At 44.5% G+C, this 542,771-nt stretch overlaps 4 protein-coding genes, 1 long non-coding RNA gene and 1 pseudogene across 15 annotated transcripts; 5 read left to right on the forward strand and 1 right to left on the reverse strand.

The window, feature by feature from the left end:
* Positions 1-27,625: 27,625 nt before the first annotated feature.
* NPTX1 (neuronal pentraxin 1) lies at positions 27,626-35,520 on the reverse strand. Of its 2 annotated transcripts, none has more exons than XM_038372191.2 (5): positions 34,936-35,520; positions 34,394-34,601; positions 33,222-33,466; positions 32,535-32,714; positions 27,626-31,724 (listed from the first exon to the last, which is right to left on the reverse strand). In XM_038372191.2, the coding sequence occupies exons 1-5, from the start codon at positions 35,383-35,385 to the stop codon at positions 31,503-31,505; spliced, it is 1,305 nt and encodes a 434-aa protein (XP_038228119.1). In that variant the 5' UTR covers positions 35,386-35,520; the 3' UTR covers positions 27,626-31,502. The 2 variants fall into 2 exon arrangements, with proteins under 2 accessions (XP_038228119.1, XP_038228120.1); XM_038372192.2 differs by having other exon boundaries at positions 31,433-31,724; positions 34,394-34,598; positions 34,936-35,463.
* Positions 35,521-68,075: 32,555 nt separating this feature from the next.
* Positions 68,076-391,242, forward strand: RPTOR (regulatory associated protein of MTOR complex 1). Of its 7 annotated transcripts, XM_038371215.2 has the most exons (36): positions 68,077-68,776; positions 110,572-110,674; positions 121,742-121,824; positions 174,839-174,997; positions 191,672-191,818; positions 206,490-206,665; positions 230,058-230,117; positions 250,559-250,659; positions 251,954-252,098; positions 269,891-269,966; positions 275,812-275,913; positions 279,687-279,770; positions 281,731-281,841; positions 289,076-289,150; positions 293,037-293,102; positions 293,777-293,968; positions 295,286-295,426; positions 302,260-302,377; positions 303,934-304,074; positions 304,548-304,706; positions 317,883-318,001; positions 330,005-330,108; positions 331,323-331,506; positions 333,522-333,632; positions 355,316-355,421; positions 358,342-358,456; positions 359,125-359,249; positions 360,506-360,610; positions 366,119-366,166; positions 375,967-376,073; positions 381,366-381,493; positions 382,022-382,108; positions 385,815-385,931; positions 386,034-386,063; positions 386,541-386,670; positions 388,478-391,242. In XM_038371215.2, exons 1-36 carry the CDS (start codon positions 68,615-68,617, stop codon positions 388,544-388,546), a joined length of 4,086 nt encoding a protein of 1,361 aa, XP_038227143.1. In that variant the 5' UTR covers positions 68,077-68,614; the 3' UTR covers positions 388,547-391,242. The 7 variants fall into 7 exon arrangements, with proteins under 7 accessions (XP_043352287.1, XP_043352288.1, XP_038227143.1 ...); XM_043496352.1 differs by lacking the exon at positions 191,672-191,818 and having other exon boundaries at positions 68,076-68,776; XM_043496353.1 differs by lacking the exon at positions 174,839-174,997 and having other exon boundaries at positions 68,076-68,776.
* On the forward strand, positions 152,108-153,680 carry LOC122456568. The gene is made up of 2 exons (XR_006275507.1): positions 152,108-152,256; positions 153,537-153,680. It is a non-coding gene; the product is annotated as an uncharacterized LOC122456568 (long non-coding RNA).
* Positions 252,147-252,250, forward strand: LOC119843412 (annotated as a pseudogene).
* A 31,634-nt stretch (positions 391,243-422,876) lies between the features above and the next one.
* On the forward strand, positions 422,877-431,140 carry CHMP6 (charged multivesicular body protein 6). The gene is made up of 8 exons (XM_038372068.2): positions 422,877-423,018; positions 424,045-424,154; positions 427,199-427,286; positions 427,917-428,003; positions 428,101-428,166; positions 428,469-428,549; positions 429,300-429,354; positions 430,832-431,140. Exons 1-8 carry the CDS (start codon positions 422,956-422,958, stop codon positions 430,882-430,884), a joined length of 603 nt encoding a protein of 200 aa, XP_038227996.1. The 5' UTR covers positions 422,877-422,955; the 3' UTR covers positions 430,885-431,140.
* A 21,265-nt stretch (positions 431,141-452,405) lies between these two features.
* BAIAP2 (BAR/IMD domain containing adaptor protein 2) lies at positions 452,406-542,113 on the forward strand. 4 transcript variants are annotated; one of them, XM_038371624.2, is made up of 15 exons: positions 452,420-452,546; positions 468,410-468,485; positions 475,083-475,169; positions 497,039-497,100; positions 497,862-497,933; positions 498,769-498,906; positions 519,785-519,937; positions 523,618-523,845; positions 524,810-525,011; positions 526,328-526,529; positions 527,386-527,454; positions 528,697-528,862; positions 532,051-532,085; positions 535,412-535,455; positions 540,265-542,113. In XM_038371624.2, the coding sequence occupies exons 1-14, from the start codon at positions 452,499-452,501 to the stop codon at positions 535,437-535,439; spliced, it is 1,566 nt and encodes a 521-aa protein (XP_038227552.1). In that variant the 5' UTR covers positions 452,420-452,498; the 3' UTR covers positions 535,440-535,455; positions 540,265-542,113. The 4 variants fall into 4 exon arrangements, with proteins under 4 accessions (XP_038227551.1, XP_038227552.1, XP_038227549.1 ...); XM_038371623.2 differs by lacking the exons at positions 535,412-535,455; positions 540,265-542,113 and adding an exon at positions 533,149-534,579 and having other exon boundaries at positions 452,406-452,546; XM_038371621.2 differs by lacking the exon at positions 535,412-535,455.
* Positions 542,114-542,771: the final 658 nt, after the last annotated feature.

Consider the following 542,771-nt stretch of genomic DNA (forward strand, 5'->3'; position numbering starts at 1 on the left):
AGCTCCCTGCTATCTTGGATGCAGCTGAATTCCCTGGAGTCAGGTGATGTTAGGTTAAAGCCCCCCCTGCTCTAAGATTGGATTGTGTTGGATCCCCAGCCTTGTCCCCTTTGTGCTGAGATGCTGCAGTTGTCTCTGAAGTGCTAAAGGTGTGAGTGCCTCCCTGCCCCATAACAGTGGTGGGGTGGGGTGGTTTTGTACCTGTGCTGGGCACTAGTTCTTTCAGCTGCCAAAGCCTGAGAGAGGTTAAATGAATCAGCTCCTCAATGGGAAAATCTCTGTGTTTGGTGTCTGCTTCTGGCCCTCTGAACACAGTGGAAGATTAGCCAGGTCTTTGTCTAATTGGCTTGTAAACTAGGGAATTTAACTTCAGTATCTGGGAAGATAATGGAGCAAAGAGTCAAGCAATCAGTTTACAACCACCTAGAAGATAATCAGGTGATAAGTAACAGCATGGATTTGTCAAGAACAAATCCATGTCAAACCAACCGGATACCCTGTCAAAGAAAGCTAACAAGCCCTGTGAAGGGGTGGGAGCGGTAGACTTGGTATATCTTGACTTTAGTAAGGCTTTTGATACTGTTTTGCATGACCTTCTCATAAACAAACTAGGGAAATGCAACCTAGATGGAGTTACTATAAGGTGGGTGCATAACGGGTTGGAAAACCGTTCCAAGAGAAAAGGAGTACTTGCGGCACCTTAGAGACTAACAAATTTATTAGAGCATAAGCTTTCGTGAGCTACAGCTCACTTCATCGGATGCGTTCCAAGAGAGTAGTTGTCAGTGGCTCACAGTCATGCTGGAAGTCCCATAGAGATTGGTCCTGGGTCCAGTTCTGTTCAATATCTTCATGAATGATTTAGATAATGGCATAGAGAGTACACTTCTAAAGTTTGTGGATGCTACCAAGCTGGGAGGGGTTGTAAGTGCCTTGGAGGACAGGATTAAAATTAAAAATGATCTGGAGAAATGATCTGAAGTAAATAGGATGAAACGCAATAAGGCCAAATACAAAGTACTCCACTGAGGAAGGCACAATCAGTTGCACAAACACAAAATGGGAAATGACTACCTAGGAAGGAGTACTACAGGAAGGGATCTGGGGGTTGTAGTGGGTCACAAGCTAAATATGAGTCAACAGTGTTACACTGTTGCAAAAATAGCAAATGTCATTCTGGGATGTGTTAGCAGGAATGTTGGAAGCAAGACATGAGAAGTAATTCTTCCGCTCTGCTCTGCACTGATTAGGCCTCAGCTGGAGTATTGTGTCCAGTTCTGGGCGCCACATTTCAGGAAAGATGTGGACAAACTGGAGAAAATCCAGAGAAGAGCAACAAAAATGATTAAAGGTCTAGAAAACATGACCTATGAGGGAAGATTGGAAAAAATTGGGTTTGTTTAGTCTATTAAAGAGACAACTAAGAGGGGACATAAGTTTTCAAGGCCATAAAAGGTTGTTACAAGGAGGAGGGAGAAAAATTCTTCTTGTTAACCTCTGAGGATAGGACCAGAAGCAATGGGCTTCAATTGCAGCAAGGACGGTTTAGGTTGGACATTAGGCAAAACTTCCTGTCACGGTGGTTAAGCACTGGAATAAATTGCCTAGGGAGGTTCTGGAATCTCTGTATTTGGAGTTTAAGAGCAGGTTGTTCAAACGCCCGTCAGGGATGGTCTAGATAATTCTTAGTCTTGCCTGGAGTGCAGGACTGGACTGGATGACCTCTCGAGGGCCCTTCCAGTTCTATGATTCTATGTAATAGCTTTGTAAATGCACAAAACTTCCTCGGAGTGTGGAGCTGTGAGTCCTTCCTGAGTAAATTCTTGTGCATCGTCCTCTTTCTAACCCTCTGCCTGTTAGAGAGTCTCTTGTCCTGGTGGACTGTATTCCTTCCCTTGCCCCCATGCAGACTGTTATCCAGTTAGTAGGAGGTCTGTTCTCCCATCAACTCCCTGGAGAGTTCTTTGCGTATCTCTTATTAACCATGGGGAAGTTTCCGCATCATGCTCAACGTATGAAGATTCCCCTGGCCCAATGGGTGAGCTGAGCCTTTGGACGGGCTTGCTGGACAGTGAGTTGCAAATGAGACTTCCTATCAATGAAAAGCAGTGATGCCACCTAGAGTTGCGGCGTCCGGAGATCCTACTCCCCTCTGGCTTCCAGGCCAGGGCATGGGAATTACAAATACGGAGCTGGTAGGATCCATCTCAGATTTCACACAAGACCCAACGTGTGCCAGGGCAGATGCATTTAGGAAAGCTGCTATCTTGTAATATTCTAATGAGTCATAAATTCAGAGCTCTCAAAGAGCTGAGAGAAAGAAACTGAAATGGGGGGTAGAGAGTGAGGAGAAGGCAGGTGGAGGAGGTGGAGTCCAGTTCCTCTGGTACACTGGGAATCTGCTTTTTGCAGCCAGGTTCCATGGGGAAAGGGCTGAGGCTAAAGCCAGAGAAAGCCACAGAGGCTGGTTCTTTAGCCTCCCAAGGGGGAGGATTCTTTGTGGGAACAATGCAGGCCTTGCACCTCCCCAACGGGCCCCCCTTTGTCCCCTGAAGGTGGGTTGGGGGGAAAGCAGGGGGCAGATTGTCCTCACCTGTTCAGACTGAGCTCTAGCCTGTGCTACTACAGAGCTCAGCTAATGTAGGGGCAGGTCCTGGACATAGCTCTGGAGCCAGGGTCTGGTGGGTTTCATCCAGGCCTTACAAACAGAGTTGAATATTGAGCAACATGTCTAACAGTTATGAAATCCAGAACCCTTCCAAGTGTCCCCAGCTCCCTGTGGCACCTTCTGTGCTAGATCCATGGCTCCCATTCAGCCTTGCAAATGCTACCAGGCTGGGGGTGCCTCTGCAGAGCACAGCTGAGTCTCCTCTCTGCTCCATGTGACTGGTTTTTGGAAAGCATTGCTTTAGTCTATTCTTGGAACTGATTGGATCCACCTGGCCTGCCCCTGCTCAGCCTCCCATGCACATTGTCTGTGCAGGGTGCACGGTTGTGTGGTTTTCAGAGCTTTGATATTCACAAGCTGCTCATGGGCTCTCCGCCAGGGGCTCCATAACCAGAGCCCTGTGTTGGGCTCCTGTAACTGGGAAATTGGTAATTCAAGTTAAGACTAACTCTGGGATCCAGGCACGCCGGTAACCATTCACCCTGCTGGGCAGCACCAGGCTAGCAGTTATATTGCACTCACTGGCTGTGACACTCCTAAGGCTTGTCAGCACTCGGAGGAGAGACCAGGACCTCAGGATCATAGAACCCCTTAGTTTTGTTTTGTCATAGATCTTGAGCCCGAGGAGACTTGATGCACAAATCAGGCACCTGAGTTTCCCCTCAGATTTCCAGAGTGGCTGTCTCAGAACAGAGGGAGTTAGTGTAGCCGAATGTCGTCTTCATGTCTGTAGCTTTGAGGCGCTGGCCCAAGACCTCAGTAGGGTGCTTGTCCTCACCGCACCAGCCCTGGAGCGCTCTGTTCCCTATCAACGCCAGGAATGATGAACGGTCCAGGCGGGAGCCACCTCGGTGGTGACCCAGTGCACAGCAAACGGAGTCCCCTTGGACCTAAGTCTCGGTCTCCAGCATTAGGACCAGACTACACCAGTTGAGTGTTTGGCCAAGTAAATGAGACCTATCCTTGCCACCGCCCAGGCGCCAAGGAAATCATATGCTGCTCTGAGTGGAGAGGGGTTTCCTGCTCTGCATGGATTCGCGTTGGAGTGTGTGAAATAAGGAGGGGGGTACTGGATGGACCATGCTATGGGGTTGGGGATCTGGAGGTGGGTGGCTCAAGTTTGAGCCAAGTTAGTATTGAGTGCAAAGTCCTTTGCCTCGGAGAGCTCCTTGGTGCCTGTGTGAACAGAGGTAACAGGCCGGTGTCCACGTCCCTGACATCTGCTCTTCTTAGCAGACAGGTGAGGGCTTAGCTGGGTGTGGCATTAACCCCCCTTTGCCCAGGGAGATGCTGTCTCTGGAACTGGGCTGGGCCAGGGTATAACTGGCCCTGGAAAGTGGAAACTGATCTCAGCTGCCTGGCATTTAATTAGACTCCTCTTTAGCTGACAAGCTGCTTCCATGCAGCCTGTCAGTGAGTGGAGGGCAGGTTGGCACTGGTTTACAGCCGAGCTGCTGGTCATCTCTGAGGCAGTTGGGGTGGCTGCCTCGCCTTGAGGCATCTCTCCCACTCTGATCACTGCTCAGAGCTCCCCCCTCCCGGCTGTCTTTCTCCCCAGGGAGAAGAGGGCAGGGTCGGGATGGACCCCATAAGGCGTTTCTCTCCTATCAGAAAGGAGAGGTTTCTTACCTCATCCTGGAAATGTTAGTTTAATGGTAACCCACCATGACACCATGCTGGTGGTTGCGTCCCCCTGCGGCTTAGCGGGGCTTGAACCCAAGATGTCCAGCACTAAAAGCATGGCCCTCCACCCCTTGCCCTAAAGCTGTAATTCCACTAGTTGGCAGCAGTAGTTGGCACTTATCCGTTTAGGTGGACAGCCCTAGGTGAGTACATGTAACACGCATTGAAACAGTGGATTGGTTTAATGCCTGGGATGGTGACTCTACACCTGCTGGGTGCATCTGCAATACAGGGCAGCCCCTTTGTGCTGCAGGGTTGCCCTGACCTCTGACACCTGTGGGGGAAACCGGGTTTATATAACCAGCGGTGCCGTGCATGGGGCACAGGATAGACTGGGGAATGACCGGTCTCTGGTTAATTCAGTCTCGGGTTTACTGGGTTATATGATCCCCGAGAGACAGAAAAGCTGCTGGCGGCTCTGTCCCTTTCCCACGCTCCAGGTTTCTTGCTGCTTCCCCCCCCCCCAACGCCAGCCCCGGCCAAAGACTCTAAGTTGCGGGGCCTGTCTCGGGGATCTCTCTGGTAATCCCATCCGAAGCATCCGGCTGCCTTGGGGCTGGTCTCAGCTGTGTCTGATTTCTGCACGTCCAGTGTAACGTGCCGACAGGTCTGCATCTGAGTGGTGAGGGGACCTGTGCCTTGCCTTGCTGCTGTAACCTGTCCTCTGTGTGCCTGGAAACAAGCCACCTCGAGCCTGCTCCCCTTGTCAGCCCCACCTGGCCTGGAGCGGGGGCCTGCCCCACGGCTTTATTTTAAAGCATGTTAATTCAAGGCAAATGAATCAAATTTCTCTGACATCCAAATGAATAGCAAATGAAGTAATTATGTGCAGTGCCATTCGAGTGATGGAGGAGCCCGGACTGGGCTCGGCCGAGCGGAAATTGGAAAGACCAGAAAACTTTTTTTTTATTCTTTTCAAAGCTGAAGGGGGGGAGCCCCAGGAGCTGAAAGGATCCAAATGGCTGTTCACTGGCACTTGCCCGGTGGCTGGTGGGGCCCCATAGGCCCTGACAGGCCAGCACAGGGCAGGTGTGCAGGCAGGGGAAGTGTGGGCTAGTGGGCAGAGAAGGAGGCAATGGACTTCTGGGTTCTGTTCCTGGTTCTGCCACTAACTCATGGGGCCTAGAAGGGAATCTCGGCCAGCAGGCTGGGGAGCCCCGCACATGCCCCTTCCTCGGGCTGGAGGGGAGAGGCTTAAAACTCCTCTGGGGGCAGTAGGAGTCTCAAAGCAAGGAGGCCAACCACATTGCTAGCAGGCTGGCCTAGGTGGCAGGTCTCCTCCAGGCCGTGGGGCAGTGTGGATGGGCTGTCCCACAGCAGCACCGTGTGAGTGGGAGGATCAAGGGCTGTAGTAATAGAAACCACCAAGAGACGGAGGGTGAGAAACCAGCTTGCTAAGGAGCCTGTTACTGATCCTCAGACATGGCCATAAACCTGTTCCCAGCTGTCTGTTTCCACCAGATAAAGCAGCAGGACAGGTCCCTGCAATTGCTGGGGACTGGGCAGAGAGCTGTGACTGTTGGCCTGCACAAAAGCCACTGCGGCTTATCGCCCAGCTCGCCCAGCTCTTGCCAAAGCAGCTGCTCCCTGTGATAAAGGTTACAATGGGCCTGGCCCTTGTGGGCAAAGCCAGCCTGAGCCATCCCTGTGCCTGCTTGGCAAACTTGCTTCTCAGTATTGGACCCCCTCTTGTGCGTGGTTTCAAAGTCAGGCGAGATTCACGGGCAGCAAGGCAGCAGCAGATAAGGAGTGTGATCTCCAGGCTGACGATAAGGCTGAGGGAGCAGGCTGGCTTGGTAGGTGAAGGAAATGGCTCTCGGCCACAGCTCTCACCCCAGAGCATTTCTGTGACCTGTGGCTCCATTACTGTTCCCTCTTCCCACCACGCCCCCGTGCACCCATGGAGCACACGCCCTCTCTCAGCGCATGCACGAACACTGTCATTGCATGCACATGCCTTCGCAGCACGCGCATGCACACGCCCTCTCACAGCACCCGCATGCACGCTCTCATCGCACACACACACCTTGTCCAGTGGACTGGTTGGTTAGTATCGAACGTGACTGTGGCACCGCTGAATGTCTGTGAGTGACAAGCTCTCCATTTAGTTTCCCTCTCTCAAGAGCTGGTTACCAAGTGTTGCCTCAAGGACGTGCTTTTCCTACCTTGCCTGGGCTCGGTGCTTGGCTGTTGTGCCCTTGGCTGTGAAGCCCCAGCTGTTCTCTTGCTTGCATGCTGGTTGCATTGATTATTTGTAATATAATATTTATTGAGCCCTCCTGAGAAACTCGCACATGGCAGGTCCTTGGGAACGTCCGAGAACTTTGGCTTTTCTCCCTAATGCAGCAGGCTTTGCTTGGGGGAGATGCACATTCAGGCTAGTGGTTTGTGCAGGGCAGTTTTCCATCTTGTACAGAGCATAGTGAAGGGGTTAAAGCATACCACTGGGGTGTCTGAGAGGGGAACTAGATGTCAGTAATCACATGGGTTCAGCAAGCAGCTAAAAGGGAAGAGAGGTCACCCTGGGAGCCAACCTGGTTGTCATGTCATCACTTAAAAGAAAAACATCTCTCCCTTTTGTAAAGAGCATCATTACCAGCTAATAAAATATCAGACAAGTTCTTGAGAGAGTTCTTAGGATCTGAAAGTCTGTGATAAATCTGGTAGCTTTGTAACTCACTTGAAATTACAACATGTAGCAATGTGATTAAAGCTCTCTGTTTAACACACAGACCTTGTTCTGGTGAGCAGAAACAGGATGCCTGGGGGAATCAGGTTGGTGTGTAACAAGGTTTCCATGACAAATTACTTGGGTGTCAATTAGCTGACTAGGAAAATGTCACCCGAATCTTTTTGTTTGCAGTAAACTGGTCTCTGATTAACTTGATGTGGTGATTGTCTGTAATGGATAGCAACATGCTAGGGAGCATCTTACTCGCAGGAGGTATAAACACAGGCCTAAGGGCGCATGCGTCCCTGTGTCTACAACTCATGATGTCAGGGCTTTGGAGAAGATGCAGCGAGGCCACGGTAGCATGGACTGAAGGCATGAAGCTAGAGCATGAGCCCTAGCAGTGAAACCTAGATCTGCACCAGAGTTAAAAGAACGTGTCGCTGAGCAAATTAACACAATCCCCTACCCTCGGGGAATATGTTACAGGCCCAGGTGGTGTGTGTAGCTACAATTCAGCAGCCAGATAATCAGAATAACCCGTATGTCTAGAACAACTTCTACTGCATAGGTTGGAGGCGATTTCCTAGCTGAGATTTGCTCTCAAAATAGGACAAAATCCTTCTGTTTTGCACTTTAAACTCCGGTCAGAGCTGGGCAGCAAATAGGACGGTGCACTTTGGACTGTAGCAAGAAATCCCTGCCTGAGCCTCTGTGCCTGAAGTGCTCTGGACAGGGCAATGGGACCTGGATGGGACAGCGCCCTGGGGGTGGGCTGCCTGGAGAGCCCGTGACCCAGCTACCTGGGTGGAACACACCGATGTGCTCTCTGCAGTGGGGCAAGGCTGGGCTGCCCTGGCTGGGGGGGAGGCTGGGACTTTAAAGGCAGAGCACATGGTACACCTCTGCCCCAGTTGATCCAGGAAGAGTGTGGACAGGTTCCGTCCTGTCACTTGGGAGTAAAACACCTGTGCAGCATATAAAGCCAGGTCCCTGCTGTCAGAGCTACCTTCTCAGTGGGGCTTGGGGCTCAGGGCCAGCTGGCCTCTTCTGGAAACCAGGAGTCAGTCGGAGAGGAGGAGGAGCAGCCTCTGGGGGAGTGAGGGGACATCTCCCCAGCAGGGCTCTGCTGTTCTGGGACACTCCCCTCCAGCGACAGCAGGGAGGACTGGAGGTATCTAGCCACCAAAGATACAATCTGGGCTAAACCCATGGTAAATACAAGTACGTCCAGATGCCGGGGGCAGCCTCCCATCCGGGCCCTCACTGGGTCCTTGCTCACCCTTTCCATGCGTGCCGCCGGGGGGCAGAGGCGGTGCTTGCTATTCTGTGGCCTGGCTGTGAGGGTGAGAAGGGGACTGGGATGTGCACAGCTGTTCCCCGCTGCCCGTTCACGGTAACCTGGTACTTTAGCCATCTTGAGGTGCCCCAGGCCTCTCCTACTGTGCGTAGGGTTTGGGCTGCTCGCCTGCCTGGCCTTCGTGCCAGCCTGGGCATGTGGATGCGGAGCCGGGTCTTGTTCCCGAAAGGGAAAAGCTTGTCTCGGCCCTCTCAGGGTTTGAGCTGGGAATCCGACAGCATCCAGCCGTGGCCCTGTGCGGCTCTGGGTGCATCGGGCCTGGGCTGGGCTCTCCGGAGGGAGTGGAGCAGAGCAGCAGGTCCCACAGCAAAGTCTCGGCATGTGCTGGGGAAAGAAGGGCTGGCTACAGGCAGCAGCCGTTAGAGCCATGGGGAGCGGTTTCAGGCCGTGCACTGGGGTGCCTGCCTATGGGAGCATGCTCGGCTGAGGCTTCTCTGAACCCTCGTGTCCATAGATCTGGGCTGGGGCTTTGGTGGGAGCGTCCTCTCTGTCGGGCTCTCCTGCGCCCAGCTGGAAAGAGTGCAATAGCAGCCACCCCTTCCAAGGTATCCCAGGCCCAGCCGAAATGGGGGAGGGAAACAATGCGGCTGGCTTTGAAGTGAGATCTGTCCTAGCAATGTGGGGGCTACCAACCAGGCTCACCCACCCCTAATCACATCTGCTGCTGTCTGGCAGCTCCTGGACCCTATGACTCCTTGGTGCCTGCCCACTTGTGCCTGCTGAGAGGGGCTCTAGGCAGCTCTGCCTTTACTTTGCAGGAGTGAATCCCCATTGGACCATTCGCTTGGACCATTCGCTACAACGGCTGATGCTTCCCGGTCAGTAAGACGCAAAACCTGTTCCCCAGCACACACGTGCAACCGAGAGGAGGAGGTGGCAGCAGCAGCTAGCCTCACGACACTGCCTAGTCTCGGCTGTTGGGCGGAGATCTTGGTGGCCATACTGGGGAAAGCTGTGCAAGGTTGGGTGGATTGAGGCAGGATCTGTGGATGGGATCAGGAGCCTGGGCTGGGAAGGGGTCCAAAGACCCACAGAGTTTGGATGTAAGGATTCATGGAGAGGGTCCAGTGCCGGGGACAGGGCAGCAGGAGGGAGCACTGGCAGAACAAGGAGCAGGGATGCCAGGTGTACTCTGGTTTGCTGGAGGGCCCTTTGGTCACATTGGCTCTGGTCTGCATTTAGGCTGAATTCACCGCTGCTCACACCAGCTGGGATGCATCTGGTAGCTCAGAAAGAACTCGGTTGACGTGTCTTTGAACTGAGGCTTGTGTCCCTCCTTCAGTGGAAATTACAAACCACCAGCAAAGGCTCAAGGAGTTTAGACACCCCAGTACCTGCTGGCCTTGGAACTGAGAGATCGGCTGCTAACACAATCTCCACCTGCTGCCCTAGTTCTTTGGGGCCTCCTGAATGGCTTGGAGTCCAGCACCCCAATGCAATACCCTACTTATGAGACTGGCATTCATGGGTTATTCTCTTTGCAGCCCAGTCTCTGAGTTTGAGTCTCATAAATATTAATGACACTGACATATGGATGATCCACAGGAGGAGGAATGGAGGGAGCAGAGAAAGTTGCCAATTGTGAAAGCGCAACTCATCCCAAATCTAACATCAATGCAACAAAACTTCTCCAATCTCCAAGTGTGGGAGGGAAAAGGAGAGCTGCAGAGAAGCAAAAGGATCAGGTGAATTGGGGATGGGAGTGGGTGGTACAGAACTTAATCACTCATCTTTCATGTCTGGAGACGAATTCAAATCCTGTCTTACTGCACAAGAGAAATGTAGTTTGATTATCACAGAACTGGCACACAGTTTAGCAGTGCTGTCCACTGTGGATCAATAGAATGAGGACTGGAGTAGCTGTGGGCTGGGGATTAGTGGCTTCAGCAGAGCAGAGTGCACGGGGCCCAGGGCTGGACTACCACGCTGGGGCAGAGGAAATACAGGTCAGGGCTGAGCTGCATCAGCAGAGCTGCAAGGGTGCACGTTGTCTCTGCAGCTGATTAATTCTTTGCTTTCATAACCATTGAGTTCACTGATTAAATAAGATCCTGGATATCTGATTTTTCTGGGGGCTGTAGGGGGGGGTCAGGTCTTCCTGCCTTTTTCACCTGCAGATGCACCAGTGTAGAGCCAGCCCAGACAGAGCCCTCACCTGGGACTGCCCCATGGCAGCAAGGAGTTACATAAGTGAGTCTCTGCAGCAGAGGAGCCAGGATGATAAATGTGAAAGTCTGCTGCAGGCTATTGCTGACCTAATTTCAGATGTCATTGTGCCTCTTGTCATCTGTTGCTTGCTGTCTCTGTGCAGATGGGCTGACAGTGAGTGAAGTGTGTGAGGGAGGCAATGCCACCTGGCTCCTGGGGACTCGGGCGGGGGGGGGGGGAGAGGGAGGGGTGGAAGAATCTGCAGACCTGGCTCAGATAAAATATTCCAATTCAGTATTTGATTCCCAAAGATGAGGCTGGGGTAAGGGGCCTCAGGCAAATCCAGGGCATATGCAGGAGGCACTGCTGCTGGGGCCTGAACCTCCCATTCCTATTATGATGATCACACGATACTTGGTGTCCAGCTCAGCTTGGCTCCCTCGGCATTGCTCCTAAGCTACGAACGCATGCCAGCGATGCAGTGTGCTCAGGGAGACGGTGTAGCTATTTGTCTCAGCTTGGGAAGAAAAACCCTCCCTCTCTGCCCTGCAGCTAGGGCAGCGCTCACCCCTCCCCACACCAGCTGGGAACCTCCCATGTGCTCTGAGGCCCCACCACCATCCGTTTCCTGGGCTGAAAGAAACTTCCCCTTCAATGCCCCCAGAAATGAGGTATGTTCCCTTAGACGATCTTCTGGGGGCTCTGAGCAGCTCCTGCTAGGATCAGTCCCTCTGTAAGGCGTTGGTGGCAGACTGGAAAGAAGTGGAGAAAATTAGCATAACTCTGTAACGGTAAAATTAAGAATGCAGCTGATAAAACCTCAGGAGAAGGAAACCCAGGAAGGTTTGCAAAAATGTTCCAAGGGGCCTAGCAAGCAGGGCTGAGCTGGAGGGGGGGGCGGGTCTGAGCCTGAAGTAGCAAGGGGGCTGCAGGTCTGGGCTGAGGGGCATCAACAGAGCGGCCGAGGAAGTTTGCCAGTCACCTGCTCGCGCTATTCATGAATCTCACCAGAGCAGTCACAGGTGCCGCTTTGTGACCGTTACAATTAATTATACCACTTTTTAAAAAAATCTCCACTAAAATTTGAGATTCTGGGCAGCGAGCTTGGCAGGCAGAGGCTGCTGCCCTGCCCGACCTGGTTGGGTGGCACGGGCATCCAGTGGCTGGCGCCGTCTGCCACCTCTGCTAATGGGTGAGGAAGTGAGCCTTAAAACTCTCCTGTATCCCTGACACCAACTTTGCTTAAAAGGTAAATGAAGCCTGACTATTTAAGTGCTTTTGCAAAAAGAAAAGGAGGACTTGTGGTACCTTAGAGACTAACAAATTTATTGGAGCATAAGCTTTCGTGAGCTACAGCTCACTTCATCGGGTGCATTCAGTGGAAAATACAGTGGGGAGATTTATACACACATAGAGAATATGAAACAATGGGTGTTACCATACACACTGTAAGGAGAGTGATCACTTAAGACGAGCTATTACCAGCAGGTAGGGAGAGTGGGGCGAAGGAAGATAACCTTTTGTGGTGATAATCAAGGTAGGCCATTTCCAGCAGTTGACAAGAATGTCTGAGGAACGGGGGTTGGGGGGAATAACATGGGGAAATAGTTTTACTTTGTGTAATGACCCATCCACTCCCAGTCTCTATTCAAGCCTAAGTTAATTGTATCCAGTTTGCAAATTAATTCCAATTCAGCAGTCTCTCGTTGGAGTCTGTTTTTGAAGTTTTTTTGTTGAAGAATAGCCACTCTCAGGTCTGTAATTGAGTGACCAGAGAGATTGAAGTGTTCTCCGACTGGTTTTTGAATGTTATAATTCTTGACGTCTGATTTGTGTCCATTTATTCTTTTACGTAGATACTGTCCAGTTTGACCAATGTACATGGCAGAGGGGCATTGCTGGCACATGATGGCATATATCACATTGGTAGATGCGCAGGTGAACGAGCCTCTGATAGTGTGGCTGATGTGATTAGGCCCTATGATGGTGTCCCCTGAATAGATATGTGGACAGAGTTGGCAACAAGCTTTGTTGCAAGGATAGGTTCCTGGTTAGTGGTTCTGTTTTGTTTGTTTGTTTCATGTTCTCTGTGTGTGTATATAAATCTCCCCACTGAATTTTCCACTGAATGCATCCGATGAAGTGAGCTGTAGCTCACGAAAGCTTATGCTCGAATAAATTTGTGCCACAAGTACTCCTTTTCTTTTTGTGAATACAGACTAACACGGCTGCTACTCTGAAATAAGTGCCTTTGTTATTGCTGCTCCCACCCCTCCTGCCTGCCAGCCTACAAAATGGTCTCTGATTCCATATTACAGCCGTGTGGACCTGGCCTGCCTAGGGAAAGACTGTGGGCTGCATGGGCCCACCTCCATGCAGAGCTCTTCTAGAAAAGGCCCCCAAAGTGCCCCACTAGCACAGGGGCCTGTCCGCCTCTGCCCAGCGACAGCCGGGGAGGAAATGGCTCCACCTGGAGAGATTTGGAAGTTCTGCTTCGTCCCATGAGTACTTTAGAACTAATCACCCAGAAGGGAGACGCACAGTAACTGGGCACAAATGAGGGGGAGACAGGAAACAGCTGACACTTAAGGAAACAATAAGCCTTGCAAAGAATTTGTGTTGTTCCTGGAACTGAGTCATTGTTCTGGGGAAGCTCGATTTGTGGGGTATGTTAATCTCCAGTGACTGTGCAGCTAGCCAGGAATTCAGGGAAGGAGCTAGGAAGATCTTTTTTCTTTTTATGTGAGGATGCTTCATTTATTTCATATTTTAAAGGGATGCTGCACAGAAATGGGCCAGCTGAGTGCGGCATCCTCCCGCTACCACAGCTGGCTATTTAACCCCCTCTGCCCAGGCCTCCTGGGGTTGACAGCGTCCCTGTGCCTACCCCCACTGGAAGTGTGGCAAGGGCATTGCTGGGTGGCAGGTCCTATGATGGAGGAGCCAATGTCCATCCTGGCTGAGGTATGGTCTCAGGGGCTGTCCTGCCACTTGGTCCAGCTCCTTTACTCACCTGGGCCTGATTTTCAGAAGTGCTGAACAGCCACAACAACTGGAGTCAGTGGGATCTGGGGGGGAGAGGGGCAGGTGTGTGTGAAAACGGATAAATTTGTACAGTCTGGTGTCTGACCACCCTTGGTCATTATGAAATATATTTGGGAGACCAAATAACCCATATTGGTCAGGTTTACAGGTGCTATAGCCTCCAGGAAGCTGTCTTGTGCAGCGTTGTTAAATTTGCCTTATGCAGGTGTGCGCCCAGTGCTACACCCCTACAGCCATCTTTGTATACCCTACCTGCTTACCAGAAAAAGGAACTGCATACATCATCTGAAACTAGACTTAACCAATCCGCTTTCTCCTTTGTTTTCCTGGTACTATGGCATACCCCGTCTCTCTGTCCTGAGCACATGCAGTCCAAGTACCAAGGGGAGTGATGGCACCTCCTAGGGTTGTACTAGGGTCGAACAACTATATGTCTTGTCCTCTTCCTATGGGACAATGCAGTACAGGCCTGGGAGAATATCTCCCTCTCTGTTGCTATGGTAAAGCACATGTCTGTCCTGATCTTGACAGCTTCCTCATTTGCTCAAGCCAAAACTTCCTTAAGTGTATACAAGGGGGAAGGAGTACTTGTGGCACCTTAGTGCCTCTGATGAAGTGAGCTGTAGCTCACGAAAGCTTATGCTCAAATAAATTTGTTCGTCTCTAAGGTGCCACAAGTCCTCCTGTTCTTTTTGCAAATACAGACTAACACGGCTGCTATTCTGAAACCTGTATACAAGGGGTTATGCAATACTTAGAAGAGAGCAGGGTTATGTTAAAAGCATCAGCCAATTTAGGCTACCTAACTGCTATTCTATTACTATTATGTGCTTAATACGTACTGATATATGTATGATGCCGTTAATCATATTGGTGATGTGATAAATAAATGCTAGCCCAGCGTATGAGAGTCAGGAAAGCATTGGTCACTTCTCCGTGTCACCTTCAGTTCAGTTACGCAGGTGCCCGTCTGTGCGTGTGGCTGAGTAATGTGCTTTATGTAACAGTCACACGTCACCTAAATGATCCCCATGTTGGTCAATCCCGGACACCCCTCCGGCTCGCACAGCTGATCTGGGTCACCTGAGCACTGGCACTGCTTTGGCCGAACACCGTTTAGCTGCCCGCCTTCCCTCCCCGGCAGTAATTAGGAATCTTGCTAAACTTCCGTCCCACTCCCTTCGCCGCTCCAGGAGATGTAGCTGGGCCTGTTGACGGAGCCTGGGCAGTGGGCTTTCCCGGCGGGGCTCCTGCAGAGCAGAGCGGTGCTGTGCTCGCTCGTGCCAGGTCCTTGCTGTCATGCTTCCAGTGGCTCTTGCTCACCCTCTTCTCCACAGGGTCCTTCCGACCCCGAGCTCAGTGGGCCGGAGGTGGGCAGGTGGCGCTCTCCTTGGGCATCGGCTGGTGCTGGTGGGAGTGGACTCCTCGGTTCCCCACGGCTTTAGGTGGAAATGATCAGAGCCCGTGGGCCTGAATTAGGCCACTGACAATTCCCAGACAGACCAGGCACCTGCAGCTTCTTGTGAGGCCTGTGTGAGATGTGAATGCGAATGGGGCCTGGCCGCAGGCCGTTCCCACAGGACATTCAATCAGGTCACAACAAACAGGGTCAGGTCACTGTTCCTGAGCTCCCGAAATACGGGTTTGGGAGCCCAGCTTTAGCCCCCCATGTTCAAACATTTCAGCCTAAAGACTTGTCTGAATGGTGAAATAGCAGCGACGTTGGGCGTTCCTGGGGGACATCCTGGGGTTCTGTCTCTAACCTCACACTGGGCTGGGGCGGCTGGGGATGGGCCTGACCTTTTTTAGCAGTTATGTGGATTTACTGTTGAAACAAACTGCCGGACCTTGCCGCTTGGGTCTCTTCTATGCTGCTGCTTTACTCAGGGGTCTGTGCCTGGCGGAAGGGGAGGGGAAGTCCCCCTCACTTGTATTGGCCCCTCCAAAGAAAGTCCCTTGGCAAAGAGAGGGAAACATCTCCTTTACAGGAGGGCTGAGTAGAAGAAATCTGGTGTAACTCTGACCCCTCAGGCTTGTATTTGGGGGTGAGGGGTTGAAGGCCAGTTCTGTTGGGTTTAACCCTAAAAACAGCATCTCCTGTCCGGAGGGGATTTTGTAAGGGGGCAGACCCCCCCATTCCTGTGCCTTTCCCTTCTCCGTCCTTCCTGTGCCACAGTGAACACAAATGTGCAGAGCAAAATTCTACAACCTGAAAAAATGTGCCCAGGAAAGAACCCCAACCCCCAGCTTGGGAGGATGGAGAGAGCGGGTCTGAGCAGCCTCTGTTGTCAGTTAGTTGCCTGAGCTAGCTTTCAGTGTGGAGCGCATGCTGGTCCACGTTTCAGTCGCTCCGTGCAAATGCAGGACAACAGTGCTCCCTGACCTCCAGCACAGAATCGACCGCTCACGTCCCTTATTCTGTTTTGGCCGGCACGGGGGCAGCGCTGTCTGCACACTGCTTGTAAGTGGCTTTTCTCCAGAGCTGCACAGTGTGACTTGTTTCAGAGTAGCAGCTGGGTTAGTCTGTATCCGCAAAAAGAACAGGAGGACTTGGGGCACCTTAGAAACTAACAAATTTATTGGAGCATAAGCTTTCGTGAGCTAGAGCTCACTTCATCAGAGTGTGACTTCTGAGCTGTTCATGTAGGAAAACAAGTCTGGGCCTTTTGTCTGTTGTTCACCCACTAGGAATTTCCTTGGCTTTAGCGTCTGGCCTGTGATGCCTGCAAACAACCTAATCCACTTCCCAGCATGAATGGGATCTACCCTGCCCAGGAAAGTCCACTGCAGGGGCTTGGCTAGAGCTCGTGGGGCTGCCAAGGGTGCCAGACAGCAGCAGCATTACTGCCCCAGTGAGGCTCTTCCCCACACCCTGGACCTCCTGCTGGTCTAACTCTGCTGGCACTCCACTAACTAGAATAAATTACTCCTGACTTATGCTGGCACCATCCAGATCAGAGTCGGCCCCAGCTATTGGCAGGCTTCCAGCGAGCCAGAGATGAATCTGCCCACTCCTGAGGGGGCACGGCCTGGTCTGGTACCAGTGGCCATGTGGCACTCAGAGCCTGGAGGCAAATGTCCTCCCTGCCTGGTCCCAGGCTGCCGGCCTTTTCTTTCCTCTCTGCCACTGAAAGAATGAGCATCTGTTGGCAAGATGTGGCTAAGCAGGGAAGAGACCAAGAGAATCTCATCCTTCCATCCCAGCTGGAGGCGTCCAGAGCTAGAAAGCAGGGACCACACTGGGGGCAAGCAGGGCATGTCCTGGAGGAGGAGGGAGCAGCCCAGTGCAGTGCTAGTGGAAAGCAAGCGCCCGTCAGCCTTCCTGCAAGGAGAGGAAGGGATGGGCAATGGTTATACTGACTCAATCACCCAGCACTTGGCCTGTCTCTGCTGCTGCCTGGCCAGAGCTGCCTGCCCTTGTTTAGATTTGATGAGACTGGTGCATATTTGAATACATCCTGCAGGCAGTCAGAGCCTAATTAAAATGAGGAATCTGGGTCACTAAAAGGATGTGATTTCCAGTTATAGTGTGTATGGTCACACCCATCGTTTCATGTTCTCTGTATATATAAAAACTTCCTACTGTATTTTCTACTGCATGCATCCGATGAAGTGGGTTTTAGCTCATGAAAGCTTATGCTCAAATAAATTTTAGTCTCTAAGGAGCCACAAGTACTCCTGTTCTTTTTGTGGTTTCCAGTGACTTACCTGCCAAAAAATCCCCAAAGAGTCCTGCACTGGGGTTTTCAGAGCAGAAAGAGACTCCAGCTCCTCCTCTCTCTTCCTCTCATGGTTGCTTCTACTGACCTACTTTCTCTGCATGGCGCATGTTAACGAGCTGCCGCTGCTCCTCAGGAGAGAGGCCTGCCACTCCAGGGCTTTGGGTTCAGGTCTACCTTGTCCTAGGAGCTAAATCCTCTTTATCTCACTGCTGAGATACAGCTTTGAAGAAGTCGGCTGGATGCCAGGGTGATGGGCACCTTTCTAGCCCTAGACGGATAGGAGGGGGAAGGGGTGCTCTTTGGGTGGATCAATTGAAATACACCTCTGTGGAGGCTGACTCAGGACGTGATGGTCCCAGGCTGGTGCCAGGCTCTCTGCCCTGCAGCTTGTGCAAGGTGAGTGTAGCACACAATGGATCTGCTCTGGTAGCATTTTACACACTTGTCTCCAAGTCTGCCCAAGGTGCAGGGCAATGGCCCATTTTAGCTGTTCCAAATGAAGCTAAGCCACACTTGCCACCAGTCTCCAGCCCTGCGATTCAGGATGGGGAAAGAAACCTTCCAGCTCCTCACAGATACAGCCTGGTTCCACCACCCTGCCCTGCGTGTCTTGACCAGGGAAACCAGAGTGGCATGTTTTTAGTGACCCTGGGCACACGTGCGCGCGTGTGCTCTCTCTCTCTCTCTCTGCCATTAGTGATGTTCTCCTGTCTCCCTGCCCCCCGCCCAGTTCTCCCTCCCACCTGCTCCTCTTCCATGCTCACTAGCTTAGTAATTAGTCCCTGGATGGAGTCCCTGGGGGAGTCTGGGAGCCCTGCGGTGACGTTGGGCATGTCACAGGCAATTAGTCCCAGCAAATGGAGGCGCTGGCAGTGCCCAGCACTCACTGAGTTTATAGCTCCTGGCTCATTGCTGAGAGAGTGGGAACCAGAGGACTCCGAGACGCATGCTCAGTGCTGGTTACAGCTCAGGCATGTATGTTTCCAGGTGAAACAGGTTGGAGTCTGAGGCGTCGCTGCCTTACATCTGCTGGAACCTGCAATGCTTGGGGGATTTTGCTTTGGAGCTGGGAAGGATGACGCCACGCTAGCACCCCAGGATCCCAGGGGAGGTCATTTAGGAGCTGAGCTGAGGGGAACGAGGTGCTTAACTCCTCCGTCACTGTGACCTGCCTTTGGCAAAATCAAGGCAAAGCAATCTCAGCAGATGTGTATAGTAAACCGCTCCTGCTTTTCTCTGCAGCAGCCACCCCGCCCTGTATCAGATAGAGCAAGAAACTATTCACACCAATAACTCCCCCTGGGGAAATGTAGCCAGCTACACACAGGCTCCCTACCACGGGTTGCATGTATATTTAATACAGATCCCATCACACCACAGGCTCTGAGCACCCTGCTTTACAGCATATGGTGCACATGATACCAATTAATCTAACTACATTATGAAGCACCTCGCATGGCTCTGGTGTTGTGTAAATAACCCTAATACTATGACTTCAGGAAGAGCTCTGTGAAGGAAGTTTTGTCCTTTCCATGGCCAGAAGGTGGTCCCCTAAAAGACATGACCTCACCTCCCTTGTGTCTTGTATCCTGGATCTCACACAGACACAGTAACTCTGCAAATAATGCTGAGAGACATTTCAGAAAACTACGTTCCAGAGAGCACCAGTAATGAGTGGAACTCAGCTTCCAACACACACATGCTCCTACCCCCAGGACAGGTGGGAACCCGGGTCTTTGTTCCCTGCCTGGTAAGACAGCTTCAGGTTGTCAGGGCTGTGGAGCTGGGACTCCGGATGGTGGGTCCAGTATCCGCCTCTCTTGTTTTATGGGCTTTTGGGGGAACTTGCCATAAATATGGATAATAAAAATATCTCCTAGTCTTTCCCTCTAATGATAGAACCAGCTGTGGGGGTTGGGGTGGGGAATCTCCCTCTAATCATAGAGCCAACCTCGTGTGGGAGGGGGAATGTCCCTTGAATGATAGAGCGCACCGTAGAGGGCAGAATGTGTGTGGGAGTTTTTTTTCCCCCATGTGTTGCCAAGAAGGCAGCAGATCAGGGCTGCAAATCCAAGTCAGAAGATACCCTTAAGAACACTCCCCAAGGCATAGGTCCTGTCCTCGCTCAGCCTGAGCTCTCCATCTGCTCCCTCGCTCTCAAGGGCTCCTGGATTTAATGCACTTGGCACTGGCACCTTGTTTGTTTCCCTCGGGAATGGCTATTTGCTCTGGCAGTCACCCAGCATCATGTAGGCAGGGCCATCTCCTGGAGTCAAGAGTAATCTTGAAGGCTGGGGCAGTGTCTTCCAAGCAATAGGCCAGGAATCAGAACTGATGCTCCCCTTCCCTTTCAAAGTGCCTCTGGCGTCCACCTCCCCTTGAGGGGTCTTCACTTAAATGCCCTGGTGCTGGGGCTACTCCAATCCCCACCTAACTGTGAGTGGGGACTGGGGCAGCCCGAGGTGTATGTGGAGTTGAAGGTCACACACCTGATTGGCAGGTGGAGAACACTGGCTGATGCAACCTGGTAAAGTGATACAACTACCCAGAAAAGATGGGGTTCAAGTCCAGTGACAGGGCTGTTTGTAGGGCTGCTACAAGAATCGTGGAGCCCTGGGGTCACTTGCCTTGCTGTCCTTTCTCACATGGCCTTTGGGCATCTCTGACAAACATGTCCCTCGGGACAATTCTCCTCTGACTCTGCTTCCCCGCTGCCCCCCGGACTCCTGGCCATTGGATCTCCAGCTGGGTGCCTCCCATGCTGCAGTTTAGAGCACTGCCAACTGGCCACGGGAGGTAGCAGAGAGATCCTAGGTGCCCGAGAAAGTGCTTGTGGAGGGCATGTTGGCATCTGCCCGCTGAGTGTGTTCATGGGCAGAGGCACGTGACTTTCTCCGCTGAATCCAGAGCCTGGCTTGAGAAAGCCGGGAGACAAGCAGCTGTGGTGTCATCTGCCAATGGAGGGGATGGGACGCTCCACAGCCACCGAGGTATAACCAGGAAGCTGAGGTTCTCTTCAGCTCCGGCAGGGACAGGGAGAGTGGTGGAGTTCTTTCCCTTCCATTGTGTTAGGGGGCAGAGCAGCAGCAGCTTTTCCATGGACAGCCCCCTACGCCGAAAGACCGGCAGGTTAGAGAGGCCCAAGCAGGTGAGAAGCGGGCAGAAGCATGCAAGAGAGAAGCCGGGACTCAACCATCTCTTTCTTGCCGCATGCCACTCAACTCCTTTTGCCAAGTTCTGTGTTACCGGGAGCCTTCATGCAACTAGCCATGGGCGGGGGGGGGGGGAGGGAATAGTCTGACCCCCACAATACAGTCTGCTGCGGAGAGCAGCCTGGTTGTTGCTCCCATGCACACAAGCCTGCTGCACAGGGGCTGGGCTACAGCCCATTAGTCTGCACAGGGCTTTGCAGCCTCCAGCAGCTGGGGGACTGGGAAGTAGCCGTATCTGCTGGCAGACAGTAGGCCCTTTTCCCTAGGCAGATCTTCCTGTGGTGGGCTAAAGCCTTCGTTAAACCGTTTCTCTTGAGCTATTGCTCCACACTGATTGTGCAGCTGTAGTCCTGCTGAAGCTTTCCCAGTCTGATTTGCATAAAGCATGCCCATCGTGCTGGCATTTGTTTTCTCTATGGTGTGAGTCAGAAACCCTCTTCTGGAGGTAACTCAGCAGAGCCATAGGGAGGGCAGAAGATGCCAGAGGTAAAATCACCCTTTGCATCCTGTGATGCTCTCCAAGGGCCCTCGCACCTGGAAGGAAACGTCCCCTTTATTTCAGGGACGTTATTATTTAATATCTATACAGTGATAGGGCCCAATAGCCCCCCACTAAGATAAGGAATCTATTGTGCTAGGTGCGTTTCCGTGCCTATTAAAGCAAGGGTGTGAGAGTGTGGGCATGAGGAGTAGACATGGTGTGAGCGGGTGCCATGCATCCTCCAACAGCTGGGCCAATGCATCTCGCTCCTGCCCTGCTTCACCCCTGCTGGTCCAGGGCTTCTCTCCCACCTTCAGCTGTACCAATTCGCTTTGACCCTGACCTGCACTACAGTCCTCCCGCCCCCCCCACATCCTACATCCACACACAGCCTTTAACCCTGACCCACAGCGCTGCCTGCTATTCCATGGGGGGCAGGACATGGTCATTTTAATCAGAGCAGCATTTTCCTGCTGCTGGTAAGAGGTGCCTTTGTGTGTATATTTTTATTACTTTTTAAATTGTAGTGCCAAATAAATGTGCAGCTGCTGGTATCGTTTTCCTTCTCCTCAATGGAGGGTGGGCACAGACTCAGTAGGTTTATACCCCAGCAACTGAAACATTTGAGTGCAACTAATATGATGTTTCCCTTGGAAAGTCTTTGCTCTGAGAACCAGGGAGTGTCTTGGGGAGATGAAAAGGAGTACTTGTGGCACCTTGGAAACTAACGAATTTACTTGAGCATAAGCTTTTGTGAGCTACAGCTCACTTCATCAGATGCATGAGTGACTCTGATCACAGGACAGAATTAGCCACAAATTCTGCTAAATAAGAATAGCATTTCCTTTGCAAAGATGTAAAGTGCTTTCACTAATAATGGGGTTGAGCAGCCTGTGCTTGGAGCAGATAGATATATATATTTTAATGAAAAGTATGAAATGTATGTTAGCAAGTATTGAATTGTCGGGCATGTGACATTGGAGGGGAGGATGTTGGTATCCTGGGATATCAATCTATGTGTGTTCTTATACCACACTCCTCATTGTAGTATATGAAGAATTTCAAGCAGTGTGTTAGCAATGTGACTAAAGCTCTGCCACAGGGTATTTGTTCTCTCCTCCTCTCCCCAAGGGGGAGAAGCCTGTGGAGTGTCTTGTTTTGGTGGTGGTGGGGGGGGGGTTAAATATACCCGTTGCTATGTGCCTATGTTAGAGAAAGCAAGGTCAAAGAAATGAGCCTTGCCTGTGGAGTAGAAGGTGCTGACGTTTGTGATGGCTCTTAGTTCCTGGGTACATTTTGTTCTGCAACCTCAAACCAGCCCCAGAGAGGGTTAACACATCTATCATAATAGGGGGAGTGTGCATATGATCTCAGATGTCCTGACATGACAGTGGCTCCCTGTACAATGCCAAGCCCTTTCACTGGACTTTGAGGGTGCTCATGTAAATTCCCCCAAAATCTAGGGAGAACCTGAGGAACTTGGGATGTGCCCAGAATAAGCAGGACACAACAAAGATGGGGACTGGGAATCCATGTGCCCCAGGCTGTGTTTTCTCTTCTCTGTCCCTTCTGCATCCTCTGCTTCCTTCCTGGATCCTTGTCATTTCCCGGCTGTAACTTCTTGCCCCACGTTAGTCCCCAGCCACCTGCTCAAAGAGTCTTGGATAAGACTCCATTGACAAACCCTCAGCACCATCTCTTTAATCAACTGGAAAAGTCACTACTGAGTGACGTGTCTCGCTTCCTGCTCTCCCCTGGGGGCTGAGCAAATTACCCTGAAACAGGTTTGATATACTGTATCTCTGTACCTCTGCTACTGGAGGATTCTTAAGGCTGCCCATTCCAAGGGTACCAAATGCTAGTGTCTGCATCTGTTCCAGCCATGGCTGGCTGCGCATGCTTCAGGCCTTATTGCCTCTTGTAGAATGATCCTCAGGCTAGACATATAGTCTGGTTCCCCTAGAACAAAATCAAGCCAGCAATCCAGTTTGAGGCACCCTCCCCCCACTTCAAGGATTTTTTTTTCTTTTTACTTGACACAACCCTAGAAGAAACAGGGTAGATCAACGTATCAAATCCTCCTGGGGATAAAAGGCTTTTATGGCAGGTTCACATGCTCTGGATGGATGAGAGCTGCTTCCAAAGGAAGCAGTTTCCCTGACAACTAGAAGGCAGAAGGACATGAGGGAGATGGAAGCTAAATGTTTAGGGATGTCCTTCACAGAGACTGTAAAGTGGATGTAGATACAGCTTCTCCCAAGCCCTGCCACCTGGGATGGAGCAGGCTGCAGCTCGGCAGCGCCCCAGGGTGCTCTGCAACACCAGAGAAACTTGGGACTATGATCTTGCTACCAAACTCTGGGACCCTAGATCTTGATACCTGACCTACCTTTCCCTCACTCATGCCCCCACCTTTGCCTCTTTTGTTCCTGTCTTACTGAGATGGGATTGTTAGGACATTCAGGTTGGGCACTCGCACCTTTGCCCTAGCTTTGAAATCTTCTTTCTCCCTCCATTCCAGCTGAGGTCTGGCTGGGACTGCCTTACACGGCTGCGACTCCTCACTCAGCCAGAGCATTTCCTGCTGACCAATATGAGGCATGTCTCCAGCAGGAGCTGCGGGTGTTCAACCAAAGCATGCACTGCCCCTGACTGAACAGGAAGTGAAGTTCTGGTCTCTCCAGTGGTAGTGTAGAGCACTGGCTAGCATTGAGACTCAGGAGAGATGTTTCTCCGGTTTTCCTTCACAGCTGGAGAGGAAGGGGCTTGGAATTGCAGATGCTTCTGAGGCCCAGCTGTAGTCAGTAAACAGTTCTTGGTTTTTAAGAATCTAAGGTGGATGTGTAAACAGTAGGGCTGCCAAGCAGTTAAAAAATTAATCGTGATTAATTGCACTGTTAAACAATAATAGAATACCATTTATTTGAATAGTTTTGGATGATTTCTACATTTTCAAATCTATTGATTTCAATTACAACACAGAATACAAAGTGTACAGTGCTCACTTTATATTTGATTAAATATTTGCACTGTAAAAATAAAAGAAATAGTATTTTTCAATTCACCTCATACAAGTACTGTAGTACAATCTCTCTATCATGAAAGTGTAACCTACAAATGTAGAATTATGTTCAAAAAACCCCTGCATTTAAAAACAAAAACAATGTAAAACTTTAGAGCCTACAAGTCCACTCAGTCCTACTTCTTCTTCAGCCAATCACTCAGACAAACAAGTTTGGTTACAATTTTCAGGAGATAACGCTGCCCTGCTTCTTGTTTACAATGTCACCTGAAAGTGAGAACAGGCGTTCACATGGCATTGTTGTAGCCAGCATTGCAAGATAATTACATGCCAGATGCACTAAAGATTCATATGTTCCTTAATGCGTCAACCAACATTCCAGAGGACTGGACAATTTGGCTGCAAATTGTAACCAAACTTGTTTGTCTGACAACTGGCCAAACAAGAAGTAGGACTGAGTGGACTTGTAGGCTCTAAAGTTTTACATTGTGTTTATTTTTGAGTGCAGTTTATATAACAAAAAAATCTACATTTGTAAGTTATACTTTCAGGACAAAGAGATTGCACTTCACTACTTGTACAAGGTGAATTGAAAAATACTATTTCTTTTGTTTATCATTTTTACAGAGCAAATATTTGTAATAAAAATAAAGTGAGCACTGTACTCTTTGTATTTTGTGTTGTAATAGAAATCAATATATCTGAAAAATGGAGAAAAACATCCAAAATATTTAATAAATTTCAATTGGTATTCTATTGTTTAACAGTGTGATTAATCACCATTCTTTTTTTTTTTTTGAGTTAATCGCATGAGTTAACTGCAATTAATCGACAGACCTAGTAATCAGTGGTCATTTCTAGCAATTATCGACCAAAAATATAACCTGCCTTTTGATGGGCAAAACTATGTCAGGAAGTGACATGCATGCAATACACACATCACTGCTGCCAGTGTTTATTGACAGAAGAAATGAGAATGGTCATCTCTGCCGTCGGAGCCAAATACAAAATCCACCTCAAGTTTTCCCTCAGTGGTGATGCACTGTCACTCTCACTTTCATAACCCATATTTTAATGAGCAAACAAATACGCACCAAACCTGGCTCTTGCTGGCAGGGAAGGAAGGAAGATATTTTAGTCTTTTTACTTTTGGGAGACACTCAAATCCTATGTTGACTGGGAACAGGTGAGTGCTGAGAAACAATGATGGCCCTGTGGGAAGCTAACAGCCATCAGACATGACAATATGTGGTCTGTCACCATGTTCCCTCTCACAGATAGGTCAGTCCAGTCAAGGGAAATGGAGGAGGTTCAACTTTGAACATGAATCTTACTCTTGGTGGGGAAAACCCAGAGGAAAATTTCTATGGCTTTGCACCATGACATTGTTGCCTGACATGGAGAAAGATTTGAAAGAATGGAACTCTCTCCTACTCTCGTGTACAGCTTCAGAGAAGATGTTTCACCTAGGTCCCTTCTGCCCATCTCTACTGTCTGAGCATGTGGAATTTAGAGCTTCCAGGGCCCATTGAGAAGTGTGAAGATAACCCGCTTGTTTTGGCCAAAATCCCATTCCTCACTAAAACACAGTCTAATGTCCCAGGCAATAATAGGTGAGCACACCAGGGCTTCTACATTTGCCAACACAGACAGTAAGAATGGCTATACTGGGTCAGATGAATAATCCATCTAACTCTGTATCCTATCCTCCAACAATGGCCAGTGCCCGATGCTTCAGAAGGAATGAACAGAACAGGACCATTCTTGAGGGATCTATTGTCCAGTCCCAGCTTCTGGCAGTCAGAGGTTTAGGGACACCCAGAGCATGAGGTTACACCCCTGACCATCTTGGCTAATAGCTATTGATGGACCTATCCTCCATAAACTTATCTAATTGTTTTTTTAACCCTGTTATACTTTTGGACTTTACAACATCCCCTGGCAATGAGTTCCACAGGATGACTGGACGTTGCATGAAGATGTACTTCCTTATATTTGTTTCAAATCTGCTGCCTGTTAATTTAATTTGGTGACCTCTGGTTCTTGTGTTATGTGAAGGGTAAATAACCAGATTGGGACTGTTCAGCCTTGAAAAGAGACAACTAAGGGGGATATGACAGAGGTTTATAAAATCATAAATACTGTGGAGAAAATAATGTTAATCTCTCCTCATATGGGAGCAATTCCATACCTCTAATTAATTTTGTTCGCCTTCTCCAGTTCTAATATTCATTTTTGAGATGGGGGTGACTGGAACTGTGTACAGTATTTAAGGTGTGGGCACGCCAGAGGTTTATGTAATGGCATTATGATATTTTCTGTCTTACTAGCTATCTCTCTTTTCTAATGGTTCCCAACGTTCTTTTGGCTTTTTTGACTGCTGCTGCCCATTGGATAGTTCTTTGAAAACAGTTGCTCATGATGACTCCAAGATATTGTTCTTGAGTGATAAACAATAATTTAGATCCCATCATTTGTATAGTTGGGAATGTGTTTTTTCCATGGGCACTACTTTGCACTTATCAACACAGAATGTCATCTGCCATTTTGTTGCCTAGTCACCCAGTTTAGCGAGATCTCTTTGTAACCCAATGGCCTGTGATGGGATGTTAGATGGGGTGGGATCTGAGTTACTACAGAGAATTCTTTCCTGGGTATCTGGCTGGTGAATCTTGCCCATATGCTCAGGGTTTAGCTGATCGCCATATTTGGGGTCGGGAAGGAATTTTCCTCCAGGACAGATTGGAAGACACCCTGGATGTTTTTCGCCTTCCTCTGTAGCAGGGGGCACAAGTCACTTGATGGAGGATTCTCTGCTCCTTGAAGTCTTTAAACCACGATTTGAGGACTTCAGTAGCTCAGACATAGGTGAGAGGTTTTTTGCAGGAGTGGGTGGGTGAGATTCTGTGGCCTGCGTTGTGCAGGAAGCCAGACTAGATGATCATAATGGTCCCTTCTGACCTTAATATCTATGAAACCTTTCACAGTCAGCTTTGGACTTAAGCATCTTGAGTAATTTTGTATCATCTTCAAACTTTGCTACCTCACTGTTTACTCCTTGTTCCAGATTATTTATGAATATATTTAACAGTACTGGGCCCAGTACAGACCCTTGGGGGTCCTTGCTATTTATATCTCTCCATTCTGAAAACTGACCATTGATTCCTACCCTTTGTTTCCCATCTTTTAACTAGTTACTGATCCAGGAGATGACTTTCCCTCTTGTCCCATGATTGATTAGTTTGCTAAGAAGGTTTGGTGTCAAAGGCTTCTGAAAGGCCAAGTATGCTGTATCAGCTGGCTCACCTTTGTCCACCTGCTTGTTGACTCCCCCAAAGACTTCTAATAGACTGGTGGGTGGATGGTTTTTTTTTCTTTTTACAAAAGCTGTGATGACTCTTCCCCAATGCATCATGTTTGTCTGTCTGTCTGATACTTCTGTTCTTTACTATAATTTCAACCAATGTGTCTAGTATTGAAGTCAGGCAGGCAGGCTTTGCTGGTCTGCAACTGCAAGGATGCCTCTGGAGCCTTTTAAAAAAATCAGCCACTGTGTTCCCAAGAGCATGAAAGGCCTTGTGATCACTTGAGCATGAAGGGAGAGACACAGATCCAGTGTTACAGGCATTTAATACAGGAACATACCATTTTATACACCTCACTGTACAAAACATAGCATCATGAACTAATGGTATAAGATGCAACAGGACTTTACTGTGAATGCTCTGTATCTTATAGGAGGGTGGGGTGGATTTTTTTTTGGTGACTGGGATTCTTCAGATTCAATTCTAACAAAAGTTTTTGAGTGATTTTTATGTGGTCTAGCCCACCCCCCTGTTCTCTCCAATCCCTTTCCCCACACTCAGGTGGCTTGTTTCCTGGGGCTCACTGATGCAATGCTCTAAGTGTTGAGCCACTTGTGAAACCTAAGGTACAAGAAAAAGGTCAAATGTGGCCTGTACTAGATGATCTTAGTGGAAAGGCCTGGCAGCAGGGAGGGAGTTTAAATCTCAGGTTAGCTTAGGCTTCAAGGAGCCTTGGACAGAAATTCCTCTAAAATAACAAGCCAGCCCTGCCCGTCACCCCAGTAAGAAACTTGGCAAGTGGCTAGTCAGGAAAGTCCACAGAACATTTGAAAGAGAGCCCAGTGTCTTTCTTCACTCTTTATTGTGTAAAAATAAACTCAACAATTCATGTAATTTCAGCAATAAAATGAAAAAGCATGAATACCAGTAGAAACAGTGCATTTCCAGAACTGCTGATGTGGATAGTGGCTGTGTGATATATTTTAAACCCTTTCAAACCCAAAAGGCTGATAGCAAGTCATAGGAAAAATGTACAGCTTTGGTTAGCAAAATAATGACAAATTAAGATTATTTATTTTCTACCATTCTGTACAGTATATACATTATATCAATATCACACATTTTAGCAAATCAGATACAATTGGGACTGTGGATTTATTTTTTTCCAATTATCAGTTTTTCCCCTCAGCAAATTGTGCTTCAGCTGCTGTGAGCTGAAGTCAACAGATTCCAGTAAATAGCTCAACAAACTGAGCTTACAATGTTTGGGGTTTTTTAAGAGCACAGTTAAAATACGCTGCCCTGAGCCACGTTTTAGTATCAAGGTAACTTGATTTGTTTGGTTTCAGAGGAGCAGCCATGTTAGTCTGTATCTGCAAAAAGAACAGGAGGATTTGTGGCACCTTAGAGACTACCACATTTATTTGAGCATAAGCTTTCATGAGCTACAGCTCACTTCACCGGATGCATTTGGTGGAAAATACAGTGAGGAGATTTTATTTTCCACTGAATGCATGCGGTGAAGTGAGCTGTAGCTCATGAAAGCTTATGCTCAAATAAATGTGGTAGTCTCTAAGGTGCCACAAGTCCTCCTGTTCTTTTTGGTTTGTTGGGTGGATAGTGATGTCTCTGCAGAGAAATGCTGAGTTTGAAAATGGCTGGTCATGTGACCAGCTCTCTCAGGGCTTGACGAGGATCAGCCCTGGAGCTCAGCATCAACCTTGAACCGCCTGGTCCATGACCGTCCAGGTGGCATCTTTATTTGCCCTATCTTTGGAGTTTGTCATAAGAGCTGGTTCAGCCTCCTGTGAATTCTCTCTGCCTCACCCCACCCTACCACTGGAGATGGGGTTCAGAAGTGGGCTGGGGGTGATCTCTTACAGACCAGGAGTTTTAAAAGGAAACCATACAAAAATGTATCTATAATTTCAAAATAAGCTTTTCTTTATCATTTCCCCCCTTCCCCCCCCAAAGTCTTAAAGTATTTTTCAGGGACGATCAGTTAATTTTATATTATTTTATTTTTTCTCCTTCATAAAAATACCTTTTATTGGTAATAAACTTCCTTTTACAATAAGATAAAGAGTACCCCGTGTTATCAAAAGCAGAAAGGCTGAAGACTGAAAGGGTAGCTAAACTTTCAAGGGACGGTAAAGGCTATTTGACAGCTGTCACACTTCGGCTGCCTGTGGAGGCAAACCAGACGCTGCTTCTGCAGCGCTTTGTATTTTATAAAAGGACGTTACCTGAGAGAGGCATGGTTCAGTCAGTGCCCCAGGGAAGAGCAGGGGCACGGAGGAATGGACTCGATGCGGGATCTTCGTCCTCTCTCCCTTCTTTAAAGTGGTCGGGAATGGGGGGCGCCTAAGGAAGGAAAGGGCCGGGGCAGCCTGGTGCTGGATGGCAGCTCCCAGGGAGCCCGAGCTCTGGATGGAGGCAGCCGCGGTGCTCAAGGGATAGCGCCGGGAGGAGCCGGGGTGCTGAAGGTACCGCTGCCACCCTCCGCTGGGAACGTGCCCCCCAGGCCATCCTAGGGCATGAACATCGCTCGGGCAACCCGCCCCCAGCAGGCCAGACGAGGCTAGGCCACCGAGACGTTAGCACCCCCAGCTCCCCGCGCCGCCGTCTCTGCAGGAACCCAGGGGTGCCGCAACCCGGGGGGGGGCTGGGACGGCCCCCTAGAAGATTCCGTAAACAGCCCCTCCTTTGTAACGCGTTCCAGTAAACGTGGGACAAGAGCCACTGGGCTCGGACCCAGGCGAGAGCTGACCCGCCTCCCCCCTGGCTGGAGAGGGGTAGCCGCTGAACAGCGGGACCCGGCACGGCCCCGGCCGGAGGCTCCGGGTCGCTGCCCACCAGCCATGAGGCCGCCCGTGTCTGGGAAGAAGTGCCCGATGCTGGGGGGAGCAGCTGCCCAGCGGAGGCTACTTACCCCCGCAAGAAGCGGGGAGACAGTGGGATGTGCCCCGTCCCTTTCCCCACAGACCCGTACCCCCTTCTAGCAGGGAAATCCCTTCCAGTCCTTTACGCCCACAATCCAGCCCCGCCTGTCAGCGGGCACCTGCCAGCGCCTGATCCGAACTCGGGCCCCTGGAGTGGCCCGAGGATTCAAACCTCCGGCTTTGCCCCCACCCTCTTAGCCCCTCCTTAGCCCGTCGGGTCTCTGGCTCCTGCGGGTGGGCGCTTGCGGGCCGAAGACGAGGCCTCAGCTGAGCTGAGTGTAAATCACAGGCCAGCGACCCAGCAGGGCCCCCAGGATGCGCCGGCCCCAGCAAGTCGGAGCCGGAGCAGGATCCTACATGGCTCCCTGGGGGTTCTCCTGGCCACCCCCATTCCCTGGGCAGCAGGGCAGGGCTGTTACTGACGCAGAACACTGAAGGGCGGAGGGGGGGTCAGACTGGAGAAGGAAGGAGCCTCGGAGGGGTTCGGAAACAAAGCAGGTCCCCCTGCCCCGCGAGGAAAGGGGGTCTGAGCTCTGCCCGGGTTTGCGGCTCGCTTCCTAGCCCAATGAGGGAAGGAGGAGGGGAGGAGGCTCTTCCTCCTCCGATGCTCCTGCAGAGCCCGTCCAAGTACAAAGGAGTCACGCCCTGGCACTGAAAGACGAAAGGAGCCGCCCCCCTCCCCACTCAAAAGTAAGCGGGGATCGGAGGCTCCTGAGTCAGCCCCGCACACCCCTAAGCAACGCCAGACCCGCCTAGTGCGCTGACCCACTGCCAAGGTGCTCAGCGCTGGGGGCAAGAACTCAGCGGCCCCCCATTCTCGGGGCACACAGCCTAGTGCGGACACGGCCCCCGCTCGGCCACCCGGGAACGAGCCGCGGCGGGAGAGCCCCGAGGAGCTCGCCGGCCGGAACGAGTAGGCAGAGGACGGCAGCTGGGCGCAGGAGCTGCAGCCGCCCAAGGCACGCAGGCTTCGAAGGACGTTGGCAAGAGAGAAACGAGCCGGTTCGGGGGAGCTGGAAGCGGGGACGCCGCCCTCCAGGGAAAGGGCCAGGCCGACGGACCCAAGCCTCTCACCGGCTTGTCAGGCGCCGTCCGGTGCCCTTGGACCGGGCCGCGCCCGCGCTGGCAAGGCGGGCGCCCTGTCGCTTGGCTGGGTTTGCTTTTGCACGGAGAGGCGGGGGGCGGGGGGGACTTTAGTCCTGAATTCATGCCGGGGAGGGCGCTGCGCTCCAGCCACCCGCCGCTAGTTGAGCTGGCGGCAAGCTTCGAAAGTCCACTTGGTGGCCCCCCCGTAGATGTCGATGTTGGTCTCGGACCAGGCGATGACGTTGCCGGCGGGGGCTTTGGAGCTGCACGTGGCCAGGTGGTAGATCTCCCCGGGGCTGAGCTTCCGGTCCCAGATGTTGAAATGGGCCAGTTCGCCCACGAACGCCTGGGTGGCGTCAAACCCCCCGCCCAGGGTGTCCTTCGGGGAAATCACAGGGCGGGTCACAGGGGCCCTGGAGGGAGCGGGCTTCGCGCCTCTGCTGCCCGCCAGCGCTTGGCTCGGAGTCGCCTCGGGGCTCCTGCGCCCAGCCGCAGCTGGCCACCGCTCCCAGCTGGGGAACCGGCACGGGGCAGCCTGGCTCTCCCAAGGCCCGGGGATCAGGGCGAGCCCCCGCCGAGTCAGGCTCCCCGCCATCCCTAAGGGGGAACCAGCCGCCTGCCTCGGGCCCCTTCTGCAGCTCCCCGCGCCGCACTGTTCCCGCAGCCTTTGCGGCGGGGGAGCAGCCACTGCCCCCCCCAACCGCAAAGTCTGCCCGGGCGCCCGGCGGCTGTGCGTGTGGCAGGCAGTGAGCACCCCACCCACCCTGGCACACTATCTCCCCGGTGTGTGTGTGTGTGTGTGTGTGTGTGTGTGTGTGTGTGTGTGAGAGAGAGAGAGACACTGCAGAGGAGCTGGAACAGTTTTTACATTGGGGGTTCTGAGAGCCATTGTACCAAACTGTAAAGCCTGGATATGATGGAAACTACCTCAAGCCAGGGGTGCGGCAGGATCCCCCGCACCCCTAGTTCTAGCTCCTGGAGGGACCCTGTCTGTGCTAGAGAGAAATGTAATCGCCTCTGCCAGTGTGTGCGTGTGAGAGATTGTATCCCCTCTGCGGTGTGCCTGTGTGTGAGAGAGAGATAATCTCGCTCCTCGCCCTTGGATCACTCCCCCTCTTCCAGCCCTGACCTGCAGCCTCCCCGCCCCCTGTGCAGCCGGCCCCTGCTGCCTGCGCTGGTGGCACCTTACCTGCTCCTGGCCCAGGACCAGGACCCCCTGCGGTTTGATGGGGTGATAGGGAGCCAGGTTCTCTCCGTGGCCCCCCTGCGTGCCGTCTTGGTAGGCCTCCCACACACCGTCCCGCGTGGTCCAGGTGATGCAGATATGGTGCCACTTCCCATCGTTAATGACGAACGGGAGCTTAGCGACCTGTGGTTGCGGGAGGGAGGGAAGAGAAGGGGGAGGTGACTGCAGCCCCGGGGCCGCCTAGCTTAGAGAGGCCCCTAGGTCGGCCCGAGCTTGCCCCCATCTCGGAGTTGATAAGGACTGAGCCGAGTCTGCTGCGGCGCAGAGACCCCTATAGCCCGGAGAGAGGGGGCCGCGTTGGGACCTGCCCCTGCTCCCAGTAGGTCAATGGCGAAGCTGCCACGGAGCCCAAGTGGCGCGGGACCGGGCCCATTCTGCAAACTGACTTGGGCGGGGAGCTGGACTCCGTCGGCTGAAAGAGACCCAAGCTTTGGCGTAGAGCGGGTCGTATCCCGTGCTATGGGTAAAGGGGGCTTGGTTTGTCTGTCCTGGGCCTCGTGGGGCCCGGCTCCCCACCGCCCTGCCTCGGGCAGTCACTCTCACCAGTGCAAGGGGGGCGGCGGAGACCCCAAGCGCGGGGGGCGGAGCGGAGAGCCCGGGGCTCTGCAGGGGCTCGGGGGTCCAACCTACCTTGTCGTTAATGAGGATCTCCATGGGGTTGTTGCCCCACTCGATGAGCACCAGCTCGTTGGCCTGGCCGGGCACCGCGTAGGAGAAGGGTGTCCCCACCCCCGGCGAGGCGTTGGACTTGATCCACATGCATACGGAGAAGGCGTACATCTCGGGCAGGCTTTTCTTCACCTTCGCGTACATGTAGTTGGTCCGCAGCGGGAAGGTCAGCTGGAACTTGTCGGCCGGCCGGCTGTCTTTCTGCCCTGCCCAGAGAGAAAGGGGGAGCGGTTTGCTCTCCGCGTGGGGGGCTGGGCAATGCGGGGTCTCTGCGCGGAGCAAGAGCGGGGCCCTGTAGCGAGACAGCTGGGCTGGGCTGCCCCGTGTTCAGGACCAAGGCTAGCGGCGCCAGTGGCTCCGGCTTTGGCTACTCTACAAGCCCTTCGTTTCCTCCCCATCACCCGCATCGTCCTTCCCCCCAGTTATGTAAGAACCCTAAGATGGCACTGTCCCAAGCCCGCCAGCCGCTGATGCGCTCTATGCGGGCCATAGGAACCGCGCTCGGGGGACTGGGGTCCCCGCTCCCCCTCTTGCAGCCTGCTTCCATTTGCGCCATAGAGCCAGAGGGACCGGCCAGAATCAATATTCCGGGCAGGGCCCCAAGGCGCAGTAAGGCGGGACGGGCGCAATCCCGCACCTTGCTGAAGGCCCTGCTCAGAGGGCGCCTCGCACAGGGACACACCCGCCCCTAGGTCACCTAGCGGAGAGCCCTGCAGAGGCGCGGGAACCCAACGCGTCCAATACCCGCCACGGTTGGGCCGGAAGCGCAGGGGTTTCTATGGGCCAGTTGCGTGGCTTCCTGGGGCAGATGTTCAGGGTCCAGAACAGGGCGGGCTTAGGGCGCTTCCGACTTTACAGGCAGCTTCCCGCATCCCTGGTGAGCAGAGCAGGACCCACGTCCCCGGCCGCCAGGTCCCGCCAAGGGACAAAGCAATAGATACGGGGTTTAAAAACGGGCCACTGTTCGGAAAGAGGAACTTCAATCCGGCGTCTATGGGCGGGGGGGGGGGGGGGAAGGGGGTAACCGGGAGGATGGGCGAGGGGGTGATGTTTTTATCCCGTCCTGCGCTAGGGTTTGTGTTAGGGATGGTGCATTTAAAACCCACCATGTCAATTGCAGTCTGAGCCTTTACCTTTCTCCAAGTCACTGATCCTCTGGTGCAGGGAAGTTAACGTGCTCTCTATTTTGCTCCTTTCCTCGGACTCGTTCTTTGGATTTAACTTTCCTTCCTCCAGGCTATTCACTCTGGACAGAACTTGCTTCTCCAAGTCATCGATTTTAGTTTGAAGTATATCCTTCAGGTGGTTGGTCTGGCCTGACGAATTGATCCTACTAAACTGCTATGGGGAGCAAAGATATTAAGTGGGTTGTTACAAACCAAATTAACACCATGCGGTATTTACCCGGGACAAGCTCCGGCGCTCGCTAGCTGAGAGTTAAATTCATTTAGCCCAGACCACACAGGCGGCCTCGCTTAATTAAACTGAAGCCAACACAGCTGCCGTAGTCACGTTTTGGGCTGTGCTTTACCGAGCTGCATTTGCCCCGCAGACAGGACAACGGCGCCCCATTACAGGTGACCGCGGAGCTAAGTCGTGGCCGAGGTAGAGTCATAAATAAGATCGTCCCGCGCCCCTTCGTCTAGCTATACGGAATAACAGAAATTAAAGGTACCTCTAGGTTTTCTAGCCTTGTCTTAAGCGACTGCAAAGTTTGCCCAAGTTGGCTCAAGGTCTCAGCAGCGGGCGCCCGGGACAGATCCCCCATGGTGTTCTTGGACGAGCCGGTCTGTTTGCGGCTGGCTCCCCCGGCCGCTTTGGACTCGCTGGGGCCGGTCTCGGGCAGGCTCTGGCTCTCGCACCGGCCCAGTTTGGTGGTCAGCTCCCGGATGGTCTCCTTGTGGTTCATGATGGTCTCCTTTTGCTGGAGCACGGTCTCCCGGAGCTGCAGGACGGCGCTCTGCAGCTCCTCGCCGGTGCCGCTGCTGGCCAGGGAGGAGGCGCACAGGTCCACGTCCACCGGCACCGAGGTGCAGATGAAGCGCGTCTGGCCGAAGCTCTGGGCGCCTGCCCTCAGCCAGAGGACGGAGGCGAGGAAAAGGCTGCACGCGGCCCCCGCAGGCATGGCTGGGCCTGGCGCCGAGCTCGCCCCGACCCACGCCGCGCCCGGCCTCGGCTTCCACACGCGGGAGCTGTCCGGAGCGCTGGCGAGCGGCGGCGGGGCGCGGGCCCCTTTATAGACCGCGGGCGGGGCTCCGCCGCCACTGACGTCACCGCGGGGTGGAATCCCGCTTTAATTGCCGAGCGGGCGGCGCGCGCGGGGGAGGGGCCTGCCCGCTGGAGCTGGCGGGGCTCCCCCCCCTGCGGCAGGGCCCACGCACGGACACGCGCTCCCTAGGACAGGGCGGGGGGAGCCAGCGGGGGAGTGGGGTGTGTGTGGAGCCGGGGGGGTACACACGCAGTGGTGTGGTGGGGAACCAGCTTGCCGCGGGGGAAGGACAGTGGGGGGGGGTGTACGCACGCAGGGTGTGTGTGTGTGTAGCCGGGGGGGGTGTATGCACGCAGGTGTTGTGTGTGTGGGGTGTGGTGTGTGTGTGTGTAGCCGAGGGGGGTGTATGCACGCAGGGTGTGTGTGTGTGTAGCCGGGGGGGGTGTATGCACGCAGGGTGTGTGTGTGTGTAGCCGGGGGGGTGTATGCACGCAGGGTGTGTGTGTGTGTAGCCGGGGGGGGTGTATGCACGCAGGTGTGTGTGTGTGTGTAGCCGGGGGGGTGTATGCACGCAGGGTGTGGTGTGTAGCCGGGGGGGGGTGTATGCACGCAGGGTGTGTGTGTGTGTAGCCGGGGGGGGTGTATGCACGCAGGGTGTGTGTGTGTGTGTAGCCGGGGGGGGTGTATGCACGCAGGGTGTGTGTGTGTGTAGCCGGGGGGGGGTGTATGCACGCAGGGTGTGTGTGTGTGTGTAGCCGGGGGGGGTGTATGCACGCAGTGTGTGTGTGTGTGTAGCGGGGGGGGGTGTATGCAGCAGGGTGTGTGTGTGTGCGTGGTGTAGCGGGGGGGTGGGGTGCCTCTGGTGGGTGTGTGTGTGGTGGTGTGGTGCTAGGATGCCGGGGGAGTATTGAAGGTTGTGTGTGTGTGTGTGTGTAGCCGGGGGGTGTGTATGGACGCAGGGTGTGTGTGTGTGTGTGTGTGCGGAGCCGGGAGGAAGGTGTATGCACGCAGGGTGTGTGTGTGTGTAGCCGGGGGGGTGTATGCACGCAGGGTGTGTGTGTGTGTGTAGCCGGGGGGGTGTATGCACGCAGGGTGTGTGTGCGTGCGTGTGTGTGTGTAGCCGGGGGGGTGTATGCACGCAGGGGGTGTGTGTGTGTAGCCGGGGGGGTGTATGCACGCAGGGGGTGTGTGTATGCGGAGCCGGGGGGGGTGTATGCACGCGGGGGGGGTGTATGCGGAGCCGGGGGGGTGTACGTACGCAGAGCGTGGGTGTGTTTGTACACACACGCAGGGGGAGTGTGTGCAGCTAGGAGCGGGGTGCCGCGGGCTGCCATGCGGGACCCGACGCAGGCTCCTCTCCAGCACGCCAGCCCCTGGCATGTGCTTCTCCCTCGCCCCCCATCCCCGGCGGAAATTGAAGCCTGCCGGGGCCCAGGCTGCTAATCCGGCCTGCGGGGGCGGGCGTTGCCGGGGAGGGCCCGGAGCCGGGCTCCGCCGGGCAGCGAGCGGCGTTCCCAGGCTCGGAGTCACGGGGATGGAAGCTGAGAATCTGGAGGTTCCCGGGGGCTTGGCTCCCGGAGCAGCGCCTAGTCCGGCCTGCGTCCCGCGGATGGCAGGAGGTTCCCGGAAGCCCCCTCCCCCCGAAGTAAAACGCTCCGCTAGGCCATCAGCGTGAACAGTCGAGGGCAGAACCCGGGCCCTCTGCTGTGGGCTCAGGCCAGGCACAGCTGGGGGTCCCCGCTGCAGAGAAACGCCCGGGGGTGCCCAGCTGACAAGCTAGCTCTGCGCCACCCCCCACCCGCCCTGTGCAGTGTCTAGCACAATGGGGGGTGGGGGGAGCGGATCCCTGATAGAAGTTCGGGGCCCTCCCATAATCCCCAACATTAATAGTAATGATCATAATTCATAACAGGGTGTTCCCGGGCGAGTGGAGGTGTGACCAGGAAACACTGGGCACTGGCCATCAGCGACCGATGTAACAGTCCCTCCGGGACGCTGCCTGCTCTTTTGCCAGAGGCCAAATCAGCCTCCAGCTGGCACCAGAATCAGGGGAGCCAAAAGGTGGATTAGAGCCCCCCCCGCTCAACCCCAACCCACCCCAAGGTCCTGCCCTAAGCACAGGAGGTCTAGACTCGGGCATCTGGCCTTGTCCGTTTCAGGAATACAGGACTCACATTTGTAGCACAGTGATGTTGACACATAACTTGATTGTGGGTGTGAGAGAACGTTTTTACTGAAATGGGAAAACAAATGAACTGACAAAATTAAAGGCCTTCCTGAGGGTACTTGGTAGCCACAGTTACTCAGAGAAATTGCTGCCTTTTTATCTTCAGGACTTCAGTCAAGGCTGACTATTATTCAAGCCTTGAGAATTGAGGATGTGACATTTGTTTGTATTCATTCCCCACCATCCTACAAGGATGTCTCCTCCCTGCAGCTTAGAGCTTCTTTACCCAAGTACTCAGCCCTCATCTGGGAAAACCTACCTGCTGATTTCTTTACTCTCCTCTTTCTCTGAACTGCAGTATTACAGTCCCTGATTGTGCTCTTCTTTGAATGGAAGTTGTGAGATTTGCCTGGGAGCATTGGGGTGGTACAGGCTGTTGCAAGATAGAATAAGCTTCCTTATGGTCCATGGTACATATTGCCTTGTCTAATCTAGACGTGTTATTAATTTGTTTCCTGTCTCCAGTCACTAATAAAAGGTTATACCAGCTGGTGAGAATTGGAAAATTACAGAGGAATTTGTTAGGATGAATGCAGATCTATCTATCATGTTTTTATGATGCATCCATCACTGCAGTTTCCTCACACATTTATGGAAGCATATAAATAATCTGTATCTCTTTTCTCCATCCATTCTGCACTGTTGGTTCTCTTTGTTGCTTTGTTTGTTTCCTTTTATTATGGGCATCTGCAGCTGGGCAGAAAAGTGGGGTTTCCATTTCACTCTGGTGATCTTATGGTTCAATGTGCACATTCAGAATCTCCAGACGAGTCCTGCCCTGGGTGCTGGACAGGAAAATGGCTGGTGGTAGTTACCACTGATGACATCTGAGTTATTTTTTGCCCAGAGACCCTCTCTACATGCGTTTGAGCCAGCTCAGTGGTCAGCCACATTTCAGGCTTTTAGGCAACAGAACATTCAGGGCCAGAGTCTGCCCTGGTGTAAGATTCCACTGATTTAAGTGGAGTGAAGCCAAGGAGTGGACTGAATTTTGATTAGTGAAGTGGGTCAAGGGATGCAAGGACTTCCAGTCTGGGAACACTGTACTGCAGAGAAAGAGTGTTACGTAACTTCCCAACCCCTTCCTCATTTACCTCCCATTTAAGGCTGCTATCCAGGCCTAGTAAGATCTCTCCAGGAGCTGGAGTATAAAGGGACCCTTTCATGTTGTTCACAATAGAGTTTGCATGTGTGACAGTGTGAATCAGTTTGACAGAACTTCTGATGCAAGCATTTAATTAACTCTAGATGTCCCCTGTGAGTCTCATTACAAAAGACTGAAACATTAAAGGTTCCTTCTCAGAAATCATTCTTATCTGTCTCTATGCTTTCCTCTTAACTAAGCAATGTCCAGTGGATTTAATATGAAAGTTAGAGCCAAAGATTTGAGGTTCACCTCATGCACAAGGGAAAAAATACGATAGTTACTGTTCCTCAAGCAAATGGTTTATGCATTGCTCTCTTCAACATTTGGGGAGAAGGCATGGTCATTGGTATAAAGGCCTGGTGAATGCCTTGCTATATTCCATCAGGTTCTGTAACTTCAATGAAAAGCTAAGGAAAGTGACCAAGAACGTAAGAACAGTCATATTGGGTCAGTCCAAAGGTCCGTCTAGCCCAGTGTCCTATCGGCTGACAGTGGCCAATGCCAGGTGCCCCAGAGGGAATGAACAGAACAGGGAATCATCAAGTGATCCATCCCCTGTCGCCCATTCCCAGCTTCTGACAAACAGAGGCTAGGGACGCCATCCCCCACAAGGAGTGAGCAAATAACTGGTCACTGTCCCCTGAGCACTGCAATGCCTTTGTGTGGTAGCTTTGCCCTAACTCTTCTCCAAGGCTTTGCATTGGTACCTTTCACTAGTGCCACTTGAACTCTAATCATCAGAGGACATACACTGGTGCTTGCAGTTAACCTTCCTGAGTCTTCTAAACTGTTCCACAGGCACCATAAATGGTCACTGCTCACTTCTACCCCCTCCCGCACCCCAGCACTGCTCCTATGCACTGTCACCTCCCAGGCACTACAAAAATACAAAAATTATAATAATCATGGAGTCATAGGACTGGAAGGGAGGTTGTCTAGTCCAGTCCCCTGCGCTCATGGCAGGACTAAGTATTATCTAGACCATCCCTGACAGGTGTTTGTGTAACCTGCTCTTAAAAATCTCCAATGATAAAGATTCAACAACCTCCCTAGGCAATTTATTGATAGTCACTCTGACAGGAAGTTTTTCCTAATGTCCAACCTAAACCTCCCTTCCTGCAATTTAAGCCCATTGCTTCTTGTCCTGTCCTCAGAGGTTAAGAACAATTTTTCTCCCTTCTCCTTGTAACTACATTTTATGCACTTTAAAACTGTTATCATGTCCCCAATCCGTCTTCTCTTCTCCAGACTAAACAAACTCAGTTTTTTCAATCTTTCCTCATAGGACATGCTTTCTAGACCTTTAATCATTTTTGTTGCTCTTCTCTGGATTTGTCCACATCTTTCCTGAAATGTGGCTCCCAGAACTGGACACAATACTCTGGTTGAGGCCTAATCAGTGTGGAATAGAGTGAAATAATTACTTCTCATGTCTTAACTACAACACTCCTGTTAATACATGTCCCAGAATGATGTTCGCTTTTTTTGCAACAGCGTTACCTTGTTGGCTCATATTTAGCTTGTGATCCACTGACCGCCAGATCCCTTTCTGCAGTACTCCTTCCTAGGCAGTCATTTCCCATTTTGTATGTGTGCAACTGATTGTTCCTTCCTAAGTGCAGTACTTTGCATTTGTCCTGATTGAATTTCAACCTATATACTTCAGATCATTTCTCCAGTTTGTCCAGATCATTTTGAATTTTAATCCTACCCTTCAGAGCACTTGCAACCTCTTCCAGCTTGGTATCATCCACAAACTTTATAAGTGTACTCTCTATGCCATCATCTAAATCATTGATGAAGATATTGAACAGAACTGGACCCAGAACTGAACCCTGTGGGACCCCACTCATCATGCCCTTCCAGCATGACTGTAAACTACTGAAAATTACTCTCTGGGAACGGTTTTTCAACCAGTTGTGCACCCACCTTATAGTAGCTCGATCTAGGTTGTATTTCCCTAATAATAATTGCTTATGTGACAGATTTCAGAGTAGCAGCCGTGTTAGTCTGTGTTCGCAAAAAGAAAAGGAGTACTTGTGGCACCTTAGAGACTAACAAATTTATTAGAGCATAAGCTTTCGTGAGCTACAGCTCACTTCATCGGATGCATTTGGTGGAAAAAACAGAGGAGAGATTTATATATACACACACACAGAGAACATGAAACAATGGGTTTATCATACACACTGTAAGGAGAGTGATCACTTAAGATAAGCCATCACCAGCAGCAGGGGGGGGAAAGGAGGAAAACCTTTCATGGTGACAAGCAAGGTAGGCTAATTCCAGCAGTTAACAAGAATATCAGAGGAACAGTGGGGGGTGGGGTGGGAGGGAGAAATAGTAACTCTGACATCATAATCAAAAAGGCTGACAAAGGAGGTGCTGTCGTCATCATGAATAGCTCGGAGTATGAACAAGAGGCTACTAGGCAGCTCTCCAACACCACTTTCTACAAGCCATTACCCTCTGATCCCACTGAGGGTTACCACAAGAAACTACAGCATTTGCTCAAGAAACTCCCTGAAAAAGCACAAGAACAAATCCGCACAGACACACCCCTGGAGCCCCGATCTGGGGTATTCTATCTGCTACCCAAGATCCATAAACCTGGAAATCCTGGACGCCCCATCATCTCAGGCATTGGCACCCTGACAGCAGGATTGTCTGGCTATGTAGACTCCCTCCTCAGGCCCTTCGTTACCAGCACTCCCAGCTATCTTCGAGACACCACTGACTTCCTGAGGAAACTACAGTCCATTGGTGATCTTCCTAAAAACACCATCCTAGCCACTATGGATGTAGAAGCCTCTACATCAACACTCCACACAAAGATGGACTACAAGCCGTCAGGAACAGTATCCCCGATACTGTCACGGCTAACCTGGTGGCTGAACTTTGTGACTTTGTCCTCACCCATAACTATTTCACATTTGGTGACAATGTATACCTTCAAATCAGCGGCACTGCGATGGGTACCCGCATGGCCCCACAGTATGCCAACATTTTTATGGCTGACTTAGAACAACGCTTCCTCAGCTCTCGTCCCCTAATGCCCCTACTCTACTTGCGCTACATTGATGACATCTTCATCATCTGGACCCATGGAAAAGAAGCTCTTGAGGAATTCCACCATGATTTCAACAATTTCCATCCCACCATCAACCTCAGCCTGGACCAGTCCACACAAGAGATCCACTTCCTGGACACTACGGTGCTAATAAGCGATGGTCACATAAACACCACCCTATATCGGAAACCTACTGACCGCTATTCCTACCTACATGCCTCTAGCTTTCATCCAGATCATACCACTCGATCCATTGTCTACAGCCAAGCTCTACGATATAACCACATTTGCTCCAACCCCTCAGACAGAGACAAACACCTACAAGATCTCTATCATGCATTCCTACAACTACAATACCCACCTGCTGAAGAGAAGAAACAGATTGACAGAGCCAGAAGAGTACCCAGAAGTCACCTACTACAGGACAGGCCCAACAAAGAAAATAACAGAACGCCACTAGCCATCACCTTCAGCCCCCAACTAAAACCTCTCCAACGCATCATCAAGGATCTACAACCCATCCTGAAGGACGACCCATCACTCTCACAGATCTTGGGAGACAGACCAGTCCTTGCTTACAGACAGCCCCCCAATCTGAAGCAAATACTCACCAGCAACCACACAACAGAACCACTAACCCAGGAACCTATCCTTGCAACAAAGCCCGTTGCCAACTCTGTCCACATATCTATTCAGGGGACACCATCATAGGGCCTAATCATATCAGCCACACTATCAGAGGCTTGTTCACCTGCGCATCTACCAATGTGATATATGCCATCATGTGCCAGCAATGCCCCTCTGCCATGTACATTGGCCAAACTGGACAGTCTCTACGTAAAAGAATGAATGGACACAAATCAGACGTCAAGAATTATAACATTCAAAAACCAGTTGGAGAACACTTCAATCTCTCTGGTCACTCGATCACAGACCTAAGAGTGGCTATACTTCAACAAAAAAGCTTCAAAAACAGACTCCAACGAGAGACTGCTGAATTGGAATTAATTTGCAAACTGGATACAATTAACTTAGGCTTGAATAGAGACTGGGAATGGATGAGTCATTACACAAAGTAAAACTATTTCCCCATGGTATTTCTCCCTCCCACCCCACCCCCCACTGTTCCTCAGATATTCTTGTTAACTGCTGGAATTAGCCTACCTGCTTGTCACCATGAAAGGTTTTCCTCCTTTCCCCCCCCTGCTGCTGGTGATGGCTTATCTTAAGTGATCACTCTCCTTACAGTGTGTATGATAAACCCATTGTTTCATGTTCTCTGTGTGTGTGTATATATAAATCTCTCCTCTGTTTTTTCCACCAAATGCATCCGATGAAGTGAGCTGTAGCTCACGAAAGCTTATGCTCTAATAAATTTGTTAGTCTCTAAGGTGCCACAAGTACTCCTTTTCTTTTTGCTTATGTGACAGTTTGTTCTCATTATGATCATAACTTCAATCTATAATGGCCTCACTTCTTTGTACTCTGTAGTTTTATATTAGCATATATTGCTCTGGAGAGACCTGATCCATAGCCCACTGAAGTCATTACCTCTGATTCTGTGTCCTTTGAATCAGGCCCTAGCTCAGGAATTTGTCAGTGGAAAGGCTTGTGCTTTCCTCTAGGGTTCTCGTATCTTGCTCCATTTGGCTGATTTCTTTTTCTCCTCTTTGACATCCATCCTGCATTTTCTGAGTGCAAAAATAAGGGGGGCGGATATTGTGGGGACAGGGCCAGTGGCTCTTGCCTTACCTGGCCAAACCTGTGCTCTCTTGTCCCTTTGCTCTGGCAGGTTCTGAGAAAGGGGATGGAATGAAAAAGTCTGAAAAGACCATAGGTCTCTGCACTGGTGTAAATCCTGAAATCAGTGGAATTAAACCCTGGGTAAAACAGGTGTACATGAGAACAGACTCAGGTTCCACCTCTGCAAACATCCACATGTTATTCACAAACAGTTAGTGTCACTGAACATGCTGATTTAACTAGGACCCAGTCAGGGGGATCCTTTGTGGTTCATGGGACATTATGCTTCTGTGATATTAAGGTGACAAGTGCAACACAAGAGCTGCTTAGGTACTGTGGGGCATATAAAAACCTAGATAGGAAAAAATGTGAACTATACAGATACACAAAACAACTCCTTGGTTCTCCTACCTCAAAGGAAGAGTTGGCAATTGTGAACTAGAATTCAGCTTCTTCATAAACGTTGCATCATGCACCAGGGTCTGTTATTGCTTTTGTGGATTTAGAGCAAGCTCCTTTTATTTTTAAACATTACCTCCCCACCTCCAAAGAGCAGATTTGCCTTTGTAACTAAGTAACTGGCTAGGACCCCTTCAGATGACTTGGTGCTGAATATCAGCCAGAGAGAACACTGTGTGCATGTGGGGGGTGGCTGGAGGAGAGGATATTACAGTATTTCAAAATGGTCCAAGCTGCTCCCTCAAGGGACTGAGATTCCTGCCTTCACAATAACCTTTGCCAAAGCCCACTGCCTGAGGAAGAGGTAATATATGTAAATATTCAATCTGTCCAACGATAACCTTTGGGTGAGAACAACAGAATTACAAATATAAAAAGGATTTTTTTTAAAAAAAAGTGAACAAATCTCTTTAATCCTGGAAGCTGGAGCCCCAGAGAGCAATGAGCTGCAGAACAGTCTCTCTTGTTCAGGAAGTCGGTTGTACATAAAGCACCTTTCTCTGGGGTAGTGTTAATTTCACAGATAATTCTCCTCTCTGCAGTGGGGACAGCACAATCCATTATGGGAACAGGGAGCTTTGAGACGGGAAATCATAATGGTTAGTCTCCAAGTAGTGTGAAATCCCCATCCCTTTTGCCTGTCCATCAAGGAGGAGTCAGCTGATAAGCAATTTAGCTGTAGATTGTGCTAGTGCTATCTTTAAGGATCCAGAAGGGAGCAAAGATTCCCTGACTCCTGTTTCTCTGACCCCTGGATTGTATGTGTCTATAACTCATCCAAAAATGTGCTTTCAGGTGGAACTTGGTACAAGGGTTATTCTGGGTAAGAACACAATGGGGAAAGGACCTTTACCCAGGATTACAGAGTAATGTGGTCTGCACCTCTTGCTAGCCATGTCCCACAAACAGGGAGAGCTGAGTTCCTTTTACAATTCTTTAAGGCATAGGAGGGGACAAGGAGCACTAAATGAGCTATTGCTGCTCCATGGCTAAGTTTGCTAGGTGATTTCAGTTTAAAGCTGATTTTTTCCCCCACTCTCTAAAATCCACAATATAGATCAGTGTGAAAATTGGTATGGTGTGATAACTAGAAGAGACATTCTGTGCTTTTAAGGTGGAGTGTTCCTTGCCATATCAGGCAGCAGGCAAACATTTCGCAGTGGAGTTCTGAAATTTGCTGCATTTAGCTGCAGTCTCTCTCTTTGCAGATCTCTCTCCCTTTCTCTGTCTTCTCCCTTCTTTCTTTTTCTCTCACTGTTCCTGGATCCAAAGTCAATTTTCTTCTCTTTGCCTGACATTTACAGCCAGTGAGGATGAAAAGATGGTTCTTCATACTAGCTAGGTCTCAGAGATGCTATAGGGACATGGATCCTTTCATTACAAATAATTAATTTAGCTACATATTGCATAACATTCTGAACAGCTTTCTGGGGCAATCTCATGCTAGCTGGATGCACAGCCCCTATCAATATTACATTACATTTGGGTACTACCATTATGAAGCTTCATTAAAAATTTAATTTGTGGTTTAAAACTTAAGCATTCCCTTAAAAGTGTAGCAGAGAAATAATTTTTGGTGTTTGGGGCTGGATCCTGCATCAGCCGAAATTTCAGGGAGAGATACACAAGGGGCTCAGATACCATGATGATGCATTCTGTGTCAGAACCTGAATAGAACAGAACGAGAAAGGGAGAGATGATACACTCCAGAGTGGCTGTCAGCCTTGTTGTCCCTCCTGGTCACTGCCAGCTGCCACAGGCATTTCCTTGGCTCCTGGAATGAACCTGGATTCCTTGTGCACCCATGTTTGGCAGCCAGAATTGGATGGAAGGAGGCCCACCCATGGCCACCCCTCAGCCATTTACCTGATCATCCTAATCCCCAACGTTCCCAGAATTTCTCACTCACCCATTTTAAAAGAAAGCTAAGTGTGACTTTGGTGATGGCAAAAGGTGCCAGATCCTAGTGCTGGGACATGAAGCTGTGTCTTTATCCATTAGCACAGGGTGCTGGCAACACAAGCTGCTTTACTCTGCTCAGTCTGGAGCTGGAAGGGGCCCCTTGAGGAGTGGAGAGAGGTGTTCAGTCTCTGGGGCCCATTTGGTTCTTGGCCTCTCTGCTGAGGCTGCCCACAAGGGTCCAAGCTGTGACTGTAGCTTTAGTGTTACAAAATCCATATTTTTGAGGGGGCAAAATTGCAGTGAGCTTCTCATGCCCATAAAAGGAGGGAAAGTCTCTTCGTAATAAGGAGTAGGTGCTTCCAACATAAACACAGGCTAAGAGCCTGCTTTAGGTATTTGCAAAAGCTACACTCCTCTCCACATAACCCCCCCACCAAATGCAGCTGAGTCTCCAGCTGCTGAGAAATAGAATAAATGTTTCAATGAAAAATTAAACAGAAAATAAAGTTTTTTTCACTGTCTTTTTAATTGAGAAAATATCCCAGCTGTATTTCACACTTACAATCAGCATGAATGTGTTCAGAGCCCATTGGTGTCCTTCAGAGAGCAGAGCTATTGCCTCTGTGTCATCTTTCTCCTCCATCTCCTTGCTCGGGTCTGATCCTGCTCCCAATTAAATGAATAGTGAAACAATGCAGAGAGCTGGATGGATAGATATGGGTCTAATTTTCAGAGGTGTGGTGCACCTGCAGTTCCCATGAATTTTTAACTGGAGTTGCACCTGCAGTTCCCATGAATTTTTAACTGGAGTTGCGGATGCACTGGAAACCATCCTCATATAGATCTGTACTATTATGTTTTATAAAGCACCTACAGCATTCAAGGCAGTGCTCTGACAAAAACAGAGACTTAGGCTGAGATTTTAAAAGTAGCCTAAAGGAATTTGGCATCCGAATCCCAGTGACATTCAGTGGGAATTGGGCACCTAGGCTCCTTGGACAATCCCAGGTTTAAACCTCAACCCTGCAAGCGGCTCTGCCTCAGCAGCCCTCTGCATCCACATGGAGCTCCGTGTAAGACTGGGGCCTGAGTCCCTGCTGCGAAGAGCTCTGTAACGGGGTGCACTCACCGCTCTGGCATCTCTTGCTGGCTGTCTTGGGAATTAGCTCTACATGGTAGTGTGCCCTCTTCGGGTGGTGCTTCACTCCTGCTCTAGGACCCATGTCTCTCCAAGGGCTGTGGTGTCCTCTTCAGTGACACAGCTCTCTGGCCATGCCACACACTGTGCTCCCCATTCTGGGGGACCTGCAGTCTTCTGTTCAGCCACTTCCCTTAGTGGTAACTGCAGTGTATTGTCTGGCCACTTCCTCATGGCCCCAGCATCCTCTTTGCCCTTGCCTCAGGGCCTCAGCCTGCAAACCCCAGCAGCCGACCAGGAGCTATCTCTTGCTCCCCCAGTCCCTGCTAGCAGCACTACTTTTTCCAGGGTGCTGGCAAGTCTCTCAGCCCTCCAGTGACACAGCCCTTCCTCCCTGGGCTCCCAGCAGAGAACTGCCCTCCTCTGCCCTGCAGCTCCCTTTTCATATGGGCCTGCTTGGCTCTGCTTGGCTGGTCCCTTCCGCCCTTCTCTGATTGGTTGCATCCTGCGCAGCTTCCCCTAGGGCTCTATTAACTCCTCAGAGCCCAGTGTGGGGCAGGCACCCCATCACAAGCTCACATTCCAAAGAGATGAAAGAGAGGGAGAGAAGGGATGTAACAAAAGCCAGTGACTGAGCAATGAGTGTCAGTGCCATGATTTTTCTATGAGTGTGTATTATTCTTGCACTCTCTCTTTCTCACTGGTCCCTATGTTAATGCTACATGGAAGGGAAGGTGAGGCTCTGCCGGCCTTCCAGGAGAGTGGTGATTATAGGAAGGATTCAAAGGGGGGAAAAGTGGAGGTGTGGCCAGCCAGGTCAAGGTGGGAATTCCACCTTGGAGAAGGGGCTGGCTAGCCTACGCAGTGCATGCAGGTATATAGCAGAGTACACTCCCATTTATCCAAATACCCAGGGAGACATCTGAAAGTTTTGGGTAACCAGGCAGTTGGATAATGGAAGTGCTATTCAATAACACAGACTACATGGGGACACACTGTGGATTTGGACAACTCGGATTGTTGGATAAAGAGAGTTCAGATAACTGGAGTTATACCGTATACGGTACACAACTGAACACACAGAAATGAAAATGGATGGATTTAAACACCTGCTTAAATGTTCTGTTGATCCATAGCCTTTATATATTTAGGTTATTATTTGTTTGGCCTTTGTGGCTCCCCTTTGCACCTTCCTCTGGAATTCTCACACCACCCCAAACTTGTGGAAAGTACCCTTCTTTTTCTTCTTCTACATACACAAAGTAGCAACATTGTCAACATATACTCTGTGGGCCGTATTCCACTTTATGCCAGTCTAATTGTTCAAATCAGCAGAGCTACTCCTGATTTACACTGGTGTAAATGACAGCAGTGTCAGGCTCTGCACTGTGTGTGCTAATATCAATATTCCCAGATCACATTTGTTAACTGCCTTGTTAATTATAATGAGATTAACCACAGAGGCCAATCGAATTCCCACAGCTTCAGCAGCTTGCTATCAAGTTCACATATCAGCCTCAAAACCCAGAGAAGGAATGGGAAATAGGTTTTGATCATTAGGTCACTCTGATTGGGGAATTTGAGATTTGAAAAGTGATAGGAAAGGGAGAACTGTTTGAACTGGTAAATTTTGCCAACACAGTAAAGGGGGACTAGAGATTATACAGATTCCACAAAAAGGCAGAATTTCCATGGCTGGCTAGAATGGGGAGGGTGGGGTTTTTTCATTCAGAAGGACACTAGCATTAATTTTACAGGGACCACAAACTGTTGCTTTTTTTCCATTGAAGACTTGTTTTGTTTGTACATGAATCTCTTGGTCGTTGTCTTTCTTTCTTTTATTGTACATCATAAAACCAAACATTCTGATTATGGAGCAATCTCAGCAGTATCATTTCTAAATGCTGCTGCTGTGGAATAACTTCCATGTTCCCAAGCCCACAGAAATCTGAGTCTGAGACTCAGAGGCATTTGCCCCAGCAATGCTCTGCAAAATGTAAAATTACTTCTTCCTATTAGGCAGCTCAGTCCTGAATAGACAGAATGTCAAATCTAGCCCACCCTCCTTGGGAAGGTACATATGACATGGTAACAGCAAAAAAGACATCCCAGAAAATAAGGCACCTGGTCTGAGTGCTTTGGACAGGCTCAGAAAGAGCTAACAGAATTCTCTGACTTCATTTCCCATAGTTTAGGGGCTGTTTCGCCACTGAGTCACAGCTGATACTGATCTATAGTACCTGCAATTTTTTCAAGGAAACATTCCTGCCCTTATAAATGAGAGAGCTGGCTAATATCTCTTAGGATGAGGATGATGTCTATAATAGTACAACTATTGTTTATTTAAATACATATACCTTGGTGACACAGAAAATTATCAGGAGTTGCAAAGAGGCACAGAGAGATAATGATAATTTAATGAATGATCTTACATTTAGATAATGCCTTTCATTGAGATGGATAGCAAAGTGGTTTGGGAACTCTACTCACTGATTGTACAAACTAGCAAATCTGTTGCATCCCCAGTTGTGTTGAGTACAGCTCCATCCATATTTTATAAGAAAACCACTTCCATTAAGCCACCAATTTTTGTCAGTCCTGGGAGTGGTCATTTAGGCGAGACTTCACTGTGTGTACAAGTATATATGAATCTTTACACCCATCAGTGAAGTGCAGACACCTCTGGAGTGCTCTGCAGCATCTGTTCAAAAATCTATGTTCACTTTTATTTTTTATGCCACCTTTCATCCAATGATCTCAAAGTACATTAATTATCATCCCTGTGAGCCAGAGATTCATTAACTGACTGGCCCTTTCATAGTAAAGCAGTGGCAGAACCATGAATAGAAACCAGAAGCCCTGATGCCTAGTCCCCTTCTTCTAACAATTGTATTATGCTCTCTCTCTTGCGCACTGAAATACCTCTCCTGATTGCAGAGCACTTCTGCCATTCAAAGTGTGGTGAGAGAAATTTGACCTAAAATTTATCCTGGCCTGGAAGAGGAAGATGAAATTCTGTTGCTCCATCTAAGGCTTTGTTTACACCCCCATCCCTCGAAAGACAAAAGTTTTGTTGACAACACGCGCTGGTATGAACAGCTTCGACAAACAGTGGCTACACTGTGTGTCTTTTAACGGCCTGGTTGTAGCAGCACAGCTGTGTCGCTAAAAGCTGTGTAATGTAGACAAAGGCTTATTCTGGGGTAGGTGCACCTCCCCAGTGAGTACAACTGCTGTAACCAAGCCTCCTCTCTTAGGACTTGTTGTAATATAATGGCCCTGGGCCCTGGCAGTTGTGCTAAATAGGAGAGAAGTGATAATGGCACAAATGGGAAAAGGCGGGGTGGTCTTACAAGTCCCCTCTGCTCTACATGATGAGAGGGTCCCATCCAGTCCTGTTGTCTTTGCACCTCTTTGATTGGAAATCTGCCAGAAACAAATAGCTAACGAGCAGGGCCATGGCCTGGGAGGATATCACTGACCCACCCTCCTCTTGGGCTGATGAAACTCCCAAGTCCTTACTCTTAACCTGAGGTGCCCCTTATAAGCTCCTGGAGGTTTTTGGTGCCAGTTGAACAAACAAATGTATGAAATATGCAAGTCATCATGCTGGTGTTACCTGAGCAGCTGACTTTGAACCCTTCTACCTGGCAACAAAGAAGAGTCCACGTGCTCAGGGGAAGGGAGCAAGTGGACAGGGAGCAGGGAGGGAGACATGAGCCTGCACCCCAGCATCTCTTCGCCTCATAAACTTATTGACAGGTGACATCAATCTGCAATTTGATCAAGGGCCTGAATCTCCCCATGCCATACACTGTATGTTGTCCCTTCCATCTGGGCAACATGCTCCTTGTTCTGAGCTGTTCCATTCCTTGCCCTGGCACAAGAACGGGGAGGTGTAGGGATGAGGGGGGCTTTACATTCAACTTGTGTCTCCTGCATTCTGAGGCTGTTCCTTCTCCTGCCCAGCCCCAGCAGTGAATTACAGCAGCCTCCAGGGCTGTGGGCAGTGGAGAATAGCTGGTCTGTAACACACTCTGACCATGTCCCTCCCTCCTTCTATGTAACCCCAGAACTTGACATTACTGCAGTCAAACATTCCGGGGTCCAGCCACTGTTAGCTGAAAACCAAATACAACTAGGTAGGAATAATCTTAGGCTCTGAGAGGCAAGGTCAGACAGCTGCATGATTACAGTTCAGAAAGGGAGGGTGGGACAGAGAGTTCATGTACCATGAATGGTTGGACAGCTGACCTTCGTTTTAAGTGCCCCGGCATATAAGTTTTATTGTTGTTATGACTAGAAATACTAGAAATGCTTTGATGATATGTGATAAGGAGTAATTTGCTGAAATTAGGAGAATTGGTGATTCCCTAGGGTTGCTATGGTGACCCACTAGGAGAGTCACTATGAGTTACATGCTTTATTTAAGTTAGCTATAAAAGATTAAGCAAAAGAATACACTTTGGAGCAGTTCGAGGAAGCGGTTCTTCAGCCAAGGAGCTGACACCTAAACTCCCCAGCAGCTGGACAGAAGGAGGGCCCCCTGAAGCCTGGCTGCTGATCACTCAAAACCATCTCAGACTTTGGGTAAATATAAACATTTTGGGATGCTCTGAACATATTGCAACAGCATATATTTGGGTGTGTGCTTGAGACCCAATAAAAAAGTGGGTTTAGGTAAAAGCATTCTTGTTTGGAACAATCATTTATCAGCTGAAGGAGCTGCATCCCCATTGATTTATTCCTGACACCGCCAGGAGAGAAACAGTCAAGTTGCCCTGGCTTTGGATTCTGAAAACCCTGGGTAACCTCTACAGAACATCTCCAGTGCTAGGACCCATGCTGCCAGTTCTATGCCAGCTGTAGAACTCCCTTATGCAGGGGCGAGGTATTCTCTGAGGGCTACTTCTGGCCTTCTCATGGGCCCTTTATGCTGCAGAGTGGCAAAAAGAGGCTGCAGCACTGCAGACACGGTAGAGAATCAGGCCCCAGATTGTGTGTGTGTGTGTGTGTGGGTGTGTTTGCATCTCTGAAAGCAAATTGAGCTGAAATAAGACACAATATCCACAGCTGTTTAAAAAAAGGGTCGTTATCCCTTCCCTTTTCCCTCCAAGTTTGACTCTTCTTCTGCTCTCTTTCTATCCGGCTAGTCTGCATCCTGGGGTGAGAAAGCTGCAGCCTTGCTGCTCCTCAGTGGAACCCTGGTGCAGTGTGTAACCTGCTTAGACGGCAGAAGCCAGGCTTGAGCAGTAACTATTTATCAGATGATGCTTTGTACTCCAGTGCCTTTGGCAGGCAGCCTGAAGGACGCTCTGTTACATTGAGTCTGACAGGTTTAATACTACAGCTGATCTTTCTCAAAAGCTCCATGGTGGAGGGAGAGAGAGAGGTTACCATGCCCTTCTGTGCTATCTCAGCCTCTCTCAGAGAGGCAGGTGTCACTGGGCACTTCTGAGGAAGGGAAAGACAGGCTTCTGACTCAGGTTGAGGTTGAATCTAAGTTGAATCTGGCATGTAGCATCAGCTCCTCATTCTCACTGCCCCTCCCCACAACCCCAAAACCTAATTCCTGTTTCCAGGCTTCAATGCTCTGATTCCCATTTACTTCAAGGAGACAAGCACTGAAATCTGTGCACTGCGGATGTATAAATAATAGAACTGAAATCATCCTTAGTTAAAAATAGATATTCTTTTTAATAAATATTTTACATACTGTCTTTAGGATATAAAACTCCCCTGACTGAAGTGTTAAAACAAACCCTGGTGTTAGACCCTAAGATTTTAAAACAACCCCACTTCTGACTTTACAAACAATGCTTGACTGGTCAAGGGTTTTATATATATAGAAAGATATAAAATAATTCTAAAACATTTAAGCTTTTAGAAAATAGGGACAGATAGGCTAAAGGGCAGCTTTTAAGTCTGTGGGTAATTTGGTGACTTTTGAATTCAATTGATGCAAATTAATTTTAAAATACCTCTTGGATGTTTATGAATACTTTTGTCCTTCCCAATCCCTCCCCAAATCAGAGGAGCTGGAATTAGCTGTTTGTAGCTTGCAGCAGAACCATGGAGTGACCAGTGACAGGGGGAACTGATTTGAGGGCATCGGGTGGCCCCTGCGACTGAGTTAGGTAAAGATGATGCACAAGTAGAAAGAATTTAAAGAACCTTACAACATCCCAAATGTCACTAATGGCCCACTAAAGTGGCTCTGTCAGCAAAGAACTCACATATTAGAAATAACTTTCCTTATCTCTGTTGTTAGTAGCTCCTTAGAGTATTTGATAGAGTCTTATCAGCTTGATTTTCCTTTGCTATTTATGCTGGGGTTTTTACCATCTGCTTGTCACTCAGTTTGGACAATAAAAAGAGGTTGGCCAGCTTCTCTTGTTTTTCCTAATCAATTTCCCTATCTGGTGTTCATGCACTAGGACAAGACTGTTGATTTGTGGGGGGGGGGGTCACAGCACTGTATGAGACTGTTTCAATTCCTCTATCTGCTTCTTTGCACACACTCACACCGTTGTAATTGATTCCTCTCTTCCAAATGTCTGTTGATACTAGGTTTTCTAAAACCATTTAAAAAATGTAACTGATTTTCCTAAAACTAGTTGATAATATTTTTAATCGACTTTTCCTGCTACTTACCTTTTCTTTTTTTTAGTGCTGAATGGTGATGCCATAAAAAGTAGATGGTAGCAAAACTGAATGAACTGGCTGGGCAGGAGGAGGAGGAGGAGGCTGACTGAGGAGATTTTTCCCAACAATGATGGGAAATAGAGGAAAAGAACCCACATATTATATGGGGTTTTGATAGAATATGGGAAAGTTTGCCAAAGTGAGAGTTTCTGATCTTGCTGCAGGTGATCCTGCTGGATATCATTTGACAAATGCCTGCATACCCCACCTGACATGCTGTTTCCTTTTTCCTTGACTACTTAGAGATGGGGGGTTTGCAAGCATCAATCTCACCAGCAGCCAATTTGCTAAACCAAGATTCAGCTTTGTAAAAGTTAAACTCTAGGACTGAAACATGTGACTCAGCTACAGACTCAACCCCCAGCACAAAATTCAATTAATGAAATGTCTCTGAGTGTGTGTGTAGGCAGGCAGATGTATGAGGGCAGTAAACAAACACACACATTAAACAACACAAACGAGAGCAATAGCGGAGTATCTCCCTTTATTCATAATTATAGCAGCTTTGGTGTTGAAAGTGAAGAAGCCAAATGTGTTTTCAGTTACAGGATTTTGAGTCACATTGTCAGGAAATTTAACAAGGTTGACACTTCAGATTGAAGAGATTTGAAATTCCCATTGTTTGGGAGACATCTAGTTTCCTTGGTGTAAAGGAGCAAACTCACCCCTGCAGCACCTCCTGCTGGTCATTGGGGAATTAGCTCTTTCCAGTGCAGAGCACCCTCTGCAGGCCAGTGATCCGCACAGCTTAGGCCCCCATGTCTCTTTCTCTGGGTTCTGCCCCTGACAGCACCCCCACACTCTACCTCTGGGTCTCCCCTTCCTGGGGAACCCCCAAACCCCACCTTGCCTCAGTCTGGGCTACTGTCAGACATCACCAAGCCCCTGCTCCCTAGGGAAGACCGCAGTGTAAAGGCCACTCATCATAGGCAAGGGGGTTCAGACCTGTTGCCTTCCTCTGCCTCCCAGTACCTCTGTAGGCTTTGGACCAGGCTCTACAGCCTGGGGATATGCCAGCCTGGAGTGCCCCTGCTCAGCCTGCTCCTTCCCCAGCAGTGCAACACACTCAGTACCCTGTCAGACAGGCCCTGCTAGAGAGTACCCTCCCAGCCTAGAGAGAGACTCCTTAGGCCACTGCCTCACAGCCTTTTTATACAGGCCAGCTGGGGCCTGACTGGGGTATGGCCCAGCTGCAGCTGCTTCCCCAATCAGCCAGCCACAGCCCTCTCCAGGGCTGCTTTTAACCCCTTTTATTTTAAGACCAGGGTAGCCACCCCACTACACTTGGCAATGGAGAATATCGTGATTATTGTTTTGTGGGGACAGGAGGAGTGAGGGGTTAAGGACAAGAGACTGCAGCTGGAGAGGCTGGTGCATTTGAACTCCTCTGTTAGCACAAATAACGTTTTACCCAACCCCACTTGCATTTCATCTCTATTTCCATCTTGCTGATCACCGAGGGCCTGATCCACTTTCTATTGAAGTCAGTGTAAATCTTTCCACTGCTTTTGATGGAAGATGGATTGGACCCAATAGTTTTGATGCATTAGCAAAAAACATCTCCTTTCTACCTAACCTGCTTTGAGCAGAGGGTGGGATGAGATGACCTCCTGAGGTCCCTTCCAACCCTGAGATTCTATGACTCTAGGATTCTTCGGAGTCATTTAATGTTCTTAGAGTTCGTGACCTCACAGTGGCTATGAATTGTGTTGTCACAGATGCTGAATGATCCAGGCAAAAAGAGTGGGTGTTTTTATTAACTACCTGACCTTAAATATCTTGATAATCAGCAGGGATGGGAAATGGAATACACATGGAATCCAGAAACAGCCCTATACAAACTATGGACCAAATCTTGAAATCTTTACTCAGTTTTTACTCAGACTCTACTCAAGCCAGACTCTCTTTGAAATTGATAGAGGCTGGCCCTGAGTGACTGAGGAAGATGTGAAAACTGAGGACATGCTTTAGGATTTGGAGTTATATACATACAGGAGTTACCGTTGAAATGCAGCCACTTCTTGATAGAGGGTGGCAGCCAACTCTCATGCTGCACCCTGTAGTAGAAAGGAAAGGAGGTAGTTTTGCCCAAGAACACAAGTCCAAACCTTGGCTTATACAAAAGTCATGTGATTGTTAATGTCCACACAGACAGATGGAACCTTGGTTTTAAAAGTCTCCTCTGAAAGACCCACACACTGTGATCTATGAGGAAATCAATTTACCTCACAAGGATGCAGGGCTGAGTCTCTCCTGCTAGGATCTGAACCTGCAGCTGCTCTGAGGAGATCTGTAAGTATCTCTATAATCCTGTAACCTTTAAAAACTAGAGCCTAAGGAGACATTCAGGGGATGCAGGCAATTAATTGAGTGGAGAGACATCACAAAGGGAAGGTCCCTTAGAATGATTTGTCAAGAGGTGTCCTTACCAGAAGAAAGCAGGAAAAATCTTTTCTTTTAGAGGAATTTATTGATTCCTGGGGGTAGACCTCTCAAAGGATTTTCAGCACCCTTGGATCCCTGATTCACTCAATTGCCTCTTCTGGAAACCCAAATGGGATAGCGGCCCCTTCCCATTTGCCTGAAGGTGCTTAGATCCATCACACCTTGGGCAGTCATTGTATCAGATCTCACAAGTTAAGTAGGATTGGTCCAAATCAACACCAGGGTGGAAGCCCAAAAAAAAAACCCGAGGTGATATGAGCTCAACAAGATGTTTGTAATTCAGTAGATCTCACTCTTCCTTAAAAGTCTAATGCCCCAGCCTAGTGTCAGGGGGCACTGTGATGCTAGAAGTGTCACCTTTTTGATGAGATGTAAAACGGTAGTCTTGACAAGTTACGACAATTTAAAGCTCCCATGACTGCCCTTCTCCACCTCAAAAAAAAAAAAAAAGTATTCACCTGATGTCCTATCCAAATACCAGTTTGGGTAACTACATTTTGCCTCCCTAAATTCCCTTTGCAGTTTAATTTGTATATGGGATTAGTCTTCTCTTCTTGTCCTAAACTATTGTGTGTTGTTCCTGTATACTATTAGAGATGTCACATTCTGCCCCAGAGATGGCTGCATTTCTTTGCTGAGTGAAATGGTTCCTTTATCTATATATTCGTTGTAGAGCATTTTAGGATCATTTTCATAGAAAGATATTAATAGAAATATAAAATAAATAAGAAATATTGTCAGAGAATGAAAGATGAAGAAGGAAAGAGGGTAAGAGAGAAGCGGGGAAAAGAGAGAAAAAGAAGAACATTAACATCTGATGGTTCAAAGCAGGATTTGGTGAAGAAGCACATGGAGAGTCTAAACAGTGCATCCGATGAAGTGAACTGTAGCTCACGAAAGCTTATGCTCTAATAAATTTGTTAGTCTCTAAGGTGCCACAAGTACTCCTTTTCTTTCTGTAATCTAGTGGCACTGGACCAAGTTCTGTGGTCCATTGATATCAATGAGAGTTTTTTCCCGTAAGAACTGCAGAATTTGTTCCATTATGAGACAATCCTGGATCTGACCTTGGATTTTGCAACAATAGGAACCATGGGAAAGGAATAATTTCCAATAGCATATTTTTATGGGGCTATAAATGGGGATTATTTATGGCTCCCTCTGCTCCCCACTCTATGGATATGAAACATGATGAGTAGCTCTGGGTAATGCAGTCAGCTACAACCGTCAAGGAGAGGCCATGACCACTAGCCTGAAGATTTTCATAATCAGAGATCGGATGCCATCCAGGCCAAGTTCCTGGCAGTGCTATATTCGAATAAATCCGTTCATTTTGATCTTGATGAAATCTTGCAAAAATTAGGAATTCAAACAGAGACCGGGTCACTGATGACCTGCAATATCTATCCTTTAGAAAGGGCAATCTGTGAGCCTCAACAAGAGGACTGGTAATGTAAAGCTCTATTATTTTACCTTTGATATTTACTGGGTTTGGAGTTCAAGACTCCCCAGTCACAAATTTGCTAAAAGTAAATGCTATGCCCTTTTCATCATGCATAAAAAAATGTGTGTATTCAAACCTGTGATTATGTCATCCCGGTCAGGTCCCAGAATCCGTCATAACAATGGCAGCATCCCCACCTCTCTGTTCACTGGTGCTCGGAGGGCTCTTGTGCTTGTACTAGTCACTGTGGCCTGAATTGCACTGGTGCAGAGACCAAATGAATATGTGATGTGTGTTCCCTTATCCTGTGGCTTCCCTAACTCGCAACCCTGCTGCAATGACTGCTCTGGGCAATTGCAGGCTTGCTGAATAGCTGACACATAGGCACACACCGAACTGTGCCTTCTCCTGCCCTCAGCCCACTCCTGACAAAGAGGCCACCTGTGTAGAGGGTATTCCCTGGATGGGGAGTCTTACGGCTGCTTTATGGCCTTTAGAGCTGGCATAACCGCCTTAAAGGGGCTGGAGGGTATGTTGTGATAAGTGAGCCTACAGATTTACTCTTAATTGTGAGCTCAATTGTAAAAAGTAAGTAAAAGTTAATAAAATGTTATTATAGCCTATAATAACTATTGTTAATAAAAAGTAAGACAACCTATTTTCAGAAATGAAGGTTATAAACAGGTGTAAAAGAACCAGACAGTGAGTGTAAATTAGTCCAAACCAAAAGGCCAAGTTGATATAATTAAGGACTGGACTGAAATCATGCTTGCTAAAAAACAAAAGATGTAGAATTGGAAATTAATGAATCAAATGTGTGTGTCGGATATTAGGCCTAATGGCTCGACAAAATGATGAGGGGTTGGGCTATTCCACCCAGCATTCCCTTTGCAGGTCCTTAAAGAAAGAGACTTTGCGGGGAAAGAGGAAGCAGGAGTGTTGGAACAATTTTTATAGTGGGGGTGCTGAGAGATATTGAACCTGCAAACTCTGTATATGATGGAAACCACTCTGAATATAATGGCAGCCCCAGCACTCCTAGTTCCAGCACCTATGAGGGGAAGCACATATGGAGGCTACTGGCATGAGCTTCACTATCATGGCTGTCACCTCTTCCATTTATTGGGACCCCCAGGCCTTCATCATCCCACTCCTGAGAGATGTGCTGACCAGACCAGGCCATAGTGAGGGACCCAGATGACATCGTCACCTCCACCAGCTCCAGCTAAATCCCAAACACCTCCTAGGATGAAATGGGATCAGACTTTGACAGCAGCAGCAGTAGCAACAGCTCCAGCCCATTTCAACTAACTTCTCCTCTTTTCTCCAATAGGGCATCTTTGATCCCATTTAAGAGACTGTCAACCAAGGGATTTTTTCCTTCTCTCTCCAGCTGAAGGGAAAGGGAATGCAGGATAAAATTGCAATAAAAGTCTTGCTTGCTACTTTACATTTAAAGGCTTTAACTGTTTTTCCTTCTTTTCTTTATCATTAAAAAAAGGAAGGATTTTTAATCATGTAATTGCCATGGTGCTAAGGAGACCGAGGTGTCTCTATCCCCTGGTTTAACACTCTTTAATGTTTGTCAGTTACTCAGTTGTGTAAACACCTTTGGCCCATATAGTCCATGTAGAGTAAAACAACAGGTATGAATTCCCTGCTGCCGCTTAAGTTGATAGCGTTCAAGCTCTGTATCTTGTGTGATTCTGTGCATTCCACTGTGAGCCGCTAAACAAGGCCCAGCTAAAAGGAATTTGGACATTAACAATATGTAACGAGGGAGCTGGTTGGAATGGATTCCTCATCCTCCACTGGGAAGCAGGATCTGAGGTTCCCTCGCACTAAAACCATGTCCAGTGACATGGGTAGAAGGGGAGATGTAGCTGGCATAACCTAACACTCTCCTCTTAAACAGGTTTGAAACCACGTGGATTTGCAGCACACATAAACCTGCTGACAACACGGGTCTCCACAGTTAACTATGTGGTTTCTGCTGGTTTTCCCCCCTGTAGGCTACAAATACAGATGGCCTAATTCTCTGTTGCCCTGATCCTGGTGTAGCCATTTACACCCAGAGCAAGTGAATGTAAAGTGTTGCCAAGTCGGAATGTGCCCCTCACTTGCTCCAGCAGGCATGTATACATCCAATACGTTCTTGGTACAGGTATAAATGACTACATAGGGGTAGGGCTCCTCTATGAGCTTATTGTTCTAAAGCAAAGCGATTTTTTAGTGTTTCAGTTTAACACTTATTGTTTACCCCAGAACCTGGGGTCATAGGCCTGGGGCAGCCAGAGCACTGAAGCACGCTGACCTTGAATAGCTAGAGATGTGAGTAGTTCAGGTCAAGCTGTGTGGGGAACATTTGTCTGAGATAATAAAATGTATTGCGGGTCAGGACTGAGGTGCATTAGCAGAGCTGTGCGAAAGGAGTTTGCTGCCAGTCTGTCCTCACTATGGCTGGCTCTTAGCTGTGCAGTCAGGCCCTCCATTTGGCTGGATTTTGAGGTTGGATGTCTTCAAAGCACTGCAACCTGGGGATACATATTGTCCTCCAGTATTTGTCAGTTCATTTGCTCTTGGCTTTCTTGTGATACTTCGGATTGGTGATGGAACTACAGCCTGCATAGTTCTGGGGACATGGGAATGGGCATGTTTAGCTTTAGTTTTTACATATCTCACATATGTTCGAGCAATTACTTTTGACAATTTACTTTAACTAGGATTTATGTTTCCAGAGATGTGGCATATAAATAAAGGGACAGACATTAGGTTTGCAGGGGAAGAATGTAGCCAACACATGGTTGCACCATATGCTTAATGTGGATTTAAGAGACCGGAGTTTTATTAAAATGGGATATTTTAAAAATCTACTCTAACATTGTGGAGTGATGCTGACATGCAGCAGGCTGCGGTTATGTTGCTGTCTCATGCAGAGCCCAATTACATTGCAGAGTGAGGCTGCAGAAGAACTCCCTAGAGGGACCTGGGACAAATTCAACAGGCAAAGACACTCATTGGATTATCAAGGACTGGCTTGAACTGATTTCTCCTGTTGTGCATTGAGAATAAGTGCAGGCTTAGGTGGTCTAATCCCTCCTAAAAGCAAGATGGATAATCAATCTGTGTGCATGCATGTATGCTTGTGTACAGTATTTTTGATTTATAGGCTTGTCTATTAGCGTCATCACCATAATATGTGAGTGTCTCACAAATATTAATAAATCTACCACCATAACATCCCAGTAAAGTGAGGAGATGTTACTGTCCCCCATTTTACAGAGGGAGAAGCTGAGTCACAGAAAGGGCATGTGCACAGTTTCCACATTGTAACAATTAAGATCCAGAAACAGAGGTCCATGAAGGAATGAAGCAGCAAAGGGAGAATGTTCCTGTCTTAACTCTGGAAAAAATGTATCACTTTTGTTGCATGACAATACCAAAATATTGTTTGAAAGTAAGGAATTTGGGGGAATCCCTTTGAACGGTCCCTTATTGGGACATTTTTAAAATCTACAGACTGTCCCTGCAGTTTACAGTCTCCATTGTAGGGGGCACCCAGAGGGAAGGTTGCTTTCGTACTGTCATTAATATGGGAGAAACACAAGGCAGGACAAAAAGGAGGACTTGTGGCACCTTAGAGACTAACAAATTTATTTCAGCATAAGCTTCCGTGAGCTACAGCTCGGATGCATCCGATGAAGTGAGCCATAGCTCACGAAAGCTTATGCTCAAATAAATTTGTTAGTCTCTAAGGTGCCACAAGTACTCCTTTTCTTTTTGCGAATACAGACTAACACGGCTGCTACTCTGAAACAAGGCAGGACGACATGCTGTCAGAACATCAGTGATAAACAGGTTCTGATTTCAACATCAGCAATGTGGTTAGCACTTGACATATAGTTGGCTGAGCTTGTAAAACCTTACACTCAACCTGATGGTACATATCTGCTTGGACATTTGTCTGTCTGTCTGTAACAACTTTCAAATGCTGATTCTGATCAGTTCCATAATTTCAGGATTATCCAAGGCAGCAGTGGGCAGAGTCCTACTGATTTTGGGGGAAAGTGAAGAACTGGAAGAAGAAAGAATAAGGGTGGGGAAGAGGCGAAGGGAGGCACACAGAGCCCCTGGCATGGAGGAAAGGAGGTACTCAGAGCCGCTGGCATGGGAAGCACAATGAGGGACTCTGGGAAAGGGAGGAAGGAGGAATGTGGGCACACAGAGTGCCTGGCATGGGGAGGAGGTTTGCAGCAAGTCCCTGAAACAGAGGGGCTTAGGATGGTGGCAAAAAGGAAGCTTGGGGATTGGAGGTATTCAAAGAGCTCCTGGTGTGTGCAAAGAGCTAGCCCTATAGAAGCAACAAAGTGTGCGACCCCTAGGGTGACCAGCTGTCCTGATTTTATAGGGACAGTCCAGATTTTTGGGTCTTTTTCTTATATAGGCTCCTATTACCCTCCCCACACTTCCTGTCCCGATTTTTCACATTTGCTGTCTGGTCACCCTAAAGACCCCCGCCCCAATAAATAATTCTAATTTGAACAACCTTGCATGGCTGAGACACGGGAGAAGCTGTCTCATTTTCTGTGCCCATCTGGCAGTTGTGTTGATCTGAAGCATTCTCGCTAGCAGTCCCTAGGTTTGAATGGTGGGGTGGACAATGGAGAGTTTTCCATGGAGAGTCTTTGACTTTGGAATACACTCCCCCTCAGTGGTCTGATAGAATCTCAAATTATCAACCTTTAGGGCAGGGTGTAAAACCCATCTTTTCACTCAGACTTTTGCCTGAGGTATATTAGTTTTCCTGGGTATTTTTGTTATTATGTATGAGGATGTTACCCAAGCATTTAGAATTGTATTATGACAGGAGGGAATTCATTTATTATATTATTTAAATGATAATAAACACCTACGAGCCCTAACAATTACTTAGACTTACAATCACATAATTATGATCACCAATCAGCACTAAATAATCAGATACAAATAAATAAATTAGCTCACCCAGCCAATAAATGAAAGTCACAAAAAAGCCCCAGAAACTTAGTCTTTCCAGAGAATGTTCTTGTTCCAGCCATTTGTTGGCAACATGATGGCATATTTTAAAAAAATGTATTTTATTAATGAAAATGTAGCTAGAATCTTAGGCAAATGCAACATGGTTTTGTTAATCAAATTATATGTAAAAGCATTTAAAATGTAAATATGGGTGCAGTTTGATTGGATTGCCATCAAAGATAAACACTTTCAAGAACGGGGCAGGAGAACCCCCATTTAGAGCAACATTTGTGTTTTGAACACAGTTTGAGAATGAGGAGTAAATCCATTGAAGTGAATGCACCAGTTTCTCCATTTCCCTGCATTTTGCACAATCCTTTGCATCAGTGCGAGTGGGTGTAAAACACTGACACATCAGATTAGTAACAATGTCCACTCACGTTGCAGTGTGACAGGGCAATAGAGAATGGGGCCCAATAGAGTTACACTGGTGTAAAACTTGTCAGGCCCCATGACTTAAAATCACAGACAGATTTCATTTTACAAACTCTCCTTATGTGAAGATCATCAGGAACATAATTTGTACATTTCGGTGTAAGCTTGTCTGAAAAGCCTGCTTTGCGATCAGTTTTGTGGTGAGTCGTGAATGATAGCAATGTAAATTGTGTGATTTTGTGTGTGTCTGCTTTTAGGGCTTTTAGGGCCCACTGGTAATTGAGAGCTAGTCTGTTCTGTGTTCCATGAAGCCATGTCATTAGAGGAACACAGAACACATCACGTCAAACAGCTCCTCTCAAAGAGGATCAAGCTGAAAATACAGTATGGTTAGACAATTACCAGGAATGACTTAGAGGCCCTGGAAGATATATTGGTGGGTTTGTCAGAACGTCTGTGCTTTCCCTTTCATTCCCTCACTTCCTCCCTGAGAAAAAAGGGGGACCACAAGGTCTTATTTGTTTTCCCTGGAGCAAAAGACATCATCATAAATTTGCTTTCTTTTGAGGTTGTTTTTTGTTTCATTACATAATTTTCAGCACAATTTATTACAAAAGCCCGAAATATATAAACAAATCCCAGCCCCTTTGACAACTTCAGGCAGAAAACTAATGTCTGGAAGAGTTTTAACTTAAAAGTGCTGTGAATATAAAACCATCTCACCTCCTGCCCAATGTCCTATCTGCATAAAATAGCACCCCCTCTCACGCACTTTGTGAATAACTTTATTCCAAAATAATTATACACAAATTTCCGCTTTTCTAAAATTTCAGGGACCTTATAGTTTCAACATGAAAACCCAGATATGTGGTGGGCACAGGAGGAGGGGAGGAGAATTCCTTTTGAACCCCAGATTTGGAGAACACTGTCTCTGTGCAAAATGTAAATAAGGATCACCATGATCAATCTTATTTATACAAAAAAAAAGGTGTACTTGTGGCACCTTGTGGTTCTGTAGCTCACGAAAGCTTATGCTCAAATAAATTTGTTAGTCTCTAAGGTGCCACAAGTACTCCTTTTCTTTTTGCGAATACAGACTAACACGGTTGCTACTCTGAAACCTCTTATTTATATACTTTCAAGGTACCATTTGTGGCAGAGAAATTGATCACTTTCCCCCTTGAATTTATGTTAAGTGAATTCTGTGTCAGAGAATTCTAAATGCTGATGGTTTTGTGAAAAAGTCCCACTATAAATGTATGAATAACTTAAAGGTTAAAAAAACAATCAGGATTTTCCACATGTTGTCCTGATGCAACATTGTAAAAATAGGATCCATTCCTAAATGTTTATCATAATCTTTCAGGTACTTAGGGCCATCTGGTGTAAATGAAGTTAATGGAGCTACACCTATTGATCTGGCCCTTAGACATAGCAAGAAGATCCCTAACACGACCTTCTGTTCTCCAAACACCAGAGGCTTATGCTCTTCATCAAGACATTGCTGGTCATGCTAATGCTCTTTTCAGAGTCGTTCTGGACTAAGTCCAAGACCATGGTAGTCAAAGATGATTTGGTAGCATAAAGATTTTGTGGTATAAGTAAACAATTAAAAAGTATGTAAAACAGCTGCTGTGTGAGGTTGAGCTCCAGCCAAAACAACGAAGGAAAACAATGCTTGCAAACAGAAAGCATTGGTAAGAAAGAAGGGTAAAATGTTAAAGAAGATACTAGAAACACAACAGAGTGAAGCCAATAAAAAAAAGGTTTGAAAAATACTTAATTATCTGTGTTTGCTTTATTGAGTCTTGTTCACCTTTTCTGACCTGTCTCGACCATGCCTGCTTTTGACGCTGTAAACTTGTTGGGGCAGGGATTACCTCTTCTGTACCTGTACAATGCCTAGCACAATGGGACCCTGGCCCAGGTTTGGGCCTTCTGGGCACTGCTGCAATAGAAATACAAAATAAATAATAAATATTTTGAGATTATACTTATGCTCTAGGCAAAGGAGTCCTCTTATGGCAGAGGCCCATTTCCTTAACTTATTAAATATAGTAGTATCTATTGTTTATGTTTTGTATTTAAAGCTTGCTAAAATTACACCTTCTTTATTAAGCACAGTACTAGTCTAATGCCTTTTTGTACGTTAGTAAAATTCACCCCTGTGTAGAAAGCCAGCACCAGGCCTAGGTAACATTAATCCTTGGTCTACACTGTGGAGACTATACCAACATTGGTGTAGCTATGCTAGCATAACCCCATAGTGTAGACGCAGCTGTACTGATGGAAAGGTTCCATCCACACTGAGCTGTGCCACAAATCCACACTGAGCTGAGCTACTCAGGGGTGTGTTTTTTTCATACCCCTGACCAACTTTCTAATAGCACAAAACTGAACACCCTTGCCCCGCCCCTTCTTGAGACCCCACCCCGCTCACTCCACCCTCCTCCCTCCATCACTCCCTCGCCCCCACCCTCACTCACTCGCTCATTTGCACCAGGCTAAGGAGGGGCCCTTTTTGACCGGGGGTTCTGGTTGAAAACCGGACACCTGGCAACACTAACCAACATAGCTATGTCAACCTAACTTTTAAGTGTAGATGAAGCCTAAGGGCTGGTCTACACTAGAAAATCAGATTGACCCAGCTACATAATTCAGGGTTGTTAAAAATCCACACCCCTGAGCAGCACAGCTAAGTCAACCTCAGTCCTGGTATAGACAGTGCTAGATTGACAGAAAAATTCTTCCATTGACCTAGCTGCCACCTCTCAGGGAGGTAGGTTACCTATGCTGACAGAAGCAGCCCACCTGCCGACCTGGTGTAGGCAATGTCTACACTGAAGCGCTACAGCGGCGCAGCTGTGCTGCTGTGGCATTTCAAGTGTAGACAAGCTCTATCTCACACTTACGTACTCAAAATTGGGCCTATGTGTTGCTTAAGCCTTGGACTGTTTGGGGGACAGGAGGGAATGTCACCCTATGAAAAGCTGATCCTACACTTGACTTTTATGGGCGGGGAAATTTTTTTTTTTTTAAAGAGAAGCAAAGGAGACACAAACAGTGGTTGCCCCTTTAAGTTGTCCTGCACACCTTTATTTTTAGACTCATTTCACCTCACCCTAGGCAACTACCCACCACAGGTTTCAGATGAAGTGAGCTGTAGCTCACGAAAGCTTATGCTCTAATAAATTTGTTAGTCTCTAAGGTGCCACAAGTACTCCTTTTCTTTTTACCCACCACAGTGAGCATTCTTTATTGCCTTCAGTTATTGACATAAACATGCTGACTTGCCTGAAATGCTGACCAAGACTCAGGGAAACTAAGGCCTGGTCTACACTAAATATTAGATTGACCTAGCTACATTGCTCAGGCCTGTGAAAATTTTTATGCACTGTGCGACTTGTTAGGTTGACCTAACCACCACTGTAGATGCAGCTAGATTGACAGAAGAATACTTCCACTGACATAGCTACTGCCTTTTGGAGAGGTGGATTACCTACATTGATGGAAAAGCCCCTTCTGTCCATGTAGGAAATGTTTACACTACAGTGGCACAATTGCAGTGGTGTAGCTGTGCTGCTGTAGTGTAGGTATACACTAAGGTTATATAGAAAATGGAACAAAATTCAGTGCCTTGCATAATGACAGGTTTCAGAGTAGCAGCCGTGTTAATCTGTATCCGCAAAAAGAAAAGGAGGACTTGTGGCACCTTAGAGACTAACACATTTATTTGAGCATAAGCTTTTGTGAGCTTCAGCATCCGATGCAGTGAGCTGTAGTTCACGAAAGCTTATGCTCAAATAAATGTGTTAGTCTCTAAGGTGCCACAAGTCCTCCTTTTCTTTTTGAGAAAATGGAATAGCGACTCCTATGCCAAGCCCAGTACCTTCCTTCTTGTCCTCTTGGGTTAGATAATGTGGTGCGCTTTTTGTGTAAAAGGGCTTGCTTATGGGTGTGCTTCTGTCTCTCGTGGGGCTTTGCTGGGTGGGGATTTTGGAGGGTGATATTTTTGGTGGGTGTTGAAGCAATGTTTTGGAAGTTCTGGGGAAATTTGGGGCCACGTTAAGAGTTTTGGCGTGTTTGGAGGATATTTTGGGTGCTGTGGAAATTTTGTTGGGTAGTGTTTGGGGCATTTAAGGGAGTTTGGAAGTCTGTTGTAGGGAGTGGGGATATTGGAGCTGATGTAATGACTACTGAATGCTTTTTTCGGGGGGGGGAACAGTGAGGAGTTTGGAATGTTTTGGGGGGCTGCAATTAGGAGTTTGGAGCAATTTGGAGGGTGTTATGGGGAATTTGTGGGAATTAAAGGATGTTTTGGTTTGCTCAGGGTGCTGTAGGGAGTTTGGGGAGCTTAAATGTGGCTAGGATACTGTGGGGAGTTTGGAGTATTTGGGGGAGCATGGTGGGAGTTTGGAGTGTTTTGGGGATGCTGAGGGGAGTTTGGGGACTTAGAGAATTCTTTAGGAATAGTAGGGTGTATTGTGTTTTGGAGTGCTGTGGGTGTTTTGGGGGCTGTGTGTGTGTGTGTGTGGGGGGGCTCTGGAGAGTTTGGGGTGTTTGGGGTTGGTGTGGGTCGTTTAGGAGTGTTTCAGGGTGCTGGAGGGTGTTTTGGGGGGTCCTGGGGGGATTTGGGGGAAACTGGGGGGCTCTGGGAAGTTTTGCAGAAGGCTGGGGTATTTTGGGGGTGCAGTGGGGAGTTTGTAGTGTTTTGGGGGTGGTGTTCTGGGGAGTTTAGGGGTCCTGAGAGGTGCCTGCGGGGCTTTGGGGGAGCTGAGAGGATGTTTTGGGGAAGGGATCAGCCGTGACACCCCCACGCCAGGGACGGGGCAGCGCCAGCAGGCTGAGAGGAGGCTCTGGGAACCCAGCCCCTTCCCCGCCGCTCCCTGCAGTTGCGATCCCGAACGCGGCCGGCCTGGTTTGTCCCACGCGGCGGCCCGTCCCCGCGGTGCATTGTGGGCCGTAGCACTATGGCCGCCTCCGTGGTGTGTGGCTGAGGGGAGTTTAATTCTCCGGCGCTGCAGAGCGGTTCCCCTCCCACGGGGGCCGAAGCCAGCCGAGCCGCCGGGGGCCCGTGTGTGTGGGGAGGACACGATGGGCCGAGCTCGGCTCCCGCCCCAGCAGCCGGGGAGCGTGCACTGCCCGCGGGGCTAGAGGCCCGGTCCCCCCCGAGTGCTTCTAGCGACACCTCAGCCCCCCCCGAGGAAGAGACTCGCCGGCTCTGAGCCCTCCTCCCCCGCAGACGCCTGGGCCAGGGGCCCGCTCTTCCCCCCTGCACCTGGGAAGGGGGCACGCAGAGCTCCACCCTGAACACCCCCCTTCTACCTCTCAGAGCCCCGCCCGGGACAGGGACCCCCCCGGCCCCTTCCTCTCCCCAGTGTGTGCTGGGCTGGAGATTGCTGAGCGCTTGCCGCCTGGCCCCCTTCTCCCCGATGGAGTCCGAGATGCTGCAGTCGCCTCTCCTGGGGCTCGGGGAGGAGGATGAGTCAGACCTGACTGACTGGAACTTGCCTCTGGCCTTCATGAAGAAGCGGCACTGTGAGAAGATTGAGGGCTCCAAGTCTCTGGCCCAGAGCTGGAGGATGAAGGACCGGGTAATGCTCTGGGGCAGAGGTTTATGTGGGGGAGGAGGGGAAGGACACGAGGAGGTTCTGGCCTTAGTCCAGGGTCTGCAGCATGCTTTCGGATGCATCACTGAGTTTATTTGTTAGTCAGGTTTGCTGTGGTCCCATGCACTTGTCGCATGACTACAGTGGAAGTGAATGTATTAATAGATTATGAATGCTGGTTACTATTCCTAATTATATGCATTTTAAACAGCTGCATTAAGTTTCTTTAAAATTGGTGCTCTCCTGACAAAGTACTGGAATTACTGACATCTTGAAACAGACTTCTCTGGATCAGGTTAATGGCAGGGGTGGCCAGCCTGGGGCTCTGGAGCCACATGCCGCTCTTAAGAAGTTAACGTGTGGCTCCTTGTCTAGGCACCGACTCTGGGGCTGGAGCTACAGGTGCCAACTTTTCAAAGTGCCGGGGGTGCTCACTGCTCAACCCCTGGCTCTGCCACAGGCCCTGCCCCTCCTGCCCCCTCCCCTGAGCTTGCTGTGCCCTCCCTCCTCCCACTCCTACCAGAGCCTCCTGCATGCCAGGAAACAGCTGATCGGGAGGTGATCAGGTGAGCGGGGGGCACGGGAGCTGATGCAGGGCTGCTGATGTATTACTGTGGCTCTTTGGCAATGTACATTGGTCAATTCTGGCTCCTTCTCAAGCTCAGGTTGGCCACTCCTGGGTTAATGGTGTGGGCAGACAGTGCAGTATATGCAAACATTATATTCTGTGAAGTTGTCAAGTGGGGGGAGGGTTTAGACCCTCTTTGGGATGTTACATGGAATATATAAGTAATGCATTCTTACCAGAACAATATTAGGATCATAATATTTTTGAGACGGAAAACGCTCCATGTGACTCTTATTGAGACTCAGGGTCAAAGTTGGGTGTAAGGGTCTTGATGCGGTTCCATAGAGTATTGCGGGATTTTAATCTTGTCTTTGGCGGATTCTGCAGGTCATCGTGCAGTAGGACCTTCGTGTTTGCATTGACATGGTCATTTCGCACTAAGCCCTGCTCTACACTGTGTGTGTGTGTGTGTGTGTGTGTGAATCTGTTACACAACTTCAGCTATGTGAATAATTTAGTTGAAGTCAACGTACTTAGACCTACTCACCGCGGTGTCTTCATTACAGTGAGTCAACTGCTGCCGCTCCCCTGTTGACTCTGCCTGCACCTCTCACAGCGGTGGAGTACAGGAGTCGACAGGAGAGCACTTGGGGATTGATTTATCGCATCTAGACTAGACACGAGAAATCGACCCCCACTGGATCGATTGCTGCCCGCAGATCCAGCGGGCAGTGTAGGCATACCCTAAGAATCAGGGTTTTAACTCATGTGTATTCCTGCCCAAACTTTGTTTTTCATGCACAAAAAATTAACTCTAGTTTCAACTGGATACAGTGTTCTTTATTTCCGGACCTAAACTGTTGTGTGGTGTTATTGTGAACTATATAACTTGCACATTTAGTAAAATGCATGAAGTGCTTTGGGATGGAAGATGCTATAAGAAGAAAACAGGCTCATATGCTTGTCATTCAGCAGTGCTTATATGCTTCTGTTTAACTTTTACTTTTATATGAAAAGCCTAATTGGAAAGTAAAATATCCCAGTGAAGCTATCCAAATAAAAATGTATTATAAGTGGCTACAGCCACATGTTGGTGCTGCTGAAATCCTCAGCCCTGTGAACCAGAGAGAATGAGAGAGTTGTCTTTGAAAACAAACACAAACTAAATGCCTGCTTAATTTGGGCATTGTGGTGGAGTGGAGAGTAACTTCTCATTTTTTGAATCCCTTTTCCTTTCTGATCTTTCTTATCCCCACCTTATCTGTGAGTTCTTTATGCTAAAGAAGATTTTTAGGTAAATGGAATTATACCTCTCATTTTCCAGCTCAAATGTTCCAGAAGTCGCTTAAAAAAAATGGTACAGTGTCAAAGTGAGATTTGTTTCATTATAGGGACGTGATGATTGTTTCTGGCCCAAATCTTAACCTACTGTAAAAATGCTATTTAAAAATAAACAAAACAAAATATACACCCACTATTTTCCTGATCCTGAAAAATGTTATCAGCTCTTCTAAAGAGGGCTGCATCTTAGACAAACTTGACTTGTGTCTGCTGGGAAACTAGGTTATCATTAACGACAAACAGGTGGTGATGAGTTCATGATCATACAGGTTGCTCTTAGTAGTTTGCTGCTTGTGCCTGTGCACTTAGTTCTTGTGAGCAGGCAAGGTATGAAAAAATACAAGAATCCTATTTTCCTGCAACCCCTGCAGGCAAAATTTTTGTAAGTTTCCTACCTAGTTTTCTTGTAAGTAAGCGCAGTGGAGCAGCATAACTCGCATATTTCTGAAAATCAAAACACAGCTGGTAGGTTTAATTCTGTGCCTAGCTGCCTTGATGTTCTCTCTTTAATAAAACATTTTGTGCAACTTCTAACATTAGAAATATAGTGCTACAGCACCAATTTATTGTGGGATGAAAGTATCTGTTAGTCTAGAATGGGTAGGCAGATTAAAGGTATTCTATACATAGTACACTTCTAATTTTGTGATGTTATATTTGAACAAGTAGATTGTAATATAAAGGGAGGACTGTACTTGTAGTCTAAGATTTTTGGTTTTTTTATATATACTTAAGTTTCACTACACCCACGTGTGGGTAGGCTCAGCAGAGAAGCAAAGGACTAAATGGCCTGTGGATCCTGAACTGTTTTGCACTAGAGGCTCTTCCCAAGTCAGTGTTACTGTGTATTAACAAAGCAGTATGTGAAAAGCTTGCATTACTACTGCCTATGCTGTGCCAGCTCTGTGTTTGAACTAGAAGACTTTGATTTCTAGTATTGTCAACGGGGCACCTTCCATGAGCACTAAATTTAATACTTTAAAAAAATATTTTTATTATAAATGCATATGAATGTCCTATCGGAAAATAATTTTTAGCCTGCTAATGAAGGCAGAAGTTAGTAGTTCAGCATATATGATTAAAGATGAAAAGTCCATCAAAATATAAGCAATTACAAAGAGTGGTGATTCCCCAAAGAGTGTTTGAAAGGACAAATTCATTTTTTAATGTTTAATGCTAACCTTCAAAAAGTTTGAAATTATTTTTAGTTTGCCTTTTTTCTCATCAACTGTGGATTTTCCCTCACTCCTTGTATTTTTGAACAAAGCTGGAATTAAGCATATTGCCATTAAATAAAAAAAACACAGTTACGTAAGCATCCTTAAAGCCCTGTGAATATATGGATATCTGCATCTGGACCATGTTTGTGGATCGGATGCGGATACAAATTTTATATCTGTGCAGGGCTCTAAGCATCTTGTCATACCAAAATGTTTGTACCCCAGCATCCTCTCTTTTGAGAACACAGTACTGGGAACAGAGTATGTCAGTTAATTGCTATAGAGCTGGTAGAGAGAATACACACAGTTTTTGATTTTCAGACTGAGGAATAGCAGGTAGTGTTCTTGAAGCTATCGGAGTCAACTGCTGAAAACTTGGTTTGGCAAAGCAATAATGGGACTAACGTTCAGGCTCTAAGATTAGAACCCAAACTAAATCTGGCACAGAATGTAAAGCTCTGCTTGATCCAGCTGAAATCTCACTGTGCATCTTGAATGAGAGAAAAGAAAAGGAGTACTTGTGGCACCTTAGAGACTAACAAATTTATTAGAGCATAAGCTTTCGTGAGCTACAGCTCACTTCATCGGATGCTGTAGCTCACGAAAGCTTATGCTCTAATAAATTTGTTAGTCTCTAAGGTGCCACAAGTACTCCTTTTCTTTTTGCGAATACAGACTAACACGGCTGCTACTCTGAAAATTGAATGAGAGAGTAGACAGTTCCATATGTGTTTTATTTTTGAACTGAGGAGTATGATGACCATATCCCTCTCCTTGGATTCTCATTGACTACTGTTCTTTTATGAAACTTCTAATTTATCTTTCTCCCCTGCCTAAAAAGCTCTCTTATCAGGGTTCAGGAATGAGACTGACCTGATCAAGGCTCCTGAAATCCATTCTCATTGATTTATAGTATATGCTCAAATCAGAGTGGCTCCAAATCCAACTCTGTTTCATCACGTAATGATGTATACTATAGTCACAGTGAATGTCTAATTTTATTGAAAACTGTTTCAAAATGGTTACACTAATCTACTATCCCTCCTTATGCCAAGTGGCACCTTTCTCATCTCTGAGAGGTCCCATTATTTTCAGTGGAGCTTTTCATGGGGTACGGTGCTACTCAATCTGAGCAAGGCTGGCCCTGTGTGACCGTAACTGCAGAATTGTTGTTTACCTTGTATACAATTTCTTTAACTGAAGAGGGCAGGAGCAAATCTTGAACCATCAACTTTGGCAGTAAAGTTTTCTGAACCATAAATATTCATATATTCCAAGGCCAAAAGGGACCATTGTGATAGTCTGACCTCCTGTATAGCGCAGGCCACAAAACTTTTATTGTTGGTGCATCTACATTGAACTTTGTCCCTTATGTCAAGTGAGCTTTTCTTTGTCTTGGGATCAGTAATGGTTTGTCTTGTAGCATATAGATGGGTGTCACTGTGAATCTGATTAACTTTATCAGGTATTCTTTGTACACATCTGCCATTCATATGTATCTAGCCGCTTTTCCTACTAGAATATTGGGATATACTATGAACAATTGAAATATTGGACAATTTAATTTAGAAATTATGTTGTTTGTTGTCTTCTCTATTTTCTTTATCTCCCTTTGTTATCCTTAATCTCAGTAACTATTTTTGGTATGTTTTTATTAGATGTCTTCTCCTTCTATTGCTTTTTTCCTACCTGTGTTGTTTGTTTCCCCAGCAACCAGCTGTGATCTCATAGATACTTACTATGATTTCATGTAGTGAATAAACACCAGGAATGGATCTTAAAATCTAGCTGGTGCTTCATTAAAGAAATTAACATTTATTAAACATTCAGTCATCCCCTACATTCAGCTAACTGAAATCAGCTCCACCCTGGTAATCTGCATATAGATTAAAACAAAGCATAAACAATGGTAGGTGAATAGAGGGTAAAAAAAACTGAACCAGTTCTTATTGCCAGTAATTCACACAGCCCATCAAAAATGATTGTTAAAGGTTACTGATTTATCCAGCAAAGCAAGTAACTTTATTTAAATAGAGACCAGCTAGGTATTGTATAGAACACCTTTTCTGTGTGAAGCATTGTGATATAGTGGTGTGGTTAATGTACAGGGAGATGTGGCAACTGTTACACACTTAATAATAGCTCATGAGTTGTTGGACTTAAGAACTTGCTTTAATGAGAGAGAGAATAATGGCTGGAGGCTGTGGTTATCCCTTTTCTTTTCAAGAGGCACCAAAGAATTTTAGATTCCAGCGTTGTGGAAGGGACCTTATTTTTAATGTGTTTAGAGCAATATGTATTAGCGCATATGCAGGGGAGTTCTCTGTTTAAACAGGGTTTAAGTGGTGCATACTGAAGTCTCCGATTTTTTTTGGGGGGGGGGGGGGATTCTAAAGTAGAATTTTAAAAAATGCTTAAGTCCCTTAGAAAGCCAAATCCCATTGACTTTTAGTGGAGTTTATACTTTTAAGTCGCTTGTTGGAAGCCCATTTCTGACCCAGAGTCTTTGCTTAATTTTTGAAGGCCTTACCTACAATATAACATATCATATAGGACACACACATGTGTCTGCCGCCATGACAGGTCCCAATATGCTAATCTGATAGTTCTCCAAGTTATATGTTTCCTTGAGAACCACGTAATGTTTGCAGCTTTCACTTAATTTAAAATCCATGTAAAAAACAGCAATAAGGGAAACAGTATACATACATTCTGTATAGTTGCTGCTTTTTTTCCTTAAAAGCAGATTCATTTCAAACAGCAGAGCAAAGTGCATTTGTTATATTTCTGTATCCATTAAGTGGATCATGAAAATTGAGACCTACTCCAGGAGTAGCATATTGTATCTGAACTAGTGGAGGTGATACCTGTGAGGAGGTGGGGTATCCAGAATAACCAGATTATTATGGCATTATTATGGGGTTATAGGTAGAATCTGAGAAATCACAGCTAATCAAAGGGAAACTACCTTTCCAGTGATGTGAGGCACAACTTTCAACTAGTCTCTGAGAGTTCATTTCTGACTATTATAAGTTTAAATAATTAAGGTGATAGGGCTTCCCCTACTTCCCTTGGGAGGCAATTTGACTGTCTAGTAAATTTCCCTATTAAGAAGCATTCTCTGATATTCACCCTGTTTCTTAATTTAATTTCATTGTTCTATTATGTCTCAAGTACTGCCCTAAATAATGTCTTCCTATCCTTTTGTGTTCAGTGATTCCTGAAAATCCATTCTCTTTCTTTTTTGCTTGCTGTAGCATACCCTCCCCCTATTCTCTCAATTTCATGTTGGAGCCACATTCATTTCAGCCATGGGCCAGGCTCTTTGGTACCTATTGTGGTGTTTGTTAATCAGTTGAGGGGGGTGGTAGGCAGTCCTTTCCCTAACCTCTCCTCAGTCAGACTGCCAACTTTGTTCTCTCCTTTTCACTACAGCTTCCTTTTCTGGTCTGTTTCTGCCTTTGATGGATTGGAAAGCAATGTTTGGCTGCTGGCATCGTCTTGTGAAGCCTTGTCCAAGGGTAGATACAAATTGATGTTCTTTAAATTTTGAATTAAATATAGGTTGATTTTTTTTAAACAAACCTATTTAAAATTAAATTTGAAATTGACAACTTTATATTAAGGCCTAACCTTATTATAATCTATTAAAATAATTTAAATTAAATACAAAAACCAGTATTAAGCAATATAGGTTTGCTGCTGAAGTTATGAAATCGGCCTACTGAACTGGAGGAAGTCACTGGCTAATCACCTGGAACCAAACTTCATTGAAGTGCTAAATGAGCTTTTGATAGAAGTAGCAGGTGCAGAGAAAACATTTTGTTTCAGTTTTTTCAGCTAGTTCAGTTCAATGACTATAGTTCATTCACAGCTAAGAAATAGATTGGGAGTTGAAAAAGCAAGAAAGTTGATATTCCTCATCTAATCCATGCATAAAAGCTAGGTGTGAAAGGATGAGATCTTCCAATTCTAAAACTTGTGTCTCTGGCCACCACATGCATTATCATTTCAGTTCACTAGCTATGGGTAATACTTCCTCTGTTTAATAAATCAATTAGTTTTAAATGCAGAACATATGAAGCTTTTTTCTTATGTATCCAGCACACTTAATGTAGTTTTATTTAGCTAATAAAATAAAACTCAGTTCTGTTTTTGTGCATTTTAATTGAATTCTAGTTTCCTTCCAAATAAAACTTGACACAATAAAAATAATCTAGGAAATATAGTATGAAACATTCGCCATTTTCTAAGATGAGCAAAAAAATTAAGAATGTGAATATATGTAAAGTTATATAATAGTTTAAATAAATGTGTGTAGATATAGTGTATCATCCTGGTTAGCAAAAAGAAGCATCAGTTTAGGGTAAAGCCTATATTTATTTGGAAATCAATATGTTTTAATGATTACCAACCGACGATGATCAGCCTGCCTTCAGAAAAATAACAAAAACATACAAATACAAAATAAGATTAAAATTGATTTTAAATTAAAGTTTCCTGCGTGGTGATTTAAATCATGATTCAGAATTGGTGATTTAAATGGCTTTGATTTAAATCAATCTGCCCTGCTTACCTATCCCTCTAAGCAGCCTTATCTGTTCCTACGTATATTGGTCAGGGTTCATAATTATCCTTTTGGTGGTGATGATGGTAGGCAAGAAGTGGCTGAAGTTCTGCAGGAATGTCTAGGAGAAAGTAATAGTGTAGTGCATTATCTAATAGCTTTTGAGACTAGGTTACCTGAAATATGTTTTCCTCATGCTGTACTGCTGCAGTTGAGGCCAGTGGAGATGCTAAAGCTGGAGCTCCCTTGTTGTAAATGGGAGAAGTTTGTTTTCTCTCAGGAGCCCCACATTTGGTCCTTCAGAGGCCAGGTCTGTTAGCCTTCAGAGTGTGCTACAAAACCCCTCTTCTCTCCCAAGCATTTGGAGACGGGAGGATTGAGACTTGGAAAGGTCTTATTTGTGTTTATCTCCTGGTTTGTATTTTACACTGTGGGAAGCAATCTATGAAGAGCTTGAGATAGAAAGCTTGTCTTCTGTAAATAACCAGAATGCACATTAGTTAGGAATGTAGCCAACAGCTATGAGACTGTGTCTAATTTATCAGATTTTCATGGGTAAACAGAAAGCAATTCTAGACCACACTTAAAAGGGATGCTTGTGGATTCTTTCCCTTGCCCCCAAATACACATACACAGAGGCTGTTAATTATCATAGTGAAAATGGAAGTTGTCTTCTGCAGTCCCAAATCCAGGTCTCTTCGTACACCATTTGGCCAGCTAGTGATCTTAATTTTACTATGAGCTACAGAAAATTATCCCACAAGGGTTTGGGAATAAGATGGAATTTTTTTTTTTGCTGTGTAAGGCTTGATCTCATGGTGTCCTGAAAAGGAAGTTCTTTGGAAGAGAGAAATTGAGGAAGAAGGAAGGGGAAAGCCTCTATCTCCCAATTTTAAGAGTGATCGTTGGTAAATGTAATTAAAATAACTGAACATTGTCACGTCACCCTTTTCATCAAGAAGGCCTACTTTTGCAGAGGTTTTATTCTTCCTGTTCTGGTTCTATGGAATATGTGTGCCAGCAGAGTGACACTGCCTTCATCTATTATTTATTTAAATAATTGTTTTATCAGAAGAGTTGGAATTATGCTTTGAATGTTGAATTAAATCACATAGCTTTGGTAGCAAGTGAGTCATGAAACTTTATTAAAATAAAAGTATCTCAAATATGTTGGATTTTTACTGACAAGATCCTACTAAAGTCAGAACATTTAAATTGAGCCACATTTTACTTTTATTGATTTCTAAAATACACAGAGAGCAAAAGAGTTAGTTATACTGGTTTTATTTTAAAAAGGTGTTTTTTTTTTGTTTTTGTTTTTTTTTTGCTGCTTTATAACCTGCACATTGAGAATTAAATCCTGCTTTTAGGAGAACAGGCATAGGCAGACTATTGGTTTTCTACAGAAATGTAGATTAACAACAGTACTGCATAAGAATGCTCTTAATTCAAATAAATTTGTAGAGCTTAACTGCTTGGTTGCTAAATGTTCCACATTTCACAGGAATATTAATGGAACATGGCAGCATAATAAATGTAGTGGAGGGTTAGCATTGAAATTACACTTTGACTCATGTTTTATGTATGTTCATATTTAAATAATCTAATAGATGGTGGTAACCATTACTCCAGCTTGTAATAATGATTGTAAGTCTCCTTACACTAGGTCACATTTGTAATCAAACCGTGCAGGGTTTGCTCTCTGTGATCACTGCTTGCACGCGCACAGGTGAACATGGAGTGCCAATGGTGGGCATGTTTTAGTAGGCCCTGTGCTAGTAAATTAGACTGGGATCTAAATCCAAATGACTCAGCTGTCACCCTTAAATGAAGACAGACTCTTGATATTAGGAAGAAAACACGCCAGAGTACTGGATGACTCTGAGGACTGCTAATGGTGTGACTTATTTCACTTCCAGGCTAATGGTTGAAATCCATTTTAGTTCAATTATGGCCAAAAGTAGTTATGGCTCTTCAGTGACATTTGTAAAATGATTTGGTGGGTGACTCTGGCTGCTAGTGAACAAACATCCATATCACAAAAGATCACCACCAAAGGTGGCATGAATGGGGAGCCTTGTTGGCAGTCACATTATTGAAGCTATAGATTGAATCTCCTCTTCTCCATAGACACGATCACTCCAAGTTATGGCTGCTGTTGTGCACTGATGGAGTAGAGTTGGGAAGCTTGCACTTTCTGCTTCTGTCTACACACATTTTATGCCTAAAGAGAGAAAAGACTTCACTCTTCAATTGGAGTAGTTAATTCATACATTTTAGAAGAAAAGGGTCTAATCTTGATATGGCAGTAGCAATTCAAACTGGATAATCTCTGTCACCACCTCTAGAATTTTCCCAGTTCAATTGGGAGTTTGTGGACGTATAAATTTGAAAATTACTAAGTCTATAATCCATAGTTTTCTCATGAATTTTGTTTAACATTTCCAAAATATCCCATCCCGTTGTTTGCAATATAACCAAAAATTCCTAGAGCTAGGCTAATGGCAGAGTTTTTTTTTGGTATTGCAATAAACCAAATCAACAGTTCTTGTTTTCTGTCAGAGGCTTAATTGTCTGCTTCAGCTGGAATGTCATGATAACTCCTGCTTTAGCCCATATTGATTTCTCATATATAGGGCCCTATCAAATTCATGGTGCATTTTGGTCAATTTCATGGTCGTAGGATTTTCAAAATAGTAAATTTCATGTTTTCAGCTATTTAAATCTGAAATTTCATGGTGTCGTAATTGTAGGGGTCCTAACCCAAAAAAGGGGTTGTGGGGGGGGAGTTGCAAGGTTATTGTAGTGAGGTTGCAGTATTGCTACCCTTACTGCTGGCATGGGTGCTGCCTTCAGAGCTGGGCCATCGGAGAGTAGTGGCTGCTGGCCAGAAGCCCACTTCTGAAGGCAGCGCCACTGCCAGCAGTGAGGCAGAAATGAGGATGGCATGATATAGTATTGACACCCTTACTTCTGTGCTGCTCTCTTCAGAGATGGGCTGTTGGCTCCGAAAGCAGAAGTGCAGAAGTAAGGGTGGCATGATATGGTATTGCCACCCTTAGTTCTGTGCTGCTGTTGGCAGGGCACTGCCTTCAGAACCTGGCCAGCAGCTGCTGCTCTCTGGCCACCCAGCTCTGAAGGCAGTGCAGAAGTAAGGGTGGCAATAACCTGTACAATTACCTTGTGATCCCCCTGCAGCCCTCTTTGGGTCAGGACTCCCAGTTTGAGCAATGCTGGTCTTCCCCATGAAATCTGTATAGTATAGGGTAAAAGTACACAAAAGACCAGATTTCACGGTCTGTGACGCAGTTTTCACGGCCATGAATTTGGTAGGGCCCTACTCGTATAGGAAACATAAGGGAGTTAATTTTAAAAATATGTATGCACAATTGTAAGTGGAAACTGTGTGTAATGGTGTGCTTAATTTGTTTGCAGTTACACTGATTGTATGCACAATCATGTATTGAATATACAAGGAAAGTGTGTAATTGTGCATATCTTTTTCTGCATGTTTAAGATAAATCCTACTTGAAATTGCAGGTTTCAGAGTAGCAGCCGTGTTAGTCTGTATTCGCAAAAAGAAAAGGAGTACTTGTGGCACCTTAGAGACTAACAAATTTATTAGAGCATAAGCTTTCGTGAGCTACAGCTCACTTCATCGGATGCCAGTGAGCTGTAGCTCACGAAAGCTTATGCTCTAATAAATTTGTTAGTCTCTAAGGTGCCACAAGTACTCCTTTTCTTTTTACTTGAAATTGGCGTTTGAACTCCATAATACAAGTTCATAGCATACTAGTAGAGGGCCCTTCATGCATTTGGTATAAATCAGTCCTTCATGCCAGCAATGGTGATGTAATGCAACACAATTTTACACTGAAATGCTTGAAGAAAGTGTGCTGCTACTTTCAGACTTCACACCACAAATGATGTCCCTTTAATTTTGAAGCTATTACGCTTGCCCGATCTAGCCCTGTTCAACAGCACTCCTTTCTCCTCCCATAACCTTCTCTCTGTGGCTCTATCTCTGGGTTTATTTGCTTCTTTAATTTATGGCATGTTGGTAATTGCTGAATAAAAGAGCACACAGTGATACAGTTATTCGGTCCCCTTGCTCTGATCAGCCTCGTTCTCTAGTGTCTTGCATGACCAGTAAACTTTACAATGAGTTTCTTCTTCTACACTAGCAATTTGGAGAAAGATCAGACCTTTGGCTGTTCATTGACTTAGGTCAACCTCTTAGTATAACGATTGACAAAATCAGTGACTAATTCTTTGATTTCAGTATTTCAGCTCCAACCAACGTGGAAGGGATAAAAGTGTAATTTTTAATTTACCAAAATCAATTGTTTATTTTACAGAAATGGCCAAGAGACTTGTACACTTAAACAGCTCCATGAGAGTATTTGGTTCTAATTATACCTGCACCAAGAGTAATAAATTGTAGAAATACAGTACTACTTTGATGAAAATGAAATCGACATTAATTTGACAAGGGGCAGTTTTGGAAAGGGGAGAGATTTTAATATTCGTGAATGGCATAACAGCAAATTGTTACTGTTTTTGTTTTTTCATTCAGAAGGGTATCCCTTTCTATTGTTATGACCTGTATGAAACCTTGTTATGGGTCGAGATAAAATCTTGTTGATGGTAACAGAAACAGAGAGACTGAGGCAGGAAGAAAGCCACGCAATAGCTTGTAAGTGCAGCGTGACCCTGGAAAAAGCTAGAGAGCACTTTTGGGTCTGCTGTTGGTTAAAGAGGCTTGGGGCTATAAGTGATGAAACTGCTCCTTTTGTTCTTGGTTCCTCCTGTACTTGGAGAAGCAGGACTTTTTACAGTCATTACATACAGTTCTCTAATGCAAGAAGATTGCAATAGAGAAAATATCAGACTCCATACATTTCTACTTTCACCTTGAACATCTTCAGGGCACTGAAATTTGACTAGCTGCTAAGTTCAAAAAAAGAAACAGCATGTTAAGATTTTGAGAGGAGGGGAGCATGTATTGTGTGCGCAGAATGTTAATGTTTTCTTTTGGAGAAAGATTAGCATAGCTGATAAAACCAACATTCCAGCACCGAAAGTAAATGAACATATGGCAGAGTGCAGAGGAGTTGTGCAGTATTTAAAATAATTGGTGTCTGTTTTGGAATAGGTTGCTAATGTCCCCATTACATGTGTCTGCAGAAACCTAAAATCAGTACAGAAGTGCTGGACTATAATTGTAAATTGCATTTTTTTTAATTAAAATGTCTCTCACAGTGAGTTTTTTCCTCTTGTTTCTCAAGTGTGGCAAATGTTAGTAAATACTGGTAGCACTCTAGTGCAGTGGTATATAGCCAGGTGGTAGTGGGCTGTGTCACATAAAGCTCTTGTGGAGAAAACTGGGAAACATCTGTTCTTTTGACAACTACCATTATTTTTTTTTTATTTTGGCACTCTGTACATTTTGTTAGTTGAGAGACAGGAGGCTACGTGAACCTTTCTGAAATGCTTTGTAAATGCTTCTCTAATTCTCTTTCTTCCCTCTCTCCCTACACAAGTAGGGAATTGGAAGGGTGGCTCACAGATTTCTTCAAAGTATTGGCTTTGCTAATCTCCAACATGGGTTACACACCTTTTCACTCTTTTTTAGATCTGAGAGTTTTGTAAGCTGGATGCTGAGTGCTTGCTGTTGCAATGATTCTCTACTCCAGTCGTTCTCAACCAGGAGTTTGTAGGCATCTTCTAGGGGGTACATCAACTCATCCAGATATTTGCTTAATTTTACAACAGGCTACATAAAAAGCATTAGCAAAGTTAGTACAAACTAAAATTTCATGCAAACAATGACTTGTTTATACTGCTCTATATGCTATACATTGAAATGTAAGTACAATATTTATAGTCCAGTGGATTTATAATTATATGGTAAAAATGAGAAAATAAGCAATTTCAGTAATAGTGTGCTGTGACACTTTTTTGTAATTTTATTTCTGATTTTGCAGGGTATTTTTTAAATGAGATGAAACTTGGAGGTACGCAAGACAAATCAGACTCCTGAAATGGGTACAGTAGTCTGGAAAGGTTGAGAGCCACTGCTTTACTCCCTCAGAATTTCTTCTAGAGAAACTAGAAATCTATTCTGTTCCTTGCTGAAAGAGGAAGAGTATTTACTGCTTTTAATTATGTGAGTAGCTCTTAAATGCAATTAAAGAATTCCCCAGTAAACCTGCCACGTCCAAGTTGCTTATATCATGTTCCACTTTACTTTTTTAATGGGGTGTCAAACATTCTGTGATCATCTCACTTCTATTAAACCTTTTAATTTTAACAAGGTGATGAGTTGTACGTCTAGGCCAGTGGTTCTTAACCTGGGGTGCATGCACCCCCTGGGGGTGTGAGATGCCCTTTCTGGGGGTGCAAGACATGCCAGATTTTTTTTAGAAGGCAAATGATCGAAAACACAAATTAAACACAGGCATGTAAGTACAACTGCTTTGTTTCATCAAACCTATGTATTTATTAAAATACATTTAACGATTACTGTAATATACAAACAAAAAATATATCTAGGTTTAAAGAACTGACTTACTTCAACGATTTTTGATAAGGGGTGTGAGAATATATTTTGAGAACCAAAGGGGTACAGGCTGCAGTAAAGGTTAAGAACCACTGCTCTAGGCAAACCATAAACACAGACTAGATATGGTGACGAGACCTCTCTCTTTGCTTTGCTGTATGATGCTGATTCAGTAGGTATGGGGTATGCCCAGGGCCTGAAAAGCTCCTTGATTCTTATTCAGGTGGAAGTTACTTGTGCTACCACTTAAATTAAATTGCAGAGCTCACAGTGGCGCAGCTGCACTGCTATAGTGCGGATGCTCTAAGTGGTTCTCAAACTGTGGGCTGTGACCCTGTTTTAATTGGTCACCAGGGCCGGTTTAGGCTTTCTGGGGCCTGGGCTGGGGCTGAAGCTGGAGCCCAAGCCCAACCCCATCGCCCGGAGGCCAAAGCCGGGGGACTTCAGCTCTGGGTGCTGGGGCTCAGGTTACAGGCCCCTTGCCTTGGGCTGAAGCCTTTGGGCTTTGGCCCCCAACCTGGGGTGGTGGGGCATGGGTGGGTTCAAGCGTCGGTTCCTCCTCCTGGGGTCATGTAGTCATTTTTGTTGTCAGAAGGGGGGCACGGTGCAATGAAGTTTGAGAACCCCTGCAAGTAGACGGGAGAGAGCTCTCCTGTTGACTTAGCACTGTCCACACCCAGTGCTTAGGTCGGTGTAATTTATGTCGTTGGGGGGGGGGGGGGCTTATTCACACCCCTGAGCAACATAACTTATATCGACATAAGCTGTAGTGTGTACATAGCCTTACTAAGGCCATGTCCCTCAATACACAACTACTTAATGTAAACTGTCACCTCTTCTCTGTCTCACCAATTAACTGTGCTTCCCTCCCACTTGAATGAGTTCTTGCTCCCTCCATATTATGCATACTACTCACTGAATTCTGTGCTTCCCTACTCCCCACCAGCTAGTGCATTCTGGTCCCCTACCCCCCTGAAGGGCTCCCCTGGGGGTTGCCACTCTCCTGGGCTTATAGGAAGCCCTTGGTAGTAGATCTCTTCTTTATATGGGCTAGTCTGTTCCCTGCTACCCACCCCTACCAGAAAAGTGTAACAATCGTGGTCACTCTTCTCCTTCCTCCCCTTCTCTTAAAGGGCAAGCAGCCACACCTATGTTGCTCTCCTTCCACTCCTCACCTAAAAAACAACTCGGTGATTTCTGGGCTACTTTGCTTCTCTTCTCAACCCCTCCCTAGAAAGAAGAAGCGAGCAGCTCACTGGCCCCCTATTCAGCTCCCTTGCCCGAGCATCCTTTCTACTCTTCTCAGACAACCGAGCTTTTAAAGAGCTGGATGTGCTGCACTGTTCCTGTATTAAATGGCGTTGAAGACCCAAATAGTGTTTCCTGTGATGCAAGGAAACAGAAAGCCAGACTGGCGCTCTAGTTCTGAGTTGACTTTGTTTTTTGGACTTTACCTTTCCTCTGTAAATTCCATCTTGTATGACCATAGCTATTGTAAAATGGATTTTCTTTAACTAAAGCTAGTTTGGTCTGGGATTAACATTCTCCTCAACAAAATCTTTTGTGGATGCTTTTTCTTTAAAGGGTTATGAAACCTTCCCTGTAAATGTTGTTCATGTCCACAGAGAAGTTATGCGGTGCAATAACCTGCTGCTGTTTTATTATACAGGAAGGATTTACAGTTGGCAGAGTAATAAGTCTGTATCTCTGGCACTTGGCAAAAATGTGTCCCTTCTTAGTTTTCTTGTCCCAGTGGTTTTTGCCAATGACACCTCAGCCAGTATTTTTAAACTTGAGATTTTTTGTTTAGTTTTGTGTTAGTATGAGCTATAGCAGGAAATAGCTGTTAATGTAACTGGCTGTATAGTCTGCAGAACAGCAAAAAGAAACAATCTCCCAGGAATGTGTAAACTAGCGTTTGTGTTAGAAAGTGATAATTGGAATGTTTTTCTTCCTCTCTGTATATGTCTTGTTGTCTGGAGCCTGATTTGAGAACTGGGACAAGGGAGCAATGTGCAGCATCGCTTATGCCTCCAAGACTAACTGGACTGTCTTCCCTCATGGTCAAGTCAGAAGTATTCTTCCTTTCTCTCCTTCCTTCCAGGAGTAGCAGGAAGTTAAGACCTTTGAAGTGCCCAACTGCTTGTGTGTCATTGTGTGTCATACAGTCCTGGGGAGCTCACTCAGTCATCACTAGTTTTCTTCCTCTCTACTCCCCGATTTAAGTGCCTGGATTAATTTGGGATTCATGCCTTTCTCCTGCTTCCTCTCCTGAGCTCAAAATACTAGCCTATCATTTAAAGAACTCGTCCTCCCCTTTAGACACTCCCAGCTATTACTCAGGTTCCCATCCAAGAGGATAAAACAGTCCTTGCTTCATGATGCTTCCCATACCCCGTGAAGTTCTGTGATGTTATCAGGGATATAGGGAGCAGAGAAGAAGTGTGGAGGATAAATTAAGATACTGAGTGCACCAGAAAGGAGATAAGCATTGGAAGGCTAAATGAAAATAGTGGGTTTTAAGGACAGATCTGAAGAAGGAGAGGAGGTTGCTTGACACACAGGAAGATGGAGGCTATTCCAAACATAATGGGTGGTGGTATGAAACTTGTTCAGAGTTGACTGAGAGGCAGAGACAGAGTAGTAAAAGCAGAAGATTTAGTAGAGTACAAGACAGAGGAAGAAATGTGCTGAGATATGGACATGGGAGGGGTGATGTAGCATTCAGAAAAATAGATTAATTGATTATAGGGCTAGAAGGGACCATTGTGATGATCTAGTCTGACCTCCTGCATAACACAGGCCAGAGAACTTCCTGTAATAAATTTGTTTAAATTAAAGCATATATTTTAGGAAAACATCCAATCTTGATTTAAAAGTTGCCAGAGAATCCACCACAACCCTTGGTAAATTGTTCCACTCGTTAATTACCCTTACTGCTAAAAATTTGCAATCTGAATTTGTCTAGCTTCAGCTTCAGATGTTGGATCTTTTTACACCTTTCTCTGATAGACTGAAGAGCCCATTATCAATCTTTTGTTCCCCATGTAGTAATTTATCAGTGATGATTTTAGATTTTCTTCCTGGTCATTGATAAAAATGTTAAATTGTATAGGGCCAAGAACTGTACTGCAGAAGCCCACTAGAAACCTACCCGCTCAATGATGATTCCTCATTTACAATTGCATTGTAGCTTGAAAGCTTGTCTCTCTCACCAACAGAAGTTGGTCCAATAAAAGATATTACCTCACTCACATTGTCAGACTTGTCAGTTAGCTCGTTTTAATCCATTTAATGTGTGCAGTGTTAATTTTGTATCATTCTAGTTTTTTAATTAAGATTCTGTGAAGTATCAAGTCAAATGTCTTACAGAAGTATAAATGACATTGTGACTTTTATCAACCAAATTTGTAATCTCAAAAAAATCCAAACAAATTTATTTGATAGGATCTTTTTCCCATAAACCCATGTTGATTGGCATTAATTATATTACCCTCCTTAAATTCTCTAGTGATTGAGTCCAGTATCAGTCATTCCAGTATTTTGCCTGGGAATGATGTCAGGCTGATATGCCTATAATTGTGTTGATTGTCCCATTTACCACTTTTAAATATTGGCACACTAGCTTTCTTCCCATCCTCTGGAACTTTCCCGATGTTCCAAGAGTTATTGAAAACCAACTTTAATGGTCCAGTGAGCTCTTTGGCCAGCTCTTTTAAAACTCTTGGATGCAAGTTATCCAGACCTGCTGATTTAAAAATGTCTAACTTTAGTAGCTGCTGTTTATTGTCCTCCTGAGTTACTATTGGAATGAAAAGTTTCATCATCATCATCACGATATGAATACCTCATTTGATTTCCCCCTCCCCCACAGAACAGAAATATTTATCAAATGCTTCTGCCTTTTCTGCACTGTTACTGACAATTCTACCATTTCCATCTAGAAGCGGGCCAATAATAATGTTTGGATTCTTTTTGTTCCTAATACAGTGTACTTTTAAAAAAAAAAAAAGCTGCTGCTGCTTATCCTTACCTTTGTTGGTCATAAATTTCTCCTTGTGACCTTTTGCTTCCATTATTAATTTTTTGCAATTCCTAGCTTCTGTTTTATGTTAATTTCTATCTACTTTTCTCTTCAATTTGTTTTTATATAGCTATATCTATTGTGGCATATTGCTGGCACTACTATGATGGGTCTTGCGCTGTCTCTTCTTGGGGGGGGGGGCGGGGGGGAGAGGAGGAGTTCAGGGCACTGTTTTTTGCCCCTGAACTGGGGTATTAACTGCCCCACTAGTGTCCTAGAGGAGGGGAGTGGAGAGGGAGGGACACAGGTCCCTGCCCAGGGGCCCTAGGGATAGGGGTAAACCACTAGAACTAGCGATTCCTTCCCCTGGGCTACTTCCCTCTTCTGCCCTTCAGCTTGTGGGGCTTTCTGCCCTCCCTCTGCACAAGCCAGGTGTCCCTTTACCTAGGGTCTTGGTCTTCTTAGTCCACCGCAGCGTTTCTCCAAACTCTCCTCTGCTTCCCTCCAAACTGCTGTCTGCTTCAACACCAATCCACTCTGCTGCAACTCCTCCAAACTGCTCTCTGCTCCAACACCAATCCACTCTGCTTCAACTCCTCCTGTCTGATTGAAGCAGGGTTTTTTATCATGTGACTGGTGCTTAAATTGGCTTCAGGTGCTTTAATTAATTTATAGCAAACTTTCTTCCCTCTACGGGGAATAAGGCACCCTTCTAACACTCTCCTGCTGCCCTCTGGCCAAGCTGTATCACATAATATATAAATAATGTACTTTTTATAGCTGCCCTTATTTCCTTACTAAGCCCATTTGGTTTTTTTAACTAGTGTGGCCTTCTTTTTGATTGTGGAAATATGGCTTTTGGGGCATCTAGTGAAATGTTCTTAAACAATTCCTGATTATTATTCACAATTTTTTCCATTTACATTCTTTCTCCCAACTGATTTGACTCGTAATTGTTTTCAGCTTTGTGAAATTGGCCCTGTAAAGCACCACATATACAGTATGTAATACCAGGTTGGACTTCATTCTGATTGCACATAACAAATGTGATCAAGTCAGGTCAGGATCACTTGTACCTAAGTTACCACTAATTTTTAGTTCTGTCATCAGTGCCTCTTTAGCTGCCCAGATGAGGTCCAATATAAAATCCCCCCATATTGGATGCAACACTGCTAGAGTTACAAAATTGTCATCTATAATATTTATGCATTCTGACGCTGTTTTATTAGAGGAAGCATGAGACCTCCAGCATATGTCACTCAGATTGAAGTCCCCCAGGGTACGATATCTGGCTCCAAGGCTTTTGTCTGTGACAATAATGGACACTTTCACCCTTACGAACACAGAAAATTATAAAAATTGTGATCAGTGTTAACAAGCTTTGTTGCAAAAGTTTAAACTGTCCCTGAAGCATCTGGGAGAAGGTTTTGGGACATGCTGAAAAAAGGGGACTGCTGAGATTTCAGTTCAAATTAGGGATTATGTAAGAAAATGGGGAACTGGTTGTGGGGAAGGGGCAATTACTGTCACGCTGTATCCCAATTTCAGGGCAGAAACCCCAAACTGGTTGTATGTTCTATAATTAGCTTTCACTAACCCAGTAACAAGTATGAACTCCTAAAGCACGACAACAGTCTTACCATGGAGTCACAGACAGTCCCCTTGGGCATTCCAGTGTATCTTGCCAGCTCGGCAAGCTGGACTATGTAATAGATGGTCATTTTACAACAGTGATATTCAGATGCAGACTTGCGAGATGAACGTGGATCTTTAATGGTCTCCTGCGGCTCTTTGCAGCACATGATATTGAAACACTGTGTGATTTAATTATTAACCGATCAGGATGCTTTTACTATGTTATTAACCACTTGTAGTTGATAAAAAGACTGACCAAGTATTATTATTTTGCTGTAAGAATAATATATATAATATAAAAACTAAATATTTCCCCTGTCATACTGTTTAAATATGAATATATAGTACTATAGTAAATGAAGCAATGAATTCACACTACAGTGGCTCTTTGGGGTAATGTTGATCACTAATTTGGATGGAGTACACCACTGCAATAGGAGTTGTGGACAGCTCAACAGCTAAAGCAGGAGAAGCTGCAGCAGGAGAGGGATGGAGTGCAACTGGAAATCCAGCAGCTTGCAGACCAGGAGCAAGAGGGAGCTATCTTCACCAGAATAAGTTGAGAGGCTGCTACAGGGGTGGGATGAGCAATGGGGTGGAAGACCCTGCCTGCCTGTCTGACTTACCGATGGGACACACATGATCTTCCAAGAGAAGGTGAGGGGCAATGCATTTGGGATGTTGCATTGTTTTCTGTAATCTGAACTCTCCTGTGCACAATTAAATATAAAGAGCATAAAGTTGATAGATTGAACAAAGTGTGTTTGTGTTGACTGCTTCACAATTACTGTGTGCCCCAGAGGGAGTTAAATTGTAAACCAGAGGCTTCATATTTTGGGGTGGAATTCTGGGAGAGTGGTATTCAAGTACAGGGGAGTCTGAAGGGTCAGCACTGTGCCCAGAGAGGCTGGGGGCTGGACAGTGGGTTCCAACGCTTGAGGGTAGGGGGACACCAGATAGGTGTATGCCTAGGGACGCTGAGTGTGGGGGAGTGGCTGGACTCCATTCAGGCTCCCAGAGCTTGAAACAGTCTTGGGAATCCAGAGCAAGAGGCTTGGATTCCCCTCGCAGCAATCCTAGAGCGTGACCAGGAAGAGATGCTCACTAGAATCTGTGACTGATGCCATCCAAGCTGTACAGCCTCGTGGGATGGGAAGGATAGCCAAGAAAAAATCATGTGGACTATCTTCAGCACCCTTTCAGGTTCCCTGAAGTCATCCATAATCTGTGAGATATCCCATAATACATTATCTTTGGTGCCAATATGCAGCATTACTGGTGAATTGTTGCCTGTCGACTTCAGAAGCCTCTCCAATCTTAGAGTGATGTCTAGGCTCTGAGAAGACAGCTCATCATCTTGTAGTCTGGCTGTTCCTTACAGAATATTCTTTTCGTTCTTCTTAGTATTGAATCCCCAACAAGGATCAACTGTCTCCCTTGTAGGATTGAAGCTCTCTTTGTAGGCTAGCTTGATTTTCTTATTGGTTGGGCCGAGCAGCCATCCCCGTGTGTATCCTGTACATCTTTCCATTCCATTTGACCAGCTGGATCTTCAGAGATATTTTCTGCAATTTCCACTTTGAGGACCTGATGAGGAGCTTACACTTCATACACAAAAAGAAAGGAAATCATTGCAGTGAACCAGAGAGGGGGATGATGCAGTGGAAGGTGTCTTTAGCTATGTCATTTGCATTTTGTGTAAAGGCTAGTGGGGAAGTGTAAAGGCTGAAGAGCAAGAGGTTGCAGTTGTCAAATATTAACTTGTTTCATGCTGGTTTCTTTTCCGCACTGGCTGTCACATCTATTCACCTGGAGCCAAGAAACACCAATTTGCTATTACTACACTTGGGGTATGTCTTCACTACCCGCTGGATCAGCGGGCAGCGATCGATCCAGCGGAGGTCGATTTATCGTGTCTAGTCTAGTGCTCTCCTGTCAACTCCTGTACTCCAGCGCCGCGAGAGGTGCAGGCAGAGTCGATGGGGGAGCGGCAGCAGTCGACTCACCGCGGTGAAGACACCACGGTAAGTCGATCTAAGTGCATCGACTTCAGCTACGTTATTCACGTAGCTGAAGTTGCGTAACTTAGATCGATTTCTCCCTTCCCCCAGTGTGGACCAGGGCAAAGCAGTGTCATAAAAGCATTGAGATTTCACTGTGCCAAAAGGAGTGGATAAGCCTCATTGACACTGGAGTTTTTAATCTTCAGAGGAGTGGTTCTGTCATGCATGATTACCTTGGACTTCTGCAGGCGCCTTCAGAGTCTGAGCTCAGTGGTCCACATCTCATTGGTTAATAGTATTCCCTTATGTTCAGAGCAGGATCTTGCTGAGCTCAGAGCAAGTAAATAGAAAGTGTATAAGTGTATGTTGCATATCGATTTCTGCTGCTAATATATCTATAATACCAGTCCAGAGAAGTGCTTATGAAGTAAACGATTAGTCTAGCAATTAAAAACCTATTTTATTATAAGCTTTTTTTTTTGCATTAATGAATGTCCTTGTACTTTGCTTAGTAGCTGTTTTCATTGGGTAAATAAAAGCACGGATGTGGGGAGTGTGTTGGACATGGGTTCACATCTGATGAAATTCTGTGCTAGAAGTGCAGAAAACTGAGGATAAAAAAGAGAAACAAACACTCAAAAGGACCTGATGCAGGAATCTAGCGCATGCTGTCACCATAGTCACAGCAAGAACTGACCTTTTGGGCTACAGATGGCTGCAGACTACCCGCAGGGGCATATGAATTATTAATATTAAACTTAAAGTTTAATAGAATGCAAAGAAAAAACTTTATCTCCCCAGAAAATTTGTTCATAATTTTATATATAACTTTTCTCAAACTTCGTAAAAAAGCCTCCTTGAAACTGAGAGCTGTTTCCTTGAAGGATTTCTTTCCCTTGTAAATACCACTGTTGATTTGGGGAAGGTTTTTGTGGTTTTGCACGTGCCCCTTGTAAATTTATCTGACCTTTAGGCCACATGAAAGCGAATCTCCATTATTAAACCAGAATATGGGCCAGATTCTGCCTTGGCTTGCATTTTGTGCAGTCACTCACCCTGGTGCAAGTGAGTGTAAACTGCTACCAAATCAGAACGGCAGCATTTTGCGCTCATTGTGCACTGGCCTAAATGACACTACAAGGTGCAGGGAAATTGAGAATTAAGCTCTACATTCCTAGGTGCTCTTTTTTTTGAAAGAGGGTTGAAAATTTAAACCAACTGCTGGGACTGAAAGGAGCAAGAAGTTGGGTGAGTCCATGTCTGCAGCATATTTTCCTTCCCTTTTACCCACTCTTGATATAATAATGAGTCTGTTAAATCTGGGGTATTCCAATGAATCTTGTTATCCCTCTTCAAAGAACTTAAGCTGGCTTTATGCATGGTGATAGAATCATGGTGACTAAGAATTGCTTTAAAATGGGGATGGATAGGGAAAGAAAAAAATGTTTCTTTCCCCTCAGAGTGCTTGCTTGCTTATAATTTTCAGTCTTATCCACAGCCGCTGTGATGGGAACTCCCCTTCTCCGTTCCTCACTCGGGCGCTAGGAGCTCATACTTGGACTCTGCCACCCACTCCTGCAGTGTGCAGGCAATGGGACCAAGGTGCCGTTGCATTGAGTAGGTGTCTACAGATGCTGCTTGTCTGGTCTTAGTTTAGAGCGTAAAGAGCCTGTATTGAGGGGAGCTTAGAGTTCAACCCCACAACCACCCACGGCAAACCCGATATGAATTCCCCCACCTTAAGAAGCAGTAGGGACCCATTCTTCATATCAGCCCATCAGTCTTGCAGCCAGAGGCCACAGGGCAACCCCCTTGTCATAATTGCTGCTTGAAGGAACTTCTGTCAGTTAGGGGAGTGACTTAGAAGAGTCTCCATGAGGTGCTGGGGAAGAGAGCATTATTGCTTGAGAGTGGTGTGGAAGGACTGATTAATTGTAAGGGAAAAAGGAGGGGCTTACTGGCTTTTTATTTATTTACTTATCTGGAGAAATTGCAGTGTGTGTGGGACAAACATTTTACATAGGGAAAATTGCAAATATTGCCCACTGTTAAACAAAATTTCAAGGAGCTGCTTAATAAAATTTTGGTCACACATCACCACAGAGGCTTGTTGGAGAGTTACTCATGGAATGCTTAGCTATTCTGGACTTCTCTGTATAAAATATCTGCAAAAAAAAAAAAAAAACAAAAAAACACCCCAAACCCACAATTGTATAAATGGATATAAAAAGAAATGTCATGTCATATTATTTTCCCTAAGGCATTTTCTGAGTGTTATGTTCATGGCATACATACAGAGAATTTAGATAAAAATATAAAGTGCTCTTTCTAGAAGGTTGTAACCTAACATGCTTTATGTCTTAGAATTCAGAATCCTAACACACGAACCAAAAACAGAGACTCGAGGCACACCTCTCACCACCTTGCTCTAGGCTGGCTGTTGCAGACTGACTGCTGAAGACTCTGCTTGATGCTTCTCTTAATAGCCGTCTAGCCTGCAAGTAGGACCAGGAAAACCCCTGAGAATTTAAAGCAATAGTTAATAATTTTAACACAGGTTTCAATGCACCACATTGGGCAAGTAGACAGACTAGATTTTATAGGATGATGCGGGAGACCTAATTTGGGTGAATCCATGGGATATTTTATATTGGAAATTAATCCTAACTTGTGCACTTAATGTTGGTATATGTGCCCATAGCTTTTTAAAATAAATTGACAGAATACATTTTTTTGTGCATATTGCACTTGCTTATTTTAGTTAGAAAGGACATTTTTGTGAATTAACGTACTGAGATGAAGGAAAAAAATCAGTCTCTAGTTATCAACTCTTAAATGTTTAGCTTTATAATATGATTGATGCTGTGATTTGAAACTTGTTCTAGTAGTGTTGAAATTTCAGATGCTTTGGTGTGGTCAAAAAAATGTCCATTCTGAAATTTGAAGTGGAGTCCTAACTTAAAACTTGAAATTCCATCTGTAAATTTATTGCCACTGACTTGCTGATTGCTTTACTTGAGTTACATGATAAAGCACTGACAATCCCTTTTTAAAATTTTTACTTATGACATAACAAGACTTAGAGTATATCTACACTGCAATTAGGCACCTGCAGCTGGCCCATGCCAGCTTACTTGGGCTTGCCAGACTCGGGCTATGGAGCTGTTTAATTGCGATATAGCCGATTTATGCGTTCAGCCTGAGTTCTGGGACCCTCCCACCTCTCAGGGTCCTAGAGCCTGCATCCCAACCTGAGCCTAGACATCAACACTGCCATTAAACAGCCCCTTAGCCTGAGCCCCAGTCAGCTGGCACAGACCAGTTGTGGGTTTTTAATTGCAGTGTAGATGTACCTTTGGGTGGAGTGGGGGATGTAGCTGTCTCTGAAGTTTTCATTCTGAATAGGAATTGCTTTCAGGTTTACTAAAGCAGAAAAAGTGAGGCACCTTGTGGTGATAAAATCTCTGCTCTTTAGTCATGCTCATTTTTATGAATTACATGTAGGGATTTCTGTAGCTGAAAATTACTAATAAGTACAGTAACTTCAAATTTTGGTGGAACTGATTCTTAGTCCCAGAGCCTTCAGATAGTTACAGGCAATGTTAGATAACTTTTCTTCATCTGCAATTTTATTTTGTTTCAGGGCTTCTATCCCACTTTTATTTCAGAGCTAATTAAAAGGTGAATGCAAAATCTTTTTAAACAATGTCCCAAATCATCAACAACAGTATCTGTAAACATAAAAAGGCAAAGAAATGACATGCAAAAAAGTTAGGTCCTTTAAGTACCTTCTTCCTGAAACACTTTATAACAAAGCACAATTATGAATTCTCTCCTTGGTTTCTGCTTTCTATTTTCCTTTTTTCTAATTATTTTGACAAAAAATATTTTTTAATGGAGTTAAATGTTTGAGGGCTGGACAGTCTCGAGCCATCAGAGAATATTGGCTGTCAAGTCTTCGTGTGACCTCACATGCTGCACAGTATACCCAGTTGCAGTGAACAGAGCAAAAAAAAAATGTATATAGCTTGAAATATAGAATTAAACTGCTTGAGAAGTTAGTTCTGTCTGTCTTTGCTATTAAAATACCAAATATATGAAACTGACTAAATTAGTTTAGTTGGCAAATGGCCTGTGTGGTGGTGGTGGTGTTTTGCAAGGCTTAGAGTTAATGAAAACCCATTGGGGAAATAGTTTGCCTGCAGCAAACAGAAAACTTTTACTTTTTTAGGGGCTTAATGTGGGTGCGTGTGTCACACTTTTATTGTAATACATAGAGTGGTATGAATGACTCCTGTTAACAATAGATGTTATGCCTGCACTGTACTGTAAAATAAAGCCCTTTGATTTCTAGAGGGAGTTGCTTAGCCTGCAAATTCATCTACTGACTGCAGGAATAGTCCATTGTAGATACTTGCAGCATGATACTCATAGGCATGTTACTGGCTGACATCAGCGAGACTTTGAACAATATCAGTAGGCTTCACTGGTACTTGGGTACCCTGTCGATGCATGCATTAACCATACATAAGATATCTAAGTAGATGTATAGCTAAACTTGTAATGGTTCTGGGACTGGTTCCTTGCTTGGGGCTTATTACAGTTAACAATACATTGTGGTAGTTTGTTTGTTTCACAAAAGGGCATGGTCTTCATCTGTGTGAAATGGGTTTGTTTGCCATGTTCCCCAAAGCCCATATTTTAAATAAAGCTGCTCGTTAAATACTAAAAATTGGGGGAAGGAGCATAGTCTTTGACAAATCCTTTTTCATGTAGAACTAAGTGGTATCCTGTATATCTCTAATTTCATGCAACTCTCTTGTGTATGACATTCCATAACGGTGTTGCTTTGGGGGAGGGAGGAGGTGGTAGAGAAAGAATCGACATTTATTTAAGACTGGCAGAAGGGTACATTGCAAGGGTGTAAGTAATGATGCCAGGGAGCGGGGAACCAGGCCTGTATGAGTGCCAGGGTGCACACAGGCCCCTCATCCCACAGAATAAACTGGTATTTTGTCCTTAGTTTTGGTCTCTGTTTTGGTACTCTTCTGATACTTAGAGGCAAGTGTCCTGGATGTCATAAATAGGTCAAGTATCGCGTATTGGAGCATATGCTTTCGTGGGTGAATACCCACTTCGTCGGATGCATGTAGTGGACATTTCCAGAGGCAGGTATAAATATGCAAGCAAGAATCAGGCAAGAGATAACAAGGTTAGTTCAATCAGGGAGATGAGGCCCTCTTCTAGCAGTTGCGGTGTGAACACCAAGGAGGAGAAACTGCTTTTGTAGTTGGCTAGCCATTCACAGTCTTTGTTTAATCCTGAGCGGATGGTGTCAAATTTGAAAATGAATTGAAGCTCAGCAGTTTCTCTTTGAAGTCTGGTCCTGAAATTTTTTTGCTGCAGGATGGTTGCTGAGCTCTGTGACTTTATCTTTATACACAATTATTTCAAATTTGATGACAATATATACCTCCAGACCAGTGGCATCACTATGGGCACTTGCATGGCCCAATAATATGCCAACATTTTTGTGGCTAACCTGGAACAATGCTTCCTCAGCTCTCGTCCACTCACTCCCCTTCTCTACCTATGCTATGTTGATGAGATCTTCATCATCTAGACCCATGGGAAGGAAACCCTGGAAGAATTCCACCATGATTTCAACAGCTTCCACCCCACTATCAACCTTAGCCTGGACCAATCCACATGGGAGGTCCACTTCCTAGACACTAGGGTGCAAATAAGTGACGGTCACATTAACACCATCCTATACCAAACCGCTATGCCTACCTTCATGGCTCCAGCTTCCATCCCGGACACACCACACGATCGATTGTCTACAGCCAAGTGCTGAGGTACAACCGCATTTGCTCCAACCTCTCAGATAGAGACCAACACCTACAAGATCTTCACCAAGCATTCTCAAAACTAAGATACCTGCACAAGGAAATAAGGAAACAGATCAACAGAGCCAGACATGTATCCAGAAGCCTCCTACTGCAAGACAAGCCCAAGAAAGACACCAACAGAACTCCATTGGCCATCACATACAGTCCTCAGCTAAGACCTCTCCAACACATCATCAGTGATCTACAACCCATCCTGGACAACGATCCCTCACTTTCACAGGCCTTGGGAGGCAGGCCAGTCCTTGCCCACAGACAACCCGCCAACCTGAAGCATATTCTCACCAGCAACTACACACTGCACCATAGTAACTCCAACTCAGGAACCAATCCGTGCAACAAACCTCGATGCCAGCTCTGCTCACATATCTACACCAGTGACACCATCACATACCTAACCAGATCAACCACACCATCAGCTGCACGTCCACCAATGTAATATACGCAATCATGTGCCAGCAATGCCCCTCTGCTATGTACATCGACCAAACTGGACAGTCCCTACGTAAAAGGATAAATGGACACAAATCAGATATTAGGAATGGCAATATACAAAAACCTGTAGGAGAACACTTCAATATCCCTGGACACACAATAGCCGATTTAAAGGTCGTCATCCTGTGGCAAAAAAACTTCAGGACTAGACTTCAAAGAGAAACTGCTGAGCTTCAGTTCATTTTCAAATTTGACACCATCCGCTCAGGATTAAACAAAGACTGTGAATGGCTCGCCAACTACAAAAGCAGTTTCTCCTCTCTGGGTGTTCACACCTCAACTGCTAGAAGGGGGCCTCATCTTCCCTGATTGAACTAACCTCGTTATCCCTAGCCTGATTCTTGCTTGCATATTTATACCTGCCTCTGGAAATGTCCACTACATGCATCTGACGAAGTGGGTATTCACCCACGAAAGCTTATGCTCCAATATGTCTGTTGGTCTATAAGGTGCACAGGACTCTTTGCCATAAATAGGTCAAGTTGCACTGAGGGTGAAGGCAGGATTTATGTACTTGGGAGAGAGGAGTCAGTATTAAATAGCTGACCTTTTCTAGAGTGTTAAAATGGAGAAACAGTTCTGAGAACAGAGGATGTTTGGAAGGCCAGTTTCTTATTTGATGCTTGACAGGAATTACCGTAACTGAGGTAATAACTTGACTGATACTCTGAAGAGATCTTATATGGACAGGAAAGCAATATAGCACTTGGATTAGTGGGTTAAGTTCTTTAACTCTAGATGTTGGCATTTATAAATTTGTAATGCTAATTGTAATGCAATCTGTCTTGGATTGTCACCTAGTGTTTAGAAATACTTTAAATTTAGGCTATGTCTACACTGCGGACCTTACAGTGGTATAGCTGTACCTCTGCAACTGTGCTGCTGTAAGGTCTCCGGGTAGCCACTGTATGCTGGCGAGAGAGAGCATCTCCCACTGACATAGCAATGTCCACACCAGCGCTTTTGTCAGTGAAACGTTTTTGTTCAGGGGTGTGTTTTTTTTTCCACACCCCTGACTGACAAAAGTTTGACTGACAAAAGTGCCAGCGTAGACATAGCCTTAGATTTGTTTACAGTTGTGCCTGTCAACATTTTCTGCACATATTATAGAGGTCAATATTTTAAATAAAGACATGCCAAAAAGACACCAAAAAGCAAACCTTGTTTAAAAAAACAAACAAAACCAAACCTTCTCCAAACCCAAATAAGCTCCACTCCATTATCCCTCTTCCCTTCCACCTCTCTCTCCCAAAAAGCTTAGGAAAACGGGTAACTCCTTGTGCTTAAGTACTTCATGTAAACAAACTTTTGATCAGATTGAGGCTTTGTCTACACTGGACTTTGGTTGGTAAAACTTTCGTCGTTCAGGGGTGTGAAACCCCCCCATGACAAAAGTTTTACCAACGAAAAGCACCAGTGTGAATAACACTTTGTCAGTGGGAGAGCTCTCCTGTCAACAAAGCTACCGCTGCTCTTAGGGGTCGGAAGTTTTTTGTCGGTGGGAGAGCTCTCTCCTGCCAACAAAGAGCGGCTATACTGCGCACATTTTAGCGGCATGGCTGTAATGGTACAGCAGTTTTGCTAAAAGATGCCTAGTGTAGACGTAGCCTGATTTGGTTGTAGTCTGTTATTCCGTGCAAGTCATTGTAAACTGCATTTTACATTAGTTTAACTTAAATAAATTTAGTGCTTATGTAAGGTGTTAGACTGATAGCCCTAAAAAATGAAATTGTTTTACTACAGAACTGATGCCACAGTGGCATTGAAAATTTCTTGCACACTCATGTATCTTAACCTGTTTTGCAGAGGCCATTTCTAGGGATGAAGGTAGTTCAGTCTCCATGTTCAATGGTCTGCTGTATTTCTAGGAAGCTGGGCTTGAAGGTGGCTTTATGTCACAAGTAAAAAGGAGTCTGGAGTCCCACTTGTCTCTAGTGGATTGTTCTAGTGGATTTCCCAGTGCTCATAAAACCACTACAGGGGCTCTGTTTTGCATGACTGGCAGCCCCTACTCCAAAGGGACCCAGTATTGTTTCAGAGGGGGAATTAGAGCTTCGTAGGGAAAGCTTACTGTAACCAGTGGTATCAGTCCTCTTTACTGAGCACAAAATGTTACACAAACTATTAAATTAATGATAAAACCCCCTTTTTTGTGCACCAAAATATCTGTGGCTGTTTTATACTGCAGAAGACAAGTCAAAGGTAGATGGTGCTAGATTTTGCTCAAGTAATTTTATTATGATCCTACTGTAGTAAATCACTGTAGCTCATTAATATAAGAAAGTCTGCATTAGTCATACACAGTCACACTTTTTCTTAGTAAGAATGAACCATCAAGTTATAATTTACTTGAGTGTTAATTAAAAAGCGATTAAGCTGTAACGCTACTTGCCTTCTCAGTGGCATGGTCATCAGACAGTGGCGCATGGGAGGCTATATGTATCTGGGAGAGACATTAACTGACTTGTTTCTGAATAACAAAACACTAAATCTCTCCGCTATCAGGGTGGGAGATGATATTTCCTGCACTTCTACTCTTCCCTTCTCCTTCCTCTATTTACCATTAATTGTCATCACTGGATAGTGTTAAAAAGGATAAACTTTTTGCTGTAAGTCTTTCTGGTGAAGTGTGTTTTTAGGTGACAATGGCAATCTAGCATTAATACTGAAGATGTAATTATGGAGTGTAACATGGGTCACAAAAGCATAAGTTGACATTTTTTTCTAGCAGAGAAACAAACATGAAACATAGATCCAGTGGTTTTAAGGGCAATAGGTATTATTATCCTCATCTAGAATGACCCACCTGCATAACACAGGCTATAGTATTTTATCCAGGGATTCCTTTATAAAGATCAGTAATTTGTTGCTGAAAAATGTTCCATTCTCTAAATGTGTTTTTGGCAATATGGCTGTATTTTTAGTGGCTTTGTGTGCTTTTTGCTCAAGGTGCTTATAACATGCATCGTTGGAGTTGGCAGGCAGTGTGCAATAGATTTATTTAAAAACAAAACAAAACAAAAACCCCAGAGCTACCTTATATGAAGAAATGCTTCATTTGCTTTTGCAGTGAATATCACAATTATGCAAGATGAATTTTAAATATTAAGTTTTAGAACTGTACTTCCTTTCCTTAGAGCCAAGCATTCTTTGATTACCTTGAAAATATTTTCAAGGTAATGAAACTTTTTTTTTTTTTTTTTTTAAATAATCTTGTAGTAACTGATTCTCAGCTTGGGAACGATTCTGTGTCAGCCGAGTCACTGCTTTTTGATGAGTCTTCAGAAAGTAAATGAACTGATGATAAAATAACTCTGTTACTCGTAGTGCTAGTTGCAAATGAAATATCACATGTATTCTATTTTAATTTACGGGAATATTTAAAAAGCCTTGCATACTAAGAAACTCTTGACAGAGGTGTGGAAACAGAAGCAGATCAACAGTTGATTCAGATTTTTTGACTGTTGTGAAATGGTTTAGTTGACGTTTGTCAGTGATGTATACAAAATTTCACCACTACATTTGCTTGGAACCTAATTGAAGGGAACGTTTTAGAAGAATTCTTTAAACTTTTTTTTTTCTCTGCGTGCTTAAAGAGTGAGAAGACTTCCACCCTTGTCCTTATATGAAAGGAAAAGGGGACATTCAGTTAAATGTGAGGGTAGCATATGCAGTGTTTCAAGATGGAGCTCCATCTCAAATATATGTGAAAGGTGGAATTGCTGAAAAAGGAGTCGCCTGCTAGACGAGCAGGTCTTTCTATAGAGAGCCTAAAACACAGGAGCCATGGCACAAGAGCTAGCAAACAGAGCTGAAAACAGCCAAGATCTGTCGGAGGAGAAGGGAGCCAAACCCCGTTCCTTGGGTGGGGGGGGGAAGAAGGGGGGAGAGAGAGAGAGAGAGAGAGAGAGAGAGTGTGTGTGTGTTGCTTGATGATTTGTTTTCAGAGTAGCAGCCGTGTTGGTCTGTATTTGCAAAAAGAAAAGGAGTACTTGTGGCACCTTAGAGACTAACAAATTTATTTGAGCATAAGTTATCGTGTTTTCAGTTTGAAAGTCTGGTGGGGGCAATGTGTTGTGAGAGAAGCAGAGCCTTTGTTCACAGCTGAACCTTGATTGGGGGCCCTTGCAAAAGAAATTAAACCCAATAGTAAAAGGTTCTTTAGCTATATTACTAAAAAGAAAACTGGGAAAGAAGATATGGGACCACTAAACACTGAGTATGTGGTGCAGACTAGGTGTTGGGCCATACCTAGATTATCTTTAAACATATACTTTACCTCAATTTTTAATAAGGGTAATGGGGGCAGTGGCATGGTGAATGACCTCAGTTGTATGCAAAGTCTGAGAACAAATTTTCAAAGAGAATGTTTAAGAACATTAATTAATGTTAATTGGGATAAACTACAGCGTGATTTTACAAAAGGTAGATCGTGCTACACCAACCTGATTTTTCTTTGAGAAACTAATCGATTTTCTAGACAGAACAAATGCAGTAGATCTAATCTAATTAGAGTTCAGTGAAGTATTTGATGTAGTCCCACATGGGAATTCATTAGTTAGAGAAGATGGGCATTAATACAAGTATTGAATGGTGGGTAAGAACTGGTTAAAGGGGAGACTACAAAGGGTCATATTGAAAGGTGAACTTGCAGGCTGGAGGAAGGTTAGTAAAGGAGATTCTCAAGGGTCGGTCTTGGGACCAAGCTTATTTAACATTTTCATTAATGACCTTGGTGCAAAAAGTGTGTGTGTGCTAATAACATCTGTGGATGACACAAAGTTGGGAGGTATTGCCAATATGGAGGAGGACTGGAATGTCGTACAAGAAGATTTGGATAATCTTGAAAATTGGAGTAATAGAAATTGGATTAAATATAATAGTTCCAAATCCAAGGTCATGCACTTACCAGCTAACAAAAATAATTTTTGATCTAATCTGGGGATGTATCAATTGGAAGTGACAGAAGAGGAGAAAGACTTGGGTGTATTAGTTGATCACAGGATGATTCTGAGCTGCCAGTGTGATGCAGCTATGTAATGAAATCATAGTATGCATCAGGTGAGGTATTTCCAATAGAGAGCGGGAAGTGTTATTACCATTATACGAGTCACTGGTGAGACCTCATCTGATGCTAGGTCCTCTCAGATTAGTTGAGGGTGCTGTCAGCATGTGTTCTTCATAAGGCCCGTGGGGATCCGGAATGTTTGCCTGCTTCAGTCAAAAATAACCCAAGATTGCCAGCACTCTGCAAGGCCCATTTTTCTTGTCTGCCATTTGAATTAACAGAGTGAAATGTTAGCCAATTTGTTGGGAGTGTTTTTGTATGGAGAGCTGTTTTTTGGCAGAAGGGGTGAGCTGACTGAAATTGACATTTGATTGTAATTTTTTAGCATTTGCAGGGTGCTCAGAGACTGTGCCTGGACAGTTTTTTAGGCTCTAAATATAAATAAAATTGAATTTAAAATACTTCTTCACCCAATGCACCTACGGAACTCATTGTAACATAGTATCAGTGAGGCCAGGAGCCTAGAAGATTAAAAACAAATTTAGATATTTATATGAATAATAACATTCAGAGTTAGTCAATATTAAACAAAACAAAAAACCTTCAAAGAGTTTGGAAAGTGAAATAAATCCATTTGCTTTAAGACATAAGCCAAACGGTAGCTATTGGGGGTTCCCTTTAGAGAGCAGTCTGAAATGGTTTGACATTAGATGGTATCAGAAACAGTTGTATATAATAAAGATCCTCATCAACATAGGAATTGTCATATCGGATCAGAGGAGTGGTCTATCAAGTTCATTCTTCCATCATTAGCTGTGGTTAGTATCAGCAGCTTCAGAGAGAGGTGCAAGAAAACCTTGTAGCAAGATGTTATGGATAATTTTCCCACAGAAACCCATCACTGGGATATTCATGCGTGTAAGCTTTTGCATAGTGTACAGATTATTTCTCAATTTCAAAATTTTGTTAGTTTTTTCCCTTTACTACACAATTCTTTTCCATATCTTTTCCTCACCATTTACCATGGTATATACTGAGCATGTCCAAGGATCCTTTAGATCCCCAACATTGTTACTGTTCCAGAAGTTCCTAAACATCCTGTGTGTTAAGGTATTTCCCAAGGGAGAGCTGACCCCGTGGAAAAAAGTCTCTTATTTAAGTGTTCTAGCCTTCTCATCTCTCAGGATGTGTTTTCTTTGCTGTAGTGTTAATCAGAACATTTTATTATGCAAACATAATACAATTATCACTTATTTATATCATATCTGATTTCAGTGGTTGGAAACGGTATCAATCACACCTATTCATATCTCTCTGTTCCTGAGCCCTTTCTAGTTCGAACCGGGGATCGCACATCTTCTGACGATAATTGCCAGGTTACCCTACTGTGCTCATATTCATCTGTTTTGGCTAACTTTAAATCTCGGATCTGACGAGTGTCTCAGATTTTTGAACGTGCACTACAAATACTCAAGGGGTCATTCTCAGTGAAGCATGGGCATGCTCTTAGCATGCGTGTTCGTAAGTGGAGTTCAGCAACAAATATATTTGTTCAACTGATCCACATGCATTTAACAATGAATTTGGATTGGACTAGTGTCCCTTATTCTGTCCTAGTATAAAAGCTTAATATATAAGATCTCTCTGAAACCTCTGCCTCTTACTTTAAAGTGTATCATTTCCCAAGGGCTTTTCAACCATGGGGGAATCGCCATGAAATGCTGGTAAGGGAGTCTTGATTGTGCTGCTCCACCTATGCCCTAAAAAGCACAACTTAATGCTTAATGCCTATCCTTGCAACAAAGCCCGTTGCCAACTCTGTCCTCATATCTATTCAGGGGATACCATCATAGGGCCTAATCACATCAGCCACACTATCAGAGGCTCGTTCACCTGCGCATCTACCAATGTGATATATGCCATCATGTGCCAGCAATGCCCCTCTGCCATGTACATTGGCCAAACTGGACAGTCTCTACGTAAAAGAATGAATGGACACAAATCAGACGTCAAGAATTATAACATTCAAAAACCAGTTGGAGAACACTTCAATCTCTCTGGTCACTCGATCACAGATCTTAGAGTGGCTATCCTTCAACAAAAAAGCTTCAAAAACAGACTCCAATGAGAGACTGCTGAATTGGAATTAATTTGCAAACTGGATACAATTAACTTAGGCTTGAATAGAGACTGGGAATGGATGAGTCATTACACAAAGTAAAACTATTTCCCCATGAAGAAAAGGAGTACTTGTGGCACCTTAGAGACTAACAAATTTATTGGAGCATAAGCTTTCGTGAGCTACAGCTCACTTCATCGGATGCATCCGATGAAGTGAGCTGTAGCTCATGAAAGCTTATGCTCTAATAAATTTGTTAGTCTCTAAGGTGCCACAAGTACTCCTTTTCTTTTTGCGAATACAGACTAACACGGCTGCTACTCTGAAACCTGTGATTATTTCCCCATGGTATTTCTCCCTCCCACCCCACCCCCCCACTGTTCCTCTGATATTCTTGTTAACTGCTGGAATTAGCCTACCTGCTTGTCACCATGAAAGGTTTTCCTCCTTTCCCCCCCCTGCTGCTGGTGATGGCTTATCTTAAGTGATCACTCTCCTTACAGTGTGTATGATAAACCCATTGTTTCATGTTCTCTGTGTGTGTGTGTATATAAATCTCGCCTCTGTTTTTTCCACCAAATGCATCCGATGAAGTGAGCTGTAGCTCACGAAAGCTTATGCTCTAATAAATTTGTTAGTCTCTAAGGTGCCACCAGTACTCCTTTTCTTTTTGCGAATACAGACTAACACGGCTGCTACTCTGAAACTTAATGCTTGTTAATGTACCATGGTGATGGCTAACTTGTACTGCATCCCTGATTGCTGCAGTGTTGTTGTTGTTGTTGTTGTTTTTTTTTTTTTTATCAAGGACGTGGCTTGGGATGCAGTCCAGGAACCAGGAGCCAATTTTTCCACTAATTTTCTGCAGTAGAGTCTAGGATAGAAGCAGGCATCAGCAGAAACTGTAGAAATTTTATCGTGACATACTGGTTTTTTTTGTTTCCTTCCTAGCATGTATAGTCTCTTAGCCATGTGCTCCAGTTTCTAGCTTTCTTTATAAATTATACATTTTATATGGCTCCAACTTTGCAGTAAGTTTTTTGCCTGCTGTTGTGAATCTTAATGAGCACCCCAGGGATGTGGAGATGCGGGTGGCTTTGCTTCAGACAGGCAAGGGAATGCTGAACAGTTCTGATGTAAATATAGAGCACCACATTGCCTCTTTTAAAAATCCACTGCATGCATCCGATGAAGTGAGCTGTAGCTCACGAAAGCTTATGCTCAAATAAATTCGTTGGTCTCTAAGGTGATACAAGCACTCCTTTTCTTTTTGCGGATACAGACTAACATGGCTGATACTCTGAAAATTGCCTCTCTTGTTTCCTTTCACTAGTTTAGGTACTGATATGGAGAAGAGAACGTGCAGGAGGGAAGAGCTGCAAAATGCAATTTTTAAGCAGTATTTTTGTCTGACAAAAGCACTTAGTAGCTGGTTTAGTGCTGGTTCTAGGTACTGATAAAGTTAAGATGCTATCAGGTTTGGATTTCATACATTTGCACTGCCCCTTGCGGATATGGAAGCAAGTGTGGTGAATGTGCTGCTTGATCAGTTTTACTTTGTTGCTGTCAAATCAACAGCCTTAGGCGAGACCAAAAAGGGCAAACAAGTGGTTTGTTCCAAACTGAAAACATCACACATCTTCTGTAGGTAATGTACCTCAGTATACTTAAAAGCCTTTTTTGAGGCTTTAATTTTTTAATTTAAAACACTTTTTTATATTAGATGTAAGCTATCATGAACATACAGAATAGGAAAAACACCCTTTAAAATGTAGTGACATGTCTGTGCTTAATGTAGCACAAAACTGGCATATTTAATGCAAAAATGAAGAGCATTTTTAAGGTTACATATATAAAAATTGGTATTTCTTAACTCTGTGGAGTTCCAATACTAAAAAACAGGAATAGAAAACAGTACATAGTTTGCTGCTGGAATGTTAATTTCTTGACTTGTTATTTTAATGGGACAAACTTAGGGCTTGTCTACACTGGCAATTAACAGCCCTGCAACTTTTTACACTCCCCTGAGCGCAGCAATTTGCAGAGCTGTAAAGTGCCAGTGTAAACAGTTTTAAGAGTAGCAGCCATGTTAGTCTGTATTCGCAAAAAGAAAAGGAGTACTTGTGGCATCTTAGAGACTAACAAATTTATTAGAGCATAAGCTTTCGTGAGCTGCAGCTCACTTCATCGGATGCGTAAAGTTGTAAACAGTGCTGGGACCTACGCCCCTCGGCAGCTCTTTAGCGTTGCCAGTGTAGACTAGCCTTTAGTCTTGCTTTAATAAGTTTTAAAATTCAATTTCCTTGTTTGTGTTTTGAAAAAGTGTGGGGGGGAAAAGAACAATCAGGAGCTGTGTAGCTTACATAGTTTAAGGGTTCTGCATGCTTTATGAGTTGAGCTGAAAGTTCCTCATATTGAAAAATGTGCACTTGCTAAATGATATATGGGGAGAGTGCATATTAGTGCACACCTGTAGGCTTAAGGAAATCAACGTGAGGTTAATTTAAATAGCCATGTCTTTTAGTCAAACCAGTTTTTTCAATTCAAGACACTAGACTTTGTTTCCAGACAGAATATTTGAAAATTCTGGCTTGAATCCTTACCCTTAAAGCACTTAGTCTAGGGACCCAATTCCACAAACAATTAAGTACATGTATAATTTTGTCCATGGAAGTAGGATGGGGTTCTAAATTAAGAGATGACAGTTTGGGAGTCGGTGACCAAGGTGAAGACAATATTGATCGTAGAGTTTCTGTCGAGGGTAAAATGCACTTCTTGAAGATTTGACACTTGCATAGTATCTTAAAGATGGTATCTGCAGAAGTACAGCACCAAGATGGGGCTTTATTTCAGCTGTGAAAGAAGGAAGAGTAATCCCTAATGAACTTCCAGCACTTCCCGCAGCAACTGTTTTTTTCCTTTCAGAGTAGCAAAAAGAAAAGGAGTACTTGTGGCACCTTAGAGACTAACAAATTTATTTGAGCATAAGCTTTCGTGAGCTACAGCTCACTTCATTGGATGCATTTGCATTTGTTTTTTCCTTGATGATCTCCCATGCAAATACTGGCCAGGCCTGACCCAGGGGAGTGTTGAGATCACTGCCTGAGATACCTTTTGCTGCACCATGTAATCTGGTTAGCTTGAAAAGTTTTTGGTTTAGTTATATTACAAAATAGAAAGTGCTTTATTTCTTTGACTTTTTTGGTAGCACTTATTGCTTTAAAGGTTTGTAATTCAGTTTTGGTGCAGTTGTTGAGTTAGGTTTATAGGTTCAGTCATGTCAGGTTTCTTGTAAGGAGGCTGTTTTTAAAGGAAGGTGAAATAATGATGAGTGCAACTCTAGGACCATTATTATATGCATTTTAGTTGTAGCCATGTTGGTCCCAGGATATTAGAGACAAAGTGAGTGAGGTAATATCTTTTATTGGACCAATTTGTGTTGTTCATCACCAAACAAGGAGCCTCCACTGGAGAAGTAGATAGCATCATGGAACTGGTCACCTGAATACCCACAGAGAACCTGCTTCAATATAGAAATAAAACCCCCTTTGGCTGCACAGCTCCAGTTGTCACCTACCGCTCTGCACTGGAACCCATACAGGGTATCCTCAAACAGCTACAACTAATACTGAAAAAAAATCTTTTCTGAACCTGCATTTCTTGCCTTCAAACACTCCTTCCCTCCCCCAAAATCATCAAATGCAAGCTTCCCATAGACCAGGACACCAACGGAAAGGGATGATACCAAGCTGCGAGGGATTGCAAGTGCTTTGGAGGATAGGATTAAAATTCAAAATGATCTGGACAAACTGGAGAAATGGTCTGAATAGGATGAAATTCAATCAGAACAAATGCACAGTACTCCACTTAGGAAGGAACAGTCAGTTGCACACATACAAAATGGAAATGACTGCCTAGGAAGGAGAACTACGGAAAGGGATCTGGGGGTCTTAGTGGACCACAAGCTAAATATGAGTCAACAGTGTAATGCTGTTGCAAAAGAAGCGAACATCATTCTGGGATGCATTAGCAGGAGTGTTGTAAGCAAGATACGAGAAGTAATTCTTCTGCTCTACTCCATGCTGATTAGGCCTCAACTGGAGTATTGTGTCCAGTCTGGGCACCACATTTCAGGAAGGATGTGGACAAATTGGAGGAAATCCAGAGAAGAGTGACAAAAATGATTAAAGGTCTAGAAACATGACCTCTGAGGAAAGATGGAAAAAATTGGGTTTGTTTAGTTTGGAAAAGAGAAGACTGAAAGGGGACATAAGTTTTCAAGTATGTAAAAGATTGTTACAAGGAGGAGGGAGAAAAATTGTTTTTCTTAACCTCTGAGGGTAGGCAACGATGGGCTTAAATTGCTGCAAGGGAGGTTTAGGTTGAACATTACAAAAAACTTCCTGACTGTCAGGGTGGTTAAGCACTGGAATAAATTACCTAGAGAGGTTGTGGAATCTTCATCATTGGAGATGTTTAAGAACAGGTTAGACTAACACCTGTCATGAATGATCTAGGTAATACTTAGTCCTGTGATGAGGTGGGGGACTGGACTAGATGACCTGTCAAGGTCCCTTCCAGTCCTAAGATTCTTTGATTCTAAAGTGGCACCAGACCCTGTCAGAACAACAGATGCAAAACCTGCAGACATACCTCCACAACTACAATGATCAGTGCTCCCACAACACACCTTTCAATGGATCCCTCACATGTCTATCACAACATGTGGTATACCTCATCCAGTGCACTAAATACCCCAATAAGAACTATGTGGGTGAAACCAGACAACCACTACATTCTCAAATGATAAAAGAGAAAAACACCCAATCAACTGTGGGTGAACGCTTTTCACAAAGCAATCACTCTATATCTGATCTATCAGTCCTTATCCTCAAAGGAAACCTGCACAACACTTTCAAAAGATGATCCAGGGAGCTTGAATTCATTACTCTGATAGACATTAAAAATCATAGACTGAACAGTGACATTGGATTTATGGCTTATTACAACAACCAGTAACCAACTGACTCCTTCCTTTTGTCCTATGACTGCAGAGGTGTTAACAGGCCATTCTACCATGAATGGTCCCTTAGAATATATGCTAACTACTCATGGTAAACAATCTGTTCTACCTTGCAATTAGCTGTTGCACTCGAAGTACCTTTCCAAGACCTGAAGAAGAGCTCTGTGTGGCTCCAACACTTGTCTCTTTTATCAACAGAAGTTGGTCCAATAAAAGATATTACTTCACCCACTATGTCTCTCTAGGAATATTAGTCATAGGTAGTAGCAGCATAAGGGTTAATTGTCAGAAAAGTTCCATTAAGGTTATCACATTTATTTGAGAACTTCCCAGGTGTGGTGGAGTCTTAAAGAAGAACTGTAAAAGATTTTAAAAAAATAATTAAAAATTCCAAGTCCTTCCCCGAATATGTATTCTAGAGTTCTGGGGGCTTCCCTCTCTCCCCACTCTCCAAAAGCTGGAGACAAACTCCTAAAGAGTAAAGAATGCAGTCTGCTATAGGTAATATCCCGAACTCTGCTCCTGAAAGGTTTAATATTTTTTTAAAAAACAAGTTTCATTTTTATGTTTCACTTGGGGAAAAAAGGTACATTGACATTTCCAATACACCCTCTTTTTAAGGAGAGCACTTTAAGTATACCTCAGATTGCCAACACATATTAAAGGTCTTAAAAAAAACCCCAACCAAACAAAAACCACACCTTCTAGGCCACTGATTTTTTTTTTTTTTTTTTTTTTTTTTTTTTTTTTTTTTTAAATTTTGTGTGTGTGTGTCTGTTGCTTGAGTGGTCACTTAAGGCAAGGTTTACTGTATTCTGTTGTTGATCTGGAATCTTGAATAGTGTGTTCACATTACTTTTTAATAAAGCATTTCAGTTAGACATTGACTAATCTAGAATGCTTGGCAGAAATCTATTGACATCTGATCTGCATAATGTACAGCAGTATGGGCCCTGGAAATGAAGAAATCTTAGCAATGTAAGACTTAAGTACAGCTTTATTAAATCTCTTCTGAGAACTGGAGTGAACCTGTTGGATGTTTGTGAGAATTCAATGAGATTGCAGATTAACAAAGTAAGAATTAACACAGTTCTGCTGGAACAAAAAGAGAACTTTCATAGCTTTCTTATCCCTAATTTTTCTTCCCACTCTTAACAGAATGCTTAAAATGTTGCTTGTTAAGGATGGATTAACAAAGCTGAACTTGAACTCTTTGTGAGAGTTATAAGGTATCACTGAGAATTACAGCATCGGTAATAAGTGGTGAATTTTTGCACTAAGCATTATTATCTTCTCTTGTTTCTAGATGAAGACTGTTAGTGTGGCCTTAGTTTTGTGCCTAAACGTAGGTGTTGACCCTCCTGATGTGGTGAAGACAACTCCCTGTGCGCGTCTGGAGTGCTGGATAGGTAAGCTAACTGAATATCTTTGGGAACAGTTTGGAAATGTTGCGTTGTCTCATTAGTGCTCAGGTGTATGAGCTCATTGCAGCCCCATCAGCATGTGTTTCCTGAGCTAAAGGTAGGTTGAACAAAAGAAAATCTGACATCTGATTTGAATATGTCGGTGTAAATAAGACCTTGTCTACACTACACAATTACAGGTTTAGAGTAGCAGCCGTGTTAGTCTGTATCCGCAAAAAGAACAGGAGTACTTGTGGCACCTTAGAGACTAACACATTTATTTGAGCATAAGCTTTCGTGGGCTACAGCCCACTTCATCAGATGCATAGAATGGAACATATAGTAAGAAGATTTTATATATATATATATATATATATATATATATATATATATATATATATATATATATAAATAAATAAAAGGTATATAGAGAAGGTGGAAGTTGCCATACAAACTGTAAGAGGCTAATTAATTAATTAGGTCAACGTAAGCTGCCTTGTGACAACCTAGCTGTGGAAGTATCTGTACTTAAGTTTGGCTCGTGCCAATGTAAGTGCCTTTCTATGCTGATTTAGTAACACCACCTTCCCGAGTGGCATAGAGTTACATTCAATGTAATTACGTCGACAGTATCATTGTAGATACTGTGTTACTTACTTTGACTGTAAATGACCTACTTGAGCCGTCCCATAATGCCCCACGCTGGCAATACAATCGACACAGGTGCGTCTGATAAGGATGCGTGCTGACAACACAAGGAGCCAAGTGAGCGTGCACACAAGCGATTTAATAACTGTGGTGGCTGTATGATGACATAAGTTAAGTTGACATAATTTGGTAGTGTAGAGATGGCTTTAGGCAATTATTTCTCCAATAGTAAGTGCTGTGGTATGCACTACCTGATTTATTCCAAAATGCAACATGTGGAGGAAAAAGATGATTCTGATGATTCTGTTTATTTTTTTAGGTTTACAAGGTGCCTAAGTAAAGCGCTAGATAGTTACATTTTAAAAAGACCATGTCCTAAAAAACTCTTTGGCTATTTTGTATTGGGGGCGTGAATTTAGAAGGTAAGGTGTTGTAAAGTACTGCACAGGATCTTTTCAGGGGGAAAAAGGCAAAATGCCACATTTATTGGTAATACATGTATCAATCAACACTGTATCATATGCATATAATATATATTACACTCATACACTCACGTACGTTCTTAAAAGACTGCTTATGTTTAACATTTTCTAGTATACCCAACCTCCTATTGGGACTAAAATAGCCCTGCTTATCCTCTTTACTCTTATTTACCAATACCTCTTTTCCTGGAGCGAGAAATTTAATTCTCCTCCCTTCTTCCTCATGCTGGCACTCTACGACTGGGGGAGTGAGACAGCTACATCTCCTCCTCTCTTTACCCGGGCTTCTACCACTGAGGGGGGTGCACACCTTTAATGATCGATCTTTTTTAATCAAAGTATCTTTTTAATACTTCTCAAGGTTTATGATCACTTTTCCATACTACTTAATACTTTTCCATTACTCAATATCAGTTTGTTTCATTACTCAATAAATGCTCATGGTACCTTTCCCCCTTTCGCAATTCTCCACCAAAATATTGTACTTAAAGTACTGCACGGGATCTTTTCAGGGGGAATAAGGCAAAAGGCCACATTTATTGGTAATACATGTATCAATCAACCATTTATCATACGCATATGATATATATCAGTGGTTCTCAAAGCTGGTCCGCCGCTTGTTCAGGGAAAGCCCCTGGCGGGCCGACCGCTTTGCTTACCTGCCGCGTCCGCAGGTTTGGCTGATTGCGGCTCCCACTGGCTGCGGTTTGCCGCTCCAGGCTAATGGGGGCTGCGTGAAGGGTGGCCAGCACGTCCCTTGGCCCGCGCTGCTTCCTGCAGCCCCCATTGGCCTGGAGTGGCGAACTGCAGCCAGTGTGAGCTGCGATCGGCCGAACCTGCAGATGCAGCAGGTAAACAAACCGGTCCAGCCTGTCGGGCTTTCCCTGAATAAGTGGTGGACTGGCTGTGAGAACCACTGATGTATATTACACTCTCACACACACACACAAGCATACTCCGTCTTGTTGTTGTTACCAACTAGTTGCTCCCCTTAACCAACTAGTTGCTCCCAGGTGAGTTAGATGGGGGAGGGATGGAGCCGGGCTTCTGCCGATCTGGATCGATGCTCCAATGTCGACAAGACGAGACCTGTGGTCCTCCGCAGACACCTCACATTTATAGCAACTTCCCTCATGCAAATCTGTCCCAGATTCAAAATCTGGGTCTGAGTCCGTTGGTCCTTTGTGCTGCTTCCCTCTGGGTGTTGTCCCAATGCTGCAAAGAGGGCGTTCCAAAAGAAGCTGCTTGCTTCTAACACTCAAGGCCGTCAATATATCTGATCTTCTTTAGTGAGCCCACTTGACAAGTTTTATTGTTCTTTGGTCTGGCTTCCGTCCCCTCTCCAACTGTTGCAGCTCTCTGAAGATGCCTGCCTTCCAAGCCTTTCTCATTCACATGTCATTCATTCAACAGGGCAATTGATTACAAAGTGCGGGGGAGATTTTGTTCTACTCCTAGCAAAAAGACATTTTTCTTCTACCTTAATTATACTATCTTAGGGGCTATAACATTATATCAAGATTCAATACAAAGTTTCTATATAAGGATCTGATACAAAGTTCCCATATCAAAGGACTTGATAGAAAGTTGTATGAAAATGGAGGTTATATGTGGATAGGTTTAATACAAAGTTATATGAAGAGACATAATACCAAGTCATATGAAAGTTATGTGAAGATGCTTAGTGCAGAGATTTATCTGCAAAGAATCCTTCCCAGAAACCATCCTGCTGACGGCCCTTACTCTGATGAGTGTTTGCTTCGTTACTGTGGTGGTGGATACCTGTTCTGGCCTTTTAATGGAAAATGGGGATTTCCCCCATGTTTTGGGGACAAAAGTTAGATTGCTGTCAAATTCGTCTCATGCTAATAATGTTGGGATGTGAAGTATTTCTCATGTGCAAGCTGTCTAACAGCTGTGTGTTTTTTAACTGGAAGTCAAAAATGTCTAACCTCATCTGTAAATAAAACCGAAAGGCATGCCATCTAGAATTTGTAATCTTGGGGCTTACAGCAGACTGAAGCAAATTCTCCATTGTACAGAGTTCCTGGTTTTCAAAATTGATTTTCTCTTGTTCCCACCCTCACTGAAACTGGTATTCTACTTTTCTTACCAAAGATGTCAAAAATGCTGAAGATGTTAAAGTAATTAAAAAGCACTAACATGCACCCACAAATGTATTCAAATGCACCAGATGCATTTGGTGGAATGAGCAGTTTGTAGCATTAATTTCTTGAGTGAAATATGAAACTCGTCAAACTAAATTGGGTGGGGATAGGACAAAATGAACAATCAGGACTCCTCCAAATATGATGATTAGTGATTGACATCCTCAAGAAAAATAGGGTCATTTAACAGGAGTTACGGATTGAATTTAGAGTCCGATCATGTGAACTCTAGTAGTAGATGGCCGGCACACTCAATCAAAAAGTCAGATGCAGTTCTTATCATGCCTCCTGGATACTTCCCTGAAACGATCAGAATTACTTTGGTCTTTGCCATCTAGCCTTCATTCATAACCTCCTAATATCAACCAGACATCCAGGAAGTCATTGAGAGTTAGGTGTCATCATCATCAGATACCTTATCCCATGCTTCTTCACTAACCCTTCCACAAGCCCAGAGTACACATTGCACAGGAAGGGAAACAAACTAGAACCCCAGATGAGCAAATGCCTCTGGAAATTCTGCTTGAGGACAAACTGAGCCATCCAAGAGGAGCATCACCCACTTGTGATGTGCTCTGTTAGCAAGTCAATGCCAGCTGATGATTGATGGTGTCCACATTGTGTTTGCATGTTGTAGTGCTGCTGAAACTTCAGAGTTAAAATTATAGCATTAAAGAAGATGTTAAAGTAATTAAAGCTTAGAGGCTTATTGACAAAATAAGACATTTTAAGGGCTGTACTGTAACTGCCAAGGCCCACTGCTTTGAATGTGCTTGTGAATGGTTTTGTAAGATGATTCTGTGGACTAACCCTTGCTGCTGTGGCAGTCTTATCCAGATACCTTTGGTGCTCAGCTAATAAATTAAACATGGAGTCTAAAGAGTAATTAGGTAATTCTTCCTTCCCTTTGCCTTTCCTTGAATCTCTCCCATGTATCTCCCTGGAATGAGAGTTGAAGGAAGCATGCAGTTTATGAATTCTAGCAAGGTGAGGTATTCGTGTGCATATCTCTGTTAATTTGCCCTCAGTGAGCAGAGAAACACAGCTGAACTTGTTTCCTATTTGTCTTCGTGAAAACGAAGGTTAACCATTTGGTTTCTACACCAGGTAATATACACTGTTTCCATAATGCTTCCTTTCCTTTTTAGAGGAATGACACCTGTCCTTTCTTGTTTTGTTTTGTTTTATGATCAGACATTAAATGCCACTACAGTAATGAAGAAAATGCCATTCTAGAAGATGCATGCCCTGTAGCATGCGAAGAAAAATCTGTTTAAAAGTGGTATAAATGAGCCGAATGCTGAACAGGGGGAGATGTAATTCTGCAGAAATCTCTTTTTATATATACCACCGAATAGAAGTTGTGCATCAAAGCAAGGCAGGAATATGTAGAAAGGTTTGTCAGGGCCTTTGTTTGGAAATGCATTAACTATAAAGCTGTGCTCGATATACATAAAGAAATGCCCATTTTCGTCCATTTATTTAAAATGTCAGAGCATGTGTCTGTAAAAGTCACAAGAAAATGAAAGTGTTTCTGCATGAGCTCTTTATCCCTCCTCCCTGCCAAAAGTGCTGCAGCCATTGGGACCGCCATGCAAACTGTAAAATTATAATTGCTACAGCCTTTACCAGCTTCAGTTGTTGGTCTTATTTTGTAACGAAATGGAAAGATTACTGCCTCTTCCCTATCTCAGTTAAGAGAAAATGTAATATATTGACTTATTCCTGTATAATAAAATCAATAACTAAAATTATAAAGAGGTTCTCTTCATCTCTCCACAAATGCCACTCCCTGTGCACATTACCATCTAATTAGTCCAATTCTGCCAAGGCTATCACTATTTTCAAGCTTTAGTATGAGATTTGATAATGTCAGTCCTGTTGTTGTCCAGCATGAAGTCCTCCAGAAGGCACAGGTTAGCTCATAGTGGGTGAGTAAACTTTTTAAAAAGTTACTTATTGAATGTGCCTAGTCTCCCTGGTTTCCAACCTCTGATTATTAACCCCTTCGTTGGCTGGTTTTATAGAGTGGCACCAAGTTCATTATTTTTGTACAAGGCTGTGAAAGGGTGTCATTAAAAATGCTAGTAACCCCTAAGGCATTCCAAAGCCCACGGTACACATTTCTTCACTAAGTGAAACTAAAGTATTGTTCATCAGGTTTTTTATGCATTTTCATAAATTCAGCTTGAACTGTTAAGTAATCCTGTATGATTGCCAGCGTGTTTTGTTTTTTAATGAAAGGGGTACTGTGGTAGCACATTTGTATAGTTAACCTGCTATCAGTATTTCTATGATGAAGTCTGAGGGGTTTTTGAAGATTTATTATTCATAGAATCATAGAATCATAGAATATCAGGGTTGGAAGGGACCCCAGAAGGTCATCTAGTCCAACCCCCTGCTCAAAGCAGGACCAAGTCCCAGTTAAATCATCCCAGCCAGGGCTTTGTCAAGCCTGACCTTAAAAACCTCTAAGGAAGGAGATTCTACCACCTCCCTAGGTAACGCATTCCAGTGTTTCACCACCCTCTTAGTGAAAAAGTTTTTCCTAATATCCAATCTAAACCTCCCCCATTGCAACTTGAGACCATTACTCCTCGTTCTGTCATCTGCTACCATTGAGAACAGTCTAGAGCCATCCTCTTTGAAACCCCCTTTCAGGTAGTTGAAAGCAGCTATCAAATCCCCCCTCATTCTTCTCTTCTGCAGACTAAACAATCCCAGCTCCCTCAGCCTCTCCTCATAAGTCATGTGCTCTAGACCCCTAATCATTTTCGTTGCCCTTCGTTGTACTCTTTCCAATTTATCCACATCCTTCCTGTAGTGTGGGGCCCAAAACTGGACACAGTACTCCAGATGAGGCCTCACCAGTGTCGAATAGAGGGGAACGATCACGTCCCTCGATCTGCTCGCTATGCCCCTACTTATACATTCATTTCATATTCATCAGTTCCAAAGGCTTGTGGTTGAAATTTGGCTTAAATGACAATAGGCCTAGTGCAGTTTTCCACAATTTGCTTGTTTTCAGAATAGTGGCGAAAATACATTGTTGCAGTTTAAAATAGAGGGTTTTTTTTGTCTAGAGACTATATTGGTGACTGTTGGAACTGCAGGATCATTAGTGCAGAGTGCCCTGCTTTTGCATTAAAGGAGCTTTTGCATTAAAGGACTGATCTTCCGCAAAGAAATAAATGACTAAACTTTCATTAATTTCTGAATAGGGGCCTATCAAATTCAAGGTCCATTTTGGTCAATTTCATGGTCATAGGATTTAAAAAAATAATAAATTTCATGATTTCAGCTATTTAAATCTGAAATTTCAGTGTTATAATTGTAGGGGGTCCTGACCCAGAAAGGAGTTGTGGGGGAGAGGGTCCATGAGGTTATTGTAGGGGGGGTTGCGGTACTGCTACCCTTACTTCTGCGCTGCTGCTACTGGTGGTGGCGCTACCTTCAGAGCTGAGCAGCTGGAGAGCGGTGGCTGCTGGCAGGGAGCCCAGCTCTGAAGGCAGAGCCATTGCCAGCAGCAGTGCAGAAGTAAGGCTGGCCTGGTCTGGTGCTGCCTGCAGAGCTGGGCCCTCAGTCAGCAGCTGCCACTCTCCAGCCGCCTAGTTCTGAAGGCAGCAGCACAGAAGTAAGAGTGGCATGGTACGGTATTGCCACCCCTACTTCTGTGCTGCCGCTGATGGGGTGCTGCCTGCAGAGCTGGGCACCTGGCCAACAGCCAACACTCTGCAGCTGCCCAGCTCTGAAGTCAGCACAGAAGCAATACCATGACTCCCTTAAAATAATCTTGTGACGCCCCCCACAACTCCCTTTTGGGTCAGAAGCCCCAATTAGAGAAATGCTAGTCTACCCCGTGAAATCTGTATAGTCTAGGGTAAAAGCACACGAAAGCTAGATTTCATGGTGGGAGACCAGGTTTTTACATATTTTTCTTGGCAGTGAATTTGGTAGGGCCCTATTTGTGAAGCAAGGCCTGACCTTGAATTTATGTAGGTAGTTCGTCTTGGATAAAACTGAATGGGAGAGCCCATGGATTTTCTTCTCTTTGCATCTCTTCTAAAATCTCAGTGCTTGCAAAAGCATTAATGATTCACCTCCCAAAATGCTTAAGAAATAAACCTTTTTAATGAAGAAAAATGGTATATTTAAACGTTAGTGTTGATTTTTGGTATATACAGCTACCATGCTGCCCACCTTGGCAACTGTTTGTGTACACTGTTGACATCTGCCTGGCAATAGCCAGAAAGAGCTTTGAGCAGCTGGAGTCCTGCCTGCTATTTGACCTTGACATCTTGGCCAAGTACTATTTGAAGTGGTGACAGAACCTAAATGTGCTTTCCATCTCACCAGCAGGTTAGCGCATTTACAGCTACAGATTCTTCTGAACAATCAGCCAATCATTTTTGAACTGTACCCTACTTATTTGAGGATGAAGCCTGACTGCTCTCTGCCCTTTCAATAACACATTGAGAAGATGTGCTAAAATCCAGTTGAGATTCGCATTGCTCCGCGGGCTTGCCAGCTACTCCTGGGGTTTTAGTGCTGCACCCTTATAGATATCTACCGATATCCTCATTATTGCACCTGTTGAATGCTGTGCCGCAGCTTGGGGCTCCAGTAGTCATTGTGGCAAGTTGGACTTGATCAACCCTGCCCTTTGTATCCTTCCTTTTGCCACGTGGACAGTTCCAGTCTCCAGCCTTCCACTCATGGCTAGCATTGCTCCCCCTGGTGGTTAAATGTGAAGGCAGAGCCCTGGCCACATTATTGTGTGCAGGCAATTGTTCAAACAGCTTACTTCACAATTTCATCTCAAAGCCATATCGAAAACACTGGCTGACGTGCCCCTTTACTGAAATAGCGGAGCCTCTCAAACGGTATATTGGACACAATCTTTCTAGGGAACAATGGCAACAGGTGATATGGGACTATATTTTGGATCTATGGCGCATTTCTTGGCAGAGAGACAACTCCGATCTGCTTCTCCTAATCTCTCCAGATCAGATTGTGTATGCCCCTCAGAACAATCATGTGAATCGAAAGATCCTTCTTGTTATAACAGGAGAAGTTGTAATTGCAGGTGGTTTAACTTACATCTTTACTGTTGGGGCTTCCTGAGCTCCCCATCCTTCCCCTGTGGAGCTCAAGAACAAACAGTGTGCCATCTGGTTATGGATTGCTTGATCATCTTGTTGGTGGAGAGTGCACTTGATGTCTCCAGATGCTGCTGCTGTGATAGGGGCTATGTCACTTTCTTAACATCTAGTTGATTGTTTTTGCTGTTAGAAGCCATATGCGAGAAAAAGCTTTTGATCTGTTAAGAAAATCTCCGTAACTATAAAAAAAACAAAACCCTTAGCTTCCACCATACTTTATAAAGTGGTGTTATGAAATTCTGGTGCTGGAGGTATGCAATGGAGTATTTATGCTAAAGAAAACACTAATATAACTTCATCAATTTTATAAACCTTGCTTTTTTAATCAACAAGATTCTACATTAAACTGGCCAGTACTAGCTTCTAGGTTCTTGATACTCATTGTGGACAGTACACGGGCATGGGCTTTGAGTAAAACAGGTAAATAGCAGCTGAAATTGCCAAGTATATTGGAACAGTGACTTTCCAGTGTCTAGGGAGATGAACTTTGTGCTCAAAAGTATAAAAAGCTTTAAAAAGGAGTTAATCAAATCTCTGTTAATAAACCTTTTCTGAGTATTAATATAAAATCTAGGTCCTCTCACTGCCATTGTTCCCCTCTCCTACCCCCAAGGTTGGTGTATTTTTTGTTGTTGGCTCTTATTTAGTATTCAAAGATTTAATATTTAAAAACCTAAAGTTACCTCACATTTTTCATAAGAAGATTTTGACTTCCCGCTTTGAGAAAAAATGTTCTTATTGCAAGTTATTGCAGACATTGCTGCTCTTCAATTCTGTATAACAGTAGATGAACCTGGGGTCAATTCCTATGGATACTGCCCTTAGGTAACTATGGTGAAAAACTTTGTGAATGAATTTGAAACTGATGGTTTTACCTTAAAATAAATATCTTGAATCATGAAAGAAGCCTGTCTTAGACTATCATGAAAATATTTTATCACGAGCACTAGCCGGGAGGCTGAAAGTGAGGAAAACTTTATTCTCTCTCTTAAAAAGGTTGTAGACCAGGGGTAGACAACTTATGGCACATGTGCCGAAGGCAGCATGCAAGCTGATTTTCAGTGACACTCACGCTGCCCGGGTCCTGGCCACTGGTCCCAGGGGCTAAGCTGCTGGCCTGGGGTACTGGCCGCCAGCCCTCTGTCAACTGGGGTTCTGTCTGCTGGCCCCGCTCAGCCTGCTGCTGGCCCCAGGTCCCGACCACCAATCCAGGGGGCTCTGCTGCCAGCCTGGAGTCCTGGCTGCCGGCCCGGAGCTCTGCAGCAGCACCCAGCTGTGGCCCACTGGCCCCAGCCTGGGGCAGTGAGAGGTGCAGACAGGGGCAAGAGGGGGCACAGCTCAGCACACCCATCTTAAAAATTATTCTAATGTGACTGTACTGGGATATTTTTAAGGCCTGATTTGCTGCTTACATCACTATCACGCCACGTGGAACAACGCACTGCGTTTGACATTGAGATTAGAATATACATGCAAGAACTGGAATCAGGATTTTCTTACAGATTTCCAGCAATTCGGCCCAATGCATTCTTTTCTAATTAAACCTGAAAAGTTCAAAGAAAGCGACTTGGATTTGTCTGTATTGCAGTGGATTGGTGTTGAAGATTTTGAAATGCAGCTCATTCAGATAAAAAGCTCAGAATTGTGGGCATCAAAGTTTGGAGATCTGTGGAATACACTTGAAGTTACCGAGAGAGATCCTGGGGCCTCTTTTCTGACCTGCTGGACATCCATGCCAGTGAAATTTAACTGTTAGAAGAAAATTGCGTTTGCAGTGCTTTCAGCATTTGGATCCACATACCTGTGTGAACAGGTATTTTCACACATGAAATCTGTCCTCTGTGCCTCTCAGAGCCGGTTAACAACTGATCATTCAGAAGCCTGTGTGCAGTTTAAAGTATCCAAATATGTGCTGGACATTGGAAAACTCGGCAAGGAAAAGGAAGGGCAAGGATCACACTAAACTGATAGGTTTCAGAGTAGCAGCCGTGTTAGTCTGTATTCGCAAAAAGAAAAGGAGTAGTTGTGGCACCTTAGAGACTAACAAATTTATTTGAGCATAAGCTTTCGTGAGCTACAGCTCACTTCATCGATGCATCCGATGAAGTGAGCTGTAGCTCACGAAAGCTTATGCTCAAATAAATTTGTTAGTCTCTAAGGTGCCACAAGTACTCCTTTTCTTTTTACTAAACTGATAAGATCTGCATTTTAATTTAATTTCAAATGAAGCTTCTTAAACATTTTAAAAACCTTATTTACTTTATATACAACAATAGTTTAGTTATATATTACAGACTTATAGAAAGATACCTTCTAAAACCGTTAAAATGTATTACTGGCACGCAAAACCTTAAATTAGAGTGAATAAATGAAGACTCAGCACACCACTTCTGAAAGGTTGTAGACCATACTTCTGTGCAAATAGTGACTACCCAGACCATTAATTTTGTCATCTGAGTTCATATTGAACTTGGCAGAAACCTAGCCTGGAGTAAGTGAAGTTGGGTTATGTAGTCAAATACTCATTGAAATGGATTTTTTTTTTTTTGCCTTGTGCAAAAGCAGGCAATTTAGTAGTGATCAAAAATACTCATTTATGTTTTCTATTTCTAGATCCTCTGTCAATGGGTCCTCAAAAAGCTCTGGAAACCATTGGTGCAAATTTACAAAAGCAGTATGAAAACTGGCAGCCCAGGGTAAGTGTGTGTATTTGTTCTTGACTTTCCCCACAGTACCTGTCCCTGTATACCAGATACTATTATTGGATAAACTGGCTTAGGTTAAAAAGGAAGTTATGCATCTATTATATAACTTAGTGATCTCGTAGCCTCCATTGATTGCCTGTCCATTCTCGTGGACAGATGCTTGTAGGCTCTCAAACTCAGTTAGCTTTATGCTTCATGTCACTCTTGTTCCCAAACTTGTTCAGCCACTAGGGCAGGGAAAGCCCCTGGCGCAGTTCGGTGCTCCAGGTCAATGGGAGCTGCTGGAAGCGGCAGCCAGTACGTCCCTCGGCCCGTGCCGCTTCCAGCAACTCCCATTGGCCTGGAGCAGCGAACCACGGCCGCGATCGGCCGAACCTGTGGACACGACAGGTAAACAAACCGGCCCGGCCTGCCAGGAGCTTTCCCTGCCTTAGTGGCTGAACAAGGAGCCACTGCTCTTGGCTAGTGCTTTGTTTAACCATGGCAGGAGTAATTGTTCAAACTCTAGATGCTATATTGATGTATTTATTTATTATTTATTAATTTTTTTTACCATTAGTGACCTTTTTGGAGAATTTTAGACCTTTTTTGCAGATCATGGTCTCTTTTCTGTAGTGAAAATGTTCTTGGTACATTTCTGCAACCTGAGCTAGTTGGAATGTGCATCTCTTGGCTCGCACTACTAAGTGGGAGCCAAGAGATGCACATTCCATTTCTTAATGTTTTAGGTGGAACAAACTAATAATCTTGTAAGGCCTGTAGCTAATATATGTTCCTGATTTTGTTGAGAGAGGTACTTTTAGGGTTCAGTCACTGACTGTTAACTTTGCCTCCTAATGCAGTGGTTCTCAACCTGTTTACCATTGTGTGCCACATATGCAGTTCTCAGTGTTATGTGGGATGCATCCCACACTTACGTACGTGTGTGTGTGTGTGTGTGTGTGTGTGTGTGTGTGTGTGTGAGAGAGAGAGAGAGAGAGAGAGAGAGAGAGAGAGAGATATACACTCTCTCTCTACCTGTCTGGCTCTGAGGGTGTCACATGGGCTGCAGCTCTGTACTGATTGGTCCGCAAGTGGGCTATGGGTTGAGAACCACTGGCCTAATGTATGGCAGGCATATATTTTTGAAATGAAAATGTAATGAAGTTTTGATCACAATGGCATAAAGCAGGTGACAAATAGCCAGCAACTTACAGCTGTCTTTTCATTCCTTACTTTAAAATCACTTTTGAACCTTTCGTAAATTTCTTCGCTTCCTGATATTACTCATAGACTATCAAGGTTGGAAGGGACCTCAGGAGGTCATTTAGTCCAACCCCCTGCTCAAAGCAGGATCAATTCCCAGTTTTTGCCCCAGATCCCTAAATGGCCCCCTCAAGGATTGAGCTCACAACCCTGGGTTTAGCAGGCCAATGCTCAAACCACTGAGCCATCCCTCCCCCTATTTCAATGCTCAACATTTTAGGAGCCTCATTAAGGCTCATGAGGATGGAAGTTTATCATTTAATTTTTAAAAAAATAAAATTTTAAAACCTATTAAGTTATCCCCAGCATCATTAATTTCCTAGTTTGTCCTGTCCATGTCCTTTTCTACATGTCTTATGTTAGACTGTGAACTATTTGGGGCAAAACATCTTCCTCCTTATGTGTACTGCACAGCATTGAGCACATTGTCACTGTTACACATAAAATGCATTTCATGTTGAGAAGTTAGTGACCTGGTTTGTTCAGAGGAGAAGCAGCTTTACCAGTTGGGTTTGACTAAAATTTATGTTGTGCTTTTATATCCTATACTGGTGGTTGAAATTGTTTTATTTCCTTATGTTCGTGAACTTAGTCCTTCATGGAAGTGGAGGATACGTAGTACAGGTTATTGTTTCATCTTTTCCTTTTAACTCATATTTTCAATATTTTGATCAGCATCTTTGAGATTCATATAACTTGTATGTCAGCAAGGGGACGGCTGTGCTTCTTGCCTGCTATACTGCCAATCTTATTGTTTCATGTACAAAATCAATCTACTGTTTTTATTTTTTTTTTTCGGCTGAAATCTTCATCAGTGGATGGTTTAGGAGCATGTCTTGAAATCTGGAAAATGTCTTTGGCATTTTGTTCCACTCAAAGCAGTGATGCTTGCTGAGAAGGACTTTGCCTTGGTTTTAGCAATGCCCTCAGGTAGTTTTAATCAGTCATTCTAGTTAAAATCTAATTGGTTATGCGTTGACATGAGGATGTTTCATAATTAATTGTTTCTATATAATTTATAAAATCAGTATAGATAATAAATTTTTGTTTTTTTTTGGTCCTTGAGCCATGAGGCACCCAGTCTTGCTGTTTTCATGGCAGGCATCACTTCCTGAAGACATTTTTGTTCTTTATAAGGTCTTTGTTCAAGGTGATAGGTATCTGTTAAGTATTAGTACCTTTATCTAGCATGGCTTTTGTGATGGGGGTATTCTTCTATTGGAGCAGAAATGGTTCTCTTAGAGTACAGTTGATGTAGGAATCCTGTTCCATCTTGTTCTGTCCTCCATAGGTTCTCATACCACACTCATCACCATAGTATGTGAATGCCTTTCAGTAGTGCATTAAGTAATGCAATTAAACATCTATCACATGGCATATGTTCTCTCATTGGGTATGTCTACATTGCAATTAAAAACTCATGGCTAGTCTGTGCCTGTTGACTTGGGTTTAGGTTGCGGGGCTGTTTAATTCCAATTTGGACTTCCATGCTGGGGCTGCTGCCTGAGCTCTGGGACCATCCCACCTCACAGGATCTTAGAGGCTGGGCTTCAACCCAGGCCTGGAAGTCTACACTGCAATTAAACAGCCCCTCAGCCCACGCCCTGAGTCAGCTGTCAAGGCCAGCTTTTGGTGTCTAATTGCAGTGTAGACATACCCGTTGTTTCCCCCAAGCAAAGAAGTGTATGTAGTTTTATTTTGGTAGCGTTTTTGGTAGGGTGGTTTTTGAGATTAAATATACAGGTTGCTGTGTGTGTGTTAGAGAAGGCAAAGTCAAAGAAATGCACTTTGTACCTGCAGTGGAAGATGGTGAGGTATGTGAGGGTCATTCATTCTTGGGCTGGTTCATTCCACAGTCTTAGAGCAGCCCCCATGTAAGTTGTCTCTGGCACAGAAGATCTTTACCCTTATTGTAGAGAATTCCATTGTGTCAGAAGAGCAAAGTTATTGCCCACAGTCTACCTTTTCTGATACACTAAAGAAAAGTGACAAGTTTAGTAGAGGATGTAGAAGATATAGTGAAACTAGGCAACCTTTCAATCCATTATCATAGTCCCTACATTTTGTGTCTCAAAGCCATAGAAATAGTAATATTTGAGCGGAGATGATTAATCTATTTAGAACAGTCTCTACCTGTTAATAGCGTTTAATTTTCCTATTATTTCATGGTGACGGGTTGGGAGTGAACAGCCAGATCTACAGATCACTTTCTCTATACAACTGTTTTTAGTTAAGTATTCAGTGGATGTGTTTTTTGCATCAGCGTTTCATTCTTTTAATAGGTATTTGTTTGAGGGCCCTGTCCTAGTTGTAACTCAAAATGTATTTAAGACAGGTTAATTTTCTTTTTGCATTTTCATTTTGGGTATACCAGAAACTTTCTCTTTTGATTCCCCTTTTTCAGGTAAAGGGTTTCATAATTTTTGAGTTGCACAGAAAACCAAATTTCATAGGCCTCTTCCTTTAACTGTTTTCTTTGAACTCTTATGTAACTTGTAGTATTATAAGGTTACTTAAAGGGGGTGTGCCATCTGGAGTGAGAGACAGCTTTGAGTACAAGGTCCTCCTGACTACTGACAAGAGTATGCCCTGTGTGTGAAACATCAAAATAGTTGTAATGAGTGACACTGGTTATTACACATGATTGCATTTATTACATTTTCTCTCTTTCATCAAAAGAAGTTGGTCCAATAAAAGATATTACCTCACCCATCTTGTCTCTGTATTTATTAAGTAATGGAATTTTAAATTTTCATAGTACATAGGTATCTTCCATTTCAACAGTAATTGGGGAAATGAATGCTCTAGAACACATCTGATATAAAACCCATAATATACTGTGTGGAATCTATCAGTAGAACAGTAAAACACCTTGATGCACAGTAAAAACAAACGTGTCTATGCTGTTTTCATAACTGAGCCCATAGTACTGGAGACTGGCGAACAGGCCTCTGTAGCAGCAGGTACTCTGTGTGTGGGCAGACCTCATGCTGCCTTGTAGAGTTTGCACAAAACATGAGGCAATTACTGAGCTTAGATTTTTGTGTGCAAGGTGCCTGGCTCTTAAAAGTAAATCATAGCCCTTTGAAACATTGCAAAGCTAAACACGTACTGCTTTATTGCACTCTACAGGGCTCTTGAGTTTTCTGCAGTAATAAAGAGAAGTTGATGTAACATCTGCAATAAAACAATAGGAACGTTATTGAATTTCCTAGATCTTTGATGTAAATATTAATAGATATAGTTTTGTCTCTTTTGCTGTTTTTGACATAGCTGGAGATTTGAGGGAGGAAAGAAGACTTGGAAAGGGAAAAATTTGGCAATCTGAAATAAGGCTTGGTCATTAAAACCTTCTGAGAGAGCTAGCTTTGAGGAGCTGCCTGTGTGAACTAGGAAACACCTGTTGATATCTTTCATATAGTGCAGGCATGAGTACTGCTAATTATCTGTACACTGACCACGGAACACTTAGGATCGTCCTCCCAGTACAGTCCTTAAGATTTATCACCCAAGAATTATCACAGGACATCACTGCCAGTGCAGTCTTGTTTGTCTGATGTTCTTCATAGGATGTTGTTTGAATCAATGTCTAGGAAATTATTGGTTTGAAAAAAAAAAAAGAAAAAAATACAAATACAGTAGGCAAAAATCCTGAAGAGGGGCAAGCTTGAAAATTCTATTTGTTTCTGAACGCTCCCAGGCTGTGTCTGGTACATATTTCCTTGCCAGGTCTTATTGAGCCCCTTCCTAAATAATTTATCAGTTTGCCATTGCTTGAAGTATTTCTTCTGATTAAATTTAAGATTTTGCTTTATTGCTGTGTAGCTATATAAATTTGTGTGCTGCAGGAGTGGGAAAACACTTCAGCCGTTGTTTCATCTGCAAAATACTGCAGTTAAATAACATTTCAGTCATTTCATTGCAAGTCTCAAATGAAGGTTTTATTGGGAAAAGGGAGTAAGAGATTACAAATTTGAGGGCATACAGTGAAGAATTTCTCTCTGTAGAATTTTCCTAACAAATTAGAATGTTGGCAGTTCAGCATGGAGATAATTTAGGTGGTGATGAAAAAAATGATCTGAGGAAAAAGCAGCCTTTTCTATACACTGCTACCCTCCTTTCTTGGAGCAAAATACTTGATAGGTTTACTTTACAAATTCTTCATGTACTCAGTAAAAATATTTAGATGAGAGAAACTGGTCAAACTTAAACGTTATCTATCAGTATGTGTTCTTCCCTTCCTTCCCCTCACAGGGTACTGCCACCATCTTAAATGTAATGATAGGGAATAGTCAATTTCACCTCTAGCAGCTTGGCCTATGTGTGATGGCAGAGTGTGGTGAAGGTTTAAATTTTGCTGAGTGAGATGATGATTGGTGTTTTTGTTGGCAACAGTGTATATGCAATATACATGATAGATATATATATATATATAGATAGATATATATATATGAAACACTGTTTCACCAATATGCAGACGCTACTGTGGCCCCCTTCTGTACAGAGCCTACTGCTACATGAATCAAAAATTGGAAGTCCATCTAAGCATAGCCTGAGGCTTGAGTTCTTGTTTAAAGGTTCTGAAGAATTTTTGTGACCGAGTTAGATGATTGTGGAGCAGAGGGGGTCATGTGGGAGGGTGAGATGGAAGGACAGCTTGCTACAGTCATGCTTTACAATTTAGTATTCCTTTTCTGATGCCCTTGCGTGAGAGAATACAAATGTTTTTCTGTAACCTCTTGGCTGGAGTCCTCTGAACTGGGCTAGAACTGCCTGGGTATAAAAAGCACTGATTCCCCATGGTAGTTTGGCAGTTAAGCATGGAGCATTATACTGAAACTGCATTGTAAAAAGTCTTCCTGTGGTCACTGATAGGCTCTCATAAGGGTGCTGAATATCACCCCTTGCTCTGGTTGTAATGATTAGCTCTTCAGCCTCCTGGATTCTATCCTTCCCTGGACACTGAGGTCTGCTTATTTCATAATGTGTATGTATTTGTGACAAATTACAAATGAGGATGTGTAGCCAAAGGCAAAATTGTAGGCTGGATGGCACACGGTTTACATAATTCAGGATCTGATGTGAAGCAGTTTGCAGCATACGCTCATTAAATTTGCATGAATTTAGATTTTTTTTTTCTATTAGATTGACTGTGGTTTTTTACTACTTTTTTTTCTTTTAACTCCAAACTGCTCAGAATACTCAGAGTAATGTTGGCTCCAATATATGTTTTGTTTGAATTTCACCCTTGTTTTAACAATGCTCCTTTTCTCTCTTCCTACTCTGCAATTCTGCAGTGTAGTCACTATTCAGAGACTCTGAACTGTGCTTCTGAACCAGAGGCTTCAGCAATGCCAACTTTATTCCCACACAGTAACTTCCTCAACTCCCTGCAGGCCAAAAAGTGATGTTTAATAAGTATTCCTGAATAAAGGTCAGGTTGAGAAATCTAGTTTAAAATAATTTTTCATATTCCTGCACTGCCACTGCTTCACATATTGACACACAGAAAATGAAATCTCATCTGTGTATGCTACCTTATCATAACTAGACTGAGCAATTTGACCTTTTAAGAACTTTCGTGTGTGTGTGTGTGTGTGTGTGTGTGTGTGTGTGTGCGTGCGTGCGTGCGTGTGCGCGCAGTGTGGCACTCATTACTACTGTGCTGAGTACCCTAAAATGCTACAGCTATAAACTAGTAGTGCTTTGCACAGCCATCTGGAAGACTGAAATTCAGGAGTGTGTGCAATTCCCTCATGTACTCCCTGGCAATGATGAACGTACAGAGGCAGTAAGCTTGATCAAATAGGGAAGAGTGCTCTCATAGACTCCAAGGCCAGAAGGGATTGTCATGTTCAGTTAGTCTGACATCCTGCATAGCATTGGCCATAGAACTTCCCCCCAAATAATTCCTAGAGGACATCTTCTGGAAGAACATCCAATCTTGATTTAAAAATCAAGTGGTGGAGGATTCACCATGACCCTTGGTAAATTGTCCCAATGGTTAATTATCCTCAGTGTTAACAACTTACACTTTGTTTCCAGTTTGAATTTGTCTAGTTTCAAGTTCATACCTTTTTCTGCTAGACTGAACAGTCCATTATATTATTAAATATCTGTTTCCTATGTAGATACAGACAGACTAATCAAGTCACCCTTTAATCTTCTCTTTATTAAGCTAAATAGATTAAACTTCTTGAGTCTGTCACTATAAGGCACGTTTCAGAGTAGCAGCCGTGTTAGTCTGTATTCGCAAAAAGAAAGGGAGTACTTGTGGCACCTTAGAGACTAACAAATTTATTAGAGCATAAGCTTTCGTGAGCTACAGCTCACTTCATCAGATGCATTTGGTTGAAAAAACAGAGGGGAGATTGATATATACACACACAGAGAACATGAAACATTGGGTTTATCATACACGCTGTAAGGAGAGTGATCACTTAAGATAAGCCATCACCAGCAGCAGGGGGGGGAAAGGAGGAAAACCTTTCAGGGTGACAAGCAAGGTAGGCTATTTCCAGCAGTTAACAAGAATATCTGAGGAACAGTGGGCGGTGGGGTGCTGGGGAGAAATACCATGGGGAAATAGTTTTACTTTGTGTAATGACTCATCCATTCCCAGTCTCTATTCAAGCCTAAATTAATTATATCCAGTTTGCAAATTAATTCCAATTCAGCAGTCTCTCCTTGGAGTCTGTTTTTGAAGCTTTTTTGTTGAAGGATAGCCACTCTTAGGTCTGTAATCGAGTGACCAGAGAGATTGAAGTGTTCTCCAACTGGTTTTTGAATGTTATAATTCTTGACGTCTGATTTGTGTCCATTCATTCTTTTACGTAGAGACTGTCCAGTTTGACCAATGTACATGGCAGAGGGGCATTGCTGGCACATGTTGGCATATATCACATTGGTAGATGCGCAGGTGAACGAGCCTCTGATAGTGTGGCTGATGTGATTAGGCCCTATGATGGTATCCCCTGAATAGATATGTGGACAGAGTTGGCAACGGGCTTTGTTGCAAGGATAGGTTCCTGGGTTAGTGGTTCTATTGTGTGGTTGCTGGTGAGTATTTGCTTCAGATTGGGGGGCTGTCTGTAAGCAAGGACTGGCCTGTCTCCCAAGATCTGTGAGCGTGATGGGTCGTCCTTCAGGATAGGTTGTAGATCCTTGATGATACGTTGGAGAGGTTTTAGTTGGGGCTGAAGGTGATGGCTAGTGGTGTTCTGTTGTTTTCTTTGTTGGGCCTGTCCTGTAGTAGGTGACTTCTGGGTACTCTTCTGGCTCTGTCAATCTGTTTCTTCACTTCAGCAGGTGGGTATTGTAGTTGTAGGAATGCATGATAGAGATCTTGTAGGTGTTTGTCTCTGTCTGAGGGGTTGGAGCAAATGCGGTTATATCGTAGCGCTTGGCTGTAGACAATGGATCGTGTGGTATGATCTGGATGAAAGCTAGAGGCATGTAGGTAGGAATAGCGGTCAGTAGGTTTCCGATATAGGGTGGTGTTTATGTGACCATCGCTTATTAGCACCGTAGTGTCCAGGAAGTGGATCTCTTGTGTGGACTGGTCCAGGCTGAGGTTGATGGTGGGATGGAAATTGTTGAAATCATGGTGGAATTCCTCAAGGGCTTCTTTTCCATGGGTCCAGATGATGAAGATGTCATCAATGTAGCGCAAGTAGAGTAGGGGCATTAGGGGATGAGAGCTGAGGAAGCGTTGTTCTAAGTCAGCCATAAAAATGTTGGTATCCTGTGGGACCATGCGGGTACCCATCGCAGTGCCGCTGATTTGAAGGTATACATTGTCCCCAAATGTGAAATAGTTATGGGTGAGGACAAAGTCACAAAGTTCAGCCACCAGGTTAGCCGTGACAGTATCAGGGATACTGTTCCTGACGGCTTGTAGCCCATCTTTGTGTGGAATGTTGGTGTAGAGGCTTCTACATCCATCGTGGCTAGGATGGTGTTTTTAGGAAGATCACCAATGGACTGTAGTTTCCTCAGGAAGTCAGTGGTGTCTCGAAGATAGCTGGGAGTGCTGGTAACGTAGGGCCTGAGGAGGGAGTCTACATAGCCAGACAATCCTGCTGTCAGGGTGCCAATGCCTGAGATGATGGGGCGTCCAGGATTTCCAGGTTTATGGATCTTGGGTAGCAGATAGAATACCCCAGGTCGGGGTTCTATGGGTGTGTCTGTGCGGATTTGTTCTTGTGCTTTTTCAGGGAGTTTCTTGAGCAAATGCTGTAGTTTCTTGTGGTAACTCTCAGTGGGATCAGAGGGTAATGGCTTGTAGAAAGTGGTGTTGGAGAGCTGCCTAGTAGCCTCTTGTTCATATTCCCACCTATTCATGATGACGACAGCACCTCCTTTGTCAGCCTTTTTGATTATGATGTCAGAGTTGTTTCTGAGGCTGTGGATGGCACTGTGTTCTGCATGACTGAGGTTATGGGGCAAGCGATGCTGCTTTTCCACAATTTCAGCTTGTGCACGTCGGCAGAAGCACTCTATGTAGAAGTCCAGGCTGCTGTTTCGACCTTCAGGAGGAGTCCACCCAGGATCCTTTTTTTTGTAGTGTTGGTAGGAAGGTCTCTGTGGGTTAATATGTTGGTCAGAGGTGTGTTGGAAATATTCCTTGAGTCTGAGACGTCGAAAATAGGATTCTAGGTCACCACAGAACTGTATCATGTTCGTGGGGGTGGAGGGGCAAAATATCTATTATTTATAGAAGAAAAAGTAAAAAGAATCACCTCTGTAAAATTAGGATGGTAAATACCTTACAGGGTAATTAGATTCAAAACATAGAGAATCCCTCTAGGCAAAACCTTAAGTTACAAAAAGAGGAATATCCATTTCTTCCAGCACAACTTATTTTCTCAGCCATTTAAAGAAATCAGAATCTAACGCATCTCTAGCTAGATTACTTACTAAGTTCTAAGACTCCATTCGTGTTCTGTCCCCGGCAAAAGCATCACACAGACAGAGAGAGGGGCTTTGTTTCTTCCTTCCCCCAGTTTTTGAAAGTATCTTGTCTCCTCATTGGTCATTTTGGTCAGTGAGGGTATCCTAGCTTCTTAATCCTTTACAGGTGAAAGGGTTTTTCCTCTCGCCAGGAGGGATTTTAAAGGTGTTTACCCTTCCCTTTATATTTGACAGCAGGCCACAGAATCTCATCCACCCACTCCTGCAATAAACCTCTCACCTATGTCTGAGCTATTGAAGTCCTCAAATCATGGTTTAAAGACTTCAATCTTTAGTCCTTCAATCATTCTTGTGACTCTCCTCAGAACCCTCTGCAATTTATCAGCATCCTTCTTGAGGATGTTGTCCAAGAGTGGTCCCTTTGGAGTTGGTGTTGACCAGCTTGTTGGCCAGATTTGTTATAATTTAGGGCCTCAGAAGCAAGAAGCAGATGGAATTATTAAGGCAAACCGACTTTGTGGAGGTTGGTTTACTGATTTTAGCATTATGTTTGCAACACTTGGACTCCTCTAGTTCCAATCCCAGCAGGTGACTCATCTCTTTGCTCTTCTGACTGAGGTCCTTTCTGCTCTGTATGCACGCTAAAGATCCCATGGCGGTATTTGTAGGACGAGGAAAGGGTTTGCTGCCCCAGTGTTCTGGGGCAAAATTTCTTTCTTCAAAGATTTTCAGTACAGGAACTCCTCACTTAAAGTCGTCCCGGTTAATGTTGTTTCGTTGTTATGTTGCTAATCAATTAGGGAACATTCTCGTTTAAAGTTGTGCAGTGCTCCCTTCTAATGTCGTTTGGCAGCTGCCTGCTTTGTCCAGTGCTTGCAGGAAGAGCAGCCCGTTGGAGCGAGCTGGTGGTGGTTGGAAACAGGGTGGACCGGCAGCCCCCCATCAGCTCCCCGCTCTCCTAAGTTCCCTGTACAGCAGCTGCCCAGCAGGCTATCAATTGCTGGCAGTTCAGCTGTCCCTCCTCCCACTGCCATGTGCTGCTCCTGCCCTCTGCCTTGGAGCTGCTCCCTGAGACTCCTGCTTGCTGTGGGGGGGAGGGGAAGAAGATGGGCGCTAATGTCAGGGTGTCCCCCTGCTCCTGCACCCCGCTTACCCCATCTTCCATAGAGCAGGCGGGACATAGGGGTGGAGGGAGCTGCTGTCCAGTCTCAGCTTTCTGATCTAATTAACAAGGCAATGTTCTTCTGACCCCATTCTTCATACTTAAAGGGGAAATGCGCGTCTCTATCTCTCAAACACACATGGGGTTGTGTCTCTGTCTCTGTTTGACCTCCCTCCTTTCCTGCTGCCTTGTAGAGTGAGACAGTTAACCCTTGAGGGCTCAGCCAATTTCTAGTTCATCATTTGGCAGTAAGGCATTCCCTGGGAAATATCCCACCCTCCGACTCCTCCACCTCAACCAAGCTTCACAATCATCATCACTGTGTACCAGTATTAAATTGTTTGTTTAAAGCTTATACTGTGTGCGTGTGTATTTATATGTACATATGTCTGTGTGTGTGTGTGTATGTATATGTGTGTGTCTTTTGTCTGGTGGAAAAAATTTCCCTGGAACCTAACCCCCTCATTTACATTAATTCTTATGGGGAAATTGGATTCGCTTAACATCGTTTCACTTAGTCGCATTTTTCAGGAATGTAACTACAACGTTAAGTGAGAAGTTCCTGTATCCTGATTGCTGTTCTTTATTCCTGAAGTGATTGCATTTTACTGGTGATATATCTACATTTTATTCTGTGCTTGTGTGTGGCTTTTTATTCTTGTTTTTTCTGTTTTGCTTTGTTTTTTGACTTAAGTTTGGTTTATGAAGGTGCTAACACTTGGTTTATTATGTATGGGAAACAGTCATGCTGGAGTGAGATTTTTAGTGCCATTGTTTGAGGGTGGATTATTTAACTTTGACATTCTTTTTTATTTGATACACTTAGCTGCCATGGCAAAGAGAATTGTGTGTAAATAAAATAACTACCACTTTGTGACCCCTCAGGATGAGAGTCTACCAAAATGTTTATTTTTAAAAAATGCAGTGTGATTGAATAAATAAACCAAAAATGTGTTAATTTAGTGGTTCGCGGTGTGTCTGGGAAAGGCACCTGCTGTGGGTGACCAATGGAGAGCTGGCTAGTGACATGGTTCTGAGTGTTTTCCTTGTTTCCTGCCATTACTTTTGAAGTTGCCATACAGAGGTTAATGTTGACTGTCAATGGGAAGAGAGTTAATGGAGATATAGTCTTGGGACTAAGATGTAGACTACATTATGAAAAAGTCTGTGAGCCTGTTAACTTACAGGTTGGCAATCACAAAGAATAAGTGAGGAAAGTCAAACTTGGTTCACTTTCTTTTTATTCACCTGGAATATAAAATCCTCATCTTTTTCTTTTTTTGGTAGGGGAGTGTGTGAAATTAAATGAGCAGAACTGATTTAGGAACTCTCCTTGTTTCCTGTGCAGTTCATCTGTGTACTTGATCCAAACTTCCTCACTTTTTTCCTACTGGGCCCACAAGTTTTTCTAGGCAGTGACTCTAAAGTTGCAGCAACGCTCGCCAGCTTTAGGCTCTGACGACACTGTCACTTTACAGTGCTGTAACTTTCTCGCTCAGGACTGTGAAAAAACACCCCGAGCACAGCAAGTTACAGCGCTGTAAAGCGCCAGTGTAAACAATGCCCCAGCACTGGGAGCCACGCTCCCAGCACTCAGAGCTAATCCCCTCGTGGAGGTGGAGTACCAGGCGTCCCCCAGCAGCTCTTTGAAGTTTCGAGTGTAGCCATACCTGTAGACCCCTCTTTTGTTACATTGATTTGAAGCATCTCTTGTCTCATCCAGCAGTGGTAGTCTGTATTCTGTGGACTATGAGAATTGTGTTTGTGTTTTACTTTGATCACCAAAAAGAAGGCATTAAGATAACCGATATTCATTTTGATCATGCTGATACAACAGAGACCATAAAAGCAAAAGCTTTCAGTTCGTTGTCCAATCTCAAAGAGAGAGGATACACTACTGGGCTTTGTTTGTGATTGCAAGTCACTGAACAAATCGTGTATTAAACTTCTGGACAGTCTAACATCAAACTCCTTTTTAACAATTGCACTGCAATATAATAGCCTATGGAAAATGACAGATTTTTTTTTTTTATGTAGCTTGTGGTTACTGTTTTTTGGCTCTCTCTGGAAGTTTAGCATTTTTTAGCTCCACACTTAAAATCATGTGTGTGCTTCGTATTCTCAACACGGTTAGCTGTGGGCAATAATACAACCTGTACTGCAGTTGGCACTAGCAGCACCTTACTTGACAGACTTGGATGCAAGGAGCAAGGATTAAGATTAAACTAACCTTTTTCTCCACAGTTGGACCCACTGGAACAGGGTTGAGTCATGATGGATAGGGATAGAGGTATCTGAGTGTGTGGGTGCAAGAGAAAGGAAAGGTTGCATTGCCTCTGTATTAGTTTTGTGGATTGAGGACTTCCATCTGCCATAGTTCATTATCACTAACTTAATGTACAGATTTCAGAAAAAAATTAAACCTAATGTGCATTTGAGTCTGGGTATTTCCTGTACTTTGAAGCTAACTGCAGTGGCACCACTGTTCAATGAATATTCTGCTTTCTAAACGAGCACTCTTATCTCTGTGAAGTGAATAGACGTTGGCCCATGCTGCTTGAGCCTTGGAAGCGAGCCAGTGAAAGGTGTAATGGTGTGAAGCGCTCAGCAAGTGAACTGTTTCAAGTGAGTACACTGAAAAAAGTGTGCAGATGAGCTGCAATCATCATGCTGTCCAGCCTCATGCTTCATTACTCTGTTAGTCACCTGGGAGAAGGCCGGAGCTCCCCAGCCGACTCTTCTCTCTCGCAGTGGAAACGTGTGTGAGCAGCAGGCTCGCCTTGCATTCCAGCTGTAGCAGACTTTGCTTCAAAAAGAGTCCAGCAAATAAGTAGATTTGGTGTGTGTCAGGGTTCCTTCCCCACTCTGAACTCTGGGGTACAGAGATGGGGATCTACATGCAAGACCCCCTAAACTTATTTTTACCAGCTTAGATTAAAAACTTTCCCAAGGCACAAATTCCACCTTGTCCTTGAACAGTATGTTGCCACCACCAAGTGATTGAGACAAAGAATCAGGGAAAGGACCACTTGGAGTTCCTGTTCCCCCAAAATATCGCCCCAAGCCTTTACACCCCCTTTCCTGGGGAGGCTTGAGAATAATATCCTAACCAATTGGTTACAAAGTGGACACAGACCCAAATCCCTGGATCTTTTGACGCTGAAAAAAAATCAATCAGTTCTTTGAAGAAGAATTTTATTTAAAACAAAAGAAAAGGCAAAAATCGCCTCTGTAAAATCAGGTTGGAAAATAAATTTACAGGGTAACAAAAGATGCGCAAAACACAGAGGAACCCCCTCTAGCCTTAGTTTCAAAGTTACAACAAAACCGGAATAAACTTCCCTCCAGCAAAGGGAAAATTCACAAGCTGAGAAAACAAAGATGAACTAATATGCCTTGCCTGGCTATACTTAAAATTTCTGTAATATGAGAGACTGGTTCAGAATGGTTTGGAGGACATAGATTGATGTCTGGTCCCTCTTAATCCCAAGAGCGAACAAATACAGAAACAAAGAACCCAAAACAAAGCCCCCCTACCCCCCCGATTTGAAAGTATCTTTTGTCCCCATTGGTTCCTTTGGTCAGGTGCCAACCAGGTTATTTGAGCTTCTTTACCACTTACAGGTAAGAAGGAATTTTAGGCTACCCTTATGGTTATGAAATGTGTATCAAAAACAAAAGGGCTCCACAGTTGAGAAAGGAGTTTTTTGTATAAATGTGGTAAAGGAATTGGCCTGGCAAAAGGATCAAGTTCCAGGCCATGGAGGTGAAATATGATGGGAAGGTTCCTCATCTGAGGATAGGTGTGTGTCACAAGGTCAGTTTTTGTCAACCCAGCCAGAGCACATTTAATAAAACTAGCTGCGGAATGAGTAACAGGGAAAGGCTAGTTGTAAAAAAAAATGTGGTTTTATTCCTTCAGTGAAAGTGCGTTTGTATAAAGGACTATGGCAATGGTAGTTTAAAAATGTGTTTTTCACAGTCTGCATTGATTTGGGAGAGGGAGAAAGCTGTGGTCCTGCTATGTTGTTATGGTGGCATCTCTGTCTTTGCACAGAGACTTGTACTGCTGTAACTGATAGACATAATTTGGGTGTTTCCATTTAAAGGCCTTTCCTGTATTGAGTCCAGCATTGTTTCTATATCCTGTAATAAACTGCCTGAACGATTATAGGGAATGGGAGATGTTAATCTGTCTCTGTGATTCAGTCAGACTAAATTCGTTGGCTTGTCATCTGTGGAACATGTATCCCCCCACTTTCTGCTTTGTGAAGCCAAGAACTATGAGGGCCTTTCATACTCCTCCTCATGATAATGAACGGCCTCAAAACCCAGTCACTGTATACAAAAAAAATTGATTTCCACCTGCTTTTAACCCTGACTCAAATGTGGAAATCATTGAGAACAATATTAATTTTTCTGGTTCAGGAGCTACAATGTAATCACCTTCCTTCCTGATTCCCCCTTTCTCTCCCCTCATTTCTTTGAGATATTTATCTTCAGTAACAGCATGGAGATATTTTGATGCTGAGGGATCTGTATTGAATATTTATTAGAACCACATTTGACTGACCTTCAATGGAGGAGGAATTGCCTGTGGTAGCCAAAAGTGTTAATCAGGGCAGAAGTGTGGCTGAGTTCAGAGGACCCGGAAGGCAGAAGATAAAACTTGTTCTTAATAGTGGCATTGGGAAGGGTTGCCTAGGCCAAATTTTGACATTCAAGAACAACTCTGCATCTTCCTTCTCTTTTTAAGAATAATTAAGGACTGTCTGTGGTTCAGTATTACTGAATGATGAAGACACAATGTTGCAGCCCAATATCTTCAGGTCCATTGCCTTATGCTGTTCCAATGTAGATTCTCCATTACTCTTGTTACTGTGGTTTATTAAAGGGCAGACAATGAGATCTCTGAACTCACTTGTCTGAGAGATCTAGAAATGTTATGGCCCTTTATACTCCATTTGGCCTGTATAAATTTTATAAATATACATTTAATGGCTTGTGTCCTCTTGTCATTGGGCTCAAGTGGGTGGCAAGATCGGGGGAATAGAGAGATGGGTAAAGAAGGGGTGTCAGGATCTAAGGGGTAGACTCTAGCACTCATTATTGAAATTATAGTAGAACAGTGGCCTGAGGGAATTGGGGAATCAAGTGCTAATCCCAGGTATGCCTTACCTGTTCCTATTACACTTAACATAAAATGGAAGTGACAAGGTGGGAGTGAGGTAATATCTTTTATTGGACCAACTTCTGTTGGTGAAAGAGACAAGCTTTTGAGCCACACAGAGCTCTCAGGTCTGTGTGGCTTGAAAGCTTGTCTCTCTCACCAACAGAAGTTGGTCCAATAAAAGGTTCTACTTCATCCGCCTTGTCTCTCTAATATCCTGGGACCGACACAGTTACAACTACACTGAATACATAAAATGGAAGTGTCAATTACAATAATTTAAAATAGCTGACATTTAATCTTTTCTAAGTGACCTGTGCCCAGGAGAGAGATTCTTCAATAGCATCTGTCTGTCATTGCACTTAACTGTACAATTTTTCAGAGAAGGTTTTTGTAGCCAGTGTCATATGATGTGCTTTGTCTCTTGGAACTGGCATCTACCAATGACTCAAGGTCTTTGGGGAGTCAGGAGAAGGGAAGCAGTTGCTCATATAGTACTTAAAAATTGCATAATTTTTGTGCCTTGCCTCAAAGGAAACAGAGATGCTTTCCGAGTATGTCTGCAGTTGGAGTTGGGCCTGATTCCCAGCTCACACGGACATACTCGTGCTAACTCTCATCGAGCTAACATGCTAAAATTAGTAGTGTAGCCGCAATAGCATGGGCATTGGCAAGCGGCAGCATGGGCTAGCTGCCCCAAGTATGTACCCACAGGGACCAGGCAGATTGTACTCGGGGCACCTACCCAATTCTGCGGCTCACTGCTGCCCACGCTGCTGTGGCTACACTACTATTTTTAGCATGCTAGCTCAATGAGAGTTAGCACGAGTATGTCTGCATGCGCTGGGAATTGCACCCCAGCTCCAAGTGTTAGACATAGCCTCTCACCAACCCACGTTTCTTCTTTGTCTCTTCTGATCCCCTGCCAAACAGTTGTCTTAATTTTAAAGTTAGTGCAGCCAACATATTTGAAGCCACATCATTTACCCCTTCCTGCATGTAGTCTGTTGTTGATGCTGTTGTACCCATCATTAAATATCTCTGGACTTTGATATGGTTTCTGAAGTTTCACTCTCCTTGTGTTGCTTCCCTCGTCCTAATTAACTGGTGTGCTGCCTAGTGTACATCAAAGGCTGAGCATTTCCAGATGAGTAACTAGTTAAGCATGAAAGCTAATTGAATACATGACCTAATTATTGGGTCGTCTCCAAGTCATTGCTCTTCCTTTATTTCTGTAGGGTTTTTCTTATAAAACCACAGCAAATATAAACTACTATTGCAAGAGAAATCTTGGAGAATTCCCAAGAGAGAAAGTATATGGAAAAAACTTGCCTTTCATCTCCCCAATGCACATCTTGGGAAAATCTGATTTTGTTAAACAAGGTTCACAGTTATATACCTTGGTCTGATATCAGATGCTGTAACAAGATTGCAAAGCTTTTATTATTTTATTTGCTAAAGGCCTATTGAATTTAGAGAACATGATAAAGGCATTTATCAGTAATGTATGCTCTGGTGAGACTTGACAACATAGACTATTGCTGTTTTCATAGATATTAAGGTCAGAAGGGACCATTATGATCATCTAGTCCGACCTCCTGCACAACGCAGGCCACAGAATCTCACCCACCCACTCCTGCGAAAAAGCTCTCATCTATATCTGAGCTACTGAAGTCCTCAAATCGTGGTTTAAAGACTTCAAGGAACAGAGAATCCTCCAGCAAGTGACCCATGCCCCATGTTACAGAGGAAGGCGAAAAACCTCCAGGGCCTCTTCCAATCTGCCCTGGAGGAAAATTCCTTCCCGATCCCAAATATGGCGATCAGTTAAACCCTGAGCATATGGACAAGATTCACCAGCCAGATACCCAGGAAAGAATTCTCTATAGTAACTCAGATCCCACCCCATCTAACATCCCATCACAGGCCACTGGGCCTTTTACCATGAACATTTAAAGATCAATTAATTGCCAAAATCATGTTATCCCATCAGACCATCTCCTCCATAAACTTATCGAGTCTAATCTTAAAGCCAGATAGGTCTTTTGCCCCCACTGCTTCCCTTGGAAGGCTATTCCAGAACTTGGTTAACCTTCGTCTAATTTCAAGTCTAAATTTCCTGATGGCCAGTTTATATCCATTTGTTCTTGTGTCCGCATTGGTACTGAGCTTAAATAATTCCTCTTCCTCTCTGGTATTTATCCCTCTGATATATTTATGGAGAGCAATCATATCTCCCCTCAACCTTCTTTTAGTTTGGGCTAAACAAGCCAAGCTCCTTGAGTCTCCTTTCATAAGACATGTTTTCCATTCTTCGGATCATCCTATTGGCCCTTCTCTGTACCTATTCCAGTTTGAATTCATCCTTCTTAAACATGGGAGACCAGAACTGCACACAGTATTCCAGATGAGGTCTCACCAGTGCCTTGTATTACGGTACTAAAACCATCTTACGTCTACTGGAAATACCTCGCCTGATGCATCCCAAGACCGCATTAGCTTTTTTCACGGCCATATCACATAGGATGACTATGAGCCGCCAATGATCAACCAATACTCCAAAGTCCTTCTGCTCCTCCGTTACTTCTAATTGATGCGTCCCCAGTTTATAACTAAAATTCTTGTTATTAATCCCTAAATGCATAACCTTACACTTCTTACTATTAAATTGCATCTTATTACTATTACTCCAGTTTACAAGGTCATCCAAATCTTCCTGTATGATATACCAGTCTCTCTCTAAATTGGCAATACCTCCCAGCTTTGTATCATCCGCAAACTTTATTAGCACACTCCCACTTTTTGTGCCGAGGTCAGTAATAAAAAGATTAAATAAGATTGGTCCCAAAACTGATCCCTGAGGAACTCCACTGGTAACCTCCTTCTAGCCTGACAGTTCACCTTTTAGTAGGACCCGCTATAGTCTCCCTGTTAACCAATTCCTTATCCACCTTTCAATTTTCATACTGATCCCCATCTTTTCCAATTTAACTAATTCCCTATGTGGCACCATATCAAACGCCTTACTGAAATCTAGGTAAATTGGATCCACTGTGTTTCCTTTGTCTAAAAAATCTGTTACTTTCTCAAAGAAGGAGATCAGGTTGGTATGGCACGATCTACCTTTTGTAAAACCATGTTGTATTTTGTCCCATTTACCATTGACCTCAATGTCCTTAACTACTTTCTCCTTCAAAATTTTTTCCAAGACCTTGCATACTACAGATGTCAAACTAACAAGCCTGTAATTACCTGGATCCCTTTTTTTCCTTTCTTAAAAATAGGAACTATGTTAGCAATTCTCGAATCATACGGTACAACCCATGAGTTTACAGATTCGTTAAAAATTCTTGCTAATGGGCTTGCAATTTCAGTGCCAATTCCTTTAATATTCTTGGGTAAAGATTATCTGGGCCCCCCGATTTAGTCCCATTAAGCTGTTTGAGTTTCTTTTCTATCTCAGATATGGTAGTATCTACCTCCACATCCTCATTCCCATTTGTCATGCTACCATTATCCCTAAGATCCTCTTTAACCTTATTAAAGACTGAGGCAAAGTATTTTTTTAGATATTGGGCCATGCCTAGATTATCCTTGACCTCCACTCCATCCTCAGTGTTCAGCAGTCCCACTTCTTCTTTCATTGTTTTCTTCTTATTTATATAGCTATAGAACCTTTTACTATTGGTTTTAATTCCGTTTGCAAGGTCCAACTCTACTCGACTTCTAGCCTGTCTCACTTTATCCCTACATGTTCTGACCTCAATTAGGTAGCTTTCCTTGCTGATCCCTCCCATCTTCCACTCCCTGTATGCTTTCTGCTTTTTCTTAATCACCTTTCTGAGATGCTTGTTCATCCAGCTTGGTCTACAACTCCTGCCTATGAATTTTTTACCCTTTCTTGGGATGCAGGCTTCCGATAGCTTCTGCAGCTTTGATTTAAAGTAATCCCAGGCCTCCTCTACCTTTAGATCCATAAATTCTTCAGTCCAATCCACTTCCCTAACTAATTTCCTTAATTTTTGAAAGTCAGCCCTTTTGAAATCAAAAACCCTAGTCACAGATTTATTTTTGTTAATCCTTCCATTCAGTTTGAACTGAATTAGCTCATGATCACTTGAGCCAAGATTGTCCCCTACAACCATTTCTTCTATGAGGTCCTCGCTACTCACCAAAACCAAATCTAAAATGGCATCCCCTCTAGTCAGTTCAGCAACTACTTTATAAAGGAGTCCATCAGCTATCGCATCTAGGAAAATGAGCCCTATTATTATTATGAGCACTTGTCCTCCAGTCTATATCTGGGAAGTTAGTCTCCCATGATCATGCAGTTACCATTAGTATTTACTTCATTAAAAACATTAAAGAGGACTCTATCCATATCCAAATTAGATCCCGGCAGTCTATAGCACACCCCAAGCACTATCCCAGGGGAGGCTCTAGTAGTTTTCTTCCCTGTAATTTTTGCCCAGACGAACTCTGTCTTATCCATTCCATCACTTCTTATTTCTTTACATTCTACCTCATCATTGATATACAATGCTACTTTACCACCTTTACCTTTATTTCTGTCTTTCCTAAAGAGCACATACCCTTCAATACCTGTAGTCCAGTCATGACTACTCTTCTGTTATCCCTATAATATCTGGTTTCACTTCCTGCACCAGTAGCTCTAGTTCCTCCATTTTGTTACCTAGGCTCCTTGCATTGGTGTACAAACATCTTAATTTTTGCTGTTTGGCCTCGCTCACTTTCTGTACCCTATTAGGCACGGTCATTCTACAGCCAGTATAACCTATTAGACTGGTATCCACACTGCCCTTCCTCCTTAAATACATTCTCTTACCCATGGCTGTATCATTTCTTACTTCGTTTTCTTCCCTTTCAATGCTAAAATCTAGCATGGAGATTACCTGGACATCTCCCAACCATCTCCCCCAAATTCCTAGTTTAAAGCTCTCTTTATCAGTTGTGCCAGCTTTGATCCTAGAAGTCTATTTCCTTCCCTACTCAGATGAAGTCCATCCCGAGAGAACTGTCCTCTGTCCGTGAATGCCTCCCAGTAGCCATACAAAGCCCTCCTTATAGCACCACTGTCTAAGCCATCTGTTGATAGTCATAATTTTGTCACACCTTTGTTGCCCTTCTCTAGGAACAGGCAGAATCCCACTAAAGATCACCTGAGCCTTGATTTCCTTAAGCGTCTTCCCCAGCCTAGCATAGTCTCCCTTCATATGTTCTAGTGAGAATCTAGCCGTATCATTTGTTCCCACATGAAGGATAATTAGGGGATTCTTTCCCGCTCCCTTTAGGATCCTTTTCAACCTCAGGTCTACATCCCGTATCTTAGCACCTGGAAGACAGCACACCCTTCTATTCTCTAGATCAGCTCTGGTTACAGGCCTGTCTATTCTTCTCAGTATAGAGTCCCCGCTCACATAGACCTGCCTTTTTCTGGTGACGGTGCTATTCTCCAGTCTATCCCCTGTTTCCTCTGGTTGCAAGTTCTTTCCATTCCTATTCTGCCTTGTAATCCTCTTCAACCCATCCTGTATCCTCCTGGGGCTCACATTTGGTGTAGTCTCCATTGACTCTTCCCCTTTTCCTATACGACTAGCCACTCTTCTCTTCTTCCTTGCCCTTCCACCTTCAGTGACTACCTGCTGAGCCCCTTCTTCATTTTCCAACTCTGCAAACCTGTTCTTGAGCTCTATTTCTCCTCCACTAGCCCGTCTTTTCCTCTGCCTGGTTCTTTTAGTCACTTGCTTCCACCGACCACTTTCCTCACCCAGTCTCCCCTCAGAATTCCTCAGTCCTGCTTTCATCTGCAAGTCTGAGCTTTTCCCTTCATTTACCTCATGTCTTTGCTCCATAATCTGCTTGAACCCCTTTCTAAACTCAACCAGACTTTTCACCTGCATCTCCAGACCTCGGATCTTTTCTTCCATCAGCTCTATCAGACGGCATTTCATGCAGACAAAACTCTTACCAGGTCCCCCCTCCAGGATCATGTACATACTGCAGCTTCCACGTCCAGTCATCTTCATTGTGTCTTCCACTACATGGGTCACACCCATGGCTGCCTCTGTATCTGTCCTAGCCTTCCCACCTAAATCCTGTTAATCTGGGAAACACAAATCACACCAAAACAACACCAACCACAGCAAAAACAAACCCCAAACAAGCACCACAATACAAAGTAGCAGACTTTCCCAGTCACTGGATAACTCAGCCAATCAGCTGTTGGACAATGCTGACTGCCTGTCATATACATTCTCTTTAGAGACCATAGCTGAGTCACTGCTAAATTGAGGATCTGAAATGGTCTAGTGCTATTCTTGGACAAATTCTTTCAGATTTGCATTTTAAGAAAGGTTCACTTGGCAAGGAACAGCTCGGAAGATAATCCACTTCTTCCCATTTAGTGTCTTGGTATCTTACTTTTGGGGAAAAATGGGTCCATCTCACAGTGGTGGGGGATTATGAGGCTTAATTAATGTTGATAAAGTGCTTTCAGTTCATCAAATGGAGGATGGAATAATAACAAAATAAAGTGATTAATTTTGGAATGCTCTATTGAAGTGTGGAAGCCTAGTGGTCCTGCATGTCTCTTGTTTTGTCTCATTACTGACTTTGGCTTTCATATGTGAAGGCTCCATCCTCAGTAAGAGCAACAATTCTTCCGGTAGGATCTCGGAATCTGAGAGGAACCAGGTTTGGGTTGTATCTATGTCTGTGCTAATGCTAGGCATGTAGCCCAGCACTCAGTGAGCAAGAAGTCAGTACCTATCCAGACATTTTTATTCTTTTATAGTTTCACTGGAACAATAGAAAAAGACAAGAATCCAAGGCTCCCAGTTAAGAGTCCAGCATCAACTTTAACTCTGGCCCTTTCCACACACCTCTATTTACTTTTGGAAGGACCCTCATGAGTTACCATTTGAAACTTGAGTATTCCTTATTGTGATTAGATGCTGTTTACTGGGAGGACTTTACTGGGGTCTGTTATTAGTGACTTGGATAGTGAAGTAAAGAAGATGCATATAAAATATGCAGACATCAAGCTAGGAGGGGTTGCAAGCACTTCGTCAAGGTCATTTTGAATTCTAATTCTGTCCTCCAAATTGGAGAATAGGTCTGAAATCACCAAGATGAAATTCAGTGAAGACAAATGCAGTGTACTACATTTTAGGAACAAAAAATCCAACAAATGTCATTTGTAAGACACGAGATAATTGTCCCACTCTACTTGGCATTGGTGAGGACTCAGCTAGTGTAGTATGTCCAATTTTGGGTTCCATATTTCAAGAAAGAGGTGGAAAAATTGGAGAGTACAGAGGAGAGCAAAATATGATAAAAGGTATACCATGACCTATGACTAAAGTTTTTTTTTTGTTTTTGTTTTTTAAAAAGGCACGTTTTAAAAAAAGGAGACTGAGGAGGACATAAAAAGAAAAGGAGGACTTGTGGCACCTTAAAACTAACACATTTATTTGAGCATAAGCTTTCATGAGCTACAGCTCACTTCATCTGATGAAAGCGTATGCTCACGAAAGCTTATGCTCAAATAAATTTGTTAGTCTCTAAGGTACCACAAGTGCTCCTTTTCTTTTTGCTAATACAGATTAACACGGCTGCTACTCTGAAACCTGAGGAGGACATGTGATGTCTTCAGATATGTGAAGGGCTGTTATAAAGAGGACAGTGATCTATTGTTCTCCATGTCCACTGAAGGAATATAATTGGCTTAATCTGCAGCAAGGGAGATTTAGGTTAGAAATTAGAAAAAACTTTCTAACAATTAGGATAGTTAAACACTGGAATAGGCTTCCAAGGGAGGCTGTGGAATTCCTGTCTTTGGAGGTTTGTAAGAGCAGGTTAGTTGTGCGAAGGAGGGTCTCGGTATACTTGGTTCGCCTCAGTGTAAGGGGCTGCAGTAGATGAGCTCTCAAGGTCCCTTCCAGCCCTATATTTCTGTGAGTTTGTTTTTCCCCAACAAGGACCGCAGCCTCATTCTGTGCATGTTCTTGTAACATAGTTTTTAAATTTAACTTTTTCAAACCTTTTAAAAAGCAAATAAAAAAAAACAAATTTCCATCATGTAGAACCATATTGACCTCCACATGGATAACGAGCAGAAGTAGAATCTGTAAATCTACAGCAAAGACCTCTGCCACATTGAGCTAACAAAGGCTTGCATTCTATGAACTACTTAGACTATCTTCTAGCTTCCTTTATTTCCAACATTTTAAACCGTGATTCCAATTTTTCTTCATTCAGATGTTGAGGTTTTTTGTTAACTGAATTGTTCTAATGCTTCAGATTTAGCTATATTCAACTCTAACAATTTCATATGACAATTTTAGCTTTTTTGAGATTTTTTTACACCCTTGAAGCTTGGAAAAATTTGGTAAAATACAATTTGGAGGACATATGTAGAGAGCCAGGTCTGGGACTTCTGCAGACTTTATAAGCTGCATGTGACTCTCAGCCAGTGATCTCTAACATAGTGGTGCTCAAAATGTTAGGGCTTAGTTCTTCCATTGAAGTGGTGACAAGCTCGATTTGACCCCTAAGCAACTTTTTCATTAACTGTGCTGCATATGTCAATTCATTTCTATTTCTCCTTATGGTCTAGAGCAGGGGTTTTCAACCTTTTTTCATTTACGGATCCCTAAAAATCTCTAATGGAGGCATGGACCTCTTTGGAAATCTTAGACATAGTCTGCAGACCCACAACAGTCTGTGGATCACAGGTTGAAAACCACTGGCCTAGAGTGTGCACCAATGCTAATAATACCAGGTCAAGTTGGTTTTAAGATGGCACTGGAAAAAGATTAGAATCCTTAAAGATGATACTCCTCACTTTTTGAAAAAAGAAAAGGAGTACTTGTGGCACCTTAGAGACTAACAAATTTATTAGAGCATTAGTTGGGGGCTGAAGGTGATAACTAGTGGCGTTTTGTTATTTTCTTTGTTGGGCCTGTTCTGTAGTAGGTGACTTCTGGGTACTCTTCTGGCTCGGTCAATCTGTTTCTTCACTTCAGCAGGTGGGTATTGTAGTTGTAGGAATGCATGATAGAGATCTTGTAGGTGTTTGTCTCTGTCTGAGGGGTTGGAGCAAATGCGGTTATATCGTAGCGCTTGGCTGTAGACAATGGATCGAGTGGTATGATCTGGGTGAAAGCTAGAGGCATGTAGGTAGGAATAGCGGTCAGTAGGTTTCCGATATAGGGTGGTGTTTATGTGACCATCGCTTATTAGTACCATAGTGTCCAGGAAGTGGATCTCTTGTGTGGATTGGTCCAGGCTGAGGTTGATGGTGGGATGGAAAGAGGTTGATGGTGGGATGGAAATTGTTGAAATCATGGTGGAATTCCTTAGTCTCTAAGGTGCCACAAGTACTCCTTTTCTTTTTGCGAATACAGACTAACATGGCTGCTACTCTGAAACCTCACTTTTTGAAGTGTCATATATGCAACTTTTCTGGACCACCTCAAACAATGCCACCCCCCTGTGGCAGGCAAGCATTTCTTTGGAAATTAGAGCAGCAGTAAATGTCAGCCTTAGAATGCAACGTATCTTAGATCCTTAACTATGGAATTGCTATTGTGGTTCTATAACACTACCAAGCTGAGGCAAGGGTTGGCAGACAATCAGGATTTTCATGTCAGAGCATGTCTGTAGGACCGTTGAACTCTTGATGTTTCTCTGCCCTAATACAAAACATGCAGAAAGACCTGTTATCAGAAAGGCTTCATGAAAGGGCTAAGCAGCTCTGCCTGCTCAAATCTGATTGTTTTTCGGTAATTACCACCCAGTCTCTGCTTGACCTATTTAAAAATACATTGTCTTTGAATTCAGTGAAACATAGTGAATCAGTGGAGATTAGGGGCAGAGTAGAGCCTGCTACAGATCCACTGAAAGTGACTGGGGTGCTCTTTATCCAGTAAATAACATTGAACATCCTCTGAACAAGAATTTGATAATTGGGGTTTGGTCATGCAAATTACATTCAATTAAGACATTTATTTTTTCCTTTAAATCATTTCAGAAGTGTTATAACCAACTCTGGTGCCACATGGGGGAAATTTGAGAGTTATATTTATTATCCTGTTCATTTCCCTAGGCAGAGTGGAAGAGTCAAGATACACTTATCTTTACACCTTCCCCTTTTCCTTACTTCTACTTCCCCGTTACTAATCTCCACTTATCACACCTTTTTGCTATTCTTTCTCCTTTCCCATAGCCAGAAGTCTCTTCCTTGACCTGAACACCCTTGCATTAAGCTCTTGATGTGCAACCAGCAGACTGAGAGCACAACTAGAATTGAAATGTCTGTTAATACTGAAAGATGTACATTTTTCTTGCCTCTAACATGAATACCTGTTAGCACAAGTGCTGTCCCAGGAGATAAAAATGACCTATCGTTGGGTTGAGTTTATACACTCAAGTGTGGTACTGCAACCTGAACTGAACCCTGAGTAATGTCTGAGTTTATTTTTAAGATGTTAGGAGACACATGCAGAGTCTGAAATTTTAAAGAGCTCTTAAAATAGAGGTTAAAGAGGAAAGAGTACTAAAATGACACAGTTGTGTGGCAGTTATGCGGTCTGATGACTAAGAAAGTTTTAAAGTTTTGTCCTGATATGTATTTAAAATCCTGTTACATCATTTTGTGATATGACCTATCAAAGCCACCACACTATCTTTCAGAGTGGTAGCCATGTTAGTCTGTATCAGCAGAAAGAACGAGGAGTACTCTTGCACCTTAAAGAGTAACAAATTTATTTGAGCATAAGCTTTCGTGGGCTAAAGCCCACTTCATCAGATGCATGCAGTGGAAAATACAGTAGGAAGAAACTATCTTTGTAAATAAGGAGGTGGGGGGAGAGGACATAATTTGTTCCTTATTTTCTAGTTCTTACTTCATTTATAATTTTATTTAGTTACCTTCCAAAAATTAAGAAAATTGGCAAAACTAATATTTGCTAGATCATTTCACAATGGTTCTTTTTGTGGGCAGACGAAGCAGACTCGTACACTCTGTGTGTAGATTTATATGCACATGATTCAGCATGAAGTGTAATTGTGGTGGCTTATAGTGTAATTACTAAGGTATGACAATCTTTTGGCTGGCGTGCAGTAGATATTCCAAGTTGATGCTCTCCATGTCAACATCTAGTTCTTATGAATGGATTTCTCATTAGTTTTTCTTGGTAAAGTGTTATGTGCATGTTAAATCTCAGGCTGGATTGATTTAAATCAGTGATTTAAATCGCCAATTTTAATTATGATTTTAAATCAGCAAGTAGGAAACCTTGATTTAAATTAAGTTTAATCTTCGTTTGCATTTATACTTAATTATTTTCCTAAAGGAAAGGTTGATTCTCCTTGGTTGGCAACCATTAAAACATGTTGATTTGTAACTAAATATAGCCATTACACTCAATTTGGTACCTCTTTTTGTATATCTATACACTGTATCAATAAATGTTTGTTTAAACATTCTTGGCTTTAAGTTGGGGTTGTTCAAGGTGGGCATTGGACTCCGCCAAGGGTGCGTCTTGTCCTCACTCCTGTTCGTGATTTTCAGGAACAGGATATCAGGGTGCAGCCGAGCTGTGGAGTACATCCGATATGGGGATTCAGAGGTGGCATCTCTGCTGTTTGCAGACGATGATGTCCTTGCTTCTTCAGATTGCAGTGTCTGACATGCACTCAAATATTTCGCTGCTGAGTGTGAAGCGGCTGGGATGAGAGTTGGCACCTCCAAATCAGAGGTCATGGTCCTCTCCTGGAAGAAGGTGGACTTCTCTCTTCAGGTGAAGGGGGCAGCAGCTGCCCTCAGTGGAAGAGTTCAAGTATCTAGGGATCTTGTTCACAAGTGATGGTGAGCGTGAGAGTGTGGCAGCAGTGATGTGGATGCTGACCTGATCCATGGTAGTGAAGCGGGAGCTGAGTTCTCGGATGAAGCTCTCTGTTTACAGGTCACTCTACGTGCCCATCCTCACCTATGATCATGAACTTTGGGTAATGACCAAAAGGACGAGATTGTGTGCACAAGCGGTGGAAATGAGGTTTCTCCACTGGGTGGCTGGGCTTACTCTCTGAGACAGGGTGAGGAGCCTGGCTATTCGGGAAGGCCTTGGAGTAGAGTATGCTAAGTATGACCCCCTGGGAGGCTTCTATTGGAACTCTACCAGGCACATCCCATTGGGCTGAGGTCCTGAGGCTGACCCAGGACATGCTGGAGGGATCGTATTTCCCGGGTGGCCTGGGAATGCTTGGGAATCCCCCAGGAGGACCTGAAAGCTGTTGCAGAGGAAAAACGGGTCTGGCCCTCTGTACTCTCCATGCTGCCGCCGCAACGGTCACCAGGAAAAGTGGCATAAAGGAAGAGGAAGAAGAGAGAGAATTTGTTTAAGCACTATATAGCTTAACATATGTTGAATCAGTCTTATTTTACGTTTTTTATTTTAGAAAATAATGAATGATGTATTATTTTCTAGATTAATTTTTGCTCATGATTTGTGTCATGCTGCATTTGGATGGAAATTGGAATTCAATTATATATACAAAACAATATTTAAAATGTTGTTAAATAAAACTCCTTTAATAATAATAATAACAATAATAATAATAATAAATATTATTATTTATCAAAACATATTTTGCATTTAAAACTGTGATTCATTAAGCATTTATCAAAACATTTTGCATTTAAAACTAAGTGATTTATTAAGCTAAGGAGGTATTATCTGTAGTTAGTCAATTAAACTGTTGGAGTGCTTCAATATTATTCATAATTATTACCAGTATAATACTTATTTGTACTTGTTATTCCTAAGGTCATAATTAAAGCCCAGGTTAACACTGCACTAATAAAATCCTGTTCATACATCAGAATTAAAATAGGTACAACATTTAAAAGGTGACCCACTAGACAATTTAAGTAGGCTGAGTAAGTGTACAGAACAGGACAATTATGGAGTGATCCATCCCTATGTTCCACTCCCAGCTTTTGATAGGATGACTTTAAAGGTCTGACTGAGTATGAGGTTGGCTAATAGGGGCCTGTCTTTTGGCTATCACAACATCCCATGGCAATGAGTTCCACGGGTTAGTTGTGTGTTGTGTGGAAAAAATACTTCCTCTTGTTTGTATTAAATCTGCTGCATGTTAATTTCACTGGGTGATCCCTGGTTTTTGTATTGTGAGAAAGGGTAAATAACACTTCTCTCTTCACTTTTTCTGCACCATTCATATTATATACCTCTATCATATTCCCCCCTTAGTTGTCTCTTTTCTAAGTTGAACATCCCTAATATTTTTAGTTTCTTCTTGTATGGGAGCCATTCCATACGCTTGATCATTTTGGTGAACCTTTCCCAATTCCAACATATCCTTTTTGAGATGGGAAAACTTGAACTGGACACGATATTCAAGGTGCGGCCACACCATAGATTTATATAGTGGCATTATATTTTCTGTCTTATTTTCTAAGACTTTCCTAATAGTTCCTAATATACTGTTAGCCTTTTTAATTGCTGCTATGCTCTGAGGAGACGTTTTCAGAGAACTATCCATGGTGACTCCCCAAGATCTTTCTTGGGTGGTAACAGCTAATTTAGCAACTACAGCCCCTGGCATTCCAATATTAGTATTCCCCTGAGCAAAATCTAGGAATTACACTTACTCATGCAGTGGCTTTTTCAGTTTGCACTCTTGCAGACTTGTGTAAGATCCTCATACAAGTGAAAATGGGTGACCTATGCCAGGATCCCAGAAATTCAGAGGTTGACTCAGAGTCCCCCTGCCCTAACGCTAACAAAAACATTCATATTTAATAGAAAGCTTCCAGTTTCTGTAGCCATTTATTCTGCTTCCTTAGAACCAAGAAGGAGCTGGTGGAGTCTGCTTTCCTTCTGAGGTCAGTTTCTTTAACCTTCAACAAGCAGTTTATTTTCAGTAGGGAGTAGTTCTATAAGAACCTCTCTCTACCCTATTTTTTCCTTTTTGGAGCATCTTATGAACTTGTTAAACGGTTAGCTTCAATCATCGCTTCACTCCCCCCCCCCCCCCGTTTCCTCCGTGTGAGATGTAGATATGATTTAATCATCATCCTCACAAGTAATGTGATAGTAATACCCTAAGTTACTGCCATGTGGTGGTGACACCTATTGGGTCATCTTATATCAGCCACTAAAACTCAAGTCCTTATGGTGCTTAAGGAAATGCAAATCCATCTGAAAGTCTCACAATCACTTACTGGCTCTATTGTCAAGTAAAACATTTGCATGCCAATAACCAGCATTGGCTTATAAAAAGAAAAGGAGTACTTGTGGCACCTTAGAGACTAACAAATTTATTAGAGCATAAGCTTTCGTGAGCTACAGCTCACTTCATCGGATGCATTTGGTGGTGCATCCGATGAAGTGAGCTGTAGCTCACGAAAGCTTATGCTCTAATAAATTTGTTAGTCTCTAAGGTGCCACAAGTACTCCTTTTCTTTTTGCGAATACAGACTAACACGGCTGCTACTCTGAAACCATTGGCTTATAGTTAATGGATTTAAATAATGGAAATTCTGGGTATGGTTCTGCCAATCTACCCAATTACATATCCTCATAAAATATACACAGAGAAGGTGGCATTATGGAACAACTAAATGTTTAGGTTTTTCATTATGTCAAACCTATGTGGGGAGCAGGGATCCTCCTTTTGATGATTGCTTCCTTTGTGCCCCTTACTGGTTGGTAACTGCCTTTTAAAGGATCCACACTACAGCATCTGTCGTAGGCAAGGGATGGGAATATAAAGCCCATCCTAACTGATGCTAAATTTCCCAGTGGATCTTGTCGTAGCACAAAGTGGTGGTCTTTGCTGCTTCTACTCATTTTGCTGAGAGCTGAGCACTCTGCCTTCACAGGACGTCCAACCCTGATTGGCCTGTGGAACTGAAAAGGGGCTTGGGCTGTAACTTTGGTCTCCTAGATAGTTTAAAAAAAAAAAAAAAGACAATCATAACTCTGGTGCTGAAGTTAACTTTAATTCTTTTTTCATTATTTCTAGCCTCAGACCAATAGATTCTGTTCTGTTTGGTACAGCGACAGCACGTTACATCTGGACTAGCCATATGCTAATTATAATGAGCAAAATGTTAAGTCTGCCATCAGCTCAATGGAATTTCTTCTTTCCTTCCCTTTTCAGGCTGTGTTGTGGACTTTGAAACCCTTAAGTAGAGCTGCTGATCTTGATGTACTTCACTGGTTCCCTCTGTTAACTACAGTCCTCTGATGTGCCACCGCACTGTCTTTTACATAAAAACATTAAATAAAGGGAAGCATCACTCAAGAACTTAATTTAGTGAAACTGCTATATAAGATGGTGTTTGTCGTCTTGGAATAGAGTGCTTTTTTTAGCTTTTTTTGTAATATCAGAAATAAGCAATACTTTACCAAAGTTTGTTTAAAAATCAAATTTACACAAGTTAAGAGGGAAGGTGCTGTACATCTGGGGTTGGGCTTGGGTTATGGGAGATTGCAAGTATCGGTTCCAAGGTTCACGAGGTACATACATATCACATAACCAGCATAGATCCAGATTGGGGTGCAGGAGTTTTAAAAACATCAGTGGATAAGTAGGCTCAGATACACCACCCATGGAATGTATTAAGAGTCCAAGTCAGTAGTTGTGTAGAGAATAAGTGCATGGATGGGGTGCATTCCTCAGTTCGTCAGGGAAGGAAGTGGGTTGTTTCCCTGGTCGGTGGTCTTGGTTACTCGGCCTGGTACTGGCGGTGTCCTGTGATGTGTTCCGTATAGATGTCTCTGGACCACCTGATGGTGTCGGACACCATGAGCTATCTCGTGAGCTGGGTATAGCATCGACCGACTCTGCATGCTCTCAATACCGGCTCGTTGTGGGGGTCCCATAGAATCATAGAATCATAGAATATCAGGGTTGGAAGGGACCCCAGAAGGTCATCTAGTCCAACCCCCTGCTCAAAGCAGGACCAAGTCCCAGTTAAATCATCCCAGCTAGGGCTTTGTCAAGCCTGACCTTAAAAACCTCTAAGGAAGGAGATTCTACCACCTCCCTAGGTAACGCATTCCAGTGTTTCACCACCCTCTTAGTGAAAAAGTTTTTCCTAATATCCAATCTAAACCTCCCCCATTGCAACTTGAGACCATTACTTCTCGTTCTGTCATCTGCTACCATTGAGAACAGTCTAGAGCCATCCTCTTTGAAACCCCCTTTCAGGTAGTTGAAAGCAGCTATCAAATCCCCCCTCATTCTTCTCTTCTGCAGACTAAACAATCCCAGCTCCCTCAGCCTCTCCTCATAAGTCATGTGCTCTAGACCCCTAATCATTTTCGTTGCCCTTCGTTGTACTCTTTCCAATTTATCCACATCCTTCCTGTAGTGTGGGGCCCAAAACTGGACACAGTACTCCAGATGAGGCCTCACCAGTGTCGAATAGAGGGGAACGATCACGTCCCTCGATCTGCTCGCTATGCCCCTACTTATACAACCCAAAATGCCATTGGCCTTCTTGGCAACAAGGGCACACTGCTGACTCATATCCAGCTTCTCGTCCACTGTCACCCCTAGGTCCTTTTCCGCAGAACTGCTGCCGAGCCATTCGGTCCCTAGTCTGTAGCGGTGCATTGGATTCTTCCATCCTAAGTGCAGGACCCTGCATTTATCCTTATTGAACCTCATTAGATTTCTTTTGGCCCAATCCTCCAATTTGTCTAGGTCCTTCTGTATCCTATCCCTCCCCTCCAGCGTATCTACCACTCCTCCCAGTTTAGTATCATCCGCAAATTTGCTGAGAGTGCAATCCACACCATCCTCCAGATCATTTATGAAGATATTGAACAAAACGGGCCCCAGGACCGACCCCTGGGGCACTCCACTTGACACCGGCTGCCAACTAGACATGGAGCCATTGATCACTACCCGTTGAGCCCGACAATCTAGCCAGCTTTCTACCCACCTTATAGTGCATTCATCCAGCCCATACTTCCTTAACTTGCTGACAAGAATGCTGTGGGAGACCGTGTCAAAAGCTTTGCTAAAGTCAAGAAACAATACATCCACTGCTTTCCCTTCATCCACAGAACCAGTAATCTCATCATAAAAGGCGATTAGATTAGTCAGGCATGACCTTCCCTTGGTGAATCCATGCTGACTGTTCCTGATCACTTTCCTCTCCTCTAAGTGCTTCAGGATTGATTCTTTGAGGACCTGCTCCATGATTTTTCCAGGGACTGAGGTGAGGCTGACCGGCCTGTAGTTCCCAGGATCCTCCTTCTTCCCTTTTTTAAAGATGGGCACTACATTAGCCTTTTTCCAGTCATCCGGGACTTCCCCCGTTCGCCACGAGTTTTCAAAGATAATGGCCAAGGGCTCTGCAATCACAGCCGCCAATTCCTTCAGCACTCTCGGATGCAATTCGTCCGGCCCCATGGACTTGTGCACGTCCAGCTTTTCTAAATAGTCCCTAACCACCTCTATCTCTACAGAGGGCTGGCCATCTCTTCCCCATTTGTGTTGCCCAGCACAGCAGTCTGGGAGCTGACCTTGTTAGTGAAAACAGAGGCAAAAAAAGCATTGAGTACATTAGCTTTTTCCACATCCTCTGTCACTAGCTTGCCTCCCTCATTCAGTAAGGGGCCCACACTTTCCTTGGCTTTCTTCTTGTTGCCAACATACCTGAAGAAACCCTTCTTGTTACTCTTGACATCTCTTGCATCCATGCACCCAGAGCTCCCACAATCAGGGCGTGGATCTGGACTTCGTAGCCCTGGGCTCTCAGGGTGTCAGCCAATGGGGTGTACTTCAACGCCTTGTGGAATGCTGGTGACCTGTTTTCAATACTTCAGTAATAGATGCTACAGAAAATCCTAAGCATATATTGGGTAACTTAGAACTGAAGCCTACTCCCTATGTCTATACTCTTAGGTACAAAATAATTAAGGAGCACTTGTGGCACCTTAGAGACTAACAAATTTATTTGAGCATAAGCTTTCGTGAGCTACTGCTCACAGTGAGCTGTAGCTCACGAAAGCTTATGCTCAAATAAATTTGTTAGTCTTTAAGGTGCCACAAGTACTCCTTTTCTTTTTGCGAATACAGACTAACATGGCTGCTCCTCTGGGAAAAAAAATAAAATAAAATTTCCCCTGTTGAATTTCAGGGCAAGCAGCCCACAGGTGGCAGGTGAGAGAAAAACACAAAACTGGCAATGGTGTGTAGATTGGCTTTGGGTAGAGCTGTATGCTAAGATAATATGCTTGGCTCCTTATCGCAAATGTTTTGATGGCTTGTGTCCTTTGCCAGATTAACTGTACCATCTCACCTCTCCTTGTCTTTCTGAGCATACCTCCTCAGAGATCTCTAGCCATCACCTATCTTGGGGTAGAATCATGTGATTCTCCCACTCTGACTGATCTATAGCCCCTGTGATCAACTATGATTACCTTTTGGAAGAACTGGCTTTTCATTTCCATTTGAGAGTAATGACAATGGTAGCCAGTAACTAAACAGGCAAAGCAAAAGTATTATTTATTTAGACCAAAAGCATTTAAGAGAAAACAGATTTTATAAAATAAATAAAAATAAACCAATCTCTATGCATACTTGCCCGCTACTAAGGCTTGCCTTCCCCTGTACCTTCTTTGGGGGAAGGTCCAACTACTAGAGACTTGCTATTTTTCAGCCTGTCTCGCTGCATTTAAGAAGGGCTCTTGAGAAGTGCTTTTTAACTTAGTGTTTTTTTCGATCTCTGAGCTCCTAGCCTGGCAAAATAAGGTGAGCATCTTCAATGGAGACAGGATATAGGATTCTCTAAGCTAATAGTTCTTATCTGGGGAACTGTTGTGTTGCCTTCCTGTTTGTTCTTCCAACAGCCCCCAATTAATTAACACAATTTAGGCATATAGAAAAGGAGTACTTGTGGCACCTTAGAGACTAACAAATTTATTAGAGCATAAGCTTTCGTGAGCTACAGCTCACTTCATCGGATGATGAAGTGAGCTGTAGCTCACAAAACCTTTGCTCTAATAAATTTGTTAGTCTCTAAGGTGCCACAAGTACTCCTTTTCTTTTTGCGAATACAGACTAACACGGCTGCTACTCTGAAACCTATAGGCATATAATAAGCATTCTACTACCTCAATATACAATAACTTCACCTCTCTATAAGGGCACATACAGTGTTCATAAAATAAAAAGTAGATTATTATATAGCAATTCCTCATCCATCGTAGCTAGCACAAATAATTAACTACGTTTCTTAATCTGAATAGGCAGGTCACTTGTGCTGGGAAGTGCTGTATTCTGTGTGTTAAGTAACTCATGCTAGTAAAGTTGAATCTTGGGATGAGGGACTGAAGGCTGCCCTGTGTGGCTTATTTTACTTAAGTTATACAGCTGGTAATCTAAATATGCAGTGTTTTTTAAAGCCAGTTGTGTCATCTTTTCTCTGCATGGTAATATTGATTTCAGGGGAAGGATGTATCACTGTGTACAGTGGGGTCAGATTATTTTAACTGATCAATAACCCAATTTTAAACTTTTCCTGAGAGACTGGAGATGCCCACGGGAATCTGTATTTAAATATATGGCAAGAGTCATGTAGATAATTGTGCACGTTACTCTGTTTGTTTCAAGGTATGGATGAGTATAGCCTCTGGGGAGGAACATGGTAAAGTTCATTAGAAGTGATCTCTGGCTTCATGACAAAAATTCTTCCTGATAAACTGTCAACAGTATCTCTTCCTGGTTTAAAAACCAGAAGATGAAGTTTTTGGAACTGGCACATACTTACCCTTAGCTGGCAGTTTCAAGGACTCAGTGAGGAGACTGAACTACCATCTCACCCCTCCAGGTCAGGGCTGATTCACATGATGGAAAGATTGCACTGCTGTTATTGGCATTGTATCTGTTCTGTAGATGAATAAAAGGCTTCAGGCTCCAAGTCTGTCAGTCCAATACCTTTGTATTAGTGCACAATTCATTATAAAGGAAGAGATGAAATTTTAAAAGAATGTTTTCTGAGGATTATTTAGACAGGCAACATAAGCCCTTTTCTCAAAGTCTTGAATTTCTGAAATCAGCCTGAGGGATGCATTCAAACTCATACCTACTAGTAGTCTAGTCTTGGAAAGCTTTCAAACATGGTTTAAATGAATTTATTCTTGTTCCACACCGAGGGAAAACCTGCAGTAGTTTGAACTCTCTTAGTAAAATCTGTTTCCTTAACATTATCTTGTTGGTAGGACAGTCGTAAGCATTCCTCTCTTCCTACCACAACCACATCTTATTTTTCAAGGAATAATGCCAATAAAGACACTGAGAAGTCTCAGTGTAGCTTCCAATTGTATTGTAACTCATTCTATCACCTTTTAGCACTGACCTAAAATATTTGAGTTCTTTTGGCGTCACCTTGTGGATAAGTGATTTTGCGTTACCCTATCACATTTCTTTTGCTTCAGCATTTCTCAACTCATTCAACCCTTGGACTTTCAAAAATAACTTGTTGACTTGTTCCCTCTCTTCAGCCTAAGGCCTTTCATGGTGCGTTTACTCCCTCTAACTGTGTCTGTACTGTGCCATTTCTTATCTCTTCGGGTTGAGTGAGAATCACTTCAGAGAATGCTCTTACTTGTTCACTGTTGATCTCTTTAACATCTCTTGCTGGTTAGATACTTTCAAATTCAGATAAATCCATCGTAAGTGCTTCTCTTACATAGCGTTATTCAGGAATGCCTACATGTTTGGATACACTCTTATTCTGAAAGAATGTTTTCTTCTGGTTTAGTTTTGGATTATGCAAACTGGATTAAACTAAACTGTCCTCACATGGAGTTATTTAGGAATAGCTAATATGATTTAAATTCACACCGTATCTTATTCTGAATTAAGTTGTAGACAAGCCCTTAGCAATAATCATGCTCTGTGTTAACATATATGCATTTAACATTTGAATTATATTTTATCATCCTTAATGTTTGTACAGAAGGCCTCTATATTTTGGAATACTGGATTTTTACATTAGTCCAAATAAACATAAATGTGGAATATTCTGTAAACATGTTTTGGTACAGAGTATTACATGGTTCCTCGAACTGAGCACACAGGATAAAAAGAAATGCTGCTGTTTTACTTCATTCGCTCAGACTTGCATTGTTTTGGCAGTCATTAGTAACCAATGAGGATGCAGTTTAATTTTTGTTGCTAAAAATGAAAAGAATGGACTCCTTGCCACACCAAAACAAATTCGCTCAGCAGGAGTTGTATATTTGCTATGTTTTGTTCACTTAAATCCCACTAACCAGCCACCTGAAATGAAAACTATGTTTTGAAAGAGGTGAAGGTAAATATAATTATTTTCACTTCCAAAATAGTGGGATGTTTCTGAATATAGTCATGTGAAATTATTTTGCTTCCCCAGGCTAGAGTTTACTAACACATGACATGAAAACTGAAGCGTTAGTAAATGTTTTAGCAATGAAACTAATTCTATTCTATGGGTGCTTGTTTTTCATTAAAAACTTTCTATTAATTCAGCCCTTGAGCTCTGCCAGTGATACCAGCCTTGATTATGCTTTCACCTGTTTCCACAGCAAACATCTTCATGCTGTCTTTCCAAGCTGCACCTATTCCTGGAATGCCCTCCCTGCTCTGCTCTGCTAAGCCACCACACTTGCATTTAAATGACACTTCAAAACTCACCTATTCAGTGACATCTGTGAGAGTGGAGTGAGTTACATGGACTCATGTATTTGTGCGCTCTGATATTTAAATGATTTATTTAAAATATGCACAGAACCTCCCAGGTATGTACATGCCTGAAGCCAGTAACCAGATTATCATGTAGTTGTAGGTGTAACGTTCACTCTTCCTTGCCTCATCCTCAACTTGCTGTTTATCTTTGCACATTGTCACATTTTTTAAATTCAGATTGCAAGCTTCTTGAGGTGGAGACTTTTATGTCTCTGCTGTGCCCAGTACAACGTTGGGTGCTATCAAATAATAAACAATGTGAGTTGTAGTCCAAGGAATAGCTCCTTTAAGACAATTCCGGCCACTGCACTGAATATTGTGCTGAGCAGAAGTACGAAGGAGTGCAAACCTGTCAACTATAAATAATCTTATAGGTATATTATCTTGTGGTTTCCCTTCTGCATCCAGATTCCTACCCTTGTAGTTGCATGTCAATTGAATCCCAGGTATGATCAAATTGGTTAGGTTAGTGTGGGTCAATTCTGAACCTATACTAATTTCATTAAAAAGAAAAGGAGTACTTGTGGCACCTTAGAGACTAACAAATTTATTTGAACATAAGCTTTCGTAAGCTACAGCTCACTTAATAGAATGCATCCGATGAAGTGAGCTGTAGCTCACGAAAGCTTATGCTCAAATAAATTTGTTAGTCTCTAAGGTGCCACAAGTACTCCTTTTCTTTTTGCGAATACAGACTAACACGGCTGCTACTCTGAAACTAATTTCATTGTAAAGGATTTGTTCCCAGTACAAATATATAAACAATCTGTAAATATTTTATCTGTTTCTCAAATTCAGGTAGCAGCTTTAGATCCAGGCTTTCTTTCAATAATTAGATTATTGATCCCTTTTAACTATATTGTATTAAATAAACTGCACATGCGTGGGCAGGGTCTGGTGTTTTAATACCTTTTCCATTTAGACATACATTCAAATCTGACCCAAGTCACAACACAGTCACTAGAGGGCATATATCAAGGCCACGTGATATCACTCTGTATACAGAAAAGGCCTACATCTAGAATAGCAGAGTTGTTTGCAAATCAGGATTATATTTCAGGACTGTTGCTATGGGGATACACTCTGACCAGTAAGGCACTGTTATTGCATGCATGCCCTGTAACCCTGGATGCTTCTGTGGTGTGGATCTTTTGCTCAGAACCCTGACACCAGCGGCATGTTCACAGCACAAGGGCCTCACCCTGGCTTCCATCAACCTGATTACTCCTTGCGGGGTGCACCAACAGCCTTTCCAGTCCCGAGTCTCCCCAAAACCATCTCTGGCAGTGTCTAGTCCCTTTCACTGGGCACTCACAGAAGTTAAGTTTGCTGCCTCCAAAGAGAGAGGGTACACATCAGCCTGTTAGGTTTGCTGAAGATTCATGCTTACTCCAATATAACAGCACTGAAATGGTTTGTAGAAAACTAAGAATACATTTATTAAAGAACATAGATTTAAGTGACTTCAAACAGTGAAAGAGATGCGTGAGGATTATAAACGAAATAAAAATAACATGCTTTCTAGTTTCTAAAACTCAGATCTAGCAAGAGATAGCTTTGCCTAACATAGTTTCTTCCACAAAAAGAAAAGGAGGATTTGTGGCACCTTAGAGACTAACAAATTTATTTGAGCATAAGCTACCAACTTGTTTGCATTCTCCAGCATGGCTCACTGCTCCAGCCAGAATCCTATCCTCACAGAATCAAAGAGCTGGTTTCTTTGTTCCCTCAGGAGATGGATACCCTCAAGTATTCCAGCAGGTTCTTATATCCTCAAAGTTTATCTTTGTTTTCAAAGTCAGGAAGCCCTTCTGAGCTCAGCTTTCTGTGTCCACCAAGTTGTGGACACCATGTTAATTTTTGCAGTCTCCTGTGATTTTGCAATGCAAACGATTTTTCTGTGATCTCTGATGCAAATGAATAGTCCATTGTTCTTGGCCACACCTGGCTTGATTTGTGATTGAGCTGAAGAGGTGTTGGCCATTCTCCTCTTGAAAAAAACTATTTTGTCTCCTTGGTCTGTTTATGTACTCCAAAACATAATATCAAAGAATATTCATAATTTCACAAACAGCGTTGTTATATATATTTCAAAGTGATATTCATGACCAGCATGCTGTTAGTTTTCAAATGATATATTACGATGGTTCCTAAACTGTGGGTCGGGACCCCAAAGTGGTCTGGGTCTGAAGCCCTTGAGCTTCAGCTTTGGCCCCCTGCCCAGAGCGGTGGGGCTCAGGCTTTGTCCCCCCCTCCTGGGGCAGTGGGGCTTGTGTGTGCTCAGGCTTCAGTCCCCCCTCCAGAGGTCGTGAAGTCATTTTTGTTGTCAGAACGGGGCCGCGGTGCACTGAAGTTTGAGAACCCCTGGATTACAAGATACCTTTTAAATAAACATAATGACAACAGTGTTTGTGAGGTGTATTGAGCTGGTCAGGCCAGCTGAGTTTTATTGTTCCATACCAGGGGCCCCTTGGGGCCACAGGAACTAAAATAGTAGTATGTAAAGTCTTGGAAAAAAATTTGAAGGAGAAGTTAAGGACATTGAGGTCAATGGTAAATGGGACAAAATACAACATGGTTTTACAAAAGGTAGATCGTGCCAGACCAACCTGATCTCCTTCTTTGAGAAAGTAACAGATTTTTTTAGACAAAGGAAACGCAGTGGATCTAATTTACATAGATTTCAGTAAAGTGTTTGATATGGTGCCACATGGGGAATTATTAGTTAAATTGGAAAAGATGGGGATCAGTATGAAAATTGAAAGGTGGATAAAGAATTTATTTAATATTTAATCTTTTTATTACTGACCTTGGCACAAAAAGTGGGAGTGTGCTAATAAAGTTTGCGGATGATACAAAGCTGGGATGTATTGAATTTTCCTCCAAGGCAGATTGGAAGAGGCCCTGGAGGTTTTTCGTCTTCCTCTGTAGCATGGGGCACTTGCTGGAGGATTCTCTGCACCTTGAAGTCTTTAAACTATGATTTGAGGACTTCAGTAGCTCAGACATAGGTGAGAGGTTTATGGCAGGAGTGGGTGGGTGAGATTCTGTGGCCTGCATTGTGCAGGAGGTCAGACTAGATGATCGTAATGGTCCCTTCTGACCTTAATATCTATGAGTAGGGGTCACTGCAGATCAGTATAGAGCTTCACTGGCAGAGTTGAAAATGGCTGGTTTAGTCATGTGTAATGCAGTGGTCCCCAAACTGTGGGGCATGCCCCCTCTAGGGGGCACAGAGGAATGTTTGGGGGGTGCAGTGAGGACTGGGCCAGCCCCCAGGGGGGGTGGGGAGGGAGTGCCGCCCATCCCTGCTCTGCCCCCAGCTCTGCTCTGGCCCCTCCCCTGGTCCCAGCTGTAGTTCGGGCCCCTACTGCAGCTCTGCTCCCAGCCCCTGCTCCCAACCGCAGTTCCCACGGGGGGCACAGACAGGTTCCATTATGAGTAAGGTTGGGCACGATGAAAAAAGTTTGGGGACCACTGGCATAATGCTATTCTAGATCCAGAGCTCTGTGTTAATTTTCATCAGTTTACCCTCTGGTTTTTGCCAAAGCAAAATTTGTAATAAATTTCATTGCTTTTTTTGATTGGAACACCAGACAGAGTACAGTAAAAGGAATCTAAGATGTTCTGTGCAAAGTTCTTTAGTCTATCTTGTGTTTAATTGTTTTCTGATCCTAGAAGGAAACTAGGAATAGGCCAGTGCTTTTTAATTTTGTCTGCTTTGAGGGGTCAGGAGCCTTATACTTCTTGTGACATATGTACTCTTTGTTCATCTCCCTTAAAAATTATATGGAGATACAGATCTATATGGTCCAGAAAGTAGAAGGCTCTTTTTTAAGGGGGATAAAGAAAGTGGATTTTAGGAAGACTCTTCAATGTGAGTGTTTGCTTGGGACATTGAGGGAAAGGTCCAAATTCTCCTTTTAAAACAAGCTGTTGTGATCAACAGACTTCATAACTAATATCTTCCAAAATATTTCATCTGAGTTACATTAAATAGCAAAAACAACGAGAGTCCTTGTGGCACCTTGGAGACTAACAAATTTATTTGGGCATAAGCTTTCGTGGGCTAATACCCACTTCATCAGAAGCCTTTTGTTTCTTCAGAATTCTCATATCTACCTGTGATTTCCAACTGCTTGGTAAAGGTAGTTGAAGTGTGGAAATTCCTTACTTCAGGAGTATACCAGGCTGTTGGTCCTTTGGCTGGTTAAATATTGATAACTGACATTTATCTCTGTCACATCATGCAGATACTGTTCAGCAGGTGTGGGGAATTGGAGCAAGTCTTGTTTCAATTCCATTACCTTCTCAACAACTCTTAAAATGCCCATTTGTACCTTTTTCTTTTCTCCCCCCAACCCTATGTAGCTTAACTCAGATTGTACCACACTACTTGCCCCCATGTCACCTCCAACCCACTTTCCCCAACATCCGGGTTCTTACCACCGCCAGCTGCCTCCAACACCTGTAGCTTTACCACTTAGCCCTGACAACTACGACCCTTACCCACTGCACTCGGCCCCCATCACCATGCAGTATAGCTATCCTGAAGTGCAGCACTCATTGCACAGCACTCCAGACAGGAAGGCTGAGTATGAGAACAGGACATACGCAAACCTGTGATTGTACCATGCCCCACCCCACCCCCTTGCCCTTTCTGTTTTGTAAGCAGTTGTTTCTTTTCAATAAATAAATTCTCTTTTCATAAATGGATTTTTTGGCTTTGAAAACATTCTTGATTATTGCATAAAGTAAAAGATACCTTAGCCAGGAAAGAAACAGGCACTGCAAGTCAGCATAGCAAATACAGATTCCTACTAACATTGGAAGCGCTGCACTGCACTCCCATGCAGGGCACCAGATATTACTGGTGGCTTTCAGCCTCAAATTGCTCCCTCAAGGCATCCCTAATCCATGCAGCCCTGCTCTGGCCCCCTCTAATAGCCCTGCTCTCTGGCTGTTCAAATTCAGCCTCCAGATGTTGAACCTCTGAGTTCCATGCCTGAGTGAATCGTTCACCCTTCCCTTCACAAATGTTATGGAGGGTACAGAACACGGATATAACTGCAGGGATGCTGTCATTGGCCAGATCCAGCTTCCCATACAGAGAGGGCCAGCAGCCCTTTAAACAGCCAAAAGCGCACTCCACAGTCATTCTGCACCGGCTCAGCCTTTTGAACCGCTCCTTCCTGCTGTCAAGGCTCCCTGTGAAGGGTTTCATGAGCCACTGCATTAAAGAGTAAGTGAGGTCTCCAAGGATGACAATGGGCATTTCGACTTCCCCTACGGTGATCTTCTGGTCTGGGGAAAAAAGTCCCGGCTTGCAGCTTCCTGAACAGGCCAGTGTTCTGAAAGATGTATCATGCACCATGCACCTTTCCAGGCCAGCCTGCATTAATGTCAATGAAACACCCACGGGTGATCCACAAGTGCCTGGAGAACCATAGAGAAATACCCTTTCCGATTAACGTACTTGGAGGCTAGGTGGGCTGGTGCCAGAATTGGAATATGTGTGCCATCTATTGCCCCTCTGCAGTTAGGGAAACCCATTTGTGCAAAGCCATCCACAATGTCGTGCACGTTACCCAGAGTCACGGTTGTTCTGAGCAGGATGCGATTAATGGCCCTGCAAACTTGCGTCAATACGATTCCAACGGTCGACTTTCCTACTCCAAACTGGTTAGCGACCGATTGGTAGTTGTCAGGAGTTGCCAGCTTTCAGATTGCAATAGCCACCTGCTTCTCCACTGTCGGGCAGCTCTCAATCTTGTGTCCTTGTGCCTCAGGGTGTGGGCGAGCTCTTCACACAGTCCCATGAAAGTGGCTTTTCTCATCCAAAAGTTCTGCAGCCACTGCTCATCATCCCAGACTTGCATGACGATGTGATCCCACCACTCAATGCTTGTTTCCTGAGCCCAAAAGTGGCGTTCCATGGTGGTGAGCATGTCCATGAACGCCATAAGCAAACTTGTCATATGCGTTACTCAAGTCGATATCATCGTTGGAGCCCTCACTGTCACTTTGGATCATAAGGAATAACTTGACGGCCATATGTGACGTGCTGGCGAGACTTATCAGCATACTCCTGAGCAGTTCGGGCTCCATTCTCGCAGACTGAAAGAGAAGTCAGAGTGCTCAGTACAAAAAATGTTGAAAGATGGTGCCAAATGTGGACGGAAGCACAGAGATTGCTGGGATGTGAACTGCTGCATCATAGGGTGTTAGGACAGAACCCAGAATGCCCCGGCCCCTCCACCCCCTTCCCACAAGCTGCAATGCCAGAATGGTAAGAGGTGCTCTGTGGCTGTCCATAATGCATTGCTCCCAATGCCGCTGCAAGCGCCGCAAATGTCGCCACGCCAGTGCGCTTGCATCTGTTAGTGTGGACAGACTGCAGCACTTTCCCTACTGCACTCTCCGAAGGCAGGTTTAACTCAAAGCGCTCTACATCTGCAAGTGTAGCCATGCCCTTCAATTGTACGGTCTTCGGGGGTAGGGACTGCCTATTTGTTCTATGTATGTACAGCACTTTCCACAATGGAGTCCTGGTCCATGACTGGGGCTCCTTGGCACTAGGATAACTCAAGTAGTAATAATTAATAAAATAGTCTACTGTAATTAATGTATTATTCGGTTTCTCATTTAGTTCATAGAAAAATCAAGTTTTTAATTTAAATTAAGTTGCTTGGGAATTTCCAGACTGCTGTATGGGAGTGCCACAGAATTAAAGAACCTTGCTGCAGAAATTAGGTATAGCTTGATTTGTGAAGAATGCAAGACCTTACTTAAAACTCTGCAGGGATCTTCACCTCTTACACAACTTCAGATGCTTCTGCTATCCTGATCTGTAGCATATGAAATACAGAACTCTAGACTGAATACTTGATTTTTAGCTAACTATTTGGTATGGGGAGGGGAATGATTTTCAATTTCTGCTTTAAAATGTGGTGTTAATGTTGAGATTCTATTGAGGTTTTGGAACTTAAACAGTCTCCTGCATTTCAGTTTGCTTTGAAATGGAATCTCAAGCTAATCAGTTAGAGTAAATAAGGCCTGATCATAGATGGTGATGTACAGTTCTCAGTGTGTGTGTGTGTGTGTGTGTGTGTGTGGATATTATAGTGTGGTAATATTGCATAAATAAGCAAAACTTGTAGCTGTGATTACATAAATAGAAACATCAAAAGATCATCCAGATCAGGACTCCCCAAGGTTATTGCTCTTGAGTAATTAAGGTGATAGAAAATCATATTCATGTAGTAAAGCCAACTGACATCACTTTCAGCAATTTCATACTTGTTCATCAGTGCATGTCAGCTGGCCATTTTGACAGCTCTAAGGCTACAATTGTGGCATCAGCTAGGAATGACAGATATAGCTGGATAGCATTTGGAAAGGAATGGAAATTCAGATTGTCCTGTCTGATAGCTGTGACAAGAGGCAAAGGCTTCTTGCCAAGGGCTAAAGAAAATTATTCCAATGAATATTATAAAAGAGGGAAACTGTACCAGTGCCCAATAATGGCAATAGAAAATTGTTATCTCTTGTTAACAACTAGTGTAAGTTAAGAGAGGCCAGCATGGTCTTCAGGTGCTGTGGCCCAATCAGTGGCCCAATAACTTTAAAAAAAAAATTAGTGACTCTTTATTTTAAAAATAATATAAACTACTATCTGAATAGTGGGTACTGACCTAAAGCCTGATAGAAACTTTTCAGATAATTGCTTTTAGTGTAAGGGAGTGTTGCCACCTTGTCTAGCATCCTGAAGGTATGTTTTGGGCAAAAGTAATGTGGTGGAAAATAACTAAGAAAGAAAATGACGACAGAGGAAAATGCAGCATGGAGAGGGATGAAAAACACCTGTGTAGGGACAAACTAACTCTAAAGATCTGGAAGAGACAAGAAGGAAATAGGTTTAAAAGCTAAAAAAAAATATTAAAAAACAAAACCATGAGTTAAAGAAAGGTACACCTTCCCAGTCAGAAGATGAGGTAAAATTCTAGGATCAATGAACGGTCCTAGACAGCAGGTTAATTATTATGTCAGTGTTGTTCAAAGATTTAATGCACTCTCCCAGTACCTGGAAAAAACGATTGCCCATGGGTTAGTGCATAGTGATGCATTTCAGTCCACTTAATCTTAAAACCAAGGTACTGTATTATGATTTTATATATCAATGCCCTTGGCAAACCTTTTTGAGAAGCGGCTATTGGCTGTGAATTTGTAAGATGCAAATTTGTAGGCTATAAAGTTGATACAGTTGTGAAGCAAGCGCGCTGGGCAGACTGTGGGAACAAAGATGTGTGTTGCTTTGTTTCTCAGAGCTGTGAAACCTGAAATGTAAATAGTTAAATGCAAAACAAAATAGATTCTGCAAAACGGTATAATGAATGAGTAGTTGTGGCTTTTGATTAGCAGTGTGGACCTGTACCCTGAAATGTTCTAATGTCTTTAGTATTATATGTAGAGATGAATGAAGAGACCTTATGGGGGAAGCATGGGAGGTATCACCCTACCTCCGGTAGGCTCACCATTGAATTTAATTGTCTGCCTACTTTAGAAGGTAGCTTGTAGGAAGTTTTAAAGCCCGTGACTTTAGCTCTTGAGTATCTCCAGTGAGTTCATACAGACTTTTCAGCAAGTTCTTCCTGTGCCCACAACACATCAGTAATATGCCAATGATATCTTTCTTTCCACTAATAACAAAGCCGTACTTGCATATGGTGTTCACGTACAACTTTGTGTTTAACAGCTAAGTGACCAACGGTGTAGGTGTCCGCATGTGATGTTATCTGATAAAATATGACCATGTAGATCATTGTTTGCTACCAATGTTATATAATTGCAACAAATCTTGTACAAAATATGTCAAGTAAGGTGTCTATAGAAAGGTTATGATTTGCTGAATATGATTATGCTATTTGTATGCATGTATCGTTTTTGTATCTGAAGTTATGAATATTAACTATGGACCTGTATTTCAAATGTAACACCCACATGGTATTCAGCCTGCACATCTTGAAGGGACTAGTTAAATGGCTCATCATCGAACACTTAATTCACAATGAGCCATGGAAAATACCTATCTACACTTAATGGACTTTCCTGTGATGGCCTCTACTATGACTAAACGAAATCATGTATGGACATGTGACTTGCCCATGTGACTCCAACTACCATCTTGTTACCTGTAATTTTCCCCAGAGAGAACAATGGGTTTCCCTTCACTTGACAGAAGCTGTAAAAGGCCCTGGAAACATCTCTATTTTGCCTCTTTCCTGCTCAAACCTCTGGACTATGAACTTATGCTAATGGAAGCATTCTAACCAATGCTCCCATTTAGAAGCAACCAGAGACTTAACAAGCTAGCAGTTTATTCCATCATTGCTACAAGCCTGTTCTAAGAACTTTGCAATTGTTGTATGTGTTTGATTCCTTTAACCAATTTTATCTATCTACCTACCTACAGATTTTAGATACTAAAGGATTGGCAACAGCGTGATTATTGGGTAAGATCTGAGTTATATATATACACCTGGGTATGTGTCTTGTCCTTTGGGATAAGAAGAAATTGGTTTTAAATAACCACTCATCATTAGATATAGTGTCTGGGTGTTGAATCCAGGACTGGAATACCTAAGGAGACTGCTTTTCTGTCTTCTTGTTAGCCAGTGTGCTGAAACAGAAGTTTACTTTTGTTGCTGCTTTGGTGCATCTTGGGGGCGAATAAGCACCAGTTTTGGGGTGTCTACCCTATTTCTCAGCAGTTTGTCCTGAATTTGGTATTCTCAGTTGTGACCCACAGAGGCACGGTGACACCACATCCTGAGGAAAATGGTCTTTTAGTTCCCAAGGATAACCTGTTGTCATCAATCTCTTAAATGTTTATAGAGCTCCTCTCACTGAAGTTTTTATAGAAGATTTATACAGTTCTATTCATTAAAATTAACTCTGTTCCATGCAAACAGTAGCTTCTGTCACCCACTCAAAATTTGCTGTTTCTAATCTAATGGTTTGGCAAAGGAGATAGCATTCATCATGCAGAGTGCGGTTATGTCTTCTAGGCTACAGAACTATAGGTTGTGCTCTCCTCCTAATGTGTTTTGTTGCAGAGGGGGACTCTTCATTTCTATGTAAGTAAAAGAAAATAAACATGCGCTATGAAATATTTCAGTTTTACAGGATGAGCTTGAACAGAGAACACTTCAATTTCAGCCCTTCCATCATTCCCTAAATGGAGCTTTGTTCAGAGTTTAAAATATTCCTTCTTGAAGAACAAAATAAAATTGCAGGCAATAGATGCAACATTTCATAGAAAGATAGGGATGCTTGTGTCTTAAAACACAAAGCAATCAAAATGCAGGAGAGCATTTATTGAAAAGGAGACTTTAAGCTGCAGTTTCGTTAGATGAGTGATATGTATTTTTGGTCTGGATTCCTGTATCCTGATTTACTGTTTGTACAAGATTTGAGCTGTCACCAATACCGGACAACAGCTGTGCACAGTGTTTTAGAGAACTCACTTTGGCAATCTGACAGCTGGTAAAATAACTAAGAGTAAAAAATCAATCTGGTGTCTTCATATTCTTCTTTGTACACCAGTCCCCCACTCTCTTCCCTCTACAGACTTTGCAGCAGCAGTTCTGGAAAGAGAAATGGATGCAATTACTGTCTTATTATGAATGTTAACTCCCACATACTATCACCCCTGATCCTACCACCACCCTTCAATGAAATAGTAAAAAGCTGGACTTTCCTTGTAGTTGTTTGTTTTTCTGATTCTCCTCCACATCGCTGAAAAAGATCTTAAACGTTTATCAAAAACACAAAACAAATGGCTGATTATGTTTCTCATCATGGGTAAAACTAATAGATATTAGCTTTTTGTAATGTGCATCAGAACAAGCTGAGTGGATCGATGGCTAAAAGTCCTTGGCAGACAAGTAGGCGTTTATCTGCTCATTTACAGGCTCTGCTCCCTCTCCTGTCCCCTCCTCCTGCATCCCTGTGTTTTATAAATGTGTAAATGATATGTTTGTCTGTAGATCTGCAGGCATTTGTTTTAAAGTATGCATTCGTCTTCATGAATTGTGAGCTATATTTAATATTTATGCTGAAAGGACGTGAGGGATATTTCAATGAGTAATGCATCCGATGAAGTGAGCTGTAGCTCACGAAAGCTTATGCTCTAATAAATTTGTTAGTCTCTAAGGTGCCACAAGTACTCCTTTTCTTTTTTCAATGAGTAAGTTCTCCAAAAAAAAAAAAAAAAAAAAAAAAAAAAGTGGGAATTGAAAAATTACCCACTACTTGAGGGCTCTGGTTATAGTGTCTTGTAAAGGTGCCAACAGGCAGAGTATGATTTAAGATGCACATTTTGCAAATCAGCACCTTCATAATAATACTGTAAATGGGGAGAGAGAAGGAATAAGAAAGAAGCCAGTGCTGAGGCTGTCTTCCCTTGCCTTTGTCTATTGAGTGTGAAGAACAGCGAGTGTGACAGAACAAGGCCTCCATTCCTTAACCTCCTTGTTGTGTCTGCTGCTGGTCCCACACTCAGGAATGTGTCTTAAAGGGCTGAAACCAGGCACTGCAAGGCGTTCTTTTTTGCTTATTGGTTTGAAATGCTGAGAGTTAACTTGGTTTTAATAAAAAGAAAAGGAGTACTTGTGGCACCTTAGAGACTAACAAATTTATTAGAGCATAAGCTTTCGTGAGCTACAGCTCACTTCATCGGATGAAGCAGATAAATAAATTTATCGGATAAATAAATTTGTTAGTCTCTAAGGTGCCACAAATACTCCTTTTCTTTTTGCGAATACAGACTAACACGGCTGCTACTCTGAAACTTGGTTTTAATGTTTCTCAATTATCACAGTTCTGTTGAGCTGTCTGTTGTGTTGATTAAAGGTACAACAAACCTAAAATATTGTACTGGGAGTGGTTATGGAAGTCCTTTAATATATAAAAATTATTTAATTGTCTTCGTAGCTTGCAAAACTGTACTTAAGGTGCACAGTCTAAAGTAGAAAATGTTTTGTATCTGTTTAAGATTGTCCTATTCTTATATGCAGTACTTGTCTGCTGTAATATAGCAGCTTTAGTTCTTGAGGCCATTGTGATTCTGGATTTCTAGTCCCTTGGAAACATCTGTTCTGAGTGTCAGGGAGAGAGAGATTCTGACTTTCCAAAGGGCAACTAAAAGACATTTTCTTGTCACCAGGCTTTGGCTCAATTTACACCTTTTAGTTTAACAAGCAAGCCAACTTCCACGTGGAGGATTCGTTGAACTTGTTTGCTTAGATTTTATGGCCCTTGACACACAAGCATTGGAATCTGCATGGTTTTATACACTGGATTCATGTTTTTAAGGTGGTTGGCTTTGTTAAAGTCATGGTTACTTCTACTTCCCTCATCAAGTCGTTGAGTAAGAATGGTCTTTTAGCATTGATTTTTACTGACGTTATGCTCCAACTTGGGCTGAAATGCTCTGAGATTTTCATGTTTGTAACATTGTGTTAGTGTTGTGTTACAAAGTAACACGTTGTTAGGACTGAGCTGTAGTTGAGTTGTAGCACCCAAGGTTATAATAGGATCATCTAGAAGGAAAGTGAAAGCTGCTGCTCCTTTAGGTGTCTTTGGTTCCCATTTAACATTGCTGCATGATCATCAGGTTGCAGGTATCCAGCGTAGGGTTTGGGGTGCATGGTTTCTGTTGGAATGTGTTTGTCAGAAAAGATGTACTCTTTGGTGCAATCTGCTTCGTGTTCTGAGTTGTGGATGTCAGCCTATGACATATAATTTTAATATAAAAATCTTGAATAAAATTAATAATAAAGTCCTTAGCATAATTGGCACATTCAGTAAGCCTGAAGTGCATGGACTCTGTAGTAACCTGATAGCTGACGTTAATAATAGCTAAAAGTTAGGTAGCCAGCTCCATCAAACAATCCAGTATTATAGTAGATTAGAACTTTGACATGACATAGTTCAAAAAGTTTGTCTGAATTAATGGTGAATATCATTAACTGGTGCTGGCGGATAGTGCAGGCATTAGTTTATTTTTCCATAATTCATCAGGCTTATTTAACCTATTTTGGCATGTCCTGGACACTAGCTGACCTTTAAAGTGACTATATCTTAATTTAGCATTCTTCTAACAGTCTTTCATATGTGCAAAGGAGAGAGCTTATTTTGAGACCCAGTAGCATTTCTAACCTTGCAGAACTGCTTATGTGAATGAACTATTGTGATGGAGAAACCTACACAGTTTAAAGCTATTACTGAAATTGTTTATAGCTTCATTATATTTAGACCGGACTATTGCCACAATCCATTTCTATTTTTCTGACCTTTAATGGGAGGCATATTTTTTTCCTGGAGAAGCTTTCATATCTCAGAACACCTTTTTTACATTCTCATCTGTCAACACAGTTATAGTATAATACTTGGCCCCTACCCTGCCGTGCGTGCCGTACTTAGCCCTTTCCCTCTTCCTTTTATGCAAAATGTCTTTGGTACGTTGCTACAGATTTTTCAGTATGAAAGCTATTGAAAATGGCTCTTCCAGTGCGTTATATCTTTATGTAGAGAATACATGATGGGATATTGAAGTATAAAGATTTTATCATGAGTTTTAGGATATCTGCATTGCACGCAAGTGGCAATCCGAAGAGCAGTACAACCCAGCAAGAGTAATGGGTGGGGGAGAGAAGACAGTTTGCTCTCTCCTTTTCCTATATCTGCTGTGCCTCTGTGTTCCGTCCTGCTGAAACCACACCGGAGTTCCCCTTTCTTCCTAACCTGGAGGCAGCAATAATGGTCCAGCTGAGTGTTTGGGAGGGAGAAACTGCCCTCTTTCGGCCAGGATCTTCCTGGGTATCAGCAAACTTGCCCGCACTGGGCACCCCTTCACTCCTCCTGCTATCTCCACTCAGTGCCCAGCAATCCCCTATCCCAAAACAGCTATGGGTTCTTGCTGTGGCCTCAATCCATCAATCCTTTTATGTCTGAAAAGCATTTTGGTGGGTCCAGCAAGAAATGGCAGGAGGATTTTAGCTCTGAGGTGAAAAATGATTGAGACCCACTGTTTTAGATGTTACGGTTTTTTTTACTGGGGCTATTTTTGTATCTATCCACTAGTAAAGAGAAGTGCCTTTGTACCAAGAGTCCATCTATACAGAGCTCAGAAGGAAGGAAAAATAATTTTAAAAACATTTAAACAGTTACCTAAAATAGCTGTTCTACACAGATACTTTGGGCCTTTCAAGGCTAGAACCAATATCTAGCCCTGAAAGGTTGCAGAAATATCTGACCATAAATGTGTCAATAGTGCAAGACTGAATATTGTCAATTCTGAGCCCAAGATGATGTAATTTGTGGGGAAATTGTGAACAGGGAAACGAAAACAATGTTGGAGTAGGCTGATTTAAAATCAGTAAATAAAAGCAGATGTTTGAAGTTGTTAAGGCATTTGGAATGCCAGTAGCAATCCCTGGGTGAAATGGATCAGTGTTAAGGTGTGCACAGGACAGGTAAACTGTTCAAACAGTGGAGAGAAGAAAAGCGGCAGAAATGTTTTGCCATTCAGTTGTTTAGTGAGCGTTGTATGTAATGCATACTGTTTCCTGTGTATTGAAGTGTTTATGCTTCTATGCATCTCACATATGCATGTGACATAATTAATACTGTTCACTTATTTTTGGTGTCATCAGGCCCGGTACAAGCAGAGCCTCGATCCTACGGTGGATGAAGTTAAGAAACTATGTACATCACTGCGTCGAAATGCCAAGGAAGAGAGGGTCCTCTTTCACTACAATGGGCATGGTGTTCCCAGGCCAACAGTGAACGGGGAGATCTGGGTCTTCAACAAGGTGCGTCAGCTAGAAGCGTGGCTAAAAAGGAGCATGCACCGTGAAATCTGTTACTATTTGTAGGAGAGGAAATTAATCTTCAGGGATTAAAATGACTTCATGAATGTTTGGTTCCAGAACTGACATTTGTCCTCTTTCCTTGTCCACCCTCAAAGTTCTTTTGTCAGAACAGGCATTTTGTCCCTCTGCCCGAGAAGTGCTAAACACTTGCTCTCCCAGAGCCTTAGTTAATGCTGCTCTTCAAATAGTCAGAGGGGACATTTACAGAGTAATTAAAGGTGCCAATTATATCCAAGTCCCTCTACCTTCTCTCTCAAGTTGCACACCTAGCTCCTACAGATTTGGAGCAAAAGATGTAGCTCTTCTCAGATGCTTGGCTTCCCTACCTGTGTCATTGGCTTAGTTGTTAATCTCTCAAAATAGAGTTTATGTTGAGAGTGCCAATGAACCCTGAATAGCTATTGTTCATGCTATGCCAGTACAATGCATGAGAGACAATAAAATATTCTCAGTTCCCAGTTCTAAAGTACAGAGTATTCTGGTGCTAGTGAGTATAGAATAGTAGGCAACTCTTGCATTAAGGCCTTTGTCACTTTTACTGAGGACAGCAAGACTGGCACAAATGAGTATTTGTACAGCTGCTGGTATCGCATATTAATACAGAAACTGCTACTCTGTTACATTGGGGCTCATAATTATGGCTAATTAAGTTGAATGTACTTTGCCTCCCTTTTAATTCATGCATTTAGCACCTATGAAAGATAAATGATGGAGAACACAGTTTTATTCCAATGTTTATTTACTGTCTTGGTACAGTTGCAATAGAGACTTACTGTCAGTAGCTGAAAGTAGCATCCAGTGGAGGGAGAACTTGCTCCCATTTTTATATAACTTGCTTCTGTTTTAGTTTTTGATTTGTATTGTGCCAAGAACAACATTGCACCTGTGACAGGGTGGATCACAGAAACCCCCTTAGGGTTGTGAACTGATGTGCCAAGACTACTTCTGCCCCTGCTTTCCCTGCCAACTTGGGACTCCAGCACCCTATCTTGCTGAGCCAGACATGCCAGTCTGCTCCAACACAGACCCAGGGTCTGAACCACATGCTCCAAAGCTGCAGACTTAACTAAAAGCAATTTAAGAAGTGTTCCTGTTTTTTTACACTCAGATGCTCAATTCCCAATGGGGTCCCAATAAATCCGTTTTACCCTGTATAAAGCTTATAGAGGGTAAACTCATAAATTGTTCGCCCTCTACAATGCTGATAGAGAGGTATGCACAGCTGTTCCCCCCCCTCCCCTCCCCACACCCCAGGTATTAATACATACTCTGGGTTAATTAATAAGTAAAAAGTGATTTTATTAAATATAGAAAGTAGGATTTAAGTGGTTCCAAGTAGTAACAGACAGAACAAAGTGAATTGCCAAGCAAAATAAAATAAAACATGCAAGTCTAAGTCTAGTACAGTAATAAAACTGAATACAGATAAAATCTCACCCTCAGAGATGTTTCAATAAGTTTCTTTAACAGACTGGACGCCTTTCTAGTCTGGGCATAATCCTTTCCCCTGGTGCAGCCCTTGTTCCAGCTCAGGTGGTAGCTAGGGGATTTCTCATGATGGCCGCCCTTTTTGTTCTGTTCCACCCACTTGTATATCTTTTGCATAAGGCTGGAATCCTTTGTCCCTCTGGGTTCCCACCCCTCCTTCTCAATGGAAAAGCACCAGGTTAAAGATTGATACCAGTTCAGGTGACATGATCACATGTCACTGTAAGATTTCATTACCCACTTGCCCGCCTACAGGTATACAGAAAGACTTGCAAGTAAAACAGAGCCATCTACAGGTAATTGTCCTGGTTAATGGAGGCCATTAAGATTCCAAACCACCATTAATGGCCCACAATTTGCATAACTACAATAGGACCTCAGAGTTATATTTCATATTTCTAGTTTCAGATACAAAGGTGATGCATTTATACAAATAGGATGATCACACTCAGTAGATTATAAGCTTTGTAATGATACCTTACAAGAGATCTTTTGCATGAAGCATATTCCAGTTACGTTATATTCACACTCATTAGCATATTTTAATAAAATCATATATGTGCAATGTCACAGCACCCGTCTCATATCTTTTGGTTTTTTTGCAGTTGAAAAAGAATCCAGGAGTGATATGAGAGAATTGGGGCAGGACGGGAATATAATTTTATTCCAGTGCATCTAAATTGGAGACTTGATTAACATTCAGCCCACCATTTTAAATAACTCATTTGAAAGCTGAATTTGGTGTAAGAACAAATAGCGGTGACCTTCTTCTTACTTAATGGGCAACGGGTAATAAATAAGACAAATAATGCTGGGCAGAATGTGTTACACATGCAAGAGGAACATATTATTGCTCAATGACGTTTGTGTTATGCCAAATGCATTTTTAAGAACGTACCGGATATTTGCCAATTTGCTTGCTATCTCAGCTGGTGTAATCTGATAAGGACTCTAGGGGTGATTAGGATGAGGGGCCCCTTCTGATTTATGGTCCAGTCTAGGGAGAAAGATTTGATCTGCATAAAGAAGGCTGAAATTTAATAGCCTTTTTGCAATATGTTAAGAAACGTCTCCCTTTTGGAAGGGAAGGCAGCAAAGTGACTCTTCCCACTCCCTTATTCAAAGGAAGACTTTGGAAAAATATGATAAAAATAGGGAAAACCAATAATTTTTAGAGACCATTTGTAAGGATGTGAGTTTTAGGACCAGGCAAAAGCTAATGAGGCTCAACATGTGCCCCCCTTTCCCCCCCCCAGTTGAAATAGCAGATGGGCTGAAACACAGAATATCAGGGTTAGAAGGGACCTCAGGAGGTCATCTAGTCCAACCTCCTGCTGAAAGCGGGACCAATCCCCAACTAAATCAGCTATCCTCAATATACTATTGCTAAATCAACTAAATCAGTATCCCCAACATACTATTGATCTTTTAAAATCACACTAACATATGTATCTATTTCTCTGAGGTCTGAAATGGGCCTATAATATGAAGATCCTCTTGACCTGGAAGCTCTTAAAATGCATATTGTAATAATGCTAATATATCTTTTTAAGCACTGTATGAAAATTACTCATAAACCTGCTATGTAACTGCAAAGAGGTGGTGGTGTTACTTATGGAATACTGCTGAGTATCCAAAGAAGAAAACTATAATTTGGAGACTGTCCAAACATTTTGGTGTCCCAACACTTCTGGACCATATTTATTTGCACTTTAATCCTTTCATCTCATTTTCCTCCCATAAAATTAGTCTGCTGCCATTGTAAGTGCAGTGGCATAGACTGGGGACAAACTACCTTACCAATAAGTGGCCTGTAGACAGACTTGCCAAACATCTCACATCTTGTGGGACACTCACTCACCCTAGCTGCTCCTGGCATATTCCTGCAGCCTTGAGTGTCACATGGGACAGCAGGAATGCAGGCAAGCAGGATCGCAGGGGTGGCTGCCAGAGGTTGCTGTGGTGCACCTTGTGCAGGCAAATGAGCGGCCTCTGTCTTTCCATGTTCCTGCTGGATCAGAGTGGAGAAAGAGCAGGTGGTAACAGCAGGCAAATGATGGCAGCAGCAAGTGACGAGGACAGGTGAGAGGGATTCAGTACTGGTCCCTGGCTTTTCTCTCAGCAGTCAGCCAGCCCCAGACCTCCCAGACACTCGTATATACCTACCAACCCCTCCCCAAGCTCCCACAAAATCCTAACCCTGGCACCCCATCTTCCTCTGATACCCACACAAACCTAGCTATCCCCAGAATTTTATCCCAGGTTTTCCCCCAGCAACTGAACCTTGCCTGAACTTGCTTTTCTTGGCTACCCCCAGCCTCCCAAATGCCCCTACAAACACACCTTGCCATGTCCCCAATTGGCATCACCCACCTATTCCCCTGATACTCTTCCGCCACCCACCCACCTGCCACAGTTATCAAACTTGTGTCCTATCTCTGCTGCTGCTTACGGCAGGGTGTATTGACCTTAAGTTGAAATTTATGGGCGTATACAAGTTATTTGAAAATATTCACATTACATAATGTGATGATTTGCACATTTGTAAACTTGCATAAAATGTCACACATGGAGCGGCACAAAACTTGTCAGTTGTGTGAAGAATATATTATTTCTGTCCCCAAGGCCAGGTCTCCAGCATGCCAGTACTCATCACTGCCACTGAGCCTACTTATATTTTTAAACTATTAAAGAACTGCAATTATAAAGGAAGGGCCAGAACAGCTACTTTGAGCAGTGGCTCCCAACCTTTCCAGGCTACTGTACCCCTTTCAGGAGTCTGATTTGTCTTGCATATGCCAAGTTTTACCTCACTTAAAAACTACTTGCTTACAAAATCAGACCTAAAACTACAAAAGTGTCACAGCACACTGTTACTGACAAATCGCTGACTTTCTCATTTTTACCATATAATTATAAAATAAATCAATTGGAATATAAATATTGTACTTACATTTCAGCACATAGTATTTAGAGCAGTCATTTAGACAAGTCGTATGAAATTTTTGTTTCTACTGACTTTGATGATGCTTTTTATGTAGCCTGTTGTAAAACTAGACAAATATCTAGATGAGTTGATGTACCCCCTGTAAGACCTCTGTTAACCCCTGGTTGAGAACCACTGACTTAGGGTATATCTATACTGCAATGTAAGCCTGGGGTCAGACTAAGATTTGACCCCAAAATCTCTTCCTGTCTATACACAAATCTCTCAGACTCAACCTTGGTCCTAGGACCTTACGGGGCTGGATGATCCGAGCCCCAGTCAAGCTGTGACCAAGGGCTCAAGCCCTATTGGTTTGTAGTGTAGGTACAGCCCCCCCTTCCTCCCGACTTGGGTTCTGGAAGTCCACCAAAAGTATCTCACAATCCCATGGGCCAACTTCCTTTGTCCTTTCTAGTGAAAACAGGAGCAACTCCCCATGGTGTACAGCAGCAGCTCAGTGAGTCAACGTTAACCCTTCCATTGTCTTCTGACCATTCAGCTGCAAATGCACCTCAGAGAGCCTTCTGTGTTTGCAGTGGAGACTGAACAGCAGGTGCCTTTTGCAAAGCATGCTGCTTCATGGTCGTGGGAGCACAGCCAGATATTGGTAAATCTCTGGTGCCACGCCAGCAAAACTGTGGACTTTAGTTAGAGTACTAGGAATGACTATGCATACGCAAACAGTGAAGAAGCTGGCAGCTTTTCACATTTACCAGACCGGAGGCCAGTGCAGGGAGAAGATGACATGCCAGTTTTATGAGGAGTTTGACCAGCTGCTGGGCATTGTGCCCAGCATGGAGCCAATGGTGGTGATGATGACCTGGTCAGCTGGTCGTCTGCTGGCCTCAGAATCCAGCATGGTGACTGATGGGAGCCAGCAGCAGGCACCAAGGGAGGACAGTGGACTCACTCTGCTGCTGGAACCGGTCCCAAAGCAGCTTTGGAGCAGCAGCAGCATGTTCTGGGCCTACGCTTGAAGGAGCCATTTGATGTTCCCCTGAGAAACTGCCCACTCTGGAGCTGATTGAAGCCACCCCTGAGCCTGGTAAGTTTCTGGCTCCATTTCAATGTTTGTTTATACAGTAATGGGCAGGATTTCTACTTTATGAACCAAAGCGAAGGTTATGAGAAGCCCTTGCTAGCAACGTGTATAAGCTAATGCGCATTGTACGTCAGTGCCTTGGTGTCCCCTTTCCTCTGTTTCCCTACCATGTGGAGTTCAAAGTGACAATTGGGAAATGCAAACTGCAAAGAACATCTTTAATGTGTATTGTTACTGGAAAGGCACAGATTTTTGCTAGGGCCCTTCCTGTTTCTTAAAGGTTATAACCTTCCATTGCCATGCCTGTAAGTATGCCTCTCTGTAACCACTCACCGGTCTGTCAGGCCATCTGGAAACAGTGTGGGTGTGGGGCAAGTGGAAATGTGCTCAGTCTTACAAATCTGGTCCATTTCAGTTACAGGTAGTCAGTGCAGTCCACAGATGACAAAATCATTTGTGCCCAATATGGCTGGGGTTGGAAACTTTGTCCAGAATTGTGCTGATGGCGAGGAAGGCTGTGGAGTCCTTTGTGTTTGCATGCAGCCATGACAGGATTAGCCACGTGGAAGCTAATGCAGCATCCTGTTGATTTTTCTCATGAATTCTGATCCAATCCTGGGTGCTAATAGCTGCAAACTTTTTCTGAAGCAGGAACTCCAGATAGGTAGTCATGTTTCAGAGAGGGACATATTTCCAGGAACACCTGTCCCCGTCATCGGAGTACAGTTCAGTTACTATAAACTTCAGGTTTTGCACTGGCAGCTTGAAATAACGTCTCCCTTTGCCAATCAGGCACCACAAAAGCTATTATGTCCTCCAAAATATGGAAGGACTGCACTGATAGAAAAAGCTTTTGTCGCATAGCCACTGATGCCTCCCCCGCAAAAAAAACCAAGTAGTTCTGCAGTTTTCTAAAATAAAAACAGCTTTGCGTTTTTAACTAACAATTGTGTCTGGACCTCTTTTGTGGCAATTAATTAGGCTGTGTCCAGGAGCTTCTGTGGTCTGAAGCATCCCTCTCACAATATATTGATGTTCAGTTTGTGAAAGTATCATTTTATGTCTTTGAAATTCCCTGAGGACTTTTTCTATGCTCCTGCACTGAGCTATTTGAGACAATAACCCTCTGTGTCTTGTCCTGTTCCAGGCCCCTCCACTTCTACTGACTGCAGCATCTCCATAGCTAGCCCACATTGCAGCAGAAGCCTGCGCCAACAAACTTTCATGGACTATTCCAAGAGGAACTGTTTCCATGATAAACCTGTGGTTGAAGTTCTGGAGAGGGCCAACAAACAGATCCTGAATCAAAGACAGAGGTATTTGTGTCTAGAGGAAAGGCATGGCAAGTGGCAGAGGAAAGACTCAGTATGGCTGCACAGCTTGAGGACAGGGTTTCAGTGCAGGAGCAGGCACTTGTTTTGTAGTTCCAGGGACAGGAATGGCAGCCGATGGAGGAAGACCGAGCTCAGCAGAAACAACTGTTTGAGCGACTCATGCCACTAATGACTGCAAGAGTAGTGGCTCCTGCTGCATCAACAACATGACAACCTGAGTGCCTGCATGCTAGCTACCCTATGCTGCAGTCCAGAAGCAGCTTGGAAGACTCCCAAGGCTGAATGGCACATGCAGTCAGGTCCCATGAGTGGCTGGACAGGGCAACCTTGCCCCATGCAGTCCTCCATATTGACCCTCTCCCTTGTGGATGCCTCCACCCCACTTCCTACAGTGCCAAGTGCACGACAAATGAGGAAAGAAGGAAAAGGAGAAATGGGTTGCCAGGGGACATACCATGGTAAAGACTTTCTTCTTGTCTTCCACGTGGTTTCATTGTTGTACTGTTTATATGCACTTCGTTTTTAATTTTTTTTCCCCTGTAAGATTCTGTAGTTACTGTTGTTTTGGTGTGGTAATTGGGGCTGGCCTGCCTGGGAATGGATGAATATTGTACTTTTCTAATACATGCTTATAAATAAAGCTTTATATTTCATCGGGAATGTTTATTGCTATCATTGCTTCACATCATACAATGTGTTTTCAAAGTAATAAAGATAAACGCGTGATCAGGGATAATTAAGAATTTAGTTTCAGAGTAGCAGCCGTGTTAGTCTGTATTCGCAAAAAGAAAAGGAGTAGTTGTGGCACCTTAGAGACTAACAAATTTATTTGAGCATAAGCTTTCGTGAACTAGAGCTCACTTCATCGGATGAAGTGAGCTGTAGCTCATGAAGTGAGTTGTAGCTCACGAAAGCTTATGCTCAAATAAATTTGTTAGTCTCTAAGGTGCCACAAGTACTCCTTTTCTTTTTAAGAATTAGTGTGCAAAGACTGTCCCTCAATAAGTTATCTATAGCAATTCCTACTTCAATCACTTCCTTACATCAATCCATATTATGAATAACTATTCCTCCTCAGGCACTGAAACCCCTCTGTCAATGAGCCCTCCCTCGCAACCTGTTCCCACAAGCATAGTCATAAAGTACTATTCCCTTTTTTCCATTGGGCCATTCAAGTCCATATGGTGGGAGTGCAAAATATCCCTGACTATGTTGCCCAGGTGCATCTACTTCCAGCTGTGTTAGATGGACTTTCGGCGGAATGCAAAATGCTTTTGCAGTATGTGTACTCATGTTTCCTGAGAAAGGCAGACGATGGGCACGAGTCCCATTAGTGGCCCCACCACAGTTTGGAAACCGCATTCTCTCAAAGCCAGCAATTACTTCAGGAATATCTTTTATGCCTGCCACTCTGGGGTAAACCACATACCTGATTGCCTCAGAAACCTCCGCCACCATTTTACCCACAGTCAACTTCCCAACACCAAACTGGTGCAACGGACTTATAGCAAGCAACCTGAGGTTCCTGACAGCTATAGCCACCTGCTTCTGGACTAGCCAGGGTGGCCTCATGCACGTGTCTTTACGCTGGAGGGTCAGAGCAAGCTGCTCACAAAGCTCCAGATATGTAGCTTTCTTCATGCGAATGTTCTGGACCCCATGGTTGGTCATCCCAGGTCTGCATGATGATTTGATCCACCAGTCTGTGCTTGTGGTCTTGCACTTACACTGCACTGTAGACATACTGTTATGGGCTAATACTCTGCATTGCCATATGGGAGATCAGAGTTTGACTCCTGGATTCTTGCTGTAGAGCCTGGGAACCTGAAAAGTGGAGGGTGTTACAACCTGCGAGATGTTTGGTGGAATGCCTTTATATTCCTAGCTAGAGGCCCTTTCCAGGAAGCTTGTTAGAGAAGCAGTGGCCTTTCTCTCTTGTCAAGGAGAATAGGGAGGTTAAGGCCTTAAGCTGCAGGAGGGAAGAGGAGGATATAAAATGAGGGAAAAATTGGGGGTACCTGACAGAGTTAGAAAACTACCAGTGGGGAAGGAGATGGACAATAATCTGATAAAATACACCACTTCTTTGTTCTGTCAGTACGTACTTTCAGACTTTAACTGTACTCTATCTCCCCTTCTAACCTCACAGGTTTCTTTGGTCTTTTTATTGTTTATCACTGGGTAGATTCTGGTGAGATGCCAAATAATGAATTGGTGCTTCCTGGACCTTAAATTTGTTGCTGAAATACCCCATTTCCTTGCAGACTTCATTTTGATAGAAGTGAAGCATGTCTTGGGATGCCTAGGCACACTCTCAGGGGGCAGATCCTTTATGTAGCATCCCATCCTGAGAGCTTAAACCATGCAGTGTATTCACTGGAACCAGGGCTGACACTCCTCAGACACCCCCTGTCTCTTAAACACATCTTCTCCCAGAACTCCACCCAAAGGTGTGAACCTTCTGGTTTCCATCTTCCAGGGGCCACGGTACATGTGGCATGTAATGCACAGAAGTTTAACATATTATTTCTTTTCACTTAATTACTAGGGCTGTCGATTAATCGCAGTTAACTCACACGATTAACTCAAAAAAATTAATAGCGATTAAAGAAATTAATCACAGTTTTAATCGCACTGTAAACAATATAATACCAATTGAAACTTTTATAAAAAATTCTGGATGTTTTTCTGTATTTTCATATATATTGTATTCTGTGTTGTAACTGAAATCAAAATGTATATTTTTGATTATAAATATTTGCACTGTAAAAATGATAAAAAAATAGTATATTTTCAATTCACCTCATACAAGTACTGTAGTACAATCTTTGTCATGAAAATGCAACTTACAAATGTAGGGTTTTTTTTCGTTACATAATTGCACTCAAAAACAAAACAATGTAAAAGTTCAGACCCTACAAGTCCACTCAGTCCTACTTCTTTTTCAGCCAATCACTAAGAGACAAACAAGTTTGTTTACAAAAAGAAAAGACGTACTTGTGGCACCTTAGAGACTAACAAATTTATTAGAGCATAAGCTTTTGTGAGCTACAGCTCACTTCATCGGATGTGAAGTGAGCTGTAGCTCACGAAAGCTTATGCTCTAATAAATTTGTTAGTCTCTAAGGTGCCACAAGTACGCCTTTTCTTTTTGCGAATACAGACTAACACGGCTGCTACTCTGAAGTTTGTTTACATTTACAGAAGATAATGCTGCCCTCTTCTTATTTACAATGTCACCAGAAAGTGAGAACAGGCATTTGCTTGGCATTTTTGTAGCCAGCATTGCAAGGTATTTATGTGCCAGATATGCTAAACAGAAGTCTTAAAAGAGCAACACTCTGTTGTGGAAACTACAGAACCCAGACCACCAAAAAAGAAAAACAATCTTCTGCTGGTGACATCTGACTCAGATAATGAAAATGAACATGCATCGGTCCGTACTGCTTTGGATTGTTATCGAGCCGAACCCATCTTCAGCATGGACCCATGTCCCCTGGAATGGTGGTTGAAACATGAAGGGACATATGAATCTTTAGTGCATCTGGTACGTAAATATCTTCTCATGCCGGCTACAACAGTGCTGTGTGAACGCCTGCTCTCACTTTCAGGTGATATTGTAAACAAGAAGTGGGCAGCACTATCTCCTGCAAATGTAAACAAACTTGTTCGTCTGAGCAACTGGCTGAACAAGAAGTAGGACTGAGTGGACTTGCAGACTCAAAAATTTTACATTGTTTAATTTTGAATGCAGTTTTTTGTACACAATTCTACATTTGTAAATTCAACTTTCATGATAAAGCAATTGCACTATAGTACTTGTATTGGGTGAATTGAAAAATACTTTTTTTTTAACAGTGCAAATACTTGTAATCAAAAATAAACATATAAAGTGAGCACTATACTTTGTATTCTGTGTTGTAATTGACATCAATATATTTGAAAATGTAGAAAACATCCAAAAATATTTAAATAAATGGTATTCTATTAATATTTACCAGTGTGATTAATCGTAATTAATTTTTTAAATTGCTTGACAGCCCTATTAATTACACAAGAAATACACAGATCTGTCCAAAAATAATAAACCCTGAACACATTTCTCGGCCTCGATTTCGTCATCTAGTACAGGGCATTCATTGGGCTGGGATCAGGGTTCTTTCATCCCATCTAGAGTCCTTCTGTTCCAATGCACTGCTTGTGATTTGAAACATGGGGCCTTCTCCTTAGGTGAGATTGCTTCTTCTGATCATGTCCAGTCTGTGCCCTTCCTTCCTTCTGGCTGAACTTTTCTTGTGTGTGTCTGTCTTCTTCCCCTTCCCTGCCTTTCCCTTCCCCTTGTTTGGTTACCTGGCTTCTTTTTTCCAGTTTTTGGGAATTTTTCACTCTTCCACTCTCCCCTGCAGAAGGGTAGGTGAGAAATGGTTTTCCTAGGCTGAAGCTCACCCATTGTTCAAGGTGTTTCACTGAGTTCTAACTACCCTACATTGTATCTGGTCTAGGAGGACTTGATACAGCTCATGCCAGCAAAGGTAGAATTCACATACACACAGAGGTATTCAAAAATACACCAGTTTCATAATGACAACTTTGCAATATTAATCAGCATTCATAAATTGTAAAGACAGATTTCCAAAAACATCACACTAAGTACAGATTAGATGCAAAGCTCCTCCCCCAAAATGTAAGCGTATAAATTATTCAAAAACAAGTATTTTGAAAGTAACCCTTGTCCTCTGTTCCCAAACATCTGATGCTCTGGGTAGATTGAAGCTGTTAAGTTGTAAGGAAAATACCAATTTTATGTGCTAAATTACCCAATCTGATCCTGAAAAATAAGATCTCCCAATGGTCCTCTTACGTAGTTTATTGAAATCCAGTTCGTTGGTACAGTCACTGGCAATTGGATTGACATACTGTTGAGTAAAAAGAAAAGGAGTACTTGTGGCACCTTAGAGACTAACACATTTATTAGAGCATAAGCTTTCGTGAGCTACAGCTCACTTCATCGGATGCATCCGATGAAGTGAGCTGTAGCTCACGAAAGCTTATGCTCTAATAAATTTGTTAGTCTCTAAGGTGCCACAAGTACTCCTTTTCTTTTTGCGAATACAGACTAACACGGCTGCTACTCTGAATACTGTTGAGTGTGTCCCTAGGATACACTGGATAACACTATTCTAGTTCTGCCCTTTCTCTAACTCTAGTATTGCAACTCCCTGCCAGGAAATCTGCAAATTATCTACTTATCCTTCAGCAGGAGACGACAGAATTTGCAATGGGTCCGTGTGACTCTAAGAATCCATCATTGTATGGCAATGCCATATTTATGAGAGACTAAGCATTATATATTCTGATATGTAGATTAAAAAGGATAAAGCCTTCAGGAAGTATTATTTCAGCCTGGTTCACTTCAGCTACAAAGCCAAATCTCGGTGGCTTTGTTTAGTTAAACAGAGTTCAAATTCCACGGGGAATTGACGTCAAACCGAGAATATGGCACAATTTGGATAAGACACTGAAAAAGCTAATAGTTAACTTAGTGTTTAAAAAACAAACCTGCCTTCCCCTGCACACACATTTTCTGTGAGTTAAATTTTTCATAACTCTTGTCATGTTTTGCTTGCTGTGGTATAAGTTCCTCTGTGGTTAGCTTAATCTTTCAGGGCAGCCTTGTGAAGCAAGCCTAGTTTTTTGATGTTTAATCTAGCCTGACAGATAAAGAGGATCGTAATAAATAAATAATCTGAAACCCATCTCTGTTTGTTTATTTAGAATGAAAACCTGGTCTTTTATGTGTTCAGTAGGAAAAAGACGACAATCATGATGTGCCCCCTCTGTCTGTCCTATGTTGCAGTAGGGAATTCAGGGTAGAACCTAGGAAGGTGCCTACTCTACCCTCACTTTTACTAGGATTGCTCACATTTCAGAAAAGCATTCAGCTCTGTAATTTGTAGAGGGAGATAGTTTTACAGTGAAACCTGTATGGGGCAGAAAACAGTTACAGTTGGGATAATCTTTCCTCCTTTCTCTTCAGGAACAGCATCAAATGGTTCACCGCAGCGTAATAAAATGCGGCGTTACTCTGGGCAAGCCTTTGAACGCTTGCAGTGCTTTAATTTTTCTCTGCAGCTTGACAAACAAACCATTCCCCAAGTGAGGCGGCTGATGAGATGATTATACATATGGAAATAACTGGGGTTGGGTTCCCACAGGATGATCCCCACAAGGCTCTTTTCCTGAATTTTCCTGAAAGATTCCATTAGGTTGTGAAATCCTAGGGCGGAAAAGGAACATAGGAACCTGCTGAAGAAACATTCTAGCTTTCCGGGAATTGACGCATACATAATCTTCAAACGCTGTCTTGTCTTTGATACGAAGTGGGAAGAGAAATGGCACCACACATTGGAAGGAATAATTATTTCTTTAGAGCTCCAGTTTATTTCTGGATTCGTGGTTTTTATTATTTTTGCAAATAGATGCATGAAATGCAAGCACTAGCAGAAGCCTGAATTACATGATTAAGCTCTTCAGTAATATGCTAACCATATAGAACTTGCGAAATAATAAAAACAAACTTCATCATATTCAATGTGGCTCTTATTGACTTGGTGTTAAGATCTCCAAGAAACTGGATGGTTTCTTAAACGTTTAGTATTTATCATTGTTCAATTGATATATAATCTCCTCTAAAGTTGCTAAACTAAGAAGACCCACATGCCATTCAGTGATGTTAATTTAGTATGCCGAAAGATTTGTTAGAAACTGGAGGTCAGTAATCATAATTGCCTTGAGTAGTGAAAGTTTTATTACAAGGGGAGCTGGAAGCATCATCTATATTTAAGTTGTGTAACATTTTCTATTGTAAAACACTCTTCTGACCTCTGAAAAGATCTAGCACCAACATTGCTACAGCAAGGGGAAAGCCCTCTGAGTTTGAAAACTGCCATTTCTTTGTCCCATTAAATTCTGGTCAAGTTTTGCTGAGAGAAACTTTTGAAAATTGTCATTCCCTTTTTTTTGCTTCCATTTCTCATGAAAATGTTAGCAATTTGCTGAATAACTAAACATCAATCTTCTAAAGCAGCAGTCCTCAAACTGTGGGTCGGGACCCCAAAGTGGGTTGTGACTCTGTTTTAATGGGGTCACCAAGGCTGGTGTTAGACTTGCTGGGTTCTGGGGCTAAAGCTGAAGCCCAAGGGCTTCAAGCCCTGGGTGACATGGCTCAGGCTTTGGCTTTGGCTTTGGCCTGGGTGGCAGGACTCAGGTTACAGGCCCCCCACCCAGGGCTGAAGCCCTTGGGCTTTGCCCTCCCCTCCCGCCAGGGCAGCAGGGCTCAGGCAGACTCAGGCTTCAGTCCCCTCTGCTGGGGTCATGTAGTAATTTTTGTTGTCAGAAGGGGGTCGCAGTGCAGTGAAGTTTTGAGAACCCTGTTCTAAAGTATTACTTTACTGGGAGTGCCTGGGAGCACTTGAGTGGGGAGGGGGAAGCTGGCCCAGCTTCCCCTGATCATCCCTCGGACCCAGGGCTGCCAGGTGTCTCTCACATCACAGATCTGTCACACCTGCCCACAGCTCAACCAAAATGTCATGTGTAGAATCCAAGAGGGAAAGGAGATGCAGCAACAGATGGCCTAGCTGGCAGGTCCCACATCCCAACCCCAGAGGCGCCAAGTCCTCAGAGACCTTAACCAGCCTGTTCTCAACCAGCTCCCTAGCTGGACCGCAAACGGTTGCCCTCCAGATAGACTCCAACTATCAGTCTCCAGACAGCAACAACCCACCTATTACACCACCCACCCAAACTCAACTGCATCCAGTACTTCTACATCAGTACCCAGGAACCCCCTAGACAACAACTGGCACATCAGCAACCCCAAACACTCAATCACCCCCTCATCTAGTACAGCATCCATGGACAACTACCTATCCCCCAACAGCATCTGCCTTAGCCTCAGAGCTGCCAGGTTTTATGCAGCTCCATGTCCTGCCACTGCTTGGGGAAGGATGTACTGACCATATGCTGCCATTTATGGTCGCATGAAAATTATTTGCAGTGTAAATTATTTTCTGGATATATTTGCATAAAACTAGTTTTGCTTGAAATTTTCCATGTTCTGAAGATAAACTAGAGCATCTCTTGAAGAAGAGTATTCTTCTAAAGGGTTTTGACTTAATGATATCCTGCATTTTCACATACTACTTGTTCTTCCCTTTAAATGGCTTATCACTTCAGACTTTACACATAGGTAAATGTTCTTAAGAATTTGAGCATTAGATAAGTTAACTGTTTTTGTGGTGGGTAATTTAAATCTCACTGGATTTAAATGGGAGTTATAGGCCCGATTGTCATCCTAACGATGTCAGTGGTAGTTTTTAAAAAAAGAAAAGGAGTACTTGTGGCACCTTAGAGACTAAAATTTATTTGAGCATAACCTTCGTGAGCTACAGCTCACTTCATCAGATGCATTCAGTGGAAAATACAGATAGTGGAAATGTGTTAGTTTTTGCAGTTGATTTTAGGGGGACCAGAATTGGACACTGTATGAGTGGTGTGAGCTTGTTGCACTCTGGCTGCAGTTTAGAAAGAACATAAAGCTATGTGATGCTTAGGTGATGCTAGGAGAGATTTCTGTAGCTCAAGTGTTTTTGGAGGTGAAGGATTAGGGTTACAGTCTAAGTTCTGCAGCTCTGTGGTTTATATAAAGAGGGACTATAGCCAATCCATAGCTAAGGTTGCAATAAGTGTCCTATTTTAAGGCCCTTTTTAAAAACCCTCTTGTAGCTCAGAAGAAATAAGACCCTCACACCTTCAATTTCTAATGGAAAATGCAGCACTTATCAATTCATAGATTCATAGATATTAAGGTCAGAGGGACTATTATGATCATCTAGTCTGAGAGTTTCAGAGTAGCAGCCGTGTTAGTCTGTATTCGCAAAAAGAAAAGGAGTACTTGTGGCACCTTAGAGACTAACAAATTTATTAGAGCATAAGCTTTCGTGAGCTACAGCTCACTTCATCGAATGCATCCGATGAAGTGAGCTGTAGCTCACAAAAGCTTATGCTCTAATAAATTTGTTAGTCTCTAAGGTGCCACAAGTACTCCTTTTCTTTTAGTCTGAGAAGCTGAGTTTATGGGAGCTTCATGTAGTTAGGCAGGCTTTGTAGGATTTAACTTTATCAATTAATTTTGAAAGATGCACAGTTGTTGTTTAAAGGCTGCAATAAAACAGTGAAAGGGTCTCATTAAACCAACTCTAGAGATGTCTGCTGATGGACAGCTTTGCTGTAAGCAGCCATTTTAAATTATGTCCATAAAGTTTCCAGTGCTAAGTGTATTTGACCTTAAATTTAATTAAAAAGCAACCTATTTCTGAAGTTGAAGCTTTTTATGACTTCTTACTTTCTGTGTCCTGCATCAGTATTGCAGGGGCCTGAAATGAACATACACTGTTGAATGTCAGGTTACACCTGCTAACATGTTTCAAAGGAATCTTGAAGCAGATTTTAGAATTTGTAAACATTCAAGCTCAATTTAGCAGGCAAGTAATATGACAGAATCTGTTTGTGTATTACATTTTTGAGTGGGGTTGTCATGTAGAATCAGCAATTGGCCCTGAACACATGCCGACTTTCATTCTGTGATTTCAAAAGTAGAATTCATGGAATGCATATTTCAGTGTATCAGAGACAAAGGCTCTACCATCAGCTGTCATTCTGTACATGTATATAATGTCCACTTTTTATTTTGTTTCCTCTTACAGAACTATACTCAGTATATTCCGCTATCCATATATGACCTGCAGACTTGGATGGGCAGTCCCTCCATTTTCGTCTATGATTGCTCCAATGCTGGCCTTATTGTCAAGTCATTCAAGCAATTTGCACTACAGAGGGAGCAAGAGTTGGAGGTGAGACCTTAGTGAATTGCCAAAGCTTCCTGCGGCTTCATTTCTCTCTCTGCTGGGCATTCGGGATCTTATCCTGCTCCCCATTGACTTCAGTGGAGACAGGTTTGAGCTCGTTATGAGACAATAAATATGTTTAAAAATGAGTTAAAAAGCAAATTAATTTGGAAAAAATCATGTCACTCAAGTGCAATCTTTCTGGCTCTGTATGCCATTCTGTGAGAGTCAGAATCATTTTTATTGCTAGTACTAATTAAGTGATAACATTAATAGAATCAGTTTGTGCCCTAATAATCTTTGCTGCTGAGATGAATGCTGAGGTGAAGCAGACCCATTCATTTTAGATGCAGTAGACCAATACAAATTTGGATTTCAGTAGTGTGTGTTGCTGTTGTGCCAAATGCATCAATGTTAAACTAAATGGTTTAAAACTGATAGACAAATGGACCTATTGTTGATGACTTTAGCTTGACAGAATACAAAAGTGTAACCTTGTGTTTCTAATGAACAGACACTTTTCATTATCGTGTTAATTAGAATTTATTGGAGTAAATATGAATTGTGAAGAGGAAGTAACTTGAAGGTGCTTTCCCTTTGTGCACTAGATGCTTAGTGCAGCATCGTGTCAGAAACTGGATGTTGTAGGCAAACAGGTGTAACTGGATCTCCCTAAGAATCTCCCTAAGCTTTAGCCCATTTGAAAAGTAGCCTGTTAAAGATTCGTTTCTTATACTTACATAACACTAAGTCAAATACTTTTAAAACTTTCAATATGGTTTAACAGGGAATATTGGTCAATCAGGCAACTGGCTGGTTATTACAAACATGATTCCATGACGCTTATTGAGGGTGTGCTTGGTTTTAATTTTTTTAAATAGAATGAACCCATGTGTTGAATTTTGCAGTGACTTTCTGGCAAGTAGAGATTCTCTCTTTTCCTCTGAAAGAAACATGCCAGTCTAGTAACAGTTTGACAGTTAGGTCTTCTCATAATCCCATCTCTTTTTATAAGTAATGCTACCAGTCTGTGCGCCGCTGTTCGTAGGTTCCTCACCAAGGAAGGACGTGACACTGAAAGGCCCAGATCTGTATTGGCAGAGATGTGTGTTGAATGTTTACATATTTTCAAAACAAAAAATGGAAAAAGTTGCCATTTTGTCCTGTGTTCCTCTCATCCTATAGCTTTTTTTTTTATTCTGTAAGCCTCACTTCTCTCATGTTTATCTTTCGGTCATCACTCACCCTGCCATATTTATTGTTTCTTTGTTTTTCTGTGTATAGATTCTATCCTTCTGGGTGTTCTGTTTTTCTTTTTTCTTCTTCTCCCTTCTCCCAGAGCACAGGCATAAACTAATTTAGAAAGGTGCCTCACTCCAGCTCTTTTCTTTCCCCAGTTTTCCTTTGGTTTTCCTTACCTCCCCTTTCCCTGCATTTCTCTCCCAATTCTCCATTCTCCTTTGCTGCCATCAGGCCTTAGAGTGACCTGAAGATATTCTGGGCAGAGGGTGGCTACTGTTCTGTGTAGGTGAGATGTGCACTGAGGGGAGAGACAATGCAAAACTGCTGCTGGGTGTTGATGGGATTGCTGCTCTGCAGGACCTTTCAACTCTGTAGTGCCATGGCAGCACAGGTGGGTGGCTGGGCAAGTGCATGTGACCATGTTCCTAGGGACTCTAGTGAAACTGAGACAAAACTCCAGAATAAGTAGAGTGGGCTCAAATACAAGGGCTATCCTTCCAAACCAGCATATCTGGTTGTCATACACAAGTTGTTGAAAGTTTACAGTCTAAAAAGAGTTGGAAAGTGTAGTCTCTGCTATCCAACAAAAATGCAAAAAATTTGTCTGGCTTTCAGGATTTTTTTCCTTCTGCCAAAAACTTGGAAAACCCAATCAACAAAAGTGTCTTCAGTATGACTCCTCTTTACAGTACCGGGAGAAAGTTTTCAGTTAACTTGTTATTTAAACATTTTATTTCCCAGGTTACAAGTCCAACTTTTCTGTTCTGGTATCTTAGGTACTCTAGGTGTGTGATGAGCACTGCTGAGGACTAGTTTACTACAGGAACTGTTTTTTAATTTTATACAAAGAACTCAGAATAGAAGACTTTCATACATCCTATTTAGAAAAATATAATACCTGCAGTTTCTTACATATTAAATTTTAATTCTGTATGCAGCAGATAAAAGTAAGAATTAAAATAAAGGTTATTTCAGGTGGCAAATTGGTGACGGTGTAATTTTACATTGTTTTTTAATTAGCTTAGTTTTTATCTTGGTGCTATTTTTAATTAAAAGTTTGTTTTTCCACTAAGTTTAATGTTGTTGGGTATTGTTCAGATGGTCCACTGCATAAACAGCGGATATTAAAAACACAAAATCTGTTCATAGTTAATATCTCAAAACATTGGTTAATTTCAGTACATATTGTGATTCCACTTTTGAATAAAAATTATTCAATACATTGAGGACTGAAAACGTGAGCTGCATTAATTTGTTGCCTGTTAAAACTATTTGTGTTTGTGTCTTAAAAAAAAAAAATTGACCTACTAAATATAGACTCATGAAATATTTGACATACTTTTTTTGTCTGTGATGGTAACAGAGATTAAGGGATGACCAGATGGTGTGTTGAGCTAGCAGATCAGAGGAAATGGTATACATAGTGCTTAAAAAAGTAGAAATTTGAAATAAATAAATGATCAGATCACACATCCTCCTATAAGAAACATTAATGTAGATGTGAGCTCCTGGAATACCCTCTATTTCAGGATATAGTCATTACTTTTATATTTCTTTTTTAGTGCAAATTCTTCTTGCTGAACATTGTTTATATTTGAGATTGTCTGAGGACTCCAGATATTTATTTACTTATTTATAGTAAAATTTCATTGTTTGTTTACCAAAAAATTTTAATTGATCCAGAGCTTCCTACTTATTCACATTGTTAGACTGTGTAGACATGTGTTTATTATTGCTGCTCTTCTGTTCCCTCTCCCATTTCCCTCCTGTTTGTTTGTCAAAATTAATTGCCTCTTGTCCTAAATTAAACTCCAGTTGTGCAATAAGCTGTGTGTAGGTGGGTCCTTTTGCAGCGCCCCACTGAAGTCAGTTGGGCTCTGTATGGCTGCAGGGATCTGCCTACACACAGCCTGTTGTAGGATTGATTCTCAGAGATCATGCCACCTGGTGTGTTTGTGTAGGACCCAGTATATTGTGGCGCCAGTACTGATTGACTGGGATTGTTGAGCAATATTGTAATTAAATATTACACACACACACACAATTCGCTGAAGGAATATTATTCATATTCCAAAGTCAAGCTCGCAAAAGTTAGAAAATGCCAGAATTAAGGTTGCCTGTGCAACCTTAATTTGGCCCTCTTATGCGTATGCATTATAATAGTCTTTAATTACATGATCACGTACTATTTTATCCAGAGCCGGCCCTGGCCTTCCCCTTTGGCTCCTCATCTGATCTGTCTCCCCTATCCTCCTACTGTTTCCCAATCCCCATGCCCCTGTTTCCATTCCCAGCTCTCAGTCCCAGTCTCTTTCCTTCTCACAACAGTCTCGAGCTCCAGGCTCCCTCCCCTAAGCTCCTTGCTCCAGTTTACCCACCCCCCACTCCAGCTCTTGTCCCCTCCCTCTGCATTCAAACTAGGCAGCTTCCTCCTAAATGCTTCCTGAGTGCCATCTGAGGCAGGGAGTGGGAGGTATCACTGGAGCACATTCCTGACAAAAAAAAAAAAAAAGGCCATCCCCTGAACAACACCCGAATTCATAGCATGGGGATGCTTGATTTTTTTCAAGCTAAAGGTTGTCAGAATTTTTTAGCATGGGCAAATTTTTTTTTCTCCTAGCCTCTTCCTTGGAAATGGCAAACCGTTCTCTGAAATTTAATTAAAAAACAAACAAACAAATTAGTGTGGCGCGGACACCCGGCATGTAAAAATTTCAGATCAAGTAATTAAAGTTTTTGGCAAAATGTTATAAGCAATGGAAAACAGAGTCTTACGATGGGAAATGTTGAGCAACCTTAATAATAAGCGGTGCTTTCAGCTCTCTCTGTACTATTCAACATAAGTACTGGGAATTATCCAGTGTAGGAAAAGGAAAAGGCCAAGGCATAGTTTAAATGATCACAGAAAATTCAGACCTGTCACGCAGAATGTTTTAATATTTTCATTTGTGTCAGCTTAGCTTGCAGTTTTTAATATTGAGTTATTATGTTTAGAAAATCAATGGGAAAAATACCTAGGCTTTTTTTTTTTTTTAAATCTAAACTTTAAAAAATGGATAGATCTGATTTTCAAATTTGCTGAGGCCGTGGGAGCTGCTGGCTGCTCAGCATTTATGAAAATTAGCCCACCTATTTAGTTGCCTAAAATGGACTTCAGAGTCTAACTTTAGGCCCGTTCTTGAAAATCTATGTGAAGATTTATGGGTATGAGTATAAGAATGGTTAGCAGGATGCTGGTGTAGCGCATCCTTTTATGATACAGGTATATCACTGCCAGAAGGATGTCCCTGTCAAAGCTGTTACTGCAGAAGGTGTAGAGGTAATGGTTGAGTTATTCAGGAGGTAGATGTAAGATGATACAAATTAAAACTAACACATCAGTTGAGGATATAGGGATTCTTGAAGGAGATACAATTAATCCAAACACATTTTCTATACATATATTATGTGCCTTCAGTTCCCACTTCATAGGGTGAAACAGTAATACATAATAAGTTAATAAATTTCATCTATTTAAATAAAAGGTAAAATTAGTGCTTTTCCAACCTCTGCTTTCTTATAGTGGAAGATGTCGGGTAGTGCAGGAGCAAAACTGCAAGGAAAGGAGGTTATTATGCAGTGCACATTAGATAAAGCTAGGTATTGGAGTATTCTGAGATGTTTTAGGAATGAGGGTTTAGGTTACTTGCCTGAGACTATAAGAATTCTGTATCTGCGTGTATATGTTTACTTGTTAAATATTTCTCTTCAATTAACTTGTCTTGATCCATAGAAATTCTTCTTGTAAGCCTATGGAAGAGTATATTAGAAGAGATTGTGTTTGCATTCATTTAGTTCTGTCTTGTTGTTTTTTTTTTATGCTAGTTAAAAACCATGGGTTAGAAGTGTCACTGGCTCTTGCTGTGAAGCAGTGCTTCACTCCAGTGTTTCAAATCCTGCATTAACTCTTACAAGCCAACATCCCGTTAAGAGGGTTGTATTTGAGTTTTAAGCCTCTTTTCAAAACCAACAGCCTGTCTTGACATAATTCTTTCTGTCTGACCCATACTAAAGCAATGCTGTGTACTCCCTCTGGCGGCTCCCTGATGTGTTACATAAGAGACCCAATTTTTAGGATTATACTGACAAGACTTGAATAAAGATTGGGAGTGGATGGGTTATTACACAAAGTAAAACTATTTCCCCATGTTTATTCCCCTCCCCTCGCTGTTCCTCAGATGTTCTTGTCAACTGCTGGAAATGGCCCACCTTGATTATCATTACAAAAGGTTCTCCCTCCCCGCCCCAGCTCTCCTGCTGGTAATAGCTCACCTTACCTGATTACTCTCCTTACAGTGTGTATGGTAACACCCATTGTTTCATGTTCTCTGTGTAAATAAATCTCCCCACTGTATTTTCCACTGAATGCATCTGATGAAGTGAGCTATAGCTCACGAAAGCTTATGCTCAAATAAATTTATTAGTCTCTAAGGTGCCACAAGTCCTCCTTTTCTTTTTGCGGATACAGATTAACACGGCTGCTACTCTGAAAGCTGATAAGACTGAAAATGATGCACCAATGGACAAGTGCAATGGCACCATGGTTTCAAACTTAATTTAAACTAACATAAACCCTCTTCATAGTAACTCAATATGCTACCTTTGAACTGTCTGTTTGCCTTAAACTTACATTTGTAGCATTTTACCTCTGATTCAAGTTAACTGACTCTGGAAGAGATTTTGCATGGGGCAGCTTTTACCAAAATGTGAATCTGAAAATCTGTGTTGCTAGTAACGTTTGTGTTGGAGAATCTGGGAGATCCCGCACACAGAGGCCTTAAATAATCAATGATTTGTTCCTGTAATATGTGCAGCATTATGAGATTGCTTCATTAGTTCCATTTTGTTATAAATGTGTGTGTTAGGGATTTGTGTATGTATTCCTGGCACTTAATTCATAACTAGGGAGGAGAGTGAAAACTTAACTTGCCCAGCTCTTTCCTCTTGCAGCTGCAATGTTTTATTTCTGGTGGTAATGCTCTCTAAAGTTACATTGCACCAAAGGGCTTAGCATAAGTCCATAATTGGCCTGTTTCCTTGTGAGTATGAACAACGTGAAAATACAAAGTACTCACTAAAGGAAGTTCATTCGATAGAAATGGCAAGTGTGGGATAGATTGGGAGTGGCTGAAGAGAACATAATCAGGAAAGAAGATGGAGGCTAGATTAAAGCTGTCCAACTTTAGCTGCACTCCATTTTTTCCTCCATCCTTCCATCCACTGTTCTCATCTATTTCCCTTTGGAAGAGAAAATAGGGGAGCTAAGTGCCTGTAGATGTCTGACTGGGCCATTAAACAATTTTCCAGGGCATTTTAGGCCAGGAAATAGAGTACATATAATCTGAAAGCATAAAAACTTTAGTTTATGGTGACTTGGGCAGTATGAATCATCCTAAGAGGTAATAGTCTGAATTCATATTGTGTCAACTACCTTAATATGTTCGTGTTGCTTGCAAAGTTAAGCAAACTCTAGATAAGTTTGCTATAGGAGTTCAACAGGCAAAACAAATGATAGTCTCATTACAGTCCCAGAAGAATACTATTTTTTTGCGTTGCAAGGTAGGTGTTTTACATAGAATGTGACTGTGGTTTGCATATGCATTAAACAGACAATTCTGGCAGATGATTTCTTCATTTCTGATTTACTGATTAGAGAGTCACAGCACTGGCTGTAGAAAGAGGACCTTAATTTGGGTGAGTAATAAAGCTAAATGTAAAAGCGTACATCTAAGAACAAAAAATGTAGGCCATACAAGCTGGCACACTCTCTATTCTGGGTAGCAGTAACTCTGAAAAAGATGTGGGTGTCATGGTAGATAATCAGCTGAATATGAGCTCCCAATGTGACACTCTTGCCAAAAGGGCTAATGCAGTCCTGGGGTGCATAAACAGGGGAATCTCTTGAGTAGGAGAAAAGAGATTATTTTACCTCTCTCTGTATTTGACACTGGTGCTACTGCTGTTGGAAGTCTGTGTCCGGTTCTGGTGCCCACATTTCAAGAAGGATGCAGATAAATTGCAGAGGGTTCAGAGGAGAGCCACAAGGATGATTAAAGGATTAGAAGACATGCCTTATAGTGATAGACTCAATAGTCAAGTACTGTAGACTATTTAGCTTAATAAAGAGAAGGATCAAGGATGACTTGATCATAGTTTATAAGTACAACCTAAGGAAGAGATATTTGACAATGGGCTCTTCAGTACGGTAGAGAAAGGTATAACACAATCCAATGGCTGGACTCTGAAGCTAGACAAATTCAGATTGGAAATAATGGCATACATTTATAACAGTGAGGGTAATTAACCATTGGAACAATGGTGATTGTGGAGTCTCCATCAATAACAATTTTAAAATCAAGACTCTATGTTTTTCTAAAAGATCTGTTCTAGGATTTATTTTGGGAAAGGTCTATATGATCATCTACTAGATGATCACAGTGGTCCCCTCTGATCCGAAGCAATGAAAGCTGGCCTAGTGGTCATCAGACTTTACCTGAGGCCACCCAAAACATATAAAAGAAGCCCAATGTACTTGCAGATATACTTGTAAATGTATCATGTTTTCATTGCATTGTTACTTGAATATGGAAACAATTCCCTCTTCTAAGGTTTAAAACTTGCCTTGTCTCTTCAGTGACTGAGCACAAAAATAAGGTATGGTTTGTGGCAGGTGGGGTGAGAAGTGTCTTTAGACATTTGCATAATAGATGCTGCCTAGCATTACTTGTATTGACTTGTCTTGTTTGATGTGTCCCCAAAATAACACTACATTATAAAAAAGCATAAAATCCAATTGCTGGAAATGATTTTTGCATAGAAATTCAGTAACGGCCTAGACAACTGAACTGAGAAAGGGATGATCTGAAGAGACAGTATTGTCAGGGTGCACGGAGTCACTGATTTACATAAGTGAAGAGCTACCTAGAGAAACAGAACGAAGAAGTGGTATTCTGGAAAGAAGAAATGCCAGAATATATATTCTTAAATCTCAATGGAAACACTTCAACTGAGAAAAATTGTTCCTCCTGAACAGAAATGCTGTTCTTGGGGGAAATGAGGGTGAAAGGCTGTAACTTCAGTTCAGAATGTTCTGAAAATGCTAAAGCTAGCTCAGCTGTGATTTTTAGGGAGAGAAAAAGAGATGAGGACTCTATTCGGATTTTCAATATAGCTTCCTCTCTTAATTAACTAAAAGGCTAGATTTCAGAGTAGCAGCCGTGTTAGTCTGTATTCGCAAAAAGAAAAGGAGTACTTGTGGCACCTTAGAGACTAACAAATTTATTAGAGCATAAGCTTTCGTGAGCTCATTCCGATGAAGTGAGCTGTAGCTCACGAAAGCTTATGCTCTAATAAATTTGTTAGTCTCTAAGGTGCCACAAGTACTCCTTTTCTTTTTGTAAAAGGCTAGAGTTCGTTTCAAAAGTCGCTTTCTTTTTTATAGTATCTTAAATGGTTTCCAAAGCACTGAATGAGCAGTGCAGTGGCTGTGCAAGCAAAAGGCACAGCCATTCTGTACTCATTGCTGGCTTGCCCACCATCCAGGACATTAAAGACGCTTATTTAGAAAAGCAGGGCTGTTAGGACACTAAGGTACTTGACTGTCTTCCAAAAGTGTCTTGGGATTGTTTAACTTCCACATGGATGGGCAATTAGGACCTTGGTTTCATACCTCATCTGAAGGATGATACAAATAACGCTCCTAAGCAAAACGAGTTTTAATCATATCCAAATAAATACAGAAATTACATAGTGTCTTGTAGGTAAAAAAAAATGTCCATTTCATTAAAAATGGCGTTGAAGCCCTGGCGTGTTATGCAGCTTGACAAATTCATGCCCTTGGTTTAAATGCCAATTTTAATGATTGATACTGTGCCTTTATCCACTTCCTTTTTGTCATAATCAGTCCTGCAGAAAGCTACATTTCCCCCCTCTCCCTGGGCATCTTTCAGGTATGGAAGCCAACTTGATCTTTAGAAACTAGATCTCCTGCTGATGGTTTCCTGGGATAATGTCATACCTGGCATCAGTGGACACAGTAGTGTTAGTAGCCAGGGAGAACATGTGCAGTTGTAGTGTGTGTAATGGGCTATTTTGGAAGGAGTTGACCTCATGCCAGTATAGGAACATGGCAGGTGAAATGGTGCCTACAAGGCAGGGACTAACCTGTTCAGAAAATACCCTGTGTGTGTATTTCCTTCGGCCCTGATCTCTCCCTATGGTTTGTTCTGAGAGTAAAGCACCCAGCAATAGCTTTTAATTATCTAATTAACAAACTGCCAGGGGTTCTGTGAGTGTATGTAAATATACCATAATTCTGGAGAACTAAGCAAGGTGCTTTAGTGTACTGTAAGAACTGTGGCAAAGCAATAGGCCGGTTAATTTTGATGAATTTTCCTTAAAATTGTGACAGTTGCAACATCTAATTATGGGTCAAAGGAGAAATAGAAAGGGGGGGGTCTACACTCATTGTAAGGCCTTCTTTGAGCTGTGCTGAAATGAGGGTTAAAACATCACTTCTTGATGTGTTTTTCTACAGACTATATAATCTTTTTTCTATTTTAAGCATCATTTATTGTTTGAATTTCACAGCATTTTACCCTGTTTTGTTCTCTATTTGTGTAGGAATTAAATTCTGCTGTGGGTGTGTATGTTCCTTTTGCCTCAAATAGGGTACATGACTAACTACTTCTAATGAGAGCTGAGGAACTTCTGTTTTGTTTTGTTTTGTTTTATTTCTCCATCTTGAACTTCAATCTCCAAAAATTAGCTTAATGCTAGAGCAGCAGGATGATTTCTGGCAATGGCATGACGTATCATGGGGAATTTTCCTAATCCACCATCTGCTGGAAGCAATTACTCCTTTTTTTGTAGCTGCATTAATGTCTTCTGCAGGGATGAGGATTCTGACAACTATAGAAATTCTGTGAAACCAGAAGGTCTGGCCAGCATTTGAAATAACTAAAAACTGCAACCTCCAGCCTCCATGTTAAAGCAAAGGCCTTCCTTTAGTTTAACTTAAACATGCCTATTAATTCATAAAGACCTGTTTTCCTGGCATTTGCATGAGGGCCTGCCTTTGATTTATGTGCATAAAAGGCTGGAATAACAGAGGTTTAAAATACATGTATTGTCTCCCTTTGTGTTAATTACAAGGAGTGAGACTTACAAACCTGTTCCTTTTTCTTTCTCGCAAGTGCACCATTCACAAGTGGCAAAACTGAATACAAGTAGCTTAATTTGGGCAGCTATAATTTGTGTCCAAAACAACTGATTTGTCATTTCACAGAAGTATCTAGGGATTTCGGTTTAGTTGATAATTAAAATCTCTAGAAGTTAGCAATATTATTGACTTGATATAGCAGGGATTTTCCATTGTTCTTTGTACCTATGGTGTCATCCCCATTCTCAGTAAAGACAGTTGTTTTTTGTTGACTGAAACTTGTGATCAGAACATACACAATTTTGCTGTGAAGTTGTCTGTTCTCACCAGCTTAGTATGTGTACTGGGGAGGTGGCGAATGAGGGAAGATGATGACAGCTCAGAAATTAAGGAAACGTGAGCCATTATTCTCAGTATATTAGGGGTAAATTCCTTGTATTATAATAAAGCACCAGCATCTTTCTAAGCAGGTTTAGGATCAGTTATTTGCATGCCATAATTAAGGTGAATATTTTGTCATGGTTATTTTTAGTAAAAGTCATGGACAGGTCTTGGGCAATAAACAAAAATTCATGGGATCCCTGACCTGCCTGTAACTCTAAAAGTAGCAGGGGGGAGAAGGGAGGATGACAGCTGGAGCCCCATGAGGAGGGACTGAAAGCCCAAGCCCCACCGCCACGGGTGGCTGGGGGGGAACCATCCTGGCTTCAGCCACAGTCGGGGGGGGAGACTGGGGGGCACACAGCCTTGGCTGTGGCTGAAGCCATGGGGCGGGGGGAGCCTAGCCCTGGCTCCATCCCTGCTGGCAGCTGCTGATAGCTGAAGACAAACCAGTCACGGAGGTCCAGTAAACTGATGGAATCCTCCATGACTAAATCGTATCCTTAGCCATAAAGACAAGTTTGCAAGGTGTGTCTGTGTTTTTAAGATAGGCTCCTACTTGTCGGCTGAAGTCCATCTTTTTCTTCATGGTTGCTTTGCAATAGGAATGATTGTACTGAGGGACTGGATAGCCCAGGGAATTCCAAAGCTTTCACCTCTAAGGCATTGCTTTAAATCTGACCAGGATGGCAGTTACCAAAAGTTGATACCCTATATTGGCTTGGTGGTTGTTCCTGTTCCAGATTTTAATGGCCAAGATTTCTTGTTATATTTCTCATGATTAGATTCCCTTATTGGGCATCTCTGTGGAGAACTCAAGGATTAAACAGACCAAAGAGGATGAGCTATTCTCCTGATCAAAATTGAGGGGCATTGATAGGGAATGGCATAAGAGAAGCTTGCCCTGTTGTTACCCAAGCCATGCATACTCCATGGCTAGAGGCTTCCAGTATTCAGCACATTTCAGCCAGTATAAAATTCATTTAAACGTGTTCCCCTAAAGAGCCCATGTACTGAGGATACCCAGTGCGTACATCCTTCCTTAATGAATTAATTATCATCGCTAAAGCTCTTTGGATTCTCTGTATTTACAAATCTATAAAGGGCAAACCTCCTCTATCCTGTCCACTATCCCCAAATCCCTTCCTGTAGTTATTTAAAATATCTGTTTTTAAAAATTAGTTATAACATGAGATATTTAAAAGATAAAGTTTAGGTTATTAGAGAAGTGTAGTAAATATGATCAGAGGTCCTGGGATTGGTTTGAGGATAGGTTCAGCTCTTTTTAGGATGTAGGGAGATGACATCCATCTTAGCTGAGGGCAGCCCATCTGATTGAGAACAATGGGAGGTGGCAGCCATTTAGGATAAAGGCAAGAAACTCGTATGAATGATGCAGCAGCTCCTAAGATTAAATTTAAAAAAAAAAAGAAATAAATCTGTAACCCCTCCACAACTTTCCTAATGCATCTTTTCTATGCTTCTCTGCAGCAGAGGTGGAAAGTTGTACTGAACTATGTAGTGGGTATGTAACACGGATGCACCTTCACAAAGGGCTCTGCTGACACCACCAAACTGATTTACACTTGTTGATTTAAACAAGATTATAAACTTTGGTATAGAAGTATTGCAAAAGGCTAGTGTATTGCCTAACTCAGTGTGAAAAAAGTGAAATCCTGCAAAAGCCATTTGTCTTTGGTGATTAGGATAGCAGATTTGGATGAATCACTTTTAGAAGGGCCCTACTTCATTTTTGTTTGTAGTTCAAGTTGTTGATAGGTAAGGCTCAGATTTTGTCACTGATATTTTTAGTAAAAATCACAGACAGGTCACAGATAATAAACAAAAATTCACAGAAGCCCATGACCTGTCTGATTTTTTTACTAAAAATATCCCCCCACTGCTTGCAGGGCTGGAAGCTGCAGGGTTCCCCTGCTGTCCAGTGGCTAGGAGCTGCTGGGGGCTCACTGCCTGCTGACTGCTCCAGCCCCAGGGCAGAAAATGTCCTGGAGGTCTCTGGAAGTCACGGATTCTGTGACCTCCATGACATAATCGTAGCCTTATTGATAGGGCAATTTTCCAGTCCTGTTCACTCAAGAAGCCTCCCGCACATTTGGGTTCAGAATTCTGGACGTTTGAAAGGGTGTTGTAGACACACACAAGCTAGTGTTTGTGTCTCTACCTTTTTAAAAAAGACACTGAAAGGAATACCTACACTTTCCATATAATCAGTTCTCTGAAAACTCTCCCATAGCACACTCTTAATTGCTAGTGCCATTGTAATTCTAAAAACACACCTGGAATTACTGGTGCACAGTATTTCCATTTTACAAGATGATGTCTGAACAGACAAACTGAAGGTAAATGCTACAGCTAGATTGTTTTCAGGTTTCAGAGGAGCAGCCGTGTTAGTCTGTATTCGCAAAAAGAACAGGAGGACTTGTGGCATCTTAGAGACTAACACATTTATTTGAGCATAAGCTTTCGTGATTGTCTATACTACGGCAGCACAGGTGCAGCACTGCAGCCCTTCAGTGTAGAATAGGGGTTGGCAACCTTCGGCACGCAGCCCATCAGTGTAGACCAGACCTTGTTAACTCCTTCACACCAGGCTTTGTCCTACTTTTACCAAAACCCTGCACATGCTCACATGGCATCCTACTCTGCTGCTTACTCTTCGCTTCTTTAAAAATTGATTCCCACAAAGGACCTGGAGTGAAGGAATTGAATAGCATGTATGCAATCCTATTCCCTGGCTGCTGCTGCAGGAATGCTGTTAGCTTAATGTATTCCACCAGTGCACAGCTAGTGTGAAGGCAGCACTGACACATCTGTTAACTCACCAATCTCTCTTTGTGACTCAGAATTGATGGCTGATTGTTCCCAAACCAATCATAAGTTTTAGCAAGGTTGTCGCTGTAGACCTAGGAACTAATTTCTTGTTTAGAGCAGTCTGGCATTGCTGACATTGTTTTAGCTCATCTGGTTGATGCAGAAAAGACTTGCTGTAATACAATTGCTCTGGTATTGACTGCTCTGAACAGTAGTTGCAACTCATAGTATTTCTGGTCAATTCTGGGGAGAGACAGCCGCTTGTCCTCCTTCTGTCTGTCCCCTGCCCTTTTTCTAATATTGTCTTGCAAGCTGCACCTACTAGTACCTTTGCTGACCTGACACCACACACTCCCTGTCTCTCGTTCACCCCATAAGAGAGCAGACGTTTCCCCTTTTAATTTAGGCAATTGTCTTTTGCATTTCTCCTTTCCTTAGGCAATACTCTCCACATACATTCAGTGTGGCCTCTATTCAGAAGTAAGAGTTCTCATGGAAGCAGTTAAGAGAGTACTGGGGACTGTAGCAGTAGATACTCAGCCCTCATGACTCTGAGCTCCATCTAAAGCAGTCAGTTGCCTTTCCTTCTTTCAGTTCTAAGCTATTTCACCACTCTGTAGCTGGTGAGAGTAGGCTGCAAAAAGATATTTTTTGTTAAACTTTTTTCTCAGGTAGCACAATAGCTCACAAGACTTATTTCTACAATGCTTGATTCAAAGGTGGAAGAATCTTGTGGATTAAGAATCCTGTGAAGTGGTGGTCAACAGTTTAATCTCTGTGTCCCAAGTTGCTGGTTGTATTACTAAATACTGTATTGAAATACTACAAATGACACGGGCTGCAAATGTACACTTGAGCTGTTCACTCCTGATATAGCTGTATCAGTGCCATTACTACTTTAATCATTGCTGAATATGGTGACGCATTCAGCCTTGGCAATTCTTAGCAGGCTGTTTTCAGATTTATTTTTCTGGATGGTTAAGTCCTCTGACTGATGCCTTTTTCTTTTGATCTCTCATCAAGGTTGCTGCAATTAACCCTAATCATCCACTTGCTCAGATGCCTTTGCCCCCGTCAATGAAGAATTGCATTCAGCTGGCAGCATGCGAAGCCAATGAATTGCTACCTATGATCCCTGACCTGCCAGCTGACCTTTTCACATCATGCCTTACTACACCAATCAAAATTGCTCTGAGGTGGTAAGTGTCTCACCTGTTATGTGGGGAAAAAGCATGGTCTGCAACGCTTGTCTATTGAACTGATAGACTTGTTGATCCAGATATTTTATCCACACTAAAGTTCCTCTGCCGTACTGAATTACAGGGATTTGAAGAGCACACCTGGGACAGCATCTTATCAGTCAAAGCCAAGAAGGTGAAAATATTCTTATCTTCTGTGTATTACATTTTAATAGCTCGATACTTGGGTTTGCTCAGATTAAGGGATTTACTCTACTGGAAATTAAAGGTATCTGCTTTTTCACAGGGCAGAAATACCATACAGCACAATGCAACTTTAACTTGCAAGTTATCTTTCATACAAACTATATCCCAAATGTTGTAGGGTTGCGGTAAATACTACAGTAGTGTTAATAGCACAGTGAAAGAAATTAAGAGTTAAAAACAAGAAAGATGTTTTGAAATGACATAGAAAGTTGAAGAGGCAGAGAGCTACAAAAGCTTGGTCCAACTGTACAAGAGCAAAGTTCTTGCACAACAGTAGAGAGATGATGTGGGAGAACAAAGAAGACACCTGCCCTGGACAAATGCACTGCGCGGGGAACTTCTGTGATAGCGACCATGCTCAGTGTCCTGTGAGTTCTGAATGCTCTGGTGAATTAATCCACATGAACTCGGTACCCACCAAAGAACAGAAGGAGACCACCAAAGCTCATTTCCTTGATTCTCCGTTAAGATTCCAATTGCAGCCCCAGAATGAAAAGCCCAACGCCCTTTGATGAATTGAGTTGAAATAAACGTATAGTTAGGAGGACTGGTCTCTAGTATGTTCTGCTTTGATCTTTGGTTTTCATATTAGTCCTTAACCTACTAAGGGAATTAGGCTTCAAGCTGTTCTGTGCTGTTCTATATCATCAGCCTCACCTCAGTCCCTGGAAATATCATGGAGCTGGTCCTCAAGGAATCAATTCTGAAGCACTTAGAGGAGAGGAAAGTGATCAGGAACTGTCAGCATGGATTCACCAAGGGCAAGTCATGCCTGGCTAACCTAATTGCCTTCTATGACAAGATAACTGGCTCTGTGGATGAGGGGAAAGCAGTGGATGTGTTATTGCTTGACTTTAGCAAAGCTTTTGATACGGTCTCCCACAGTATCCTTGTAAGCAAATTAAAGTAGTATGGGCTGGATGAATGAACTATAAGGTGGAGAGAAAGCTGGCTAGATCATCGGGCTCAAAGGATAGTGATCAATGGCTCCATGTCTAGTTGGCAGCCAGTATCAAGTTGAGTGCCCCAAGGGTCGGTCCTGGGGCCAGTTTTGTTCAATATCTTCATTAATGATCTGGAGGATGGCGTGGATTGCACCCTCAGCAAGTTTGCAGATGACACTAAACTGGGAGGAGAGGTAGATACGCTGGAAGGTAGGGATAGGATACAGAGGGCCCTGGACAAATTAGAGGATTGGGCCAAAAGAAATCTGATGAGGTTCAACAAGGACAAGTGCAGAGTCCTGCACTTAGGATGGCAGAATCCTATGCACTGCTACAGACTAGGGACTGAACGGCTCGGCAGCTGTTCTGCAGAAAAGGACCTAGGGGTTACAGTGGACGAGAAGCTGGATATGAGTCAACAGTGTGCCCTTGTTGCCAAGAAGGCTAATGGCATTTTGGGATGTATAAGTAGGGGCATTGCCAGCAGATTGAGGGACGTGATTGTTCCCCTCCATTCGACATTGGTGAGGCTTCATCTGGAGTACTGTGTCCAGTTTTGGGCCCCACACTACAAGAAGGATGTGGAAAAATTGAAAATAGTCCAGCGGAGGGCAACAAAAATGATTAGGGGACTGGAACACATGACTTATGAGGAGAGGCTGTGGGAACTGGGATTGTTTAGTCTGCGGAAGAGAAGAATGATGCGGGATTTGATAGCTGCTTTCAACTACCTGAAAGGGGGTTCCAAAGAGGATGGATCTAGACTATTCAGTGGTAGCAGATGACAGAACAAGGAGCAACGGTCTCAAGTCGCAGTGGGGGAGGTCTAGGTTGGATATTAGGAAAAACTTTTTCACTAGGAGGGTAATGAAACACTGGAATGCGTTACCTATGGAGGTGGTGGAATCTCCTTCCTTAGAATTTTTTAAGGTCAGGCTTGACAAAGCCCTGGCTGGGATGATTTAGTTGGGGATTGGTCCTGCTTTGAGCAGGGGGTTGGACTAGATGACCTCCTGAGATCCCTTCCAACCCTGATATTCTGTGATTCAGATGAAAGCATTTTGTCTAGAAAACAGCTGATAGCGCCCTTGTCACATGTGGCCCTGATTTGATCCATGTGAGGCCCAGGTATTTTCTTCACACTTGCATCATTGTGGAGTCGCAGTTTATTTTTTGTTACTGAAGAGCCTGCTGCTCACCTTCCTTTTGCGAATGGCTGACATTCTCAGGCTTATTTGCGAGTGTGGTAGGGAAACTGTTCCCTAGAGATGCCACTGTAATGGCTTAGCCCAGCCAGCAGGAAGTGTGTGGTGGATTTGGGGCTACTGTGTAACAAATAAAGCACTTTCTTTGTCTGGTTTTCCTGTTGTAAGGAGGGGTACTGTATTACTATAAGGGTTTAATTCATATTTAGCTTCAGACTGCCACTCATTTACCCACTTGAGGAACAATACTTGACCCCTCCACTTTGAAGTCCTATCTCCAAACCCTGTTGAGCTCAACAGGGTATCAAGGGGTAAGATCACAGCTGGTCAATACAGGAGCACCCAAAGCCCGAGAAGCAAGACTAAGAGCTCCTCAGGGAGACAAACAACATTCTCAAGGTAGGGTGAGGGCATTGTTGGGAGCTACAGATGATAAGTAGGTCTCACAGACAAAGACCCCAGAGGCCAGGGCTCTGGAGCAAAGATGTACCTTCCTAGTGTGTCTGCAAAGAGGTGGCAAGCCTCTAGGTAAGATACACGTGCATATAGGCCTTTTATTGTTTTAAAATCCTTGGTCTTAATCTCTGCTATGTTCCTTTTGGTAAGATGAAACTTTACCAAAGGTCACTGTATTAACCACTGGCCACAGCTTCTGAAGGGAAGACTTTAGGGTTCCAAGTCCAGTTGGGTCTGCTGAGTTGTGACACAGGATACTATAGTTTGGGTTCCAGTCTAAATGGGAGAACTACAGGTTTTCACCCCAGGACAGGCAAGAAGCTGAACTCCCGAGGGTGTGACTTAGTGAGATCAGAAGAGGGGGCAGAAGTGCCCCTAGCCCGGTGATTGACAAGGTGCTTGCAGATTGGATGACTGGGCTGTCTAGAAGCCTCAGTACTTTACCTGCCCGGCATACTGAAATCCCGTGGATACTGCCATCCTGGACCTGGTCTCCCACTGTCAAATTCAAATGTTGCCTGTATATATTTTTCTCCCTAAAGGTGAAAAAGAATGTTATGTTGTGAAAAGTAAGTCTCTTTCCATATATAAGGAAACCCAGAGAGAAGCTACAGATTATGAACAGAAAAATACAGTTCCAAAGAAATATTTTAAAATGGTATTGCTATTAACAGATAATTGCTGTCCTGAACAATAGGACACTGCACATCGGGAGATGGAGGTTTGGATTATACCACTTCAAAGTGAGGCATAGAAATTTGACTGTAAGAATTCATATTCATTGATGCCAAACCCTGTACCCTCAGAAATACATTGATTCCTGTATTATAGTTGAGTGGTATTGGCACACTCTGTATAAAAACCTACATTACAAAAATGTACCTACAAAAACCTACATTAAAAGAACATTATTAACATTGCAAAGTCAAGAACATAGAAGTTAGGAAACACCCTACTTCATTGCATGTGTATTCAAAGGAGGATATGCTCCATATTCCGCAGAGAAGTTTGCTGTTAAGATTTGTGATTCTGCAGGTCAATACATTTGGAAATCTTGTATTTGGAAGAGACATTAAAGCAGTGTCTTAAAGCTTTAATGTGTATAGAGGATAGGGGAAGGGTACATAAAAGATGATGGTCTTTTGTGTGGAGCCTTTCATTCTGAGCCTTTAGAAAACCATTCAGCCAGTTCCAGCACATACACTTACATAGGCAAGAACTGAGACTATTTGCCGATTTAGCCACCTGGGAGCTCTTAGTACACTTGAGTTATTAATGTAATTCAGGAAAATAAATTTGGGGTAAAAAATTTACGGTTTTTCCTTTTTTATTGGTTAGTGTGGGAAGAAAAATTGCTGCTTACTGTTCCTTAATGTCTTTATGCACCAGGGCTCCAAATGATTTCCATGACTTATCAAGAAATATAACCTACAAATCAACTCCAATGTGGCTTTTTCCCTGCTTGTAGCTTCCTATAGTACTTCTGAGCATTCAAATAATAATTGTTCAGCATGACTTCCTATGTAACTTGTGTGTGTGTGTGTGTGTGTGAAAGCTACAGAGTGAGGTGCATGTTACCTGAATAGGGGTGTGCGCAGGATAAAACGTACCTGAGGACAAACTTGGGTCTTCTCCTCTAATGGAATCCAATAGGTCTGCAAAAATTCAGCAAATTTTCAGTTGCAAGTGCTTTGGGGCCCAGTCTGATGCATACTGAGCCAATATATCAGGAGAGGACTGCCCTCCAGAGGCTCAACCATCCCTCCTTTCCCTGAGCTGGCTGGACTTCCGGAGCATTTTGAAAGCAGCATGCTCAGATCCATTTGAAAGCACCGTGTTTTGTTATCAAGAAGTTTCCCCTACCTAATAATATATCGTCTTAGGGTTGTTTCTGTGGCATTTGCCATCCCAAAATGCACTATATACTATATATAGGAAGCACTTCACCCACCGCTGAAATATTTTTATGATCATTAACAATTCAAACAACAAGTACCCAATAGTTTAGGACCGAAAGTAAACACTATGTAGGATGGAAAGTGCAAGCATTATTTAAGGAGACAGTTTAACTTCCCAAATTTGGCAGGGCACCAGAGCAAACAGCTATAAAATTGAACATGTCACAAGGTCTTTTAATGACTACAAGTGGTAAGGGCCTTGTTTTTATATCCTTAGAAAGACGGTACTTCTGGCATCATGTTGTCACCCCCAACATGTTAGAAAACATGTTATAATAGCATGAGTTAGACAATGCATCAGTCTTTTCCTTGGAATGCTGGCTCTTTGTGCCACAACCGTAATAATTTGTATATGATTTAAATTTGTTTTGACAACATCTAGTGTATGAGAAGTTAGCGAATAATACAGGGATGAGTACGAAAGCCTGAGTCAATACAGTGTAGCAAACAAACAATAACAATATTTAAATTTAGTTTCAATATTCAGTGTTTCAAACAGCATGTCATTGGGGGCATATTTCTGTAGTTCAGAGAATACTTTGGGGACTGCAGCTGCAAGTGTATTTCATGGTATGCAAAACACATTCTTGAAGGCTCAATTTCTCCAAGCTGTATGGAGATTTCTGAACAGTTAACTTGTTCTGAATATGGGAGGGAACAGCGGGTAGGTGAATGGAAAAGATAAGGCCTTGATCCATGAAGATTACTAAGTATGGTATTTTAGTCTGCACAGGCTGATTTTTAAATGAAAGTTCTTTTCACAAATGTATTTTTGCTCTGATTGATTGAACAGAGACCTAAATCAGATTTCTGACGTATTTACTCTGTTTGCTTAGCTTCCTCTTGTTATACTATGATTTTACTTTGTCTGTGGCCACTGAAAAGTAGTGGGATTTCTAGCAATGGAAGGAGATAGGATATCTGTGTTTAACACAAGTAGCTTTGCCATTTTACAAAATGGTATTTGATACAGAGCTGTTTTACCCACTTGCTGACTGTGATCCAGTGAAATCCCAAGAGCCCCCGTGAAATAATTGTATGGGCAGCTTTGGTAGGAACTGGCCGTAAGGTTCTTGTGCCATGCAGTATAGCCAGTGCCATAGTGGAATTGAAAATGGTGAGAGTGAGCGTCGAGGAGTGCATTTTGATGAACTGTTCTTTTCCAAACAGAAAACAAAGGGTTGGGGTTTCGCTCAGACATGAAGGGGTGGGTGTGAAGGAGTGACATGACAGGAAATATTTTTGGACCAGTAATGGTGCACCATCTAAATGATGCGCACAAGCCATTTTCTCTACAGTGTGCGCATGGATTTGCTGAACCCATCTTGAGTGGTCCGGAAAATGAGCACACTGTAGGCAGAACAATACAGTAATCTTACTCACCAGCTCTTCCTTTCTCAGAAGCGCTGAAAGAGAAGCATGGTGTGCTTTGGGGAAAAATTGGCTCTTTCATGATTACAAGTGTTAAACTAAGTTCACACAAGGTCAATCCAGTTTTTATCTGTTACCGTGTGTTCTTAAAAACGAATCCACACCAACAGCCCTAGCACTCGTATGCAACCCCACTGCAAGGGCTTACTGGATTTCAGGAGTCCAGGGGCCAGTACTTCATTATCCCTTCTGCATCCTGATTCCACAGTATGAAAGCACTTTTTGTTAGAGATTTGCCTGACTTAGTTTATGTTGCCATTGCCACTATTAATGTCCTGTATAGATGCTTTATATGGCTGCACAGCCACTCTTAATCCTCTCTTTCATCTCCTCTCTGTCTCATTGTCTTCTTCCCTCACCCTTCAGCCCAGAGAAGGAGTGTATGCAGTTGTCATAGTAGGGTCTGAAACAAAAATGGTGCTTGTAAATTTGGGGGTAAGATTGATGCAGAATAGAAGAGAAGATTACAAAAGAGCATTCAGGCCTGGTTATTCCAATCAACTTCCAAAGCATTTTCAGAATAAGCAACAATAATAAATAATAACAAAGTTAATCAGAATCTGACTTTCTCCAGCATCATTCACTTCCCAGGTAGCTTCCTTGGTCTGAATAGAATTCACACTGAAAAGAGCCCCCAGTATTTTTGTAAATAAAATAACTTGTAACTCTTCCAGCTGGACCTTCTCACACGTGCATATCTTGGTCCGTCAGTGTCAGATTAAATTACCTTTGAAGTAGAGCTGGGTAAGATTTTTCTGACAAATAGTTTATTTGCCAAAAAATGAAGTTTTGGTTCAACCAAAGCTATTCACTCAAATAGTTTCAGCCCAAAAAAAAAAAATTTAGGCTAGATTCACAAAACCTCTGGAGGATGAGGTAAAGGGGCTGCTATCCCCGAGTAGCTCAGAGGTTAGGGAAATCACTTAAGATGTGGGTTCAAATCCCTGCTCTGGAGCAGGGATACCAGATCTCTATCCCTCCTGGGAAGTGCCCTGAAGCTACTGGGTATTCTAGCATGGATCTTTCTCAGTCTCAGCTGTTGAAGTGTTCTACTGTGTGTATAATTGTTGAATAGTCATTGGGCCAGAGAGGGAGCAAGTGAGAATGGCTTATAGTGAGTGGTTAGGGTACTTACATGGGATGTGTCAGATCCAAGTTCAAGTCCTTGCTCTAATGAACATTTAATTATTTATACAAAGTTTAACAGCTTTAACAGGAGAGATGGGGAGAGAGACCCACCCCAAAACAGCCACTAGTCTGGTAGCTAGATCACTCACTTGGGGATGGGGAAGAACTGAGTTCAGGTTTCTGCTCCAGAGTGAGGACTTTAACCTGAATCTCCCACATCCCAGCTGAGTGCCCTGGACTACTAGGTATAAAAGAATCAACACACTACCTCCTCCTGTTTTGTGAAACTAGCCCGTCACTTCTTTTGCTTTCCCTTTTTGGTTCCTGCAGTGAATATGTTTGATATGTGAATTGAAAATGATTTTGGTTTATTTCTGTACCTTGGTTCTTGCGTTGGCTCCATTGTCTTTGAAATGTTTTGCTTTAAAAAAGTATTTTAAATGCCCTTTTTGATGTTGCTTTGTTGTTTGCAAATATGTAAGTATAATGTGAAATGTGCTTTGCCCTGTAAATAGGCAACCGTAACTATTCTCTTACAGGTTTCAGAGTAGCAGCCGTGTTAGTCTGTATTCGCAAAAAGAAAAGGAGTACTTGTGGCACCTTAGAGACTAACAAATTTATTTGAGCATAAGCTTTCGTGATCTACGGCATCCGATGAAGTGAGCTGTAGCTCACAAAAGCTTATGCTCAAATAAATTTGTTAGTATCTAAGGTGCCACAAGTACTCATATTCTCTTACGGCATGACGTACTGTTAATTTTGTGTGTTTTATTTTTGCTTCCTTATGGCAAGTGTAGCCATGCTGCCCCTTTGCTGTTGCCAGCAAATCATTCTCTAGGTGAGGTCCCACCATTTCTTAATATGTTCTTCCTCACAAGAGAGCCATCCGCTGCATATTCTTCTTGTCACAAGAGTTAAGAGGTCTGTTTAAACTCGCACCAGGCTGAAGTGCTCATATTTAAATGTCAGTACTTGTCACATGGCCACATGAAAACCCATTAATAATATGGGCAATAGAACCTTCAGTGCTTTGGTATTAAATCTTGAATCATCACTTAAACTTCATTTCTGCGAAAAGTTGGTCATGAAGATACTGCAGTTGTAACACAGAATAGAGAATTCTTTACAAATCAAGTAGTGATAGTAAACTTTTAAAACTCCTTTCTTTTCCTCTAAGAAAAGACGGAAGAACCAGTGGCAATCAAGCTTTTGAATGGGCCTAACGGGACACAAGGATCTGTGTGTATGTGATGTTTCTGTGATTAAAATTCAGCAAAAAGATAAAAATAAAAAAAATTGTGCTTTAAAGAAACATCCTGAAATATGCAGCCGTTGTGCCATTCACTGAATGAGAATCTGAAGTGAAATTGATTAAGCACTGACTAAATATATAGGAAATAGACTAACCTATTTGAGTTGACCAAGCTGAAACAAACTAAACAACTTGCCTACTTTAAAAAAAAATAAAAATCAGTGTTTAATAAAGTAATGAGTTTTTAGTAATACAAGTAAGGAAACTTATTTATATGAATTTAAATCTGACAGTTTCCTTTAAAGTGTTCTTAAATCTATAGGTGCTGATCATGGGTTCTGATGACTATTCAGTACCGGCAGGAAGCATTTTCAAGCATCTATGCGACCCATTTTCAACTTGCCGCAGAGTGAAAGTCTCTTTTACATGTCTGCTGCTCCTCCGCTTGTGTCCCACTGCAGAGTAAAGCCCTTTTCCATTCTACCACTGTTCTTGATGCTGAAGGTACTATACCTGGCAAGTTAGCAACGGCACTTAGCATTGTTAACCTAGTGAATCTTCCCCCCATACCCTGCTATGGGCTCTTGAATTTCTTGGCATCATACAGGGTTTTTTTTTTTGTTGGATTTGCTCCATTCGCTCATCAGCAAGGGCTGATGGGTGTCAGTACCGTGACCCCCCTATTAACTTTGCTATTCCATTGTGTGCAAGCAGCAAAATGAAGCCAATTAAATCTCCGAAGTGCTGCCTGTAGAAACTTACATTTTCATACCTTAGGTTGGATTTCTGTTTTCTGAAGAAACTCCACTAATGCCACCCATCAGTGAATTGTGGGGAGTGGGATACTTTCCCAATAGTACTCCCAGTCTAGCTGGCCAGGACAGGGAAGACTAGGATTCAAAACTGGGCTCTTGTGCTGCAGTGCCCAGCACTAACCAATATGCAGTGGTGTTTTAAAACAGATCCTTTTTAAAAAGGAGCAGGAGACGGAAAGGGGGGAGAGAAGCAGATTGGATTGGTTAGATAATCCCACTGGTATTTGAGAGGCAGAGGGAGAAATCTAGGAAATAACTGGTGAAAACCATTTGACAGGTTCACTTGCCATGGTCCTGGGCATTACTAGTACAACAGTATTGATTGCCTTGCTTCAATTTAGGGCAACAGTTTTGGCACAAAACTTATAGGAGAGGAAATGGATAGTGGTGGTTAATCTCTCTTAAAAGATTGGTGAGTAGTTTGTGGGGAACTGCAGTGCAGGCTTCCAGCCTGTAGGACCCAGCTGCAGTGAGTTTTTTCAGATGTATAATCACAAATCTCAGTCAGTTGTTGAAGCTGCACCTTGTACAGTCAGCAGTGCAGCAAAAAAAGAAACGAGTGGAGTTTTTTTTAAAAGAAAAAGCTAGCTCCACAAGGCCAACCCCTTTGTTACATTGGGATTTTAAACTGAAAAGCTATGAGGCTCATGTAAAACACATTCCCTGCTCTAGATCGTGAAAAAACTGAAGACAACTAATTTAAAACATCCAAAATAACACTCACATTGCACCAAACTGCTCCTAGTGCCAGCAAACTTCTCTGTAATTGGTTCAGCTCTTGAAAAATTTTTTTTTCTTCCATTTAAGAATGTAAACACTGAGCCAGATAATCTCCTGCTTTCTTTCAAATTACAAGAAATTGCCTTCTCTCTTATAAACCCTTCAACTTGTATGAACAAAGAGAGATCCCTTACATATGGAAGGAGGAAAGAAAAAGGAGTGTTTACGTCAGAGCACCTTTGAAATTTTCATGAGGTTTATAAATGGGCTCTTAAAGCAGTGACTGAAAAAACTGCAGAGGAAGGTTGTACAAGAACATGGATGTTCCCCTTACTAAATTGGGAAAGGCGGATTTTCAAAGACAGATCTTATTGTAACCAATTATGTTGAAGAGAACTGGTTTGCATCTTAATTATAATCGGAGCTGTAGCACCGCCTAGAGTAAACTGCCTAACACTTCCCAATATAAGACCCAGTCTTCAGTTGCATATAACTGTGCCAGACTTAACCATTTGAGCTGAAATACACATTTTGGGTGTCTGCCTCAGGATGAATTTTGTTGGAAAGTTTCAGCAAAATGCGTTAGCTGTTTATGAGAACAAGATTAGGGGAAAAAAAGAAAAGCAGTACTTGTGGCACCTTAGAGACTAACAAATTTAAGTTGATAGATTTCCACTCTATACGGTACCTTGTTTTGCCTGTGTTAAAAAAAATTCTTACAGCACTTTTATTGAGAAGTTCTAGTGCATATGTGCTGTAGAGCAAGGCCTTGCACTATGACGGGGTACTCCCCAGTGTCGGGGATGTACCTTTTGCTGTTCCTGTGAAAATTTGCCAAATTTGGACAAGTTATAAGCATTTGAAAAATCTTTGTTTGCACATGCTGAGTAGAGACTTGTTAGTTTGGTAGCTAAACACTCTGAAGATTCTCTGTGCACTTAAGCATGTTCTAGCACAGGGATGTAGCGGCTGAGCAGGAATTTCCAGCAATTGCTGCTCCTGGTGCTGGGCAGTCACTGGGAGCCAGGAGACTGTCTCCTCTGTACTGTTCCACCTGCTGATATTCAGGCAGTGAGGAAGAGAAAGCAACCAGACTTGAATGCAGAGGGACAGTAGTCAGAGTTGGGGATGGGGAGGTTGGCATGTGTCTTGGTGGAGGGAGTAGACCTGGGGTAAAGAGTCTGGGACTGGGAGTTGGGCAGAAGACTTGGATTGGATGAAGCTCCTGGAGGCGGTGTGTGTGTGTGTGTGTGTGTGTGTGTGTGTGTGTGTGTGTGTGGAAATCCTGACAGACTGGGATAACGAGGAGGAACGGGAAAGGGAGACTTGAAGGAGGAGCTGGGGCGGAGAGACAGGGCTGGGAAGTGCAGGCTGGAGGGGATGGGGTAGAAGAGGTCAAGCTTTGAGGGAAATGAGTGCAGAAAGATCTAGGATCACTGGCACAAACCTCCGCTAGAACCTGGAATAGAACCCAAGATTTGAGTCCCAGCATCCTTTGCTGTCGCAAAATATCTGTGAAACCCACTGGCAAAGTCTCTCTCTCATCCCCCTCTAGTGGCCAGTCCACATAGAGGATATTACAGCCATTGGTACTAGCCCAAGTGGCACAAGTCTGTTCTGTGGATCTAACAGTTCAACACTGCTGATGACCCATGTTAATGTCAAAATGGTTCTATATGGTGGAGTTTGTTTTTTTTTGGTGTGGCTTTTTAAGGATGCTTGTGCATGTGGGACTTCCTGAGGGTTATAGGGTGACTTCCCAGCTGTGGCTCTACAGTAGTGACCACAGAGAAAAAGAGAGAGTGATTCTGACATTGGGAGTTGGTTTTTCTGGATATTCTTGACTTATTCAAAGCATATTTGCATTGATACACAGGAAGTCCAACAGGGACACAGAAAGACAGTTATATGTACACACATACACCAGGAGTTGGAAGGAATTCAGAGGTGTCTCTTTTGTGACCGCATGCAGTACTGTGAATCCACCATCATGAACTATTTTCTTAAAACTGCTTATGCATGAAGTAATGTGCAGTGTTGGTATTGCAAGAGAAATTAATTAGTATCTGTCAACCTATACAATCAAAGTGCACTGTAAGGCTGTTCTTGGGAGCCAAACTACTGTGTTGTAAAGAGTTTGTTAGGCTGAAGAACCAAAAAGGATTTGTTACTAGTACACAGATATTCTTCACTAGTTACCAGAATGAGCTAAGCATCGTACTATAGAAAGACGCATCTCCTGCCCTAGAGCATTCACAGTCTAAAATGTCTTCATTCCCAATTTCAGCTATTTGAGAATGTGTTCTTAATAGTATGTAGAAAGCTCCTCTTTCTATAGTCTTTCCACAGGGAAGTGGACTCTGACTATATCTTTGGACTCAGATAAAGTAGAGAAGCATACAGAGCTGTAGGAAAGGGTCCAAAACATAACCTGGATACTAATTTAACAGGACAGAAATGAGAGATGCCAGAGTGCTGGGTCAGATAACTTTTTTTTTTTTTTTTGGTCTCAAGGGACCTCTTTCCATCCTGTCTAGGTGCATAAAGTGGTTGGGAGGATAAGTGGTGAGGCGTAGGGGAAAGTGTGTTCCGTCTGTTTCCGTTCCACACTCATGCTCTCTCTTCCTGTTATCCTCGCAGACAGTGTGGTGGGTTGAGTCTCTTTCCCAGTTTCCGGTAACATCAGGAGAACAAGCTGGCTGAGTCTCAGTTCAGAAAAGGCTGATGGGATGTTGGTAGGTTGGAGGACATAACCAGAGATATCCGCCCCATAAGGGCATATGTCTGCCATTTGACAATTGTCAGACTCCAAGTTGATGTTAGATGTACATGTATCTGTAGCGACCCGGCTGGCTTGTTTCCAGCGGTCCCTGATCAGGAGGTTGCAATCCTTTCACTTTGGCGCAGATCTCACTGCTGTCATGCATGCTTTTCTCACTTCAAGAGTAGACTATTGCAATAGGTAGAACTACACCTTAAATCACCTTGGAAACAGAGGCTAGTGCAGAATGCAGCTTCCTTTTTGTTTAAATGCCATAAACCTGAGACTGCCCGTTCCAGGATCTTTACTGGCTGCCTCTTGGTCCTGACCTTCTGAAGTCCTTAATGTCTAGGAATCTGCCTGCCTGAGAGCTGCTTTTCTCCTTATGCAGTGCTAGCACAGCTGAGTTCAGTGGAGGCTCTCAGGCTGCAGTGTCTTTGGTATGAGAGAATGGCTGGCATGGGGGTGTCAATAGAAACATAGAATATCAGGGTTGGAAGGGACCTCAGGAGGTCATCTAGTCCAACCTCCTGCTCAAAGCAGGACCAATCCCCAACTAAATCATCTCAACCAGGGCTTTGTCAGGCCTGACCTTAAAAACCTCTAGGAAAAGAGATTCCACTTCCACCTCCCTAGGTAATCCATTCCAGTACTTCACCATCCTCCTAGTGAAAAAGTTTTTCCTAATATCCAACCTAGACCTCCCCCACTGCAACTTGAGACCATTACTCCTTGTTCTGTCATCTGGTATCACTGAGAACAGTCTAGATCCAACCTCTTTGGAACCCCCTTTCAGGTAGTTGAAAGCAGCTATCAAATCCCCCCTCATTCTTCTCTTTCGCAGAGTAAACAATCCCAGTTCCTGCAGCCTCGCCTCATACGTCATGTGTTCCAGTCCCCTAATCATTTTTATTGACCTCCACTGGACTATTTTCAATTTTTCCACATCCTTCTTGTAGTGTGGGGCCCAAAACTGGACACAGTACTCCAGATGAAGCCTCACCAATGCCGAATAGAGGGGAAAGATCATGTCCCTCGATCTGCTGGCAGTGCCCCTTCTTATACAGCTCAAAATGCCATTAGCCTTCTTGGCAACAAGGGCACACTGTTGACTCATATCCAGCTTCTCATCCACTGTAACCCCTAGGTCCTTTTCTGCAGAACTGCTGCCGAGCCATTCGGTCCCTAGTCTGTAGCGGTGCATGGGATTCTTCCGTCCTAAGAACAGGACTCTGCACTTGTCCTTGTTGAACCTCATCAGATTTCTTTTGGCCCAATCCTCTAATTTGTCTAGGTCCCTCTGGATCCCTCTGACCATGATGGTTCCTTCTCTCACTTCCACAATAGCCCAAATCTGTAGACCTTTAGGAGGCATCACAAACCCTATCTATTGAAGGAGATTTGAGGTTTAGGTGGGGTGTGGATTTTTATTTAGTGGGCATTAGGGTTTTACAAGATTTTAGGATATGTGATCTTCTATAGACTGAAATAGAAATGACTAAGACTAAAGAAGACCACTTGGTATATAGCACCTGGACAGTAGAGCTCTCTGAATAGTAGGGTTGGAACAACCCAGAATTGTTTCTAAATGTATTTGGTCATGGGAAAGGAGAGCCTGGCACTTGGAAGAACAGATCTTTGTCAGGAAAGGATGTTTTTTAGATAACTTGAACATGGGCTGGGTTAGAAGGAATTAGTTTTATTGTTAAGACAATGGCCTAAAACTCTGAAGATTGGGACTTGGACTTCATTTGTGACCTTGTCCTCAAGGTCACTTAATTTCTGCTCCTCAGTTCCCCATCTATAAGAAGTGGATAATTAATACTTCCCTACCTTTCAGGGGTGTTGAGGACAAATCCATAAATGCTTGGGAGGAGCTAAGGAAAATGGATGGATATAGATCAATTAATCTTTGGTAAGAAATAATGTGATAACTACAGAGTGCCCAGCTCTGAGTGGCATTTTGTTATAGGGAAAAATCCAGTGGGATCTAAAGGGAAAGATAAATGAATGTATACATTATTCAAATAAAATCTGTGAAATGCACTGGAGGGTTTTTTGTTTGTGCCTTTTGATTACAAAAGGAGCTCTGGTTTTTTTGGGCATATCTTATTTTCTCCAATCCTGCTTAAAATTCTTTTCACCTCTGCAAGAACCAGGATGAGCTGATTTCTTCTTTTACTAGCATTAGGGAAGGAGAGTCAGGACTTGGCGTCATGCCACCAGGCAATGAGAGATTCAAAGGTCTGCAATAACATCCGTTTCAGATCTCTCTAATATGGACAGACTGATTTTGGAAATGATACATATGAGGACGCTTTGCATGGTTTAGCAGTATAAAATGCACTTGAGCAAACTGTTGAACTCCTAAGTGATCCTGCTCTCATCATGATTCCATAATCCTGTATTTTTAAAGAGGGTTGACTGCTAAAGTTGTCACTTCTGATAAAAATTGCTAGGTACTTTGTGCTGCTCTAACGTTATTTTTCGTTTCCCTCCCATTCAGTAGTGCGGTAGAAATCGGTGGGCTGTTCTTCCCTTCCATGAATGTATAGTATGAGGGATTTTTATAACTCATATAAATGCAGAAGATGTTTGTTTCTGACCTTCCAGGAGAAATTGCTGGGAGTGATCCAGAAAACTTGCATATGTCTTAAACAGGAAAACTGGCCCTTTCAGATCCTGAGAGAGGTTACCTACTTAAGAGAAGTCCACAACAAAAATGAAAGCATCAGGAGACTGCAAATGTAGCGAAAGGTTTAATTTAAATGTATGTTAAAAGTTAAACAAAACTTACAAAATAGTGTACATTACCCAGGGTTTGGTTCCATTTTTGGGAACTGTACTGGGTAGCAGTAGAAGAAAGACAAGTGCATGCCTTGGGTTTAGCTGTTGTAGGACTGGTGTTAAACAAGATAAATTTGTTCCAATTCCAAATCTTCAGACTTTTACAATTAGCCTATATTTATCTGTAGCATCTGCCATCTTAAAGGATCTCAAACTCTGAACCTAAACACAGTGATCTCTTTACTTACCACTAAAATGCAGCTAGCTCTGAGGTGAAGTGCTGCAGCTGCATATCTCACAGCAACATTACTGAAGAGTTTTATGCAGGACAGAAAGACAACATTGTATCCATTTACAGTGGTAGGAGGAATTTAGGGAAGCCAAATTTAATTGTCTGCTTGAAAAGAAGACAGGACATCCAGAAGAACACCACCCCTTCTCTTTCAAGTAACACCAGAAGATCTTTCATGATATGTGATCAGAACTTTGATTTTGACTTTCTTATCTAAAAGATGTAAACTCCTGTTGTGCACCCTAACACCATATGAGGGTATTAGATCAGTACTGAATCAGAAAGAAAAGTACTATCACTTCCTCCACCACCTTTCTTTCTGGTTTTCCTTGATGTTTCCCAGTCGAACGCTAAGCAAGTCAGACCTTGTTTGTCAGGAGAGATCTCTTGCAATTACTGCACTAAGTGGTAGTGCTTTGATGAATTAAAACATGCATACAGAGTATAATTTTTGCTAAGTGTGCTTCTGGTTTTTTAAAACATTCTGGATAACAGTAAACCTTTAGAGCTCCCATCACTCTTGAGCAAACTTACAGGATAGTGTTTTGCTAAAAGTCCATTTGACCATTGTGTGCACCTGTCATAAATATAAAGGGAAGGGTAACCACCTTTCTGTATACAGTGCTATAAAATCCCTCCTGGCCAGAGGCAAAACCCTTTCACCTGTAAAGGGTTAAGAAGCTAAGGTAACCTTGCTGGCACCTGACCCAAAATGACCAATGAGAGGACAAGATACTTTCAAATCTGGAGGGGGGGAGGGACAAAGGGTTTTGTCTGTCTGTGTGATACCCTTTGCTGGGAACAGATCAAGGATGCAAGTTCTCCAACTCCTGTAAAGTTAGTAAGTAATCTAGCTAGAAAATGCATTAGGTTTTCTTTGTTTAATGGCTTGTAAAATTTTCTGTGCTGGAGGGAATGTATATTCCTGTTTTTGTGTCTTTTTGTAACTTAAGGTTTTGCCTAGAAGGATTCTCTGTTTTGAATCTGATTAGCCTGTAAAGTATTTACCATCCTGATTTTACACAGGTGATTCTTTTACCTTTTCTTTAAATAAAATTCTTCTTTTAAGAACCTGATTGATTTTTCATTGTTCTTAAGATCCAAGGGTTTGGGTCTGTGTTCACCTGTATCAACTGGTGAGCATATTATTATCAAGCCTTCCCCAGGAAAGGGGATGTAGGGCTTGGAGGAATAGGACTCCAAGTGGTCCTTTCCCTGTTCTTTGTCTTGGTGGTGGCAGCGTTTACCTAATCCAAGGGCAACGACTTTATGCCTTGGGGAAGTTTTAACCTAAGCTGGTAGAAATAAGCTTAGGGGGTCTTTCGTGCAGGTCCCCACATCTATACCCTAGAGTTCAGAGTGGGGAAGGAACCTTGACAGCATCTTTCTGCCTTTTCTTTCTAATCACTGGTGGTTACTAAAAGATTTGTATGTAATGGCTTTCCCCTCTAGCCCATCCTCATGGATTCCTGCAGTGATGTCACAGCTGCTTGTTTGAGACATCATGTTTCTGTGCAATGGAAGTGATTGTATTTCAAGGAATCCCTGTTGAGGTTACAGGGACAAACCATCCCGATGAGTCGAAAGAATAGTAAATATGGCAGGCGACCAGCTTGGCTTAATGGTGAAATCCTAGCGGATCTTAAACATAAAAAAGAAGCTTACAAGAAGTGGAAGGTTGGACATATGACCAGGGAAGAGTATAAAAATATTGCTCGGGCATGTAGGAAAGATATCAGGAGGGCCAAATCGCACCTGGAGCTGCAGCTAGCAAGAGATGTCAAGAGTAACAAGAAGGGTTCTTCAGGTATGTTGGCAACAAGAAGAAAGCCAAGGAAGTGTGGGCCCCTTACTGAATGAAGGGGAGGCAAGCTAGTGACAGAGGATGTGGAAAAAGCTAATGTACTCAATGCTTTTTTTGCCTCTGTTTTCACTAACAAGGTCAGCTCCCAGACTGCTGTGCTGGGCATCACAAAATGGGGAAGAGATGGCCAGCCCTCTGTAGAGATAGAGGTGGTTAGGGACTATTTAGAAAAGCTGGACGTGCACAAGTCCATGGGGCCGGACGAATTGCATCCGAGAGTGCTGAGGGAATTGGCGGCTGTGATTGCAGAGCCCTTGGCCATTATCTTTGAAAACTCGTGGCGAACGGGGGAAGTCCCGGATGACTGGAAAAAGGCTAATGTAGTGCCCATCTTTAAAAAAGGGAAGGAGGATCCTGGGAACTACAGGCCGGTCAGCCTCACCTCAGTCCCTGGAAAAATCATGGAGCAGGTCCTCAAAGAATCAATCCTGAAGCACTTAGAGGAGAGGAAAGTGATCAGGAACAGTCAGCATGGATTCACCAAGGGAAGGTCATGCCTGACTAATCTAATCGCCTTTTATGATGAGATTACTGGTTCTGTGGATGAAGGGAAAGCAGTGGATGTATTGTTTCTTGACTTTAGCAAAGCTTTTGACACGGTCTCCCACAGCATTCTTGTCAGCAAGTTAAGGAAGTATGGGCTGGATGAATGCACTATAAGGTGGGTAGAAAGCTGGCTAGATTGTCGGGCTCAACGGGTAGTGATCAATGGCTCCATGTCTAGTTGGCAGCCGGTGTCAAGTGGAGTGCCCCAGGGGTCGGTCCTGGGGCCCGTTTTGTTCAATATCTTCATAAATGATCTGGAGGATGGTGTGGATTGCACTCTCAGCAAATTTGCGGATGATACTAAACTGGGAGGAGTGGTAGATACGCTGGAGGGGAGGGATAGGATACAGAAGGACCTAGACAAATTGGAAGATTGGGCCAAAAGAAATCTAATGAGGTTCAATAAGGATAAGTGCAGGGTCCTGCACTTAGGATGGAAGAATCCAATGCACCGCTACAGACTAGGGACCGAATGGCTCGGCAGCAGTTCTGCGGAAAAGGACCTAGGGGTGACAGTGGACGAGAAGCTGGATATGAGTCAGCAGTGTGCCCTTGTTGCCAAGAAGGCCAATGGCATTTTGGGATGTATAAGTAGGGGCATAGCGAGCAGATCGAGGGACGTGATCGTTCCCCTCTATTCGACACTGGTGAGGCCTCATCTGGAGTACTGTGTCCAGTTTTGGGCCCCACACTACAAGAAGGATGTGGATAAATTGGAAAGAGTACAGCGAAGGGCAACAAAAATGATTAGGGGTCTAGAGCACATGACTTATGAGGAGAGGCTGAGGGAGCTGGGATTGTTTAGTCTGCAGAAGAGAAGAATGAGGGGGGATTTGATAGCTGCTTTCAACTACCTGAAAGGGGGTTTCAAAGAGGATGGCTCTAGACTGTTCTCAATGATAGCAGATGACAGAACGAGGAGTAATGGTCTCAAGTTGCAATGGGGGAGGTTTAGATTGGATATTAGGAAAAACTTTTTCACTAAGAGGGTGGTGAAACACTGGAATGCGTTACCTAGGGAGGTGGTAGAATCTCCTTCCTTAGAGGTTTTTAAGGTCAGGCTTGACAAAGCCCTGGCTAGGATGATTTAACTGGGACTTGGTCCTGCTTTGAGCAGGGGGTTTGGACTAGATGACCTTCTGGGGTCCCTTCCAACCCTGATATTCTATGATTCTATGATTCTATGATTGTGAGATTGGTATTGCAGATAGAAACAGAATGTTCCTTACCCTCTACACATACTTTCTGGGCAATCACTACTTTTGAGTGAGGAAATAGAGAGGGACCATTACTAGTTTAAATGGGGGTTTGGTGAATTAGACTGCCTATTTCAGAGTTTGCAGGGAAATGGTGGTGCCTCATTAAAAGAGGGCTCAGAGCATTCCCTGCATTAATCTCCTCTGAAGTACAGTGGCAGTGCTGTAGCAGTCCCAGCTCTGTCTCCATGAAAGCCGCAAGCACTTGCTGTGCTACTTCCCTTATGCTGAATACCAAACAGATCTGTGCTGCAGGGTTGTGTTGGAGAAAGGGAGTTTCCCTTACTAATCAAATGCAATCTGCTTTTATTCATTATTTAGTTGCCTTTGGGAAGCCGAAGGCACCACTGAAATATCTGAAATCTGAAGCTTATTTATGTCTTGCCCATAGTTCATTGCCAAAAGCTCCCAAAGGAAGTGCTTAGTGACAGCTTCGTAATGTATATTATTTGGGGAAATGCCTTTTTACAGCTGACCCTCAAAGGTGCACTTTATTTTCCTATTTTAGAAATAGAAGGAAGCGCTTGACACAGTGATAATTTTCCCAACTCCGCTATCCTGAATGCTTGGGGATGTGTGGGAACCATCTGCCAGAATTCCTTGCAAGAAAAGAAGCTAAAGGATCCATTTGCTTTGTGGCAAGTGACCTGTGCTGCTAGACAAGAGACTACGGTTCAATTCTTGGTCTCCTATAGTGTGTACTGTAAGGGACTGGGAGTGCTGAGCACTCATACTCATCTCTCAATGGCCTGCAGCTAGACTGCCTTATTCAGTGATTCTATTAGATTTCACTAACTAAGCAGGGTTAGTTCAGGTCAGTGTTTGGATGGGAGACCTCCAAAGAAAATACCTGATGTGGCATAAATTGGTGGTGGTGAATCAAAAGATGGCATTCTTCTTTCTGAGAAAGTAGTGAATGAATGCACAATGGCTGCAGCATGTTTTTAGGGAATGGTGTGGTCATCTTTTGGATGAGACATAAATCGGAGGCCCTGGCCAATGTAGTTATAAAATCCCATGGCACTCTTTATATGAATGGGGGCATTAATCCAAGTGTCTCAGTCAAATTCCAGCTACATTCTGCCTCCTTAAATTCCCCCTGCATTTTGGAGATGGTGTTTTTCTTCACCGTTGGACAGTATTGCCATGCAATTTCATCCCATAGGAATTAATGTTTCAGCAATGGTTGTAGGGGGTCCCTGTATAGAAATTGTCTCTCAATTTAAGGTCCTTTCGGAGGGAAGGCGCAGAATATCAGAAAGAACCACTAGCTGACTCCAGCTTTCATCCAGACCACAGCACACGATCCGTTGTCTACAGTCTACAGCCAAGTTCTATGCATTTGCTCCAACCCCTCAGACAAACACCTACAAGATCTCTATCAAGCATTCTTACAACTACAATACCCACCTGCTGAAGTGAAGAAACAGATTGACAGAGCCAGAAGAGTACCCAGAAGTCACCTGCTACAGGACAGGCCCAACAAAGAAAATAACAGAACGCCACTAGCCATCACCTTCAACCCCCAACTAAAACCTCTCCAACGCATCATAAAGGATCCTACAGCCTATCCTGAAGGACGACCCATCGCTCTCACAGATCTTGGGAAACAGGTCAGTCCTTGCTTACAAACAGCCCCCGAACCTGAAGCAAATACTCACCAGCAACCACACAACAGAACCACTAACCCAGGAACCTATCCTTGCAACAAAGCCCGTTGCCAACTCTGTCCACATATCTATTCAGGGAACACCATCATAGGGCCTAATCACATCAGCCACGCTATCAGTGGTTCGTTCACCTGCACATCTACCAATGTGATATATGCCATCATGTGCCAGCAATGCCCCTCTGCCATGTATATTGGCCAAACTGGACAGTCTCTACGTAAAAGAATCAATGGACTCAAATCAGACGTCAAGAATTATAACATTCAAAAACCAGTTGGAGAACACTTCAATCTCTCTGGTCACTCGATCACAGACCTAAGAGTGGCTATACTTCAACAAAAAAAACCTTCAAAAACAGACTCCAATGAGAGACTGCTGAATTGGAATTAATTTGCAAACTGGATACAATTAGCTTAAGCTTGAATAGAGACTGGGAGTGGATGGGTCATTACACAAAGTAAAACTATTTCCCCATGTTTATCTTCCCCCCCTACCCCCCACTGTTCCTCAGACGTTCTTGTCAACTGCTGGAAATGGCCCACCTTGATTATCACTACAAAAGGTTTCTCCTCCCCCTTCCACCCCTCTCCCCATACTCTCCTGCTGGTAATAGCTCACCTTAAGTGATCACTCTGGTTACAGTGTGTATGGTAACACCCATTGTTTCATGTTCTCTATGTATATAAATCTCTCCACTGTATTTTCCACTGAATGCATCCGATGAAGTGAGCTGTAGCTCTCGAAAGCTTATGCTCAAATAAATTTGTTAGTCTCTAAGGTGCCACAAGTACTCCTTTTCTTTTTGCAAATACAGACTAACATGGCTGCTACTCTGATAGCTGACTGTGACACCATTGAGCTTTTCTGAGCCTTGCCCTATGATTGGCTAGAAAGAGGGTGGCTGCAATGCATATTCTGGAAAATAGGGTGTAAAACAGTGAAAGCTGGAGGGTCTTCAGAACTCCACCAGGTAGATGTGTACTCCCTGTTCATCAAGGAGCACAGATGTTTGGGGTTCTTGCTCGCTGCTGTACCATGGGGAATTGGGCAGATACTTCCCCCACTTATTGGGGATGGAAGTGGCACAGCCATGGATTGGCTTGGAAATGGAGGTGGAGGATTCTCTTCCCTGGCCCCAAAGGAATCTCCCAGCACACAGCTCTGCTGCTCAGACAGTTGCTGGAACGAGGATCTAAGCCTTAGGCAGTTGATCCCCTCTGATTTCAACCTGTCTTCAGATTCAAGGTCCCATTCAATAGATTTTTCTCTCCAATCACAAAGGCTAGAAACTTTTTTTTAAAATCTGAACATGTATCTGCTGGAAATGGTTTGTGACACTCTGCACGAGAGGCCTGGGGATGTAGTGGAGTCAGTGGAGCAACTCCCCCAGGAAGTCTGGAGAGAGGGAGCTGGTGCATGAGAATTGGGCACGTATCTTCTTTTCCACTTCAGGTTAGCTAGTCTGGGAGTCTCTAGATATGGCAAACCTCAGAGTTAACTGGACTCTGTATTTTTCAGTGCAGGCAGTTCTGAAATTGTGGTGCCTTTAATTGCTGGAGAAATGGAATCAATTTTTATATTTTAAAATTATATAAACCAGGTGTTTGATCTTGACATGTTGCTCTCGTGCTCTCTCTTCCCTCCCCACTGCAGTGCCAGGTCTCTTCAGGGAAACCCAGCCAACACAGATCATTATTTCACTACCGTACACTAGCTCTGCTTTATTTCATGTCTTGCTCCCTTCTCTCAAGGGACTCTGCTGGATGACTGTGAACCTTTTTTTTTTCTCTCCGTGTGTTGGGAAACTTGTCACTGTGGCAGTTGCAATACCACAAGCTTGTCACTGTGACGATGGAAATCACTACATGACCATGAGGGTGACAAATGTTGAGAGCCTTGTTTGATTCTCATTATGCCACTGCAAAGTTTTCCAAACCGAATGATATTCTAAAAGCAAAAACACTGTAATAACAGTCTTCCTCATTCTTTCCACAGAACCTCCAAGCGTCCGGTCATTAAATATTTAATTAGTGTGAATTATTTTTCTTCTGTTCTCCTCAGGTTTTGCATGCAGAAGAGTGTCAGATTGGTGCCAGGAGTCACGCTGGATTTAATAGAGAAGTAAGCAAGATTTCATGACATTAAAACTACTGCTTTCCTGGCTTCCATTATTATAGTTGGTTTGATGAAGAGGGGAAATTGCTTTTTAGTCACGTTGTCCTCAAGATTCCTTCATTCTGCTTGTGGGCATGCACCTCTTTGAGGTGCTTCTGTTGCCCGAGATTCACTTGGGGGTACCAAGTTTCCCTCTGCTCATTTTTCTTTGACTATCTTACCCGTTAGTCCTTCGTTTTGCATTCGTTCTCATGTCTATGGTGTGTCTCATTATATTGTCTTACCACAGGCTGGCAGAACAAGCAGTGACTATAGAAGCAAGAATTCATGCAGGGAACACTGTTTAGATGGAGTCTTACGCTTGCCCTAGAGCTTTGCTCAGATCTTTTAACTTAGAGGTCACCTAGGTCTCATTCCTGATATGTTGAACATACACTTGCCTGACAAGTGTCAGCCCAGAATGCAAACTTCGGTCACCTTTTTGGCAGTCAATATTGTCAAGCCACCTAGCTAGTTGTTTTGGGCACACATTGAGAGAGCTTGTCAACGGGGGTCAATGGAGATAATGCTCATAGCCTTAAATTTTTGGAGTTACAACTTCGCACACATTAAGGTCACATGTAAAATTGGTTTAATACTCTGAGCCTATACCCTAGCTAACGTAAAACCATATGGCAAAAGCCTCTGCTAAAGGCAGGCAAAGGCTGCTGTGGTAGAGAATGTCTACAGTCAGGCAATGAGGTACATTGGTAGAGCTATATGGGAACATACAACTGAAATGGCTTCTGCAGGTCTGGTGTTTAGATGCATTGGCAGAGCTGTGTCCAGGGGAGACTGGCACTGGAATAGCATGGAGTACTGCAGGCTAGGATTGGAATACACTGGCAGAGCTGTTTTGGGTGCATAGTGCTAGAACTCTGCAGAGGAAGCTTTGTCTGAGGTATTAATGTCTCTTGACATAGCTATCGTTTTCTCTTTTATGACCCATAAAATCCATTCAATACCCTGAGCGCGTGCGTGTATGTGTGTGTAAAATCAGAAAAAAAGACATGTTTTGTCACTTCCTCAGCACACTCTAGTGTTCTTTCTGTCTAATAATGGTATTATATTTCGATCCTTAATGTCATGGATACCCATAATAATCCTTTCATCCAATCAATACTTGACCAGACTACTGGCTAATGGACAGCCCAGGGCAAAATGATGGACTAAGTAAACTCTTCTCCAAAGCATAGCCCAGGTTATGCAAGCCACCCAAGCTATTGAAAAACTAAATCATAATTCATCTACTGCATTCTTTGTTTTCAAGGAGTTTTTATAGGAAGGTATTTTTTGCCATCAGGTGAGGTAGTACATATTTGTGTGGATGGTCTCTGAGATCTGTGCCACATGGTTAGTATTCTTAAGCTTCCTATTCTTAGAACATTGTTGTGTACCCAAGTTAAATTAGCTTGGAACAATTAAAATAAAAGATAATTCAATTTTTGAGATGTTTGTCTTGAGAAACGCTCATTGTCAAGATTAATTGGAATAGACCATGGACTCGGACTTCTGACACGTGAATGTTTAAAGCCAGTTATCCTCTTTCAGTTCTCCAGGATTTGAGTCCATTCATTCATTCATTCAGGTGAAAGGCATTCTCTGTGGTGTTCGGAGGGGTTGGGTTGTGGTATTTAATCAGTGGGTACCTAGTAGTAGTGTTTTAATGCATTATTTCTTGCTTTTTTAAATAGGTTTCTGTAGAGTACAGTGATTTGCAACTATCATTCATTGGTCTCAGACTGCCAGTAGGAAATGATATTTTGCAACAATGGTGGATGAGTGTAGGATTCCATCAGCTAAAATTTCCAGTTCAAAGCACTCTGTCTTCTCTTTTGGCTTATTGCATTGGTAAAGTAGATCCATGTAGAATAACCTGCACATTTTAACCCCAAAGAAATTTCAAAGTGTAGTTGAATGCCAGAAAACCTTCCGCGTCATATACTTTAGGAGATAGGTCTATATCAGGCTCTTGAGCAGCTTTTAAGTGTTGAACCATTATGGAAGCCATGAGAACATCACAAATTTGATCTATGTGAAAATGGGTCCAGCATCTACAAGCCAAATTATGATTCTATTAACCTTAACTTCAAAGGCAGTAATGCATAAATGGGTTCAGACCATGTTCAAGAGATCCAGTAGACAAAGAACAGGCTTGTGGTATAAAGGAGGAGGCTGAAATCACTGAGGGTCCCTCATGTGATCGTCAACTGACATGAAACTGTAACTTGGCAAAGCCCTGCTGGAAGGGTTTGAAGGACTGAAACTCGCCAGGGTCTCCATATGGAAGATGGGTGACACCTGGTAAGCTTGGCATGTCTGTAGATTTATTGTTTTATTATATGCTTTCTCGGTAATGTTTTTGTCCTAAAGAAATGTGAAGGCTAGCTGGTCACTGGAAAACACATTCAGACCCTAGAAGAAAGCAGAATGGCTGGGGCTGGACAAATGTCACACCTGCTGGGATAAGCACAGTGAATTGCCAAGGACCTGCAACCTTAAATTTCTTGTTAAGGAGAGTGATGCAGGTCCCCAGACATAGAGAGGTGAGGTTTGGAGACCGGAAACCTAATGGGGATCCATGAGCAGATGATAGAGGGAGGGGGCAGAGTGCATTTAACCCCGGAACTGTGACAGCACTTATGCGCTTGTTTCTGAGTGAGGATCCAGCCCAAACCATTGACTAAAACTGGCAGAGCAAGGCCCTTGGGTAGTGACAGATTATGTAGGAAAACAAAGAGAAATCTCTTCAGCTCATTGTCTGTGAAAAAGAAGCCGATGCAAAACGGGGTCAGAAATCTGTTTGCTAAAGTAAATAAAAGAACTAGGAGAATTAATTCAGCTTTCATCCATCTCCAGAACTGTATTACATTTTCCCTCCCATAATTCATGAGCCATGTTGAGCTTTTAGGTTTTGTTTTCATTACACCAGCAGTGAACACATTTGATTTTTCTTTTTCCTGTTTGCAATATGCTTTGTGGATTTTTAACTGAGGTTTTCTAAGTCACACAACGCACATGGCAGCAATGTTTATGCCGATTCATCCCATCAATTGCTATAAAATCTTCATGTCAATTTATACTATTTTTGAATAGTACGGGTTTTTAACTAATGCACTGTGCAAGGTGCAGGGAAGATGGACCAGCGTTCCTTGTAATCTGTAAGTAATTGGAAGTGACTCATTCATTTCTGTTTCTTATTCTATCTTGCTTTCTGATTATTGAAGGGAAAATGGAACCTCCCCAGCCCAACTCAGCAAAACTACCAAAAGAAGCTCTTAAAATTATTTTCAGTAATGTGTCAGTGAAGCAACAGCTGCACTTCTCAATTGGATACTGTGCCCTATGGCAGTGCATGCCACGTGTCCTTGGGCAAGAGTGTTTGCAAGGAGGTGAGGAGCAGAAAAGAAACCTGCACAGGGGTTGTTATGTCTGTCTCATCTCAACGCGCACAGTGCCCGCTAATGCTCTTTCAGAAGCTGAGGGTGATCATCTGGTGGCCTGAGGGTTCCTTTGTTTACTCTTAGGCTTGGCGGGGTTGGATTTTTATCAGTAACTGTCGGTAAACGTCAATTTCAGCTGACACAATGCAGTTGATGAAAAATTATATCAACCAGTAAGAGTGGGTGTGCCTGCCGGGTTCGGCGATCACCAGCCCTGCAGTCGTGTAGGGAACCCTCGGCAAACCTGCTGTCATAGGAGTGAGTGAGTACGTCTGTGACTGCGGAGCTGTAGAGGGCTCTCTGTGCTGCCTCAGGGTTGGTGAAGCCTAATCGCTGCAATACAAGGTGTGGGAGGAGGCTGTGTTCCTGGTGGAGCAATCTTAAAAATAAGAATTGATAAAAATCGTCAAAATTGGGGAAAAAAAAATGCTGCCAAGCCTACTTACCCTTGTGTGGACAGAGGGATGTTGTCCTGAACTGTTCTGATTTTGAGGTGTCTGGAAAGCAAAAGTAAGAGATTCTGTCTTTAAACCCTGAAGGAATCGTCAATACAAGTGGAGATCTCCTGGGGGTACCACATAAATGTATTATTAAGCACTGACATATGAAATAACAATTAAGTTAATTATCATTAAGAATATTCTGTGTGGAAGGATATCTGTCTTTCCAGCTGGCTTAAGAAGTTAGACTAGGGAAATAAGCTCTCAAGGCCGGTGTGTGCCAGGAGACCAACCTGCTTCCCTTACTACGGGGATGAGAATACTATTGGGTGGGGCATACAGTTTCAGGGTCACTGTGAAGGGAAGAGCCTAAAGAGGACAGAGTTGAAGCTCTCTTTTTCCTAGCCCCAAAGGATTAGACATGCTCAGAGGGGAAGAAGTGGCATTTCTTCTTATGGTGAGAGAGACTCTGTCCTCCCCTTCTAGGAGCAGGCACAGAAGACTAATCACTGCCCCCCTAGGTTTCTGCCTCCCGAGAGGTTACTAAAATGCGTTGAACACCAGTGTCCTCATCTGTTTTCCTCTTCTAATGTTTTGCCTTAGAACAAGGGGTATCCATGTCAGACATGGCTCGTCCCCTTTAACTGAGTCACCTGAAGCTGCAGCTGGAGTACAAGGTACTTGAGATTGGCTTGTAATATCCCTAGAAATTCTAGCACCAAACATGATAGTCAGTAAAAGCTAGGTGTTTTGCCTTTGGAGCTGTGCACTTCCTTTAACCCAGATTATTGGTACAAGATGCTCCCAGCCTTGCAGCGGTACTTTCAAAAGAACTTGAATTCAAGTGGAACAGTTTTAGTTCCATCACAGGAGGCTTCCACAATATCCAGCATTAATGAGCTAAGAATGGTCAGGCACTCTCATCACGTGACTGGCAGGTGTAACTAGCATTCCTTCACAGGTCATTAATGATAATCCACTGCAAATATGTGAGTACCTCAAGGTGAAATGGAAGAGAAAAGTTGTCTCCTTTGAAAATCAGTTCTGTTTCACTGCTAGGTGGGAATACAGTATGTGAAGGCACTAGGTGAACTTGAAAATGCAGGAAATCTATGCTGTGTAACTGGGCAGCTATGTGTTATACTGCTTATAAATAGCCAGTTGCAGAAGGGTTCAGCATAGTCTCAAAGATGTAAAATCATAAATTAAGGGGCAGGGAAAAGGGATTAATCATTAAACTGCTAAGTATTGACAAAGCTGTCGAGCTGGCTGCCAAGATGGGTTTCTGGATTTACTCTGTAATGTGGCTGGGTAACATACACATGTCCTTACTGCGGTCATCTTTTTGTGTTTTCAAGGCAAATGGGGCTAAGAGTTCTTGTATAATTCGAAATTGAAAATGACAAAACTGACATTTCTACCAGTGGGTGAGGTAATATCTTTTATTGGACCAACTTCTGTTGGTGAGAGAGTCGAGCTTACACAGAGCTCTTCTTTGGGTCTGGGAAACATGACTACAACAATGCTGTATTCTCTACCAGTGTCATTTTAAATCCACCTGAGCCACTTGTATCTTCTACTTCTCCCCCTGAATCTGTTCCATGGATTTGCAATAGCAGCATTTTAAGCAATGAAATAAGAAAACGTCAGAGTATATTAAAACAGGCAGATGTTGTGGGAACGGGGGGAGCGGTTTACTTTGTTGGCTTTATTCTTTAGTCTAAACAAAATCTGAAGCACTGTAAATTGGTGACATAATCAGTTACTAAAATCTTTCTATATTATCTAGAGCAAAGTTATATAAAAATTGTTGCCAAACAGATGTTATGAATCCACATGTTATAAAAGCATAACATTAGGAGAGAGTTAACATACGTTACTGAGTTTACTAGATTTATAATAATTCTAAAACCTAAATACTTACTCACTAAATACTTAAATTATTTTGCTGATGTGAATCAAGGATCTACAAACTATCCTGAAGGACGAGCCATCGCTCTCTCAGATCTTGGGAGATAGACCAGTCCTTGCTTACAGACAGCCCCCCAATCTGAAGCAAATACTCACCAGCAACCACACACCACACAACAGAACCACTAACCCAGGAACCTATCCTTGCAACAAAGCCCGTTGCCAACTCTGTCCACATATCTATTCAGGGGATACCATCATAGGGCCTAATCACATCAGCCACACAATCAGAGGCTCGTTCACCTGTGCATCTACCAATGTGATATATGCCATTATGTGCCAGCAATGCCCCTCTGCCATGTACATTGGCCAAACTGGACAGTCTCTACGCAAAAGAATGAATGGACACAAATCAGACGTCAAGAATTATAACATTCAAAAACCAGTTGGAGAACACTTCAATCTCTCTGGTCACTCGATCACAGACCTAAGAGTGGCTATACTTCAACAAAAAAGCTTCAAAAACAGACTCCAATGAGAGACTGCTGAATTGGAATTAATTTGCAAACTGGATACAATTAACTTAGGCTTGAATAGAGACTGGGAATGGATGAGTCATTACACAAAGTAAAACTATTTCCCCATGGTATTTCTCCCCCCCACCCCACCCCCCACTGTTCCTCTGATATTCTTGTTAACTGCTGGAATTAGCCTACCTGCTTGTCACCATGAAAGGTTTTCCTCCTTTCCCCCCCCTGCTGTTGGTGATGGCTTATCTTAAGTGATCACTCTCCTTACAGTGTGTATGATAAACCCATTGTTTCATGTTCTCTGTGTGTGTGTATATAAATCTCTCCTCTGTTTTTTCCACCAAATGCATCCGATGAAGTGAGCTGTAGCTCATGAAAGCTTATGCTCTAATAAATTTGTTAGTCTCTAAGGTGCCACAAATACTCCTTTTCTTTCTGTAAAGTCGGTTGTCCTTCCTAAGGCTTGTTGGTTTTGCTCTTAGACCTCTTAGCCAATTAGGATTTTATGTAGCTGTTGGCAACTATGGCTCAGTGCAGGTGAACCTCTGCTTTCCAGTGATCTTGCTTGCTATTTTTACCCAGGTGTAGGAATCAGTTTGCCTGAAGCAGATGACTGATGACTCCCTGAGGTCAAAAAGAAAAACAGTTGCTTGGCCTATTAGTCCTTTGCTCTGGCCACCCACCCTGCGTAGTGTATTTCCTTCGCTGTTGCTGAGACCAGAAATCAAACGTTTGAGTGTTGCACTCAAATTCCTCACAGTGCTTTAGGGGACACTTGTTACAAGAGTTTTTTCTGAGTTCTTGCTCCTTCTTGATATCTCCATAACATACTTTTTAGAAGAGCTGCCTTCCTGAAAAATGTTCTGATGGAAGGTTCCTGAGGATAGCAAACATGAAAAGGTTTTAATCATAATCTGATAAAAATATCAATTATAGAGAACACACGTTTTTATTATAGTCCCAAAACAAGTCTAGCTAGACAGTAGTGCATAATGTAATCTATAATTTATCTGTCTTTAAACCTGGGAAAGGAGTTTGTTTCTAATTAAGATGATGAGTTTGGGAGTAAATTACTCTGCACCTTCTTTGAAGAGCCCAGATTTCTAATTATCTAGACTAACCCAGCAACCTGATGAATAAGCATGTTGCTGCCTCTACAGTGCATTTATATTATCAATCCTTTGAGAGGGAGCCAAAATAATCCATATTTTGGAACTAATGCTGGAGCTCAGTAATACAATTTTTAAAAGAAACATACAAAATGTGAGGAAACCTGGGAAGCTCAGGGGACTGAGAATGACGTAGAGTGCTTTTTTCCAGCTGGGCCATTTGTTAGTGTCTGGTACAGATAATTAGTGAGCAGAAGTCCCTCTCATCTGATCACTGTTCAGTTTTTTTTGTCTGAAATAAGTTAATGGTTACAATAATTTGTAATGACCAAATATCCATGGTAAAAGAAACCCACCACAACTGACATGAATCATATTCCCTTGCCACCAATGTTTTGTTACACATCTTAGCAAACATACCATGTTATCTGTGGGGCATGGACAGTCTTCTAAACCCTAAATGTAGTCCCTGCCGATCAGGGTTGAGTCACATAGGCGGGAGCAGTATAGCTTGCCTTGCTGCTACCTGTTCTGTAGCTGTTTTGAGAACACAGATCTCAAGTCTCCAGGTCTGTCAATCAAGCACCTTTCAACAGCACAAAATTCACTTTACAAAAATTACTAGAAATAAAAAGTTTGGTACTAAAATTACCTTTGTTTCCATTATAACTATTATTGGGTGTATCAGGCTGGAAATCAGTAATTCATTAGTGTCTGTCAGTCACTGATAAGATGAGTAATGATTCACAAGGAACTAATTTAGAGATGAAGTAGGAAAAACAAAACCCCAAGAGACTGCTCAGCAGAAAGAATGTGAGTAATTGGGGAAAATGTGGAAATCAGGCTGTAAAGTAACAAAATAACAAATGCCCAGAGAATCTTAATTAGTCCGAGTTGCCTTTAGAACAGTAGATTGGAATGGAGGCAAAGTACTATGATTAGTTAGTTAACAGTAGTTTAGTTTTCCATCTCTGGAGATCCCAGTTCAAATTATGAGTGGGTCCGGGACGCTTAGTAATTTGTAGACATCCCAAACCAACATGCCATTTGTTGTGGATTAGCAGTGTCTACTCAAAAGAGACCCAGGACTGGACTGAGATGACAGTGACCAGGTCACATGATGTGCACCCATTGGCAGATGTGTGAGGGGAAAATCTGCACAAAGGCAGGTGTAGTGCAGGAAGTCAATCAGCATGAGATTCACACACTCAACATAAGACAAAACCCAACACATTCAAAATAGCCTATCATCCCTTCCCCTCTCTTTCTTTTTCTCCCCCCCCCCATCCCATTAGGGAAAATTCAACAGAAGCAGAACACCAAGAAACCTGGTAGGAGAAGGGAATGAAGACACCTTTTCTGCATGGCATTTTGATAGCAAAATCCTGGAACTGTAACAAGCTCAGTTTCAAATATTTGGAGCACTAATTTCCTCTTATTGTATGCTCAACTGATCATGTACTTTGGCATTGAGAATGTGATCATCCTTCCCTTTAACAGCTTTTGGTTTTGTATAAATTCATTTCCCCTGGTGCTGGCTGCATGCTTCCTTGGATACCAGTATGTATTAGACACATGTAGGTAAGGGAGAACGAGGCTTTATGTGACTCGCACTTCCCCTTAGAATTCCATGAAGGCCTTTTACAGTTGTTAGAATCAAACCGTTCTTCTCACTATACACAGCTCTGTTCTCAGCTCCCTTCCATTGCTTTTGAAGTCAAAGATAATTGCTTTTATCATTTTTCTTTCCTGAGGATTGGCATGTCCAGCAAGTTCTTGCTCATCTATTTAAAGCAAACTCCATCCACCAGTTGCCACCTTTTCCCAGTAGCCATTAGCAATGACATTCTTTCATTCCATCTGAAAGCGTCAGGAGGATCAGACCTGTCCATGTTTTGATAAGAATGGCACTGGCTTCATCCATTTTTAAATAAACAAAATTGTTGCTTACACTAAACAATTGTTTTAAATAGTATGCCCAGCATGACTTTGTAATCTATTCTAAAATTTTCTGTCAAAGAAACAGTGCTAGAATTGGTTTTGGGTTGTTTTGTTTTATTTTGCAGCATGGGAATAGCCAGCAAGGTGCATATCTCAGTGTGTGGGAAAGAAATATTATTGATGGCACCAGTAGTGTGGCTTGGTCTATAAGGCAGTGAGATCCTTTACCCAAAGACCTTGCAATCTAAAATAGTCATGAACACACTGAATAAAAACAGTCTAAGGTGTGTAGGAAAGGGAAAGAGAGCAACAGTGGGGAAAGTAATATTGACCTAGGAGGAAATGTAATTCTTATATTTCACCTTCATAGTTCACCTTTGAAGACTACAAACTTTGGACCAAAGCTGGGCAGTTCACAGCCCGAGAGTTCCTTCTAGTCAGTGTAATGGAAGACCCCAAAATTTGGCTTTAAATATATTAGATTTAAACATGTCGGCAACCAAAGGATAGTAGTGACAATTTGTCATCATACTTAGCTGACAAACGTGGTTCATTAGTACTTGAGTTGAGGGGTGGGAAAGACTTTTAGATTGTCTTTAAGAATGATGATCCAGAAGGTTTTTTCTTTGGCAATGAATCATTTCTTATTGAAATGGAGCACTTAGTTTTATCACCATTGTTAGATAAAGAGCCAGGCGCTGGTATACTGCAAAAGCTTATTGTGTATGCAAAGTAAAGATCATACTCAACAAGATGGTTTTCATGGCAACAGTGTTCCATTGCTTAATAAAGATAGATGGCAGGACTGAAAACAAAGAGACAAAGGTTTAGAATGTTCCAGGATAAATGCTGTCAGAACTTTAACTCTTTTGTTGATCCTCTCAAGGAGGTGAGTGAGGTTTCAGGAGTTAGCCATATCCGTTAGAATTGTGTCCTTTCTGTATCAGCCACATGATTGTATGATGATGAGAGAGATGCTCCCTTTGATTGAACTAACCATTGAAATACTGATGTATCTTTCTAGCTGAATGACTTACGCTGCAAGATTCTGGCACTTGTGTACCCTTTGGGCTTCCCCTCACATATGCTCTTTGAGACACAAGTAACAAGGAAGCCCCAGAGAGCTACCATACCTGCTGCCTCACCACATTCCCCAGATCTTAAAAGACAGGCAGGAAAGGGCTCAGTGGTTATACTAGTGGCAGGAGAAAATGGTAAGAATTGGACTGAGGACCTAGTGGGAGCAAGTTCGTAGGTTTGGATAACCATCCCAACTTCGAACTTTCCCTTTCACTGTTTTTGAACACATCAGAGAATATTAACTATAACATCTTGTTCTAACATGTAAGCCATACATTTTAATGTGCATCTCAATTTTATACACATTAGATGTCCAATAGTAAAGTTAATGCAGTGAAGCTTTTACCAACTGGGGGGGGGGAAACCTGGCTTCCTTTGAAGTAAATGTTTCCATTGTAATTAAAGTGATTCACAGGATATTACTGAATTTCTGAGGACATTGACAGTTGCATCTGGCACAAGTTCAGTGACCTTGACATTTCATAGTCTGCACTTTTCACAATATACTGCAGTGATTTAGGGTTTTGTAAAGGTGGCTATTAGGAATAGTTGATGGAAGAACTAATGGATACTGTAGAGATGTTAAACCCAGCCAAGAGCTGAGGCAGCGTGGTTTCCCCCGCCCCCTTTTTTTAAAAAAATTTTTTTTTTTGGCCTAGGTTTAGAAATGACATCTGTTTGGTCCTTGATGTCAAGGGCTCTCCAGTGATTGTCAAAACATAATATGAAAGACATCAGGAGAAGTGAAACCAGGAAGGCAGCAAAATCCCACCCAGGACAAACTCTTTGTGGAGCTTTGCTGTCTTCTGCCCATTCCATGTTTGTTTATTTTAGTGTCCACATACCCAAAAAACTAAAAAGCATTTATAATATAATGGTCAGAGGACTGCCTTGAAAGACCTTGTCCTGCAGTGTGCAAGCAAATACACTGAGAATCTCTGCAAACTGTTTTATCTGAAAAACAATTAAGATACTCAAGTCTAAAGAAAATCTGCATATTCAGTGGAACTCTGCAAAAATAAAAAAATGAAAGCCGATTCTAATTTCTGAAGGGGGATGGAAATGAGGCTATTTAATGTAAGCAATCAGTTTTTTATTTTATCATAAAACTGTGAGAAAGGAAATAAGAAATGCTTTACTTTTCCTCCAATCTTTTATTCCATATTTTTTTCTGTAGCATTAGGCATCAGCTCCCATAAGTAATGGGTACAGGCTGGTGCTGCTGAATTTCACAGTAGGTTGATTGAGTTTCTAAGGTTGGTTGGTGATGGACTTATTCAATTTTTGGCTGATTAATTATCCCTATTATCAAATTGATCTTTGTTTACCATCTGAGAGTTGAGAATTGCTCCTACCAGTCCCCCTCTGAAGTTAAAATTTGATTCCCAAGCAAAGATGAGATTGACTGACTGTTATCAGATCGCACTCAGATAAAAGCGCTTTCCCCAGATCATTCAGCCTGTCATCCAGGCAACACAAGCAGTTTAATCTTTACTGCTGTCACAGGACAGGAGATCAGGACGTCTCATCTAGGAACAGAAGGGTTGCTGATTTTTCTAATGCAAAGATTTATCCTGCTAATTTTTCCAAATTTAATTGAGTCTCTGTGTAACATGCAGAATAACAGTGCAGTCAAATACCTTCTAATGTATGTTTGATAGCTGCAATTTAAAATCTATAGGCCCTGGTATGTGTGCAGATAGACATTATTCAGAATACTGCCTAAGCACTTATATACCTGCCTTCCTCCTGTTCACCTTCTCACACAATAATAATACATAACGTTTATATAGCACCTGCATCTCCAAAGCACTGGCAGACCTTAATGAATTTTCACACTGGGAAAGGGTAGGCAAAAGTTTTATCCCCATTTTATGCATGGGGAAGCTGAGGCACATGGAGAGACAATTTACCCAAGGTAACATAGGGTGTCAGAACAGGGAGTAGGGACAGATAATTTTTGATTCCCATCCCATGCACTGGCCAGTAGAGTGCTCTGCCCTTCACAGGCAGATATTCTTTTTCACAATACCTTACAGAGGTTATAGTCTTACAAAGGTTTCTAACATTCTAAATGTTCAGGACTATCACCTACTCTTATCAAATAAAAACCTATAAAAGCACGTCCACAACACAATCTATGCCCTACTAACGAGCAATTGTTTTCAGTGCCAAGCCTTTTAGTGAGAAAATATAAAACCCCGGACTGTTTCTCAAGAGAATAGCTTGGATTATTCAAGTCTCAGGTTGCTTCTAGGGAATGGCTGCAGTCAGCAACTTCCTATTTCAGCCAGCTATTCACAGCTAAGAGCACCAGCCAAAATACACATCTCTGTGCATCTCACATTTAATAAAGAGAATTAAGTGTGAAGTTGTTCTTGGAAATCTCTCTGCCTCTCTCATGTGGACTGAAATTTGGTATTCTGAATTCTGCTCTGATATGAGTTCTTTCTACTTGCTTTGAAAATTAAGTTAAAGGGACAGACAAGTAGCTTAGGATCAATATTTGCCCTACCAAGGAGCCTGAACAGGGAATGCTTTTGGATTCCAGCTATAGTAATATAACTTCACTATTTTATTGTTGAGAATTGTGTGGAATGTAAGTGTATATTTATGTGGAACTTTCACCAAAGAAGTTATGTGCCTTTGTGTTCCCTCTGCGGCAGCAGTTAACAAACATGATTTCTAGAGATGTATATTTTTTCCAAACTAAACTAAGATTTTTTTAAAAGTTTTTAATTTGAAGCAGCTTGAGAAATACTGAGTTACAACAAGGGAAGACAGACTCTTCCTGAATCCTGCACCAGACATTGTGGATCTCTTCCCACATGTTCATGTGGATGATCTGACGATGGCTGGTAACAGGCAAATGATAAATTCAGCTGCATCATTTAGTTTTGTCTCCAGACTTCTAAAGTCTGAACGTGCGGTACAGAAGTGTGATTGGGGTGGATGAGGGGATTCTGTAAGGATAGTTTGCCCAATTTGGGATGCTAATTTTGCCAGTATGATTTTCTTCATGCTAAAGGATACATGTATAATCTGAGAGGTATTGAGACTGATCATGTAGAGTTGGAAAAGTAATGTAGTTCCTAAACTCAAGGAGTGAGAGAGAGTTTAGTGTTTTTTTTGTTTGTTAAAATGACAGATTGTGAACCATGTAAGAATTATTCATTTTATTATAGAAGAACATACGGAAGAGTAATCTGAAGACACTTGAATGGAGCAGGATGGGGTAGGTTGTAGCTGGCTTCTGTTCTGCTTTTGGTTGTCTATTATGTTGAGTGTTTTTTCTGGGCCTGTGACTCCTCTCTGGTTTTGGGTGGTCTTTTTTATTTTGAGACTAGGCTCAATGGGATTGATATTGTCTTGAGTTACTTTATAGCACCTAGATTTTCACAGAACACCTAGAAGGATATTGTCCCTGCTGCAAAGAGTTTACAATCTAAGGCCCTAAACCTGCAAATACTTGCATGCTTAATTTTAAGCAGACAAGTAGTCTCGCTGAAGTCAGTGCTTAAAGTTAAACATGTTTGTGTTGGTAGGATCAGGGTCTGAGTTTTAGGTGTGACATACAGGGGAGAGAGGATAAGAGGGGGGTTTTCAAAGGTTCCAGTAACCAGTGACACAATTGCTTAGATTAAGCATGTGCACTTCTTGGCTGGCCTATCAAGATGTTTTGCTAGATATAAAAATAAAGAATAAGATTATGAAAATTATTAATATTCTTGACATACCGAAAAGGTTAAGGTAAAACAATTCTCTGATTAGCACATATAAATAAATACCTGGATAGCTGCATTGTGAAAATTTGCTAAATATTTTAGATGAGTCAAACACTGCAATCCAATTAAACTATTATCATTATTTCAGTGGAAAATTAACATTGAATATTGCAGGCGTGGCCAAACTGTGAGCCACATGTGGCTCTTTGACAGTTCAGCTGCAGCTCATGGAGCTCGGCACGTCACCCTGTGGAGGGAGGAGGGGCTTCACCCCACAACGGAGCGAGCCAGTGCTCGTGGCTTCAGCCCCATGGGTGAGCGCAGAGGTGCAGGGTTTCAGTACTGCTGAGGGTGAGTTGGCGCTTGCAGCTTCAGCCCCACGGGGGTGGGCGGACGCAGAGGCTCAGGATTTCACCCTGCAGCGGGGTGAGCCAGCCATCATGGCTTCAGCCCCACACGAGGCGGGGCTCTGCTGCTGAGGGCTTCAGCCCCGCACGAGGCGGCGAGCTGGTGCTGGGGGCTTCAGCCCTGCAGGTGGCACCTTAGCTCCGGCTTCAGCTACACATGCTCATTATAACAGGAAATCGTGTCACTGTAGTGCTGAGCAGACCTTATGTGCTCTGATCTCCCTGCATGCTGCACACTACAGTCTGTGTTTACTGTTCATAAGTCGCATTTGAATAGTTTTAGATTTAAGTGTTAACCTTATGTTAATTTTGTGGATGACAATGACATCTTCAAAAAGTAAGAAATGCAAGTATGAAGAAGAAAACGGAAATTTTCAACCAGAATGGGAGGAAGATTTTGCATTCACTAGCAAAAGTTGCAAACCCCTGTGCCTAATCTGCAATGCATCACTCTCTCGCTACAAAGCAAACTTGAAACGTCACTACAAAACGAATCACAATAACTTTTTGTCTAAGTACCCTCCTGGATCAGAATTAAGGAAAAACAAGCTACCCACATTAAAATTACACCTCAACAGTCAACAGACACTACTTTCTGCGTTGAGTAAGGAAGCTGACACAACAACTGACTTTTTGTTATGGCATGGAATATTGCTCGTGCTAAATGTCAATATTGTGATGGAGAATTTATTAAGAAGAATATTGCAGAAGTAGGTTGCAATTTTAGATCCAAGCAACATAAAATTTCTATGACTAATACAGCAAATTCTAATTTTGTGCCACACTATGGAGAGGTGGATCTCCCAGATCAGTGCCGATGTTTCAAGCAAGATGCAAAATGAACTAATAAAGAATAAAGAGTATCTGTGTGTGATGTCTAAATGATCTGTTCCAGGGGTGGTTGCAGTGATTACTGTGCTGTAATAGTATGATACTGTCTATACAGAGATTTATATGGAAAAGGAAAGCATTTAGCTGTATCACTTTAAGAGGAAAAGCACCAAGGGTTTCCTCCATCTGCCTTTTTATTACATGCCAAAAAGATACATTGTGGCACATTTTACTTTAATGAGGTAAAGCTAGACTGTTACCTCACCATTCACACATCTTACTGGGCTGGTTGGTTGCACATTTTTGAAGTCTGGTTATCATAGCTGTTGATACTTAGCTGGGAGAGTGCCAGACTATGTTAGCTCTGAGCCAGGGTTTGAGCACTAATGGGAGAGTTGGGAACTGGGTATGAATGCTTTGTGTTTTGATGAGGAGGAACAATGGGTGGATCCAATAACAGTTCACACCCACTCCTCTTTAACCCAGAAGTGCAGCCTGTGGAGGTTTTGGGTCCTAGGTAGCATGAATTGTGGTCTGGTCATTTGGATTATACGTGGAGCTTTGTATTCTGGGACCTGTACTTTCTGCAGGCCACGCTTCCATATTAAAGATGAGTAGCTGCAGTGTATTTTGCACTTTAAGTGCAGCTCTCAAACTCTTGGCATCTTGTCAGTTCAGTCCATTGATGGGATAAGTTTGGGTAACTGCAACAGGAGGTCATACTGTCCAAGGGCTGGAAATGGTGAGCTTCTTTTTGTTGTTGTGGGGAGAAGGCCTGAACCCTCCCTTTCCTCTAAACATAAAACACATATTGGGAGAGCGCTATCACACACTGGGCCAGTTTTCGTTGACTGGTATCCACCAGTGAGCAGCTGCATCTGGCTCACTGAAAAAGCTTTCTGATTAAAACCTGCATCTCAATCAGTATCCTGTCTTGATTTGAAGACATGAAGAAATCGAAAATTCACTACTTCCCTGGTAGTTAATCATCCTCAGAGTTTAAAAAAATGTATTACTGATTTGAATTTCTCTGGCTTTAACTTTCAACCATTGATTCTTGTCCCTTTCTGAGTTAGATTAAAGAGCTGTTCAGTACCCGGTATTTTCTCCTTTTGAAGGTACTTGTACACAGCATTCAAGATACTTTTTCTTTTTTTGGATAAACTAAATGGCTTGAGCTCTTTAAGACTCTCACTGTGAGATATTTTTTCCAGCCCTTTAATCACTTAAATTGTGATTTTTTTTTTCTGTGCATCCTTTCCAATTTTTCAACATCCTTTTTAAAATCTTCACAGCAGAACTGGACACAGTATTCCAGTACTGGTCTCTCCAATGCCATAGACAGAGGCAAAATGACCTCCCTACTCTTCACTACTCCCCTCTTTATATATCCAAAAAGAAAAGGAGTACTTGTGGCACCTTAGAGACTAACAAATTTATTTGAGCATAAGCTTTCGTGAGCTACAGCTCACTTCATCGGATGCATTTGGTGCATTTTTCCACCAAATGCATCCGATGAAGTGAGCTGTAGCTCACGAAAGCTTATGCTCAAATAAATTTGTTAGTTTCTAAGGTGCCACGAGTACTCCTTTTCTTTTTGTGAATACAGACTAACACGGCTGTTACTCTGAAACCTGTCTTTATATATCCAAGAATCACATTAGTCCTCTTTGCCACCGCATCAGTTGTTTGTTCACCTTGAGCTCTTAATCTTGTTCAGAGTTAGTGATTTCCAGGATATGACCCATTCTGTAGGCATGGCCTGCATTCTTTCTTCCTAGGTGTATGATTTTGCATTCGGCAACACATTTTTTTTAATGGTCCCAGCTTACCACACAATCCAGGTTTGTTCTGAATGACTGCCCTATCCTCATTATTGTTTACCACTCCACCAATCTTTGTGGTCATCTGCAAATTTCAGCAGCAGAGCTACTTGTTCCTAAACTTAGGAAACCGGGACATTGGTGCCAGTGGCTTGGGTTGAAGTAAAGGGTAAAGAAATCATTTTAGTTTTCTTGAAGCTCCTATTTGCTGCTGGTCCCCATCTAGATAAAAAGGTGTTTTTGGAAGCCGTGTCCTGTCAACTCACTGAGGAGGGAAGGAATATTAAGTATAGCTAGAACCAAGGGCTCCACTGTAGCAAATGCAAAGTTTAAAATTTGGTCTCGGCCCTATTGTAGCTATATTTTGGTTCCATACCGCTAAACTCTACCTCTGGGGGAACAGATTTTAAAAAGAATGTACACTGAATTCAGCATTGCATTTGTAGAATACACATTCCCTGTGCTGCAATCTCCTGCAAACTAATTTTGGAATCATGGGCTGCTTTGTCAATTACTAAACTTACCCTGCGCTAAGATTTACTTGCTTGAGAGACAGTCAGTGTGTACATATTTCAGTATTTGCAGTGATTTGAATTGATTTCTTACACCTCAAACGCTGAACTTTGAGAATCCCTCGTATTGTAGTATCTGTGAGTCTCCCAAGACAGGAGAAGTGTCGGCAATAGATCACTGTTTGGAAGGCTACCATGCTAGGAGGAGTTCAGTGTTTTTTTTTCCTTTCAAAAATAAAATATAATAGAAAATTTGGTTCCTCAGCACTTTTAACGTGACACCATGATGTAGACTCCCTGTGTGTATTGCTGACAAGATCTTCCTGTTCATGGAGGTGGGACTGAACTTCATATCCCAAAGCTGGAGAACCGGAGGATGTGAATGTTAACCAAGTGGACTGATGCCACCAACCCACACAAGCCAGAGAACAGCTTGCAGCTGCAGTGGTAATAGTTGCTGTTTGATCATCTCCCTCCATATTATATTAGCAATGCCCCTGACCCTTTAGAGAAAGGGACTTTGCTCTCTTCAGAGAATATTAAACAGCATGGACAGAAGATTTTTGTACTGAATATTTTAGTTTGAAAGCAAGTAGTTACAGCTAGGAAGATTCAGGTGGTTGTGCATTGCACTTTGAGAAAATCTGTACCCTAAATGTCTGGATTTGTCTTAAGTGGAACAGGAGAATGATTCCTGAAAGACAGCAGAGCTCAAATGCAGCCAAAGTGGCGGTAAAAGTCATTGCCTCAGCTTGTGGTGTGGTTTTCTGCATTACTCTAGGGCTCCAAAAGACATGCTTTCAGCAGCAGTTTGATGATGGTTTATTGGCTAGAAGGAGCTTCTCAAGGTGACTTTTGCAGTGCGTCTGAAAATCTTGAAGGGAAGAAGTTTTTCAGATGAAAACTATTTGAACATCTCTTTCTGCTCTGTAACTCTGATAGTGATGAAGAGAATGTCTCTTTCACAATCAAGTCCTTGTGCGATACTTGTATTAAAATCTTACCCGGTAGTGCAGATCTTGATGGTCCAGTGGGTACCATTACTGCTTTCCAGGAATGCTGACCTGTTCATCAGAAAGGCTTTGGCTTAGAGAAACACCTTTTGTTGGAATAAGAAGCCACCTAGTAAGTTTAAATATTCACCTGACGTATTTTTCAAATAGTTATTATGGAGGCACCTGAAGGCTATAGCGATGGATACGTAAGAAATATTTAGGCAGATGTGCATCATATTCACTTGAGACAAATTTTCAAAGAACTTAGTGGGAGGAAAAATTTGGTATACTAATAAGAAACAGCAAAATGTGCCCCTCATAAATTAACTTTAATGACCTAAGTAGGAGGCACACACATACTCCAATGTGCTTAAATTGTTGTGTCTTGAATAATGAGGAGAATTTCACTAGGTCTTACTACTTCATGGATAGACAATATCTTTCTAGTTCATTTACAACAGCAGGGAGTTTTGAAGTAAGTCTGTTACTGTCATAAACCTTTAATAGTAGGGCCACATTTTCCAACGCAGCGTGCTCTTTATTGTGATTCATTTGGGCATAAGCTTTCATGGGCTAAAACCTTCCGATGAAGTGGGTTTTAGTGCACAAAAGCTTATGCCCAAATAAATGTGTTAGTCTCTAAGGTGCCACAAGGACTCCTTGTTGTTTTTACTGATACAGACTAATACGGCTACCACTCTGAAACCTTTATTATGATTGTCACTCCGTGGAAAGTTGTGTTTTCTGATTGAACATCATTCTGTGCCAGTGGACGCTGAGCAGTTCTTATTCAGACGCTATTTGGAGCATGAGCTCAAAATTTTTATTATTAATCATATTTTTTATTAAATACTTCAACAGAAATATTGGGTGGTGAATAAAATGGAGCCAGACAGCAGTTCTGATCTGAAGACCAAACTTTCTGGAGTTCCTAACAGCACCTCTCCCTGCAGTGCCCCTTGAGATACATGTGTCTCACCTCATCTCATTGTTTATTATCTCTTGATTGTGGTTCTCCATCCAAAATCTCAATTCTTGAGATAATTCAGCTATTACTGCTTTTTTTGATAGAATGAAATTTGTCCTGTAATATTCATTCTTGATAAGCCCATTTGGCTTATGATTCCATTTATCTTCTTCATATTTGTTCCACCATTTTGCTAGGAAAAGGATTTAGATTTACAGGATGGTAATATTTGGGTAACTTTTCTTTCCTTTCTTTGAAGATCAGTACTGCATTTTGCTTACCTCCAATTTCCAATACCTCTCCAATTGTCATCCTCCCCCCCAATATTCAGTGACATGGCAGGTTTGTTAGCAAATTCCCTTAATGCTGTAGAAGGCATAGCTATTGTTAAAGGAGTTCAGAATCTCAGTCATTTAAGTCCTCCATTAATTTGTATAGTTCAGGTGATGGAAAGGCAAAAAGTAGCAAACTTGAGAAGGAAACAAAATATGAAGTAAACTGATATGTGGAAGAAGTTCCTACTGAAACAAGGAAATCGAGGAGGTTGCATGTGGAGGAACAAAACAACTTCTCTTAATAAAATTAAAGCAACAGTACAGTGACACCTGTGGCCTTGGGAATGGCCTAACTGCATGCATATATATATTTATTTATTTAAATAGTAACATACTTAATAAAAATGTCTCTTTTGTAGAATTCCTGGCAGACTGAATGACAGGAGAACTCCTCTGGGAGAACTGAATTGGATCTTTACAGCAATCACAGACACCATTGCATGGAATGTGCTGCCACGAGGTAGGACTGTCTGGCAGTTAACAGTCCATGTTTTCACCAGGAACTCTGCCTGCTCAGAGTAGAGGGGTAAGGAAGTTAGATAAAAGGGTTAATAAAACAAGGAAGAAGAGAGAGTCTGATAACAAAAGAGGTGGAGAAAACATGAGCTGAGGTGAGACACCAGAAGAAAGAGTCCAGGCCCAGGAAAGGGAAAAACAACAGAAAGGCAGAAAGTATTCATTTTCTAAGTGGAGAGAAGGGAGAGTAGATGTAGAGCTGGGTGAATAATTGATTTTTTCAATTGCTGGCCATTCTGAAAAATCAGAGAATAAATTCAGTCCCGGTCAAACTGAATTAGAAAATGCCAAAAAAAACCCCAAAAACCTGGCGAATCAAAAAATACAGTTTTGGGTCAAAGAAAATGTATAGTTCAACCTGAAATGTTTTGTTTCTGGGCATTTGTAAAGGGCTAGATTCACTTTAACTTAGCTCTCTCATCTCCCAGGCAAGCGCCCTAACCACCAAGGTATTGGATATTCTGAGGTGGGTGTCTCTGTCTCTCTCCTATTGAAACTATTGTGCTTTGTATAAAATACTTAAATAGTCATTGGGCCAAAGAGAGAGAATGAGATTGACTCTGTAGCCTCGTGGTTAGGGCACGGTCCTGGGACGGGGAGACCTGGGTTCAAATCCCTGCTCCAGTGAATATTTATACGAAGTGGAATAGCTTCAACAAGCAAGATTGAGAGAGACCTGGTGGTGGCTAGTGCACTTAATTGGGAAAAGGCCTGAGTTCATATCCTTGCCCCAGAGCAGGAATTCAAACCTTGGTCTTCCACATCCCAGGTGAATCCTTTAGCCACTGGGTCAAAAGTTATAAGGTGGGTTTTCCCATTATCACCTCCCATTCCTTTGTTTTGCGAATCTAGCCTGAATTTTTTTTTTCTCGCTGAAACTATTCGGCAAATTCATTTCAAATTCACAAATAGTTTTGGTCTATTGCATTTTTCAATGAAGAAACTAATCAAAAAACTTTGTCCAGCTCTAAGTGTGACTTCTCAATAGAGATGTTATTGTCACACTTGTCAGGCAAACTCAGTGCCCATTAATCCTTCTCTGGGTGTAAAGTGACAGCAAAACTATGTCTGCAGGTCTTGGGCTTTTGTTTTTCTGGGGGTTTTTTGTTTGTTTTTTTTGTTGGAGGAAAATATTCATTGACCAGCTCTGTTGTGCGTATATGTGTGTATCTGCTGGTACACAATGCTTCTTACAGATCAATGAAGGTACCTGTGTGTCACACATTATCTCTCTGCAGATCTCTTCCAGAAGCTCTTCAGGCAGGATCTGCTGGTGGCTAGCTTATTTCGTAACTTCCTGTTGGCAGAAAGGATTATGAGGTCTTACAACTGTACCCCTGTCAGCAGCCCACGTCTACCTCCAACATATATGCATGCAATGTGGTAAGTCACTGCTAGCAGGGTACCTCTTGCTTTAAAGGCTTTATACAGATGCCTTCTCAGCCTTTTTGGCTAAGATCAAGTGTAGTATCTGTTCTTATCAGTTTAATATCCAGACAGCTGCAGCAACACAGGACCTAGCAAACAGAGCTCTAAACAGGGGAGTTTGAGTGGGAGTTCTGTTGGAGGAGAAGGTAGCTGTACTTGGTTTTGTATTTTTAGTATTTGTGTGTGTGTACGGGCTTTGTGCTGGGAGAGCAGCTGAGCCTGATTAGGGGGTGGGGCTTTGTGCTGGGAGAGCAGCTGAGCCCTGCCTAGGGGGTGGGGCTTCTGACTAGGGGTCCTATAAAGGTAGACAGCCAGTCAGGCAGCGGCCCAGACAGCTGCAGCGGCACAGGAGCTAGCAAACAGAGCTCAAAACAGGGGAGTTTGAGTGGGAGTTTGTATTGTGGTGCTTGTTTGGGGTTTGCTTTTGCTGGGGGGGTGGTTCCCAGATTAACAGGATTTAGGTGGGAAGGCAATGACGGATACAGAGGCAGCTGTGGGAGTGACTCCTGTAGTGGAAGACACATTGAGGATGACTGGATGTGGAAGCTGTGGTATGTACATGATCCTGGAGGGGGGAACCGGTAAGAGTTTTTTCTGCATGAAATGCCATCTGATAGAGCTGATGGAGGAAAAGATCCGAGGTTTGGAGATGCAGGTGGAAAGTCTCGTTGAGTTTAGGAAGGGGTTTGAGCAGATGATGGAGCAAAGACATGAGGTATCTGAAGGGAAAAGCTCAGACTCACGGATGGAAGCAGGGCTGGGGAATTTTGAGGGGAGACTGGCTGAGGAAAGTGGTCAGTGGAAACATGTGACTAAAAGAACCAGGCAGAGGAAAAGACGGGCTAGTGAAGGAGAAATAGAGCTTAGGAATAGGTTTGCAGAGTTGGAAAATGAAGAAGGGGCTCAGCAGGTACTTTTTGAAGGTGGAAGGGTAAGGAAGAAGAGAAGAGAGGCTAGCCCTATAGGAAAAGGGGAAGAGTCAAGGGAGACTACATCAAATATGAGCCCCAGGAGGATACAGGATGGGTTGAAGATGATTATAAGGGAAAATAGGAATGGAAAGAACTTGCAGCCAGGGGGAACAGGGGAGAGACTGGAGAATAGCACCGTCACCAAGAAAAGGCAGGTCTATGTGAACGGGGACTCTTTATTGAGAAGAATAGACAGGCCTGTAACTAGAGCTGATCCAGAGAATAGAAGGGTGTGCTGTCTTCCAGGTGCTAAGATACAGGATGTAGACCTGAGGTTGAAAAGGATCCTAAAGGGAGCGGGAAAGAATCCCCTAATTATCCTTCATGTGGGAACAAATGATACGGCTAGATTCTCGCTGGAAAGTATTAAGGGAGACTATGCTAGGCTGGGGAAGACGCTTAAGGAAATTGAGGCTCAGGTGATCTTTAGCGGGATCCTTCCTGTTCCTAGAGAAGGGCAACAAAGGTGTGACAAGATTATGACTGTCAATAGATGGCTTAGGCAGTGGTGCTATAAGGAGGGCTTTGGGATGTATGGCCACTGGGAGGCATTCACAGACAGAGGACAGTTCTCTCGGGATGGACTTCATCTGAGTAGGGAAGGAAATAGACTTCTAGGATCGAGGCTGGCACAACTGATAAAGAGAGCTTTAAACTAGGAATTAGGGAGAGATGGATGGAAGATGTCCAGGTAATCTCCACGCCAGATTTTAGCATTGAGAGGGAAGAAGACGAAGTAAGAAATGATACAGCTGTGGGTAGGAGAATGTATATAAGGAGCGAGGACGGTGTGGATACTAGTCTAATAGGTTATACTGGCTGTAGAATGACTTTGCCTAATAGGGTACAAAATATGAGCGAGGCCAAACAGCAAAAATTAAGATGTTTGTACACCAGTGCGAGGAGCCTAGGTAACAAAATGGAGGAACTAGAGCTACTGGTGCAGGAAGTGAAACCAGATATTATAGGGGTAACAGAAACATGGTGGAATAGTAGTCATGACTGGACTACAGGTATTGAAGGGTATGTGCTCTTTAGGAAAGACAGAAACAAAGGTAAAGGGGGTGGAGTAGCATTGTATATCGATGAGGTAGAATGTAAAGAAATAAGAAGCGATGCAATGGATAAGACAGAGTCCGTCTGGGCAAAAATTACATTGGGGAAGAAAACTAGTAAAGCCTCTCCTACCATAGTGCTTGGGGTGTGCTATAGACCTCTGGGATCTAATTTGGATATGGATAGAGCCCTTTTTAATGTCTTTAATAAAGACATTTAATAATGGAAACTGCATGATCATGGGAGACTTTAGCTTCCCAGATATAGACTGGAGGACCAGTGCTAGTAATAATAATAGGGCTCAGATTTTCCTAGATGCGATAGCTGATGGATTCCTTCATCAAGTAGTTGCTGAACCGACTAGAGAGGATGCCATTTTAGATTTAATTTTGTTGAGTAGCGAGGACCTCATAAAGAAATGGTTGTAGGGGACAATCTTGGCTCAAGTGATCATGAGCTAATTCAGTTCAAACTAAATGGAAGGATTAACAAAAATAAATCTGCAACTAGGGTTTTTGATTTCAAAAGGGCTGACTTTCAAAAATTAAGGAAATTAGTTGGGGAAGTGGATTGGACTGAAGAACTTATGGATCTAAAGGTAGAGGAGGCCTGGGATTACTTTAAATCAAAGCTGCAGAAGCTATCGGAAGCCTGTATCCCAAGAAAGGGGAAAAAATTCATAGGAAGGAGTTGTAGACCAAGCTGGATGAGCAAGCATCTTAGAGAGGTGATTAAGAAGAAGCAGAAAGCATACAGGGAGTGGAAGATGGGAGGGATCAGCAAGGAAAGCTACCTAATTGAGGTCAGAACATGTAGGGATAAAGTGAGACAGGCTAAAAGTCGAGTCGAGTTGGACCTTGCAAAGGGAATTAAAACCAATAGTAAAAGGTTCTATAGCCATATAAATAAGTAGAAAACTAAGAAAGATGAAGTAGGGCCGCTTAACACTGAGGATGGAGTGGAGGTTAAAGATAATCTAGGCATGGCCCAATATCTAAAAAAATACTTTGCCTCAGTCTTTAATAAGGCTAAAGAGGATCTTGGGATAATGGTAGCATGACAAATGGGAATGAGGTTATGGAGGCAGATATTACCATATCTGAGGTAGAAGCAAAACTGAAACAGCTTAATGGGACTAAATCGGGGGGCCCAGATAATCTTCATCCAAGAATATTAAAGGAATTGGCACCTGAAATTGCAAACCCATTAGCAAGAATTTTTAATGAATCTGTAAACTCAGGAGTAGTACCGAATGATTGGAGAATTGCTAATAGAATTCCTATTTTTAAGAAAGGAAAAAAAAGTGATCCAGGTAACTACAGGCCAGTTAGTTTGACATCTGTAGTATGCAAGGTCCTGGAAAAAATTTTGAAGGAGAACTTAGTTAAGGACATTGAAGTCAATGGTAAATGGGACAAACTACAACGTGGTTTTACAAAAGGTAGATCGTGCCAAACCAACCTAATCTCCTTTTTTGAAAAGGTAACAGATTTTTTAGATAAAGGAAATGCAGTGGATCTAATTTACCGAGATTTCAGTAAAGTGTTTGATATGGTGCCACATGGGGAATTATTAGTTAAATTGGAGAAGATGGGGATCAATATGAACATCAAAAGGTGGATAAGGAATTGGTTAAAGGGGAGACTGCAATGGGTCCTACTGAAAGGAGAACTGTCAGGTTGGAGGGAGGTTACCAGTGGAGTTCCTCAGGGATCAGTTTTGGGACCAATCTTATTTAATCTTTTTATTACTGACCTTGGCACAAAAAGTGGGAGTGTGCCAATAAAGTTTGCAGATGATACAAAGCTGGGAGGTATTGCCAATTCAGAGAAGGATCGGGATATTATACAGGAGGATCTGGATGACCTTGTAAACTGGAGTAATAGTAATAGGATGAAATTTAATAGTGGGAAGTGTAAGTTTATGCATTTAGGGATTAATAACAAGAATTTTAGTTATAAGTTGGGGACGCATCAATTAGAAGTAACAGAAGAGGAGAAGGACCTTGGAGTATTGGTTGATCATAGGATGACTATGAGCTGCCAATGTGATATGGCTGTGAAAAAAGCTAATGCAGTTTTGGGATGCATCAGGAGAGGCATTTCCAGTAGGGATAAGGAGGTTTTAGTACCGTTATACAAGGCACTGGTGAGACCTCACCTAGAATACTGTGTGCAGTTCTGGTCTCCCATGTTTAAAAAGGATGAATTCAAACTGGAGCAGGTTCAGAGAAGGGCTACTAGGATGATCCGAGGAATGGAAAACTTGTCTTATGAAAGGAGACTTAAGGAGCTTGGCTTGTTTAGCCTAACTAAAAGAAGGTTGAGGGGAGATAGGATTGCTCTCTATAAATATATCAGAGGGATAAATACAGGAGAGGGAGAGGAATTATTTCAGCTCAGCACCAATGTGGACACAAGAACAAATGGGTATAAACTGGCCACCAGGAAGTTTAGACTTGAAATCAGACGAAGGTTTTTAACCATCAGAGGAGTGAAGTTTTGGAATAACCTTCCAAGGGAAGCAGTGGGGGCAAAAGATCTATCTGGTTTTAAGATTCTACTTGATAAGTTTATGGAGGAGATGGTATGATGGGATAATGGGATTTTGGTAAGTAATTGATCTTTAAATATTCAGGGTAAATAGGACTAATCCCCTGAGATGGGATATTAGATGGATGGGATCTGAGTTACTACAGAAAATTCTTTCCTGGGTATCTGGCTGGTGAATCTTGCCCATATGCTCAGGGTTTAGCTGATTGCCATATTTGGGGTCGGGAAGGAATTTCCCTCCAGGGCAGATTGGAGAGGCCCTGGAGGTTTTTCGCTTTCCTCTGTAGCATGGGGCATGGTTGACTTGAGGGAGGCTTCTCTGCTCCTTGAAGTCTTTGAACCGTGATTTAAGGACTTCAATAGCTCAGACATGGGTGAGGTTTTTCATAGGAGTGGGTGGGTGAGATTCTGTGGCCTGCGCTGTACAGGAGGTCGGACTAGATGATCAGAATGGTCCCTTCTGACCTTAGTATCTATGAATCTATGCCTTATGGAGATTTCAAGAGCCACTGTCATACAAGGCTGTTACCACCTGAATCTGTGCAGTGCTTTCCTGATTAAATCAGTGGATCAGAAATGGAAGCGCATGTAGCAATTTAATACCTCTCTCCAAATGTATTGCTTCCCGTGTGTATGATACCTCATTAATATAATTCTGATATAATTGCCTGATACAAAAGCTCCACTTCATTTAAGTAACATTTCAGCCCAAATAAAGAAACAACGGAGCATCAACGACACTTCTGTTTTGCTGGCATAAAGCTGTGATTGTAGTGGGGAGAACTGGGATAGTTGGGGCTAACAGAAGAATTCTTTTAACTTTCACAATAGAAAGTAAAAGGAGGTGGGGTTTGTCACAGAGTTCATTTCCTGGCGCTCTGCTTCTTTTTAGATGATTAATGGAAATGCAAATGACTCGCATTATGGAAAGCCTTTTAAATGCATTCCTGACTAATAAAAAAAAAATGCTGAATGAATACAAAAGTCCTCCTTATAATTCTTAGTCCTGTCTAATTAAGGCTAGAATTGTACAAAACTTGGCTAAGTGTAACCTGATAGGGTCAAGCTAACACAATTTCTGTAAGAGAAAATGATGCCTCTGTAATCTCCAAAAAATTAATAAAGTAATTGGTAAATGTAATTGAATAGGTTTGAGTGACTTGGATATTCAGAAAGCTTTTGATTAAAGTCCCTCCATCAGACTACAGTGGAAAACAAAGTTTGAGTAGGATGAAAAGTCATGTCATGGGAAAACGGGTCGAGGTGGCAGAAGTCATATTACATGTCTTGTCTTAGGACTGGAGAGAAGTTAATAGTTCAATATTGGGATCATTGTTAAATACATTCATTAATCATTTGGAGGAAGAAGTAGACAGTGATTAGAAGTTTACTGATAACACATATTTGCTTTAATTAATAGAAAAAATATGGAAGGATTATGAGAAATCCACATTGGCACCTATAGCCAAAGCTGCTCCTATGTGCTTTTAAATTGGAGGAACTTTTGAGGAAAAAGATTTGTCATTGTACACAGCACAGTGAAGTTGGCTTGTCAGTGTGGTGTAAAAGCAAACAGGATGTTTGTATGCACAAAAGGGATAGAACATGTAGCATACCAATGAGCATACCAAACAATGAGTGAGCACTCATCTGTATGACTGTGTCTAATTGTTGCCTCACCTGAAAGGTGTGGCAGAGCCTGGAAACCTCCTGAGAAGGACAATGCATATGTGGTTACAGGTTTTGCAGGATTTTTATATGGGCAGAAATATACAAACAAATCTATCTAGATACTTATATCATGCTCATTATCAGGGTATCAGAGCTTCTTCTGGCTTCTTGCTGGAGTCCTTCTGTTAGGCAATGTGGCCTAGTGGATAGAGCACTGGACTGGCACTCAGGAGATCTGCGTTCAGTTTCTGGCTCTTCCACTGACCTACTGGATGACCATGGGCAATTCACATCTTCTGTGCCTCAGTTTCCCCATCTGTAAAATGGGGATAATGATATTGACCTTCTTTGTAAAGTGCTTTGAGATCTGTGGATGAAAAGTGCTAAATAAGAGCTGCTATTATTGTTTTCATTTTTACTTAGTATTTAGCAAAAGCAGAGCTTCCTTAGGAAAACATTCATCACCTCTGCTTCTGCTGACTCCCAGATGGTGGCAGCCGAGGAAGGGAGAAATGAGCAGGCAGCTCCTTGATGTATATTTTCAATACTCTTCCACAAAGGTAGTATTTAAAATAAAATTCAGGTCAGGGGAGACTCTTCCTTATTTGCCAGAGGAGGCCCAGCAACATAACAGTTCGAGAAACTCTAGGTTTAATGTCTAGTTAAAGATTTTATTAAAAAAAAAATCCTGTGCCCATGTATAGCACCTTTTATTCTCAACTCTCTTAACACATCACAGACTTTAAGCCTTACAACCCACCTGTAAACTAGGGAATGTACCGAGGTTCAGCAGAAGTGACTGACTTAGACACACAGCACGTCAGCTGCAGGGCATGAGGGAAAGGAACATGATCTTAACTTGCTGTCACGTGCTGTAACTCACTAGATAGTCAAGTCTCCCTAGACCTTACACAGAGCTGTATTCTGAAGGCTTTCATCTGTTTGTTTTTTTTTGTTTTTTTTTTATTAAAGCAGATCATTGCGGCATTGGAAATTTAACCCAGAAAATGCGGTGGAGGAAAGAACCAGAACTTACATTGCTGGGTGATAGAGACCTATTGGATGACAGAATGCAAATGTGCACTGCCGAGTACACCGGTTGTCATTCTGCTGTGAGCTTTTCACAGATTTTTGCACCTGGCAGATCAGAATGTGAATGCTTATGAATGTGCGTACTGGCTGTGCTGTCATCCATAGTGGTTTGAAACCCCTAGGATCTGCTATACTATGTAAATGGATGATGAGCTCAGACACTTAGTCCTACAACACATCAATCTGTGTTCCTCAAAGACCTGACTTAAAGGTTTTCTGATTTCCCCTGCCCTCAGTAATAGTTATTTTGCTTGTTATGTTGGTTGCCATGTGAGTGTTGTGATGGGGCCTTTCGGCTATTCCCACACATCCATGCTGAGGCAGGCAGGTATTGTGTGTCTCTACCCCCTTACATTTGATTTCATAGTTAAGACTTTGTGGGAATTGTGCTGGTTAGCTTCCCCAGGTATTTCAGAGTAGTTCAAATCCTTCCTCCATTCCTCTTCCTTGGGATGCTGATCTCCCCACCTAATCTGCATCCTTCCACACCCAGAAATTATGGGTGATTGGCCCACTCCCTCCTCGCCATAGACACCGCTTGTGCTGCATTTTGTCATATGCCCAGTGACTGGATAAAGATGGAATCCATGCCAAACACTGTTTGTGTCCCACTACTTAGCTGGCTACAGAAGCAATAGCTTTACCGTATGCCTTCATTGTTTAGAAAGCTGTCTGTTAAAACTTACATTGCTATAATGCTGCCAGCTCTACTGAAGTACATTATAATTTATCTTGCATTTCAGATGTGAAGAAACATGATGAAACAATCTCATTGGGGAAGTATGAAATAGCAATTATATGTAAAACACAATCAAATTTTCTTCTGTTTGTTGTTAGTGCATAGGGAGATACAGGATACACAAGCAAGCTGTAAAAAGGAGTCTGCTTTGGAACTGCATGAGTAATATTGATTCACAGATACTTTCTTCTCTTTCTCCACACCGTCTCCTCTCCTCATGCACTCTTTTAGATCACTAGGATGTTCTCTGGGGCTATCTTCCACACAGACAACATAAGTAATTTTAGTGATTCACTGATCATAGTAAAATATACTGAATGGATTCTGAACTTTACACATGCTGTTTGCTCCTCCCCCCTTTCTGGGAAATGCTGGTCAATTGTACCGTAAAGATGCCCTGCACCACACCTTGCCACTCTGCTTCAGTTACTGGAAACATCCTCACAATCAGTGTTAGAGTGGAAAGAACAGAAAACATCTCCTGCCGCTTGTAATTCCATCAGGTTCCTGGTTTTAACAGAAATGGGCTACAAAAAACAGAGTTTGGTGCTCAAGTTTCCCCCTTTTCTCCTTCCAATTAGCAGTATAGAGCTGGATCCAGTGCTGCAGTTTCTGCTGCAGTTACATTGATAGAAAACCATAAAGCAGTTGACAAAATATCGTGATGGTGTACTGCTCCGCTATGAGTGCACCGCAGGAATGTGCATATGCTGTGAAATGTTTTTCCACTTGACTTGAGCATCACTTGATCTCATGAATAATTATGGCTGTCCCTTTTTAGAAGTTAAATGTAGATCATTTTGCCCTATATTTTAGTGTATATCTTTGTCTGTGCTTCTGCCTGATGGTTTTCTCTATACCATGCTCACTTTTCACATCATTTGAGGATCCTGAATAGATTAACCCTTTTCTGGAAATAGTCATCAGGCTGCCAATGGCATTGGAAGTGTCTACAGATATGAGTGTCTCTGTCTTCTATCTTAGTCATCTGGAAGTAAATTCTCTGTGACCAGTTAAATCAGCACTCTTTATTTATTCTGTAGACTAGTGCTTTCTGACTTATAAATTACTTCTTCTAACCAGGAGATTGGGCTATAGAGCAAGCCTTTTTTTTTTTTCCTAAGGCCAGTTTTTGTCCACTGTCAGCCAGTATTACGATGCACTCAATAGGGCACTGAACTTGATAGTTAAGAAACCTGGCTTGTGCCCCCATCTCTGCCACTGACCACTGTGTGGTCCTAAATGTGTGACTTAACTTCTCTGTGCCTCTATTACCACTCCAAGACTGTCTCTCTTGTCGACTTAAACTGTAAGCTCTTCAGGGCAGGGACTTTCTCTTACTGTGTTTGTACAATGCCAAGCACAATGGGACACTGATCTTGAGTGAGTCCTGTTGGCGCTACTGTGGTACAAGTAGTAGCAATATTCACTGAGGGAGCCCAGATGTATTTGTTTGTGGTGTATGCAGGGAGGAAGAAACATTTTTGTCCTGCCTGCACATGGGTCCATGGCCATGGATTGTAGTTTATACATTGTAATCACCAGTAGAAAATTGTAATCATGATAACTTAGTAAATTGACGGAAATTTCCTAATGTGTAATGTGGGCCATGTATTAAAACAAGAGACCTTTATTATGCTGTGGCAGAGATGTGCTTATAATAATAATAATAGAAATATTGCTGCAGCATGAAATTGTAGCTGAAAAGAAAACCATAATGTAACATCCCAATAATAGGTGAGGAGGGAGATTCTAATGTCTTTGGACATTGTGGGAAGTATTGCTAAAAAGGTGCAAGTCTGCAGTTTTCTTCGCTGATTAATTTAAAAAGGACTCTTCTTTTTGAAACACAGATAAGTCTTAACATCTCAGCAAGAGCACAATTACTGAAGGATTTAGGAGGGCATTTGGCTACTCTGTGTTAGCTTTTTATAGGCTTGGACAGATTTTTGTTTCAATCAGAAACATGAGGATTTTGGTCTCCACCTCATTGTTAGGGTCTCTAGTACCTATCAGAAAGGCACCCACCTAGTTTGATCAGGAAAGGTCCAGAGTTGCTATAGTAGTGCATGGGTTGAGGTCAGGATTGAGATTCATTGGCTGACAAGAGGAAGGTTGCCCATTGCTGCCTCTAACTAGCACTGTCAGACCCTCATTTTCATGAGCACCCAAATCCTTACCAAAGATTTTATCGCTCTAAATATTTTTTAAAATACATATGTGTGAGCTGCTTCCCTCTTGCCTTCCCTAGAGCAGGCGCAGTATCACGGTGGAGCCGCTGACCTCAGACTGATATTTGAAAATACCATCAAATAGGGCATACTACTGAGTTGTAGCTGCAAAAAAAACTCGACATGGGAATAACATGTTCCATGTAGTTGGTACAGACTGAAATGTTTCTATCAAGTATATTTGTGTTAGTCCCCAGAGCACAGATGGCTGAAACTCAGATGCCTTTAGCGGCTCAGCAGAAAATCATCAACTCTGTTTCCAAAAGGAAGGAGCCCAATGCTTTTTTTCTGTGCTGGAATGCAGTCTAATACCAGCTGTTTCCACAGAGAGAGAACACAAGCATAAGAGACTTCTGTAATTCTTTCCCAAAAATGAGATGTGAGGATTAAAAGCATCAGGCAGACTGACTCAGCCCAGAAAATTAAAGTTAAATGTAATAAGTTCTGCCTTCATGATCTGTGAACTACTACAGTACATGTGGGTGAAGAAATACTGAGGTGGGTCTCTGTAATTGTGTTTGTTTTATGTTGGTAAAGTATTACTGTGGGCTTACAACATGGAACATTTTATTATCTCACATAATAAAATTGTCTTTAAGCAAAGCTAGATGCTCTCTGCTTTCCATTCCCTGCTTAACAGCCCAAACTTTGGAGCAACTCAGAAAACACAAACTAAAGGCAGTTGGAAGAGATCAGGATAAATTATTTAAAAGTTTATAATACATTTCTAAACAAAATTGAAGTTAAAATACATGAGCACTTCCCTCAAGGGAGGGGAGAGTTAATAACAGAATCCAGGGAGTCCTTTCTTGTTTATTTTTTGATATAGAGTCATGCTGTTTTCCCCAGTTTCTGCATTCCTTCAGAGTAATAGCTTTATTTTGTATTTCCAATGAGGGTGCCTCGTTGGATTGATTGATCAGTAAAGATGGAGGTGTTATGTACGGTTGGATTGCTTTCCTGGTAGACTTCTTCCCTAGGCATGCCCCACTCCATTGCCAGTTTCATAAAAACAAATGCTCTTTCTTGTTGGGCATAGTTTTCAACTGAGTGAACTGAGCCGAATGTCAGACAAGTGAGAAACTGAAAAATACATGTTTCCCAAATTCACTGGAAGAGAGACAAGACTGGGGTATGTCCTCTAAATATTTGAAGCTGGGGCATCTCTTTCTGCCTCTCTAAAAGATTATTGAAAACCATCAACTTTAATGACCCCAACTTCTTTAATTAGATTGCACCATAGCAGATCATGGGAACTGATACTGTAAATTAACCTAGTCCCATTCCTACCCACTTCCTTGAAGTGTGGCTCTGTTCTGAGGAGAAGGGCTGTAGACAAACATAAAGATAAATACGTTCCCTGCCCCTCAGAGTTTACTGTCTAAGAAACATTTGAATGTGCGATTCATTTGGGATGCACAATGCAGGCCCACAAAAATAGTGGTGGATTGAGCTACAGCTGAAAATCATGGTCCAAAAATGTAAAATGGGCTTCTCAGTTTTACTAAAAACTTGCTTGTTTCTTTGATTGAAATGTGGGAGTACATTCCACACTTAGCATTTTTGCATCTGAATGGGCATTAAAATAGGGGAATATTGTATCCCAAAGGAGTTTGAAAAGGAGTACTGGTGGCACCTTAGAGACTAACAAATTTATTAGAGCATAAGCTTTCGTGAGCAACAGCTCACTTCATCGGATGCATTTGGTGGAAAAAAATAAAAAACTTTTTTTCCACCAAATGCATCCGATGAAGTGAGCTGTTGCTCACGAAAGCTTATGCTCTAATAAATTTGTTAGTCTCTAAGGTGCCACCAGTACTCCTTTTCTTTTTGCGAATACAAACTAACACGGCTGCTACTCTGAAAGGAGTTTGAGTCACTTCTCAAATCTAACCAATTAACTTATCTAATGGGTTTGAAAAACCTAACATCCCTGCTCAGTACCCGCCTAGTTCTTGTGTTGAACATTGCTATAATCTTTATCAGTGTGGACATGGGAGCTAACTCCTACAGCAATTACAAAGGCCATCAGTCATTTAATTCTCTCAGGTCTGTTTTAACGTAAACTATAAGAGTAAATCAGTAAACCAACTACACAGTCTTCATGGTATATAGTAAAGAGCAGGTGACTTGCCTCTGCTAAGAGGCACAATATCAAATTACCTCATTCAAAGAATAAGTAGGGGCAACAGAGTCTAAAAACATGAAATCTAATTTAAAATATTTTCAGGTCAAATAATGCATAGATGTGGTAATGCCCAATTCTTTTAGGAGACCACCTTGCAGCTATTGCATCATAGCTTCAGCACATTTGAAAACAAGAATAGATATTTGGATAGTGAGGAAATGCAATAAAAGGGGGAAAAAACATAATACTGAGCTCTTATTCAACCATTTTTGTTCCTAACACAGTGAAAACTAATCTTCAAAAGCACTTTGCGAACAGAAATCCCCATAAGACGCCTAGGAAGGAAGGAAGAAAATGTTATCCCGGGTTGGCTCTCATGAATCATTTTTAGAAGGGAATGGACCCCATCTCTGTCTGCCTGCTGCTCTCCAATTTATTTCCTGTTTGTGTGCTGAGGTGTAAGATTAGTTCAGAGAGTGTATCTACAACTTGCCTGCCTTCCCTGTCCCTCCTGGTAATCTGAAACCTTCAGTCATTACCTCTGCCTTTATGGTCTTTATTTCCTCCCTGGTGTAGAACCTAAATTCTCTGGTTTCCCCACCCACATTTCATCAACCATGACCTTTTATCATTCTTTTTCTGGACCTCTCCAATGCCCTGTTAGTGAAATGTGTTTTTACCTGCACAGTGGGTTCATTCTCTAAACAAAGACACAAGTAAAAGATTATAAAATAACTTGCTGGTGTCTTTTTGGCAATTGGAAGTAAAACAGTGCTGGCTTCAGTCCAAACAGTATTGTTTGCATTTTTTTAAAGTTTCAGCAAAGACATTGTTCTTAGGGGGGAGAGGCGGTGTTGTAAGTAGTTGGATTGAGTGCATCCATGAAGCAATTCACGTTAATCGGTAGCTCTCTAGACTGCGAAAGGCAGCCATATGGAAATTTGATATTGGTGATTTCACTTTTCAGAAAGATTGAATAATATTGGCTGATGTGGCTGCATTGATTCTTAATGATCTGTTTTTAGAAGACTAAAAAGAGATTTCACTTTAATCTGCTGAAATCTGACTTCAAATGCTGTATAGTTCTTCCTGATAAAGTGTTGAAAACTCTCCAATCTGACCCTGCAGGGCTGCTCTGGACAAATTTTATAGAGGTATTAGTGCTCCTTTCCTGAAATGACTTCGAGGGCTCAGTATATAAGGCCTGGTCTACACTTAAAATTCAGATCAACTTGGCTATGATGCTCAAGGGTGTGAAAAATTCATACTCCCTGAACACCATAGTTAAACTGATCTTATACAAGGATGTGTCATCGGATGAATTCTCCCGTCCACTAGCTACTGCTGCTTGGAGTGGTGGGTTACCTACATTGACAGAAATCCCCCTTCTGTCCCAGTAGGAAGCATCTACCCTGCAGTGCTATCGGGCACAGCCGCAGTACCATACCTGTGCCACTGTAGGACCCGTAGCTTAGACATGCCCTTTGTTTTGTGCCTCTGCAGTCTGACGACCTACACAGCATCCTCTATAAGCAGCACATTTCAGACTGTTGTGCTTCTCTTCCCCCAACCCTTTCCAGCCTCATCTAGTAAACCATAGTTCATCTCAAAGGCGCTATGTAGGGCTCCTCTTAATATGTCTACACATCAGTAAAAAAAAAAAAAAAAAAAATATGCAACCGAGTCTCAGAGCCCAGGTCAACTGGCTCAGGCTCATGGGGCTCGGACAGCAGAGCTAAAAATTGCAATATAGATTTTCGGGCTCAGGCTGGAGTCCAGCATCTGAGACCCAACCCCTTGTGGGCCCACTGCAGGTCTTTGCTTGCAGTGTAGACATACTCCAAGCGTCTCCTCTCTTAAGGAGGAACTAGCTGAGGGGCTCTCCGAGCCAACTGCCAATGTTAATTTTTAAGAAATCTTGGAGTACTGGGGAAATTCTGAAGAATTAGAGGTCTGCACATATGTTTACAAAAGGATAAAAGGGATGCCCAAAGGAACTATTGACTGGCTAACCTGATGTTGATCTCAGGTAAAATAATGGAATGATTAATTTGGAATCCTGTTAACAAAGAATTAATGGCTAAAAATACAATGAATGCCAGTCAGCCTGGTTTCACTGCAGGTAGGTCTTGTCAAACAGACCCATTAATTTAACAAGATTACAGGTCTTGTTGATAAAGGCAGCGGTATTGACATAGTATACTTAGATTTCTCCAAGGCATTTGACTAAGTGCTTGTCCATCCGGAGACTTAATGTGCGGCAAACTGGGATGTAAATTTACAGCACACTAGACTGCCATGCATGAAAAGTTCTGTGATGTGCTTTGACAAGCTGCTATTTCAAAGCGAACTTCTAGTCCATGGTAGCAGGGCCATACAGTGACTTAGTGGGCTGTAGATTTACACACTGCCTCCAAGTGGACAAGCCCTTAGCACCACATGACATTTGTATTAAACTTGAATCATATGGAACTAACAGGGTACACATTAGATGGATTAAAAACTGTCTCGCTCACAGATCTCAGAATGTAGTTGTTAATGGGGGATATCAGTGAGCTGAGCTGTTTCTATCAGGGTCCAATAGGAGCTTAGTCCAATGCTATTTTATATTGTTATCAACAAGCTAGACGATATAAAATCATTGGCAAAGTTTGCAGATGACACAACGATTGGTGGTCAAGTAAATAATGAGGACAGGTTAATTCATGATCTGAATCACCTGGTTAAATGGTCACAATCCAACAAAATGTATGTTAATACAGCCATATGCAAGAAAGTACATCTAGGAACAAAGAATGAGGTTATTACTTACAGGATGGGAGACTGTGTACTGGAAACCAGCGACTTAGGTAGATAATCACCTCAACATGAGCTCACAGTGGAATTCTGTGATGAAAAGACTAATGCAATCCTTGGATTAGCTTTTGCAGTGTGGAGTGTGAGGAACTCAATTTATTCAATTTATTGAAGAGAAGACAAAGAGGTGACTTGACCACTGTGTCTAGGAATTACATGTGAAAAAGACATTGAGTGGGGTGGGGGTGGGGCTTTTCAATCTTACCGTTAAAGGTGTAACAAATCCAGTGGGTGGAAGCTGAAGTTAGACAAATTCAACCATGAAATAAGATGCAATTTCCTAGCAGTGAGGGTGATAAAACATTGGAACAGCTTATCAGGGGAATTGGTCGACTTGCCTTTCCTTGAAGTCTTTAAAATGAGATTAGAAATCTTTCTAAAACGTATGCTTTAATCCAGCTTCTGGGAGAAATTTTATGACCTGTGCACATTGGGGCAGCTAGCCTTAGAATCTGTGAATCTTCCTGTTTGTCCTCTTCCTTCGTAGGCCTTTGGAAGAACATGACTGCCTACGTTGCCCTTAACATGCTCATAAGACTTGAAGCTTTGCAATAAGATAAATATAATCAAATCCCATGCTTCAGGGCTTCAGCCAGTTGCCTGCAGGTGTCAGGAAGGAATTTTTCCCTTGAGGCACAATTTTTCAAATGTATTTGGGTGGTGCCTTACTCTGAAGCATCAGAGATTGACCACAGCTGGAGATGGGATGGATCAGTGCTCTGAAGTGGTACAGAGAATCCTCTTTCCTAAATGTCTGGCTGATGTGTCTTGCTTACATTCTCAGGATCAAACTGCTTGCCTGGGAATTTCCTCCAGGTTAAAATAGCAAAGACTTTAGGGGGTTTACACCTTCCTCTGCGGCATGGAGCCTTTCTCGACTAGGGTCCTCTGGGTTTGTCTCACCTAATCAATTCCTTGTCATTTCAGGGGTCTCAGGCATTGGCCTCTTCTGTCCTCTGCCTGTGACACACAACAGTGTGGTCTCTGTAGGACTGAAATGCTTTAGTCTAATTAAAGTAATTGGGATTAATATAGGGATATCTGAGTGATATGTGGGAGGTCAGAGCAGATGATCTAGTGGTCCCTTCTGGCCTTAAACACTATGAAAATATGAAAAACTTGTGAAATCAGCACTTTGCCAAGGATGGTGTTAGTGTCAGGCATCCTGGCAGTTTGTCCAGTGCTGACTTACCTCTTGCCTGAGTAACTTGCCTCATTTCAAGGGCATTAATTTCCCTTCTGTTACATACCCCAAAAAAAACTGGATGTCTTTTGAGCAGTTGCTTGATAATTAGTCACTTCTGGTAGATTTCCGAGTCCCTCCCCCCATAAAACTTCTGTTACAGTGTAGAACTTAACAAGAATGAGCCCTAAGATCTTTCAGCAATTTCCCTATGTTTTTCCTTGGCTTATTGTATACATATCACCAGCACAAATGTGTCTGATTTGTGTACAACAAATCTCCTTAAACAAGGTAGCCATGCAAAACTCAGATCAGAGTAGGATTAATGCAGATAAGGCCACCCTTCAACAGTACATGTTCTGACAGAATTTCCAAGTCTAGAATTCTGAAGAGAAGCTTTATCATGACCCTGTCAGTGTATCAGTGAGTTGGGACTCGCAGGAGTCAACAGGAGTAATTGATGAATCATATTAGCATGCCTAATAGACTGGAAGCTAATCTTCAAAAGGACTTACTCAGCACCTTAAAAGTGTGTGCTTGAGGGTTATGGGTCATGTTGAAGCTGTGGATATTAATAAGACAGAAAAGAGAACATCAAAGTTCATTTTAAAAAGTGGCTGTTCCTGTTCAAACGAGAGCAGGCACAGGCTCGTTTTCTAGTTAAGTAGATAGTTAATATCAACATTTCATGAAGAGTTTTGTGTCTGCCAAACCATGTAAGTACTAAGTGGCAGTCATACAGTGTCACACATGAGCAACAAGATGCCAGACTCCATTAATGCCAGTGGGAGTTCCATGTTTTTGTTACCTTTGAATTGTGGTAGAAGTGTGCCAACTAACTACAGGTCTCACCGAGCAGAGGAGTTGTAATGTAAGAAGTTCCTTCTACCAATTTACAGTCAGTCCAGGATTAAGTTATTTTTTCAGTTTATAAAAATACACCTGTTGTGCCGTATAAACACATGGGCAAAAAAGTAGAACATCAAATACATCTGCCTCCCTTTTAGATTAGAGGGAATTTAGTCTTTGTATAGAAATAATATGCTTACTGAGATTGTATGGTGTGTTGTGATTCTGGACTAGGGCTGATGTCACCACTTTGCATAAGTACGAACTGGCTTCCTGAGAACTGAAGAGCTATTGCATATTAACTAAGACAGTTTGGTGTATCTATAGGTTGTCCATCCTCTAATAATCAGCTGTTCAGACTTCTCCCAGTATTATATACTCATATCCCAGGATGACCTGTCTCTCACTTGTTTCTCCAGGCAAGCTTGGGACCTCGCAGTTGATATTTGCCTTTCCCAATTACCAACAATCATAGAGGAAGGAACTGCATTCCGGGTAAGTTACTGAGGCATTGAAATATTCTGTGTCCAGTTTAAGCCATTAGTCAATGTTCCAGCCCTATGAAATCTCCTTTTTTACTAAGTCTTGAATTCTTGCGCCAAGGAACTAGGACTGGGTGGAGCTTACATTTCCTGGGAGATCATAAACTACCAATCATCTCATTTAGAGGCGTAGGATTAGGGTCAGTTTAAAACCTTTCATTAGCCGATAACATTTCTGAATGAGTGAATGCACTTGAATTCAGAGACCTTGCTTGTACAGGCATATGGAGTGATATGTGCACATATACTTTAGAATTCTTTCTTAGTGAGATGTCATAATTAAGTCGGGGTGAGGGTTTCTTCTGTTCAATGCCAGTTTTTATTAGTTTAAAAATTGGTGGGGAGGAAGAAATTCTTACTGGCAGAAACTCGTAGATTCTAGGTCTGGCCTCTGGCATTTCAGAAAACTCAGTAAAGTGAGCTTTCTATTAATACAGCACACCACTGTGATTTTTACAATTCAATCATTTTTAATAACCATGTAGAAACCTGCAAAAATGAATTGTTTAATGGAGGTATCTTCAGATAATACGGAGCAAAGTCGTACTTGGTAAGTTTCGGGGTACTTTACACCATTTCTTTAAAACAAGAGGTGACTTAGTAAAAGTGGTCTCATTAATGAGATTCACTACATTTGTTGTTGCCCTTTCACTTATCTCAAGCAGCAAAGTGCCTGAATGTTTTAACATAAAATTAGGACCATATTTCTTTAGATGGGATGGGTTTCTTTTGATGATCCTCTGATGCCTCCTGAATGGAAACCTTTTAATAATGACTATTACAGTCTGATTGGTCGTAACGTTCTGATAGACTCAAGGATGAAATTCCATTATAGTCACTGGAGGAAAGTAAATATGCGTTTCCTATATGGGATTATTTGGGTTTTTGATGTACCTATGGCAGTTTTCAACTCCAAGAACATAAGAGACTCTGACAAAAGGAAAACCCCGTCTTTCCCAGCTAACACTTTTGTTTGCTCTTAACTCCAGTTTTCTTTCTCATCTGATTTATCTCCTCCTTTTCCAGGAACAGATGTAGGTGTTTTTTACTTGTTCATGCTCTGTTTCAATTACCTTTCCCAAAAACTTATTTAATCAATCTGACCCATTGTTTGAAATAGTTCTACCTAAATTCCCTGCTTACTCCTAATTTCATAATTTTTAGATGATGAATTGATAAATTTAATTTTTGATTAGTGATAAGTTGTTGTCATCCATGTTTAAAAACAAATCTGAAGAAGCACTGATAAATTTATACCTCACTCTGAGATTCCCAATGTGTTTCTGTATTGTCAGTTTTCAGAGTAGCAGCCGTGTTAGTCTGTATTCGCAAAAAGAAAAGGAGTACTTGTGGCACCTTAGAGACTAACAAATTTATTAGAGCATAAGCTTTTGTGAGCTACAGCTCACTTCATCGGATGCATTTGGTGGAAAAAACAGAGGAGAGATTTATATACACACACAGAGAACATGAAACAATGGATTTATCATACAATATTATGTATTGTCAGTCTCTCTTGACTGTAAGCTTCTCAGAGTGGAATGGTGGTACCTTTGGTAATTTTCACAGAAGATTATCTCCGCAGCAGTTTGACTGGACCTGAGAGGGAGCAGGTTGCTGTCAGAAAGGCCAGAGAGAAGGTGGATATGTCTGTACTGCAACAAAACCCCCGTGGCTGGCTCACGTCACCTGACTTGGGCTCACGAAGCACAGGCTTTGGGGCTATAAAATTGTAGTGTAGATGTTTGGGCGTCTCAGAGCCTGGGCTCCAGCTCAAGCCCAAACAGCCACTCTGCAGTTTTATAGCCCTGCAGTCCAAGACCCAGAGACCTAGTCAGAGGTCTTAGGTCTGCTGCAGTGTTTTATTGCAGTGCAGAAATGCCTGGAGATTGCTGTAATCAAGACAGAAGAAACAGGCCTGGATGAAAGTTGAAGTGTTGTGGACAGAGATAAATGGGAGACAAGCTGCAAGGCTTTTTTCTAGGGATAGGATCCTAATGTAAGTTTATAAGAAAAGCAATATAGCTACATAGCAAAGCTGTATCTCAGTAGGTATAGCAGGATCTGATCTTCAGTGCATCCAGATCCATTACAGTGACTGGCTGAGAGCCCAGTGTAGATTTATGAGAATAAAGTACTGCATTTGCTAGTCTCCTTTTGTGATTGAGCTGGTTCAGAGAGAGCAACTCTGATGACAATATGCACATTTGTGTGGTTTTAAACTAGCTATTCCTATGCAAACTAAATGGCCGTTAAAGTTGAAACAAACAATCAGAAGAGAAATCTTTGCCTAGCCCTATTGCAGGTAGTTTGACTTTCAGGACAGCCAGTTTGAATAGATTCCAGAGTATATCCTCAAATGTGTCCTAGGATATGGGTCTTGAATGATACTAAGTATCCAGGGTGTGGGGGTATAACTTTTAGTTTACATTTGGATTTCAGCCTTCCACACACACGTGGAATAAAACCAGTTTTTACAGTAATGCCCTTGCATTCCATGCATAGTATCAAACTGTATTTTCTCAGTAGGTTTACTGGCTGAAGTTGTATACAAGTGCCTGAATGCAGCACAAACACTTTGGCTCTTTTGGGGATGAAGCTGGTAAATGCTCACCCACCCTTTAATCCCCTTCTCTTTTCTATACATACTCTGTATTCTAAAATAGCAATAAATGTAATTGCCCGCATTCTGGCCTGCAGTGTCCCCTGCTATTGGAGTTCTGTGACACTGCTCTGTTAGTGCACATAATATGCCGCTGTGGCAGTCCTGGGCTTCTGAAAACTGCCTGCTAGTTGGGCTGAGTTACAGTGAAGAGTGGGCATGTTTCAGGAATGAGATGAGATAAATATCCACCAGGGACTAGATAAGAAGCCAGCAAACTCTCTATTCACTTTACAACCTAAGCAAGACAATCAGAAGTGAAAACAAGTCATCCTCCAAGCTCCAGTCAATGCCGTGTTTTATGTCTGATGTGGTCAAGGCTGACTGTATAGGTTGCAAGAGGAAGGAGGACGTTGCTTAGTCAAACAGACATAAAGAAGATGAAGCTTATTTTTTCAATTTGGGAGGGGGTGGAAGGGGCTTAGCTTTCTATTGCGAAACTTTGACAAATGATTGAAATGGAAAGACAGTTGAACATCCTTGATCCATCCCTTGTTTTCTAAATAAACATTCTGCCCTCCAACCTTTGCGACAAGGTTAGCTGCTGCCAGCCAATGCTAATCCTATAAGAAATTGTTGTTTAATGCAGAGCGGGGGTAAGTTTTTTATTAAGGTTGATCAGTCTGTTCATAACAGGGCTGGCAGAAACAGCAATCAGAGTCTCAGATGTCAAATGCTCTAGTGAGAGTCAGAGGATTACTGAGCTACCATTTGTACTCTGGTCTTTTTGGCCACTGCAGGTTTAGTTTCCAGTCCAGCTCTGGATAAAATAATTGATAATCTCTTCTTCAGGGCTGTTTTGTTTCAAAAGTATATTATAAAAAACATAAGTCACTGACTTCTGAGTATTCTTCTCTAGTCGAAACTGGAAAAACAGGGTTATCTCCTTGGGAGGAGCCTGTAGTCTAGGCGCATTCTTACAGGGAAGAAGCACGTTGGAGTTGTGTGTGCATGTGCACTTGAATGTGCTTTGAAGATTCTTTTTCCCAATGGAGTTCTATTCTGGAAGATGATGTGTCCTATAGCTGGCCCTTTCTCACAGCCCATTTGTATTGCAAGCCTTATGTGACATAAGATAAAAGGAATAGTTCTTTCAAGAGAATCTAGAGCAGGGGATCCTGCCATGTTGACTGGCAAGTTGTCATGAACCCCTTAGTGTCACTGCTGAGTTAAATGGCAATGCATTTTGTGCTAATGCTTTACATCTTCCTGGTCCCACAGGGATTAGAATTAAATCCCAGACAAATGACTGATTTCCCCTGCAAAGAGAAATTAAGAGTATTGAAAATCCATGAGTGTCAAGATGAACTTGCCCTTTAAGCCTATCCCACTCACAACTATCAAGTACAAACTGATAAATACCCTGCACTTACCCTGTATAGCATTTTCCACCTGAAGATCTGAAAGCACTTTACAATGAGGAAATGCCACTTCCCGTGTCTCCACTTTCTAAAACTAAGTGTGCACTGATCTGAACTGAATGAGATTCTCCAGCAGCCATGAGATGCTCCTGCACTTTGTGATGGGTTACTCCGAGCACACAATAGGATTATAGGTTTAGATCAAAGGAGTTGTCTGAAATTGTAGGGTGGACTGCCTCCCACATCTATTCTCCTTTAGGAAGGGTGTGTGGTGTAGAAAGGTGATTTATAAAGAGGAATTTAAAAGTGTCTAACTCATTTACTTCTTTGCCTCTTGTGATGCATAGTTCCTAACCTCATTCATAAAGCAGTCAGTGTAAATGTACTGTCTCTTTGCTTCTCACTTTATATTCTGTACACAGACACACATTGCAATCTGAAACAGGCACCAATAATCTCAGTCTAATATGCCACAAAAATGGCAAATCTCAGACTGTGAGTATACTGTGCATTTCTGTTGTTGATCTATAGGGACGCCTGGGCGGTCACCCTGTTTATAGGACCACCAGAGTAACACTTTTTGCTACTCGGAGTATTTAGCACTTCCACTGCTCTTTTTTTGGTTATCCTTCATACCATTCCCCTTGTGTCTAGGCTGCTGGAGACCAGCACAGTTCTCACTACAAATGCTTGAAAAGGGCAGTGTAACTGTGGAATAACTGTCAGAACATAAAGCAGTTGTTCTATTAACTCTCTTTAACTCTGTGGTCCCTTTGAGTAGTTTTCTATCAGAACACAGCCATTGTTATTGTTTTTAACCCAGTGTATGAATATCTCAGATTTAGAGAAAACTCCCCTACATTTTTTTAGATGTTGCTGCTCTGCACAAATTATCCACCAAATGTGATTAATTCCAGATTCCTTTATTTAGGTTGTACCTGTGTACAGTAATCTCAAATGTTTTCCAAGTGCTGAGCAGTGTTTTCATCCTTTTTTCCCCATAATAGCATCTCCTCTTGGATTCCATTCTGTAGTACTCCGCAAGTCAGTTCTAGGCTTATTTCCCTACATTGCTACTATCTTACCCATTGAATCAAGGAATTCATTATTATAAATAGTTGTTTGCAGACTTGAAGCCCTTAGATACGCTGCCACTCGCCACCAAGATCAGTGGATGTGAGGGAATGAATTTTTTATATAAAGGGAAACCCTCCATAAAACCCCAAAACTGCATCTTTGAATCACCAGCCTTTTTCAGAGGAGCTGTAAGGCAGTCCAGGGAGCATGAGACAGGGGTTTATGTCTTTTTCATTCTTACTCGCTTATTTTTTACCTTGGACTTGGCAAAGGCAGAGCCATGCATTAAATAAGTGGAACTGCCTCTACAGGAAGATAAATTACCTGCTGTTCTCTCTACTCTGCATGTGGAAAACCATGTTCATATTTTCCAAAAAAGCTTTTTACTCGAGATCTTCTTCCCCCACCTTATTCTTCCTTTTCCCCTGCCCTTTTTTAAAACAAATGTTTATATCAGGGGAGGCTGGCATATTTCCTGTGCTTTGTGAGGGTGCACGAGATCAGTGTTTGAGAAATCCTTGTTAGTAGTTATGTGCCTTAATTGAAAGGAATAGCTGTTGGGAACAACACACAATTCTGGTTAATTGATGCCAAAGCCTGCAGTCTCGCTTGATCTAGGGGCAGACAAACATCACACAGGTGCACACCCTCATAAAGAGGACAGTGCAAAACTCACTTCCCTATTCTCGTTCCAACAGCACAGCCCATTTTTTGCTGAGCAGCTGACAGCATTCCAGGTGTGGCTAACAATGGGCGTGGAGAACCGGAACCCGCCAGAACAGCTTCCAATAGTTCTGCAGGTGAGTCGCCTTGGCACGGGCCAGGTAGTGAGTTAAGTGAGCTGGCACTGCAGAGACTCATGGGCACTCATGAGTATGTGTTTACGTGCATGTCTTTCCCTGCCTGCCTAGTGCTATGCTCTCAGCCAGATGGTGTTTGGGTACATAAATTATGTGGGCTCATTCAGGACTGATTGAATCTGATTGTGTGTTTGCTAGACCTTTGCTGATAAAAGGGACACATTTGTCTTCCTTCTTTGTCCCGTTTCCTCCCCCTCCCTCCCCAGTACACCTTCAGATAAGCATAAATTCTTGCTGTAGTCTAGTGGCACTTCAACAGCATCAAGCTCCCTCGACCTCTCCTATTCAGCTGTGAATCAGCAAAGCTTTTTCAAAGAATGGTGCACTTGCTGTCCTGCTTCCTCCCTTATCTTCCCATCATACCTGCTAGCTCTGGGAGGCAGGGACATTGTCTTCTTTCTAGATTTGCAAAGTGGGCGCTGCTGCAGTCTGAGTGACTAATGAATGGTTCCTGTATCTGTCCCCTGACAGGGAAACAGGGGTCTGGTACAATTACAGGAGAGTGTTCAAAGTATCACCCTGCAGGTGTATTGGGAAGCAGCAGGGGCATGAGGCTCAGAAGGCCACTGCTGCACCTCTGCACTCCTTGCTATCTCCCTGGGATGCTCTGAGTTCATCTACAGAAAGGGAAAAAAATAGTTTCAGAGTGAACTCTGGGGAAGCCTAGGGTCTCATCTGAAACCAAGTTTCCTGGGGAGCGAAGGCAGAATGCCCACCTACACCCCCAGATGCATGCTCATAAACCCTCATCAAGGCAGCTTTGGTCACCTTTCCCTTAGGTAGAAATATATAGATTCCCTCCCACTCAAAGGAATGGGGTCCTAGTCTTCCATATGTCCAAGGACATCTGTTTTCCATCCCCATAATTGGAAAAGATTCACCTTCCCTCTGACAGCCACTAATGTGCCCCATGACAGACAGTACCATTAATCTTTTTGAGACCAAATCTTAATTTTTCTGAGCCTCCAGAGGCTGAGATAAGTTGGAAAAGGAGATGTGCTGTTTATCTCTGTGACTGCAATGGAAGCAGGCATTATGCATTATGTCCACTGCCTTCCACTGAATTAGTTGGCACTAGGAAGCTCTTCTGGTAATTAATCTTGCAACAGTATTGAGATCTCACCTGGTTCAGGACTATGCTTCCATCACCTCAAAGGGTGAGACTAGAGTAGAGCAACATGGCCAGTATAAATATTAAAACATTGCTATGTATGGAGAGTAAATTTGTTCACACACTGCTTTATAAACGGGGATTGTTGTTTGAGTTGTGATGTGTCAGTGAACGATTGGGAGGGGGAAAGGTGCACATTTCAACCCCCTCTTGAATGCCGTGTTGCGTAGATCTTGTGTCTACTGGACTGCACCCCTGTGGCCTAAAGAGGTACATTTGCTGCGAATGTATCCCCGGAGAGAGGGACATGTGAGTGCCACAGGCATGGTGCCAGACATGTGAAACCTGGTTCTTCCGAGGACAGGAAAACAGTCCTTTTGTAAATGGTCTTTTATTGACTTATAAAAATTGCAGTCCATTTAGAATCACTGCTCTCTCGGGGGAAGATCTGACAAAGCCAGATTTCTGATTCAGAGAAAAGCAAGAGGAGAACTTTACAAAGAGAAAAGATAGCTCATTCAGTCTGAGAGTCTGAAACAAGCCTGAGCAGTAGATTCTTAATCCTTGCTGAGGCACTTCTTTTCCAGGCTGTGAGAGTGCAGATGGACAGGATGAATACTTGCACCATTGAGGTAAATAGGAGATGCAGAGCGAGTTTTTGTTTCGTGCAGTGTTGCCCTGTAATAATGGCAGCTGCGCTGCCGCATTGACCTGATTTCTTCTATCCTACATTACTGTGGAGCTTTAATGTTAAAGCCTGGACCCCATTATCCATGAATTATCCTCCCATGCCTAAGCATTGCTGCAATTTGCATGCTCAGGCTTCCTTGGTTTTTTCAGATCCACTTCCCTCCTTATAGGCTTGGTGCTCCAGATTTGAAAATGCTGCTTGCTTCTAACCTTGAGCAGGGCTCTCTGTTGCTGGACAGCGATTGAGAGTTATGTGTAGTTGTTTGATCTAACAAACCAAACTGATTCGTAATCCAGACCTCCAACTGCCCCTGCAGCCCTCCTCTTCTGGTTAGAAATAATGTTGTATCCTTTTAGGGAATGGAGAGATTACTCTGGTGCAGCTGGTATGAAGATGCAGTTCTTATCGCAACATCTCCCTCCTGGTTTCTTTTAAGCTCATATCATTATTGTCACATGGCTCTTGTGTCCATATCACTTTTGTCTTCAGGTCATTGTGTCGCTTTGCTTCAGGAAAGTGGATGTGCGTAAAGGAAACCCAGATACTTTTCTCAGATAATGAATTGCAAGTTTAATTAAATCTTGGAGATATTTTATTTTATACATGCTTCTGTGATATTAACAGCAGTAAGATACATTTGTATGCTCATTTAGAAACCTGTTTAAAATTACATCTAATTTTTTTACTGTCTTTGACAGAATTTGTGGATTTATTTAATTCTTATGAAAGGGAATAATATGCACAGCATATCTGCTTGCAGCTTTCTCTGCTAATGCACCTTATATCTAGCCTGCCCCACCCTCTCTTATTTTCAGTCCTGTCCTGCCCCACCCCTCTAATCTCTGCTACTGTCTAAAACAGCGCTCCCTATTACTAATGCCAGGCCTCTTCTGAGCACACTGCTAATTGTGCCAAATTATATCGAGGTTTTATGGTGTAGACAGATGCCAGGTAGGGTGTGATGACCGAAGTCCTTTCTCTTTTGACCTATTTTGGGATTGGAGCATTATTGAGAGTTGAAAAGTCAGTATGCTCTCTGTAGCCTCACAAAATGGAAGACCACCAAATAATGCGGGGGAGTGAGGGGGCAAATTGTGGAGCCAAAATCAGGGAGCTTCTGCCATGATCCATATTGGGGATATTATTCGTTTTAAACAGAGGATTAAGCATTGCATTCCAAAATCTTACATCTGGTAAAGAGATTCATAACTGGAGGTCTGTCTGTGCATATTTCACACAACACTAAATGTAAGCCAGCAGAATTACTCATTATTGGCATCAGATTCTGTTTTAATGAGATTTTTATTGAAGACTTAATGTGACCCCCTGGCTTAAATCCTTAGTCTCTTACATCCATTTGCCAAGGAAAGCAAAACCTTATGTCTGCTTCCGAGTTGTTTTGGGTAATGGGAGAGTGGGCTTACTGCTTATCCTGAACACTTCCACTGGATGCCATCCTGCTCCTGCTTTGTCTCCTTTCTTCCCTCTGTAAATCAGGAGAGAACATTTCACAGCCAGAATGGCTGCTTCTAGCAGGCCTGTGCTGGATCGTTGCTTCTGTGCCTGAGAGAGATTTGAGCAGATGGGATGAGTGTCAGAAACCACACTTACCTAGAGTTGGGAAACAAACTGCATTCCAAGAAAAAACATTTGCATATGTCTGCATAAAACTTTTCAGAGGGGAGCATTGCTTCATTAGGAGATGGCTGTTACCCAAATAGCACTGATGGGACAAGACTCCAGCCAGTCAGCTCTCTTGCCTTTCAACATTATTCACAAGTTTGAAATTAAAACTTAGACAAGGCCGATGTGTCTGAATGGGGAGCCTCTGTGAGATCTTGTTATACTTGCCTGGCTGTTATAAGACTTTCCTTTCATGGCATTAATCTTTGTTTTCCCCTCTTTCTGCAGGTGTTGCTGAGCCAGGTGCATCGGCTGCGAGCTCTTGACTTGTTGGGAAGATTTCTGGACCTGGGTCCCTGGGCAGTTAGCTTGGTGAGTACAATGTTGCACTGGCCCTTTGAAAGGGAATGATTTTTTTTCAGTGTAGACAATACAGTCTGAAGGATGATTTATGAATGCAGGATATGGAAAATATGCCCTGAGTTTGGAGCATGGATCAGTATCTTGACAACAGTCAGATGGCCTTGAGGTCAACATAAATCAGGTTGCCAGAGCTTAAGCAGGATTTGGAAGCTGCTGAGAGTCCTTTATATTTAGCCCACATCATCTTTAGTCCACATTGTTCATGGTTTGCTCCTTCTCTGCCAGCTGAGATTATGAATAGTGATGGCTTCTGAATAAAAGTGCATGTGGAGACACAGACAGCATCTAATGGGCATATGAGATCTATGAAAATAATTACCCAGATGAAATGAAGTCTCTGAACCCAAGTAACAGTCATGAGCATTTCTTTTTGCTAATAAACCAGTTCTCCCCCAGGAAGTTATGGAATCAGACATATTTGTTTCACCTGTCCTTTATGCCTGGGGCACTTGAGAGAATGGCAGCTTGGATTGAGGGAGAAGGTCAAACAGCTGGGCTTGGTATGAACTAGCTATAGCTGGGCAAGGAGCAGTTTGGGGATAGTTAATTAATTTTTTAAATATATAAAAATATTTTCATTAACAAAGTAAGAATTAAAAATGGCTAGAACGGCTGGGATGGTTTATAAAATGTCATATAAACTAAATTAAACATGGAATTAGCCAGTTATCTATCATCCCCCTGGTCACTTGACTTGTGTGCTGTATCTCTTTTGCCTCGTCCTTCATCCATTGGGTCTTTTTAGATTGTGTGAGCTGTCTAGGGCACAGACAGCTGCATTTGGAAAATGCCTAGCACAGTGTGGGTAATAAATATGAATGGGACAGGAGTGTCACTTGAAATACAAATGTAAATTATTTCAGGTGCCTTCTGTTAACAGAGGGTACTGGTGAGACTCTGACAGCAGGGAATGAAGAAGTCCTGTGATGGGACCTTCACAGATTTTTCTCTTTCATCCTCCTCCCAGACCTGCTCCCACACCACTTAAATCAGATTCTGTTCTGCGCCTTCCGGAAGCATAGCACAGAAGCCGTAGCTCTAGGAAGGAGGGGGTCAAAGGTGACTTTAAACTCTCTGGATTTCAAGCTGTGGTGGGGGCCAAAACATGAGCAATTCATGGGGCTGACTCGAAATTACTGTAGCTTCCCTTGTGCCCCTATGGCCTGCATTATAAGCCAGACTCACCATAGCAGTGTGTGCTACATCCCTGGGGCCTCCTTCTCTAGCTTTATACCGTGCGTGGCCTATGGCAGTGCAGTGTCTGTGATGGGAGGATTCTGTCTTGCCCCCTGTGGGCTGTTTACAGCCCTTATACATCACTGGTGTAGCATATAGGTGCTGGAGTAGGGAACAGAATTCTTCCCTTCAGGTTTATTTTGCACTGCACTTGTATAGACTATCTATAGTGACTACTCAGTAATGGTGAAATGCTAAACAATGTAACTAGCTGTCTGTCCTCCTGCATGCTATTACCATACAAGTTGCTTATTTAAAAGCCTCTCTGAGTGTGGGAGGCATGTATGATTTTCAGTGGAAGGACTGTAATTAATGAGCTTTTGCAATCTGTTTACTTGTGGGAGCAAATTGCCCCATCTGAGGGAGGGAAGTGGCACATCGTGAGCCGTGAAGAATCACATGCTGTAACGAATAAAAGCTGGTGCTAAATTAACTCTTCATCTCAGTGGGCCAAATATCTGGGGACATCCAGGAATAAAATCAGAGATAAATAACTACACAGGAGTCCCCTCTTTACTCTACATGTCTGATACTCATTTTTACCATATTTCCCATATGTGCCATAAATATGTAGCTTCTATGTAAAGGGTGCAATTCTGACAACTGTCCAGCTCTCCTCCTGCAGTGGATCTTGGAGACTTATAGTAATTTGCTGTTCTACCTTTCTCCCCAGGCTCTCTCTGTTGGCATTTTCCCTTATGTGCTGAAGCTGCTTCAGAGTTCAGCTCGGGAACTGAGACCACTTCTTGTCTTCATCTGGGCCAAAATTCTTGCAGTTGACAGTGTGAGTAATCTTGAACCATTACTGCTCTTTATTTGTTTCCAGTAACATCCTTTATTATTATCTTCCTTAGCCAATTGCTTTAAAGTTAGAGGCAGACAGTACAATGAAATGCGGGAGGCTGGATTTAAAAACAATGTATTCATTTAGTAGGAGTTCCCACCTACAAAGTCACTAGTGCATTAGAGCTACGTGCTGAGAATTTCTGAATGTGAAATCCCCATTCATGCAGTGATAAGTCTGATTTGAAATGGCTCATTTGGCTACCTGCCCATTCACTGGACTTTTTGCAAGAGATCACCAGCTCATTAAGCAAGTTATTCCCATCTGCAGGAAGTGAAATGACTCTTCTCTCAATTTATCCCTCATTCATGCTGAAATCTCACTGTAATTGGAAGAAATTCCATTTTTCAATCATGCTTCTTTTTGTATAAGGGTGACCGAAGTTCTGTGGTACGTCAGCACTTAATGACTGCTTGTAGAGTGCAGACACTGCATGTCCAGCTAGCACGGGTCGAAGTAGTAGTGTAGACAGTGAGGCATACCTTAGGTCAGAAGAGTAAAGTGCTCTGTACACCTGAACCTCCAGGATATGTACTCTACACAGTTCTCTTCCTGCCAAAGCAGTGCTCCTATGTCTACACTGCTGTTTTTAGAAATCCAGTGTCCTGCTGCCTCCCCACTGCTGCGGCCTTTCTCTGCCATAATGGAAAGCTCCACCAGCAGGGAAAGGCTCTCTCATGGGGGAGGCAGCGGGGAAAGGCTCCAGCGTTGGGGAAAGGCTCCAGCAGCTCCTTGCTGCCAGAGCCTTTCCCTACGGCCAGAGCCTTTTGCTGCTGCATGTAGCTACGTACAGAGTGACAAGGGTGAACGCAGCCTGTCACTGTGGTGTATAGCTACACGTGTAGTGCCTGTATAGCATAGCCTATATGTAATGTCTGTTACAGTGGCCTAGCCCATACTGGGGGCTCATGCTCTGTTTGCTAAACTGATTTAGAACATTTGGTCAGGCTGTGCCTCCCCCGGGCAAGAACAGTCTCCAAACTCATCTTAAAACCATGGTGATTATCAGCATCTCTAAAACCATCCTAGAAATAGAGCAAAACTAGGTCTTTGGAGAGTTTAGTTTCCAGTGTTGCTCTAAATCTAATCTGGTCTTGTTCTCTCAGTTGCAATGACCACTGACATTGTGGGCTTGGAAGTGCTGAAGAGTTCAGAATGGATAGGACACTGAGTTGTTTCCACAATGCCCGTGATTCTGGACTTCTCCCTCTCATGACACACACTGGTACCTCCTTGGCATCCTTTAGGACAAGGTTTAAAACTGGGATCATGATTTTTGAACATGGCCTTAATGAAGACTATATTTTTTGGTACAAATATTCAAACAGTTAATTAATTGCAGCTGGAAATTTGCAGTGGTACATGTAGTTTCCTGGTTTGACACCTACAGTTAATTGCAGGTGCAGTTATTAGTTGTCGTAAAATTGAAAATTGCTTTTTAAAATTGGAGTCTTCCTGTTTTAATGTTGTGTATTTTCATGATCTTTTCTCTTGTTTGTAGCATAAGAAACGATATTGGATTTGTTAGAATTCTTTCTCTCTTGATCGAGCACTGTCATGTTTAGTTTATAAATATATTTTAGTTAACATCTTAAGAGGCTTTTGAATGGCAAAGAAAATGAAAATTATTAATCTTAAAGCTCATATTGAAAAGCTTAGTTTTGATGCATGCTCCTCCATGGCTGAAGCTTCAGCCCCAGAGACCAGTACAATACATAATAGGGATATTGTACAATCAACTTAATTAGCATGCACCACAATAGAAACAAACATGCCCATGAAGGGATTGTCCTGCTTATCAGAGGAAATGCTCACTGATTTCATGAACAGTTTTAAAAATAAGCCTAGAATCATCCTTCCAGCCTGGACTGGGCAGAGACTTGCCCAAATGCGCTTGATGAGACATCTTTGGCTTGTTAAGAGGATCAAAAGACTGTGGAATGATTATGCCTGCAATAAATATTAAAATCCCTGTAACTTTATAGTACATTTATCTTCCCCTCAGCCCCATTTTTCACCCTCATCTCTCTAAGGATAAAACTGAAAAATATGTCGTACAAGACCAGTATCTGCAGGATCCAGAAATGAAAGGGACAAAAGGGGCGGGGTAATGTGGCTCTTAGTCAATAGATACAGCAGTGTGTGGTGTAGTATTTTGGCTGTGAGGAGCACTCTCCTATGTGAGTGTAGTGCTTTCAGGGATAGCAATTTTATAAGATTTATAATGGAAATGACTACTGCAAAATGCCCTGAGAATATAAATGAAAGTATTCTCAGATGCTGAAGGCAGTCATGAAAGGCTGTTTTTCATTGTGTTGATTGAAAGATTAATTAGACTGCACTGAATCACTACTGCTACAGTGTTAGAGTACAGCAGGAGTGTGCATGAGTGAGTGGGCAAGCCATGAGAATATTCTCCTATTGGCCACATTTCTAACTGGAACTGTTTTTTTTTACAAAGGTGGGTGTTACATCGACCACAGGCAAAAGCCATGGCTCCTATTTTCAAACACTTTCCCAGAGAAGCTTCCTCTGGAGTGGATTGATTTAAATCAAAGTTCTCAAAATGATTTAAATCACCAATTTCAATGATGATTTAAATCAGAAAACAGTAAACTTGGATTTAAATAATAAATTTTAATCTTGTTTTTTCATTTGTACTTTTTAGTGATTTTCTTAAAGAAAGGTTGATTCTCATTAGTTGGAAATTCTTAAAACATGTTGATTTTCAACTAAAATGTAGCCTAAATATGGCACCTCTTTTGCTAACCAGGTGCATATACTCTATCTGTAAATATTTATTTAAGCAATTATAAAGCTGAACATACATTTTTACATTCTTTATGATATAAAATGGTAAATGATGCATTTCTCATTTACTAGGTGGTTAATTTTTTTGCTTATGATTTGTGTCAAGCTGTATTTGACTGGAATTTGGAATTCAGTTAAAATGCACAAAAACAGCATTTTAAAATTTTTATTAGTTAAATATAACTACTTAAGTGTGCTGGGTACATAAGCAAGAAAAAGTTTATCAAAACATGTCTTCCATTTAAAACTATCTGTAGTTAGTATTTTGAACTGATTGATTATGGTCAACTTCACGATTTTAGAACTAGTAGATCTCATCCTCTCTCATCTAATTTTTATTCATTGATTGGTAGAGGAAAACAAGCTTTATTGCTTTTTCAACTCCCAGTCAGTTTCTCAACTTTAAATGAACCAGTTATTGAATTGATCTAATTGAATAAACTGAAATGACGAAAATAGTCTCTTTGAACCTGCAGAGGAGACTACTGCTGTCAAAAGCTGGTTTAGCACTTCAACAAACTCTGGCTCTACAGGTTCTTAGCAATTACTTCCACCAGTTCAGTGGTATGGCTTATTGAAGATTCTAGCAGCAAAGGTGCTGCTTTAATATTATTTTTTAGTTTAAATGATTCAATAGATTATAGTAAGTTTATACTTTAATATGGGTTTTTAGAATTTGAAATTTAATTTTAAATAGCTTTATTTTAAAAAGAAAAATATTTTACTTCAAAATTTTAAAAATCTGATTTTTATTATTAATATTTATATTATCTATTTTTATTTAACCTGCTTTCTCCTGGTTCTAATTTGATCAATACTGTTTTCTTCATCTATTTTTGCCTGTATGTGCATCCTTCTTTACTTTCAGAAAATTATTACATTGACATGAGCAGCTAGAGTCAAACTAATCGCTTAATCATGTTTGTTTTTGCTGGTGGGGTGTAGTACCTGAGACTCTTTTCCTGCCTCTGGTTCCTCTCAGTGTTTTTTGCCTTGTCCTCTGGAGAGCAGACTCTGCTGCTAAGTTTTTATTACAGTTTTGGTTTTCTCATGAGCAGTGAATAGAATTAGCCTGAGTGAAAACAGGCAAAGGTGAATGCGGGTGTATGCTGCTCTCTTGCATTGTGTATGTCTAATATACCATAGGTCTTTGATTAGAAGATGCCCGCAATTAGTAACTACCCGGTGTAGGAGTTGTACCTTTGTCATGCAAGTTGCAGGAAAAAGCAATTAGATGTAATAGAAGTGTTGTCTTCTAAGCAAAAATATATGTGTACTGTGAGTGTTCTTAAAAACTTTTTAGTGTCTGAATCTATTTACTTTAATCCTGTGTATATGCAGACATTTGCACTGAGGTATTCAGAGATGACTCTAGTTATCCAGGGCTGAATTTTGTTGGAGTGTTTCCAGCCAATCTCCCTACTGTGCAACACAGCATACGTAACTGGATGGCATGCTGCAGTATATGAATAGCAAAAAAATTGGTGTTAAAGAGTCCTTGGAAAGGAGGTCGGGCCAAGAGTTTACCCTATGTTAATCTGGTATAATTTGTTGGGCAGCATCCTTCAAATCTTAAATATCGCACTTAAAAAATCCCCACTATAGTCAGTGAGAAAATTAACCAAAAAAAAAAATTGCTCTTCTGATGTAACTTCCAGACTGTCAAGGGCACCCAAGTTACCTAGCAAAGTATAACTCTGATGGGATCGTCAACATTACAACCACTAACTCTGTAGAAAACGGGGAAGTACTAGGTATGGGTGGGTTAATTTAATCTCTACTCAAAACAATGCATCAAAAATTCAGTGCCCATAAAATGGGAAAAGACAACATTAGAAAAAGAACTTGAAGTTTCTAAGAGTTTAAAGACAGTGGAGAGTAGCAGAGTGAGATTTTCAAAAGGATGGGCGTTGACCCTTTAAATGGCATATTTAACTGCCAGCTAAATGTTCTTTGCTAGCAGGATTTTTGAGGAGCAGTGGCATCTTGTGGTCAATACAAATGCTCCAGATAGGTAGTCCCCAGGGATAATTTTACACAGCTACACATTTTTTTGTGCTCTAGTGCCCTTCCCCCATCATTGGAAATCTTTAACCTTTCCCATCTACCCTACAGCATGTTTTGTTCATGTGCCTTTATTATTCACAAGTACAAGATGCAAAGTAGGGAGATGTTATTGACACTGAATATTAATATTGTTCTCAGGCACTGCAGAGAGAACGTATTAGCAAAGTGTATATTTAAAGCTATTCTGGAGTTACATGCTCTGCTTTCCTCCCTCTGGCCTCAGGTGATTGGCTGGTGCTGGCAACACGCTGGGATGCAGTGAAAGATGAGCAGTCTTGTCTTAGCGGGCATCTGTTTGCCTGCACGCTGGTTTGAGACAGCATTGTTTTTCTAAGGGGCAAAGATATGAAGAAAGCTAAAAAAGTTGGGAAGAAGAAAACCAGCTCTCCTTTTGCACAGCGTTACCAGCAAAATCCAGGCACGCTCCTGGTAGCTGCAAACTGACATTGTTTCGTTCCCTCTCTTCTTTACTCTGCTGCAAACCGCATCTTCTCTTGCTTCGGTAATGAAATATTCTCTTGCATCTTTGTCTTTCCAGCCCCCTCCTTTCAACAATTAGTTTTCCTCCAGAGTCCTCCATTCCTGATTAAAAATACATGACACTGTCTCTGGCATGAAGCATACAGCAGAATCCCAACCACAAAGGGAGTTAAAAGCAAAGTCAGGTTTTCCACCCAAAATTGTCACTTTTGTGCTATGTATTCTTGTACTCTGACCTTAATATGTCAGACTGGAGCCTGAGATATCATGCTAGCAAAAAGGGAGCCCTGAGAAGAGGATCCTGGTGATGATTATCACTCTTTGAATCCAGGCTGCCTGCTTCTCCTGTAATAGTCTTCCTCGGTGCCCTGATTTCTGCATATTGTACTGGTGAAAAAGATGGTGAGGTTCATCTGCCGAGCATTTTTGTCACATAGTTTGGTCTTGCCTATGGAGATGAGAGTAAATGATGTCCCCAAACCGTGTTCCAGCCCCAGGATTGAATAGGCCAAAAAGAATGGACAGTCCCCCACACCTCAGAGATCATCTCTCAATCAGAGTGGAAACTCATTGATACAGATCAGTGTAGGGGAAACATGCAGTGTGCTGAGTGGGAGCTTCAGTCTCCAGGATTGTCAGTCCTTGCACCTTTCAGGAGCAGTACTTTCACCTGAACAATATAGTTCCTTATGGACATTTATTCACAATTCCAAGCCACCAAACAGGGTGTCATTATTAACAGTCTTTGCTCATTAGAAATACAGAATTGGAAAATCAGAGTTATTACAGGTTAAGATTTGGTGTTTTTGGGGAGAGATATGTAGAGAGAGCTTGCACAACATCTGCATGTGATATGCTTGCCAGTCAGGAACGCTAAAAACAGACATCAGAGTAGCAGCCGTGTTAGTCTGTATTCGCAAAAAGAAAAGGAGTACTTGTGGCACCTTAGAGACTAACAAATTTATTAGAGCATAAGCTTTCGTGAGCTACAGCTCACTTCATCGGATGCATTCGATGAAGTGAGCTGTAGCTCACGAAAGCTTATGCTCTAATAAATTTTGTTAGTCTCTAAGGTGCCACAAGTACTCCTTTTCTTTTTAAAAACAGACAGAAAACTAACACACAACCCTTCCCCCCAGTCTGGGTAGGTAGTTTGTGAAGATGATGTGCTTTGAGATGATGAGCTGCTCAATGTCTGGGAACCTCTAGGCCTTTATCCAGGACTTAGACTGGCCGTGCAGATGAATATTTAGCTTTATGTGCAGGGGGTGATGCGTAGAAGTTACCAAAACATCTGATCTGCAGAGAGAAATTCAGCTCTTGTTCTTCCCAGGCTGGGACAGCAGCCATCAGCAAACCAGGTGGAGAATTAGATAAGAGACTTTTGAAATATGTAATTTTATTTTGGTTTTGTAAATGTCAGAAATCTGATTTTTCAAATTCCTCGTTTTCCCTTTAGTGGCTTGTAACTACCATGGTGAAGGTATGCAATGGAACAAAGGGGGGTTGAATGCTGCCTCTCTCTAGGGTGCTCTGAAGAACCAGAGGGCAACTTTGCAGTTTGTATTCCTTTTGGATGCCAACATACAGTGGAACCATTTGCTTTAAATAACACAAGGTCCTGGTCACCTCTTCAAAGAGTGTTTGGCTGCAGTCCCGACAGGGAAATTTGCTCTGACTTTTGTTTCTCAAATGAAAATTGGGATTGAGAAAAATGATTAAGACATGAAATATTCATAAATCATTGGAGGCAAAAAGAAGTTATCTTCAGGTTATTGTACTCATTGTTTTTCCTTCTCCCTGTCTCGTTTTTCAGTCATGCCAAGCTGACCTCGTGAAGGACAACGGTCACAAATATTTCCTTTCGGTCTTGGCAGATCCCTACATGCCAGTAAGGACAAATAGTCTCTTTCAGGCTTATTTAAATCTTGCTTAGGTCGTCTTGGCTTTTATGCTGTTATTATGATGTGGTTGGTACTGTTGGTGAGGACAGGGTCATGTCACTCCCAGTGACACCAACTGCCCTCCTGAGGAATGGCACAGATACGCGGCCTAGTTGGCTACAGGGGAAATTGATAATATAGAGCCCCATCAGAAGCACTTACAGACCAAATAAGTTTGCAAAGCCAGTTCATTAAAAGGATTTAGACTTAGATTATTTTACTTTTCTTGATATTCATTTCATCTGCTCTGAAATGGGAACTGCAGGTGCTCTGATAAATGCTGTCTAATTTCATGGTACCTTCTGTAACTACCTCTACTGGTATTCTGTTTAGTGTCATCCTACAACAGGATAGTCCTCTAGCAGTATACATTAGGGACTCTTTCTCCCCCAATTTCTCTCGTGATAAAAGCACACAGCTGTGACAAACATGAACTAAATAGGGCACTGGCCTTTTCTGCACTAATGCTTTTTAAATCCTGAACGTAAATGAAAAATACAATGGAATACGGAATAGTTCCCAGTCACTCAACCCAATGTAAAATATAATGGGATTGATGCAAATTATTTCTTTTAAATGGTCTGTTTATTTCACTTAAAGATGAAACATGAAGTGGCCGTGTTGTCTGCCTGATGACATAACCAAGTCAGGCATTTCAGAGCTGCAGCTCCAGACACGTGGGACAGCAGGACATTTCTAGACTACTTTTTTTTTTTGGGGTGGGGGGAGGATGTTTGTCTTGTATTGGGTTTGCTGGAAGGTATGTTTAAAAAATCCCAGGAATACACAATTACATTTTTTTAAAGTTGTGAATCATAGAATCATAGAATATCAAGGTTGGAAGGGATCTCAGGAGGTCATCTAGTCCAACCTCCTGCTCAGAGCAGGACCAATCCCCAACTAATCATCCCAGCCAAGGCTTTGTCAAGCTTGACCTTAAAAACTTCTAAGGAAGGAGATTCCACCACCTCCTTAGGTAATGCATTCCAGTGTTTCACCACCCTCCTAGTGAAAAATAGCCAACCTAAACCTCCCCCACTTCAACTTGAGACCATTACTTCTTGTTCTGTCATCTGCTACCACTGAGAATAGTCTAGATCCATCCTCTTTGGAACCCCCTTTCAGGTAGTTGAAAGCAGCTATCAAATCTCCCCTCATTCTTCTTTTTAGCCGACTAAACAATCCCAATTCCCGCAGCCTCTCCTCGTAAGTCATGTGTTCCAGTCCCCTAATCATTTTTGTTGCCCTCCACTGGACACTTTCCAATTTTTCCACATCCTTCTTGTAGTGTGGGACTCAAAACTGGACACAGTACTCCAGATGAGGCCTCACCAATGTCGAATAGAGGGGAACGATCACATCCCTCGATCTGCTGGCAATGCTCCTACTTATACATCCCAAAATGCCATTAGCCTTCTTGGCAACAAGAGCACACTGTTGACTCATATCCAGCTTCTTGTCCACTGTAACCCCTAGATCCTTTTCTGCAGAGCTGCTGCCTAGCCATTCGGTCCCTAGTCTGTAGCGATGCATGGGATTCTTCCGTCGTAAGTGCAGGACTCTGCACTTGTCCTTGTTGAACCTCATCAGATTTCTTTTGGCCCAATCCTCTAAATTGTCTAGGTCCCGCTGTATCCTATCCCTACCTTCTAGCGTATCTACCTCTCCTCCCAGTTTAGTGTCATCTGCAAACTTGCTGAGGGTGCAATTCACACCATCCTCCAGATCATTTATGAAGATATTGAACAAAACCGGCCCGAGGACCGACCCTTGGGGCACTCAACTTGATACCGGCTGCCAAATAGACTTGGAGCCATTGATCACTACCCATTGAGCCCGACAATCTAGCCAACTTTCTATCCACCTTATAGTCCATTCATCCAGCCCATACTTCTTTAACTTGCTGGAAAGAATCCTGTGGGAGACCGTGTCAAAAGCTTTGCTAAAGTCAACGAACAACAAGTCCACTGCTTTCCCCTCGTCCACAGAGCCAGTTATCTCGTCATAGAAGGCAATTGGATTAGTCAGGCATGACTTGCCCTTGGTGAATCCATGCTGACTGTTCCTGATCACTTTCCTCTCCTCTAAGTGCTTCAGAATTGATTCCTTGAGGACCTGCTCCATGATTTTTCCAGGGACTGAGGTGAGGCTGACTGGCCTGTAGTTCCCAGGATCCTCCTCTTCCCTTTTTTAAAGATGGGCACTACATTAGCTTTTTTCCAGTCGTCCGGGACTTCCCCTGATCGCCATGAGTTTTCAAAGATAATGGCCAATGGCTCTGCTATCACATCCACCAACTCCTTTAGCACTCTCAGGTGCAGCGCATCCGGTCCCATGGACTTGTGCTCGTCCAGCTTTTCTAAATAGTCCCAAACCACTTCTTTCTCCACAGAGGGCTGGTCACCTCCTCCCCATGCTGTGCTGCCCAGTGCAGTGGTCTGGGAGCTGACCTTGTTTGTGAAGACAGAGGCAAAAAAAGCATTGAGTACATTAACTTTTTCCACATCCTCTGTCACGAGGTTGCCTCCCTCATTCAGTAAGGGGCCCACACTTTCCTTGACTTTCTTCTTGTTGCTAACACACCTGAAGAAACTTTTTTTGTTACACTAAACATCTCTTGCTAGCTGCAACTCCAAGTGTGATTAGGCCTTCCTGACTTCACTCCTGCATGCCCGAGCAATATTTTTATACTCTTCCCTGGTCATTTGTCCAATCTTCCACTTCTTGTAAGCAGCTTTTTTGTGCTTAAGATCAGCAAGGCTTCACTGTTAAGCCAAACTGGTCACCTGCCATATTTACTATTCTTTCTACACATCAGGATGGTTTGTCCCTGTAACCTCAATAAGGATTCTTTAAAATACAGCCAGCTGTCCTGGACTCCTTTCCCCCTCATGTTATTCTCTCAGGGGATCCTGCCCATCAGTTCCCTGAGGGAGTCAGTCTGCTTTTCTGAAGTCCAGGGTCCGTATTCTGCTGCTCTCCTTTCTTCCCTGTGTCAAATCCTGAACTTGACCATCTCATGGTCACTGCCTCCCGGGTTCCCATCCACTTTTGCTTCCTCTACTAATTCTACCCGGTTGGTGAGCAGCAGGTCAAGAAGAGCTCTGTCCCTAGTTGGTTCCTCCAGCACTTGCACCAGGAAATTGTCCCCTACGCTTTCCAAAAACTTCCTGGATTGTCTATGCACTGCTGTATTGCTCTCCCAGCAGATATCAGGGTGATTGAAGTCTGCCATGGGAACCAGGGCCTGCAATCTAGTAACTTCCGTGAGTTGCCGGAAGAAAGCCTCGTCCACCTCATCCCCCTGGTCTGATGGTCTATAGCAGACTCCCACCACGACATCACCCTTGTTGCTCCTTGGGTCTCTGGCTGCCCTCCTTTCTACATGTCAGGCTGTTTTCTGTTAGAATTATGATTAAAATCACAAAAAGAAAATGAGTACTTGTGGCACCTTAAATAAATTTGTTAGTCTCTAAGGGGCCACAAGTACTCCTTTTCTTTTTGCGGATACAGACTAACACGGCTGCTACTCTGAAACCTGATTAAAATCACAGCCTCTCTATAGAGCCACAGCCAAGCAGGCCAGCCATCCTTCCTGTTCTCAGAGAAAGGAGGAGGGCAAGTTTCATGGCCTGTTCCAGCCTCTTGTCATTAAGCAACTCCAAAACACAATTGTAAGTTTTTAGATTCCCGAATTGTCAAGGTTTCAGGAGATTCACATCAAACAAGTCAAGAAGGCCAGGATGGTCTCTCTCCTTTCAAACAGTGCAGCATACAGTTGTTTTCTGTCCTGTTTAAAGATAAAAATTAGTTTTGGGTGGTTTTGTTTTTAAGGCTGAACACAGGACTATGACTGCTTTCATTTTGGCTGTGATCGTCAACAGCTACAACACAGGGCAGGTGAGTCTTGATCTTTACAATGCTTCTCCTGAGCCTTTCTTTGTACCATGACTTTGCTTTGATGTGACACCAACTGACATGCATCAGAGCTTACTACAGAACTGGGAAGTTGCAGGGGGAGGGTGATTTCCTGTTTTTCTTGGATTTAAACAAAAATCTCCTGGAAGTGCTACAGAGGTAGTACGTGCACAGCCCCTGGACATATGGGTTAAGGACACACGTCGCTGAACAGCATCCTCTGCAGGCAATAGACTGACATATTATTAAAGGAATCCTGCACGGTTCTCGTCAGCTGCAAGCATGATGGCCATGATGTGGGTCTTGGGAAGAGGTTTAAAGCCAGGAAAGTGCTATGAGCCATTAATCATGGGGCTCTGACAGGTGCAAGGAGTATTGCCAATGAGGAAAAAAGCAAGTTACTGCATTCAGGAAGCATTTGTGACATTAACAGTTGCTTAGCTGGCTGTAAGAGCACACAGCTGACCTCCCAAGACTCCTCATGGAGCACTTGTGCAAAGCATCTCCAATAAAATGTTGCAACAAAACCAGTATCTAACCACGGAATAATTCTGTTCTCTACATTGCATCTGTCCCCTCTCTCAAAATCATTTTGTTGTTTAATGCTGAGAGAGGAAGCTGCCTGTCTAAATGAATTGCACTGAACTATGTTTTAGGAAGCCTGCCTTCAAGGAAACTTGATTGCCATCTGCCTGGAGCAGTTAAATGATCCGCACCCTCTACTGCGCCAGTGGGTGGCTATTTGTTTAGGACGTATCTGGCAGAATTTTGATTCCGCAAGGTGGTGTGGCGTGAGAGACAGTGCCCATGAGAAGCTCTACAGTCTCCTCTCAGACCCCATCCCAGAGGTAATGTTTTAAGTATAGACATATATACCAGTTGGGCTGGAGCCCTTTTGAGTGAGGGCTATAAAACTATTTAAAAATCAGTATCGTCAAGAACTCTCATGAATTGATAGATGTCTGGTTAAAAAAAAATACTTTCCCTTTTTTCTGCAGGAAAAGTGGTTAAGCCATGCAAGATCTGGATCAGGAAAAGCAGAATAAATGCAAAGGATTAGATAGTCCATGAAAGAGGGTTTTCAGTATGATGACTTTAAATCCAGGGTTTATACAAGCTCCACATTTGTTTGCTCACTCCTGTGTCAGAAGCCCTTCAAAACTGTGTTACCACAACTCACTGTGTATTTCGACAAGTTCTCTGATATATTTTGTCTAAATCTGAGAACGGTTCTCAGCCTGGTGGATGAAAAAATGCAATTTTAATGAAATGCATGTTTCACCTTTATGAAAATACTGACCAAGAAAGAAGTGAATCTTGTGCCAACCAACACTGTGATTGACAGACCCTATGAGACCCCAGTGAAATTATATTCCAACTGGGAGAAGTAAGCTTGGAGATAAAGGGCAATATCATTGTGAAGTTATTAAAGTTTAGCTTTTCTTCTTTTAGTGATTTAACACTTCCCAATCTGGGCACCCACAGCCTCCTTTCCTTTTCCCCAGGTTTTTCCCAACCTGTAAATAATTGTCATGCAAAGGATCGGGTGAAGTGTTCTCAAGGCCATCAGCTTCTCTTGTCAATCAGCCAGAGCAGATCCCTTGCTGAGTTATGAGGCACATGGTCCGGAGGCTGATTCTGCTGTCTCCGTAGCATTCCCAGTCTCTGCCAAGGCAGAGAGTAAAGGACCACACTTGATCCCAGACCCTGGACCTGTGCAGGGTGTGGCTGACCCTCTTCCATTTTTAAGTCACGTTCTCCCTTTCCATGTGCCCATATAGATAGGTGAAGGCTTTAGAGCTCTCTAGTGTAAAGGGGACCTAGGGCCCTCAATGACAATTCTTTATTCATCTTTATGCTATTAAACAGAAGGTTCTTGACAGTGCCCATTGAAAAATCACCAAAGGGAAAGCCACCTGACTTCCAGGGAATAATACACACTTCTGCACACATGAATGTTTAGAATTGCACCCGGATAAAACTTGGCAGTGCCCCATATCTGTTTGTCTTTCCGGTCTTTGGGCTTCTATCCAGCCGCTGCCATTTACCCAACACAGTAGCCTGGCTTTGTAGAGATCCGAGTTGGCAGAATAAGAGATCACGCTGGGAAGTTCAAGGCCAGGACCAGGTAGGAAACCAATGATTTTTTATTTTGTCTCTCACAGGTTCGCTGTGCTGCAGTCTTTGCACTGGGCACATTTGTGGGCAACTCGGCTGAGCGGACCGATCACTCCACCACCATTGATCACAATGTGGCCATGATGCTGGCACAACTCATCAACGACGGGAGCCCTGTGGTTAGAAAGGTACAGCTGGAGGGACATAAGGAAGTTAGGAGGATTAATGCTGGTGGCCTACTGCTAAGAAGGGTTAATTGTGTGTGTTGCTGGAGAAGCAGACTCTTTGTACAGTGAATTTCTTCTTAGGCATTCATGGATTTGATTAATCTGGAAGCATTTGTTCAAGCTCTCTGTCCCTTGGCAGCTAGTATAGATGCTTACTTCCTGCCCAGAGACGACACATGGTTATCATTGGGGAAAAGAGCACCGTAAAGTGATAGCTGCTGGCCAGGGCTGTAACTAGGGCCGGGTGAGCGGACAGCCGCCCAGGGCGCAAAGCCACGGGAGTGAAAAAATGATGAAAAAAAATGGTAGGGGACACACACATGCTTGCTTGGCCTGGGCACTAAAATGCCTAGTTATGGCTTTGCTTCTAGCCCAGGGGATTTGTTCAGCCTGTTGACTACTATGACTGCACGCTCAAAGCTGTACAATATGAAGGCTTTGTCGAGTCGTTTTTCTATAATTGGCCTTTTAAGCAAGGAAGCAGAGGGGTCCCTGTGGGTTTTAGGATCAGGTCAGGGAAGACCACCAACTTGTAAGTTGTCCCACCAACAGTAAAATACACTTTCTGTTTAAAAACATCGGTCATTTTTCCTGTAAGCTTATTGCAGAGTAACTTTTAATGGGAGAGTAAGGTCTGGGGGCTGGGCTGTGAGAGGGTGAAAAATATGCAGCTGCCAGCTTCTGTAGGAAACCCTGTGGAACCCTTGTTTGAAAGAACAACCAGAACATTTTGTTCAGAGTTGCGAACAATTTCCATTGCCAAGGTGTTTGTAACTCTGAGGTCCCACTGTCATGTTGTGCTACTTTCCATATTCTGCGGACAATAAAGTGAAACTGGCATGGAGAGCATGGTTTGGAACACTGAGGAGCCACAGAAGTGCTGGCCATTGGCAACTCACTAGATTGATGGCACAAGCCTCTGGGAGCGCTTCAGCATTCGGAGTTCCAGGGCTGTCACAATGAAGCACTAATGCCATTTGCCATCTGCCCTGAAGGTCAGGAAAGTCCATTTCTCTGTGGCTCTGCAGAGTCTCAAGAATGGATTTTAATAGGCATGGCATTTCATTTGCTGTACAGCATGGGGAATCCCCTTGAAACAGAAATGTACATGGTACATAAAACATATTGTATAACATAATCACCAAGTAATAAAAAAGACCATATATTAAAACAGGATAGTTAAGACCACAGTATATTTGCTGTTTACCAATGCACCACTGAGACCAGTTCACCTACCTCTTCCCTGAAGCCAGTGCCTGAACCAGGAATAAATCTGTCAGAGGTTAGTGGACTTGTTTGTATGCTGGTTCTTTGAGTTTGAAATCAATGCAGGAATGGGGGGTAGGGAAAGAAGAGTATGCACTTTGATGTCTTTATCCAGAATTTTGACTCTTGAGATTTGTCTGATTTTGTGACTTCCTCTAGAAACAAGAGCTGTGTTCTGTCCCTGGAATGCTCTGCTGTTTGTTACTGTTTTGACAGCAAAGTTTTACATTACAGGACTTTTGGTTTTAAATTAAATATTAAATATTAATTTGTTACTGGAAGCATAAAGTGTATGGCAGCCCTATGGGAGGAAGAAGGGAGGGTTGGGAGTGCAGTGGAGAGAACATGACAGCTCCATTCAGTAAAGAGACCTTGTTGCTTTGAAAAACCACAAGGAGGAATAATATACTCTGATTGAGCAGTAATTCCTTACTCTCCTGGAGTTCACGTGTTCTGACCCTCCATTATACAACAAAAGCACGTTAACTGCTTGCTGGGCGTCTGGATTGTTCCAGGCAGAACCCACTTGCCAGACACTGCCAAATTGTTCCTGGCAGGATTCACTTACCAGCAGCTACTCAATCGTTCCCGACATATATCCAAACTTCCTGTTTATTTAGCTGGAATATTAGTTGCACAACGGGGGCTGTGTTGAGCCAGCAATGAGAGGTTAAATCTGTGGCCTTATTCCACCAACATCTTATGCTTCAGTTTATTCATTGGTGTAACTGTTTTTCAGTGTGTACAGTCTTTGGAATAGATAGATCTCTCTTTTGGAGATTTAGGCTGCCAAACTGGTGTTAGCAACAGACCACAGCTTTCCAGCCAGTCAGTTGGTCTGTCTGTTTGATGTTTCTAAGGTGCCTAACACCACAATACCTAAGTTTTGGTGTCCACTTCCCCTCCTCCTCTCTAAGGTTCCCATGTTGCAGCCATCAAACAAGAGAGAATTAAGCGGGGTCCCTTATCAGACCCACAGCATCACCCTTAAATTAGCCAGCGTTGGTCCTAGTAGATTAATACAAGCCGTGTTTTCTCGCCTGGGCTGACCATGCTGCCGAGTTTGGGACTCAAGTTCCAATGTCCTTCATGGTGGCAGCTCAACCATAGCCTTGGCAGCCTATTGGTGTCTCTCTAGCTGAGTTTAGAGTGAGTGTAGCACGGGCAGCAGGAATCCAGCTCCTTCCAGAACAATTTGTCACACGTGAACAAATAGTGGTTTGGCCTTTGCCATGAAGAGCAGGAGTCCTGCTCCTCTGCACAATTCATTATTTCACTCCAAGAAACACGTGCCTCTCGTGGGCAGGGTGGCAGCTTGTACGTGAGAGGAGGGAGCTGTGTACAAGACTCCAGTTCTGTTCTTTCTGTGACAGTACATCAGTTTGACAATATCAGGCTGAATCAAAGAGTAGGGGAGCCTGGCCAGGAATAAAAGACCTTTTGTTATGAAGAATTCATTCTGAAACTAAGCGCTCTGGCTTTCTTCAGATCTTTGCACTGAAGTGAAGGAAAAATCAATGCTTCTCCAAACCAAGTATTAAAAAGTGCCCTCATCCCCACTTGAGGTGACAGATGCTGGCTTCACAGGGGCTTTATTCTGCCTTATTTTTAAATGATAAAAAGATGCTCACAGAAGAGAGGCTATTTCCCACCATGTTAGCTCAGAGTAGAGGAAATTTGCTAACTCTGCCATCTGTGCCATTGGTTTGTTGGGTTGGGCAGGGGGAGGGAGAGTTAAGAGGGGATTTTGTATATTCTTATTGCTCTAGAGAGAGATGTGCATGCTGGATCTGTCAATAACCCTCCTGTACAGCATAGGTCAGGCTGAGAGGCGTTCTACACAACACTGTCTGCCGGTTCAGCAAGGCCACTCCATTCCTGTCAGCAGGCTGAGGACTGATGTATACAAGATTCCTGGCTTTAGAAGCATTAGGAGAACAGATTCTTGTATAACTGCATACCCTGCCTGTTTTTGAGATCTGAGCTGCCTCAAAAGAAGTAAAGGCCTTGAGTCTTGTTGGCAAGTGACCTCACTGAGAACCTGGGTTGTTTTGGTTTTGTTTGTTTTTCTTGTGGGAGCCTTTGATGTTAGGGGCAGGAAAATGGAAGAGGATCAGAAGAACAATCGAAACCCCCTGGATTTTATTTATTTCTTTGTATACAGGCTTATTTTGGGTCTGTCAATCTAGCATTGCTTTAACTGTCAGATAATGCACTCTTCTGCTTAGAGTTCAGCATGGCTTTGCTCTAACAGCAAGCTCTCGCTGGAAGGATGCCTCTGTCCACCTGCGTCATTTACAGGACTTTCATCACCAGAGAAGATTAGCATCTCTGAAATACAGCATGTGTCTACGCTGCAGAGCAGACCTGAGCCTGAGCCCGGGCTCGAGCCTAACCCCCCTTGCACGTACACTGCAATTGCGCTAACAATTGCTTAGGGTTAGGATTAGGGTTAGGGTTGCAATTGCTCGAACCCTGGGTCCCGGGACCCTGCTGGGCTGGAGAGTGGGAGTTCAAGTTAAGCTGGGACCCAGGATCCGAGCCCTATTGCTTTGCAGTGTAGACGTTGCCCCGCTTGACTCCGATCCTGGGAGTCAGCTGGAATTATTTCATAATTCCACAGGACAATTTCCTTAGTCCTCTCCATCCCAACAATCTGTGATCCACTCTATTGAAAACAGAAGCCACCCCAACTTTGCAAATGGTCAGTGTTAACCCATTCTGTTCTGATCACCAATCTGCAAGTACGCAGTCAGAGCCTCCTGGCTTTGCAATGGAGATCAAACCAATCAAGCCTTTTGCAAAGCAAGCTGCTTCCTAGTAACATGCAGGGCAGGCAGTCAGGCTTTCCCACAGTGCATCATGGTCCTAGGGCTAGAGCCGGGCAGGGCAGGGGCTACAGGGAAAACTAGGGACTCTGGGTTGTGGCTACTTTGACTGCAGTGTGAATGCCAGAGCCCTAAGTTCAAGCACGGGTTAGAAGAGTCTTGAGATAGGGTTAAAATACAATGTAGACACTCAAGCCTAGGGTTCCCTAACACGGGTCAGCTAACTCAAGTCCCACTAACTCTGGGCTTACGTTGCAGTGTAGACATACTGTGAGAAAGTTCCTCCTCTACCTTGGTGGGTCTTGCGCTTATTGGCGGATTTGGTCGCCTTGGGGCTTCACCACAGCCCTCAGTTTGGCCGTTTTTGTGAACCCACAGTCCAGGTCAACTCCTCCTGTGTCTGACCAGGAGTTGGGAGGTTTTGGGGGGGACCCAGGCCCGCCCTCTACTCCAGGTTCCAGCCCAGGGCCCTGTGGAATGCAGTTGTCTAGAGACCCTCCTGGAACAGCTGTGCGACAGCTACAACTCCCTGGGCTACTTCCCCATGGCCTCCTCCCAACACCTTCTTTATCCTCACCATAGGACCTTCCTACTGGTGTCTGATGATGCTTGTACTCCTCAGTCCTCCAACAGTCCGCGTTCTCATTTTCAGCTCCTAGCACCTCTTGCTCCCAGCTCCTCACATGCACCGCAAACTGAAGTGAGCTCCTTTTTAAACCTAGGTGCCCTGATTAGCCTGCCTTAATTGATTCTAGCAGCTTCTTGATTGGCTGCAGGTGTTCTAATCGGCCTGTCTGTCTTAATTGTCTCCAGAAGGTTCCTGATTGTTCTGGAACCTTCCCTGTTACCTTACCCAGGGAAAAGGGTAAGGTATTAACCTGGGGCTAATGTATCTGCCTTCTGTTACTCTCCTGTAGCGGGGTTCTCTGCTCGGTGCGGGGTTCTCTGCTCGGTGTCCCCGTCCGGTTCCCTTCGTTTGACCCTTTGACTACACTCCTGTCCCTGTTATTTCATTAGTTGTCCCCCTGGAATTTTTTGGTATCTAGGTCCTATGGATCCCCCATTTAGGCTGAGGGGGATCCTTTAGCAGTGGACGGGCTTCACCCGCCCACTTCCCGGATCCCAATAGGATTACTCTCCTGTAGCCATCTGGCCCGACCCTGTCACAATACCCACAGAGGGACACAGAGTGATCCCCTTGCTTTCCATGAGAGAGAAGCATCTGAGTAGAGATTTGTGCCCTTCTGAAAGCATATTTTGTCCTCTGCTGTAGTTTCTATTGGAAGAGGCAGTTGTAGAATATGCTCTGGATGAACTAAGCAAGTTATAGCTGCCATGTCCTCCTTCGAGTGATAGTCCCTCTGTATATTCCCCGTGTTTGTACGCATGTGTGAGAGTCCGGAAATTCTTCAAAGCAGTGTCCATTGGCCCGCACGTGCACCATAGCTCTCCTGGTGCTCCTGACTGAGGGTATAAGAGGAAGCGTGTGTCGACAGCTCTCCAGTTCCTTCTTAGCAACCCATGGCATGAGTCGGAATTGTATCCTCCTTCGCTTCATTGCATAACATATAAGGAAAACGGTCCTCCCCTGGCGGGTGTCACAGCTCACTCCACATGAGCACAAGCTGCCTCCACAGCATTCCTATGAGCCATTCTGCTGCAGGACATCTGCAGAGTGTCCCTATGGAGTTCTACCCACACATAAGTGATGCACTGCACTCTAGTTCATGTCTTGGCTGAGGATGCAGCGGTGGGATCAGCAGTATTTCAAGCGTCTTTGCTACCAGCTTCCTCACACCCACCTCGAGGCTGAGCACCGCTTGCCAATCATCTACGTGTGGAATATACATAGGGACCATCTCTCGAAGAAGTGGAGGTTACTTTAACTGGAGTTTCTTCAAGATGTATGCTCCCTATCTGTATTCCACTCCCACCCTTCGTCCCCTCTGTGCTGGATCCTGTTGGATTTGTGGTAAGAAGGGGAACTATAGAGGCGTCGCCCCACACTGTTTCGTACACCCTCAGTTGAGAGCACAAGGAGCACTGCTGCGCATGTATGGGCCAACAGACACTGCTCGGGCGTGTGGCGCACATGTGTACCCATATGTGGAATACTAATAGGGACCACACAGCTGGAAGAACCTCTAGTTCAGTAAGTAACCTCCTCTTCAAGAAATTGGAGTTTGACAAACTATGTAGAATTTGTACAAACTCTGGTGGTCTCATTGGTGCTCCCCTGGTGCACACAAGCCTAATTTACACTCACGTCTTTGTTAAAAGCCCTTTTACTGTGGTTGAAGCACAGCACAGGAATTCTAAATCAGAGCTTTTTCCCTCTCACTCTTATTTGAATTTTTTCTAGAGTTCTGTTCCAGGCAGACGAGGGTCCATCTGACTGATGCGCTTTATTTCTAATGGCAGATTTGTTGTCAGGCAGTGGTTCCTGCCTGGAGCAGGCTGTTTTTCCTGACAGGAGAGAATCCCTGCATTTTCAGTGATTAATATCCCCTCTGCTTTGATTGTTGGGTTTTGGCGTTGGATATCCTTTCTTCTATATTGTGAATTATTCTGACATGGCCTATTGGCCAAGTTGTTTCCCCTCTTTCAGACACGCATGTTCCTTGCAACCAGTTGTTTGTTTCCCTCTCTCTCTCTCTCTCTCTAATCAAAGATCTATTTCTCTCTGCTTTCTATCCCCAGGAGCTGGTGGTGGCTTTGAGTCACTTAGTGGTTCAGTATGAGAGCAATTTCTGCACTGTTGCCTTGCAGTTTATGGAAGAAGAGAAGAATTATCCTCTGCCCTCTCCAGCAACCACAGGTACATCCTTTTCTTTGCTTATGGCCAGGGACATTTTTGATCCTTATAGTGCTTGGGAGTCTTAGCTGAGGAATTTGATTGGATGACCAACAGGCACCAGTGCTACAAAGTTTAATGATGCTATGGGCAACTCTCACACCTGTTCTGCAGTAAAATGCATTACAGTGCCAAACTGCATCTCAGGGAGATCTCCCTCTGAAAAGACTGAGATGTGCTTCTGGCTCACCGGGGAGTCACAGAGACTGAAATCCCTGCTACCCTTAGAAGAGATTCCTCCAGGTGCGGGTTAAATCATGTTGTCAAGACACTGCAGTGAAGCTTGCACTGATGTTACCCATGTTGCACTTGTTGGGTAAATGGGACTTGAGGCTCTCAGGCTGTTGCATTGATGCTGCCAAGGAGAATCCTCATTGTTCTGCAGTGAGCCAGTCCAACTGTTTGTTACTTGAGAGACTCAGACAGGAGACCATGAAGACCTTCATATTGCTATGTCCTATTGCAGTAGGGCTGCTTGCTCCAAAGCCTTTGGTTTGTGATCCTGCTCCTTGGTGCTTGATGTGCTATTTTTTCCCATCTCTTTCTTCCTTGTGTATTTTGCTTCATTTGAGGAACTGAAGGTCCTAGAGAAATTATTGCTGGCCTTTCATTTTTTAGAAATTAAATAAATAAATTGGAACTCATCAGGAATAACAGAACTGTTGCGACAGGAACTTGCAGAAGAGAAGATGAACTATTTCTGCAATGAGTAATTAATCACTTCTTCGTCTGAAGTAGTGAATCATATTAGAGAACTAGTTTCCCCCATTTGTCCTTTTTGCTGCAGAAAATAATCATCCCTTACAGTTCCATAGCACTTTTCATCATCCAGAAGGATGTTTATAAGCGGGATGTTCAGGAAGCACTGCTCCCATTGCTGTGGTGGAATGCAACAGCTGTTCTGCAGCAGTAACATTACATAAGTTCTGTTAGGAATGGAAATGAAGCCTGACTTTTCCAGTTGAAATTGCAGGTATTCAGGGCATGAAATGAAATTTGACCAGGAAAACCAGGATTAAATAACCTCTTATTATGGAAAATGTCTCCAGATTGTTAGTGAGCAGAAGCGATCAGCAGTTCAGATGTAATGCTTTGAAAGGTGTCCCCTCCCGGATCACGTTTGGGCATTAGTTCAGTATTGGCATGGAGGGAAGGGTCACCGGAACCACTGCCTGTCACACCCCTATTTTTCCTCTTGTCTTTCATTCAGGGACTGACCAGGCTTCGCCCTGCTTAGCTTATGGGATGTGTAAGGACCACGGCCCAAGAAACATGGCGCTATGGTCTTTGTCCTTATATGAACAGAGAGGATTGGGGCAGGGGGAGTAAAGATACCAGCCCTTTATCATAATTTGCTCTTTGTTTAAGGACAGTTGGCCGTGACTAAGCACCCTTCTTGTCAGTAGTTGGTTTTAAATTGTTTTAACCATTTGCACTGATCACACTACATTGCTGTGGAATGGCTGCTCCCTGGTTTCTCTTGTGACGGTGTGTACAATGGCTAAACCTTGTCCCCACAGAGTGTGGGAGTTTGACGCCAGTGCGAGATGGTCCATGTACTCCGAGACTTCGTTCCGTTAGCTCCTATGGGAACATCCGAGCGGTCACCACAGCTAGGAACCTGAACAAGTCTCTGCAGAACCTCAGCTTGAACGAAGAATGTAAGATGGCTTTCAAGATGCTTTCATTGTCTCACGTGAGACTGTTTTATTTTGTTCCTTTGCCAGTTCTTCCCTGCTGTGAAATCTCATGTGGAAAGCATCTCGAGCTGACTAAGTGTTATCGTATGGTATTCGGTTGCCAGCCCCGAGGGGAGATATGGGGAACCCCTTAACCCTAACAGGCTGAAATTCTGTGTTCAATAGTATTGACTTTGTAAGCTACTGGAGACCAACCAGGGCACCTTCTGATGCACATGGTTTTCACCAGCCTGAGTCACTACTGAAGCCTTGATGCTGACCTTCTGATTAAATGTTCAGTGTTCAGAAAGAGGGCTTCGTGGATTTGCTTTACCAGAGGAATTTCTGTTCACTTGTTGAATGTCACAGGGTTCATAACAATCAGCTGATGCTTGAGCAAAAATTGTTCTTTTGGTAGTATTTGTGTTTGTGTCTTCCCACTTCCCTTTTGGCAGCTGGCAGCTCTGTTGCGTTTTCTCCTGGGAATCTCAGCACAAGCAGCAGTGCTAGCAGCACCTTGGGCAGCCCTGAGAATGAAGAGTATATCCTGTCATTTGAGACCATCGACAAGATGAGAAGAGTTAGCTCCTACTCCTCATTGAATTCACTGATTGGTGAGTAGGGGCTTTTCCATCTTCCCTTGGTATTTCCTGCTTTCTTTAGCCTCCTCTGATTTTGGCTCTAGATAGGTCACATTGTAACAGCAAGGGTTTTCCTTATGTGCAATCATGCTATCTGAGTGGGATTGTATGAAGAAAGGAGAATGGGAGTTAACCTGAAGATCTTGGGAGATAGGGCAGGGAATGGATGTAGCAACGACATAGCTGCATTTCTGTAGTCATAACCCTATCTTGTGTTACAAAGGGTAGGATTCCTGCTAAGAACTTGAGCATGAAAAGGGTAGCATCTACTGGAATCTTACAGCCCCTGCAGCTTCATGGGCTAGGAAATGGATAGGAAGGCTCTTCGTTCCATGGACCTGATATCTGGGCTCAGTGGCATGGACTTCTACCCTCAGTCGCTTTTCATATAAGCTGGGTTTGGTCTGCTACACAGCACAGTCTTCAAACCTTGTTAGTCTCCGAGGAAGCCTTACCCAATTGATTTTCCAGCTAAGTGCGTTTGTACATTATTACATAGGGAGTGAGAAGGAAAAACCCCTGGCTTTGTCCTAATTAGTTGGCAGGACAGCTTGGCATTTCACAGAAATGAGCTCTGAACAAAGAGTATCATGGGTGATCACTTTACATCCATTACCTCCCCAACTACATCCTCCTGGAGAAAGGTGGGAGAACACCAGCTGCAGCATCTGTTGATCTGCAGAGCACCAAAGCTAAACAGTTCTGTTCTGCCCTGGAGCCTCAGACCTCTTGATAATACACAGAATGCTGCAGAGTTGAGATGTTGGTGCCTATAGCGAAGGAGGAAGGGAAATGGACTTGCATTTCCACAGCACATGGTTGATTTGCATGTTGGATGTAGTCTGGCATTTTTTGTATAAAACTGAAGTGGAAGTTCTGCGCTAAACTAGTTCAGTTCTTTGATTATTTTTCTGATGGCTTTTTTTAGGCATGTCTGATGGCTACAGCAGCATTTTTCTTTAGCTGATCTTCTTTTCAAACTGGTGTGGTAAGAGCACAGCCAGCCAACATGCAAGGGTCCCAGTGTGTGGAACGGATGCTTGCTCCATGGGCTGGAGAAAGTGCACATCAGAGAAATGATGGGGGAGGCTCATATCCTTCCATTATAGTCAGTTGTGTGTCCTAGCTTTAAAAGCTAGTTGTCCTAGCTTTAAAAAAATCCCTATCTACCATTGTCATATGGAAGAGTAATAACCTGTAGCAAATTGGTGAATGAAAACCCTGCACACCACACTCCAGGACTAGAAATATTCTGGGATCCTGCTACCAAACAGATCAATTGACATCTACTGTAGACCATTAATGGATGACTGGAGGGTCCCCAGGCCCTTGAGACAGTTTAAAATTAATCTTGTCCCATCCTAATAAAGTATCGTTGTTAGACTTTTGAACAATCCAGTCACATGACGTAACAGATAATGACCCTGGTCCCTTCTGAGTGGGCACAACAGGATCACTAGAATGCTGTTGTCCCTGTGGCAGGTTAAAACCTTAGCTCCCTTTCCTTGTTGACTCTCCCACCTATCTTTCCATTGGAAGGAGCTGCGACTTCCTTGATGGTTTGTTTGTGTCTCAGAAGAGCTTTACAGTGCAGTTGAGAAAGAGTCTAGGAATGAGCTGGAGATGAGTGAGGGGAAACTTAAGAAAACAAAAAGCGATGCTCCAAAGCCTCCCTCATTCATATTCAGTCAGGAAGAGCTCATATCCAGCTGTAAACGACATAGCTTATAGAAGTGTTTAAAATTCATAACTTACATGGAATCCCATTACCTTCAGCATTTGCCTGTTTAAAACTGGAGTTTTTGTCATTTCTGCTAAAGAATTGCAGTCTTCCAAGCTGCTCTGTGCTAGATCCCAAGGGAAAGATTTTTTTTCAGAATTTCATCAACTCTGCCCACCATGTTCGGGAGACCTGTTGCCATGCAGCAGGCCAGGGGTTAAGTTGATCCTGTAGTGTCCCTCCTTGAACTAACAAGGCCAGCTGAGATCACTGTTAATTCAGATGGAATATATGGGCCCAAGAGTCAACGGTGTTAACATGACCCTTCACTGTCCAGCATTAAATACTGTTAAATAAGGTTTGGGGGTTGGTATACAGAGACCTGAGCCTTTTTAGTACCATGGCGAACACATTATTAAAAATCCTTTTAACCTTTTATTAAAGATTCAAAAAAGAAGCAAGAACAGTTAGAGAAATTGAAATATAGAGTACAAAGTAAGCCTTTCACTTTGCCAACATTCCTTGTTCCCTTTCCCTTTAAATGTAGAGTCTCTAAAGGAAAAAGCCCCTTGTTCGATATTCTCTTAGTAGGTTTTAAACATGGTAATAACTGTCTTTCTGGGGAAAGCAGAAGTTAGTTGAGATGGGCAGAAGCTGGTGGTGTTGCTGATATTGTTCCTATAAGACAGCACAAGGCAAACTTACATAAGAGGGAACAGAAAAGAAAAACAAAGACAGAAAATCTATCTCTTGTTTATTTTGCCTTGCAGCTCACTGCTGGAGAAACACAGGCATGGCAGATGGTCTTATTAGCTACTCCAAGCCCTGGCAAACTCGTACCAGTGTCGAGTTGTTCAGGGCATTGCTTTTATCTGCCTCTCTGGCCATAGATTTACTGCAGTGTTATAAAATATACCGCCTTGGCCAGCTAACCCAGATACTTACTAAACAGAAGACAAAAGAAGAGGAATAGGAAAGAAAACAAATAAGGTGGGGAAGAAAGAGAACACACAAAGGGTGTGTGTGTGACAGTGTCTCTCATCCCAGGTGATATTCAGGATTTAATCGGAGATGGCGGAGATTACAGTGTCATCTGAGACCTTCTCTCTGGTCTCGTCTTATACAGACATCATTCAGGATATTAGAATGAAGAAGGTTCAGGGTCCCAGGAGATGGTGGGGGTGGCAGCCATGATAGAGAAACTTGCGCCCCCTTCCTTCCCCCCTTCATCTTTGTTAGCTAGCATTTGCATCTCTTCGTCTGTATTTTTTCCCCAAAAGTCTTTTTGATGGACCCCAAAAGGGAAAGATGGGTGGAATAGCCCATCCCCTCATTATTTTGTTCACCAATTAGGCCTAATTCCTGATACACCAACTTTAGTCCATTCATTTCTGGTCTCACACTTCTCTTGTTTACTATGCATGATCTTAACACAGTCCTTGAGTTAAATTAGTAGACCCTTTCATTTAGACTAATTCAGTCTTTGTCTCTCTTTTCTCCCTTTTCCCATCAACGTTTGTTGTTAGAGGTTATTGTTTGCTGTTAGAAGGCCAACGGCATATTTGGCTATATTAGTAGGAGCATTGCCAACAGATTGAGGGAAGTGATTATTCCCCTCTATTCAGCACTGGTGAGGCCACACCTGGAGTATTGCATCCAGTTTTGGTCCCCCCACTACAGAAGGGATGTGGACAAATTGGAGAGTGTCCAGTGGAGGGCAACGAAAACGATTAGGAGGCTGGGACACATGATTTACAAGGAGAGGCTGAGGGAACTGGGGTTATTTAGTCTGCAGAAGAGAAGAGTGAGGGGGGATTTGATTACAGCTTTCAACTACCTGAAGGGGGGCATTCCAAAGAGGATGGAGTGAGGCTGTTCTCCGTGGTGACAGATGACAGAACAAGAAGCAATGGTCTCAAGTTGCAGTGGGGAAAGTCTAGGTTGGATATTAGGAAACACTATTTCACTAGGAGGGTGGTGAAGCACTGGAATGGGTTACCTAGGGAGGTGGTGGAATCTCCATCCTTAGAGGTTTTTAAGGCTTGACAAAGCCTTGGCTGGGATGATTTAGTTGGTGTTAGTTCTCCTTTGAGCAGGGGGTTGGACTAGATGACCTCCTGAGATCTCTTCCAACCCTAATATTCTATGATTGTGACACTTTAGAAACTTTCACTCACTTCTCACAGTTGAGTTTACAATGCGGGTCAGTTTGTAGACCCAGTTACTGAAACATCACAATTCTCTTTCTTTTTTGAGCCCCCTTTAGAGGCAGCCAATTGTGTCCATCTTCCTTCCAGGTTATTTTCTTAAATCCTTAATCAGCAACAAAGAATGGACACCATGTGCAGCTCAGAGGGGTGGGTATAAACTAAGCAAGAGCCTTGCTTGGCATCTGCCCTGTCTGAGGAAACACACCCGACATTGCTCTTTAGTGCCTGCCCCTCTGGCTGGTGGAAGGAGCAGTGGTGACTTGTTTTATAGCTGTGGCCATTCCAGGTGTTTGAGAAAGGGGAAGAAATGAAAAAGGATTTTTTGGAGGAACAGGTTGGATACATTTTAAAAAAACATAGCCCCTAATGTTAAGAAATACAGATCATTTTTGCCTAAAGTTTAACTTTCTGTCCTCTACATTCTTCAGACACACATCCAGCTATGATTTATTAGCATTCAGGGGCTTCTTTCTCAATTGCGGTATGTTTTATTAAAGAGTCCTTATTTGCACCCCGTGCCATTTTGCTACAAGGTGCTCAGCATTGAAATTTTCCTCTTATTTTTGCTTCAAATATCTTTGAGGGGCAATCCAGGAAAGAGGAGTGAGTCCTTGAGCTGTGCATGTACAGTTCACAAGATTAGCTGGTTCTGGCAGGTGACTGTCCTTGGGTAGTTTTGGGCAGAAGAGTCATCTGTTTCTAGCCTTCCATTGCCCTTAAGCTGGCACCAGGAAGAATTTTTGGTTACAACAGCTAGTTTGGGGTGGAGGCTAAACCTATTGCAGCCCTTTCCACAGCCAGATCCACCAGCTATTAATCTTGCCTCTTTGAATAGAAAAGGGGAGAAATTAGACATTGGTTTTGGGTGCCATGAGACTGATAACTTTTTTTTCCTACCCAAATGCTATGATTAAAGCCCCTCATTAGATGTGTCTCATGGTGAAGTGGAGATCATTGCTTGAAAGATAATGCCAAATGCATTCACCAAAGAGGAAAGGAGAAACTTGAAGCAATAAAATGCTGGAGATGGATTTTGTTTTCCAGCAGGAGAATTCTAAGATTTAATTTGGATGGGGAGGGGAGACTATGCCATGTCATTTAGAATCCCTCCTAAAGGACTGGCTTAGAGCAACAGTTACAGTCAGAGATGATTGTGATCAGACTGGGAGGGGGAAGCAGGGAGGCAGACCATAGGCAAATGGGAGAGTGAGGGAACAGAGTTGGGCAGATCTTGGGAGTGGGAGCACTGACAATGTACTTAAATTTGCAATTAGACAATTCATTTAAAACCTTGTAAGTACACATTTACACAGATGAGTAATTAGCTGACAGCAATGACCATATTGTTAGTAAGTATAAAATAGTAAACTAAGATACTGACTGTATTATGTGAAAACTAAATTCCACTCATAGACTTAAGCAATATTGCACTTCTTTATGCACTAAATATGCTGTAGGGTCTTCCATAACAAGCCATGCTCTACGTAAAGAAGGTGGAAAAGCCTGGTGGGATGGGCGGGGGCAGTGCTGGGTAGCTGAGAGTGCCAGGGCGCCGGTGTAAGTGAGGAGCTAGTGGGGCCATGGAGTATGGGAGTAGAGCAGCACATCCCTCCCTCCCCCCCGTTGTTGAAACTGAGTTGTCTTGACCACAACCATGCAAGCGATGGAACGTGTAAGGGAGATGGGGAGTGGGTTAGTGGTGCTGGACTCTGAAGGTCCCTTTGTACACTGTGCTCATAACTACCTCGACCCCGAGGTCTCTCCTTAAGGGCATGAATCTGAATTATATACATGAATCATGAATCATGAATTATATACAAATGCACAAAGCCTTGGAAACAAGCAGGGAGAACTGGAGGTCCTGGTGATGTCAAGGAATTATGACGTGATTGGAATAACAGAGACTTGGTGGGATAACTCACATGACTGGAGTACAGTCATGGATGGTTATAAACTGTTCAGGAAGGACAGGCAGGGCAGAAAAGGTGGGGGAGTAGCACTGTATGTAAGGGAGCAGTATGACTGCTCAGAGCTCCGGTACGAAACTGTGGAAAAACCTGAGTGTCTCTGGATTAAGTTTAGAAGTGTGTGCAACAAGAGTGATGTCATGGTGGGAGTCTGCTATAGACCACCGGACCAGGGGGATGAGGTGGATGAGGCTTTCTTCCGGCAACTCACGGAAGCTACTAGATCGCATGCCCTGATTCTCATGGGTGACTTTAATTTTCCTGATATCTGCTGGGAGAGCAATACAGCGGTGCATAGACAATCCAGGAAGTTTTTGGAAAGCGTAGGGGACAATTTCCTGGTGCAAGTGCTAGGGGAGCCAACTAGGGGGAGCGCTTTTCTTGACCTGCTGCTCACAAACCGGGTAGAATTAGTGGGGGAAGCAAAAGTGGATGGGAATCTGGGAGGCAGTGACCATGAGTTGGTTGAGTTCAGGATCCTGACGCAGGGAAGAAAGGTAAGCAGCAGGATACGGACCCTGGACTTCAGGAAAGCAGACTTTGACTCCCTCAGGGAACAGATGGCCAGGATCCCCTGGGGGACTAACATGAAAGGGAAGGGAGTCCAGGAGTGCTGGCTGTATTTCAAGGAATCCCTGTTGAGGTTACAGGGACAAACCATCCCGATGAGTCGAAAGAATAGTAAATATGGCAGGCGACCAGCTTGGCTTAATGGTGAAATCCTAGCGGATCTTAAACATAAAAAAGAAGCTTACAAGAAGTGGAAGGTTGGACATATGACCAGGGAAGAGTATAAAAATATTGCTCGGGCATGTAGGAAAGATATCAGGAGGGCCAAATCGCACCTGGAGCTGCAGCTAGCAAGAGATGTCAAGAGTAACAAGAAGGGTTTCTTCAGGTATGTTGGCAACAAGAAGAAAGCCAAGGAAAGTGTGGGCCCCTTACTGAATGAGGGAGGCAAGCTAGTGACAGAGGATGTGGAAAAAGCTAATGTACTCAATGCTTTTTTTGCCTCTGTTTTCACTAACAAGGTCAGCTCCCAGACTGCTGTGCTGGGCAACACAAAATGGGGAAGAGATGGCCAGCCCTCTGTAGAGATAGAGGTGGTTAGGGACTATTTAGAAAAGCTGGACGTGCACAAGTCCATGGGGCCGGACAAATTGCATCCGAGAGTGCTGAAGGAATTGGCGGCTGTGATTGCAGAGCCCTTGGCCATTATCTTTGAAAACTCGTGGCGAACGGGGGAAGTCCCGGATGACTGGAAAAAGGCTAATGTAGTGCCCATCTTTAAAAAAGGGAAGAAGGAGGATCCTGGGAACTACAGGCCGGTCAGCCTCACCTCAGTCCCTGGAAAAATCATGGAGCAGGTCCTCAAAGAATCAATCCTGAAGCACTTAGAGGAGAGGAAAGTGATCAGGAACAGTCAGCATGGATTCACCAAGGGAAGGTCATGCCTGACTAATCTAATCGCCTTTTATGATGAGATTACTGGTTCTGTGGATGAAGGGAAAGCAGTGGATGTATTGTTTCTTGACTTTAGCAAAGCTTTTGACACGGTCTCCCACAGCATTCTTGTCAGCAAGTTAAGGAAGTATGGGCTGGATGAATGCACTATAAGGTGGGTAGAAAGCTGGCTAGATTGTCGGGCTCAACGGGTAGTGATCAATGGCTCCATGTCTAGTTGGCAGCCGGTGTCAAGTGGAGTGCCCCAGGGGTCGGTCCTGGGGCCCGTTTTGTTCAATATCTTCATAAATGATCTGGAGGATGGTGTGGATTGCACTCTCAGCAAATTTGCGGATGATACTAAACTGGGAGGAGTGGTAGATACGCTGGAGGGGAGGGATAGGATACAGAAGGACCTAGACAAATTGGAGGATTGGGCCAAAAGAAATCTAATGAGGTTCAATAAGGATAAGTGCAGGGTCCTGCACTTAGGATGGAAGAATCCAATGCACCGCTACAGACTAGGGACCGAATGGCTCGGCAGCAGTTCTGCGGAAAAGGACCTAGGGGTGACAGTGGACGAGAAGCTGGATATGAGTCAGCAGTGTGCCCTTGTTGCCAAGAAGGCCAATGGCATTTTGGGATGTATAAGTAGGGGCATAGCGAGCAGATCGAGGGACGTGATCGTTCCCCTCTATTCGACACTGGTGAGGCCTCATCTGGAGTACTGTGTCCAGTTTTGGGCCCCACACTACAGGAAGGATGTGGATAAATTGGAAAGAGTACAACGAAGGGCAACGAAAATGATTAGGGGTCTAGAGCACATGACTTATGAGGAGAGGCTGAGGGAGCTGGGATTGTTTAGTCTGCAGAAGAGAAGAATGAGGGGGGATTTGATAGCTGCTTTCAACTACCTGAAAGGGGGTTTCAAAGAGGATGGCTCTAGACTGTTCTCAATGGTAGCAGATGACAGAACGAGGAGTAATGGTCTCAAGTTGCAATGGGGGAGGTTTAGATTGGATATTAGGAAAAACTTTTTCACTAAGAGGGTGGTGAAACACTGGAATGCGTTACCTAGGGAGGTGGTAGAATCTCCTTCCTTAGAGGTTTTTAAGGTCAGGCTTGACAAAGCCCTAGCTGGGATGATTTAACTGGGACTTGGTCCTGCTTTGAGCAGGGGGTTGGACTAGATGACCTTCTGGGGTCCCTTCCAACCCTGATATTCTATGATTCTATGATTCTATGAATCTTTTTCCTCAAGTCTCCTCTGGGATTAGCGAAGCATAGGACAGCCCATGCTCTGCTGTGTGGGTCGCTCTTGGGGGAAAAACTTTAAATTCGCTTTCCCTGTGGTGCAGACAGCACTGTCTAGAGTAGTGGGGAAACCCTGGGCTTGGCAGCCATCCTGAGCCACTTTTCCCCTACGTCACCGGGACTAGTCCATTGAGCATTTTTCTGCATTGCCGTGTATTTTCGGAAGGCACTTATAATAGATTCCATCACCAGCTTCATCTTAGAGCAGCTTTAGCCTTGGGAACTACTACTTCTCTGCACTCCCTGAGAGAGTAAGAGCCCAGCAGTCAGAGGGTTCAGAGAGGCTGGAATGGGCCGGTATCCTCAGGATACCCTAGGTATAAGGTTAAGATTCGGTCATGGGTATTTTTAGTAAAAGTCAGGGACAGGTCGCGGGCAATAAATAAACATTCACGGAAGCTCACGACCTGTGCCTGACTTTTACTAAAAATACCCTGGGGGTGGTGGGACAAACAAAGTGCTGCTGGGGCTTGCAGCTGCTCCAGTCCCCTGCTACTCTTGTAGTAGGGGCTAACCACTGGTACTCCAGCCCTAGGGCGGCTGACCCAACCCCAGCTGCTGCTCCGGTAACCAGAGACCGCTGCTTTGGTGGGCCCTAGGGTTGGCCGCCGGTCAGCTGTTCGGTGGCTCTGGGGCTGGCTGCCGATCAGCCATTCCAGCAGCTGCTGTTCCAGCAGTCCCTGGGCTGGCAGCTACGCCAGCCCTGCCCCAAAAGAATTCATGGAGGTCCCAGAAAGTCACGGAATCCGTGACTTCTGTGACAGACTCATAGCCTTACCTATGAATAGACCAAGGGTTCCGCCTATAAACTGTAATCTCAGCAAGAAATGTTAATTCTCCAACTGCTGTCATGCAGTATTTTGCCCCTAAGGAGTTGGGCTGCCACTCACACTTCCTGAAGTAGAGTTCACAGAGCCATCAGAATTTCTCTATCCAAATCTAGGACTCACAGGATCTTATGTTTTACTCATGGGAAGAGAAGAGGGAGGTGGGGGATAAATTACAATGTAATTTATGGGGTGGGATTAATAGTGACGAGAATTGGGTATCAGAATTCCCATATACCTCTTGCTATTAGGACTGAAATAGTTCAGCTGTATGTGTCAGTCCAAACTTGTTTTTCACTTCAGGAAGAACATGCAAAAACTAATAAGAGCTGTTGTCTCAAATCGAAGCTGCACAGATGTTAAGGTTTTGGTCAATTTGTGGGGTGTGGACTGCATCTCATTTTGGAGCTCCCGGTTTAAAATCACTGCAGTATTTAAGAGGCAAAAAACCTGATAAAGCCAAACCAAGGAAAGAGATTAAATAAAGACACTGGTTGTTTTAATTTGTGTGTGCTGCACAGCTGTGCCCTTGCTGGACTCAGGTTGCAAGGTTGAAGATCTAAACCAATTGTGCTGCCCTGATGTTTGCTGTTAAATTGAATGAAGAGTTATGCACACCCGTACAAAACCAAAACAGTCAGTGAAGAAAGGCAATTTATTTTTGACATTCATAGCTGAAAGGAATCATTTTGTAAATCTGCACTGCAAGGTCTATTTAACCAGTGTTGAATCAATTCAACTAATTACAGAGCTGTCGTTTTAAATTAACTCTCCCCACTTGCCTAGTGCTTTGTCTGTGTCTCATGGATTTTTTTTATTGTAGTCCATTATGTGAAGTGAAACCACTGTTCCCTCCTGCTGTCCGCATCTCCTTTCATTATCACACTGACTCAGGTGGTTCAAGTTTAACAAGAAGCTGTCAGATGCGTCATTCAGCTGAACCCATTCGATGAGCAACTTTTGTTAGGAAAAAAATAATACTGTAGTGAGGGCTGGTAACACACCTTCAAGCACTAGCTCTAATGAGTCTAAAAAGCGTTTATAGAAATTCCCTCTGTTCTTGAGCGAATGAGGAATTGCATTGGTGAAGTCCCCCCGTCCCCACCCAAAGCTTAGATGTATTAAAAATGTCTTGGGGGTTTTTCTTCCTGCTTGCGTCATGAGTGAGGGCGTTATCAGAGGGGCTGGAAATACTGAAAACTAGATCCCTCCTGCTCCCACCTTCTCCCCCCACCCGCTTGCTCTTTCTTTAAAACAAACCAAACGCTTTAGATTCCCAGAAGCCCTTATGTAACTTCCAGCACAGACCCAAATGCATTGGAGGCAGAAAGCTGAGCAGGCTTCAAGGAGCCTTTGCAGCAGTGTTACCTGGCTGGCTGCATCAGTGAATGGTACACTTTTTTCCCCAGGCTTTTATCACTTTGTCTGTCTTGTTTGAGTTGTTTTTCAAGGTGAATTTGGTGCTTGTGAAAAATCAGACTAACAACCGTTGCCTATAGCCTGGCAAACACAGGCACTGTGCCATCTTCTTCTGCTTATCTTTGGAATTGCAGTCCTGGCCTTCTCCGGAGCAGAGACTTGCTTTTTTTTCTGATGATTTTTCTTTATTTTAAATATGAATAAACAACTTCTAAGGATGGGGATAAATTTTTGCCTTGTGGCCAAAGCCAGAATTTGACTTCTACGCTCTTCCCCGTCACCGAGCAGAGCCACCTAGCCCTTATTCCCCCTAACTTGCACCCAGTGTATCAGTGTGTTGCCTGGTTTTGAACACTTCTGGTTATGGCCTCTGCAAACATAGAGACAAAATGGAGCATGGACCTTTTTGGAGTCTGGTTCATCTTGCACCTGCCATTACATCATGAAGGGCAAATGTGACATTTTTGCATCTTTGTGTAGCCCCAAATTGTTTCTAGGATCAGTGATGATCCTGTGTGAACCCTACGTATTGGAAGAGTGAGGAAAGCTTGTGACAGTTTGATATACTGACAACCCATGGTCCCACTGGCCAGCATGTTATTGTTCAAAAGGTGTCGTCAACAGTGTAGAGCCAAGAGATCTGCATACACAGCTCTTATTAGTGTTAACAGACGTCACACTTGTAAATCCCTTGGGCTCTGGTGGGATGAGAGGCACTTTACTTTGAAGGTTGTGTGAGGCCATGGAAGTTACTTGCAGTTTGCAGAGTGCCCGGTCACATCATGGTGAATTTTTCTGGCAAAAGGGAGATTCCCTTGTGTAACCTAGACAAGCATATGGAAAAGAGTGCGATCTGTGCACTGCTCAAGCTTGTAACTGCATTCAGCTTTCATTGTGGGCCAGAGTTCAAAACTGAACTATCGGCATCTATTTTCTCTTGGCCTGAGCGTCAGGTGTAGAAGCTATCCAAGGTGAGCACTTGCTTGTCAACCAAGGGCTGGCATCTCCCTAATGTAAAGCTTTATATTTAGATGCCTTGGGAAGCACCTGGGGAAATGAGGCAGCTTTCCACACCATTTACAATTCACTGTGACTCACTTGGTCCTCTTTTAGTTCCCTTTTGTTACTACAGCACCTATCTTATCCCTCTTACATGGCTCTGCTCCCAAGACTGGTGTTATAACCCTAATACATGGCAAATGATGTAGGAGAAATTGCTAATATGCCTAAAACTAGTCAAATAAAATGTTCACAGGAGCCTTCTCAATCATACAAACTCTTATTTATATGATGTGAAAGGTGCATTTATCACTCCCTCCCAGTGCATGTACTAAACAGCAGAGATTCGGTGATCAAGCTGGTAATTAACAAATTGAATTAGTTGCAGTTTGAAGGATTGACTCAACCTTTCACTCTGTAAAATGAATCGTAGGACTGGAAGGTCATCTAATCCAGTCCCTGCACTCATGGCAGGACTGAGTATTATCTAGATCATCCCTGACAGGTTTTTGTCTAACCTGCTTTTTAAAATCTCCAATGATGGAGATTCCACAACCTCCCTAGGCAATTTATTCCAGTGCTTAACCACCCTGACAGTTAGGAAGTTAATGAAGAGTCCTGATACCTCATTATTAGCATTTACATGTTAAATACACCTGTGAAATGTATAAAGTCCTGAATGTACCAGCTGCGTAGCTAACCTTTAATAGGGCAAAAGGATTTTAATAAATGTATCTGTTCAGAGAGACTCCAGACTTCTTACCCATTGAGTAGACTTAGGACAAGATGGTCAAGTGGCTTGGTCCAAGGGACTAGAAAATAAGTAGTTCGGATGCTAATTCCGGGCAGATATTCTTTCTGTCCATAACCCTTGCAGACTTCCCAAAAAGAAAAGGAGTACTTGTGGCACCTTAGAGACTAACAAATTTATTTGAGCATAAGCTTTCGTGAGCTACAGCTCACTAGCTCAAATAAATTTGTTAGTCTCTAAGGTGCCACAAGTACTCCTTTTCTTTTTGCGAATACAGACTAACACGGCTGCTACTCTGAGACTTCCCAAAGGGATCCCACAGTGGGAATTTTCTTCTATTTCTTGGACTGGGTTTGAGTGCTTACCTTGATCTTCTCTAACTGCCATTGTAAAGTTCAAAAGCAGTTCTTGTCTCGTGAGGAAGTTAGTCCACATCAGAGGCCTGGGGGTGAGTGCTGCTTTCTGATTTTTGTGTGCTCTCCATGTTTTTCTGTCCTAGGAGTTTCTTTCAATAGTGTTTACACCCAAATTTGGAGAGTCCTTCTACATCTAGCTGCTGACCCCTATCCTGATGTCTCAGATGTGGCCATGAAAGTGCTCAACAGCATTGCCTACAAGGTATGACTGCCAGTCTTCATGTATCTCTAAACTCTTATGTTTTGAGGTTTTTTCCATGCTCAGGCAAAGTGTGGGTAGACTGAATCTGCATATGCCTGGTTGGAAGGCTATGGGAAGTGACCGTAGCTCAATCTGAGCCAGGACAGTACTAGTAGAAAAGAAACTTTAACATTCTAAAACTAAAACACTCAGACGAGCTCCTGGCCAAATAAAAAAGACTATCTGGGGGGGAGAGGCTGGAATTATTTCAGAGATTCCATTATTATCTGTGGGCCTTAAAAAATGAGTTTTGCTTACTTGCCTAGCGAGTAGATCAATCCCTGGGTGATGCCATACAGATTCTTCAGTAAATTATCCCTTTGCAAACTAATGTAGATTATGCAAGTGGGACTGGCCTGCAGACTGAAGCCACAACGGCTCTCCAACCTAGGTGAACTCGTACATGTGAGTCTGCATGCAGACACCCTTCCCACTCCTCACCTCTTTAATACAGGCCTCAATCACCATGCTCATCACATTTCATCCTGCGAGGATGATGAGAAATCCCTGGAGACTGTTGGCACTGGTACTCCCGAATTGCCAGCATAGGGAGCTGTAATAACAACCCTCACCTTCCACCAGAAACCAAGCACCCGGCCTCTTCAGTGTTTCTAATCACCAACAGCCCCGACTGGATTGTGCTGGAATGCATTTAGACACATTCCTCCCCACACAGCAGGATTCCACCTTCACGGTTGCTCCAGCATTAAGACCATGAGCCATTCAAAAGCAAGATGGTGTCTCTTACAGATTTCTGATGACTAACCCCATCACTTAGACTTCAGCTCCTGAGCTAGCATGGCTGTAAGAGATGTCAGCCACAGCATCCTCTATTTCAATGTTGGAGGTCTCCTGCTTGAAGTCCATTTTTCCCTTAAGAGGATAGTTCTTCATTTAAACCCTTTGTTTACTTGTTTTGAATACACACATGGGTCAGCCTGCAAACTTCAAGTCTGTGTGCTGTGGTTTTTTGGATATTGAATGTCGCCCATTAGGTGGTGAACTGAGATCTCCCATTCGTGACTTAGGCACCAGACTAAATCTGTGCATCAGATTGGCAAATCTCAAATTCAGAGGGGGAGAAATTAAAGCTTTCAGACTTCCCTTTCGGACCATATCATGGTAATTATTAGACTCTTTGCAAAATGAAGCTCTAATTCTGCTAAAATTATAGGATTGGTGTGGGCATACAGAAGATCTAGGTTCTCCTTTTCCTGTCTTCCCTATTTTTTCTGGGGCTTACTCCCTTGCTATAAAAAGAGCTCCATGAGCACTATCAGAGAGGTGGTTGTGTCCTCTAAATTTCTTCATTAGTGCAGTACAATGCTGCTTAGCCAGCAGGAGCCATGGAATTTTGAACATCATGGTATCAGGGTGGGGAATGAATGTTGTGCCAGGACTGGTAAATTTTCATGGTAATTTTGTAAGGCTCAGACCTAAGCCCTGTGGCACTTGACAAAGTTTCTGTTTCACTGGAGGCCACAATCAATTCTGTATTTTGGGGGGTTGCTATCCTGGTTTGCTGACTGGTCCCCATCTTCTGTCTGGCAGTATGCCTAGGACCCCAAATCCCAGGCATCTTCCGAGGGTAGAAAGCTGCAATAAGGGCCAAAGGCAGTGGGAAATCCCTCTCATGATCATGAGAGCAGCCCAAGTTTCACTGGGCATCAGTGTGTGCACAGCTGATTGAGAAGTGGAGAACTGCTGTTCAGGAGGGAGGGCGAAGGAGGGTGGGGATTCACAGGTTTGTGGAATGGAATGGCTGTCTACTGAGGATTTCGGCAGCTTGCGTACATAGACCTCTTACATCTCATACTCCACTTCCCAGGCGACTGCTCTATGGCCCTTGTGCTGTCTCAGAGACAGTGATGTTTCAGATGGTTTTAAATAATTAAAGCATTTGTCTTTGCAAAGATTTTTCAGTTGCAGATACTTGACCTTTTGCCAAGTTTCTCTCTCCCCTCCCTTAGCCATAAGGTTGAGGAAGCGCCAATATATGTAATTTGTCCAGGCACAGATGGCAGCCATGTGGGTAGATGGAGTTTGGTTCTTAGTGCCTCATGAAACTGTGGGTCTCCTTCCACCCCCACTTGTCTCTATGCAAAATGGTCTCTCTGGTTCCTGAAAAGGAACTTAGCTTATATGGTCTTATTAAAAACCCATTTAAATGGAGAGCTAAGGCCGCAAATCCCTGGTCAGATATGGCCCTAACTCATTTCATTATGCCCATAAGTTCCACCATGAGGGCTACTGCCAGGATTTATAGGTCCCCACTCTTGTGAGCTGAGGCAGATCCTGGAGGTCCTGAAGTTATTTAAATGGAGTTCCTTCCCTTGAATTTCCTTTTTAGTTTAATCTTGAGTTTGCACCTTTTAGGTTTTTATAATGTATTTTTTTAAACACCCAGTGGTGGCTAGAGGTGAGTTGGATAATTACCGCAAAAAGAGTACTTGTGGCACCTTAGAGACTAACAAATTTGCTCAAATAAATTTGTTAGTCTCTACGGTGCCACAAGTCCTCCTTTTATTTTTGCAGATACAGACTAACATGGCTGCTACTCTGAAACAGATAATACCTGGTGAACTCACTGTGCCCTTGAAAATATCTTGATATTCCGCTCAGAATCCTAACCCCCACCATCACCACAAGCACAGACTTTCTCTCTTGTCTTCCATAGAGCCACCGCAGCCCTGGGAGTTTAGGCTTGTTTATCAGAATCCTTAATGTGCTGATCAGAGCTTTGGATGAGCAAAAACAGGCTCCTTTAGAATACTGGATTGCCATAGGTCCATTGTGCCTCTTGAGCCGTACTGTACGGTACAGATGCTAGACACTCATTTCACTGTTGGAAGGCACTTTTACAGAACATTGTGATGGGCATGGGATATGAACCTGCAAAGAACAGAATACTATACATGGAGACGTAGGGAGGCAATAGTCCATTGGGTAAACATGGGAGTCATAGTCATGTTAAAGCCACGCTCTAAGGGTGTGTCTATACTACAAAATTAGGTCGATTTTATAGCAGTCGATTTTTAGAAACTGATTTTATACAGTCGATTGCATATGTCCACACTAAGCACATAAAGTCGGCGGAGTGCATCCTCATTACCGTGGCTAGCATCGATTTACAGAGCAATGCACTGTGGGTAGCTATGCCACAGTTCCTGCAGTCTCCGCTTCCCGTTGGAATTCTGGGTTAAGGTCCCAATGCCTGATGGGACAAAAACATCGTCACGGGTGGTTTTGGGTACATGTCATCAGGCCCCCCTCCTTCCCTCCCTCCGTGAAAGGAACAGCAGACAATCGTTTTGCACCTTTTTTCCTGGGTTACTGTAGTGGGGTGGTCACTCACTCCTGGCCCAAAGGGGTTAAAAGCCAGCCCTGGGAGAGGGCCGGGGCTGGGAGCCTTAGGCTGGGCTGATTGGAAGGCAGCCTCAGCTGTGGCCATGCCCCAAACAGACTGGGCTGGCCCTATGAAGGGGCTGCTGGGCTGAAGCTCAGGAGACTCCCTCTAGCTCTGAGAGAGAGGGACCTGGCTGCAGGGACCTGAGCAGAGCACCTGGATTGGAGCAGGGCTGGGGAAGGGCCTGTGGAGCTGGGGAGCTCCAGCCAGAAAAGCCCCAGGCTGCAGCCTAGTATTAGGCCCAACAGGGTACTGGGGTTGCAGGGGACAGCCCAAGGTCAGACAGAGGCAGCAGGTCCAAACCCAACCTTGCCTGTGATGAGTGAGTGGCTCACACTGCAGTCTGCCCCAGCGCGCGGGGGCTAGCTGGTGACTGGAAGTAGCCTACGACTGAGGCGAGGTAGGGAGTGGGGGTTCCCCAAGGAGGTGAAATCCTGCAAGTGAGGGGCTACTGCCAGGGGGCAGCAGCCCAGCGTACAAGGGGCACCGGGTCTGGGAGGGACACGGGGGGGCCCGGCGTAAGCGGGACACCGGCCTGCAAAGGGTGCTCCAAGGCTGGAAGTAGAGCTAATTTCCAGGACACCAGCAGGAGGCACCACAGGGGTGAGTCCCACACACTTACAGTTACCTGTGCAGACGCCATACCACGGCAAGCATGGAGCCCGCTCAGCTCACCGTCACCATACGTCTCCTGGGTGCTGCTGGCAGACACGGTACTGCATTGCTACACAGCAGCAGCTCCTTGCCTTCGCGGCAGATGGTGCAGTAGGACTGATAGCCATCATACATCTCCTGGGTGCTCCTGGCAGACCTCGGTGAGGTCAATGAGCCTGGACAGACTTGGCTATCCTCCTCTTAGAGCACCGAATGGGAGCCAGAGATTCCAGGTCATTCTCTTCTTTAAGTTTTGTCACATGGAGATTCAGTCCTGCCTGGAATATCATGCGAGCTGGAGGCTTCTGCCTCAGGCTACTCTCCCAGCCGGCAGCACCGCATGGTCGCACCTACCCCAGCCTGCCCCTTGCTCCCATGGCTCATGAAGCCTGGACAGTAGTAAGGAGCAGTTCAACTACAGGCTGAGCAAGTGCAGAATGGTGGTAGAATGTGCCTTTGGACGTTTAAAAGCTCCCTGGCACTGTTTGCTGACTAGATCAGACCTCACCGCAGCCAACTTTCCCATTGTTATTGCTGCTTGCTGTGTGCTCCATAATATCTGTGAGAGTAAGGGAGAGACGTTTATGGTGGGGTGGGAGGTTAAGGCAAATCGCCTGGCATCCGATTTTGAGCAGCCAGACACCAGAGCAATTAGAAGAGCACAGCAAGGCGCGCTGCACATTAGAGAGGTTTTGAAAACCAATTTCATGACTGGCTTTGGTGTGACAGTTATGTGTCTTTCTCCTTGATGCAAACCTGCCCCCTTTGTTGATTTTTATTCCATGTAAGCCAACCACCCTCCCACCTTCGAAATAAAGTAACTATTGTTTTGAAACCATGCATTCTTTCTTTATTAATTAAAAATAAAATGAGATAACAGACAAGGTAGCCCGGGTGGGGTGGGGGAGGAGGGAAGGACAAGGCCACATTGTTTATTGTAGCCACACTAAAAATGAAACTGTTTGAATAACAGCCTTCTGTTGCTTGGGCCATCCTCTGGAGTGGAGTGGCTGGGTGCCTGGAGCCTCTCTCCTCCTTCCCCCCCCCCCCCCCCGCGTTCTTGGGCATCTGGGTGAGGCGGATATGGAACATGGGGGGGAGGGAGGCGGTTATACATTGGATGCAGTGGGGGTCTGTGCTCTTGTTGACTTTCCTGCAGCTCCAACAGACGCTCCATCATATCCGTTTGCTCCCCCTATAGATGCTTCATCATATCTGTTTGCTCCTCCATTAGCCTCAGCCTTGCATTCTGCCTCCACTCTTCGCACTCACTTAATTCTTTCCCGGCCTCTGCCACTGAATGCCTCCATGCATTAGGCTGTGCCCTATCAGTGTGGGAGGACTGCATGAGCTCGGAGAACATGTCATCGCGAATGCTTTTTTTTTTTTTTTTTTTTCCCCTTCTAATCTGCAATAAGCTCAGGGACGGAGATGACTGGAGGAGCGTAGAAACATTCTATGCTCTACGATTCTGGGGGGAATGCACAGTCACCTGTGCTGCTGAGTTTGCCACGCTGACCAAACAGGAAGTGAAATTCAAAAGTTCCCAGGGCTTTTCCTGTGTACCTGGCTAGTGCATCGGAGTTCAAAGTGCTGTCCAGAGTGGTCACAATGGAGCACTCTGGGATAGCCCCTAGAGGCTAATACCATAGATTTGCTTCCGCACTACCCCAAATTTGACCCAGCAAGGTCGATTTTAGCGCTACTCCCCTCGTCGGGGAGGAGTACAGAAGTCAATTTTAAGAGCCCTTTAGGTCGACGGAATAGGATTGGTTGTGTGGACGCAGTCATTTTTAAATCGACCTAATGCAGCTAAATTCGACCTAACCCCGTAGTGTAGACCAGGCCTAAGTCTCAGACTAGGAGACTGCAGCGACAGTATTTTAAATCAAAATAATTTTGCTAAATTTGATTTTTTAGAAGCATTGAAATACAGTGTTGTCTCTGGGGCTGATTAGTCATTGCTAGTACTCATGTTGGGTTGGTTTTAGCCTAGTAATTGAATTTAAAAAATAAATTGGAATTAAAGAACTTTCCTTCCAAACTCCAACTCAGAAAACCCCAAACTTGTTTTCTGGTGTCTCTGTTGAACTGAAAGAATGAGAGCCCAATGAGTGGTGATGGCCTTTGAAGACTCTGATCATGATTAATTAATGAAGCTCCTTCCCAGGTTGCTTCATCCAGCTATTTTCAGTGGAAGGCCCGAAGCTCACTCACCTTGATAGTTACTCTGGTGTAACATGCCCTCCTTGTCAGGCACTTCTGTGCATAAACAAGGAGCTCTGCCTGCTTGCTCTCTTAACTTTGAAAACAACATCAGTTAATCATCTCCCCCCTCCCAAAAAAGGATGTGATGTGAATACTACAAGAAAAGATCTCGAAAAGAGTAGGAGAATAGCTGCCTCGAGGGGATTATTTCAGAAGGTCTCTTTGTATCGCTAAACCACGGCCCTGAAATTGCAGGACTTGCTTACTGCTTTAGCAAAGAGGGATTTCTAATCCCCCTTTAAGAAAAAGGAGGGTCCTTTGTGTAACTCCTTTCACTTCATATCCCTGCTGTGTATAGTTTGGTCTGACTTCAGCCTTTCGTGAGAGCCAAGGTGGCCTGAGCCAATTGTGATGGGGGAGACCTGCCTGCAAAATTCTTCAAACCATGGACCTCTTGTGACTAAATTAGTTAATTATGGACTATATATAGTTAGTTAACTAGTTATCTTCTACCCTCCCTCCACTCTCATCATGTGGCCTTCTCCCTGCCCCAGATAATGGCTTATGTGCTAGAAGGTTTTATTTGCACTACAGAGTGGGCAGTGATGTTCGAGCATCTGTGTCTAATGGAAAAGGTGGGTAGCATGAGAGCACAGCTGTTTCAGACCATATCGGTAGGCTAGCTCAGGTGCCAGGCCATGTTACTAAGAGCACATAGTGCCTGCTTTACTGGCAGCAGCTGCTCTTCCGTTTGGATAGCATGTGGATGTACTGTATTGTAACAGAATCGTGACCACTCATGCTCCTTTGGAGCCGGATCTGTGACATTCAAGAGGGATTGATTCTCCTAAAAGCAATTGACATTGTGAATTTTCTGCTAGGTCATCTCAGAGGGGAGGAAAGAAGAAAGCTGAGACTGCCTCAAAAGATCCTCTGGCTCCCTCAAAGAAGTGTGGCAGAACAGAGGCAATATGTGCTCTCAAGCACGAGTGCCTCAATTTGGGTCCACCGTGAATTGTGTGTGTAAAGTGCAAAGGCAGATATTGCTGCTCCCACTGGGCGCTAGATTTGCCTTTTATGCTTTATGATTGAATGGATCCCAGCAAGCCATGCACACAGCTCTTTCTGCAAAAAGAAAAAGAGTACTTGTGGCACCTTAGAGACTAACAAATTTATTTGAGCATAAGCTTCCATGAGCTACAGCTCACTTCATCGGATGCATGCAGTGGAAAATGCAGTGGGGAGATTTATATACACAGAGAACATGAAACAATGGGTGTTACCATACACACTGTAATGAGAGTAATCAGGTGAGGTGAGCTATTACCAGCGGGGGAGGACGGTAGGAAACCTTTTGTAGTGATGATCACTACAAAAGGTTTTTTGGGGGGGGGTTGTTTGTTTTTTTTCTCCTCTCTCCTGCTGGTAATAGCTCACCTTACCTGATCACTTTCGTTAGAGTGTGTATGGGAACACCCATTGTTTCATGTTCTCTGTGTATATAAAATCTCCCCACTGTATTTTCCACTGCATGCATTCGATGAAGTGAGCTGTAGCTCACAAAAGCTTATGCTCAAGTAAATTTGTTAGTCTCTAGGGTGCCACAAGTCCTCCTTTTCTTTTTGCAGATACAGACTAACACGGCTGCTACTCTGAAAACAGCTTTTTCTGTTCACCTGTCTTGTATTTCTATGACTGCCTGACCTTCTCATGGTTAGCATACTTTCAGCTGGATAAAACCCCTGCCGTTGGGAGGTTCTGTTACCCAGGACCTGATTCTTTTTCCCTGCTGTACAATGCAGAATCTCCGGGTGTTTCAAGAGGCGATAAAAGTCGGTTTGCCCATGCGACTTTTTGGGGATAGCATGAACTGCTGCACTTAGTTCCAGCAGGTTTTTGATCACGCTTCTGTCCCTGAAAAGCTCTTCCAGCATGCAAGAGCCAGGTATTTTAAAAAGGAGGAACAGGAGGGGTCTGAGTTTTGGGGTTTTAAGCAAACTGAAGATTTTTCCTTTTTTTAGAAGGTGGTGTGGTTGCCCTGGGCTGGCAGCATGCTCAGGCTGGGGGGAGGTGAGACAGCTGTTAATTGATTTCCTCACTGTTCCTTCTCTGGCCACCACTTGCAGCTGCAGCCAACCTTCCTTAGGTGGGTGGAAAATCATTTCTCTGGCATTTTCAGTTGAACTGTCCCATTCTAAACTGTTTTTTGAACAGTTAAACAGTGACCCCTTTTGCTCCAGGGGTGGCTGCATTTCAGTGGTGGATGAAGTGCTCCGTATATATCCCTTACCTTCCTAACAGCAGTGTTGTAAGGCTACATGTTTGTAAAGTGCTTTGAGATCCTCTGGTGAAATTTTGTACATGAGAACGGCCATACTGGGTCAGACCAATGGTCCATCTAGCTCAGTATCCTGTCTTCTGACAGTGGCCAGTGCCACATGCTTCAAAGGCATTGAACAGAACAGGGAAATCATCAAGTGATTCCCCCCTGTCATCCAGTCCCAGCATGTGGCAGTCAGAGGCTTAGGGATACTCAGAGCACATGGTTGCCTCCCTGACCATCTTGGCCAATAGCCATTGATGGACCTGTCCTCCATGAACTTATCTAATTTTTTGAATCCAGTTGTAGTTTTGGTCTTCACCAAATCTTCTGGCAACAAGTTTCACAGGTTGACTGGGCGTTGTGTAAAGAAGTACTTCCTTATATTTGTTTTTAGTCTGCTGCCTATTAATTTCATTGGGTGAACATAAGAACAGTCAGACCAAAGATCCTTCTACCCCAATATCATGCCTTCCAACAGTGGCCAATGCCAAGTGCCCCAGAGGGAATGAACAGATCAGGAATCATCAAGTGATCCACTCCCAGCTTCTAGCGCATACAGGCTAAGGACACCATCCCTGTCCATCCAGGCTAATAGCCATTGATGAACCCATCCAGGCTAATAGCCATTGATGAACCTATCCAGGATGACCCCTGGTTCTTGTGTTATGTGAAGGGGTAAATAACATTTCCTTATTCATTTTCTCCACACCATTCCTGAGTTTATAGACCTCTATCGTATCCCCCCTTAGTCGTCTCTTTTCCAAGCTGAACGTCATTTTTTTAAATAGCTCCTTATATGGAAATTGTTCCATACCTGTAATCATTTTTGGTGCCTTATGCTGTTCCTTTTCCATTTCTGATCTATCATTTTTTTTTATGGGTGACCAGAACTGCATGCAGTATTCAAAATGCCAGGGATTTATCAAGTGGCATTTTTATGGACTTATTATCTATCTCTTTCCTAACGGTTCTTAATGTTCTGTTTGCTTTTTGACTGCTGCTGCACATTGAACAGATATTTTCAGAGAGCTAACAACAATGACCCCAAGATCTCTTCTTTGAGTTTTAACAGCTAATTTAGACCTCATCATTTTGTATGCGTAGCTGGGATTGTTTTCCAATGTGCATTACTTTGCACTTATCAACATTGAATTTCATCTGCCTTTTTTGCTGCCCAGTCACCCAATTTAGTGAGCTCCCTTTGTAAGTCTTCACAGTCATCTTTGGACTTTATTATCTTGAGTAATTTTGTATCTTCTGCAAACTTTGCCCCTCACTGTTTACACCTTTTACGAGATCATTTACAAATTTGTTGTACAGCATTGGTCCCAGTACAGATCCCTGGGGAACAACACTATTCATCTTTCTCCATTCTGAAAATTGACTATTTATTCCTATCCTTTGTTTCCTGTCTTTTAACCAGTTACTGATTCATAAGAGGATCTTCCCTCTTATCCCAGGACTGCTTAGTTTGCTTTTGGTGAGAGATCTTGTCAAAGGTTTTCTGAAAGTCCAAGTACACTGTATCCACTGGATCACCCTTGTCCACTTTTGTTGATCCTGTCAAATAATTCTGATAGATTGGTGTGGTATGATTTCCCTGCACAAACTCCATGTTGACTTTCCACAACAAATTGTGCTCATCTCTGTCAGATAGTTCTGTTCTTGCCTTTAGTTTCAACCAATTTGCCTGGTACTGAAGTTAGCTTACTGGCCTGTAAATTGCCAGTATCGTCTCTGGAGCCTTTTTAAAAAATTGGCATCACATTAACTATCCTCAAATCATCTGGTAAAGAAGCTGATTTAAATGACAGATTATTTAAATACCACAGTTAATAGTTTTGCAATTTCATATATGAGTTCATTCAGAACTCTTGGGTGAATACCATAGAGTCCTGGTGACTTCTTATTGCTTAATTTATCAATTTGTTCCAAAACCACCTCTATTGACTCCTCAATCTGGGACCGTTCCTCAGATTTGTCACCTAAAATGAATGGCTCAGGTGTAGGAATCTCCCTCACATCCTCTGCAAAGAAGACGGATGCAAATAATACATTTAGCTTCTCTGCCATGGCGTTGTCTTCCTTGAGTGCACCTTTAACATCTTGATTGTCCAGTGACCCCACTGATTGTTTGGTTAGAAGCCTTTCTGCTTCTGATGTACTTTAAAATATTTTTTCTGTTAATTTTTGAGTCTTTTTCTGGTTGCTCCTCAAATTCTTTCTCAGACGGTCTAATTATACTTTTACCCTTGACTTGCCAGAGTTTATGCCCTTTTCTGTTTTCTTCAGTAATATTTTACTTCCAGTATTTTTGCCTGTAACCAGTTCTTTTACTCTGGTGTTTAGCCATGGTGGCCTTTTTTTTTTTGGTCCCCTTACTACTCAAGGTGTAGAAGTTCAATTATTGTTATGCAAGACCTGGAAGTGGGCGAGGGGAAGAAGATGGGAGGAATCTTTGGGTAACAGCTGTACTTATAGTGAAAGTTCTTACAGGGAGTGTGAAATCTGGATTGGAACTTTTGCTAGAAGGAGAATAAATTTTGAGTATGGTAAGAAATCCAGCACTTCTTTCCTGAGATGAGAGAGAGAGAAAAATCTCATTGCTGCAAGGTAACTCCCGAGCTTGCTATTTGCCAACTGGCAGCTTTTTACAAATGCTAGTGCAGATCTTAGATGGTAATTTAATTATGGAAAGAGATTACATGTCACTCAAACGCCTTTCCCAGTGAGTAGCGGAAGGACCTTTTCGGATACATGTTTCCTGACTGACCAAGTGATTTAATAATCTAATAAAAAGAAAAGGAGTACTTGTGGCATCTTAGAGACTAACAAATTTATTTGAGCATAAGCTTTCGTGAGCTACAGCTCACTTCATCGGATGCATTCAGTGGAAAATACAGTGGGGAGATTTATATACACACAGAGAGAACATGAAAAATGGCTTTTACAATACACACTGTAAGGAGAGTGATCACTTAAGATGAGCTATTACCAGCAGGTCGGGGGGGGGGGAGGAAGAAAACCTTTTGTGGTGATAATCAAGGTGGGCCATTTCCGGCAGTTGATAAGAACATCTGAGGAACGTTTCGTGTAGCTCACGAAAGCTTATGCTCAAATAAATTTGCAAGTCTCTAAGGTGCCACAAGTACTCCTTTTCTTTTTGCGAATACAGACTAACACGGCTGCTACTCTGAAAATAATCTAATAGTGATTGGATGGGAACTGTTCAGGAGCCATTGATACATGTTTTAAAACCCCACTTTAAGAGTTTAACCACATTTAACCTGGGACATGAGATTTTATTAGAGAATAAATAACTGCAATTGATGTTTGCCCCCTCTCAATTGTGGAATACTTTGATTTTTCCTAGGCAACAGTAAATGCCCGTCCCCAGCGCATCCTTGACAGCTCCTCCCTCACGCAGTCTGCCCCAGCCAGCCCTACCAACAAGGGCATGCACATCCACCAAGTGGGGTAAGTAACCTCCTAAATGTTGTTACCTTGCCAGTTACAGCTAGGTGGATTTGTGCACTCGTTCCCCACCACAAGCCATTCAGCTACCCCAGTTAACTGAGACACAGATGGGAAACTTGCAGAACTCTCACTAGCTTTCTGTGTGGTCTTCCTCTAAACATTGGTAAAGGAGAGATCCCCGCAAAAAACTGGGGATTTCCCTTTAGCACCCTCATCAGGACAAGGAGCAGCCTGGCACACTGACTGCAGGTAAGTGGAGAAAGGCAGGATAAATGCTCATGCTCTCATCCGTCATTGGTTTGATCTGAGGTAGATGGGACCTACATTTCCCCATAGAACTAATCTGTCTGCTCTTCACTTTGACATGGTGAGGACCCAGGGTTACCTGATCAATAGCAAAGGCTGCGTCTAAAGAATGACATGGGCAAGGCTGGGCCTTCGAAATGAGCTTCTGTTGTGGTTATTCCCAACCCCAACCTCTCTCCCAGAGGAAAACAGTGACTGGCCGTTTGGACTTCACACACTTGCAAACATATCATGCCAGAAAACCTCACAGTGGAAAGGGAATACAAACTTATAAAGCTTCTGTAGCCATGTGTTTGTTACTGGCCATGGAACAGGGAAAACATCCGGTTATCTCTGCCTTGTACTCTTCAGCATTGTCATGAGCTGACATGATCCCTGAGCTTGGGGAACTAGAATCACTGTTAACATGTCTTGGGTAAGGTGCCATAACTGTGTTCATATGAATCATTGTGACCATGGCAACCTCAGTGTTTCCCAGTGAGCATAGCGGTTTAAATCTTTAGACCTGAATTTAGGTTTGGCATAGCAGCCAAGACTCGTTTTTATTTTGGAGGGAGATGGCAGTGAAGTTTAAAGCCTAAAAAACAAAGGAACAAACCTATATCTTTTAAAATTAAAAAAAATTGCAAGGAAAGATGCAGAGGTGGCACAGTTAGTGATTTTGAGGGCATGCCCTTCTCCAGCACCCAGGTTTATAGTCTAGCTTAATCTTCCCCCGGTAGATGGATTTTCCACCTTGCTCACTTTGTTGGAAACTGATCATTTCTCAAAGGTGGAAGCTATTGTCTGGTTGTATTCCACCCTGGAAAAGCCTGAATTTCAGTGGATGTTCATCAGCTTGGTTCAGAAAGTGAGGTGAGTCCTGTGTTCAATGCCATGTTCATCCTCGTGTTCTTTCCCAATACTAGAGGGTCTCCTCCAACTACCAGCACAAGCATCTCCAGCCTGACAAATGATGTGACAAAACCACCAGTCAGCCGGGACCTCCCATCTGTAAGACCTTCAAATGTAGGCAATCTTGGGGTCCAATACACCCCCCACTCCCACCAGTTCCCCAGGACGAGGAAAATGTTTGACAAAGGGCCAGATCAGGTAAAATGGTTCTTTCTACTAGCTGTCACACCTGTTCTTTGTTCTCCTACTTTCTAAATATCCTTCTTTGCTTTTTGCAGCTGCCACTGACTCCAGTTTAGTTTCCTCTAATCCTGTCAACGTCAATAAAGTAAAAAATTAAATTGATTATTTTTCCTCGTCTCCAGGATAAATGTCGCTTTGTGGCTCTTGATGTGACATTACTAGCTGCTACTGCTGCTTCTTCAGAGAAGTGTTTAATTGGAAAAGGTTATTTATTGTTCTGTAAACATTCAGTTACTTTACATAAATTGAGGCTGCTACCTCACCTTAATGAACAAGTTTTCAGAGAAATTCTCAGAGGCTAGGAGTCAGTCACGCTCCTTAACTGCAGGAGAGAATGTCAGATCCTTTCAACAAGCACCTTCGGTGTTGGTGGGCCCCACAGGAGCAGCCCTTGTCACACAGCTGTAGGTCATGGTGTATTCAGGTCTTCATAATCCCTCTGCCACTGTCAGAATATGCATATGTTCTACATCAAGTCCATCCAAATAGAAAGAACAACAGTCCATACCGGCTGCAGTAGAGAAGCACACAGGTCAGATGCATCTAGTGTTTTCATTGTTCAGTGCCAAAAGGGCTCATTGGGTTGATGCGCAAAGAATCCTTCGTGCTTGTTTGGCACTCTTCAAAGGCGAGCAGGTGTAATTATCCCTACTTCACTAACGGGGAACCTGCCCCACACAGGTGGTGACTTGTTCTGCGTCAGTGGTGGGAGCAGGGAATGCAGCCCATGGGAACCCAGTGGAACTCCTGCCCCCGTCCCATGCTAGGTCCATTTGACCAGAGCTGCCACCCCTGAAAGAGAATGTAGGCGTGTTTTCGTGTCTGACTGCAGAAGGACGCCCAGTGACTAAGAGCTGGGGTCAGTGAGGGATTTACATACTGCCAGCACTGGCTAGAGCCAGGCAGGTGCTGGGCACGTTTTCACATGTCATTTCACACAGCCAATTCATTTCACTCTGAACTTGGATCTTTCTAGCCTTTGGAGGCTCTTTCACACAGGCTGCCAAACTGTACCACATGTGAGAAAAACGGGGGAAGCAGCTTCATCGGGGAAAGAGAAGAGCCCCACTCACTAGTGTATGCAGATAGTACTGTTAGAAAGTGCCACATGGTCAGACCTGGAGACTGAATTCCTCTCTGCACCGATGCAGCCCAGTCAGCAGCATTACAGCTTCCCTGCCCTAGAACGACCAACCACCTCGGGGAGAAGAGGGGAATTCAGTCCTTGGCCTGTCTGCAAAGACTGCCAACTGTAACGATGCTCTCTGATGTGGACAGCTGGCTGCTAGGAATTGAAGTGGCTCCCAGCAATTCACTTCCCATAAGCCACTGCACAGCAATCAGGTGGTAATGCCTTTGGAACACTACCAGGCAGGAGGGACCAGATTCAAGTCAGCAACTTATCGCTGAGACTTGGTGTATCCCATTACAAAGTCACCTTGGCCATCCAGTCCAAAGATGGACACCTCTTTAATGAGCTGGCTGAGGTTTGAGAGTGGCCTGCTTCTTCTATATGCCTTTTCACCCTTTTTATGGCTGTACATATGCTGGCCCCTGTTCTGAGGTTTGGGCCAGTAGTTTTTTCTTGAATCACTTTTACTATCCCCAGTTGTGCCCTGTGCTAGACTCCAGACAGGCCGTGGAAAGAAGCCAGTGCTGTTACTTCATATTTACAAAATAGTTGTGCCCAGAGGCCCTAATCATTACTGGAGCCCATGGTATGTGCTGTATAGCATCTCAGTGCCCTCCCTGAGGAGCTAACGGACGGGCTGTTATTTCAAAGCGTGGTGTGCACAATCTCAGATCTCGGCAGCACCTTTCAGCATCTATCTGCTCAATTTCTCTTCCGGTTGAAGTCGGCCTATGATATTAGTTCTGTGAGAGCTCTGGGAAGAGAGCCAGCACTTTGAATGTGGGTGGACAGGATCATTAACAAACAATGTTTACCCCTGTGTTCTCTTCCTGGGCAGACCACTGATGATGCAGATGAAGCTGTTGGACACAAAATCTTCATTTCAGCCACAATGCAGACAGGATTTTGTGACTGGAGCGCAAAATATTTTGCTCAACCGGTCATGAAGGTAATATTCTCCCTCCATTCATGTTTCTTGAATCACAACCCTGCCCTCTCAACCACACAGAAAGGTGGGATGCTGACCCTGGAAATATGAGCACAATGCGCTCTCCCTTCCCTCGTCATTACTTTTCTGTTCATCCTAGAACGAGAGTGCCACTCTTACACCACCCTCCCTGCTGCTTTTGATCCATATAACCACCTTGCCTATAAAATGTGGGCGGAGGAACAGAGACGATCAGGGGGGGGAGGATTTAGTGGAATGTTGCCAGGGGGGAAAGAGCCCCACGGTATGAAGTAAAAGCTATGCCAAGCCCATGTGAGTAGGAGTGCAAGTATGTGGGATGGATCTGCTTGTTGGTGCCACTGGTCCAGTCAGCTAAACAGCATTGCCTTACTGTGAAGGTTAAGCATGGCTGCAGCTTCCAAAGCATTGTATTGCTCCATCCATAGCTGACATCTGATGCCGTGTCTGAGTTGTTCTGCATCGCACAGTGGCAGTTAGGTGCTCCAGCTACATCCACCATGAGAAGCACAAGTTACATACACAACTCAGAGTAACAAACAAAAATTCAGTCCCCCAGTAAACAAAGTAACTGGGCCATGGACTAAACTCTGCAGCACTAGTACCCCAATAGTGAGGACAGATTCTAAAGCAGGGGAGAAGGGGGCCCAGCCCATGGTCGTGGGGCAATCAGCCAAAGGAACTTGACAACACATGTCTCTTAGATGATCTTAATTGTAGAAAGAAAAGGAGTACTTGTGGCACCTTAGAGACTAACAAATTTATTAGAGTATAAGCTTTCGATGAAGTGAGCTGTAGCTCACGAAAGCTTATGCTCTAATAAATTTGTTAGTCTCTAAGGTGCCACAAGTACTCCTTTTCTTTTTGCGAATACAGACTAACACGGCTGCTACTCTGAAACCTTAATTGTAGAGTGAAGGCTTATTTCAAAGCAGCAGGGTCCATGTCATATTAAGTATTTTGTGTGTTTTCCTCATAACTTCCCTTACTAGTTACCTGAGAGAGTTGTGTTCAAAAGGGGGGTTTCTCCCTCCCCACTTGTCGCTTTCTTCTTGCTTAATTCTATAGCAAGGTTATAATGCTGAATTTGTCACATTGCGATCGTTTCCTTAACAGATACATGCCCTAAGCAGAGGAGTGAGTTCATTACACTAGAGTTAACACTTCCTTAGCACACTGAGGATTAGGTGTAAACGTTAACTGATGCTCACAAACATGCAAGATGGAATTGGGTGGGTGGGTAGATAGCTGAGTAAAGCAAAGACAAGACTTCGTCACAGGTTCAGGCAGGTGTACGTCATCACAGTGACGCTGTTCTCTACAGTTAATACATGGCAAAGAAAGGCTGTCCAAATCCAATACAAGCTTTTCTAGCAACTCTTTTAAGACTTTGCTAGATGTGGAAGTCCCTCTTTAAAAGCAAGTTTTGTTTTGTGTGTGCTTGTGACAACAAATGATCTTGCTCTGAGCTGGGCAGCACAAGGGTGTATTCAGGTTAACTTTCCTGGGAAAATGCTGCAGATTAATCATTCTTCCCTGCCAGCCCAGAGAACAACAATAAAAACAACTTGGCTGTTAGAACAATCTCCTTTTGCTGTGTAATGAAGTCCCTGTATTCCAACGGCAAGGGCAAAGACGAAGCTTTCTTCCCGCCTTTGCATTTAGGTTTCTGGCTGTGTTGATGCTAAAACAAGCGGAGGAAATTGTTGAGAATGCTGCCTTAAGTGAAGACTATTTAATCCCAGTGTCAGCAGAGCGTGTCCTCCACTCCAAGTTAGCTTTGACCCTGCTTGCTCGAGTGCAGCTTTAGAGCTGTGACCTACTCACAGGCATCTTGTAAAATCTCCTTTATCTCCCAAAAAGGGGTTTGACAGCAACTGAGGCTCTGAAATAGCTCCCAGGAAAAATTCCCGCAGCCTTGGTTACTTAAAAGAAATCACAATTACAGCAAGGAAAGAGGGTGGCGGTGGAGATTGTGGTGATGATGAATCTCCTTTGAGATACATGGGCAGGAGACGGACAGAGGACTTTGTGTGTGGGTAGGTGAGGGTGTGGGGACAGGGAGAGGGGTTGTGGCTGCAGACGGGGCAGTAAATTAGAATGGGTGGTTGGCAATCCTCGGATTGTTTGTTTGGAAAAATCTGTATTTTGTTAGCCCTGGAGGATGGAGGGGAGATGGCTAATGCTGACCTCAGGGCAGAGTAACTTGGTGTTTCCAAAGACACATCGTGTGGGGGTTTGGAACTGACAGCACCGCTACCAGGACTGCCAATGTGTGGATTCTGGGGAATTCCTGGATCGCAAGGTTGTAGAAGTTTGTGAAAGAGGAAGAACATGGGAAGTGCTGGCTACAGACTGATTGGGTTGTGAAGAGGTGGCCTGCCTTGGCATCATGTTTTGCCCACTCTGTGGCATCTAAGTGCTGACTTTTAAGAGCTTGTGATTTACCAGATACTGTGGTGATTCACTTGGGTGGAAATGATCTGCCCCTTATCCCTGCTGAACACCTCAGACAATGTATGAGAGCACATTTGGACACTATCAGAGGCTTGTGTCCAGCGGATGTGATAGTTTTCTCTCATTTGGCTGAGTGTCTGAATAATTGCTTAGTGACAATATGAAAGCTATTAATATGTGCCCAAAGAATATTAATTGGGAAGTGGGAGTGTTCATGGTTGACCAGAATATGTATGTGGTATGCCATAGAAACATTACAAGCTCTGACACCTCTCCATCTTTTGGTAGGGCCCTATGAAATTCATGGCCAGGAAAAGCATCACGGACCATGAAATCTGGTCTTTTATGTGCTTTTACCCTATACTATACCCTATATATACTCACGGGGGAGACCTGCGTTTCTCAAATTGGGGGTCCTGACCCAAAAGGCAACTAGGGGGAGCGCTTTTCTTGACCTGCTGCTCACAAACCGGGTAGAATTAGTGGGGGAAGCAAAAGTGGATGGGAATCTGGGAGGCAGTGACCATGAGTTGGTTGAGTTCAGGATCCTGACGCAGGGAAGAAAGGTAAGCAGCAGGATACGGACCCTGGACTTCAGGAAAGCAGACTTTGACTCCCTCAGGGAACAGATGGCCAGGATCCCCTGGGGGACTAACATGAAAGGGAAGGGAGTCCAGGAGAGCTGGCTGTATTTCAAGGAATCCCTGTTGAGGTTACAGGGACAAACCATCCCGATGAGTCGAAAGAATAGTAAATATGGCAGGCGACCAGCTTGGCTTAATGGTGAAATCCTAGCGGATCTTAAACATAAAAAAGAAGCTTACAAGAAGTGGAAGGTTGGACATATGACCAGGGAAGAGTATAAAAATATTGCTCGGGCATGTAGGAAAGATATCAGGAGGGCCAAATCGCACCTGGAGCTGCAGCTAGCAAGAGATGTCAAGAGTAACAAGAAGGGTTTCTTCAGGTATGTTGGCAACAAGAAGAAAGCCAAGGAAAGTGTGGGCCCCTTACTGAATGAGGGAGGCAAGCTAGTGACAGAGGATGTGGAAAAAGCTAATGTACTCAATGCTTTTTTTGCCTCTGTTTTCACTAACAAGGTCAGCTCCCAGACTGCTGTGCTGGGCAACACAAAATGGGGAAGAGATGGCCAGCCCTCTGTAGAGATAGAGGTGGTTAGGGACTATTTAGAAAAGCTGGACGTGCACAAGTCCATGGGGCCGGACGAATTGCATCCGAGAGTGCTGAAGGAATTGGCGGCTGTGATTGCAGAGCCCTTAGCCATTATCTTTGAAAACTCGTGGCGAACGGGGGAAGTCCCGGATGACTGGAAAAAGGCTAATGTAGTGCCCATCTTTAAAAAAGGGAAGAAGGAGGATCCTGGGAACTACAGGCCGGTCAGCCTCACCTCAGTCCCTGGAAAAATCATGGAGCAGGTCCTCAAAGAATCAATCCTGAAGCACTTAGAGGAGAGGAAAGTGATCAGGAACAGTCAGCATGGATTCACCAAGGGAAGGTCATGCCTGACTAATCTAATCGCCTTTTATGATGAGATTACTGGTTCTGTGGATGAAGGGAAAGCAGTGGATGTATTGTTTCTTGACTTTAGCAAAGCTTTTGACACGGTCTCCCACAGCATTCTTGTCAGCAAGTTAAGGAAGTATGGGCTGGATGAATGCACTATAAGGTGGGTAGAAAGCTGGCTAGATTGTCGGGCTCAACGGGTAGTGATCAATGGCTCCATGTCTAGTTGGCAGCCGGTGTCAAGTGGAGGGCCCCAGGGGTCGGTCCTGGGGCCCGTTTTGTTCAATATCTTCATAAATGATCTGGAGGATGGTGTGGATTGCACTCTCAGCAAATTTGCGGATGATACTAAACTGGGAGGAGTGGTAGATACGCTGGAGGGGAGGGATAGGATACAGAAGGACCTAGACAAATTGGAGGATTGGGCCAAAAGAAATCTAATGAGGTTCAATAAGGATAAATGCAGGGTCCTGCACTTAGGATGGAAGAATCCAATGCACCGCTACAGACTAGGGACCGAATGGCTCGGCAGCAGTTCTGCGGAAAAGGACCTAGGGGTGACAGTGGACGAGAAGCTGGATATGAGTCAGCAGTGTGCCCTTGTTGCCAAGAAGGCCAATGGCATTTTGGGTTGTATAAGTAGGGGCATAGCGAGCAGATCGAGGGACGTGATCGTTCCCCTCTATTCGACACTGGTGAGGCCTCATCTGGAGTACTGTGTCCAGTTTTGGGCCCCACACTACAGGAAGGATGTGGATAAATTGGAAAGAGTACAACGAAGGGCAACGAAAATGATTAGGGGTCTAGAGCACATGACTTATGAGGAGAGGCTGAGGGAGCTGGGATTGTTTAGTCTGGAGAAGAGAAGAATGAGGGGGGATTTGATAGCTGCTTTCAACTACCTGAAAGGGGGTTTCAAAGAGGATGGCTCTAGACTGTTCTCAATGGTAGCAGATGACAGAACGAGGAGTAATGGTCTCAAGTTGCAATGGGGGAGGTTTAGATTGGATATTAGGAAAAACTTTTTCACTAAGAGGGTGGTGAAACACTGGAATGCGTTACCTAGGGAGGTGGTAGAATCTCCTTCCTTAGAGGTTTTTAAGGTCAGGCTTGACAAAGCCCTAGCTGGGATGATTTAACTGGGACTTGGTCCTGCTTTGAGCAGGGGGTTGGACTAGATGACCTTCTGGGGTCCCTTCCAACCCTGATATTCTATGATTCTATGAAAAGGGAGTTGCAGGGAGGTCGCAAGGTTACGTTGGGGGGGGTCACGGTATTGCCACCCTTACTTCTGCGCTGCTGCCTTCAGAACTGGGCAGCTGGAGAGTGGCGGCTGCTGACTGAGGGTACAGCTCTGCAGGCAGTAGCGCAGAAGTAAGGGTAGCAGTACCGCAACCTCCGCCCCACGATAACCTTGCAACCCACCCACCCCCAACTCCTCTTTGCGTCAGGACCCCTACAATTACAACACTCTGAAATTTCAGATTTAAATAGTTGAAATCATCAAATTTTAGATTTTTTTAAATCCTATGACCGTGAAATTGACCAGAATGGACCGTGAATTTGGTAGGGCCCTATCTATTCGATAGGTCTCAGAGGAACTTTCAATAATTAAGCTATCAGTATTTTGGAGCAGAAACCTTGTCTGTGACTTCTCTCGCCACGCTGCCACAAACTCCAGCCACTGGGGAACATAACCAGGAACACCATTCCACTGTAACATAATTGCCCTTCGCTCCAGGCACCGCCCATGAGTTGGTTTGTAGGAGGAGAGAAGTTATGGCAATAGAAATGTTTGCACACCAGGGAGTGAAGATTTCAGGGAGATGTGTTCCCTGCTTGTGGTGGAGGGCTCCTGGATACAATAGTGAGAGGAGAGAGCCAGGATGGATGGGGGAATGCAGTGAGTGGGTCAAGGGCATGGGTGGGAAGGTAGGCCAAAGCAGGACTGGTGGGGCCCAGCTAATGGGAGTGTAAGGGGGTGTTGGGGAGTAGTGCAGGCTGGCTGGTTGGCTCAGTATGCAAATTCCAGGACATATGTATAGCTGTCTAAATGATTACCAACTCCTCCCAATAGCATATCTTTCCTGTTCAAACAAATGGGAAATTCAGTCGCAAACATCTGTTACTATGGAGTTACAGTTGCTTGCTGGTACATAGTCCCCTTGCAGACAAGTTTGAGCAAAACTCAAACTTCTGAAAACTAGGAAATGCACAGGTAAGGTTGCACCTTAACTCTGCTCTCTTTCCGCAGTGCCCCTATGTGCCTGTTGACACGTACACCTTTGCTTTGCCAGTCCCACCATGGCTGAAATGTACGAGCTCTGCACCTCCTTTTATAGCCCATTTACTCTCACCCACAGAATTCCATGTAACACAATTAAAGGACAAAAGGGGGGAGAAAGTTTGGCAATTCCTCATTCCCTCTGTTCCCCTGGAGCTGGCTGTAGCCCATGGGAATTATTTGCATACACTCTAATGCATTCAGGTTGTTAGGTGTCCTACGCTAACTGGTGGAGGCGGAAGTTGGGCCTGCTGTTAAAGGGTTAGTTGTGATGGGAGGACATGTGGGTTACTTTGAGGTATGTGACAGCTGTAACTGTGATATGAGGAGATGTATGTTTTGCACCCTCCAATGTGTGTGAGGAAGGAAAGGAATGAAACGACGTGAACCTTCACAGTGCAGTATGCATCATTTCAGTGCAGAATTGTGTATATTATATAAAGAGCAGGGCACCGGGATTTAGTAGAAAGGGAATTGTCAGTAACAAGCTGGGATAGGAGAGCAATTTAAGCATCTATTACCTGTCTGCACTTCAGGTAAATTGAGCGTGGTCAGTGTCAGGTGTAGCTGCACTGAATGGCAGAGGCAGTAGTTAGTTCTGCTTGGTAGAACTGTGTGTGTGTGTGGGTTATGTCAGTAGCAGGGCACAGGGCTTTTATTACAAAGGATATTATCAGCAGTGAGGTGGAATATGAGTGTGTTCTAATGCTTTAAAGCTGATTAAGTGACAGTGTAGTTGAGATGGTATCCTGCGGGTAAGTGTGAGGGATTTGTAAAAGGCTGTGAAATGGTTCTTAAATTGTAATGTGTGGTATTCTTTCTGGGGAGCTGGCTGTGGGTGTGGGTGAGGGTGTGTACAAACGGGGATTTGGAACCCACTGAAACTTACATTGCCAAGGGCCAGTGTGAGTATGTATGTATTAATCCATCACTCAAAGAGGGTAGAGAGAAGGTGCCATGGGCAATCTTTGCGGTTGTTATGTCCTTTTTGTCTTTTAATTGGCTTCAGAGTAGCAGCCGTGTTAGTCTGTATTCGCAAAAAGAAAAGGAGTACTTGTGGCACCTTAGAGACTAACAAATTTATTAGAGCATAAGCTTTCGTGAGCTACAGCTCACTTCATCGGATGCATTTGGTGGAAAAAACAGAGGAGAGATTTATATACACACACAGAGAACATGAAACAATGGGTTTATCATACACACTGTAAGGAGAGGTTTCAGAGTAGCAGCCATGTTAGTCTGTATTCGCAAAAAGAAAAGGAGTACCCGTGGCACCTTAGAGACTAACAAATTTATTAGAGCATAAGCTTTCGTGAGCTACAGCTCACTTCATCGGATGCATTTGGTGGAAAAAGCAGAGGAGAGATTTATACACACACACACACACACACACACACACACACACACACACACACACACACACACACACACACACACACACACACACACACACACACACACAGAGAGAGAGAGAACATGAAACAATGGGTTTATCATACACACTGTAAGGAGAGTGATCACTTAAGATAAGCCATCACCAGCAGCAGGGGGGGGAAAGGAGGAAAACCTTTCATGGTGACAAGCAAGGTAGGCTAATTCCAGCAGTTAACAAGAATATCAGAGGAACAGTGGGGGGGGGAGGGAGAAATACCATGGGGAAATAGTTTTACTTTGTGTAATGACTCATCCATTCCCAGTCTCTATTCAAGCCTAAATTAATTGTATCCAGTTTGCAAATTAATTCCAATTCAGCAGTCTCTCGTTGGAGTCTGTTTTTGAAGCTTTTTTGTTGAAGTATAGCCACTCTTAGGTCTGTGATCGAGTGACCAGAGAGATTGAAGTGTTCTCCAACTGGTTTTTGAATGTTATAATTCTTGACGTCTGATTTGTGTCCATTCATTCTTTTGCGTAGAGACTGTCCAGTTTGGCCAATGTACATGGCAGAGGGGCATTGCTGGCACATGATGGCATATATCACATTGGTAGATGCGCAGGTGAACGAGCCTCTGATTGTGTGGTTGATGTGATTAGGCCCTATGATGGTATCCCCTGAATAGATATGTGGACAGAGTTGGCAACGGGCTTTGTTGCAAGGATAGGTTCCTGGGTTAGTGGTTTTGTTGTGTGGTGTGTGGTTGCTGGTGAGTATTTGCTTCAGATTGGGGGGCTGTCTGTAAGCAAGGACTGGTCTGTCTCCCAAGATCTGTGAGAGTGATGGGTCGTCCTTCAGGATAGGTTGTAGATCCTTGATGATGCATTGGAGAGGTTTTAGTTGGGGGCTGAAGGTGATGGCTAGTGGCGTTCTGTTGTTTTCTTTCTTGGGCCTGTCCTGTAGTAGGTGACTTCTGGGTACTCTTCTGGCTCTGTCAATCTGTTTCTTCACTTCAGCAGGTGGGTATTGTAGTTGTAGGAATGCATGATAGAGATCTTGTAGGTGTTTGTCTCTGTCCGAGGGGTTGGAGCAAATGCAGTTATATCGTAGCGCTTGGCTGTAGACAATGGATCGAGTGGTATGATCTGGATGAAAGCTAGAGGCATGTAGGTAGGAATAGCGGTCAGTAGGTTTCCGATATAGGGTGGTGTTTATGTGACCATCGCTTATTAGCACCGTAGTGTCCAGGAAGTGGATCTCTTGTGTGGACTGGTCCAGGCTGAGGTTGATGGTGGGATGGAAATTATTGAAATCATGGTGGAATTCCTCAAGAGCTTCTTTTCCATGGGTCCAGATGATGAAGATGTCATCAATGTAGCGCAAGTAGAGTAGGGGCATTAGGGGACGAGAGCTGAGGAAGCGTTGTTCTAAGTCAGCCATAAAAATGTTGGCATACTGTGGGGCCATGCGGGTACCCATCGCAGTGCCGCTGATTTGAAGGTATACATTGTCCCCAAATGTGAAATAGTTATGGGTGAGGACAAAGTCACAAAGTTCAGCCACCAGGTTAGCCGTGACAGTATCGGGGATACTGTTCCTGACGGCTTGTAGCCCCCGACCTGGGGTATTCTATCTGCTACCCAAGATCCATAAACCTGGAAATCCTGGACGCCCCATCATCTCAGGCATTGGCACCCTGACAGCAGGATTGTCTGGCTATGTAGACTCCCTCCTCAGGCCCTTCGTTACTAGCACTCCCAGCTATCTTCGAGACACCACTGACTTCCTGAGGAAACTACAGTCCATTGGTGATCTTCCTAAAAACACCATCCTAGCCACGATGGATGTAGAAGCCTCTACACCAACATTCCACACAAAGATGGGCTACAAGCCGTCAGGAACAGTATCCCCGATACTGTCACGGCTAACCTGGTGGCTGAATTTTGTGACTTTGTCCTCACCCATAACTATTTCACATTTGGTGACAATGTATACCTTCAAATCAGCGGCACTGCGATGGGTACCCGCATGGCCCCACAGTATGCCAACACTTTTATGGCTGACTTAGAACAACGCTTCCTCAGCTCTCGTCCCCTAATGCCCCTACTCTACTTGCGTTGAAGATGTCATCAATGTAACGCAAGTAGAGTAGGGGCATTAGGGGACGAGAGCTGAGGAAGCGTTGTTCTAAGTCAGCCATAAAAATGTTGGCATACTGTGGGGCCATGCGGGTACCCATCGCAGTGCCGCTGATTTGAAGGTATACATTGTCACCAAATGTGAAATAGTTATGGGTGAGGACAAAGTCACAAAATTCAGCCACCAGGTTAGCCGTGACAGTATCGGGGATACTGTTCCTGACGGCTTGTAGCCCATCTTTGTGTGGAATGTTGGTGTAGAGGCTTCTACATCCATCGTGGCTAGGATGGTGTTTTTAGGAAGATCACCAATGGACTGTAGTTTCCTCAGGAAGTCAGTGGTGTCTCGAAGATAGCTGGGAGTGCTGGTAACGAAGGGTCTGAGGAGGGAGTCTACATAGCCAGACAATCCTGCTGTCAGGGTGCCAATGCCTGAGATGATGGGGCGTCCAGGATTTCCAGGTTTATGGATCTTGGGTAGCAGATAGAATACCCCAGGTCGGGGCTCCAGGGGTGTGTCTGTGCGGATTTGTTCTTGTGCTTTTTCAGGGAGTTTCTTGAGCAAATGCTGTAGTTTCTTTTGGTAACTCTCAGTGGGATCAGAGGGTAATGGCTTGTAGAAAGTGGTGTTGGAGAGCTGCCTAGTAGCCTCTTGTTCATACTCCGACCTATTCATGATGACGACAGCACCTCCTTTGTCAGCCTTTTTGATTATGTCAGAGTTGTTTCTGAGGCTGTGGATGGCACTGTGTTCTGCATGACTGAGGTTATGGGGCAAGCGATGCTGCTTTTCCACAATTTCAGCTTGTGCACGTCGGCGGAAGCACTCTATGTAGAAGTCCAGGCTGCTGTTTCGACCTTCAGGAGGAGTCCACCCAGGATCCTTTTTTTTGTAGTGTTGGTAGGAAGGTCTCTGTGGGTTAATATGTTGGTCAGAGGTGTGTTGGAAATATTCCTTGAGTCTGAGACGTCGAAAATAGGATTCTAGGTCAGCACAGAACTGTATCATGTTCGTGGGGGTGGAGGGGCAAAAGGAGAGGCCCCGAGATAGGACAGATTCTTCTGCTGGGCTAAGAGTATAGTTGGATAGATTAACAATATTGCTGGGTGGGTTACGGGAACCATTGTTGTGGCCCCTTGTGGCATATAGTAGTTTAGATAGCTTAGTGTCCTTTTTCTTTTGTAGAGAAGCAAAGTGTGTTTTGTAAATGGCTTGTCTAGTTTTTGTAAAGTCCAGCCACGAGGAAGTTTGTGTGGAAGGTTGGTTCTTTATGAGAGTATCCAGTTTTGAGAGCTCATTCTTAATCTTTCCCTGTTTGCTGTACAGGATGTTGATCAGGTGGTTCCGCAGTTTATCTTAAGTGATCACTCTCCTTACAGTGTGTATGATAAACCCATTGTTTCATGTTCTCTGTGTATGTGTATATAAATCTCTCCTCTGTTTTTTCCAACAAATGCATCCGATGAAGTGAGCTGTAGCTCACAAAAGCTTATGCTCTAATAAATTTGTTAGTCTCTAAGGTGCCACAAGTACTCCTTTTCTTTTTGTCTTTTAATTGTGTTAAATGAAATTCTGTGGGTGAGAGTGAATGAGTTGTAAAAGGAGATGCAGAGCTTGTACATTTCAGCAACTGTGGGGTAGAAAAGTAAAGGGTGTGTGTGTTAACAGGCATATTGGGGGATTGCTGAAGAAGAGCAGAGTTAAGGTTGTATGGGCAATCTTACCTGTGCATTTCTTACTTTTCAGAAGTTTGTTTTGCTCAACTCAATGTTCTGCAAGGGAATAGCATACCACCAAGCAACCATACCTCTTAATTACTTTGGTTTTTTTGCCATTGAATTACAGTGTTTGTCTGTCACACAAACGAGTAATATGATGGTGCTCTAACAGGAAGGGAATCAGAGGAATACTGCTGGGTGCATACTTTTATAAACATCTACTGGTTATTTATGTTTTTCGAGTAGATGGAAAAATTTGTATTTCATGTGTAGGAAATTCCTCCCATCCTAAGCAATAATGATGAGGTATCCATTGCTGCTCATTCTTGAAGCACATGGTGTGTTGTTTTGTTTTTTAAATATCAATATAGTGTAACAGTGTGAGCTAATTGGCTGTGTGTCTGTGTTTTATGAAACACCGTAGACAGGTTTCCAAGTATCTTAATTTTTTTTAATGTGAATCATTAAGAGGAAATAAAATCATTGGTCCAGTGCTTCATCAGCTCTACTGCTAGTGTAAGTAATTTTCTCTTGACAACAACAGCAGCAAAGCCAGTAATATATTGGGAGATATTTCTCACCTATGGGGTTTAGTTGCCAGATTAAACTTCAAGCTTTTGGGCTTTATACAAAGATTGGCTTTGGTCAAGATGAGTTCCAGGGTCTTGTTCCTAAGTGCAGAAAATGGTAAGTAAGTTTTAAAGGGAAAAGGAGAGAGAATTGGGGATGATAGTGCCATTTAAAAATGGGTAATGTTTTGTCTCTCAATGCTTATTAAAAACATTTGTCTACTTTTGAGGATAGTTGCTCACAAGAGTGGTGTCTTATTAATATAATAAATCACTGTAGACAGCCAATCAAAAAGCAACATTGGCTTGTGTATGGGAAGCGATTATTTTAGCTTGAATACTTCACATGCATGAAACAAAATTACTTTTCCTTTTTTCTTTTTTTTTTTTTAGAAAAAGAAAAAATTGAAGCTCTATGAATACTAATTTGATGTAAGGGGAAATGGGCCGAGAGTCAATCATGTGAATACACAGAGCCTCTTTCTGCATCCATTAGGCCCAAATAAATTGTTGGCTGTTTTTTCGTAAAAATTGGGGTGGTCTGAGAACCGTGAAAGAACTGTGTTCATAAACAGAATTTGTACCATGGTTATCTCATCAGCCACATGGTGCCATCCATTTTCCGACATGCTAGCAAGAGTGGTAGCATTTGTGATAGTGAAAGTTCAATAATGGTTTCCATTCTAACCCCATTCCAGCCCTCTCCCGGACAGTTCAAAGAAATAGTATGGTTTGTTTGTTCCTCTAAAGACACACAAGTACCCCACAGCTTATTAACTTGGGTAAATACACCCTGCCCTTTAAACACAGCACTGAGTTGATTATTGTAAAAATAAAACTAATGTGTTAACAATAAGACATAGATTAGGTGATGCTAAGTATGGGGAATAAAGTTAGAAAGAGTTACAAGCAAATAAAAGTGAAAACACGCATCTAAAACCTAATCTAGCAAGGAACAGGCTTTGTTCAGGATGGTTTCTCTCCTATATGCAGTTTCCAGAAACATCAGCCTCCCCCTTTGAAGGACTCGTCTTTCTCAGCTTGCAAGAGCTTTGGCTTCTTGTGTTTGTCTAGTGATGGAAGCCACAGACGGCTTCTGTCTTTCCTTATATTTTTCAGAGTTCAGTGACTTTGTTTCAGGAGACTTGATGACCTCATGCTGCTCTTCCCTTCCTGTGGGCTTCCCATCCCCTTGTATGTAAATACAGCTTCCATTGTTTTGATTCCACCATGCTTCATTTACATAGGAGACAGGAAAATAGCTGCCCTCTCTCTTGTCGGGGAGGGAACCTGTCTCTCCTTGTTTAGCCGCAGACTTTAAAGCATAAACTTGTAAAGTATCAATATTTCCTCATACAGTGTTAATGGATATATTTCACAGTGATATCAATCACCAGTAATGTCATTAGCTCCCAGAAAAAACTGCACTCTGTATATTTTCATAATACAATAGTTTCAGATACAATCAGTTGATTCAGTTGCTTATCGCTGGAGGTTCAGCCGCCCATCTTTATAGATCTGTAAACCTTTGAAATGGATTCTTCACAGGATTACCCCTCAGAGTAAAGTTTATTCAAGCTGTGAGGAAGGTGACATGGAGTCCGGTGGTAAAGGAAGCTCCATGCACTTTCTTCCCCCTCTTCTTATCCCTATGGCTTTGTTTACTTAATATGTTAAAAATGGACCTTCATTGTCGTTGCCTGAAGATCAGGCTGGTCACAGAATCAAATACACATTCCAGTGTTGGAAGACTTGATTACCAACTCCTCCTGACATGCCTGGTTTAAACACACTTGAGTTATAATTCCAGCGTATATCCATAACTCTAACTACGAACTGGGTGTGTACATCACACAAGAATATTAATGGTCAGTGAGTTATTAGTTTTCAAATGATACCTCACGAGGTGTATTTTGTACAAAGATGATAACAATAGTGTGTAGAGTATGAATAAGAGTGCTTAGTGTCACTGATTTACTGCATGGCAAGCCATGGTGCGAATCTACGGTTCACTGCCCTGCCATGTACTAAGTCTTCGAATAGACAAGCCTGCAGATACATTTTTGTAATCTACGTCCATTCCTGTTTCCTGTATTTTCATTGTATACTGCTCCAGTATACCTTTTCTCATTGAGATTTTGTTAATAACTTCCCTTCTTTCCAAGTCGTGTGTGTGTGTGTGTTTGTGTGTGTGTATATATATATATAAATAATTAAGGGCCTTGGCGCATCCTGCACTTTGGCACAAAGCAGTAGAGGGGACAGAAAGCACCCCTTACTCTTTTATGCCAATGCAATGTACTACCACTGCCTCCCACAAATGTGCAGGGTGTGGGCAGACACTTGATTCTGCCTCCCCAAGGGACCTAGAAATGAGCGTACGCTGTGCCAAGCATCCACCTGTCACTGTTTACTCTGTCCCAGGAGCAGCAGAGAGACCAAGAGGGAGATTGATTCCCTTAGTCACAATCTCCCTCCTGGGCTGCCCCTTTTCTGTGGGCTAGACTGCAATTATACTGAATGTGTAGTATATATAAAATAATCTTGCTGTGCACTTGTTATACAACTCAAGGACTCTGTCTGACTGGGGTACACAGAATAGCGCATAGTACTGTGAGAAGTTACATGTGAGTCTCTAAAGCCTGACCGATATTAAAAAGTTATGTCAACCCAGCTACATCACTGGGGGTGTGAAAAATCCACACCCTGAGCCATGTAGGAAAGCGATGTAAGTCTCAGTGTAGACACTAAGAGGTCAATAGAAGAATTCTTCCTTCACCCTAGCCCCCACCTGTTGGGGAGGTGGATTACCTATCCTAATGAGAGAACCCCTCCCATCGCTGTAGGTAGTGTTTACACTGAAGCTACAGCAACCTAGCTGCAGCTGTGCCACTGTAACATTTTACGTGTAGACAAGCCTTTAGTTTGAAAGGAAAATGTTTCGGTGCATTGTGTTAACTGAGAAATAGTATGTAACTCTATAATTGAAGACTATATTATTTTGCATGTGCACAAAGAGTAGAGAGAAGGTTCCGCATTCGACTTTTTTTTGACATTTCTTCATGGTTGCTTGCTTAACCAAGCAACCTTGATATTCTTACACTACCCTTCTTGGCTGGAATTCTGTAAAACATTCTCCTTCTAGAAGTGCCACTCCTGGAGCATTAAGGAACACAGAGCCCTGATTGGCTACTGCTGCCTTTGGGAGCTTCAGTCCACTAAAGAAGCGAAGTGAAAAATGAGCCAAGTGCAGGTAGAAGAGAAGGACATTGCTGTTTGTTCTGGGCCACAGTGCTCGAAGCACCATAGGTCCGGCAGGAGTACTCTGAGAAAAACGAGGCTTACACACAGCGTGAGTTATTGGATTTACTGAAGGTTAGTGACCCACCCGCAACGGGGACTCCAAGCGTTGCAGTCACGAAGGCGGGGAACCCAGGACACCAGAGCTCTGCCTGGGACAGAGTCCGACGGAGGGGCAGACAGTCAGCATTAATAAGCATTACACAAAAACAGCTCATGAATATAAAGTTAGGTGCTTCTTAAAGTGGGGCTTTCTACTACCAAGGGCCATGCAAAGCAGCTGTGTTCTTCAAAAACTAACTCTATCCCAAAATAATGAAGCAGCTATCTATGTCCCACAGTAACCTCTCGGCTCGAGAAAGCGGAAGTTCCCTGGCTAGGCCATAATAAAGTCTTCCGCAGTCCCTTACACTGTTCCATTCTAGTACTTCATGCAGAGATGCTGCTCCCTAACGTTAACGGGGGAAAGAAAAACAGTCATTTCTGTAATGAATAAATAGAAAATGACTGCGAAAATGACTGTGAACACATCTTGATTGCATTTAAATTATGAGTCTAGCTTTGCTTCATAGCCCTTGCTCTGAAAATGCAGGGATTAATTTCCATTATAAATCACTGGCGCAGTTTCAAACCATCAAACTGGACTTTATTTATTGATTATCAAATAAATTTACAAAGAGAACACTGCATTGCAATTGCTTGGTGGGGAGTTCAACAGCAGACAGCTTTGGAAATTCTGATCTCTGCAGAGAACTTGACCCAGCTCAGAGTTCTGAAAGTTCTTGAAAGGCCATTCTGCAACCTCGTGCAACCCTGGATTTGTATCATGCAGGCAGCCTAGGCTTTTCCAGCTGTATGGAAGTCCCACATCAAAGAGAGCAGAAGCCAGTATTCAGTCTGTTTGATACTGACATAATGTGAGGGTAGAGGCTGGAGAGGATTCTGGAAGGTGAGAATTACATAAACAAATCCTTCCTGATAATCCTAGCCGTAACTTCAGCACTTTCACTGCACTGTATCTTGGCAGTCGTGCAAAGCCCTGGCAGAAAGATTAACCCTTTTATAAAATTGTGGCAACAACACGAACCAGGAAAGATCACCCAGTAGTATTATTTGCTATAGTAGAAGAGTGTCAGCCTCTTTTCCTGAGCCCCGAATTGAGAGAGAGGCAAAGAGTTAAAAGAAAACAACTTCATTGGCTTTTGAATGGCACTCGTCGGTGGGAGGATTCAAAATTGTAATATATTTCTTTCTGATGATAGCCAAGAGGTGTTATAAATCTGTGGCATGTCATGATCCTAATCATATAACGCTATTCCAGACACCCACGTTTCTCTGGGAGCTCTGCTTAGAGGAGAGCTTGGCAAAAGCCAACACTGGGCTTTTGTTTACTAGAAGATTTTCTAAAGCTTAAATGGAAACTGGCTGGGGAAAGGGGAGAAAGGAATGAATGATTAGACGATCACCTGATCACGAGTGTTCTCTGGAATATATACCTTCAGCCTTTCCTTTCTAGTCTGTGCTCAGCACCACTCTGGCTGGGGGGAGGGAGGCGGAAGTCTCACTCATACATTTGCGCTCTCGCATTTGCATTGTAACCCAGGAGTTCCCCAGGTACATGCGCACGCTAAGAGCTAATCTGAGTACTTTATTATTTTTGTTAGCCAGAGTAGTGCAGTGGTTCAGCGAGGTTACTCAGCAGGTCCCGCATGGGGATGTGGGAAGGAACATTGGTTTGGCCACATTCTCTGCCCCCTTGTACTGGTTGCATGCAGCAAACTTAACTCTATTGCTCTCTCTCTACCCCCAATTCACATGGCAAAATGATTGCAAGGGGGACACTTCTCCCTGAGCCTGGCAGTGTCATTAGCAGGCCCACAGCGTGTCTGGCACTGTAAGATAGACAGTGGTGATGTGGCCATGTCAGTCACAGGATATTAGAGAGACAACGTGGGTGAGGTAATAGCTTTTATTGCAGTGGCTCTCAGCCTTTCCAGACTACTGTCCCCTGTTCAGGAGGCTGATTTGTCTTGCATACCCCCAGGTTTCACCTCACTTAAAAACTGCTTGCTTACAAAAATCTCACTATTACTCAAAAATTGCTTACTTTCTCATTTTTACTGTATCATTGTAAAATAATATAAATACTGTACTTACATTTCAGTGTATGGTATATAGAGCAGTATAAACAAGTCATTGTATGAAATTTTAGTTTGTACTGACTTTGCTGGTGCTTGTTATGTAGCCTGTTGTAAAACTAGGCAACTATCTAAATGAGTTGATGTACCCCCTGGAAGACCTGTGTGTGCCCCCAGCAGTACACGTACAGCTGGTTGAGAACCACTGTTTTATTGGACCCACTCCTGTTGGTGAGAGAGAGACAAGCTCTTGAGCTACACAGGCCTGAAGAAGAGCTTGGTGTGGCTCGAACACTTTTCTTTCACCAGTAGAAGTTGGTCCCATAAAAGATATGACTTCACCCACCTTGTCACTGCAAGATAGCTCATTTTGGGCCAGTTGTCCATTACCTTTCTGCCTATTGTCCTTGAAAGGACTGAGTCCATTTTCTTCAGAGATGCAAAGCCCAGATACTCCCTTAACCTGCTGCCCCATCTTTGAGCCCTGCACGCACCATATTTTGTCAGGGATGGAGACAGTAGCTTCCCCACAGGCAAACAGTTCCTAGTCCAAGTCCAAGAGAGCTGCTAAGTGCCAATGGAGGAAGTTAAAATTCTGTACACGCCCCTGCCCCTTCCTGCTTGAGGCGGCCTTTAGATCTTACTCCAATTTATTCCCACAGAAACTGGATTTTCATTAAAGTGTAATATTTCTGCTCTTGAATATGCTTTGATGCATTTTATCCTGGGTTTGTTTATTGCTTTGCATTCTTGGTCATTTGTCATTTCCTTTCTAATAAACCCGAGATTGCTGCAAAATGAAACTTGGGTGTTTTTTTAAAAGAGAAAAGGCAATCCAGCCCAATAATCATTGTTATGAGTCCTTTCCAATGTGTGGGATGTTTTGAATGTAGTGTGCATAGTAATGTCAGGCTATTTAAGTTCTTTTTCATTAGGAAAAAATAAATTGGGGGTCTGGGAGGGCTTACCCCTCCTCCTGCTCCTCCTCCCAAGAAATACTCCTTCCTGAGCAGCAATTATCCTTTTCATTGACATACACTGGGTGTAGCTCCCATCAGAGCCCCTGTCGCAGCTTTTTAATTGCCCAGAGGGCTGGTTCTAGAGCAGTGGTTCTCAAACTTTTGTGAGCCAGAATGCATCAAATGGCAGAAAAATCATCTTTGTCCCCTTCCCTTGTTTCTTCTACAATGCTTGTGCGGGAGCAGCCTGCCTGCCCACAATCCCCTCCTGAGGCCCCTCACGATCGCTGGCCTGCAGAACTCTGTTCTAAAGCGCTGAAAGAGAGGGATGCTTTCAGCCCTAGCTGCTGAGCATGCTGACCCTGTAACACACAGACCAGAACCGGTATCGAGTCGGGGACTCCCACATGGCAATGCACACTGCTTACTAGTCACACCAATCTTCTTCTTCATTGACTCTGCCCCTTGCTATGGATAATGATTTTTAAGGGGAGGATGGGAAGAAAAAGGGACATTTTGAAAGGGACAAAGCCCTTCACCTGCTGTATTTACTGTTTTAATATTGCAGTTCTGAATAAAGCCTTTAGTGCATTGTTCATTGGTATTTTTATAAAAGGAGTGTCTTGTGCCTTTATTCAAATTCAAAGGTGCTTTAACTTATTCATACTTAAAAATACACAACCCAATAAAGCTCATTGCGGCATAACTATATCAACAAACCTTCCTAGTGTAGACACCATTTATACTGGGCAAAAACGTGTTTTGCCAGGATAGCTTGTTGTGTTCAAAGAATTCGTATAAGTTACAACTACATCTGTGTTAGGGCTTTTGCCAGTATAAAAATGTCAGAGAAGACATTGCCTCCGCAGGCTGTGTCCACACTGGGTGCTAGGAGTGTGGACTAACCCCTGCTTGTGTATGCTTACTCCCATTGGCTCTCATCCCTAGCGTGAGTAGAAATAGCAGTGTAGCCATGGTAGCCTGGCTGAGCCACCTGAAACTGGTGGGTTTGTACTCAGCACGGCTCAACCATGCCCTCACTGCTGCTATCCCGCTACAGTTCTTTTTATGCTCATGCTGTCTGGATCAGAGCTACTCCTGGTATGTGTACACAAGCAGGGGAATCATACCCCTCGCTCATAGTGTTCACCTAGCCTAAGTGACGTTACTATACCAGCAAATATGTCTAACTTAGACCGGCCAGAGATAAATTAAACATTTAGCTCAAGCCTGCAAAGATTGTGGGTACTCCACTGGAATAATTATGAAGAAAGGTTGAAAAATGGGGCATTTTTTGTCTAGAGAAGAGCAGACTTGGAGGATGCATGCTAAGTTTTCAAATATGTAAAAGGTTGTTATAAAGAGAATGGTGATCAGTTGTTCTCTATTTTCACCATAGGACAAGAAGTAATAGGCTTAGTTTGCAGCATGGGAGATTTAGGTTAAATATTAGGTCAGCTCTCTAGCTGTAAGTATAGTTAATCATGGAGGGTCATGGAATCTCCTTCACTAGAGATTTTTAAGAACAGGTTAGAAAACATCTGTAAGGGACGGTCTAGGTATACTTAATTCTGCCTCATTGCGCAGGGGTGTACTGGGTGACCTCGTGAGGTCCCTTCCAGCCCTTTTTAGCCTGTGGGTCTCATTGTGCAACTCATACTCCTGGTTAGTACTTAGTCCTATTGAACCTCAGAGCTACTCAGTGTGAGGAGGGGTTGCAAAATAGGACCCAGTTGTATGGTATTGAGTATATCTTATTTCAGTTGCCCCGAAGTTTCACAGACTGAGGGATTTGTGTGTCGAGCTCGTGTGGGATTTTCCCTCAAAAAAAATTTTTATTAGAAATTGCTGATTTAACAAACTGAAACTTGTGGGAAGGTACCAGTTTCAGTGAAACTTTTGACAGGTAAGGCTTATAAATCATTTCTGGTCAGAAAGAGAGAGAGAGAGAGAAATATTCCAGAATACCCAGCTGTTCCATGCTCAGGTGACTCTCCTGAGATATGGGAGACCCAGGTTCTAGCCTCTGGTCTGACTCAGGCAGAGCAGGGAATTGCACCTGGGTCTCCCACATCCCAGGCGTACGTCTTAACTACTGGGCTCTTGGCTCTTCTGAGTTGCAGCCTGGCTCTAGGGGTGTTTTGTTTGTTGAAAAAGAAAAACGTCAAAAGATCTCGGTGCTGTCCCTATGCAGAATGGGGTGGGAAATGGCAATCTCAACAATGTTCCTGGCACAGGAAAACCATTCCCAGCCCAGATTTATTTGTGTGAAATTAAGATGAGAAGATAAGGGGTTACAGAATTTCCTTGCAATCTGTTGTGTTCCAGTAAGGGAAGCTAAAACATTCCTTCAGTTTGTCAGTCAATGCTGCACTGATAATGTGAAAACCTTGAGATTTAAACATAAAATACTTCAATATTATCTTTCGCCTCTTGTCAGTCCTAGACAATAAAAGGAAGATTTTAATGTAAGTTTTTAACTTTCTGCCTATGTGAGAGCTCCATTCTTTCTTTTTCATTGCTCTGAAGTGGATTATGATCCTTTGATGAGTTGCAAAATGAGCTATATTGTACGTAGACAGGAAAGTAGTATGGTTGCCTCTGGGATAGTTTTGTAAGGTGCAGTTTGTCTATGGGTTCATTGCAAGGGCTACTTGGTGTTATAATTCAGGGCAACTGCACTTATGTTCCCCCATTGTGATCCAACAACATCATCCACTGTCAGGCTTCCAACTCCCTGGCCATCAGCTCTCTTGGGTGGCAATCTGCGTTTCTCCTCTTTCTGACTGGGTGTTTCCAGACTGACCAGTTCCCTGCCTTCACTGTGATATTCCCAGTGAAAGACAGCCTTGCCTGCAGAGACCTGCTTCGTTTCTCTCCTCCGAGAGTGTAATTGCTACTATTATAATAAAAATAAATAAGATGAGACAAAATACAGGACGCCTGTCAAGGAGAGGGACAAAGGGAAAAGTTTACTAACAATGAAAAGAGTCGGATCAAAAAGATGCTCAAATATTTGAAATCATATGGTCCTGTATGCTTTTTCCATTTACTGTCGGTAGCTGGATGTAGGGTTGCACCTGCTGAAGAATCTCTGATTGTGTGTGTGTGTGAGGGAGAGAGAGCGAGAGAGAGAGAGCGAGCTAGATTTGGATAGTTTCAGCTACTCTGGTTTTGCTTTATTAATGTATTCATTTATTGGAAGATTCCAGAAGAGCATGATTTGGAGAGCCAGATCCGCAAAGAGAGGGAATGGCGGTTTCTACGCAACACCCGCGTCAGAAAGCAGGCACAGAAGATCATCCAGAAGGGTGAGCTCTCTACTTCTCAGGCACTTTTCTCAAGTACTGCAGCTAGTAGTATGCCCCCCTTCTTCCTGTAATATAAACAATAAATAACAATAAACAACAAAGCCTTTGTGAGACCAGGGTGTTTAACTAGACACTGGCCTTTTCCCCATTAGGGGAACAGGAGCTTATTCAATTGCGAAGCGTTTCCCTAGAGGTGATTTATCTTGAAGCTTACAGGGCTTCATTTATTGCAAGTAGTTACTCCTGCTCAGGGATTGACCTTATTGTGGTGAGTGTAGAAGTTCTCCTTCCCTTTTGAAAACCTAAATGCAATGTTATCATCTAAGGAATATAGGCATATGTAGCAGGGTCAGCCAAAAATGATAATCACTTTATATAACCATCTGAGTTGAACTTGGGGTGGGAAAGAATAAGAGACCAGGGATTTTTGAGAGCAAGAACCTGCCATAAGAAGGGGTTTTCCTGCTTTAAAAGAATTGACAAGGTTCACAATTTTAAATGCATGCATTCACCCTGAAGCCTTGGACTTGAAAGTCAGCAGCTGGGCTTTTCAGTATCTCTGCCAGTCGGAGATGGCTTGTCCGCAGGTAATAAAGTGTCCAGTACAAAATGGATAATTTAGAGGCCCTTAACAGTTACTATTGATTTACTGTTTTGGCCTTTCTTTTCTGTCCTGTAAAGTTCTGATGGATATTGTAGGTTACATTTTTAAAGGGATGGCAGGTTAAACTTCAGAGTCCCCACCTGGCCCAAAGGGCAGAGTCACGGTTTTTGATGTATGTCAAATGCTACTCAGGTTACAGTCATGCCAAATCAGCTTGTTTTGTCTTGTCCTCTTGATGTTTAGCAGGCATCTGAATGACTCCAGAATTTCCCCGCTCCAGAGATGATTGTTTATGCCTCGTATCCCATTATATTTTTTAGCATTTTTATGTACATCCTCATTTACACTTTCGGCTTTTCCTCTAATATGCCTTGGGTTCATATTTCGTTAACATGTATATTCAGTGCTCTGCTGAAAGCTAATCTTGCTTATTTATAACTCTTTATGCATTTACAAAGTGGCAGTCAGGCTAGGATTTTTTTTAATGCATTTGAATTCAGTTTAGCCCACTAAAGTGGGCTCTGGAATTTACAGAGCTATGAGGAGACCTGATATTATTACTCATTCTGCAGCTTGCTTAGCCAGTGAGTAGTGGGGGGTGAATCTATGTAATTTTCCTACATTGTGGTTCTGTGTGTGCCTGCATGTTCAAGAGATGCTCTCACCATGGAAGAGAACATTTTGGGTGTTTTTCTCATATGAGATGCTGGCGGGGAAAGTATCAGTGTGACACATTAATCTGCTGAGCAAGATGCTATCTGAGACTCAGTTTCTCATGTGCAGCTGGAGGGCTGGCAGACTTGAGTCTTATACAATGGATGACCTGGTGTCTACCATGGCAGAATATCATAAACCAGGAGAGTGTAAGGGATGGGGCAGGGACCTTTTCTGAATACAGATAGTACAAAGGAGCAGGGTTGGTGTCAGCCTGACGGGCTTGAATTTCTTCATGGACAGGTTCAGATTCTGTCACCCAGACTGCGAAACTGAAATGCAAAATACTTGTAAAAATAACACAACCAAGATCCCAAATATTAACAACAAATTAAAATAGACTTAGATCAATGCATTGTAAAACAAACTGTCTCAAAGTCTGTATCTGCTGACAAGCTGTCAGCTCAGGATTCTGCATTTCCGCCACACCGTTGGTGCTACTGCATAAGTTGGCAATGATTTCAATTCTTACCTTGTAATCATTTAGGTTTTCAGAAATTTTGCAATGATTCACGATGCCACCATGATTATCCTGATGATGATTCCCAAAGTCAGAAATCCTACAGTCACACACCATGTAACTCTGCCTGCATAAATAAAACCTTTGTGAAATGATTCAGAGATTCCACATACCAGAGCCCAGGATATTTAGCAACTCGACCTGTAAACGAATGGCAGGCTTTTGTGAGCATTTCCCATTAGCATTTGGCCCTTTTCGTATGAAAGGTGCATCAACATTTTACAACAGTGATGTAGACATGGATCATTTCAGTGACACTTCTGGACTTGGCAGCCCTCTATTACAGCAGTGTCATCAGTGGATATGAACTGAAGACCTGATGTGAGATCTGAACCCACGAACACCTTGTCTACTTGCTAGACTGCTCTGAACAGCTTTGACATTCACTGTCTTGTAGAGAAAAGCTTTCATCCAGTTTAAAATTTGCCAGAGATGCCCAACTATAACTTCAGAAGTGCGAGACAGTGAGAAGAGCTGTGCATCTCTTCGCTCTCACAGAGGATATGAGCCCCTTGTCCTAGAGAGAGCTCACTGACTAAGCATCTCCAGCATAGGCTCTTCCTAGATGGCATGTTTTTTTCTCCAGTAGGGTGGGGTGCAGTGGGGAGGGAGAAGAGTCAGCCCCAAATAGGCCAGTTGGGGGAGGCCAACAGTTTTAGGTCTGGAACAACATAGCAAGAGTGAAGGATTCTGGTTTAGGGAGAGAACACCTTAAATTATTATTGCATATGTAGCACCGTAAGTGTCTGGGGTGCTGCTAAGCAAAAGAGTTTTGCTAGACCAGTAGAACAATGTCCCAAAGGGACTCATGATCACCTGATAGGTTATGGTTAAGGAGGCTTTGGGAGGCAGAGAATGGTGAGGGTTTGGCATATGTTAGTTGGGAGTAAGGGGTGGTGTGAAAGAAGGCACAAAGTCTGGTGGGACAAAGGAACTGGCCGCATGAGAAGCTTAGAAGGATAGGAGGGTAGGTTGAGGATTGTACAGAAAGTAGAGAACAATATCCTTTTTGTGGTTTGATTCCCAGGTATTGAGTCTGGATTTTCTCTCATTTCCCCCCTCCCTGCACCCTCTCCCCCCAGGTATTTCACGGCTAGATGATCAAATCTTTCTGAACAGGAATCCAGGCGTTCCTTCCGTGGTGAAGTTCCATCCATTCACACCATGTATAGCAGTAGCTGATAAAGACAGCATCTGGTAAGAGTTTCTGCCTTTCTGGCCCTAAGGGATTGGCTTCCAGGGTCATGATTGGACATGTAAGGACTGTCAGCCCCAATGATGGATACCAAGTGCTCTGAATTCTTTGAGGGGATGCTATGCTTGTCCTCATTCTCTCCCCCATCCACTTCCATAGCTATTCTCCTTCCAGCTGAGCGTGGGGGTGGGGCAGGGCTCCTTCTGCAGCCTAGCAGCATTGTTGCTAGTATTGTCCAGAGCAACTCATAATTCACCCCACCTCAGGGGCTGAACACCTTGCCCCCACATGGTCCCACTCATGCTGGCTGGACATGGAAGGCCCCCAGAGACTTGGACTCCTCTTAGGGGCAGTATGTGATGGTTTTGAAGTCTGCGTCTCTCCTGTGTTAAACAAATACAGTGGCCTTCTGTGTCAGTAGGTAGAGGATCCTCATTATAACTAGATTTTTAACAGGTTAGGATATTAATCATATTACTTCCTCTGCAGAAGCCGGAGATGATGATATAGAAAGGCATTAATAAAAAGACACTCAATACTCTAAGGAGAAAAACAAATTTAATTGGTACCCAGTGCATATAACCTTTAGTAACACTTTAGTGGGAAAGCTGCTTTTTACGGCTTGTTCAGTGAATGCAAATCTGACCTGATATTCCGCTACCTTTCCCAGTTTTTGGGATTGGGAGAAGGGGGAGAAACTGGACTATTTCCACAATGGGAACCCTCGCTACACCAGGATCACAGCAATGGAATACCTGAATGGACAAGACTGTTCTCTGCTCCTGACTGCCACAGGTGAGTTCAGCCTCGGTCACCAAATGGTCAAAGGGCAGGAGAGAGGAGGAATCATTTACAGGCTTCAGAGACATGTGAGATCTTCTGAGCCCTTCCTTCTCCTTTATGGAGCTGGTCCATTCACCCTTTCATGAAAATTCGAGACATGGGAGGCTCCTGAGAGAAGTTTATGGCTAGAAGTGTTGAATAATTTAACTATTTTGAGTTGAACTTGATGCACTAAATACTTCTTGATACCATTTTCAATCACAATTGCCGCCCGATTCATTTGATGAATGGTTTTGAGTCCTCCCACAGCACAGTTACAAACCATGTTACAACCTTATTGTATAGATGACCTGTACAGGCAACACAATTTCAGTCAGCACTGTTTTTAGTGGAAAGAAAATCCTGTCCACAGCAGACTGGGATACCATGCTACAACTGTGCTGTCAAATATTGTTACTTACACAGGTTTAGCTGTAGAATGGGCATGGCCTGCCTGTATATTTTTTTACATTATAATTTCTCAAATGGCTCCAAATTTCTCTGCAAGTCTCTTCCCTGTCCCTGACAAATCACCTTGGAAAATAAGTTCTGCTTTTTCCATTTGTCAGCCTCTGGAGCTGTGAGAGGGATTTACTTCTTCCAGGGAACTGTTGTAAATCTGATGGTCTAAGTGTTTTCAATTGCTGTTCAAAGTCAGCACTGAAGTGTGCAATTTTGGCATAATTAAGAAATGTGTGAGAGGGATTGTGAGACCTCTAGGACATTTCTCTTTCAAATTACTGATTTTTAGCACAAAACAGTTTCATTGGGGGGGAACAAAATGAGAAGAGACACTGGTGTGAAGGACTTGTGCCAAGAAGGTGGGCTTTGGTGAAGCTCTCATACTGGGTTGTGTTTTGTATTTAGTAGAGTACTTTGGTTCTTAGCGTTGATAGGAAGGAAGGAAAAGAGATAAGTCCTAGTGAAAATGAATTGTTTCAAAGAGAAGGATTTACAACTAAATTAAGGTGTTCACTCTCCCAGTGCAATCCCCTGTGAAATAATCCCTTAGGTTGCATGGACATAAGGTTAGAGAGAAGAAGAACCCTAATGAACAGGTGTAGGAGAAATCTTTCAGAAAGGGGCCTGGAAGGTCAGGTGACATTTTCATTCCATTTAGGAGTCCATGATTACAATTCCAGGTTATCTTTCCTTTCTCCATCTGCTCCCAAGTAAATAAGTGATGTCTGTACCAGCAGTGACATTGCCTTTTTTCTATGCTTCTCAAGATGACGGTGCCATCAGAGTGTGGAAGAACTTTGCAGACCTGGAAAAGAATCCCGAGATGGTGACTGCCTGGCAGGGCTTGTCGGACATGCTGCCAACCACACGAGGTGGGTCTGTGCTGAATTCCCATCTGGGGGTAGAAATAACTTACCCTGGTGGGACCTTTTCTAGGGATAGGTAAAGTGGAACAAGTTGTTCTATTTCAGCCTTCAGTAACATCCTTGTTAACAGTCTCTGGGCCTTGGAGTGGGGTCTTACCAAGCCCTGATAAGGGATTCCTTTTCCATTTGTCCACATGAACCTCAAACACAAGCTCTTCTGAGCTAAGTATGACTAGAGTAGCCCGGTGGGGAGTAGCAATGCAAGGGGGTAGAGATGGAGGATAATCATCCAACAGTGGAATAGAGGAGCACAGCCACATTGTCCATCAGAGGCTCTGCTGGAGTTGCCTGGAGCTAAGCTAACTTATTTTGCTCCTGAGGAGAGAACTGTAGAACAAGGGTGTACTGAGCACTTTCCTACCCTGAACTGGTTGTAGCAGGTGGTTATGTCTTCCCCGATTTGGTTTTTATGAATAGCTCACCTATTTCCTCTTTCCCTTTGATTGGCTGCTCACCCTTTGCACAACTTTGCACGTTGCACTCGTGGCCACACTAAGCTTGTGATCTATTTTAGCACTTACTCCCTGTCATTTATTGTGGGTCGAGAGTTGGTAGAAGAGTAGGCAATGTACATCTGATATGTACAGGACGGTGGCACAATCAGACTCAAACCACCTTGGAACTTAAAAAATACCAAGCTAGTCTGCATGCAGAAAGGCCATCCAGCCATACACAATGCCAAAACCAGGAGTCTAATGTGGGTGACTGTGAAATCTGTCTTAGGGTATTACTGGGGGAGGGAAGTGTTCTTGCCGTCCAAGACCTGAGGATACATCAGTGGTCTGACAATTATCCTCTGTCACTTGAATTCCGTAAATCAAGGCTGGATGTCTTTTACAAAGATCTGCTGTAGCACAACCAGTGGTTTTGGGTTTGATGCAGTTACCACTGGGTGAGATTCTCTGGCCTGCGCTATGCAGGAATTCAGACTAGATGATTGTAATGGTCCATTATGGCCTTAAACTCTGGCAGCTCTCATTTCTCAGCCTGTGTGGCTCATCTCAGGAGTCTGGCATAGCTTATTTGAAAACTCCCTGGTGCTAATCCAGTCTAACTCTGTTAGACCCTATGTAATACTGCCAGAGCCAACGCAGCCTGTACTTGGTTCCTGGTGACTTGTCAAACAAGTATTTCCACCCATGTAACAAAGGATTTGTGTACGTGAACATTTAATTCACAGCGAGCTGGGTGTGAATCTGCTCCACACTTGCCAGCCTCCCGCTAACTGTCCATGTGCACCCTGCTGATGCGTACCATCAGTTCAGGCAGGGTCCACATGGACTGTGAATAGGAGGCTAGTGCAGGGTAGATTCACAGCCCAGCTTGCTGAAAACTAAATGTTTGGGTAGACATGCCCTTTGTTACAAGGCTGGAGATATTTGTTTGATAAAAGCTTGCAGCAAACTAAATGTTTGTGTAGACATGTCCAAAGGCTAGCAATGTTTACAACTCAGTCTTACTTCCCATGTGTTTCCCTTTAACATCCCCCCTCCTCCCCCTTTTTCCTGCTTCTCTTGTTTGATGGCTTTTTAGCTATTCATTGGTTTTTCCCTGTGCCGCTTTTTTGGATTCAGAACTGGTGTCTCTCCCTTCACACCTCACAGTGTCCCTGGCTCTGTGGTAGTCTAGTCAGGGGAAGTATGATTGCTGTAACTTCAAGCTCTGCACCACACTGTCATACACGCACGTAATTAATTACAAACTTTGGGGAGTTTGCAGCATGCTGTGAAAATTGCCATGATTGAAACCTGCTCTTTGCAGGGACAAAAGCAGGAAGGAGCCCATGCACTGAGCTGTTAAGTGCCTGGCTACCTACTCCTCCTGCTCTGGAGCAGAAGAGAGAACAGCACCAGCCACACACGTCAAGCGGCACTTTTGACTCTCATTCGGTTGGTTTCTCATTTCTCCGTTTCTTTTTCCCTAACATCAGCCTTTTTGAGTGAGGCTGCCTAAGCTTTTCCTTCCCAGGAATCAGGATATTATTTCCATTGTCCTGGTAATGGACTCTAGGAATTTGCCAAGGCTCCCATTATCATCCACTCCTTGCTGCATAATGAGTAGAGTTCACAGGAGATGCTGACAAATGCAGACTGAATCCCTTCTGGCTTGCTCCCATTTTTCATCCCCAATACCTACATGCATCTTTATTCAGGGCAGGGCATTTGTGGCTTGCATCTTGATCTCCACAGACCTTGAAAGCAGCCACAAAAGGAAGGTACACAGAAGCAATGTTTGACATTGCAGAATAGATGATGAACAGAAGCAAAAGCTGATTTAGTTGTAAGTGTCAGGAAGTTGTGCTTGCCAAGACATCAGTGCTGAAACTTAGAGTCCTTTTCTCTTATGTATCCTCTACACCCTTTCCTTTCCTGTGGCCTAAGTAAGCCCAGGCTTTGTTGCTTTCATCCAGGGAATGGTTGGATTTGATTCCGAAGAAGAGAAATGTAGATTTTTTTTTTTGTAGGGAGAGAAGTAAACTTGGTCATTTCAAAGGAGCCCAGTAAAGTGATTCCCTTGGAAATGAGATTCTCGACTGAAGAGCTAGCTTTTGCTGCAGATTACAGTCCAGCGCTGAAGCTGTTCTGTTTGTAGTCTCAATTTTCTGCACCTCACTTCCCTCTTGTTTTACTAAGGATGTTTACATGAATCCAGGAGTTTTCCTGGAGTTCAGCTACTCCTGCTGTTGATCTTCCTCTCCCTTCATCCACACCCCGAGGGTCAGAATCCTTCCTCTGTGACTTGATCATCTTCTCGACAGCAACCAGGATGCTGACTTTGCATGAGCGTAAGCAGCAGGAGTAGATGAGACATTAAGAAACACAACAGCTTTCCATGCAATTCTCTCATTTGTGAAGAACAGGCTAGAGTGGGGAGAGGAAGAATACACATGGTGCTTAACAGAGAAACCAGTGTACTTCCTACAGGAGTCTAAAAGGTATCAGCAGGGTGTTTTAGGTGATGGGAGTTCCATGGCTTTAGCTCAGGGGTGGGCAAACTGCTGGCCGCATCTGGCTCAGCAGCCGTTTTAATCCGGACCTCGAGCTCCCACTGGGGAGCGGGTTCTAGGGTTTGTCCCACTCCTGCTGGGGAGCAGGGTTGGGGGCTTCTCCATGTGGCTCCTGGAAGCAGCAGCATGTCCCCACTCCAGCTCCTATGCGTAGGGGTAGCCAGGGGGCTCTGCTCTGCACGCTGCCCCCGCAGCTCCCATTGGCCGGGAATCCAATGGGAGCTGCAGGGATGGCACCTCTGGATAGGGCAGCTCACAGCAAAGCCACTTGGCCGCGTCTCTGTGTAGGACCCGGAGCGGGACATGCCGCTACTTTCAAGAGCCGCTTGAGTAAGCGCTGCCTGGAGCCTGCACCCTTGAGCCACACCCCCACCCCAACCCCGTTATCCCTCCCACCCTCAAAACCCCTTGGACCCAGTCCAGAGCACCCTCCTACCCCAATCCCCCTTGCCCCACCTCAGAACCCTCTCTTGCACCCTGAACTCCTCATTTCTGGCCCCACCACAGAGTCCGCACCACCAGCCAGAGCCCTCCCCCCTCCCACACCCCAACCCCAATTTTGTGAGCATTCATGGCCCGCCCTACAATTTCAATACCCAGATGTGGCCCTCTGACCAAAAAGTTTGTCCACCCCTACTTTAGCGCGGTAATTTGTATTACAACAGCAAAGTATTCTTGCTTAGTATCCATCAGTTCCTTTCCTGGCTGAGATGCTTGAACCAAAGCGAGGCCATAACTACATAGGAAAGTTGTATCAGTTTAACTTAAATTGGTTTTAAACAGATTTAGTTAAACTGGTCCAACACTCTATGTTGACACTTTTATTCTGGTTTAAGAGATTCTTATTTCGATCCAGTTCAAACCAGTTTCCTATCCACTTAAGCTAAAATGGGGGTGGGGGGGAAGCTGCTCTTAAACCAAAATAAGAGTGTCTAATCAGGGGGTTGCACCAATTTGGGTTCACACCATTGATTAAAACAATGCAGCTTTCTTATATGTACTGTCCCTAAGTCCACAGCCAGAGGATGAAGTCTGAAAAAGAGACAAAGCTCATGTTGTTAGTAGCCTAATGTTTTGAACTAGGCAAAAATTAGATCTGCAAGTGCAAAACTGATGTGGCTTTTAAGGACAACTTGGAGCATTTTCTAGTGAGCAATGTAGGAGTTGCTGTAAAGATGTGGTCCTACTGCTGTAGACATTGGGGTTCAAGTATTTACCATAAAAATAAAGAGGTTTGCAAGTCAGTGACTTTGAGAGTGGCTGGCAATCCCAGGGCTGTCCGATCACTGAGTAACACTCTATCTGTCCTCAGGTTTCTGTACAAGAAGCCTGTATAAGATGACTCAGAACTTGCACTGTCTGGCCCTGCAGCATGCCGTGCAGCTGCACAGCTGTCCCTGAAGACAAGAAATGGTGCAAACACTTCCCATGAGTGAAATTGCAACTTTCACATTGTTCCTTCAAGATGAACCTTATCTGTGAGGAAGAATGGAATATAAACTGCCACCTCCAATCTTAGCATCTCAGCTCTTTTAAAACCCAGGTTTTGGGACTCAGAGGAGTGTGTGGAAACACAACCAGCTGCCTTGAATCCATCTAATTACATCTATTTAAGTGTTGTGTTCCCCTCCCAGTTCCTCCTGTATAACATTTGCATTGCTTTCCTTTGTCCGGATTAGCAAAGAGAACCAGAGTGTGACTCCCAAAAAAGGCTCTGTGTGAGACTACCAGGGTCTCTTTCTGAACACATCGAGTCCATATGCAAGACATAAGCAGGGGTCTCAACACGTATTTAATCACAGCCATACCCCATGAATGTGCCTCCCTGCAGCTTCTTTTGCTATCCAGGGTTTAGGAAGGTTTGAAACTAATCCCGTTTCTACAGCTAATTCCCCACTTAAGAGTTGCCTAACTGCAGCATCTGTAAATTTTCTCTGAGTGTTCATTAGCAATCCATTGAAGATGGTGCAGGAGAACCCATTAGGCTGCTGATCACTTGCACTAACTGCCTGGGGCTCAAGCCTGAAATAACAAAAACTTCCTGTTTTGTATTTGGCTTGACCTATACAGATGTGTATGCCATGGGTCAGTTCGATTTTCATATGTCACTTTCCAATGAGATGCATTTTATTTTGTACCAAAGAACAAAACCATAAAAAGGATCTAAAGAGTGTCCAGTTTCAGGGAGGAACCTACCAGTCAAATTTGTGATGTTAACAAACAGACTGAAGCTTGTTAATGGCTTCCTAGGAAAAGGCTGCTGTGATTAAAACCAAACCAGAGCCTTTTCTCTCGTTGGAAGCATGTACTTAACTTGGTGCTGCTGCTTTTCCCTTCATTGTTCTTTTCCTTTACTTTGAGTTGCTTTTCTAACCCTTTCAGATTTATTTTGCTTTGGCTGACCCACTTACCCTTAGCATCACCCCTTACTCCCTGTCTTCTCACAGGTCTGGCCCGAAGGGTTTCAATCTATCTTGACAGAAGTAAACAGGGAGGTGAGTGCTTTCTTTCCTCTTACCTATGAGCAGCTGGGGTGGGAAGGGCCTTCAGACTTGGCATCCTATTGAATGTCAGCTGGAAGGCTTTGCTTCTTCTGTCCCTCCCATTCCTTGTCTTGTATGTATGTAAGTAATGAACAATGGGGAGTGTAATGAAGAGTATTTGATGCTATCTGGATGGACCAAGGTGCCTAGTGGAGAGGACAGCAGGTTAATCTAATGTGGCTGCTGTGGTGTGGGGGCTTTTTGCAGGGTGGGAGATGTGGGTAGTTTCTTAACTACATTAAGCTCCTTCTTCGGTAGGGACATTTCAAACCATCCTTGAATCAAAGGGTTTGAATGACGGCTTCCAAATGGTGACAACAGATATCGCTTTGAGCCAATGGTATTTTTGTTTGTGTGTTGTTAGTTAAACATAGGACATACCCATTATATCAACGTGAAAGGAAAGAGAGTAGCTGGTGCATCTTTGTTATCAGGCTTTATCTAGTGGGTTGAGTCCTTTGGCTAGTACATGTCTGGTAAATATTTCAAGCCCTGCCTTTACCTTCCATAAAAGTGTATGTAACTCCCCAGTCTTTGGCTGCAGAAGCCTGGGGGGTTGTTAGACATGAATCCCTTCTCTCTAAGGAGCCCCTGAAGAGTGAGACAGATGACGAACTCCTCAGAACACCATTTCTGTGTGTGTGTGAAACTTGACGTAATCTTCTTAGGCTGTTCATTAACTATTAATATTCTTTAGCTGAGAAGGGCAGGAATGTGTCTGTAGTGATTAGTAGAACAAAAGTGATTGTATCAGTGTGTGTGATTCAGAGCTCTCTAATTAAGGGCCTTTGCCCTCTGTATGACTGTTCAAGAAACAGAGCTGTGGCCCTGGACTGTGCAAAGCTAATGTGTTACTATTAACATCCTGGCTTTGCTAGGCCTTCACTGGCAAAGTGAAAGGCTAAAATTAGAAAGTCTTGGCCAAAGGGAATTCCCTGTTCAATAACTGGGCATCAGCTTAAGGAAATGCCAGACACTCCCACACAGGATCAATACTGCCAATGCTATGCAAACAGCACTCTGTCCAGAGCGCAGAAATAGCTGTGAATCAATAAAAACAAGCACAAGTATTTAGCTCCCAGGCATTCTCCTAATGGAAATTGTAGCAGGGATTTCCCTTTCCCCATCTCTGATGTGGAAGGAGTTCTCCAAAATGTACAAGTTTAACCATTTGTCTGATGGCCAAACAATCCAGATACGCCATGTCAAAAGCACATGTTCTGCTAACGCCCTAGAGGCATCCTTACATTCCATTGACTTCATGGGCCACAACTAGGGTACTTAGATTGTTCTGTGCAAGGTGGCACAGTGTGAAGAGTGGTTCATGACAGCAGTGCCAACCTTATGGCAGACTGTCAAAAGGCAGGGAAGACACCTCACACTGGTTGGACGTTCTATAATTAATTTCACCAACTCGTTAACAAATGTGAACTCCTGAAGAACCTCAACAGTCTTACCATGGAGTCACAGACAGTCCCCTTGGGCATTCCAGTCTATCTGGCCACCTGGACAAGCTGGGCTAAGTGATAGGTGGTTGCCATACACCAAAGATCACAAAAGTTTCAGGTTACTCTCAGTCCCAAGAGATCAGGCACGTACCCCAGGTCAGATCTCACACCAAAGACAACACTTGTCAGTCATATCGTAAACTAACTAAGCCTTTATTAACTAGGAAAAAGAAATGAGTTATTTACAGCTTAAAGCAGGAAAACATATAAACACAAACGAGTTGCAGTCTATGGTTTTAAAAGGTGGCAGAGTTGTAGTAATCTGTCAGTACTGAACGTCTTTTAGGGCTAACACAGGTTGACCCTGGGGATCTCTGCATCTGTTTCCTAGCTCCAGCCATGTGAGAGTCCAAACAGCAAAGAGATGAAAAATGTTCTTGTTCACTATCTTTATATTCTTTCAGAATTCAAGATGGTATGAGCCCTTTTGCACATAGCCTGTGCTGGGGCAATTAGAAAAGTCTTTGTATTGTGATGTTCCACAGTGGCCCATTTAGTTTTGATAGTCCTTCCTGATGGGCAAGAGATGATCCCTTCTGACAGGCTGACCGTTTCAGGGCAAACACTTTTTACAGTTATAAAGTAAAAACTTAAATATTACTTTATAGCATGTGATAAAGATATTGTAAGTGAGATTATTGCATGCAGCAACTTACAAGCATTTCATAAAGTCCAAACACATTATTATAAGTTCAGTACCCATCTTAACCATACTAAGCCCTGCTCTATGTTACAAACTTGCATTGGAATGACTTCGTTGCTCAGGGGAGGGCTTCTCCCACCAACATAGTTCCTGCCTCTCAGGGAGGTGGAGTACCTACACCGATGGGAGCAGTTCTCCCATTGGCATAGGTAGCGTCTTCACTAAGCACTGCAGTGGCACCTCTGCAGTGCTGTAAGTGTAGACAAGCCCCAACACACTGGTGAAACACTGCTTTACAGCAAGGAATTTGTCTGTTCCTGGCTGAGGCCTAAAGCCTTGGCAAGTGCTGGCACCTGGTTTGCCAGCATCACACAGGGACCATCTTTTTGTTCTCTGTACACCGCTTAGCACAATAGGATCCTGGTCCATGAATGGGGCTTTTAGGCACTACAATAACATAAATAAAAATAATGAAAGCCCAGCAGCAGCAAAGGTGCTAAGTAACTATCTAGGGGGCACGAGGCCACAGCTTCTTGTTTGTGTCTAGATTGGCCCTGGAGCCTCCTTAAAATGCTTGTGTGGAAAGAGAGCAAAGTTGAACCAAAATAACTAAATGGATTTTAATTCACATCTTTTCTTATTTCCATGTAAGGCTGTGTTATTCCAAAATAGGAATGGCATAGAATGGCTCAGAAATGTAAAACCCAATTAGTTATTTTTCAGTTCAGCACACCCTAGAGAGGCAGAAGGCTTCTGGTTAAGAGGAGGTACACAAGGGAGTTCCTTTGAATAACGCTCTACAGTCAGTATTGACGTTTCCACACATCACCTCTCTCCATGTGCCACCATGAGCTCAGGTTGTGAGAGTGAGGAAAGGGGATTTCCTTTTGAGAGTATTCACAGGTGAGCAGACAAAGTCCAGGCATCAAAATCAAATGGTGAGGATGAAATAAACTCAGAAGGGATTGTATAAATCATTGAAAGCCTATAAACTTGAGCATACTCTTGATTTTCTAGCCTTGCAGCTCTGTGTATGTGGAAAGAAGGCTGGAGTGGGAAACCTTTTCTGTCTCCCCTCCACCCACTTTCCACCTTAGTTGGCTCTGTGGGGTTTGTTGATTCAGATACAAAATACGTGCGTTCGCTCATACCTCAAGAATGGCTTTATTCTTTTCATCCCAGGGAAGAGAAAACAGCACGTGCTCGCCAGCTCACTCCCTCCCATTCGTTCCCCCCACTGCTTTCCCCAGGACTCCCAAAACAAAATGAAAAATTTCAAATATCATAACCTGAAAGAACAGGAGCTTGGCCTCTCAAGGCCTCCACTCTGCCTTTTAATAAAACTGACACTTTCCCTGGCAATAAGTAAGCAATCTAGATAAGAGAGGTGGGGGCTAAAGGGGGATGCAGCAATTGAAATCTCAAGGTGTTAAAGTTAGCAGCCAGGGGAGGGGCTGCTGGATTCCAAGAAGAGGTATACAGGAGTTTGTCAGCTGTGCTGTGGGAGAAGGCTGCAGCAGAAAGACTGCCAGCCCTAATACAGAGCTGGCCAACAGGGAACAGGTGCTGAGATCAAAGTCAGAGAGGACTAGCATGGGAATAGGAAGGTAAAAGTGAAACCCCAAATCTCTCTTGAGGGTTGGTATCCTCTCCTTTGAGGGTGGAGAAATAGAGAGAAGCACCTTAGGTAAGGACACTTCCTTTATGGAAATAAAGTAATTGGAGAAGCTGCTAACTCCAGGACAAGGGTTTTGGATGTTTTAAATTAAATTCCCAGAGTCACAGATACTCTTCCTTTTCTTCTTGTGTCACTGGAGGAAGTGCTTGGCATGGAATGAGCGTCACTTAAATATACATTTTAGGAATAAATGAAGAATGAGGTAATGCAGTCCTCTCATTGCTTACCCGGGAGGACCCCTGTTCAAAAGATCAGCAGGGTGTCTCTGAGATGCTTTTGTATTGTGGTCCATACAGGCATTTGCAAAGTCATCAAAATGCCAAGTACAGGTTGGCCACATTCTAGAGATGATAAAAATAAGTGCACACACTTGGAATGAATCTGCTTTCAATGCCAGGGTTATTTATTGAAATTTATACAGGGAACTATCCCGTTGAGATATATATCTGATTTTCAGGGGGAATCCTGCAGGGAACAGCCATAGAAAGTTACAGCATCAAGAACAGTTGTTGTTATGCATTGTCTGTATACCTTTTCGTATCATGCGGAACTGCTAGCCCTTGTGTTAGCTAAAACCCCTTTCAAAATTGTTTTCTTGAGTTGTGGAAGACTTGATGTGTTTTATCATTCAAGAATGTAGGAAAGATGTGGTCTCAAGAAACGATGTTGTTAAAGGAGCTGTACTGTCCAGGATCATGGTCCTAAAATTGACAGGTTTTTAAAAATTCCATAGATTCAGTTACCAGATTTCCCTATGAGTGCCGGTGTATTGCACCATTCCCTGCTTTGTCTGCCTCATGCTGGTGAGCAGGCAGTAATGTGGGGAAATCCGTATGAGAGAATCCATCTCTACGGCTCACTTAGAGTGAAGGAGTTGTGTACTCTTTCAATATGCTGCCTTCTCATTGGAGCAAAGCACTGGCTTAGCAGAGTGATTGCCCAACATGCTCGAACCTGTAGGCCAAAACACAGCTGATAGACCTTGCTGTAAGCCCTACCATCCTGGAGATGGGTCCCTTTTAATTTAAAAAGGAAACATTAGTGAACACTGAGTGCCAGAGCAAGGCCATGCTACTGTGCTATATCAGTGCAGCTGCACTGCTGTAGCGTGTCTGGTGAAGATGCACTATGTAGATGGGAGAGCATCTCCTGCTGACACAGTGCGGTGTGGACACTGCTTTAAGTCAATGTAACGTATGTCACGCAGGGAGGTGTCGTTTTCACACCCCAGAGCAACATAAGTTGCATTGACTTAAACAGTAGTGTAGACCAGCCCCCACTTCTGTTTTTCATACCAATGGTGCCAGGAATTTAAGATGTTAACCTGAGCCAATAATGTACCAGGTTTCTATTCCCGAAACACTAAAAACCTCTGCCTGCTTTAATAAACATAAACTTGCCCTATAATTGATAACATGTAGGAGTAACTTCACTGTGTGTATTGTGGAGCTATCTTGTGATTAATATTTCACAGGCAAAAGAAGCCTTCTTTTTTACATACTTGTGAATAATTTAGATTTATATGAAAAGTTGCCAGTTCTTTTGCTCTTTTTCAACACAAGCTAAGCTTCTTATTTGGAGTTTTCTAGTAACATAGTTATTTGTTCCTTATAGCACATCTCATCAAAAGGGTTTGAAAATGTATCGTATAAGCCTCTTGTTTCTCACCAGTTGCTCTTGTCATCTGCTGTAGCCCACTGAGGCTGAAAGCTGAGGTTTCCTGGGATGTCATTCATGCCTGGAATTCAGCACACGTGCAGCCACTGGTGGCGAGAGGTTGAACAGTTGGCAGGTTGTGGGGTATTAAAAGTCTCTCATTAAGGAGAATGCCATGAATTTTTTCTCTCTTGTGCCTGGGTTGTTTGGGGTAATATGAGAACCACAGGGCCCCCCTTGGAGCAATGTGTGTCGGATGAGGTCAAAATTGTATTTCACATTTTGTCGAGGAAGGTTCCTAAGAAGGGCGCGCTAGAGAGAAGGTCATTAAAGCTATGGCTATTGAAATCTGAGATGCAGCCCGTCCAGTCTTCGGAAACAGAGGTGTTCAGATACTACAATGATGGAGCCCATCAAAGCATTAGTGGATAGTGGGGGATAGAGTGCACACCCACAGGACCATGCATTTGGGGGTCGGCCACATTAAATGGATTAAAAACTGCCTAGCTGGTGGGTCTCAAAATGTCACTTTAAACAGGGAATCGTCATGGAGTGGATGTGTTGCCAGTGGGGTCCTGCAAGGATCGGTTCTTGGCCCTGTACTATTTAACATCTTTATCAATGACCTGAAAGAAAACATAAAATCATCATTGATAGAGCTTGCAGATGATGCACAAAAATTGGGGAGTGGAAAATAATGAAGAGGACAGGTCTCCGATTGAGAGTGATCTAGATCTAAACTGGGCACAAGCAAACTATGGGTTTTTTTAAGACGGTTAAATGTCAATGTATACATCTGGGAACGAAGAGTGCTGGCCATCCTGACAGGCTGGGAGACTCTATCCTGGGAAACAGTGACTGAAAAAAATGTGGGGGTTGTGGTGGATAATCAGCTGAATGTGAGCTCTCCGAGTGATACTGTGACCGAAAGAGACAGTGTGACCCTGGGGTACGTAAACAGGAGACTCTTGAGGAGGAGCAAAGAGGCTATTTTACCTCTGTATTGGGCACTGGTGTGACCGCTGCTGGAATCCTGTGTCCAGTTCTGGAGCCCGCAATTCAAGAAGGATGCTCATAAATTGGAGAGGGCTCAGAGAAGAGCCACGAGAATGATTAAAGGATTCGAAAGCCTGCCTCATAGTGATAGATGCAAGGAACTCAATCTATTTAGCTTAACAAAGAGAAAGTTAAGAGGTGACTTGATTACAGTCTATGAGTACCTACCTGGGGAACAAATATTTGACAACGGGCTGAGAAATGTATAACACAATCCAATGGCTAGAAGCCAAAGCTAGACAAATTCAGACTGGAAATAAGCTTTAATTTTTTAACAGCGGGGATAAATAACCATTGGAACAATTTACCACGGGCTGTGGTGAATCTTCCATCGCTGACAATTTTTAAATCAAGATTGGATGTTTTTCTGACATCTGCTCTAGGAATTATTTTGGGGACGTTCTCTATCCTGTGTTATACAGGAGTTCAGACTAGATGATCATGTTTCCTCTGGCCTTAGAATCTATGACCTGTAAGTCAGTCCACCCACTCCTACACACCTTTCCCCAATTTGAACTTTAGTTTTGTTGGGCACTGAAGAAAGGGAAGTCCCTTCTGCAAGATGCAGTCTCTCCACGTGTTCCCCAGCTGGAGGGGACTCCTACATATGTGAAGTATCCTCTTCAAAATTAAATTTCCATCCCTCTTCCTTTCCAAAAGTGGAATCTCTCTCAGCACCCTTCTTTGGTGCGACTTCTCGCTCTTTCCAACTTGTAAAATCTCTCATGATGAGAAACCTCCACCTTTGTAAGAAACAAAATTTTCCCCTTACCCTCCTGAAGATCCCAATGAAAGGAACAAATTTCCCATGGCTACCCTAGAACAAACTTATTAATCATTGGCACCAACAATACCAGCCAAAATCCTACGACTCATGTTCTCCTTATCCCTCCCAGTGGAGGAAAATCTGCAGATTCCAGTTGGTTTAGGGATTATTGCTGCTGACCAAACTGAAGAAGATAATTGTCTTCAAACTGGGGAACATGAATGGAAATTTGGGAGCTTTAAAACTGCCTAATAGAGCCTTGCCGATTTAACTCCATCAGTGATGTAATGGTCGTATCCATCTCAGGCCTGCCAGGTTTATCTTGTCACATGGACCATAAAGAAGATGACAAATGAAAACATTTTGGAGATGCTTATAAACTGAACCACTGCCTGCTTGTTTGCTTGGCATGTCTAGCAGCCCTCAGAGTGTCTGGGCAATCCAAAGTAACAGTCAGTTTGACTCACAAGATAAAGATGTGAGCTGTCAGCTTAACTGTGGGTCCTGAATTTCATGTAATAAGATGAGACCATCAATGTCACTGTCTTCTAATCCTGCAGTACGAGGTGGGATCAGGAGAGGGCTCGGTGGTGCTTTTCCAGAAGGGGAAGTAGGTAGCAAATTAGGTCTGCATCTGCACAAAACACTGTAATCCCATTGTCCTCAAAGCAGGCTTACTATTCATTAGGGTGCTTCCACTTCTGTGCTTTATGCCCTGTCCAATTCTGGCAGCCTAACCTCTTTCCTTGCGGTGGCAGTTAGGATGTTTACTTTGCTAAATGGTGTCAGTGGGCCTCTAATGGCAACCAAAGCATTGCAAGGTATTTAAATTCCTGCTAGTGCCAATTTTGAAGAGCAAGATCGGAAAAAAAAACCCCACTGAATCCCTTTTAGAGAAGGCACCTCTGTGTGTCTCTTTGGGATCTTTCTAGCATTAGAATCTTTCACAAAAGGTCCTGATGGAAACAAGAAAAATGAGGCTGCAATCCTAATCTATTACAAGGTTAGTGTCTGACTCTTGTGATTCTTCTGCTGTAATATACCCACCTTGTGTTTGGCACCATGTTCTAATCTGGACTATGAGAGCACCAGTGCAAAGCTGCTTGTGAAAAGAGAGGAGACACTAGATGATATCTTGGTTTGTATAAAAGAGAACTTGTGCATGTAAGAGAATGCAAACATCTGTGCAATGAAATTCATTTCAGGTTTCCTTGCCCTGGGATTTTTTTTCATTTCTGTATGTTCATATGCATAGAAATCTCCCTGAGAAACCCACAGAACCAGGTCAGTCAGTCTCCCAGCAGAGGAAGCAAAAGATAATTGGTATATGGCTTTCTGCTCAAAGCAGAATGTTTAGGCACTGTGCAGGCAGCTTGTAGCTAGTGTAAAGAAGACCATTCTAATTAAATGTATGGGAATTCTTCCTTGGAGATTACCCTACCAATTAGGAGTTTGCAGAGCCTGCTATTTCCCAAGTCCAAAGTAGCTACCTTTTTCTGCCATTAGTATGTTGTGTACTTACGCACTGTTGACTCTCTCTATGGCTTTTACCGCTTAATCCTCTCAATGGGAGAAGGGGTGAAAGACAGTAATTTGTTGATTAGAAATTGCGATTCTTTGCCACAGCAAAGATCACTGCTTCATATAGTTGGCCAACATGTCTGTATCAGATGCTTCATGGTAAGGTAAAGCCCTTGTAATGCTCCAGTACCATGGGAGGAAATTTCTCCTAGACACCTGCTGGCAATCAGTTTATGCCCCGAAGCATGAGGATTGAGAGCCCTTGTACGTGTATTCTAGCTAGTGTAACTGCAGAATGTTTTCCTTATCCATACACATCACTTTTTTTGAGTCTTACTGAGCTATTTAAATCAATATCTTGCAGCAGCAAATTCCACAGCTTCACCATTCCTTGTGTAAAAACATGTCCTCTTAATCACATGCAATATTTCGATTTGAGTGGGGATAAGAAATCCTGGCAATCCATGGATTCCACAGTCCTTTGAAAGCAGTGCTGTCGCCCTGCTGGGTGCCCTAACTCATGCCACTCCAGTCCACTCAAGACGCTCTTTAGCCTAGTCTTTTTATAGGGTGATGAATAATATATGGCTCCATCGTCCTGCAGAGGGCTGGTTCCATTTTCCTGTAGAGGCCATCTGGACCTTTTGGAGCATCTGCCAGAAGGGAACTTGGCTGAGCAGAGAGATTCGCCTTCCAGGTCAAGGGGGGAGCAAGTGTCTTCTATTGCACGCCTAGTCCAGTGAGTGAGGGACGTCACTTAGAACTCGAACAGCTGGTTTGGCCCAATTTTGAGTGAGTGTGTGTGTGATTTTAAGATTTTCCTAGCTATACTAAAAAGTGTCAGATCACAAAACTTGGTCTTTGGCTCTGTCAAACTCTGTGTTTATGTGAAGAATAATTTCCATGTCCTGTGTTATTTCTCAGGAGCAGGGATGGTAGTGGACTGGGAACAAGAGACTGGGCTTCTCATGACATCAGGAGATGTGCGGATTATCCGGATCTGGGACACTGATCGAGAAATGAAAGTACAGGTAACAGCTGCATGTTTGCCCCTTTAACCCTTTTGCTGCTACTGGAGCTTATAGATCTCCTAGCTGACACCCGGGAATTAGGCCCCAGGGAGCGTATTTCCAGGACACATATCATACAGCAGTTTAACAAACACAGTTCAGAGGTTCTCAAACTGTGGTCTCCGACGAGCAGACTTGTCACATGATGCTGGCTCTCGTCCTTTTCAGCTGCAAAATCCCATTACAAGACAGCTAAAAATACTCTAGTACTTTCCTAACATTACAGTGCTTTTCCCTGTAGGAAATTGCTGTAGCTCTGATGAATGTTGTGCAATTGCATTTGGGAGAGGAGGGGACCAGGCAGTCACGAATGGGAGGTCAGGTGTCTGATACGGTCTCCCTGTTGCAGTATAGTCCTGCTATAGAACACCTTGAGAGGGTAAAGTGCAGTGATGAAGAGGGTGAGGTGCCCCTCACACCTGGTAGCTTCAGCTCCTAGAATTCTCTTGAAATTATACAGGGTTAATCCTTAAAACACTGTCCATTTTCCTTCCCACCTGCCCTCTAAGGCCCGATTCAGGAAAGTATCCTTATTCAGTAAGCATGTATTGAAGCGCTTTCATGGATTCCAAGGCCAGAAGGGACCACTTTGATCATCTATTCCAGGGCTTCTCAAACTTCTTTGCACCACGATCCCCTTCTGACAACAAAAATTGCTACACAACGCCAGGCAGGGGGCCAGCGCCAAAGTCAGAGCCCCACCGCTCTTGGTGTGTGTGTGTGGGGGGGGCAAATCCAAATCCCAAGGGCTTCAGCCCGAGGCGGGGGCCTCTAACCTGAGCTGCCCCCACACTCAGGGCATAAGCCTTTGGGCTTTGGCCCCAGTCAGTGGGGCTCAGACTTTGGCCCTGGGCCCCAGCAAGGCTAATGCCAGCCCTTGGTGACCCTGTTAAAACGGGGTCCCAACCACTGATCTAGTCTGAACTCCTGTGTAACACAGGCCACAGAATGTCCCCAAAATAAATATTTTTTAGAAAAATATCCAATCTTGATTTAAAAATTGTCAGCAATAGAAAATCCATCACGACTCTTGGTGAATTGTTCCATTGGTTATTTATTTTCACCATTACACCTTATTTTCAGTCTGAATTTTTCCAATTTCAATTTCCAGCCATTGGATCATGAAATCCCTTTCTGTGCTAGATTAAAGAGCCCATTATTAAATATTTTTCTCCCATGTAGATACTTATAGACTGTAATCAAATCACCCCTTAACCTTCTCTTTAAGCCAAATAGATTGAGCTCTTTGAGTTTGTCACTGTAAGGCAGGTTTTCTAATCCTTTAATCATTCTCGTGGCTCTTCTCTGAACCCTCCCCAATTTATCAGGGCTTTTCTGAACCAGGGCTTGAATGCTTAGGATGACATCTATCTGAGACATTATCTGATCTCACACCAGTATGGCTGAGATCAGAATCTGGCCCAGTACTGTGTGACCACAGACTATAAAGCATTGAAAGTGCCCACTGCTTCTGCAGGTGGCTGCGCAGCACCAACCATCTCTTAGACCAGTGATTCTCAGCCAGGGACACGTACCACTGGGGGTATGCAGAGGTCTTCCAGGGGGCACATCAACTCATTTTATTCGCCTAGTTTTACAACAGGCGCTAGAGCCCTGCAGCAGGGTTGGGATCCCACAAGCCCTGCAAGACCCATTGCGATAACAGCAGGAGAGGGATAAAAATCCAACAATCAATGTGGGAGCGCTTGGGAGTGAGTATTGCGGGGCATAACGGGAGCAGGGTTTAAAAAATAGTCCTACTGCACTGCAAACACCATGAACACTCTGGCCAGCAGCCACCGCTCTCCAGCTGCCTGGGTATGAAGGCAGCACCGCCGCCAGCAGCAGCTCAGAAGGGTGTCACGGAATGGTATTGCCATTCTTACTTCTGTTGTCAGAGCTGGGCAGCTGGAGAGTTTTTAACTGAGGTGAAGCTTGGGGTACACAAGACAAATCAGACCTGAAAGGGGTGCAGTAGTCAGGGAAGGTTGAGAAGACGGTTTCCTTTCAGATCTATGGGGCTCTGCTGAACTTGCCCTTCAGGATTCAAAGCACTTACCATTACTTTCATAACAATCAAATGCTTCCCATCTTCAAAATGCTCCTGCACCAAAGCACATATATTTCCATTTAAAATAAATGAGGACAAAAACTGTCAGCTTGCATGTCAACTGTGATCCAATTAAAATGCTGTTTAGGTAGTGTAAGGAGAAGCAGCAGATCTGCAAGAATAAAGTCACCATGCAGGGGGAAATGAAGACTAGTCTCCAGAGCTTTTAGAAATTAATTACCTCTTGATGAACATTAATTATGACACTTCTGACCCTGCAATGCAGCATAATTAAGCCTATGCTAATCTTAATTATTTTCAAATATTATTTTATCTGTGTAAATCAGAAATCAGTAGGGTGAAAATATTTTAAATTAGAATCGTTAATGATTGTATTGAGAGTATCTAAAAGCATTCGATTTTTTTTTTTTCTAATTGTGCAAATTGGTTTTGTTGAGATCCTGATGATCAAAACTTCCACAGTCACTCTACAAAGCTGAGATTCGGCACTGAGAGCTAATAAAGATGCCTTCCCACCCTTTTAACCTCTGCGAGAATACCTTTGGGGGCATATTGCATATAGTGGCGGAGCAAGTACTTTCTTTCCACACCAGCTGCATGTTCCTGCCACAGAGAATAAAACCCAGAAGTGGATCTTATGGAGTTAGAATAACAGTGTAAAAACAGCCCCCAAAGTTAGGTGTCTCCACTAAACAGTTAATTCAGCAGAGGCTGCAAACGACAGCTAGAGAAGGTGAATGCGCACAGGAACAAAACCAGGATTCAGGTGTGAAATTAGCTAATGCAATTCCAAAGTGCCTCTTCAATTGTTACCCTTGCTTGAAAATGTTGCTACGTTTTAGCTGTTTAATTCTTCTTCACGGTTGTATACCTATTATTCTAACTGATTCCTTTGTTTGTGGCAGATTAAGAGGGCAAAGCTACAGCATTAGAATAATAGTGTAAGGTGTATTTCCACTAATATCATCCTGGTGCTTTACATTCTTATTCTCCAGATCAGTACTTTTAAAAAGGTATGCAGTCTCTGGCTTCTGCTGATACCCCAAAAGTACAGACTCTTTTATCCTAGTGCAGGGAAGTGGGAGAGAGAACTGCTGGGTTCTAGGCTTGGCTTGGCACTGTTGCACTCTGTTACCGTACACAAGTCACTTAATGAGACAAGAAATCATCAGATACTCGCACTCAAACTGAAATTTAAATTCCGCCTTTTCTCTGTAATACCCTGGGAACAACAATACTCTGTAATACAGTGGGAATAACACTGTAAACAGCAAGTCACTTAATGACATGATGCCTTAACTTATCCATCTGTAAAATGGGAGTAATAATTCCCAGCCTTACAGCGGGGTTGTAAAGGGTTTTGAGATCCACTGATGAGAGGTGTAAGAGAGATTTTATTCTTTCCACAGGACAAAGAGGGTTTCAGAACTAATGGCAGATTAAGTGCTCACATGGTATATATTATGGTATAAAATAGAAACCTGTGAAACGAAAAGACCTCCTGTTGTACCAAAGCTTTTCTTAACAGGTCTGTTACTTCTAGTTGCTCTCCATTGCCAAGGTATCTGCTCTTCCAGGAAATAGATTTTGGGTTGATGCATGGAAATGTCTCCTGCTTAACAGATCTATTCTTTGATCAGATCAAGTGTCCTACTGCCTTTCAGTACTCTGGAAGTTTATTCCTTTCTCACAGGCACGTTTAAACTGCCTTGCAATATTTGTGGTTTGGTTTGGTGCACAGAGTTATACTCTGCAGGTCCGTTCCTTTAACAGGAGTTTGAAGATGCTTCTGCCAATAACGTGCTCTATCTCCCCTTTTCATGTAGGTTTGGTTTCTTTTTTACATCTGACTTAGCTGCAAGCTATTTATTTTCAGCGAGTGTGTGTCTCTTCAGTGGCTCATCTCCTCCTGCTTTTTTAACCGAGGTTTTATTATCCACCTTGCCTTTCTGGCAGCATTTACAACCAACAGAAGCTGAAGATGGATTATGGAAAGAATTCCTTGTGAATATTCAGTTTAACTAATTAGATGTTTTTAGGAGGAGAATAACAATGATTCTTCCTTTCTGAAATGGACTTTCTCCTTTATTTTGGTGTTTAAAGTTTAATTATTCCCAAAAGCTGATCTTTGAACAGAGCTTGTTGTGCTGCCACAAAGGAAACCCACATGTGTGTCTCGCTGCCCAGGCTGAGCTTTGAGGATTGAGGGAGTGACTCATTCAGGCTGCAGGGACAGTCCTGATTCAGTGACCCCATACTCACCGCTCACTGATTCCTGTAATTGCCTTGACAACAGCCTGGCAGAAAGCTAGCCATCCTGGGGTATGTCTACACAGCGTTTTGGAGCGAGCGTCTTCACCCAGATTTGCAGACTTTGAGTTAGCAGGGCTTGCGCAAGCACTCTAAAAATAAGAGTGTGACAGCTCTTTGAAGTTGTTACTCTGGTTCTGAAGCCCACCCACTTCCCTAGGCTTCAGAGCCTGAGCTCCAGCTCAAGCCATAACTTCAAAGTGCTGTCTACACAGCTGCTTTTAAAGCGCCAGTGAAAGTCCCGCTAGCCCAAGTCCCGAGCTTGGAGGCTCCTTCTGAAATGCTGTGTAGACATATTCCTTTGTCCCAGCTGGAGGTTCAGTTCTGCCCCCATGTGAGTGCAGAACTGCAGGGTTAATAACCTTACAGGGGAGGGAGAATGTGTGAAAATCACAATTTAAATTGATTTGTGATCAGGGTAAAGGAGAGAGGAGATTCCTTGAAACACGTAGGCGAGCCTGGGTCCAGGAGAAGGCCCTTTTGAAGGTAGCTAATGGGGACATCTACACTGCAATAAAAGACCCGCAGCATGGTCATGGTTGGCTCAGGTCAGCGGACTCAGGCTAATGGGGCTCGGGCTGCAGGGCTAAAAATTGCAGTGTAGACATTCAGGCACAGGCTGGAGCCCAGGTTCTGAGACTCTCTGAGGGGGGTGGGTCTCAGAGCCTGGGCGCCAGCCTGAGCCCAAATGTCTATACTGCAATTTTTAGCCCTTCAGCCTGAGTCCCGCGAGCCAAGTCATTTGACCCGGGCTCTGAGATTCGGTGCCACGGGTTTTTTATTGCCGTGTAGATGTATTTGATGTTTCCTATTTTGGGCTGTGGAGGCCCTTTACGCTTTCAGCCTGGTTTGTGTGTGTGCTTTGTCCCTAGGATATCCCCACAGGAGCTGACAGTTGTGTGACCAGCCTGTCGTGTGACTCTCACCGCTCATTGATCGTGGCAGGGCTCGGTGATGGCTCCATCCGTGTCTATGACAGGAGGATGGCTCTGAGTGAATGGTAATGAACTGCAGCATTCCCTTTAGCCCACTGCAATTCCCCTGACTGGCAAATGATCTCCTCCCTGAATCTTACTAGTCTCTTGTCGCAAAGGCTCCACATTCACAGTGCACTTACCAGGTGTCACACTGGCTTCAGTAACTAGAATGCATCACTGAAAGAATTCATAATGTTTCAGTGAGCCCTTTATAGCCTTTGTTATAGTACCTGTGTGCCCAGTCCCACTCATTAATATTGTCCCACCTCAGCATCCTTGCCTGTTGGTTCAGGGATTTTCTCAGCTGACTCAGAGCTCTGTGGTACTTCCCTGCCTAGTGACATGTTGTGCATTATTAGGCCCTCAGATTTGCTATCAAAGGCTAGAGGTGTGAGGAGGAATGGCCCTTTTCTTCACCTCCGTGATTTCAACCAGCAGGACTCAGAAGGTCCCGAGCTGCAGCTGCAGATATTAGAGGAGCTCACTCTGCCTCCTCAGATTTCCTCTGTCTTCCTTCCAAAAAGTTTCCCATTTCTCTGCTTGCTCCTCAGCCGCGTCATGACCTACCGGGAGCATACGGCCTGGGTCGTGAAAGCATATTTGCAGAAATATCCTGAAGGCAACATCATGAGTGTCAGGTAAAAGGGTCTTGAATATTGGAGACATTTTTCTCTTCCTTTAAAAATTGGTCACTGGTATGTCAACACCAAAGAAGGTAAAGCTCTACACCTTGGCATTTCAGCTCAGCAGTTAACCCCTGCTCCAAAACTTGATGAGGGAAGGGAAGGAGAAGGAAAGAAACCTGTAGCCTACCTGGAAGTGAATGGGGGGGTTCAAGGAGACATTGAATGCTCTGTTTCTGCTTCCTGGTTGCAAATGGCCTTGTGGGGGTCCTAGGTGAGAGGACGTAAGAAGGGAGGATGTTCACTCTGCATCCTCTGGTCATATTGCTGTGCTGGATTACTTCACCATATAGCAATTTTCTACACATAAAGATATTTCTGCGGCTCAGTAAATACTGTGTGGAGAGCAGCAGATATTTATTTGCCTGTTAAAGGGACAGCAGAATACAATTTACAGTCACAAAGATGCAGTTTGTCCACAGAGATGCTCTTCTTCCTTGTTTACAGAATGAAAACAGAACCTAATTCTCCAGGACATAATGCTTTCCGGAGGCAGGGAATAGAGTGGCAAAATTTATCACAATTTTTAGAAAGGGGCTTAGATGGTACAGCTGCCAGATTTATAGTTCTCCTGTGTTAGAGTTTTTAATCTTCCTCATAATCTCCCTCAGCAATCCCAGGGAGCCAGGTCGGCATCACTGCCTTGCATGCCTCACTTCCTCTCCACCACATCCTCCTCAGCAGTGTCAGAAAGACAGGAGAAAATATCTGGTCCTCCATCCCAAAGCAACTGCACTGTGGTCAAACAAGCCATCCTGCATTTCATTTCCTCTCCAGAAAGGAATGCCTTTGGGCTAGGAATAACTTCAGTATCCATGAAGAGTGGCTTTTATAAAAGAATTCTCACCAGCAACTGGTTCCAGTATAACTATTTCCTGAAATGCCTCAGACATTTGTGTTGCCAACTCCACATAGCAGGAAGTCACCCCCCCCCACACACACACACACGAGTATAGTCTCACTCACACACACACACACAGGCGAGTATAGTCACAAAATCATTCACAAGCATTTCAATAGTGTTAATAAAATCCATTCCATGCTCTTACTACATTTTATTGCACGCCAGGAGCAACTACACCAGTACACCGTCGTCATCAGGAGGGTGCCCTCTGCTCATTGGGTAGGAAACTGCAGCCTTCTGCTCACTGGGAAAGGTGTTCTGTACACTGCAGCCCAGTATGGCTGGGGTTGGTTAATTTCAGCTGAGCCTCCCTTTCTTGCCAGCCTGGATTTGAGTCGGCAGGTTAGCGAAAGGGAGGTTCCCAGAGCTGGGGGGAAGAGGGCATTCGCTTGGCCTGAGCTTGGTGCTGCAGAGAGTCAAGAAAGTAGATTTAAAAACAAAAATCCGCTAGCTGGACCCCTTCCCCGCACTTCCAGGGTTTGATTTCTGAAAAGAGCTGGGCAGCTAACCCCAGGCCAAGCTAGGGGAAGGAGTAAAGAGGAATTGAAATCAAGCTAGCTCCGCCTTTGATCCTGTAGTAAGGGCTTCATCCCTGGAGGCACGGGCCCCCCTCTCCATTGGGGCCATGGCCCTTTTTCATCCCACCCCACCTTCCGTCCGTACGGCTCTCCTTGCTAGCTAACCTGCCTCCCCCGCCCACCCCGCTTCATTAGCCATCTTATCCTGCATCACAGGTTGTGCTGCTTACTACAGAGCAGCGAGAAAGAACATTTGGATAAAAACAAGCCCTGGCAAAGCAAAGTGCTGCTCTCTCCAACATGCGCCTGGCTTTAGCAAAGTATTTAATTAGCCTCCACAGACTTCATTTCTTCACCTGCAGATTATAGCGATCTCCGCACAAGCAGCCCTGGAATGCGATTCCTTCCGAGGACATGCTCAATTCAGAAGTAATGACATTGACTTGGTGTGCAACACAATGTAGTAAAAAGAGCATGGAATGGATTTTATTAACACTCTTGAGCTGTTCGTGAATGATTTTGTTACTATACATATTGGTGACATCTTTCTCTGAATGGTACTGTGATTGTCAGTGACAGTCGCTAGATTTATCACTGGTCACTTGGACACTTATTTTCTCACTAGGGAAACCAAAAAGTCACTAAATCTAGTGACAAAGTCGCTAAGTTGGCAATGCTGGCAATAATTACCCAGCGAAATCCTAGAGGACCCTCATCTGGATCAAAAAGCATGAGAGAATGAGTTTATAACCTAGAATTGACCATTGTAACCAGATCACCAGGGGAAGCTCACTCATATGGCTAAATGGTTCATGACACCTAGACTGGATAGTCATGTGGTCCTTTGTCCAGCCATTTTGATCTCACTGCTAATGCCATGATTAGATTGTCCTAGTATCTAGTAGCCCTTTAAGGATTCTTATTCCAAAATCTCAGCCTTACAGATTCATAGAGCATTGCAAGAGGTAGGCCCAGCTAGCTGTGCCTTAGACTCACTTCCTAATTGTGCTTAATTGTGGGGAAAATATGTCAATTGTGGGGAGGGGGTGGGGAACAGCATGTCAGGTACAGAGAGCCACCTGTGCCTATAAAGTAATCTAGCTTTAGTAACCCCTCTGCTTAAGGAATAATCAGCAACCGAGTTTTTAAATTTTCATCTGATCTCAAAATCCCATTGTTTGGGGCTGGGCTAGTTCTTTGAAACACTCCAGCCCCCGCTTGTGCAGACTGATCTTTCTATGAAGGTTCAGTCATCTTTACATAAGCTCCACAGTTCAGAAACAGCCCAATGTCTTTCTAATTACTGCTGCTTCAGGATCGCTGTCTCTATTGATTATCACTGGGCCTCTCAGCAGCATTAGACCCAGTGGAGTCTGACATCCTCATACTAGTTAGAACCTGCTATTATTCAGTTTAAATCTTGTTTATCTCATCCCCTGGTGTCTGTTTCATTGGGTCAGAGCAGCCATGAATCTTTCCCTTGTTGCTGCCTTACCTGTTGGCCGTATCTAGGGCCAGTTCTGTTCTACACTGGTAGCTTTGCCTGGATCAATCCTTAGAAGATACAAGCTGTTAATCAGCATTTGCTGACATCTGCTCCAAAGGGTACTGTGAACAGCAGGGACTTATGGACCAGAGTCCAAATAACTGGCAGAATGGGCAGTTCCATAGGAGCCCCTTAGATTACTGCCTGCTTCTGGAATGTAGCAGTCACACTGGACAGAGGAAAAGGAACTGGGGCCTCATACACTTGTTGTACTGTGTGCGACATACCAATGAAAGCACTTTTGTCATGTCGATGGGGGTGGGGTAAGATGATAGTCACTCTTTGGGACAGTGAACATTCTTTCCTTCCTGTGTGTGCACAGCATCTAGCCTACTGTGGATCCTACTGGAAACAAATTATGCTGGGGTGGATACAGTCACAATGCTGGACGTAGATGGGGAGAGGTGGTACTGGGCTGAATCTCTCCTCGGGTGTAGTCCTCCTGTCAGCGCCATAACCAGGGCAGTGCAGCTGCTCAGGGCACAAAGCCGCAGGGGCAGAGAAATGACAGAATAAAACTGTAGGCGGCGCAAGTAGGCTTGCTTGCCCCGGGCGCTAAAATGCCCAGTTACGGCTCTGCCGTGCATAATGGTGGTCTGTTCACAGGCAAGTGAATGGCCTTTTCTCTGGGGCTTTTGAGGCTGAACTTCCAGTGGGACAGAGTCTAATGCTGTGAATCTCCTCTGTTGATAGTGTGAATGGAGATGTCCGTTTCTTCGACCCCAGGATGCCAGAGTCTGTGAAGGTCCTTCAGATAGTCAAAGGACTGACCGCCCTGGACATTCACCCACAGGCCAATCTGTTTGCGTGGTAGGTTCTGACCCCATTCCGCCTCCTCTGTGGAACAAAGAGAGATGAAATCCATCATTACAAATACCATTCATGTCTCTTTTTCCCCTTTGCTATGACCAGTGCCACTTCATTCCCATGTGTGCAGTTCAGGTATTTTAACCCTTTTGTGTGTTCTTGAAACCTTTGCACTGGTGACTCAGATTGATGGTGGAGGGTGTTGCCAGTTCTCAGTGAGTCAGACTCCCTACCCAAAGGCAGCAGGTGTATGGCGGGGCTGAGAGGAGGGCCCCAGCATCCACTTCACGATCATGGTGCCATGGTAGCTGTGGGAGAACCACCTTAGGTGAACATGCACTTTCATTGGCTCTATATATTTTACATCTTGAATTTACAGCAGAACGGGTAGATGCTCAGTTCGAGCCTGTCTATAAATCTCTCTGTGCTGAGGCTGCTGCAGCATGGATTAAAACCAATCTCTTTGCTTATAAGAACGCATGGTGCACACTTTTGCTTTATAAATGACTCCTGTCTCCATAGCCAAGCAGTAGTGAGTAGAAAACCCTTTATGTAGAAATGAAGAGTATTGTCAGAATGTGGTGAGTACATGGTGATCTCTCTTCCTTCCAGTGGCTCAATGAATCAGTTCACTGCAATCTACAATGGGAATGGAGAGTTGATCAACAATATCAAATACTATGATGGATTTATGGGACAGAGAGTCGGAGCCATCAGCTGCCTGGCTTTCCATCCTCATTGGGTCTGTATTTTCTTTTTAACTTTGGAATTTTTTTTGTAGTTCTGAGTAAATTTCTATGAAAAAGGGGCTGGTCACAACGACTAAAGACCTCCCCTTGTACAGGAGGCTGCTGCACAGTCTTGCCCAACACAAGTGCACCTTAGTCCCTAACCTGCAACCTAGCTGCTTCCGTCCAGGAAGCCACCCTGCTCTGTCAGTGCATTGCAATCCTATCCCAACAGCAGTGCATGCTGTTCCAGAGCCGAATCTGTGCAAATACAGCCAGTTGCACCAAAGTGCAAAGTGTGCACCATTAAGGTGCAGAAATGCCCACTAAGGGCTAGAACAGGATTCCAAACTTCGGAGCCATTTTTGCTCACTGGTTGCCTGCCCATTTTTTCACTTTGCTCTGGAACTGCCTTTTGATTTAGCTTTTCGCTCCTGGCAGCTTATGCCAGAGCTGTTCTGTAAGGTGTTTTAGCCTAGGACTCAACTGAGCACCACCATCCCGCTCTACGGGAGCCAGCCCTCTCCACCAGCACACACACATGAGACAAGCCAAAATTTAGCCCAGCTTCCGGAGCACCTCTTTATTCTGTTGCTCTTCCTCTGAAAATGATGCCATCACCAAATGCCTCAGAAGTGGCTTTTGGCTCAACAGTGTAGACCGAACCTACCTTACCACCATATACTACTCCAGGTGTGCAAGGGACTGTGCGGTAAAAAAAATCTGCTGAAAATATAAGAGTTTCTGCACAATCCAAAGGCATGAGTTCTTAAAATTCAGAACAAAACAGGGTGGAGAGAGGTCTTGCAATGGGAATGTGTCACAGAGCAGGTGGCTCTGCACTAGTCTTTAGAAAGAGGGTGTCTGGCAGTTCAATTAGGAGGTGTCGCACATTTGCAGTATGGCCTGAGACAGCTGGAGATGGGAATAGGTGAGGAGGAGGGAGATGGAAGGAGTAGCAGAAAGTAGCTGGATGGGGAATAGGGAGCAGGTGAAGGTTAAATGGGGCAGTCATGTTGGAACCTTGAAGGTCAGGGCATAAGTGGTTTACATTTAATGAAAAAGGACAGTGGCATTTGATGAAGGGCCTGAAGCCATGGAGAGGGCAGTGAGAGGAAGGAGAGCTATGATGTGACTTGCTTTGCCCTCCGATCTGGGGGCGGGGTGGGGGGGACTTGGGTGGTGGTTTCTCTGGATTGCTGGTGGGGGTTATGTGCATTTTACATCCTGAGGAGGAAGGCAATAAAGGGGAGCTTGTGCATCTCAGTCTGCTGCTCCTTTGCCTTGGGAAATCACCCTGCAAGAAGTCAAACACCTAATGAAAGATTTGCTGCCCTTGGGTTTGGGGGCTGGGAAGAGGGGGTTAGCAAGTCTGAAAATTTTGTCTCCTTTAAAATAAGCAAACAAAGAAACCCTCTAATCCTGGTCTCTTTGAAGCCTGGAATTGCTCCTGGGGTTCTCGATAGACAGTGTGCTAGTTTTCAATCCAGGGGATTGTTTGTAACAAACACATTTCTGATCATTTAGAAGAATTATAGTAGAAGTTGGCAGCTAATGGCCACCATAATTTTTTCCTTCAGCTGAAACAGTGGCATACAATGACATGTAACCTGGGACAGGTAGAGGAAACAGTCTGTTGTAGCTACCATGGCAAACCCAGCTAGGAGTTCCCTAGCATCTGACCAGCATTGCTCAGAATACTGAGACTCACCACCGGGGCTGATTTGTATCTTGTAGCCCAAGTTGCTTTGCCCCTTTCTTTTCTTTTTCCCTCCCCCCATGACTCCTGCATATTTCACTTGTTTGCTCTCCATCCCACAGCCTCACCTGGCAGTTGGAAGCAATGACTACTACATCTCAGTGTATTCGGTGGAGAAGCGGATCAGATAACAGCAGCCTCACTGGAGAAAGGGAGAGTCCCAGCGGGCAGGGCCATGTCTCACCTGTAATGTAGATAGAGAAACGATCGACGTGAATGTTTAGTGTTGGCGGCTGCTGCTGCCACCCATAACCTGAACATTTTTTTTTCTTCTGACTCGGCTACTGATGATTTGGAGAGGTGGAAAGAGACAATCTCCTATTTTCTTGTCAGTCATAACCTCTAAAAACTACAGAAAAGGAACATTTCTTTTTTGTTTTCAATGGTTGCTTCTGTTACAAACATGGTTCCAAGGCTCCAAAGGACTGGATGAGACAATACCTTTGTGAGGGGCTTTTTATTTCAGTCTTTGTTCCTTTGTTTCATGGGGGTCTAGGTAACTTAAGGAATGAAGTCAGGACTCACCTACAGCTCCATGCTTTCTCACCCGACCAAGTGACCCCTCTGTTACGTATCCTGTGCCAAAGAGCAGCCCCTCTGGCAGGCAACAGGATCCCAGCTGGCTGCCTGCAGAATATCACACCTAGTCTTGAGCAATCTGTGTATATCAGAGAGAAGGGAGATAGGAAATCATCTGCTGTGCTTGCTGGCCTCCCTCTCTCGTGTTCCTTCTCCAGTGGAAGTACAGACAGAGCGAGCAGACAAGCATGCAAGGCAGCGAGGAGGAAGAGGGAAGGGGGTTGCAGGTGAGGAGAATAGGAGCAGTGTGGAACGCTAACAGGCCATAAAGCTCTGCATCCAGATAGAGGAGAACCAAGAAAATGAGCAACATCCTCTGTGCCCTAAGGAAATTGGATCGTCACTGATGTCACTACTTTCTGTTCATGGGCACCTACGTATGTCAGTGCAGGTGAATGGGGTGAAAGACTTTGTCTTATTCACTCCATTGTTTCAGGAGTCACTGTCCCTTTGCCCACAGTACCCCCCCCCCCCCCAAAGCACATGAGATGTTCTGACAACTGCAGACAGAGAGGGCTTGTTGTAGCCCTGCCTTAAACCAGAGGCTTTCCTTTTGCTCAGATGCTAATATTCGGCTAGCAAATGGACGTGCACATTTTCTCATAAGAAATTTGCATGCACCTTGGTCTATATGCATCTGGGCATATTTGTACCTGTCTGTATGAACCGAGGCAGATACGCATTGCATTGGCATGTCCTTGTGTGTCAACGCATCTGGGCATCCATGTGTATGTTCTGATCACAAGAGAATCACTGCCATCCTGGAGAGAGAGGAGCCAACAGCAGATCCTTCTGCCTTGTGCAAGACCATCTTGTCCCCAATCTCTAGGGAAAGCTAATACCGTCTCCCGCTCCTTCATGCCTGTTGGTATTGAAGACTCCTATCCCTTGGAATCCATAATGTGTCTGGAGATTGATTTGGGGAAGGAGGTTGCAAAGCTGAAGGGAGCATTTCCCTAGTAAAGTACTGTCTAGATGTGAATCTGCTGGGCGGGAAGAACAAAACCCTGTAAAGTAACAATGATGATGCTAAGCTATCCAAACCTAGGAAAACACTCTCCATTCTGGTTCTGGCATCACCGTTACTCACAGGCCAGCAGAAGTACCTAAGTCAATGACAGTAGTGTTAATGAGAAAAGAAATAAAGAACATTGTTGCCTTTTGTTGTGGGCAGTAGCTTCACCTCCCCCACTGAACTCAGGTGGGGATGGCTGACCCTGTCGCTGCACATAACATGCCAGAGCATTTTGCTTCTGGAGATGTTCATTCAGCATTCATGCAGCCTGAATGCAGCCAGGCAATGCCATGGCATCAGAATCACCCAGGATCCTATTGTGCCCTGCCATTAAAAGTCAAATAGTAAAACACTGCTGTCTGCAAATCTCAAAGTATTCCTGTTGCAAGGTGGCTTGAGCTGAGGGGACTGAGGCAGGTACCCCAGCTGGGGCACTCCCCCCACTCACAAGCACAACTGCAGTCTTCTGTACCCTAGGGTGATCTACGGGCCACCTCACAGGATGCTGAATCGAAAGCGATGGGAGGAAATCTGGAGGAGCTGCTGTTTTACCTAAAACTCTGTGTTTTTCTAATATGTGGACTACCAAAAGTTAGTGATGAGCTTAAAAAAAAATTGCCTCTCTTGGTGGGCCGTTGAGCTGCTGTTATACACAGATTTACTTGCCCCAGTGTCTGTTGCAGTGGTACCAGTCTCGACCCTCTGATTACCATGCCTGTCCCTCTGCGTATGGCTCTGAGCTCAGGGAATGGCCAAGGACAGGCTTGCTGGCCAGCATTGAGACAGAGGTTGGGATTTGCAGATAACTGACTAACATGCACTATTTACAAACACCGTAGATTTTTAACCGCAATCAGTGGATTTATTTAAAGAACAAGCGATACCTGGCAAAATGCAAAGGTGCATTGTGGGAAGCTGTTTTGTCTTCATACCAGCATTCCCTGCGCGCCCTCGCAGGGAGTGCAGCCAGGAGTGTGGTTTTTAACTGACTCAGCCTGTTGAGCTTTCATCTAAGCGTGTGTGCGTGTCTGGGCTCTGTTTTCACAGGTCTGATGCAAAAATTCAATCATGAAGTTTAACCAAGGCTCTGGAGAGCATCCTACCTAAAAGTTCACTTATCTCTATTTATTTTACAAAAATAAAAAAGATATTAAAAAAAACAAAACTGAGATTGTAATGTGAGAGTAAAATAAATACAAACAATAAATTGTTAATAAAGTATAAATGCAGAAAGCCTGTGGTCAGGTACTTTGATTGTTATGAACGGGAGGAGTTAGTGTTGCCTAGTCTTGAGAGCAGGAAAAGGAGCTGTGTAGGGTGGGGGGGAAATCAGAAGAATGTAGGGCTGGAAGGGACCTCAATATGTCATCTAGTCCAGTCCCTGCACTGAGGCAGAATTAAATATTATCTAGACTATCCCTGATAGGTGCTTGTCTAACCTATTGTTAAAAATCTCCAGTGACAGAGAACCCATAACCTCACTAGGTAATTTGTTTCAGTGCTTAACCACCCTGACACTTGGGAAGTTTTTCCTAATGTCCAACCTAAACTGCCCTTGCTGAAATTTGTCTGTTGTTTCTTGTCCTGTCCTCAATGGTTAAGGAGAACAATATATCACTATCCTCTTCATAACAACCTTTTACGTACTTGAAGACTATTATCATGTCCCGCCTCAGCCTTGTCTTCTCCATAGTAAAAAAAACCATTTTTTCAATCTTTCCTCGTAGGTCATGTTTTCCTAGATCTTTTATCATTTTAGTTGCTCTCCTCTGGACTTTCTCTAATTTGTCCACATCTTTCCTGAAATGTAGTGCCCAGAAGTGGACACAGTACTCCAGCTGAGGCCTTATCAGTGCTGACTGAAGTGGAAGAATTACTTCTCATGTTTTCCTTACAACACTCCTGCTAATACAGCCCAGAATGACGTTCACTTTTTTGCAACATTTAGTTTTATTTAGTTTATTTAGTTTGTGATCCAATATAGCCCCCAGATCCTTTTCTACTGTACTCCCTAGGCAGTCATTTGCCATTTTGTATTTTTGCAATTGATTATTCCTTCGTAAGTGTAGTACATTGCATTTCTCCATATTGAGTTTCATCCTATCTGATTCAGACCACTTCTCCATTTTCTCAAGATCATTTTGGATTTTAATCTTATCCTCCAAAGTGCTTGCAACCCCTTCCAGCTTGATATCATCTGCAAACTTTATAAATGTACTTTCTATGCCAAATCATAATCATAATATCCAAATCATTTATGAAGATATTGAAAAGAACCAGACCCAGGACAGATCCCTGCGGGACCCCTTTCTATCTGCCCTTGCGGCTTGATTTTGAACCGTTGATAACTAGTCTGTGTAGTTTCCAGCCAGTTGTGCACCCACCTTTATAGTAAGTTCATCCAAGCTATATTTCTGTAGTTTGTTTATGAGAAGGTCATGTGAGACAGTATAAAAGCCTTACTAAAGACGAGATAGATGACATCTGCTTCACCCACCCACCCATAAGGTTTGTTACCCAGTCAAAGAAGGATGTTAGGTTGGTTTGACATGATTTGTTCTTGACAAATCTACATGGACTGTAACTTGTCATCTTATTTTCTTCTAGCTGCTTACAGATAGATGGATTATTTGCTCCATTATCTTTCCCGATACCAAAGTTAAGCTGAATGGTCGATGATTGCCTGGGTTGTCTTTATTCACATTTTTATAGATGGGTACTATATTTGCCCTTTTCAAGTCCTCTGGGATCTCTCCCGTCCTCCATGAGTTCTCAAAGATAATTGCTAATGGCTCAGAGTTCTCTTAAGCCCGTTCCTTAAGTATTCTAGGATGTATTTAATCAGCCCCTAACTTGTCATCTAACTTGCCTAAATAATTCTTAAATTGTTCATTTCCTGCTTTAGCTTCACTCAAATCCTACCGCGTTTACACTGATATTCACTGTGTTAGTTGTCTGATCACTGCTAACTTTTTTGGTGAAAGCTGAAACAAAAAAGGCATTTAACACTTCAGCCATTGCTTTGCTTTCTGTTGACTTTCCCTCCTCATTGAGTAATGGGCCTACCCTGTCCCATGTCTTCCTCTTACTTCTCATGTATTAGTAGAATGTTTTCTTGTTACTCTTTATATCCCTACCTAGTTTAACCTCATTTTGTGCCCTGACCTTTCTAATTTTGTCCCTACATGCAGGTCACTGAAGAACTCCTGGTTAAGCCACGGTGGTCTCTGACCACACTTCCTATCTTTCTGGCTTCTAGTTCTGATTCTGCCAATGACTTGCTATGTGACCATGGACAAGTCATTCTGTGCCTCAGTTTCCCCATCTGCTAAATGGGCATGCTTCTGCTTTTTGAGATCACAGATGAAAGGCCCTTGTCATTTGCATTGTACTATTTCTAATCATTTCCCCATGAGCATGTAAGCAGGAGCCATCAAACCCTGTGCTTCAGTGCACTTGGGGGTTCTCTGTGGGGAAGAGTGTGGCACTGTCATTGAGTTGCTTTTAATAGGGATATGTTAGGTTTCAGCATTGATCAGTCAATAGTGGCAGGCTCATCAGGGGTATGGGGCAAAGCCTAAGAGCTCCAGCAGGAGAGAGGGAATGGGAGCATCTGTGGGGCTCCATTGTGGATGTGAAGGGATCTTTAATAGAGAGAAAGGAAGAAGGGAGGCCCTATAGCTTTCACTTGGGTACTTCCCTGGTTTTCAGCATGCGGAGGTAGAACTTGTTCTGTCTGGAAACCCCCTGCACAGCACCCCTGCAGCACATTCCCCAGGTGAGAGCAGACAGGGGCATGCGTTATTGCCTCTTGGTGCAGTGGGGGAAGAGGAGGTGGGTGAATGGGTCTGTGAGCGAACAGAGAACCAAGAGTTTCATAGATTCATAGATACTAAGGTCAGAAGGGACCATTCTGATCATCTAGTCCGACCTCCTGCACAGCGCAGGCCACAGAATCTCACCCACCCACTCCTTTGAAAAACCTCACCTATGTCTGAGCTATTGAAGTCCTCAAATCGTGGTTTAAAGACTTCAAGGAGCAGAGAATCCTCCATCAAGTGACCCGTGCCCCATGCTACAGAGGAAGGCGAAAAACCTGCAGGGCCTCTTCCAATCTGCCCTGGAGGAAAATTCCTTCCCGACCCCAAATATGGCGATCAGCTAAACCCTGAGCATATGGGCAAGATTCACCCAGCCAGATACTACAGAAAATTCTTTCCTGGGTAACTCAGATCCCATCCATCTAATATCCCATCTCAGGGGATTAGTCCTATTTACCCTGAATATTTAAAGATCAATTACTTACCAAAATCACATTATCCCATCATACCATCTCCTCCATAAACTTATCGAGTAGAATCTTAAAACCAGATAGATCTTTTGCCCCCACTGCTTCCCTTGGAAGGCTATTCCAAAACTTCACTCCTCTGATGGTTAGAAACCTTCATCTAATTTCAAGTCTAAACTTCCTGGTGGCCAGTTTATACCCATTTGTTCTTATGTCCACATTGGTGCTGAGCTTAAATAATTCCTATCCCTCTGATATATTTATAGAGAGCAATCCTATCTCCCCTCAACCTTCTTTTAGTTAGGCTAAACAAGCCAAGCTCCTTAAGTCTCCTTTCATAAGACAAGTTTTCCATTCCTCGGATCATCTTAGTAGCCCTTCTCTGAACCTGCTCCAGTTTGAATTCATCCTTTTTAAACATGGGAGACCAGAACTGCACACAGTATTCTAGGTGAGGTCTCACCAGTGCCTTGTATAACGGTACTAAAACCTCCTTATCCCTACTGGAAATGCCTCTCCTGATGCATACCAAAACTGCATTAGCTTTTTTCATAGCCATATCACATTGGCAGCTCATAGTCATCCTATGATCAACCAATACTCCAAGGTCCTTCTCCTCTTCCGTTACTTCTAATTGATGCATCCCCACCTTATAACTAAAATTCTTTAAATCCCTAAATGCATAACCTTACACTTCTCACTATTAAATTTCATCCTATTACTATTACTCCAGTTTACAAGGTCATCCAGATCCTCCTGTATAATATCCCGATCCTTCTCTGAATTGGCAATACCTCCCAGCTTTGTATCATCTGCAAACTTTATTAGCACACTCCCACTTTTTGTGCCAAGGTCAGTAATAAAAAGATTAAATAAGATTGGTCCCAAAACCAATCCCTGAGGAACTCCACTGGTTACCTCCCTCCAACCAGACAGTTCTCCTTTCAGTAGGACCCGTTGCAGTCTCCCCTTTAACCAATTCCTTATCCACCTTTTGATGTTCATATTGATCCCCATCTTCTCCAATTTAACTAATAATTCCCCATGTGGCACAATATCAAATGCCTTACTGAAATCTAGGTAAATTAGATCCACTGCATTTCCTTTATCTAAAAAATCTGTTATTTTTTCAAAAAAGATTAGGTTGGTTTGGCACGATCTACCTTTTGTAAAACCATGTTGTATTTTGTCCCATTTACCATTGACTTCAATGTCCTTAACTAATTTCTCCTTCAAAATTTTTTCCAGGACCTTACATACTACAGATGTCAAACTAACTGGCCTGTAGTTACCCAGATCACTTTTTTTTCCTTTCTTAAAAATAGGAACTCTATTAGCAATTCTCCAATCATTCGGTACTATTCCTGAGTTTACAGATTCATTAAAAATTCTTGCTAATGGGCTTGCAATTTCAGGTGCTAATTCCTTTAATATTCTTGGATGAAGATTATCTGGGCCCCACCGATTTAGTCCCATTAAGCTGTTTGAGTTTCGCTTCTACCTCAGATATGGTAATATCTGCCTCCATATCCTCATTCCCATTTGTCATGCTACCATTATCCCTAAGATCCTCTTTAGCCTTATTAAAGACTGAGGCAAAGTATTTTTTTAGATATTGGGCCATGCCTAGATTATCTTTAACCTCCACTCCATCCTCAGTGTTAAGCGGCCCCACTTCTTCTTTCTTAGTTTTCTTCTTATTTATATGGCTATAGAACGTTTTACTATTGGTTTTAATTCCCTTTGCAAGGTCCAACTCTACTCGACTTTTAGCCTGTCTCACTTTATCCCTACATGTTCTGCCCTCAATTAGGTAGCTTTCCTTGCTGATCCCTCCCATCTTCCACTCCCTGTATGCTTTCTGCTTCTTCTTAATCACCTCTCTAAGATGCTTGCTCATCCAGCTTGGTCTACAACTCCTTCCTATGAATTTTTTCCCCTTTCTTGGGATACAGGCTTCCGATAGCTTCTGTAGCTTTGATTTAAAGTAATCCCAGGCCTCCTCTACCTTTAGATCCATAAGTTCTTCAGTCCAATCCACTTCCCTAACTAATGTCCTTAATTTTTGAAAGTCAGCTCTTTTGAAATCAAAAACTCTAGTTGCAGATTTATTTTTGTTAATCCTTCCGTTCAGTTTGAACTGAATTAGCTCGTGATCACTTGAGCCAAGATTATCCCCTACAACCATTTCTTCTATGAGGTCCTCGCTACTCACCAAAATTAAATCTAAAATGGCATCCCCTCTAGTCGGTTCAGCAACTACTTGATGAAGGAATCCATCAGCTATCGCATCTAGGAAAATCTGAGCCCTATTATTATTACTAGCACTGGTCCTCCAGTCTATATCTGGGAAGTTGAAGTCTCCCATGATCACGCAGTTTCCATTAGTATTTACTTTATTAAAAACATTAAAAAGGGCTCTATCCATATCCAAATTAGATCCCGAAGGTCTATAGCACACCCCAAGCACTATCGTAGGAGAGGCTTTACTAGTTATCTTCCCCAATGTAATTTTTGTCCAGACGGACTCTGTCTTATCCATTGCATCGCTTCTTATTTCTTTACATTCTACCTCATCATTTATATACAATGCTACTCCACCCCCTTTACCTTTTGTTTCTGTCTTTCCTAAAGAGCACATACCCTTCAATACCTGTAGTCCAGTCATGACTACTATTCCACCATGTTTCTGTTACCCCTATAATATCTGGTTTCACTTCCTGCACCAGTAGCTCTAGTTCCTCCATTTTGTTACCGAGGCTCCTCGCATTGGTGTACAAACATCTTAATTTTTGCTGTTTGGCCTCGCTCACATTTTGTACCCTATTAGGCACAGTCATTCTACAACCAGTATAACCTATTAGACTAGTATCCACACCGCCCTCGCTCCTTATATACATTCTCCTACCCACAGCTGTATCCTTTCTTACTTCGTCGTCTTCCCTCTCAATGCTAAAATCTGGCGTGGAGATTACCTGGACATCTCCCAACCATCTCCCCCAAATTCCTCGTTTAAAGCTCTCTTTATCAGTTGTGCCAGCCTTGATCCTAGAAGTCTATTTCCTTCCCTACTCAGATGAAGTCCATCCCGAGAGAATTGTCCTCTGTCTGTGAATGCCTCCCAGTGGCCATACATCCCAAAGCCCTCCTTATAGCACCACTGCCTAAGCCATCTGTTGACAGTCATAATCTTGTCACACCTTTGTTGCCCTTCTCTAAGAACAGGAAGGATCCCACTAAAGATCACCTGAGCCTCAATTTCCTTAAGCGTCTTCCCCAGCCTAGCATAGTCTCCCTTAATACTTTCCAGCGAGAATCTAGCCGTATCATTTGTTCCCACATGAAGAATAATTAGGGGATTCTTTCCCGCTCCCTTTAGGATCCTTTTCAACCTCAGGTCTACATCCCGTATCTTAGCACCCGGAAGACAGCACACCCTTCTATTCTCTGGAGTTCATTTCCACTGACACTGCTTTAGAAGTTATGCCTGTCATTCAGGCTGAGTGCAGCCAGAGACAACGTGTCACTTCTCAGGGATGCCATGAGCAGCACCAATGGAGGATCTGCTGTCAACGAATTGAGGGCACACATCCATTCTCATTCTCCTGGACCTCTCTGCAGCATTTGACACTGTTGACCATATGGTAGAGCTGTCTCATCGGAGAGGGATCTCAGGGGTCCAGGGTAAAATTATTTGAGCCTGTGATGAATGTGGGAATTTTGGTAATTTTTTTTTAATGATTCCTGTGTGCACCTATGTTTCCCACTGGCTTTGCATTACTGTGCATGGAGTGAAGGGAAGAGATGAGGCATTTGAATCACATAGCAACCCGGTTGGAGATTAGAGTCATTAACAAGCTGAATAAAGTCTACACATGTGAATGGAAGGATCCAGAAGAGTCACAATGGCTGGGACTTAGACCTAGTGACCAACAACCAAGAGAAAAGAGATTTCCCTCCACGCCTATGCAGAGAAGCAGAGCAGTGGCCTTAAGCGGAAGGAAAAAGGGGAAAGGCGTCAGGTGGTTGTGTTAAGAGCTGAGCACGCAGAGATACCTGGAACCAAAGGAAAAGGGACAGAGACGGGAGCCAAGATGGCTTCAACAGCAGCATGGCTCAAAAGAGTGAGCATATTGGGTCAGACCAATGGGCCATCTAGCCCAGTCTCCTGTTTTCTGACAGTGACCAATGCCAGGTGCTTTAGAGGAATGAACAAAACAGGCAGTCATCATGTGATCCATGGATCTTAACCTTTGCGCCTCTATGCTAATTTAAGGCCTTTCAGATTCTGTATGCCAGGTGACTAATAAATTGTTACCTCCTTTAGAAAAGGCTGGCTGGTGACACTACACATACTGAATGAGAGCATTTCACCTTGAAGGGGTAAGGACAAGCCTCCTACAGAATTCTGGCTTGGCTGGATTCATTCAAGGAGCGAGGGAGACTGACAAGGATTGCTGTTGTCCAAAGACCCAGTCTCCGAGTCATGGAGGCCCTGGGTCCACCCCTGTGGAACTATGTGGATCCTGGGAGTTTGGCATACTAAAGGGGTAACTCCCAAGGGACTGGGTACAGGCTGGGGCATAGACCAGACCCTATGAATCCATGACAGAGCTCTTCCTGGAAGGATTCACTGAATAGTGATGGGAGACTCCACCTCCACTATGAGATCCCTCACGTGTGGAGACCCACAAGAAACAATTTTCTCTCTGGTCCTGTTCAACATCTATATGCAACCACTGGCAAACTGGTCAAACTGTATGGACTCAAGTGCCAGCAATATGCAGATGACATACAGCTCTACCAATCCTTCAGCCCATGCCCATACCACTACCACCACGATGGCCCAGTTCCTGGATGAGATCAGCTCAGAGATGAAGAACAGTTAGCTGAAGCTGAACCTGAGCACGGCAGAGGTGATGTTGGTGAGCAGAGGAAAGCATTGTGAGGAGCTGTGGTGCAGTTGAAGGTTCACACACACACACACCTGATCTATTTGTGTCCATAGGAGAGGAGGCTCATGCATGCCCCACTGACTCTGAGCTCTCACATTATAGCAGCATCCATGAGTAAGGCTGCATGTCTGTCATGGAGGTCATGGAAGTCACGGATTCCGCAACTTTCCGTGATCTCTGCGGCTGCTGCAGCAGCCAGTGTGGCTGGCTCCAGGGCTGCCCAAGCACTTGGGCAGCCCCTGGGCCAGCAGAAGCAGCAGTTTGGGTGTGGGAGGGGGCTCAGGGCTGGGGCAGAGGGTTGAGGTGCGGGGCGGCGCTTAACTCGGGGGGGCTCCCCGGAAGCGGCCAGCATGTTCCTGCAGCTCCTAGGCGGAGGGGTCAGGGAGTTCTGCACGCTGCCCCTGCTTGCAGGCACCACCTCTGCAACTCGTGGCAGGGGCAGCGTGTGGAGTCCCCCTGGCCTTCCCTCCCCCTAGGAGCTGCAAGGACATGCCAGCCGCTTCTGGGGAGCTGTGCGGAGTCGCGTAGGGAACCTGCCAACCCCCCTTCCTCCAGCACCAGCAGGGGTCCCGGGCCATGCGCCACCACCCATTCCCGCCAGAGGACCCGCGGCACCTCCGGACCGCCCCCCCCGAGCACCCGCAGCCCCCTGGCCCAAGTTTTAGTTAGGGTCATATAGTACAAATCATGGACAGGTCACAGGCTGTGAATTTTTGTTTACTGCCCATGGCCTGTCTATGACTTTTAATAAAAATACCTGTGACTAAAACATAGCTTTATCCATGAGTAGCTTTATCCATAACGCTTACTGCCTTATCTGGTTAGTTAGGAGACTTTACCCCATCCTGATGAACAGTGGTCTGGTTTCACCCTCTCTTGGCTGGATTACAGCACCGCAATATACCTGGTACAGAAAGCTTCAGTCCATCTCCACAGCAGCACTGGCTACCACACGTGCATCACACCTGCCCTGCACACCTTCTACTGACTCCCAATTGAATATCAACTCAAGTTCAAGGTCTCAGTCCTTATCTTCATGGCGTTCCACAGCCTGGCCCCAAGGTGTCTAAAAAATCGACTAAAGCTCTTGGATGAAGATCATGGTCGGTGACTTCATTCCTCTGGCACAATGGAACTTTCTACAATAAGGATAAAGCTCATCTGTGCAAGAGACGGAGCTTTCCCAGGGACCAGCACAAGACAGGGAATGAACTCTCCCAGGACCTGAGGACCGTCACAAACCTCACCACCTTCTGCTCTGAGTGCAAGTTACTTTCCTTTGACTTTGCCTTGTCTAACATGGGGCTGTGTGTGTGTGTGTGTGTGTGTGTGTGTGTGTGTGTGTGTGTGTAAAGCAAGACATTCCACTGCACACACTTCTCCTACCAGTGAGAGGATGAGAGAACAGATGTTAGTCATGTTGCTGAACGTACATCTGGAAGGCACTTGAATACTACAGTGAGGAGCGCAGTATAAGAAGCACCATAGACTAGATGGGGCTAGAACGGATTGTTTGATGGGTTCATGTGGGAGTATTCCTCTGCTTGCAGGGTGGCTCACCATGACCCAGGGTGTCTGAGTGGAAGGCTGACAGGGACATCTCAGAGCACGTCCTGCCCCAGAAAAGTGAACCTTTTTTCCTTGGCAGTGTCAAAGAAAGCCCTTCCTGTTGCAGTCAGAGCTTGGAGGTTCCCTTTGCTATGAGATGTTGGGGATTCAATCTCTATCAGCTCATCCCCTGAAACATCTTCTAGAGAGGCTTTTGTTAGCATGGGGGTGGGAAATAAATCCCCTGAGTCTGGTGCCTTTGGCAGGGCAGACAGTTTGGATAAATGGCTGTAATGTTTGATCCCGTGTGGTCTGGCATGGCAAGGTGCCTCCTGCAAGCCTATCCTCTAACTGGGACCTTTCAGTGTGGCAGCAATAATCCAGCTGACCAAGGAAGCTTGTCAGCAGAGTGTGGGGAAACAAAGGGTCTCTGTGAGATACAACAGCAATAAGAAGTAACTTATGCAGCTGCAGACAGCTATTGAAGATGAATTGACGGTGTGGTTAGCTGCGTCTTGGTGAAAACCGTTACTATACTAACCCCAAAGGTGCACTGTCTGTTGTGTGTTCTAATCAACTGCAGTGACTATACTACATTGTTTGTTTAAACAAAAAGTGTTTGCAGCCATAACATCCCCTGTGCAGTGTGCACTCCCTGGAGGGATGACAGCCTGCCCAGGAGCTACTGGGTTTCATCGGGCAGAGAATGTAGTTCCCATGAAAACGAGGGACTGGATAATGCTGGCCAAGGATGAGCATACCATGGACAGTCACAAATATGCTCCAAGGCACATAGATCTGCTGATGCCCCTCAATCCTGACCTGCAGCCCCCTGCTATTCCAGCCCTGTGCTCCCTACATGCACACACAGTTCTGCCCCTGCCCCTCAATACTGATCTGCAGCCCCCCTGCTATTCTACTCCTGATGCTTTCTTGAGCAGAAGCTGCCACTGATGCAGAAATCAGCCCAAACTGTTAGTTTTGGTGGAATGGACAAATGTGGACAAACTCATTTGCGCTTGTGACTTCAGTCAGGGATCTGCTATTGTTTTACCAAACCTGGCTTTGTGTCTGTAGCTTCCCAGATTGCAGAGCTTGTGGTGTTTAGCATGTGATGGGTCACTTTAACTCAAGAGTTCATTGGTGACTACTAAAATAACTCTTTGAATGGTTGGAAGGCCTCTACGTATTGGAGTCCACGTACAGGTTGTGATGCTTTCGTGGGGTGCTAACATCTGTGGGTGTTCTTGTTTAACACCCTGCCTGCAGCAGGAGGGAGTCGGCATCAGCTCCCAAGCAACACCGGCCTTTCAGCCACTCAAACACTCTCCTCAAGCCTCTGCCAGTCCTATCCTTGCCTGGCAGGTTAACATTAGGTGTCCCCCAACTTGCAGCACCCCTTGAAGAGCATTCCTCTGCAGTGTCCAGCCCCATCACTGGATACTTGCAGAAGTTACCAAGTCTGCTGTCTCCAGTGAGACAGTGCACACATCGACCTGTTAGATCAGCCGAGGACGAACCCCTTTCTTCAGTGTAACAGCTCTGAGATGAATTTCTACTACAACAAGAATAAGTTTATTGATGAAGAACAGAGATGTAAGTGATAATAAGCAAGGATAATAGAAACAGAAAATGGTTACAAATAAAACAAAAGTATAATAGCCTTTCTAATGACTACAACTTAGGTTACAATCCTTGTCTAAGGTGGTTTTCTCACCTAATGCTGCCTCTTAGCATCACAAAACACCCACCCCTTGGACCGGAATCCAGATCTCATGGATGCAAAGAGCGTTGATCTCTCTGTTCCCTCAGAGATGGATAACCACAATGTCTTTTCCCCTCCTCTTATAGTCCAATAACCCTTGGGAGTGTGCCCCCAGACAAGGTTACTCTCCCCACTGATAGTTCTTCAGGGTGGGGATGATGCTGTCTTTGCTGTGTTCTTCTAATTCTTCTATCAGTTGGCTTCCCCTTTTGCCTCTGTGCAAATATCATTCTTATTGTTTGGTTCACCTGGCTCCATTTACATTCGAGACCCAGGCCAACAAGCCACTCAACTTCCCTTTGTCTCAGACAAACTTGTTTGCCAGCTCTGCGTAGTTTCATGGATTGAGAATATTTTCAGTGTATACCTACAACTTTTTCATTGTTACCCACACAAACACCCCACAATGATTGATGACCATTATGATATGTTTTCATTTGATACCTTATATAACATTCTGTATAGGTAAATACCATGGCAGCAGTGTGTTAGGTATAGTGAGTTTGTCAGGTCTGATGAGTTGCTGATTGAGTAGTGAACCACCAGTGGGGCTCCATGTCACACAAGTACCACATGTCATGGACCCTTTAACGTTTTATGATAGAGGTGAGTTTGGTGTGAAGAAAGGATGGAGAAGAAGGAACTGTCCAAGGTCCTGATCCACAGTCACTTTCCCTTTGTGTACCTGACTCCAATCTGTCTGTGAGTCAGCTTTGCTGCTGCTTGTGAGTGGCACTCTCCTGCTCTGAGCAAATAAACTGCATTGAAAACAAAGCAAACGCTGCTGTCCTGATTGCACAGGAAAATTCAGCCCCCGTTGCCTTGGGTTTTTATTATCCCACCTTTACGTATCTTGTGTGTCAGTCCCACCTTTAAAGTAAGCATCTGACACTTGGAAAAATCCAACTGTTTCATATCCATCTAAGTAGACCTGCTGCAATCCAAAGAAGAGGGATTGGTTGTAATTCCCGAGTTAAACATCTCCCACAGAATATACACTGATTGTTAAAATATTTGTTGACAAATACCTGTTAGCATGGTCTCCACAGGAGGAGTGTGAATAGCCTCTGAAGGGAAGTTGCCATCTAACTGATATTTCCTGGCAGGACCTGCAGTCTGGAGACATAAACTAGCACTGGGTGTAGGGAATGGAGGATCCATTTGAATGCAGGGACTTTCAAAGCTGTAGTAAGGTATGTCCTTTATCTTTCTCTTCCCACCCCAGTATTTTAATTAATAACCACACTTAAATTAACCAAATGAGGGTTTAAACTAATCAAACTTGTCTTACAACCAATCTAAAAATCTCAGATTATAACAACTTTTAAATGGACTGAGAGGGTCATGCCCTACGTGATCCAGCTGACAGTAAAGTTGTTTCTTATCAAATTACTCTTCTGTATTGTGTTTTAGACCCTTTAAACAATGGGTTAGTGATTTGCTCTTCCCTGTAATTAGTTACAGTGATTCGAGTCTTTGATTACATTGTAGTCCTTAAAAGAAAAGGAGTACTTGTGGCACCTTAGAGACTAACAAATTTATTAGAGCATAAGCTTTCGTGAGCTACAGCTCATTTCATCGGATGCATCCGATGAAGTGAGCTGTAGCTCACGAAAGCTTATGCTCTAATAAATTTGTTAGTCTCTAAGGTGCCACAAGTACTCCTTTTCTTTTTGCGAATACAGACTAACACGGCTGCTACTCTGAAACCTGTCATTGTAGTCCTTGTGTTTTGCCTCCTCCTGGTGGTTTGTCTCAGCCTCAGCATGATTCGCCTGTGTGAATCCAGGGCTGTGGGACCACTGTCTGGGTGACACAACAGGATTAAACCCTGCAATGTTGCCCATTGCTGAACAATATGTAACATCTGGTTGTAATCTAGAAACATGGGAGCTTTCAGCAGTTGGAAGCCAGACTCTGCTGTGATTTTCTTTACTGTTTAGTTTTATCTCTAGAGATTGATTCTCCTCCCAGTTCAACCCAGCCAAAAATTTTTGCAGGTGCAGTGTTTGGTTTGTTGAATTGTGGTGGGAAATACACATAGATTTCTGATTACCTGATCTGCAGGCACGATTTCACATTTATGTCTGCAATTTGGGATTGGGGAGAAGGCACAAAAATGGAAGCATGGTTATTCAAGGAGGAAATTGCCCTCACAAAGCCCAGGTGGTTTTATGAAAGCCAGGGCCTTCATTTGACAAATTCTAATTGTTTAATGGAACTTGGGTCACCTGACAGGATCCCATTTCACAGACAAGTCCTCTAAAATAACAGTATTTGAAAGTCGGCTGCTGAAGGGTGGATTTGTAATGAATTGAGGTGGTTTCACTGAAGGGTGACATAGCAGCTGCAGGTTTGTTGTCTGTGGATTGGCTTGACTGGGAGTAAATTGCTCTTAAACTCTGCTGAGTAAGAACACTCTGAGGATTTTAAGGCCCCTCCTTTCCTACCACCAGCCATTCCCAAGCCCTTAGCTACCTTCTCTTCTCTTTAGTCTGTCTTGGTATCAGAGAGAGGGGCAGGGAGGTTGCCCAAGAATGTCTCCATTTTGAGGAGAGGATGTATGCTCTGAGAGAAGGCCAAGTATCACTGTGCCTCAGTGGGTCACAGCTAATAATACCAAATTCAGGACAAACTGCTGAGAAATAGGGCAGACACACTCCAAAGCTGGTGGTTATTCCCCCATAAAATATACCAGACGAGCAACAAAAGTAAATTTCTGTTTCACCACACTCAGAAAAGCAGTCTCCTTAGGTATTCCAGTTCTTGTATCACCACCAAAAACACAAGACTTAATGATGAGTGGTTATTTAAAACCAATTTCATTAACCAAAGCGTTCTTCTGATCCCAAAGAATCAGCTACATACCCAGGTCAATATGCAACTCACATCTTACTGTTGCCATTCCTCTGCTATCTAAAATCTAAAGGGTTATTTATAAAAAGAAAGAAAGGTGAGAGTTAAAACTGGTTAAAGGAATCAAATACATACAACAATTGCAAAGTTCTTAGAACAGGCTTGTAGCAGGGATGGACTAAACTGCTGGCTTGATAAGTCTCGGTTGCTTCTAAATCATTGGAAGGTCCTCAGTCCCTTGGTTAGAATGCTCCCATTAACGTAAGTTCATAGTCCAGAGGTTTGAGCAGGAAAGAGGCAAAATGGAGATGTTTCCAGGGCCTTTTATAGCTTCTGCCAAGTGAAGGGAAACTCATTGTTCTAGTTTGTGGAAAATTACAGTAACAAGATGGAGTCACATGGGCAAGTCACGTGTCCATGCCTGCTTCACTTAGTCATAGCAGAGGCCATCACCCCTACTCTAGAGCTGTAGCTCACGAAAGCTTATGCTCAAATAAATTTGTTAGTCTCTAAGGTGCCACAAGTACTCCTTTTCTTTTTGCAAATACAGACTAACATGGCTGCTACTCTGAAACCTCTAGTTAGAAGTTCATAGGAGAATCCATTAAGTGTAGATAGACATCTCCCATAGTCCATTGTGTGTCAAGTGTTCCTTGATGGGCCATTCAGCTTGAAGAGTTCCTTCCCACTGTGTTGGCTAAGTAACCCGTGTGTGTTACCAAATGAGCAAACACATTTGAAATAAAGGTACGTGGTCAATATTCTTAACCTCAGATACAAAAACGATACATGCATACAAATGGCACAGTCATATTCAGCAAATCATAATCTTTCTGTAGACATCTTACATGCCACATTTTGTACACGATTTGTTGCAATTATATAACAGTGGTAGCAACCAGTGGTGAGCTGGAACTGGTTTGCATGAACCAGTTGTTAAATTTTGAAGCCAGTTTAGAAGCAGTTGTTAAAGGGGTGGGCAAACTCCTGCCCACGAGCCACATCTGGCCTGCAGGACCGTCCTGTCCTGCCCGCCTGAGCTCCTGGCTGGGGAGGCTCCCCGACTGAGAATCCCTTTTTAATTTTTACTCACCCAGTGGCGGGCACTCCGGGTCTTTGGCAGCACTTCGGCGGCGGGTCCTTCACTCCGTCCAAGTCTTTGGCGGCATTTTGGCGGCAGGTCCTTCAGTGCCACCGAAGACTTGGACCGAGTGAAGGACCCGCTGAAGTGCCTCCGAAGACCCAGAGTAACTGAAGGAACCGGTTCTTCATATTTTGGCAGCTCAGCACTGGTAGCAACTATGCTCTACGTGGTCATATTTAACCTGATAACGTCACACCAAGCACGGCCACTAGAATCATTCTTGATGCCATAGGCCCTGCCTCAGCAATCCAACCATATTCAAGCAAAGCATGTGCTTCAAATAAAACACGTCCTCAAGTGCTGTGCTGAATAGGGGTGGAATTACGTATGTGCTTAAATCCTTTGCTTCATTGGGGCATTAAATAGTAATTCATTGTTTTTGTAACTAAGATGATCGTTTCACCAGCTCTTCCCATGAGCATTGTGCTTAGTGTTAAATGTCTGGGTTCTGGTGTATGTCCTGTAGTGGCCTACTTGCTGTTCAAAGCCTAATTTGTTTACCAAATCTGCTGTAGCTAGTCTATTCTGGGATGATGCTTTCAAAGAGAATGCTAAACCCTCTTCTGTCTGAGCCAAGAGAGTGCGTGGCAGCATGGCTGTGAGTCATGAGATGGGAGCGAGTCTGCTCTGAAGAAAGTACTATTGAGGAGGATACAGGGAGAGCTCAAAGAAGCAAAAGGGTGAGCAGGACTAGACACGGTCCCAGTCCGGAATCCTTCATTGCAGCCTATTTGAATCCATGGCGTGCCAGCCGGCATTGTCTAACCAGAGAACTCCTCTGAAATGTTGATGTGTTTCCTATAGAAGAATCAGAGCTGGTTTCCAGAGAACTGCATCAGGAAAGAATTTTCTGTAGTATCTGGCTGGTGAATCTTGCCCATATGCTCAGGGTTCAGCTGATCACCATATTTGGGGTCAGGAAGGAATTTTCCTCCAGGGCAGATTGGAGAGGCCCTGGAGGCTTTTCGCCTTCCTCTGTAGCATGGGGCATGGTTGGCTTGAGGGAGGCTTCTCTGCTCCTTGAAGTCTTTGAACCATGATTTAAGGACTTCAATAGCTCAGACATGGGTGAGGTTTTTCATAGGAGTGGGTGGGTGAGATTCTGTGGCCTGCGCTGTGCAGGAGGTCGGACTAGATGATCAGAATGGTCCCTTCTGACCTTAGTATCTATGAATCACTTTGAGCCATTGCAAAAGCATTTGTGAGAATAGCCTGATAGTCGATTGGTCTGCAGCACAGCCAGCTCAGTGTGTGAATGTTGTCAGAACTCATAAGATAGGCACAGTTGGTCCTGTTCAGTGCCTAGATGGGAGACGTCACCGTAGTGTTTGCCTCATAATGAATCTCCTCGCACATATGAATCAGTGTCCCTTACAGTCTAATGGTGCTGTTGGTGATTCACAAGGGGATGCTTTCCCCAGTGGTCCATAGTGACGACAGCGGTGCTATGCTACTGAGTGGTGTCATCTTGCAAATGAGGCTTCAGTGATGTCCTAATCTCTTTTTGTCATTAAAGATCCCATAGCACTTCCCACAAGAATGACCCAGGGATTAACATTCCAATCTGGTTAATTGCATTCATCCTACTTAACGTTCTCCTTGTGATTTCTAATATATGTGTTCTCCATTTTCTGCTGTGAGTTGCTAAACCTCTGCAGCGCTCCACCCGAGACGTGGGTGAAGTAATCCCTAGATAATAGTTTGTGCATCCGTTTTAAGTTTCTTTAGCGCTTTGGGATTCTGACAGATGAAAGAAGCTCTATAAATGAAAGTGCAATTAATAGTGTGATACATCTCACCAGCTCAGGCAAGCACTGTTTATAGAGTTGAGGTTTTCGAACTGTCAGTGACAAGAATAACATGAAAACACTCCAACTGCCGGATAAAAATACCATTGTGCAGGTTTGTTTCGTGTTTAGGGATGATCTGATTCAGCAAATTCACTTCTTGACATTCTTTTAATTTGGATTTCTCTGACACGGTTGGAAATTGATTATAATTTCCTGCAACAAAGAAGCTAATTTTGCCCTCATGTGGTTCCTACATAAATTAATTCATTTTTCCAATTAGCTTGGATACAAAGCCTGGAGCTTCTCTGCCCCATGAATCTGGCCTTTATCAGGAGGATCTCTTGGCCCAATTTGGGGGGAGGCATTTCCCCTCTAATGACAGTGCCTACAAGGGCACTGCTGCCCAAACTGTGACTGGGTGTTACTGAGCTTCATTTTCATTGAGCTACTCAGAAAAGGTTGTAATAATCCTGCTCTCCACAATCCATAGAACAAAGAAATTGTTTTCTGCCTCCTTCCCAATACCTGCCAGCCAGGCTGCATCTTAATAAGCTGATGTGACACTGATTTGTCTTTCCTGTTGATTCGGTGTAACCAGCCAAGAAATGGGTAGAGCCATGGATTAGAAGCTTAGTACCATGCTAAACCGTTTTCTTTCTAACTTCAATTTAGCCATTGCTTTATCTCTTCTTTATGGCAAATATTACGTCCTCTGCTCGCTCTTGGCCATGCTCTTCTCTGAGCTGTGGCACAAACCAGAAAGGACTGGGAATTGCTTATGGATGCACAGAGTTCTCTTCTGTGCTTTTGCAAACTCTGCAGTGATCACAACTGCTTTAGGTAGTTTAAAATAAGTTAAGTTCAGCCCAGGGGTAACTCCAGTTGAGTCTGTGGATTTACACCAGGACTGAATTTGGCTTAGAAGGTTTTAAACAGGTAAGATACTGAACTACAGGGCCTGGTATCTTCCAGCACGATACAGTGAGTGGGAAAGAAATGAACACACAGGAGGGACTGAATCGCAAGTGAATGTAAATGAACCTTGTCCTTTACCTTCCCCATTTGTAGTATTTAGTTTTCACAAACGTTAGGGTTTGTTCTGCTCTACACATTGTGGTTTCTCATTCAAAGCAGGAGCTTTGATAACATCAGAGCTTTTGAGTATGCTGGGTCAGAGAGGCATTGAAGAATCATCCTACTCCAATTGTGGTGGAGTGGCTGTGAGCAGCTGTCCCGTCTCGTTTTCCAGATGACACAATGTGCCATTGCCACACTTAAAACATGCAGGGTGCATTGGAATTTACACAGATCCAAGCCTCGCAAGCTAGTTTCCTGCTAACGTGTGGGATGCTTCTCGCTTGTGATAACCAAAGTGTCACCTCTTCTGAGTTATATACCTAGCATAAAAATAAATGGAATTACAGAACGTCGTCCGAACCCAAACCTGCTTCAGACTCCGTTTCACAGAGCTTTGTGGGAGGTGAAGATGCTGGAGCACTTTCAATTCACTCTTGGCTTTGGACACTGATCTGTAGAAACAGCCTGTTTTGCCTCCTTTTTTTTTTTTTTTTAAAGGTGCTGCAATTGAATAGACTGATTAACTTTACTGTACCTGGAGCTGTTAATGGGCAAGAAAAGCATAATTCCAGCTCCTGGCATTAATTGCTTCTGCCTCTATTGCGGCATGGGAAGAGGTGCAGGCTCTGGCTGGGGTTGCAGACTCTGGGGTGGGGCTGGGGCAGGGAGTTGGGGCACAGGGAGAGGCTCCGGGTTGCAGATTCTGGGCGGCACCTACCTCAAGTGACTCCTGGAAACAGCGGCATGTCCCTATTCCGGCTCCTACACGGAGGCATGGCCAGGCGGTTCTTCACACTGCCCTGTCCACAGGCAACGCCCCTGCAGCTCCCATTGGCTGCCATTCCCGGCCAATGGGAGCTGCAGGTGCAGCACTTGGGGCAGGGGCAGCGTGCAGAGCAGAGGTCTCTGGCTGCTCCTATGTGTAGGAGCCAGAAGGGGGGCCAGGCTGCTGCTTCCGGGAGCTGTGTGGCACGGTCCCTGACCCTGCTCCCCGGCTGGAGCTTGAGGGCCAGATTAAAACATCTGGCAGGCCGTAGTTTGCGCACCCCTGCTCCAGACTGACCAATCCTAGCACCAGGCTCCCCAAGACAAAGGACTTTTGTTTCTTCTTGTTTAGATACTGAACAACCTCCGCCTCCCACGGGGCAGTTCTGTGGGGCAGGGCCTGCACATCCCTTGCTGTGGCTATGTCAACATGGCCCAGCAAGTTCTGCTTGTTTGGGCAGGGTCTCAAGTAGCTGGGACATTGACAGACTGTTTCAGTTTTAATCTGCTACAGCCGGTGGATGAACTACAAACTCAGTCTTTCTCCACTCTATAGGGTGGCCATTGGAGCTTAGGCAAGGAGTCAGCAGCAGCTAGTCACAGCTCCTGTTACTCTTGGTAACTGTGTGTAGTTGGCATGATGAGATGTCAGTTTAATGGCTTTAGCTTTGCGCAGGCAGGAGGGGAAACTGGCTGAGGTTAATTTCTCCCCTTCTGAGTAAACAAGCTGTAGGCACATTCTTATGTACAGGACCATATATCTCTGCTGTCAGAGGGGGGGCTTTGATAACCCACAATTATCTCTGTGGAGCAAGACTCTGTGAGGGAGGCTTTGTGCAAGAAATGACCTTGACTTGCATCATGCACGTGGTTGTGTTCAGACCACAACGGTGCCCGCTGTGGAGGGCCTAGAGCTGTGTAGTTTAACCCTCGCCTTCCTGCGGGATAGCAGTATGTGCATGGATCAAAGGGTGATGCTGATGCCATGGTGAACCAAAAGCAGCAGGGACAGTAGAGAAAGAGAAAGGAAAAGGAAATACTTTGCTTAAAGATCTGTAGCTGAATCCCAAACCTCATGATGGGCCTGGCTGTATTTCTTCCACTATTGCTGTTAGCTCAATGAGGTGTTTGTACATTAGCAGAAACGCTTTGGTCTCTCACCAATCAGCTTCTTCCTCCTGCTGGCTTTGTACAGTGATTTGAGAGGGTCGGGAGAGCATTGGTTTGCACACAAGGTACCTCTTTGATCTGCAGAGCTGGGCTGGGGGAATTGGGGAAATGTGTGCTGATCATTTAAGGGGGATTTGAGTGTGGGTTTACCATCCAGTGGCTGTCTGGCCTGTGTGAAACTACTTGGTTCTCAGTCCGGTTCCTAGTGGAAGAGGATCCATATCCCCAAAACCATCACACTAGACACCGCCTGCCTCCTTACCGTGGCAATCTCAGCAGTGGAAGGAAGGGAGGATGGTCTTGTGGATAAGATACTGCCCTGGGAGGCAGCAGACACGTGTTCAATTCCTGGCTCTCCACAGGCTTCCTCTGACTTTGGGCCGGTCATTGAACCTCCCCATGCCTCATTCCCCATCCTTCTGCAATGTGCTCAGATGCTGCAGTGATGAGGGCTGTGTAGAGAGGGCCTGAATGAGCCGCAGAGCACCATCTCCCCTAAGCAGCTGCTCCTCCAAGCCAGGGCTCAATCATTGTCCCCCTGGAAGGCATTCTCTCATCTCTGCTCCATCTGCAGATGCACTGAGGGCATTAGCTGCCACAGTTGCCAGTACTCTTCATGGGATACTCTGCTGGCTGCTTTTCCCTAGAGCATCCTCTCCTAGTGAGCCCTGAGCCAGCCAGCTGCAAGAGGCAGCTGGAGTGAATAAATGGCACATAAAGGTGATGGTCCATCAAGGGACAAGGGGTCTGTTGACAGTGGAGGAATCACTGGCTCCACTTCCTGCAGCTATCCTTGCTGCACCTCCTCCAGTCCTGTTGGTTTTCACCTCAACAACAAGTTACACAATTGGGGGACGACTGACGCCCTACTCCAGTCACCCTAATATCACAGCTGGCGGCAGCAGGACTCTCACACCTGTATGTTGGAGAGGTCACATCCTATAGACTTCTAGGGTGAATTTAACATCCTGCTCCCCTGAGCTGCGACCTGCTCCTTGGGGGCAAAAGCTGTGACGTCCATTCACTCTGCAGGTGAGAGTTGGCTGGGGGCCCTTCCCCCAGGCTGTTGTGGGGTGCAGAGCAATGTACACGTACTGAGCTGCCTGCACAGGTGTTCCTACTAGCCTCTGGCACAGCTGTCCAGGGAGCTGGAGTTCAGGGCTGCAGCCCTGCCCAAAGAGAAATAACTGCAGAAAACAAATTTCCGTTGAAGCTGGGCTGCTGGCCTGCTCCTCTGGGGGCAGCCCTTGAACGAACTCTCCGCTCCACTTATCTTGTTCAGGGCTGTTTCTTACATGCATGCTTGCCATATGGACTTAACCTCTCCCCTCGTCTATGCCCAGCCCCACATCCCATACTGTGCAGCGAGATTATATCCTGATTTCCCTCTCGCGTCGTCCCCATCTCCCTGTGACCCCGCTGCTTGAGAAACGAGGTTCTGCAAAGCCCTGGAAAATGTGCTGTATAGAATGCCTTGCCCCGGGCCCTGAGTAATTGACAGGATAAGCAAAGGCTCTTGCTATAGGAAACTTCTAAACCACCTCCAGATGGTGCCTTTGCTGCACTCAGGTATTAAAATAAATACAGACGGACCCCCCGGAGCCAAGCCTGAGCTTTTCTTGGGAACAGAAATCTGCACATAAAGGCCCAGCTGGAGCAGGGGTGGCTACGTCTTGGCTGGGTAATGATATGGTGTTGCTTAAAAAAAACCTGGCGGGTCCCAATGTGTGTGTGTGTGGTACCTTCACTGCCTGGTGTTGCTGTGCACTGTGTTACAGGCAGCTGCATGCTCCACCCCAGTGGAGGCTGAAATTCTGGGGCAAATGGGAAGGGAGCTTTATCTGTAGAGATTGCAGTCAGCCTGCACGTGCTAGGAGACGTGGCACAGGCCTGCACTGCTGCCCCTGCAGTGTTGCTTCTTTGCCTTCCAGGGCCTCTCTTAGGGCTGACAGGTTGAGGTGCCACTCACAACCCCAGCATTATTCATGCCTAAAGTTCAGGATCTGGGCTGCATTCCCAGCTCTCTCTCAGACTATCCCCCACGTGACCTTGAGGCAAGTCACTTCACCTTTCTATCCCTCATTTTCCCCATCTGTAAAATGGGGTTAATCCCCACCCACCGGGAGTTTAGTCAGTTAATGTCTGTGAAGCATTGAGATCCTCTGCTGGAAGGACCTGGCGCTGGGCTCACCTAACAGCAGCCTCCTGCCCAGACATGAGCAGGAGAGTCCGGGCCATGCACACCTGTGCTCACCTGGACTGGGCCATGGAACATCAATACAGCCCAGAACCAGAGGCTGATGCTTGGAGAAGCCATTTCTGACTCCTTGCATGCAGGGAGCTTCTGACTGGCCTCGATTCATCTGCTCAACTTACCCTCTCCGTGCTCCCAGCTGTTTGTTTCCTACCCTTCCAGTCTCTCACCCCAGCAGGGTGCCATGGATGTCTGCCTAAATTCCAGCAGCCCCTTCCGATGCTGCGTGAAAGGAAAGGCTCGCAGGACAGAGTCTGTTGTGATAAGTGTTCACTGGGCAACTTCTGATTTTAAACCTGGCTCCTGCCATGAAGCAATTCCCTTTGGGGAAAGTGCCACATTCAGCTCTATGAAATGTGCCCAGTGCCGCTGCAGGACCGCCAAGGGCAGGCTTGTGAGGAGGCAGGAAGCAGCTGGCAGCCTCCTTAGCCCTGCTCCCATTTAGTATTTGAGGGTCAGGACCTCACAAGGCCTTGGACTCCCCTGTTTCCAGCCCATTGCCGCCCAGTGCAAGCCAGGAGGCCGCAGCCCTTCCCCCATCTGCTGGGCTCCTGGCATGTGGTGGCTGCACTGTCACAGCAGTGCATCTGACTAAAGGAAATCCCATCGCTCCATTGCAACTCGGCTGCACGTTAAATCTGGGTCGGCTACGTCGTCTGCTCCGTTTGCTGAGTGCAGCAGTTCCCAAACTTCTGGGGCAACTCTAGTCCTTTACCAGGCTGATGCCAGCTGTGCCTACCACAGACGTGGAGCAGCTCTTGCAATGGGCAGAGGGGTCAGTATGGAGCTCAGAATTACAGTCCTGGGGGGAGCCAGCAGCGGGCAGGGCCTTTGACTGGGAACCATAGCTCCAGGATGATGCTCAGCATTCCCACCCCAGGGTGCCACAAGGCCTTCGTGGCCCCATCACTCACTCGCCAAGCCACCAGGTAGGGTTAGGAGTGGGGCTGGGCTGGGAGCAAGGCCTGCCTCCCACAGGTCTACAGGGCTCCTTTGGCCAGCTGAAAGAGTCACTGAGTGCTGCCCATTGATGAAGATGGGGGAGGGAAATCGCCTGGGAGCTTTACTGGGCTCTAACAGCCGTCAGGGGGTGCTTTGGGACAGCTGTGGGGTGAAGATGGGGCAGGACTGGGGCAGATGGGGAGGGGGGGGATAGAGCTGGCTACAGCTTTGCAGTAATTGCAGCTCCTCACCCAGCAGCCTCCAAGGGCTGGGAGTGGGTGGGTCTGCAGTGTCACCTAGTGGAGGAAGTGTGAGACGGCAGCTCGCAGAATAGAGATGGGGCCGTAATAGGGGCACTCAGGTACCTGAACCCACAGGACATAAAGTCCCCTGTGTCAAGGTCCTTGCACATTTACCCTGCAGAGCTTGTAAATGCTACTCGAGAATCCCTCTTTCCAGCAGGCTCCCACCCCAGCGTCCCTTTCTCGGTGATCCCAATAAACGTCGTGTGTGGAGGACTGAGGCTGTGAGCTAACATGTGGCACCTTCATGTGTATATTTGAAAAGAGCGACATTAATAAAACACCCAGCTACAAGCGTTAAGTCCCAAGTCACCTGAGAGAGCAAGCGAAGAATTCACTTGAGTTATTTCAGACCTTCAGAAAACGCCCCAATGTTGTCAAATGGCATGTAGCAACAGGGGTCTAAGTTACAGCCAATAACAACCCAAAAAAACCCATTTTTTAAAATGACCAAACCCATCTATCTTCCCCTCAACCAGTTATGCTTTACCAGAAAGACAACGGTGCAGCTGAGACCCAAAGGGAATTTGAAAGCACCTCCTCAGAGGTTTCAGAATTACGTCCTTTTTCTCTCTTTCCTGTACAAGCAGGTAGCTTCAAAACAAACTGGATGGCCTCAGAATCAAAAATGGTGGTTGTTTTTTTTCTTTAACACTAGAAGTTGCAGCCAGCAGAATGAATGAGCCCCTTGTTCCTAAAGGCAAAAATCCTGATTAGCAAAGTCAAACCCCTTTTCCTGAATCTGAGTAACGCAGTACAACTCAGTACTTTTCAATCTCAGTATTTCAGGTCTCCTTGATGACCCCAAATTCCTCCCGGGCCCCCCTTTCTTGGTGCAGGGGACCTTATTCTACAGTGTGGGCAGGGTAAAAGTTGAAAAGGTCTCCTGAAACCATTCAGAATATACTAAGAGACTCCATGTCATACCTTTATCTAGTAGCCCTCGGACAAAAAGGGCAGTATTCACTCTCACCAGCCCTAGTTTCTCTGTTAGGGTGGAGTGGAAAGTGTTCTGGGGGAGAATAGTTTTTGGACATGCTTCTTGATCTTGTAAAACCATCATTGGCTTTTTTTAGTCTTCTGTTCAGCCACACCCCCATTTACCAAACACATCGCACCTTGACAGCACTTTTCCCCAAGGATTGCAGTAGGTTTTCCAAGCATTCATGACATACCCCGAGTAGTAGTTTAGTAATATCCCTATTGCCCAGATGGGGCCACTGAGCAACTTAGCAATTGAGAGCTAGTCGGGGTTACAATTATTCAGTAACAGAGCACTGTTAACTCCCCCTGGGACAATGCTCCAGAAGGTCCTTTTCGCTCAATGCAATTTGAGGAGGGGGCATTTCTGAATTGGACATTACAGAGGTGAAGCAATGTGAGAGGGAAGCTCTTACCCTCCTGCTACTCGATGGCCTTGTAAGCACCCCAGTTTGCCTTTAACAGTAAGAGCCCCACCATCCATGGACCAAGGACTGGCTGCATATACAACTTCTCTGGGCTGGCCATTGTTGGGTGGCTGGCCCAGAGGTCTGTGGCCCTGCATACCATGGGCAGGGAGCACCCAAGCTTGAGTCCCTGACTCACATACCAGCCAGCAAGCAGCTATAAGCCTCATGATGTATAGATGTTAAGGCCAGAAGGGACCATTATGATCATCTAATCTGAGCTCCTGCCGAACCCAGCTGATAGAACTTCCAACAGTAATTCCTGCATCAAGCCCAGAACTTCTGTCTGAGCTACAGCAGATCTTCCAGCTGGGGAGGTAACTCTGTCCCTGGTGCAGAGCTGGGAAGAAAGGCTCCTGTTCCTATCATGGTGGCTAATTCTGCCCTGGTTAATTGGGATGAAAAGAGTGAGGCAAATTGCTTCCCCTCTGTAAGCCTAAGGCCAGGATGTTCCTGCTGCAGGAGAAGTATGGATTTACTGGCACACGTGGGGAGCCAGTGAAGGAAGGAAGTGGCAGGGGGGTGGCTGAACAGAAGACTAAAAAAAGCCAATGATGGTTTTACAAGATCAGAAGGAAGGGGCAGGGAAACAATCAGCTCACAAAAGGAGATGTCTCCTGGAAAGGGCTGGGAAGTTCTTGCTGGTGGGAGGGGAGCAGATTTGAAGGGTTTTAGTTTTTGTTTTTTTAAAGGGTGGCTGAAAGCGGGAGGAACTCCCCACAGCCCCCTGCATATAAACCTTCTCCTGATTAAACCTCCCCGTGCAATGCTGTGGCCAGTCCATTCAGTGCAGGGGCTGGGTGGGGACTACCACTGCTTTCCCCCTTTCCCCAGGCTAGGCAGGGGGCTACAGCTACTGGGGAAGCAGAAAATGCAAGCCTGCCTCTGAGGTGAGGGGCGGAAAGAACCAGCGTTTCTCCAGCTGTCCACAGCCTGGTGCTCCCTGAGTGAGGGGCATCCCAGAGGTCATCCTCGGGTGGCGCCTCTGCCATGCAGCTTGGAGAGCAGTTGGTATGAAGGTGGGGAAAGCAAGTGGCTCCGCTGTGGGGGGAAAGGTTCTGGAAGAAGGCAAGTCTGTGCCTGAAGCCCTTGGCAGAAGGCCTATGAAGAAGGCTTCCGCAAGTGGCTTCACCTAAAGCTTGGGCATCTGCTCCCTCGCTGTAGCAACGGACTGGTGCCAATACTTCACATTTCGCAGAGGTCTTCTTAGAGGAGCCAGTAAATCCACGCTTTTGTCCTGTACTGGTTTTGGGGCGGAGGGACTGGGGCTGGCTTAGGGCATATTCCAGCAGCTGCGTCTCCTGTCCCCAGCAATGCAGACCAGCACTATAACTTGGGTGCTTTTTAGGCCTGGTCTACCTCTAACTCTGTCACTCAGGGGTGTGAAAAATTGACATCCCTGGCAGATGTAGTGAAGCCGACCTACACCCCAGTGTAGACTCGACTAGGTTGACAGAATAATTCCTCCGTGGTAGCCGTCTCTGACATGCTTCCAGTTCCAGATGCAAGGCCTGCTAAACAGGCAGAACTGCAGGGTCTCCATGCGTGGATGAAATGATGGTCTTCAGAGGAGGGATTTAGGGTTATTAGGAAGAGGGGAAACTTTTGGGAAAGGAGGAGCCTATACAGGAAGCATGGGCTCCACCTAAATCAAATGGAACCAGACTGCTGGCATGGAAAACTTAAAACGTTGTAGAGGAGTTTTTAAACTAAGGGCTGGGAAAAAGCTGACAGGTGAAAAGAGCACATGGTTCAGACAGAGACGTCCCTTGGGGAGGATTTATTGAAGGCGATATTCTATAGTCTAGTAAAGAGGAGAGGATAGAAGTTGATTTGCAGGTGGGAACTGAAGAGAAACAGTGAACCAAAAAAGAGTCCTATTCAATTACATCATATGAAGACAGACAACTAAATAGTGACACATTTTATAAGTGCTTGTATTCAAATGCTAGAAATCTAAATACTGACATGGATGAACTTGAGTGCCTGGTATTAAATGAGGATATTGATATAACAGGCATCACAGAAACTTGGTGAAATCATGATAATCAATAGGATATGGTAATACCAGGGTACAAAATATATAGCAATGACAGAGAAGGGCAGGTTGGTGTGGGAGTGGCACTGTATGTGAAAGAAAGCATAGAGTCAAATATAGTAAAAATCTTAATGAAACTGCGCCATAGAAGCTCTCTGGATAGAAACTCCAGGTTTGAATAATAAGAGTATAGCGGTAGAAATACTACCAGCCACCTAACCAGGATGGTGATGGCGCTTGGGAAATGCTCAGGGAGATTAGAAAGGCTACAAAAATAGAAACCCCAATAATAATGGGGGATTTCAACTATCCCCATATTGACAGGGAACATGTCGCCTCAGGACAGGATGCAGAGATAAAATTTCTAGACACCATTAATGATTGTTTCTTAGAGTAGCTAGTCCAGGAACCCATAAGCAGAGAGTCCATTCTTGATTTAGTGGAGCATAGGATCTGGTTCAAGAAGTGAATACAGCTAAACCGCTTGTAATAGCAACCATAAAGTAATTCAATTTAACATCCGGGGCTGGGCAGGGGTGGGGGGAGAAGAGTTACCAAAGAAACCCACAACATTAGCATTTAAATTCAAAAAGGTGAGCTACACAAAAATGAGACTAGTTAAACGGAAATTAAAAGGAACAGTCACAAGAATGAATGCCTGCAAACTGCATGGAAACTATTTAAAAACACCATAATAGAGCCTCAAACTAAATGTAAACCCCAAATCAAAAAAGAAAGAAAGGAGACCAAAAATGCCACCATGGCTTAACAACAGAGTAAAAGAAGCTGTTAGAGGCAAAAAACATCCTTTTAAAATCAGAAGTCAGATCCTACTGAGGAAAAAAGAAAAAAACGCATATACTCTGGTGAATCAAGTGTACAAATATAATTAAGTAGGCCAAAAAAGAATTTGAAGAGCAAATAGCAAGAGACAAATATTAACAGCAATTTTTTAAAGTACATCAAAAGCAGGAAGCCTGTCAAGCAATCAGTTGGGCCTCTAGACAATCAAGGCGCTAAAGGAGCACTCATAGAAGACAAGGCCATTGCAAAGAAGCTAAATGAATTATTTGCCTCAGTCTTAATTGCAGAGAATGTAAGGGAGATTCTCACACCTGAGCCATTCTTTTTAGATGACAAATCTGAGAAACTTCACCAGATTGAGTTGTCACTGGAGGAGATTTTGGAACAAATTGATTAATTAAACCATAATAAATCACCAGGACCGCCAGATGGTATCACCCAAGAGTTCTGAAGGATCTCAGATATTAAATTGCAGAACTGTGGTATGGAACCTATTACTTAAATTAGTCTCTGTACCAGCTGACTAGAGGGTAGCTAATGCAATGTCAATTTTTTTTTAAAACGAGAAGTCTGGTGACACTTTAAAGACTAACAGATTTATATGGGCATAAGCTTTCGTGGGTAAAAAACTCCACTTCTTCAGATGCATCTGAAGAAGTGAGGTTTTTTACCCACGTGAAGAAGTGGGGTTTTTAGAAGTGTGAATTTTTCATACCCTTGAGTGGCATAGTTGGGTCAACTTAACTTTTGAGTGTAGACCTTGCCTTAGAAAAGAGACTATTGAGCGGGGTATGACAGAGGTGTGTAAAATAATGCCTACTGTGGAGAAAGTAAATTAGGAAGTGTTTATTCCTTCACATAACACCAGGGTGGACACCCGATGAAACTAAATAGGCAGCAGATTTACAACTAATGTAAGGAAGTTCTTCTTTACACAATACACGGTCAACCTGTGGAACTCGTTGCCAGGGGACGGGGGGAAGGCCAAAACTATAACTGGGTTCAAAAAAGAATTGGATACGTTCATGGAGGATAGGCCCATCAATGGCCATTAGCCACGATGGGGAGGGGTGCAACCCCAAGCTCTGGCTGCTAGAAGCTGGGACTGGACAACAGGGGATGGATCACTCAATAGTTACTCTGTTCTGTCCATTCCCTCTGAAGCATCTGGCACTGGCCGTGGTCAGAGACAGGATTCCAGGCTAGCTGGACCATTGGTCTGACCCAGTCTGGCCATTCGCACCCCTGAGAGACGCAGTTAAGCCGACCTAAGCCCCAGCGTAGACAGTGTGAGGTTGATGGAAGAACGTGTCCGTCGACCCTGCTACCACTCTTGGACAGGTAGATTTACTACAGTGATGGAAGAACATCTCCTGCCGCTGTAGTGTCTATGCTAGAACCACAGCGCAGCTGCCGCTGTCTCCTCCTAGTATTTCTAGTGTAGCCCTTTGTTTTGTGAAAGGGCCTCTAGCCTCAGTCCTCTGTTGCCACCCGCTGCCTGATTGCAGCAGGACCCACACATTTCCCCTCCATTGGTATATCTGAGAGCACTCCAAGGAGCAAGTTGGATCCTTGCTATCAGCCCCAGAGGCAAGAGGGAGGGGCAGCACATCTTCATGGTGCTCTGGTTTGGAGTCCCAGTCCCACGGTGCAGGGTATTAAATACCCATGAATGATGATTTTGGAAAAGCCCCTTTGGAACTGACAAATGTGAGAATATTTGTGAAAAGGTTCCTGCTCTTGGGGACCCCTGCGCAGCCATCAGGGTGTTTGGTTGGCATGGTGGGAACCAGGAACTGAGGCATGTTGCCAGCTCCTGTGATGTTATTACACATCTCATAATTGATATTTCCCCGAAAGCCCCAGCTCCTCATGTGACTACACAAGAACCCCAGCTTTCAGTTAAAGTGTCTGGGCCTCAAATCCTTGAGAAGAGCTTGAAAATATGAACGCTAAAGACTCAAATCTTCAGAAAGCAAACGCCAAAAACCCAGCCTTCCTTGTTTGAGGAAGGTCCTGACTTCGGGGTTTTGATTAGGGAGAGGGTTGGTGACGGCTGTGCTAGGACCCCCAGACGCTGGTCGGTCAGTCTGTCTGTCCATCCATCCGGTGGACTCGAAGCACTTTACAAATATTAATGAATTTGCCTTACTCCATGCACCCCAGGGGCAGGTCAGGAGTGTCCCTTTCCCCCAGGCCTGGGGCGAGCCGGCAGCATTGGCCAGAGACTTGGTTCCTGCAAGGACAGGCCCTGCCTCAGGTACTAGGTGCTTCCTTCCCCTAAAATCTCCCTCTGCCCCGGTGCAGCCCCAGCAACCCACCCACAGGGCAGCAAGCACCAGTGCAAACGAGCTGCGTATGGCGATGCTGCTGCAGGCCAGAGATGGGGGGCAACTGCCCCCCAAAACCTCCAGCCCTGCAGGAGCTGCACAGCCTGGTGCATGTGTCCCTGCTACAGTCAAATGGGGAGAGACAGGATGCCACGGGGATGAGCCTCCTGTAGCCCCACAAGTGCTCCCCCACCAGCATCCTCCGCCCATCCCATTCTCTCCATAGCACCCCCATCCCCTGCCCCTCTCCTCTCTACAGCCCCCCAGGGACACCCCACCCCCCTGCCCCCCATCCCTCCTCTGCCCCCTCCTCTCTACAGCCCCCCAGGGACACCCCGCCCCCCTGCCCCCCATCCCTCCTCTGCCCCTCTCCTCTCTACAGCCCCCCAGGGACACCCCACCCCCCTGCCCCCCATCCCTCCTCTGCCCCTCTCCTCTCTACAGCCCCCCAGGGACACCCCGCCCCCCTGGCCCCCATCCCTCCTCTGCCCCTCTCCTCTCTACAGCCCCCCAGGGACACCCCCCCCCCCCCGGCCCCCCATCCCTCCTCTGCCCCTCTCCTCTCTACAGCCCCCCAGGGACAACCCGCCCCCCTGCCCCCCATCCCTCCTCTGCCCCTCTCCTCTCTACAGCCCCCCAGGGACACCCCGCCCCCCTGGCCCCCATCCCTCCTCTGCCCCTCTCCTCTCTACAGCCCCCAGGGACACCCCGCCCCCCTGGCCCCCATCCCTCCTCTGCCCCTCTCCTCTCTACAGCCCCCCAGGGACACCCCGCCCCCCTGCCCCCCATCCCTCCTCTGCCCCTCTCCTCTCTACAGCCCCCCAGGGACACCCCGCCCCCCTGGCCCCCATCCCTCCTCTGCCCCTCTCCTCTCTACAGCCCCCCAGGGACACCCCGCCCCCCCTGCCCCCCATCCCTCCTCTGCCCCTCTCCTCTCTACAGCCCCCCAGGGACACCCCGCCCCCCTGGCCCCCATCCCTCCTCTGCCCCTCTCCTCTCTACAGCCCCCCAGGGACACCCCGCCCCCCTGCCCCCCATCCCTCCTCTGCCCCTCTCCTCTCTACAGCCCCCCAGGGACACCCCGCCCCCTGGCCCCCATCCCTCCTCTGCCCCTCTCCTCTCTACAGCCCCCCAGGGACACCCGCCCCCCGGGCCCCCATCCCTCCTCTGCCCCTCTCCTCTCTACAGCCCCCCAGGGACACCCCGCCCCCCTGCCCCCCATCCCTCCTCTGCCCCTCTCCTCTCTACAGCCCCCCAGGGACACCCCGCCCCCCTGGCCCCCATCCCTCCTCTGCCCCTCTCCTCTCTACAGCCCCCCAGGGACACCCCGCCCCCCTGGCCCCGCCCCGCCAGCCCGCCTCTCTCCAGACCCCTCCCGCGCTCTCCTCGGCAGCCCCTCCCCCCGCCGTTCGCTTTTAGCCGGGCCGGGCCCAGCGCGGCCGCCGTAGGCGGGGAGCGGCCGCCCGGGCCATGGGGAACCTGCTGGGCCGCAAGCGGCGGAGCCGCGTCACGGAGCAGGACAAGGCCGTGCTGGTGAGGCCCCCCCGGCCGGCCCCCCCCGGCCCCGTGTAACTAACGCCGCTCGTCTCCGCTTCGGGCCCGCGGCTGCGGCGACCTGCTGGGCCCCCCCCCCCAGACCCCCCCGGGGACCCCGGGCCGGGCCCCCCGCCCGTGAACTCCCCCCCCGGGGGCGCCGGGCCGGGCCCCCGCCCGCGAACTCCCCCCCTCCCCCCCCGGGGGCGCCGGGCCGGGCCCCCCGCCCGCGAACTCCCCCCCTCCCCCCCGGGGGCGCCGGGCCGGGCCCCCCGCCCGCGAACTCCCCCCCTCCCCCCCGGGGGCGCCGGGCCGGGCCCCCCGCCCGCGAACTCCCCCCCCCCCCCCCCGGGGGCGCCGGGCCGGGCCCACCGCCCGCGAACTCCCCCCCTCCCCCCCCGGGGGCGCCGGGCCGGGCCCACCCACCTAGTTAATTGCACAGTCAAGGCCTTAGCGTTGAAGTGTGATCGGCAAGGGTAGGTGTGATTCCCCCTCTTTATCCGCACCGCATTCTGCATTGGGTGCTGGGTCCTGAGTCTTTCAGGAGCTATTGAAGGCACGGAGACAACGGCTCTGTTCTCTTTCCCCTGCCACGGGTCACTCTCTGGGGGAAACGCTTCCAGGCCATCCGTGGGCGTCCGACTGTCCTGGAGCATCCCTACAGCACTAACTTCTTGTACAATTCCAGAAGCAAGTCGTTTCCGCGGGCTGCCAGCGGGGTGTAGCCCCCCCCAAAGCTCGCGAGGTGTTTCTGTCTTGGGAGCCGCTGTTGCGAGCCTTTTCCCTTTTGAGGAGCGTGAAGTCCCAAAGCGAGGAGGAGACAACAGTTTGGGGGTTAGCTTTGGGCAGGTAACCCCTTTAGCTGCGTGCTGTGCTGTTGTCTTCCAGGAACTAGCCACTGAAATGATTAGAAAATCGGGACCTATCGGGACAGATGGAATAGACAGCAGGTGTGTTAAACAGCAGTTGTACAGTTAAGCTTCCATGGCTTGTCTTCTAACTGCTTTTATTTTTCTTCTCCATTAGCAACTGAAACAGCAGCGGGATAAACTGAAGCAGTATCAGAAACGGCTTGCTCTGAATCTGGAACGAGAGAGAGCTGTCGCCCGGCAGCTGCTGAGAAATGGCAAGAAAGAGTAAGTGAGGCGCTGCAGCTTCTGTTCGGGGGCAGAATGTGAAGGCCAGAGAGGGCAGAGAAGACAGCGTCCTTGCAATACAAAAGGATTTGTGTTGTTTCAAACATCTGGAGTAAAGTTACCAGGAAATATTATTGAAACAGAGGATACAAATGAGTTCAGGGGATACATACGTAGGGCTTCTTTCTGTAGAAGGAGTGAGGTTAAAAAGTAGGATTCAGAGTGAACCTGTGTACTGAGCTTGGAAGGCCTTTGCCTGAGTCTCAGTGAGGGTTTGAAAATCTAGACTGTGGTCATACTCTTCATTATACAGCTGCCATCTGCTAATGCTATAATTTAATTTGTGTGGGCGCTTCTTGGGTGCACCAGTCCCTGCTAGGACCTGTAGTTCCCATGCGTTGACGTTTTTCTACAAATTACATGGGTTCTGCACGCTCCAGACACATTAACAACACAATCCAGGGTTGGGCAAAATTGGGCATCCCTGGCCAGAAATACCTCTTTTTCACTGAGCTTTACTGCTGGCATGCTCTGCAGAGGAAAATTCTTAACCGAAACATGGGCTGGAATAGATTTCACGGCAATCTCTCTGTCCTTTAAGAAACAAAGCTTTTTATTTTACTGACAAGATTACAAAATTAATTCTTTGGCTTAAATCCTCCAATTTATGCAAAAAATCAATTTGGGAAGCATGGCTCAGCTTGTGTTTAATTATAAAGCCACATCACTTATCCGGGTTCATCTGCCTGTGGAGAGAATTCCAGGCAGACTTTGGAGAGCAGAATCTGTACTCTAGACAGAAGAAACTGGTGCCTTTGTGTTTTGGTCCCAATTAAAACTTCCTAACTTCCATATCCATATCAACAGTGCCAAGTCACTGCAGAGGGCTGACTATGACCCATTTTAAACTGATATTGTCACCTTAAATTTGCCATTTAGATTTAAATTTTATAAAGACAATATTTTATAATAGCTCACATCAGTAGAAATATGAACACAATTAAAAAAAAATCCAATGGAAATGATATTTTGATAGCGTGTAACTCAATGGGGCCTTGACCTGACTTCTCTGGTTGCTACTATAATACAAATAAACAGTCCTCTGCAGTTTTTGAAACCCATAAATTGCCGTACTAAGATCCTGAAAGGGAAACTATCTTAATTATTTTCTTTATCCAAGCTGGGAGAAATGCTAAAAAAAAATAGAGCACAATTACAGGTTTCAGAGTAGTAACTGCGTTAGTCTGTATTCGCAAAAAGAAAAGGAGGACTTGTGGCACCTTAGAGACTAACAAATTTATTTGAGCATAAGCTTTCGTGAGCTACAGCATCCAATGAAGTGAGCTGTAGCTCATGAAAGCTTATGCTAAAATAAATTTGTTAGTCTCGAAGGTGCCGTAAGTACTTCTTTTCTTCTTAGAGTACAATTAGTGACTTGGGAATAGTTTTTGAGAATCATTTCACTGTTAATCATCAGAGTTATTATGGATAACTGGTAAAGGAACTGGCATGTAGCATGCATATTTTATTTATTTATATATATATAATTGTATGTGTTGCGATATCATTCAAAGGCTCCAGTCAGGATCAGAGCCCAGTTCGGGGGCAGGTAGTAATCTCCCAAAGAGTGTGCAAACCGATCTAATGTGCTGTTTAGTTAACAATGTCCTTTTGAGTTGTACTTTAGAATAGCAATACGCGCTCCTCCTTTCATTGTGCTTTTCTGGTTAGTCCATTGGCCATTAGGCTCACATCTTATGATGCTTCCTCCCAGCCCTCAAGTGTGTTAGAATTCCCAGAAATGCTCAGTAAATCTGCATGCTTAATTATAACATAGCTATGCACAAAGTACAAGTCTAACTGATCAGTGAACACTTCCTAACAGAGCTGATACTCTTCCCATGGTGGATCTGTCTGGAATTTGTTGGTTCCATATCATTAGGCCTAATAACAAACCAAAGAGACATTCTCGAGGGCAAAATACATTTGAAGAGGTCTGCACGGCTTCCAGTGGTGACCTGAAATACTGTTTTTTCTGTCCTTCCATTGCTCAGACCCCCAGCCCTTTCCCCTGTGCCTTTCTCCCACTGTGGCTGTCGCTGGTCTGCCAGGTGGGCACTATCTGCTCCTGCCACTTACTTTCTATCCAGTGTTTCCTGCCTTGGATTTGGTAAATCTTTGGCATTAAAATGTTTTTTTTTGGAGTGAAAGTGAAAAGCAGTCTGTCCCAGGAGAAGCCTTGTGGAGAACCTAAAGTTGTCATGGGATGGGAAGGGCCCAACAGGCCTGGCTGTTGCCTTCAGTCCTGATCAATAACTAATACTTTCTATCCACCCCTTCCCTGAAAAAATCTGTGGTCACGTGTAAATTCCTGTTAATCTGTTTGAGGAGGTTTTCTTATCTACTCCAGGCCCAAATAAGCATTGCCCTTATGTGGTCTGGACCTATGGCTGCCCATAACCCAGAAGAGGTCATCCGTTGTTGGTTAGTGTCTGCTCCCAGAAGCCCATGTCAGTACTGGAGAGTGACTGGCTGACAGCGAGCCCGCTGCTGAGCTGCGCACTTGAAGACAGCTACGTTCTCTATCGTCTAGATACAGATTTGGCGTGATCCATGTTAAGCCTCTGTAAGCTGCACAATGCTCTTCCCCATTAGTGAAAGACATGGACTTTAGAGCACGCAACAATTTGAGTAAATGCTGGAAACTTTACACCATATTTAGTTATATTTTCTGGCTCTGCAGATGGCTAACCATTAATTCTAATTCACCATTAGGTTTTCTCCCCAGTCCAATGCTGTGGAATTCCCACAGTTCAGAACTATCTATTGGTCACTGGCTTAATCTGTTCTTAAAAGAAATCTCTTGACTGTAAATGTTTGACTCATCTGCCCCTTTTTATCCCGTCTTCCTTATGGGAGTTGTTCCGCCATTGCACTTGACGTGTACATTTTAGAAAAACACCTCATAAAAACTGTAATATAGCATTGTTGTGATCTTTTAGGCTCACTTGTTTGAGTTTTTTTCTGCTCTTTTATTCATTCAGAAAAGCCAAGTTATTGCTAAAGAAGAAGCGCTACCAAGAGCAGCTGCTAGATAAAACAGAAAACCAAATCAGCAACCTGGAACGCATGGTATGCAAGAATCAGTGAATCCCAGGGAATGGCTTATTTTGCGCAGCTGTTTAGGATGCATGTCCCTTTTGCCTGTGTGTAATTACAGCTAACTGCCCTAACATGAAGGGCACTTAATGCTAGGCTGGTAGTACAAACATTTCATAGAACTGGCTACACCATGATTATCTCCTAACCTAGTTATGAACTAGGTCCAGTTTGTAATGTAGACTGGGCCTTAACCCTGTGTCTCATCAGCATGTAAAGCCTTGGTCAAGTGCAGCAGTGGAAGCCTCCCCTCCGTTTTAAAGAGACCGTTTCTAGAAGTGGGTGGAGTTCAGCTTCAGGGCCAGTTTAGCCTTAGGCCTCTGCTTAAGACTGCCAACAAGGGAGCCAGCTACTGCCCACTTCAGTTGTGGTCTGGATGCAGCCACCTGAGCGAAGGCATTCATTGTGCACAGGCACTGGAACAGCAATCAGGTGGCTATTGCTTCTCATTATTACAGACATGGGGTGGATTTGGACCAATAACCACTAAGTAAAAGCCTCCATATTCCAGCTGCCTGAGCCTTCCGGTCTGTTTCTGTACTGCCCATTGATGTGGGGGTGTGACTGCTCTTGACTCAGCTGTGACTCGTGTTCTTACTCTAGGTCCAGGATATTGAATTCACCCAGATTGAAATGAAGGTGATTGAAGGCCTGAAAATTGGCAATGAATGTCTGAATAAAATGCATGAGGTAAGGGGGACCCAGAGAGCTCTGGATGAGGCAGAGTTGTGGGTTTTCACATCTGTTCTGCAGCCCTTATATGCAGAGTTTGGCTTTCTCCTCCTAGGTCATGTCAATAGAAGAAGTGGAAAGAATAATAGATGAAACCCAAGATGCTGTGGAATATCAAAGGGTACGTATAGAGCACATATGCGGTCCTGAGCAGAGATGACCAATCATGCAGTGTTTTTGTGATGTGGACTATGCTCCAGGCTGCCAGCTAGGCTGAGATCTGCCAAAACTCATTTCATAGGTGACCAAATTAGGGTTTGATTTTAGGCCTCCCGCAGCAAAAAGCCAGAGCAATAACTGTGTGTGGTGTGGTGTCCCCTTATCACATGCACTGTTGTGTGTGTGGGGGCGTGGGGGGTGCTGTAAGCAGCAGAGCTGTCATGCTGTGGTGTTCATTGGCACATCCGTCTCTCTCCTGCACAGCAAATCGATGCAATGCTGGCTGGCAGCTTCACGGAAGAAGATGAAGATGCCATTTTAGAAGAATTAAATGCCATTACTCAGGTGAGCCTTAATTTCATGCTCTGGTAATTACTTTTAATCCACATTTCCAAGTGGTAATCTTTCATCAGGGTAGGGGTTGTTTCTCCCGTAGAGATGGTAGTTGATTTAATTCTGCTGGATAGCCTAATTATAGCTGCATGTGTGTGTTCTATGTGTCATCTGAGAAGCCAGGCAGATGCTCTGTACTCGGGAGACACTTAAACCACTTGGAATGTGTTTAAAGGTTGTTTTTTCTTATTACAGACAGTAGTCTTGTGGATTGGGGCACTGCCTTCACTGGACAGCTGTCCCACTTTACTTGACTAAGACCTTGACTGTTTCAGACCCGGTTCGCTGTCTCACTTTCACCTCTGTTCTCGACCCCTCCACCCTTCATGGAGTGTATGGCTGCTCCAAACTCCCGTCTTGAGGTTGTCTGGTTTTACCACCGGAAACCTTCAATCCAGTGGGGCTGTGGTGGTGGGACTCTGCAGCTGGCCCTGCCAGGGGGAAACTCATGGCTAATCTGTGCTCATAATAAACATAATTTTACAAAGCCTGGCCATGCCCTGGTCCACTGGACAGCACTGAAACTAACAACTCGAAGCAGCGGCGTCTCCTGCAGTTCTGGGGGAAGATGCCTTTTTGCATGCAGAAGCATCTGTTCGTATAGTTTCCAAACCAGCTCAGTGCAGAAGCCTGAAAGGAGCTCTGTGCTAACACAGCAGCATGTGGGGTGAGTGAGACGTGACATGTTTAATGTGCTTGCAGGAACAACTCGAGCTCCCTGAAGTTCCCGCTGAGCCACTCCCAGAAAAGATCCCAGGTAGAGTCTGTTTATTTGATCGTACGACTTCTGCTTCTCCTGCATCTTCTCGGGGGTCTAACGGCAACTTGGGACCCTTCTTGTTTGCGGTGAATGTAGCATTTCTGAATGTGAGCGGCTAAACGGTGCCTGGTGCAGTGTGGGCTTGGGCTGTGCAAGCTTCTTCTGACAAATGCAGCTTACCCTGGACCTTCAGCACCCCCACGGTCTCAGTCTCAGTCCAGCCTCTTATGTTGTTCAGCCAGTGTGTTTCGTAATCTGCATAGTGGTCCTCCTACCCTCTGTTAAACCGGGCCATCCCAAGTGATATTTCTTACCTGCAGGGAGGCTTCCTGGCCCAGCAGCAATGCATAACACTTGTTAGCGTGCTAAGCTCACCCCTAGAGAACTTACTGCATTTCTCTCCCAGAATGTGGGTCAGGCTTGAGATTCTGTGATACCAGAAACGGCTGGGATCCCTCCCAGCTCAGCTGCTATCGCAATGTGCTTTTGCTAGGGGGGATCCGGTGCCTATCCAATTGCTTCTCTTTTTAGGGTCATAAAAGGCCCATCACTGTCTCATGAGCACCACATCTCTCAGAACACTAGGACCCAAGGGACATGGTGATGGTTCTTGCCTCCAGAAGGGGCCCATGTGCTGGCTCACCCCTGAGCATCCAGTGCAGGATACTGCGCTGTAGGGGTTGTGTAGATAGCACACACAGCTGATGAGCCAAAAATAGGCCAGAATGCAAGGGTAGGTGAACTGTGACACTCCTGGGCCTTAGCCTGGCTTTGGGGAGGAAGGAGTTAAAATACAGCCCCAGAGAAATGGGGCTCTGCCCTTGCTGGAAGGGCTTCAAGGAAACCCTGCACTGGGGTTGAATGGGCTGGACTCGCGCTGGGTTTGTGGAGCTGAGTCTCCCACGGATAACAGAGCGTTGAGAGACTCGCTGTAAGAGAGGAATCCAGCCTCCTGATTGTAGGAACCAGGAGCAGTAAAAGCCGCAGGACATCTGGTTTTGGCTATGACATCTGGACAGTGAACAGGAGTCAGTCAGTCCATGCTGTCAATCGATAGCAGGCTGGCCACACCTTCACGTGAGCTCTGCTTGTAGGGGGCCCGCTCACTCTCTGTGAGGATGCAGGCTGTCATAACACAGAGATGAGGGAGATCTCATCTAGCCAGTGCCCCTGCAGGAAACTGCTTGCTTTGACCTTATGTTGTATGATGCAGTGCACTGGTCTTTCCTTCTCGGTTGTCTAGATTGTAGCTGGTATTTGTTAAGATTGTATCTTAACTGCTTGAGCAGCATGTGGGGCAGAGGGAGATGCTGGATAAATAGAATTACTCTTGCTGTATCGTTCAGTAGATTTCCCAGGTGCTGCTGGAATGCTCCTTGCCTTGCAGAGAAATGAGAGATGAGTCTTGTTTCTCTTGCAGGACTTGACTCTCTATTTTCTCTTATTCTGAAATGAGTTTCTCTTTCTTCCACAGAAGCATCACCTGTCAAGATCAGGGCCAAGCCAGAACTGGTGGCAGCATCTTAATTCCACTCCTGGGGATAACCCCAAATAACTTCCATCATGGACAGTTTGAATCCCAGCATGCCCTGGGAACAGGAAACTCCACAGTAGCATCCCAGCTGCGCTGGGCGAATGTGCTGGAGTGAGGTTTCCTGCACAGGGCAGGGAATCTCAGCAGATTATCGCTCTTGTATCAAGATTATTTTCTATTGCTTTCTTTTTGTAATTTAAACTCACTCAGCTGCGCTGTCTCTGGATTAAACAGTGACTTTAAAACTTCCAAAGCCAAATGCTTTCTACAGGCTGCTTTCAATTGCAAATCTGCCTGTGCAACCAGTGCTGCCATCACTGATCTGTTAGAAGCTCATGTGCTGGTCTTGGAACACTGAAGTGTTAAAAATGGTTTTTGTAGTCCCTATGTTACACTGCACTGCTAGGAACCCATCAGACCTTCCCTTTGGCTGTGATCCTGTATCCCTCTGATTTTCCTCCTCTGGCTGGGGCTCCACTGTCTAAATCAGACTGTCTGGCTTGGCACTGGGATCTGAGAGCTCGCTCTAAGGGTATGGGCAGCATGCAGCCAAGTTGAGCCCAAGCATCACTTCTGACCTCCTGCAGGCAGTGACGTTGTGGGTAGTGACAGCCTCTCGTGCTGAAGGAGAAGCCTTTAGGGGCGAGGAGACCGGTTTTACCGCTTCAAATCTCTTGCCACTCAAGCACCCTTGAGGGAGGTGTGGCAAAGCGGTTATGATATTGGACCCGGCACAAAAGTGGGTTTGGTGGGGCTGCCAGCAGAGAACTTCCTCCCATTGAATCTCATTTTAAAACTTGTTTACGTGGGAGGCCAGCGCTCTTCTGGGCTGGGATCTCTGTGTTCGTGACAGGGCAATTGGCCTAATTTACAGTAGGCCGCAGCAGCACTTGTGAGAGAAAAGTTGCTCTGCAGTGAGATGGAAAAGGCCAAGTCTTCTGCCAGTCCATGCATCCAAATGTGTCCTATTCAGATCTCACACAGTTGCTTATTTGCTTGTGGAAACCTCTGGTGCTGGGTGTCATTGAGCAGAACATAAGTTCTAGGAATCTGATGAGCCTCTTAAAACTAGAACAGGGACTTGCTAGCTTAAGATACTGCTCAAAAGCTGTCCCCTGACTGCTCTGCTCCCCACCAGAGGTGGACTCATCTTTGAAACATGCAGATAGATTGAAATGGCTTCTGCTTTCAGTTATCGGCACTCCCCATTCTGTGTCACGTATGTATGTCGGGGTGTGTGGAAAGCGTAAGTGGGTACGAACAGGTGATTGATTCTGTACATGGGAATGAAGTGCGCGGTTTCTTAAATTATCACCACAAAAATCCTGTTTAATGTTCCTTCCACCTTTGGAAACGGAAGTGAAATGTGTGATTTTACTGAGCTGCAGAGGACAGCTCTGCACTTCCCCATGGTGCAGAAGGAGACAGGACAGGGTGGCTGATCAATCAGACAGAAACCTGAGGCCCAGACTGCAAAGCCTGAATGGTGCTTACTCTTTGTCCTGAACTGACCTTGTGTTCACAGAAACTTTGTCCCTGGGCTGGTAGGTTGCATCTGGCTTTATCTGTCCTTGGAAACCAGTATGCTCTGCTGGATGTCTGCAAACTTGGCTAGTCAGCCTGAGCAATGCCTTCCAGGCAACAGTGCTTGGCATGCTGTCCCTTTCTTGAAGACACACCCTTCAATTGACCCTCTCTGCAATGGGGCACTGAGATGGAAGATAGCCAGAGAGCCCTTTGGGTGCTGCTAGATGAATACTTCTGGGGGAGTATGCAACTTGGTGCTAGATAATAAATATTTCCAGGGGCTGTGCCGCTTTCCAGTAGCAAAGAGTCAACAACAAAAGTACTCCTTTAAAATCATGTTTTCCCTGATTCGGTGTGTGTGGAACTTCAGGGGCTGGGCTTTGAGCTGTCTCACTCTTGCAAGAGATGGAAGAGTCCTCTAGGTGGCAGGCCCCTTGGAACGTGATATTTCCAGGCTTTTAGCAGTGGATCCCTATTTGTGTTTTCCAGCAAAGCCAAGGCACAAATTGGTGCTGCGAGATCCCTCGCCCTCACAGCAGCTGGAGCCCTCCAGGGGACTCTGCTTTTCATGGTGAAAGTGGCACTGCTGTTCAGTGTCATTTAACCCAGATCTTTCTGGAACCAACCGATCAGGGCTAAAATGTTCCCCTTTCTGTCTGTGTGTGTCATCTTAGTTCTCCTTGGAGCCACCATGGAACTGTACCTTAAGCCCGGCTTTGACAGGCAAGAGCTAAAGTGGGTGAGTCAGCTCTTTATTCCCTCACAAGCCCCATTTATTTTAAAAGTAGACCCCTTTTTTTTTATTTGCTGCCAGTTCAAGCCTTTGAATGTCATGCAGTATGCATGTTTTCAGGGTTGTTGTCATCATGTTGGTCCCAGGATATGAGAGAGACAAGGTAGGTTTGGTTTCAGAGTAGCAGCCGTGTTAGTCTGTATTCGCAAAAAGAAAAGGAGTACTTGTGGCACCTTAGAGACTAACAAATTTATTAGAGCATAAGCTTTCGTGTGTGCATCCGATGAAGTGAGCTGTAGCTCACGAAAGCTTATGCTCTAATAAATTTGTTAGTCTCTAAGGTGCCACAAGTACTCCTTTTCTTTAAGGTAGGTTTGGGAATCTCTTTTACTGGACCAACTTCTGGTGGTGAGAGAGATGGTTTTGAGCCAAACAGTGCTCTTCTTAAGATCTGAAAGCGGTGCTCAGAGTGTCACAGCTAAGTCCAAGGTGGAAGAGACGGTTTAGCATAAGCAGTTAACACATGTTGTGGTACGCATTCAGTAGAATTACTGCAAAGGCGATAACAGGCCAGGTCATTTTGAATGGTCTCTTACAATATGTTTAGCATAAGCAGTTATCTGTTCCACTTGATATTTAGCTGTGATACTCAGAGGACCTTTCCCAGACCTGAGGAAGAGCTCAGTGTAAGCTTGAAAGAGTCTCTCTCACCACCAGAAGCTGGTTCAATAAAACAGTGGTTCCCTTTTTTTCATTTGGGGACCCCTAAAATTGTTTGAATGGAGGTGCAGACCCCTTTGGCAATTTTATTGTCTGTATGTATAGTTGAATTCTGTTCAGTCAGTTTTCAGTCTCTTTTGCAGACCCCTTAGACCTTGTCCATGGACCCCCAAGAGGTCTGCAGAGCACAGGTTGAGACCTACTGCACTAAAAGACCCTCACACACCTTGTCGCTGCAATATGCACGTTCTCCACCAGAGGGAGCTCTGTGCTCACAAACTCAGTGTGTTTAACTTTTTTTTTTAACACGTTCTTTATGCAAAAAAGAAAAGACGCACTTGTGGCACCTTAGCGTTAGTCTCTAAGGTGCCAGAAGTACTCCTTTTCTTTTTGAGAATGCAGACTAATACGGCTGCTACTCTGAAACATTCTTTATGTATCATTTAATCTCCCGCTAGTGCCCTCTGTTGGCTACTCTAATTTCACCCTAGCTGACTCATTCTGGCAAATGGGAGCAGATGCTGAACTGTGGCAAGGGAGAAGAATGCAAGGCCTTTCCTATTGGTGCAGTGCTTTTCCCCTTCAGTATTGTGAGCACACCATCAGACTGAGGTATCACTTATCACCGTGTCAGAGGAGAGATGGAAACGCACTTCTGCTCTGACTCTGGACTTCAGTGAATGTCTGCTAACAAAGGCAGTGCAAGCCAGGCTTAGGGGAATTAGCACTCTTGAAGTGTCAGGTGCCCTGAAATGCCAGGCAGGGACCTAAATGTTCTGCTATCCTCCGTGGTCTCTTACTCATTCTTTTTTGGGTTCAGATCCCAGACAGGCAGTTGGGTTAGCACTGAAGGGGTTAATGCAGCATGCTGCATTCATCAAGGCAGTGAAATGACCACTTACTGAACTGCCAACCGTTTCCTGTTTTAATCCCTGTACCCAACAGATTGTGCAGCATGTTTCCTTGAGAGGAAAAGCCAGGAGGGGTGCGTGGCCTCTGTGGTGTGTTATAACAATAAAGTATTTCTAATGGTGTCACCAGTTCAGCTTCTGTAATCAGATTGTCATGATAAATGTGTTTTGAGTGACTGAGAGGGGCTTTCCATCTCCCATGCAACCCTCCTCCCAGGGGGAGAGCTGGGAAAGGAAAGGCCAGAACCTGCACTCCTATAGCACAGAGCAACCCCAGCTGGGTGGATCTTAGGAGCAGAATTTTGTTAACAAATTACAGTAACATTGCCAAGACTGCTGCGTGGCTTGGGTGCAAACTGCAGTCAGGTAAAATGGAGAGAGAGAGAGAGAGCTGGGAGCGTGTGGATGTGGGGAACTGTGTATACTAAACTGTAGTTGCTACTGGCAGCTAGAATGAAGGCTGAGAAGGACAAATCTGGTATAAACCTGTTGCTTCAGCCAGCTGTGACTGTCTTCACCTCCTGTAGGGTATCTAAAGCCAGAGGGGAGGCGCTAGGCTGAGAGTTGCTCTAAGAGTAAAACCACCCATGTCCCTGGGCGAGTCGGAGTCTGGTGAAGACAGAGAGGTGTGTGCAGGTGCCTGGTTCTGCAACTGGGGTGACTCCAACATGGCAGAATGGGTATGGGGTGAAAGTTCCTTCTTCCATGGTTCCAGTTTTGCCATGAAAATGACCTCATTGTGAGGGGCCCTCGATAAGAATTAACAAGGTAAGAAACAAATGGGCCAAGCCCTGCAGCCTGGGCTGCCGGAAGGGTGAGCTGCCAGGTTAGTTCAGACTTTCACTGAATAGCAGTGGGGCTGGGTGGGGCCTGGCTGGACTGCAGCGTGGTTATCACCTTTCCTACTCAGCCACTTGCTCAGAGGATTTTCCTGGGCCTTGCTGGGCCTCCCTCACTGGTCTTCCTGAAACAGTGAAGAAGGTTGTAGCCAGTAGCAGCTCCACTGCTTTGAACAGATGTTCGTTGCCTTGTAATGCGGTGTCTCTAAAACCAGGCACATGCCCTACGCCCCTGGCCCTTGGAGGGATAGAGAGCACAGCACAAGCCGCAAACAGTGGCACCGTGGACCAGGTTAATGGGATGCAGCACAGCTTGTGGGGCTCAATGCAATTCTCCCCCCCCCCCCGTCTGGGGTGGTGTGGGAGTTGCACCCACTGCACTGACTGAACCAAGAGGCTGGGGCTGGGGGATCCCAGCTGCCTCCTCCAGCAGGGCCCTGGCCACCCCTTCCACTGTGGCCAAGGGCATTGTGTGCAGTGCCTGCCCTGGCTTCTGCCTTTCTCTGCCCAAGAAGATCAAACGCCCAGAGGCCCTGGCTGCTCTTGACCCCCAGTTGGAATGGCTTTTCCTGTGACTGTTTGTCCAGCCATGCAGCTGTGGAGATATGGATTTGGATCCATTCCTGATGGATTTTACTTGGCAGGATATTTCATTCAAGCATCTTCTCTCCTCAAAGAAATTCATTGAAGAACCAATGCTTGTCACTAATGAAATCCCTCTTCAACCAAGCAGCCTCATGCTGCTCCCACTGTCTCTACCACCCACGCAAAGCATCCCCAGAGACTTCCCCACCTCCCCCTGCTGTTCCCCTCCCCTGCACCATAGCCCTGGCAGCTTCACTGCACAGGATGTTTGAAGAGTCTTTCCTACTCGGGACGCTGTACAGCAGAGTTAGTGCAAAGGTTTGTGACCACCAAAAGACTGGTTTTAAAGATGCCCATCACAAGGCAAGGGGACGGTGGGAGTGACTTGCAACCCCGTAACCTGTGATGGGCTCTGTGTAGTTTGAAAGCTTGTCTCTTTCCTCAACAGAGGTGGGTTTAATAACTGACCTTACCTGACCCATCCTATCTCCCTGGCAGCCTCTTAACATTTACAGAGATCGTGATTTGACATTTCTATCAGCGCCATTAGACATTGAGTCTCTGTGGTATTTCTAATGCACCAATCAGCACAGGATCCAAGCACCACAGCATTTAACGTGACTTGTTTTGAAATGGAAAGATCTGACTTCGTGCAGAAGTCAGGGATGGCGCGGGTCTGCTGGGAGACAGTGCCACCTTTCTGTCCTGTAGTTGCTGGAGAAACTATCTTTGTACCAGAGAGGTCTTTGCTGCTGCCCATTCCTTCCTGGCTTCAGAGTCCGTCTTCGCCCCACGGAGCTCGCCCAATGCTGGGCCTCAGGGAGCAGGTGAATTCTGTGGTTGCACAGATCTTGTTCCTGGGAATAATGTTTGTGAGGGGGAGAGGGATTTACAGCCGACGTTATGCAAGCAGCATTGCCTTTAAATAGAACGTTATTCAGAGTTGTCCACGAGGTACCGGTGCCTCTGAACAGCCCTTGGCTCTGTACATTGGGCTTTTTTTAAAAACTCATGAGATAATCCCCTCCCCTCCCCTTGATCTTCTGGGAGTTGCCCGGAAGCCGGTGCCTCGTGTGGGGGAGACGCTTTCTTCATACATGCTCCCTCGTGGCCTGAACACCCTCTTCCTTTGAAATCACTGCAGCTCTTTTAGTCTATATTTAATTGAGTTGTGTAACTGCTGTGATGATGCTATGCCGGGCCTGCTGTCGTTTCTATGCCAACACAGCTGGATTTTGGGGTGGGCTGGAAAAGGAGAAGGGCTTAGCTCTGACAAAGGCTGAAGAGGTCACAGACCCCCACTTGTCCAGATGTTTTCTGATGCGCCTACAGTGGAAGTGGTCAGATTAAAAATCAATGACTCCATTGAAGTCTCAGGCCTTTAATCTCCCGCTGGATCTAGGCGTGTTTTATCTCTGGGGGTGAAGCATGCAGGTTCCCAGCGTTTGCAGCTAGGCGATGGACCCCTGCCTTCATGGTGCATATGCTGCCAGCTGGCATCTTAGGGCTGCTGGCTCTGTATCTCTCTGTTGCTGGGAGCTGAGGGCCTTCTACCCTCCCCTGTGAACACTGAGTCAGGAAATGTACAGCTTATATTTTTGGGGTTCCCCCACTTTCCTTTCTATCATCTTCATAACAATACCCTGCCCTTCAAAATCACTGTCCAAGCATTTATTAGGGTAGGTAGCATAGTAAAGATGGGGAAAAATCCAGGCACAGAGAGAGGGAAGTAACTTGTCCATGATCCCGCAGCCCAGTGAGAGAGTCAGACATAGAACCCAGGAGCTCTGACTTTTAGGCCCTCTGCTCTAACCACTGAGCTATGCAGCTGACTTGCAAGACCCTCCCCTTGGGCAGAGGCACTCCTCCATGGCTGAGGAAGGCTCAGCTGGGCTCCCCCAGCACGTTTTGAGGGTTTGCCATAATGATCGTGGCACAACATTGCCTTCATGTGATGTGTTGGGGAGGAGAATCAGACCCCTTCCCCCACCCCGCCCCCGGGCTGGAGGAAAGGCTGTAGTTGGTCAGACACTCCCCCAGCTGCAATGGCAGGAGCACTCGGGCTCTGGAGGAGGAGGGAAGCAGGGCAGCGCTAACAGTGCCAAGCTTGGATGTGCGGTTGGGAGAAGAGGGGGTTGTTCCTAAGGGCTGTCGCCCTAAATGACCTGGAGGCTGAATACGGCCAGGCAGGGTTAATCAGCTGCGCAGAAGTGTTAGTGGCAGCTCTGAGCCCAAGCTGCCGTGCCCCCTGCTGAGAAACCCGGGCAAACCCACCTTGGGGGGGGCGCTTTGCCTCGTTCCCTGAGTGTTCCCTTAGTCACGTATTTTAAGTGGCTTTGTCTCGCTATCGAGTCTTGCAAGCTCAGCTGGTGGGAAAGATCCGTGCCATTTCCCATAGAGAGCATGGCTGAGAGCAGAGCAGCTCTGTTAGCAGGCCGTGGGACTGGGTCTTGGTGACCTTTTGCAGTGTGGAAGACACCCGTGCTACATGGAGCCTGGCAGGTGGCTGGAGCGGTACATTTAGTGACAGGTCAGAAGTACCAGAGTTGCCATCCTGTTGCCCTGGGATTTTGCAGGGAAGCTCAGATCAATTTCCTCCCAGATTGCTAACCTGGCTGGAGCCTCACAAACTTATCACTATCTCCATGTGCCTCTGCTTGGCCAATCTCTTCCACCCCTACCCCACTCCTAGCCCATTCGCCCAGCATTGAACTGGAGTTTGGGCTTCCCCAAGCTCACGTGCCACCATGGACATGCATTATGGCTCCTCCAAGCTTTACAGCGATTTCCTGTTGCATGGACTGATCCCGGCTTCCTTTCAGGAAGAGATCAGTGTTGCCTACAGGTGTCTGCCATGTGCTACCCTTCAGCAGACAGCTCCCTTCTGGCCATCACAGCTGGCTGCCCAGGGCTGAGTGAGGTGAGCCATGATGTGCAGTAGCACAGCATTGTGGAGAGGAGGCAACAAGCAGGAGAGAATCAAAATGGCATGGCCATGCCTTTAAAATCTATAGGTGACAAGTCCCATTTTAGGGCAATCTTAGGCCAGGTCTAGGCTAAAAATCGAAGTTGATCCAGCCATGTCCCTCAGGATAGTGAAAAATCCCTCCTCCCAGGACATAGTTATACCCCTGATATAGACAGTGCTAGGCTGATGGAAGAATTCCGGGGAGGTGGATTAACTACAGTGACGGGAGAGCCCCTCCTGTCCCTGCAGTGCCTAGACTGAAGTGCGACAGCTGTCCCGCCGCTGCTGTTTGTAAATGACTCTCCCCTGGGCTGGGAAAGCCTGGGAGATGCAGTGAGGAAGTGATGGCCCATCTCTGCTTTGCTTAGCGAAGTTCCCAAGTCTGCCAGCTTTACACTTGCGGAGTATGACCTCTCTTTGTGAACAACCCCAGTGAAATCGGGGGACTTAACAGCTGAGGAGCGTGTACAAGGGCAGCGGCGCTGGGCCCTTAATGAATCCATAATGTACACGTTGTGATCCTGCGGCTGCTCTCAGAGTGTCAGAGATGCCGTCCAACTAGCCCTGTGCACCTCTCTGTTTAAAAATGTGATGCACAAGTCCCAGCATCCCAATTATGCAAATCACACAAATTATTCTTGCTTCCTAAAACTTCCCCTGGGAGCTCCTAGCGGTTTGTAGTTCAGCATTACTGGCCTAGGATTAGCCTTTCATCTCCCTGGCGCCACACCAAGGAGCTGACAGTCTGGGCAGCAAGCATCTGGAGCAGGGATCCTGTTGTGTCTTTCTCCCCCTTGACCTCGGCTTCCTCCCTGGCTCACTGAAAGCGTCACAAGTCGCAGCTGTTGCTCAGTGGCTTACCCCAGACCCAAGTGCCACCATTGGAGCAGAGGGTGAGTTTCGCTCTTGAGCATTTATTTGCTTTTCTTCCAAGGGCCTCTTGGGGTCAGTAGAATGTGATACTGACAGAACATCTGTCTTGTTTTCCAGCACATCCCTATCAGCCCAGCTCTCTGTCCCTTTCATTGCCTTCCCTGCATTCTCCTAAAATGAATTCCTATCTGTCCATCTGGCTCCCCTCCCTTTTCCCAGGCCCCCAGCCCCAATTACCTTCTCTTTATTCATAGTTGCTTTGTCCTCGCTATCCATCCAGTCCTCCCACCCACTCCCAGCATTCCCCACCACTAGGTGTTTGGGGGGGATGTTGCTTTTCACCCGGGAGGCCCCCTCACCCCCAGTTTGATGAGCTACCTGACTGCAGGGTTTGTCCCAGAGGAGCTGGAACTCAGCCCTGTCCCTGAGCAAAGCCGATGGCTGAGCTGGCAGTGACATTAACCCGGAGGATGATGAAGAGAATCGGGTGTGATTGCAGGGACAAACCAAGGTTCTGAGCAGGAGCGCTCAGAGAACCTGTTCTTTAAAGCAAGGCTGACAGGAAAGGTACCGTCCGCAAGGCATGTTGGTGGCAGGCTTATTGCAGTTTGCAGGCGCCCAGTCCATGGTTCCAAGAAGGCCTCTGAAGAAGTTAGGTTGCTGGTCTCTACAGTATTCCGCTCTGTGACTGCTCTCGTCTTCTAACCACGCTGAAACCCCCTCCCTGCAACCCCGGTCCTCCCCCTCCCATGACAGCTCTGTAGCTACTAGAACTTCATTGTAATCAGCTACAGACATACCTCCTGGTTGAGAGAAGGGAGCATCTCTAGCAGCATAGGGGTTTGACACATTGGAACAGGCCTCGCATCCCCTTCAGGAGGGCGGAGTTTGCCTCCGTGCCCTAGGTGTGTTACAGGTTGTGTTATATTTTTAAAAATACCCATACTCATTTCCTCTTCAATTGACAAAAACATACAGACCTTTCCAACCCCTAGAACTAAAACTCCCTCCCGCATTCCCCACCCTGCACCCCAGGGAAAAGAGAAAAGAGCATCTAGTGGACTGCACAGGTTAGCCACCTATGTGTGCACGTAGGCACCCCCCACCCCCAGGATGTTCTATTAGCACACCCTAGGCAGGGCTAGGGTTGACTTTCAGGAACTACTACTATTCCTTTTGTCCCTGGGGAAGATGCATTGGAGGTCAGGGATGGAAACTGATACTGGCCCCAGCTTCCAGCACAGCATGATCTTACTGCCTAGCCTCTGCAGGCCCTTTGTATTTCAGAGGAAAAGGCCAGGGAGGAAGAAACCTTCTCCTCTTTGCCCCTGCTCCCCTCTTTATTTTATCCACCTCTTTGTGTTGTGTCACAAGGCAGGGCGACGAGCTCTCTGCCACCGGGACTCTCTTCTTATCATCCATTTGTGCAGCGCCTAGTGCCCTGGAGTCCCTCCTCCCCCAGCCCAACACAATAACACACTGGCGTAGGTGAGTAAAAGTATTCAGCGACACTGCCTATGAAAATATCAGGAAACAGGAACTTTCAACACACATTAGCATCACTGTATCAGACTCTCCATTTGATGAACTGGGCTGGTCCCAGCCAGCATACCTTGCCCCAGCAGATGCCTCATTCAATGCAAAATAAAGCAGAGGAAATGTGTGTCGCTGCTGGGAAATGCTGGACATTAGAGACTCAGCGGGATGCAAGGTAAATCCTTTTCAGAAAGTTTGTGGCTAATTTAAATGTTTGGAAAAACTATTGTAAGGGTGTGATTTTCGGTGGCGCCCAAGTGGCTTTGCAGCACATGGCGATTGAAAAGCCATGGAGTGTCTGCGCCCTCACAGGGGTGCATGGGAAAACCCCCACCATAAACGCTTTGATTTCGAGGACTTTCAAACAGTGCCCCCTCATACTGGTTTTCTCCTGTCTCAACTATCTATAGCTGGGTATCTTTCCAGACGTTTGTGTGTGTTCATCACCATGGTACCTTCATCTCTATGCGAGAGCTGCCAACTGCCAAGAGAACAGCTTTATAGCTGATTGCTAACGTTTCTGCTTGTATTACTCCAAAGACACTGAAGTAAATAGTTGTTCGTTATTCCCTGATGAGCCGACTGGTCCAGGCCCACCTCTGTACAGCACGAGTCCCTTCCATTGGAGTAACCGATGGGCCCCAATCCTGCAAACGTCTACGCGGGCGCTTAACTTTGCCCATGTAGGGCTTGAGCCAGAGCTGATTAAAACCAGTGACTTCAGTGGGCTTTGGGGCAGACTCATGGCCCATCGCGTTGGTTTCAATGGGCTGCCTAGCATGCACTTAAGGGACGACAGGCTGTGCCCTACAGCAGGTTAAGTCGCTCACTTTAGGTGAGTGATTACTGGGGCCATTCAAATCACAGTTGTTAAGGCGTTGTCTACACTACCAACATATGTCGGTTGAATAGCAGTTGCTTCCACACCCTTGAGCGACACGGTTCAACAGCCCTCACACTGCCAGTGTACACAGGACTATGTCACTGGGAGGGCGGCTCCCACCGCTCTGGGAGGGGGAGTCCCCACGCTGACCACAGCAGCTCTGCCAGGGGCGTAAGTAGTGTCCACACGAAGTGCGACAGCCGTGCAGCTGCAGCACTGTACGCGTAGACAAGCTCTAAGTCTTACAACCCTCTTCCTTAGCCTGGCCTCCTAGCTTGATGGCTGGGTTGTGACCCAAACAGCGTTTCTGTTACGTTGGTGGCTGGGTGATTCCAGCTGCTGAGGTCGTGCTGCGGGTGCCTCTGAAGGATGAACACTCCTGGGTCTTTCCCTTGATAACTGAGTGTTTGGTCTGCGGCCTTGGAGCTGCGGAATGGAACCTGTCTTCATTGTGAGTCAGCCGTTGCAGCTTTTCCACCCACAACGTGGGGCTCTTGAAGTGCTGTGTGCGCCTCGGGCTGTTGATCTGAGCAGGGACGGGGCTGTGACTAGTTGGTGCTCATTCATCACTTGGGCTGGGATGAGCCCTGGAGCTTGTTATTCCTCTGTTAGGAGGTGGCTGTGGGTTGCTAGGTGCTTAGTGATTCATAGATTTTTTTTTTTTTTTTTAGGCCAGAAGGGACCACTGTGATCATCTCTGACCTCCTGCATAGCAGAGGCCATAGACCTGCCCCAGTGATTCCTACGTCAAAGCTGTAACTGGGCTAGAGCGTAGCTTTTAGACTGTGTGTGTGTGTGTGTGTGTGTTTGTGTGTGCGTGAGAGAGAGAGAGAGAGCGCACACATATTATTTATGTATGTGTGATTAACGCTTTGCATTAGCAAGATGCTGGCACCTGCCCATTTGCCTTGTTTGTCATTCCTCTTTCCCCTATGCTCTGTGTCTGTTCATCTCTCTTAGTGTGGAAGCTGTCCAGCGCAGGGACCATGTCTTCCTGAGGTTCATACAGTGCCCAGCACATGGGCAGGAATGAACAACAACAATAATAAATCATAGCTGCTATTTCTGACCTCCTCTTATTTCAACAATGCAGTTGTGGAAATAACCTCCAGAAGCCAGTGTGGCTCCCCTTAAACATACCCTGTCTGATCTTTCTCCACATCCTATTGTTCTTTAGGACAGCACTTGGGTGACAGCTATGAAGTGTTAGAAATTCAGGAAAGTCTGTAAACTGAAAGGGCCCCAATAACATTAGATCTTTAATAGTTTGTAATGACCTCAACAAATGAACAATAGCCAAATCCTCTAAACAAGAATTAAAACAGCACCAAAGCATAGGGCTTTGTGCACTAGATGTGTTTATGGAGTTAGTATTTCTGTACTTCAGTACAGCTCAGTAAAGCACACAAAAAAGCTTTAAATAGACCAGTTTCCTCTGTTTATTTCAATGGCTTGTGTATTTCAGACACTCAGGAGCCCACGCCTGACTTATATTCTACACTACTATGTACATCCAATGACTGTCCCAGGGTGGTTACAGTATCTGGGGGAAAGCTTTTGCTTCCAGTTTGGATCAGCAGTTTGGTTTAACCCTTGGGTGCCCGTACGGTGAGTGATCATTCTGCTAATGTGACAAATTAACCAAAAAAAAGGTCGATGGATGCAGTAACTGATCTGGGTTTCTGTGAAAGTGCAAGAATGAGACTTCTTGACAGTTTGGACAGGGGTGAGAATTTTTGCCTGGTATGACCCTCCCATTGCTGTTCCCTGCCAATGCCCTCAGAAAGAGACAAACAAAAAAGTCTAACATCCTTTTCACGTTTTCAAACAAAAAGCCGCGGGCGAGAAAAAAACCTTTGCTGTAAACTCATGAAATCCAGAGACCAAAACAGTTACTGGCCATAAGGACCACATAAAATACCAGCTTGCCAAAGGGGACAGGATTTTGCTAAAAATCAAAACTTAGCTGCAAGATAAAATGCCCCTGTGCAGAAAGAAAATCCACAAGAAAAAGCGGTTCACTTCTCTGCTTTTGCTCTTTAGCCCATTAGGACGGTCCCGGAAGTGACAAATCAGATTTCAGAAAATCATGTTAAAATTCTTTTAAAAATAAATTTATTCTTAGCAGCATATCCAGGCAGTGCACGCAGCAGGTAGTGTATTAGGATCCTAGTGGGGAAGCCATCTGTGTGAGAGATGCAACATGCAAATTTCCTGGTAACCTCATTTAACAAGCCAACACTTGCAGGTACATTTCTGCCTTATACCACATCATTTGGAGGGGCTTAATGAGACTAACCTGAAATCTTGTTTTCTTGAGTATCCTCTCATTTCAGTACATGCCAAAGAGGGATGATTGAGTATGTATTTTAGACTACCTGCTGCTGTCAGAGCGAAGATAGGATTTTAAAGGGAGAGCCTCTAAGAGCCTAAAATCTACAGAATGAGCGAGCGTGTGTCTGCCTCTCCCATATGGCGACTGGGTGTCATATAATCATGGAAATTAATGATGGAAGAGGCCTGTTAAATCTAGTCCATCCATCTGTAAATGCAGGCTTATTCCCTGTAGTACCTGGACAAGTGGCATTAATTGTCCTGTCTTATTTGAAATGTGCCAAGCAATGGGAACACAGAATTACCTGACCAGACCAGTGATCCATCTAGCCCAGTATCCTGTCTCTAAGCAGTGGCCAGCATCAGCTGCTTGAGAGAAAAGTGCAAAGAGCCGAGGAGTAGGCCGTTGTGGAATTACCTGTTTCATTCTAGCCCCCATCAGTTCGTGACTGGCTCATGCGCTAAGGCAGAGGGTTTATATCCCTATTTTTTTTAATCTGATCTATTGCGTATGTTCTCATTACTCAGATCAATGTCTTATTCCTTTTGGAAATCTGGCTGAGCTCTTGGCCTTGATGTTATCTTGTGGCAGTGAATTCCACTGGTTAATTGTGAGTTGTGTACATGTATTTCCTTTTCTAGCTTTTAAATATATTGCCTTTCATTGAATGTCCTGGCCCTCCTCAGGAGGAACAATTCCACAGCTGGCTCCATCTCACTGCCTGGAAGCTTTACCAGCTGTTCAAATGCGGCCTCAGACCTGGTTCTTTCTGTCTCCTTTCCCCCAGCAGCTCCTCCCCTCAACAGTGAGGCCCCAGCCAACCTCACTGCTTGGCTGTAACTTTGCAGGCACCTAGGGTCCAGGTTCTCTGTCCCTTGGTTGTGCTTGTTAAAGACATTGAATAGCTCCATTGTCAGTGACTTGTGTTGCAATGAGCGAGCGCATGACCCGCCTAGGAGCGCTAGCATGACACCAGAGTGTAATCATTTAAAAAAAAAAAAAAAAAAAGCCCTAATGGAACTTCTAAAGTAGCTCACTCGCACACACACACACACCTGCAGTCACACTGGGTGGGTTACATAACACGGTGTTGCTACAGTAACTTCGCTCCACCCCAGCGGCAGTTGGAGGCAGATATTAATGTGCTGTGAGTGGATACATTCTCTCTCGGATAGAAAACGCCCTCACACAGAAAGGGAACTGGGGTTCCCATGAGAGGAATGTGGAGAGTGGGGAGCCCAGATTCATATTAGGAATTCGGCAGGAAGCTGAATATGAAAGGCAGAGATCCAAAGGGGATAATGTAGACTAGAGTAGGACACCCCTGTGAGATGCTTCTAAGCACGACTATTTCAAAGCTGTTGGTATAACTCTATAACAAGCCCAACATTAGTAAAATCACAGAAATGTGGGGCTGGAAGGGGTCTCGTGAAGTCCAGCCCCCTGGGCTGAAGCAAGACTGACATAAACCTAGACTATCCCTGACTGGGGTTTGTCCAAGCTGCTCTTAACTGATGGGGATTCCACAACCTCCCTTGGAGGCCTAGTCTAGAACTTAATTACCCTCATAATGAGAAAGTTTTTCCTAATATTCAAACTAAATCTGCCTGGCTGCAGGTTAAGCCCCATTACTTCTTGTCCTTCCTTCAGTGGACACGGAGAACAGTTGATCATAATCCTCTTTATAACAGCCCTGACCATATTTGAAGACTTATCAGGTTCCCCCCCCACCCAGTCTTCTTTTTCTCAAGACAAAACAAGGCCGTTTTTTTAACTTTTCCTCATAGACTAGCTTCTAAACCTTTGATCATTTTTGTTGCTCTCATCGGCATTCTCTCCAAATTAGCCACATCTTTCCTAAAGCGTGAAGCCCAGAGCTGGACCCAGTACTCTAGCTGATGCCTTGCCAGTGCCAGTTATCTCTTATGTCGTACAAAGACCATTCCCTTTAAAACACCCCAGAATATTCGCCTTTTTCACAGCTGCATCACATCACTGTCTTGTATTAAATTTGTGATCCACTATAACTCCCAGATCCTTTTCACAGTGGTATGACCTAGCCAGTTATTTCCCATTTTGTATTTGTGCATTTGATGTTTCCTTCCTAAGTGAAGTACTTTGCACTTGTCTGTATTGAATTTCAATTTGTTAATTTCAGACTAATTTTCCAAGGTCATTTTGAATTCTAATCCTGTCCTCCTAGGTGCTTGCAACCCCTCCCAGATTGGTGTCATCTGCAAATGTTACAAATATACTCGCCACTCCATTATCCAAGTCATTGATGAAAATATTGACTAGTCCCAGACTCAGGACTGATTCCTGCAGGACCCCACTAGATATACGCTCCCAGTTTGACAGCAAACCATTGATAACTACTCTTTGAATAATGACAGGTTTCAGAGTAGCAGCCGATGAAGTGAGCTGTAGCTCACGAAAGCTTATGCTCTAATAAATTTGTTAGTCTCTAAGGTGCCACAAGTACTCCTTTTCTTTTTAGTCTTTGAATATGGTCTTTCAACCAGTTGTGCACTTACCTTATAGTAATTTCATCTAGACGTTTCCCTAGTTTGCTTATAAGAATGCTATGTGGGAGTGTGTCAAAAGCCACATCACATCTACTGCTTCCCCCCATCCACTAAGCCAGTAACCCTGTCAAAGAAGGAAATTAGGTTGGTTTGCCATGGCTTTTTCTTGACAAATCCATGCTGGCTATTCCTTAACCCTTTATCCTCTAGGTGCTTCCAACTGATTGTTTAATAATTTGTTCCAGTATCTTTCCAGGAATAATACAGAGAATATTGACATGAGGTTCCATCTGGTCTATCTTTTTGGGGTCAGTCCAGGATTGTTCCTTACCTTCTGTTCTCCAGTGCTTTCTGCTCTCTAGTTCTGAATGTCTTATAGGACAGGACTCCCACCAGATCTCCTGGGAGACTATTCCAGGAGGTTTCTCACCCTTGTTTTCTAGCTTGTTTCCCCTGCACATGGAAAGCAAGGCTGCATCTCTGCAGCAGACACAAGTGAACCATTGATGCCTCTCGGAAATCTGGTTTGCAAACAGCGGGTTCAAGGTGCCCAAGGAAAACAACATAAAATGGGATGAAACTGTAACCCCACAAAGAAAAGGAGTACTGGTGGCACCTTAGAGACTAACAAATTTATTAGAGCATAAGCTTTCGTGAGCTACAGCTCACTTCATCGGATGCATTTGGTGGAAAAAAATGCATCCGATGAAGTGAGCTGTAGCTCACGAAAGCTTATGCTCTAATAAATTTGTTAGTCTCTAAGGTGCCACCAGTACTCCTTTTCTTTTTGCGAATACAGACTAACACGGCTGCTACTCTGAAACCTGTAACCCCACAGTGACCTTGATTCATTCCTGCCATTGCCTGATGCTTGCACAGTGAAGCACGGAAACAAATGAACAGTTAAGAAAACGAAGTCAAAGGAAATGGATGGCACAAGGCCTGCTATGGCCACACACCCTGAAAGTGCTCAGCAGACCTGCTGCTGGGAAGGAGAGTCCTACTCTGGGATTAGCTGACCTCCTTAGGGTATATTTAATGAAGCAAAAATGCCAAGAACCATTCCAGGAACTCAGCTGCCACTTGCAGGTTCTTAAAGTGGGAAAAGCCATAGGCAGCTGTGATTTGATAAATCCTCCTCTTAAAGTGAAGATGAGAAGAATCACTGGATGCTTCCAGCTGGGGATCAGGCGAGCCGCTCTCCATACTCAACCTTCCTGAGGATAAGACATACACAGAAGCAGCAGAAATGTGGTGATAGGAAAGAGACCAGCTCTGATACAAGACTAGCGCTAGATGTGACACATTCTCTGAGGGGCCTCCCAAAAGGCCTCTTCTATTACGAGAAATTACAAATCCTTTTATCTTCCTTGCCAGAGGAACAGCCTGTTTGAATTGCTGGGCTGTCACACTGGAATTAAATGCAAGAACCCCCCACACCCATGACATAGCAAAGAACGACTTACATAACGCAACTAAAAATAACATGATAAAGATGCACACAATGGCTCTCTTCCCATTCCTCCTATCTGAAAGCCTTGCCCTGGTGTCCTCTTCATTGAGGGGCAAGTCCTGTAGCCCTCAAGTGAGCAGCACCCACACTTCCAACTCTGAACTCCCCCTCCCCCCATCTGACTGGTCAACAAGGCAGAATACCTGCTGCTTCCTGCCTTACTGGGGCTCTCCTGAAAAGATCGAACGTAGCATTCCAGGCCCCCATCCCTGGACGTGAGCCAGACCCGCATGCCACAGTCCCCTCCTCTTTGAAAGCTCACCTCTTACAAAGGGCAAATAAATCTCAGTCCTCCCAGCTGGGACTAGTTAACAAGTCAGTCAAAACAAAAAGCCCCATCCCACATCCTTCCTTTGTCTTCCCTGCCCCTCAACATGTACAACCTACACGGGGCAGGTACAAACCAAGGTCAGGGACTGGAGTCAACGAAAGGCAGCAACACTGGATAGTCAGCTGGGCATCTTGTAGGCTCCCCTGTATTTGCTGGATGAAGGCCAACAGTGGAAGGAAGGAGAAGTGAAAGAGAAGAGTGTGGTTCTGGGGTAGGAGAACAACTGGTTTGTGCTTTCCCCTTCCTCTTGTCCTCAGAGCTCAGGGAGGAGAGAGGCAGAAGGTGACAAAGAAAGATGGAGAGGGAGATCCCACCAGACAGATCCTCCTCTAAGTCAGACATGAAGAGCCGCCTCCCTTGACCCCAAGGAGAGTTGGGGGAAACAGAATCATCTGGCCTCAGGCAAGCAAACTAAAAACACTTGAAAGTAAGAGCAGGCTGGGGGTGAACAGAATGCTCTGAGACCAGAGCCCCCTAGGCCCTAAAAGGAAGGGGTTGGAGGGGCATGGAGATGTATATCCAACTTGTTAATTACTGACCTCACGGCCACAGGTTTGCCCTATCCACACCCAGATCCTGATATGCCTCTGCTGCCCCCTCACGTGTGTCCCACTCCCCATCAAAAATCGTGCCTTTTTCTCCCACTCAGATTGGAGGAAAGAGATGCCCACCAGCCTGACTGCAATCCAACTGCCAGCTCTTGTGGTTGTATGCCTTTGGCTAACAATTCTGTTGCACCTGCCCTCCATGGTCTGGGAGCCTGATTGGCCATTGGATGCATTATTATGACTGGGAAGAAAACATCTGAAACATGAAACAAATGTAACTGAAGCAGAGACATTTGCCTGAGCTTGCAGAGAGCCTGGTACAGTAGCTTTGAGGAGTGAGCTGCCCCATTTATTTTAATGGGTGCTGATTCAGACCCCAGCTGATACTTCAGAAGTCACCATTGTTAACTTCTTCACACAGCACACAGTCAACCTGTGGAACTCCTTGCCTGAGGAGGTTGTGAAGGCTAGGACTATAACAAGGTTTAAAAGAGAACTGGATAAATTCATGGAGGTTAAGTCCATTAATGGCTATTAGCCAGAATGGGTAAGGAATGGTTTGTCAGAGGGTGGAGATGGATGGCAGGAGAGAGATCACTAGATCATTACCTGTTAGGTTAATTCCCTGTGGGGCACCTGGTGTTGGCCACTGTCGGTAGACAAGATACTGGGCTGGACGGACCTTTGGCCTGACCAAGGATGGCCGTTCTTATGAACTATTTTGTTGTTCTTTACAGCAGGGGGAAAAAGTCATGCTGAAGAGTCATGCTGCAGAGATCAGCACCTGCCTTTCCCCATGGAGGAGGGCCGGGAGTGGAGGGAGGGCGGGTACAGCCTTTAATGACACAACATGGGGGTACAGTGGGACACGATTGGTTTCATTTTAAGGGGGATCAGGTTTCAGACATTTTGGAACGGCAGCTCCGAGAGCCAGTCAAACCCCCAATGTCTCCCTAGAGTCTCTCGCATCTGTGAGGAAGCCCTGAAAGCCCTAGCTGAGAAAGATGCTGATTGCAATAGAAAGGGAGATGGACAGATATTGGGGCCAGCATGACCTTGAAGCAGGGGGACAGGAGACAGAATTCTGAGGGGCATCTGGGCCTCTCTATTTGAAGGGAACAAACGAGACACCAGATCCTTCTGCTTGGGGGAACAGTGGGGAACTGCAGCTGCCTGGCCAGGGTGTGGGAGAACTGGCTCAATATGGCACCAAGTTCTCATCCAGCTCCCCCTCTTCCCCAACAGCTCCAGGACATGCCCCGCACAGTGGAATCCTGCTCTGGGCAAGCACTTCCATGGGAGGGAGCCAAAGCTCCCAGGCCTGTTGTATGGGCTCAAGTCACGTGTACACATTACCCGTTCTATCCCTCTCTTGCGCCTCTGTCCTTCATTCCCCATTTTGCCCCCCTACATGTTTAACTACCTCCCCTCCCCCAGACCCTTTCTAACCACTAATTCCCTTCCCTCCCTGACTCTCCTCATTTACCATCAGTGCATCCATCCACCCAGCTATCTCCCGTGAAACAAACCCTTTATCCCACCATCCATCTTGCAGTACAAACTCTACTGTCTGTCTGTTGCTCTAAAACCCCCTCCACCAATCCACTGCTGAACTTCTCACCTTGATACGTGAGCAAAAGAAAAGCTGTGAGTTCCTTTTTGTTTTCCCATGGGGGTCTGGGTGGGGTGGGAAGTGTGATGATGGGGGGGGCTGGCCTAGGTGGGATGCTATGGGGATGGGGGACAGGAAGTTGGTATGGGTGCTGGGTGTTATGGGTGTAAGAACATAAGAATGGCCACACTGGGTCAGGCCAAAGGTCCATCCATCCTGTCTTCCGACAGTGGCCAACGCCAGGTGTCCCAGAGGGAGTGAACCTAACAGGTAATGATCTAGTGATCTCTCACCTGCCATCCATCTCCACTCTCGGACAAACAGAGGCTAGGGACACCATTCCTTACCCATCCTGGCTAATAGCCATTAATGGGCTTAACCTGCATGAATTTATCCAGTTCTCTTTTAAACCCTTTAAAGTTTAAACCCGTTATAGTCCTAGCCTTCATAACCTCCTCAGGCAAGGAGTTCCACAGGTTGACTGTGCGCTGAGTGAAGAAGAACTTCCTTTTATTTGTTTTAAACCTGCTGCCCATTAACTTCATTGTGTGGCCCCTAGTTCTTATATGATGGGGACAAGTAAATAACTTTTCCTTGTTCATTTTCTCCACACCACTCATGATTTTATAGACCTCAGTCATATCCCCCCCTTAGTCTCCTCTTTTCCAAGCTGAAAAGTCCCAGCCTCTTTAATCTCTCCTCATATGGGTCCCATTCCAAACCCCTAATCAGGGGTGTTGGGGGCTGTGGGGTGCCTGGGGGCATTGGGGGCAGAGGGGGTGTGGGATGTTGGGGGCTGTGGGGTGCGTGGGGGTGTGGGGTGGTTAGGGGTGTTGGGGGCTGTGGGGTGCCTGGGGGCATTGGGGGCAGGGTGTGTGTGGGGTAGTTAGGGGTGTTGGGAGCTCTGGGTGCCTGGGGGCAGGGGGGGTGCCCCTGGGGTGCCTGGAGGGGCGGTTAGGGGGCAGAGCGGTGGGGGGGCTGTGGGGTGCCTGGAGGGGCGGTTAGGGGGCAGAGCGGTGGGGGCTGTGGGGTGCCTGGAGGGGGGGTTGGGGCGGGGCCGGGGGCGGGCGGAGGCGGCCGGCTGGGCGCTGGGCGGCGATATAAGCTCGTCGGCGGCCGCGCCCCAGCGCACTCCGCCCGGCTGCACGGCGCTGCGCGACCCGGCGGCATGGCGCGCTCCGAGGAGGTTCACCGCCTCACCGAGACCGTCTACAAGGTGAGCCCGGGCCCCGGGGGCGCTGCCCCGGCGGGCGCCCGTCCCCGTCCCCTCGGGCGCTGCCCAGGCGCGGCGCTTCTGTCCCGGAGCCGGCTCGCCAGGCGCTGCGCACGGCGGCCCCCCCCGCGTCTTCCCTGCGAGCGGGACTGGCCGGGGACGGTAGCGCGACTCAAGCCGGAGCAGCCGGCCCGGGCTCTCGGGCTCCGCTGTAGCGTTTGGCTTTTCATTTTTCTCGGCACCGGTTGGCAAACAAGGGGAGTCGGGGCTTGTCCATCCCCTGGCTTGTGGCTGGGTTGGTTTGAAATGTTAATTTGCTGCTGTCTTTCCCCGGGGCGGTTATGCAACGTGCAGTGTCTTTATTTTTAAATAATTGCAAGGGTTTGGGTTTCTCTCTCTCTCTGTGTCTGTCAGTTTCTAAATATGGGGAAATGGGATTTAGCTCTGAGGGCTGAATCGAGGGGTGGCAAAAGATGTCATCTTATGTAAGCGCAGAACTGGCGGTGGAGTTGTGTAGGAGTAATTTACGGTCGGAGCTGCCTTGCTCTCATTAGAAGTGACATCCTGGACTCAATTCCTGACTTTCGTGCTGGTCTTAAAATGTGGTCACCAGTGATCACTCATAGCTGCGGTTAATGGAGAAACCGTCTGCTGGGGGGGGGCGGGGATGGTTGGGGAGAATGAAATGATTCCTACCTACGCTGGAGTAACAGGCTCTCTAACTTCTCTCCTTCCACAAGATTAAATTTTACCAGGCAAAAAATTTCATATCAAAATGAAAATGAGTACTTGTGGCACCTTAGAGACTAACAAATCCTGATTTTATAGAGGTGATTCTTTTTACTTTTTCTTCTATTAAAATTCTTCTTTTAAGAAACTGAATGCTTTTGCATTGTTCGTAAGATCCAAGGGTTTGGGTCTGTGGTAACCTATGCAAATTGGTGAGGATTTTTACCAAACCTTCCGGGGGGGGGGAATGTTTCCAAACAGACTCTTTCCTAATAATAATACCAGTTAGACGTTTAGTGGTGGAAGCGAAAGTCCAAGGGCAAAAGGTAAAATAGTTTGTACCTTGGGGAAGTTTTAAACTAAGCTGATAAAAGTAAGCTTAGGAGGTTTTCATGCAGGTCCCCACATCTTTTTGCGAATACAGACTAACACGGCTGCTACTCTGAAATTTGTCATATCAAAATGGTTCATATTAGTGGTTCCAAAAATAGAGCTTTAAAATTAAGCCCAATTTCAAACCTAGCTGTCTCTTTCATGATGAAAGGTTTCCTTGGCTTCTGAGCCAGCCCTGTGTATTGTACTGTCCTGTGAAACCCACTTAAACTATTTCACTGCCGCATCAGATAACCACACTAGCTCTACATGCTCTCAGGACTGAAGAGGGCTGTGTACGGTGAGAGCCGTTTGTTTTTAATGACCATTCATAAGCTAGGAATACTGTACTGAAGGGGCAGACCTATTTAGTCCTAAATCTCCTTTTGACTTGTATATGATGGTGCTAGACGAATATGAGGTTAAAGAATACACCTGGTAAAGGAAGAGAGATGGAGATGCGTTCCATGAGGGAAATGTTATTAAAAGGCACGTCGTTCACGCTATGTCTGTAACTCTGTTGTAGCTGAGGTCAGTGAGTCTAGCGACTTATTTCTTTTTTTCCTTCAGAGTTTCACAACCAAAATGTTCTCGCGCTGTGTGAATAAGGGTAAATGAAGCAGTTCTGCGACGAACTCGGCTATAATCCCCCTAACCGAGGATGTTCTGCAGGCTGTTATGCAGTAAACTGGAGCAGTTACACTATTGTCTGTTTTATAAATGGCTGGAGCACTGAACTATTTGTAAGCATAAAGCTAGTAAAATTGTGGTAGGAAAACTTAGGCCCAAAGCATTCAACACAGCACAGTTTGAAAACGCTGGTTTTCTTTGTGATCTCCTTGGGGCATAATCAACAATTCCATTTTAGTAAAGATGATGAACTGAAGTCCTGTTTTCTGTTCTATGTTGTCATGGCCAATCTGATAAAGAGTCTTTCTCATGTCTGTGAAAGTTTAATTATCATGAATTAAACTTGATCATGAATTGACAACATTTAACTCTGCTAGCATTGCAGATGTCCATGGGGCTGCATTCCCTCCTGGAAAATTGTTTGACCTAACGGAATCTGCGTTGCTAGGTTGCTTGTTATTTGGCCGTGGATATTCCGGATGCATGGATGTTAACTTGGTTAACTTTCCCTTGCAGTCTGAAGCTCTCTTGTTCTATGTGATGGAGTATTGTGCTAATCAGCAAGGCTCAGTGTCTAAGAATTATGTATGTGCTTAAGCTGAGCATACATAGTGATAATAGCTGTTGAATAAGTAAACTGGATTTACCAGTCTTCAGAATTGAGTCATTTGTATGGGTCAGTCTCCAAGGTCAATTGCTACAGAGTCGTTTCTGCTGGTGGCTCAGCCGTAGTGAAGGTGTTGTCCTTGAAGAGCTGTGTTACTAGGCTGTTTGCAGTGTGGGTACGGATTTCTTTGGGAGCCCGTGCACGGTCCTGCTGTGAACTTGCTGTGTGGCTTGTTTGTTATGGCCATGTGATGCCATGGTGCTGTTTACCTTGGCAGTTGCAAACTGAACTTGACTTTTAAGTTTTTTCCACCAAATGCAACCGATGAAGTGAGCTGTAGCTCACGAAAGCTTATGCTCTAATAAATTTGTTAGTCTCTAAGGTGCCACAAGTACTCCTTTTCTTTTTGATTTTTAAGCTTTGTGTTTGTGTTGGCCAAAAGAGACACTTGAAGGGGGTTCTAGTTTGAAAACAGCTGAGTAAAGTTTATGCTATTTATTTCTCCAGGGAAGAAAGCACAAATGTTAGCATGGCCTTTCAGAGTGGGATTGCACTGGTATCTGGCAGTTCACTTCTGTGCACTGTAACTGGCTTCATCAGTTTCTGTACTGTCTACCTGGTCACTCAGGCAAACCTGAGTTGTTTTTTTTAACCCTTTTGCTTGCAAAGAAAACCTTCTGAATGTGTATCACTACAGTGCTGCTTTACTTAGTTTGCAGACTGAAAGGAAGCAGTCATAATGACAAATAATAATTAATAACTTTCAGAGTCTGATCTATGATACAAATCCTGGACCTGGTTAAAATGCAGTTGTCCTGGTTAAAACATATTTCACTTTGCAGTGTGAACAGAACCCACATTTAAAAAGTGTGAACTGACCCTATTCATCTCAACATCACATTGACTCTGAAGCCTGAAGACAATAATTTAAACAAAGCAATGTTGTTAACTGTTCCACTGTTGATCATGTTTATAGAACATTCTGCCAGCTGGAGGATAGAGAAGGATAACTTGGCATTATGGGTGAATTCTGAGTAAAGTATTGTCTTTTCTCTCCTCTGCCGCCCCCCCCCCCATGTGGCCCATAATGGCTTCCAAAGCACAACTCCATGCCTGATCCAGGTATTTTAATTCCAAATGAAGTTAAGGCCCTGAAGTTGTATGCTTATGGGTAATAAAGGAAGCTAAAGCACTGATCTCTTGTAGGCTATGTTAACATTTCTGTTCTGGTGAATACTGCTTCTTTGTTAGTACAAAGAAAAGAATCCTCTTGCTGTGTGAAGATATCCAACAGGAGTTATTGTCTGGGACCCTTACAGAAACTAGATGTTTGCTAATCCCTATGAGCAAATTTCAAAAGAAATTATCCAAGAAACAAGTTTCAGGATCCCATCGAACTCCATTAAAGTCAACAGGAGTTGTTTCAAACCAAACAGCGTGAACTTAGTGTTAGTGTCTCAGGGTGTTGATTGGGGGCAAGGAGGGAAAGCATGTATTGGTTTGTTAGAAGAGATGCAGTTTTCCTGCTGCATATTTATTGATAGGATTTTTGGGTATTAGTAGCTATCTGCTGACACTGTCACGTGAACTAATGTGTCCCGGGAAACTTAACAAAGCTTCCTTACAAATCCTACTATAGGGAAGCCAGCTCCTGCTGCAACTGGGTACAGAGTGCAAGGCTTTCCACAGCTTGTCATGTTAAGTTCATATTCATAAGTTCTTGGACAACAATAAATGTCTTAGTTTTAAGGAGATGAGGGGTGAGGTAATATCTTTTAATGGACCAACTTCTGTTGGTGAGAGAGACAAGCTTTCGGGCTACACAGAGCTCTTCTTTCAGTCTTAATTTTAAACAGTCCCATGGTTTGTTGGTCTTGCTAATAGTCTGGTAGTCTTTGCTGGTGGCCCAGAGATGGCACTTTCCTAAAATGGATCTAAGCTCTGGATTTCCCCCCAGGTCAAACACTCCCATTTTAATTTTGGGTTCTCTTTTGCCCAAGCATTACTCAGGTTTGAATCCCAAACTTCTGCTGCTTTTTGCAGCAGCCTGGGCCTTGCTTTGGGAGGCAGGACCCAATCCTGAGTAAATGGAGGAAGCATGGATCTCTTTGCCACTTCCTTGCAGTTACTAATTGCAGACCTCCGTATGGGGGCACCCGCTTTGTGCTTAAGTGTGTGGAAGGGGAAGCTACTCAGCATCATTGGTGACTGGGAACCACCTCTCTGCCAGCTATGCTGTGTGGCTGGAGCTCCCTTTGCAGGTGGCTCCTTGATGTCCTCCATTACGATGTCTGGAGTAGGCTTCTGGGGACTAATTTATATAGCGAAGAAGCCTTGGCCCCCGTGCCGAGGCTTTCCTGAGGCATGGTGATGAGGAAGGCCCTTTGTAATTATTTTCCAGAACCGGTGCTCGCCCTCAGAATGATTACACTTAATGAGATGGTGGAAGAGCTGTCAGCCTCCCCCTTGCTGATGCTGCCACTACAATCAGCTGCCTATACATGTGGAGTAATTTACAGAGAGGGATGGAGTAAGCTGGCATCTTCTGCCAACGTAATCCCACTTTCCCCAGGTGCTGACTTATCCATGTGGACCTTATTGTATCAGCACAGCTGCTGCAATGGTTCTGAGACTGAGAGGAGCTTTGCTGCTAGCACAGATGATGTGTGAAACTTGGTACGTGCCGGTGTCAGACTCGTTCAGCAAGGGGAAAGGTGTATCGCCCCTCCAAACAAATAGCTAAACCTACATCTATAGTGCAGGGTTTTTTCAGAGCATTTGTATATGGCAAAAGTCTGAAAGACCTGGTGACTTCTTCTTCCCTAGAAGCGTAGGCTGTTCCCAGTGGTGATGGATTACATTGCTGGGAGCTTCAGTCCAGCTTCCATTTCGTGTTACAAACATCTTTTTCAAATGGAAGAGTGGTTTTGTAAGGATTTCTGGACTGCCCTGAGGAAAGGTTCCTAAAAAATAATAATAGTAGTCATGAGCAAACGAAGGCAGAATTCCTTAGTCATTTGCTACACATCAGAAGTAATAAATGTCATTGCTAGCATAACAGCCTCTATTGCCTTATTATCTCAGAGTCTGGAGGGAAGGAACGAGAATCTCACTCAAGTGAATCAGAGGGGAAATGGTGGGTGGTTTTGTGTTTGTGGCAACAGGAGGGAATCTGGGGCTGGCAGAGGGGGAAGCATTCGCCTCGGAAGCTATCCTATGTCACCGTGTGTATCTCATGCATTGTGCTCCTCTGCTGCTCCTTTGGCCAAAAGACTTTGCATTGCAGGAAGCACTAGGCAAATAGAAAAGCCATTGATTAAGGATGGCTGCAGTGCTGGGAATGGCTGTTACACCTGCCCTGTGGTTTTTCAGGGTTTGTTCTTCCTTTAGTTTCATATTGTGCAGGTGAATTTTGCCAGGGATTTTCGCTTTTTGCTCAGACAACTGATCACTAACAATTATCTAAATTAACAACGTGGAAGCTTTAGAAAGGAAGTTGCTATAAAAATATAAATTACAATCGCCTTTCTTCCCAAAGAATCCCAAATCACTTCCCAAACTCTCTGTAACTGGCAACATTGAAATGCAGCCACCTCTGGAGTGGAGCTCAGCTGGCTGTTGCCTTTAGACTTGTTGTTATACTGAGTTAGCTCATGGTTGTGCTACTAGCTCCCCCCCCCCACCTCACCCCCGTTGCTTGTATCTCAAGTGCAGTATGTCATGGATCTTCCCAGTTCTCAAATCATTAATACAAAGTAGTTTAACCAGATTGGAGCCTTTGGTTTGGTAGTGTTTTTATAACATGGCTGTTATAGTCAGGATGATGAAACAGCGAGCTGAGCTGCAGCCATGTGCATGCAATGTCTTTTGCAGTAGTACCGGTTGAGACCTGCAGGTGAGTTCAGTTGTCTGTAGGGTGGTTTTCCTTCCTGTTGGACCACGTCAATGCATTCCTCATCTCCAGGCTGACTGCAAGATCTGGGAATGAAAGCGAAAGCTGCAGAGAAGCTCTCACTGGTCCAATTGGCAGTTCAATCTTATCAATAAGAAAAGGAGTACTTGTGGCACCTTAGAGACTAACAAATTTATTTGAGCATAAACTTTCGTGAGCTACAGCTCACTTCATCGGATGCATTTGGTGGAAAAAACAGAGGAGAGATTTATATATACACACACACACAGAGAACATGAAACAATGGGTTTATCATACACACTGTAAGGAGAGTGATTACTTAAGATAAGCCATCACCAGCAGCAGGGGGGGGAAAGGAGGAAAACCTTTCATGGTGACAAGCAAGGTAGGCTAATTCCAAGAGTTAACAAGAATATCAGAGGAACAGTGGGGGGTGGGGTGGGAGTGAGAAATACCATGGGGAAATAAGAAAAGGAGTACTTGTGGCACCTTAGAGACTAACAAGCTTATTAGAGCATAAGCTTTCGTGAGCTACAGCTCACTTCATTGGATGTATGATCTGATAGTGGCAGATTGACAGAGCCAGAAGAGTACCCAGAAGTCACCTACTACAGGACAGGCCCAACAAAGAAAACAACAGAACGCCACTAGCCATCACCTTCAGCCCCCAACTAAAACCTCTCCAACGCATCATCAAGGATCTACAACCTATCCTGAAGGACGAGCCATCGCTCTCTCAGATCTTGGGAGACAGACCAGTCCTTGCTTACAGACAGCCCCCCAATCTGAAGCAAATACTCACCAGCAACCACACACCACACAACAGAACCACTAACCCAGGAACCTATCCTTGCAACAAAGCCCGTTGCCAACTCTGTCCACATATCTATTCAGGGGATACCATCATAGGGCCTAATCACATCAGCCACACAATCAGAGGCTCGTTCACCTGCGCATCTACCAATGTGATGTATGCCATCATGTGCCAGCAATGCCCCTCTGCCATGTACATTGGCCAAACTGGACAGTCTCTACGTAAAAGAATGAATGGACATAAATCAGACGTCAAGAATTATAACATTCAAAAACCAGTTGGAGAACACTTCAATCTCTCTGGTCACTCGATCACAGACCTAAGAGTGGCTATACTTCAACAAAAAAGCTTCAAAAATAGACTCCAACGAGAGACTGCTGAATTGGAATTAATTTGCAAACTGGATACAATTAATTTAGGCTTGAATAGAGACTGGGAATGGATGAGTCATTACACAAAGGAAAACTATTTCCCCATGGTATTTCTCCCTCCCACCCCCCCCCACTGTTCCTCTGATATTCTTGTTAACTGCTGGAATTAGCCTACCTTGCTTGTCACCATGAAAGGTTTTCCTCCTTTCCCCCCCCTGCTGCTGGTGATGGCTTATCTTAAGTGATCACTCTCCTTACAGTGTGTATGATAAACCCATTGTTTCATGTTCTCTGTGTGTGTATATAAATCTCTCCTATGTTTTTTCCACCAAATGCATCCGATGAAGTGAGCTGTAGCTCACGAAAGCTTATGCTCAAATAAATTTGTTAGTCTCTAAGGTGCCACAAGTACTCCTTTTCTTTTTGCGAATACAGACTAACACGGCTGCTACTCTGAAACCTAAGGTAGAAGACTAAGCATCTCCACTAGGCGAGACCATGGGTCAGCTGAGCACAGCATTCTGGCAATCTGCATGCACGACTCTAGTTCCCACACTTGATTTGCTTCAAGGTCCTGGTCTTAATCTTCAGAGTCAGTTAGGGCTCAGCCCACGGCAGTCTCAGCCCGCATCTCCCTCCATGCGGAAGCTGTGATGAAACCCTTGGGATGGCCAGGTATGTGGCTTTTTTGGCATGGGCCCCCTTCTGACAGAACACCATTCCGAAAGTAGAGATGCAGGTGAACTCCAATCTTGTGTTTTGTCTGATGCCACACTGCAAGTCCCGCAGTACCGTCTGAGAGCAGTCATTTGCACGCATGTGGAGTAAGCAGTGGAAATGCTCCAAATGAACCGCATGCTCACTGGATGAGGGAGTGGTGGAGAATGACTCTCTGCATGTGTACTGTTGCATTAAGTCATACTGTTATTGCCTAGGTGATGTGGGGACAGTGGCACTTGCAATACATAGATACCAGTGTTTTTCTACGTTGTGTGCCTTTGATGCCAGCTTCCTGTGTGGGAGGGTTCTTAGAGGCAGAAATGGAAGGTATGTATTGAGCCTGCTCATAATTTGAAATCGGACTTACTAATGAGTCCAGTGTAGCTTCTCGAGCAGAAGCTCAGCCTATTGAAACTATGAAGCACTGTTTTAAATACTGGGTGGGACAGACTGAGATGTAAATAGTCGTCTAGGTTTGGGTATTAAATATTAATGCCGAGATAATGAGATGAATTTCTGAAGCTGGCGTGAGCCATTTAACAATCAGAGTTCCTTGCAGCACTTCTTACACGTTTGTAGCATGACCACATCTGAGCAGAGACAGTCTCCTGGACGCTTTCTCTCCCATTTATGATTGCCTTGACCTCCCCGACCCACTAGTTATGGTCACGTAGCCCTGTGACAACTACAGCAGTTGCTTGTATGAGCTCTTTGGGGCAGGAACCTTGTCATCCTGTCCATCCTGAGCACCTAACACAACAAAGCCATGGTTTTGGTTGGAGCCTTGGCGTGTTACTGCTACAATGGTATTAAACAATAGTAGTAGTAGGCAAGCCTGTAGGTGGGTGTTTAGCTGACCTTTAATGGAGTTTAGCAGCTGGGAAACAAGGGGAAAGTCAGCACTAGTGGCCAAAACAGCTCCCCAGGTTCCCCAGCAATGCCCTGCTGACCCCAGTATGGGATCCTCTGTTTTATAACATAGCTGTTTTAGTCAGGATGAAGAGACAGTGAGCTGAGCCGCAGCCATGTGCATGCAATGGCTTTTGCAGTAGTGCCAGCTGAGACCTGGAACACGTCCATGAGCAGGGAAAATGGACCTAGCATTAAGGACCTCCTCTTCACAACGGCTGCTCTTCACTTCTTCAGCCCCTTGTTGCGGTGTTGCAGACTGAGGGGTACTCTGGCACAGAGCATAAATGTCTTGCCCAAGACCACGCACTGAGCTACTGCAGAAACCTACTAGTATTATGTGGCACTGCACAGTGCAAAGATGGAGGTGAGACCTTCTGGCCTAATCAAAATGAGGCCTGGCTATAGCTGCTGGAGGGATAATTGATGAAGCATGCATGTTACCAACGCGCGCTGATGCTCTGGTGCACATTCTCTGTCCAGAGTAGCATGTGTAATGCAAAATGCTGACTTCCTCTACTGATTGAAGACACCTGTCTCATTCTGCTGACTGGTGAACAGCAGTGTCTAATCAACTGATGTCAGACTCCTCAGCTGTCTAACGATTCCCTGTGCCTCCTAGAGGAGAGTGGAACAGGACTTCACGTTCAGCCTTGGGGGCAGTTTGAGACCATGGTGACACCTTTAGGAGAAACGTGCTGCCTCTTTCCTCTTCAGTTTAACTAATAAAATGGATTTTTTTCAAAGGTTTTAAGGGAATTCTATTTATTTCCTACCCAGTAGAACCCTTACACAAAACAACTCACCTAAAATACTCCCCCTGCCTGCAGAGGAGGACTTCAGATTTCTATAATGGGCTGATCTGAGCAAAGCTAAACTTTTGCATCCCTAGCAGTGGATGCATCCCTCTGCTTTTCTGGGAGGGAGGGAGAGAGAGAGAGAGAGAGGAAAAAACACACACACACAAAAACACAAACTTGTCTCTATCACCTCTGGAGCATCTCTTCTCCTCTCTTTAATTCAGTAGAACTATGTCGTTGAGACCTTGTGCTTTGCATTAGTTTCATTTTTGGCAGTTGAATAAAGGCAGAACAATCCCAGAGAGCTGAGCAGTATTACTGAGGAATTTAGTTCAGTGGAACAAAACAAAGCCCTTTCAACCTTTAGCTGCCAGGTTTTTCAGATTCTGCCCAGACAGCATATGGAAGGCAGACAATTTGTGGGTGAAGCTGATGGGGCAGAATTTGAGCAAGAATGTAGTTTGCTTTCACTACCAGGGTTTTACTGAATATTGGCCTTGCTTTACCCTTCTAACAATCTGATTACACCTTGCTGGGTCAAGAAAACATAGCTGCAGAGAGACGCGTCTGTGTAAGCCTTGGTTGAGGCATGGAGGACTCTTCTCTACACTGTGAACTCTTTCAATGGACCTTCTCTGTTTTAAGGAAGGTCTGGTTTGTGGAGGGATGGTAAAGGCTCTCTGAATCCTTGCTCCTCCCTGCTCACTTGGCCTTGTAGTGAGCCTCATCTGTGCTGCTGCTGATACAACCAGCTGCTCTGTGTAGCACTGCAACAAGCAGTTTAACAGAAATAATTCCAGGGTTTTGCTGGATGATTCAGGGTGCAATAGACTAGTATCAGTAGTGCATGTAATATACAAGGCAAACGTTTGTGTTACCAGAGTCTTTAAGAAAGGGAAAAAAAAAATTGGGATCTCTCCAGTTTTCTCTGGGCTAGCCTGATACAAAGCTACACTAATTCTAGAGAATCCCTCCTGCTCTCCCCACCTTGAGCGTCCAAAGACTTAGAAGTGAAAAGCACTTTTGTCACCTTTTATTTTTGGAGCAGCAGCCAGGATTGCATAGTTTAATTCCTGCATTGTGGCCTGCTTCATTAAATGAGTCCTTAACCGAATGAAAGGAGTTTCTAAAAACATTCATGGCCAGCAAACCTCCTGTTTAAAAGTTTGGTTGATAAAATTTGTCAAGGGGGAGTTGGCTTCCTTTTATTCCGTTACAAGTGTCCCCTTTTGGGATGGTGTCCTGTCTCATCATTTGCTGTATTGAAGTAGCTGTCCTTAGTGTAGAACAATGGCTAGAAACATGTTCTTAATGGCTAAAGAGTGAAGTCTAAGCTTTTTATGTAACCGGCTTCAGATGTGCACATCTAGGGATGAGCCCTGTGTTTGATTCCCTTCTTATCCAAGATGCACTGCGTTTACAAAAACGAGGAGAACTTGTGGCACCTTAGCGAGTCTCTAAGGTGTCACAAGTACTCCTCATTTTTGCTGATGCGGACTAACACGGCTACCACTCTGAAACCTGTGTTTACAAAGAGTATTTACCTCTGTTGCTTGTACCTGTGCAGCAGCTTAATCGCCATACAGGACTTACAACCAGTTCCAGAATGAGAGTTAGGTTTGTTTCATACAGTGGGCATGGAGTTTACACCCAAGAAAATAAAGTAAGTTTGACTTGCAGGTCCCCAAAAATGCATTGTGCAAGGCAGCCCATTGTGACTAGCCTTGCAATGACTCATGGGAAACTTAACATTCTTGCTGTAGCAATAAGAGCTCTGTGTTTGTACTGAATAGGGATAATGCTTTCTTCAGCCTGTAGATTCCATTAAATTATTTTATGTAAATTTTATGCATCTAAGTCTCTTCCTTGGATAAGATACATATCCCCTCAGACACTGCTGCAAAAGTGACTTTTTTTTTATATTCTTTACTGCCGTTAACCAAACAAATGTATTCAAAATCCTTCCCCACAGAAATCCTGCCAATGTCTTCTGTGTAAACATTGCCCAGCCTGCGATTGCTGGGGCTGAGCATCGAATGGAGAAAAGCTTAATGTTGAAACAGCTCTGCCTGAGATGATGATGATTGCTATGTGTTTTGAAGGGTGGAGAAAGGGGACTGGTCTCATTTCTAACTGACGTATGCGGTAGAGTTGTCCAGCTTGCTGTAAATGGTGGTGGAGAGACTATAGGTTGGTCGGTGGAAGGAACATGCAGAAACTAGTAGTAACTTGCGGGCATAATGCATTAAATGTGACCTAAGGAATGATGTGTGAATTCTTTGTCCCTTAGTGGTAATTAACTTCTCATAGGTAATTGCCTCCTATAATTATGGAAGATAATCCATGAAACATCTTGTTGCTACAGGGTCATTTTGTTCTACCAATCAGAATGTTCACTAAAAGCTGTAGAAGCGTTGGTCTGAAATATTTTGAACCAAACGACAAAAGGTGACTGACAGCGTTTAATTGGCAGTAAAATTCCTACTGAGTCCAACATACTAATGCTTAACATTCACCCTCTAGAATCCCTGGGTGTATATCCCCGCTTGGAGTACTGTGTGTGTAATATGCAATGCAAATCCAACCCTGTCTCTCCACCTTTTGCTCAAGTGCCTTCAAAGCCGGGGGGGGGGGGGGGTGGTGGTGGTGGTGGGGGAGTTCACACCGAGGCTTCACAGCTGGATCTAGTTTAGATGAATGTTGTCTTAGATGTTTGCTCTTTTGGTCTCTCTGGAAAGCTTCCCAGAGCACAGTGAGTTTCTAGCTAGGACAGAAGTGGTCCTCTCCCTTGGTCAGCTGACAGGCTTCAGCGCTCACTTCTCACTCTTGCTGGCCTGCTAGGAAAAGTGCTGGAGAAAAGCCATTGCTGAGGATTAAAACAAATTCCTGAGCTAACAAACATTGAAATCTAAAGTATTACCACTAAATAGTGTTTTAAACTGCTGCCTCGATGCTCAAATGTATCCCATGGTGAGATGGCAGCTTATTGAAATTAATAACCTGCTGTTCTAAACTTTTGAGATGGCAAAGACCTAGCAATGCTGATCAACATCAGTGGCTGTGGATGTATCTGCAAGCAAATTACTGTAAACAGTCTCTCAGTCTCAAAAAAACAGGAACCAGGAACTAAGAATAAAAATGCTTCAAGCGGAAAATGAGCTTTATGGTGTTTGGCCAGCTTCAAATGAGGCGACAGATGTTTAATCAGCTTATTCAACATAAGGGTCTGTCTCCTCCCCTCCCCTTCCAGAAATGTGTAACAGTCTGTGTGGTGAGGGTGAGAGCCTGGCGACCCCCTCCTTCCCCATGGGAATGCTCATTCACGCTTTAAGAGCACAAAGATATTTAGGTATTAGACTGAATTTCGTATCCCTGTCCTTGTCGACTGGCCTTTGCCCTTGCTTATCCCAGAGTGCTTGTTACTGAAGGCGGGTGGGGGACTCTCTCCAAAGACAGAGAGGCAAATATCCAATAACTACCCCCTGGCTTGTGTTAGCTGCCAGGTTGCTCCCCCTATACAGCCAGAGTTAAGTTCAAGGGTCAGTGAGAGGAAGGAGATTTGGTTATCCTTCCCACAGAGCTCAGCTGGAGAACTTGGGTCTAGTTTTTAAGATGCAATAGTTACAAGGAGATCAAATGACTTATGGGAGCAGAGCAAGGTAGGACAAGCCATTCATAGCCTGCTACAAACTTACAAAGATCCATTCTTTAGTAGTGATCTGATCACTGTATGTAGAGCTAGGAAAAAAGTAAACACTTTCCCACTAAAGTGAAAATACCCTCCCTATCCAGAAAGTGTCTCTGGTGTATTGGCCTTCCTGTCCCCTCCCAGCTACAACAGAACTTACAAGAAGCAGCAATATTATTAGCCATTCTGAGCACAGGTTCTGCCTTGTTGCATGCGGCCTGACCCAAGGCTGGAGTGAACTCTGCCTGAAGGATGCATTCATTGTGTGATTGGCTCTTAAATAACTTTTTTTAATACCTTACTCCAAATCCTCTTCTGTCAAGTGTGAGTGATCTGACCGATGTTGGCCTATGGCGATACCCAGGGCAATCCTTGAATGATGCATTCCTTCTTGCCGTTCATTGTCAGCTCTGCAGTTGGTCTGACTTACAGTGGCTCTTGAAGTGAAAGGCTGGTGCAGAACTAGATAATTCTGGACTAGCCAGACCGAGTAATCAGTCTTTAACTTACTTTGTTCTTGAATTTTTTTTTGTCTAGATTAAATCTTCTTCAGTGCAATTAAATTATCTCTTAATTGTCACTTGTTTAAAAGTTCCTGTAACAAGGTAGCAAGGTCTAGGACAGAGCTCTTTTGCTGACTTCCCCAGATGCTAGATTATTGCATGGTTATAAAGTTATTTCTGCTGACTCACTATTTCTGACCAGCTGAGTCCTACTGGTGCCCACAAAGTAGCATAAGGGGGTTTAAGCCTCTTTCGGGGGGGGGGGAGGCGAAGTTGTAGGAACACATAAGTGCAGGAGAAAGCTCAGGCTGAGGATTTTGTTTCCGTGTTCTTTAAATTACTAAAGGCAAATTCCAGGCAAGTGGTAAGGTGTGTTTTGGATCAGCCATGGTACGTATGTTCTGCTAGGAAAAGGCTGAGAATGCCATCTAATTAGCTCCATTGTCCAACCATTCACTATCAATGGGCAGTGACTGTATCAAAACCAGAAATCTGTATGTCAAACCCTAACCCTTTACGAGACTCTGGTCTAGCTAGTGCCAGCCAGAGGGGCTGAAGGAGAAGTTCCTAGGATGTTCCTGAGGGCTGCCATTATCTCTGGGTTCTCGGTCTCATGCTAGGTATCCATGCTGTGCCAAATGGCTGCTGGGGCACATATTGTGGAGTAGCTCTGTGGAGGAGTTGCCCTTAATGATAAAAGAAAATGAAGGTTCCTTCTATCCTCTTTCTTAATCTGATTCAGCAGTTGCTGAATAATGACCAATGCAGTGTAAGCGAAGAGAAGCCTACCTTTTTCTTAATATCACCCCCTAGCTGGTATTGCTGTGATTGCTACCCATAAATTCTTTCAAAAGGAGAGGGTGTGTTTATCCTATGCAAAAAGCTAATATGTATGTTCTCTTTAGCTTGCGTTTAGATGTAGAAATATTTAAAAATTCTACTCCACACATTTTACCATATTATAATATACTGAGAGCTGAAGCAAACATGTTCTGAAATATTATAACTAAGCTGAGAAATTAGGGGGGAAAGCAGTCCGTTTGTTTTATTTTTTTAGAAGGTTTTTGCAGATACTGTCAAAGGAAGATGCATGAGTGGGTGCTTTGTAGAGAGAGAGGTGTATAAAGGACCAGTTTCACAAAATGCAATTTGGCATACCTACCACGTAGTGTTACATCCAGGTACAAAAGCATTCTTGGTACCCCATAAATATATTTCTACATTGATAATGCCACCTGCATGTCCTTTCAAGAAAGGACAGGACAATACATGGGCTATAAATACAAAATTGATAATATGAACAGTACTTCTGTTTAGCCAAACAGCTCTCTTTCTGTCAACTCTGCTGTGTTATCCATTTGATTTAGGAATGATTCTAATTTATCCCCAGCTGCTGTGATCATAGATCATCCTATGATCCTATTACTCTTTAGGCTTCATATTGCCAGTGCTGGAAAAAATAAATATCCTTCTAGGAAAGTAAAATCATCATGATGTCCGGAATTATTCACTAAAACATTGCCGTACTTAAAACCGGGCTGTGTATGTGCAGCCAATATCCTCTTGTAAAACGTCAGTAAGTTTGGATTGTGTTTGTCTATAGAGGGCTGTGTGGGAGGATTCTCTGCTTCTGGGACTTACACACATGCTGCCATGCACATCTATGTGGTGAATCAGCCACTCCGTGTGCGTACACAAAACAGACCTGGAGATGCTCAGTCTTGCTGCAGGGGCCCTTCTGGTTCTTGCTTGTCCCTCGCCCAACCAGCTTTGCTAATGTCTCCCACTTCTTGTGCTCTTTTTCCCTCAGACGATCATGGAACAGTACAATCCCTGCCTCAGGAACTTCATTTCCATGGGGAAGAACTATGAAAAAGCCTTGGCAAGTAAGTGAAGTTGCACTGCAAATGCATTCAGTGCTGAAATCCTTGGTACAGCAGGTCCCGTGGTATTCGGGGTGGAGTGGGAGGATTCTGGGCAGAGGCATGCTGACATACTGGGTGCAGTTGGGCAGCATTGTTCTGGAATTTTGAAATGTTACTGGATGCCTTTTTCCCCCTGGGGCGGGGGGAAATTGCAGAGTGGTTTTTCATATTTAAAAACAAAAAAAAAAAAGTCATGATACGACAGAGGCACAAAGCCTGTCCCAGGCACTCTGAGCCTGAAGAAGCCTGGTCCCCGAAGCACCTTAAGAATGATGAACTTGAAAAGGGCTTGAGCAGTAAAGATTTGGCTGTTAGTAGGGGTGAGAAGCATATATTTGCATTCTTCTTCTTTTTTTTTTAAAGACCATCTTGCCATTTTAAATACGAATAAAATATTGTTTTAAAAATCCTTATTTTAAAATGGAGATTTTAATTTTTGACTCTGATTTTTAAAGACTGCCATTTCATGGCTGGGAGTGCATAGAACTAGGTAGTATAGCTAACCACTTCTTAAAATAGAATCAGAGAATATCAGGGTTGGAAGAGATCTCAGGAGGTCATCTAGTCCAACCGCCTGCTCGTGGCAGGACCAACCCCAACTAAATCATCCCAGCCAGGGCTTTGTCAAGCTTTAAAAACCTCTAAGGATGGAAATCCCACCTCCTCTCCAGGTAACCCATTCCAGAGCTTCACCACCCTCCTAGTGAAATAGTGTTTCCTAATATCCAACCGAGACCTTCCCCACTGCAACTTGAGACCATTGTTCTGTCATCTGCCACTAGTAAGAATAGCCAAGCTCCATTCTCTTTGGACCCCCCCCCACCCCGTTAGGTAGTTGAAGGCTGCTATCAAATCTCCCCTCACTCTTCTCTTCTGCAGACTAAATAACCCCAGTTCCCTCAGACATGAAGTCACTCACTTGGAATGTCAGGTCCTTTTGGAGGTAGTTAAAGAAACAAAGATTTAAATGACCTGTTGGCTTTCATAGATTCGCAGATTTTTAAGGCCAGAAGGGGCCACTACGATCACTTAGTCTGATTTCCTGGATAGCAGTGAACTTCACACAATGCTTCCTGTGTCGCCCCTTTTGTGGCAGGTTGTATGACTATAGATTTCACATTGCTGATCCTACTGGGAGATTGACACATTGGTGTCTGGTAGCTTCTTGATAATGTGCGTTGAGTTATAATAACCCATAAAAGAAGCGTCACTTGATGGTTGTCATCTTCCTCCTGAAAGCCACCAGATATCAATCTCCTGATAGGATTAGCAATGCAAAATTAAGAGTCCTTGACTAGCACAGCACAGGAGACCCATAGGACAGCCGCTGTGTGCACCAACTTGATGTGGAAGGTCTGTCATATGCTAAGTCTGACAATCTTTCCAGAGTGCATAAGGAGGGTGACGTAGCATAACCACGTCAGTAAGAAACTCGTGCTGCAGACTGTGAGCGAGCTGTAAGATGCAGAAGTCATGGCTGCCAACTCATGACCAAATTTGGCCTTGCTGTATACGTCAGGCATAGTCTTAAAGATATCTCAGCCCTGGAAGAATCCAAGATCATAGGCATCTCTATTACTGTGATAAGAATTGGACATCTGACCACAATGAACATCTGTGAACATCTATAAACCTCCAAACCTTGAAGCCTGTATTGCCACCTCATTCCCACCCAGCTTTGTACTTTGGTGTGATTTCGATAGTCACAACTCGCGATGGGGTTATAGCAGAAATGATGTAGCTGGTGAGCAACTTGCAGGTTGGGCTTGGTTCATAACCATACACCTTCTTTTAGACCTCAAACAATTAAGGGATCTTTGCTTGGTCAGAGGAAATACTGAACATAATCTGGGCCTCTGTTGTCTGAGGAAAGACAGTAAATGTTTCTCTGCAAGCTTCACATCTGGTGCTGGGAAACTTTCCTGGCAACCAACACAGCCTGTTATTGTGCATGGCGGCTTTGAAGGTCTGTTGCTTGAATAAATGCTGAAACCATGCCGAAACTTCTGCAAACTGAACTGGTTTGCATATACTGCAGAAGTTGAAGGGCTGCCTCGTGTCCAGCTGATCTGAGAAAACTGAACATAAGAACGGCCATACTGAGTCAGACCAAAGGTCCACCTAGCCCAGTATCCTGTCTTCCTACAGTGGCCAATGCAAAGTGCCCCAGAAGGAATGAACAGAATAGGTAATCAAGTGATCCATCCCTGTTGCCCATTCTCCGCTTCTGGCAAACGGAGGTGAGGGACGCCATCCTTGCCCATCCTGGCTAATAGCCATGGGTGGACCTATCCTCCATGAATCTTAGTTCTTTTTTTGGACCCTGTTATGGTCTTAGCCTTCACAACATCCTCTGGTGAAGAGTTCCATAGGTTGACTGTGCATTGTGTGGAAAAAATACTTCCTTTTGTTTTAAACCTGTTGCCTGTTAATTTCAGTTTGGTGACTGAGCTCTTCGTTCGCCTTCTTATTAAAGCTTCTGCAAAACCCCTTTCTCATGGCTATCGCAAGGTCTGTATTCCTGGCTGGTCCCTGGAGACAGAAGTACCTCTCAAGGAATAGGAGAGGAATGGTGAGCCAGACACTGCAGAAGGGAGGGAATGAGACAGAGCGTAATTCAAGTCTCACAACCTGAAGGCTCCTTTTTAAGGTTGGAGCAGCTGACTCGGTAAAATGCTAGCAACCAAAAATGATGGCCAATGGTGTCACCTTGCACCGAGGACCCAAACAGATGAGCTGGATAGACTGTTCAAAAAGTGCTTTTTCTAAATGTCCAAAGTCCTGCCACTTCACTGCCATCATTGCCACGTACTGCAGAAGAAATGAACAAGAAATAAAAGGGGAAGGGCTGCTCAGGAGGATGGTATTTATCCCAGACTCAGGTGCCAAAGGGACAAGCATGGCTGGCAGACCTGTTAAGTGCTATGCATTCAATGGGGAAGATCCTAAAAAGCTGATGCAGAACAACAATCATTGCTCTCCTCAGACCTGGAAAACCACCCAATGATACCATCAGCTATCTCTAGTTACTGGGGAGGGTTTTACTGGTGTGTCTCGCCCTGTCTTTGAGTCTATCTTGCCAAAGGAGCAGGCTGGTTTCAGACCAGGAGGAAGCTGCTGTGACCAGAAGCTGACTTCCAGCCAATTTTAGAAATCTGAACAACGCTGATAGGTTTATCCACTGCCTGTGACATAGTGTGGAGATACAGGTTCAAGGCATCAAAGGTCATCAAATGCTGTAGCACTGCGTGACTCCTGGACACAATCTTGAGCAAGTAGATGCTGTGTCCTTTCGACTGGGCAGATCAGCAAAGCACACACCCTCAATGAGGGTTTACCTCACAGATCTGTGCTTGTCTCTTCGCTATTAACATTTGTATTAGTGTCTTACCTCTCATAATTTTGTACAGGGTTTTTCTTTTGTTATGCTGGCATTTCTTTTGCAGCAGAAGGCAAAGACCTCATCACCATTAGTGACAGCCTCTCCACCAAGCTCAAGAAAATAGCAAAATATTTCCAGAACTGGAAGCCCCGGCCCAATGCCTCCAAAATCTTGGTGGTAGCCTTTTACCTCATGACAAAGTAGCCATGGAGTAACTTAATGTCACCTTTTGCAGTCAACTGTTCTAACGGTTCTGAAGTACTTGGGTATAAGTTTGCACAGAAGCTTGACTTCTGAAGCTCACGTGGAAAAGATGTGTAAAAAGCTAAAAGCAAGGACTAACCTTCTGCAAAAAGTTTCGTCCATGATACGGGGCATTGATGCTCGCACAATTTGAACTGCCACTCAGGCACAGGTATGCTCAGTTGTTGAATATTGTGCACCAATCTGGATGGGGAGCTTGCATACCAAATCTCTGGACATGCAGCTTAATGCTGTGCTGAGAATTCTAACTGGTTTATTAAAATCAACCCTGTTCAATGGTTGCCCAGTTTGGCATATACACCCTTCTCCAAGATCCAGAGAGACTCCCACACAGCTCATGAGTAGGAGCAAGCCATGGCCAACCTGAACTTACCAATTCACGAGGACCTCCAGAACCTTTCAGAGAAGCTTGAAATCTCATAAGCCTTTTTGGGATTGAACTAACACTCTTTTTAAAGAGCCCTCACTACATCCTGAGGCGCACTGGGAAGACTTCTAGGATAATGTTCCATGTCCCAAACATCTGATTGCTGACCCACAAAAGAACTTTCAGGCTTCAATGTACCCCATAAATAATGATCCATGTTGAACCATTTCACAACATTGCATGGCAGATGCTGTCATCTTACACCTCTGGATGATGAGACAATATGACTGTGTCACAAACTATGGGCCACACTATAAATCCATGCCTGCTTCAATCATTTGCCAGTGGCAACTCGAGTTTACACCAAACCATTTCTGAAGCTACCCATTGGCTTGCTAATCTGGACTTGGCTATTTTAACATTGCTGATTGCCTGTTAGCCAGACTTTTTTTTTTTTAATTGAGCAGTGTGATAGACTTTCCCTTCCTTAGGGACCCCCTCTTCATTTGTGAAGACCCTGTTGTCGTATGTCCCTTTTTCATCTGTCCTTTGATTGAGGGAAAAACATTTCATTAGGTGGTTGCATATATATTTTTTTTAATTTAAAAGAACAAGTTCATACTGTTAAAGGAGCTCCATGAAACATCTTATGGTCCAGTTCTCAAGCGAGTCTGTCCTGAGACATGTTTTTATGGAAAGGGGTGCACAACAAAGTGAAGTCTCTGAGCTTTAAAGTAAAGTATAATGTATCTAATTTGTAGTGTGATAATGTGAAATCAGAGAGCTCCACCTTCATTTTAGTCAGGAGATTCTTTTTCCCCAAAATAATGTTTGGATGGAAACTACTGACTCCTATGTAGTACCACCTTCCCATGTCCCCTTTGGGTCTAAACCCTTCCCTAACCTCCACCATTTTGCTTTTTGCTAGTTCTCATTACTGGTGTCTAAGAAGGTTTTCTAGGTTAGAGGTCTGCAGCCTAGAAAGTGTAGTCCATCCAGCTCAATCATCTGCAACCTTGAAAATATGCAGTAGCACTCATTTTACAAAGCTTTCTGATCTGAATCCAGCTGGGCGCTATTGGCGGTTTCTTCTCAGAACTGAGCTGGTGTGTAGAATTTAATTGCTTCTTACCTTCAGAGAAAGAAGTCCCTAAGGATTCAGCTGAGGTTCTAAGAATCGGTGTTTGAAAACCTCTATTGTAGAGGGCCCTGGGATCCTTAGAGTTCAGTTCCTATCTCTATCTGCCTGTTTAAGTTCTGCATTCAATTACAGCCCTCCCTTTTTTTAATTAAAAAAATAAACAAAAAGCCCCCTGTATCTGGTGACTCAGACTTCTACAGTATCACATCTTTTTGGCTGAGATTTCAGAGACGACTCCTTTGAACAGCCACCCGTAATCCCCACACGTGCACCGGCTGTAGATAACCAATAGGACTCACTTAGCAATCTCCACAAACTAAAGAAAAATATGATTGTTCTTGCGGTAATCTCCTGGGGAACTGGTACTTAATGGTGCCTTATTTGCAGCAGTGACTTCCAGCTATGTTAAACAACCTTAACTAAATTGTGGTTCAGGAATTTGGTGGGTGTTTTCTTATTAATTTCATTTTAAGTCTCTCCTTCTGTGTGGGCTGCATTTAAAAATCAAATTCCTCCTGGGGAGGAAATGCACAAAATCTTGCAGGTGAAAAAGCTGTTTGTATTTGAGAATAAATGTAATTTTATTTAATAATACATCCCTGAATGACCTGGACAGGAAATGGAGGCTCTTATTTAAAATGTTGCTAACTTAATCTGAGTGTGAGTTGTTGGGTGGTTTTTGTTTTTCTTTAAGCCTATGCCTAGAATAAAATCAACATGTTACCCTTGATCTCTGAAAGCACTCTGGGGAAAACCTGCTTTGAGATCCTGCCTGTAGCCTCCCATCCCTATCCAGACTAAACGTTACAGAACAAGGCTTCCTGTAACTTTTTTTTAAATAGCCTTTCTATTATTTTGTAGTTCACAAGGGCTACAATAAAAGGCCACCTAAAGAAATTATCTTAATCCAGTAACGCATGTTGGCACATAACTTAATGGTGTTGACCATGTTCTTGTGATTAGAGAAACCCCCTTTCCACTTATCTGATTAAAAGTGATGTGTGTAGTTGGAATGTCAACAAACTAGCTACAGGAATGAACTGTAATCAAAGTCTGTGATCTGTTGTTTAGCAGTGATTTTTCTGAACAATAAAATGATTAATATAGGCAATGATAGTTGTGCTGGAGCTTTTATGAAAAAGTATCCAGTTCTTACGTGCGCTTTTTTTGTCTGAATAACCCCATAATCTTAATGCTGTCGCCCTTTCCCTGCCTCATCCTGACCCCCTCCTTGCGAATTTGTTCCCCCCATTCATTGTCTCCTACCTCAAATTAAATGGCAAGCTCTGAGGGCCACGGCCCTTGTCTGTTTGTCCTGTACAGTGTCTAGCGTCCTGTTGGGCATTGTAGAAATTATTATAAACCCTGAAGCTAATGAATAACTATTTCCTGATTGTTTTTCAGGTGTAACGTATGCTGCAAAAGGATATTTTGATGCTCTGGTTAAAATGGGGGAGTTGGCCAGTGAAAGCCAAGGATCTAAAGAACTGGGTAAGTCAGGCAGCTTAATCATAAATAGAGTCAAAGTGTTTTTAAGTAATAGGAGTGAAACCAGATTCAGCTCAAGCGGTATGCTGTCAGATCGAATGTGGAGTTCCCCCTATCTACCTCAGATGGGTGGCCTCTGGTAGGGATGTCCCTTTGGATTTGAAATACTAGAGTTAACTAAGAGACAGCCTTCTTGTTGGCCACGTAGTAAGTGACCCAGTGCGGTTCCTGGCGTCCTCAACTGGTGATGCTGTACAAATGAGGAATTACAGCTAACATGAGCTCGGATGGCATGCTCCTCCCTTTTTAAAAAAAAAAAAAAAAAAAAAAAAAAAGGAAGCCATCTGACATTGCCCTTTCATAAGGGAAAAGAAACATCTCAATTGACTGGTTTTTATTTGGTCTTTTTAGAGTGATCATCTAGCATATGGTTGGGCCAACCTGCAGCAGATGGACAGTCTAGGTGGAATATCTGTGATGGTGGAATAAATCCACCTCCAGTCTGTGTATGAGATTCACTGTGTTTGTCTCAGTACGTGGTGTGTTCGTATGCATTGCCAGGAAAATGTCATCACAAGCCTCCAGTTATTTAAAGTTAAAGAACAAAGCATGTTTTTGTCCCACGTTAGGTAAATACGCATCTGTTAAGTCGGATTACTGTGCTGGGGCAGTGACTGTTGAAAAAGTGTAGCTGTTGCTGTCCTGTCCTCGCAGGAGAAGAGACAGTCCCTGCCTTTCATATAACCAAGAGAAGAATGCAGGCTTCGAGGCAGCAAAGACTTCTTGCTGCCTGCTTGCTGATACTACTTCAGCTCTGTCTGAGGGGCCCTGTGGGATAAATAGAGGCTGTGTCAAATGGATATCTCCTTTACCCCTCTTACTTCGGAAGATGGGAATGTGAGTTATTTTCTTAGCACATGAATCATTTTGATTGCTTGGTGCAAACGTGTGGCTGACTCCTCCCCCTCCCCCCTGGTTGCTTCCTGGGGGAAGGGTTCCTGAGCAACTGCCCATGTCTCTTTATCTGGGTTAGAAGGAGATTGATTTGGAAACATCATTCCAGTTATGGGTGTTTGCAGCCACTCCACTGGCAGGCCTGACTCAGCTGAGTTAATGTGAAGATGTTTGACTTGTGGACTCTACTCAGGCTCATATTGATAACCCATTTTTCTATGGGGTTATATAATGGCTGTAACTATTTCTGTGGGTGAAACGGTTGCATAGTCTTGGAGGGAGCAAAAGTGTCCGACTTTTAAAAAAGCTGAACAGCACCAGCCAACTAGCAAGTTCCTGCCCCTTTGAAAGGCAGAAGGGGTCGGATGCAAAGAGAGACGTCGGAGTAAAGCTTTACTCTGGTGCTAGTTTTGGCAGAAATCTCCTACAGCACTGACTTGGCTGTATGCTGCTGGAACTGGATTTGTGAGCTGGGCCCTGCTGACGGCAACAGAGCGGTTGCTGGCTCTGGTACATGCTGTCTGCAGTTTTCCTATTTGGATGCACCCCATGACTTGTATTAGCCCAGCAGATTAGAATTACTCCAATGGCACCATCAGTTCTAACCTCTTCAGTGGCTTTTCCTTTCCCTCCCTTCTATTTACTCTTGAGATAAAGCATTCAGGGAACTGCATTTCCACCTCTTTTTGGTCAGTCTGGTACTGTCAAAGCGGCTCTTGCCTTAACTCTAGAGTTCTCTCGCTCGGGTCCTTTCAGCTCCACATAAATGCGTTCCTTTCTCCCAAGCTCCCCTTTGTAGATGCACCATCTTCCCCTGCTTGGCTTTCAGCTGTCCTAGGGTATGTCTACACTGCAAAAAAGTCTCAAAGCTTGAGGCAACTGACTCAGGATTGCAGGGTTAAAAATAGCCTTGTAGACATTCCTGCTCAGGGTGGACCCTGGGCTCTGAAACCTGGCAAAGGGGGAGGGTCTCTGCTCGGGCTGGAGCCTGGGCTCGGGAACTATTTGTTTTTAGCCCCATAGTCAGTTCTGAGAGTTGCTGCTGAGGGCTTTTTGCCATGTAGACGTACCCTTCGACATCTTGCCTTGTAGTCTTCCAGAATGGAAGAAAACTCTTCTTTCCTACTGACTCCGCCTGCTGGTCTTGCTAGCCAGAGTACCATACTAGGTAACTGCCTTAGTACTCGGTAATATAATCTCTAAGGAGCAGTTGATTATGGACAAAGGCTTCAGATGAGGTGACTTTCAAAGGTTTCCAAAATTAGGGACCATAAACCTCCTGTCTTCAGTTTAGATCAGTCCTGCTTTCAGTAAGTTCCACGCAAAATTCCATAGACCTGACTGCTTTAGTTTACTGTAAATCCTACACTGATTCTGACATTGGACCAACTATATACAATACGCTGGCTTAATCTGAAGCTTTTATGGAGAAACTAGATGTCAATACGACATTTCATGCTTCTCAGATTAAAACTGCCCACAGTAATCTGCTTCTATGTAATAAATGAACACTAAAAAGAAATCTGATCTCCTGATGGATGGTGCATGGAGCAACACCAATAATGAAGGTTGTACAAGTATTTCCATTTGAAAGGTTCATCTTCAGCTTCTCCTAATTCTTCGTTTCTTTACCTTTGCTGAAATAAGTGGCAACCTAGTTTTGATCCCAGAAGTGACCAGTTTTTTGTAAACTTTTTTTTTTTTTAGCAAAAATAGGTTTCAGAGTAGCAGCCGTGTTAGTCTGTATTCGCAAAAAGAAAAGGAGTACTTGTGGCACCTTAGAGACGAACAAATTTATTTGACCATAAGCTTTCATGAGCTACAGCTCAAAAATAGTTCAGCCATATGAGAACATAACTTTCCCATTTATATTAAAAGCCTTTTCCTTCCCTTTTTGAACAGCTTCAGTGGTTTGAGAGAGAAACTTGGAAGTCTGGTATGTGTCATTTGTGATCTGGTCGGAATTCATTGCAGTTTGTGGAAAAATATAAAGGTTTAAAGAAGGGCTTGTGGAACATACATACTGCATACATACAGAATCTGCCAGCATTCTTTTGGTTGGGTGACTTCAATATTTTCAGTGCGTTTGAAAAAGGTTTTGAGTGTTGCATTTTTAATTCTTGTTGCATAGCTCCTTGGTTCAGGGCTTAAAATTTAAAATGAAAATATTTTAACGAACCTTGCAGTTTTGCTCTCTGGTCTGAATAACTAGACCTAAAATAAAAGCCTGTGTTTAGTTATTCATGTTCTAGTGGGTGTGGTCGAATATTTACAGCTTTTGATGCCTGGGGTTTTTAAAAAGTGTAGTTTACTGGAGACTAAAATTGTGGCTAAAATCTGGGAGAGCTGATATGGTCAATGACACACACTGCTTCCTAGCCTGATTCCTAATCAGAGAATTCTTCATCGGGCATGGGAGAGGTGACCTTCTGAAACTGGCTTTCTAAACAGTATCCTTGATTGAAGATATTAGTTTTCCTGGGAAGACCTTGAACTTATCAGTCCTTTTTAACAAGATACAATTCACTTGCTGATAACATCAAATAAGTGCTGTTTGTTTACTTTGATCTAGGTTACCTCATTCATTACTAGAAATTTTAACTGGCAGTTAAATTACTATCTTGCATTAGTGGAGCAAAACTAAGATGATCCTCCCTTTGTGTTTTGTGGGGGGTGGTGGGAATAATCTTCCTCCTTTACTAACATGAAAAGATGTTCCCGGATGTATGCAGTGACTTTGTCCTGTTCTTCTTTTTAGGCCATGTCTACACTTGCAAATTGAATGACACAACTTTTGTCGTTCACAGGTACTTAAACCCCTCTCCCCCGAAAGACACAAGTTTTGCCAGGGCAAGTGCCTGGGTGAATGCCCGCGTTATCGGCAGGAGCGCTCTCCTGTCGACAACAAACCCCAAAAGTGCTGACAAACAGCGTTCACGCTGCCTGATTTTTAGCGACATTGCTGTGTCAACCCGGCCATGTCACTAAAAGCTGTGTATGTAGACATGGCCTTAGCCTAGGATCTTTTTGTCTCATAGGCTCACAGACTTTAAGGTCAGAAGGGACCATCGTGATTAGCTAGTCTGACGTCCTACACATTGCAGGCCCCAAAATCTCACCCACCCATTCCTGAAATAGTCCCCTAAGTGGGCTGAGTTACTGAAGTCCTCAAATCATGGTTTAAAGACTTCAAGCTACAGAGAATTCACCATTGACACTAGTTTAAATCTGCAAATGACCTGTGCCTTATGCTGCAGAGGAAGGCAAACCCCTCCCCCAGGGTCTTGGCCAATCTGACCCAGGGAAAAATTCCTTCCTGACCCCAAATATGGCAATCACTTAGACCAGTGTTTCTCAACGAGGGGTACGAGTACCCTGGACATACGCACAGGTCTTCCAGGGGGTACATCAACTCATCTAGATATTTGCCTAGTTTTACAACAGGCTACATAACAAGCACCAGCAAAGTCTGTACAAACTAAAATTTCATAGACAATGACTTGTTTATACGGCTCCATATACTATACACTGAAATATAAGTACAATAATTATATCCCAATTGATTTATTTTATAATTGGATGGTAAAAATTAGTCAGTAATAGTGTGCTGTGATGCTTTTGTATTATGTCTGATTTTGTACGTTTTTAAGTGGGGTGAAACTTGGGAGTACACAAGACAAATCAGGCTCTAGAAAGGGCACAGTAGTCTGGAAAGGTTGAGAACCACTGAGTTAGACCCTGAGCATGTAGGCAAGACCCACCAGGCAGGCAGTTTGGATATTTTTGTTGTTTTGAAGAAGAATGCCAAGTCTGACACAGCTGGATGCCAAACTCTCTGCTGTCCTACCATCCAGGGGAGAAAGTCCCAGGTAGCTGGCTGCTTAACCTTCCTCTCCAGAATAGAAAAGGAGTACTTGTGGTACCTTAGAGACTAACACATTTATTTGAGCATAAGCTTTCGTGAGCTATAGATCACTTCATCGAATGCATCCAATGAAGTGAGCTGTAGCTCACAAAAGCTTATGCTCAAATAAATTTGTTAGTCTCTAAGGTGCCACAAGTCCTCCTTTTCCTTTTTTGCAAATACAGACTAACACGGCTGCTACTCTGAAACCTCTCCAGAATGTAGACGTTGCTTTCTTGCCATTCTTGGAAGAGGGACTGGTGTCAAATGTGTCTGACCCCTTTATAAAAGTTAATGAGGAATATTATGAGGATAGAGTCCATGTCTCTGATTTCCAGCCTATTGTAAAATTTGTAGAATGAATGTGTGAGTGTAATGGGCTCTTTCCATTTTGACTGAGCCGAAAGTAGAAAAACTGCCATCACAATTTTTATTTAATTCCTTTAGTCCTGTACAACTTTGCAGCCTGTCTTGAGAACCCAGGCTTACTTAATCCTCCTGTTGGTGTTTGTTCACTCCTCTGAGTTGAAATTTTAATGCATGTTGCTTGTTGAGTTTGTTTGAAATCTTTCAGCAGCCTTTCTAATCCCCCTCAGGCCTCCACCCACCGATATTTAATTCTCTGCTCTCTGGTTCCTAGTCTAAAATCTGATTGTGGAGAATGTATAAAAGACAAGTGTGTAGAAAGGATGATCTCATGTAGTAACACATACAGCCAGAATGCTTTATTCTTATTCCTTTAATAGACTCTCTGGTTTGTTGAGCATTTGAGTAGAAGTGTCTCTCTGGTGTTTGCTCCAATCAGAACTCCACTAGGAAGCCTCAAGTTGATAACACTGGACTTCATGTGTAGACAAATGCCATCTCATGGAAGGGGGGGGATGAAAATCACCTCATTCCTCTTGATGCTCAGTAACAAACAGCAACCGATTTTTTGGAATGTTCTGTCTGCATGCCCCAGAGAGGGCCTTAAAAGTGCCTTGTACAGGGGAAAATTGGGTTTTGTACCTTTTGTATTCTTCTCTTCCTGATGCACAAAGAATATGACCAGTATTTCACTGCTTCTCTTTCTATCTTTAAAATATCAGGAAAATAAGGGAAGATCAGACTTGAGCTGGAGCTGGTCGGTCCTCGGGCTGGTTTTGTTTAATATTTTCATAAATGATCTGGAGGATGGTGTGGATTGCGCCCTCAGCAAGTTTGCAGATGACACTAAACTGGGAGGAGAGGTAGATACGCTGGAGGGTATGGATAGGATACCGAGGGCCCTAGACAAATGAGAGGATTGGGCCAAAAGAAATCTGATGAGGTTCAACAAGGACAAGTGCAGAGTCCTGCACTTAGGACGGAAGAATCCCATGCACTGCTACAGACTAGGGACCGAATGGCTCGGCAGCAGTTCTGCAGAAAAGGACCTAGGGGTTACAGTGGACGAGAAGCTGGATATGAGGCAACAATGTGCCCTTGTTGCCAAGAAGGCCAATGGCATTTTGGGATGTATAAGTAGGGGCATTGCAAGCAGAACAAGGGATGTGATCGTTCCCCCTCTATTCGGCATTGGTGAGGCCTCATCTGGAGTACTGTGTCCAGTTTTGGGCCCCACACCACAAGAAGGATGTGGAAAAATTGAAGAGAGTCCAGCGGAGGGCAACAAAAATGATTAGGGGACTGGAACACATGACTTATGAGGAGAGGCTGTGGGAACTGGGTTTGTTTAGTCTGTGGAAGAGAAGAACGAGGGGGGATTTGATAGCTGCTTTCAACTACCTGAAAAGGGGTTCCAAAGAGGATGGATCTAGACTGTTCTCAGTGATGCCAGATGACAGAACAAGGAGTAATGGTCTCAAGTTGCAGTGGGGGAGGTTTAGGTTGGATATTAAGAAAATCTTTTTCACTAGGGGGGTGGTGAAACACTGGAATGGGTTACCTAGGGAGGTGGTGGAATCTCCTTCCTTAGAATTTTTTAAGGTCAGGTTTGACAAAGCCCTGGCTGAGATGATTTAGTTGGGGATTGGCCTTGCTTTGAGCAGGGGGTTGGACTAGATGACCTCTTGAGGTCCCTTCCAACCCTGATATTCTATGGAGGTCTATTTGGAGCTTCCTTTGCCTCTGACCAAAAGGGCCAGAGGTGCTGAAGCTGTGCTGGGATCACGTCTCCCTTCTCTCTGGCAGACATTTGTTTTTAGCTATTAAGCTTTCTGCCGTGATCTCTCCTGGATGTCATCGCCACTGCATGTTTGCGCTAGTGGCACAGGGTGCATATTGTGTTGTCTGTGTCTTAGAGTGGAAGCTTCTAGAGGCAGGGACTGTGCCTTATGTTTGTACGTGTGCTAAGAACAGTGATATATGGAAAGAGACAAGACTCCCTTGGTAGGTAGGTAGGTACTTGGGGAGAGATTGCATGAAGTAAGAAATTTCCTGAATGTTTCTTTCCATTGATGCTGCAGATTAGGTGGGGCACTATCCAGAGAGCACAGGTAGAGCACTTCTGCTCTGACTTGGTGTACTGTGATGCTCTCCAATGATTTGTGTGGATCTTTGCTGGAAAGAAGGGCAACACCTATCATGCACAAAGCTGCTCTAGGAAGTTACTCTGAGCCCTTGTTAATGAGTTGTTGAGTGGGAGCTGAGTATTTGATATTTCACGGTATGCTGCCCTGAAAGGAAAACAACGTGCAGTCAGAAGTATTGTAAATTAAGTGTGTCTGTAGCTGGTGGTTCTGCTAGATTCTGAAGCATTATGACTTTTTGTTGGAGAAGAAAACTTAAGGGAGGGTTTTCGTGGTCTCCCCTAGGCATGGGGGACTGCAAGTGGAGCAAGTATGCCCAGGTTGGGGTGGGGATGGGGTGCAGTCCAGCCAGCCAAGGAACTATAGACTAGGTGCCTGGATGTTCCTGGGAACTGAGGTTACAACTACACTGCCCCCCGCCCCCCAAAAAGGCAGTGAGCCTCCGAGCCTGGGTCAGTGGACTCGGGCCGTGTGGCTAAAAATAGCAGTGGAGACATTCCCACTCGGGCTGGAGCCTGGGCTCTGAGACCCTCCCACCTCGCTGGATTTCAGAGCCTGGGCTCCAGCCCAAGGGGCAAAGTCTGCTGTTGGCTTTAGCCCCGTAGTTTGCCCTGGGCTCTGAGAGTCTCTCTGCAGCATAGACGTGCCCTCTTTCACTTCACTGGGATGTGGCTTTCAAACCCTTTCCCTGCTTGTTTCATTTTAGTGTCTGTTGGCATCTCTTCAGTTCTTGTTCCCTATGCAGAAAAACTAGACCCGCGCCCATGGTGCGAACTCCACCTTTGGGAGAGATTCCTTGTGCTGCTTAATTCAGTGTGTGCAGTGCCTAAGCACAATGGGTCCAGGTCCGTAACTAAGGCTCCTAGGTGCTATGGCAACACAAAGAACAGGGATTCAGAGGAGTCTCGGAGGAGCTGTGTACTGATTTCAGAAGGGGGTTCGACGCTGAGAGCTTGGCAGAAGAGTGACTGGTCACTGTAGAGCCTGGTGGGTTTGGGCTTGGAACTGACACTGTCTTTTTGGAAAGAGCTTCTGAAGAACATCAGTAAAATTTTACTGAGTCACCTAAGTGACTCAGTAACGTAGACACTGGCCAAGGGATCACGCTTTCCAAAGTGCCTCGGGCGTTGTACTTCAATACTAGTTACACAGCGGGTCATGGTCAAGGCACTGCATTTTCTTCCCCCTCCCCCTCCCAACAAGCAGTTGTAGGCAGCTAGTGACTTTCCTCTCAGCCCATTGTGCACTGGCCTGGTGAGACTCCAACTAGACTTCACGGGGAGTTGCAGAGCAAGTTCAGAAAACCCCTGCAGAGCTGGAGGAGGAGTCATGGTTCCTTCCCTACTCACAGGGTTCCTCTCAGATCAGTCAAGGCTGCTGCTGCAGGAACTTTCCCTGAAAGAGGAGGGAGAATAGGTGATTAATCTTCCATTGCTGAGATGAAACTACCCTCTGATGGAGAACAATTTCCTTCCGGGATTTGCATTTGATATACAGTTTGCCCGATCTAATTCTAACCAATGGCACCACCGTGTTAAAGCTCTGTTCTGGAGCTGTTTGTAATGTAAGTGGAGAAGACTCCACTTGTAAGGCAAGATTTAAAATACACCCTTTATCATGCATCCATCCGCAATTTCTAAACACCTCTATTGCAAGGGTACATTCTGCTTTGCTTTTACTGCATCCTGAGAAGGATTTCTGTAGTCTGATCTGCAGGAGAAAAGCCTGGCAAAGCTCCATGGCAGATCGCTTACGGAGAATCCCATCCCAGGACCAGAATACTGCCTGCCTGCATTCTAGCATGGACAACTGGGTGGGTGGGTGAGTGTGCATGCATGCTTATTTAGGAACTGAGCAATGTGGCCTGTTGGGGCTGGAGAAATCTGGATATTACTTGTTAAACCGGTTTTGATAGAATTGTTAACGTGTGAGGTGTGTTCTTTGAGTGTAGAACCAGAGCATGCCCTGCCTCCTGAACATACTGGTGCCTTTGGCCCAGATTGGAAGCTTTGTAGTACTGTGCCAAATCTTCTGGGGCATTGTATTAATCTCTTAATTGGCTTTGCAGTTCTCAGGTAGCAGCTTCCTATGGCAGCAGAGATAGTTATAAACGTTGTGAATGTTAAAGGTCATTTGTCTGGGTAAGGCAGTTAATCTGGAAACAGATGTACGAGGGACCAGGGACTGCTGCTTATGGAGCTGGGTAATTGTGTTTGCCGTGCTCTGTGAACTGTTGGGTGCTGCTCAATTGCTTAACGCATCCGTTTACAGTCTCATCTGCGAGGGATACAAAGGAAAACCCAAGCTGAATGTCCAGTAAAGCTGCCTAATGACCAGGCCTATCGGACTGTGGAATAGCACCCCTCTGGCGAGTCCTATTAGCTGGTGGAGTAACCTCCCTTTGGAAGTCGTGGAAGCCCCATTGCTTGAGCTCTTTAACATGGGACTGGGCAAAGCGCTGAATCACAGATAACCCTGAACTGGCAGGAGAACAGACTCTGCACCTCTCCCATCTGTGATCCTGTTAAGAGCTCATCGGTCAGAGACCTAGACTGTGCCCTGTACACATAGAAAGCCATGCCCTCATTTGGCTTAATCCTAAAATTTCTCAGATTTAAAGTAACTGCCTTTGGGAATGGTGCCAGGGGTTACTCTTGGGGACAGAGTAGGGAAAGTGCATCTTCATAGTGCTGCTGGTGAGTCTGTTTGAAATGCGGGGCGAACGTTCTTCACGGCAGCTCTCTGGCCTCCCTTAAATCTGGTTGGAGATACAGCCTTGCCATTAGCCCTCCATGATTCAGGAAGCAGACTTGCTGACTACCTCTCCTCCCTGCCATTCGTGTCTTCAGCCCCTTGGCAAGAGACCAGCTGTGCATGTGTTCCCGGGATGCAAAGGGATGAATCGCTCAGGATGGAATTTTTAGCCGCTTGACTCTTGACCGTGAAGTCCGAATGAAACCGCAAACCTAGTGAGAGTCTATTTTCGAGGCCTATTGATTTGTTCAGTGTGAAGATGAAGAGCCCACTCCATATAGCAGCATACCCTGCATACAAAAAAAACTGCATGTAGTTCATACCCCCTTCCCTCCTCTTCACACTTCACATAGGTCATCTGTTTCCTTCAGGTACAGAATGTAGCCAGAACGCATATTCTGTACCTGTCACTTCTGTAGCTTTGTTTCACTATCTATAAAGTGTCTGTTGTCTGGGACTTTGACTTTCATAGGCTAGGCTTTCTTTAATGCTTTTCTGTACACTATAACATCGGTCAAAACGATCGCCATTCCCATTTCGCTGGGAAAAGCCGATCATCAACATCATGACTAAGAAGAGTACGAACATCAATTCAGTACAGTCCACTTAAACCCAACATCCACAAAACCTGCAGGAAATGGATTTTCCTCTGTGACATCAAAAGTACCAAAATACAACGAAAACCCTTCTTACATTAATAACTGCCCCAACAATGGATTTTCTGTTTTGGAGCCTGTATTGACTTCAACAGGAAAGCTTTGGAGGCTGTGAAAGTAGGAGCTATTATGCAAATAAACGTTTCCTGTTTACATAACCAAAATAGTTTTGTGAGACCATGGAGTGCTGTTAAATGAACACCTGTTGAAAGAGCACATAGTTTAGTGGTCGTTTCTAGCCAGTCTCTACAGCATGGTAGGAACCTCTTATTTTTAGTTACTCCTCCAATAGTAATGTCTTAAAGAGATATCACCAGCCTGTTGAGGCTCCCAAACTTGCCTATCTTTGAAGGCAGAGGTCTCAGTATCCCTAAATCTCATAGGCTGACTGTCCCTTTAACTGGGAATTGCTACAACCCACAGCCTAACAAATTACTGACTCTCAATTAGCCAATTTTTTAATCCAATTAGTAGCCTTGTTAAGCCTGACAAATTTCAGATGGGGGCTTGTTTTCTTTGTCTCTCCATTTTGGGTGGTGGAAGTGAGGGGGAGTGGGAAGGTTGCACTCTAAAAAAATTCTTATCACCTTCCAAACATCTGCTGGTGTATGTGGAAACAAAAGACCTTGCAAAAAGGAAAGAAGATTTATTGACTCCCATAGAAATAATTCTGGAAATGAAACAGGCTGACTAGGGATTTCTTCACATGGGCTTGGTGGGATCCAGAATGTTTTGTTATAAATGTGTGCATCAGAAAGGTGCATCGTGCATATCAAAGTAACTGTGTGCATAGTTGAATGGCAGGTTTCTCCTTGTCTCTGGACTGAACTAACCTTTTCCAGCTATGCTATTTGACCAGATACCGATAAAGTTAAAATGCTAGTGCATAAATTGTGTGGGGTGTGTTAAGATGGCCTGAGATTATTGGTGATTAACAGGAAAGTCAACTTAACTCTCTCTCTTCTTTGAGCTCTTACCTACCATTCGATAAGACTGTAATGGAAAGTTTAGAGAAAAATGTTTCCCTTCACTTTGCTTACCTCTTGTATTTCTCAGCACTATGCATATAGCTAGAGTCCCCTGTTTCTGTAACTTTCATACCAGAGGTACTTTTTTTTTTTTTAAAGAGGAAAAATGTGATGGCAAAACCACGAAAACAGGCATGACAAACCTGGAGCTACTTGTACTTGATGTTTTACTGTAAACTAGCTTTCAAGATACCATTGTCCCTTCAAATACATGTGATTTGTTCTCACTCTTTCCTGTAATAAAGCTGTTCATTGCCTTAGAGAAGAAAACGCTGTCAGTCTGAGTAACCAGAAGTTTTAAATGGAATGTCTCCCCCACCTGCCTTCTAGGGGAGACCTGCTCTGCAAGAGGCAGGCATAGTCGTTCGAGTTTATGGATATCGCTAACAGATTCTGTGTCCTGTATGAAGGCTACAGCTGCTGTGATGCTAAACCAGCACATATCAACAATTCTTGTTCCTCTGACACATTTGGCCGTTGGAGGCATTTGTTTTCTCTCCCCTCCCCCTTCCCTCTCCCCTTCACTGGGATTACTGGCGCTCAAATGCGGAAGGTTCATGTAATTTCTTGTTGGCTGAGTCTTTGCCATTGTAATGAGGTTTGTATATTGATGACCTCCTATGTCAGCTAATTAGTACTTTACCCTGAATATAGTCAATACCTCTCCCCTGTGTAAACTTCCTGGGTAACTGGACGTTGGAGATTCGCTGATGAATGCCGGGGGGGGGGGGAAGAATGCATGTATCTGGAGGGGAGCAGCTACCTAAAAGAAGAGCTGACCCTTGATGCAGAATCTCCTTAACATACAAGTAGTAAAAATGCAGCTTGATAACTGCTTAGTTTAAAAAAAAAAAAAAAAAAAGTTACAGAAAATTAATAAGCTCTACTTTTGAGTTTGCTTTAAATACAGGGGAAAAGCAGCTGACTTATGGCTTCTCTCTTCTTTAAATAAAGAAACTAGATCCTGTTAAACTTTGCCTAATAGTTGGATCCCAATAAACGATGGGACCAGAATTGATCAACTGCAAAGATTTCTTCTGCTTTCCAGCACAGTCCCATAGGGCTGGTGTGTTGCTAATAGAACTCTGGCAAAAGCTTGCTTGGGTTTTTTTTTTTTTTTGTTGTTTGTTTTTTTTAGCTGCAGGAAATAAATGGAGGCAAACCATTTCAAGAGGAAATGGAGTGTTTGTACCACATTTGTGCCAGGCACTGGGCTGGGTGACCACCCCCTGCCCCAGCTACAGATGTCTGAAGCTTGATCTTGCTCCCTGTTGCTTTTTAGAATGGATGATGGCAAAGTCAAGTCCTCGAATCGTGTTGCTTGGCTGAGGCTTCAGTATTGAAACAAATGTCTCCTTAACCTGGATCCCATCTGTACCATTTGCTGCATTTCATCAGCTTGAAGCCCAGATGTTAACATTGAGAAGAAATAAGATTGTAAAACAAGGATGAAAACATAACCATTGTATTTAACAAATCTCACTGGCGTGGAGAAGTTCAGTTTCACCAAGTGCCTAACGTATCCTTGAGGATGGGCTGCACGAGAGCTATATGCAATTAGAATGGTTCACGGGGGCTATTACATTCCATAAGAGTCCATGGAGTAGCTGTTCCCAAGCCTCTGCAAAACTGAGCTCCAGCTACCATTTCCTGGTATCCAAATGGTACAAGTCTGACTTACTGGTGATCTATCAGCCCCCTGTGTTATACAAACAGATGAAATGGGGCAGGATCTCCTGACAGCCACCACCTCTTTCTCCCCCCCCCCCCCCACATACATTGTCCAAAACTTAAGAGACTGGTTGTACTTCTAGGGTGAAATTCTGCCCTATTGAAGTCCAATGGCAAAACTCCTACTGATGTCAACGGGACCAGGATTTCACCCCTGGTCGTTAAACTTTCCTCAGTCCAGCTCTGTACACAGCATAAGCAATGATTTGTTTCCCCTGAAGATGCCAGAACAGCCTTATTCAACGAATGCCCAAAGTCCCTCCACACAAGCAGGGCTGAAATGAGCTGTTACTTGGCCCCATTGGGTAGAAGAAAAAGCACAACTCTCTTCGTGGGCTTGTCGTCTTTCTCTAAGCACTAAAATTCTGGCTGCATAAGCTGTCCTACTTGTGAGGCACTGCCATTCATTCTCCTTAGATTTGAATGCCTTTTGCTTGACATCAAAGGATTTAGCTAAAGGCATCTAACCAGCCATTGAAAAATCTGATTGATCTTCATCTAGGGTTTCAGGATACACAATCTTGCAATCCATCTGCTTTGCTAGTGTCGCCAGTTTTATTTAACTGTTTAAAATGCCTTTTTGTTTTTTACTCCCCTTGGTAGTATTCTAGCCTCCAGAGCTTTTCCCCGTCCATGTTAACCATAACGAGGGGGTACCTCCTGCACAAATAGGAAAACATGGGCTGTCTTCTGGCCATGTCCCCCCAGCACGCCTTTCTGGTTCAGGTTTCAGAGTAGCAGCCGTGTTAGTCTGTATTCGCAAAAAGAAAAGGAGTACTTGTGGCACCTTAGAGACTAACACATTTATTAGAGCATAAGCTTTGTAGCTCACGAAAGCTTATGCTCTAATAAATTTGTTAGTCTCTAAGGTGCCACAAGTACTCCTTTTCTTTCTGGTTCAGGTTCATCTTTGGGTTTTTACATATTTAAGAGAGCTGAATTTCCCTGACTTCCCGCCATGCTGGCGACATAGAGGAAGGTAAAATTAGTCCAGCGGAGGGCAACAAAAATGATTAGGGGGCTGGGGCACATGACTTAGGAGGAGAGGCTGAGGGAACTGGGGTTATTTAGTCTGCAGAAGAGAAGAGTGAGTGGGGATTTGATAGCAGCCTTCAGTTACCTGAAAGGGAGGGGGGTCCAAAGAGGATGGAGCTAGGTTGTTCTCAGTGGTGGCAGATGCCAGAACAAGAAGCAATGGTCTCAAGTTGCAGTGGGGGAGGTCTAAGTTGGATATTAGTGAAACACTATTTCACTAGGAGGGTGGTGAAGCACTGGAATGGGTTACCTAGGGAGGTGGTGGAATCTCCATTCATAGAGGTTTTTAAGGCCTGGCTTGACAAAGCCCTGGCTGGGATGATTTAATTGGTGTTGGCCCTGCTTTGAGTAGGGGGTTGGACTAGATACCACCTGAGGTCTCTTCCAACCCTGATATTCTATGATTCTAAGATTGGCTGCCCACAGGCAGGCCAAGAATCTCATTCCCCTTGAACTACCACAGCTGAGGTTTCCTTTACTCTATTTGGGGGAGGAGTGAAATAAAACTGCTGCCAAGTTGCTCATAGATGAGGATTACAAATATCCCCATACAGACCTGTTCCCCTAGAATCCTGCTTGGTTTGCAGGTGGCTTTCAGTTGATCAAACTGCTGCCGAAATGCTGGGTTTCAGGCTTGTCTTTGGCCACAGGATGATCGTTTTAGCGGTGGCCTTAAAAACAAGTAGCATTCCTCTCCTGATACCTCTTGCTCCATCGATTGTTCCATTTAAGGTAACGTTGGGTAATGAGGACCTAGTTTTGAAGTGGTACCCAATTTATTTAATTGCAGTCTTTTTAATTTAAAAAAAGTCAACTTTCTTAATCAGTTGCATGTGTCCTGTCTTCTGAACCAAACCGGGAGAGCCCTGGTGTGTAAGTGGAACAGAGAAGGATTGTTTTGTCAGCATTGTTAGTGTTCCACTTTGCTCAAGAGGTACCTCCTCTGTATAGCAAACTTGTAGCTATCTGCCTTCTACTGCATTTAGAATTGCTGTGATGCTTCCAAAAAGGTGAGTTTATAATCGGGGATAAATCTGGAAGTGAGGAGAACACTTTTTTTTTTCAGTGCATCCTGTCTTTTTAGTCTGTAAGCTCTAGGTTAGCTGCTGTTTGTATCTCTGTGTATTCTACACTACAGAGGGCAATTTGTATGTATGGGGTCCTCCAGTGTGGTCTCAGGAGTACCCCGCTAACGCTAACATGTGCATGTTGATATGTTCAGGGTTCCCTGTAGTCAGCAAGCCCTGGACTTGGCTGCTTTATATTTTTTAATGTGGTTTTGTTGTGGGAATAGGGTGACCAGATAGCAAGTGTGAAAAATTGGTTCACTTTTTTTCCAGGGCTGGGGTGGTGTAGTTGCATATGTAAGACACAGCCCCTAATATTGGGATGTCTGGTCACCCTATGTAGGAAGCTTGATTAAAGTGGTTCTTGCATTTTCCTCTGAATGGCAAGAGGTTTGTGGTCAGTTCATTCAAAGTTAAATGAGTCTGACGGGGGGGGGAGGGGGCAGGGGAATTGTGTCCCCTCTTTGGCCTTATCTTCACTGCTAAAAGGGTGGGGGGGGTTGTTTACCTCAGGATAACTAATGCCTGTGCGTGACCCTGAGGTGTGAAGACCAGGCACTTGAGTTTTACTGCGAGGTAAGTTGCCCTAAATGCCCTCCAGAGGTTGCCCTCGGTAACTGCTCTGCAGGGTAAAACCCAAATGCCTCGTCTGCACTGTTTTTTCCTCTGGATAACTCGCGTGCATGAGTTACTCTAAGTTTAAAAATCCTTCTTTAGCAGTGAAGGCAAGGCCTTGGCTACATTGATTGCACTGCAGGGTTGGCTTATCACCGCTTGGCCCTTGCCCCACTCTCGGGGAGGGGGGGCGCGATCCTGGTCAGGCTGAACGTTGTTGGCTTGCCATGCTCAGTCTGGGGCAGGAGCTAATGCTTAGCCCCAGTGCTAGAGGAGATCAGACTTCTAGTGGCAGGAATCTTGCAACTCTAGTGAGTTAGTGGCAAACTGTCTTTAGCCCATTGGCCCTTTGGACATGTTGTTTGATTGCTTCCCCAGCTCCAGCTCGTCTTCTCACTTCCATTACAAGTTGGATTGGTTCGTGGATTTTTAGAACAAGTGGCAGCATGGCTTGAGATTCTCCGTCCGATTGGCGTTACTCTGTGGTCTGATGCACTTAACTGCTTGATTGAAATGCATGGTGGGGCGGGGGGAGAGGAAATGGTGGTGGAGACCATCCCTAGGCCTGAAATACCTCAAGGTGAAACTTTTCTCTGCACAAAGGGAGGTGCAGTCCTGTGTGCGTTGTTCCACCCTCTGTGAGGTTAGCATGCAAACTCTGGCTGATAGCAGCCCCAGAAAGCCATGTGAAACAACCTGTTTAGCTGTTTCTCCTTGGGTGTGGTGGGTTTAGAGCCCAGTGGACTCTAATGGTGCCTATAGTTCTCTTAAAATGTTGTGTGAGTCAGACGTAGACTAAAATAGCAATTCTGGCTTGCTTTGTGTATCCAGTCTTTGTTTACATTCTTTGCAACCATGACATTGTCCCTACCTGACTCCGGACCTGACTTAGAGAGGTGTGTTTGTAGCACATGACAAAGAGCCAGAGTTCAACTCCCATTGCTGCCCCATGGCCCCAGGCAAGTCTGAGCCACTGGTTGCTTTTCCCTGTCAAGTGGGGGGTTGTGTGAGTTAATTAACGTGCGTGTGTAAGTAACTGTGTAACCCATGTGCTTTCGTCACTTGCAAGTTCACTGTAAGGTGATGGTTGCGTTGGCGTTTCCATTACAAACACTGTTCTCTGTGGTGCCGAAACCCTGGACGTGGGAGTGACCTTTGTACATTTGTCATTCCAGTGATCTTGGGAGTAACTCATCCCTTTATACAAAGCCCTGCACAACAGGGTACGCATCTTGGTCGGGGCCTTTGGATGTTAGCAGGGTATAAGCCATAAATCCTCCTCCTGAAATTCATCAAACTCTCCGCAGTGAAAGATGTTGTGCTGTCATGTCCTGGATTAGTATGATGTTGCAGATTCTAATCCATGTCATAGACCCTTTTAAATACTTAAATTTGAATTTCCTTGAGATTTTATTCACGGATTTTAACCCCTTCCTTGATGCCGGGCCCTGTTTATCTTAGCAGCAGCTTTAAGATAAAATGACTTGGGTGATGGCTTTTATAGACTTGTATAGCTCAAGGTGAGCACTCTGAGCATGCCAATACATCCTGCAGTCCAGGAGAGGCTAATTGAGGTTTAGAAGTGCATTTTATCTGCTGCTGGTATCCCTGTGGCCATCCTGGAGGAAGCCTGGATTTGGGGAGCTGCTGGGAATGGCTTGCATTCTGGTATAATAAATCTCTAGTATGTTGCCCAGGTCTGTGGTGCTGCTGCCATTGGGTGGGGAAGAGCTACTCATTTGTGCCACGTGTTTGTGGGTTTTTTTGTTTTTTTTTTGAAGTGGGATTGGTTTCAGCTCTGGTCGCCAGTGCTCTGAGGGCATTGTCTTGCAAGGGGCAAAGGGAGTTTGATGTGGAAAGAAAGCTGTAAACCAAGATTTAAAATTTTTGCCAGGAGGAGTCTCTAGGATTGGGTTTAAAGTGTGCATCTTGAGGGGTCGGGGGAAAGAAGGGGGTGTTACCTCTCCCTCTAGTGCTTGGGATGGGGCCCTTTCATCTTTCTGAATTAGACTCCAAACTTCTTGGAGCAGAGATGGCTCTCACTGGTTCTTTTAAAAGGCTGGGCCCAGATGGTGCTTGACTGAATGTTTGCACACCCTCTTTATGAGAACCTCAGCCCTTGCACAATGCAGTGAAAGATGTGGTGTAAGCCAGACAGTCCCAAGTTCCACTTGTGAGTCTGATGTGAACTCTTCCTTCTGTGATTTTTGGATACATCACTTAACCTGCCTGGCTCCCTATGAAATGGAGGTGGTGGTGTGAGAATTAATGTTAGCAGAGTGCTTGGAAGATAAAAATACATGTATTGATGCATTGTCAGTGGAAGAAATCACAGCTGAGGTTATAACATTACGTCACTTTTCTTGTCCTCACTATAGAGAGAACCATACGCTTCCCACCATTTAACTTTCACCTATCAACCGGAGAGCAATTTCCTGTAGGTTTTGTAGCATTAACCTTTTGCCCAGACCTTCCCTTCCATGCACGAAACTACTCATTGCTGAGATTTGTGATGGTAACAGCTGGCTGTGAGAGCATTAAGGCTGCATAGCTTGTTCTTGAACTTTTCCAGGCTCTGCAAGGAACCTTGTGGTGAGCCTCTGCTGGATCATTGGCTAGACCAGCCCACATGATCCTTGCATCTGCTTTTGGAGAAACTACCTGTGGAGAAGAGTGTGGGCTGAGATCACTCAGAACCAGGTTCTAGACCAGCTTGCTCTCCCCAAAATGCCAGAGTAGCCAGAATCCTGTGAAGTTTCAAATGGGGGAAATCCAAACTGGGCTTCCTCTCTCGCCCACTCCCCCAGTCGAGGTCAGCTGTCCCTGTGGCTTTGCTTAATGCCTGTGGGTGCGTTGGCATTGGATGCATGCTTTGCCAACTTCCAAAGTTGCAGTTTATAACCCTACCCTATCAAGCCATGAGTAGATAAGGTTGTTACCCACCAGCTACTTGATAATAACATAAGGGATTGGCGCTCAGTGGTAATTCTTTTTAATGTTGGGAAAATGTTTTGAGAGAGCATGCAAATAAATTCAGCCCACAAAAGCAAGGCATCCCTTCCCTACCCCATCCCAGTTCATGTTGCTGCACACCATGGTACAATACACAACATGCATGGGTCTCAGCCCCTGTCATGCCTAGACCCACTCCAATGGCTGGGAAGAGTGGTAGCTTTAAATTCCATAACTACAGCCTGTCGTGGGTGGAAGTGAGACCCCTGACTTAAACGCTTATGTGGTTCTTAGCCCTCTTTTAGCCTGTTTAATTTGGGCACCTGTATGTTGCTCGTGAGATGAGATTGTATCTGCTTTTTCCCATCCTGAGGTCGCTTCTTTGGCATTATTTAGCTGTCTGAGGTTGGCCTTGTATAAGGCAAGGCGTGCTGGTGCCAGTCTCCTTGCACTAGGAGCTCAGGGTCTGCTCTGCAGGGACTGACCTTTAGTAAGGTTTCAAGAGTAGCAGCCGTGTTAGTCTGTATTCGCAAAAAGAAAAGGAGTACTTGTGACACCTTAGACTAACAAATTTATTAGACCATAAGCTTTCGTGAGCTACAGCTCACTTCATCGGATGCATTTTTCCACCAAATGCATCCGATGAAGTGAGCTGTAGCTCACGAAAGCTTATGCTCTAATAAATTCGTTAGTCTCTAAGGTGCCACAAGTACTCCTTTCCTTTAGTAAGGACTCTCTGTTTCTGTTGCATTCCCTTTAATAGACAGACGCTTGCAGCCTGGCTGGTAGGTGCAGAGCACTCCCGAGAACACAGCAGAATTAGCCAACACTGTGTAAGAGACTCAGTCGGCCTGCAAGGTTACTTAGGACATCAGTTGTTGCCATGTGCAGTTCCTAGCACAGTGTATGGGGGGGAGGGGGTTATAATCCAGAAAGAGCCGTTTGGCAGCCCTGACTGTCAGCAGCGTGTTGTCCTGGCCACAGCACTACCCAAGACAAGCTCAGCGGGATGCTGAAGAAGAGCAAAATAGAAGAGGCTGGAAGTGCAGAGCACTCCTGTCAGAGGAGGGAGGCTCAATTCAGGCCCGCACTGAGCTGCCACTGCCAAGCTATGGGAGGGTCCAGAGTGGCCATCCTGTTGTCAGAAGCCGGAAGGAGCTGGAGAAGGGTGAGAGCGCTGAGGGCAATTAGAGTAAAATAGTTCCTAACTGCATCGTCCCTCTGGTTCAGAACAGCTGTGCTTGATGTGAGACACATCAGCAGGGCTGAGCTGGGATTAGCGGCTGTAACTATGGCTACTGTTCCTGCACTCGGGGCCTTTCCCCCGCATGTTTTCCCTTGATGGTAGCTGCACCACCTTTGCAGTGTGGGGCCATGAGCAGCCTCTCTGGGCCCCTTACATAGGCTCTTACTTGCTGCTGCTGGATTTCTGTGAATTGGTGTTTTTGTTCCCATATGGTATGTTCCTCTGACGAGACCTCATCTGCTTCTAGGACTGAAGAAACTCCCCTCCTCCAATACCTCTGCTCCATATTTTTGTTATAGCAGAGACTGGCTCTTGCAGGTGTTCCTTTTATTCTGTCGCAAAGGCATCCATGGGGGGCTGACACATTGCCTCCTGTCCTGAGATCTCCAAGTACTTCAAAAAACCACGCCTGGCTATAGAAAGAAGGGAGTGGATTACTCCACACTGAAAAAAGAAAAGGAGTACTTGTGGCGCCTTAGAGACTAATACATTTATTTGAGCATAAGCTTTTGTGAGCTACAGCTCACTTCATCAGATGCATTTGATGAAGTGAGCTGTAGCTCACAAAAGCTTATGCTCAAATAAATGTATTAGTCTCTAAGGTGCCCCAAGTACTCCTTTTCTTTTTGTGAATAGAGACTAACACGGCTGCTACTCTGATCCCCACTGAAATGCATTCTCCGCTGGGGGAGAATGCAGCAGCAATTCTATGTCACCACTACTATAGGCTCCAGTCTTTGAATGTGAGGAAGAACTTCCCTGTTGAGCTACACTTGGTGGGGGAAAGGTATGTGGAATAGAATTATCCAGTCTGGACTTTGGCCAGGACACCAGGGCTAATGACCACACTGGAGTAAGTGTCGAGGGGATCCCTTAATGACCATAGGTGGTGGGGGATCTCTGTATCATGACTTGTCCAAAAGCTGGAACCTTCAGCTTCACAGCACTCTCTAGTGCCATGCTGGGGGAACAGGTTCAGTGCTGACTCAAGCATGGGACTGTAGTCGCATGCTTGTGCTTCTCGGGCTGGTTGAAGCAAGCAGAACTATGCTTCCAGTGTGGTGAGACCGTTCTGGTACGGGCAGTTCACACTTTTGCAGGGTTCCAGGGTGCTCTGCTCATGCTGCTGCTTGTTCCTTATAATCAGAAAGGGGCAGCATGTAGGTTTCCAACCCTCCTAGCTAGATATCTGCATGCTTGAGATTTAAATGAGCATCTGATGTAAACACACTCCATGGATGCCCAAGAGCCCTGAGCTTATTCTGTAAACTCAAACTGTAAAGCACTTAGTCTGATCTCTCATTCCTTCAATCTTGTTGATACTAATGCCCCCCTCCTTCCCAGCTGCATCGATGTATGTGATGTCTACAGAGAGTGGAGGGTCTTTAAAACCCTCTCCTTTTGTTTCTTGTCTTTCTAGGGGATGTTCTCTTCCAGATGGCAGAAGTTCACAGGCAGATTCAAAATCAGTTGGAAGAGATGGTAAGTACTGTACAGCTTGCAAATGTGTTCTCTAGAGGAGTCTGGGTGGGCCAAATACATAGGGGGACCAGCAGGAAGCTTTGGGACCAGCAGGGGTGTCAGCAATTTGTTGGCCTTTAGCTGCATTTCAGTGTGGAACTGCACAGAGGGGATGCATGAAATAATTGCCAAGCGTTTAGCTATGAGTAGTAACCTCACTTGGTAAACTGACTGAAGAAAAGAATAAATTGTTCGGGGAGGATCAAAAAAACACTAGGATGTCTAGAGAGCACTTGTAAAAATGATATTGTCTGGGCAAAAGAGTCAGCTACTCAACAAATCTACTTCACGCAGAGCCAGTTAGCACTGGAGGACTTCGATGCTGTGACCAGGGAACACAATGGGCTTCAGTTTCTTATCCACAGAGACCGACTTTATCTAAAACTTGGTTGTTAGCCTGCTGATGTCCAGCCTCTCCATATGGGCTTCCATCTGTTTCTCTCAGACCGTCAAGCCTCTCTTCCTTTATGTAGCCAATTATACACCTGTTTTTCCGTATCCAATTGACTGCCCTAATGTTAATGTGCCTCTTTCTGTGGCGTATTCGCTGTGTCTGTCTGTCTTCACGCTCTGTCTTGTTTAATCTACTGCTCTCCATTAGCCCCTTATCTCTTCGTCCCAAAACTATCCTCTGCATCGCACACTCATGGTTGCTCTTTGTATTTGAATTCAAGGCCAGGGCAGCATTTGCTAGAATATGTACTTTGTTTTTTGTCTTCAAGCTGAAGTCTTTTCACAATGAGCTACTGACACAACTGGAGCAGAAAGTAGAACTGGATTCCAGGTATCTAAGTGTAAGTCAATCAGAACTTTATTTTAATATATTAAACAACACGAGCATGTTCCCAGCTCTTCTTCTGACTTTTTTTGCTGCTGCCTTCTCCACCAGCATTCCAAGCTTGTCCTAGTCAATATGGGGGTGCGAGTGTTCCACCTTGACTCGGCTCGTTTGGGATCCGAGTACCTTCATATAATCCTGAATACAGTTGCAGGAGTTAGACTGGCCTCTCAGCATGTTGCAGATTTTTAGAAAAAAATATGCTATTGATGCTCTAAAACCTGTGGGCTCTAACCATCTCAACCCTGTGATGGCCGCACTTAACCTTTTAATGTTTAATTCTGGCCCCCACATGCGTTGGTTCAGCGTACTGTAAGAAGCAGAATTTCCTGTTTAATCTGCATGAACTGATACTAATTATGAATGACTATTTATTTGCATTGTGGTAGTGTCCAGAATGTGCTAGGTGCTTTCCGATCATCCTGCGCTCCCGGCTCTAAAGAGCATGCCGATTAACTTTTCATTTCTGGTAGTGACTGCTGTTTTTAAAGAGGAGAGCAATCCTTTTTCTTAATTTGGTGGTTTCATGGTGCGCTACCAACAAGCTGATATTTCTGCTTTCTGGGTCATTGGGAATCTGGTATCCCCTCATCTCCCAGAGGAGGATGGCTGCACCGTTGCCTTTTAAACATGCAAGTGTTCTAAAACATGCCTCTTGCATCAGGAACGAGGTTGTGGAGGCCTTAGCTACAAGGAGAACGTAAACCATGCTCATTAGGAGCAGAAAATCTCAGCTGATCTGCTGAGCCATTGTTTCAGCTGTTCAGAGCTTCCCCCTGTTTTATATTCAGGCTGCGTTGAAGAAATACCAGACTGAGCAAAGGAGCAAAGGGGATGCACTAGAGAAGTGCCAGGCAGAGCTGAAAAAACTTCGGAAGAAGAGCCAAGGGAGCAAAAACCCTCAGAAGTACTCGGACAAGGAGCTGCAGGTAGGACTCTTGACTGGAAGTCTGCTGTTAATACCCTCAGTGGTACTGACTGAAATGGGCCTTACTGAGTACTTTGGTTGCTAAGTTCATAGGATCATAGAAATGTGGGGCTGGAAGGAACCTCGAGAAGTCACCTAGTCCTGTTGTCTGTATACAAAGTATGGTATACCTAGACCATATCTGACAGGTGTTTGTCCAACTTGTTCTTAAAGTGATGGGGATTCCGCAACCTCCCTTGGAAACCTGTTCCAGAGCTTCGCTTTCTTTGTCTTTAGTCATCTTTTCTCAAGATGAAACATGCCCAGTTTTGTAACCTGGCCTCATAAACCAGGTTATTCTAAACCTTTTATCACTTTTGTTGCTGTCTTCTGGACTATCTCCACTTTGTCCATCTTTCATAAAGCGTGGTACCCTGAACTAGACACAGCACTCCAGCTGAGGCCTCACCAGTGCCGAGTACAGCAGGACTGTTACCTCTTGTGTCTTACAAACGACACTCTGGTTAATACATCCTAGAAGATACGCCTTTTCCACAACTCCATCACATTGCTGACTCCTATTCAATTTGTAATCCACTATCACACCCAGATCCTTTTTGCTGTACTATCACCGAGCCAGTTATTCCCCATTTTGTAGTTGTGCGTTTGATTTTTTTTCTTAAGTATAGTACTTTGTACTTTATTGAATGTCATCTTGTTAATTTCAGATCAATTCTCCAATTTGTCAAGGTTGTTTTGAATGCTATTCCTGTCCTCCAAGTTGCTTGCATCCCCTCCCAGCTGAGTGTCATCCACAAATTTTATAAGCATATGTGCCACTCCATTATCCAAGTCATTAATGAAAATATTGAATAATACTGGACCTAGGTCAGACCCCTGTGGGATGCCACTAAATATGGCCTCCTGGCTGGACAGTGAACCATTGAAAACTGCTCTTTGAGGTTGGTCTGTTAACCAGTTGTGCACCCACCTTATCGTAATTTCAGTTAGACACATTTCCCTAGCTTGCTCATTAGAGTGTTATGTGGGACTGTGTCAGAAGCCTTACTAAAATCAAGGTATAGCACGTCTACTGCTCTCTTTCCCCCCCCGGGTAGGTCAGTAACTGATTCAAAGAAGAAAATTAGGTTGGTTTGGCATGATTTATTCTTGACAGTTCTATGTTGGCTACTCCTTCTAACCCTGTTGTTCTCTAGGGGTTCACAAATTGATTGTTGTTAATTTTGTTCCAGTATCTTTCCAGGTATGGAAGTTGGGCTGACTGGTCTGTAATTCCCCAGATCCTCTTCGTTCCCCTTTTTTTAAAGATATACTGTGCTTGCCCTTCTCCAGTCCTCTGGGACCTCACTCATCTTCCAAGAGTTCTCAAAGATAGTTGCTAATGGTTTCATGATCGCTTCAGCTAATTCCTTAAGTACTGTAGGGTGGATTACATCAAGCCCTGCCAACTTGAATGCATCTTTCACCTGTCCTTTCCCTATTTTGGCTTGTGTTCCTCCCTTGTTGTTGTTAATACTTGTGCTGAGTATTTGATCACAATTAACTCTGAAGCAAATCGGACATTAAATACTTCAGCCTCCTTGATGTCATCCATGTGTAGCTCTTCTTCCTCGCTACATATAGGACCAGCAATCCCCTTTGGCTTTCTCTTGCTCCTAACATATTTGTAGACCCTCTTCATATTGATTTTTGTGTGCCTTGCTAGGTGTAACTCCTCTTGTACCTTAGCTTTTCTGCTTTTATCCCTATATGCTTGTGCTATTCTTTTTGTACTCCTCCTTAGCAATTGGTCTGTTTCCATTTATAGGATTCCGTTTTGATTTTTCAGGCCATTTAAAGAGCTCCTGCTGGAACCATACTGGCCTCTTACTATTCTTACCCTAGATAGGCAGTTATTTTGCCCTTCACGCATCACTCCCCAGAGGCAGCCCAAACGAGGAAGCCCCTTAGATAATGGCACCCTGTTTTCCTATCACAAATGAGCTGAGCACCCTCAAGGAGAGAAGAAGGGACCCTGGTCCAGACGATAGAACATGGGATGGGAAATTGGGAGACCTGGCTCTTCAGTTGGCCATTAGACCCTGGGCAAATCACTTCACCTTTCTCTGCTCTTTCTAAACTGGCGAGTGATGTTCAGTTTTGCAAGCCAGTTTCACAGCAAACAATGGAATCATTTGGCCAGCATCCCATCCAGCTGCCTTTGACTGCTCTAACCTGATGGGATCAGATACCCATTCTGCAGCTGGGTGAATTGGAAGTAGCCTTTCAGAGTGAGATTGAGCAAAACATGAACCCATGGCCTTCAGTACTATATAGTCAAGTACCCTAACCACTCAGCCAGTACATTAATTAATTCTGTCTCCTTGAATTGACTGAGATTGACTCTTCTCTTATCATTGAAAGACCCAAGAAATAAAACTTTCATCCTAGTGAATTTCCATTGTCGGACACATCTCCCTTTAGATGTCATTCTGATTGAAATATTTTCTGTAGCTCCTGGCTTTAAATTCCTATCCATTTCTTCCCCCTCCACTCCCTCGGTACGACAGCTCGTACATGCTGGAGGCGTTTTTTTCATTAGACAGCAAATAACTTATCTAAATAGTGACTTTTGAGTCGAGCATATTTGAAAACTGCATACCGTTTTCTAATCAGATTTTGATTGCACCCTCCTGAGACTGCTGCATTTGAGTCCCTAGGCAGAGAGAGACTCACTCTTCTCTCAAGAACAGCCGTGTACAGCAGTTTGTGTCTTGGGGAGAGGGGTTTCTTTTTTTTTTTTTTTTTTTTTTTTTTCTTTTTTAAATATGTACATTTTAAGAGGCTAAAGCTTCAGGATTTCCAGGCAGGGATAAATGGGGGATAATATTTCATTTCAATGTATCCCACAAAGCGTTCTGAGAAGGCATTACTGACATATGCAGATCATCAGGAATTACTCTCCTGCCTATATCCTACACTGCACTAAAAGGCCTGCAGCATGCCTGTGGCTGACCCAGGTCAGCAGACTCCAGTTTGGGCTGGAGGAGGATAGGCTAAACAGTGCAGTGTAGACACTTGGGCTGGAGCCTGGGCTCTGAGACCCACCCTCCTCGCAGGGTTTCGGAGCTGAGGCTCTAGCTCAAGCCCAAACATCTACGCTGCAATTTTCAGTCCCACCGCCTGAGCCCCAGGAGCCCAGTCAGTCAACCCAGGCTCTGAGACTTGGTGCTGTGAGGTTTTTATTGTGCCTTCTATTGGCAGCAATGGACATGAAATCTGGATGGTGGCACAGGGTGTATTGGGTTTGAGAGGGGGGTGCTTGGGGGTTAATGACTATATTCATAACATGAGTTAATCTCTTGTGGAAGTGACTGACCTCCAATTCAAGCCTCACCGGCAACACATCTGGGAGCAGTGCAAGTTTAAGCAAGCAATTAATACATGGATTTGTAAACACCTTCTGGCGTGAAATGCTCTTTCTGCTTGTCTGTCTCTGTTAGTTCTAGCCACGGCTATGGAGCAAATACAGTGTCAATGGCACATTCCTGTTAGGCAAAATTAACCTACCAGCCAGATGACTTGCTAGCTCCTGTCTCTAATGCAAAACTTTCAGCAGCCATGTTGCCCCTGGGATCCAAGTTAACCAAAGGTTATTTGAATGAGGTCATACTTCCTGAATGTTCTCTTTTTATCTAAGCTGACCCAAACATAGGTGACAGCTCCTCAGCCTGGATCTATTGAAGTTTTCTGTATGGAACAGCAGATGTGAATTACTCCCCAGCTAATTAGAATGAAGATTCTAAAGGGGAGACTACCTTTTTTTAATTGTACTAAAAGTCAGTGAATGAGTTATTCTGTTAGCAGCATGGAGCAGAAAGATCACGGAAAGGAAAAACTGGACGTGTTTATCAGCATTCTTATCTCAAGCTTAATTCTTGTGCTTATTTAAATGAAATAATTCTTGTGCTTGTTTAAAATGCTGCATATTGAATTCTTACTGATCTGTCACTCCTAACTCTGTCCTGAGGCATCATTTATCCAGTGGCGTTTTTATAGTTTTCAGAGTAGCAGCCGTGTTAGTCTGTATTCGCAAAAAGAAAAGGAGTACTTGTGGCACCTTAGACTAACAAATTTATTAGAGCATAAGCTTTCGTGAGCTACAGCTCACTTCAAGTGAGCTGTAGCTCACGAAAGCTTATGCTCTAATAAATTTGTTAGTCTCTAAGGTGCCACAAGTACTCCTTTTGTTTTTATAGTGGGAGTGCTGAGAGCCATTTAACAAAACTGTGAACCCTTTATATGGTGGAAACCATTTCAAGCCCAGGGGTGCTGCCGCACCTCCAGCACCCTGAGTTCTAGCACACATGCTTCTATCCACCTGAGGTTGTTTAGATTGGCTTTTAAAAGCCAGCTTCTTAAAGTATATTGGTATAGTAAAACATGCAGAGAAGTCCTATTTGTTAGCTTATCCCACCTGAAGACTTGATGAGCACATGAACTCTAAATTAAGATTTTTAAATCACTTCTGAATATCTGCTTCCTTGCAACCTATTCTCTTAATTGCCAGCTGAAAGAGAAGGAATGGTAGACCAGTGGGCAAGGATATCTTTAGATGCAGGAAAACACAAGGCATCAAGATTGGTAATTAGCTATCTCTTGCTCACGAATGTTGCCCATATGGACAAAGAGAACTAAAATCCTGCCATGGCTCCTTTATCTCCTATGAGTCCTCTAAGCACCTAGGGACTGCATTGTCCTTATTTTTGCAGGGATTCCTCCACCTCTGAAGTATACTCCTCCAAGTTAGCTAAAATGAATTCTCCTCCTCCATCTGTACCTCACAGCCATGCTGCAGAGAGAGGGTGACTATTCAGAAATGCTCAGTTAACTGAGCCTTTGATGCTCTTGACACAGAGTAGCAGAGTTAGTTCTATTAGCCTAGCTTGTTTTGGATAAAGGGAAAGAAACTGGATTAATCTTTCAAGCGCTTAATCTTTCTACAGTAGGAATTTAGGAAGAGCTTGTCTCTTTGGAAAAACCTTGCAATGGTTTTTAAGCTTAAAAAGAGCTGCGAAAACTGCTGGATTGCTGGGCTTTTCGGGATTAAAATAAAAAGTTGGCATTGCTGAATTTGACCGAGTGATGTTGATTCATCTCTGTGCTGTGCTGTTCAGTGTGGGGGGCTTCATGTCCTAAAAAGAGCAAACCCTTCTAGGCCACTCTTAAAACTATTTCCCCTTTTTCTTTATGGTGGATTTGAAAGCACGATTTTCATAGAATATCCGGGTTGGAAGGGACCTCAGGAAGTCATCTAGTCCAACCCCCTGCTCAAAGCAGGACCAGTTTTTGCCCCAGATCCCTAAATGGCCCCCTCAAGGATTGAACTCGCAATCCTGGGTTTAGCAGGCCAATGCTCAAACCACTGAGCTATCCCTCTCCCCCAAAACCTGCTAATCCCCTTTGCTGGCCCTGGATGCCCGAACTTCCATAGGCTCTAGTGGACTCTTGCCATAAATGCTCGCTGGAAAACTTGGATAAATGTTTAAATCCAGTGAGCCCTGTGAGAACAACATACAGCCCCTTGTGGAGAATTGCATGTGGAGGAATGGAAATCTATTATTCCTAGGATAGCCGAGGTCTGGTGTGAGGATGTGGCTTGACGATAGGAAGTGGCATCGCTTTTGATTTAGTGTGTGGAGTTGAACCATGGGCATTGTGCGTAACATGGCACTACAGCAGGCTGCATGCTAGCTGTAGTCATCCTGGATCTGGGCCTTATCCCCACCCATAACACGTCCACTCTGGTTTCTTGTGTTGGCTTAGCACAAGGGCTTGCCATGCTCAGGACTGGAGCTCCTCCACCATCGTCTGTTTTTTCTTTTGCCTCTTCAGCTGATCTCGACTGATGTCCTGTATCTAAAGAGCAGCTGGTTTGAGGAGGAAACCTCTTGCCTGGGGTACGGAGGATGGAAAAACTTGCCAGCATTGGAAACGAAGAATTCCAGCTTTATTGGCCGCTCTGAATTCAGTGCTGAACAGCTGCTGATGTCACACAGACATCTAGTCTTGTTCCACAAATATCTGATCTCTTTGACAATTCTGCTTATTTAAACTAGAGAACCACATGCTTCTTGGCAGAGGAATTGGCATTTGGCTCAGATGCTGCCAACTTTTGAGTCTTTGGGGTGTTTTATACCCTGGAACAACACTGTCTGTGTGGTGGTTGTCTTATAAAACCAACCAACTTGGGGCTTTAAGGGGGATGCACTTCTAGAGACTCTAGTAAATTTGGAGCCATGCTTCACTGAGCCAGAGTCTGCAAGGACGTGTCGCAGATGAGTTTGTTTTGTAGTGAGATAAGTTGCTGTTGGCAGAAATATCCTGGCAGTTACAGAAAAGTGGTTCTGTTCCGTTTTAAAAACAAACAAAAACACAACAAAAAACTTGAGGACTCCTAGATTTAGGTTAATGCAGCAGTTAAACGCAAGTGACTGTTAAACAGCCAGGATTCAGAAACTATGCAGTGCTCTGTTTTCATATTTAGAACTGCAGGAAGTGTAATTGCTCTTCTGTGCCATTCCATTGTTTGCTGAATTACAGCAGTTTGTCATTGTCCTGAAATAAAATTGAAGCTAAAAATTGGTGCCCCAGGAGGATAGGACGAGTGGCTGCTCTGTGAATAGTCTCAAAATGTGTTTGACTTCTCCCCGTTCCTTTCCCTCCACCTCACTCTCATTATCTCAGCCTTCCAAGACCCTCCAGCACATCCTTTCCTGGTCTAACTAGGATGTGTCCAGGACTAGACAAATAAGACTCCTGAAGTTGTTCAGTTTCTGGCCTGCGGTGTGGCAGAGCAAGGCCATGATGAATCTAATCTTTGAAAGGGCCATGGTTTACGAGTTGCCTGCTATATCAGATTGGCCAATGGAATTGAGGCCAAACAAGTATCATTCATCTCACTTGTGATTCTTCGGGTGAACTCCTGCTTTTATTCTCCCTTTCACAAAGGGAAAGATGAGTGGCTAATCCTGATCAGGCATTCAGACTTTGTTTTGCTGTATATCTTGTATGTGGGAAGTTGTCTACCTCTGGGAAGAATAGGGATTTGAGGTGAGGCTTGATCAAGCCGACACAGACCGGCTTGCTAGCAGGACTCCACTAAAGAGGAAGCATCAGTGTTCACTTCCAAATGAGCCCAAAGCAGAGCTGGTAAAGTCCCTTCTCTCTGAACAGTTTGGGTGCCAGGACAGAGCTAATCCTTACCTGAGCTATCACCTGCCTATCTGAATGTTCCAGCTGAAGTGTGAGCTCTCTTCCATGCTTGCTTCCTTCACCAGAGTGCTCAGTGGGTGAGGGGGACTCTGAAGATTAACATAGCTGAGTGGTTGAAGCATCATATGATTTCCAGTGGGAAAAGCTCTGCTTGCAGGTTATGGTGTTAACCCCTACAAGTAGCTCCTAGTGTGACTATTTGTTGACTTGTGTATTGATGATCTTCTGTCCTGGTTGTTATCGCTACTTAATACACTGCATTAGCTGATGGCCCAATGTCTGTGTCTGGTTTTGAAGCACAGTCACTTTGAGTAACAAATCTTAGAAACTGAGTTTCGGACAGTTGAGTCTGAAAACGCAATCCGTTTCTCTGAGTCTGGGATCACTTTTATTGACTTGCTGAATATCAATGCTCCTCCCTAAGTCAGCACTCCCCAAACTGTGAGGAGCACCCCCCTCCAGAAAAACCCGGAGAAATGTTCAGGGGGGCATGGCCGTGCCCGGGTTATGTCCCACGGAGCTTGGGGAGGAAGTGCTGCCCTGCTCTGGCCTCTGCTCCCAGCTGTGGCCCAGCACCATAGCCTCAGGCTGCAGATGGATTCCATTATGCGTAATGGGAGGTGAGGGGGCACATGACAGGAAAAATGTAGGGACCACAGCCTGCAGTTGATTCTCCTCCGCCCCTCCCCGTGTTGGTTCAGCCAGGGAGGCTTTTGTGTGATTTGCACCATCAGAAAAAGCAGGAATCAAAGTGAATTAATTTTGAAAGCTCCTTTTTAGTTGTGCTAAATATTCTGACCTCTTCCCTGTAAAGCAGCCAACAATCCTACCATCCTAATGGCTTTGAAATAGAAGTTCAGACTAAAACAATACAGGTATCTAATCCTTTGAAGGTCTCAGCAGGTGGGCTGATAAGTAGGGGGAGAGGAGAATCTGAGAGTGTTGTTCAATGTTGCTGCATTTACTACTGTTTGCAGCTCCTAGAAGAAACCCAATTGGACCTGCTGAGGAAACAAGGATGCTGTAACCTGGAGACCAGTCTAAAAGTGGGGGAATGGCAGGTTTCAACTCTTGAGAGAAGTGTGGGTGCTGGGCCTGCCTCTTGGAAGGGTGCCTCCAGAGACTGGCTAAGGGGTCAAAGGCACAGCTCATCCTGGAACTGTGACGCTTGCTCTTTCTTAGCAACTTCACCTATCCTCTTTCTATTGCATTGGCAAGAACAGTATAGGAGTACAACAGACTTCCTCCAGCCAGGAGACTTGCATCCGATGAAGTGAGCTGTAGCTCACGAAAGCTTATGCTCAAATAAATTTGTTAGTCTCTAAGGTGCCACAAGTCCTCCTGTTCTTTTAATGTTGCAAGGTTTTCATTCTTATTTAGGTTGTTCCTGCTATTCTGTATGGGGGGAGGGGACACAGGCTAGCAGCAGCCTTGTGTAAAGGGTAGGTTAGGCTACACTGATACTTGACTGGAGTAAAGTATCTGGCCAAGTATCTTAGTGCCTTCAGGTGCATATGCATACTCTTCTCCTTTCTGAACACCTGAAATGCCATTGCGTCAAATAGCTTGTAGTTTTCATAAAGGTTTTGTAATTGAAGTCTCACTTTGATATTCCCATAAGGAGAAATAATTTTAGTTATAGGTCAGGCAATGCTAATTGATAAGGACTTTGCTGTAACGAGGCCACCAGCTTTTATATAAAGACCATAAAAAGAATCCTGTCAAAGCTCAGAGGAGGCTCTGATAATTGACATTAAGTTTAAAACACTAAAAATGAATCCAGCTAGATTTCCTGAAGTGCTGAGTACAGAGCGAGAGAGTATAAAGGTAGCCCAATTAAAATCTCTCTAGTGCAGGTTCCAAGCATTTTGCTTGTGGGTTGTGGTGCTCTGGCCTTCTCATTGGCCAGACTTGTTTCTCCTCTTCTGGGCCTATTCAAATTAAGGCTGGGAGATGCGGTTTGAATTTAATAAATATCAGCCTTTAGCTTCACCTAAAACTCTCTCCCCACCTCTTGTACTGAATTTTTTCCTGAGTTTTTTGCAGCCACCTCTGCAGTTCCTAGTTCTAGCCAGCTCCTGAAGCAGAAAAACATGCCATTGGGTGGGAGCACTGACCAGAAGCAAAGGATACTGGAAACCTCATGAGAGCCTGGTCTAAAACTTCCCGCCCAGTTCTTGATGTTCTGGGGCCTCGGAGAAACCCCTGACTCTATGCCTGTTTCTGGTAGTGAGCCTGTGATTCAGTGCTGGAGGAACCGTGACCAATCAAGGTATTTGGTGCACTTGTTTCAAGGTCTCTAATTGGTGAGTAGCTCGTAAAAGGCGGGACAGTGAGAGGAGGAACCGGTTTGACTCTCCTTTTGAGTCAGTTACCCAGCCGCTCCAGCCATAGACTTCGTCTTTCATCACTCAGGTCTAGGCCTCGGCAAGCACCGGTCTCTGAGCTTGGCCGTGTAGTTTAGCAAAGCTGTAAGCCACTGATATAAACGCTCCCAGCACTGAGGTTTTGTTTTTTGTTTTTGTTTTATTTTTTTTTCTCCTCTGAGCTGAGATGCCCCAAATTAGTCTCCTGGAAACTGCCCTTACAGGTCACTTCTGCTCAGGTTTGGGATAACTTTTTGAAATGTGTCCTTCAGTAGAGAAACGGCTCTGCATGCTGCTAGGTCACAAAGACCGATCTTAGATGCTCTCTGTTGAGGAGTTGTTTTAAGTGGCTGATCTCAAAATGCCCACACAAAATGCCCACACAGTCAACCAAAGAGAGCAACTGGTTGCTGTTCTTTGCATTTTATTTATTGTCGTGTGTGTGGCACTTTACAGAGAAGTAAGAAGACAAGGTTTCTACCGAGAAGAACAGTCCTGTGAGAGAGGAGACACAATGAGAGAAGACCTAGATCACGGAGAAACGAAATGGGAGGCCTCACTCTTTTAGCAATGATTGATTTATTAGCTGTGTGTTTAGAATTGGCTGTTCACATTTCACATTGGATACGCCTCAGCTAGTGCAATAACCAGCCACGTGTCTCTGCTCTCTCTGCAGTGTGCGTCATGCAGAGAGAATGTCACTTGTGTCTTGCCTTGGGGTGGGTCTGTTGGGCCTTTACAGCAAATGAACAGTTTGTTTAAAAGGAGATTTGTGGCCTGAAATGGGGGCGTGAGGGGCTGGGAACCTGGCTGAGCACATTGAGAGAGAAGAACAAAGCAAGGGGAAGGGCATTCTCAAGCGGTGGCGAGGCTCCTGTGGCGGTGTGCTGGCCATGGTGTGAAGCAAGAGGCGGGCAGAGCGCAGACTAATAAGATAGTGGTGAAGCGGGCTGGACAAACTGGAAATGTCACCAGTACCTCTTTGTTGTTTCCCTGAGCACAGGTTCAAGGCATGGTGCGACCCAAGGAGGCAGTCTGGCAGTGGATAGAATAAGGCAGTGTGCATTACCTCTGGAGTAAAAATAAACAGGTTGCACCTTAGAGAGGAAAGATGGCTGAGAGATTTGGGCACTATCCAAGACTTGGGAGATTGGGATTCGGTTCCCTGTTCTGCCTGAGAGAGCCTGTTCTGTGAGACCTTGGACAAAGTCCCTTAGCCTCTCTTCCCATCAGGACAATGGGGTAACAGCCCTGCCCTGCCGTCACAGGATAAATACACAAAGATTGTGAAAGGCTTTGAGATCTACTGATGCGAAGCCCCTTTCTCTCAATCTTGTTTTGTCCCTGTTATCTAGCCTCCTGAGATGCAGTGAGTGCTTCATGGTCCCTGCCTGAAAACGCTTACAATCTAAATGCCAGTTGGGGGGGGGGTCACGAGCAGTAGGCTGGTGAGGGGGAAGTTCTCAGAGAGAGAGAGAGAGAACATGGCTAGCTCAGTGCAGGGATGCACTCTGGTTTTAAATGCAGGTGTGCACTGCTAGGCATCGCTTCTTGAGGACAAGTGTGTAAGAGAGGAGTTTTCAAGGCATTTAAATGAAGCGACGACACAGTGAATCAGAATGGGGGGGTTGGACCCAGTGCAGAGGGGTGGATGGCAGGAAGAAACGTGCAGAGACTTCTGCTAACTTGCATTAGCTTTGAATGCTGCTTGGTGAATAAAGGCATTTAGGAATAATCCCCAAATACTGTGATATTTGCAGATTCTCTCTCTCTCTCTCTGTCAAATGCACAAATGAGGAAAAACTGACAGTTAAGTTGAATATTATTGCAGAACTCAGTGCGTAAAATGACTACGATTATTTTCCATCTCCATTTCTGAGCCCCACCTGAACAGTGCTGTGCTGTATTTCTCACAACTACTTATCCCAGTGCCCTCCCAAAGAGTAGGGGGATGACTACTAAGGGAAGTACCGTGCCAGGAGCATTCTGAGTGGATTTCCTCTTATGGATTTAAGTGTGCTAATGTGCTAGGACATAGTGTTGTGTATGAAATGAGGTGTTTGCATATTCATATGTCCATGTTCAGAACCTTGTGGTTTTCTAGAGCAGGGGTTCTCAAACTGGGGATTGGGACCCCTCAGGAGGTTGCAAGGTTATTTCATGGGGGGTCGTGAGCTGTCCGTCTTCACCCCAAACCCTACTTTGCCTCCAGCATTTATAATGGTGTTAAATGTACAAAAAAGTGTGTTTTTAATTTATAAGGGGGGGTCGCACTCAGAGGCTTGCTAGGTGAAAGGGGTCACAATCAAAAGTTTGAGAGCCGCTGCGCTAGAGGGATTGTTTCTTTGCAAAAGAAAATGAAATGTGGTGTGGCTTCCATGGAAACCCACTTGCAGAGATTCTCCAATCCAGGAGGAAGATTGTTTTGTTTTCCATACAAAGGAGAGGGTTAAGAGCAACTTTTTGGCTCATTTCACAGCCTGAGGTCTGCTAGCTGCTTGTGTGTCTTGGAGAGAGGCATGTTAGTATCTCCAGATCATTCTTCCAAACAAAACACACAAGCCCCCTAAAATGTCATATGTTAAAAATAATGATGATGGACTCAACAGCATGCTAGTAGATTTGCAGGAACTCTGCATGTATCACTGAGTGCCAGCACCTTTCTCTGAAGTCTTGACTTCAGTGAAACTACTCCCGTGCTTTGGTGGCTTGCGGCTGGTGTGCGGAGAGTCTTGCAGGGCTGAGCCTCAAATGCGGATGTGTGTGTTACTGAATAGCTGAGTGCTTTCTATACGATCGCCAGTAAGTAGCCTGTTGCCCCTTGTCACTCAGCTGATGCATCGATTTAATTGTGACTCTGAATCGGAAGAACGCCCCCTACAGAATCTTCCAGAATACTTTCTGCAGCTCCTGGATTCTCCTTGGTCTTCTATTCAAGTAGAGACCTAACCTAACTCTCCTTAGTGTGTGTGAGATCCCTGCTCCAGGCAGTACAGCTGCAGGTGGCTAAGTGTTGTTTCTGTTATATCCGTGAGAGATTGTTTGTTTGTCCAAGTAGTTGTACAATATAACCTAGGAAGAGCAAAACCTTTCCTTTCCCCTTTGTGTGTCTAGCCTAAACAAGCCAGACCATAAAATACCACAAATCTGTGGTTCAGAATAATTGCTGATGCCAGATGAAGCACATATAGTTCACTCTCATTCATAAATTGTATGGGGCTCAGAGTAGCAAACTTGTTTTAAGTAATGATAGCAAGACATGAATTTGTCACCCTGCCAAGTGTTCAAATTAAGTGTGATTTTAACAATAGCATACCATGTTTCCTTTCTTTCACCCTTGTTACAGAGTAGAGTGTAAAGCCGTTCGTGGACATAACATTGGGGAGTGGGAGGGGAGTGCACAACAGGGCCTGTCTTGACTTAATTGCCACTTAACTTCCCAGATGTCAGTCTTGTGCCAGAACTTCCCATCTGCCTTAGTGGTGGCAGCTACTAGTAAAGTCTGGCTCTCAAAACATGCATCATGTTTGCTCAGCACTTTCTTCAGAAAAGAAAGAGCTGAGCTCCTTGGGGGCACTGAATTAATCTGCTAGTTTAGGATAGACTAATGGAAGCTAGAGCTGAAGCCATGTCCTTCCTGGCGCTGCTGCAGGGTTGTGATCCCTAAACATCATTCTAATATTCTGTCTAGTTTTAAATATACTCAGCGCTATGGATTTCATCACTCTCCTTGAGAGGCTGTTCTGCAACCTAATGGGTCTCACTAACAGGAAGCTTTCCCTGATAATCAGCCTTGCTTTTCCGTTTCTTAATTTTTATCTCATTACTTCTGATTATTCCCCCTTGTGCCACCTTAAATAAATCCTCTGCTTTTGGAGCCTACACTTTTTAAAATCTTGTAGGCTGTTTTCATGATCTCTCACATCATGGTAGTCCCTTGGCTCTCTTAATCCTTCCAATTCCTTCATCTGTCCCTCTGATCTCCCCTGGTTGGTCTTTAGATTCTGTTTCCAAAAAGCTAGTGTTCCGGGTGTGTTCCCACCAGAGCTATAGATTGACTGACTGTTCCCTCCCTACTCACGATGTGATGCATTTGTGTACGCAGATCAGAATTGCATTAGCCATTTCTGCTGCCACAGCCCATTGTAAACCCGTCCATCTAGCAGTCTCCTGCAGTGTTACTGACTTCCCTCTGCTGAGGAGTGTTGTTGTTGTTTTCCCCAAAATGTATTCAGGCTTGTCTACACTGGCATTTCACAGTGCTGCAACTTTCTCGCTCAGGGGTGTGAAAAAACACCCCCTGAGCGCTGCAAGTTTCAGTGCTGTAAACCACCAGTGTAAACAGTGCCCCAGCGCTGGGAGCCATGCCTTTCAGAGGTAGGCTTTTTGAGAGCACTGGGAGAGCTCTCTCCAGCACTCTGCCGCAACTACACAAGCCACATTAAAGCTCTGCCAGTGTAGACTAGCCCTTAGCTTGAGATTTTCCAAGCCAAATTGTTTTGTTTGCCAGGTCCCCTTTAGTCCTCGTGAGCATTTGCAACTCCTCCCAACTTCCATCCCTGGGAGATTTCATTAACGTGCACTTCATTCTCTCCTTTCAGTCATTTATTAAAGAGGATCCCTGATGTGGATTCCTGCAGTACAATTCAATACATTGCTGATTAGCGCTGTCCTTGGTTTTCACTCCCTAGCTAGTTTTTCATGGAATTGTTTCTATCCAACACCTTTTGAATTAATTTACGCAGTAATAACACATGATGATTGATGAATGCTTTAGTGAAATCCAAATATGACCTGCTGTTTTGCCTGCACTGACTATAAATCAGTCTCTGCTTGGAATTAGTATTTGTCTCAAGTTTCAGAGTAGCAGCCGTGTTAGTCTGTATTCGCAAATAGAAAAGGAGTACCCGTGGCACCTTAGAGACTAACAAATTTATTAGAGCATAAGCTTTCGTGAGCTACAGCTCACTTCATCGGATGCATTTGGTGGAAAAAGCTCACGAAAGCTTATGCTCTAATAAATTTGTTAGTCTCTAAGGTGCCACGGGTACTCCTTTTCTATTTGTCTCAAGGATTTTTTTTTTTTTTTTTTTTTTGGATCCTTGTTAACATTCTTGTATTTTTTTTTTTTTATATATACCTCTAGCCTTAATTTTGTTAACTTTTGTGCCAGCATCTGGGATGAATTTATTGGTCTAAAATCCGAAAGTACTTTACAATCTCCAGTTGTCTTGTTAGTGATCATGGTAGCCTCCAGCGTGCACGTCTGTGTGTTTTCTTCCTCTGTTGCATAATCTCCCACCAGAATATGTGTCCTTATTCCTCCTAGTTATGAGCTGCTTACAGGAGGGGAAAACCTGGTCAGTCCACTCAAAGCCCTATACAAGAGTTAGTTGTTTGTTGTTATAAATATTCAGTAAGCTTTACTGAGGGTACTTATCTAGATTTGCTAAATAGACCTTGCTTATGTTACTAAACTATGTTTCTAGCAGAATCTCTTACAGGTGTCACCTTGTAACAGATTCCAGCAGCCCAAGAGTTAAAGCTGTAGGCTGGAAGAATGGCTGCTGTTCCCGGAATGATTCATGTGGGCAGTGCCCCCTTTTTAGGGCAGCCTTCTGTGCTTTCTACATAGATGACGGCTTTCACCTTGCTGGCTTGGCTGTGAGTGCCTCCCCCCCACCTGGAGAACAATGGAGGCAGTTTGCAGTGCTTTACGAGCTCTCTCCACTTAGGCAGACTCTTCTCGCTTGGGATTAGTCACCAATTTCCAGGGATAATACTGTGTCTTGCAAGGCTGTCCAGTTTTTGTGACTTGCAAGATTTTACTCTTCCTTACTTCAGAGATTCATCCCCTCCCTCCCTCACCCTGAGAGCAAAGCTGCAGCTTCCTTCAACACAAGTTCTGGTCTCCGTGACTCCAGGCCTTAAGTGAAAGCTATTTTAAAACACAATTCCTCTCCCATCTAATATTCTTGGCTCCCTTGGTGCAGCGATGAAGTGCTGACATTGCTAATTAGGTCATCTTTGTTCCTGGTGCATATTATAGCTGGTGCCTATACCCGAGTGAGGGGAAAGTTATTTGAAGGCTCTCCATCAACCTAGAAACCCAGAAACACTTTCCAAAGTTGTAAGTCAGTTTTCTTTTTTCAGAGGTGGAGGAACATGACTCTATTACAGAGGGCTTCTGTGCCCCTTCTCTCCATAAATTCCTCCCCTGATGCCCAGTCAGCCCCTGCAGGGTTTGGGAGGCACGGCAGTAATTCACAAAAACTTGAGATTGTGTCTTGCATGTTCCCTCTGGGCCCATTCACAGCGAGAACAATCTTCTGGCATGAGCCCCATGAAACCCCTCCTGCACTAAGCCAATACAATCGTAAGACGCTTCTCCTTCTTAAGCGATCTAGAGTGTCCCCCCGCTGCTGCCTGTTCCTATCCGTGCACTGTTTCGTGGGAACACGTGGTGGGCCCTGTGTTTCTGTGGTCACTGCTGAGCACATGCTAACCCCTAGAGTGTTTGTTTGTGTTAATGCAGATTGTTACACTGCTGCCCCAGCATAGCCCCACCTTCCTTTACCCACCCATCTGATGCTGACAGTCTTTTCCGATCAATTGGAGCCTACCTGCTGCATTCTGCAAACACACTGAATGTACTTGTTCCATAGTGTGCAGAGAGTACTGTTACATCACTTACTGGGGTTTACGTTGGTTTCAGAACACACAAGCTGGCACCCAGTAGTGGGGAAGACTGGAAATTGTTTTTGAAGTGGTTTTTTTTTTAATAAATGCAGTTTCTAGGTGCAGAACAGAGGGGTTTTTTTCTTCCTTTTCACTGCTGTCTGCTTTGTGCCTATGGGGGAGATCCAGGAGCAAACTAGCCAGAAGACTCTCCTGTGTGCAAAAAGCAGACGTTCCCCAAGGGTGTGGTCTTGAGGAGGAGGCATGATCCAAACACAGGACTGAGAGCCAGGAATTTCCTAATGCTAATCCCAGCTCTGACATGAGCTTGCTCTGTGGCTTTGGGCAAATCACTTCATCTTGCTGTCTGTTTTTATTTTCCTTGAGTTTCATCCCATATTTGTTCAGAGGGCTGATACCTACGTGCTCTGAAGATATAACTGCCATGACTTGCTCCATATTAAGTGAGAAAGAGGCAGAAAATGGTGGGATTTTGGAAAAATTCCATATTTGGTTCTCTTCCAGTGAAACTTTTAGTTAGTCTACAAACAGCATTTAATTTGAGCTGGACTGTAAAGCTGGTCATGACAAGTCTGAGATTGCCTTGCAGGGAAGGTAGAAATGGAGCTGTCAGGGTTCCCTCCCCACTCTGAACTCTAGGGTACAGATGTGGGGACCCGCATGAAAGACTCCCTAAGATTATTTCTACCAGCTTAAGTTAAAACTTCCCCAAGGCACAAATTCTTTGCCGTTGAAGGGTACGCTGCCACCATCAAGTGATTTAACAAAGAATCAGGGAAAGGACCACTTGGAGTTCCTATTCCCCCAAGCCCTTACACCCCCTTTCCTGGGGAGGCTTGAGAATAATATCCTAACCAGTTGGTTACAAAGTGATCACAGACCGAAACTCCTGGGTCTTAGGACAATAGAGAAATCAGTCAGGTTCTTAAAAGGATTTTTTTTTTTTTTTAAAAAGGTAAAAATCACCTCTGTAAAATCAGATGGAAAATAACTTTACAGCGTAACAAAAGATTCAAAAATACAGCAGAACTTCCTCTAGGCTTAGTTTCAAAGTTACAAAAACAGGAATAAACCTCCCTCCAGCAAAGGAAAAATTCACAAGCAAAAATATAATCTATTAATATAATCAAAAGATAATCTAACACGCCTTGCCTGGCTTTTACTTACAATTTTTGTAATATAAGAGACTTTTAGGATGGTTTATAGAAGGAGTTGTCTGACCTGATGCTTCTCTGCTTCCCAAGAGAACACACACAACAAAGCCTTTTCCCCCACCCCCAAGATTTGAAAGCATCTTCTTTCCCCATTGGTCCTTTTGGTCAGGTGTCAACCAGGTTATTTGAGCTTCTTAACCCCTTACAGGTAAGGAGGAATTCTAGGCTACCCTTAGCTGTATGGTTATGACAGGAGCATATTTAGGATTGGGTTAAAATGGAACCCTCCCTATATATGGAGCATTAGCGCACAAAACTGATGAGGGGTATGGAATGATTTCCATATGAGGAGAGATTAATAAGACGGGGACTTCAGCTTGGAAAAGACAACTGAGGGAGGATATGACATAGGTCTATAAAATCATGACTGGTCTGGAGAAAGTAAATAAGGAAGTGTTTACTCTTCCTCATAACACAAGAACTAGGGGTCTCCAAAGGAAATTAATAGGCAGCAGGTTTAAAACAAAAGGAAGTATTTTTTCACACAACGCACAGTCAACCTGTGGAACTCCTTGCCAGAGGATATTGTGAAGGCCAAGACAATAACAGGGTTAAAAAAAGAATTAGGTAAGTTCATGGAGGATAGGTCCATCAATGGTTATAGCCAAGATGCACAGGGATGGTGTCCCTAGCCTCTGTTTGCCAGAAGCTGGGAATGGGCGACAGGGGATGGATCACTTGATGATTCCCTGTTCTGTTCATTCCCTCTGGGGCATGTGGCACGGGGCACTGTCGGAAGACAGAATACTGGGCTAGACAGACCTTTGATCTGACCCAGTGTGCCCATTCTTATGTTGTCAAAGTTACAAGTATACAATGTTATAGCCACGTCAGTCCCAACATAGTGAAGAGACGAGGTGGGGAAGATAATATCACTTCAGTTGGGGGGAGAGACCAGCTTTGGAACTTGCCCAGAGCTCTTCTTCAGGTCTGGGTGTTCACTGGCCACTTCACCTTGAGTGGTTCCTTGCAATGTGTTAACTACTTATGCTAACCAATCTGTTCCATCTTGGATTTAGCTGGGACACCCTGAGGGATTGTGTACACTTAATGCTTCAGTGATGCAGCTGCCCTGCTAACAATACTGATGGGAGAGGTTCTCTCGTTGGCATAAGTATCCACCTCCCCAAGACGTGGTAGCTAGGTCGATGGGAGAATTGTCCCGTTGATCTAGCATTGTCTACACCAGGGATTAGATTATTTTAACTGTATTACTCAGGGGTGTGGATTTTCCTAGTGTAGACCAGGCCTGAGTACCTTTCCCAGACCTGAAGAAGAGCTCTGTGTAAAGCTTGTGTCTCTCACCAGCAGCAGTGGGCCCCAGAAAGGATATTATCTCCCCCACCTTGTCTCTCTAAAGCTACAAGTGTTCTTCAGAGGGGGAGAAGTGTTTCTCTTGGATGTGATTTGAATGATACGAGGCTGGGGATGCATAGACGTGGTGCGATGCTTTGTAGGGCTGATGCTCCAACATGACATGTACAGAAACATTCTGAATGACAAATGAATCCTGAAATGGGGCATTGGCACAAACTGCGTGAGAGGCGAATAGCAGGTTCATAAATGTGTCTGTAGTGGCTAAGGAGAAGGCTCAGGGAACTGGTGAAGGAATTCAGAACCTCTCCAGTCTAGCTTGTTTGTTTGAATTCAGCCCGAATTGACAGATGGTCCCACTGCTTGAGGCCCTGTGGGAAGAGAATTTGTGGCCTGAGCCTAGCCTCAAAGTCAGTTACCAGCATCTGTCTCCGAATCCTCCATAACAATTGTTACTAAGAGGCACCCACACTGGGCTTGCTGAAGATGGAAGCCATCAATGGGCATGGCTTGCGCAACTCTTCTCTATCCCGGAGGTCATCCCGCCTGTTTTGATCAGGAAACTTCAGTTGTCATTGCAGGTGGAGAACTTGGTTGCTATTGTCTTGGTGGCTTCTTCCCCCAGCACAAAACCTACCCAGTTAAAGAGGAACAGGTGAAGGTAAAAGTCTGAGCTACATGTGGTGCTGGGCCAGGGTGGACGTGACTGATTATTGTGTCGCTTGCGTGCAGTTCACATGCAGAAGCTACGTACATGAGAGCTAAGTAGCAAAAGCAAATTGGAACGATTGCAGAATATTCTGACCATTTGCTCAAGGTTTGTGTGTGTGTTAGATGCAAATAGAGGAGTGAGTGTTGGCATCTGTCTTTCCATAGGGAATCCTGCACAAGGGCTGCTGACTCAGCTGCCCCACTGCTGATCTTATGAGGCACTGGGCAGTTTCATGTTTGGTGAACTCTTGCTACTAGTCTGTCCAGTGACAGATCAGCTGACCTGGCAGGACACGTTATGAGAGCCGTTCAGGACAGATTATGGAGAGTCAGTGCTTGGACACTGATGGAGAGAAAAGTGACCAGAAATGATTCTGTGCTCATGGGTTTCGTTTAGTGTTTTTTCAATGCATTTTCTAGATATGGCCCCAGAGAAAGGGAGTGTCAGATTCCTGCCTCTGGGGCTGTGGCAAGGGTGAGCACGAGAGGGATTTGGAGAGGGGCAGGTGAGGCATAAGGTGAAGGGAACAGTTCTTATCTTGCTCACCAACCTCTCCCCTGCTCTCTTCAGTAACTTCTTGTGTTGATCACTCTGAGGGGATGTGTGGGTATGTCCATGTGCAAGATAACAATACTGCCCGTGGTTTGCCTGGAAGGAGAGCACTCTCTCAGATGCTGTTGCAAATGGAAGTATCATGATTCGTATCAGCGTAAAGCCAGCAGGGTTTAAGCAGCAGAGCCAGCTTGTACAGTTCGAGAGCACTAGCTCTACCCTGGTGGGGGTGTTTGAGAGGGCAGCTGCAAGGCAGTTCGGCTCTTCCCTCCCACCCACACAACTTTCGAAGCCCGCGTTTCTGAGTCAGTAGCTTTGTGTGGGGGAGTTCGGATGAGTAAAGGATGTTTGGTGAGGGATGTGTGCGCACACACGTGGATGTGCACACATACCCCATGTGCGTGCATCCCCCTCCCCCCAACGTGTGTGTGTGTGTGCATATAAATGTTCTGTGCTTGCAGGCAAATTTTAAATCAAACAAAATGGTAACAGTTGTGTGTGGAATATTTCAGTAATGTTCTCTCTAGTGGGAGAAGTGAAGAGACATGCAGGCTAATGCTGCATTTATTTCTTGGAGCAAATATCCAGGCATTGGCAAGGCACAGGATTTGTACCCAAAAACTTCTGTTTTGTTACGGGTTTGCAGGTGACTTTTTTTTTTTTTCCCCCAAACCTCCATTGAGGTGCAGGTAATCGCACAGTGCTGGGTGTGCAGAGATTAAACACATGCCCCTTCCAATAATCTGTTTGCTTGTCTTCTTTCCCTAGTACATCGACGCTATCGGCAACAAACAAGGTGAGCTAGAAAACCACGTCTGTGATGGCTATAAGACAGCACTCACAGAGGAGAGGAGACGGTTCTGCTTCCTAGTAGAGAAGCAGTGTGCTGTGGCTAAGAACACCATCTCCTACCACACCAAGGTGAGCAACCACAGTGTTAATCAGCCTGTGAAACAGCCTCTGGATAGGAGACCCTCAAAAGAGGTCCAAGTGCTCCCATGAGTGTAGGCAGTGATCACACTAGGACAGTCAGTTGTTTTGGTTGGGTGCTCTCTGATGGCTACTGTTTGACTGGTGCTGGGTTGGAACCGGGGACCTTCAAACAGACCGTGTGAATCTCTACAGCTTGAGCTAATGAGCCAGGCTGTCTAACTGGGCATGGTACCAGACCGGTCCCCTGTGGCTCGGGCAGATAGAGGACAGGGACACACGCTGATCAGGGCACTGCACTCCGGTGGGAGTGTGTTTTCCTGGGCTGCATAAGCCACAACCTCATCTCTGTGAGCTGGTGGTGTTTTACTTTGCAGCCACTCCTTGCAGATTGTGCCCTCGGAGGCGGGTGTCCCGTCGAAAGATTTACGGGATGGCAGGGCACATGCTGTTTATCTGCAGGGCCCTGTGGGTGCTGCTTTTGCTGGGCTATGGAAGGAGGCCCCCACTTCATAGCTCTCCTGGAGAGGCTGCCAAAGACCAGCTCTCACCCAGCCAGAGGAAGCCGATTGATTCACTGTCAGAACGACAGTGACTGGCGAGGGCACAGCAGCAGCACATTATGGCCCAGCTTTCCTCTAAAGGTGCCAGCCCTTTCTCTGGCACCTCTGCCTAGCGCAGCCCAGCTGAGGAAGAACGCACCTCTCCGGTGGTATGCTCCTGTAGTCCTTGAGCTGTCATTAGTCATTGTGGGATGGAGTACAAAGGCTTAAAGATGGGGGTCACATCCCTGTTTGATCAGCTAATGAGTCACAAAACCAGACCAAAACCTGGTGCAGTGACTTTCCTCCTGAAGGGAGGTAAGAAAATTCCTGCTTCTCGTTTGCTCTGTCTCCGAGCAGCAGCGAGCAAGCGGCAGGGAACATGGTGAGCTGTCTCTCTTTGTGAGCCATTGTGATTGCTACCTTACAGCTCATCGTGAACAAAGGAGAGGATTACATAGGAAGGCTGTTGTTCCACGCTCCCACGTGCCCATTTAGCGCTGCCTACGTCTCTTACGAACTGCTCTGCAGGGGGAGGACAGCCCAGAGCACTCCCCTGTCAGCTGGGACCTTGGGACAGAGTTCTCTTGCCCCCTTGTGGTGCTCTGTTCGCTAACTCGGGTTGATACTGCGTATTGGCGAGCATGCTGCTCCCTTAACGCAACAGCCGGCTGCCTGCATGCGCTCACACTTCCACTTATTCCTGTTTTTTCCTACGTCTCACTTCTAAGATCCATCTGTCAAGAGTGAGCTTTGAATAAGGGAGTAACATAAGAGTCCCAGTGAGTCGTCGCTATCCTTACACTAGAATATATGCTGAGTCAAAACCCGACGCATGTTACAATGGGGTGAAGTGGGGGTTGGGGTGGGGGTAACTCTCTCCTGTTCAAAGATGTCAGTTCCAGAGCAGTCTCCAAGAGTCGTAAGTGACCTAGAACATCACTGCAGCCTCACACTTTAAAAATGGCCCGTTTGTGGAACCCAGGCTTCATTGCGGTTTTACACTGTGACTTATCGCAGCAAAGTACGTGGAAGACTTTGTCAGAGGGAATTTTGCAGGTGGGACATCCACAACGCAGGTGGATGGGTGTGTAACATGCAGGCCAATTTCCAAGGCTGGCTAAATTAACAAACAGCCATTTCCACCGAAGGCAGCGCTACTTCTCCCCTGACGTGGTATGGCCTATGACAGTCAAGTTTGCAACAAGGTCACTGTCTCTTTTCTGAAGTCAATTGGCTTTGATGACCTACACAGTGGAAATGAGACTAGGCGTAAATCAATCAGGGCTTTTCCTTAAGCCGATGGAAATGGTTTAGGGACTGACTTAAATTTGCCCAAAGATAATAGTAAAGCTTGAAGCAAACGGGTAAATTTTCACCCTGCAATAATGCTGCTTTATCTGTTAATGGAGAATGAGTTAATTTGCCTTCTGGGAGTGGCAGCTTGTCTGCTTCTGCTTCAAAATCAGTTACAGCTCATTCGTAGTGGTGGTGTATTGTTCTCTGGTGCGTGTCCCTATCAGGGAAGCCATTAGGTGGGTGTGCTCTTGAGAGCTACGTGAGATGTGGCACCTACTCCTTCCGTGTTTGGATGTGGGAGCAATTCCTGTAGTATTGTCTGGGTTTTGCCTCCTTGGGAAGCTAAACTACCAATTCCCCTGGTTCAACAGAAGCTACAGGTGTTAATTTAGGCAAGAAAACCTAGAAACGGAGTTCAGCCCCAGACCTTTGGGCTGGAGCATTGCCGTGGCCTCTGAAGATGGGGGACCCCTATAGCATCTGGCCCCAATGCCTAATCGCAGCCAGCTCAAAACCCTTGAGATTGGAAACTGCCGAGGTTGGACAGCCCTGTCGGGCTAAGTGAGTCTTCTGCCTGCGCGGCCATCCCGTTCCCAGAGAATTCATTGCATGTCTCCCCTCCCTGCGCGCAACAGAAGGCGAACGCTAACGCTGCGTCTGCATCTGTTGTTTTAATATGCCATGGCTGTGGTCAGCGCTGTTCTGCTGGATGCTTCTGTCTATCCCCGGGATTTCATCTCTGCAGTTCGTTTTTTATTGGTGAGGCATGCACGTCTTCCAGCACGGATGCGATGTGCTGCAGGGACTCTCCCCTCTGCCTGCAGTCTGTCTCAGAATAACACTCCTTCATTAGCCAGCCACGGGAATACAGCTACCTGCTGAGCCCCAACCCCCGCTGCTTAGCAATTTCCAGATTTCGGGGTGGGGGGGTACTTCTGAGGATTGAATAGTACAATATTGCCTCTAGCCACCCCCTTCTACAATATGCCCCAAACCTGTCTGCTCTGGCTGGCCCTGGGGGATGGCACAGCCTTGTCAGCATCACAAAGCAGCAAGCTAGTACAGCCAAATATCAGAACAGTAACTTTGGACTTTCCGCTCGCTCACCCAGCGAGAGCAGCGGCGTCCCCCGTGCTTTGTGGTCCTAGGAATAGCAATGGATGCCAAGCGATGAAGGCTGCACTAACACAATTTATGAGCTAGCAAGTCACATACCACACATGTTCTTCCCCAGCAAGGCTGGCTAGGAGCTGTCGCTGGGTGGCTGCTGCTGCATATCGGATAATGAACTGGTGTGGCTTCCAGTGCACGCTTCTCAACTGAGCCTTTGATCAGAATATATTTTAGTGTACAGGAGAGTTCAGATAAACTGAATAGCCCAACTCTTTCCCTTTCTGTTTTGGCTGGTCCATTCTTCAAGCTGCCACGCAGATTGTCTCAAAGTAAGCTAGGGAAATGAAACACCCTTACATTTTTCATGAGACTATACTGGCTCATCTGCCTTTCTACACCCTATATTTATTGTAAGCTGCCGCACTCTGTCCTGTTTATTACACACCTGGGTAGATAAATCTCACTTACTGCTCTCATTAGATGGCAGAGAGGAAATCTGGGCCAGTGGCACTTTGTGTTCCAAGCTGGCTCTGGAGGCATGATCGTCGTGGTCTGCTTTCCATGCCTCCTGGAATCCAGTCTGAGGAACGTGTTCTTGGGGGGCTTGGTTTGAGATGGGAGCTGTACTGTGATCATTCTCTGCCCCTTATCCTGAGAGGTGAGTGGATTTGTCTGCAGGCCTCTTGTATTCTCACTCTTCCCCCTTTGTGATTCTAGGGAAAGGAGATCTTGACACAAAAGCTCCCGATTTGGCAGCAGTCTTGCTCAGACCCCAACAAGATCCCAGACCGGGCTATCCAACTGATGCAGCAGATGTCCACCAGCAGCAATGGCACAATCATCCCCAGTTCCCTGTCTACGTCCAAATCGAACCTAATCATCTCGGACCCTATCCCCGGGGCCAAACCGCTCCCTGTCCCACCAGAGTTGGCGCCCTTCGTGGGGGTAAGTATGCAAGGCATCAATGGTGCTGCCCTTGCTGAGTAACGTTATGGGTGTAGTGAGCCTAGCACAGTCCTGTTAGCTTCCACTAGTCAGGCAAGTCACCTGCCAATAACCTTTAGACCACGTTCAGCGGTGGGGCTTTCAGGGAATCCCCTAGTGTACACTTCTGACGGAGGCCGATGCGGGCCAGTGTGAAATGGACCCATCCTGCTTTATCATGTCCTCGAGGTTTGGGTGACATTCAGTGCCTCCCCGTGAAGACAGCCAGGATTTGCAAAGCTCCAGGGGACAACCGGGACCACAGTTTGAACCCTGTGAGGGGGGCTGCAAAAGATAGAATTACCTGGCCTTGCAGAAAGAGTTAAGTAGGGAACCTCAGAGGTAACTGCATGATCCAGTGAAAACTGCTTATCAATGTAAATCAAAGGATGTTCCACTTGATGCATCCGATGAAGTGAGCTGTAGCTCACGAAAGCTTATGCTCTAATAAATTTGTGTCTCTAAGGTGCCACAAGTACTGCTTTTCTTTTTGCGAATACAGACTAACACGGCTGCTACTCTGAAACCACTTGATGTAATCAGTCTTTGGGACTTGCTGCTGGAGGGGATTGAACTGAAATCCTCTGGGTGGGCTTAGAAATGGGCTGTCTGAATGCTAGTATGTCTCACTTCACATCCTGTTGAGAGAATTATTTATATCTCAGCCTGCTTGGCCCACACTGATCACGGCAGAAGTCGGGAAGGGATCTGATCCCTCATGCCACCCTGGATGGCTTTACCTCTCCTCCTGAAGCATTAAGATCAGGCCATGACTGGAGACAGGATACCAGATGTAATAGATGGAGGCCTGATCCTGTATGGCAAACCGTATTCTCCTAAAGTGTGTGGGTCCCTTACAGAAATGTGATGTCTTTGACTCGACATCCCTGATGCCGAAATCTCCCATTGCCCTTTCTTCCTTCAGCGCATGTCCGCACAAGAGACCATTCCCGTGATGAATGGCGTCTCGGGCCCTGAGAGCGAGGACTACAGCCGCTGGTCCGAGATGAAGCCAGCCCAGCCGAAATCCCTATCTCCTCCCCAGCATCAGAAGCAACTGAGTGACTCGTACTCCAACACGCTTCCTGTGCGCAAGAGTGTCGCACCGAAAAGCAGTTACGCAACCAGTAAGGATTTAGCCTCATAGCCGCTTCTCCCAGGGGGTTATGGGTCAGCTGCTGACCGGAGCTAGGAGTAGCAGCAATTAAGGGTCTCTGCACCTTAATGCAGTGGGAGGAGGCAAGGTGGGTTTAGGTGGAACAAAAGGCTAAGTGGGGACAATGGCTTCCTCAGTTAGTGACCGTGAAGTGTCACATGGTGACTGTAACAGCATGGTTGACTTCCTTAGTAACTATGCAATAATGCATGGCCTCTCCCAACAATCATGTGAGGTAGTGTCTCCGTTTTCATGCATCTTTGGGCAAAGGATTAGAAAATAAAGGGGGTAGATTTGGGTTGTGGGTTCCTTTTGGAAGGAAAAACTTTCAGCCCTATGGCGGCATTCCTGATGAGAAAATCTGAAGGAATCTGGGAGTGGGAGGAGGGATTGCTCTTCAAGGCTGCAGCCATCTCTTTAGGGTGTGTTTGTACAACATTGGCACAATGGGGCCCTGACCTTGATTGGGCCGCTAGGCACCACATCATGATGATGATGATTGTCTCTTTGCATAATGGGATAGGGTCACTGGATTAGGCCAAAGATAGTGGGACCTTGCCTGCTGAATCTTGATTCTGAATCTTTATGCTGTAGCTCCACGAAAGCTTATGCTCAAATAAATTCATTGGTCTCTAAGGTGCCACAAGTCCTCCCTTTCTTTATTCCTCTTATGCATCTGCATATGACTGCAGCCATATCTCAATGCAAAGAGACAGTACCTCACACCTGCTTTAGTTCACTTATCTGCTTCTCTGTGGGCATGTTTCCAGGAGGGTCACGCAACTCTTTCCTCTGGGTTTTTCCCTTTGTTAATGTTAACATCTCAGAGCAAAATGTCTGGAATAACAAATGAAACCTGGGTGTAAACTATTACAAATAGACCTATTTGCATAATAATCCAAGTAATATCTTAGCATAGAAATGCATCCATTGCATCGAAGGTGTGAAATGAGGAACCTCAAATGGGGGGTAGTCATTAAGTTAATGTTCTGACCGTTTGCCTAAATGCTCTCCATTGGGGGGAGAGTCGGAGGAACTGCACAAATCAGACTGGGTCCGCTGAGTACGTTCACTTAAGGTCTTTATAACAGACAGCTTAAAAAAAAGAATAGCCAAGAATTTGGGGGGATCTGAGCTGTACTGTTTAAAAGGGGGTTCGTTTTCCTTAATGGCAATGCTGGATGACCCCTGGGTAGATTAATGACTCTAAATGCCACAGTAGAAACTGCCTACGACCTGGTCAGCCACATGGTCTGAGCTCTTGGGGCTTTCTTTGTGTCTCGCCAGCTGAAAACAAGACCTTGCCACGCTCCAGTTCCATGGCTGCTGGGCTCGAGAGGAATGGCAGGACAAGAGTACAAGCCATTTTCTCTCATGCTGCTGGTGATAACACCACCCTCCTGAGCTTCAAGGATGGAGACCTCATCACGCTCCTGGTGCCAGAGGCCCGAGATGGATGGCACTACGGGGAGAGTGAGAAAACAAAAATGTGAGTGTCTGTGAACTCCCTAGAACTACAGATGCCATCAGCACCTAGCTCTTAAAATTAGAGTGGCTGGTGCACTGAAATTGCTTAGCTGCCAGCCAGTTTTTCCTGGCATCCCATCATGCCACTTGGTTACTCTGGGAGGTTGATGATTCCGAGCAAGACGAAATACCAGCTTTGCTGGCTGGTGTTTGGCAAAGCACCAACCTGAGGAGCAAGGTCAGGCTTTTGAGTGCTGGGATAACTGGGCTTCTTGTCTTGACTCTGGATTCCAATTTCACTACAGTGTCACACATGGGGGGGCTTAGCGTGGGGCCATTGCTACTGGCAGAATCATGGATTACTTGTGCAGCACTATCCGTAACACCAGCAACCTTAAATAACCTCCTTCCAGCGCCACAGAGCCTCCCAATAAAGCAAACGCTCCAGATGGTCTTGGCAGGGATCTGACCTGGCTGGGACTGCTGCTGGGGCCAGCAGCCTGCTCCTAATGGCTCAGAAATGAGAAGCAATTTTAGTCCAGCATACAAAACCTGGAATCTTACATTTTTAAAAAAAAACTCAATCCTGTTGCCTGCAAAAGTCCTCCCACATTTACACCGGGGGCGGAAAGGAGGGAGAATCTGAGAGGGGGTGTTCTAAGCAGGGAATGGGCTTATTGAATAGTATGCCTAAGATCCAGAGTTTTTACCACTTGACCTATTGGTTTGCACCCCTAGAAAGCCATGATCCAAATGATGGTCTCCTCTGTCACAGTATAGTGTGGCGTGTAGCCGGAGAGTAATGTTCATAGATTCCTCCCTCCACATCTCCACATGAGAGGCTAGGTTTGACTCTGTCTTGTGGCTTTGCCTTACAGGAGAGGCTGGTTCCCTTTCTCCTACACACGGGTTCTTGACAGCGATGGAAGTGACAGGTTACATATGAGGTAAAAACACCCCTTTAAAAAACTTGCTGTCCCAGCTGCTGGTGCTGCATGGTACCTGGTGACGTTCCTTTGCATCTGGGGAAAAGCTCCCAGCGCTGACCAGCATGCGTACGGGGCCCAAGGCAGTGATGAACTGTGCTTTTCTCAGCTGTCGAGCCAGTCTTGTTATAGAAAGGTTGTGAGATTTTCAGATGTCTGTAGTTGAGGAACCCAGAGAAATGCACAGGGAAGTGAGACTCCTCACATGCATTGCATGAAACCTGGTCGTATGACGCCAGAACAACCAAGGAAAAGGCTCTGGATGTCCTAGGAGGCACCGGGGATGGGGGGGGGGGCTGTCTCTCCCTTAGGGGAATTGGGAGGCTTTCAGGTGATTGGCATAAAAGGGGCTTATGAGTTGGGTTCCATTATAGTGGTGCAGGGAGCTAAGGGGCAAATATAGACCAGGCGGGCTGAGCCAAAACACGTGGCATCTTCCTCTGCCGGCTGTCCGACATAAGGGGAGTCTTTCCTGTGTTGTGCATTGCAACCTGAGTGAAACGGGGAGATTTATTTTCCACTGGGCAGCAGGGTGGCGGTCAGGGCTTAATACCGGCTATGTGGGGAAATACAAAAGTCTTCATGAAATTCTCTCCAAGCGGGTCTCCATGTCCCAGTGGGGTTTAGCTCTGGATTCGGAGTGGTATTGGTGGTGTCGGCTGCATTAGAGATGCCTTTTAAATGGATTACAGTGTGGGAGGTTGTGATTTCCCTGCCCATTGCTGCTAAACGGAAGGGGAGCCCTGATGCAGGGAAGGCTGAGAACCACTGGATTAGTGTTATCTGCTGGAGAAGTGACTGACTGTAGAGGAGAAAGCAGCTCTCCCAGAAGAGCTTGGTGTACCCTCCAAAGCTTGTCTCTCTCTCACCAACGGAAGTGGGTTTAATAAAAGAGATTATCTCCCCTACCGTGTCTCTCTCATGCCCTGGGACCAACACGGCTACAGCAGCCCTGCATGTCTGCACAGAACTTGGTCACAATTGTGAATGATAAATAATTGCCACTGGTTAATGAGCGTCTAGGATAAAATGTGCCCCATGATTTTGCTGTGCTCCCAGCTTGAGGCCCCTTGTGACACCTGGGCTGCTGCGCTAGATACATGGCTAGCACCAGCGCCGCTGAGCAGGGTCCCGGGGGAGCCCAGCAATGGCAGGGCAAGCATGTGTGGGTGGCGGGTGATGGATTATTTTCCTGTTTTGTAGCTTGCAACAGGGGAAAAGCAGTAGCACAGGCAACCTGCTGGATAAGGATGACATTGCCATCCCGCCACCAGACTACGCCGTGTCCTCATCACGGGTCTTCCCACCACAACCCATTGGCGCTTTCAAACAGAGACCATACAGCGTGGCGGTGCCTGCCTTCTCCCAGGTGAGGTGCTGGGAGCCCAGGGGGATTGGTAGCCCGTGGCTGCCAGAGCACATGCACGTTTATCACTTGGCCATTGCTGGCAGCTGGAGAGCAGCTCGCTCCAGGGGGAGAGCTGCATGGACAGCAGGCATTCTGGAGTGGGGCGGGGCGGGGCAGGGCGGGAGGAGAGTTAAACTGAACAGCCCTTGAGTGCAGTGAGAAATGGCTTTAACAGCAGCAGTGTGACTTGTGGAGGTAGGGGGCGAAGCTGTCAGGTTAGCGCGTGTTGCTGTAGATCAGTCGTTTCTTTCCCTTGGGGATGTGGGAGTTGTGTATAATGGTTTCCGTTCACAATAGACACCCTTGGGTGCTTTTGAAAATTTCACCCAAGTCCCATTTTCATACATGACTTGGGAGCCTAAATACTACTGAGTTTTGATGAGCCTTTGGCTCCCATGGGCCAGATTTTTAAAGGTATTTAGGTGCTGAACTTCTATTGAAATAATGGGAGTTAGGCACCTAAATACCATTAAAAATCTGGCCCCAAGTCACTTTTCAAAATGGGGCCTAGGCTCCTAACTAATTTAGGCCCTCTTGGACATTGTTGTTTTTCTGGTCTTAACTAAATAAGGGGCATGGTTGCATTTGGGGAAAACGCTTGGGGAAGGGTTTAAAAAAACAAACCCCAAAAGCATCAACACAGCCTCTCTCCTACTCCCATCTTGGGCAGCTTCAGGCTGTTGAATCCCCATTTAATGTAGCAAATCAGACAATGATTTCCAGACGCCTTCCTGCAGCCGCTGTGGGTCACTGTATTAAACCAGGACAGTGTTCCTGCATGCCTTTAGCTCTGCTCTAGGTATGGGCATCTGCCTCAACCTGTTGGCACAACTGAACAGCCAATGAGAGCGAGCCAACAAAGGATGGGCATGTGGAATGCCGGTCAGCTGGGAAGAGCTTGTGGGAATGCACTAAACCAGGGAACGTAGGGAGTGCACCCCCAAGGAGACAACCCGTGCCAGTATTCTCCCCATACTGAACAGAGTGGCCTTCCCTGGGTTCTGTAATGTGCAGCAGTGAGTGGGATGAGAGTTTTACTTACTGGTGTCTGTGGCCCTCGTACTGGTGGGAGCCCTGGCTGTTGCACCGTGAAGAGTAGTTTTTATAGTGGAGGTAAATGTGCTGAATTCTGGGAGGGTTTTAATTTTATTTTAAATGTTTTACTTTGATGTTGGCCTATTGCAAGTGAATGAGGGTTACTCTCCAACAGGCCTGTGTTCATTATTTATAGGACTACCTTATGCCCTATGGTTGTGCAATTAAAGAATACTCCCGTGGCCTGTGCCAACTGCCATCTGCTCACTACAAGCCTTACACTAGGTCAACTGTAAGTTCAAACGAAAGCGATGTTTCCATTGGGGTTTACCAACCTTGGCTGTTTTTGCCAGATGATTCTTCGTAGCTTACTCAGGGCTCCATGATCTTTCTCCCTCCAGTCCCTCTCTGAGGGGAACTAAAAAACTCTCCCTTCAAAACTTACAATGGGAGAGGAAAGCCAAAGTGACTGGAGAAGATGAGCCAATTGGCTGACTTGGAGAAGATGGGTGAGATGCACAGAATGGCACAAAATGGCAGCATAAACTCCCAATTGACAACACTCGCTGCTTCCATGAGAGCCTCCCACCAGAAATGAGTTCTTCACGAGTCATATCCATAGATTTTTTTTTTTTGAGGTGAAGAAAACCCCTGGGGCTCCAGCCCAGCCCCACCCAAGACCAGCAATTACATTAGCAAGGGGTTCTGACAAGAGCTTTAAAGAACTCCTGAGATGAATAAGTTGATCCTTTGTCCTTGCTGGACAGAGCAGTATGAGACCACGTAGGGTTGTGAGGCGGGAAATTCTGGGCGGGGAGTTGGGGTTGGTATTGGTAGACAAGAGGTAACAGAATGGCCGCCTCAGGCCAGGGACGCGGAGCAGGGTTTTGACTTGAAGAAAACCAAGCTCTCCGTTCAGAACCACCCTTCCCCAGCTTCCTGGGCCATGTCTGAATTACCGTGGGTCCTGAGCACTGATGTGCCCAGCAGGCCCTGCAAACCGATTAAAAAATAATCATTCTGTTACTTGGCTGGAACGGATGAGAAGCAAGCGTTGACGTTCAATAGATCTGAGACTGGCTCCAGCATGGGCCACGCAGCGCCAGCTGCCACAGCCAGACTGCAAGTCCCAGGATAGGCTGAGGTTCCCAAGTCTGAAATCTGCCCCTTCTTGAGGCAGTGAGCAGGGGACTGGCATGTTTGCTCCTGGGCCACTCCAAAAGGAGCTTGTGAAAGGCTATGCCCAAGCTGGGAAACAGAGCCCTACTTCTGTGCCTGCAGCTGAAGCAGAGTGGGGGAACAGTCTCACATCTTGCTAGTTGGAGCCAGATGAGCTGAACGAGGAACTGGCTCTTTGCAGGGGTGTTTGGCGAGGAGAGAGATTTGTATCAAAAATCTGTTCCTGGACTTGCCAGAGCCTGCTTCTCAGATCCCAGGGACCTGGGTAGCAGGTGCAGGACTCATTGGTCTTGACTCATTGCTCACCAAGAAGAAAGCTACTGCAGTCTCCTCTGCCAGCCCCCCTTCTCCCTCTGCACGGATCCTGGCACGGGGGTGGAATGGCCAGGGTGCCCTGCATTAGTGTCACATCCATCTGTTCCACAGAAGGCTGTAGGCAGCCACTTTCTGTCCTCCCCGGCCACCCACAGCATAATGCTATTCAGTACCAGTCCACGCAGCCGACAGCGCTGCAATTTCTGGTGGGATTCGGTTACGAGAGAAACACATTTTTCACAGACCATTTCACCAGTGTATGCCTAACTTCTTCTTGTCGCTTTCAAAATGTGTGTGAAGCTCCTTGGTAGTTACAGGATCTCTGCAGCAAGGTGGAGCTGGACAGCAAGAGCTAGATTCCCTTTCCCTTTGCTGTAACTCGCCTTGTTGTGTAAAGTTACACGCTCTGCAGAGAAGAGTCACTTCACTCCATGCTGCATTAAACCTCATTTAAATCACCTTCATCACTATCCACTTTCTAATACCCAGATGCTTTGGCTCTTAGCCTGAAAGCCATCGGGGCCCAGTGCATTTGCTTCTGTTCTTGTGTCCTTCCAGTGCCATCTAATGGCAAATGTCTCTCTGCCGTCTCATGGTTGGTTTCTCTTTTTCTCCCTTAGGGTCTTGAGGACTATGGGACGAGAGCTGGAAGCAGGTAAGCCTCTCTATTTCACATTGTGTTCAATAAAGTGAATCATCATGTTCAGAGCGCTGGATACAATAAACAACGCTGCAGTATCCCTTGGCAGGATGCATTCTGGGCTCTCAGGCTGTGCAAGTAGGTGATGCTAGATGTGGCAGTTTAGAAGTATACAGAGTTAATGATGGGGTTAGATAATTTAGGCGTTAATAAATCTGAATTTGTCATCTCTGAGTGTGGGGTGACCAAGAGTCTACTAGAAGAGTCCAAATGTATCTAGCTTGTCAGCCTGTTCCAAGGACAGCTTTGGTCTCTCCCAGGGTCACTACTTGGCTCAGAGACTCTGGATCGGATGAGGAGTTCTCACTTCTCAAAAGCAGGCTAATCTGAAGGGAACATCAGAACAGCCAATTTATCACATTCCACCGGTTCAAACTGGGGCAGCCTTACTCTAGGAATGTCCAGTATCTTCTCTTGGTACTTTCCCCTCTTGAAACTCACTCTGCCCTCTCTTACCCCGAGGGGGATTCGGCCCAAAGTATAACAGAATGGGAAGGTCTGTCTCCAAAATGCAGGCCCTCCTGCCTGCGTTCGGAACGCTCTCGTTGCTAGAGGAAAAGCAGCCTCTTGCCCTGGGATTGGGGTTCATTAGTTTGAGCCCTGCATTGGTGGGAGGAGTTGAAATATTTGTAAATAAAAATAGAAGAAACCTCCCACTTTTTTGCTATGTTGTGAGTGAAATGGCAACCAGTTGTGATGAGTAGGATCTGAACCCGAACACCAGGGCTGCATGTGGTTCCTCTCCCTCACTGGGGAACAACAAGAGAAGTCAAGCATGGAGCAGCTGCAGGAGTTGCGCCAAGAGCTCTCGAGATGGTTCGCTTAAAGCAAAAGCATAATGTGCTCTGTGTTCTCAGCCAGCTGTTTTAGGGAAGTTGTAGGGTAAAGTGAGGGCACAGAGGACTAACCTGAGCTCCATAAAAGGGATACTGCATTGCAATAAGTTTGTTGTTGTCCATCTGATGCTCTTTGCAGTGAAGTGCGGTCTGGCAGTCTTCCTGTGCTTTCTATTCCACAGTGGCAATGGCACTTTGGTATCAACTGTCTGAGGACACCTGACTAGAAATGGCAACTGCTGCTTTGAAGAGCTTTCTGCTTCTTTCCCTCCTTTACTTTTCTCCTTTTATACTTCTTCTTAGTTTTGGATTTTTAACTCTTGTGATCATCCAAGGAAACCATGGTGCTGCTACCTTCCCCTCCCTGATGTTTACAATGCCCTTGTTTTGTGAAGCCTTTCAGAGCAGAAACTGCCAAACTGTGTGTGCTAATTTTTGGAGCAGCCTGGATGCAGTTTACAGTTATGGGGCAGAACCAGTTTTTGTACTTTGTGAATGTTCAAAGATGCACTATCCCTTTTCTGAGGCTTAACATGAGCCACACTGTACTAACAAAATGGAAGAAACCATTTCCAACACTGAACAAATATGCATGGCCTATGGTATACGTACTGTTACTTTAACTATCTTTTCACTTAATTCAGATGCCAATTTCCTGTTTCTAAGGGGAAGGCAGGTGTAGATGCCAGACAGGTTTGGTCATTTCCCTTTCTGGGTGGCATCGACTTTAATTCAACCAAACTTTACAAGGTTGCTTTAAGAAAAGTGGATAGTGCCGAGGTTTAGGCCTCGGAGAGAAATAGTTGGTTCTTGGTGGGGGTTGGACAGTTACTCTGCTCCATCTAATTAAACCACCAGGGCTGACTCAACCAGCATTGTTGGAAGGTTCATTCTTTCTTTTGTTGTATATTTTGCAGTGAGGTATTGTTACCTCATGTTCGTGCTCTGAGGGATAAATCATGGTATTATGCAGCTTACCAGAGCAATCCAAAGACTTTTGCATTTTGAAATTGGACTTCAAAAAACAACTGCTTTTTGGTTTGGTTTTTCTTGGGGTGGGGTGGAGGGGAGAAGAATTCCAGTGTTTAACTTCCTAAATCCTGTCAATCTTCTTTGTGTGTCTTAATAACTTTAGAGACAAACACGGTAGGATTGGAATTAATGGCTACTGGTATTGCTTCTTCAACCACTGAGTGCGGAGAAGTCAGTAAGTGGCTGACACCCAGAGTACAGACTTAACCCTTTCAGTTCCGGTGAAAGTCTTCTTCATTGTAAAGCTGTACACACTTCCTCTTTCTGATGTGATTTTTAAAACCTCTTTACATGCCTGTTTACTAGGACATTGCTGGCAACACACACACACACACACACATGGTTTTTTTTGTTTGTTTTTCTATAATAGACTATGGGCATATGTAATAAGAACCTCCTGTGTTGATGTCATAATTTTGCTAAAGATTTTTAATCCAGGATATTCCGTGCTGAATGGATGAATGTAGAAAATTAGCAAAACTTGTATGAAGATTGTAAAGTGCTGAAAACCTTTTTTAAAAGCTGAAGAGAAATGTGCCCTGTACTGAGTTATTGTTTGAATAAAAGTTTTATTTATTGCATTGAGTTGGGCCTTGGTGGTTTTTTCAGCTTTCCTGCCTATATCACTGACCAATCACTAGACTGCCTCTGCCATATTTTTTTTTCCCCATTCCCCATGATATTGGAGGGCCAGAAAATGACCTTTCTCCTTGCCCAGTTTCTCTGGTCAGTTTTCAGGTCTGGCAACTTGCATTAAAGTCAATTGCTGAATGAAAGCAGCTGCAATAGTGTTTAAATGCATAGTCCCTACGCTAAGCCAGTGTCTTGATTTGTCTTGAAAGGCTCGCTGTTGGAGGTGAATGATTTGCTGGTCTCCAGTACAGGATAAACCTAGAATTAATTGCTTTGCAATATGGCTTGTGTGTAATACCACAAAACCAGACTGCATTTGGGTGTCACTCAGGAGGTTTGAATGCTGTTAACAGAAAGTAAATGGGTCTTATTTGTTTTTCCTCTGCAAACTTAAATGAAGGGGAAAGTCTGAGTTCTGAGAGGAGTCCGGTGCAGGGTGGGAATGCTGCAGGGTATCTTTCCCATGGCTGGCATATAGAAGATCTAACTTAATTGCAGTCTTCACGAGGGGGTTGTCATGAGGAAGAGTTTGTGTGTTAAGTGCTGTATCAGTGATGATAACTAATAACAAATACAACTTTTTTCTTTTTTGCATCCTGTGTCTGAAGAAGTATGTTAACCCAGCCAGTGACATCTCCTGGGAGTGGAGCAAATCCCAGGGGAGCATACGGCTCCTAGCCTAGCTTCTCTCTCCTTAACCAATACCCTTTTTATTTCTCACTAAGGCTGCTGTGTGCGTATTAAACACATCCTACAAACTGCCTTTTGTTTCCATTACAGCCCCGATGTTGAAGTGGCCAGGTTTTGATGTCCCTGACTAGTTAGTAAGTTCACAGTTTTATGTGCCAAACCCCTCACTCTTGCAGTGCTATGTACTGACTGGCCCGAAGCCAGGGGCTCAGCACCATACTAATGAACGGGTGAGGGAGGGAGAAAAATGGGTCATTGATCTGCTCACTGTGACCATCAATCAGTGCAAACACTGGATGGGCACTGACCTGTCCTTCACCAATGTCCATGGTCAGGCAATGCCAGTCAGTTCAGAGCACAGTTCCTCACTTGCACCTGAACCCATTGGTGGAAGCTTCTCTGCCTTCCTGGGACTCCTGAAATGGATTCCTCTTCCTACACTGTCATTCTGTATAAACCTCCATGTGCCCGTCTCTCTAGCCACACCTATATCTGCACGGCTCGATGCATAGTGCCTACGCCATCTCCACCCCCTCCCTCCCGCACTGCTGGGGCAGAGCAGGTGCAGCATTCTGGTTTCATGCTTCCATGTCTGGGCAATGAGCATCATTGGCCTATTCCTGCTTTTTAGAATTCTCCCCTTTAAATAACAACCCACCTTGGTTTTAGGTTTTCAGTGAGTCCCAGCATCTGCTGCTGTCACTGGGTCACGTTGACGTTCGCTGCGTTGGACGCACCTCCGGTGATTGGCACTTCATTGCCGTTTTGCACAGCTTTTTCTCAGGCGTCTGACATGTAGGGATAGAAAACCTACATTATCAGTATTTTAAATAACAGGTAGTTTTGGGGTGGTCATAGCGTGAATGTTCATTGCCCTCCACTCCGCAGAGCCGCGGGTCAGCATTGGCTTTGGTACAGTGACGGTTATTTTGGTAGCCTCCATCTAGTCCCGTATGACTGATTGGTGGCCTCTGTTCAGCAGTTGCCAAGGTCTGTAGTATTGGTGGGTCCTGGAGGCTAGCAGTGAGCAGCATCAGCTGGAGGGGAGGGGAGGTTTCCTTTCATAGCACCTGCTGGTTTTAGCCTCTTCCATGCGCTCCAGTCTCACCACAGGTAACTTTTTGCACTTCCCCCCCCAATCCTGAAGTTGCTTTTTGAGTCCGAGATTTGGGGAGTGTGGGGGGGGGGGCGGTGGGTGCTGCAGGCTTTGATCTACCTCTCTGCTTTGCCAGAACAAAGATAGTTAAATAATCCCTGCTGAGTCATTAAGTCACCTTTTTCATTTCTTTCATGCGAAATCAATTCTCCAGGCATCCTAGGGAAAAAATAACCTGAGAATCTGCATAAATTAGGTGGGAAACTAATAGCTTTGGCTTGAAAACAGGGAGTTAATCTTCTTGCTGGAAACCAAGCCACGATTTAAAGAGGAGAGCTGGTGCTGCACCAGGGAGCTGGGCCTTGGGGAGAGGAGCGATTATCCTTCCCGTAGCACTGCTGGAAGGCTGAGCCACTGTTCCTGGGTTAGTGTTGGGGGCTGAAGCTCTGGATTTTAAAGAGAGACATCATACTAGTAGTTTGTTGGCCAGCAAGGCCTATACCCTGCTCTCGGGCCCAGGGAGCGGTACGGCAGCTGCTGACTTGTGTGTTTGCTTGGTGAGTGTGGGGATAACCCAGAGAATCACAGTGAGAAAAGGAGGACCAGATCCCTGCTCCTATAGCCTCCCCCCCACCCCCCTGTATTTCTCAGCCTTAATCAAACTGCTCTGTCCCTGGTTTCCTGAACCCCACCCCCCTACACACAAGCACGTGCACGCTCTCCAGCCCACCTGATCCCTACGGGGACCATTCAGGATGCTTCTCCTTAGGTTACATTTTGCTAGACCGAGTATTTCGAGCCACTGGGCTGCGGAAGCTGCTGAGGGCATGTAGGGAGCGGCAGTGAAACACTGGAGCACCGGCTTTAAAAGTGGGGGGGGAGCAGAGAAACAGCACCACAAAAAGGCTCCAGCTCTTGCTTTGCAGCCAGGCTGGGAGTGTTACTGAGCAAGACCTTGAGGGGACCCTTCAAGGCTCCTAGTCTGCCGCCAGGGCCTCTGGGCATGGAAGTGGGGCCCTCAGAGCTGAGAGGGGTTGCAGTTCAGAGGAAGCAACTCAACATTCAGGTACTCCAAAAATAAGCTCCTTAAAGAGCCCTCTCTCGTGGCTTCGTGCTGAGCGGTCTCTGTGCCCCAATGAGACATGCTGCTCCTGGGTGCCTCACCATGTCACCCTTCCAGTAGTGCTATGAGATTGAAGGCAGCATTTGCTCTTTAGCAAGTAACTGTTGAGCCTAAAATTGTTGAACTGTGCCAAGTTTTAACCTCACTTGTGCTTTTCCCCCATGTTTGCCTCACCCAGCCTGAGTGTCAAACAAGAATAGGATCTCTGGTCAACACCCTCAGCAGTGTGTATGGGTATATCTACACCACGGGGGGGAAACCGCATAGCAGCCTATCTTAGCACCCAGGTGTACAGCTGCGAGCTCCCGTTACGGCCCTAAAACTAGTTGAGGAGATGTTCCAGCTCGGGCTCTGAAGCCTGTGGGGAAGGGTGGGGGGAGACCACATTGGCCCATGGGCTCAGCGGGGGGGGACTAGTCAATGTGCATGGTGGAAGGGATGGCAGGAGCTAGCTAGTGGAAAGAAGAGCCCTGGTCTGGAATGGGGAATGAGCAGCAGGACAGAGCTGGTTAGAGGAGTGGTGGGGGGTGCAGCTGCATGCAAACAGATCCTTGGAGCTGCCCTAGCATTTACATCCTAAAGTGCATCCCAAACCTGCCAGCCTCTGGTAGCACTGCACATACCTAAGGAGTGCTGCCACCAGGTGTGGGAAGCAGCCCAAGGGTGTCTGTGCACTGCAATATCTTCTCTTCATCCCCCCAGAGCTGTACATTGTCCTCCACCCAGGCACGCTTCAGTGGGAGTTGTGTCCTGACCTTCTTTGATTTTTCTCCCCGCCCACACTGGTGCCAAAAGGGTTGGAAGCCAAAGGGTGTAATAAAGTAGGGGAGTGGCCTGTCCTCTTGTGGGAGGGTCTCTTGGATTAGCCTGAGTGGCCTTGCCTTTAGGAGTGCAAGAGGAGGGATGACGGAAGGCAGAGGGGTCAGTTGAGGTCAGCATCTCCTGAGCAAGCGGGCAGGAAGTTTGTCTGTTCTCTCCGCTCCTTGGGTGGTGATCAGCTAGGTGCATTCCTGACGGATCCTACCCAGCCATGACTCGGGTCTCCTCCTCTAAGCCTGGCAGGAGAATGTGTTTGAGGCTGTGTCTGTCTGCAGAGCTGTTGTCGGTAATGTAGTGTGGTGTAGGAAACCCGCTGGGTTGTCGGCAAATACTGACTGGCTCCAGAGCAGAAGACAAAGGCCCTGGGATGGGGCACCTGGGGCCTCAAGGACTCTTCCTTTTTCCTTGAGGGTATTTTTGCACTGCTGTTTTCAGAGCCAATCTGTATTTTGCTTTATTAATCTCCTGTGCTCTTTCCTAGTGCTGGCCAGGCTGAGGAGCCATCCAGGGGGAAAATGGCCCAGGCTAAGGGCCCCCTCCCCAGTGCTCTGGCTGACTCCTCTCCTCCACCTGGTTCTCTGCACAGACTCCTCAACCTGTTCAGGGGCTGCCCAGAGCTGATGCAGTTGGCGGAGTGAGCTAAAAGTTCCAGGTGGGGGGTCTCCAGCTTCTGCTGACTCAGCAAGGGGAGGCCTGCTGAGGGCATGAGCACCCTGCTTGTCTATCAAGTAGTTGCAAGGCCAGTACAAGTGCCAGGGGTTAATAAATCAGGATCGTGAATATGCATTGGCCAGCCAGCTGTGCGTATGAGATGTAATACACAGCATGTGTGTCTTTGAAGCGTTAACTAAGCTGCGTTTCTTTCGTGGGGTGAAAGGACTGTAACTGGAATGTCTTTGTTTAAATATCTGGTCTGACCAAATTCAAGTGTCTCCTTTCATGCCACCTCCCCTTGCAAATCTGAGCCCAGCTGCATGCTCAGCTCAGCTGATGTGAAAATCCCTCAGATCATGTGCCAAGATAAATCCGTGAGCTTCCTCCATCTGGCTTGTCTGGGTGGAAACCACCATCCTTCCTCCTGCAATGAGGCTTAGTTGAGCTCTGACCACCCTCCAAGAGTCTGTCCTGTACGCAGTGATAACTAACTGCAGTACAGCTGGACTCAATCTCCTAAATTTCCTCTCTGCCATCTCAACTGTCACACTCCTGGGGGCTGAGATCAGGTAGACTGTCACTGTCATCCCTCAGCTTCTCTGCTAAAGGAACACGGGTCTGTACTTCCAGGAGTCCTGATCCTAATGCAGATCCATGGAAGAGGTCATTGGTTGGTGTTTGAAACCACCTCTCCTTCAGATTCCAGGGAGCTGGGGGAAGCCCCAGCTTTAAAAATAGCCCAGACAAGTAGAAGGAGCATCTGCACTCCCCAGATCATCTCAAAACTTTTCTCTCTCTAAATTCTGAAAGGAGCTTCCCTCTCCGAAGTACAAACCCTCAATGCTAGAAATCTCTGTGACAATCCAGCGCTGTAGCATTGGCACCAAGGGGTTTTTCTCGTTTGAGGAAGCAGAATAAGTCCATTCACCCATTTCTTAAAGAAGTGCCACCCACTGGGTGAGTGAGGTGAGGAAGAAAGGACCTACTATTCTGGGACTTGGTATGATCTGCTCGCACACTGTGTGCGGTTAGGTCTCAAATGCACTAAAAGCAAAGCCAGCCTAGCAGGGGAGCGCCCAGCCTGTCACCTGATGCAGTGTTTGCTGCTCTCAAAGCCAACGCAGCCTAGGGAAAGCTGTCTCTCTCTCACCAGGTTGTCTCTTGCTGTCCTGTTGTCCCACTGTACTAGCTGTGCTGCTCAGTGGATACACTCCTCCCCCCACTGACCTGTGCCTTCCTTTCTCTCTGCAGAAATCCTTTTGCCAACATCCAGCTGAAACCAACAGTGACCAACGACAGGTCAGCTCCCTTCATCAGCTGATCCCTGGGATTGCTGGAGCCAGCAAGCACCTCCTGCCTGCATTGTTGTATCTGACCCATTGTAGCCTCCTTGTTTGCAAGTCTGTCTTTCCAGAACTTTGTTTAGGCTGCATTTGTTTAAACCTGCTACTGCTGTGTGAAAGCTAAGGGCTAAAGCTGGTGTTTTGATGGACTCTCCTCTAGAGCCTGTGTATTCAGCGCAAGGGGGTTAAACTGTTACCATTCGTTCACTGTGGTCATGGCAGGTGTGGAAGTAACAGCAGTCCCGGCCCTGGATTCCCAGCCTGTACCTTCCAGCCCTGTTCAGCTTTCCTGAGGTTTAATGATGGACTGTCTCCTACATGGAGCAAGATGCAGGGCAGTGTAACTCTCACCCCAGCCTTCTAAAAGGATGTCAGCAGGGCACCTGGGACCGAGATGCCTGGCCTAGGTCCACAGACTTATACACTACCCACAGTGGTGTGGATGGTGTGGGTCAGGTCTACACAGCTTGTGCTAGCATAAGCCCTATTAACACCCATCTGTGGAGCCGGGCTGACAGGCTCCTGTCTCCCTGCCGTGTAGACACAGCCAAGGTTTGCAGAACCCCCCCTGATGCTGTTTAGAGACAATGAGTGGCCAAGCCTTGGCCCATTCCCTTCTTCAGGCCTGCAACAATTCTTGGCCAGTGGAACAGCGGAGCCATACAAAGCGCCCGTGTCCTCCCTCACCCTGCTACTTAGGCCTAAGGGCTGGCTAGCATGGCTCAGCTGCTCCTAGGCAGACCTGCTGAACTTCAAACAGTTGCAACCGTTTTTACACTCAACCCACATGGTGCAGAGTCTATATTTTATTTAGCTCTGTCAGGTATTATTAAACCCAGAACACCCCCTGTGCAGAGGCAACCAGTGATACTCACCCTCTTACCTGTAATCGGGTGTAGTGAAACCATGGGGAAGAAAAAAGAGGTGCAGGAGGGTGCACCATGCCCCAGTAAGCCTGTCCTAACCAAATGTCACTTGCCAGAGACCTGCAAGATCCAAGCAGCAGCTTTCGGGGCTGAAGGGGGGAGGGTCTGGGTGACTTGAAAGGTTCTGGGCTGGAAACATTCCACGTCCCTGAGCCCACCCTCGATGCTAGTAGCTACGTCCCTGTGTCTCACTAGTGTCTGCCTTCCAGGCCCCTTTAAGTGACTGGCTGAGAACTTGGGACCAGAACCAGGCCTGGTCCACAGCTGCCCCAAGCCCAGGCTCCTGTTGCAAGTGCTCGGTGTGTGTTTTAGAAGAGCAGGTGTCAGGCTCTTTATTGATAAACCTCTGAATTAGCTGAGCTCTCTTCCCCCTTGTTTGTTACCAAGATCACAGCTGCTCAGGTACTGCCTCTCTGCCCTCATCTCAGTGTAGATGTCTCCACTCCACCCCAGAGCAGGCACCAAGGGTCCAGCAGGAGCTCTGTGCAGCAGCAGCCTTGTGTCCTTCCAAAAAGATGAGGGGGGGGGGGAAGATCCACCACCTGCATAAGCAGGACCTGCATCAGGCCTGGGTCATTCCCTGCCTTGCTTTATCACAAGCTAGATTAGAAATCAGGGCAAGAAGCCCAGACAGTGGCTGTGGAAGGGGTTGCCCTCTTCAGTGTTTGTCCATTTCCACTTTTTTTAAAATTGCTAGATCGCAGAGCACTAGTGCTGCCGGTGCTTTACTGCGCTGTACGGTTAGCCCCTAATAAGCTTATGCCGCATAGCAAACGAAACCAAATGCAGAGTCCAGTGTTTGTATTTTTATATAAAGGAAAGTATATTGGACCACTATAATCGATGGCTGCTTGCCGCAGCTGCTCTGCGCTGTCATGGCGTGCCCCTGGGAGGTGAGGGACTGAGACCTTCGCCCCACCTAGGGACGCTGGCTTAGTTCTCCGCTGTTGGCCGTAGCTTCTCTGCGAGAAGCTGGAGGAGACATCTCCTTGAAGGCAGGGGGAGCTCCTGGGCCCTGCAGTGGGCACCAAGCTGCAGTTACTCCCCGGGCTGCCTTGTACGGCTGTGAGTGAAGCTGGATGGCACGGCCCCGTAAATCTGTCCGACGGTGTTATCTCAAACTCTCCCATCTGCTCTTCGCACCTCTACGCACTGCGCCTTCCCCTGCTTTTCAGCAGCATCAGTGAGGGCTCGGGTGGGCTCCTCTCCCTGAGGTGACACGAGGCCATAACTCTGTTGCTCAGAGGTATGAAAACTCCCTGGTGCCCGAGGGCTGCTGTTAAACCAGCCTAACCCCTCAAGGCGGTGGCGCTAGGGAACAGCCTCAGCAAAGCGCTACAGCTGCCCCCCTGCGGCAGGTTGAGCATAGACAAGCCCTGAGACTGCACTGCTCTGAACTAGGCGCCCGTGTCGTGCCAAGCACTAATAAAACACCGTGGAAACTACAAGGGGCAGCACAAGTGAACGGCCTCTGTTTTCTGCTGTACTA

Source organism: Dermochelys coriacea, chromosome 14 (genome assembly GCF_009764565.3).
Source record: "Dermochelys coriacea isolate rDerCor1 chromosome 14, rDerCor1.pri.v4, whole genome shotgun sequence".
Taxonomy (NCBI): Eukaryota; Metazoa; Chordata; order Testudines; family Dermochelyidae; genus Dermochelys; species Dermochelys coriacea.

What these genes read in the sequence shown, in the direction of transcription:
- NPTX1 (XM_038372191.2), bottom strand. Translation starts at nt 35,385, where the DNA reads ATGCCTGCGGGGGCCGCGTGCAGCCTTTTCCTCGCCTCCGTCCTCTGG. An exon ending in CAAGGCTAGAAAACCTAGAG is followed by an intron (nt 34,602 to 34,935) that starts GTACCTTTAATT and finishes TGCTCCCCATAG; the next exon opens with CAGTTTAGTAGGATCAATTC. An exon ending in TGGTCCTGGGCCAGGAGCAG is followed by an intron (nt 31,725 to 32,534) that starts GTAAGGTGCCAC and finishes ATTTCCCCGAAG; the next exon opens with GACACCCTGGGCGGGGGGTT.
- RPTOR (XM_038371215.2), top strand. Translation starts at nt 68,615, where the DNA reads ATGGAGTCCGAGATGCTGCAGTCGCCTCTCCTGGGGCTCGGGGAGGAG. An exon ending in ATCAAAATTGCTCTGAGGTG is followed by an intron (nt 206,666 to 230,057) that starts GTAAGTGTCTCA and finishes TGTTCTCCTCAG; the next exon opens with GTTTTGCATGCAGAAGAGTG. An exon ending in ACGCTGGATTTAATAGAGAA is followed by an intron (nt 230,118 to 250,558) that starts GTAAGCAAGATT and finishes TCTCTTTTGTAG; the next exon opens with AATTCCTGGCAGACTGAATG.
- CHMP6 (XM_038372068.2), top strand. Translation starts at nt 422,956, where the DNA reads ATGGGGAACCTGCTGGGCCGCAAGCGGCGGAGCCGCGTCACGGAGCAG. An exon ending in TCAGCAACCTGGAACGCATG is followed by an intron (nt 427,287 to 427,916) that starts GTATGCAAGAAT and finishes TTCTTACTCTAG; the next exon opens with GTCCAGGATATTGAATTCAC. An exon ending in ATGCTGTGGAATATCAAAGG is followed by an intron (nt 428,167 to 428,468) that starts GTACGTATAGAG and finishes TCTCCTGCACAG; the next exon opens with CAAATCGATGCAATGCTGGC.
- BAIAP2 (XM_038371621.2), top strand. Translation starts at nt 452,499, where the DNA reads ATGGCGCGCTCCGAGGAGGTTCACCGCCTCACCGAGACCGTCTACAAG. An exon ending in AAAATCAGTTGGAAGAGATG is followed by an intron (nt 497,101 to 497,861) that starts GTAAGTACTGTA and finishes TTTGTCTTCAAG; the next exon opens with CTGAAGTCTTTTCACAATGA. An exon ending in AGTTGGCGCCCTTCGTGGGG is followed by an intron (nt 523,846 to 524,809) that starts GTAAGTATGCAA and finishes TTCTTCCTTCAG; the next exon opens with CGCATGTCCGCACAAGAGAC.